We start from the raw sequence: 576,716 nt of genomic DNA on the forward strand, positions 1-576,716 counted from the left end.
GACTGGAGTTTGGGAAACACTGGTCTAATGTGTATAGGGGCTTTAATATTTTTTTCCTTGCAAGCAGGAAAATAAGTGAGGGTAAAATCACAACGCAATGCAGTCACTGCAGACTTGTAGCCTAAGGCCAGACAACCCCTTTAAGGATTACGGAGATTACTGCATCACCCCAAAAAGCTCCATACCTATTTCCTATCCTTGGGCGTACTCTTCGAAGACTCGGAAATCTACCATACCCTCGTAGCCGATAGTGTAATTTGGCACCAGTTCCATCTCCTATACGCTCTGATATCATATTACGTTTTTAACCCTTTCCTAACAGCTGTCTTTTAACGGGTCCCGAAATGTCTGTTGACGCTGCTTTAACGCCTCTGCAATCTAGCACGGGCATTCAATGACTGCTACGTAGAGATGAGAAGGATCGTCGGTGTCAATGCTTCTATTGGACCTGATGAGCACGATTTCCTGATGTCGGCTGGGAAAAGCGGATCAACTCTACCGATGACTTGTGTCGCTATGCGGAGCTGTTTTCCCATGGCTAGGTCGCCTATAGATAACCCAGTTACAATGAACAAAATGACTTAAAAGGAAAATGCATTGATGCCTCCTCCGCACATCCTTTATGATATATTGGTGGACCTGCCATATAGCTAATAAATGGCCATGACTGATTGTGAGCAGCTAATCAGCTGGGATAGACGGCTGCTCTCCTTATCTCCATTCCAGGGGCAGGGTGTGATTCACTTTGTAAATTGCGACCAGTTTGTCTCACATATGTCTGTGTGTATGGAGGTCTGCAGATCTCCTGGATTCAGTGCCACTGCTGAAAGGACTTAAGGTACCTTCACACTGAACAACGATATCGCTAGCGATCCGTGACGTTGCAGCGTCCTGGATAGCGATATCGTTGTGCTTGACACGCAGCAGCGATCAGGATCCTGCTGTGACATCGTTGGTCGGAGCAGAAAGGCCAGAACTTTATTTCGTCGCTGGATCTCCCGCAGACATCGCTGAATCGGCGTGTGTGACGCTGATTCAGCGATGTCTTCACTGGTAACCAGGGTAAACATGGGGTTACTAAGCGCAGGGCCACGCTTAGTAACCCGATGTTTACCCTGGTTACCATTGTAAATGTAAAAAAAAACCAAACAGTACATACTTACATTCCGGTGTCTGTCCCCTCGCCGTCAGCTTCCCGCACTGACTGTTAGCGCCGGCTGGCCGTAAAGCAGAGCACAGCGGTGACGTCACCGCTCTGCTTTATGGTCGGCCGGCGCTGACAGTGCAGGGAAGCTGAGGCCGGGGGACAGACACCGGAATGTAAGTATGTACTGTTTTTTTTTTTTTTACATATACAATGGTAACCAGGGTAAACATCGGGTTACTAAGCGCGGCCCTGCACTTAGTAACTCGATGTTTACCCTGGTTACCAGGGGACTTCGGCATCGTTGGTCGCTGGAGAGCTGTCTGTGTGACAGCTCTCCAGCGACGCTGCAGCGATCGGCATCGTTGCCTATATCGCTGCAGCGTCGCTTAATGTGACGGTACCTTAAAGGGACACTGTCACCTGGATTTGGAGGGAACAATCTTCAGCCATGGAGGCGGGGTTTTTGATTCACCCTTTCCTTACCCGCTGGCTGCAATATTGGATTGAAGTTCATTCTCTGTCCTCCATAGTACACGCCTGCGCAAGGCAAGATTGCACCTTGCGCAGGCGTGTACTATGGAGGACAGAGAATGAACTTCAATCCAAATTGCAGCCAGCATGCAGCCAGCGGGTAAGGAAAGGGTGAATCAAACACCCGAAAACCCCGCCTCCATGGCTGAAGATTGTTCCCTCCAAATTCAGGTGACAGTGTCCCTTTAAGAAGCTGGACTCTAAGCCAGGCAGACTAATCAGCACTATTGTATGGACTTTTTTCTTTGTTATACTTTGTGCCGGACAAGGGCTGTATTTGACTTTCCTGCGATGCAGTTTATGAGGACCGCAATAAATCAACCAGACTTTTAAATGGAAATGGTTCCTGTGATACCTCGTCACTTCTAAGTGAGTATCATTGCTGCTATATATATATATATATATATATATATATATATATATATATATACACCGCTCTCAGCATATATGAATGCATCGCCTTTGGAAAATAAGATTTTCAGTTATATCTTAATACAAGAACAATTTCCAAAACTTTGACAAGATTGACTTTCATAGAACATTGTTAACCCATAACATGAAAGTAATTTAATAATATAATTTTCATTACAAAATCTTCAGTGTTACTCATATTGGTTGATGCACCCCAAATGAAAAAAAAATACTACATCTAATATTTTATATGGCCTCCATGATTTTTAGGATTCACACCAAATATTCTAGGTATAGAATGAACTTGGTGAAATATTGCAACATCTGTCTTTTTCCATACTTCAAGATTGACCTCCTTTAGAGCCTGGATGCCGGATGGAGAGTGACGCTCAACTTGTCTCTTCACGATTTCCCTGGTGTTCAATTGGATTCAGATCAGTAGATAAGAAAAGAGAAAAAGACTAGACGAATGGTGTGCACATATCCACATGGTAAAACGTAAGAAAAAACCTTTATTACACCTCAAAACAAAAAATAAAAACATATAAAATACATATAACATGACCAATAAATCATCACCCCCAACTACCAGGCCAGTTAGGCATAGAGCATAACAGATGAAGTGATTAATGCTTATTTTTTATAAAGACACAATAGTGGCCCATCTACACCATAGTAATGAATATATATGATAAACACATGCAGATATTAGTGGCAACCCATATCACATCCCAAAAATAATGTGGCCACAAGAGTATGTATGATGAATACAATGCACCTTATACGACCGCTATCACAAGTGTGCCACATTGGAAAAACATGATAATGTATTCCGACCCCCGAGTCCCTGGTGTATAATCCTAAATGGTATGGGAATAGATTCCCACAATATGAAATACCATAGTCAGGGGTGTCAAACTGCATTCCTCGAGGGCTGCAAACAGGTCATGTTTTCAGGATTTCCTTGTACTGCACAGGTGATAATTTAATCACCTACACAAATAATGAGTTGGTGATTAAATTATCACCTGTGCAGTACAAGGAAATCCTTAAAACATGACCTGTTTGCAGCCCTCGAGGAATGCAGTTTGACACCCCTGCCATAGATAGAAAGAGGGAGAAACAAGGGGGGTCCAGTAATAGAATAAGCAGCAACACTGGGAAAAAGTAAATATACAACCTGGTAAATGGTCACTCATGGATGAATAAAGACCAACAGAGGGCTCTAATAGCCTGTGGGATGTGGGTGGGTAAAACCACATTAGCGACTCGGAAAAAAGCTGTCAGATCAGGCCACAGGAGCATGGAATCCTAATAAAGGAGGTGAGGTCAAGGCCCTACGCGGATCCCCTGACGAAGCTGCGACTGCAGCGATACGCTGGCTATTTTAATAGCCAGTAAAGGCTAAATATACAGCTGCGGGCTGATATCGATAGCCTGGGAAGCTCCATGAGTATTAACCCCTTCCAAGGCTACAAACATTGGTCCCCCCAGTCGCTGGCTTTCCCTGTCTGGTGTAGAAACTTGTGTGGGGGCCCACAACATTTTTTTTTCAAACAGATATTGCGTTTAAGACCGGCGTCACCCTTGCAAGAAACTCGCACAAGTCTCGCGCCTCAATACCCGGCACTTGGTAATGGAGCGTGTGGCTGCATTGAAATACATGTAGCTGCACACTCCGGTCCCGCGGGCCGGCGGCAGTGTCTGGTATTGAGGTGCGAGACACGTGCGAGTTTCTTGCAAGTGTGACCCCGGCCTAACTCTTTATGTACCATTTTATTATGTATATTACTAAACATCGGGCTTGGTATTATCTATCTACAGATATCTATCGCAAATCGATCTATTATCTAACTATCGCAAATGGATCTATCGATATATCTATCTAGCTATTTATATACTTATAGATAGATCGATAAATAGATATAGATCTATCTTATCTATCTATAGCTATATCTTATCTATCTGAGTGTCTAAACATTATTCTTCAATGGAGTATGTTAAAGAAGAGGTTGGACAAGAAATGACATCACAATCCTTTTTTTTGTATATCTTTATTTAGCTTACAAAAACACACAAATCCACATGAAAAATGCATCAAAAAAGCCGGTGATCTGCCAGTGGCCTCAGGTGCAGATTTTACCTGCGTCGAATCCTGACCGTGGAAACATACCCTTACACGTGTTTTGGATCATTGTCATTTTGGGAAAGTGCACATCTACCAAAGACTCGGAGTGATGATGGCGGCATCTTATATTTCAATATAGAACAGTGAATCTGTGAATTCATGATACCATCAATGAAATGTATCTCACCGACACCAGAGACACTCCTGTAACCCCACACAAGGGCCCTGCCACCACCATGTTTTACTGTAGGCATGGTGCAGTTTCTTAGTACTCTTCTTCACCTCTATACAGTTTTGAAGCTTGGTGGCATTGCTCCAGAGTAGAGTCCCAGTAGTCTTCATTATTTTCAGCATGGGTCCTGACACAGAGTAAGTGTGCTTCTTTGTGCATGGGCTTCCGGAGCATCTTCCTTCGTGGACGGCACCCATACATGCCATTTCCCTGTAGTGTATGCCTTTGCATTTGCTTTCAATAATAGGAACATAATGCATGCTCACCCTCAAAATCTGCCAGACTGGATCCACCAGTCACCTGCTTGTGGTCCGGCATCCATTATGTGGGTGCACAAACCCCCCAGTGACATCTCCCACTGCTGTGGATGGAATTCTCTGCCCCACAGAATACATGTAGTAATTGTGGTCTTAAAGGAAACAAGCTTTCTAATACCTGCAGGAGGCATGATAACGTGTTGATCGGTGCGGGTGGGACCCCTGGGACCCCAATGATCGGCCGTGTGCACATCTACATGCATTCTCTATCGGCCTGTTGAGCGCCCTTTTCCAGCATCTCCATAGAGACTGAATGGAGCAGTACTCAGGGGTCTGTAAAATGGAAAAGTCCCCCGTCCTTGCAGATCTGTGAGGGTCCCAGCGGTCAGACGCTGACCGATCAGTAAGTCACCACACCTCCTGTGTACAGGTTACAACTTGTTTTCACCAGACAACCCCTTTAAGTAACCCCCATCACTTCTACAGCTCCGGGCATGGCGGCTCCAGAGAGACCAAGACGATTAGATCGCAAGTCATAAATCGCACACGATGAAATTGCAGTAGGTGCGGACCGCACGCTCTGTGTGCGGATCCGGGCGGCGGAACGCGTCCAGTCCCTGGGCAGCCACAAGCAGCGGATGGAAACACGCGTCTACTTCCCGAACCACCGCGTCACTGTGTCGTCACAATAGTCCTTCCATGCCGCTATGCATGCCGGGATTCGTAGTTCTGTGGGCGCAGTGGTCCGTCAGTCTTCAGCGGCGTGAAACTACATTACCCTGCAGCGCTCCCTGCACGGTGCTCGTCGCGGTTTATCTGCTCTTTGCCCGGCAGAGGGGGGTTGTAGCAGCGAAGAGAGTCCCCTATATCGGCTCAGGAGGATGAACTGACCGGGGCGACGGGTCAATAATGTTCGGCAGGTCGAAGAGCTGGGTGAGCGGCGCCGGGCGGTCCTCCTCCGGTGTGCATTCCCTGGACCGGCTGAAGTAAGTGCGTGCCGAGGTCATGGCTCCCAGCAGGTCACCATGTACTTGTCAGGGCTCCCTCCATGCCCCAGAATCCTCCATGACACCGCCGCCGTGACGTCACGGAGAGACAGGGTGACGCCACAGCTGTGAGTCCAGGTGGTCACCCCGGTGTCGTGTCCTACAGGTCACATCACTAGTGGGGGCAAAACCTGTGGGCGACAGTAGTCTCGGAGCTGGCAGTGTGCAGCACTCCATGTGTCAGTGGTGGAGCCCTCCAAATGGCACAGACTTCTAGTGCCACCTGTGTCCTTCTAGTTGTAATGCAACTAGACGACGGTCGGTGCGCCTCTGGCCCGTGAGACGGCGGTCGGTGCGCCTCTGGCCCGTGAGACGGCGGTCGGTGCGCCTCTGGCCCGTGAGACGGCGGTCAGTGGGCCTCTGGCCCGTGAGACGGCGGTCAGTGGGCCTCTGGCCCGTGAGACGGCGGTCAGTGGGCCTCTGGCCCGTGAGACGGCGGTCGGTGCGCCTCTGGCCCGTGAGACGGCGGTCGGTGCGCCTCTGGCCCGTGAGACGGCGGTCGGTGCGCCTCTGGCCCGTGAGACGGCGGTCGGTGCGCCTCTGGCCCGTGAGACGGCGGTCGGTGCGCCTCTGGCCCGTGAGACGGCGGTCGGTGGGCCTCTGGCCCGTGAGACGGCGGTCGGTGCGCCTCTGGCCCGTGAGACGGCGGTCGGTGCGCCTCTGGCCCGTGAGACGGCGGTCGGTGGGCCTCTGGCCCGTGAGACGGCGGACGGTGCGCCCCTGGCCTGTGAGACGGCGGTCAGTGCGCCCCTGGCCCGTGAGACGGCGGTCCCTGTACCTCTGTGACACAGTGTGCCATTGCATGACTGCGGTCCGTGTGCCTCCGCGAGACGGCGTGCCATTGCATGACGGCGGTCCGTGTGCCTCCGCGAGACGGCGTGCCATTGCATGACGGCGGTCCGTGTGCCTCCGCGAGACGGCGTGCCATTGCATGACTGCGGTCCCTGTGCCTCCGTGAGACGGCGTTCCCTGTGCCTCCGCGAGACGGCGTGCCATTGCATGACGGCGGTCCGTGTGCCTCCGCGAGACGGCGTGCCATTGCATGACTGCGGTCCCTGTGCCTCCGTGAGACGGCGTTCCCTGTGCCTCCGTGAGACGGCGTGCCATTGCATGACGGCGGTCCCTGTGCCTCCGCGAGACGGCGTGCCATTGCATGACTGCGGTCCCTGTGCCTCCGCGAGACGGCGTGCCATTGCATGACGGCGGTCCCTGTGCCTCCGCGAGACGGCGTGCCATTGCATGACGGCGGTCCCTGTGCCTCCGCGAGACGGCGTGCCATTGCATGACGGCGGTCCCTGTGCCTCCGCGAGACGGCGTGCCATTGCACGACTGCGGTCCCTGTGCCTCCGCGAGACGGCGTGCCATTGCATGACGGCGGTCCCTGTGCCTCCGCGAGACGGCGTGCCATTGCATGACGGCGGTCCCTGTGCCTCCGCGAGACGGCGTGCCATTGCATGACTGCGGTCCCTGTGCCTCCGCGAGACGGCGTGCCATTGCATGACTGCGGTCCCTGTGCCTCCGCGAGACGGCGTGCCATTGCATGACGGCGGTCCCTGTGCCTCCACGAGACGGCGTGCCATTGCATGACGGCGGTCCCTGTGCCTCCACGAGACGGCGTGCCATTGCATGACGGCGGTCCCTGTGCCTCCACGAGACGGCGTGCCATTGCATGACGGCGGTCCCTGTGCCTCCACGAGACGGCGTGCCATTGCATGACGGCGGTCCCTGTGCCTCCGCGAGACGGCGTGCCATTGCATGACGGCGGTCCCTGTGCCTCCATGAGACGGCGTTCCATTGCATGACGGCGGTCCCTGTGCCTCCATGAGACGGCGTGCCATTGCATGACGGCGGTCCCTGTGCCTCCGCGAGACATACTTGCATACTTCTCTACAGCAAGGATCCCAGGAGAGAATGACGCTGTAATCCGTAGCGTCCCGTTCAGGATCTCCGGTGTACGGCGTCGCTCACACTTGTGTATAACTCCATTTTGTGCAATTACACAGAATGTTATTCCGTGCGGCCGGGCAGATCTGTGCGTTTTTTCTCGGCTGTATCCGGCATGCTGCGATTTCACTTCTAAATCAGACTGTGCGAGAGAGAAAAAAATCGCCTGCCGTACAGACCTCAGTAACGCATCTGATTTATGCAGATACATTATAAATTCTGTAGCATGGGGAACCTGTAGAAGGTTAATAGTAACTGACTGCACATGGATGACAAGTGAGAAATCGTCCCACTGTTCTGGATGAGAATGGGACCAATTATTTACACCCTTGTGTGAGCGAGCCGTAAGGCCGGAGTCACACCAGCGTATGGCATCCGATGCGATGTGCTAATGCCCCTCTGCCCCTGCTCTGCCGCGAGGGTGACCCCAGTGTCCGTGCTCTGTGCTCCCATCCTCTCACATGACCAGATCGCAGCACAGGTGCGGAGAAGATGGAGAAAGTAAAAGTAATTTCTCCATCTCCTCTACTGCTGACATTGGTGGGAATCACACTGCACTCGGGTGGTATCCGAGTGCAGTCCGATGTTTCACTCTCAACCATAGACTTGTATGGGTGCGTGCGATTTGATTCTCGGTGCTAATCGCAGCATGGTATGATTGTTCTCATGCCGAATCTGTGATTAACAATAGATTATGAAATATTCTGCTTTGATATTTGACAAGAATAGAAAACCTTCAGGAAGGCTGCCTGTAATACAGTGATAACACTATCTCCAGCGATAATTCGTTCTTGTCTTCTACTTCTTGTTCTTACACAACCTTTGTTTTTATTCTTCCAATCCATCTAAGAATAAAGTATCAATTTTGCAAATAATCTTAATTCAAAAGCTTTCCGTCTACAGTTCCTATACTGCTTTATATGTTTCCATGGTTACAGACAACACACTAGCCCAGTGTAGTCGGGTCCTGCAGTCATGTTGCCATATAGCGGTGCTAATTTATTTAGTGTATATAGGGGCAGGCGGAAAAGTAGTCTGACTGCACAGGGTTTATTTGTTGTCTGTTACCATGTTTACATATAGTAATTTATAGACTTTTTACACAGTAAACAGTAGGATATTTTAGTTAATCCTTTTTGTTTTTGTTTATTTTTTTTTCTTTATGTGCATTGGAGCAATATAAAAACAAATATTCAGGTCAAACAGAACCTCTGCTGTATTGTGACTTTGGATGGGATCAGAGTCCAAGGTAATTTTAGGCTCTGTTCACGCGTCTATTGTTGTTTTTGTCATACGTGGGTCCCGCGGGCTTTTGATACATTTTGACATTTATAATGCCGATAAATCTTCACACATATAGGATTCTGTACAGTGAACAGTGGTTGTAGAAGTCTTGAGGTTTAAACATTTAAAGGGCTTGTCCAGCTGAAACGACCGTCTTCCTGTAGTTAGTGGATCTTGTAAGGAGCTGCTTACCCTCTGATGTTACCCTGTGCCCGGTAACGTGGGGGCAGAAGTCATCCAGAGTGTTTAGCCGTGTTTCTTCACTGCCATCGCTCAGATCAGTCCCTGTCTCCACAGGGGCCCAGGGCCAAGTTACTTATTGCTTTATCTCTGAATTGTAGGAGGAAACTCTCACAAACTCAGGAGAACATACAAACTCTTTGCAGGTGTTGTCCATGGTCAGGATCAAACCCAGGTAGTTTTTAGCCTTAGTGATGAAAACAGATTATATATATATATATATAGCACTACACACTGTGAGGATTCGCCAGTGCTGATAGCGAGCGGTCATGTGACCTCTAGTATGTGATTTGCATGCTTCCAGCCAGATTCCGACTAGACGTGTCTGGTCTTGCTCAGTACACTTGCATTGAGCGACACTGCAAGTCTAGTCGTCATGTGACCCCATGTATGCAAACTTGCGGTTACGCTCCCGGGGTGGGCAGCAGAGAATTTTCACAGCGCACAGTGCATGCAATATGAGAATTCACAAATCTGCAGTCACATACAGTGACTGCAGACTGTCCAGCCTTAGGCTACAAATCACTTGAGGGTATATGCACACGATGCGGAAAACGCTGAGGATCCGCGGCGTTTCCGCAGCTGCGGGTCCGCAGCAGTTTCCTATGAGTTTACATTATAATGTAAGCCTATGGGAAACAGAACGCTGTGCACATGCTGCGGAAAAAAGGTGCGGAAACGCAACGGTTTACATTCCACAGCATGTCACTTTTCTGCAGATTTCGCAGCGGTTTTACACCTGCTCCAATAGAAAACCGCAGTTGTAAAACTGCAGTGAAATCAGCAGAAAAACCGCGGTAAATCTGCAGCAAAAACGCAGCGTTTTTGCCCTGCAGATTTATCAAATCCGCTGCGGAAAAATCTGCAGTGGACCATTCTTCGTGTGCACATAGCCTTAACCTCCCAGGAGCTGAATACAGGTGTATTGCATCTGGCTGCTGAGGGTTTGCTACAATTGTATCATTCCTTTGTAAGCTAAGGCCAGAACTCCAGGCTGATTTCCTACAGTGAGACATTGTAGCAAACCTTCAGAAGAGCACTTGGGTCTAGACTGGAAACTATTGTAGCAAAACCCAGCTGTGAGAAGTAATTGGTTTTTAGAAATCATGTTCCCATTTTGCACTCCACCTGTCCGGTGATTCATTCTTTGTTTTTGCATTATTCTTAACATCCGTCATCCATTTATCATTGCACATAATTATAATTTGCCATGAACCCATGATTTTAGTCATTGCTCAGTCTGTAGTCAGTGATGCCTGACACGTCACCGCCTGAGAACGCAAACACCTTAGGACCCTGGAAAGTCCAACACTGCTCTATGTGAGGACAAGCCCGCAGTAATGATGATGGATTGGAGCAGCCTCGGTACGGGGATTGTTACTCTAGAGGCCATTGTAATCTGCCGTCCAGGCCTTATTCAGACGTCTGTGTCCTCTCTTGTACTAGAAAATAAACAGGTCGTTTTCCTACATTTTTAATCCTTGTGACCATTTATATCATCTGTGTGGCATCATTTTTACTCATGTGCAAAAAAAATCCAAGTTCCTCCAATCTATTAAACAGTTAACAACTGACAGCGCTGGGATGACCTCCATATACTGTTCACTTCTTCACGGACTCATTGGTCTGAATGTGCGAGTTTGATCTGTGACTGTGATCAAAAACCGAAATGTCTCCTTTTCTTTTCACATTCTATTGGTCTACAGAAATCATGAACATGTGAACAGGACCATAGACTATAATGGGTACATATCTATCCATGGAAAATGTGGCTAGAAAACACACGCATCTGAAAGGCCTTCTGTAAGCTATAGTGTGACTTTTCTTGTCCTGCTGCTATCTGGTTGTCTCTGAAGACTGTATGGTATGTGATGTCCTTTACATGTTATGTACATGGAAATGAGGCAGAAGAATACGTTTCCATCACATTCGGGTTATATAGTTATTACTAGATGGTGGCCCGATTCTAACGCATCGGGTATTCTAGAACAGTGATTTTCAACCTTTTTTGAGCCGCGGCACACTTTTCATACTTAAAAAATCCCGGGGCACACCACCAACCAAAATGGCACAAAATGGTGCGTCCAGGTTTGAGATGAAAGTCTGCAGTCATTCTATGTGACTGCAGGCTTCTGAATTCTCACAGCGCAAGCACTGCACACTTTCAGGATTCTCCCTTGCCGGTGGCCAGAGTGGACGGTCATGACAGCACAAGTATGTGATTTGGATACTTCTGGCCACATTCTAACTAGACGTGTCCGGCCTCAGTCAATTCATTTTCATTGAATGAGGCCACACATGTCTAGTCAGCACGTGACCGCATGTATGTAAATCACCAACATCAGAGAATTATGATAGCAGTGTGCACTGTGAGAATTCAGAAGTCTGCAGTCACATAGTATGACTGCAGACTCATCACAACCTTGGACATCCCCTTTAATGTTCCTAACAAATAAAAATGAGAATTAGTATCACAAAAAAAACACATTTACATCCAGGTACCTGATAGATGACGTTGTTTGTGGAGTCGCCTCTTTCTTTTCATCTTCACCTTGTCCAGATGCCATGATGACTCTTCTCATCCACCGGCAGAGCTCGTTTCTGCAGACTTCCATCTTCTCCTGTCTTCTGCAGCACATCCCGACACAACACCCTTAAAGATAGCAGTGTTATTATAATGCTCCGGAATAACAATATCTGCCCTAGGCTGAGCCCCTGAGTAAATAATTGCCCCTCACTTTATTCCCAGCACATAATATGACCCTCACTGTCCCTCTTATGGTACATGCCATCCACACTACCCTCTCTCTCTTTTCCATACTTCACACTGCCTTCTCATACGGTGTCCCTCATAGAGAGCCCAGTCTCTCTACTGTGCCCCTTCATTACACTCCTCCTACTTGGCATACTGTCTCCTCCTGGCTGTTACCCTCACACTACTCAGTATCTATTATGTATCCACTCACACTTTCATCCCCCCATACTGTCTGCACACATTTCTAATAGCCTCCTCCTGTACATCCCCCCCCTGCTAACATACCCCTTTGCTCTCTCCATATTTCCTCCTCACACATTCCCCCGACTTCCCATACTGTCCTCACACATCCCATCACCATTGCTCCCAGTACTGTCAGCACACATTTTTCCCCTCGCTACTGTGTCCACCCCCATCTCCCCACTCACCCGCACAGAATATATCCACTGCCCTTCCGATAGAATAAATCCATCCCCTTCCACAGAATAAATGCACCCTGCCCCACACATGCTAAATAAATTCCAGCCCCCCCCCACGTACACACTGAATAAATCCCCCCCACACACTGAATAAATCCCCCCCACACTCTGAATAAATCCCCCCCACACACTGAATAAATCCCCCCCACACACTGAATAAATCCCCCCACTCACTGAATAAATCCCCCCCCAGAATAAATCCCCCCCACACACTGAATAAATCCCCCCCACACACTGAATAAATCCCCCCCACACACTGAATAAATCCCCCCCACACACTGAATAAATCCCCCCCCCACACTGAATAAATCCCCCCCCACACACTGAATAAATCCCCCCACACACTGAATAAATCCCCCCACACACTGAATAAATCCCCCCCACACACTGAATAAATCCCCCCCACACACTGAATAAATCCCCCCCACTCACTGAATATATCCCCCCACACACTGAATAAATCCCCCCCCCACAGAATAAATCCCCCCACACACTGAATAAATCCCCCCACACTTAATAAATCCCCCCACACTTAATAAATCCCCCCACACACTGAATAAATCCCCCCCACACACTGAATAAATCCCCCCCACTCACTGAAAAAATCCCCCCCACACACTGAATAAATCCCCCCCACACACTGAATAAATCCCCCCCACACACTGAATAAATCCCCCCCCACACACTGAATAAATCCCCCCCACACACTGAATAAATCCCCCCCCCACACACTGAATAAATCCCCCCCCCACACACTGAATAAATCCCCCCCACACACTGAATAAATCCCCCCCACACACTGAATAAATCCCCCCCACAGAATAAATCCCCCCACACACACTGAATAAATCCCCCCACACACACTGAATAAATCCCCCCCACACACTGAATAAATCCCCCCCACAGAATAAATCCCCCCACACACTGAATAAATCCCCCCACACACACTGAATAAATCCCCCCACACTTAATAAATCCCCCCCACACACTGAATAAATCCCCCCCACACACTGAATAAATCCCCCCCACACACTGAATAAATCCCCCCCACACACTGAATAAATCCCCCCCCACACTGAATAAATCCCCCCCACACACTGAATAAATCCCCCCACACACTGAATAAATCCCCCCACACACTGAATAAATCCCCCCCACTCACTGAAAAAATCCCCCCCACACACTGAATAAATCCCCCCACACACTGAATAAATCCCCCCCACACACTGAATAAATCCCCCCCCACAGAATAAATCCCCCCACACACTGAATAAATCCCCCCACACTTAATAAATCCCCCCACACTTAATAAATCCCCCCACACACTGAATAAATCCCCCCCACACACTGAATAAATCCCCCCCACTCACTGAAAAAATCCCCCCCACACACTGAAAAAATCCCCCCCACACACTGAATAAATCCCCCCCACACACTGAATAAATCCCCCCCACACACTGAATAAATCCCCCCCACACACTGAATAAATCCCCCCCCACACACTGAATAAATCCCCCCCACACACTGAATAAATCCCCCCCCCACACACTGAATAAATCCCCCCACACACACTGAATAAATCCCCCCCACACACTGAATAAATCCCCCCCACACACTGAATAAATCCCCCCCACAGAATAAATCCCCCCACACACTGAATAAATCCCCCCACACACACTGAATAAATCCCCCCCACACACTGAATAAATCCCCCCCACAGAATAAATCCCCCCACACACTGAATAAATCCCCCCACACACACTGAATAAATCCCCCCACACTTAATAAATCCCCCCCACACACTGAATAAATCCCCCCCACACACTGAATAAATCCCCCCCACACACTGAATAAATCCCCCCCACTCACTGAAAAAATCCCCCCCACACACTGAATAAATCCCCCCACACACTGAATAAATCCCCCCACACACTGAATAAATCCCCCCACACACTGAATAAATCCCCCCCCACACACTGAATAAATCCCCCCCACACACTGAATAAATCCCCCCCACACACTGAATAAATCCCCCCACACACTGAATAAATCCCCCCCACAGAATAAATCCCCCCACACACTGAATAAATCCCCCCCACACACTGAATAAATCCCCCCCACAGAATAAATCCCCCCACACACTGAATAAATCCCCCCCACACACTGAATAAATCCCCCCCACAGAATAAATCCCCCCCACACACTGAATAAATCCCCCCCCACACACTGAATAAATCCCCCCCACACACTGAATAAATCCCCCCCCACAGAATAAATCCCCCCACACACTGAATAAATCCCCCCCACACACACTGAATAAATCCCCCCCACACACTGAATAAATCCCCCCCACACACTGAATAAATCCCCCCCACACACTGAATAAATCCCCCCCCACACACTGAATAAATCCCCCCACACACTGAATAAATCCCCCCACACACTGAATAAATCCCCCCCACACACTGAATAAATCCCCCCCACACACTGAATAAATCCCCCCCACACACTGAATAAATCCCCCCCACACACTGAATAAATCCCCCCCACACACTGAATAAATCCCCCCCACACACTGAATAAATCCCCCCACACACTGAATAAATCCCCCCCACACACTGAATAAATCCCCCCCACACACTGAATAAATCCCCCCCACACACTGAATAAATCCCCCCCCACACACTGAATAAATCCCCCCCCACACACTGAATAAATCCCCCCCCACACACTGAATAAATCCCCCCCCCACACACTGAATAAATCCCCCCCACAGACTGAATAAATCCCCCCCACAGACTGAATAAATCCCCCCACACACTGAATAAATCCCCCCCACACACTGAATAAATCCCCCCACACACTGAATAAATCCCCCCCACACACTGAATAAATCCCCCCACACACTGAATAAATCCCCCCCACACACTGAATAAATCCCCCCCACACACTGAATAAATCCCCCCACACACTGAATAAATCCCCCCCACACACTGAATAAATCCCCCCCACACACTGAATAAATCCCCCCCACACACTGAATAAATCCCCCCCCACACACTGAATAAATCCCCCCCCACACACTGAATAAATCCCCCCCCACACACTGAATAAATCCCCCCCCCACACACTGAATAAATCCCCCCCACAGACTGAATAAATCCCCCCCACAGACTGAATAAATCCCCCCCACAGACTGAATAAATCCCCCACACACTGAATAAATCCCCCACACACTGAATAAATCCCCCCACACACTGAATAAATCCCCCCCACACACTGAATAAATCCCCCCCACACACTGAATAAATCCCCCCCACACACTGAATAAATCCCCCCCACACACTGAATAAATCCCCCCACACACTGAATAAATCCCCCCCACACACTGAATAAATCCCCCCCACACACTGAATAAATCCCCCCCACACACTGAATAAATCCCCCCCACACACTGAATAAATCCCCCCCACACACTGAATAAATCCCCCCCACACACTGAATAAATCCCCCCCACACACTGAATAAATCCCCCCCACACACTTAATAAATCCCCCCCCCACACACTTAATAAATCCCCCCCCCCACACTGAATAAATCCCCCCACACACTGAATAAATCCCCCCCACATACTCCCCATAAACCCACCCCACGCTGAATCTTCGGTGTCTTCAGCTCCACAGCACAGGAGCACTTACCACCAAGTCTCTTCTGTCTCCTGCGCGCCGGATAGTGACGTCGGCAGCGTGATCACATGACTTGATCACGCTGCTGGCGTCGCTCTGACCCAACGGTCAGAGCCTCAATTGTACTCGCAGCTGGTAGATGTCTGCGAGTACAATTGATCTCCGGGAGCCGGCGCGCTGCAGCTTCTCTGTGCCGGCTGTCAGCTTGACAGTCGGCACAGAGAACAGCTGACTCCCGTTCCCCGCGGCACACCCGACCATGTGTCGCGGCACACTGGTTGAAAAACACTGTTCTAGAATATGCATGTCCACGTAGTATATTGCCCAGCGACGTAGTATACAGCACAGAGCCACGTAGTATATTGCCCAGCCACGTAGTATATTGCCCAGCCACGTAGTATATTGCCCAGCCACGTATGTCACAGGTTAAAAAATAAACATGCTCACCTTCCGATCCGAGGGCCCCTTGTAGTTCTGTCGCCTGTTCGCCAGCTTTCGGTCCCAGGGTGTGATGACGTCGCGGTCACATGACCGTGACGTCATGGAAGGTCCTTGTCGCATACCATCTTTATCACCGGGGGAGCAGGAAAGGCACCGGAGGGTGAGTATATGATGATTTTTTATTATTTTTAACATTAGATCTTTTTACTATTGATGCTGCATAGGCAGCATCAATATTAAAAACTTGGTCACACAGGGTTAATAGCGGCGGTAACTGAGTGAGTTACCCGCGGCATAACGCGGTCCATTACTGCTGGCATTAACCCTGTGTGAGCGGTGACTGCGGGGAGTATGGAGCGGGCGCTGAGTGCAGGGGAGTAGGGAGGGACTAATCGGACTGTGCCCGTCGCTGATTGGTCGCGGCAGCCATGACAGGCAGCTGGCGAGACCAATCAGCGACTTGGAGTCCATAACAGACAGAGGCCGCGACCAATGAATATCCGTGACAGACAGACAGAAAGATGGAAGTGACCCTTAGACAATTATATAGTAGACTAGATGGCAGCCCGATTCTAAAGAATCGGGAGTCTAGAATCCATATATACTTTATTTATTCAAATGTAAGAATAATACAATTAATAAATAATAGTAAGAAAGAACAAAAAATGGCTGCACTCACCAGCTCTTGACAATTCTTGTTATTTAAGTAAAAATTCAAAAATCACACCAAAATGGCGGGCGGAGTGTGTCACAGTACGGCACGTTTCTGATTGGTTGCCGCCTGCTGCGAGCGACCAATCAGAAACGTGCCGTACTGTGACACACTCCGCCCGCCATTTTGGTGTGATTTTTGAATTTTTACCTCACAGCAAGTTTCTACTGCGTGGAGGCGGGCCCAGTGACGTTGCTCTTCAAGCTCCTGCCGAATTTCGTCAAAAAAATGATAATACCATTTACCAAAACTATATATATTTAGTTGTGAAGTGGTTCAGTGACATTTTCACACCAATTTTGAACTTTTGTTTGGTGTTTTCTCCATATACTGCCTATTATTCACTGACTGTTATACTGAGAGACTGCCGTTTATTAACCTCTTCTTTGCCACATCTAATATATAATTGCCTAGAATACTATTTCCTGCAATTTCTGCCAACTTCCGTGGCTTTGTCCGGAGCTAATGTCCGGAGCTAATGTGCGGAGATAATGTCCGGAGATAAGTGACGTCAACAGTGTCCAGTGTCTGATTGGTTGCCGCCTGCTGCGAGCGACCAATCAGACACTGGACACTGTTGACGTCACTTATCTCCGGACATTATCTCCGGACATTATCTCCGGACATTATCTCCGGACATTATCTCCGGACATTATCTCCGGACATTATCTCCGGACATTATCTCCGGACATTAGCTCCGGACATTAGCTCCGGACATTAGCTCCGGACATTAGCTCCGGACATTAGCTCCGGACATTAGCTCCGGACATTAGCTCCGGACATTAGCTCCGGACATTAGCTCCGGACAGGAAGTTGGCACAAATTGCAGGAAGTAGTATTCTAGGCAATTATATGTTAGATACTGGAGATGTAACATCAAGGAAAACATCAGCAACAAAGTAAAAAAAAATCACAATGTTGGCTGCACTTCAGTGTATTTTCAGACCAGATTTTATATCCCGTATGTTAAGCTGTAAGATGTAGAGGATTGAAATAAGGCTACTTCCACACTAGCGTCAGACTCGGCCCGTCGCACTGCGTCGGGCCGAGGTTCCGACGCTAGCAGTGAAATGGGTGCAGCGGATGCATTTTTCCTGCACATCCGCTGCCCCATTGTAAGGTGCGGGGAGGTGGGGGCGGAGTTCCGGCCGCGCATGTGCGGTCGGAAAAAGCGGTCCTTCGGCAGCAAAAAACGTTACATGTAACGTTTTTGCTCCCGGCGGTCCGCCACAACACGGCGCAACCGTCGCACGACGGTTGCAACGTGTGTCAATGCGTCGCTAATGTTAATCTATGGGGCAAAAACGCATCCTGCAAACAACTTTGCAGTATGCGTTTTTTCCCCTAAACGACGTATTGTAAAAAACGCCAGTGTGAAAGTAGCCTTATACACATTGTTTGTACATAATTACAATTTTTTAACCGCGGTTTGCACTTTGGTCCTATTTATATTCATCTTCTATATATCTGTATATTTGCTCTTAACAAGAGCGATGTAGTGAATCGAAGGCTGTGCGACAGCGTCCGGACAAGTGGTGGGGTATTGCTATATTTTCCCAAGGGCTGCGGTAATTCCTGATTTTGGGCCTGGATTTTTGTAGGTTTGGTAGTAGGGCTTTTTGATTTTCTTCCTGGTGTGGTTTTCTCTGTGGACCATGGTTTGTCCAGAGAACTACTGAGGAGGCAGAAGGTGTCCGTCCAAGATACCCCGTCTCCGATTGGTGGTACTCGGGTGCTTTGTGGTTGGCCACCTGTAAAGCTGATGTCTAGCTTGTGCTCAGTGGAGCGGGTGGTTTTTTGTGCCCAATTATAAAGTCTTTACATTTATTTTGTACACCACCAATAAAGTCCTGGAGAAGCCTTGTTGGAACGCATTGATCAGAATGCATTGATCTCGCTGTGCCTACCACTGCAGAGCTAATCCTGCACAAGGCAGGGCGTTTGTTGTTGTCGCTACAAAATCTGACTATCAACTGCTCGCTGCGTCTTTTATGACCTAATTGGTAATAAATTATATATAAAAAATGAAAAATAATAATAGAAGAAATACAAGTACGGTAATGAAAAAAAAAAACACGACAGTTGTAGCGGCAGTGTAAACCAAGACTTACATCATATACAAAATTCACTGAGAACAAGTTGAGGATCCGATTCTAATACTTTGTTTTAGTGTAAATTTCCAATTGAAAAAAAATAAAGGGGCTATCCAGCATTTTTTTATTACGATGTTCCTAAGAACTAACAGACAGGTGGTTGCTAACCTCCTCCATGTTCTGCCCGGTTTAGATCTCTGCTGGCACAAAGCAATCTTGGGCCGCTCCTGCCGGGGATTCTGCGCCTTCCGCTGACATTATGTTGACAGAGCAGCAGCTTCTTTTCTGCTCTGTTATGATTGCTGACATCATGCTGATTGACAGCCAGTTCCCCGCTGCCCAGCTGCAGGAAGCCAGCAGTCAATCAGCATGACACCAACAATCATGCGCTGTAGACAAGGCAGCATAGAAGAAGCATAGCTGCTCTGTTGATATGGAGCAGTGGGAGCGGTCAGTGACCTCTCTGTGCCAGATACTACCTGCCTATTAGTTCATAAGCACATAGTAAAAAAAAATAAGTCCTGAATAAACCCTTTTTGAGGACCACAAATTAAAAAACACATTTTTTAACCTTTTTTTTTATACACATTAACCCCTTTTTTTGCTCATTTTCTTTCCTACCTGATGGGAATCTAGTGTTTGGCTCACAGTCTGGCACCGAAGGGAAGGTGCGCAATTTGGCTTTTGGAACTCTAGTGCTACCACACATGCAGCCATTGCAACAGAGTATCAACTAGAATACTCACGCTGATGCAGATGATTCTGGCTCCATCACTGTGTTGGCGGTTTGCGGGAACATGTATGACAGATGTCAGTGAAGGGTTAAAGGGTTCTTTTTTTTCCTCTTAAATGTGTGTTTTTTGAGGCAAAAAATAAATAACTTTTTGTTATTCAGTTTCATAAAACCTTTTTTTTTTTTACGTTATTTGGCTTTTGCAAGTTTTTAACTTGGCTAAAGAGAGAAGACGAACCATGCAACATTGTTAATGGAATCCCAATGACAAAAGTTTACCCTGGGGTCTGCAAGAAAGGCCAACAATTGTATTTACAAAAAAAAAAATTTTGGAAGCCCCCAGAAAAAGGACTTGTTAAATCAACTGCATGCACAAAATTGTTGAAAAGTGCCTTGACATTGGGGTCGTCTGGCACCGCTCACTTCTGCTGCCAATGATGTTATGACCCCGCACACCAGCTGAGATGGCTGCATGATCCCCGCATGTCTTATGCACATAGTTTTCGTCTAAAAAACAGGTTATGTGTAGTACTCCTGCCGATTATGCAAGTGTGAGGATATAACTAGTGGTGAGTGAACGTGCTCGGATAAGGTGTTATCTGAGCATGCTCGTGTGCCGAGTGTCTTCGTTGTGTTCAAATACTATGTTTGAGTCCCCGCGCCTGAATGTCTCACGGCTGTTAGACAGTCGCAGCACATGCAGAAATTAACTACCGTAATAAACAGCTGTGAGACATGCAGCCGCAGCGACTCAAACATATTATTCGAGCACGACGAAGACACTCGGCACATGAGCATGCTCAGATAACACCTTATCCCAGCACCTTTGCTCCTCACTAGTTCTAATGTCATCTGCGCCTCTCTTCTGATGCGAAAGTGAGTGGCGCCAGATTATGACTTGTTAACTCTCCTCACATGTCAGTTTTAATAAATTCCTAATATGTCAAACTCCGTAAATTAGGTTTATAGATGCTTCCGTGTCCCATCAACGTCATTTTGGGCAGTTATGAACCAAGATCAAAGTTACAAGTAGCAGTCGTATTAGTAAAGGCATAGGGACCAATATTATATGAAAGACTCCTCTGTATAAGGTCTGTGCACACTGTGGGATACACAAGCTGTCCACCCCTCTGTTGTTTGCCACTATTTAGGATTCGGTTAATCTGTAACCAGGTTCTTGTCACCTAATCTGAGAGCAGCATAATGTAGACACAGGTCCTGATTCCAGAGATGTCATTTACTGGGCTGCATGCTGTAGTTTTGATCTCCTCCTGGTAAAACAGTGATTTTATCACTAGAGGACTAGTAAACCTGCCACCATGTAGTCCTCCATATTCATAAGCTCTGTATAACCTCGCCCCCAACACTGATTGGCAGCTTGTTGCCTATGCACAGTGTACACAGAAAGCCGCCAATCACTGGCTTGGTTCAGTTATACAGGGGTCAGCATTCAGAAAACTAATGGATAGAAAGCAGTGATTATATCAAAATCACAGCAAGCAGCTCAGTAAGTGACACATCGCTGGAATCAGGGTTTCTCACCCTGCATCATGCTGCTCTCAGGGTAGAAAAACCCTGCTGATAGATTACATTTTTTTTCTTTAAGGAGAATGTAGTATATATTTCCTGGTATAGGCTTTCATGTGTTGTTGGCTTCTGCTTGAAACAATGCAGCAGTCGGTACTGAGCTAGCTACTGAGGCTACGAGGACACTCTCTGTCCCTGCCAGGGGATTGGAGCCCATTGACTGTCTGATACTTCACATCTTACTATATGTCTTATTTTTGTTTTCTAGGTACATGTATCATGTGTTAACCAAGAACACTACAGTCACTGACCTAAACCGCAATCTCCTGGTGGAGACCATCCGTTCCATCACCGAGATCCTCATCTGGGGAGATCAGAATGACAGCTCCGTGTTTGAGTAAGTGCCCCATGGCTGCGGGGTGGGCGCCTCCATTATCACTGACACTGTGGTTTTCATGACCAGATACAACTTACTCTTTTTATTTTACATTGGGTTTAATATTTAATAAATGTTGGACCAGTAAAGGGAAACGTGCAGTCTCTTTACTGAAGACTTTCTGATTTTAGTGGTTTTCTCAGACTTAAGAAGGGGCGGCCAAAAGAGTGCCCTATTATTCTCTAGTGTTAGTAAAGCCCTTCCCATTCTCGGGGTGTTCTGACTGTGCATACATCAGTACATGGGTACCCGGGGTCTGACTGCTCGCCAGTCTAGAGAACGGGTACCATTTACGTTTTTCTGCACACGCTGCCATTCTCTCTTATGTGGCACATCCTACATGTTAGCAGCTGTAATTCCCAATCCATCCGACATTTGCTAACACCTCTACTACCTGAGCAGTGTTCTGCCGGCATTCACACTGCCATTCACTTATTTGTAAACCTTTTATCTTGCAGCTTCTTTCTGGAGAAAAACATGTTTGTCTTCTTCTTGAACATCCTGCGACAAAAATCCGGCCGTTACGTGTGCGGGCAGCTTCTTCAGACCCTCAACATGTTGTTTGAGAACATAAATCACGAAACCTCTTTATGTAAGCTGCTGTTTTCACTAGGAAATATCGTGTATAATAATGGTGCCGTCTGCATAACAAATGAGGTGGAAATATTGGAGGGCGTTTCACAGGGGAATCCAAAGATATTACTGCTCCATGGGGTGGTGCGCAGGGCTGTGGAGTCGGTCGGTGTTATGGAAATTTCGGAGTCGGAGGTTTGACTTGCCGACTGCACAGCCCTGGTGGTGCGCTCCTGAAGATTGACAGTTCTTCTCAGCAGCACGGTTGCACTAGTCTTCCAAGTGATGGGACTTTAGTGTCTCTAGACTAGTCGGCCCACTTAGCATGTTATCTTACCCTTATGGGCGTGATAACATGGTGTACAAATATACAAATCTCACATATATATATGCTCGTCTTTGTGCGCTCACATCACATAAATTACAATATACAAATCCCGGCTTCAGGGCGGCGCACTTAGCAGGAACTTTTTAGGCTTTACAACCTTGTGAGGTGTAAGGCCTAGTAACTAAGACTCACTCGAAGTCTCGACATTCTTCTCAAGGCCTCTTAAGCACCAAAAGCGTCCTTACCTTAAAGGGGTCTAAAAATAAGCCAACTAAGGATAGTTTCACACTAGCGTTTTGAGGAGCTGCGGACTTCCTCCGTGAAGCCCCGCCCTCAGCCGCTAGCTCCACCTACTTCTGCATGCGGCCTGCGTACCTATCTTTAACATTAGGTACGCAGGTCGTGCCGCTGTATGCGGATGCTTCTGCATGCGTCGTTTTGACGGTGCGGAGAAAAAAGAAAGGCTACAAGCTGCATTCTACGCTGGTCACCGCATCGTCAAAACGGCGCATGCGGAAGCATCCGCATACAGCGGCACGACCTGCGTACCTAATGTTAAAGATAGGTACGCAGGCCGCATGCAGAAGTAGGCGGAGCTAGCGGCGGAGGTGCCGCTGAGGGCGGGGCTTCATTGAGGTAGTCCGCAACACTAATGTGAAACTGGCCTTATAGGGTAGTATAAACTTAGACCAGACTGTCTAAAAATTATCCACAACGAGCCACTGTGCTAAATGTGGAGCATTTTAAGATTGTCGAGTCTAAATCTAACAATCAGATGGGATTAGTAAATCTGCTCCTAACTTTACAAAGTGAAGATCACACTTAATTTTAACATCACAGAACATTTTTAGGCTTCGAAAGCCAAGTACATGGAAGTTGTCAGCATAGCATTGTAACAGACATGATTTCTATGCTGTTTATTATTATTGATCCTCCAATAAATTGATATTATTAACTCTTCCCTCTCTTTCTGCCACCAGATTATCTGCTGTCTAACAATCACGTGAATTCCATCATTGTGCACAAGTTTGATTTCTCTGACGAGGAGATCATGGGTTATTATATCTGCTTCCTGAAAACACTCTCTGTGAAGCTCAACAGCCATACTGTCCATTTCTTTTACAATGAGGTGAGTAGCATAGTCGTAAATTAACCCCTTTCTGCTGCCTAAAGGAAAACAAGTAGTTCCTGCATGTAAGTAATGATTCAAGGTGATTGTACAAGAATTATGCAGAAGCGTTGACCGGCAGGAGTTCCGCATAACACAGCAATGGTTAAACCACACGGCCAAATTATGTCCACCCACCAATAGCCATACCCGTTTGGTTATATAGATCTGTCTTGTATTTTTTATTTAATGACTACAACTCTATTCGCGTTTTAACAATAACGTGGACTTAGGTAGCTGTCGCTGCCTGAATTACAACTCGTCACCACAAGAGGGCAGCAAGTTCTTATTTTCTGCAAAGTGGACTCAAACTCAAATCCCCTTCTCTTTGTATTTTATTAAAATCTTGATGATTCCTGTTTTTTTTTTATTTTATTTTTTTTAATCCAATCTGTGTTAAGAGAAAAAAAAAATCCAGACCATAACCAACTCCTCTTGGATACTATACTCCATAACTTAGAACCAACATATTGGCACGCGCCATTAATAAATCTGGTGCTCTCCCTTTTCTGGAAAATTTTAAAATTGACCAATGAAGTGCAAAAAATTGTACATAAAACAAAAACATGGGGGCCAGTACAACAAGATTTTGTATTCTCATTCTGATGGGGAGTCCTCTGGAGTAAAATGTGCCAAATTTGTTAAGAGCTGTGCCGCTGTTCACGGATTTGGCGCATCTTTCAACAGCCATGTCCTGGAGACAAAAATGTACGCCAATCATGAAGCACAGAAATGCAATAATTTAGGCTACCGCTTTGACATAAATCATAAGGAATTTGTTGGGTCACGTGAGGCCGGGCCTCTTTCCTCTAAGCTTCACTCACTTTTACAGAAAGCTTGCCGATTTTTATTTTATTTTTTTGCAAAAAAAAAAAATAAATAAAATAAAATAAAAACTGGCGCCAACGTTTTGATGAACTGGTCGTATAATATATCTGGCTCATGGGAACGTGTGTCAGTTTTTGGCACAATACAAGCCAGAATTCTATATATGTTTGTGTGTGTGTATTAAATATATCTACACCCCTGGTCAAAATTACTGTTATTGTGAACAATCAAGCAAGTTGAAGATTAAGTTATCTCTAAAAGGCCTAAAGTTAGAGATGACACATTTCTTTTGTATTTTAAGTAAAATAAACAAAGTATTTTCAGCTTCTACCTTTTAAAAATTACAAAAAATGAACACTGGCTAATGCAAAAGTTTGGGCACCCTTAATGGTTAGCACCTGGTAGCACCCCCTTTTTGCAAGTATTACGTCTTGTAAACTCTTTTTGTAGCCAGACAAGAGTTTTTCAATTCTTGTTTGAGGGATTTTTTTCCATTCTTCCTTGGAAAATTCTTACAGCTCTGTGAGATTATAGGGTCATCTTGCATCATCTGCTATTTTGAGGTGTAGCCACAGATTTTCAATTCTGTTCAGATCAGGGACTGTGAGGGCCACTGTAAAACCTTCAGCTTGCGCCTTTTGAGGTAGACTATTGTGGATTTTGTGTGTAGGATCATTATCCATTTGTAGAAGCCGTCCTCTTTTCAACTTCAGTTTTATTTACAGATGGTTATGTTCGACATTTCATTGAATCCATTTTTTCCCTCTACCCTTGAAATGCTCCCTGTGCCATTGGCTACAACACAACGCCAAAGCTTGATTGATCCACCCCCATGCGTAAAGGGAATCTGTAACCTACTTTTTCGTATATAAGCTTCAGCCACCACCATCAGGGGCTTATCTACAGCAATCTGTAATGTTGTAGATAATGTAGATAAGCCACCGATGTAACCTGAAAGATAAGAAAAGCAAGTTGGATTATACTCACCTGGGGGGGCCACTTCCCATCTTCATGCAATGACGTCCTCTTCCTTGCTTCCTATCGTGGCTCCTGTGCAGGCGTACTTTATCTGTCCTATTGAGAGCAGAGCAAAGTACTGCAGTGCGCAGGCACCGGGAAAGGTCCGAGAAGCCAAGTTCCTGCGCACTGCAGTACTTTGCGCTGCCCTCAACAAGGCAGATAAAGTACACCTGTGCAGGAGCCACGACAGGAAGCAAGGAAGAGGACGTCATCTTATGAAGATAAGAGGTGCTGAACCCGGACCACGACGCCCATCGGACCAGCCCGCCCCCCTCAGGTGAGTATAATATAACATGTTTTTCTTATCTTTCAGGTTACATCGGGGGCATGTCTACAGCATTATAGAATACTGTAGATAAGCCCCTGATGGCGGTGGCCGACGCTTATATACGAAAAAGTAGGTGACAGATTCCCTTTAATGGTTGGCGAGATGTTCTTTTCCTGAAATTCTGTGCCTTTTTTTCTCCTCACATACCTTTTATCCTTGTGGCCAAAGACCTTTTGCAGTCAAGCGGAGGTTCTGATTTGCCTCTGTAGCAATCCTACAACCAGCTCTCATTGACATTTTGCTTGGTCTTCCAGACCTTATCTTGACCTCCATTGTTCCTGTTAACTGCCATTTCTTAATCACATTTCAAATTGAGGAAAAGGCAACTCTAAAGCCCCCGTCACACATAGCGAGATCGCTAGCGAGATCGCTGCTGAGTCACAAGTTTTGTGACGCAACAGCGATCTCATTAGCGATCTCGCTATGTGTGACACGTAGCAGCGACCAGGCCCCTGCTGTGAGATCGCTGCTCGTGTCGGAATGGCCTGGGCCATTTTTTGATCGTTGAGGCCCCGCTGACATCGCTGAATCGGCGTGTGTGACGCCGATTCAGCGATGTCTTCGCTGGTAACCAGGGTAAACATCGGGTTACTAAGCGCAGGGCCGCGCTTAGTAACCCGATGTTTACCCTGGTTACCATCGTTAAAGTAAAAAAAACAAACGCTACATACTTACCTACCGCTGTCTGTCCTCGGCGCTCTGCTCCTCTGCTCTGGCTGTGAGCGACGGGCAGCCGGAAAGCAGAGCGGTGACGTCACCGCTCTGCTTTCCGGCCGCTGTGCTCACAGCCAGAGCAGAGAAGCACAGCGCCGGGGACAGACAGCGGTAGGTAAGTATGTAGCGTTTGTTTTTTTTACTTTAACGATGGTAACCAGGGTAAACATCGGGTTACTAAGCGCGGCCCTGCGCTTAGTAACCCGATGTTTACCCTGGTTACCGGGGACCTCGGGATCGTTGGTCGCTGGAGAGCTGTCTGTGTGACAGCTCTCCAGCGACCAAACAGCGACGCTGCAGCGATCCGGATCGTTGTCGGTATCGCTGCAGCGTCGCTAAAGTGTGATGGTACCTTAAAACGCTTTGCTATCTTCTTATAGCCTTGTCATGCTTTGTGGGCCTCCACCATTTTCATTTTCTGAGTCCTAGGCAGCTGATTAGAAGAACCCACGGCTGCTGTTATGTAAAGCATCTGTTTACTCTGCAGCCATATCTGTACAAGTAGTGTGCCTAAAAAATAATTTTGCTCTATCTTTGTGGCCGGTCCTAAAGCTCATGAAAAAAATTTAACTGCTCATTCCAATTAGAGCCTCTAAATTGTCATGGATGACTATTCTGTCTCTACATCAACTGCTTACTCAGTTTAGAAGTGGTTAATTTTCTTGACTACTGCCTTCCTTGGATGTGGCACACGTTTCTAGCATTGCGTCTCCAGAATAGAACCCTTTTTCTGCGTTACCCGTGTGTACTCTGCAACGACACTTGTGGTTGGTTTGAGATCGCCTCACGTTCCTTCACTTTGTGTTCTACCCGATCCCCTCTTAATCATGGCCCCACAGTTCAAACTAGCAAGAAAATAGAAATGGAGAACAATTCCATTATGCCCAGCTGAGGTATTCAGACTTGGTTGCCTACTTTGAACACTTAATTTTTTCAAGGGAAACACTTAGGGCCCCTGGGACTCTAAGGCAGCAGCATTGGGGGGGGGGGACTGTGCCCCATGCTCTGTGGGTGACATTTGTAAGCTCCTTTTGTAGGGGGACTGTGCCCCATGCTCTGTGGGTGACATTTGTAAGCTCCTTCTGTAGGGGGACTGTGCCCCATGCTCTGTGGGTGAAATGTGTAAGCTCCTTCTGTAGGGGGACTGTGCCCCATGCTCTGTGGGTGAAATGTGTAAGCTCCTTCTGTAGGGGGACTGTGCCCCATGCTCTGTGGGTGACATTTGTAAGCTCCTTTTGTAGGGGGACTGTGCCCCATGCTCTGTGGGTGAAATGTGTAAGCTCCTTCTGTAGGGGGACTGTGCCCCATGCTCTGTGGGTGAAATGTGTAAGCTCCTTCTGTAGGGGGACTGTGCCCCATGCTCTGTGGGTGGCATTTTTAACTGGACTGGTGGTAGCAAGCCTCAGTCTCTGTGTTGGCTCTGTTTATAAATGTTATTCATTTACTTCCTATTTTACCATCCACTTTTGTTTTCAGGGCAATTGTCCTGCTCTTACCCCCATTTTTCTTCCTTTTGCAGCCACCTAGCTCTTATTCCGACCATTTTACAGCACTGAAGTTCGTGTCCCCTTTGACTTACATAGGGTTTGGGGGCAAGTTCGAGTCCCAAACCAGACTTTTTTTTTTTTAAAAAGCCTGAGCAAACCCGGCGATCCAGAACATCCACGGGTTCTCTCATCACTACATTGGAAACACACAAGACTAATTGCGAAGTTGTTTTTTTATTATGTTCTATGTACATAATGTTTTTGTGTTTTGCATGATTTTATTATTTTTATTGATTTTTATAGTATTTTTCTTCCAGTTAAATTTATCAGCGTGTTCGTTGACCCATCTGTGATGTTTGCTTTTTCCTCTCCAGCACACCAATGATTTTGCTCTTTACACTGAAGCCATTAAGTTCTTTAACCACCCGGAGCACATGGTGCGAGTGGCCGTCAGGAACATCACGTTAAATATATACAAAGGTAAGAATGATTTATCTAGTTGCGGTGAGGGTCACTACACAAATGGCTGGGGTGAAATAATAATCCTGCATGACTGAGACGATTCTGGGCTACATCGGTCACTAAAACACCCAACTCAATGACCTTGACTTGACTCTTACCATCAATTTTTAATTATTCGTAGGAGCATCAAAATATTTTGCCATTAGGGACACTGCTTGGTGTAGAACTGTCCTAAGTCATCCCATGATCAACCTGTCCTTAATGGGCTAGTCCCATCTCCGAGATCCTATCCCAATATGTAGAAAGTGTAGTAATAATATTAGCAAATAGCTAGACCAAGAATAAATAACTAGAAATGTAGTATAGTTCTTCCGATTAGCTGTCACTTACCCCATGTGCAGGACATTGCAGTAGCTTATGTATCCATGGTTACAACCACTAACAGCTAAGTAAACATCACTATGAGTGGTCGTAACCATGGATACTTAAGCTACGGCATTGGTAGAGCATTGAGTTGACAGACATTGTTACTCTTGCTTCTACTGTAGAAAGCAGCATTTAATTTGCAGAAAAAACAAAACAACATTTCAAAAAAAGCGACGTGTGAAGATAACCTAAGCGTTATAACTTTTTTATATTTCCATCTACATTGACATACAGTATATTGACACGTTTTTTGCAGGACAAGTTGTTATTTTCTATGGCACCATCCATTTTACCATGTAATGTATTGAAAAGCAGGAACAAGATTCCAAAAAAAGATGTAAAAAAAAAAAAGCCAACAAAAAACCCCCACAATTTCGCCATTGTTTTTTGCATTTTGTTTTTACAATGCTTTAATTAAAATGTATTTCAATCCACCAAAATATGTAAAGTAAGGTCTCAAAAATAGTCTATTTGCGGGTGCTACACTGTAGGTTCATTTCACTAAAGTGAATATATATATATATATATATATATATATATATATATATATATATATATATATATATATATATATATATATATATATATATATATATATATATATATATTATAATTAATATATACACATCCACACATATAAATAGTGTATTTTTTTTTATGGCCATTGCAGTCTATTGCAGTTTATGCAGTAAGCACAGGAACCACAGGATGGCAGCAGTAAGCACAGGAACCACGGGATGGCAGCAGTAAGCACAGGAACCACGGGATGGCAGCAGTAAGCACAGGAACCACTGGATGGCAGTGGTGATCTACAGTAAAGTGGTGCTGTGTATAATTACAGAATTCTTTCTGCAGTGTGGGGAATAGTGTCAGGTATCTACCAAAGAAGTATTACAACACTTGCTTCATTTCAAAAGTTTGCTTAAGAGCATTAAACAGAAATGACTTTCTGACCATGAAAACCATTGTCGTCCTAGTCCTGCAGTACTGTAGTATGAATTCGGCTTGCTTTGTTATCTCCGGGTTACAGATGAAAGAGCTTCATGTCTTATTAATTTCTTAGGCTCGTCTAACTTTTTTATTTTTTTTTTGTGGAGCCAACTTATATAAAATAACTGTGAAAATTAAAGCAAGGGTTTTAAAACCACTGTATATTTTTGCTTTTTTTTAAAGCTTTTCTCCAGTTATCAACCGAAAACTTCACAGGGTCAAATAAAATTCCTCCTCCCCCTTTTTGCTGTTTGTCTTCATTCTCTCGCGGGATCCACACTTCTTTGATAGAAAAGGAGGAGCGTTGAGTTACTGCAGCCCTTTACTTCCCCCCCCCCCGCTGAATATTTTACTCCTAGAAATTGTATATTATCCCTAGATGGGTCTGGTTGGTGTAAAGCGTGTCGGGGTGGCAAGTCTAACATGGGCAAGCAGGGCTGTAGACGTAGTGACTGGGACCGGACTGCAGCCTCCCTATCGTAGCCGACAATGCAGCACAATTGGCTCCGTTCTGTAAGAATAGCTTACATGTCGTGTCTATGAACGCTGTGAAGTTTTCATTTTTCACTGGAGATACGTTTTACCGACTTGACAGGAGAACAGCTTGTAGACTTGCTCTCGTTTTTTACAGGGCCCCTTCATATTTGCCCACCTAAGTCACATGTTCACATTGTCATTCGGGAAGTTTTATTCTATCCCTTTTTTTGCACTTTGTCTTGTGGTTTTTCCTTAATTTTCTATAGTAAATGTGAGGAGCCCTGACAGTGATAACTGATGCTTTAATGACCCAGGTTCTGATCATAATACTTATTTTCTGTTTCTTGCCCTCTCTTCACTGGTGATCCCTATGTGCCATATCGCAGTGTCATGTAAGTTTGCTAACCATTTACATTGCTTTTCTGCTGCATGTGCCCTGATTAGTAAGCTTGCATGGTTATCAATATGTCATCGGTGGGCATAAGATGATGACCTTGGGATCACATGTGGCTTCTGATGGGATCATATGTGGCTTCTGGTATCATCATGTGTGACTCCTGGTGACATCGCATGTGGTTCCTGGTATCATCACATGTGGCTCCTGATGGCATCACGTGTGGCTCCCGGTGTCAATTGCATGTGGCTCCCGGTGGCATCGCATGTTAACTTATGAAAAGCTTTCCAGTTTTGCAATTGTAACTGAATCAAGTGGGTGTAAGGACATGTAAGATGGTACATATCTACCAGATGCCTGCCTTTACATTGGCTCCACTAGTCCACTTTGAAACCTTAGATGCCATCCATTACGTTGTCAAACTACTAAAACTTAAAGGAATCCTTTGAGAAATTTTACTTCCCCCCCCCCCCCCCCCCCCTCCACCATGAACAAAAAAATATTTATATGACCGTATTAAGCCAATTTATCCCTTTTATGACCTCAAAGTATTCCTTGAACTATTAGCCCCCTTTCCTGGTTGATTGACAGGTCTATGGCCATGTGCTAGAAAAACGTCCTGTGGATCAGTCAGTGGAGGGAGCAGCTAGCTTAGGCATACAGCGTAAGGCCGGTTTCACATGTCAGTTTATTTCAAGTACCGGAAAAAACGGTACCGGAGATGTCCATGTGTGTACAACGTGTGGAAACCATGTGCCACCTGTGTGCCGCATCAGTACCACACGGACGGCCGCTGGAGATGAAGTGCTACAGTAAGCACTGTTCCCCCGCGGCTGGTGCTGAAGCCAGCTCTCCTCATTCTCCCCTGCTCTGCCAGCGATCAGCGCAAGCAGAGGAGAATGCTGTTCGAACGATGACAGCAGGTGGTGGCTTTTGGGACTCTTACCCCCATCATCCGACACCTGCTGCCGCTTATAACAGTGACAGCAGGAGCGGATGATCGGGGTATTTCACAGCCACCACCTGCGATCTAACTAAATGAATGAAAAACCCGACGTGGATTCTCCCCAATTTTTTTTTTTTTTTTTTAACCAACCAGGCAAAACTCACAGCTGGGGGCTGCAACCCTCAGCTGTCAGCTTCAGCAAGGCTGGTTATCAAGAATAGAGGGGTTCCCATGCTGTTTTTTTAATTATTTAAATTACTAATTTAAAATAATGGCATGGGGTCCCCCCCTCCATTTTTGACAATCAGCCTTGCTAATGCTCACAGCTGGGGGCTACTATTCTCGGGCTGGTAAGGGGCCATGGATATTGCCCCCCCCCCCCCAGCCTAAAAACAGCAGCCCACAGCTGCTCAGAAAAGGCGAATCTATTAGATACACCAATTCTGGAGCTTTGCCCAGCTCTTCCCACTTGCCCTGTAGTGGTGGCAAGTGGCGTTTGTTTGTGGGGTTGATGTCATCTCTGAAATGTCAGGTGACATCAAGCCCACAGCTTAGTAATGGAGAGGTGTCTATAGGACACCTGTCCATTAATAATCCTATAGCTATATGTTAAATAAAGACACAGCCAGAATAAAATACTTTATTTAAAAAAATACATAGACACCTTTAATATTCTAAATTAAACCATACTTACTGCAACACCTAATTCCCTGAAGCCCTCGATCTCCTGTAATAAAAATAAAATAAAAAAACAAAAATATACCATACCTGTCCGTCGTTGTCCCACGCTGTATTTAGCACCGTCCAGGTTGAGGGCTAAATAGTTTTCAACCTGGACGGTGCCAGATGTGACCGACCCGGCTGAAAACCACTGGTGAATGAGCTGCTGAGAGCGCAGCATCATTCACCAGTGGTGACATCACTGGCATTTTCCCTCGGTCCTGAGGTCACTGCAGTTCATCCCGCCCTCGATGATGTCACCGCTAGTGATTGTAGGTGGTGGCTGTGGAATAACCCGATTATCTGCACCTACTGTCACTGCTATTGGCAGCAGCATGTGTCGGATGATGGGGGTAAGAGTCCCAAAAGCCCCCACCTTCTGTCATCTTTCGGACAGCATTCTCCTCTTCTCGCACCGATCGCCGTCAGAGCAGGGGAGAATGATGGGAGCTGGCTTCAGCACCCGCCGCCGAGGAACAACGCTTACTGTAGCAGCTTATTTCCCGGCGGCCATCCGTGTGATACTGCTGCATCACACGGACAGCATCCATGTGCTGTAGGTGTTTACATGGACCCATTGACTTGAATGGGTCTGTGTGATCCGTGCAGCTGCACAAAAACGGACATGTCTTCGTGTGGTTCACTCGGACACGCGGTCCGTGAAAAAACACCGATATGTGCACAGACCCATTCATTTTAATGGGTCTACGTGTGTCAGTGTCTCCGGTACGTGTGAAAACTGTCACCACCCGTACTGGAGACACTGACATGTGAAAGAGGCCTTAGGTTGAGGAGCTTGGACAGCATGGTTACATACTTCTTCCATGGTTCTTATACTCTGGAGAACCTTTCCAAGTTTTGTATCAGAAAACCAGAGCTTAGACAGCTATAAATTACACAATGAATCCTCCTGCGATCCATCTAGCTATTCTCCCTCCGGATGTACCGTACGTACCATCATTAACCAGATATGTTCACACATGGATTTTCATGCATATTCCGCGCTAACATCCGTGTGACGGGACATTCATGACCTTCCTCTCTTTGATGTTAATTTGTGGATAATGAGAAACTGTCTCAACGGCAGGAACAGGACGTGTCACTTAGTGAGTCTGATTCCACACGAAAATTTTGATGTAAATTAGTGGTGATTTGTGAGTCCACAGCATGTCGGACGACCAATACCCTGTGAAAACAATCCACCGCAAAAACACTTGAGTCAACCTTGAATTTCCAGCACAAATTTTTTTACTTAGGCTAGGTTCACATTGCGTTAACAGCAGCCCGTTCAACACATGCATAAACGGGCTGCTGTTAACGCAAGTGCTGACTTGTCATACCGCTAGCGCAGATAGAGCTAGCAGATGCTCTATCTGCGCTAGCAGTGACGGACCCGGAAACGCTGCAGCCCACATCCCAGGGTCCGTCACTCAATAACAGCATAATGGGCGTGCACTAGCGATGCGTCCGCCATAGGGCTTAATGGCGGCGTTAGCAGACTGTATTACACTGTGTTATGCCACGGTGTAACGTAGTCCGTCTAACGGACTGCTAAAACAGCCTTAACAGCATCTGATTTTTTTCGGTACAAAAAAAATGTTGGCTATATTACTTTTTCTTAGGCCAATCTTTTAGAAGATCACTTACAGTAAAAAAAACAAACTTATAAATATAAATTGAGCTGATTTTTCTTGGTGGAAAGGGGAAAGGTCTTGAAGTTTTCTGCATAGATTTGTCCTTTATGTTGTTGATGTTTGATGGTGCACCCACTGCAGACACTCTAAACACACGCTACACATACATTACTCACACTCTACACATACACTGCACACACTACACATACATTACTCACACACTACACATACATTACTCACACTCTACACATACATTGCACACACTACACATACACTGCACACACTCTACACATACACTGCACACACTACACATACACTGCACACACTACACATACACTGCACACACTACACATACACTGCACACACTCTACACATACATTACTCACACTCTACACATACACTGCACACACTACACATACACTGCACACACTACACATACACTGCACACACTACACATACACTGCACACACTCTACACATACATTACTCACACTCTACACATACACTGCACACACTACACATACATTACTCACACACTACACATACATTACTCACACTCTACACATACATTGCACACACTCTACACATACATTACTCACACCCTACACATACACTGCACACACTCTACACATACATTACTCACACTCTACACATACATTGCACACACTCTACACATACATTACTCACACTCTACACATACATTGCACACACTCTACACATACATTACTCACACTCTACACATACACTGCACACACTCTACACATACATTACTCACACTCTACACATACACTGCACACACTCTACACATACATTACTCACACTCTACACATACATTGCACACACTCTACACATACATTACTCACACTCTACACATACATTGCACACACTCTACACATACACTGCACACACTCTACACATACATTACTCACACTCTACACATACATTACTCACACTCTACACATACATTGCACACACTCTACACATACATTACTCACACTCTACACATACATTGCACACACTCTACACATACATTACTCACTCTACACATACACTGCACACACTCTACACATACATTACTCACACTCTACACATACATTACTCACACTCTACACATACATTGCACACACTCTACACATACATTGCACACACTCTACACATACATTGCACACACTCTACACATACATTACTCACACTCTACACATACATTACTCACACTCTACACATACACTGCACACACTACACATACACTGCACACACTACACATACACTGCACACACTCTACACATACACTGCACACACTACACATACACTGCACACACTACACATACACTGCACACACTACACATACACTGCACACACTACACATACACTGCACACACTACACATACACTGCACACACTACACATACACTGCACACACTACACATACACTGCACACACTACACATACACTGCACACACTACACATACACTGCACACACTACACATACACTGCACACACTACACATACACTGCACACACTACACATACACTGCACACACTACACATACACTGCACACACTCTACACATACACTGCACACACTCTACACATACACTGCACACTCTACACATACACTGCACACTCTACACATACACTGCACACACTCTACACACACTGCACACACTCTACACACACTGCACACACTCTACACACACACTGCACACACTCTACACACACACTGCACACACTACACATACACTGCACACACTACACATACACTGCACACACTACACATACACTGCACACACTACACATACACTGCACACACTCTACACATACACTGCACACACTCTACACATACACTGCACACACTACACATACACTGCACACACTCTACACATACATTACTCACACTACACATACACTGCACACACTCTGCACACACTACACATACACTGCACACACTGCACATACACTGCACACACTGCACATACACTGCACATACACTGCACACACTGCACATGCATTACTCACACTCTACACATACACTGCACACACTGCACATACACTGCACACACTGCACATACACTGCACACACTACACATACACTGCACACACTACACATACACTGCACACACTACACATACACTGCACACACTACACATACACTGCACACACTACACATACACTGCACACACTCTACACATACACTGCACACACTCTACACATACACTGCACACACTACACATACACTGCACACACTACACATGCATTACTCACACTCTACACATACACTGCACACACTCTACTCATACACTGCACACACTACACATACACTGCACACACTACACATACATTGCACACTCTCCACATACATTACTCACACTCTACACATACACTGCACACACTCTACACATACACTGCACACACTACACATACACTGCACACACTACACATACACTGCACACACTACACATACACTGCACACACTACACATACACTGCACACACTACACATACACTGCACACACTCTACACATACATTGCACACACTCTACACATACACTGCACACTCTACACATACACTGCACACACTCTACACACACTGCACACACTCTACACACACACTGCACACACTACACACACACTGCACACACTACACACACACTACACACACTACACATACACTGCACACACTACACATACACTGCACACACTCTACACATACACTGCACACACTACACATACACTGCACACACTCTACACATACATTACTCACACTACACATACACTGCACACACTCTGCACACACTACACATACACTGCACATACACTGCATACACTGCACATACACTGCATACACTGCACATACACTGCACACACTGCACATACACTGCACACACTGCACATACACTGCACATGCATTACTCACACTCTACACATACACTGCACACACTACACATACACTGCACACACTGCACATACACTGCACACACTGCACACACTGCACATGCATTACTCACACTCTACACATACACTGCACACACTCTACACATACACTGCACACACTACACATGCATTACTCACACTCTACACATACACTGCACACACTCTACTCATACACTGCACACACTACACATACACTGCACACACTACACATACACTGCACACACTCTACACATACATTACTCACACTCTACACATACATTGCACACTCTACACATACATTACTCACACTCTACACATACACTGCACACACTCTACACATACACTGCACACACTCTACACATACACTGCACACACTACACATACACTGCACACACTACACATACACTGCACACACTACACATACACTGCACACTCTACACATACATTGCACACACTCTACACATACACTGCACACTCTACACATACACTGCACACTCTACACATACACTGCACACTCTACACATACACTGCACACACTCTACACACACTGCACACACTCTACACATACACTGCACACACTACACATACACTGCACACACTACACATACACTGCACACACTACACATACACTGCACACACTCTACACATACACTGCACACTCTACACATACACTGCACACTCTACACATACACTGCACACACTCTACACACACTGCACACACTCTATGCACACACTGCACACACTCTATGCACACACTACACATACACTGCACACACTACACATACACTGCACACACTACACATACACTGCACACACTACACATACACTGCACACACTCTACACATACACTGCACACACTACACATACACTGCACACACTCTACACATACATTACTCACACTACACATACACTGCACACACTCTGCACACACTGCACATACACTGCATACACTGCACATACACTGCATACACTGCACATACACTGCACATACACTGCACACACTGCACATACACTGCACACACTGCACATACACTGCACACACTGCATACACTGCACACACTCTACACATACATTACTCACACTCTACACATACACTGCACACACTCTACTCATACACTGCACACACTACACATACACTGCACACACTACACATACACTGCACACACTCTACACATACACTGCACACACTCTACACATACACTGCACACACTACACATACACTGCACACACTACACATACACTGCACACACTACACATACACTGCACACACTCTACACATACATTGCACACACTCTACACATACACTGCACACTCTACACATACACTGCACACTCTACACATACACTGCACACACTCTACACACACTGCACACACTCTACACATACACTGCACACACTACACATACACTGCACACACTACACATACACTGCACACACTACACATACACTGCACACACTCTACACATACACTGCACACTCTACACATACATTACTCACACTCTACACATACACTGCACACACTCTACACATACACTGCACACACTACACATACACTGCACACACTACACATACACTGCACACACTACACATACACTGCACACACTACACATACACTGCACACACTACACATACACTGCACACACTACACATACACTGCACACACTACACATACACTGCACACACTACACATACACTGCACACACTACACATACACTGCACACACTCTACACATACATTACTCACACTCTACACAGACTGCACATACTACACATGCATTACTCACACACTACACATACAATACTCACACTCTACACATACATTACTCACACTCTACACATACATTACTCACACTCTACACATACACTGCACACACTACACATACACTGCACACACTCTACACATACACTGCACACACTCTACACATACACTGCACACACTCTACACATACACTGCACACACTCTACACATACACTGCACACACTCTACACATACACTGCACACACTCTACACATACACTGCACACACTCTACACATACACTGCACACACTCTACACATACACTGCACACACTCTACACATACACTGCACACACTCTACACATACACTGCACACACTCTACACATACACTGCACACACTCTACACATACACTGCACACACTCTACACATACACTGCACGCACTCTACACATACACTGCACGCACTCTACACATACACTGCACGCACTCTACACATACACTGCACGCACTCTACACATACACTGCACGCACTCTACACATACACTGCACGCACTCTACACATACACTGCACGCACTCTACACATACACTGCACGCACTCTACACATACACTGCACGCACTCTACACATACACTGCACGCACTCTACACATACACTGCACACACTACACATACACTGCACACACTACACATACACTGCACACACTACACATACACTGCACACACTCTACACAGACTGCACATACTACACATGCATTACTCACACTCTACACATACATTACTCACACTCTACACATACATTACTCACACTACACATGCATTACTCACACACTACACATAGACTGCACACTCTACACATACATTACTCACACTCTACACATACATTACTCACACTACACATGCATTACTCACACTACACATAGACTGCACACTCTACACATACATTACTCACACTCTACACATACATTACTCACACTACACATACACTGCACACACTACACATACACTGCACACACTACACATACACTGCACACACTACACATACACTGCACACTCTACACATACACTGCACACTCTACACATACACTGCACACACTACACATACACTGCACACACTACACATACACTGCACACACTCTACACATACACTGCACACTCTACACATACATTACTCACACTCTACACATACACTGCACACACTCTACACATACACTGCACACACTACACATACACTGCACACACTCTGCACACACTACACATACACTGCACATACACTGCACACACTGCACATACACTGCACACACTGCACATACACTGCACACACTGCACATGCATTACTCACACTCTACACATACACTGCACACACTACACATACACTGCACACACTGCACATACACTGCACACACTGCACATACACTGCACACACTGCACATGCATTATTCACACTACACATACACTGCACACACTACACATGCATTACTCACACACTACACATACACTGCACACACTACACATACATTACTCACACACTACACATACACTGCACACACTACACATGCATTACTCACACACTACACATACACTGCACACACTACACATGCATTACTCACACACTACACATACACTGCACACACTACACATGCATTACTCACACACTACACATACACTGCACACACTACACATGCATTACTCACACACTACACATACACTGCACACACTACACATACATTACTCACACACTACACATACACTGCACACACTACACATACATTACTCACACACTACACATGCATTACTCACACTCCACACATACACTGCACACACTACACATACATTACTCACACACTACACATACACTGCACACACTACACATACATTACTCACACACTACACATACACTGCACACACTACACATACATTACTCACACACTACACATACACTGCACACACTACACATACATTACTCACACACTACACATGCATTACTCACACTACACATACATTACTCACACACTACACATGCATTACTCACACTCTACACATACACTGCACACACTGCACATACACTGCACACACTCTACACACTCACTGCACACACTCTACACACACACTGCACACACTCTACACATACACTGCACACACTACACATACACTGCACACACTACACATACACTGCACACACTACACATACACTGCACACACTACACATACACTGCACACACTACACATACACTGCACACACTACACATACACTGCACACACTACACATACACTGCACACACTCTACACATACACTGCACACACTACACATACACTGCACACACTCTACACATACATTACTCACACTACACATACACTGCACACACTCTGCACACACTACACATACACTGCACATACACTGCACACACTGCACATACACTGCACATACACTGCACATACACTGCACACACTGCACATACACTGCACACACTGCACATACACTGCACACACTGCACATACACTGCACATACACTGCACACACTGCACATACACTGCACACACTACACATGCATTACTCACACACTACACATACACTGCACACACTACACATGCATTACTCACACACTACACATACACTGCACACACTACACATGCATTACTCACACACTACACATACACTGCACACACTACACATGCATTACTCACACACTACACATACACTGCACACACTACACATACATTACTCACACACTACACATGCATTACTCACACTACACATACATTACTCACACACTACACATGCATTACTCACACTCTACACATACACTGCACACACTACACATACATTACTCACACACTACACATACACTGCACACACTACACATACATTACTCACACACTACACATGCATTACTCACTACACATACATTACTCACACACTACACATGCATTACTCACACTCTACACATACACTGCACACACTACACATACATTACTCACACACTACACATACACTGCACACACTACACATACATTACTCACACACTACACATACACTGCACACACTACACATACATTACTCACACACTACACATACACTGCACACACTACACATACATTACTCACACACTACACATACACTGCACACACTACACATACATTACTCACACACTACACATACACTGCACACACTACACATACATTACTCACACACTACACATGCATTACTCACTACACATACATTACTCACACACTACACATGCATTACTCACACTCTACACATACACTGCACACACTGCACATACACTACACACACTCTACACACGGACCTCGCACACCTGCTACACACACACAGATATATAATGTGTAACACTTGCATTTTCCTTGCCCTTCGCTTTGCTGTTTACTTTGTTTAATTGCCACTAACGGCCTCATTACTAAACACAGATTTACAAGCCCTCTCCTCGCTGTGGCAGCCATAACATTTTTGTAATTGGAGTAAGCAAATAAAAAAAGGAAATATTGTTACACATTTACGGCGTAAGCTATAATCGTTAAACCCGCTGCTGAGTGTACAAATATACAGGCTTTACCTTATTTTAGCCTAATAGACACAGACCTTTCAAGGTCTTTGGCTTGTTGTATAATTAAACGTTTATTTTTTATATATACTTAATGTATTGCCTGTGCTTATCTCATAAATTAACGTATTTCTGTTTTTTTTTTTATTATTATGTTTAGTTAACAACCAGCCCATGTTGCACTATATCAGAGATAAAACCGCTGTGCCGTATTTTTCTAATCTGGTGTGGTTCATCGGGATTCATGTGATCGAGCTTGATAAGTGCGTCCAGACCGACGAAGAGTAAGTATCAGAGATTCAGTGTGCATTGGAAATCATTTTGTAAGACTGCAATGGGTGCCACAAAGCCGTGTTGTGGTCCTGTCCTCTTTTGGGCTGTGTGTACAGGACGGAGTCTTCAGGGGCGTTCCTGAGTGGAGCGATTGAAAATGGTAAAAAGAAGGACCATATCCATTGCATTGTCCAAACCACTTTTTATTCATATATTCACTCTTTTTGAGCTTCTTTCAACCACTTCAGACTTGGCCATTTTTCAGGCAGCTTCTGATTGGAAGCCGCTCAATACTTAAAAAGACAAAACAAAAAGAAATTTGCCACATAGAAAACATTCTGAAAGACACCAAAGAGGATGCTTCTGGAAAAACATTGTCTGCTCTCTCCTCAGCGGGTGCGCTGGAGTCTATAAAACGTCTTGAGCACATACCCTGAAACGGGTGTATGCAACTTTTGTTTTCTAAGAGATAACATTACCCCCTAAATCCCAGTCCTGAGCCTCTCACCTAGCCAAAACTGATTTCACACTTTGCACTGATGAGGGGCAATAGCCCGAAACACCGTGTTTGCAGATTGAAATTGTGGTTTAGCCTTTATCCTAAGTCATATTGCAAGGCTCGTTAAAGGGTTGATATTGATGTTTAGGATCACAGCTTCCAACTGGTGGCGCTATAGAGTTCCTGTCCTCTTCCTCTGTGAAGAGACAGTTTGCACTCTTCAGGTGTTGGCATGGTCATTGTGAAAAGCACTAATGCCTCGCATGTATTAAAACAGACTTGGAGGGAAAATAATCAATTTTTCTCACGGAGGTTTGCAGTTTTAACTCCTGTGGTTCCATGCAAGGATTAGTGCCATTTGATGGGACTCCTCCACATATGGCTACCTGCTGCACTGTTCTCAATAAGTGACATGTTGGAGGCCATAAGAACTGCAAAATGATTTGTTTGCCCAGCGGAAATCTTTTGCAAGTGCCGTCACTGTGTAGGTTGGCTCATGCGCAGTAGTGTCTCCACTGTGGCAAGTGTCATCTGACTGCACATACTCTGCCCTGGGCAGTGACGGTACTTGGGCAAAGTATTGATGGAGGAGGCAGATGATGAAGGCTGGTCCATAACGGACAGGAGGAAGGTGCCGGGATGGGAAAAAAGAAACAGATGAAGAAGTGATAGTGCATTGACATGCCCCAATGCACTTAAAGCTAATTTCTTTATAACTTCTCCTCTGGGTTTTTCAGTTTGACTTTCTAAAAAAAAAAACCCGCTCAAGTTACCTGGCTGCTGCAGCCATTCACAAGCTGCAGCAGTCCGGCGCCTGGTTGAATGGTGACATCACCCCTTCCAGTTTCTGCACAGACCTCAGCACTGGATCCAACTGAGTGACCGAGTTTGATATTTCATGTCCTGTTTTAAAGTGAATAAAATACAATGAATACTGTCCTCCGCTGTTGCCTGCGTTACACTGGCACCTTATATACAAGCATCTAACTTCAGCTGGTGCCCCCTGTATACAGCACCCTGTATTCCCTCCGTCCTGACGTCTCTAAGTAATGAAAGCTGGAATCTGAATGTTCTCTGTAAGCTCCGCTCTCCAACAATTGTATGTACGGCAACACTTTTGAGAATTCTTCTCCCCCTTTATTCTATTTCTTATGCATCAATTTCCTTAGCGCCAAGGCAAATTACTCCTGTGTTCTGGGAGTGACAACCATGAAATTCTTCATTCATTCATTCATTCATTCTATGAAGTTGATATTATTTAAGTTGGGGTCCTGCCTTTCTTACAACTCTATGAATATTGCTGTTCTACCTGTGTAGATATTCAGAATTGCCTGTGATTGTGTTCATTATTTCTGCCAATATCCAATTATGCCAGCCTTTTTAATATTCTTAAAGAACCTCTCCTAACAAAATGTTTATCTATTAGTCCCTTTGGAACATTTTTATTATTATTTATTATACTTACTTATGTAGCGCCGTTAATTTCACGGCGCTTTCGAGACATCTTCATTGCTGTCCCCATTGGGGCTCACAATCTAGATTCCCTATCAGTGTGTCTGTGGAGTGTGGGAGGAAACCGGAGAACCCAGAGGAAACCCACACAAACACGGGGGGAATATACAAACTCCTTGTACATGTTGTCCAGTTATGGTGCATGCAGTGCATATTATTATTTATTATTATTATTATTATTATTAATTATTATAGCGCCATTTATTCCATGGCGCTTTACATGTGAGGAGGGGTATACATAAAAACAAGTACAATAATCTTGAATAATACAAGTCACGACTGGTACAGGAGGAGAGAGGACCCTGCCCGCGAGGGCTCACAATCTACATATGTTCATATACTTATCAATTGGCCATTTTCTATAACCATACCGTTATAGTCCCGATCATACTTACTAGATTATGCAGCATTTTTGGTAAGGGCTAGAGGTCGTTTTCTCAGTGTAATCCTTTGTGCAAACCTATATGTGAAAGTGACTTCAAGTCTACACCAGGAATACTGTATGACCCGGCTAGTCTAAAATGCAATCACACGGTACATAAGCAGACCTGAACTGCACAGATGAGAGGCAATGATGATCAGAACGTTTATCAGCATATGCACTGTATACATCATAACTATGGACTACTAGCTTAACATTTTGGTTGGGGCCCCCATGTACAGGATATTCGTAGACCTACGTGGTTGTTACCTCCATAGGGGGCACTAGTGGGTTCCCTTCCTGCAGAAAGCTAATTTGTATGCCTTTCCCATGGTGCATTGCCAGAAAGACTCCGCATTTAGCCGGTCTACTTAAAGAGAACCATTGTCTCCTCTCCAAAGTCTTATGCTGAACTTAAAGGGAAACAGATTTTTTTCTTGTAATTATTCAGTAAGAAGCTAAGGTATTTTCCTTGACGCATATTTTCCTTAAAGGGGTTGTCCGACCTTCGGGTACAAATCTGCAGCCACTGTATGTGAATCCTCACCGCATTCATTGTGAGGATTCTCCAGTGCCGACAAGTATGTGATTTGCATACATTTGGTCATGTGCCAACTAGACGTGCGCAACCTCTCTCAATGCAAGTGTACTAAGCGAGATTGGACACGTCTAGTCGGAATGTGGCCAGAAGTACGCAACGCGCATACTTGCAGTCAAGTGACTGCCCGATGCCGACACCGGAGAATCCTCACAGCACACCGTGCACCCCATGTGAGGATTCCCAAGTCTGCAGTCACATAATGACTGCAGACTTGTCCTCTAAGGCCGGACTACCCCTTTAATTATCTATTTACTGAATCTGTTCATACAGTAAGAACTGGATCTTGGAATATATTTCCAAAATTGGATAATTAACATATTTTGAAAAATGAAAACATTTCTGCTCACTGGTGCCTAGCGTTACCCCGGTCCGTGTTTATTGGCTGTCTTGTCCCCAGACCTCTGGTAATCCATTATAGTAGGATTTAGTGGTTTCCTCGCAGCGTGCTTCATCAAACGGGCATAAGTAACGGTAAGGACGGCGCAGCTTACACTGCTGCTGAAGGAAACGCTGGCTTGGCATATTCTTCCCCCTCCACCACTTTTATTGCGAGGAGTGTTGTTTATGCATCGCCGGATTGATCACTAACATTCTCAAAATTGCCGATCTGCAGAAATGAAGATTTATCAATGAGAAGCCCTGCGAAGACTCTTAGAGCCGTCGGGCTGCAGCCAAGATTTAGATCATTCTCGCCACCGTGTTGATTTTTTTCCTTTATAAACAAGTACTTAATCCTTATGCCTTTAATCCCCTACATTCTGAATGATCAGATGACTGCCTCTTAATTGGATTGCATGAATTATTCACAGCTTCCTCCGGGTCATTGGCCCCCACAGCAGCCTCCTCATGTACTAATTGAAGCCTTGCTTGTTGTGCTTGAGTGATTGGAGTGGTAGCGTAATCCATATTCTGCAACAATCCATTAAAGTGATTGTAATTTGGCTAAATTAATAGACCACATTCTTGAGTGGGAAAGGATGGCAGCGGAGGATGTGAGGCTGCGTCTGGAGTGTCATTTGGCATTATAACCTAACTGGAGCAGATTCCTGAGAGACCTGAGAGATCAGAGGCGTAATGCCACAGCAGAAATCCCATATACACAAGTGGAGACTGAGTGACAATGAGCAATCGAAGCTCCGCTCTGTAAGATACGTGATCATACATCTGAGACCGCATACAGAGACTTAACCTGCCTCATGCCTCTTTTTCATGTCTATTGGAAACTTAGTACAATGGTGTACACTGTAGAATATATGACATGGTATTAGCACACCTTACTATATAGTTGTACCGCTAGGGCATGGCACACCTCTATGATTTACGTCTTGCTAAGTTTGGCTCCCTTATCTACGCCTTATGAACCTGGCATCAATCCGGAGTGCAGTTTAAGGGAACCTGCCACCTTCAGTTTAATTCCTGGCTGGCTTACTAGACCAGCGGCTACAGGGAGAAAATGAAGTTATATCCTCCCTGTATCTGCTCACTTACACGTCGTTGAGGCGATACTTGGAGCAGTTAGTCGCTGCTCCCTACACATTGAGCGCACGATAATCACGCCCTACACACTTGATTGGCAGCCTGCTCTGCAGCAGGAGTGTATACAGCATGTATGCAGAGTAGGCTGTCAGTTTGCCAAAGATTGGTGAAAAATGGGCCACCATAAAAATCTGACTTGCTTTGACGATGGAAAAATTGTTATGGATAAATGATTGGATCAAAGTATCTCCAAAACGACAGAACTTGAGCCTGAATCAGTGGAAGAGGTAACCTGATCTGGTGAATACCATTTTCTTTTGCATCATGTGGATTCTTACCTCATCACCCCTGATAACTCGTATTCAGCAAATAGATCAATGGCTGCACTCAATATTACTGTATTAAAGCAAGGAAATGTGCAATACGTGAAATGTGAATAGCATAATGGCTTGTGAAATCTATGAAAAAACACATGAGATGCTTAGCACAAGATTTGGCCAAAAATTGTGAGCCTATCCACCAAATGTCAAGGTAATCTCAGATCGGATGGGTACCTGACCTTACTGCCTAGTGTGAACACTTACCTATGGCGTATAACATGGTAAAGCCTGCATTTATAGGAAGGTCGGAACCAACTGTATTCAGTCATATAGACAGGACGGACAGCAGTGTGAGCAGCCTCTTCTTACCTCATCACTCCTGATATCTCCAGTATTCGGTCATATAGACAGGGCGGACAGCAGTGTGAGCAGCCTCTTCTTACCTCATCACCCCTGATATCTCCAGTATTAGGTCATATAGACAGGGTGGACAGCAGTGTGAGCAGCCTCTTCTTACCTCATCACTCCTGATATCTCCAGTATTCGGTCATATAGACAGGGTGGTCAGCAGTGTGAGCAGCCTCTTCTTACCTCATCATCCCTGATATCTCCAGTATTCGGTCAAATAGACAGGGCGGACAGCAGTGTGAGCAGCCTCTTGTTACCTGTGCACACCTGGTATATCCAGTATTGGATCTCAGTATATATATTGGGAGCACATCTTCATGTTCTACTAACATTCTAGAACAGTTTTTTTCTCCCCAGTGTATCGAGACGGCTGACATTTTAATTAACCATTAGTGGTTACCTCCATAGACAAAATATGTATTATTCTAATTAATGATATTTAGAAATCTATCTGTAATGTTGTTTTCTTTCTTTTTGTTCTATTCTCAAATACATATTAAAGGTAAAGAATATAAAGAAAGTATATGGTATATCTATACAATGGAGAGTAACTTATGTGTCTTGTACATTCTGTAATTTAGAGGGATCTGTCCCGGTGACTGACTCCCGTTACACTTCATCTTCACCGTATTTATACACCTCGATTTCTTGGTACTTGTAGTCTTCATAGTTGTTTGCAGTGTCTTTATATAAAATGATTTATTCTGACTTCATGTATCGGGAGAGATTGTGTGATCTTGAATTTTACATTGGGAGTAACTAGATACAAATGTGTGTTCAGGACATAGAGCCGCGCATGGTACCACCCTAGTATAATTATGGCATATCCATGTATTTTTCAGACACAAGAATCGGGGAAGTCTCAGTAATTTAGTATCACAGCACCTGGATCATTTGAATTATCTCAATGATATTCTGATTATCAACTGCGAGTTTCTTAATGACGTCCTAACAGACCATCTGCTGAACAGACTACTACTCCCACTCTACGTCTATTCACTGGTGACCCAGGACCAGGTATGACCACCGTAGATATTGGCTCTACCAGTAATGATGAATTAAGCTTCTGTAATTGATATCCTGGTGCCATCCTGGGATTTTCATACTAAAGTAGCTACAACTTATTACAAAGGTTTTCAACCATATTAATGACCTGTCCTTAGCGTAGGTCATCGGTATAATATAGATAATTGGGGGTCTGACCCCTTCGATGATGAACTGATATGAGAAACCATAGAGACCAGCTTAGGCTACTTTCACACATCAGGTTTACGCTGTCAGGCTCAATCCGGCTAAATTTTTCCCCATAGACTTGTATTAGTGCCGGATTACGCCAGATTACATCGCGCTTTGTCCGGTTTTCGCCGGATCCGGCAAATCTGCCGTTTCCGGTTTCTGGAAAAAACGTCCATAGCAACGTTTTTTGTCTCTGGCGAAAAAGCCGGAACCGGCGCTTCCAGCTGTTTGCTAGAATGGGAGCCGGAAGGTGCCGGATCCGGAAAATGACAGATTCCGGCGCCGGATTCTGTTTTTTTTAAACTGAGCATGCTCCCAATTTTTTTTTTTTTTTTAGTCAATTATCTGGATATGCTAGTCGGATCCGTTGGAAAAAAAAAACAGATCCTTTGCATGTTTTTCCACAATCTGCGCCAGATCCGGTTTCTCCAACATTCGCCGGATTATGCCTGATGCAAAAAACCTGATGCGTGAAAGTAGCCTTACACACTATGCGGGGTGGTACACCATAGCTCCATCACACTGTGTAGTTGCCGCTCCTGGTTACTGCAGATCATGTTCAGTGATGCTAAACTCTGCCACATCCATCTGCATGTCTGTATAAGCTGCTTGGCACAACCTAGAAACGTTTCCGGTATATTCACACGTGGTGTTTTTGCAGCAGTTTTTTTTTTTTTTTGCGCCATTTTACAGTAAAAGGAAAGTGAATGACTGGAACTTCAAAAAATCTTATGCACACGCTTGTTGTGTTTTTTTTTTTTTTCCTTGCATTTTTTAAAATCTACAGCATTGTCAATTCATTCAGGGTTTTTGCAACTTTTGAAATAAATTCTAGTAAAAATGCACTCAAAAGCTTGCATAAACTGAAAAATTCTCCAGGGAAGTGTGACCATACTCCTCCTCTCCACTATTACTGTGAGTAATGCCCTGGACTATTTCCTCCTGAGTTCTCTGGAAACAGTTTGCATTGCATATCACTAACCAGGAAGAAAGGAACCATTTCTTGATTACTTCAATTTCCTCTAATAATAATAATATGCAAAGATTTAGGCAAAGTTCGGAGGAGTAGGCAGCCCTTCCAGGGAAAGGGAACTTTCTTCGGATGTGGATGAAATTGTTTTACAACCCCAAGTCCTGTACATGGAGTCCATTGTGTTTGCTACATTGTGAATGTTATCTGTACTGGAATATGCTCTTCACAGGTTGGAAGTGTAATAAATGGAGTTTAGTGTGAAAAGTCTATGTTCTTCATCACCAAGAAAACAGTGACCACACATATTATAGGACATTGAGGCTTTTTTACAGTCACCACATTTGATTTATCAAAACTATGAATATGGACATACTGGTTATAGATGGCTGAAAAAGTCATACCTGTGGGTCTCCTATCAGATGCCTTTTTTGCTGAGAAATCCTCTTATCACGACACTATATAAATTACATCTTTCAGGCTTCGGGGTGGATGGCGCCTGGTAGATAACTCTGCCTCCAGAGCTTGTTTTACATGATTGGGAGTTACCAGTAAGACAAGTTAATTAGCACAAAACAGTAGAAATTAAATTTGTCCTCTCGCAATAATATTGCAGCCCTGTCTGCCTGTGAGCTGGAAGCTGAGAGGAACCTGCAGATGTGTCAGGTATAATCACACAGCTCTGCAGTGAGCTCAGGAGAGCATAGAGCGGCCATTACATATCACACTGGAAACTCCCCCTTCATGTAGAATAATCTCAGGAGGCAGAGTTTTCTTCCAGATACCATCCTCCCCAGAGCCTGGAAGAGGACATTTACATAAAGTGAGATTTATCAGCAATTGGGCATCCAAAATCTGTCTCCTCCATACATCTATGACCTTGTCTCCTGGTACTTACCTGCACGCATCCTCCGAACCTCACAAGATCTCCTTCTCTTCTCCCCTCATATCTCCTCTTCCCACAATCACATACAAGATTTCTCTCCCGTATCGCCCCTACTCTGGAACCCTCTACCACAACATATCAGACTCTCACCTACCATCAAAACCTTCAAAAAGAACCTGAAGACCCACCTCTTCCGGCAAGCCTACAACCTGCAGTAACCACTGATTGACCAAACCACTGCACGACCAGCTCTATCCTCACCTACTGTATCCTCACCTATCCCTTGTAGATTGTGAGCCCTCGCGGGCAGGGTCCTCTCTCCTCCTGTACCAGTTATGACTTGTATTGTACTTGTTTTTATTATGTATACCCCTCCCCTTATGTAAAGCTCCATGGAATAAATGGCGCTATAATAATAAATAATAATAATAATCTGATAAGAGACATACATAGACTGTTTTAAGCAGTCTATAACTGGTTTGTCCATATTAATAGTTTAGGTAGGTCAGATGTGGGGAAAGATTCCCTTTAAGTACACCTCTTGGTCCACCCTCTAGTCTGCCGCCCATTGTTAGGTGGTCACTGTCTACGTCATAGGCGCGATGATGACATTCTGTATTAATCCATGAGCAGTGTAGCCAATCACAAGCCACTAATGAGGCTTGTGATTGTCTGCAGCATCCACAAGTAAACACCATATGTGATCCAGATCCATTGGGGGAATTTGCTCTTTAGCGCTTTTCATTTTTTTTTCTTTTGTTTCATTTGCTCTCGGACTCTTATCTGATTATATTGAGATGCTCGTATTGATGTGTCTTGGAATTTTCACGAATTAAAGGTTAAATAATATGATTTACCTTTTTATATATTTTCATTATCTTTAGGCAACAGACCGTCCAAGAATAAGTCCTCAAGTTTCCTTGTACCTGTTATCTCAGGTAAGTTATGTACATAACAACCTGGAAAATGTAAGGGTAGATCCAGAAGGTGCGACAGTGGTGAAGATGGCAGATTTTGTCCGAAAGTCCGCCAACCGATATGGCTCACGCGGTATTGACCCGCCTCACATGGGCAGACCTTCGTCGCCATGAAGATCTGGCCATTGCCTTATTGATCACTAAGTCCCCAAGAGTTGAGCCTTAATATGTTTTACACAGAGAAAAAAAGGAGGGATCGCTGTTTTCTTTTCTTTCCTTTTTTTTAAGGGGAACAGTGAGGAGACACTGAACTGTATAGTTAACGTATAATACATAGATATATCAATACACACCATGTTTCTACAGAGCATCATATATGTCCAGTAGTATTGATTCCATTTGTGGTTTGATCTTTACACTTTCAAAAATTTTAAGAGGTGATTTTTTTTTTTTGTTTGTATTGGATTTCTTTTATATACTTTAAGTTTTATTTTTTTTTTATATTGATCATTTAAGTAGCATAGCAATTACTATTGATCATTTGTGTAGTATACCAGGCATTATTCCAATAGCTTGATGATTTATAGCGCAATATTACATACATTTTCAGGCTGTCGGTAATAGCCCCTGAAAAAGTTAGATTAAATGAGCAATTAAAAGCTTCAAAACATGACACGAAAAAACAGAAAAAAAAACAAACCCCGATAATTTATGCAATGCTGCAATTATTCCTACTATCCACGCTCCCTTTGTCAGTATCATAGGTGTGTTCTGATCACCTGCGTAGCATTCTACAGGAGGAGATGGCCATAAGGGAGCAGATAAGCAGTTCTTCATTCTGTGGATTCTGCTAAACTACCCAAAACATAGGCCTTTTAGATTAAAAATGTAAAAAGATTTTTTTTGACCATTGCATAGCATTAAAGCTCCGGCGCAGTTGCTGCTTTTCCCCAGACAGGCAGCGTCGCTGTCAATCTTGTAACGGCTCCACAATCGCGGCGTCTCTCTCTATACTGGAAAGACACCCAAAGAATGAGCATGTCATTTATTTTAATCACTTTAGGGTTTCCGGACCCTGAATCAAAAAGTGACATAAGATGGAGCATGTGCATAGCAATGTTGTTTTCCTATCGCCACGACAGCACCCACAACGAGAGAGGGGATCCGCCCACCTTCCGGACAGGAACCTACAGGTTAAAAAGGGGCGGTCCCCCTCGCCCTCCAGTTTTGGGTTCCTGTCTGGACGGCGGGAGCCTACAGGTTTCGTTCGTCTTACCCGGGTCCGCCAAGCCTCTGTGCGGTGTCCGGGGAGAACGGCAGAGTCGGGGGCCCGGAAGCAGCGTCGGGGGAAGTCCTGTGTCCAGCTTCCCCCCTCGTCTGGCAAGGAGCGGTGACGTTCCCGGGGGAAGGCACGCCGCCCTGGGTCGTTCACACGCGCGCGACGCTGCAGGAGCAGGTCGGCGCTTATGACCCGGAAGTAGAGTAACAACTTCCGGAGGAGACCGGGAGGAGGAGCGCGGGACTTTTGAAAAGAAGCAGCGCTCAGGTGAGTGTGTGTGCGGCAACATGTCTTCGGCAGGAGACGCCGAACACCGACAGATGGGAGAGCACAGGTCTCATAGCGGTGAACGTGGGCAGCAGGACCCTGGCAAACCAACGTCACGTCGCACCTCACCCCCTCAAAAACCGGTACTCTATATTTGCCAGCAGTGGTGAGTGTAATATGTAAACCATTGCCTGATACAACTGTTTTTTCTACGCTATGCTTTGTTGTAGGGGAAAAAGGTCTCCAAATCTAAGCATAAGCAGTGTGCTGTATGCACAGAGCCTCTACCTGACACCTATGTAAAGAAATTATGCCAATCATGCATATGTCGTATGTTAGAAGAAGAGGCCCCTCTCCGGGTATCTGATTTGAGGGAGGTAATTAGGGAAGAAATAAAATCATCCCTTAAAACCAGACGGCATGAAAAAAGCAGTGTGGAGTTGGTGTCCGATTCCAGCCCTTCGGTACAAGAGGGCGAATGTTCGGAAAGTTCTTCGGCATCCTCTTCAGATGAGGAGGGAAGGCCTTGCTTTTCCACGGATGGTATGGAGACCTTAATTAAGGCAGTCTGTGCAACTATGGGGGTTGCAGAGAGTAAAGAACCGAAAACAACCCAAGAGATCATGTTCGCAGGGCTGAGCCAGAGAAGTCGGAAAGCTTTCCCAGTGGTGGATTCAGTTAAAGATCTGGTCAGACGGGAGTGGGATAAGCTGGATAAGGGGTTTTTACCTTCAGCTGCAAAAAGAAGGTACCCCTTTGAAGATGACACTTTATCCCAGTGGATGAAGGTTCCAAAAATAGATGCGGCAGTAGCCTCTACTTCGAAAACAGCCTCACTTCCGTTAGAAGATGTAGGGCTCCTCAAGGATCCTTAAGACAGAAAGGCTGACATGCTCCTTAAAAAACTATGGGAGTCATCATCTGGAGCCTTTAAGCCTGCTATTGCAGGCACCTGTACGGCCAGATCAATCATGGTCTGGGTGACTCAGCTGGAGGAGCAGCTTAAAGCGAAGGTACCCAGGGATAAATTGTTGAATTCCCTGTCTCAGGTCAGAGAAGGAGCAGCGTATCTGGCAGATGCCTCGATTGATTCTCTGAAATTGGCCGCAAGATCGGCAGGTCTTTCGAATGCAGCCAGACGGGCACTATGGCTAAAGACATGGAAGGGGGATGCTCAGGCTAAAGCTAAACTTTGCTCCATTCCATGTAGGGGTGAGTACCTATTCGGCCCGGTGCTGGATGACATCCTTGCAAAGGCAGAAGATAGGAAGAAGGGATTTCCTAAAACGTTTAATCCCACTTTTAGGAACGCCTTCCGAAGACGCATGCCCTTCAGAAGATTCCAGGCAGACCAGCAGGGATATAATCGCGACTGGGAAACATCGGATCAAAAGAAGAAAGGTGGATACTATAAGAACCCTTCATCTTTCTCAAGACGTAGGCGTAATTACAGATAAAACAGATCTACCAGTAGGGGGAAGACTAAAGTTCTTCTCAGATAAATGGAAAAAGATTACTTCTAGTGCCTGGATAATGGGGGTGGTTGAGTCCGGATTAAAATTAGAATTTTTGAGAACTCCCCCAGATCATTTTGTGATAACATCACTGGACACTCCGGCCCAACAACAGGCCTTAGAATTAGAGATTCAACAATTGCTTACAAAGCGAGTTATTGAAGAAGTACCAAAACATCAGGAGAAGTCGGGCTTTTATTCTCCGCTATTCTTAATCTCTAAACCTGATGGGTCCTTTAGGACTATCATAAATTTACGTAAATTGAATAAATATCTTCAGTACCACGCTTTTAAGATGGAATCCATTAAATCAACAACTAAGCTTTTGTTTCCTAGGTGCTACATGTCGGTCTTGGATCTAAAAGATGCGTACTACCATCTTCCAGTTCACAGAAATCACCAACAATTCCTCAGGATGGCAGTATGGGTAAACGATCAGATTAAACATTTCCAATTTTTGGCAATGCCCTTTGGCCTGTCCATGGCACCTAGAGTTTTTACTAAGGTTGTTTCGGAAGTAATGGCCCATATCAGGGAGAGGGAAACCCTTGTGGTGCCCTATCTAGATGATTTTTTGATAGTAGGAAATTCAATTGATCAGTGTACATCTAGGGTAAATGCCATAATATCATCCCTACAGGAACTCGGATGGATAATCAACTGGGAAAAGTCAAAACTGGAACCCACAAGACGTCAAATGTTCCTAGAAGTTCTTCTAGACTCAGAAGATCAGTCATCCTTCCTACCAGAAGAGAAGAAGCGGAAGATCGTTCAAAGGATCACGGCCGTAAGAAAAGCTCCAAACTTAAGTTTAAGAGACGCAATGTCTCTACTAGGATCTTTGACTGCGTGTATATCGGCGGTAAGATGGGCTCAGGCTCATACCCGAATGCTTCAATACGAAGTTCTTCAAGCAGAAAAAGATCTTCACGGTGCTCTGAGCAGAAGGTTCAAATTATCACCCGCCACTCTTCACGATTTGAGATGGTGGCTCAATCCAGCACATTTGTCAAAAGGAGTTCTCTGGACCATCACTCCGGACAATATAGTTACAACAGATGCCAGCCCGTTCGGTTGGGGAGCCCATATGGGAGACATTCTAACCCAAGGGCGATGGTCGATTCAGGAGTCCCAGAATTCCTCAAATCTAAGAGAGCTTACTGCAGTCAATCAGGCTCTTCTTTCCTTACTACCATCCCTGAGGAATATGCATGTACAGATACAAACAGACTATATGACTGTGGTAGCCTACATCAATCATCAGGGGGGGACAAGGTCTCGATCCCTGATGACCACTACAGCACAGATATTGTCTCTGGCCGAGGAACACTTACAATCCCTGTCGGCAGTTCATATAAAAGGGGAACTCAATATAGAGGCGGACTACCTCAGTCGCCATTCCCTTCGTCAGGGAGAGTGGTCCCTAAACCAACAGATATTCGATCAGATAGTCAATCTGTGGGGGTTGCCGATAATAGATCTATTTGCTACGAGGAAGAACAGGAAGGTCAGAAGGTTCGCATCTTTACACATAGCAGACCAGCCATTTATAGTGGATTCCCTTCGGGTCCGTTGGGACTTCCAGCTGGCTTATGCCTTTCCCCCAATGTGTCTGATTCCGATAGTTCTCAGGAAGATCAGGGAGGAAAGAGCCAGAGTGATCTTAATCGCCCCCTTCTGGCCCAGGAGGCCTTGGTTCTCTCTCCTCAGGACAATGTCTGTGACCGATCCCTGGGTGTTGCCAGTGGTTCTGGAACTCCTCTCTCAAGGTCCATTTCATCATCCAAATTTGGAGACTCTTCACTTAACGGCTTGGAACTTGAGAGGGAGCTTCTGAAGGAGAGGGGGTTCTCTAATGCTTTGATAACCACCTTATTGAAAAGTAGGAAGGAGGTCACTACAAAGATCTACACAAAAATTTTGAAAAAATTCCTTATGTTTTATCAGCAACCATTAGGAGATAAGGCCCCGATTTCAGCTATTTTAGAATTCCTTCAGAAGGGCTGGGAATTGGGTTTAGCAGTCAACACTTTAAGAGTTCATGTTTCAGCCTTTGGGGCTCTGTATAACAGTGATATAGCTGGTAATAGATGGGTTGCTAGATTTATTAAGGCATGTCAGCGTTCTAACCCAATCCATATTGTAAGAATACCCCCTTGGGATTTAAATTTGGTGCTTGAGGCATTGACTGAACCTCCGTTCGAGCCATTAGACTATATTTCGATGAAAAATTTAACCTTAAAAACAGCTCTACTTTTAGCATTAACGTCTGCCAGGAGGGTCAGTGATATACATGCGTTATCAGTAGATCCTCCTTATCTATTAATTCTCCAGGATAAGATTGTCTTAAAACCTGATCCCGCATACAAAATTTCATAGAAGTCAGGAGATTTATTTACCATCTTTCTATGAAAATCCAGGTTCAGAAGAGGAGAAAAAATATCATACCCTAGATGTAAAGAGGGTGATATTAGAATACCTGGATAGGACACAAAGCTGGAGACAGAGTAGGGCTCTGTTTGTTTCTTTCCAGAATCAGAAAAAGGGTTCTGGTGTCACGAAGAACTCTATCGCTAGATGGATTAGAGAAGCGATATGTCTTGCTTACTCTGCCAGGGGAGTAACACCACCAGAAGGCATCAGGGCGCACTCCACTCGGGCCATGGCATCATCCTGGGCGGAGAAGGCAGATGTCCCCATTGAAATGATATGTAAGGCGGCAACTTGGTCATCACCTTCCACCTTTTATAAGCACTATCGCCTTGATTTATCTGCTAATTCCAGCTTACAGTTTGGTCGTTCAGTACTTAGTGCTGTGGTCCCTCCCAGTTAAATAGTCTTTGAAAGTCTCTCGTTGTGGGTGCTGTCGTGGCGATGGGAAAACCGGTTTTTACGTACCGGTAATAGGATTTTACAGAGTCCACGACAGCACCCATACATTCCCCCCCCCGTATTTAGTTACTTATTCCTGCACTCTGTTGGACGGTGTGCCTTAGAGATCACTCTATAGAGGTGGTGGTATTTAGTAGTGTTTAAGATAATTTTGTCATGTACTGATGCATTGGCGGTATCCCTTGTACTCTGGAACACAAACTGGAGGGCGAGGGGGACCGCCCCTTTTTAACCTGTAGGTTCCTGTCCGGAAGGTGGGCGGATCCCCTCTCTCGTTGTGGGTGCTGTCGTGGCGATAGGAAAACAACATTGCTATGCACATGCTCCATCTTATGTCACTTTTTGATTCAGGGTCCGGAAACCCTAAAGTGATTAAAATAAATGACATGCTCATTCTTTGGGTGTCTTTCCAGTATAGAGAGAGACGCCGCGATTGTGGAGCCGTTACAAGATTGACAGCGACGCTGCCTGTCTGGGGAAAAGCAGCAACTGCGCCGGAGCTTTAATGCTATGCGTAAAAACCGGTTTTGACATTGCTGTGCACTACGTTCATTTTTGGGGCACTTTTTAAAGCGGAACTCACCAGAGGGTTTTACTGCATGTTAGTAATCCTTCAAGCTTTGCCATGACTGTACAGTTTGGTTGTACTATACTTGCCTGAACACAATGTTACTTGCTTTTGGTCCACTGGGTTCACCTGTAATCTCATACTCTGCTCTGATTTCGGTAGATGCAGACCAATCTGATCTTATCTACCAGCCATTCATCACTTTAGAATATAATCAATGGATTTCAGTGTGTTGCAAACACATTTACTGTCACACTTTCAGCACCCAGCCGCTATCATACCTATAGTTCATGACTAAGGCTTTGGGTAAATCCAGTAGATAATGCCGGTAATTATATTAAAAGGGTTTTCAATTCTTCACGTCAACAGGCTTGAACTGTGTGAAAATACCCGATTCAGCATTGCTTACTGCCGCTTCTCTGCTGCCAGCTTCATTGACATGGCTGCACGCATGATATTCTCTCTACAGTCTTTGCATGGTGGCAATGTAGATGTCACGTGGACGTCCATGTTAACCGCGGAGATGCATCGCTCTACTGGCATTAAGCAATGTTGAATTTGGTATTTTTGCACTATTCAAGCCCTTTTGGCAAATTGAACAGTAAAATCGTAAATCCCGTTAAATGGGGTTGTTTCAGGAAGACAACCCATCTATAAAATGAAGCTCGGCCCACGAATAGCTAATCCATGCCGTCTGGTTTATTAGGGCCCTGTGCTTCAAGTGTATGCCAAGGCAGTGTCGTTTTGGCATATGCTGGACCAGCATGTTTTGGAGGTGTACATTTATTTTCTTCATAGAAAACCCTACCCTGTTGCACTTTTTTTTTTTTACATAAGTTAAAAATATTAGGATAGTCCATGGTATATATTATGTTTCCAATGAGCGCTAACAGGCAATATATATATATATATATATATATACAGTAGCAGGTGTCACAGCCTTCCATTGGTACTATGGGTTTGGGAATTGTCCTGACATAGACCTCTGGCAGAAGGAAAACAATGGGCCCAATTCATCAAAGCTTTCCAGAATTCTGGAGTAAAAGTTTTGAAAATTTGCAAAATGTAGGTGCAACTCAGTTTTGATACCAGTTTCTCCCAGCTCTGATACAATGGGCGTAGCTTGGGCAGGACGGTGGCAGGGCGGGACCCCACAGCTCGTCTGATTCATGATGAGCTTTAGAAATCTCACTCCAATACCTGATGGATTGAGATTTCTGGTGAGGTGCATTACACTCGTCAGACACTCCTGATTCACAAGGAGGTGTGCACCTCTTCATGAATCGGGAGCATCTGACTCCAGTACGCTCCCTCATCAAGAGCGGCGTGGATAACTCCTGTCTTGGTCAGTTAGGCCCAATATTGTTTGCATTATTCTGGACCATTTGGAGATAGGTTGATATGTAAAGGCTTTGCCACTTTCTGTGTTCTCTTTGCATATTGCATATAGGAAATGGAGAAGGCGAAAGTGGCCAAAAACCACCTCTACCTACCGTTTGACCATGCTAAGGGCATAGTGTTAAAAGTCTGAGCCCCAGATCGTGTCTCACCCTACTTATTATTAAAACTGTTTTGGGGGTGTTTTAAGGGTTAATTAAGGGTTAAAGAGTACATTGCTATCACACTCGAAGCAGAATGCACTAAACTGCTTTCTTAGAGATCGTGTCCCTGTGTGAACCATCCCTCACTATGTAAATGTTGGATAAAAAAAGAACACCCTTCCATGTCGTCCTTCACATATTTATGTTCAGTCTCCTTATCTGCACAGACATGTATTCCCAACAAAGTGCGCCCTACCAAATTCAGGTATATCGGTATCCATTATTCATCCTTGCTCATTAACCCTTAGCACATGGGACTTTATTGATCCTTGCATTACTGGAATGGCTTTCAGCATTTGGAGCCCATCCCGTTGCCTTAAAATAAATAAATGTTCTTTGTCCTGACGCCCTATAAGCATTTAAGTTTCTACATGAATTGACCTTATAAACCTTTGGAAGAGCTGCGCTCGCTAGCAAATTAGGGCATTTCTGTAGATCCGCTTAATAATGCACTCTGAGGCAACCTAAACCCTTTTAAATTGCATTCACGAGCAGCGGAAATAAAATAAATAAACTGCTGGCGCTGTCCTTATTTTGTCCTTGGCAGGAAGGTACTTGAATATGTGACACGGGATCTATTAGGATGGTAAATCTTCATTTCTCCTTCGACTCATTGGGGGACACAGACCGTGGGTGTTTGCTGCTGCCACTAGGAGGCTGACACTAAGGGTATGTGCACACGTCCGGATTTTTAGCGTTTTTTTGCGGAATTTCGCTATAAAAACGCTATAATTCCTCATCAAAAACGCTAAAAATATGCATCCTATCATTTAGAATGCATTCCGGATTTTTTGTTCAGATGGATGCGTTTTTTTCCGCAAAAAAAACGCATTCCGCAAAAAAATGGACATGCTCATTCTTTTTGCGGATTTTTTGCGGATTTCTAAGCCAAAATGACTTTCAGGAAAAAAAAAAAAAACGCGAAAAATCCACGCGGAAAAAAACGCGAATTTCTGGCAGAATTCTCCGGATTTTGTCAGGAAAAAAAACCTGACGTGTGCACATACCCTCAGTGATACAAAAAACATTCTCTCCTCCTCTGCAGTATACACCCTCCTGCTGGCTCTCAGCTAACCAGTTCTTGCTTAGTTTCCATAGGAGGCACTTGGGTCTGTTTCAGACCCCATCATTTTTATTTTATTTTTTAATTTTCTGTAAATTTTTATTTTTTAATTAACGGAGTGAAGGGGCAACGGGTCCTTTCAAGGTTCCGATCTCCCCCCGAACCATCAAAAGGCGAGAACGCGGAGTATCGCCTCCCCGTACCCTCTCCTGCGACGTGGGAAGCCATGCCTGGGCTCACTTTAGGGGCGACGGTTCCTTCGGGTCCCGATCTCCCCACACCAGCAGGAGGCGACCACATGGAGTGCCGCCTCCATGTATCCTCTCCTGGAGCCAGGTCTATTGCCAGACAACTTGCCCAGTCCACCCGGGGGCTTGAACTCCGTGGATGTACAGAGGCTCCTTCTTTTTGGCGTCTGAGCAGCCCCCACTGTCCCACCACTGTGAAAGCGGATGGCACAAGGAGGCGGACGGTTCCTCTCCACCTCCCTAACAAGGGGATGGTGGATGGAGGGTTATTGCTTTATCCCTGCACCGTCCTCGCTGCAATACCTAACCTGCAGCAGAACAGCACAGTGCGCGCTTTCCTCGGCGCTGAAACCCTGTCATCCGCGGTCGGCTCCATGCTGGGACGCGCACCAATGGTGAGTGGATCCAGTCGGCGATGGGCCCCTGCAGTGGGAGCTTCCCTGTGGCCCACCTCCATAAGGTAACGCTCCGGCCGGCTGCAAAAATTTAGCCCCCAGCTTCGGCCGATGTGTAGGCTGCATCCTGGAAGTCGCGCCCGCACTATGGCGCGCTAAGGCGGTTCCACCCATCCTTTCTGGCGTTTTCTGACTGGCACGGGAGCATTTGCTTTTCCTGGCCCAATGCCCCTCTATTCTACCCCTGGTATTGCTCCAGCCGGCTGCAGAAATTTAGGCCCCGGCTTGGGCCTATTCATGGAAGTCACGAGGCTCTGCCCCCGAAATGGCTCCTCTCGCTCTCTGCGAGACTTTATCACCTCTGCAACTCCAGGTGGCCAACTTGGTCCACCCGGTTGGCAGAAGCGATGGTTTATTTGCATTAAAGAGGCTCAAGACTCTGCAGCCGGGTAAGGAAGTACTGCCCTCTTCCCTCCTGTATTTACATGAATGACCCATATTAGTCCCCGGTCTTAGAGGCACATGACCAGTATTCCCTGGTCTTAGAGGCACATGACCAGTATTCCCTGGTTTTAAAGGCACATGATCAAGATTCCCTGGTCTAAAAGGCACATGACCAGTATTCCCTTGTCTTAAAGGCACATGACCAGTCCGCGGCCGGTCACCCTAAATGAACTCAGGAACCCTCCGCTGCCGATCCCAGCTTATCCCAGAGTACCTAGTTCCTCTGAGTGGGCTTCATCACTGCCACATCCCATGGCTTCGCTGATCAAGAGATTGAAGCCCTCAGTGAACCCTCTGTGGCTCGGAGTGCTCGCAGGACCGATATATATGGTTCCTCTCCTATATGGGAGCTGTCGGCTAGCGGGGGCCGCAAGTATTCTAGAAACGTACAATGGAAGCTTCATTTCCTGACCTCCCTCACAAATGATTTTCTGAGAACAAGACTCTGAATATGGATTGGATGTTGCCTTGGATCTGGACTCGCCAGAGCTTCAGAAGAGGATGGATTCACCTATTTATATCATCAACCAATCTCTGTAGATTGGTGAGGGCTACGGTTACACTCTAGATCATGCAGTGTCCCTCACAAGGAGACTAAACTCCCTCGCAGAGCATTTGTCATTCACCCGGACAGGGAGCATCCGGATAAGCAATATGCAAACACGTGGGGTGTCCCCTCCACGTATACCACCCTGCGACGTGGGATGCCATGCCTGGTTTGTTTCTTATGGGCGACGGGTCCTTTTAAAGGGCACCGATCTCCCCACACCATCAATAGACGAGCACATGGAGTGTCGCCTCCATGTATACTCTTGTGCAGCCAGGCCTAACACCAGAACCAACCCTGTCCACCCAGTGACCTGAACTCTGTGGATGTACAGTGGCACCCTTTTTTGGCATCCGAGCACCTCTCTCTGCATCTCCACTATTTAGCGGATGATGCAAGAAGGCGGACGATCCCTCTCCACTTCCCTGTTAAGAGGGTGGTGGATCGAGGGTTCATCATTTTAACTCCGCACTGTCAAAAGAGAGCGGAGGTAGCAAGAGACGGCTTTTCCTGACCTGGATGCAGCCGCACATTCTGCCACTTGACAGATTATCCAGGTAGAATCTCCTGTGGTTTGTCTACCAGTATTCCTGCCCGATAGGTCATCAATTAAAATTACAACGGACTGTCAGATAGCAAATCTGGTTTGTTCCGTCTTGCAGCCTCGGGTTGAGTGCTCTACCCTTCCTTAGCCACCGCATGGGTTGCTAGAGCAGTGGTTACTTTGATTCACATCAGTAACCTTTTCCCGAAGACAGTAGAGCTGGTCAATCAAATTTCTTCAGCGGGAGACTAGCTGGTTCATGCCTCTTGGATACAGCTAGTTGAGCGGTGCTGTCAGCAGCAAATGCCATTACACCCAGAAGGGCATTATAGCTCAGAGTATGGAAGCGTACTCTGCATTCAAAAGCCTCTGACATCACTCCCTAGGATCGCATGTTTCCTATAGATCCAACCAGCAGTGGAAGAATTGTCTAGGACGGCCTAGATCTAAGGGATCTTGGTTCCAAAAGGGGGGACCGAAAAGTAAGACCGATCCTGGACCTCAAACTTTTACTAAGCTGGACAAGGTGGTGTTTCTTCCTTGAGACAAGGCTGTGGCCCTTCAACTCCGAACTCACTTACTTGATCACTCATTCCATTCGATTTGCTGGGAGGGTCATGAGGAAAAATGGTGACAGTAATGGAAGCTGTTTCCTTCGCTCTGCTCGTTTTCTGTAGGTCAATCAGGCTTTCAGAGGGTAGTCTCTGAGCTTCTTCCTCATCCAGGAAGATCCTGGATGAGGAATTTCAATGATTATTAGTGACTACCGATGCCAGCCTTCTTCTCCCGATCTTTGTTCTGGGGATCTGAACGATACGGCTAGTCCCTACAGCAGGTTCTCTGCCTTCTTGCGGGTCACCCCATCCGAATTCAATTGGATAATGCCAAGGCTGTGCCATACGTCAATCATCTAGCAGGTACCAACGGTCAGGCATCATGGACGAGGTACCTCTCATTCTCTGATGGGCCGAGATCTATCATTCGGTGATCTCAGCAGTACACATCCCAGGAGTAGATCTCTGGGCGGTAGACTCCTTCAGCCATCAGGGTCCCGCCTCAAGTGTGTGGGAACTTCACCCGTAAATCTTCCAGCAGATCAGCCTTCACTGGGGCACTCCAGATGTAGATCGGATGGCGTCCAGACTGAACGCCAATGTACTCGTGTTCATGGTTCGGCCCCGAGATCCAAAAGCCATTGCAGTGAATGCTCTGGTTCTTCCGTTTTACCAGTTTCCATAACCCCCTTCCCCTACTTCCGAGAGTCGTTTGGAAGCAGGACGGGCCCCAGTGGTCCTGGGAGATCCGCACGGACCACGTTTGGTTTTTTGTTTACGGAGCTAATACTTTTCCGTCTTATTGCAACTAAACTGCAAGTAGGGACTCTCGCAGGGAGTATTCACATGTGGTCCTTCCCTTTCACATACCATTAGAACTTTGGGACCTTAAAGGGAACCGGTCATCCCTCCAAGGCGTTTTTAACTGTAGGAGCCACCTTGTGCTGTGCTAATGCTGCACTTTGTCAAGGTTGCTCTTTTAGTTGGTGTCCCTGCCAACGCTGAAATAATCGTTTTTATAATTTGTCCCTCATACCTCTAATTTATCAATGGGGAAACACATGCCCCCCTAACACAAACGCCTCCCTGCCATCACTCAGGGCCTCCGTGCGCCGTCTCCATTTCCTCCATAAACGTCCCTGGCGCCTGCGCTGTAAGTTCGAAGGGCAGCGCAAACTGCGCATGCCCGAAAGAGGAAAAAAAAAATAATAATTCTGAGTGTCTTACAGTAGACTCCCTTTTGATCTGGACAGACTTTACTATCAGGGAAGGTCGCCCCTTTTTTTCTCTGCGATCTCGTCATCCTGACAAGTCTTTGGAGCTGGACGCTTGGTTCTTTCAGACTTTTTTCCTTATTACCATCAAGGCAAGGTTGTCCTCAGGCCATCCCCGTCCCTTGTTACCATAGGGGCATTGTATTCCCAATGTTACGAGGGCATCGTTCTTCCGGCACCAGTCCACAAAATGGGTTGGGTTCTCCATATTCTGGACGAAGTGAGTGCTCTGAGTAGGTACGTATCATGCACGGCATCCTTCCGAAGGTTGGACACCTTATTTGGACTTCCTGACGGTCAGAGGAAGGCTTCCTGACGGTTGCAGGAAGGGTTTAGCCATTTCATCGGCCATGTTAGCTTGGTGGATTCGTTACACCATCCAGGAGTCCTTCTGGGATCGAGGGTTTCTTGGGCTCTAGGTACCAGGCGTCGATAAAGCATGCCTGCAAGCTTGCGGGTTCGTCCAGTCCGCATGCAGTCTTGAAGCACTATAATTCCCAGACTTCCGCAGATGTGAGTCTGGGCACGTGGACTCTGCAGGCCGTGGTAGCACTCTTGTAAGTAGCGGTTACACAGGGCCTGATCTAATGTTGTCCCCACCCAGGGACTGCTTTGGGACGTCCCACGGTCTGTGTCCCCCAATGAGGCGAAGGAGAAATAGGGATTTTTGTGTACTCACCGTAAAATCCTTTTCTCAGAGCCATTCATTGGGGGACACAGCTCCCACCCTGTTATTAGCTTGTGCTTGTTTTATAGTTCGACGTGCTATACTCTCATATATAATTTGACATGCTGTACTTTGTTATTGATCTCCTACTACTTTGGCACCAAACTGGTTAGCTGAGAGCCAGCAGGAAGGTGTATACTGCAGAGGAGCAGCTAACTTTTTTTGTATCACTTAGTGTCAGCCTCCTATTGGCAGCAGCATGCACCCACGGTCTGTGTTCCCCAATGAATGGCTCGGAGAAAAGGATTTTACGGAGAGTACACAGAAATTCCTATTTTTCACCCGTGCATCAGATACCTTGCCTCCTTTCTCCATCCGGAGTTATCTATATGTCATTGTGTCCTTCTGCGGTCACAGATGCTGGATAGATCCTGGCATTTACAGCTCCTCAAATAAATATTACCACTTCATAATTTCAGATCAATTGGTCATCGTGATCTAAATAATTTTCTTTAATTAAGGAAAGGAGAAGGACACAGGTGCTGATTTTAATGATTCTTGTGGAGGAAAACCTAAAAGCAGAGTGCTCTAGAATATAGCTTTGGTGGTTATTTATTTGGTTCTTACAGAGGCATGTAAGTTTGGGCACGACTGGTCAAAATTATTGTTATTGTGAACAGTTAGGCAAGTTGATTAAATAATCTCTATAAGGTCTGAGGCTATGTGCACACATAGACTGGTCCACTGCTGATTTTTCCGCAGCGGATTTGATAAATCCGCATTGGAAAACCACTGCGGTTTTTACTGCGGATTTATTGTGTTTTCTATTGCGGATTCCGTTGCGGATTTAAATCTGCAGTTTTCTATTGGAGCAGATATAAAAACGCTGCGGATTCCGCAAAAAGAATTTACATGCTGCGGAAAATAAAACGCTGCGTTTCCGCACGTTTTTTTCCGCAGCATGGGCACAGCGTTTTTGGTTTCCCATAAGTTTACATTGTACTCTAAACTCATGGGAAACTGCTGCGGATCCGCAGCAAAATCCGCATCGTGTGCACATAGCCTAAAGGTAAAGACGACACATTTCCGTCCGAAACTAACGGGACATCGCTAGCACATGCAAAAAATGGCATGCGCTAGAGATCCGTTAGCACATTGCAGTCAATGGGTTCGCTAACGGATCCGTTACATAGCGTTAATTGCGACAATTGCACCATGTAACGGAGTCTGCTAGCGGACACCCATTAACGCAATGTGAACCTAGCAGATCCCTGCATGTGCCAAAGGCTTTTCGAACAGCCTTGAGACATTCTCTACAGGGACTCAAACATAGTATTCGAGCACATGAGCATGCTCGGAAAACACAGAGCAGGTTCACACATCGCTTTCTATTGTATACCAGATTAGCGAGTGTACTGTAATCATTCCCCCAACACATTGATTGACATCCAGCTCTGCACACACATGCCGCAAAGCGGGCTGTCAATCAAGGAGCAGCGCACTCACGTGTAGTGAGTGAGAACTGTATACCCTTCTGGCAGGAAGAATACAGCTTCATTTTCTCCCTCTAGCTTCTACTGCAGTAAACCATTTTAATGTGATTTGAACGCTATTTAGCACTATATATACAGGTACATGTCATTTTGGGAGGTGACTTAAATCTACGTATACGTGCATCTTCCACTAGATGGAGATGGCTGCACACTGTGGCCTCCTGAACCCAATAATAGCACGATCTACAATGAGATCCTGTCCTACTGGTGACTGCAGGCAGGACGTTATGTTTCATGGAGGTTATCCAGGACTCTAACATTGACGGGCAATCCTTAGAATAGGGTCACACCGGCGTATGTTCTCTCATCCAAAATAACCAGGTCAATTATGCAAATCACACTCTGATAGAACTCTGCTCAGAGTTTGATCATACCAAACTCTTGGGTATAGCGAAAAAAATCCACCCATGTGCATGAACCCTTAGAAAAGGCCATCAGTAACAGTTTGGTCGGAGTCGGACTCTCATCAAAGCCCGACCAAACTGCTTGAAAGGAGGCGTTTCCAGTTGGAGTGTGTCCTTACGGATTCGGGTTCTGCCAGTGCTGATTGGACACTGTATAAGGACACACCCCTTTGACAAATGGAATAGCGCCTCCCTGTTGTCAATTTATTCATACATTTTTTTTCGGAGGAATAACAGGAATGGCACAGTACAGAGCTTTTGGGAAAGATGTTCCAGAATTGTCATTTCATGAATAATACAAGTATTTCCTAAAAAGACCTCTCTGGAGTGGCGACAGCTCCTGATTACATGTGACGGTTAGGTAGTTAGGCTTGTTTGTCCTCAGGCACTGCCACTAACGTCTTCATAACCTTGTGCATTTTGTCATTTTTCCATGTAGGTGTTTTTAACAATACATTACGCACCTCTGGTTGACTCGCTGGCAGATGTCATCTTAAATGGCGACCTCACTATGTTTTCATCAAAACCAGAACATGATGTTCAGCGCAGTTCCGTAAGTGGAAACCTCAATATTTCTTCAAGCAGTTGTGAAAAGCATTTAGTTTCTTGATAAAGTGCAGTTCCGTGACCAATATGCGATGCAGGCTTTATTTATATCTTGGTGTCATTGACCCGACTGTTCCAATATCCTCTCCAAATGCCTTTTCTTGGTAGAGCGCAGGAAGTCGCTGCTGTGAGCTGGAGGAATTTGTTTATCTTCAGTTTTATTGTAATCCTCTCATTCCTTTAACTCCTCATATTTTTACGGTAAATGTAAAAATTGCTTATTAAAAAATCAGAGGGCACGAAGGCCAATCTCGCTATAGAACGCCAGCCGCGTGTTATGGGCAAGATCTGCCTTGGAGTTCTGGGAAACGGCTGAGACATCTTTTTTTTCTATACGTTAGAGAAATTACAATGAAACCCATTGGCTGGCCTGCTAGCAAACTTCCATATTAGTAGTGATCTGTATACATTGATTGTCTCTCTTACACCTTCACTTTCAAGCCTTCATATCCAAAGTCTACTTATAGTAACATCTTTCTTAAAGGGGTTCTCCACTACACACCTCCAGTGCTGGCGCTGTACCAGCATCATCGGCGCTGGTTTCCCTGTGACCTTATGCTTATGCCCCTGTTGCCCTACAGCCAGTCAGTAGCCGACTTTACTCAAACAGTGAGGCCGCTTCTCAATTATTGAGGCTGGACTTGCCAGTGTAGCGCCTCCTACTTGTTGTACTTGCACCAGATGTCCTGCTTTTGGTGACTTTATTGGTACAGAAAAATCACAGCATTTCAGCTGCGCAGAGCCTTGATCAAGTCATAAAAAAGGCCCTGCACAGTATGAGCGCCCATATAGCTTCCTATATACAGTAGGTGCCCACACATAGACTCCTGTATACAATGAGCTCACACATATCCTCCTATATTCAGTATCAGCCTCTATATTGTTTCCTGTATACAGTGTGAGCCCGCCCATAGCCTCCTATATTCAGTATGAGCCCCTGTATGGCCTCCTGTATACAGTGTGAACCCCTATTTAGCCTCCTATATATGGTAGGAGCCCTCACATCTCATGCACATATTAATTAAAAAAACACATATAGGCACTCATTCGCTTTCTTTGCCCTTGCGACCTGCCCTGGTCCCCAGGGCCTCACTTCTAGTCTGGCCAATGGCACGCAAAAGAAAATGAGGGTTCTCTGGCAATGGGTTCTCTGGAGCTTCAGGCCCCGGGTGTTCGCCCAGATTGGCCTTATTATAATCCGCCTATACATAAAATAATTTTAAGCCTTTCCTATTTTCGTATGAGAGAAATTTGCTTCTTTCTCTTCCAGGACTGATGTTGGCAGTGCAGCTAATCAACAAGCTTTTAGGCTGTGGGCATTTCCATAGCCATGACAGCCATGCCAAGTATTGGCATGGCTGTGATTGGCTGGCACCATCTGTGACCCAGCCTGTATAACTGCCGGATCATGGCCATTGTGTTCTGACTAGCGTAGGGACAGGACTCTGCTCGAATGAGGGACAGTGTAAAAGAAATAAACAAAAAAAAAAACATGTGGGGTCCTCCCTATTTTTAATAACCAGTCATGGGAAAGCAGATACCTGTGAGCTGGTCTTATGCTGCCAAGGGGACAATATCCATGGACTTTCCAAACCTAGTGATATCAGCTCCCAGCTGTCTGCTTTTCCTTAGCTGGTTATTAAAAATAGGGGGGACCCCACACAATGTTTTTAAGGGTCCCCTCTATTTTTAATAACAAGCTAAGGCAAAACAGACAGCTGGGAGCTGATATTAACCCCTTTCTGACCTCGGACGGGATAGTACGTCCGAGGTCAGATCCCCTGCTTTGATGCAGGGCTCCGCGGTGAGCCCGCATCAAAGCCGGGACATGTCAGCTGTTTTGAACAGCTGACATGTGCCCGTAATAGGCGCGGGCAGAATCGCGATCTGCCCGCACCTATTAACTAGTTAAATGCTGCTGTCAAACGCAGACAGCGGCATTTAACTACCGCTTCCGGCCGGGCGGCCGGAAATGACGTCATCGCCGACCCCCGTCACATGATCAGGGGTCGGCGATGCGTCAGGATGGTAACCATAGAGGTCCTAGAGACCTCTATGGTTACTGATCACCGGTGGCTGTGAGCGCCACCCTGTGGTCGGCGCTCACAGCACACCTCCATTTCTGCTACATAGCAGCGATCAGCAGATCGCTGCTATGTAGCAGAGGCGATCGAGTTGTGCCTGCTTCTAGCCTCCCATAAAGGCTATTGAAGCATGGCAAAAGTAAAAAAAAAAAAAAGTTAAAAAAATGTGAAAAAAAAAAAAAAAAAAAATATAAAAGTTTAAATCACCCCCCTTTTGCCCCAATCAAAATAAATCAATAAAAAAAAATCAAATCTACACATATTTGGTATCGCCGCGCTCAGAATCGCCCGATCTATCAATTAAAAAAAAGCATTAACCTGATCGCTAAACGGCGTAGCGAGAAAAAAATTTAAAACGCCAGAATTACGTTTTTTAGGTCGCCGCGACATTGCATTAAAATGCAATAACGGGCGATCAAAAGAACGTATCTGCACCAAAATGCTATCATTAAAAACGTCATCTCGGCACGCAAAAAATAAGCCCTCAACCGACCCCAGATCACGAAAAATGGAGACGCTACGAGTATCGGAAAATGGCGCAATTTTTTTTTTTTTTTTTTTTTTTTAGCAAAGTTTGGAATTTTTTTTCACCATTTGGATAAAAAATAACCTAGTCATCTTAGGTGTCTATGAACTCGTACTGACCTGGAGAATCATAATGGCAGGTCAGTTTTAGCATTTAGTGAACCTAGTAAAAAAGCCAAACAAAAAACAAGTTTGGGATTGCACTTTTTTTGCAATTTCACCGCACTTGGAATTTACAACTCGTCCCGCAAAAAATAAGCCCTCACATGGCCAAATTGACGGAAAAATGAAAAAGTTATGGCTCTGGGAAGGAGGGGAGTGAAAAACGAACACGGAAAAACGAAAAATCCCAAGGTCATGAAGGGGTTAATTGACTGGCAAGGCCCCTTCCCAGCCTTAAAGGACCAGCCCCTGAAATGGCGCATCCATTAGATGTGCCAATTCTGGCACTTCGCCTCGGATCTTCCTGATTGCCCTGGTGTGTGGCAATCGGGGTAATAGTGTTTGGGGTTGATGTCAGCTGTGTAATGTCCGCTGGCATCAAGCCCAGGGGTTAGTAATGAAGAGGCGTCTATCAGACGCCCCCATTACTAACCTTATATTTAAAAATAAAAAGACACATACAAAAAAAATTATATTTTAATAAAAACTCTCCAGCAAATTCCCTGGTTCACCCATTTATTTAAAATAACCGACTGACGAGTGATCCCAATATGGTTCATTGTCGACCACTGTTTCGTGTTAAACCTGTACCCCCAAAACACATTAGATTGCGTCCTCTATGCGGATATAAAAATAATCAATGTCATCAGCTCTTTGTCTAAATATGTGATGTGCTGGCAGCAATAATGAGACTACATAGAACGAATGATCAAACAATTCATCCTATGTTAATACATATTGAATGAAGATCTCGTGTATCGTCTAGCCCTCGTTACAGGCGGATTATCTGCCCTTATCCCTTCATATGGGCTTAGCTGTCCAGTGTGAAGAGCAGAACAAGATTTACATACCAAAAAATTCTTTCTACCGGCCTCTTTCACTCCGTTATCATACACAATTCATAAACTTTATTATTCATCAGTTAATTTTACTACATAATTGATTGGACCAATTGTTAAATGATTGGGACTACAAAAAGTGTTTTAAATAAAGCGGAATCCTTATCTTTTTTTTTTTTTTATTGAAATGTTTGGTGTCTGCCAAGTCCTTTAATCTATGTTTGGCTTTTTGCCACTTCTTACTTTTCCTTTAGTTCTTGTGTAGAATTTCTACAATTAATCAATGGACAGCAGAGACAAAAAACAGACGCGATTTCTAGATATCCACAATCTTGGCTTTTTATGGCCAGTGTGATTTTAAATTTATGCGGCTGATTTTAAAGAGTACCGTTCTATACCAATAGATGTATTTGGGGCTTCCCGACTACTCTGGCATCAAATTTTTGGGAAGATCTGGATCATGATGTTGGATTTCAGTTGCCCGATCATTTTGTTTTCAGAGTCGGGGAGACCTGGCTGACTGACGCTTTCTCCCATCTTCCCATTGAGAATATATGCAGGCACGGGTAAGCCTGCATGTTCATGAAGGGGTCCGGAAGGTCAGCAGTCAACCAAAGGAGAGTCGACTGGCCGCTGTCTAAGATATATGGCCAGGCCTAGTCTTATTTCCTACTTTTACTCTTTTGAGCCTATAGATATGTGATAATTTGGCCCATATGGAGCTTGGATTTTATTTATTTTATTTATTTTGCACCACTTTTGTGGAATAATGCAAATCTGGACAAATTCTTCAAAGTGACTTTTTCGCAAAATATTATGTAGTTTCTACATTGTATTCAGTGTAAATTTCCATTCTATCATCCATTGTTTTCCAAAGAAAAAATGTAAAAAAATTAAGATTTCTTGCCAGCTAAAGGCACCTGTCCTAGGTATGTGTCTCTAGACGAGCGTGTCAAATGCAATATTTTTCTGTTAATTTGAAATTGCATGACTTGGATTACTTGCCATGCGGTTATTTGCAGGCTATATTGATTTCTGTAGAAACCCAAGTAGTTTTTTACTTCCTCATTGGTGTCAGGCATGAACTATACTTCTCAGCTTTCCCTGCTTTTCAAACCTATCCTTGTCCTGTTATAAGTAGTAATTTCAAGCTCTCATCTGGAAAAATATCAACCCCAGGTCACAATACTAATCACTACACCCAATGTTGGACTGGGGTGACAATGGCCCACCAGTAACCAACTCCAGGGCCCCACTTTTCAGCTTTATGCAAATGTGACATTATCCTCAGTTACAAATTTATATAACCATAAACTGGGTCAAATTATGCATGGACGCAACCTACGTCAAGTAACCTCATTGTTTTGTTAGTACCTACACTAAAATTAAAAGCAACTAACATTATCGTGAGGGCCTGATTCTGTGCTGCGGGCTCCTCCTGTAGGATTGGAGAGGGTCTCGTATGCTCTGCCACTAATTTTAAAGTGCTAAAATTCCTTGTGGTCTAACCCTTTTGAAAAAGCAAAAAATATGACCAGTAAAATTTCAAGCCAATGACAAAGCGTGCTTGTAAAGAGCATCTACTTCCTGTACAGAATCTGAAGCGAGTAAATGTGTAGATAATGAATGCCTGGACTAACGAGCCTTCAGCCTCACAGCACCCTTTGGAGCACCGGAGCGGTCAACTGTAGCTTCATTGATTGTGAGCTCTAGTGGCGTTCAGTCACACCAGCTAGCTATCACCATACACAGTGCCAAGTATTAGCACTGATCTAAGCATTGTGGCCAACCATGTTCACTCCTTTACGGCAACTGTTTCCCCTATGACAGATGGACTCTGACATCAGGGCAGTGCACCTTGAAACAAAGGTCATGGATTGGTGCCAGGAACATGACGGCGAGTTTTCCTTGCCTCCGTTGTCTTCACAGTTCCCAGATCTTAATCATGTAGAGCAGTGTTCCCCAAATCCGGTCCTCAAGAGCCACCAACAGGTCATGTTTTCAGTATTTCCTTAGTATTGCACAGGTGATAATTGCATCACCTGGACAGGCAATAATTCCATCACCTGTGCAATACTAAGGAAATCCTGAAAACATGACCTATTGGTGGTTCTCGAGAACTGGAGTTGGGGAACACTGTAGAGCATCTCTAATCAGTACTGCCACCTAATTTGTGTCAATTGCAAGAAACTATCCAGTCTACATTTGCCAGTATTTCGGCAAAACCATATCCACATCTAGAAAAATCTATACCGCAACAGTAATAAAGTAGCCATTGACTGTATCTTGTAATAACACTTCTGCGAAAATCTAAACTTTCATCGTACATTTCCTGGAAGCCTGTAGCTTTGTTCATTTGGCAAGAGACCAGAATGCAGCCGCCGTCTAAAGCTCATGTAGTTTTCTCTTCTGCATTCTTGGATGCTGTGTCATCTGTACCTAGTCATCTTTGTAACACACAACCACTCTATAGATTTTGTAGGGTGCAAGCTGTTCACCTTAGCATGAATCTCATTTCAGAGTTGTTTTTGATATTTGAGTTTCTTCCTGTAGAGGGAGAGAGGTTCCCATCTGCTTCCTGTACAATAGTGATGCGGTTTGGTTCTACCTGCCCAGAATTTGTCGATCTTATAACCTACTTTCTCTTTCCCGTAAGATGTCAACTTTACTGGTACTGCTTTGAGTTACTAGCATTCTTGCCTAAGTTCAAACCAAAACCGTGTAAAGGATATGAAAATGGACATGATTTAAATGGCCAATTATAGCGAGAACTCAGAATACAGATTTCCATCAATGAGGTTAAACTTGGCCTTGAGAAAAAAAATAATTGAAAATGCAATGCGTCCTTGTGCAAATACATGTTTTTTTTGTCAAAATTTGCTTCTAACAGCTTGCTGACATGACTGACTGGAACGTTTATAGGTCACGACCGGTCCGTGGTCATGGAGAGAACTCAGGAACTGAGCCTGAATCAAACATGGCAGGTGCCGACTGTGGTACACAGCCAGCCTCTTAACAGCGGGGGTGCGCTCGGATCGCTGCTGTTTTAACCTGTCAGCTGTTAAATGGACAGCATGTATCAGGCACTGGCTGTATTGTCTCAGCCAGGTATATTTAACGCTGCAACATTGCGATCTAGTAACTATTCAGACAGGTGGGTCTTCAGCGGCTTCTCCTGTGCACATATATACCTGTCATTCTACGGTAGCAGGCGGGGAGAAGCTGCCATGGATCCGCCTGCTAGACTAGTCTACAGCGTTCCGTCTGTCCCCGATGGCTTTTAAAGTATTTTTCTCTGAAATTCCGCAGCGTTTGAGTGTCAAAAATACCTGGCTGAGATAATAGATCCAGTGGCTGATACATTCTCTAAAGAGTTTGAACTTCACCAATCCACAGTCAGACACATTGTGTACAAATGGAAGAAATTCAAAACCATTATTTCCCTCTTGGATTGGTCGATCAGCAAAGATCACTCCAGAAGCATGGTGTGTAATAGTCCACAATGTCACAAAGCATCCCATGGTAACCTTTATTCCGCCGACGGCCTCTCTCACATTAGCTTAGGTAAATGTTCATGAGTCCACCATCAGGAGGACACTGAGCAACAATGGTTTGCATGGCAGGATTCCAAGGAGAAAGCTACTGTTCTTCCAAAAATATTATTGTTGCCCGTGCGCAGTTTGCTAGAGATGACTCGAATAAGCCAGAAAGCTATTGGAACAATTTTTTTTTTTCGTGGACTGATTAGACTTAAATAGAGCTTTTTGGTTTAAATGACAAATGTCATGTTTTGGAGAACGAAAAACATTTTTTATCAAAGCCTAAAAACCTCAGACCATTTGTAAACATGGTTTAGGCCTGTTTTTGCTGCATCTAGGCCAGGACTGCTTGCCATCAATGATGGAATAATGAATTATTCCAGAAAATTCTAAAGGACAATTTCAGGATATCTGTTCATCAGCTGAATCTCAAGAACATAGGTCATGCAGCAAGAGATCATAAGTGACTGGCACACTTCGGACGTGTTGTGATGCAAAATTGGGGTTTATTATACATACAGTAACACAAACGTTTCGGTCATAACTGGACCTTCATCAGTGTGCTAGATAACTAGTATGTTGAAGGAGCCCCAATAATTGAAACTACATTGCATCAGAAAAAAGCCTGGAGCTATATGAAATTCAGGTGATAGTATCGGTCCATGGACACAGGGGAGTATGGCCCAGATGGTGCTATCAGAAAAGAGGCCTGAAGGTATATAGATCCCAGCAGGTGAGAACAATCTGCAGATGCAGGGTGGTGTATCACAGGTAACTCTATCCCCCCAGTAGATATGAAACCATGCGTAGTCACCGCTACTGTGAGCCAAGAGGGAGGTATGCGCTGTCAGCCTGATGAGTGGAGGGAGCACGCGGTGTCCACCGCAAGGAGCCTGCACTTGCGGTGGACACCGCGTGCTCCCTCCACTCATCAGGCTGACAGCGCATACCTCTCCCTTGGCTCACAGTAGCGTTGACTCCGCATGGTTTCATATCTACTGGGGGGATAGAGTTACCTGTGATACACCACCCTGCATCTGCAGATTGTTCTCACCTGCTGGGATCTATATACCTTCAGGCCTCTTTTCTGATAGCACCATCTGGGCCAGACTCCCCTGTGTCCATGGACCGATACTATCACCTGAATTTCATATAGCTCCAGGCTTTTTTCTGATGCAATGTAGTTTCAATTATTGGGGCTCCTTCAACATACTAGTTATCTAGCACACTGATGAAGGTCCAGTTACGACCGAAACGTTTGTGTTACTGTATGTATAATAAACCCCAACTTTGCATCACAACACGTCCGGAGTGTGCCAGTCACTTATCTATATATTGAGGCTTGGGAACCTATGACCGTGCACCTCCTTCCTTCGGCTGTGCTGAACATTCTCTATATTATGCAGCAAGAGATCGACCCAAAGAACACAAGTCGTCCTACAACAAATGGTTAAAGAAGAATAAAGTTTAAAGTGTTGCAATGGCCAAATCGTAGTCCTGACCCTAATCCTACAGAAGTGTTGTGGAAGGACCTGAATCGAACAGTTTAGGGGTAAAAGACCCCCCAACATAAGAGGTGAAACTGTTTTGTAGGTAGGAATGGACTAAAGTTCCTCCAAGCCGATGTGAAAGACTAATCAAGAATTACCGGAAATGTTTAGATGCAGTTATTACTACACAAGGTCACACCACATACTGAAAGCAAAGGTTCTCATACTTTTGCCACTGACAGACATGTTATATTGGATCATTTTATTCATTTAAAAAAAATAACAAACCCTAATATTTTTTACTCATTTGTTAGTTGACTGTAACTAATTTTTAGGATTTGTGTGAGAATCTGATATATTTTTAGGTCCTATTTATGTAGCAATATGGACAATTCTAAAGTTTTCACAACTTTCAATCACCACTGTACAATTCTATCAGTTCTATGGGATTTCATCGTAAAGAATGGTGCTTGTACCTTTTGTCCTGGCACAGTCTTGACCCAAACGGCACTGATGTGACTGTGCCATAATGAGTGGATACACATCCCAATGACACAAGATAGCGATATCACCCACTTGTCAATATTCATAAGTTTTCAGGAGAAATGGCTCATTGCAAATTTCTAAGAAAATATGGTAGCTACAAAATTATCACTTTGAATCGAAGTATTTATTAAAATTGCTTATTTGGGTCAATTGCCATCCTGTGTACTTGGCACTTATCAGATTAAACCAAGCCCTAAAATATGTTCCATAATTCTAAATAAAGGCGGTTAATATCAACAGTGCACATTAGAAAATGGATCAATCTCACTCATTTGTTGTCCTGAAGATTAAACGTAGGTAGATCATTCTGAAGCCTATGTGGGGGGTATACCAAAAGTCCGCTGTCAAACCCTTAGGAGGGTTCTTTGGGCTTAATTGTTGTCTATAATGGGACCATACTAGGGTGCAACCCTTGTCAGGGCGGGAGCAATTACAAGGGGCACGACAGGGGACTTTTAGCACATTCCCCACCCCTCCAAGCTCCAGAATGATCTACCTACGTTGAATCTTCATGACAACAAATGAGTGATATTGATCCGTTTTTTAATGCGCACTGTTGATATTGAGCATCTTTATCTGGAATTATGGACCTTATTTTAGGGTTCATATGGCGTACTAATAAAGGTTAATCTTTAGCATTCTTATTCTCCCCTTGCTTATCCTCTACATTAACTTTGAGAGATTTGTCCCGCTATTATTGGCAAATCCAAATATTCCTATAATAACACAGTGAATGCGAAGGTGAACGGTGATATGTGGTACGATCGTTGTAGCCACGTCCCATAACCTAAAATGTACAGAATAATAGGCCCACCCAACATTGTGAAACTTAATGCTAATTTTCAGAAGTGTGTGGAACTTTCTCTTTCTATCAGCGAGTCTCTTCTTTGTTCAGGTTTTGTCGTTCTCACCGTCTGATTAACTTGCCTATATCTTTAGGAAAAAGTGATTTTAGACGTTATACGGAAACAGTGAGAGGGTCTTCTACTGAGAAAAAGCTATTGTCACGTAAAGAAAAGTCATATGTGAAGTGTATGCGGTAAATGAACTCGATATTTAACACTTGTGACTTCTCAGCCCCCGCAGTACCTGAAATATATCCGTGTGAGGTTTCTGGTGTGTGGTTATAATGAGACTTTGCCATCTTTGTGTCCCATAGGTGTATTGATGGCTGTCAGTAGTGAGGGCTTCAGCCTCATGAAATGACAGTTAAAGGGAATCTGTCAGTCAGTATTTCCTATATAATCTGAGAGCAGCATAATCTAGAGCAAGAAAGCCTGGTTCCAGGGATGTATCACTTACTGGGCTGCTTGTTGTAGTTTTGATAGAATCCCTGTTTTGTCTGATGTAGCTGAGCAAAGACTTCTGCGCTGCGTATAATCCTGCCCACAACTCTGGCCGTTTCCTGAGTACACTGGAAGCTGTCAATCAGTGTTGGGGCGGGGTTACATAGATTAGCCTGACTGCTCTTCACGTGAGCTGTAGTCCTGTCGTGATAATCTCCTGCTGATAAAAAAACTGATTACTTTGAAACTACATGACACAGCCTAATAAGTGTCACATACCTGGAATTAGGCTCTCATTTCCTACATTATGCTGCTCTCGGATTACATAACACACAACTTGTTGACACCTTCCCATTAATGTTTTATATAGAGCTTTATGCGCATGATCTGGCATCTCAAATCACAGTAATGGGAAAATCTGTACTGAAGTCACATTTTACCTATGAATTAAGAATTTTGCGAGTGACTGAGTACTAGAGGGGAAATAATCGGATTTCTCCAAAAAGATATTTGACAAATTATATCTTTTGGCCATGTGTAACTGATTTATGAAAAAATGAATAAAATGGCGGTTACGCTTTAAAGGATTGATCACGCTCTGTCTAGGCTTAGGAAAAGCTGAGCGTGACTGAGCTACAATGTTTTGTTAACCACCTCTCCCGGGATGTGTCAGGTATTACGGGTCATCACAGTTCTGACCTTTTTAAATCTCCTGATCCTCATTCATTTCTGTTATAATTTTACTTTTTGCATCTAATTTCAGGGAGAATCCAGCGTTAGACGTTTCATAAAGCCCCAAGAGAGTCTAGAAAAATCCCTCGAGATTAACCGGCAGAGAGGAAAGAAGAAGCTGCAAAAGAGGCCGAACTACAAGAATGTTGGTGAGGAAGAAGAGGAGGACAAACCCACCGAAGATGGCCACGACGACCCCGATAAGACCAAAGCTGCAGAGATTGGCTTAAAAGGAGCTAAAACTCTTCATGAGACTGAAGGTGAGAAAATCTAATTGTTATCCTACTTTATAGTTGATGAAATAACACCTTTTTTTTAAATGAAATGACTAAAACTCCTGGATAACAGCGGAGCTATTTATATATTCACTATACAGACACATTACACCTACAGCAGCTTTTATAACATCCCGATATAAATCCATAAGCGTTAATATGGAGTCAGACCCTTATTTACATCTACAACAGCTTCCATTCTTCCGGGAACGAATTTTTTGGGATTCATTCAGAAGCGCTTAGTGGTCCTTGGTTCAAATCCCACCAAGGACAACATCTGCAAGGAGTTTGTATGTTCTCCCCTGTGATTGCTTGGGTTTCCTCCATGTTCTCTGGCTTCCTCCTACACTCCAAACACATACGGATAGGGAATCTAAATTGTGAGCCCCAATGGGGACAGTGAAGATGATGTCTGTAAATTCCGTGGAAATCAATGGTGTTACGTAAGCGAGTAAAATGGATAAATTAATAAGGTATTTGATGGATGAGAGGTCCTGTCTTGCAAACTCCACTTTACACCATCCCTAAGGGATTCGATGGGGTTGAGACAGTACCGTAGCATGGGGTGCAAGCTTCCAGAACAAGGCAAGTATTTTGTACCCCTAACTGAATTTATACCACTAAACTGTTAAAAATGTACAAAAAAACCTGTAAAATGAGCAATATTATCAGTATACATAGACAATATTGTGGCAGAAGACTTTATAAGTGATTACGGTACAGTTATATGACTTAAAGTTGATTGGAGTCGCTTACTTTTCCCATCTTTCCTGCCTGCGTGAGAATGCCGTGACCACATCTTCACTTTTGTCTACATAGTCTGTAACATGGACGCAGTTTACTTCTCATGTTTCCAGACTCATCCCCACTTATTCTCGGCCTACACAAATTTCCTATCCTGTTGCTAACCCAGATTCAGTGGCTGCTGTTCTGTTTCTGCTCAAACATACAGTAGTAGTGCGGCCCCCATGTGCCCTATGGACAGCAATAATGACATTTGTATACTCCATAATAACTAATAATGCCCCATTTATGCCTAGACAGTACTGATGACCCCATAAAAATGAAAAATGCCCCCTGATCACCCCTTGTCTTAATCACGCCTCCTCATTGTCCACAACCATCGAGTCCTCTTCTGCCTTGAACTAAAGAGGGCCAGTAGAGATGTTGTGCCACCTTCACCAGGATGCTGACCGCCTTCAGCCTAACGCTGCCGTCACACTAGCAGTGTTTGGTCAGTATTTTACATCAGTATTTGTAAGCCAAAACCAGGAGTGGAACAATCAGAGGAAAAGTATAATAGAAACACGTCACCACTTCTGCATTTATCACCCACTCCTAGTTTTGGCTTACAAATACTGATGTAAAATACTGACCAAATACTGATAGTGTGAGGGCAGCCTAAAAGATGGAATGTGACAGGGCAGGAGGCCTGTGGGACTCCCAGCTGTGCCAGAGTATCAACCTGTATTCGTGTGTCCTTTCTCATACAGTTCAAAGTGGTATTTACTGGATCATTTGATAGCAGGGGCGGGCAGGGTTGGTGGCGGTGAAGATGTCATGCATCACTCATAATTTGGTGCCCAGTTGGATTACTGTTTTGCGCCCTTCGCCTCCAACTTTAGCCATAAGAATTCCCATTTGCAAAAAGTCTTGTAGGTGACAAAGCTAGCATGTGAAAAAAGTTGCTTTGGTCAGATGAGAGCAATGTTGAACTTTTTGGGTTAAATACAAAATGTAATTGGGGTGGAGAAGGAACGCTGCATGTCACCCTAAAAACACCATCCCCACTGTCAAATATGGTGGTGGCAGCATCATGCTGTGGGGATGCTATGTTTCAGCAGGTTCAGGGAAGCTGATCAGAGGTTATGGGAAGGTGGATAGAGTTAAGTACAGGACAATCCTGAAGGAAAACATGTTAGAGGTTGCAAAACACTTCAGACTGGGGCGTAGATTTACCATTCAGCAGGACAACAACGTTAACATACTCAGAGAGCTACTGTGGAATGGTTTAGATCCAAGTGCATTCATGTGTGTGAATGGCCTAGTCACAGTCCAGACCTAAATCCAATTGAACATCTCTAGCAAGACTTGAAAATTGCTGTTCAGACCCTTCCATCCGATCTCTCTGAGATAGAGCTAGTTTGCAAAGAAAAATTGGCAAAATTTTCAACCTGGACATGTACAAAGCTGGAAGAAACATTCCCCCTAAGACTTGCAGCAATTGCCGTGAAAAGTGGTCCTACAAAGTATTAACTTGGGGCTGAATACGAATACACATCACAATTGTCATATTTTATATTTTTAAATTATTTAAAAAACATGTATAATTTCCTTAATACTTCACAAATCCTTGCTGCTTTGTGTTGGTATATCACATATAATCTCAATAAAGTACATTTAAGTTTGTTGGTGTAACTTGAAAATGTGGAAAAGTTCACGTGGTATGACTAGTGTTTCAAGGCACTGTGTATAGACTCCTCAGCATTGATACTGCAACACCAAGAAGGATAATATACTCTCACATCAGAGCATGTGGCTTACACTGTTGTTTGTGTGTTGCCTTATAATTATGTAATATAGGAAATCAGAATGTGCCCTATTCTGAATATGTAATGAATACTATATTACCCTGAAGGATATTTAAAATCTGAGTAAGAGCTTTTTTCGTAAAGCTTGGAGCGCAATTAAATTTTATCTGTGTCTTAATGTGTTAGAAAACTTCTGTACCGAAGCTGCTGAAACCTGTTTTATGTTGGCAGTCAGTCACAGTAGTAAGTAGCAGCTAATCTTTATCATTTATGGCTAAAGATTCGTAGTTTTTGAAACTTATGTAAATGTTGATGCCTTTTATTTTTATCAAATGTAGAATTTGTTTTATTTCAATAAGTCTATTTTACATGAGACATGTACTGGGCCAAAAGTTAACATTGGCAGATGCAAAACATACATGAATGTCCTTGGCTAAAATCTGGAAAAAATAGACCTCTTCTTGCTCTGCTTATAGTAAACTCTACATTGTATAATATCAATGCTGTATGTGATAAAGGAACTGATAATCACATCTTCTCAACACTTCTAAAAATTAGACATGCAGAAGAAGTTTAGCAAACATGTTGAAAAATTCCTGTTGGATCCATCCCTCTGCTCACAACTTATTAGTTTTCAATTTCTTTTATATCTGGTGCTCTTTTTATAGTTCCTTTCATAGTTTTTGTGACATTTTGATGTATACTATAATGGAACTTGACCGTACTTGCCAACTCTTCAAGAATATCTTGTAGACTCCCTGGAGAACATCTGGACTTCAAAAATGTTGGCAAAACTCCCGGGTTCCTTCAACACTTTTTCTGTAACTCTGTGATTTTTAGAAGGTGGAAACTGTGGTGTTGGGGCTGAGACTAGATGTCAAGTGACGGGAGAACAGTTGTGTACAGGGTGTGGCCTCTAAAAAGAGGCCTGGACAAGGCCAAAAATTACCCTCTTCCAGGTACCAACCTTTTTTTTTTTTTTTTTTTTTTCGTGGAGAGCAGATTCCCTTTTAACAAATTAAATAGTGGTCCTTATAGTCTCTCAGATATGACTTAGACTTTCCTCTATTGCATGGAGATAGTAAAGATATTGTCCTCCAGAAATACATGTTGTGTGTCAGAGATTATATCTAGGGTTCCTCTTAGTGTTGGCCTAAACATCAGTTTTGCAGCTTGTAGAGCGTAGGCAACATTATTCAATTTTCCTCTAGATAAGTAATGAAGTTAACCATTGATACTGATCCTGAATGACTAAACATAGCGATGAGCGAGCGTGCTCGTGTTGTAATAGACTTTGTTTGGCGTGCTCGAACACTGTGTGAGGCCAGTCTCACACGTCCAGATAATTCCGGTACCGGAAAAATTGGTACCGGAATTATCCGTGTCTCCGTGAGCTCCCGTGGTACATCAGTGTGGCACACGTGTGCCGACTGGGTACCACACGGAGCGTGCAGGAGACAGCGCTAGAGATAAGCGCTGTCCCCTGCATCTGGTGCTGAAGCGGTCATTCATATCTTCTTTCCAGCAGCGTTCGCTGGAAAGAAGATATGAAAAATTCTTTTTTTTTTGTCCTCATGTTTAAAATAAAGATCCCTGTCGCCACCCCCTGCCACCCCCTGTGCACCAATCATCCCCCCCCCCGCTGTTACTAAAATACTCACCCGCTCCCTCGCAGCGTCCTCTCCTGGCCGCACCTTCTCCTGCATGAGTGGTCACGTGGGGCCGCTTATTACAGTAATGAATATGCGGCTCCACCCCCATGGGAGGTGGAGCCGCATATTCATGACTGTAATCGGCGACAGGGATCTTTATTTTAAACACGAGGACAAAAAAAAAAAAGGATTTTTCATATCTTCTTTCCAGCGAACGCTGCTGGAAAGAAGATATAAATGGGCGCTTCAGCACCACGTGGGGGGGGACAGCGCTTACAGTAGCACTGTCTCCTGCACGGCACACGGACTGCACACGGACAGCGTCCGTGTGCGGTACGTGTTTTACACGGACCCATTGACTTTAATGGGTCCGTGTAATCTGTGCGCTCCCACGAACACTGACATGTCTCCGTGTTTTGCACACGGACACACGGTCCGTGAAAACACGCTGACATGTGCAGTGACACATTGCTTTCAATGTGTCTACGTGAGTCAGTGTCTCTGGTACGTGAGGAAACTGTCACCTCACGTACCGGAGCCACTGACGTGTGAAACCGGCCTAAGGCGTCATGTCCCCCTGGAAGACCCGGAGTTAGACGATCATGTTGGGTAATGAATCACAGGTCTTCTTTAGAGATCGTGTGCTTTGTGTCCCATATTAAATGGAGTTAGGTTCTTCTGTTGCTGAAGAGGTTAACAACCCTTTCTATGCTGGTCAGCAGCATGCAGCTCCATTTCAACTGCTTCTGATCTGGTAATTACCTTTTCCTATATAAACTGGTCCCACCTTCTTGTCCCTACTGGTGAAAGATTCATCTTCCTGTGCTGTGTGCTAAACCTAAGTGGTTGGAACAGAGTTCTTGTAGAGGTTTTTCTGTGGTTTGCTGTTATACGTGTGTTTTTCTTCTGGTCCCTGTTCCCATTTAGTTTATTCATCCCTGTCCCTATACTCCTCCCTACTGTTGGTTAGTGCTCAGTTTCAGGCCCCCTTCCTTACCGAAGACCGTCACAGCATGACACGCTCACTCATCACTTCTAAACCTAATCAATGCGAGGTAAAGAATAATGGCAAAGAGTGTTGCATGATGAAAGGTCCATTTAAAATGCAAGATTATCATGAACGCTATTTTCACGATAATTTAGCAGTCAGAACAAGCTGACAATCACCCGATGAATGAGCAAAATCATTTTGGCGTACACAAAAGATCATCATTCTTGGCAGCACATTGTCCTCTGATAACAGGACTTGCACTGCCAAGAACTATAGCAACCTATGCACACTGCGTGATCCAATACAGGTCATTAACTGCACCTACAAAGCGCAGTCTGCCTGTGTAAACTGCCTATTAAACGACCACTGATTTGTTAATATGTGCCGATTGGCCCTCATTTAACACTGTAAAATGTTATTTTAAGCACGTTTTAGGTTAACGATTTTGGGTGTTGTGACAAAAGCTATCCATACACCTCATCTCTGTCAGAAACCCCAAGATTGTTTAGGTTCCCAGGGGTTCTACTCAGCTGAACAGTGGAATGCCAATGATTCATGACCGGATCCATCACCATATTGCAATCACCCTTAGTCCTCTTTCACATTTCCGTCTTTCAGCTCCCATCGAGATACCTCGATTTTTGACAATGCAGGATCCTCCAAAAAATTTTGCAGGATCCTGAATTTTCTCAGACTTGTATTAGCGACGGATTGTGACGGATGGCCATTTGTTTCATCCGTTGTGCACTGGATCCTGCATAAAAAACGGTCCGTCGGGCAGAGAAAACGTTCAGAGGAACGTTTTTCTGCACGTTGGAAAATTGGTCAGCGACGCATCCTGCGCTGCCCTTCACTGGCTACGATGGAAGCCTATGGGCGCAGGATGCATCGCTGACTGTGAAAAGCAGGAATCCAGCGACGGGACGCCGGTAGGTGAGAATATTGATATTTTTTTCTATTTTTAACCTGGTTTGTGTTGTGTATGCGGAAAACCGCTGCGAAGCCGCATACACAACAGGTGCACATAGCCTCGACGGGTCCGTCAGAAAGACTGGCCCAGTGCACCCGTCACATACATTTTGACACTGATTTATTAACGTCTGTCGCTACATCTTGGCGACGCAGCAGGACGGGAGAGTCCCGACGGAAATGTGAAAGAAGCCTTACAAACAAGTCTGTCTTGAGGTTTTGAAACAGCAAAGGCGACAGGTCCATGTAATACACTAAATCAAGCAGTAAGAGGTTGCTACAAACATTTTAGAGAACTACCCACAAATCTTCTGTGAATGTAGTCTTCTGAATATCCTTCTGTCTCCATGTAAATCTAGACCTCTGCATAGGCTGCTGAAAATATAACTGTATGGGAAAGTTCCTTGATCCGTTTCACCACTAGGCTTTGAGCTGTTGGTATTCACTGGAACCCATAGAATCTGAATACTGTTCCTGCACAGCCATTTCTCTAAAAGTCCATTTACATGGACTAACCGGTGGAACTATGCCGTCTTTTGAATGCCTGTTTACACAGGCAGACCAAAGCAAATGATGCGTATTGAGTGATATATGCTAGATCGCTCAGTGCACGTAGACTGCCATAGTTCTTGGCAGTGCGATTTCTGTTTACACAGGACGATGGCGATGCACTTCTTAGAACGGTGATCTTTCGTGCTGTGCAAATGATCGTTTCACCTGATGGATTGCTTGGCTCATTCATCTGGTGATTGGCAGCCTGTCAATATGGCAAGATAATTGTGAAACAAGGATTTTTATGTTCATGATTATCTCGTAGTGTTAATGCCCCTTACATTTTCTGCCTTTCTGTCATGGCTCCCAGGTATTAATGCTGCGGGGAGAGCTGCACACAGCAGCAAAGAAGCTGAGCGAAACGCCGAGTACTAACCTACCTGGTAACCAACAGGACTTGAAACATGTGACATAATGGGAGGAGGTCAGGGGTGGAGCCATATGCCGGGGAACAGAGAAGGGATAAACACTAGAAATGAGGTACCAAAGGGGAGAGACAGGGGGTAGTCAGAAGTGAAGCCAGAATTCAGTAATCCAGAAGAACAAACAGAGTAACGCAGTGGTCCCCAACTCCAGGCCTCGAGGGCCGCCAACAGTGCAGGTTTTCAGGATTTCCTTAGTATTGCACAGGGGTTGGAATCATCACCTGTGCAGATGATCACATTACCACCGATGCAATACTAAAGAAATCCTGAAAACCTGCACTGTTGGCGGCCCTCGAGGCCTGGAGTTGGGGACCCCTGGAGTAACGCATGGAGAGCAAGAGAAACACAATGCAAACCGAGCACACACTCCAGGGGTCAAGCGCACAGACTAAAGCAGAACGTATAGCTGCCAGAGAAACTCAGTTTGGAGTGAGTATAATACTCCTCCCATCTTGAAAGAGAGGCCAACAACATTAACCCTGAGATAACAAGACATTAACCATGCCCTAACCATGACACTTTCCATTGCTGGGAGGAACTGTCATCAGGGAATGAGTGTTGACCTGTAATTGTGATATCTGCTGTTTTGAAGTCTTTATCTCATTTTCTCAGGGTATGCAGATCCTGTTGTTGTAGGCCCACTTCTTATATCTTGTTGGTAAGCATTGATTTACATTTGGCAATGGGCTGTAAGTACCTGTACCTGTAAGGACTTGTTGGCCTGCTTGTGCCAGTGTCAGCAATGAGAGGTGAGCTTGGGTGGGTTGATATTCGCTGGGCTTGTGGTGTAAAGGACTTGGTTACATCTTGGGTAAACATGCTTGCAAACGTCTTTTAGCTTTCCAGCTGCTGCTGAGGACTTTTTGTGGTATATTGTGGGGGTTTTGAGCTGCAGAGATCCAGTATGTTAGAAATATAGATTCCGCTTCAGCAAATGTTTATTGGATAATATGAAGTTTGAGGTCTCCACCGGGGGCTCACAGTTAGCATGTCTTGACATACCAAAAAGACAGCCAGGAATGTACCCCTGTAAACATGAAATTAACTGGAATTGTTGATTGTGCAATGTCCTTCCAGACAAATTAGAGCATGAGCTCATACAAAAGAATGGAGAGAACTGGCCCAGCCTGCTAATGTATAGATACAGGTTGGTACACCAAAAGTGATTATTTAGGTAATCATGCAGCTTTCAACACTTTACACACGTATGTAGCAGTGCTTATACCAATTGAGCTTATACAAGTTGTATACTGCGAGGATTGCAATGCTGAATAGAGTACACTCGCCACCTGCAAACTATTACTCCATCTCAGAGCAAGTAGACTGCATAGTTTTCCATGCAAGGAATCCCTCTGCTCACAACCAGTGAGAGTGCCAGGAAGTCTTAGGAGCAAAATGGTGCCAATGAACAGGCAAGCTCTGCTCAAGCTTGTATATATCGGTGCACATAGTGTAACACCAACAGGTAGAGATAGGCAAATTAATTTGCAGGACCCTGATCCAGCGGCCATACTAGTATTGTGTGGCCATCAAACGGGAGCCTCCCTGTAAACCACCTACTACCTTCCAACATCTACGACTCTTCTTTTGGTTGTTGCAGATTAAGGCTGACTAATCAAAACACCAGACGAGGATGTTGGCAGATAGGAGGCTGCTCATGGCCACAGAATACGGACATGACCGAGGGTTCTGCAAATTTGCTGATCTCTACCCACAGGTATACAGTGGGCCCATCCATCTTTGCCATAAATCGGTGGGCAATTATGCTCGATTATAGGGTGGATTAATTCTAGAATAAATGTAAATTGGCAATACAGCAGGATCTCCACAGAGGCATGTCTGGTCTCTGCTATTTCAAGGCTAAGATCCCTCACACCTTCCTTTCCTTTTGGTGCCAATTTTCAAAACTTTTCAAGCATCAACTTGATGGCCTCCATCATAACCCAGTAGGGTGTGTTGGCCACTTTTAGTCCATTTGTAAGTTAAACCTTTGTGCCAATGTAAATAAAGCCTAATATATTTGTTAGATGTCATTGTATTGCGTGTGACACGTCTATCCCTAAACTGTAGCGTCCTGGAGCTTTCATTTGTGAGATTTCCATTTTGTATATCAGAACAATTGATAAATGTGTATGCTCCTGCAACCTGCTTTGAAACATGCAAGGTTTGTCCTAGGTCCGTCCTGAGATATGTGGCTTCAAAGAGTTGGGTCAGATCGATCACGATTCTTACAGTATATATCCTTTCCAAAAATTAATCCAGAAATCAATCTTCCCAATGTTCTGTATACAACTGATGGGCACTGGTAAACACAGTGCGTGCAGAACCCAAGATTGTAGTTTGTTCTTCCGCATACCACAAAAAAGCTTGAAATTTTAGTACGAGGCTCAATGCACATGTTGTACCTTTTGCGAAAAAGTGATGAGCGTCTAGCCTCTTCCCTAACCATCTGAGCCATAAGGCCTACAAATATCTAGAGCAATTGGTCCTACTTCTAGGATTAGCCGAGTGTGCCCTGGTGTGCTCAAGCGTCTCCATGGCTTGAAAGGTTGATCTCACTAAAGTATTTGTATACATTTACTATATACATAGAATTACTAATATGTGAACCCTCTTCGCATGTACAGCACGCAGAAATTAATGGTGCTTTAAAATAAATACCGTAATCTAAAAATACACTTTTCAACTGGAGTGTTTTTAGCACACGTTTTGATCAATTTGTGTGAGTCCATCTGTCAGCGACAAGACAATCTTTTCAGCCAAGATCCTACATTTAGGCTATGTGCACACGGAGTCTTATAAGGAGTTTTTGGAGCTGAAGCTGGACAGTATTTTACCAAAACTCTTTAAAAACTTTGATTTTCTGTTCTGAAAACTCGGCAAAAAAACTGTGCACATAACCAAACAAATTTACCTTTCACTGTGATTATTCATACAGTTTTCCTATTCTATAGAGAATCGTAAAGAAAAAAAACTTGTAAGACCCGACACTCTAAAACTGCTATAAACTACAAAATTGTATGTTTTTTTTATTTTAAAAATCTCTTAGATTTACGTGTAAAACCATCCATGTTCTTCAGGAATTTTTCATGGCGATCTGGACAGGGGTGCTGACTACACTGGTGGAACGTTGTTTTCCTAATGATGTGGAGTCATCCATTAGCTACATTTCAGGACGATGAATGAAACATTACCATGGCCTAGTCAGCATCCTGTACAGAAATACTGAATTTTAAAAATGTATATTTGAGAAATATAATATTCTGCTACTTATTAATAGTTTACCGTGATAAACACGTAAAGATGCTACATTTAATTTTTTTTCTGATTTTCCATTACAACAGTACGGCTGAAAATAAAATTACAGGACAAAGAAAGGAAAGTTTTGGCAAATTCAGCATATGTGTTGACCATCACTGTTTTGAATGAAAATCTTCTGAAAACCATCTCCAATATGATCACAAAGCCGTTTAGATCAGGTTGATAATATACATATACAATATTTACTCACAATAGAGTAATCTTTATGGTGCTATTAACAATGGTTAATTACCCTTTTAGCATTTGATTGTAATCCTGCAATTTACAAGTCTACATTGAGAAATGCTGCTCGTAAATCTTCTGAAGTATTCTGACCACTCCATGGAAAATATGCCGGTTCTATCACTATATCTCATACTCTTCACACTGAGGCCATTACATTGCAACATCCCGGTTTAGGCAATGGTGACACCAATATAGTTCTTGGCGTTCGTGTAGGCACTGTACCCAAGGCACTTCCTGTTCCCGGGGTGTGCGATCATGGCATGATTTGCACATCATCAGTCACTTGCTCCTTCCTCTCGGCCTCCGGTCATGTTGAATGGCGTGTTAATCTTGATCATTATACACAGGGAGCAGGATTACATATTCTGTTGCTCTTCTGCTACCATAGGATTAGTAGAAAATATTTCCTCTTGGGAGAATCTAAACCAAGATCGTAGGTGGCTGAGTTGATCAGGTGACAGGCGTTATTATGGAACAAAAAAATTGTGGACTTTCTGATAGCATCAAACTGGTTTATCTGTGACTAGATTAAGGCTTAAAGGAACCTTTAGTTACAACTCAGATACTGTGATAGGGCATATAAAATGTTTTAATAAAGAGGCTTTTATGCCCCTTGAGGTCTTATATCAGCCTCCCTCTGGCTCGTTTGATTGTCTTTAGACAGCATTGCGTTTTGATTCTCCCTTCTTATTTATAGTGATGACTAGATAGTGGCCCGATTCTAACGCATCGGGTATTCTAGAATATGCATGTCCACGTAGTACATTGCCCAGCCACGTAGTATATTGCCCAGCTACCTAGTATATTGCCCAGCCACGTATGTAACAGGTTAAAAAATAAAAAGGAAACATATACTCACCTTCCGAGGGCTCCTTGTAGTCCTGAGGGTCCCTTGTAGTCCTGTCGCCTGTGTCCAGTGCACGCATCAGCTTCAGGTCCCAGGATTTGTATGAGCGCAGGACCTGTGATGACGTCGCGGTCACATGACTGTGATGTCATGGCAGGTCCTTCTCGCATACCATCCTTGCCACCGGAACCTGCCGCTTGCCGCTCACCGGAGCGTCGTGAGGAGCGTGAAAGGCGTCGGAAGGTGAGTATATGATGATTTTTATTTTTTTTAATTATTTTTAACATTAGATCGTTTTACAATTGATACTGCATACGCAGCATCAATAGTAAAACGTTGGTCACGCAGGGTTAATAGCTGCATAACCGGAGTGCGTTACTCTGCGCTCCGGTAACGCTGGCATTAACCCTGTGTGAGGGCTGACTGGAGGGGAGTATGGAGCGGGCACTGACTGCGGGGAGGAAAGAGCGGCCATATTGCCGCCGGACTGTGGCCGTCGCTGATTGGTCGTGGCAATTGTCGTGGGCGTTTTGCCACGACCAATCAGTGACTTGAATTTCAATGACAGACAGAGGCCGCGACCAATGAATATCTGTGACAGAAAGACACAAAGATGGAAGTGACCCTTAGACAATTATATAGTAGACTAGATGGTGGTCCGATTCTAACGCATCGGGTATTCTAGAATATGCATGTCCACGTAGTATATTGCCCAGCCACGTAGTATATTGCCCAGCCACGTAGTATATTGCCCAGTGACGTAGTGTATTGCCCAGCCACATAGTATATTGCACAGCGACGTAGTATATTGCCCAGCCACGTAGTATACAGCACAGTGCCACGTAGTATATTGCACAGCGACGTAGTATATTGCCCAGCCACGTAGTATATTGCCCAGCCACGTAGTATATTGCCCAGCCACGTAGTATATTGCCCAGTCACGTAGTATATTGCCCAGCCACGTAGTATATTGCCCAGCTACGTAGTAAATTGCCCAGCTACGTAGTAAATTGCCCATCCACGTATGTCACAGGTTAAAAAAATAAACATATACACACACCTTCCGAGGGCCAGTTGTAGTTCGATCACATGACCGTGACGTCATGGCAGGTCCTTCTCCCATAGCACCGGAACCTGCCACTTGCATGGCGCGGTCACCAGAGCGGGAAAGGCGGCGGAAGGTGAGTATATAATGATTTTTAATTTTTTTTTATTATTTTTAACATTAGATGTTTTTAGTATTGACGCTGCATAGGCAGCATCAATAGTAAAAACTTGGTCACACATGCTTAATAGCGGCTGTAACGGAGTGAGTTACCCGCGGCATAACGCGGTCCGTTACCGCTGGCATTAACCGTGTGTGAGCGGTGACTGCGGGGAGTATGGAGCGGGCGCCGGGCGCTGACTGCAGGGCAGGGACTAATCGGACTGTGGCCGTCGCTGATTGGTCGCGGCAGCCATGACAGGCAGCTGGCGAGACCAATCAGCGACTTGGATTCCATGACAGACAGAGGCCGCGACCAATGAATATCCGTGACAGACAGACAGAAAGACTGCAGTGACCCTTAGACAATTATATAGTAGATTATAGTTCTAGGTGGAGATCAGAGTAAGGACCTGTGAAGGTCATAGTGATATGCGTGGATCACACCGTTTATGGAATGATTTACAGCTATGAGCCGGCTTGATTACATGTGGGGATTCCCTAGCAACCAGGCAACCCCCACATGTACTCAGCCTGTCTAGTAGCTGTAAATCATTCAGCTGCAGTGATGAAAACTAAATCTTCGAACACTAACAAGTACTCGGAGAACCCGAGCAACGAGTATACTCGCTCATCACTAGTGGGGATCACAGCATGCACCCTTGAAGGTCATAGTTATATGTGGGCATGAACTCACGAAGGTCATAGTGATAAGTGTGGATCACAGACCATGGACTCATGGAGGTTATATTTATATGTGCACACGGAGTCTTACAAGAAGTTTTTGGAGCTGAAGCTGAGCAGTATTTTACCAAAACTAGAAACTCTTTAAAAACTTTGATTTTCTGTTCTGAAAACTCGGCAAAAAAACTGCGCACATAACCAAACAAATTTACCTTTCACTGTGATTATTCATACAGTTTTCCTATTCTATAGAGAATCGTAAAGAAAAAAAACTTGTAAGACCCGACACTTTAAAACTGCTAAAAACCACAAAATTGTATGTTTTTTTTTAAATTTAAGAAATCCACTATTGAATGCTAAAATCGGGCATCTGCATGTTTTGCGTCAAAATTTCCAGCAACAAAATCTTAGTGTTTTCTTTCTTAGATCTATGTGTAAAACCACCCATGTTCTTCAGGAATTTTTCATGGCGATCTGGACAAGGGTGCCTACTACACTGGTGGAACGTTGTTTTCCTAATGATGTGGAGTCATCCATTAGCTACATTTCAGGACGATGAATGAAACATTACCATGGCCTAGTCAGCATCCTGTACAGAAATACTGAATTTTAAAATTGTATATTTGAGAAATATAATATTCTGCTACTTATTAATAGTTTACTGTGATAAACACGTAAAGATGCTACATTTAATTTTTTTTCTGATTTTCCATTACAACAGTACGGCTGAAATTAAAATTACAGGACAAAGAAAGGAAAGTTTTGGCAAATTCAGCATATGTGTTGACCATCACTGTTTTGAATGAAAATCTTCTGGAAACCATCTCCAATATGATCACAAAGCCGTTTAGATCAGGTTGATAATATACATATACAATATTTGCTCACAATAGAGTAATCTTTATAGTGCTACTAACAATGGTTAATTACCCTTTTAGCATTTGATTGTAATCCTGCAATTTACAAGTCTAAATTGAGAAATGCTGCTCGTAAATCTTCTGAAGTATTCTGACCACTCCATGGAAAATATGCCGGTTCTATCACTTTATCTCATACTCTTCATGCTGAGGCCATTACATTGCAACATCATGGTTTATGCATGTAGAAAAGCCGCGGAGACAGCATCACGTGTTTCTCAACGCAAGCAATAAATAGCCAGGTCTTTCACCGGGAAGGAACAACCACTGGAAGGGCAGCATCGCAAAAGGGAAAACCACCTATGCCAAAACATGGTATCCATCCACAGACCTTCAGGTCTTTTCAGCCTCCCTCTGTCTCGTTTGATTGTTTTTAGACAGCATTGCGTTTTGATTCTCTCTTCTTATTGATAGTGATGATTATTGATCTAGGTGGAGATCAGAGTAAGGACCTGTGAAAGTTTTATAGCTGGCGATCACGGAGTATGAACCCGTAAAGGTCATAGTGATAGGTTGGCATTACACCGTTACAGAGCTTTGACTCATGAAGGTCAGGGTGATAGGTGGGGATGACGGAGCATGGACCTGCGAAGGTCATAATGATGGGTGTAGATCACAGAGCATGGACTCATCAAGGTCATAGTGATAGGTGGGGATAACAGAACATGGGCCCTTTCTGTACTTATGACAGGTCTCAGTGCTTTAGTTAGAGACTTTACTATTTTACAATTTGTGTGACTAGTCTAACTTTCCTGCAGTCGTAGGCTACCCACATGTTTGCTTTTGATTTCACTACTAGTGGGTTACAATCTAAACTATTAAGATAGAAACAAGATGCCCCTTCCCTTCATTTTTGTAATGCTGTCTGATCCTGTTGGACCCTTTAGCTCTGCCTTTTTATAGTATTGAAATAAAAGTTTGGAAATGGTAGGAGGGTCTTTTTAATTGTTTTTTGACTACTAGTGAGTTACTTTAAGTGTAACATTTCAGGCTTATTCTTCCCATTAAATTATTGCTTTCAAAATGTCTTTTTTTTCTAGAAGAATTTGTTATACATAGCATAAAGCAAGAGGGGTAAGCGCATGACGCAGTCTTTAGTTTCATTCAAGGACATGACACTAAAAGGGGATGTCTAGCTTTAAAAAAAATTTGAAAATAGTTTAGAATGTTATATAATTAGAGAAGTAATTCCTCCACCACTCCGGTCCTAATGTTCCCTGGTCTCCTGCCGGTCTCTGTACTTCACTGCAGCTGATCATGATTGTTAGCAGTGATTCAATATTAACAATAGTGAGACAGCACTCAAGTTTCAGCAAGAAGTTTTATTCCAGTGGTGCCATGTTTCGATTCTAAGCTATAATAAAGCGTGTATATAGGTGTAAATCTGAAACATGGCATCACAGGAATAACACTGAAACTGGTGTCACAGTTCAGAGTGAACGTGCGCACTGGTGTCAGTGTCTGTACTTTTTTTTTTTTTTACAGGGCATTTAAAAACCTGTAGATGACTATAAACCATATAAAATGTCACACGGGCTCTTTTTCAATTATTTATGCCCACACATTGGGCTCTTTTAATCTCTTTAAAAATTGCCATATGTGGGCTACTTGTATTTAATGATCTTGATACCACTTTTTAAGAATTTCTTTGATACTTTCATTTATTTAGTGTTAGGGCTCTTATCCTATATGGTTCTTTTAGTTCTGATCTTATATTCCCTGTTTTATCTGGTTTCTGGTGTTACTGACACATTTACAGTGAATTTCATATGTATATGGTTCACATATTAGCTGTGGTTTAAACAACTGTATTGTGGGTTGATTCTTGCATTATGTCATTGGATGACTTTTAAATATTTTTAACTAGCTGAAGAGCCCAGCGTTGCCCGGGCATATTAACTAACTGTGGTTAGTTATAGCAAATTATAATGATTTTATTGCACATAAAAATATTTTTCATTATATTCAACATTACAGATTTGCAACACAAATTAACTAAATGATTACCCAGGTATTGATAGTCTTTTGATAAGCAACATTTTTGGTTTTTGCTTCCGGTGCAGAGATGAACAGATTTTTGTCAGTTCCATCTCTTGAACAGGCCACATAAAGTTGACCATGGGATAAACATGGAAATTGCAAATCGATCCCTACTACTTTCAAGGCCTGTCCCTGAGCCTTGCTAATTGACATTGCAAATGCCAGTCGAACTGGAAACTGGAGGCTTTTAAAGGGAACCTGTTACCTCCAAAATCGAAGATGAGCTAAGCCCACCAGCATCAGGGGCTTATCTACAGCATTCTGGAATGTTGTAGATAAGCCCCTGATGTATCCTGAAAGATGAGAAAAAGAGGTTAGATTATACTCACCCAGGGGCGGTCCGATCCGATGGGAGTCGCGGTCCAGGGCCTCCCATCTTCTTACGATGACGTCCTCGTCTTGTATTCACTCTGCGGCTCCGGCGCAGGCGTACTTTGTCTGCCCTGTTGAGGGCAGAGCAAAGTACTGCAGTGCGCAGGCGTCGGGAAAGGTTAGAGAGGCCCAGCACCTGCGCACTGCAATACTTTGCTCTGCCCTCAACAGGGCAGACAAAGTACGCCTGCGCCGGAGCCACAGCATGAAGACTAGAAGAGGACGTCATCCTATGAAGATAGGAGGGACCAGACCGCGACGCCCATCGGATCGGACCGCCCCTGGGTGAGTATAAATTTAACCTCTTTCTCCTCCTTCAGGATACATTGGGGGCTTATCTACAGCATTCCAGAATGCTGTAGATAAGCCCCTGATGCTGGTGGGCTTAAGGTACCTTCACACTGAAAGATATTGCTAGCGATCCGTGACGTTGCAGCGTCCTCGCTAGCGATATCGTTGTGTTTGACAGGCAGCAGCGATCTGGATCCTGCTGTGCCATCGTTGGTCGGAGCAGAAAGTCCAGAACTTTATTTCGTTGCTGGACTCCCGCAGACATCACTGAATCGGCGTGTGTGACGCCGATTCAGCGATGTCTTCACTGGTAACCAGGGTAAACATCGGGTTACTAAGCGCAGGGCCGCACTTTGTTTTTTTACGTTTACGCTGGTAACCAGGGTAAACATCGGGTTACTAAGCGCAGGGCCGCACTTAGTAACCCGATGTTTACCCTGGTTACCAGCGTAAACGTAAAAAAAACAAACACTACATACTTACATTCCGGTGTCTGTCCCCCGGCGCTGTGCTTCTCTGCACTGTGTAAGCACTGGCCGGAAAGCAGAGCACAGCGGTGACGTCACCACTGTGCTTTCCGGCTGGCGCTTACAGTCAGTGCAGAGAAGCACAGCGCCGGGGGACAGACACCGGAATGTAAGTATGTAGTGTTTGTTTTTTTTACGTTTACGCTGGTAACCAGGGTAAACATCGGGTTACTAAGCGCGGCCCTGCGCTTAGTAACCCGATGTTTACCCTGGTTACCACGGGACTTCGCATAGTTGGTCGCTGGAGAGCTGTCTGTGTGACAGCTCTCCAGCGACCACACAGCGACGCTGCAGCGATCGGGATCGTTGTCTAGATCGCTGCAGCGTCGCTAAATGTGACGGTACCCTTAGCTCATCTTTGATTTGGGGGGTGACAGGTTCCCTTTAAAATCAAAAGGCAAATCAGATGGAATGAGTGGAATTCTTGGAATGAAAATGTCCTCTCCTTTGGCACATCCTGTCAAAATGGTTGCTTCATTTACATGTGTAAACAGGTTCTTAATCAAGAGTCTTGTTCCATTACACAACTATGGTGGATCTAAATTTCTCAACAGCAGAATAGGTGTTCCAAGTTTTAGAAAGAGTTTATGCGGAGGAAGTCTTTTTGCTTCCAAGGAGTTGAGGAACTCTATTAGATACAGTAACTCTTGATCAGGGTCTGTTACTGTATACACAGACTTGTAGATCGTGCACATACTTGGACGGAGACTTAAAATTTGAAGATTGATCTTGTTGATACTATCATTTCTCAGAGCTAGAATAACCCTTTCACACAGCCAGCCAGACTTGTGAAAGTGGTCTTATACACAGCCTCATACTGCAGCAGCAACTCACTTCTCTCATTTGCCCCTCGCGCACACACTCCACTATTTTCTCCTCAAGCACACTCTCCACTATTTGCCCCTCTCGCACACTCTCCACTATTTGCCCCTCTCGCACACTCTCCACTATTTGCTCCTCAAGCACACTCTCCACTATTTGCCCCTCTCCCACACTCTCCACTATTTGCCCCTCGCCCACACTCTCCACTATTTGCCCCTAGCGCACACTCTCCACTATTTGCCCCTAGCGCACACTCTCCACTATTTGCCCCTAGCGCACACTCTCCACTATTTGCCCCTCGCGCACACTCTCCACTATTTGCCCCTCACCCACACTCTCCACTATTTGCCCCTCGTGCACACTCTCCACTATTTGCCTCTCACGCATGCATGCCACTATTTGCTTCTTGTGCATGCGCTCCACTACCTGCCCCTCGCGCTCCACTATTTGCCCACGCGACCCACTATCTTCCCCACACTTCTCTCATTCTCTCCTCACACGTGCACAGCAACTTCCTGTTAGGAGTACAGCGGTGTAATCCATGAGGCTCCTCCCTTTCCCTTGACGTCATGCCTCACAGGAGCGACTTCATTCTAGACACGACAGAGCTAGATGTGGCCTGTGCCTGCTGCACACTGAGACTTCGCAGCCGGTGAGTTTTGCAGTGTGGCTTTCAAAGTGTGCGCTAACAACGTGGGCCATGAGGACCAGGCTTTGCATGTGGAGTGAGTGTGGCTATGTGGAGCGGACATGGCTTGATATACATACATACATACATACATACATACATACATACACTCAGCTTTATATATATATATATATATATATATATATATATATATATATATATATATATATATATATATATATATTGTTTTTTGGCTCTATTGTGTCACAATAAACTTTGGTGTATTGTTATGGTGATCCCTGTAGTACATGGCATGTTTCTTTGTCATCATGTTTTATGACTACAAACCATATTATACCTGAAGCTGCGTCTCTTACAATACTGAGCACAATCTATTATAAAGTTATTTAGGATCCGATCACATCCCATTCACAGTACACAGTTGTGAAATGAAAATATTAACTATAGATGCAGAGAATTATGGATCCATCACCATCCGCTCATTAACTATTTCCATGTCGCCACCAAATTTGTTTTCATGCAGGCCAAATATTAACTGAAGGGAAGCGAAAACAACACGAAAAGGCAATGGGGCAGATTCATCAAAGCTGGTGTAAACGTCTTCAAAATATGCAAAACTAGCTTCTATGCAACGGGGAGTTGCGCAAAAAATTGTGACTTTAGGATTTTTTTTTCACCAGTTTGACTCCGCTCTGCCTAAATAGGCAGAGCCGTGGCGGGACGGGGCAGGGCTTCTTCGCCCGTCAGGCTAGTCAAAAATACCGGTTCTTTGTAAGCCTGAAATACTACGTCGGTCACTGACTATATAGCCAGTATTTACCAAATTTATGGCTCACTTTAAAGATTGTTTTTGTGCCAAATTTCTTCCTAAAATTGTTGTTTATAAGATTAATTCACAGTAATAGAAAAAGAAAATGGCATAGACAGTACAGTTAATAAAGTCGTTTGTGCCTTTTTGTATTTTCTAGAAATCGAAATGGTGATCATGGAAAGATCGAAAGCTGCAGAAAAGCCCATGCCTGTAAAGGAGGAGAACACGACCGATGAGGAGAAGAGTGCCGCTGCCGCCGGGGCGCAGGCCGGTGAGAGCAGGTAAGGAAACGGTGAACTAGTGTCGGCACACAAGCTGCAGCTATGGTAGCATCCATAATTTGTAAAGCCCCTTTTATAGGCTGGCCGTGGCAAGCTGATGCAGAAGTTGGCCATTACACTGTGACCTTGGCAAATATATATATTTTTTTCCTTGTTCGTTTTCTTTTCTCCAGCATAAAACAAGCCATGCTAACACAGGTCTACATTTATGTGTAATCTCCACTTCTTTTTGCTTTTTTGTTTCCTCGTTAAGAGCCGTGCATTTATAGTATGCTTAATAAATGATTGTAACGGTATTTAAAGGGAATCTGTCAGTAAGGGGACCCCTCCTAAGCCGTCAATAAGGGCATATAGGTCATATGGAACCGAATAAAATAAGTTATCTGCAATCCGATGTCTTATTCCAGAGAAACCAACGTTTTTCTTAATATGTAAATGTTCAGATCTATGGGCCGGACGTAGAGCATGTTCCTCCAGAGCTTATTTTAAATAAAAGGGGGCGTTACCAGAGTGAGACTTGTAATGACTGACAGTCTGCTCTCCTGATCTACATGTCTCACTCTGGTAACTCCTTTCATTTAAAATAATCTCTGGAGGCAGATTCTCAGAGATCTATGTCCGGCCCATAGATCTTAACAGCTCATTTACATATAAAATAAAAACATGAATTTGGGAATTGGACATCAGATTGCAGATATCAAGGTATCATTCTATTCGAGTTTGTAACCTACGCTTCCATATAGACGACTTAGGAGGGCTGATCCTACTGACAGATTCCTTATTAAAGGAAACGTTTACTATGAAGACCCTATTCAGCCTAATGGTGTCATGCTTTAGAGCAGGATGACCCATGTCGATTAATTTATAATTCTATTTAAAAAAAAAAAAGATTCCGTATGATTTAGAAGAAGAAAATGAGCTATATAAAGTAGATCGTATGCACTAAACCAGGCTTAGAAATTGTTCACATCTTTATTGGACAAGTAAATAAGTATAAAACATGTAAAAAGTGCAAATACGGCACATATAATGTAATAAATAACAATAATTTTATTTCTATAGCGCCAACCTATTCCGTAGCACTTAACAGACAATAAAAGACATTACAGAATAACAATAACCACATAAAACAGATACCGAGAGGAATGCGGGCCCTGCTCGCAAGTTTACAATCTATGTAAACCATGAAACCAGTCACTGTGACAAGTTATCTGGTTCTAGAGTATAAATGAGTGATCCTTACAAAGTAAAAATGTGTCCAAAGCTCTACTAAAATGTGCAAATATACAGCAAAAAAATAAGAAAGCCCTAAATAAACAGCAACCCGATATAATAATATATGCCCTAATGGATGGTTTACAGTGTAATATGCCACAAAATGTGATATAATATATGTGATGCCAAGGAGAGGTGCGCCCAAAGGTAAGGGGGTGTGGAAACCCCACACGTATTGCCACAATGTGGCTTCCTCATGGGTGAAAAGGAGAGCGCTTCAAAGCCATAAATATATACACATATTTAATAGAAAGAGGAACGGATTTAATCTGTAATCTTCGACTCGGTGAGGGATGTGGAAAGAAACCTGCAACGCATGGTGACCTAGAATTGGGTATAATAGCATGCCACCAATTATAGCACATGCACAAATTTTGTTTAGCAAAGATCTACTTTGCAGATATGTATGCACAAGCCTGAAGGAGTGATGGAGTAATAGAATTACAGTATAAGGGAATGTGCACACGTTAAAGCATCACTCCCATCAAAGTTTTTATCCTCTTAATATATTGCAGTCATCATATTATGCAGCACTGTGTACTTACAATTGCTCATTTTGCCTTTCTACCCAGTAATTTTTTCTCTTTTTCTCGCTAAGTAGAAATATGAAATCTTTTTTCCCTGCAAAAATTGTTCCCCTCTTCAACTCTTGACTCAGCTGCTCCTCCTCCCCTCTGCCTGGGACTTTTGTAGTGACTGATGAGCCGTACAGGGAAAATTGACCTCCTGTTTCTACCTAGAACTTAGAAGGATTCAGCTCGTCAGTTATTAATCATGTGATGTCGTAGACCTAATGGAAAAGAGAAGAATTGGTTGAGTAGAAAGGCAAAATGAGCAATTTTTAAGTACACAGTGCCATATAATACGATGATTGCAATATATTAAGAGGATAAAAACTTTAATGGGAGGAAGAGTGCTTCTTTATGTATTTGGTGCAGAAGTTACTACACCTTTTCTGCATCTAAAAATAAGTGCCTTTTTTACATTCTTTTTTTTGTTTTAGATTTTTCCTTATTCATTTGTATGGGTGAAATCTACAGTAACGCGCTTCAGTTAATTCTGCACCAAATCTGCATGTCACAAACAAGCACCGTGTGCATGAGACGTCAGACTCCCATTCACTGTGCTGGCATCAGGAACCGCTTTAGGTTTTGTGTGCAGAAATAAATGCAACAAAAATGTGAAAAATTGTCATGATGTGCACAGACCCTAATGGATAAATGAGAAAACGTCTTATTCTAGATATCGAGATTGAAATATATTTACACGCAAAATACCTAATGAGATTATTAACCTTAAAATAGACTGGACGTTGCCAGTAAATTGTCTTGTAGTCTGAAATCTCCCCTTTTCATATGCCTAGGAGTCCGGTGGGCGGTCCTATTCAGAGATTGATACTTTTTTTTATATGCCTGTGTATGAAAAAGTAGATGTCAATCACTGATTAGGACTTTTAAGCATACAAATAGCTGGGATTTCCATCAGTGTGTTACTGAGTATTTTCCCACATACTGTGGATCTATTCTGGAGATCAGGTGGCAAGTTCCCTTTAACAGCACATGCATGGTACTGTAAAGTCTGGGGCTTATACTTCTGTTTTTTTATACCATTTATATTGTTGTTTGAGATACTCAGAGCTACTGATGACTGAACAGTTCCATGTGTCATGTGCTTGACCTCCAGCTCTGGTCATGCAACAATTTCCTGCTCCAGTACACACAAGGAACAAGGAAAAACCTGTGTAAGTACAGTTGCAGGACACCGGTTTTCCCATTCATTTCGCTTGTAAGAATTGCACAACGGTTTCATGTTCGGCCAAACAAATGAGTAACGTTGTAAACATTGCATAACCCCTTCCAGGAGGATCAGTCAGTAATGTCCACTAATCCTCCTCCAGCTAGAGCACCTCTACATGGCCGGGCACAGATGGTTATACATAGTTCATCTCTGCACTGACTTGGTCTTCCAGTCCTTATCTTGACCTCCACTGTTCCTGTTATCTGCCATTTCTTAATTACAAATCCACTTGAGGAAACGGCGACTTGAAAACGCTTTGCTCTCTTCTTATAGCCTTCTCCTGCTTTGTGGGCCTCCACGATTTTCATTTTCAGAGTGCTCGGCAGCTGCTTGGAAGAACCCATGGCTGCTGATTTTTGGCACAAGGTTAGAGGAGGCTGGGTTTTTAATAAGTTTGGAAATTTGCAACAATGGTGGTGAACAATCCATAATACGGTAACACCATCAGGTTAATTAAGGTCTGAAACCTTGATCTCCAAGGGTGCCCTAACGTTTACATCGGCCCATATTCCTTTTTGTAATTTGTGTGATGTAAGGTCATCCTAAGCCGTGCGCACCATTTATTTTATATTTCCATACTCTCGCTGTCAGTATAAAATGCAGTTTTTTTAATGTCCTGCATTCCACATCTTGTTCCTTAGAAGTTGTAAACCTTGTGTCTTCCATAGGCCTTTCCTGGACCTGGTGTACAGTACGCTGGAGTGCACCGATGACGATTACTATACTCTGTTTGTCTTGTGTCTGCTTTATGCCAAGTCCCATAATAACGGTAAGTGAGGTTACTAAAATGATAGTGGATCCTAGACTATGTTCACATTTCTGTTCGACTCCCTGACTGAAGCAGACAGAGCCCATTGATTACTATGGGGTGGTCTGTTCCATTATGTGTCAGGTTATAAAACAGAAGAAATCACATGCAGACCTTTTCCATTCTAAAAACACATAACGATACCCAAAAGATAATAACCAATGCTCTGCTTCCATTTACATCACTTGCCCAAATCATCCTTATAGATCATCCTGCAAAGACTCAAAAAGTTATGCGAAACTATTGCTACTTTGAGTAATGAATAAAACACACGATTAAAATGTGTGTACACTAGTGATGAGCGAGGGTACTCCTTGCTCAGGTTTTCCCCATCACGCTCGGGTGGTCTCTGAGTATTTGTGACTGCTAGTAGGTTTAGTTTTCATCACCTCAGCAGCATGATTTACAGCTACTAGCCAGCTTGATTACATGTGGGGATTCCCTAGCAACCAGGCAACCCCCACATGTACTCAGCCTGGCTAGTAGCTGTAAATCATTCAGCTGAGGCGATGAAAACTAAATCTCCGAACACTAACAAATACTTGGAGACCACCCGAATGTGCTCGGGAAAACCCGAGCAACGAGTATACTCACTCATCACTAGTCATCACTAGTCATCACATAAAAAAACTAAGGTCCACACAGGTATATTATCAGGTAATAGAAGTATCACTAATGCATGGTTAATAGATAAGATTACCAACATGAGGAAATAATGGAGACTGAAAAGCAGAAACGTCACCAGGGAGTTGGCGCAGCTTTTAAACAGAACTATAAAAAAATAAAGGTATCGTCAATTTACACCTAAAAATGTCCATATTTTTCTGGTATCTCTGAACACAAAGACTTTGAAGGTTGTATTCCGATTGTTGGGGTAGCTCTCTACAAATGGCTCCGGTGGTGAACTGTTTTTGTGATCTGGTATTTGGGGGTGTTGGACCTATTTGGTTATTTGATGACGACCTCTTCAAACAAATAATAATAAAAAAAAGACTATAGGATTTCTGTAATTATTTTAAGGTTTTAAACCATTTTTCTACAAGGGGCGTCCCTTACAGGGCTCATACAGTAAAGTCATGTAAACATGCAAGTGGTGCACTGTGATCCTACGAAACTATTCAGTATGGTAAGCCAGAAAGCAAAGTGGTGCAAATTCAGTCCTAATGGGTGGTAATCGAGAGAGGAACTGATCCCAAAACCAAACGTGTCCATTCAAATAGCCAAGACCGCTTTCGGTGAAACTCTATTACTCAAAGCAGTAATGTCAGGTCTTTAAGGATATCCTGGTGATTACGGAGTCGAGATGTCAGATGTTTAACATTTTTCAACAAGAATTTCACTGAAAAGGTTACGGTCCGTCTTCAGTCTTCTTATGATTGGTGTTCTACATGTTAAAGGCATTCTGTTATGCCCAGTGGGCAGTCCTATTCAGTGATTGACAGCCTCCCGTGTATGACTGTGCATGCAGAGACAGCTGTCAATCACTGAGTAGGACCGCCTACTAGACTCCTGTATTCAAACATGGATTATAATGAATAAAACACAAGTTATACTGGATCTTTTCCATCAAACTGATACATCATTCTTCTCCTTCTCTATAGCAATACTCTCCACAGATTGGATGCATGTACAATGTGACAGGTTCCCTTTAAGGCTACGTTCACATTTGCGTTGTTGGGCGCAGCGTCGGCGACGCGACGCAACCAACAACGCATGTACACAACGCAGCGTTTTGCGACGCATGCGTTGTCATAAGATCCTACAGATCAGGAATTTCGGCGCAGGGAAAACGCTACAAGTAGTGTCCTCTGCGCCCGCTCTTGTGCGTCTATATGACGCATGCGTCGTAAAACGCAGTACAACGCATACCGGCGCATGTCCATGCGCCCCCCATGTTAAAGATAGGGGCGCATGACGTATGCGTCGACGACGCTGCGCCCAACAAAGCAAATGTGAACGTAGCCTAAAGAAGTTATGCGGTCTTCTTATAAGTCTGCGGTCGCTCTGTGTGACTGCAGAGCTCTGAATGCTGACAGCGTGCTTTGTGTATGCTTTCCGGGTTCACCAGTATCGCCAGTAATAATGGGCGGTCACATAACTGAACGCATGTGATTTGCATACATGGAATCACATGCTGACTAGACTTGTACAGATTCTCTCATTTCACTTATATGAAGAACTAGATGGTGGTCCAATTCTAACTCATCAGGTATTCTAGAATATATATGTATGTATGTACATTGCGCTTAGCACAGCCACGTAGTATATAGCACAGCCCACGCAGTATATAACACAGCCCACGTAGTATATAGCAGTGTGGGCACCATATCCCTGTTAAAAGAAAAAAATTAAAATAAAAAAGCCATATACTCCTTAGTATCAATAGTAAAAAGTTGGTCCGGGATGGGGTGACACCTTGGCGCTGACTGGAGGGGAGTAGGGAGGGGCCAATTCGCGGCCGGACTAAGCCTGTCGCTAAGTGGTCGCGGCCTGCCGGGATTTCCGTTACGGAAGTTAGTTACAGACAGACAAACAGACGGAAGTACCCTTTAGACAATTATATAGATAGATAGCCAGACACAACTAGTCTGAATGTGGCCAGAAATAAGCAAAAGCAATTTTGTGGTCATGTTGCTGCCCGCTCTCACTGGTGATACTGGTGATCTCTGGAGGCATGATTACCGCACACGGTATGAATTCAGGAGTATGCAGTCACTTACGGTAATTGCAAACTTTTATCAGATAAATGAACAAACTCTTTAAGCAAATAGAATTTGAAGATGTAGAAATTTTTTTAGTTAAAATGTTGTCAAAATTCAGGGTTATAACAGCAAATAGGTGATAATTCCACTCTCCATTGAGGCTGGATTTTACATTTGCTCCATATTTGTTGTCTTTCGACCCAACTTCTCCTGAAGCCCATGTGTTAGAAGTTCTAGTGTATTTCTATCCAGGGAGGCGATTTCTCAGTTATTGAGGCTGCTCGGACAGAATCATGAGTTATTGATATCTGCTATTCTACTTCTGTCCTGAATTTTAAAGCTGTCAAAGCAGAGCTGTGATTCTTCTATATTTGCCAGGAGAGGAAAAAAAAAAATCCATTATGTAATAAATTGCACCGAGTACTTTAATGAACCAACTAGATTAACACGGTAAAAGCTGACCGATGCTAAACAGAACACCCTTTGTAGTAATATGGAGTTTCTTTTTGTTGCTAGGAATAAATCCAGAGAAATTGGAAAAAATCCAGTTGTCGTTGAAGCCACCAAAAGACAGCCATTCCTACAACCACGCGTTGGTGGAGAGATTGATTAGAATAATGAGCCAAGCGGCACGCCCAGGTAAGGCACGCATTAGATTTCACTAATACCAAGTGTTTGTTTTTGTTTTTTTTTATTTTACCAGGCATCACCATGACTTTATCAAGTGTTCACATGGCCCCTGTTCACACTTTTATACTCTTTGTTGGCTAAATAGACCTTTGTCTCCATTTTCCACCAATGGATAAGATGGGGATGCATCGGTTTTATGTGTGCCCCCACATATTCAAATGGTCAGAGACCCTTTGAACTTAGGTTTTCCACATTTGGTGAGCATCAGAGAGTGCCTGCCTGGGGAAGATGCCGATGTTATCGTCCCTATCACACATGTGTAGTTCCTCCATGTGTTGCAGCTGTCAAACATCCATGAGACAGCTGCGGGGACTCGAACATATTATTCGAGCACAAGGAAGTCACTCAGCACCCGAGCATGCTCAGATAACACCTTATCCCAGCACGATCACTCATCACTAATATTTATCCTTACATTTTAAAGGATAGGCCCCAATGGGAGTGATCAAAGAGCAGGAATATTAATCTTATGGCCATATATGTTTTTTTTTTTTACACCTATATCAAGCAGCCACTAAATACCTTGAACAGGTATTATGTCGCCTTTAAAGGGAATCTGTCACCAGGTTTTTGCTACCTCATCTGAGCGCAGTGTAATGTAGGTAAAGAGACCCTAATTCCAGCGATGTATCACTTGGTTTACTGACTGCAGCAGCTGTGACACAATCGGAGTTTTTATATTTAGCATGAAGCAGAGCTCAGAAAGCTAACTCCGCCCACACCACAGCTTTCTGTGTACGATGTATATTGACAGTGAGCTGCGTATCCGAGGAGGGGGCGTGGTCAGACCAGGGCTCACGCGAGCATCAGTCTGGCAGTGATAATCTTCTGGTGATAAAACCTTCATTGTATGGAACCACACACAGCCTAATAAGTAACACATCCCTAAGATCTGTCTCAGCTGCTATATCACATGCTGTCCTCAGATTACATAGCAAAATCCTGCTGTCAGATTCCCTTGAAATGAGCCCTGTTCGTTATTAGGCAAAATATGTAAGAACCCCCTAATTTAAAAAAAAAACAAACTTCTGTATTTGCTTGGCCCCCTCACAGCAGAACCCCTTGTAATTCCCAAATGGTGGGTCTGAATACAGTATTGTTGCAGGTAAATGTATGACTTATGATTTCCATATATTGAATGTATACAGGAGGCAATTTGACTTTAATGGCTGATGTCTGGGAGAAAGAACAATCGTTAGATTTCAGAATGCCGGGTTCTTTTTTTCTTTCTTGGAAGATAAACTTTTTATTAACCTTTTACTATAATAATAATAAAAAACAAAAAAGATGCAGGTTTGGCCAAATTTGTGTGTTCATGGTGGAGGAATAGCCAATGAAAACTATAATCCAATGTGTGTGTGTCCAGATTTACTCCTAAGCCAGTGTTAAATTAGGCAGGAGTTACAGGATTGCAACAGGAGACTATCATTTATGGGGCTGATATTAATTTCTGTTTCTTATAGAAACTTACAATAGTAAAGTGATCAATCATTAATAATGCATTGTTTTAAACGGAATCTGTCAGTAGGTTTTTGCTATGTAATCTGAGAGCAGCATGATGTAGGGACAGAGACCCTGATTCCAGCGAGGCATCACTTACTTTAATGGGTGCAGCAGTTATGATAGAGATACAGTTTTCTCTACTGCACATGTAGCAGAGCTCAGTTGTTGAACTGTGTATAACCTGCCCATATAGAGACAGCGAGATGCTAATTAGTGCAGAGGGAGTGGTTGCACCAGGAGGCACGAGGCCAGTTGTCCTGTAGTGATAATCTCCAGCTGATAAAACATTGATTGTATTAAAACAGCAAAACGCAGCCCAATAAGTGATCACTGGAATAAGGATCTCTGCTCTGACGTTATGGCGTTCTCAGATTACATTGCATCATTAATTCTATATATAATACAACAAATTAGAAGAAATGTTGGCTTCATTGAGATTTCTTTGCAGATGGAAAAGTGCGTTTGGCCACCCTGGAGCTTGCATGTATTCTCCTGAAGCAGCTCGTCCTTATTGATGGCGACTGTATAATAAAAGACGTCCACTTGGCGTGTTTGGAGGTAAGTGCTCAGTCCACGCAGGCTTACTCCACACTATGTATGCCTCCTTAGCAGAGGAATAAATGTATGTGGCTATGTGAGATTTAAAGAATTGTTTACCCGTGCCAGAAGAATCGAGTCTGCCACGAGCGGTGGATATCGTGGTTTGATATCACGCGGATCTTTTGGCCGAAATTGATCTTTCTGGTTAATCCTTACACCGAGGAAGGTCTGATACAAGCCGAAACGTGAAAAATTATACACCTCGTTATTTGGAGTGCCAAGACCCTTGTACTGAAATTGGGAGAAGAATCGAGTCTGACGTGTAGAAAATGCTATTTTATCACCCATTCCTCTCTGTATAAATAATTGTAATATTTTCCATTAATAATAACAAAAACTCAAATTTTTTTTTGTAATATCTCTTTGTATAGGGCGCAAGGGAAGAAAGCGTTCACCTCCTGCGCCACTTCTATAAGGTAAAGTACTACCAGGTAAAATCCCTTTGTTTTTGATATTTAACTGTAGGTAATTAGGATGTTGTTGAATACCTGCCAAGGTCAGATAATTAAAATCACATCAATCCATCTCCTAAAATTCACCAACAATCATGTGAATCCAACGTGCAGCATTAATAGTCTCATTAGTTTCATGACTTTTGCACCATTTCTGTCTCTTCTCCCAGCCAGACCATGTAATCACAGCTCCGCGCTCCTCCATGTCTGACAAGTCTTAAGGACACATCCAAATCCTTATCACCTCCTGCCATCACCATCACTAAACGTTTCCTGGAATCCACCCTCTCCTAACCTTTAGAGGGCTGTCCACTACTCGGACCACCCCATTTTAATCCCTATGTTTCCCCCCAGTAAATTAATAACACTTATACTCACCTCGGGTGCCACTGTCACTCTAAGGCTGTGTGCACACGTTCCGGATTTTTTGCGTGTTTGTTCTGTGTTTTTTCGCTATAAAAACGCGATAAAACCGCGGAAAAAAAACGCTCACATTAAGCATCCTATTAAAACAATGCAATCCGCATTTTGTATGCACATGCTGCGTTTTTTTTCCTGAGCAGAATCGCATTCCGGAAAAAAGCGCAGCATGTTCATAAATTTGCGCAGTCGCTGGGATTCCGCACACATAGGAATGCATTGATCCGCTTAATTCACGCATGGGGCTATGCCCACCATGCGGGAAGTAAGCGGATCATGTGCGGATGGTACCCAGGGTGGAGGAGAGGAGACTCTCCTCCAGGCACTGGGAACCATATAATTGTTAAAAAAAGAGAATTAAAATAAAAAGTAGTGATATACTCACCTTCTGATGGCCCCCGGAGTCCTCCCGCCTCTCAGCGGTGCATGCGGCGGCTGGGATGCTGTGTGCGAAGGACCTGCGATGACATTGCGGTCACGTGACCATGATGTCATCCCAGGTCCTTCGCACACAGCATCCCAGCTGCCGCGTGCACCGCTGAGGAGATCGGGTGACGTCGGAAGGTGAGAATAACTATTTTTTAAAATTATTTTTAACATTAGATCTTTTACTATTGATCCTGCATAGGCAACATTAATAGTAAAAAGTTGGTCACACTTGTCAAACACTATGTTTGATAAGTGTGACCAACCTGTCAATCAGTTGCTACAGATCGCTTGGAAAACGCTAGCATTCTGCAAGCTAATTACGTTTGCAAAACGCTAGTGTTTAGCGGGAATACGCATGCCAATTCCGCAACGTGTGCACGTAGCCTGATGCTGTCAACACCGGGGCTCACGCGATCCCTGTGTCCAGTCAACGCTGGCATAACTCTCCCCTCCTTCAGAAAAATCAAACATCTGGAGGAATTGAGAGCTGCGGCTGCTGTCTCCCTTCTTCAGGCTGTCCATTACATCCGTAGTAGGAGAGTGTGCTAATTGGCTGCAGGGATCGCATGACATAATGTCACGTGAGCCCCGGGAGTGTCATTACCGATACTCAACCAAGCATACCACCACACTTGTTTCGCTTATCTTGGCTTCATCAGGAGGTTAAGGGCACTGGTTGAAATACTACTGCATCATCCAGCTGGCGGGTTCCCTCAAAAATATTTTTACATGGTAATAATAGACAAACGATGTAGGGAAATATCCTGAGAAATGCTGGCTGTTTTTCGAATTCATTTTTTTTTTGTTTTCCACAGAATATAACGTGAACTTATAAGCTGACAGCTGCTTTTTGTCATTTATTTGAAATGTTTTTATGTATCTAGGAACTCAGTGTTTCAATCTGTCCTTTAAGCAGCCAGCAGCAATGTCCGCCTTCCCAGTTCCCTCCTGCTCTAGGTCTGCACTATAGTTTACCATTCACTGCTTTATCCTTCTGTTACCATCTTACAAGTCAGGCTTTTATTAGACATGTTCCTCCTCACCGAGTAAAGATAAGCTGAGGGCCCTTACGATGTCCTAGTAGGACTTCACCAATCAGTTTAATTCCTCCCTCTATGCTAACAGAGGCGTACGGAATGGGGGCACTATTACTGCACCATGTGAACTAGACCTATGATGTGGCCGTATATATGGGCCTTCAGTCTATAGCCCAATATACTATAAACATGGTGAACTCAGCCAATGAAGGAATCTGACTTTACAGGCCATCTATCAGTAGGATGTACCCTCCCAAGCTGTCTATATGGGCATGCAGCTCATGGGACTTTGAAAAAAATGATACCTTGATATCTGCGATCCAATGACTTGTTCCAGAGAAATCAAGCTTTTCTTAATATGTAAATGAGCTGTTAAGATCTATGGGCGGGACACTGATCTGCAATAAGACTCTGTCTTTATTATTAATTTACCAAAAGACCACCTTCACACTACGCCAGTAAAGTGAACACATAACCTTTATTAAACATATTAAAGATCAGTATCAACAGAGAGGTATATTACCAGGACGAAGCATTTCAGTGCGAAACGCGCGTCGGGTGTGGTGGGTCCCCAGGAGTACTCCATTGGTAACTATATTTATTTCTTTACTATTGTACTGTTATATACACTTGTATTTCTATTCCATTGTGTGTTACTTATGCATGCTGTACTTGGTCACACAGTATTGTTGTACATAGGATTGCAGTACTTAAACCGTTATTTGTATACCACTTTTCATTTGGGGTTACTACCTGGGTTACCCACTCTGTTTGCCTGTACTTGTGGTAATATACCTCTCTGTTGATACTGATTTTTAATATGTTTAATAAAGATTATGTGTTCATTTTACTGGTGTAGTGTGAAGGTGGTCTTTTGGTGATTGATTTATGGTTATTTACTTCATGGCCCTATGTGGAGGATATATTTAGGTGTTTTTATTATTAATTTATTGCGGCATCGGTGTGACATGTAATGACTGACAGTCTGCGCTCTTGACCTACATTTCTCACACTGGTAACACCTCCTTTCATTTAAAATAAGCTCTGGAGGCAGATTATCAGGGAGATCTATGTCCCTCCCATAGATCTTAACAGCTCATTTACATATAAGAAAAACGTCTATTATAAGACCTCAGATATTAAGGTATCATTTTATTCAGCTGTCTATAACCTTCATGCCTATGTAGTTAACTTATAAAAGGTTGATCCTACTGACAGATTCCCATTTGAGGGGACCTTTCACCAAATTTTTCATGTTTAACTAGGCACACAATGTAATAGTGGCTGCAGAGCAGAATAAAATGTGTTTTTTTTTTTTTGTTTTTTTTTTTATTTTACCTATCCATTGCAGAAATATTGGCAATCAAAGTATTGGCACCTAATCAGTTAAATTTTTTTTACAGGGAATCTGTTACCAACTTTTTGCTACCTCATCTGAGAAAGAGACCCTGATTCCAATGATGTGTCACTTAGGTAACTGGGTGCAGCCATTGTGATACAATCAGGGTTTTTAGATGTAGCAGATGTTAAGGGCGGCAGACCAGGACGCAAGCCAGCGGTAGTCTGTGCTGTGATAATCTCCTGCTGATAAAACACTCCTTGTATCGAAACAGCACACAGCCTAATAAGTAACACATTGCTGAAATCAGTTTCTCAGCCCTTACCTCATGTTGTCCTCAAGCTACATCGAAATAACCTGTTGACAGATTCCCTTTAAGTCCCAGTGGGTGGTATCAGATAACTCCTACAGGGAGAAGGAGTACAGGCCCTCAGTGAAAGTATCTGATAACACATGCATGGTCTTAAGGGAATATTCCCATCTCCAAGATTCTATATGTAATAGGTGTAATAATAATAATATTAACAAATGCCTCCAATTACAAATGTGGTATAGTTCTTCTGATCTGCTAAGTTGCTTACCCTATTTGTAGGGCATTGTAATAGTTTAGGTATCCATGGTTACGACCACTAACTGTCACAGATGCCTAAGCTACAGCAATGCACTGCACACGGGTTCAGCAACACAGCAAATCAGAAGAACTATACTATCTTTTTAATTGGAGGTATTTGCTAATATTATTATTATTACGCCTACTACAAATTGGGATTAGGTCTTGAAGATGGGAATTCCTCTTTAAGTAAAGTTAACTCATTAGGTGCCAAACACTTTGACAAACAAGTAATTCCTGCATGTATTACGGTTGTCAAACAGCCGCGAGATATACAGGCGCGAGGACTCGAACATATTTAGGTAGAACCCGAGTATGCTCAGATAACACCTTATCGGGGCACGTTCGCTCGTCACTAGTGCTAATATAATAATAATATAAAAAGGAAAGTTTTATATCGCTCTAAAGTGACTAAAAGACCGTTGTAATAGGCAAATCAAACGTTCAGCATGTATAGAGGCAACTAATTATTCTTTAATTTCACCCCAAATCGTCAGGAACAGTAAAGTATAGAGCAGGTATCTCAAATTTAGGAAAGTTGGCACATGATGAAGATGAACTTTGAATTGTTTTGTTTCTATTTCTAATGTAGGGAGAGGAAATTTTTTTGGACATGTTTGAAGATGAGTACCGGAGTATGATGGTGAGTGTGATCATGTCCTAGACACTAGTGCACATTGAGGCTCGGTTCAGACAAGCTTATGAGAAAGCGTCCGATTTTCATCCAGAAAGAAGAGACCATTTTTCTCTGTATTATCATTTGTGTGCAATCTGTGTGGCATCTATATGGGATCTGCTTTATACATCAAGATTAAATACAGCCTTCTATGTTAAGAACGGCAATGTATCTGTAGAAATCAGATGAAATACGTTATGATATCAGATGTTTGGGTTTTTTTGCGCACTCATAGCCTTGAATAGGTGAGCCTGCTCAAAAATTTAGAAGACTAGTGTTTTTAATTATTATGAAAAAAAACTATGATCTGAGCAGCCTTTCTGAACTCCATCGCTCAGTGTGCGGTCCTATCTTTACCTGGACGACACATATCCGATTTATACACCTGTCTGAACAAGCCCTTAGGGTAGATCCAAACATTTCTGCCACTGATCTCGCCACAAATCTTCAGTGAAGTCAACGTGTCATTACTTCAGTATTAAAGGCAGTGAAACCCGACGAATCGGACATTTAGGTAAAGAATTCGATCAGTTTACATATAAGTAGCAGGTTTGATTTTCTAGGCAGAAAATCATCTCAACCACTTGCTTGATGCTATAATCTGCTGCAGATTTTACCTGCGCACATTCCAGGCAGGTCGTGGTTAACTAGTTAGCAACTACCTGCCTGTTCTATCCAGCGCGGGCTCACCGCGGTGCTTTGACCACTTCTGCCGATAATTCTGTTGCTCTGTCAACAGAACAACTCTTCTTCTTCCGGGCTGCTGTGTCGACACCTCCGTCAACAGATGTCATGCTGATTGACAGCCAGCTTCCTGCAGTCATGCAGTGGGGAGACTGCTGTCAATCAGCATGACGTCTGCAGAGGTGTTCGGTCGGCTTGACATCAGATGAAGCCGCAGAGTTGCCGGCAGGAGTGGTCAGTGACTGCTCTGAGCAGGCAGAGAGTCTCCGCCGGACAGAACAGACAGGTAGTGAGCAGCTGCCTGCCTATTAGCTCTTAGACCTACAGTAAAAAAAATTAATAAAGTCCTGAATAACTCTTTAAAGAGTAACTGCACTTGTTACTTTACAAAATTTTACGGAATTGCGTGCGTTCGATGGAAATAAGATCAATAATGTTTGTTTGTTTTTTTTGTTTTTTTTCCAATGTGCCAGTGTTAAAATATAGCAGTATTACTCTTTAGAGATTCACTCCTGGGGGTAGTGCTTCACGTATGAAATATCATGCCTAGTCTTATACACAAATCCACTGGAGAAATCGCGATCCACTTGAGGGGCTTTGGTGCCCAGCCGCGGTGACCACAGATGAATTCAGTGCGACCTTGTGATAAAGTGTAGCCAGACTGATTTCACCTCCGAGTGACAGTGGCCATCGATGATGAGCAGCAGAGTCACAGAAGCGGATCCGCGTTTTCTCTAGTGGATTCATAACACTATAACGTCTATGGGAAGGAATCAGCAACAACGGGAGTATTGTGCAGTCAGCGGAAGTATATCAGGATAGTAGTAGTCCTATGTTTGGGTGATGCCCGACGTGGGAGGGGCACTCTTTTTTGCTTGTTTTTTTTGCTTCTCTGAAAATCTATTGTTACACACAGATCTAATGCTATGTTTTATAATGGCACATTAATCTGTTCCTTACATTTCGGTGATCACACACACACACACACACACACACACACACACACACACGTGCCGAAATGGTACGTTAACCTTTAGCAGGAACTCTTCAGAGTTGGGAAACAGTAGTTCCTTTCTAAATGTTTCGCAGCCCTGTTTTACCAGTGATGGAGAGGTGCTCGTGTGCGATATTCTTATTCTGACTCGGGCCCATTCATTACTTTTATTGGTGACAAGCATTACTCAATAACAACATAAATCCACAATAAACACCAGTGACGGCTTCAGGACATTGAGTGGAGTCCAACTGGATGTGCAGCTTTGAAGAGTAAAATAAAAGCGAAAACCACAAATAAAGCACAGACCAAATATCGCCGGCTTTATTTATCATCATGTGCGTTCATGTTTTGTATTAAAAATGACTTTCAGGCTACGTTCAGATGAAAATATTTGCAGTCACTGGTGCATATGGTGGAACGAAGGTCCTTGTGGATGAGCGTGTGATATTTTAAAGGGACAGAATAGCCAAATATTTAAGTGCATCCTCCCACCTGCTTGTTTTCTATCAATCTCTGCCCTTCTCTGGATCTTTGAAGCCACATCTGCCAATTGAAAAAGAGAGGAGGTGGGGATAGAAGGAAAACAAATAGGTGGGATTCACCTAGATTTTTGGCCACGTCATGATGCACCTTGAACCTGCATACAGTCATTTTGTGCTGACAGACTCCCTTTAAATGGTAGACTGCTTTTTCACCCGTACATAGTCCATACAAACATTGAGATCTACACACGATCCCGACATGTCTGATTGTGAATGTAGAGCTTTGACCTTCTTGTTTTATTTTTATTTGTTTTTTTTTTGTTTTTTTACCCCTTTTTTGGTTGGTTCCACTAGGGATCTGAACCTGTAATAAAATAAAACACAACACATAAAAATTGCCCTCTTTTTTCCATTGGTAACTTACTGCAAATGGAGGAACAAAATCAAAGAAGACAGTGGCCACCAAGGGTTTGAGTCTGGGTCTATTATTATTCTAATAATCAACAGAATTCTGAGCTAATTTGAAAAATTAAATAAGAAAAAATTGACTTGAAATTGACGCTATACTTACAAAATGAATTCGTGGCTGACATAAAGGAGCTATACCAAGTTTGGAAGTTTTCTGCCATCTATAGGATAGAGGAAAACTTTCTGATCACTGGGATCCAACTTCTGGAACCTCCATCAATCCTGAGAACTGAGGCTCTGAAGAAATGCATGAATGGAGTGGTGGTCGATCCTGTTCACCTCCACTCAGTTCATTCACAGTGGGAGTGCAGAACGTTGGACTCTCTCTGGTAATCTCATAGAAGATGAATGGAGAAGAGGTGTGCATGATCGATGACCGCTCCATCCATATGGATTCTTCAAAGTGGTCCTAGCCCCAGCGACGATGGGTTCATTATATTTATTAGTATTTTAAAGTGCCGTCACTTCCATCCTTGCTGACAATCCGTCCTTTCGTTCAGGCGCCATTTACTCATGTCTGATGTAGCATTTTTCTATCCAGATGAGATTATGACTTTAGTCTGAAGACCATTTTATGATGTCTTTACAGAGCAAGCCACTGAATGTAGAATACTTAATGATGGATGAATCCATTTTGCTTCCTCCAACTGGAACTCCTCTTACTGGTATTGATTTTGTCAAGCGTCTACCTTGTGGAGATGTTGAGCGGACACGCAGAGTAAGTTGCTTTCCTTTTAGCCTTGAAAAGCTCTAATTTCATATCCCTGTTTCCATTTTGGGACCAAAACTGAAAAAGCAATTTTCCCAAATGCCGGTAGTTCAAGCGTCTTCTTATTGGCACCAAGTTCCTGAATTCTCGTACTTTAAACAAGAATGTGCGGGACACAATTCTAAGAAGAAATCTATGATTATACCTTATTGTCTTACATAAAACGTGCCTGAATATACACTACTCCTTCTACATGTGACATGTGTGACCTTTATGGTGGGTGTCCCCTTCCTCATATTACTTGTATCTACATGCCTCTCATTTTGCTTGATTGAACATACATTATTCCTATATGTGACACAAAGGCGTCCTTTTTGGAAGGTGTCCCCTTTCTCATATTATTTGTATCTAAATGGTTCTTATTTCACTTGAATATACTTTACTCCTGTGTGTTGTGTCCTTTTTGGTGGGTGTCCCAACATTACTCCTGTGTGTTACGTCCTTTTTGGTGGGTGTCCCAACATTACTCTTGTGTTGCATCCTTTTTGGTGGGTGTCCCAACATTACTCCTGGGTGTTGCATCCTTTTTGGTGGGTATCCCAACATTACTCCTGTTTGTTGCATCTTTTTTGGTGGGTGTCCCAACATTTCACCTGTGTGTTGCGTCCTTTTTGGTGGGTGTCCCAACATTACTCCTGTGTGTTGTCCTTTTTGGTGGGTGTCCCAACATTACTCCTGTGTGTTGCGTCCTTTTTGGTGGGTGTCCCAACATTACTCCTGTGTGTTGCGTCCTTTTTGGTGGGTGTCCCAACATTTCTCCTGTGTTTGTGTTAACTTGCTTCACTTTGCACTTTGTACTTCTTGGGCTTTTTCCCCATGACTTCATGTATATTACACTTATATTTATGATCACTTATGTCATGTATTATTTCTACATTCCCAACTTGACTCTTGCATATCATTATTCTGTTTATTGGTTTTCATGTGACACTAGTGATCCTTTATGCCCACTTTCGCCTTCTGTTCTTTTTTTTCTTGCTAGGTATTTGGTGTGGAACAAATTCTTTGTGACTGCTCTTTGTCTGTGTTGTGTGTTTTGTTATGTAAGACCATAAAATACATTCACATAGTTTTCTTCCATTAATTCTGTTTTGCACATTCTTGATTATTCTATGGGTTCTTGCCCATTTAGTAGTAAACCATATTTTCATATGGTGATTGTTTAAGAAGATACAAACTTTGATGGGAGTGCTTCTTTAATGCATCACCTTGGCAATGCTCTGGGCATTTCAAGTGGGTGCTGACATAAAGGACTTAGTAACTTCTATTCTCTGTATGATTTTGCTGAACCGAGGGAGACGCGCGAGAAAACTATTGGTGCATAATTGACATTTTCAACATGATTGTGTAATAATGACTTCACTTTCCATCCTTGATGGGGATCTTGTATGGAAATTTGGCTTCCCGTTTTTATTTTTTCTTGACACATGTTTTTCAGTTAGGTAATAGACTGGTACAAAAATTCATACATTTTTCACTAGTTTTGATATTATTGCTTTTTTCAGTGCTCCCCTGTTTATCATTATGGACTCTTGTAGTTGGTGATAATCCAAACACTGTTATTTAGGCCTCCTCCAGACATCCTTTTTTTGTCATACTTCAAAACCCCCTAGCAGTCAGTAGGGGAAAGAACTTGGTTCCTTTTTAATGGAGCATGACCTGGTATGCGCTGCTGTCACCGTGCTGGGAATTGGGGACAACCCAGTCATCAGCTAAATAGAAATCTATAGTAAGTGGGGGTCCGATGGAAAGGCCTGGACAACCCCATATAGCAAATGCAGATTCTGCGACATCCATGATAACAAAAATATTCAGTAGTAACCCTAAAGCCTCTTGAAATAGCTCGATGTCCCAGGAAAAGTCAGGACTGAAGTTCCAAGTTGGGAATCCCACAACCCCCTAGGGGGTCACGTGTACCATACTCTGCAATACTTTAGCATAGGAATATATTGTCTGTGCTAAAGCATTGCTTTGTATTGTACATGTGGGTCCCCGAAGGGGACTAAACAGGAGTGTAAACGAATAGTTGAAAAAATTGTAAAAATAATAAAAGTTTCAATTTCCCCCCTTTTTCCATATTCAGAATAAAAAACATAAGCAGATTTCTGCTAATTGAGTGACATTGATGTTTCAATGTATATCTACAAGAATTTACTTTCTATGTTTGGGATTTTTAATTGCGTAATAACAAATAATTTAATTTTAGATGATTTGTTAGTCATTCATCTCCTACTCCTTAGCAGTTGTGATTTGATGAATACTAGTATTTTTCACACACACATGTCAAGAGAGCAGACGGGTCCCCTAATTATTATTTCCATTGGCTCTTCTTGCTTTCTCCTACTAAGATAACAGTCAAAATTTAGATGCAGAAAACTTAGAAAGAGTTTTATTAATTTAGGTATATCTACTGTGTGCGTTTTGACGTTTCGGCCAACAGTAGGCCTTCATCAGAAATTATCTTCAGTTCTTGGAGTCGACACAATAGGTCAGGTACAACTGAGCAGTGGAGTCTTTGTAAGATGAATTAAGGCCCTGGGGTCTATGCACAACGGTGCAGGGGATGAGTCTCCAGCGCCTTAATGTGTCGACTCCAAGAACTGAAGATAATTTCTGATGAAGGCCTAGTGTTGGCCAAAATGTCAAAACGCACACAGTTTTCTGCATCTAAATTTGGAGTGCCGAATTTATCTTTTTGGACAATTTGGAGTGGTATCCTGTTTGTGCACCCTTTATAGCGGAGTGCTGCGCAGCCTTATTTGATAAAATAATAATCACATATAATTTCCGTATAGCTGTGATCTGCACTTTTGTATTTTTCGTACATTTCCTTTTTACAACATCGATTCATTCTACAGTCTCGCCCATGCAGAAGCAAGTTTTATTTTGTACATATTTATCTAATCATTATTTCATCCATATAGTCTTTCTTCCTTTTTGGTAGACCCAATCTAGTCTACCGGTCTTCTTGCAGTTTCAGTTGTAGCAGTATGACCTCCAAGTGGAGGTTCTTGCTAGAAAATACTTGACCCTTCTTGGAAAACACATCTGAATGATGGCATTGTTGCCGGTTATTCTTTTCTCTTTGACATGAGCAGCTCCCTCCCCAATGAAAGCAAGCCGATCATTTCCTAGAAACCTCATATGTGGGTCAAAAAGCCCTTAAGAAGTCATTATTTTCTCGTTTGCTTCCCTGGAAAGTGCTCAGAGCAGAACTGAGATGATTTCTGCTAATTTAAAGCATTGATTAAGGAGAAGTCCTGACATCTCATTTTTTGGGTTAGTTTTTGTTTTAGATTGTATCCAGCCTTCTTGTAGGAAAGCAGCTGTGTTTAGTGCTGACCAATAATTAAATTACCATAGCAGTAAAATATGTTGTATAGGAAAGTTTATAAAAAAAAAAAAAAAAAAGCAGATGTCTTACTGGTGAAGACCAAGCTACAGAGACCATGCAGCCAAAACCAAAAGACTTAGTTACGCATGTGGTGTTAATACAGCAGCCACCAAGGTTGCAAACGACTATTGTGTCATATTTATTTTAACCTGTTTGGAGTGGAATTCTTTGGTTTGGATTTGTCTTTGTGGTCTAGGTCATACAGTATGTTCACTAATCTCACAGGCAAACAGGGCTGCAATATTGTTACAATACAGCAGAGCTGAGAGAGCTGCAGCAAATGTGTTTGTAAGGAGGTAAAGTTCAGTTCTACTTTTCTGTGTTAGTTACTTGTGTCACACATATAACTCCTCCTTTTATTAAAAATAAGCTCTGGAGGCAGATTCTCAAGGAGATCAGAGTCCGGAACATAGATCTTAGCAGCTTATTTACATATAAGAAAAACATGGATTTCTCTGGAATAAGATATCAGATCGCGGGTATCAAGGTATTCACCTTCCTATGATGTACATGGCCATTTAAACAGATTAGGACGGTTGATCCTCTTGACAGATTCCCATTAGTTAGAAAAGTTTTTGAAACACTACAATGACCCGATCTGTTTTATTGTGTAAAGCTAAAATAAATAAAATTGATTCATTTTGGCAAAATTAAATAAACACACAGGGGCAGGTTGTCCTTACTGGTCCTTTGTAGGCCTGGGTCCAGGGGAGGTAAGTCTGTAGGTTGTCATTTGAAGAGGTTGCTGGCAGGTGGAATTGGACAGATAGATTGAGTTTCAGTGCACCTTTTCCTGTAAGTATATATAGGTGTATAGTATATAAATAGTCTATATAGCAGCAGTGCGGTTAAAAACTCATATATTCAGTGTATGTGTATACCCCAGCATGCTTAACCCCTATCTGACCTCGGACGGGATAGTACGTCCGAGGTCAGATCCCCTGCTTTGATGCAGAGCTCCGCGGTGAGCCCGCATCAAAGCCGGGACATGTCAGTTGTTTTGAACAGCTGACATGTGCCGTAATAGGCGCGGGCAGAATCGCGATCTGCCCGCACCTACTAACTAGTTAAATGCCGCTGTCAAACGCAGACAGCGGCATTTAACTACCGCATCCGGCCGGGCGGCCGGAAATGACGTCATCGCCGACCCCCGTCACATGATCGGGGGTCGGCGATGCGTCTCCATTGTAGCCATAGAGGTCCTAGAGACCTCTATGGTTACTGATGACCAGTGGCTGTGAGCGCCACCCTGTGGTCGGCGGTCACAGCACACCTCCATTTCTGCTACATAGCAGCGATCAGCAGATCGCTGCTATGTAGCAGAGCCGATCGCGTTGTGCCTGCTTCTAGCCTCCCATGGAGGCTATTGAAGCATGGCAAAAGTTAAAAAAAAAAAAAAGTTAAAAAAAATGTGAAAAAAATAAAAAAAATATAAAAGTTTAAATCACCCCCCTTTCGCCCCAATCAAAATAAATCAATACAAAAAAAATCAAATCTACACATATTTGGTATCGCCGCGCTCAGAATCGCCCGATCTATCAATTTAAAAAAAGCATTAACCTGATTTTTTCTGCGTAGCGAGAAAAAAATTCGAAACGCCAGAATTACGTTTTTTAGGTCGCCACGACATTGCATTAAAATGCAATAACAGGCGATCAAAAGAACGTATCTGCACCAAAATGCTATCATTAAAAACGTCATCTCGGCACGCAAAAAATAAGCCCTCAACCGACCCCAGATCACGAAAAATGGAGACGCTACGAGTATCGGAAAATGGCACAATTTTTTTTTTTTTTAAGCAAAGTTTGGAATTTTTTTTCACCACTTAGATAAAAAAAATAACCTAGTCATGTTAGGTGTCTATGAACTCATAATGACCTGGAGAATCATAATGGTAGGTCAGTTTTAGCATTTAGTGAACCTAGCAAAAAAGCCAAACAAAAAACAAGTGTGGGATTGCACTTTTTTTGCAATTTCACCGCACTTGGAATTTTTTTTCCCGTTTTCTAGTACACGACATGCTAAAACCAATGATGTCGTTCAAAAGTACAACTCGTCCCGCAAAAAATAAGCCCTCACATGGCCAAATTCACGGAAAAATAAAAAAGTTATGGCTCTGGGAAGGAGGGGAGTGAAAAACGAACACGGAAAAATGAAAAATCCCAAGGTCATGAAGGGGTTAAAGTACAGCTATATCATTTGAAAAGCGTTAAAAAAACAAAATTGAAAATGTAATGTAGTAACCTCTTATACATGACAGGTGTCAGCTGTAAAACCGTAACTGCAACAATCCTAGCTGGCTCTGATAGCTGCTGAGTAACCCTTTAGATACTACAGTTAGTTGCATCCGTAGCATCTAGGTGGTTGTCGTCTTTCCAGGATTTGCTATGTGGTTGCGGTGATGCCTGGCCAGTCACGGCAATCATTCGCAATGCTGTGGGCATGCATAATTTGAACACAACACTGACTGATCCGTTATTGAAAAGATAAAAAGCGCCACCCTGATTACTGAAGCAGAAGGTACAGGTGCTTCTCACAAAATTAGAATGTCATCAAAAGTTTATTTCAGTTCTTCAATACAAAAAAAGGAAACTCATATATTATATAGTCATTACACACCGAGTGATCTATTTCAAGTGTTTATTTCTGTTAATGTTGATGATTATGACTTAGGCTATGTTCACATTTGCATTGTGCGCTGCTGCGTCGGCGACGCAACGCACAACGCAAACAACGCATGCCAAAACGCATAGTTTTGCGACGCATGCGTCCTTTTTTTGCCGGATTTTGGTAGCAAAAAAAATGCATCTTGCTGCGTCCTCTGCACCCTAACGCTTGCGGCAAAAAAGACGCATGCATCGCAAAACGCATGCAAACGCATGTCCATGCGCCCCCATGTTAAATATAGGGGTGCATGGCGCATGCGTTGCCGCAGCTGCGCCCGGCAGAACGCTAATGTGAACGTAGCCTTACAGCCAATAACAACCCAAAAGTCATTATCTCAGTAAATTAGAATACTTTATAACAGCAGCTTGAAAAATGATTGGTACTTTTGGCAGTGTGGACAGGTGCCAAGTCCTGCTGGAGAATGAAATTGCCATCTCCAATAAGCTTGTCCATAGAGGGAAGCATGAAGTGCTCTAAAATCTCCTGGTGGACGGCTGCGCTGTCTTGATAAAACACAGTGGACCTACACCAGCAGATGACATGGATCCCCAAACCATCACTGATTGTGGAAACTTCACACTAAACCTCAAGCAGCTTGGATTGTGGCCTCTCCACTCTTCCTCCAGACTTTGGGACCTTGATTTCCAAAAGAAATGCAAAATGTACTTTCATCTGGTAACAGCACCTAGGACCACTGAGTACAGTTGTTTTTCTCCTTGGCCCTGGTAAGACACATCTGGCGTTGTCTATTGGTCATGAGTGGCTGGACACAAGGAATGCGACACTTGTAGTCCATGTCCTGGATTCCTCTGTGTGTGGGGGCTCTTGAAGCAATGACTCCAGCAGCAGTCCTCTCTTTGTGAATCTTCCCCAAATTTTTGAATGGCCTTTTCTTAACAATCCCTTCAAGGCTGCGGTTATTCCGGTTGCTTGTGCACCTTTTTCCGCCACACTTTTTTCCTTCCACTCAACTTTCCATTAATATGAACAGCCAGATTCTTTAGCAGAAAGTCTACTTTGCTTGTATAACATTACAAGTATTACCAGCATTTTCTTCTGTATAGTTCTTTAGAAATACAGAAGTTCTTAAGATCATTAATACAAGAAGTAGAGTTGTGAGTCTGATGCAGAGAAAGACTATTTTGCAATATGACATTAAATATAATTTGTGGAAATGGGCCACATGCAAATGTGAATAGTGCTTGTGTTTATAGATAAAAAATATTTTATACTTCTATTTAGTAGAAATGCAATGCTGAAAACAGAAGTAACAACTTCTCTAATTTCATTTTTGTTTTCTATCTAAACGTACGGTACTGGTCAAAAGTTTGGACATGCTTGTTCTTGCAAAGGTTTTCATTGTTTTATTTGAATGTGCACATTGTGGTTTTGCTGCCTTCAGTCAGAATCTACAAAGGGACACATATGTAAATGAGGAATAATACGTGAAGCAAACCTGAACGTGTTCAACCTTGGATTAATCAAATTATCCCATTTTATTCTACTGACATGCTTCCTTGTGGGCAACACACATGTAGAAACCATCAGTTTAATTTTTGCATCTCACAAAGTCATGGTATTTGGTATTAAAAATCTCGAATTTTGATTCCAAGTAGAAATTTACAGTGCTATAATGTCCAGTGTTGCCTGGCTCCTCTTCTTGTCCTCACTAGTATCTTCATTCAGCAATTCAACTAAATAAGGCGTGCTTCTTGCAGTCTCTTCTGGACAGTCAATGTTGAGATGCGTCTGCTACATTTATGAAGGATGTTATCCGAGATGCTGTCAATATGCGTTTTCTGAGGCTGACTGTTGCGTACCTGTCCCTTTTATCCCAGGCTCCGCTTCCTTCCCTGTGTCTTCTGCCTCAATTGTGCTACACATCGGGTTTTGCAAGTTACTTGCTTTGATTTGATGACATTATTTCCCTAGTCCTATTAAAGGCACACTAAGACAAACACCCCTGTTTTAGGATTAAGATTTTAGTGTTCTTTGTTTGCTGTACATCACTGTTTGTGTTGCTTCAACTTACAAACCCTCTGTTCCTGTATAAGTTTAGCTCAGCAGGCTAATCCTTGTTCTGCTGCCTCTGGATCAACCAATGGTTGCTGTAAACCTATAAACTACTGCTGGACTCTGTTAATATTGCATGTATCCTTGCTGCGTTCCACTTCATTCGTGCTATTGGCCCTGAGTTTCCTGAGTGTGCGAAGTCCCCACTCCCACAAATGTCTTACTGCCTGCTGCACCAACGCCCGGTGTTTTAGTGCCCACCTAGACCTGAGGTTTTGTCGATATATTTCACTAGCTGAGACTAACACTTGTAACTCTGATTAACTTATCCTCTGCAGCAAAGGTAAGTTTTGGTTTTCCTATCTTGGGGTGGTACTCGTGACAGCCAGTTTCATCATAGCGATTAATGGTTTTCATAACTGTACTTGACGATACATTCAAGGTGCCTAGAAGCCATTCAATGTGACTACATGCAGCAGTATGAGAGAATGCCATTGTGGTCTGAAATTTGTTCGAGAAAAAAAGGAGTATTTTGAGGAATCCCAAGATGTAAGACATTAGGATATATTCACACATAAGAGTTTTTACTTAGGTTTTTTTCACATGGGAGAAGCGCAAGGTTGTGGTAGCAAAAGAAATTAGATTTTTAAAATCTCATTTACATGATGTTTTGTTTTAATCCTTGCATACCCATATTTTGGTTCATTTCACACTCCATGTTTACATACAGTACAGACCAAAAGTTTGGACACATCTTCTCGCTTAAAGATTTTTCTGTATTTTCATGACTATGAAAATTGTACATTCACACTGAAGGCATCAAAAATATGAATTAATACATGTGGAATTATATACTTAATTTCAGTTGTTTCACACTTTTTTGTTACGTTTTTATATTCTAGGTTCTTCAAAGTAGCCACCTTTTGCTTTGATCACTGCTTTGCACACTCTTGGCATTCTCTTGATGAGCTTCAAGAGGTAGTTACCAGGAATGGTCTTCCAACAATCTTGAATGAGTTCCCAGAGGTTCTTGGCACTTGTTGGCCCTTTTGCCTTCACTCTGCGGTCCAGCTCACCCCAAACCATCTCGATTAGGTTCAAGCCTGTGGAGGCCAGGTCATCTGGTGTAGCACCCCATCACTCTCCTTCTTAGTCAAATAGCCCTTACACAGCCTGGAGGTATGTTTGAGGTCATTGTCCTGTTGAAAAATAATTGATGGTCCAACTAAACGTGAACCGGATGGAATAGCATGCCGCTGCAAGATGCTGTGGTATCCATGCTGGTTCAGTATGCCTTCAATTTTGAATAAATCCCCAACGGTGTCACCAGCAAAGCACCCCCATACCATCACACCTCCTCCTCCATGCTTCACGGAGGGAACCAGGCATGTAGACTCCATCCGTTAACCCTTTCTGCGTCGCACAAAGACACAGTGGTTGGAACCAAAGATCTCAAATTTGGACTCATCAGACCAAAGCACTGATTTCCACTGGTCTAATGTCCATTCCTTGCGTTCTTTAGCCCAAACAAGTCTCTTCTGCTTGTTGCCTGTCCTGAGCAGTGGTTTCCTAGCAGCTATTTTACCATGAAGGCCTGCTGCACAAAGTCTCCTCTTAACAGTTGTTGTAGAGATGTGTGTGCTGCTAGAACTCTGTGTGGCATTGACCTGGTCTCTAATCTGAGCTGCTGATAACCTGCGATTTCTGAGACTGGTGACTCAGATAAACTTATCCTCAGAAGCAGATGTGACTCTTGGTCTTCCTTTCCTGGGACGGTCCTCATGTGAACCAGTTTCTTTGTAGTGCTTGATGGTTTTTGCCACTGCACTTAGGGACACTTTCAAAAGTTTTCCCAATTTTTCGGACTGACTGACCTTCATTTCTTAAAGTAACGATGGCCACTCGTTTTTCTTTACATAGCTGCTTTTTTCTTGCCATAATGCAAATTCTAACAGGCTATTCAGTAGGACTGTCAGCTGTGTATCCACCAGACTTCTGCTCAACATAATTGATGGTCCCAACGTCATTTATAAGGCAAGAAATCCCACTTATTAAACCTGACAGGGCACACCTGTGAAGTGAAAACCATTCCCGGTGACTACCTCTTGAAGCTCATCAAGAGAATGCCAAGAGTGTGCAAAGCAGTTATCAAAGCAAAAGGTGGCTACTTTGAAGAACCTAGAATGACATATTTTCAGTTGTTTCATACTTTTTTGTTAAGTATATAATTCCACATGTGTTAATTCATAGTTTTGATGCCTTCAGTGTGCATGTACAACTTTCATAGTCATGAAAATGCAGAAAAATCTTTAAATGAGGTGTGTCCAAACTTTTGGTCTGTACTGTATGTGTTCAGTCTGAGTCTTCAATGTGCACATTCTAATTCGAACAAAGCAATTGCACATTGACAGGTACTGTACATGCTGCTAGCTCAACAAATCATTTGTAAATTCTTGTGCTTCCCATGAGATTACAATTCCTTGCATTGTATGCTTTTTATTTCTCCTTAACAAATAATTGGTTTGTACCATTCTCTTTGTCTGTGGTTCATGCTCATATAAAAATACTATCTTATCAGACTTCACTTTTCACAGATTATGGGTTTATAGATTCCTAGAAATAAAATACTAAGAAAAGATGCTTCAGAATTGTTAAAGTTACATAGACCTAGGTCCATCAAGTTCAACCTTTCTCCATCAATTTTACATGTTTATTCCTTGGAGACTACAGGTATTTAAAGAGGTTGACCAATACTTGAACAACCCCTTCTCATGCCTCATGTTTGGCCCCGTTAAAATAAAAACACCTATACTTGCCTCCTGTGCCACCACTGTTCCAGCAGGTACGGCACACGCACGTGGAGTTATGTCACACGAGCCCCACGTCCAAACAGTGCTGATGTCAATGTCCCTGCTTCCGGAGAAATTGAACATCAAGAGGAAGTCAGCGAGCAGCCACAGCCCTGGCTTCCTATTGATCTTCACTACGTCTGAAGGTGGGAACAGTGAAGTGAAGGACTTGCATGACGTTGCAACCTCACATGAGCCCCGGGAACACCAGTGCCAACACTGCTGGAACGGCGCCGGCAATGAGGGTGAGTGTAGGTGTTTTTATTTTAACAGGACCAAACATGAGAAACAGGTTGTCCAAATAGTGAAGAACCCCTTTAACTCTAATCTTGGAGGTTTCAGCAATGGTACATCTTATTTTTCAAAAGACTCTTCCAATTAAAGTAGTTTGTCCAGAGTGTAATTGTACAGACTTGGTGCAGGCCAATCTTATCAGCAGAATTGCAGGCGATCCATTGTGTTAAATGTTTTACCCCTTTACTGGGGTCTCAGATTTTTTTGGGGTGTAGCTCCTAATTTACCTCTATCGATAATGTGGGCTGCATAGAATAACCAAACAAAACACTAAACTCTGACATAATCTGAATCCAAGAGTAAATTCTTGGAAAGTCAAGTCAAAATCCAAGAAAGACCTAGCTTTTGAGGCAAACAAAGAATCAAACAGTCCAACGTCAAAAGCAATGCTCAAGTCAAAATAGCATGGCCCGAACGCAGAATCCAATAAGTGCACTAGGAATAATTATTATACATTCATTGGCACAGGGTTATAGAAATAAGAAGTTTAAAAAAGCAGGCTGGGGCAGACATAACCATCGGTGCAATTGGGACAACCTCACAGGGACTAAAGAGTTAAGGGGAAACTATGGCCTGCATAGCAACTGGAATTGTGCATTATGGACTGACAAAGACCCATATATTGTTGTTGCACAGAGGCCGCCTTCTGCCTGTGTGACCCGACCTGGTCTACTGACTGGCCGATCAGTTGGACCATTAGATTGTCTGGATCCCTGAATGGCTGTGCATGTACCGCCCAGAATCTCTGCCAGCACTGCCGCGAAGACTTGGGTGGTCCCTGGCAGAGGAATTCATTGCGCGAGTTCGGCAAGATAAGCAAGTAACAGCTGGAAATCTTAAACTACCTTCTGCCTAGTTGTCCTTCTATGTATGAACCAGGAAACCTAAAATGATGGCTAGTCTAGAGCCCACCTTTGCAGAGCTTAGATCGAATGGTGAATTATGTGGTGACATCAATAAAAAATCATTAAATGTACATTGGTAATCAAATTCCACCTCTCTACCATTGATTTGTGGCCTCCTGGAAAAGCTCTTCTGCAATGATATAACATGTTGTTATTTAGCAGTGTTTTTAGGTTGCTATTTAGCAACTTTCCAGGTAAGAATCAACCTCTGTATCTTTTGTAAATTCACGTAAAATCGATAGAGAGATTATACAAAACTCACTTCCTGTATTATTTCCACAAAGTGTGTGACTGTGCTGATGGGGTACCTGACAAAATACGCGGAGAACACTGACTAGAAAGGTGCAAAGTGAAAAATCTGGTTTTATCTGAATGTTTTTCTGTTCAGTTCCTGGAAACCCCTCCCTTCTACTGTATATAAGAAGGTCAGTTACTTTAAAGGGAGCAGAAAAGATTATATTGTGGTTTCCGCTTGAGAACTTTCTCTTTCATTACATGTTAAATCAGAAACACATGTCGAGAAGTAAGAAGAACAAATGACTTATTTCTCTGCAGCAGGCATGCTATGTGGTTTATGGCGCCTATCAAAATCACAATATGTACAGGCTTATGGAAAGGTCGGCCTGGGCAAATAACATTTTCTGTTAATGAAATTGTAGCTTGATAAAATCCAACGTTTTATTTTGCGAGCTCATGCAAAACACAACCTTTTTTCCACTGGGTTAATATAAAAAATGTTCCTGTGTCAAGATACTGTTGTTATACACTTGTCACGGCACCTCCTGCTGTTCTTTTCATTCCTTCTCTGAACATCCACCTATCTGTCTACCGACTGTGGTCACACCGGCTCCGTAGTTCCATCCCACCACCATAATCCTCCTGTATACAGGTGGCAGAGGATTCCTGATATTGGCCAGCTAGCAAATACATTTTTTGTGCATCAGAAGCTGCTTCTTATCACCAGCATTAGCTGCAACACCCAAAAAAGATACGCAAATTGCCTCTTCAGAGAGGGAGAGGACTTGAATTCTAGTGCCACCTGTTGGAAGTAGAAATCCGAAAAGTCAATATTGACCCTTTAACAAGTCTTATTACTTATAGTGTCTGGCTTGCGTTTTATGCTATTTGTAGACTTGTGTTTCACGGTGTTTGCTCCTCATCAGTGCAATGCAAGAAGTCTGATTTGGCGGGATATGAGGCCTCTGACGGGGATCCAAGTGGCAGCATCCTTCTGAAGAGTGACATGCCAATGTCTTAGATGCCTGTTAAAGGAATTATATAAATACTTTCTAGTATTGCAGTGCAATTAGTTATAACTATTTAATGTAATATTAACAAATCTGTTAATGAAAACATTTTTCTTAACCTGGAAGCTTATGGGAAATTGATGGCATCCCTTATAGTAATGCAGAAAAAAAAGCATATACAAGGGAACCTGTCACTAGATTCATGGTGCTAGAGACAAGGCTATAGGAGAGACAATCACCTGGCGCAGCGCTCGGAGGAGCCGGCTGGGAGTGGTGGCTGGACTAGTCCCATTTCCGGATATAGTCCCGAGCGTTATCTCTTAACTTTTTTTTTTTATTTCTTGGAAATGCCAGAACGTTTCTGAGAAATATATACCTAGCCACAATTGTGCAGCCATTCCTACTTTCCATGGTTTGGGCAGCAGAAATTAAGTGACAGGTTCCCTTAAACCTTTTTATTAATTGATGGCTGATACCTCGATCCATCCCATGATGTGTCTGGTATAAATGAGTGCTGTTAGTGCGGGATACAGTTAAAAAGCAATGACCAGGTTCTAAAGAAAATGTATAAAGAGGGAAGTTGGGAAAAATTGTATTAGTGAATGTCATTGGTCTTGCTAAAAAGATTTTCTTTTAGAAAAAGCTTAAAATCACGCAACAATCTGGCTTCCATCCCCACCATTCCACTAAAACTGCCCTTACCAAAATTGCTATTAACTTGCTGCCAAAGCCGACAGGCAATTCTCTATACTCCTCCTTCTAGACTCTAGCTGGTTCCCTTACTCTGGTGGGTGTGGAAGCACTGCGTCACTGGACGGGCTTATCCTGGAGGGGCGTAACTAAACAACTACCTGGTTTTTGCTAGAGACTCTGATGGTGGGGTTATGTTTGGCCGCAGGTACCACTCCAGAGCAGTCCTTGGGTCTGCGGTAGCTGACCGGAGGGTCGGAGACGGGGTTACACATGGGCAAAGACAAAGTGTGGTCAAACGGTCTGAGGTCGGGGCGGGCAGCACAGAATCAGTAGGAATAGCCGGGAAGAGGAGGATACATGCTAGTTGCCGCCATAACAGTACAGTACTCTTAAATCCTATAATAAACCATAATCTTCTTTTGGGCTCGACATCTTGGGTGTTTGTGTTGAGAACAGGTCCTTGTTCTTATTTTTTCAAGGCTTCCTGTAAACTTCTGATTCAGTGTTGGGAAGCGGCTTAAATTGCTTACTCAGATCAAGTTATAGACCATGAATCTAGTCACTTTGTTCCAGAAGATTAAACATATTTTAATTTATTCTGTGTTTTACCGTAAAGTGCTTCTCAATGACACACAAAATTGAATCTGAAAATCGGGGAAAACAAATCCTAATGTTTCTGAAAGTACTGGAAAATCGACTGTTCCAGAAACTGTGGCTAATTTTTACTTCTGTCAAAGCACAATTGGCCAGCTATTGCATTAACTAAGACCAGGGGCCGTTAGTGAAGAGTTATCGGATTGTCTTTTCCGATACAAAGCACTCGGTAGCGTACATAATATATAGACTTACCGAGGCTCTACACGTAGGGCAATATATAGAAGGTTTTTTTTTAATTTCTTGTAATAACACAATTCTAATTTTTCTTTTTTTTTTCTACAAACTGGTGTAATGAATGAAATGATTTAGGTGAGCTATCTTTTGTCTTTGAACCATAATTTCCTCTAAAAAATCAAAGGAAGTTACAGGAACCAGAATATCACCGGCCACTTTATAAGGGATTGTCCACTATTTGGACAAGTTCTTCTCAAGTGCTATATTCCCCAATATAATAACAAATTACAGTAATAGAAGAATGACAGCAATTCACTCTTGTGCCGATGCCATTCCAGCTATGACGATGCGGGGTCTCCCGAGGGTAGCGTGTCATTGTTATGCCATGTGAGCGCTGCAGCCCATCTGTAGCCACTAGTGGCCTCAGATGAATCTGGGATGACTGAAGGAAGTGTGAGAACTGCAGCCCATTAACAGCTGATTGGCTGCAGCGGTCACGTGGCATAACAATATCACATATTGGGTGACCAGACGCTGCCATCGCCGAGGATCTGTTTTTATTTTTCACTGGGGACTATAGTATTTAAGAAGGGCTTGTCAGAGTAGTGGTCAACCTCTCTAATTACTATATGAAAGGCTAGTTCCACCATGTTGTCCACATACATTTGAAACCAACATTGCAGTATTTTAAAAAAGCCGTTTTGTATCTTCCGCTTTTTTTCTTGCAAACATATATACAGTCGGATAACGATAAGCAAGGGTTGGATGTCGACTGATGGGCAACAGAGGGTTTCTTTGTTGTTAGTTAAACCATTTGTCCAGTGTAAAACTTCAAGTCTGCGGTCGCTGTATGTGACTGCAGACTTGTGAGTCCTCACATGACGCGCACTAGCGTTGTGAGGATTACCCAGTGTCGGCGCTGCGGAACATGGTCATGTGACCCCAAGTCAACAGTCTAGTTGGATTCTAGCCGGGAGGACACATATCGCATACTTAAGGTCACATGACCGTGCTTCTCAGCGCTGCTGCGCGTCATGTGAGGACTCACAAGTCTGCAGTCACATGGAGTTTGTATGTAGTTAAATGCCATCTGTTGTTGCATGATGAGAGAACGATGAGAGAATGGCTGACATGATATTTAATTGGATTAGCAATATGAATTACAGAAAAATGTTTGACCCCATAGACACTGGTATATGTAATGCCAATTTCTGAGAACCTTTGGGTACATTTCTGTGAGTGATGTACATGTAATACACTTCCAGAAATTCTATATACCTGCAGATATAACAATGTGCCGGTGAATGTCTGTCTTACTGGAAGTGCAGATGCAGGAAGAAAGTGAAGTTCTATTCTCCCTGCAGCCGCTCGCTTCCAGTCATGATGGCGGTTCTGGGAGAGGTTACAGTCACTACTTACTATACAGTGAACGCGCTGTTTTCACTACTTCTGTTCCTTGATTGACAGCTCAGATGAAAGAGCACAAAACCTGGTAACAGAGTCACTTTAAATGTAGGTTCTCAGCAGTCCAAAATGATTGCAGCCATGAGCATTAAAGTTTAAAGGGAATTTGTCAACATGTTCTAAGATATAATCTGAGAGCAGCATGATGTAGAGACAGAGACCATGATTCCAGCCATGTGTCATTTGCTGGTCTGCATGTTGTCGTTTTGATAGCAGTGCTCCGAATTCTGAGCTCTGTATAACCCAGCCCACAACACTGATTGGCAACTCTCTACGTATGTTAGTGCTGGGGGCATGTTTGGACTAGGTGGCATGAGACACCTAGTCCTTTACTGATAATCTCCTGTTGAGAAATCATTGATTTCATTGAAGCGAGACACACAGCACAGTAAATGATACATTGATGGAATCAGGCACTCTGCTCCTACATCAGGCTGCTCTCAGATTACACACCTAAAACCTGCTGACAGATTCCATTTAAAGTACTCCCCCCTTGAAACATCTTGCCGCTTTAAAGTCCAGCATTCTGCGCTTAGTTTCTTAACATCTTTATAGGGTTAAGAACGTAAATTTTTCTCATGCAGACATTTTGTCGTCCGCTTATTGCCAAGAAATCATTCTAACCACTAGGGATTGTCCACAATGGTGAACCAATTTAAGGCCCAAATTCGCTGGGTCTTTTTTTGTGACTTTAATATTGATGATTTATTTCTAGGACAGGATATCCGATTACTGGGGTCCGATTCTCAGCACCCCCCAATAGAACAGATTGAAGGTGCTACAGTGAACGGGAAGTGGTGCAGCGCTGTATAGTGGCTGGAAGTGGTACTACAAGCTCTCTCTAGCGCTAGGCCAGTTCATTACGCTGTAGCTTTTTTGAAATCTGATGATCATGGAAGTGTTTGGATTTGGACCCCCATCGATCGGATGTTGATGATCTTTCCCAAGGATAAACCATCAATTTAAAGCCTCGGATGATTCCTTTAAGGGTTAATGTAAAGTAATCACAGTAAGATTAAAAATAATTATGGCTAATTTACAAGAAAATCAATGACCTATACACATGCTATTTTCAGTATATTTTATTAATGCCGAATATACTTGTATATTCTCAGCTCGGTCATTTCCACATACGCCTATAAGGACGCTGAGATATTTGCAACTGATTTAATTCACAAATGAATCTGTAACATTTGGGGGAGAACAAGGGGTTGAAGTTTTCCAATGTAAAGAAGTCGTCTACTGAAAGACCGGCGGAACTGTTATTCCTTTATTATAGTTGTAATATGGTTAGGTGAGCACTTTCCGTAATTGAAGTTGTGACTGCAGATCTTTCAAGTGGGCAAAAAAATGTCATTCTGAGATCCACAAAATGTTGTGTGCAACCGTAGAAGATTTACTGAACGTCCCCAGGAGATGCGTCAGTCATTCAGCCTACACGACAAGCATTCCTCATCCGTTATCTGTGTTGGTCAGAATTGTGTTAGGTGTTCTCAGGTCCTTAGTTAGACTGGTACTACAGAGCAATGTGTAGTTCTTGATGTTGCATCGAACATTACATTCATGCCTCGTGACTTCTCACCTACCATTACCGCTGCCCAAAAGTGACCTTTGTTGCATGCTTGGTCATAGGCTGCAAGTTGCGCACCATAGGATTAATAGAAAGCGGCCAAATATCAGGTCTGAAATGGTTAAGAAACGGCAAGTTCCACACCTGTTTTGTCACACTACTTGCCCAAGATGTGTCTCTTTGTAGCCCTAGGCTTATGATGTAGCATGAGAACGATAACTGGCTTATTTCGACCAGGTGTTTTACCGTGTGATCCTACAGTACAGTAATAATAACATAGCACCATTTTCACACGCTATATCTTTCTCTTCAATTTCAGGCCATTAGAGTCTTTTTTATGTTAAGGTCGGCGTCCCTGCAATTACGGAAAGAGCCAGAGACTCAGCTTCCTTTGACCCGGGAGGAGGACCTGATAAAGACAGATGATGTACTTGATCTCAGTGAGTACCATAAAATTAATATTCTTTGGGAGTTCTTAACCACTTTTTGGAAATGACGCCTTAGTAAATAATTGGAAGGATTGAATTTTATAAAATTACTGTTTGAGTTTCCAAGAATTGCATTCCTACTCTTCATCATGTCATTCCCACACCCTTTCTCACAATTAAGATATTTTAAACACAGACTTTACAGTAAGTAATTGTGTGGAACAATATAATGTTCTTATATGCACAGCTTATAAGTTCTAATATAGCGAGTGCACCCACCTCGCTTTCCATGATCTCTATTTCTACAGTAACTATTGCCTAATATACTTTCTCGGGGAAAAGTTTGAGCTTTTAGAGTCTTTTCCTGACCTATAGTGGGAAGTTTATGGAGTCTTTGAAGATGGCGTTCTTCCTTTTAAGTTACCAAACTTGCAAGCTCCAAAGCAAAGAGCTTACAAGCGCTCCTTGAAATTTGGCCAGATCTCTTGAGGCAGCCATCTTCTGTGACTTTGTGCTGCTCCGATCCTGCAGGGGTAAAGCTGTCTCTACAAGCCGCATCGAACCGCGCACAGTAGGGGTCATTGGTGCACTGGCTTGATTTGTCAATCATCTGGTGTGCACCACCCACAACAAACGGGAATCTTGGAGGCAGGGGCATGGTGCAATCCTGACCAAAGCTCTTGAGGTAACCCCTTAACTTAGGAAAAGTCCTGAACATCAGACCTATGCAGGCTTGATTGCACCCTTACTGATCAGCTGATTGCAGGTGCTGCAGTGCATGTGAATTCTGCTGCAGCCTTATCCCATACAAGTAAATGAGAAATAGCTTACTCCTCTTTTAATGCACCACACAATCTATAGACCTGTCCCGCTTCTGATGTTCTATGGCTTCTACAATCAGCTGATTGGTAGGTGTGCCAGGAGTTGGACCTCCACCAATTTGATGCTGTATTTGTCTTTAAGATTTTAAAGTCGCCCTTTAAAGGTAATCTGACAGTATAATCAACCTTCCTAAGCCGTCTAATGTGAATGCAAATCATAGAAAATTGATACCTTGATATCTAAAATCCCATGTTTTATTCCAGAGGCTTATTTTAAATGAAAGAGGGAGTTGGGGAGAGTTACCAGTGTGAGTCATGTAGATCAGGTGAGCAGCCTGTCAGTCATTACATGTCTCACACTGGTAACTCCTCCTTTCATTTAAAATTAACTCTAGACGCAGATTCTCAGGGAGATCTCTGTTCGGCCCATAGTTCGAACAATCTCATTTACATATGTAGAAAAACTTGTATTTGTCTGGAATGAGATATTGTATGGCAGATATCAAGATATCATTTTATTCAGCTTCCTATGAGCTACATGTACTATATAGATGGTTTAGGGGGGTTGATCCTACTGACAGATTCCCATTAAACCCTATATACAAAACGAAAGTAGTAGAGATCAATGTGCATTGATCATATTGTCCTCTTTAGGCATGCTCCATCTTTCACTACACTGACACATGGAAGGACCGTTCTTAGTGCAGATGTAAGATTCTGTATTCGGTACTTTTCATGTCATAGGGAAGAAGAGTCACACACTGCTCAGGAGCAAGGATGGGCAAACATGTGTAGACCAAAATGTGACCATGTCTGGGCCCCCAAGTACTTTAAGAAACTAGGGTTCCTTGACCCCTATTTAGCACTCCAGAAAGTCAAATGGGGGTTAAAGAGGTTCCTGCATATACCTGCATCTCCTACTATTTTTATTTAAAGAGAATCGTTCAGCAGAATTTAGCCTCATAAACTAAAGGCATGGCTTTAATGGCGCTGTGATGCTGATTAATATGATACCTGATGTATAATATATATAAAGGGACGTAGTGGCCATTAACAGTAAAAGAAGTGATGCAACAGCCGCAGATGACTTTGAAGCTTTTCTTTAGAAGCAGAAGCCTTTGAGGGATGTAGTTCTTGAGAATTGTGCACACCCAATATACGTAATGTTCTTTTTGACCGTAGGAATTAATATATTTCTAGAATAATCTTTCACAATTTATATATAATAATATAATTATTATAGAGTAGATATTCGTTGGACCACTTTTTATAGAAGAACATAACCCTGTTATGTCTGCAGAATGAGAGCATATCATAGTGCTGCTCGGAGATGTCGTGTTTTTTTTTTTTAGCTCGGAGATGTTGATACTGTGATTTAGGGCTTTGTTCACTCTAGACCCTTGGCTTCTGCTTGCAGGGCAGCCATGACAGATATGCTCTTCCCTTGTGGAATAGAATTTGCTAAATCCTGACAAACCCTATTGACTTATAAATGAGTCCAATACATTTTCTCCAGGGTCACAACATTTTTTGGGGGTTTTCTAAAAAAAAAGAAAAAGAAGACTAAATTAACCCATGGTATGGGTTTTACGCTGTTGTTGTCCACCCGTGTCCCTGAAGGTTGGTGGTCAAACACATACAGTAATGATTTTATGCCTTGCAACTTCTCTCGGAACTGTCAACACCTCTGCGCCAGCACCCAGCCAAACTAGGTATACTATATGATGTGATTACAGTGGGACACCGTGCCACATGGTGCTGGAGAATTGTGGGCCACACCTGTGTAATGCCCATCTTATCCACAATTCTGGATTTTAGCACAAATTTTGTGGTTCTCCTGATTATAAACTTTCAAAAAGTAAGTTTATCCAATAAGATTTTAGCCCAACGATTATTTCAGTTTAATGTGGATAAAAGGAAAACCATTTTAAGGAGCAACATGGCAGAAATTTGTATTGTTGAAACGTGTGCTACTGTTGGTTCAAGTAATATTTAGGCACTGCTGGCTTCTGCGTAGGAGGTCCTGCCATTTTTACTGAAAGAAGTAACGCAACATTCAGCTTTGATTTTTTTTTTTTTTTAGTTAAAATGACAATTTTTGCAGAATTCAGACTGAGTCTATTATAGTCAGTGGGGTCTGATGTGCGCGGTTCCTGTCCAACATGATTGACTGATCCCCTGCAGGAATTACGTGTTTCTATTCCAGAGGGCTTGTTCAGATACGTCTGTTTTATGTCTGTATGCTGTTCACATGAGCATTATTACTCTGACTGGTGATCCACCTATAAAAGATATCAGCACGGCCTAGCCTGATCCATTTCCAGATTTCCCTATTAAACTCAATGGGTGAGTGCCATATGGCATCCATTTTTTTTTTTTTACAGATCTGTTGCAGTTACTAACATAATAAACTGTATGTGGCCTTTTATCTGTTTAAGTTGTTGATGGGTAAAACGGATGTTTTACAGATTTTTAAAAAACTGACACGCGTAGCACCATATGGATTAAAAGATTGATGTTTTGTTCTTTTGGTACATAAAAACTAATATTTTTACATGCACTTGTCTGATCTTACTCTAAACAAAAAATCCTTAATTTCAGACCCACATGAATGTAAGGAATAGTCAGAATATAACATCCAAAAAAGTCTCCCATTTAATGACTTTCCACTCCTTTGGTGCCCCAGCATTGTATCTTTGGTCCTTTAATCAGTCTTGTTGTTGCGTGCAGTATACTCAACCTCTTTGCTTCAGGCAGGTGAACAGAAGTCCATTGGAAGGACTAGAGACGCCATTGTATCCCATTATATTTTTCTCATGTATTTTTATTCTGGCTGCCACCACTTTTTACCAATAATTTTTACTTTGTTCTTCATTTTAGACTGGGATTACTATGATAATCACACAATATGCTTTGTACCATTGGAAGAAAGTTTTTGATATTTTTGTTTTGAAAGGCTTCCTGTCATTGCTCCCATGAAAGAATGGAAATGAGTAATAAAAAAAGAGCTCTTAAAATAGAAAAACAGTAAATACCACTTTGAGTAGAATGGAGAAATCAACATCTCGATAAGATCAGATTTTCCATGACTCCTACGCTAAAAAATATGTATGCAAAATTTACAGTACAGAGCCCCATTTGTGTTCCGAGGGCACATTTTGGGTTCTCAAATCCACTGCTTGCCTGATATGTGGCAGATTTGGTGCAATTGGTCATCATCCATTTCACCGATTTTGCAATTCCTCAAAATATTTTGGGGTACATTTTTTTTTCCATACGTGTCTGACATAAAGGAGTTGTTTCCTCGCTTTGTATCTTCTTAAATACCAGGTGCACAACTACTGTTGTAAATGTGGCTGTTGCAAAATGTCGCTGCCTGAAATCGGCACACATTTGGGGTGTGCAGACAGTACCCAAGGTTGTCTGGTTGCACACAGTGTGGGCAGGCACTTTACCCTTCCTAGTTTTTCTGCGGCCACCGCTCCTTATACTGATAGACCCGGCTTCAGGAAGGAGAAGAAATCTTAGGTGTGCGGCTCCTGATGTCCTCCACTCTGAAACTGCTCTCTACACCTCTTGGTGTGTCGGTGTAAAGAGCAGCACTTGGAGAGAGAAACCACGGAGGAGAACATACTGACTGTGTGTGCGGCAGGGCTCAGGCGGTGTCTGTGCTCACATGCAATATCTATGAAGAACTTGGCTCTCAAATGATGTAAAAAAAAAAGTTGATTTATTTACAATCCACAGTGAACATCTAACGTTTCGATCTCAGTTTAGACCACCTTCAGACATATGGATTACCCTAGGAGAATGTAAGACTCAATGCTGAAACTATACAGGATACAGTGAATTTCTAAAGTGGGAATACCACGAAGGGTATGACATGCTGACTTCTATAGGTGCCATATCTTTAGCGGTATTCCCACTTTCCAGACACATTGTATCCTGTGCAGTTTCAGCCTTGCGTCCTCTATTCTCCCAGGGCAATCTGTATGTCTGAAGAAGATCTAAACTGAGACAGAAACGTCATAGATGTTCATTGTGGATTGCAAGTAAATCCTCTTTTTTTTCTAGACCAATTGAGTGGCCAGTTCTTCATAGATGTTGTACTAAGGATTGGGCTAATACTTGTGCATCTGCTTTCAGGAGTGCCGTGAACGCAGATGCAGTCTGTATGTTATGACTTTATAAGCACATACACACAGGTAACATACAAACCACCTGAATCCAACAGGTCCCTTGTCAGACAAGGACTGGCCGTGGGTCTCCTAATCCAAGTGTGACAGCATCATAGCAATATATGAAGGTGTCATGCTTCGGTAGGGAGACCAGCGGTCTGTCCTTGTATTGTGGTGTGTGATCAGACCAAGATCCACAGACATCTGCATGAGCACTGAGGATTAACAGGTGACATTAAAGACTGGTGTTTTTCAATCAATGGGATAGTGTGAGTGGGTGATCTGTTTTGTTCAAGATCTGAGATTTTTAAAGGAGATGTTCAAAGGATATTTACTCGGACTCCCATGACAGCACGACGAGAGAGGGGATCCGCCCATTAGGAACAGGAAACCTACAGATACAAAAGGGCGGTACCTCTCCCTTGCCTCAGTTGGTTTCCTGTTCCTGAGGGGACGGGTGCCTACAGACAGAAGGCCCAGGCCGGCCGGCCGATTACGGTAGCGGGGGGGTCTCCTACCTCGGCCGGTGCGGAGATCCCTGGAGACGCCACGGTGGTCCTTGCTGGACTTCACGGCAGTGGCGTTCACAGCAGGGAGAGGAGTCCGGAGGATTTCCTGCCTCCATCATGTCAGCGCAGGTAAGTATTCCCATTGGTGGTGCAGCGGTATGGTGGGGCTGCAGATGCCGGGTTCAGGCGTGTGGGTGAGCTCCCGGAGCGCCGCACTCCATCCCCGGCGTCCTGCACAGCTCTCAGCGTGTGCTGGAGCATTTCCGGTGCAGTGACGTGGGGGGGGCGGGGTTAGCGGCCGCTTCCGGGTCGCCGGACGTCTGCGCATGCGCAGTCGTTCCAAAATGGCGGCGCCCATCGCGTCTGTATGCCGGTCTTCTGCCGCAAGTCCTCCTGCCCTCTGCTGTATCCTTGACCAATAGGGACAGCGCTGACCCATCTGCTGACCGGATCCAAGGGGTACTTATGCAGGTGGAGATGACAATCCCTGCTTTTGGTCGCATTTCGTCATGGAGAGTGGTGGTGAGCAGCAGCAGCTGCCAGACGAGGTACGTCAGAAGCCCAAACAGAAGGAGAGAGGCGACCAACCTAGTCGTAAGAGCTCTTCCGAACAAGGATCCAGAGCTTCGGCTAAAGAGACCCCTCGGATTCCGGTACTATACTTTGGCGCACGGGTAAGTGAGCTACGTGAAAGTTCACTCGGTGACGCAGGCCCCTTTATACTTTATCTTCTAGGGGAAGAAGAGTACGGGGAAGTCTAAGCATAAGGAATGTGCCCTCTGTGGAGTCCCTCTACCTGACTCTTGTGCAAAAAAGTTATGTGCCCCCTGTATACAGCAGACGGTGAGGTCTACAGGAGAGGGTTGGTGGTAGTGACATTAGGTCAGATATTAGTTATCTCCTATATTGTCCTCCCCTAGGTAGCAGAAGAGTCCGTAACTCCGGCAAGTCTGAGGGAAATGATCCGGCTGGAAGTAAGGGAATCACTACGGTCCCTATCCCAAGCAGAAGGCTCAAAACATAGGACTCCCTTGGACTCTAATTCTTCAGGAGAAGAAGGAGAGGAGAATTCCTATCTCTCAAGTCCTCTCTCCTCTTCATCTGATGAGGAGTCAGGACGATTCTGTCTACCCTTGGATAGAATCGACAAAGTTGTCAAATCAGTCAGAGGCACCATGGGTATAGAGGAACCTAAACCACAACCCTCGAGACAGGAGATGATGTTTAGCGGACTTGATCGTAGGAAACATAGATCCTTTCCGGTAAACGAAAAAATTAAGGACTTGATTCTTAGAGAATGGAAGAAACCTGAAAAAAAGGGAGCCTTTCCACCAGCGTTAAAACGCAGGTATCCCTTTGACGATCCGGTTGTAGAGACATGGGATAAAGCTCCTAAATTAGACGCGGCTGTGGCGAAGGCGTCAAAGAAGGCCTCTTTACCCTTTGAGGATAGGGGGACCCTCAAGGATCCTCTGGACAGGAAGGCAGACATATTCCTTAAGGGTACCTGGGAGATGGCGGCTGGGTCTCTCAGACCAGCCGTGGCGGCAACATGTACGGCCAGATCTTTAATGGTCTGGCTAGATCAGTTAGAGTCTCAACTTAAGGACGGTGCATCCAGAGACACTATTCTGAAGACCCTACCAACTATTCAGAATGCTGCAGCCTTCCTATCGGACGCATCGGTGGACTCTGTCAGAATGGCGGCCAGAGCGGCAGGACTATCCAACGCTGCTCGCAGGGCCTTGTGGCTGAAATGCTGGTCAGGGGACATTCAGTCTAGAACCAAGCTCTGCGCCATCCCGTGCGAAGGTCAATATCTCTTCGGCCCAACACTGGACGAGTTGTTGGAAAAAGCAGGGGATGATAAAAAGAAATTTCCCAATCTATATCCATCTTACCGCCGGCCGTTCAGTCGAAGGAGATTTGGTCGCGGGAAGAAACGCGGGTCCTCTCCCACTAGAGAAAGTTTTAGATGGGAGGACAGACGCGGTAGAGGTACGGGCTATATGTTTCGCCGTTCCTCAAAGGAGCAGAAAAAACCGGACCAATGACTAGCGGTTCCGGTGGGGGGCAGGCTGTCAGCATTTTCTCCAGCTTGGCTTAACATTACCAACAGTAAATGGGTCAGAGGCATCATTACTGAAGGTCTAAAACTGGACTTCAATCTCTGGCCTCGTGACAGATTTAAATTGACCCCATTACGTTCCTCCCCCCTTGAGCAAGCAGCCCTGGAAGCCGAGGTTATCAACTTATGTTCCAAAAGAGTGTTGATTGAAATTCCGGAATCAGAAAGAGGGAGGGGGTTTTACTCTCCTCTTTTTCTGATTAAGAAACCAGACGATTCGTTTAGAACGATCATTAATCTCAGATGTCTTAATGAGTTTCTGGTCAATGAGTCATTTAAGATGGAAACAATCAACTCAGCAATAAAGATGTTGTTTAATCACTGTTTCATGGTAGTGGTAGATCTAAAAGATGCATACTATCATGTTCCAATACATGAACACTTCCAGAAATTCCTGAGAGTAGCTGTGTCAATGGGGGGCCAGGTTCGCCATTTCCAGTTCAGAGCTCTTCCCTTTGGCTTATCATCAGCTCCTAGAATGTTTACAAAGCTAGTGGCCGAAGTCATGGCACACTTACGAGAGTCTGACATCCTAATTATTCCCTACTTGGATGACTTTCTTATAGTAGGGAGCTCTGCAGACCATTGCCGTTCTCAGCTAGAGTCAACCACAGCCAAACTCGAGCATCTGGGGTGGATCATAAATTACGAAAAATCTCGTTTACAGCCCCAGAAAATACAAAGATTTTTGGGATTATTATTAAACTCAGAATCCCAACAGTGTTGTCTTCCACCTGACAAGTTGTTACATATCCAACAGCAGGTGTCTAGGGCAATTGACAAACCATCCATGACCCTTAGACAGGCTATGTCTCTACTGGGTTCTTTAACCTCTTGCATTCCCGCCGTCCGTTGGGCCTAATTCCACACCAGACCTTTACAATCCGAGGTGCTGGTTAATGATAGAATCTTACAGGGGTCCCTGCAGAATCAGATTACCTTAGGTCCAAAAGCTCTCACATCTCTTAGGTGGTGGCTGGATAGTAAGAACTTATCGGCGGGAGTTCCCTGGGTGTCTCAGGCTACGCGTGTTGTAACTACAGACGCTAGCCCTACGGGATGACATGACAGTTCAGGGCCTATGGTTCCCTCCCCTGACATCAGCCTCTTCCAACCAGAAAGAGTTAATGGCAGTAGAGCTATCAGTGAAAAAATTCCTCTCATATCTGCAGGGTCATCATGTCAAGATCCTATCGGACAACCAGGTGGCGGTCGCATACATAAATCATCAGGGTGGAACTCATTCCGAGTCACTGATGAAAGTGGCGGATCGTCTGTTCCAGACAGCAGAAAGTTACTTCTTATCTCTAACTGCTTTGCACATAAGAGGAAAAGAAAACATCAAAGCGGACTTTCTAAGCCGCAACACCCTGAGACAAGGGGAGTGGTCCCTAAACAATGGCGTGTTCGATCAGATCGTCCACAAATGGGGTCATTCAGAAGTAGACTTAAGGCCCCTTCACATTTAGCGACGCTGCAGCGATACCAACAACGATCCGAATCGCTGCAGCGTCGCTGTTTGGTCGCTGGAGAGCTGTCACACAGACCGCTCTCCAGCGACCAACGATGCCGGTAACCAGGGTAAACATCGGGTAACTAAGCGCAGGGCCGCGCTTAGTAACCCGATGTTTACCCTGGTTACCATGCTAAAAGTAAAAAAAAACAAACAGTACATACTTACCTACAGCCGTCTGTCCTCCAGCGCTGCGCTCTGCTTCTCTGCTCTCCTCCTGTACTGTCTGTGAGCCGGAAAGCAGAGCGGTGACGTCACCGCTCTGCTTTCCGGCTCACAGCCAGTACAGGAGGAGAGCAGAGCACAGCGCTGGAGGACAGACGGCTGTAGGTAAGTATGTAGTGTTTGTTTTTTTTTACTTTTAGCATGGTAACCAGGGTAAACATCGGGTTACTAAGCGCGGCCCTGCGCTTAGTTACCCGATGTTTACCCTGGTTACCAGTGAAGACATCGCTGGATCGGTGTCACACACGCCGATCCAGCGATGTCTCCAGGGAGTCCAGCGACGAAATAAAGTTCTGGACTTTATTCAGCGACCAACGATCTCCCAGCAGGGGCCTGATCGTTGGTCGCTGTCACACATAACGATTTCATTAACGATATCGTTGCTACGTCACAAATAGCAACGATATCGTTAACAATATCGTTATGTGTGAAGGTACCTTTATTTGCTACCAGGGACAACCGGAAGACAACAAAATTTTGTTCCCTAAATCCCAGAGAAAATCCTCTGTCGGTAGACGCTTTTCTGATCAGTTGGGATTTTCGACTGGCATATGCATTTCCTCCACTGGGCCTGATCCCCTTAGTAGTCAGGAAGATAAGGGAAGATCGAGCCAGAGTTATATTGATTGCCCCATTTTGGCCCAGAAGGGCCTGGTTCACTTGGCTCAGGACCATGTCTGTGGAGGACCCCTGGGTACTTCCGGACATTCCAGATCTGCTCTACCAGGGGCCGATCAGCCATCCTCAAGTAAAGAGTCTCCATTTAACGGCATGGATTTTGAAAGGGCGTTACTAAAAAGCAAAGGGTTCTCCTCGAGTCTAATTGAGACCCTTATGAAAAGTAGAAAACAGATAACTACAACAATCTACGCTAGGACCTGGCGGAAATTTCTGGCCTCTTCTGATTTTAATTTAGAAGAGGGAATACCTATAAAGCAAATCTTAGAGTTTCTGCAGAAGGGCCTAGAATTAAATCTATCCACTAGTACCCTAAGAGTACAGGTCTCGGCCCTAGGGGCTCTATTTTCATGTAACATCGCCAATAATTATTGGATCTCAAGGTTCATTAAAGCTTCTATTAGAGCTAGACCCATACATAAGGATAGATCTATGCCTTGGGATCTCAACCTAGTCCTGTCAGCATTGACTAGAGAGCCATTTGAACCATTACAAACAGCTTCAATTAAGGCCCTATCTCTTAAAACAGCCTTTCTGCTGGCAATTACATCTGCTCGCAGAGTTGGAGACATACAAGCGCTCTCCAGGGTAGCCCCTTATACGGAGTTTCTACCAGACAGAGTAATCCTCAGACCGGACCCAGCCTATTTACCAAAAGTGTCATCACAGTTCCACAGGACACAAGAGATAGTTTTACCATCCTTCCTTCCCAATCCTTCCAACCCTAAAGAAGAACTTCTTCATACATTAGACGTTAGGAGATGCCTGCTAGAATACATCTCTATTACTGACACATGGAAGAAGGATAATGCGTTGTTTCTATCCTTCCAAAACCCTAGAAAGGGACTTAGGGTATCAAAATACACTCTAGCAAAGTGGATTAGGGAGGCTATCTCTTTGGCTTACACTGCAGGTGGAGGTCCGGCTCCGCAGAATCTGAGGGCGCATTCCACCAGGGCCATGGCTACATCCTGGGCGGAAAAGTCTGGAGTATCAATCGACCAGATATGTAAGGCGGCCACATGGTCATCCCCGTCCACCTTCTTTAAGCACTATAGGTTGGATTTGGGGGCTTCCTCTGATCTCACATTCGGGTTAAGGGTGCTACAGGCCATAGTCCCTCCCTAAGGAAGCTTACATCTCTGTAATTCTCTCGTCGTGCTGTCATGGGAGTCCGAGTAAAGCATTAAGCTACTTACTGGTAGCGGCATTTCTCGGAGGCCCATGACCGCACCCTTAGTTCCCTCCCTATTCACTGGGGGTTGCACTTCATATAAATGTATATATTTCACAATACGATACCAGTCCCAATAGATGTCTGATATTTTGTATATAATCTGTATATAGTGTATATTTTTGTGTACCACTAACCGCGGTAGTCCTCTCAAGACTCTGAAATACAACTGAGGCAAGGGAGAGGTACCGCCCGTTTGTATCTGTAGGTTTCCTGTTCCTAATGGGCGGATCTCCTCTCTCGTCGTGCTGTCATGGGCCTCCGAGAAATGCCGCTACCAGTAAGTAGCTTAATGCTTTCCGAGGACCTCAGAAGAGTTTTGGTGCTTACAAGGCTTCTAAGAGTTGCAAAACTACTGCTGAGTTTTGACTCTGTCAATCCTCAGTCGGATTGTGTACAAATAGAGGAAATTCAAGACCATTATTACACAACAAAGAGACCACCAAGAGCTAAGCTTATGCTAGTCCATGAGGTCACTAAGGAACCCAATGTATCCTCTAAGTGACTAAAGGCCTCTCACATTAGCTAATTTTAATATTCGTGAGTCCACCATCAGGAGGACACTGAACAACAATAATGTTCATATCAGGATTGCAAGGTGAACGTTACTGCTCTTCAAAAAGAACATTGCTGCCCGTTACCATGAGAAGCCAGAAGTAACAATGTTTTGTGGATAAAAAAGCATTGAAAAGCATTCTTTTTTTTTTTAAAGGAATAATACTGTAATTGTCATGACTCTGGACAGGATGGTTCCTCCTCCATCCTTGTCAAGGTTAATTCAGTCCGCCTCTCTTTGATTCTATTTAATATTGGCAGTACCTGCATTTAGTGTTGGTGATACTTCCGTATACTCTTTTAGTGGTTGCTGACCCAGGTGACTCGTCCCTTATCGTGTGCCTCTGTGCTTGTGTGCATTGCTGTGTATGATTCTGTTTGTCCCCTGACTTCTGCCTCTGTATCCTGCTTTTGTACTGCTCTGTTTCTCCTGGTTATCTGACCCCCTTGGCTTGTCCCCGTTTACTCTTTGTCTTGTCCCTAAGTACTGCGCGTTTACCTGGCTTATGACTCTCTGCTCTCCTTGACCAAGTTTACTGTCTTTGCCCTGTGCTCTGCATGCGCAGTGTCCTTCCCTGCACTCATGCGTGGTGGCTCCGCCCCTCCCAGTCACGTGATCCCTCAGTGCCAGGTCCTGAGCTCACTACACTAGTCTAAGATCCTTGTGCACTGCGTTCCTTCTGCCTGCACTCCCTGTTCTCAATCACGCGCCCCTAGATAGTGCCACCTGGGTAGTGGCAGTGACACCTTAGGTCTCGTTACAGTAATTTAACATAAAAAAAAACTCATACCATCTGTGAAAGTCAGTGGTGGCTGTAGTATCATGGTTTGGCCTGTTTTACTATATCTGGGCCTGGACAGCTTGCAGTAATTTATGGGACAATGAATTCTGAATGTTATCATCAAATTCTAAAGGAAACTTTAAGGACATTTGTTTATGAGCTTAATCTCAAGAGAACATGGGTGATACAGAAAGACGACCGAAATCATGCAAGTCATTGTATGAAAAAATAGTTAGAGATGAATAAAGTTAGTGTTGGCATGGCCAAGTCAAAGTCCTGAAGAAAAAAAAATAAATGTAGAAATGTTGTGGAAGAAACTGAAGAGGGTAGTCCATGGGAGAAAACTAAACAACGTAACCGAGTTGAAGCTGTTTTATAGGGAGGAATGGGCTAAAATTCCTCTAAGCTGCTGTGCAGGCGTTATTAGCAACAATAGTTACCGTAAATGTTTGTAGACTGCTGCACAGGGATGTCACAGCAGATACTGACAGTAAAGGTTCACATACTTTTGCCATTCATAAACATATGTTAATGGATAGTTTTCCTCATGTAAATAAAAGACAATTATTTTTGACTCATTTGTTTCATTTGATGGTCATGATCTGCTTTTAGCACCTGATTGAAAATCTGATATAGTTTAAGGTCAAACTTATGCAGCTGCATGGAAAATTCTTAAGGGATCACACACTTACTTGCAGCACTGTAGCTTTTATTGTTAATCTATTAGTTTATTTTTAATTAATCATGAGTCCCTTTTTAAATATAAGTTTTTACCCTGGTTACTGAAGCAGACCGTGGATTCCATTTAATACCAGGTATCAGCCTTGCTGTATAAAGAAGATGGAAACAAAAACCGAATGCATGATTCTGATAGATAAAGGTATAACTTTATTAATTACATAGAAAATAATTATCTCAAATGCCTAGATGAAAAATTGCTAACAGGCCGTATAGGGACGAACTTGTAAGGTGTATCTAGTTGTATAGTATACCACAGCTATGATAGAAACTAAGTAAAGTGCATGTGCATACAATAGGTATCAAAGATGTGGTGCTTGTGTATGGGAATTTGTTTTATCTATTTATCACCAAGTGGTGTATGGAAGCCGCATATAAAGATACAAACATGTGTGGGATAAATGTAATTGTTACATTACCTGTGTGTGGATACAGATACAAATGTCCCTGGATACGTCCACCCCGACGCTCGTTTTGCCATAAAGCACACTACAATTTTCTGTACTGGCAATATAGTGTGACAAAGTCACTGGCAAAGTGCTGGAGGGGAGATATGTTTTACTGAGGCTATTATTTCAGTGATTTAAAACCCAGAAGTTTCCTCCAGCACACTATGTGTTGAAAGGGGTTAAACGCCATTTTAAGGGCTGGGTTTTTGTGGACATCCATAGAGCGGGTGGGAGGTTGTCCACCTTCTCTCCACCCCAGGGTGTGGTCTGGGGCTTAAATAGTCGGCCTCCAGGGGCAGTCAATGTTCAGTAGGGCTGGAGGGAGGAACTCCAGCGTTTTGTGTCCTGAGACTGAAAAACTGAACCAATGAGTGGTTATTATCCGGAGCAGGCGGACCACCACAGATGCAGAGACTGTATTCCATTTTGTTTTGATTTTCCAGTTTTTGCTAAAAGGCCTTGTTTATTTTTTACTTTACATTGGTTTATGCCACATGTCTAATAAACCAACGGAAGATTTAAAGGGACTGTCCCTTTGTCTACCTCTGTGTGCAGCCGAGTGAGCTGACCAACCACAATAGATATTACAGCAAGTAAATGAATGCCTCTAATATGACTGTCCTGGAAAAGTTTTATTCTAAATAGCTCCAACAATAAAAAAAAAATTACTTCACTCCTAAAGATTTACAAAAATAAAGTATTTTTTTTAAAAATAGGACTTTTCACCACGTCAAAAGTGCCCGGTCTTTGCTCTTGTTTTATTCCCATTGCTGCCATGTGTATTCTATTTTTTGTAAAACCGCTGTGCAGATATGGGCACTTTTTTTAGTGCTACTTTTATATAACCCTTACCGAGGGGGCGTAGCTATAACAGCGTAATAATCCAAAACAGCCTGTGGACACACCCCCAGAGAATCACATGAGCCACACCTCCTTGGCAAATATCATCAAAATTAGCACTAACTTTAAAAGGCTTGTGCCTATATGGAGGATTTACAAAAAAAGAATCAAAACTGGAATACTCAGGAGTGCAGCGGGAGTAAAATAAGAACAGACCGGTCAGTTTGGCCTCTGGACACCTCCTCCTCTGTAGTAGAAATATTGGCTCCTCACCACTGTTATTATTCAGAAATCTGCCGAAATTTCTCAATGCTTAAGACATCGAGGAAAAACCTGTGCACTTGTACGTGACTCAATTCAAGTTCTAAGATCCTACTGATCAATTGTAATTGATTGCAGATACCCAGTCAGGATCACTTAGCAGAGGTTGCTCAGGCAGCCCCTTATTAAGCATTTACTGGCAGTATGTCTGTAGCTAACTCAATTTTATACAATATGGTATGCAGTTTACTGAAATAAATTCAATCAGGGAAATCAAATGATAGAAATCAGAATTTCTCTTGGAACAGCACGTTCTAAATTTAGAAAACACAACTAAATGGATTTTTAAAATAAATACACAAATTACAAATAGTGTCATTCTAAAGGAATTATTGTCCAGGGAAGCACTTGCCCCCTCCCGGTATCTAGCTTTGGGACCTTTGTGTCCACCACAGAGGTGGTGGTTTGTTAAAAGGGTTGTCCGGGACTTTAACCCCTGCACGACCCAGCAATTTTTCCCTTTTCTTTTTTTTTTCTTTTCTTCCCCTTCTTTCAACAGCCATAACTGTTTTTTGTCTGGCCATATAGGTGTATGAGGGCTTGTTTTTCTTTTTCTTTTTCTTTTTTTGGCGGGGCAAGTTGTACTTTCGAACAACATCATTTGTTTTACCATATAGTGTACTGGAAAACGGGAAAAAAATTCCAAGTGCTGTGAAAATGCAAAAAAAAAGTGAAATTCTGAACTTTCTTTTTTTGTTTTTCTTATTTACCATGTTTACTGTATAATTAAACTACGGTAACCTGGCAATATGATTCCCCAGGTCTGTATAAGAGCACAGATACCAAACATGAATAGGCTGTTTTTTGTTTTTTGTTTTATTTAGGTGGTGAAAAAAAAAATCTGACATTTGTGAAAAAATAAAAAAAAATTTTTTAAAAATTGTTTTTGTCACCATTTTCCTAGACCCATAACATTTTTAATTTTTTTGGGCATCTGGGGCTGTGTTGGCTTATTGTTTGCTTCCTAAGCTGACGGTTTTATTTTTCTATGCATGTAGAAAAGCCGCGGAGACACCATCACGTGTTTCTCAACACAAGCAATAAATAGCCAGGTCTTTCACCGGGAAGGAACAACCACGGGAAGGTTTTATTTGTCTAGTCACAACAGTTTGGGATCGATAAGATGTTCTGATTGCCTCTCATTACATTTTATTGCAATGTTGCAGCAGCCAAAAAATGAAATTCTGGCATTTTTAAATTTATTTCTAGTTACACCATTTACTTAATTTAGTTTACGTTTTAATACGGTAGATCGGACATTTCTGAACGCAGAAATATGTGTGTTTTTTTTAATTGTTTTATTTTTAATGGGGCAAAAGTGGGAGGATTTGAATTTATGTTCCTGATATTTTTTAACCTTATTTACTATTATTAGTAGTTTTTACTGTCTTCATTATTCATCTTTAGAGTCTGATCACCTGTGCTACACATAGCCATGCGTAAGCACAGCTATGTACAGGCGAAATAATGATCTCCTATGAACGCCGGCCACAAGCCAATGTTCACAGCAGTATTGTATTAACAGGCACGTGGTCTTCTGCTGACTGTCATGACAACCTGTCGGTACCCCGAAATCACATGACAGGGGCACCAATGGATGGAATGAATGATGCGCTTCCAGCTGGAGCGTGTTAAATCCCGCTGTCAGTGATTGACAACGGGATTTAACTGATTAAATCAGCCATCAAGTGTGGGGAAAGATTTGGGCTCGGCGTGTGAGCCCACATCAAAGGCAGGGACACTACCTTTGATGTACATTTGCGTGAAAGGTAGAGAAGGAGTTAACATTGAAGGTCTGTCCATGTCAATGTCTGATCAGTGGGGGTTCGACAACCCAAATGTAATGGAAAGTGGAAGTAAAGGCCCCTTCACATTTAGCGACGCTGCAGCGATACCGACAACGATCCGAATCGCTGCAGCGTCGCTGTTTGGTCGCTGGAGAGCTGTCACACAGACCGCTCTCCAGCGACCAACGATGCCGGTAACCAGGGTAAACATCGGGTAACTAAGCGCAGGGCCGCGCTTAGTAACCCGATGTTTACCCTGGTTACCATGCTAAAAGTAAAAAAAAAAAAACACTACATACTTACCTACAGCCGTCTGTCCTCCAGCGCTGTGCTCTGCTTCTCTGCTCTCCTCCTGTACTGTCTGGGAGCCGGAAAGCAGAGCGGTGACATCACCGCTCTGCTTTCCGGCTCACAGCCAGAGCAGGAGGAGAGCAGAGCACAGCGTTGGAGGACAGACAGCGGTAGGTAAGTATGTAGTGTTTGTTTTTTTTAACTTTTAGCATGGTAACCAGGGTAAACATCGGGTTACTAAGCGCGGCCCTGCGCTTAGTTACCCGATGTTTACCCTGGTTACCAGTGAAAACATCGCTGGATCGGTGTCACACACGCCGATCCAGCGATGTCAGCAGGAGTCCAGCGACGAAATAAAGTTCAGGACTTTATTCAGCGACCAACGATCTCCCAGCAGGGGCCTGAGCGTTGGTCGCTGTCACACATAACGATTTCATTAACGATATCGTTGCTACGTCACAAATAGCAACGATATCGTTAACGATATCGTTATGTGTGAAGGTACCTTAAATGAAAGGACGTAATTGGAGAGGCTTTTTATTTCTGTTGTTGGGAGTTGAGATCTTTGTACTGAGGGACATTGACCTGATTGTGGACATTCCCAGAATTCAAAAAATATTTGTGGTTACAAAACCTGAGATCGGAGTTTATAAAAGGTTAACTAGTGTAAAACCTCATTAGCTGACCATTGGCCAAACTACTTTTTAATATCTTACATTCATTGCCATCCCGAATCAATGCAAAGGGTACCAATAGTCTTGTAGAATTTTGTACTTTCTAGTTGGCTATTTAGCCTCTTTCCTCCAAAATAAGATACACTGATCCAATTGTAATTATATCTGTAACAGTAAATGAGAATCTATCCTGTATTTAGCTCTACCTCCATTATTAGATTATTAGCTGTTTTTCGCGTTTTTTTTTAAAGTTCCATATGGGATGTCCCATACTATATATACCATGGGGCCAATTCATTAAGCAGTTTTCACCAGAATTCTAGCGAAACAAAGATTTTTAAATTTTTGTCGTTTTTTTTTTTTTTTTCTACAGCTGTCACAACCAACTCTGCTAACTTTGTAAAAATTGTCCATAGCTTGGCACATGACAAAAAATCATCAGTGGTGTAAATTACTATAGAAATGTGCGCCAGCCCCTAGCTGGCATGTGTTCCTGATGATGGCACACGGCAGTTGAAGGATGCGCCAAATTCTTATTGAATTGAGTTCAGCTTACTCCAATGCTCCCTTCTTAAAGACTGGCTTACAAAACAAATCTGAGCTAATGGGGCTTAGAGGGGATGTCCACTTTCAGGAAAGCGGACCCCAAACTGTGTAAAATATTTAATTTGACAAACTGAGCCTGTGTCCGCCGCCATCTCCTCGCCTTTACTTATGTTGTATGACTGGTGCAATGAATAGGAGCGAATGATCATTGATATATCAATGGACTATTACATCCTTCAAGAAGTGACACGTTATCTCTCCTCCCCCCAGTGATATAGGGGATGTCAGCCAGTTATTTGTGCTCCAATATAAATGAATATAAACAGGATATCATGTTACTAAGCCCTATTGGAGCACTTGAGCGTCACTGCTCTGAAACCCTTTTTATGAGCCAGAACAGAGAGCCGTTTCAGTTTTCTAAATAGTCAACTCAGGGGCGGACATATTATTGGTGCAACCTGTGCAGCTGCACGGGGGGCCAAGAGAAGGGGCCACTAATAACTCCAAAACATGTCTAATTGTTAGTGATGAGCGAGTGTACTCTTTGCTCGGGTTTTCCCGAGCACGCTCAGTTGGTCTCTGAGTATTTGTGACTGCTCGGAGATTTCGTTTTTGTTGACACAGCTGAATGATTTACAGCTGCTAGCCAGCCTGAGTACATGTGGGGGTTGCCTGGTTCCTAGGGAATCCCCACTTGTATTCAAGCTGTCTAGCAGCCGTAAATCATGCAGCTGCGGCGACTATAACTAAAACTCCGAGCACTAACAAATAGAGACCACCCGAGCAACGAGTATACTCGCTCATCACTACTAATTGTGCATTATTGTGGTCCTCTTCTGCCTGTGTCCACCAGTGGGCCAGCTTATACCACAATACATAGCAAATGCTTGCTTAGAGACCACTTCCATCGGCAGATGGCTGATATTGCCTAGAGTGGAAGCATTTTGGATGTACATGTCTCCAATCATCTGGGTGCAAAGCCATTTAGTTACAAATGCCGAAATGAGTGCGACAAGTATGACTGTAGTGTTAGTGCTATACTATGTTTAGCTGCAGCTTCTCTCTTCAATTTTGAGATATTGAGGGTGAAGGAGGTGTGGGGTAGAACTTCCACCTTGAACGAGGTTGCTCTCTTTTAGTAAATGAATGCAGATTATTATAAAGAAGCATTCACCATCCTCAGGTCCACTAGTGAGTCTCCACTCACCAACGCTGCAGCCAGTCACTGAGCTCTGTGGCTGTTGTGCCAGAGTAGACCGTACGCCCCTTTCGGAACGGCTTAATACACCAATTGGCTGTCGCCATGATGTCAGTGCCAGTCATCGGCTGCAGCGGTTTACCCAGGGATGATGAATAAAGTGCGATTTTGTTTCTTTATAATAACCTGCAGTCGGGGATTTACATTTACTGAAAGGGAACAACCACTTTAAGAAAAAAAAAAAAGTTGGAGGCCAGGATGTTTTATCGATTCTCCTGACTTGCACATTGTCATCGCCAAACACTTCCAGATCGTGGGAAAAGTTGTATTTGTTCACACAGGTGACCAACCATTGCTTCATAACTTAACCTTTGTTTGAATTTTTATTTCACAAACCAATATTTCTCCTCCCTTCTAACAGTGCATTCTCTTAGTTTTCAATCCTTGGGTAAAATCTGTATTCAGTCAAGACAGATTTTTTTCACTACGGAGATAGGAGTTAGTGCTCATAATGTTGTATGTAGAGGGCGAAATAATGTGTCTTCCCTCCATACAGATTTTGAATTGAGAATTTTGAGAATGAAAGGAGCAGATATCCCCAATTTTGAATTGTGACATAAAAATTAAAACGTCAGTGCTTTTTAATACCATCGCATCCCCCCCAGTTCTCATAATCTCAGTCTAATATTTTTGGTCATCGCGCTTAAATTACAAATTAATTTACCTTGAGATTTCGTAAGATATTTGTGCAGTGTTCATTACATAGAAAAAAAAACGCTTTTTTTAAATTTTTTAATCTGCTACTAACCAATTTGGAAAGTTCACTCTCCTCTTTTGTTACCCAATAACTGTGGAATTGTCTATACAGGCGCCATATGAAACGTTTTGCAATATATAGGGCTATAACATCAACCCTTGACCTATACTTAGAAGTAAGAGGCACCAGGACATATTAAAGCTTTCTGCCTCCTTTTTCAACCACACGGCCTACTTGAGCAAAATTGCTAGAAGTGCTAGAAGAGGAACATATAAAATATACAGAACAGGACATTTTATGATACCTTGAGTTACGAGTTTAGTTCTTTCTGTGACCAAGCTCAATTTGCTCGTATATCAAATTGCATTTGCAAGGAAGAATGGCAGAGGATCCCCAAATCCAAATGTGAAAAACTTGTTGCATCATTCCCAAGAAGACTCATGGCTGTACTAGCTCGAAAGGTGCTTCTACTCAATACTGAGCAAAGGGTCTGAATACTTATGGCCATGTGATATTTTTTCTTTTTAATAAATTTTCAAAAATTTACTACATTTATTTTTTTCAGTCAAGATGGGGTGCATAGTGTACATTGAGAAAAAAAAAATGAACTTTTTTGAATTTACCAAATGGCTGCAATGAAACAAAGTAAAATTTTTTAAAGGGGTCTGAATACTTTCCGTACCCACTGTACACCAGATATTACCTGCTGTATTAAAATACAGATTTTCTGTAGGTTGGAAAAAAATTTCAAGTGTACGGAAGGTGCAGATTTCACTTTCCTTTGTAAGAAACGAAGTGTCTGCTTCCATGTATTGATTACTTGATTGGTACCCGTCTGCTCAATGGTTTTCTCCCCCTCATCTTTTCTTTCAGTAATGTTCATTGATGCACTTTTAATGCAAGTTCCTGTAAAACTTTGCTTTTTCTGTTAACCATTTATTCTCCTGTCAATGCCGTTGGCAATCTGGAAAATCTATTCCAATAGTATGATCTGGTTTTATGTTCCCAGTGTTAAGGGATACTTATACATTCCATATGGTCAGTGGGACCATCCGTCCTATCAGTTCGTAGCTCGTACTTTCCCATGTGAAGTAGTTCGTTCATCCAATATCTACACAACCAATCGTAGTACCAGCCACTGTCCACATCGAATTCTTGTGCTGTAGATGGTGGTATAAAATGGAATGAGAGTAATAAGGGTCGATACAAAAGGAATAAACATGCATTTGCACATAGACCATCATGCAAACCATGTCCCTGAAGACCTATAACACTAGGACCTAAGCTGATGACATTGGGATGGCTCAAGGGTAACATTGTGTGATGTGGTATGGTCTGGTGGCAACGGCAGAGGCTTATGTAATTGGTATGATTCCTGTTATTACATATGCCGTTGTATGCCTTTGCCTGTAAAATTTCTGGTGATCTATTATGTGGATGAAATATGTGGCTGTCAGGTGGACATGTGTTAAGTTGTGCTGACCTTAGCTGGACCTGATCATGATAAAGCCGCAAGCATTGAACTGTAGACTATGATCTCCCGATGTTCTGACTCTCTATGATCCCGATAGAAGATGGTGGTTTCCACTCTTCATGCTATGGCCATTGGTTGACACAAGTAATGGGCTATACATAATTACTGGTTTCTACAGAACACCTTCTGAGGAAGATAGTGAAACGCGGCGAGAGTTTTGCCAAGTGGTTGTGTTTTGGCTGCATCCTGTCGACATGACAATGGCAGCTGAGCTGGAGTGTCCCAGCTCCACATACTATATACTTGTGGACGCTGCAAGAGCTGTAGGCATCTGGTTGGTGATGGTGATGCCCCAACTAATCTGATGTTAATTAGCTTGGTCCTGGACGACCCACTAGAGTTCCTCTACACCAAAGTGATCAAATGATATCTTTATAGACTTCACTTTGTGCACACTCTTACTGAATCCATTTCCAGTGATGTATCGCTTTTCATAAAATCACAGTTTTATCTGCTGCAGATCTAGCAGTTCTCTGAATGCTGAGCTCTGTGTAACCCCGCCCACACCACTGATTGGCAGCTTTCTACCTATGCACAGTGTACACAAAGTTGCCAATCAGTGATGTGGGTGGGGTTATACAGAGCAGGCGGACTAAATGGCACGAGACAGCTAGTCATCTAATGATAATCTACTGCTGATAAAACACGGATTTTATTGAAACAACACACAGCCCATCACTGAAATCAGGCTCTTTACCCTTACTTCATGGTGCTCTCATATTACATAGCAAAAACCTGCTGACCGATTCAGTGTTCTTGCTTATAAGAAAACTATAGGCACATGATACAAGGAGTCTTCCCAATTGATAATTCGGAGTATTTTTATTTCTTTGCATTTGATACTCCTTTAAAGAGAGATTGTGTTGAGTAACCTACAGACAGTGTCAGGTCGGCGCCGTTATACTGATTACAATGATACTTGGTGATGAAATCTGTGTTGTGGTTGTTGTGTAAGCTTTATTTTCAGTTTTGTGTTAATGATCTGCTCGTGCTCCGGGGCGGCCTGTGGGGGGTCTTCATGTGGTACCCTGATTAGGTATTTCATGTGTATGGCTTCTGACAGGCCACTGATCCTTCACTGACCTTCCCCTAGTTTGCATAATGAATATCACCTTCGGCAAGCAGGTGGTGGCGGCGCATCACCCAGGTATCGTTTTTTTTTCAGTTTAACGGCGCCGACCTGACACTGTCTGTAGGTTACTGAGCACAATCCTGCTGACAGGTTCCCTTTAATAAAGGACATACTACTTCTGTGAGTTTGTGATAGGTTTCTGTAGACATACAAAAATCCTGTAGTTATTCTTCTAATGATGTACGCCAGAGAAGGCTGTGATTGAGAATGTCTTGTCGGCTCAGTGGAAGCGAATGACGCCGCTGATAAATTCATGGAGTCATAATTCGTATACGGCCAGATGGAGAGCGGCTTGTTCCTGGCATATTGATAGAATGGCGGCTATTTCTGTGAATTGCCTACAGCTCTTCTCTAAATTAGTTAGATTTTGTAAAGGAATACTATTTGGTCGTATTTATAGCCACTACACCGATATTGTGCTTACTTCTGGGAAACGCTTCTAATTTTAGTATTACAGTCTTAGTCATCTTCCAATAAAGCTCTGCAGGAGCGGGAAAATAACACTACAAGAATGCACAAGAAGAATTGCAGCAGAGCAAAATATTTCCCAATCCCATCATTTGTGCAAGTGTTCCCTTCCAAGGGAATATATTTTGAAATTGGGTATGTAGCAAATAGAAATAATGGGGGAAGTAGACTATGTCCGTTTGCCATTGTCCCAATGCATTTAGGGGCTGGACGGTGCCTTTATCAAGGGGTGTGTGTGTGTGTATATGTGTGTGTGTGTGTGTGTGTGTATATATATATATATATATATATACACACACACACACACACACACACACACACACACACACACACACACACACACACTTATGTATCCCAGTAATAAATGTGCTTTATTTACTGACCTAGAATAAGTATGTGGTCCATAGTGGTGGAAGAAGATAATTCTCTGTTCATGATATATAATCCAGATAGGTGGTAAGCTCAGAAGAAGTATCACAAACCCCAAGAGCTGTGATAGTCCGTGAGTCTAGGGTATATCCATATAGTTCAATCCTGTAGAAATCAACGTGTAGAGCTCCCTGGCTGGTGGTGTCCCTCATGTCCAAAACTCAGGTTGCCTCAGCCATGTGACTGCTTCTACGGATTAGACACTTCGTAGTTAAATGGAGGTGGTATTTGGTTGCAATCCAATATGCGTATAAATCATACAATGTTTCCATCAGAAACTGCAACCTTCTTCAGGTGCATGGATTGCATGTAGGAGAGGCGTGGAGTCTTTCCACTAGAGCTTTTACATTATAAACTCCTCTGCTACATGCAATTTATGTACCTGAAGAAGGTCTACATTCTTGATCAAAAAATATGTACAGTTATCATGCATATTGGATTGCAAATAAAGATCAACTCAACATAAGTGTGGAGTGCCTAGTTCTTCAGATTTACCATAAGGGTTGGTACCCTCACAGTGCAGCACCTACTTAGAGTGCTGTGATCCATGCACAACTGTTGCTCTGGTGGCTGATCGAGACCAAAAGATGTATCCTACGCATTTTGGAAAGAATAGTTTTCTTACGTCAGGGAGTGCACTGGAGTTGTGAGCACCTAATGCGCACTGGAGTTGTGAGCACCTAATGCGCACTGGAGTTGTGAGCACCTAATGCTCACTGGAGTTGTGAGCACCTAATGCTCACTGGAGTTGTGAGCACCTAATGCTCACTGGAGTTGTGAGCACCTAATGCTCACTGGAGTTGTGAGCACCTAATGCTCACTGGAGTTGTGAGCACCTAATGCTCACTGGAGTTGTGAGCACCTAATGCTCACTGGAGTTGTGAGCACCTAATGCTCACTGGAGTTGTGAGCACCTAATGCTCACTGGAGTTGTGAGCACTCTTACTCATCACTCGTTGCACAGAGTCCCGTTTAGGCATTCAGAATGTAACTACCTCTGACACGTATTGCGTGGAGTCTGAACACTATGTGGCCATACACACCAGCTGTACAGTTGAAACCTTCTTGTCGGTAACTTCAAGCAATGAAAATAGTGCAAAGGAGTAAACCATTAAAGGTTATTCCCATCTTGTATATTTCTGGTGCATCCACAGAATATGGCATAACTGTATGATGGATGTCTCTGGGTCCAGCATCTGTCTCGAGGTGGGTGCCTTATTTAAGTGCAAGGTTGGCTGCACATCTTTCGTATATATTTCTATGGGATTTCTGAAAATTGCCTAAGCAAGCTGTATCTTTATATTATATTTGATATTATATGCTGTAATATATATATTTTTTTTTTCTCTTGGTTTTCTAAAAGAAAAAATATTCCAATAATACATAATCGTACGTGTTACACGAAATGACATGCATGGCTGTACATCTGGCCGTTATACAGTGGGCGTCTTGTAGGCTTTTCTCTACGCCTTCAAGGGAACTGCCATCAGTCTTGTCATAACGGCCTCTGCTATTTTTGGTGAAGCTCAGCTTTCCTTATATTAAAGTTACAACATATGAGAAAGACAAGTAAAGAGATTGTCTTGCAAGTAAAATTGCTAAAAATATATTTTATGCAAATGCTCATGTGACAGCCCTCCATATAGATAATCAGGAATGCAAGCAGAACTTATGACGGACACTACAGGCACCATAATCCTGCCTAAAATATGCAATATTCCTGTGGTGTTAGGAAGTGTTGTGTCCATATCTCAAAGTTACACTATTCTGACATAATTATCAAGTACCAACTACCTAATCAGGTTTTCTGTACTGCTCTTTATAGTCTGAAATGAGAACATAGTTTGTCTAGAACATAGCCCTAGTTGCTTTGCATAGAGAGATTCCTGAACAGGAACCTTCTTTAAGGACTCCATATAGCACCATCCCAATATTTTTGTTTTTTTAGTAGTATCACTAATACATGTTCCCTGCCCCTACGAATATACTCGCCAGCTGTTGTCTACTGCTCTTCCCAGCGCCGCACCAGTCCCGCTCTGCCATCTTATGACCGCTGTTCCCGACTGACCGGAAATCAGAGGGAACAGTCACAAGCTCTCCGTGTAAGACTATGAGAGCCTCGTCCTGCCTTGTTCTGCCTCTCATAGATTTACAGTAGGGACTTCGGGTTCGCCTGGCAAACACTGGAGCCATCCGGCAGGTCACAACCTGCAGAAGACCAGAGCAGCGCTGGAAGCAGAAGAAGACAATGGCTGGTGAGTAGAAGACTAAAGGTAGGAAACTTACACTAGTGACACCATAGTGGTGATGGGAAATAAGTCATTAGTAGGTAATATCATATATATATATATATATATATATATATATATATATATATATATATATATATATATATATATATATATATATATATATATATATATATATATATATATATATATAATTTTTTTTTTTTTTTTTTTTTTTTTTTTTACTGGGAGGTGGACCCCTTTAGGCCTGCTCATAATCCAGCATTGTAAGTGATCACTGTTACATTGTTTCCTTTCCAGACTATTTTATGATAGGAAGGCCATATTGGATCCCAGCAGTACACTCAGCAATTTATACAGTTGCACATGATCCCTGCATTCAGTACTTGTCGTTGTGAAATGTCTGTACAAAAGATATGAAAATTAAATCCAAGCAAGAAATGATATCATAATTCTAAATATCACCAGGATGCGGAATTCTGGCCTTTAATCATGGGGTTTATTCCAGCCCTGCACATTACATGTTTTCTGTGATAAATCTTTCAGGCCTGATCCCGTCTCCACATCAGACCATTACGTTATGTGGTATTACATTTAATCTGCTCGGTTTACCTGGAAATCCCGTTTACCAGCATAGAGCATCTCGGCTAATTCCCCCTTTGTTCTTGCTTGTCCTTTTTTGCTGACTCCTGTCGTCATTACTAGTTTTGTTGACGAGAAAAACGAATGGTGACATATTTGTCAAAGCTGTGTGATGTGTTTATTGTCGCTTTGGTATGAAAAGCAATACTAAATGTTAAAGGGGCTGTCTGGCACAGCATATTGATTACCTATCCACAGGATACATCAATGTGAGACCCCATTTGCTGTAATGTAGCAGAGGAATATAGTGATATTTGGCCACGTGACCTGTGTTGTGGCTGTGTGGATCTAGCTTTACAGCACACTTTGGTTCCTAGAGGGGCTCCTGAGTGGAAAACTTATTTATGAATTCTAAATTCCCAAATGCCACAATGTTTAAGCCTTTCGAAACTCCTTTGAAGACAGTTGTCCATTTAAGGGGTTTTCTGTGCTGAGAAGCAAACTCTGCAGCCATTCTATGTGACGGCAGACTTCTAAATCATGACAGTGTGCAATGTTCAGATTGTCATGATTCCCTTGTATTCCCTGTTCGAATGCACAGTCATGTGACCACATGTATGTGATTTGCATATCTTGTGGTCAGGTGCCAACTAGACGCTCTTCCACTTCTCAATGTTCTAGAGACGACAAGACTAGTCGGTACATGACCAGAAGTATGCAGAGCGCACACATGCAATCAAGTGACAACCCTCTCCTTCATGATTCGGCATTCTCTAGGGACTACAGAGGTTTCTTCTCAGGCCGGGGGGTAGATAATGCCATATGTTTAAAGGGAACCTGTCACACCCAAATTCGAAGGTGAGCTAAGCCCACCGACATCAGGGTCTTATCTACAGCATTCTGTAATGCTGTACATAAGCCCCCGATGTAACCTGAAAGATGAGAAAAAGAGGTTAGATTATACTCACGCGGGCGGTCCGATCCGATGGGCGTCGCGGTCCGGGGCCTCCCATCTTCTTACGATGACGTCCTCTTCTTATTTTCACGCTGCGGCTCCGGCGCACGCGTACTTTGTTCCAGCACCTGCACACTGCAGTACTTTGCTCTGCCCTCAACAGGGCAGACAAAGTACGCGTGCGCCAGAGCCGCAGTGAGAAGACAAGAAGAGGACGTCATCGTAAGAAGATGGGAGGCCCCGGACCGCGACGCCCATCGGACCGAACCGCAGCAGGACCGCCCCTGGGTGAGTATAATCTAACCTCTTTTTCCAGGTCGTCCCTCATGACCGCACCACAGGAGGTTGCTCCTCATATCCTTGATAGGGACAGGAACACAGAAGAGGTTAAATAGCCCCTCCCCACCTCCACCCTTCAGTGTTTTTCCTGTCCCTATCAGGGACGGACGCAGGAGAGAGATCTCTAGGAAGATCGGGTTTTACCTGATGCGAAGTCAGGTCTCGGTAGAGCAGGAGCTCCTGAGTGCGGTCCTATCCTCCTGGAGGGGGCTCTGGCCGCGAGAGTCTGGAGACTCCAAGTCGCAGGATACCGATGGAGGTCCCTCCGCGACTAGGTAGAGCTGTGTGCTCCCCATGGACTGCCTCATCCCCTCACAAAAGGGGCTCTGAGACAGCGGCTGCGGTGCTGGGCGCTCCCTCGGGCTCCACGTGCGGCTGGTGCTGGCGTCGTTCCCCGAACTTCCGGTCCGGCGCTCCGGTCGGAGGTGACGACTTCCGGGGGGCGTGGCCGGGTTCCCGGGGTCAGCGGCGCCGATGCATTTCCGGGTGCGCTGGGAAGCTGCGGGGGTGAACAGAGACCGGAACAGCGTCTGGATTATGCGCCAGAGTCTAGGTCCCAGGCTGGTCGGCGTGCGTTCCAGATGATGCATGCGCAGTACAGCTGGGGACCTGAAATCACCATGGAGGCCGGCAGCTGAGCTCGGAAGGAGGACGAATCGGATGTCTTGAAGCTGGGTAAGACTGACTACTTAATGACGGACATCTGACAGCACACTTGACTCAGTAAGATGGAAGGTGCTACACGCCCAGACGTCCAATCCTTAGAGCTACACACGGACCATGTGAGTAGTACGTGGTATGGGATGCATTGCAGAACTTTAGTTCCATAGCTACTGGGATCTCCTTTACATTTACAGGATAAGGACATTCCCGAGAGGTCAACTACTAAAAAAAGGACTATTAGATGTCCATTGTGCACCACCAAGCTCCCAGATGGCTATAAAAAGAAATTATGCGAAAAATGCATTGCTAAACTTCTAAAGGACGAACAGGCTTCGCTGTTAGATAATATCAAATCTATGATTAGAGACGAAGTCCAAGCTACGGTGTCTACAATGGTGCCACCCCAGTCTCCGTGGCCTAAAAAGCCTAGATGGGATATGGATTTGAGTTCTGAGGAAGGAGAGGTCTCAGGTTATTCCGATCCGGGCTCAGATGAAGAGGATAATACATTGGTTGTGCTTCCAGAAGAACGGAAGAAATACCTGTTCTCATCCGAAAATACGGATGTGCTGCTAAAGGCAGTGAGAAGCACTATGAAAATAGAAGACTCGTCTGAGCCACTCTCGGTTCAAGACGAAATGTTTGGGGGCCTGAGAACTCGCAGGAATAGAGTTTTTCCGGTCTACAACCACATAACAGCAATGATAATGGAAGAGTGGGAAGACGTAGGAAAAAAATTAGTAGTCCCGAGAGACTTCAAATACCGTCTTCCCTTTGACCCAGAAGAAACTAAGGTCTGGGAATCGGTTCCAAAAATTGATATTCCTGTGGCCAAAGTTACAAGGAAAACAGCTATTCCCTTCGAGGACTCGTCAGGGTTAAAAGACCCAATGGATAAAAGGTCAGAAGATCTTCTTAAGAAAGCCTGGGAGTCGTCAGCCGCCATTATGAAGACGAATATAGCGGCTACCTCTGTAGCAAGGTCCATGAGTCTTTGGGTGGATGAGCTCTACCTTGTGCCAGTCATTACACTGGCTACCCATCCACTCCAGAATCCAGTACAAAACTACTACCCTCATCCACAAAGCACTCCATGGCTCAGCACCACCCTACATCTCCTCCCTGGTATCAGTCTACCACCCTACCCGTGCCCTCCGCTCCGCTAATGACCTCAGGTTAGCATCCTCAATAATCAGAACCTCCCACTCCCGTCTCCAAGACTTTACACGTGCTGCGCCGATTCTTTGGAATGCACTACCTAGGTTAATACGATTAATCCCCAATCCCCACAGTTTTAAGCGTACCCTAAAAACTCATTTGTTCAGACTGGCCTACCGCCTCAATGCATTAACCTAACTATCCCTGTGTGGCCTATTTATAAAAAAAAAAAAAAAAAACTATCAGGTTCCTCGCATCATGTTCTCATTCACTTTATGCAGTTAATAGCCCACTGTGTCTGTACTGCTACATACTTAGGCAGTTAACTGGTTCATGCAGCTTTACATGAACACCCGAGCCTTACACTATGGCCGGTCCGAATAACTAAAGCAATTGTTACCATCCACCTCTCGTGTCTCCCCTTTTCCTCATAGTTTGTAAGCTTGCGAGCAGGGCCCTCATTCCTCCTGGTATCTGTTTTGAACTGTATTTCTGTTATGCTGTAATGTCTATTGTCTGTACAAGTCCCCTCTATAATTTGTAAAGCGCTGCGGAATATGTTGGCGCTATATAAATAAAAATTATTATTATTATTATTATTATTATATTATTATATTAAAAACAGAACTCCAAGAGAGGAAATCCTTAAATCTTTTTCAGTTCTGAAGATGGCGACTGATTTTATGGCAGATGCTTCAGCAGAATCAGTACGTTTTGCTGCCCGGAATAATGCGCTGTCAAACGCAGCGAGAAGGGCCTTATGGCTGAGATCGTGGACGGGAGATACCCAATCCAAGAACAAGCTGTGTTAGATTCCATTCTCAGGATCTCACGTCTTTGGTCCAGTCCTCGACGAGCTACTCGAAAAAGCGTCCGATAAAAAAAAAATAAACCACAATTCTTTCGGAAAACTCGCTCCCACCCAAGACAGGACTACAGAGGAAAAGGGAAGTCCGGCAGGTGGAGCTACCCTAAAGGCGGCAGAGGAAGAGGTTCCTTTCGAGACCAGTCAACAGGACCCAGCAAACAATGATGCCAACAATATAGGAGGAAGACTACAATACTTCCAAGAAGGATGGCAGAATAGAACTCAGAATCAGTGGATTCTACAGACAGTTGCACAGGGTTACAAGATAGCGTTTACTCATCTACCCCCCAAGAGATTCTGCTTAACACAGACGGAGTCGTCAGCGGTACATCAAAGGCTGCTAACAGACATACGGGAACTCTTAAGGCCCCTTCACATTTAGCGACGCTGCAGCGATACCGACAACGATCCGAATCGCTGCAGCGTCGCTGTTTGGTCGCTGGAGAGCTGTCACACAGACCGCTCTCCAGCGACCAACGATGCCGGTAACCAGGGTAAACATCGGGTAACTAAGCGCAGGGCCGCGCTTAGTAACCCGATGTTTACCCTGGTTACCATGCTAAAAGTAAAAAAAAACAAACAGTACATACTTACCTACAGCCGTCTGTCCTCCAGCGCTGCGCTCTGCTTCTCTGCTCTCCTCCTGTACTGTCTGGGAGCCGGAAAGCAGAGCGGTGACGTCACCGCTCTGCTTTCCGGCTCACAGACAGTACAGGAGGAGTGCAGAGCGCAGCGCTGGAGGACAGACAGCTGTAGGTAAGTATGTACTGTTTGTTTTTTTTTACTTTTAGCATGGTAACCAGGGTAAACATCGGGTTACTAAGCGCGGCCCTGCGCTTAGTTACCCGATGTTTACCCTGGTTATCAGTGAAGACATCGCTGGATCGGTGTCACACACGCCGATCCAGCGATGTCTCCAGGGAGTCCAGCGACGAAATAAAGTTCTGGACTTTATTCAGCGACCAACGATCTCCCAGCAGGGGCCTGATCGTTGGTCGCTGTCACACATAACGATTTCATTAACGATATCGTTGCTACGTCACAAATAGCAACGATATCGTTAACAATATCGTTATGTGTGAAGGTACCTTTAGAATTAAACGTCATAATACCGGTACCCCATCATCAACGTTTTCAGGGGCATTACTCCAGTCTGTTCTCCATAATAAAAACAAACGGAGATTACCGGACAATAATAAACTTAAAACCATTAAACAAATGGGTGGCATACAAACGCTTCAAGATGGAATCTCTCAAATCAGTTACACCGTTAATAAAAAAGAACTCGGTAATGTGCACGCTAGATCTCAAACATGCATACTATCATGTTCCCATCCATCCCTCAGATCAAAAATTCCTCAGATTCGCAATAAGAAACCACAAGAAGATACTTCATTTCCAGTTTCAGTGCCTACCATTTTTTCTCTCCTCTGCCCCAAGGATATTTACGAAGCTCATGACGGAGTTCGTGGCCTATTTAAGAGAAAAAGAAGTTCTCATCGCACCATATTTGGACGATCTGTTGCTGATCGCAGATTCATCTCAGCAGATGGAAGAATCCTTAAAAATTACCATGTCACTCCTGAAACGTCTGGGGTGGGTAATAAATGCTAAAAAGTCGAGTCTCGAACCAGAGACGCAGAAGATATTTCTGGGAGTACTACTAAATTCCGAACTGGAATACTCCTTCCTATCAGACCAAAAACAACGGTCAATCAAAAAAGAACTTCAATCAATAAAAAAACGGAAATACATTTCCATCAGGAAAGCTATGCGGATTCTAGGACTGATGACCTCATGCATTCCCAGTGTACAGTGGAGCCAGTTTCACTCCAGAACGCTTCAAAGGGAAGTTCTTTTGGTATGGAACGGAAGAAAAGATTCATTAGACAACAGGATGTGGTTACCCAGCGAGGTAAAGCAGTCCCTCTCATGGTGCATCAACATAAAAAACCTCAAAAGAGGAAAAGCATGGAAAATATCTCCATGTGTAAACATAACCACCGATGCAAGCTCAAGGGGCTGGGGAGCCCACATAGAAGGTCGATACCTTCAGGGGACATGGCCACCATCGATACGCGACAGTTCCTCCAATTACAGGGAAGTCAGGGCGGTCTGGGAAGCATAAAGAGGTGCCAACACGATATTCAGGGACACCACATCCGAATCTTCTCAGACAACTTGACCACGGTAGCTTTTCTCTTACATCAGGGAGGACCAAGGCACTGTCCACTTCAAACACTAGCAGAAACAATATTCTCCTGGGTGGAAGATACCGTGAAGTCCATCACAGCAGTACATCTAAAAGGTTCACAGAACCAAATAGCGCACTTTCTCAGCAGAGAGAAAGTACAGCCGTCAGAGTGGTCTCTAAACGGAGAAGTCTTTACTCAGCTAATTCAACAATGGGGCACTCCACAAATAGATTTATTCGCCTCAAAGGGCAATACAAAAACGAAAGAATTATTTTCATTAAATCCAAGAGACAATCCAACCGGCATAGATGCCTTGGCTCAACATTGGGACATGGAACTTGCATACGCGTTCCCTCCACTAGCCCTAATTCCCAGAGTTTTGAGGAAAATTCAGGAAAGTCTAGCTGTAGTGATCCTAATAGTGTCATATTGGCCCAAGAGGAGCTGGTTTCTTCTGCTGAAGTGGATGGCGGTGGAAGACCCAGTGCTGCTACCACTGAGACGGGATCTTCTAATACAGGGACCACTGGTCCATCAAAATCTAAAGATGCTACAACTCTCAGCGTGGATCTTGAAAGGGAGATCTTGAGATCAAAAAGACTGTTGGAGTCAGTTATCTCAACCATGAAAAAAGCAGAAAGCCGGTGACCTCGGCTATATACCAGAAGATTTGGAAGAAATTTTGTGCACAGAGCAATACTCCAATATCCGTTCTCCAACAACCAGATATTCCTCAAATCCTAAATTTTCTCCAAACAGCTTTTGATATGGGCTTGAGGCCTAGTACGCTAAAAGTACAAATCTCAGCTTTAACTGCCTTTTATGATTATCCACTAGCAAATCGTCCCTGGATAATGACATACATCAAAGCTACACAACGTATCAGACCAACAATACGAAGCTCCGTACCCTCATGGAACCTCACTTTGGTACTAAATGAGCTACGAAAAGCTCCATACGAGCCACTTGATCAGGCAGACCTAAAGTCTGTAACATTCAAGACTGTCTTCCTGGTCGCAATAACATCAGCAAGGCGAATAGGCGAAATTCAAGCCCTGTCCATAACAGATCCATACTTAAAGATACAAGAAGATTGCATCGTTTTAAAGTTGGATCCTTCATTTCTTCCAAAAGTTGTGACGGACTTTCACAGAAACCAGGAAATAATTTTGCCTATGTTCTTTCAGAACTACAATAATGATAAATCACGTTCTCTTCATTCCCTGGATGTTAAGAGAACAGTATTGCAGTATCTAAAACTTACAGATAGCTGGAGAATTGATTCAAACCTCTTTATCCAGATGTCTGGGAAGAATAGAGGCAAAAAAGCCTCAAAAGCGACTCTGGCCAGATGGATTAAATCTACAATTTGCGCAGCGTATACTTCAGCCGGTGAATCTCCTCCAGATCACCTAAAAGCCCACTCACTGAGAGCAGTATCTGCTTCATGGGCAGAGAGTGCGGGTGCATCCATGGACCAAATTTGCCGGGCGGCAACTTGGTCTAGCTCAAATACCTTTTGCAAGCACTACAAGCTGGACGTTCTTTCAAAGCAACAGACTGGCTTTGGGAGGAAAGTCCTCCAAGCTGTAATCCCGCCCTAATAGGAGTTATTTGGTATTTCTCCTGTGGTGTTGTCATGAGGGACGACCTGGAAACTAGGAGTTAGTCATACCGGTAACGGTATTTCCAGGAGTCCATCATGACAGCACCCATTATTTGCCCTCCCTTGAACTCCTGTCTGATGTGTGATATGAACATGTATAGAGAGGAAGTTCAATAAAATTGTGTTGAATCCACCCTGGTGTGGTACTTTGTAAAAATCACTGAAGGGTGGAGGTGGGGAGGGGCTATTTAACCTCTTCTGTGTTCCTGTCCCTATCAAGGATATGAAGAGCAACCTCCTGTGGTGCTGTCATGATGGACTCCTGGAAATACCGTTACCGGTATGACTAACTCCTAGTTTCTCATCTTTCAGGTTACATCCGGGGCTTATCTACAGCATTACAGAATGCTGTAGATAAGCCCCTGATGCCCGGGGGCTTAGCTCATCTTCGAATTTGGGGGTGACAGGTTCCCTTTAAGTCTTTCAAAACCCCATAAAAGGGGTTGCATATGTTGTGACTGAACCACCCTTTTTAAATCTCCCAGCAGCATTGGTGGATATATTATTGAAGGCAACGATTGAGATCAGTGATCGTGCCTTCCTTTTGACATGTTTGAGCTCACTGTACAGATTAGCGGACAGTCGAAGTTGACCAATTACTACTTCGTGTCCCAGAGGTAGAAGTTGCACTAGGCGCAGTGCTTCAGTCAGGCCAAAATGTGCACTGTTGCTCATAATTGGACTAGAACTAAGGTTCAAATTACCGTAAATTCTGCATTTTTTTTTCAGGATTTTTCTTTCTGCCAATTTTGACTCCTTGATAATGCTGATGTTAATAGGATATCATAAGAAAAATATATATATATATATATATATATATATATATATATATATATTTTTTAAACTTCCCTTTTTTTTGCGTTTGAGCTATCCTTTTTTTTCAAAGTTGTTGCTTTCTCTAAATATAGCAATATTTTTCAAGTAAACCTTTTAATTGCATGTTAGAATGCTACAGTGTTTTTTATGCTTTCAATACTACAAATCATGTGATTCTAAGAGCAATCTTGGAAAAATTGATCTATAAATCTCATGACTTGTAATGTTAATAACATACTAAAAGAAACTCCCAAATATCCAAAAAGACGTGTTCTAAAACATATTGAAGGAGTAGTCAAATCACCTGTTATTTATTCTGGGTCTTCAGTATCAACGCTATATAAATAAAAATTATTATTATTATCAAATCGTTTGGGGTCCACACCCCCAATGATCAGCTATGACACCTCAAGTAGAGCTGCACTGCGCAGCTTCATTCAATTTGTAGTTGCCGCTGCTCGGTCCAGCAGAACACCCCCACATTTGGGCAGTTTGGTAAAGCTTGATCACGAATATTACCGTATATAGAAATTTGGAAGCGTAATATAACTGTCCTGGAATCTTTACCCACTTCCAACCAAACTCCTACCATCATGGAACCAAGCTTTTTTTCTTTTTTTTTCTTTTTCCATTGATTTTTCAGTTTTATTAACCTGTTTTGCCATTTTTTTTTTAGGCTGGGATCACACATACACGAGATACGGCTCCGGAGCGGAGCGTGCAGCCGCACAGCAATACGTCGAGCCACACATGCTGCGCTCTGGAGTGCCCGCGCCAGAGCTGGATTTTCACCTAGGACACTCGGCCGTATCTCGCGTATGTGTGATCCTGGCCTTACACGTTCTTGCGATTAAACACTTTATCTTCTCCTCCTTTATTACCATATTAATTTCACACAATTGACTTTTTGTAAATATTTACCTCCCAGTCTCTTTTGTTACTTTATTGCTGAACAGTTTTCCTTGTAGATTAGTAACTTATGCATCCGAAATCTACATCTGTTACTTGTAGGCACGTTGCAGCAGTAAAACACTCAATGTACAAGTGGCCTAGCGATTATTTCCATCACTTTTGGCTTAAATATTATCTGCAGAGATGGAATATATGGATTTTTTTTTAATTTAATAAGAGTAACAGTTAGGGGTGGACATATCATTGAAGCAACCTGTGCAGGCTTTGAGGGGCCCAAAAATGAGGCCCTTTCCACCTCCAAATCCGGTAGAAGTTATGCATCATGAGAAGCTATTGGGCTGCACAGGGGCCCTTTTTTAGTCTGAGTCCACCAGACGGTCCCACGTCAGCGCCATCCTAATGTTTGGCCTTCCTGTGAGGATGATGATGGGAAATGTTAGCCGACTGGGAGGGTTCAATGGGGAACTCTGAAAATGTTGTTTATGAAGGCACGCAATACACAAAATATATGTTTAACTTTATTATCTTATATGACCTTATGTTATAATCTTATATTATCTTATGAGTCATTTTGTTGCAAGTGACTCTGAATATGAAGAATAAAGAACCCGACGTGAAAAGGAGAAATAATGGTTTTCTCGCCACAATAAAATGAGCTCACCCCAGCAAGTTTGGTTTTGTAAGCTGTAAACAGATGCTATTTATGGAGAGCCCCCTCATGTGTACTAGGAGCTAAATCAGCATGTTCCTGTGTTCAGATATGAGTCAGGTGTTCCACAGAATGCCAGACCAGAAATGTGGAGGGTCCGATTACAGGAAACCCTACTAGTGCCTACATACTAAATGAAAAAGTGACTCCGCTCACCGTGAACCTCATGAGGTATAGGGTGTCAAGTGGGTAGACCATTTAATGACATCTAGTTATCTTTTCTTTTTTTTTACACCGTATGCTGCATTTAGTGCAGAACACGCGTTTATAGGGTCCTCCTAAAACATTTCTCTGCCTGTTAAAAATCATTACCGTAGTTTACCCCTCAGAAAGAATCAGCTGTGATCCCATGCGGTCCAGTCTGTTTAATCTTTTACTTTGTCCCCTGCCCAGGAGACACAAGCAGTCCTGTCTGTATATTCTCATATTCTCTTTTTGATTCCTCACCTGCCAAGGAGACACAATTGGTCCTGTCTGTATATTCCCTTTTTGCTTCCTCCCCTGTCCAGGAGACACAAGCTGTCCTGTCTGTATACTCTCTTTTGCTTCCTTCCCTGCCCAGGAGACACAAGCGGTCCTGTCTGTATCCTCTCTTTTGCTTCCTCCCCTGCCCAGGAGACCCATGCGGTCCTGTCTGTATCCTCTCTTTTGCTTCCTCCCCTGCCCAGGAGACACAAGCTGTCCTGTCTGTATCCTCTCTTTTGCTTCCTCCCCTGCCCAGGAGACCCATGCGGTCCTGTCTGTATACTCTCTTTTGCTTCCTCCCCTTCCCAACAGCTGTGGTATGATCATAACATGTTCCTGTACAGTCAGACACAACCATTACACAGCAGGGCACATTGTGCAGGGGCACATTTATAAGATTATCTCAGCAAAGGAACATTTTTTCCAACATATCCAATTGTGGATCTTTATTTTTATTCAAGATCTATTGATTAAAATTCTATTGATTAAAATGGACTTTGTTAGTGGGGAAACTCCTTTAAAGGACACCTGTCATCACTACAGATGGAGTGCAGAAGAAAAATGTATTTTGCATATGCTCATCTGATTCCGGCCTAATGAGGGGGCCGTTATATAGGGCAGGTAACCCACCTACCAACATACCTATACAAAAAAATAACTAACCAAAATTTAAGCAGCCATTTTTTTTTTAAGATGACAAAAATAGTCTGTAATAAATTTTCCTCATAACTGCATAGTTGTTGTGCTACTTTTTGGGCCAGAGATGAGGAAATCCGCATTATGTTAAAAGTACTTATAGTATGTCTAGCTGCGCCCTAGTGCTTTGGTAAATGTGGGGATCCCACTGAAAGCTACGTCCTTTTTCAGGTTGGCAAACCTTGAGGAAATTTCAGCTTTTTTTTCCCTGAAGTGTCATCTTTTAGATTTTTAGTATATGTGTCGTTCCCTGAACTTTAGCGTTTTTGACTTCCGCAAGATTTTTTTTTTAGCATTTTACCAAGGTTTTGGGAGCGTCTGTTCTTTTACTTAAAGGGAACCTGTGACCCCCAAAATGGAAGTTAAGCTAAGCCCACTGGCATCAGGGGCTTATCGAAAGCATTCTGGAATGCTGTAGATAAGCCCCCGATGTATCCTGAAAGATGAGAAAAAGAGGCTATTTTATACTCACCCAGGGGCTATCCCGCTGTGGTCCGGTCCGATGGTCGTCGCTGTCCGGTCCGGGGCCTCCCATCTTCTTACGATGACGTCCTCTTCTTCTCTTCACGCCGCAGCTCCGGCGCAGGCGTACTTTGTCTGCCCTGTTGAGGGCAGAGCAAAGTACTGCAGTGCGCAGGCGCCGGGAAAGGTCAGAGAGGCCTTTTTTCTCCCGCCAAAATGTCTCCAAAAACAAATATTCAACTAACTCCTCATATGACAGCAAAGTGGATTTCCCACAGTAATGAATTTGAAGTTTCCCAAGTGCCTTTTTAAATTTTTTTTTTGATAAATGACCGCCTAAAAAGAAAAAACTACAAAAGACTCATTGTGGACGTAGCCTTAGCTATAGCAGCAAAGTTTTCGAAAGGCCTGCAAGGAGCATCTCCATGCAGTCTTGGAGTGTGTTCACATTACGTTTTAGCCGATGGTCCGTGACTACGTCAAGACTTAAGTCTGAAGACTTGAAAAATGGGATTCGGGCATATGTGCTGACTAAAGGAGCAGAGGGTGTCTCTGTGTGGGGGCACGTCTTAAAGCCCTGCTCAAATGGGCAATTACAGTTAAAAAAAAAAAAAACTGTCTTAACAGAGCAGTGACTCCATTTGTATCATTACAGTCAGTGGCCCTACCAGCGCCTACTCCTGAATTCTGTGCTCCGTGGCTTTTGATGTAGTCCCTGATGGAGTCACTGACTGTAGGCTAAAACGCGATGTGAGCCCTGCCTTCTTCATCCGAGCATAAGCACTATGTACTGCAAGGAATAAGTTTGATGGAAGAGAAGTAAAGAGATGAAATTTATGATCTATGAAAGGGAAAGTGATTAAGTATGTATTAGGGCTCATTCAGACATCAGTGCAAATCTGCTTGGTCTCATACTGGAGTGCACAGACTGGCCACAGCTCGCTTCCCATGGCCCGACCATGACTGACTCATAGACCTGCTCCGGTCAGGAGACTCCTTGCCAGATAATGTAGTGCAGTCCAAAATTGGACCGATTTGCACAGATGTCTGCTTGAGCCCTTAGGGCACATTCACACATCCTATTTTCGTGCACTGTTGCTAACCGTGGTTTTCATGGATAGCACTTGTCCTTATGAAATGCTATCACACTGTGCACATGTCATTTTCCGTAATTCGAGAGGTCCGCTGAAAATATTGGGAGACTTATTCGATTTTGATTCCCGTGATGGATCAAAATCGGCAATGCCAGTCAATGGGTTCAGGAAAGAAAATTCTAACCACATTTAGAGTGGGGTTTGATTTTTCCAAAAGGGAGGAGGTGGAGAAGCTTTTTTTTTTTTTCTTTATAAACTCTCCACTTACGAGAAAAACAAATGACCCTGGGACCACACTCTGATCAAAGTTTGTTCAATATATTTGGTCTGTTTTTCTCGTACATTGTAAAATGGGACGTGTGAATGAGCGCTTAGTCTGTATGTATAGCTGTGTTTTATGTATGATATGTAATGCTGACTTGCTCCATGTCGAGATGTCGGGCTAATTTATTGATGATGGGAGATGATACCATTTGTCTTGCACAGAGCAGCCTCCATTGTGCTCATCCTGTTGTCATTAACAATTTAATCACATGGAAGTCGAGTTACTTCTTTTAAGAGGGGTCCATTGTTACATTTGTCAGGCAGGGCTATTGATCTGGGAGTCAATGATTCTTGCGCACAGTGAGGGCTTTTCCGAGAAGAATACTCCAGGCAATCTATAAGAAGAGCCATGTGGGACGGAGCTGAACAGTAGTAATTGCTTAGTTCAATGACCGGTGTCTTCAGCAGGGCCTCATAAAGGTGTACTTATATTTTCTATCAAGCATTGAACGTCGCAGGAACTTCATGATGAGTGACGTCCTAGTACATGAGGCTATAGCTCAAAATGTATTATTATAGGAAATTCCCGTAAATCGAGTTCAGGAAAGTGGTCGACAGAATGAAAGTGCCAGGATTCAGTCTGTAAAGTATATGCTTCATCTAGAGATTGCTAGTTTCCCTGATAAGGAGTCTGATAATCACAGGTGTGAATCGCCATTGATCAGGTATCTATCAGTTGGAAAAACTGAGACAAGCCATACATTTTGCAATGCAGCACCAACAAGCCAGGTATATGAGAGCTAGAGCTCGGGATTAAATAAAGACCCGTTTAGGTTAAGTTTCCACGATGAGTTTTTGGTAAGTTTTTTGACATGTATTTTTCTGTCAAAAAATAGTGTCTTCGGGTGCTCTCACATTGTGTCTAGGGTCTTGTTCGCTGGTCCCGTCCGAGCCCCTGCAAAGCGGGATTTGGATGTATGTACCGATGAGGCCATAGACCGTAAGGGTGCCGGCAACGTGAACATGCACTCTGCCAGGCATCATTTTCGGGCGTGTATGCCTACAGGAGGCGGACACTCAGACGCAGTCTACTACATCGGAGTGTCCACATCCTGTAGGCATACATTCTTGAATATTAAGCACATCAGAGCGCACATTTGCTTTGCCGGCACATTACAGTCTATGGCCTCACTGGCGCATGTGTCTGGATCCCATTTTGTGGGGGGTGGGGTTCGTTTAGTCATATGCAACAACTGGGCAACCGAATGCAATGTGAAAGCACCATTACTAGTGATGAGCGAGTGTACTCGTTGCTTGGGTTTTCCCGAGCATGCTCGGGTGATCTCCGAGTATTTGTTAGAGTTCCGAGATTTCGTTTTCATCGCGACAGCTGAATAATTTACAGCTACTAGCCAGGCTGAGTACATGTGGGGGGTTACCTGGTTGCTAGGGGATCCCCACATGTAATCAAGCTGTCTAGTAGCTGTAAATTATTCAGATGCTGCAATGAAAACTAAATCTCCGAACACTAACAAATACTCGGAGATCACCAGAACGTGCTGGGGAAAACCCGAGCAACGAGTACACTCGCTCATCACTAACCATTAAGTTTCGGGAAATGAATAGGATCTATAGAGATCTCATGCGTTTTTTTTTTGTTTTTGTTTTGTTTGCTCGGCGTAAACTGATTTGAGGTGTGCGTTTCATACCCACAATATGTCAGTTTCTCTTTCGGGTATACTGTGTTTTATGTGCATATTTTTCTGATAGAATTGCATTAAATGAGGAAAAGCTGTGGAAACGCGCTAAAAACCTATGCAATCTGCATATGAAACCTTATCAAAGACAAAAACTAGTTAGCAGTGATGAGCGAATATATTCGATGCTGGAGTTTTCCCGAGCACGCTCAGGTGGTCTACGAGTATTTGTGACTGCTCGGAGATTTAGTTTTTGTTGACACAGCTGCATGATTTACGGCTGCTAGCCAGGCTGAGTACATGTGGGGGTTGCCTGCTTGCTAGGGAATACCCACATGTAATCCAGCTGTCTAGTAGCCGCAAATCATGCAGCTGTGTCAACAAAAACTAAATCTCCGAGCAGTCACAAATACTCAGAGACCACCCGAGCAATGAGTATACTCGCCCATCACTACTAGTTAGTATTATAAACAAAGCCGCTTTACTTAAATCATGACATACCAAGAGTATGCAAAAAAAAAATTGCAGCATTAAAAACATAAGGCTATATATATGCAGTGTACACTTCGATGTTTTGGAGGGGGCGATCCACGTGTGTGATTTGTCTACAGTACATGTTTAATAGAGTTAGGCTGGTTTCACATTTGCGTTGGGCAGAGCTGCGGAGGGCTGCGTACTTCTTCCGTGAAGCCTCGCCCACTGCCGCACCTCTCCCATTCAGCTCCCCTATGTCTGCATGCGTCCTGCCTATCGTTAACATTGGGTACGCAGGCCATGTGAATGTATGCGGATGCGTCCGCATGCCTTGTCTTGATGCTGTGCCGACCGCATCAAAATGCTACATGTTGCGTTTGGCACAGCGTCAAAATGATGCATGGGGCCACATCCGTATGGACTGCATACCCAATGTTAAAGATATGTACGCAAGATGCATGCAGACGTAGGTGGAGCTAAATGGAAGAGGTGGGCAGGGCTTCATGGAAGTACGCAGCCCTCCGCAGCTCTGCCCAACGCAAATGTGAAACCAGCCTTAGATTTATTCACCAAAAACAGGGTAAAGAAATGCTGCAAAAGCCAGTTTGCTCTTATTTTTCTGCACTCTTTGCTTTCTATGGGTGCAGAAATACTCTAAGAATTGACACCGTGCAGATATTAATAACGCTGCAGGACTCGCATTCAATCAGGAAAAAAAAAAAAAAAAAACGAGCGTGTGCATGAGAGTTCTTAAATCTCAGAGCTTTTGCTGGTACTGTTAAAAGCATCTTTTTTTCTGCAGAAAAAAATAAATGCTGCATATAAACATAGTCTAAAAACACAGACAAAAAAAAAGCAAAACTCAGTGGAAAAAAATAAATAAATCATAAGTCGCCTAAATTACCTAACAGGGAGAAAAATGCTGCAGAAAATCAGCAACACCAAAAACAAACCAAATACCGTACTCATTGTGGGAGGATAGCTTGACTCTGACAAGAATCCTGCATAAACGGGCAACTATCGACAATGTAACAAGTTGACCAGCGATCATGGAATCACTCTTTATACGGCCCAGAACAAACTGCATTGGGATGAATATGATCATTCGCTTGGCAGCACGTGCCCTGTGTATTCGTCGTGCAGCCATCCATGACGATTTTTTGGACCTCCTAAAAGATGCAATCATCTGGGAAACAAGGGTTTGCTCGCTGGTCAGATGATTGCTGCCATACCTACACGCCAGTTGCCGTGAATGAGCGTTAGGGCAGTGTTCTATGACACAACCCCAGGCAATGACCATTTCAGATCTTGGCAGAGATACTGTTTATAGAGGTTGTGAGATGAGTAATTCTTCTGTGGTTTTGCAAAGTGACCACTGTTCCATGGACTCGAATTTGCAGCCACCATATTCTAGTATTAATCATGGCATAATATCAGTTGAATGACAGAAATAGAAGCCTGGGTCCGGACATCCACTTGGCAGAGATTTTGTGTGCATCTCCACATTAAAGGTGTTCTCCAGAATCAGCCGAGGCATTGTGTGGCTGGAGGTTAGCCGCCTCTAAGGTTAGCACTTCTTTGTTTCTGTAGAGAAAACATGCAATTCCTTGGAATAGAAGGAAACCTGTGGTTTCTGCAGAGCTGTTGACCGGTTTCATGACATTCTCTGAAATGTATGCACGCACCACATGCCTCTCGCGTTTCCCTATGCAGTCTTATTCACTAGAAGTAATTATCTGGAGTTCTCCAAAAAAAGCAATTTTAAAGCATTACCAAGCTATTTCCACTGAAATCCTTTACCCCCCTCGAGCTCATGTCTGTGCTGCCATTAGCAAAGGAGTTTGCTTAAAGTGAATCTCACAGACTATTCACCTCGTTCCGACCACAGGCATAAATCAGAAAATAGTGCTCTCATTTCAGCCAGGTATGTTTTATCTGGCTTCTCCCCAACCTACTTCCTTTTGAGTTAGACGTCTCTCCCAAGACACACATGTAAGGAGAGACCTGTCACTCAAAGGGAGCAGGACGAAGAGAAGATAATGGGCACCAGCCTTATGGATTAGTCACACGAGACACATGGGCCCTGGTCAGCTACCTTTTTTTTTTGTCTGAAATGGCAATGGTTTTCCATCAAATTAACTAATTAAAAACGTAGCCCAAAGGAGTTGTCTGGCTTACCAAAACGTCAGTACCCTAAAAGTAAATGTAGAAGGGAGTCCATGGCCTTGATAAGCTTGTTAGAGGAATGAGAAGCTACAAAGATCTTCTCTCTGAGGAGCAACTGTGTGTATGTATATAATATTATTATTATACCATACACTGTGTGTATGTTTGTATATATAATGTAGTATTGCTTAACGGGGTTGTCCACTACCAATCAATCAGCATGTTTGCACCAGTAGAACAACAACTCCTATATTCCCCTCCATTGCCAGGGCCGTTCCAGCGGTGTCGGCACTGGCTCTCCTGGGACTTCCATGAAGAGCTGGCTGGCTTCACTCTCCCATCATTCGGACGAATCCGACATCAAGAGGAAGTCAGAGCCGCGACTTGGCGCTCATTTCCTCCTGACGTCTTATAAATCCGAAGACTGGGAGAGTGAAGCCAGTGCTGATTGGCAGCAGGGATCGCGTGACGTAACAATGTCATGTGAGCCCTGGGAGAGCCAGTTCCGACACCGCTGGAATGGCATCGGAGATGAGTGTGTTGTTTTACTGGTGCAAACATGCTGATTGGGGTTGTCTGAGTAGTGGACAAGTCCTTTAATGTAGTATGTGTGTAATATATATATATATATATATATATATATATATATATATATATATATATATATATATATATATATATATATATAAAATGTGTATATATATATATATAATCTCAAAAAGCAGCACCAAAAGAAGACAGAGGGTGCAAGAAATCCTTCCAGGTATATACCAAACCTCATGCTATTGTCCAGAAAGATGAAGGCAGCACTCCAGTAGAAAAAAGCTTGAGAAAGGTCCACACTTTGGACTGAAACGTCGCACATGGGATAGATATATATATATATATATATATATATATATATATATATATATATATATATATATATATATATATATTATAGCGGGGTTCAGCAAAGTAAATATGGCTTTTCTGGCATAACGGCAAAACAAAAAGATAACGTACAGCAAAGTCCATATGTCTGAGGGATTCGCCCGCTCAGACCACCATGTGTCTTTAGCTCCACCTGGAGCCACCGTTTGGAGTCTTTCCTCTCCAAAGCACAACACACAGACTTCTTCTCACATCCATCTAGTTAAACCCAGACCACATGACTGAAATCACGCAGGTCCCGGCTCTGTAGGTGGTGATAAGGTGGACATCTTCCCACCCACTCTATAGATGTCTACATAAGACCAGCCCATGTATGCAACCTGAACTTAACCCTCACAACATGTAGTGTGCTGGAGGAAAATACTGACGCCATTACGTGCAGTGACACATATCTCCCCTCATACCGTGCCAGTGACCCTGTCACACTATATATACGGTTATATATTTATATATATATATATATATATATATATATATATATATATATATATATATATATATATATATATATATATATATATGTGTATATATATATGTGTATATATATATATATATATATATATATATATATATATATATATATATACTATATGAAAAGTTCCATTTTCTTGAACCAATTTGGCGAATTTAAGAAAAGTAAAACTTGGGGGGGTGGCAGGAATAACATGAGTGCAACCCTTTCTCCTTTTGATGCGGTGACAGGTCCTCTTCTTTAGAGCGTGTCTGTATATAATGTAGTATGTGAATATTTATGTATGTAGTGTTGTGTTTCTATTATGCCTCAAGTATTCTTAAGAATTGTGGTTCATTTCTTCCAGAGGAAGAGAGGTTTCCGAGCACTTAGGCCGCTTCTGCAGAACAAGCTGCAAGCTACAATTGGTGGTTTACACTGAACCTTTTAATTAACATTATTGATCTCTGCAAGCCACCAAAGCAATTACAGTAAATGGGCAGTGAAGTGTGTTTCCACGCTTCGGATACAGCAGGCAGCGCTCCAACTGTATTTACAGAGCACAGGATTGCCGCTGCTAATGTATTTTCTGCTCTCTGCTTCGAGGTGCCAGAAATTAGACAGGATTTCACCCGAATTGATGACTGACATAGCTGTCGGCTACTAATAAATATATCTGGTATATATGTGTTGTGGACTGAAGAATTACATGGTTCACTACCTGCTCCTCTGCATTATACCATGTCTCTTAAATGCTGTTGGACCTCTGATCGGAGGCTCTGGGGTATCTGCAGTGCTCGGCGTGGTCTATGGAAGCCTGAGATAGACCCCCTGCCTAATTTACTGCTGCTCCCAGTTGACTTCAGTGGGAATATTAGTGCAAGTTTTCAGTAATTCCAAAATCATACTGGAAGTATGACCATATAATAAATTGCCATGAAATAAACAAATCATAAATTTGGATCTATTGGTTAGCAATTTTTTTTTCCTTTAGATAACAGTGATTTAATAGCATGCACTGTAATAACGAAGGACGGAGACCAAGTTCAGAGATTCCTGGCAGTGGACATCTATCAGATGAGCCTGGTGGAGCCGGACAGTAAAAGACTTGGGTGGGGAGTGGTGAAATTTGCTGGATTATTACAGGTTAGTAATAGAATTACGACATTTTGACTTTATGCTTACATTTTAGTGCTTGCCTGGTACGACCACGTTACTGGAAATATGAGACTGGATTAGATTGATGTCTACGAATGCTTAAAAGGGTTGTCTCATCCGAGATAACTATTTTCAATATGAGACCACTCTTTTGCTTTTCAAGCCTCTTTTCTGGCACCTCTAGCGATTAACTAATTTATCTGATGGAAACCACAACCAGCTAGGCATTGGAAATGTGGTTTTCCACTACTTTATAATGCAAAGACCAAACAGGAACCTCTCTTATTAGCTGAATGTATTTTTTATTTTATTTTTTTTGTACGGTTTTTAATAAAGTGTTAATTTTCTGAAATTAATCATGTTTTGAAAATATCTTAGAGACCCCAAGGAGGATAAGCAAATCAGTTTATCACTCCATTTACTATTCAGTTGATTTCACAAATGAATATGCTGCCTATTGTCTAGGATGCAATAAAAGTTTTCACACACGTTAAACGGTCTAATTTTTAGACCTGTTGAACGGTCTAATTTTTAGGCATGTTGAATGGTCTAATTTTTAGGCGTGTTGAACGGTCCAATTTTTAGACATGTTGAATGGTCCAATTTTTAGACATGTTGAATGGTCTAATTTTTAGACATGTTGAATGGTCTAATTTTTAGACATGTTGAATGTTCTAATTTTTAGACATGATGAATGGTCTAATTTTTAGGCATGTTGAATGGTCTAATTTTTAGGCATGTTGAATGGTCTAATTTTTAGACATGTTGAATGTTCTAATTTTTAGACATGATGAATGGTCTAATTTTTAGGCATGTTGAATGGTCTAATTTTTAGGCATGTTGAATGGTCTAATTTTTAGACATGTTGAATGTTCTAATTTTTAGACATGATGAATGGTCTAATTTTTAGGCATGTTGAATGTTCTAATTTTTAGGCATGTTGAATGGTCTAATTTTTAGACATGTTGAATGGTCTAATTTTGAATCCAGAGATTGTCGAAAAGTGCATTAAAGCAAATAGCATACGGTTTTATTACATTTTCTCGTGCTCACCTTGTAATGCTGTGAAACCACAGTAATTGAATAGCACTGGATAGCAATACTCCAGTTGCTGCTGCTCTGCTGGTTGAATAAGCAAATATCTATATATACCAAAGGGAGAAATACGGGTATGCTGCACTGCTGGTAAGGAATTCACAGGATACAGATGAATAGAAATAGATTGTAGGCAGAACGGACCTATTCCTCAGAGGAACCACAATAAACACCTACTTAGAAACGCATGGGAATAAACTACAATCTATTTTTATTCATCTGTATCCTGTGAATTCATTACCAGCAGCGTAACACACCTACATTTCTCACTTTGGTACATAATTTTTAGACCAGACATATTTTTAGACCTTGTTTATCACAGTGGCTCATGCTGCTTGATAAATCTTGGAGAAAAGTAGACGCCTTTATCTAACTTTACACCACTCATTTGTCGGCTTATTCTTGTTTTCTTCCTGAAATATTTGCAGTCTTGTCCGTGGGCGGTGTCTGATATTGCACCACCTCCTCATTCCTGTATATATTGCTGAGATGCAGTGCCAGACACAACCTGCACATGATACTGTATCTGGAAAAAAATGTTTACTTTTCTACCGCTATTGTCAGATCATGTTCTTAGGTAATACAACCTTAAAGGGGTTGTCCGGTGAATACAAGTTATCACCTCTAAATAGGAGATATGATAGCTTGTTGATCGTTGCGGAATCCAACCGCTGTGACTTTTTCCGTTCGAAAGAAAGGGGCACTTAGAATGGATTGTCTGTGCTCATGCCTGACTGCTGCTCCATTCATTCCCTGCTGGGCTGCCCAACTCTGTTTGGCTTTTTTTGCAGCCCCATACAGAATTAATAGAGGGGTGGACAGGTGTCCAACTCGCTGCTCCATTTTGTAAAGGGGATAAAAGTGCTAAATTGGGGATAAAAATTCCCCTCTCTGCCAATCAGGTACCAGAGGTCAGACCCCCCATGGATCAGAAAGTTATCACCTATCCTTTGGATAGGCAATAACTTCTTTTCACCAGACAATCCCTTTAATAGTGGCTCAGCCGACAGTAGCTTACGGGAACATAATCGAATATATTCCAAACGTTTGTTTCTAAATTGGGTTGTAATGAGAGATGCATTCAATCAGTTATTTGTTGCAATTATCCCTCTTGTCATCGGCACTGGGGTTGTCTGTTTTTCATCCAATTATATTATGATTTGTAGAAAAATGTGATGTTACAAATAAAGTAATATTTGTGCAGGTAAGTAATGCACATCATATATTATATCCAATAAATAGCTGTACAGATATGTACGTTTTTGAAGCAATACCTTATCTTATTTTCTAGGATATGCAAGTAACTGGTGTAGAAGATGATAGCAGGGCTTTAAATATAACTATCCACAAACCAGCATCTACGCCGCACTCCAAGCCATTTCCCATTCTCCAAGCTACATTTATCTTCTCAGACCACATCCGCTGTATTATAGCCAAGCAGAGACTTGCAAAAGGGCGTATTCAAGCCCGACGGATGAAAATGCAGAGGATATCTGGTAGGTTCCATATGCTTTCATCAGTTGTTCATTTTTATAACTATATATTTATATTTTGCTTGCTGAAATTGTATTAAATTTCTAAAGTGATTTAAAGGTGTATGTCCATGATTGGTAGGGCGTGCCGTCCCCTAACCCCAATACACAAGTTGCAGAAGCCTATATTTAAAGGGGATACCTGGTGCGCTTTGGTATATGCATACAAAGGTTTTTTTTATGCTATTAGTGGCAACATTGTATATTACTATCACACATACCCTTGAATAAACAAATTCTATGATTCACATTCCCCTGTGTCATATTTAACAAAAAACCAATAACAAGATGGGGTATTAAAATCCCAGGTAAACAGTGATCGCATAGAAGGTGCTTTAACCCCTTTCCGACGTTGGGTGTAATAGTACGCCCACATCAGAATCCCTCCCTTTGATGTGGGCTCCGGCACTGAGCCCACAACTTTCTCCGGTACATGTCAGCTGTTTTGAACAGCTGACAAGTACCTCTAACAGCGCGGGTGGAATCACAGTCCACCCGCGGCTGTTAACCTGTTAAATGCTGCGGCATTTAACTCGCGCTTCTGGTAAGCGCGCCAGAAATCTCACCCGTCGGTGCGGGTCACCGATGGGTTGGCATGACAACTAGAGGTCTCCAGCAGACCTCTATGGTTGTCATAGCCGGATTGCTATGAACGCCGCCAATTGGCTCCTAGCAAGTGAGCATTTCTGCTACACACAGGCAATCTGATCATCACCTGTGTGTAGCAGAGACAATCGGAGAATTGCAGCTTCTACTCTCCCATGGAGACTATTGAAGCATGCAAAAAGTGAAAAAAAATGTATAAAAATATATAAATGTTCAAATCACCCCCTTTTTGCCCCATTCAAAATAAAACAATAACAAAATATCAGACCTACACATTTGGTATTGCCGCTTTCAGAATAGAATTAACCCGATTGCTAAACGACGTAACGAGGAATACATTTAAAATGCCAGAATTACGTTTTTTTGGTCGCCGCTGCATTGCAATAATGGGCGATCAAAAGATTGTATCTACATCAAAATTGTATCAATAAAAACATTAGCTCGGCACACAAAAAATGAGCTCTCACCCAGCCCCAAATCGCGAAAAATGAAGACGCTACAGGTCTCGTAAAATGCGGCTATTTTTTTTTTTTTTTTTTTAGAAATGTTTGGATTTTTTTTTTTTTTTCACCACAGATAAAAAAAAAAAAACCTAGACATGTTTGGTGTCTATGAACCTGTAATGGCCCGGAGAATCATAATGGCCGGTCAGTTTTAGCATTTAGTGAACATGGTAAAAAAAATAATAAATTGTGGAATTGCACTTTTTTTGCAATTTCACCGCATTTGGATTTTTTTCCCCCGTTTTTCAGTATACGATATGTTAAAACCAATGGTGTTGATCAAAAGTATGACTTGTCCCGCAAAAAAACAAGCTTTCAACTGGCTTTCAAGTTATGGCTTTGGGAAGAAGGGAATCAAAAAACGAAAACTGAAAACCAAAAATACTCCAGTCATGAAGGGATTAATACATGCACTCAAAGGGGTTTTGTATACATTGATAGCCAGATTGCATACTGCTATTACACATACCCCAAATACAATAATTTTAGGATTAATATACCCCCATCATAATTGTTTATCACAAACAAAACGGCCCAGTATGTACCTTCTCAACTCATTTTCCCATAATTTGGTTAATCAGGAGAATATACTGGCTTAAATCCCTATGAGTAAAGGACTTATCTTGCATTAAATTAAGGAATCAGAGACAGAGTGGTGGGAGTGGTGTCAAAAAGTCGATATCTGCCATGGCTTAGACCAAAGAGCTGTCTGTGGACACCAGAGATAAAATTGTAGATCTGCACAAGGCTGGGGTGAGCTACAGGGCAATAGGCAAGGAGCTTGGTGAGAAGACAACCTTTGGCATAAGTGTTAGAAAGTGGAAGAAGTACAAGATGACAGTCAGTCTTCCTTGGTCTGGGGCTCCATATAAGATCTTGCCTTGTGGGGTAAGGATGATTCTGAGAAAAATGAGGAGTGACCCTAGAACTACACGGAAGGTCCTGGTCAGTGACTTGAAGAGCTCTATGCTGTCATGGATTAAAATCCTGCAGTGCACGGAAGGTCATCCCGCTCACGCCTGCACATGTCCAGGACCGCTTGAAGTTCGCCATTGACCATCTGGATGATCCAGAGGAGGCCTGGGAGAAGGTCATGTGGTCAAATGAGACTAAAATAATTTTGTTTTTATATCAACTCCACTTGGGTGTTTGGAGGAAAAAGGATGAGTTCAACCTCAAGAACACAATCCCAACCGTGAAGCATGGTGAGGAAACATCTCAATTCCAGGGTGACTGCACTGTATTGAAGGGAGGATGAATGGGGTCATGTATCGCTAGATTTTGGCCAACGACTTACTACCCTCAGTAGGAGCATTAAAGGAGTAGGAGCATTAAATGTGGGTCGTGGCTAGGTGTTACAGCATGACAGGGGCCTAGCAAGTCTCCAGACCTGAACCCAATAGAAAATCTTGGGGGGGGGGAGAGCTGAAACTCAGTGTTGCTCACTGACAGCCCCGAAAGCTGAAAGATCTGGAGAAGATGTGTATGGAGGACTGGGCCAAAATACCGTCTACAGTGTGTGCAAACTTGGTCAAGAACTACAGAAAACGTCTGACCTCTGCAAACAATGTACCAAATATTAAGTTCTGTTTTTCTATTAAATCAAATACTTATTTCATGCAAGAAAATGCCAATTAATTATGTAAAAACATACAATGTGATTTTCTGTTTTTTATTATTAGATTGTCTCAGACAGTTGGTGTACCTACGATGAAAAATAAAGACCTCTGCATTCTTTGTGGATGGGATAATGTGCAAAATCGGCAGTGTATGAAATGGTTATTTTCCCCACTGTGTGTGTGTATTTATATGCGTGTGTGTGTATATATACGCATGTGTGTTGTAGGGTTTCTACTCACTCGGTTGCGTTTGAGGTAGGCACAGGAAACTTTCAGTAAAATGTCCAAGCTGGTTTATTAAAACTCCAAAAACTACTCAGGAAACTAAACAAAAGACAGCCTTTTCTGGCACAAAGTGAAAACGCAAAGTAAATAGTCCATACAGTATTGTGTGTTTACCCACTTGGGTTAAGGTACCGTTACACTAAGCGACTTACCAATGATCACGACTAGCGATACGACCTGGCCGTGATCATTGGTAAGTCGTTGTGTGGTCGCTGGAGAGCTGTCACACAGACAGCTCTCTCCAGCGACCAACGATCAGGGGAACGACTTTGGCATCGTTGAAACTGTCTTCAACGATGCCGAAGTCCCCCTGCAGCACCCGGGTAACCAAGGTAAACATCGGGTTACTAAGTGCAGGGCCGCGCTTAGTAACCCGATATTTACCCTGGTTACCATTGTAATAGTAAAAAAAAAAAACCACTACATATTCACATTCTGATGTCTGTCACGTCCCCCGCCGTCAGCTTCCCTGCACTTTCTGTTTCAGTGCCGGCAGTAACAGCGGTGACGTCACCGCTGTGCTCTGCTTTACGGCTGGCGCTGACACAGTCAGTGCAGGGAAGCTGACGGCGGGGGACGTGACAGACATCAGAATGTGAGTATGTAGTGTTTTTTTTTTACTTTTACAATGGTAACCAGGGTAAATATCGGGTTACTAAGCGCGGCCCTGCACTTAGTAACCCTATATTTACCCTGGTTACCAGTGAACACATCGCTGGATCGGCGTCACACACGCCGATCCAGCGATGGCAGCGGGTGATCAGCGACCAAAAAAAGGTCCTGATCATTCCCCAACGACCAACGATCTCCCAGCAGGGGCCTGATCGTTGGTCGCTGTCACACATAACGAGATCGTTAGCGGGATCGTTGCTACGTCACAAAAAGCGTGACGTTGCAACGATATCGTTAACGATATCGTTATGTGTGAAGGTACCTTTAGTGTCCAATTCATGGATCCTTAGCAATGACAAGCACACTGGAGCTCTACACACTTCAAGTCACAGGCACTGAATGAGACTACTGGTCTCCATTTTATATGCTTCACCATGCCCCCAGGATGGGATAATGTGAGCTGTCAGTCTCACCCATCTCTTTGACTACTCGTTAACCCGGCACTGATGAGCCCTAACTCACTTCCCGGGCTTGCGTCACTGAAGCTACCAACCTTGATACATATCTCCCCTCAAGGACTTGTCCAGCGGCCATCCTACAGTGTGTACAGTGCCTTGCGAAAGTAATCGGCTCTCTGGAACTTTTCAACCTTTTCCCACATATCATGCTTCAAACATAAAGATACCAAATGTAAATTTTTGGTGAAGAATCAACAACAAGTGAAACACAATTGTGAAGTTGAACGAAATTTATTGGTTATTTTAAATTTTTGTGAAAATTCAAAAACTGAAAAGTGGGGCGTGCAATATTATTCGGCCCCTTTAACATAATACTTTGTTGCGCCATCTTTTGCTGCGATTACAGTTGTAAGTCGCTTGGGGGATGTCTCTATCAGTTTTGTACATCGAGAGACTGAAATTCTTGCCCATTCTTCCTTGGCAAACAGCTCGAGCTCAGTGTGAGGTTTGATGGAGATAGTTTGTGAACAGCAGTTTTCCGCTCTTTCCACAGATTCTCGATTGGGTTGAGGTCTGGACTTTGACTTGGCCATTCTAACACCTGGATATGTTTATTTGTGAACCATTCTACTGGAGATTTTGCTTTATGTTTGGGATCATTGTCTTGTTAGAAGACAAATCTCCGTCCCAGTCTCAGGTCTTTTGCAGACTCCAACAGGTTTTCTTCAAGAATAGTCCTGTATTTGGCTCCATCCATCTTCCCATCAATTTTAACCATCCTCCCTGACCCCGCTGAAGAAAAGTAGGCCCAGACCATGATGCTGCCACTACCCTGTTTGACAGTGGGGATGGTGTGTTCAGGGTGATGAGCTGTGTTGCCTTTACGCCAAACATATCGTTTGGCATTGTTGCCAAAACTTCAATTTTTGGCTTCATCTGACCAAGGCACCTTCTTCCACATGTTTGGTGTGTCTCCCAGGTGGCTTGTTGCAAACTTTAAACAACACTTTGTATGGATATCAATGAGAAATGACTTTCTTCTTACCACTCTTCCATAAAGGCCAGATTTGTGCAGTGTACGACTGATTGTTGTCCTATGGACAGACTGTCCCACCGCAGCTGTAGATTTCTGCCGTTCATCCAGAGTGATCATGGGCCTCTTGGCTGCATCTCTGATCAGTCTTCTTCTTGTTTGAGATGAAAATTTAGAGGGACGGCCGAGTCTTGGTTTATATGCAGTGGTATGATACTCCTTCCATTTCAATATGATCACTTGCACAGTGCTCCTTGGGATGTTTAAAGTTTTGGAAATAATTTTGTATCTAAATCCGGCTTTAAACTTCTCCACAACAGTATCACAGACCTGCCTGTTGTGTTCCTTGGTCTTCATCATGCTCTCTGTGCTTCAAACAGAACCCTGAGACTATCACAGAGCAGGTGCATTTATAAGGAGACTTGATTACACACAGGTGGATTATATTTATCGTCATTAGGCATTTAGGACAACATTGGATCATTTAGAGCAGAGGTCCCCAACTCCAGTCCTCAAGGCCCACCAACATGTCATGTTTTCAGGATTTCCTTAGTCTTGCCCAGGTAATAATTGCATCACCTGTGCAATGCAAAGGAAATCCTGAAAACATGACCTGTTGGTGGGCCTTGAGGACTGGAGTTGGGGACCTCTGATTTAGAGATCCACCATGAACTTCTGGAGTGAGTTTGCTGCACTGAAAGTAAAGGGGCTGAATAATATTGCACACCTCACTTCTCCGTTTTTGAATTTCCACAAAAATTTAAAATAACCAATAAATTTTGTTCAACTTCATAATTGTGTTCCACTTGTTGTTGATTCTTCACCAAAAATGTACATATAGTATCTTTATGTTTGAAGCATGATATGTGGGAAAAGGTTGAAAAGTTCCAGGGAGACGAATACTTTCGCAAGGCACTGTATATACAGGTGTGTATGTGTTGTCTATATACGTGTGTATGTCACATGTGTAGAAGTGTGTGTTGCATGTATATACATTTGTGTGTACTTTCTATGTGTATATACTTGTGTGTGCTGTGTCTAATGTGTGTGTGTGTCACGTACAGTTTGTGTAGTATCCACATTTATAAATCCCGGCAGTGCAGTTCATAGGTGTAAACATGTCAGCAATCGCCCAACAAAAAAGTAAAACGCTGCTCATTCATCAGGTGATTGGATTGTTTCTGGCGGAAAACAAAATCATTATTCTCGGCAGCACATCGCACAATGTAAACTGCAGATGTGCTGCTGATAACATGGTGCTGTATGGGGACAGAGTGATGATGTTCGTCCTTCGTATTCGAAGATGACCATGACTTCAGGGTTAGAAGATAATTAATAGTTATGGCTCCGGAGGTGGCTGATGAGTCCAATCTGGGCCCTGAAGGTTCGCCCACATACGCAGTGGTTGAAGTCATGACTTGCGCTTGACTTGATTAAAGTGAGGAGGAGTTGCGCAGTCGTCCACCTCACTCTCTCGCCCGTACCTATCGAGCCCCAGTGGCAAGAACTAAGCGAGACAACTGGAGATAGGTCAGGGTGCAGTGGATGGCCAGCAGTGTCCTATATGTGCCTCGCTGCGCCCTCTCAGCGCTCCACAACGCTGTGCTGGAAATCGCTTGTCTGTCCGTTGAATCTTGGTTTCTTCCGCACAGTCAGCCATATCCAGTCTTCACATGCAAGGGTAGGCAAACCCTTGAAAATCACTGTAGGTCTCAAAGCAACCCAACAGCTACCCTCACCTGGTTTGGCCCGCCTGCCGAGGCGGTGTTCCAGGGTGTACCTGCTGCCGCATGCTAGCAGCTACTTGGAGGTACAGGTGAGAGTTGAGCATCAGATGAGGACCAAAGATGGAAGAGCTGTCCTAAAAGGACACAGCAAGCACTCCACCAGAGGTGCTACCTCTATCTAGATATCCCATATACCCCGGGGGGACAGAGTGATCGATTAGTGATCGTTCTGTCCCCATTGTTCACTGTTACACAGGCCGATAAACAAGCGCTAAAGTCTTCAGTAGGGATCTATGGAGCTCGTTTAACCCCTTTCTACCATTGGACGTACTATTCCGTCCATGTGGGGTGGGCCCTACTTCCTATGGACTGAATAGTACGTCCAGCGCAATCAGCCGCGCTCACGGGGGGATCGCGGCTGGTTGTCAGCTGACTATCGCAGCTGACATCCGTCACTATGTGCCAGGAGCGGTCACGGACCACTCCTGGCACATTAACCCCCGGCACACTGTGATCAAAGATGATCGCAGCGTTCTGGCGGCACAGGGAAACATCGCGCAAGGAGGGGGCTCCCTTCGTGCTTCCCTGAGACCCTCGGAGCAACGTGATTGATGTGATCGTGTTGCTCCGAGGGTCTCCTACCTCCTCCTCTCTATAGGCCCGGATCCAAAATGGCTGTGGGGGGCCTTCCGGGTCGTGCAGGGAGGTGGCTTTCAGAGCAGGCGCACGGAAGCCTCCCTGCACTGCCTGTCAGATCGCTGATCTGACCCAGTGCATTGCAAAGTGTCAGATCAGCGATCTGACACTATACTGTGATGTCCCCCACTGGGGCAATGTAAAAAAGTTTTAAAAAAAAAATTTACTTGTGTAAAAAAATAAATAAATAAAAAAAAATCCTAAATAAAAAAAAATATATATATATATATATATATATATATATATATATATATATTGTTCCAATAAATACATTTATTTATCTAAATAAAAAAACCAAAACAATAAAATTACACATATTTAGTATCGCCGCGTCCGTAACGACCCGACCAATAAAACTGTCCCACTAGTTAACCCCTTCAGTGAACACCGTAAAAAAAGGCAAAAAAAACGACGCTTTATAATACCGCCAAACAAAAAGGGGAGTAACACGCGATCAAAAAGACGGAAATAAATAACCATGGTACCGCTGAAAACGTCATCTTGTCCAGCAAAAAATGAGCCGTCATACAGCGTCATCATCAAAAAAATAAAAGTTAGTCTTCAGAATAAAGCGATGCAAAAATAATTATTTTTTATACAAAATAGTTTTTATCGTATAAAAGCGCCAAAACATAAAAAAAATATATTTGAGGTATCACTGTAATCGTTCTGACCCGAGGTATAAAACTGCTTTATCAATTTTACCAAACGTGGAACAATATAAGCGCCACCCCCCCCCCCCCCCCCCAAAAAAAAAAAATTAAAAAAATCTTGAATAGCTGGTTTTTGTTCATTCTACGTCACAAAAATCGGAATGAAAGGCGATAAAAAAGTCACGTGCACGAAAATGGTGCCAATAAAAACATCAACTCGTCCCGCAAAAAAACAAGACCTCACATGACTCTGTGGACCAAATAATTGAAAAATTATAGCTCTCAAAATGTGGAGACGCATAAGCTATTTTTTCCAATAAAAAGCGTCTTGTAGTGTTTGACGGCTGCCAATCATAAAAATCCGCTAAAAAACCCGCTATAAAAGTAAATCAAACCCCCCTTCATTACCCCCTTAGTTAGGGAAAAATAATAAAATTAAAAAAATATATTTATTTCCATTTTCCCATTAGAGTTAGGGTTGGGGCTAAATTTAGGATTAGGGTTTGGGCTAAAGTTAGGGTTGGGGCTAAAGTTAGGGTTTGGATTACATTTACGGTTAGGGTTGGGATTAGGGTTAGGGGTGTGTTTGGGTTAGGGTTTCAGTTAGAATTGGGGGGTTTCCACTGTTTAGGCACATCAGGGGCTCTCCAAACGCAACATGGTGTCCGATCTCAATTCCAGCCAATTCTGCGTTGAAAAAGTAAAACAGTGCTCCTTCCCTTCCGAGCTCTCCCGTGTGCCCAAACAGGGGTTTACCCCCAACATATGGGGTATCAGCGCACTCATGACAAATTGGACAACAACTTTTGGGGTCCAATTTCACCTGTTACCCTTGGGAAAATACAAAAACGGGGGCTAAAAAATAATTTTTGTGGAAAAAAAATAAAATGTTATTTTCACGGCTCTTTGTTATAAACTGTAGTGAAGCACTTGGGGGTTCAAAGTTATCACAACACATCTAGACAAGTTTTTTGGGGGGGTCTAGTTTCCAATATGGGGTCACTTGTGGGGGGTTTCTTCTGTTTAGGTACATCAGGGGCTCTGCAAAGGCAATGTGACGCCTGCAGACCATTCCATCTAAGGGTACCGTCACACAGTGGCATTTTGATCGCTACAACGGCACGATTTGTGACGTTCCAGCGATCTCGCTGTGTCTGACACGCTCCTGCGATCAGGGACCCCGCTGAGAATCGTACGTCGTAGCAGATCGTTTGAAACTTTCTTTCGTCGTCTAGTGTCCCGCTGTGGCGGCATGATCGCATGGTGTAACAAAGGTGTGCACGATATTGTATACGATGTGCGCATAGTAACCAACGGCTTCTACATCGCACATACGTCATGAAATTATCGCTCCAGCGTCGTATATTGCAAAGTGTGACAGCAGTCTACGACGCTGGAGCGATATTGTTACGACGCTGGAGCGTCACGGATCGTGCCGTCGTAGCGATCAAAATGCCACTGTGTGACGGTACCCTAAGTCTGCATTCCAAACAGCGCTCCTTCCCCCTTCCAAGCTCTGCCATGCGCCCAAACAGTAGGTTTCTCCCACATATGGGGTATCAGCGTACTCATGACAAATTGGACAACAACTTTTGGGGTCCAATTTCTCCTATTACCCTTGGGAAAATACAAAACTGGAGGCTAAAAAAAAAAATCTATGGAAAATTGGAAAGAATTTTTACTTTCACGGCTCTGCGTTATAAACTGTAGTGAAACACTTGGGGGTTCAAAGTGCTCACCACACATCTAGATCAGTTCCTTATGGGGTCTAGTTTCCAAAATGGTGTCACTTGTGGAGGGTTTCAATGTTTAGGCACATCTGGGGCTCTCCAAACACGACATGGGGTCCCATCTCAATTCCAGTCAATTTTGCATTGGAAAGTCAAATGGTGCTCCTTCCCATCCGAGCTCTGCCATGTGCCGAAACAGTGGTTTACCCCCACGTATGGGGTATCGGCGTACTCAGGACAAATTGCACAACAAATTTTGGGGTCCAATTTCTTCTCTTACCCTTGGGAAAATAAAAAATTTGGGGCAAAAAGATAATTTTTGCGAAAAAACAAATTGTACAACAACCTTGGGGGTCCATTTTCTCCTGTTACTCTTGGTAAAATAAGACAAATTGGAGCTAAAGTAAATTTTTTGTGAAAAAAGTTAAATGTTCATTTTTTTTTTTTTAAACATTCCAAAAATTCCTGTGAAACACCTGAAGGGTTAATAAACTTCTTGAATGTGGTTTTGAACACCTTGGAGGGTGCAGGTTTTAGAATGGTGTCACACTTGGTTATTTTTTATCATATAGAACCCGTCAAAGTGACTTCAATTGTGATGTGGTCCCTAAAAAAAAAAAAAAAAAAAAAGGTGTAAAAATGAGAAATTGCTGGTCAACTTTTAACCCTTATAACTCCCTAACCAAAAATAATTTTGGTTCCAAAATTGTGCTGATGTAAAGTAGACATGTGGGAAATGTTACTTATTAAGTATTTTGTGTGACATAACTCTGTGATTTAAGGACATAAAAATTCAAATTTTGAAAATTGCGAAATTTTCAACATTTTCACCTAATTTTTGTTTTTTTCACAAATAAACGCAGGTAATATCAAATAAATTTTACCACTATCATGAAGTACAATATGTCACGAGAAAACAATGTCAGAATCACTGGGATCCGTTGAAGCGTTCCAGAGTTATAACCTCATAAAGTGACAGTGGTCAGTACTGTAAAAATTGGCCCGGTCATTAATGTGCAAACCACCCTTGGGGGTAAAGGGGTTAACTGTCTGAAATCCTGTAGTGTAAAAGGAAACTAAATGTTTGTGTGATGTGCAGTATGTGAGCCTTTTGGGCCTTTCTTTGACACTGTCCCTGTGTAGTGTAGCTTCTGTAACACCGTGTGTATATCGTCACTTGCGGCGCGTTGACCCGGTGACGGTCTATCTGGTGCCAGGATCATTTAGACACATATGACATAAGGTACCGTCACATTAAGCGACGCTGCAGCGATATAGGCAATGATGCCGATCGCTGCAGCGTCGCGGTTTCGTCGCTGTGTGGTCGCCGGAGAGCTGTCACACAGACAGCTCTCCAGCGACCAACGATGCCGAAGTCCCCTGGTAACCAGGGTAAACATCGGGTTACTAAGCACAGGGCCGCGCTTAGTAACCCGATATTTACCCTGGTTACCATTGTAAATGTAAAAAAAAATAAACTGTACATACTTACATTCCGGTGTCTGTCCCGCGCCGTCCGCTTCCTGCAGTGTCAGCGCCGGCCGTAAAGCAGAGCGGTGACGTCACCGCTGTGCTCTACGGCTGGCGCTCAGTCAGTGCGGGAAGCTGACGGCGAGGGGACAGACACCGGAATGTAAGTATGTACAGTTTTTTTTTTTTTTTTTTACATTTACACTGGTATCCAGGGTAAATATCGGGTTACTAAGCACGGCCCTGCGCTTAGTAACCTGATGTTTACCCTGGTTACCAGTGAAGACATCACTGAATCGGCGTCACACACGCCGATTCAGCGATGTCTGCGGGAGATCCAGCGACGAAATAAAGTTCTGGACTTTCTTCTCCGACCAACGATGTCACAGCAGGATCCTGATCGCTGCTGCCTGTCAAACACAACGATATCGCTATCCAGGACGCTGCAACGTCACGGATCGCTAGCGATATCGTTGTTCAGTGTGAAGGTACCTATAGTTCTCTAATTGCTCTGACAACACAGATTGGAGCCTAGTAGATGACAGGTGAAGACTCACAGTTGGGTGTGTGTTTACACCAATGCTACTGTCGGAGGTTGACGTTCTGTTTGTTTTTCTGTGTGTGATGGTATAAGCATGCATACCGCTTTATTTCTGCCCTGTTACAATGTAGTGAACCACTTTCCATATAAGCCACTTTCCAGGAAAAAGACAACAGTGACTGCCATCTTGCGCCAAAAACTGCTTGTTTTGTTTTACTATGCTAGTCTTTTATAAATGTTCCCCAATAACTCAGAATAACAAGCCTACACTACATTACACACTAGACATAATTGCTGTCTATTTGCCTTAATAAAGAGCCAGTGAAGGCTATGATGGGCCAGAGCCCTGGACTGCACATAAAACCTATACTCAAACTACAGAACTTTTTTTATTTGCTTTAATGCAAAGTTAAAGGGGTTGTCCGGTACTTTATATTGATAGTCTCTCCGTCATCAATCGGTGGAGGTTTTAAGCCCGACTGTTCCGCGATCAGCTGTTGAAGGCCGGACGGATGTGCTCAGTTGTGGAGTGGAAGAAAAAGCTCCATAAACTATATAAGGGTATTGCAGATCCACCACTATTCAAATGAATAGGCATGGACGTGCAGTACCCGCCATGGCCATTATATATCTGATGGCGTTGTGTAGTTCCACTCCACAACTGAGCACATCCAGCCTCCTCAAACATCTGATCGACACTGGTGCCGGGTGTAACACCCTCACCGATCTGGTATTGAAGACCTTAATCAATCGGATCTTGGTCATTAAAAAAAAATACTTTTTTGCTACTGCCGAGTATTTGTACCGTAAGTCTTTCACCTAGCTGTGTGTGCTGCAAAACTGTTACAAAGCCATCTGATCTACTGCTCCAAGCAACTCACTGCTTCGCCTTTACTTCTATAGGTGTTAGAGATGGGATTTGGATGTTTGGCCCCCAGCAGTTCACCCCCAGCAGTTCGCCCCTGGGTACATTTTGTCCCCAGCATTTGGCCCCCAGGATATTTTACCCCCGCACATCTCCCCCAGGAGTTCGCCCCTGGGTACATTTCGTCCCCAACATTTGGCCCCAGGATGTTTCGCCCCCGCACATTTCGGCCCCAGCAGTTCGCCCCTGGGTACATTTCGGCCCCAGCATTTGGCCCCCAGGATGTTTCGCCCCAGCGCATTTCGCCCCCAGCAGTTCAACCCTGGGTACATATTGCCCCCGCACATTTCGTACCCAGCATTTGGCCCCCAGATGTTTCGCACCCGGCAGTTCGCTCTTGGATGTTTCGCACCCGGCAGTTCGCCCGCGGATGTTTGTACCCTTGTGGTTCATGAATTCCCATCCATCATCAATGTTTCCCCCCCCCCAGCCGTTCGCCCCTGGCAGTTTGCCCCCGGATGGTTGTACCCTGTTTTGCCCCCAGAATTTTGTGTTTGGACGTTTCGCCAGTTTGTCCTTGTGGTTCATGAATTCCTGTCCATCATCAGTCCACGTGCCACAAAAGTACTGTACAGAGTGCTGCACTTTTGTGACATGTTAAATCAACTGTGTCCATCTGTAAACCTTACAACTGATTGCATTATAGTGTCAGAGCATTTTGCCCGCAAATTTAACAAGACCTTTTCCAAAACTTTTCTAAAACATTTTTGTGTTACAAAAACATAACACGAAAAAAATAAACGGTTTAAAAAAATGTAGTGTGAATGAGGCCTGATTTAGGTGGAGAATGTAAACCACTCTAAAATCAAAACATTTTGTGAACTTTTACCCAGCACTGACCTGCTTGTTTGCAAGTTTTGTTGCAGATGTAACAATTTTCATGTCAGGTGTCCTGCAAGTTACATTAGACTAGCTCTTATTCCATCTTTACATCACAATATAGCAGTGTCTAAAATCTCTACAAAGAGAGAGGTGTACTAGCACAAAAAATTCAGTCAGCACAGCAATTCACTTTCTACAAGTATGAATTCAGCTCTATCCAAACGTGGGAAGAAGTTGGTGTACGAGAATCACATATACGTGTTTTCCAAACGAACGGCTGGCGATGTCCATGGCATCTGGGTGTGTGAAACACGGCCGACTTGCAAGGGACGTGTTTGGACCAATGAAGCATCTGGTGAAATGGTGAAAGTAACCAATCCCCACAACTACGCAGCACAAGCAGCAAGATCTGAAGCATTCCGACTTGTCAATGAGGCGGTCACCAGGGCAAGGACAACACAGGAGACACCACAACAGATTCTCCCAGAAGTTATTTCAGGAGCCCATTCTAATGTTGTAGCACTTCTCCCGAAGAAAGCATCACTGAAGAGAGCAATACGATTATCAAGGCATCTTGGCAATATTCCAAGGTTGCCCCAAACCCTTGATCAACTTGTTATTCCCCAGGAGTTCCAGGAGATCAATATTGATGGCATCCAGCAACAGTTCCTTCTGCATGACTCTGGTAAGAACTTAACATTTCCATTATGCAGAATTATTGCAATGTTTATCTTGCACAAATGTGAAATATTATATATTACAAAATGCTGATATAGAATACTATGTGATTTTTTTTTTTGCCTTAAAGGGAAACTTTGAGGATAGTATGATGCCTCACTTGTCTAGTTGCAGTCTAATTCTCTGCTCAGCTTTAAAGTAGAAGTCCTGCCTTTAAGATACAGTGGACTGCCATGTTCATAAGCAGAGTGGGAACCTTGTCCACCAACCATGATTTGCAGGTATCCAGCCATTGTCAATCACAGCCAGAGGACAAGGTTGTCGCATCAAACCCGCATCACTAGATGTTAATTTTAGTGTAGAATTTTCTGCTATAAATTAGCTGCAGATTGTCTGCTGCAACTACTTAGTGCATGTGAATGGACCTTAAGGATTCTACTCCTCTTTGGTCAGACCTCATCTGGAATACTATGTCCAGTTTTGGGCATCACATTTAAAAAAAAAAAAGCAAAGCATTTTGAAGGGGCCTTGCAAAGTTTTGAAGGGGCCTTGGCCCCCCTTCCTCCGCGATGCCCTGCCCCTTTAGCCACGCCCCCTGCCAACAGCCTGAAACGAAGTTCCAATGCTGAATTAGTGCTGGGAAGATGGTACACCATGCTCCGGTAGGTGCCTGTAACCTACCGGAGCATGGCAGGGGGTTAAGTAATATTCACCATCTGCTGCCACACGCTGCGTTCCTCTGCTTTGATAACAGGACCTAGAATGATGTATGCAATCATGTGATCTCTCACGTCTCAGGATCTGCATTAAAGCAGAGTGAGGAAAGTAGCACAGCAGCAGGCGGTGAGTATTTATCCTTGCCATACTCTAGTAGGTGACAGGCACCTACTATACCTGACGGCCTGGGGCAGTGGCGTCCCCTGCCTTCATGATAGGTACGCCACTGCTGCACATCATTTTTTTTAACTCAGCATTTTTTCATCAGCATATGGATGGGATTTAGTTATTTACGTTGCATATGACCCCAACCTAATGAACCATTGCGTTGCTATGCTTTTTTTCACAAATACTTCTTACATGTTTGCTCGTTTTTCCTGATGTAAACCTTTGATTATCATGGAATTCTGTATTTTGCTAGTTTCTGCTGCCATTAATCCTTTCACGACTTTGAAAATGTGACATTTTTGAAGCTTGGAAGCATTTTTAAACTGCAATATATCATTTTCCACTGGGACAATACATGCCATAGAAACAAATATTGTTTAGCCCCTTTACATCAGATTTTGCTTCAGTTTTGCGTTTCTGTTATAAAATCAGAAAATCTGAAGCAAAATGTGAGTTTTTAATGTGAGATATGAACAACGGATGCTTGTGATTTGGAAAATGTATTGTGAATTCATTCTGAAATTCTCTGTCTGCTACTTGTTACTTTTTATTTTGTCTCTCATTATTTCCTGTACTAATACTTTCACTTTTAGGCTAAGTGCACACGTTCAGGAATTCATGCAGAAAATTCCTGTGAAAAACCGGACATTTTCTGCATGAAATCCGGAAGAAATCCGCATGCGTTTTTTGCCGCGGTTTTGACGCGTTTTTTCCGCGGTTTTTTCCGGACACTTCCCAATGCATTTTGTAGTGGGAAATCCGCATAAAAACCGCAAAAAGAATGAGCATGTCCGGATTTTGTGCCTGATGCGTTTTTTATGCGGAAAAAAACGCATCATGTGCACAAAACATGCGGAATTCATTCTAAATGATGGGATGCTTCTTGTATGCGGTTTTTTTGCGGTTTTATAGGGAAAAACCGCGAAAAAACTGCGAAAAAACCGGAACGTGTGAACACAGCCTTAGGCTATGTGCACACGTTCAGGAATTCATGCAGAAAATTCCTGAGAACAAGAGATAATCTCCATCTACTGGCTCAAAGTAAAGAGTGGTTTGCTGATGCCATTTTTTCCACTATACAAACCATGTAGTCCACAGCGGTCTTGTTGTTCCTGTAGTGTACGCCTTGCTGACGGACAAGAGCCGTTCAACATACCAGAGATTGCTACAAGAGCTGAAGAACATACAACCTGGACTGCAGCCACACAACCTGATTTTGGATTTTGAACTAGCTGCAATCCAGGCATTTGAGAATGAATTCCCCAACCTCAAGAAGATCGGTTGCTACTCTGATCTAGACTCAGTAGAAGGCGAATCCTCCTCTGTACCTCTTTCGGGCGATCGGAAAAGATGCTTATTTTTTTCCAAAGACACGGACACCCTGTTACAAGCAGTCTGAAACACCATGGTGGAAGAATCCAAGGAGCCAATGACAGTCCAGGACGAGATGTTTGGAGGACTAAGGGCCCGAAGAGATAGGGTATTCCCCATGAATAACCACATATTGGCAATAATATTAGAAGAATGGGAAGACTGTATCATTTTTAAACTGGATCCGGCCTTCCTTCCAAAAGTTGTAACGGACTTTCATAGGAGCCAGGAAATAATATTTCCCACCTTCTGTCAGGACCATAAAAACGAGAAAGAAAGTACACTCCATTCTTTGGACGTTAAAAGAACAGTCCTACAATATCTGAAACTCACAGAAGGCTGGAGACTAGTTTCAAATCTCTTCTTTCAGATGGCAGGGAGAAATAGAGGGAAAAAGGCATCAAAAGCCACCTTAGCTAGGTGGATAAAACTAGCCATTTCCACAGCATATACCTCGGCAGGAAAGATTCCACCGGAGGGCCTTACGGCTCCCTCACTTAGAGCAGTCTCAGCTTCTTAGGCAAAGAGTGCAGGGGCTTCGTTGGATCAAATTTGCAGGGCTGCAACTTGGTCCAAAATAAATACTTTCTGTAGACATTACAAACTGGACGTTCTGTCAAACCAACAGACGGCTTTTGGGAGGAAAGTCCTCCAAGCAGTAATCCCGCCCTAATAGGAGTTATTTGGTACTTTTTCTGGTGGTGCTGTCAGGAAGGACGTCCTGGGAAAGTAGGAATTAGTCCTATCGGTAATAGTGTTTCCAGGAGTCCATCCTGACAGCACCCATTATATACTCTCCCGTATATTTCCTATCTTATGTGATATAAACATTTTGAAATGGAAATCTAATACAATAGAGTTGCATCCATCCTGGTGTGGTATTAGGAAAAGACACTGAAGGGTGGAGGTGGGGAGGGGTTATTTAACCTCTTCCGGGGAGTTCTTATTAGCCATTAGGCCATATGTTATTATATCTTAGAATAAATGTCCGTAAATGCTGGAAAACAGCAGTGGCTGAGTATCCCTAATTCTCAGGAATTCTTAGGCAACGCGGTTATGTAGCATTTACGGACATTTATTCTAAGATATAATAACATATGGCCTAATGGATACTTAGAACTCCCCTGATGAATCCCCAGGACTGGGGAGGAAACGCGTAGGGAGGCGTTTTTACCTTTATTTACATTTGGTGGGTGTCCATAGCAGGGCTCACTTGGGACCTGTCCTTTTTAGGACAGGAGCATTACAAGGGCACGACAGTGGTTTAGGGAACGGACCCCATTTTCCCCACCTTACCCTGCTGCATGGACCCCCTGTGGATTCCTTCGAAAGACTTTGGGTATCCGTCCGTGTATATTTGGTGAGACCAAGCCAATTTTTAGTCTTGAGCACGGTTTTCGGCACGAGCACTTTATTCATGTATTGTAGGTGTGATATGTTTGTCTATTTTTAAATATTTCTATTAAAAGTTATATTTTAAGATTTTGGGAGACTCTCAAAGCTGACCTACAAGGAGAAACATTCGGATGCAAAACATCCTGGGGCGAACTGCAGGGGGGCAAACTGCTGGGGCGAAACATTGATGACGGACAGGAATTCATGAACCACAAGGGTACAAACATCAGGGGGCGAACTCTTGGGGGTGAACTGCCAGGGCGAAGCTGCTGCGGGCCAAATGCTGGGGACAAAATGTGCAGGGACGAAATGTATCCAGGGGCAAACTGCTGGGGGCGAAATGTGCAGGGGTGAAATGTGCGGGTGCGAAAATTTCATGGGGGCCAAATGCTGGGGACGAAATGTGCAGGGGCGAAATGTACCCAGGGGCGAACTGCTGGGGGCGAAATGTGCGGGGGTGAAATGTGCAGGGGCAAAACATCCTGGGTGCCAAATGCTGGGGCAAAATGTACCCAGGGGCGAACTGCTGGGCACGAAACATCCTAGAACCGTTAGAGATAGCATTGGGGCGGGGAGTGTACACAGATCTACAGAGGAGAGGGTGAAATGATCTTATAGGGCCAATATAATAGGCTATAGTCAAGGGGAAAAGTACAGTATAAAAGTAAATGAACAGCTCCCTGGATAGACACAGACCTCATATCCAACCTGTATTACACGGGAGGACACTACCACAAGAGGTAAATCTGAAACTTGAATCTGGCTGCAAACTGCATATCAGCGTATACAGAAAGCTGCCAATCAGTGGTGTGGGCAGGGTTATACACAGCTCAGCATTCAGAAAACTGCTAGTTCTTTAACAGCAAAAAGAGCGATTTTTATCAAAACTGCAGCAAGCAGCCCAGTAAGTGACGCATTGCTGGGATCAGGGTCTCTGTCTCTACATCATGCTGCTGTCAGATTACATAGCAAAAACCCGGTGACAGATTCCCTTTAACTATTCAGTTAAACAGTTACCCTTTACACACTGTAAGAATTATGTCATTGTGAATATTTCTAGGAAAAATGTCCCCAGTTTGATTTTTATTTTATTTTTTTTTATCCATATTGATTTGTTGGGTCGTTCATTATTATAAATCATTCCATTTACTATAACTGCACATTTTTATAGAGCTGTAATATTAAGTAATGGCAGCCAATATAGTGTCCGTCACAGAGATGGCATCTCATAATTGTAATGGTTCTGTAAAAGCTCAAAAATCAAATGTATAATGAAAGCCTTAAATCTGGTGAAGCGCTGTCAGAATAGTTCACCAACCCATAGATGGATCGGAGAGAAAGGGACTATACATATATCTAAGGCAGGGTATGAAAAATTAGTCCAATTTTCATCCAGAAAATAATCGGACAAGTTTCATCCATATTGTCATCTGCCTTACATCTATGTGTCCATATTTGACATCCATATATCGGCTTTTATATCACTATAATATGCTTTTCTAAATGAGCCCTAGTACCTAGAGCTAAACTAAATGTACTTGATGTACATAGCAGCTGCCAAACAACCAAGTATAGAAAATAACCCTTTAATTCCCTATATTCAAGGGCAGGGTAAGGGGCGAGAAGCTAGGCAAATATTTAGCACCCAAACCCACCAATTAGACCCTAGATTGCCCCCTTAAAACCAATAATTCCCCTGAGTACTTGATTTCTAAAATATTAATTCACTTTAGTGATGCCTGAAAAAGAAATGATGCCCGATGAGTGCCCCCGCCAAAAGTAACACTGCCGCCTCTGTGCCGGCGGTGCAATGCAGTAATGTCATTGCGTCACTTGTGCCTGGATGCTGATTTCTTGTAGGATGGAGAATGGTGGCGTAGGGAGCCTATGGGTCGTTGCTCTTCAACTATCGGCGTCCTGTTGATGCTGCTACAGTTCAGAGGTGCTAGCCCTGTGATTTGTGGCATGTGCACTTCCACACGTATGTGGAACAGAGGACTCCACCATTTTTTTTTTTGCGAATTTGGCGCCCCTAAGAATTTTGCGTAGAAGGAGACTGCCTCTGAGGCTGCTTACGCTTCACCACTGGGGGTACGTTCAGTATAAATGTGCCATGCATAGTTACATTTTAGGTTTTGATTGGGAGGTATCCATCCTTTAATTTTTCTTCTGCTAACATCCTGGTGTCGAATACCAGAGGACACCGTCGGTGATCTAGTGGAATCCATGCCTCGAAAGGTCAGAGCGATTCTGGTGGAATGAAAACGTTCCACACTTTAGACGGGTGCTTTTAGCCTTATGTGTATCGATTAAAACTAGCTTCAGTAAGGAGGAAGCCTGGAGTTTTGCTTCTATTTAGGTGTTTTGTGGTATTTTTATGTTGGAACGCAGCAGGTGGTATTTTTGTGTCACTAGGCAGGTCTTCTACTTTCCCCATGGACTAATGAATGATAGCACAAAACCTTAATGATCTAAGTACTCATCTGGGTTTTTTGAACTGTTAAGATGACATTGAGGTAGCGAAGTTATTTATATGCCATGAAAAATGCACTTTTTCCTAAATTTCTTTCCTGTTTTTATAAGGGCACAGTCAAGATGTATAAATCGGACTGCAATGCATGGACTGGCCTGTAGCTCTCCCCACCCAATCGCGACCGCTTCATATTTTTCTATGCAGCTGTAAAACTTGGGGATCGCGATTTGCGGCTAGTCTGAGCACTGCGGACTAGTCTTTGTCCTATTCATAGTTGTCTGACCACACCCTTACTGTGTCAACCAGGTCTCTGTTGTTGGTAAGTCAGGTTGCCGACATTTCTATTTTTCTACACTTCCGCTCCAGCTCAAAGTCCAACTCCTTTTATAAATGGTCTATAATTAGTAAGGACAAATTTATGTTAGTGAATGGTATCATCTTTATAACTGGAGTTAGGTTTAGAAATGTTAATAGTATAAATATATTTTATGCTCTATCAACCTATCTAAATGGTGGTTTATTTTTTTAAAGCAGAAGTTGATACATTTGTTCCAACTCCATCCAAAACGGTCTCTGACTCCGATGACTTCGCTGGTGCCTACCAGAATGCTTTTATCCAGAACAAGAAATTTTATTTCAAACGTTTTTCTTTTGATTTTTTTCTTACCATCAAAATTTCTGTCTCAACTGTTGGGCTGGAATTTTACATTTTCACACTTATTAGTCACGTACAGTACATTGATACATGTCCAATTTAAAAAAAAAAACAAGAGGTCTACGTGCAAGCCAAGTGTTCAGATCAGTTTGTGATATTCTCTAAATATTCCAGTTTCTTTCCACTCCACCCCACCAAAAAACAACAACTGGGTCTGGAGCCAGCTGGATTCCTATGGAATTGGTGGTTAAATGTGAGAGGAGGAAATTATATTGAGGAACATGGACCTATGAACATAATTACATAGGTGTACTGCGCACGCCTCTCTGGAGTTCTGCCCTGGTTCTGGAAACGATGTCTGCGCTGTTCGGAACACCACTGGGACCACTGCAGCCAATGATTGGCTGTGATAATCAGGTGACTAGAAGAGCGTCATTAGAGAAACATCCAATCATTGGCTGGTGAAAACCAAATTGAGCAGTGACATCTGGACGGCCTGCCCTAATGCTCTGGGGGAGGAAGGTGTAAGGCTATGTGCACACGTTCAGGATTTCTTGCAGAAATTTCCTGAGCAAAACCGAACATTTTCTGCAAGAAATCCGCATGTGTTTTTCGCTTTTTTGTGCGTCTTTTTGCGTTTTTTTTCTGGAGCTTTCCCAATGCATTAAATAGCGGGAAAAACTCGAAAAATCTGCAAAGTTAATGAACATGCTGCGTTTTTTCGCGGAAAAAAACGCATGATGTGCACAAAAATTGCGGAATGCATTCTAAATGATGGGATGCATAATGTATGCATTTTTTATGCGTTTTAATAGCGAAAAACGCAAAAAAAACGCAACGTGTGCACGCAGTTTAAAAACTGTTCATGTGTAGAAAAAAAAATCTTCCAGTGATTGATGACCTTTTTAACAAGCAGATCAAGAATATGTGAAGTTAAAACAGTACAGTATGTGTTTCTCTAATGTGGGGACATTTTTGAATATAATATATTTTCTCGATTTACTGTAATTTGTACTGTATGATTTCCCATTAATTCAGGTTTTGTTTTTTTGTAACTTAGAGAAGTGACCTCGGCGTTGTATCCCTACCTGCTTTTATTAATTAATGGTTTCACTTCTATCAAGAATTGGCATGTAGCCTGGCTTTATAAGAAACGGGAAATACATGCAAAGTCAATGTGCATTTAATGAGGACTGATATCATATCACATTTGTAAAAGTCTTTGCTTAAATAAGTTTGCGGAGAATAGTTCCACCATTTTTTATATACATCTTAAAGGGAATCCCGAAAGGAGGATCCCTTCTTTTATTAACTCAGAATTTTTTAATATAATATTTGAAATTGTATTTTCTAAACCAGAAAATTCTGGGCCAACATTTTTTAACCAACAATTGACCTGTGTTCTTCTTTGTTCAACTGAATGTGCATGTTGAAATCTGTAGAGACGTGAAATGCAACTAAAGTCGTGATTCCCCCCTCAAAACACCTCATTTTAATGATGAATCAATAAAAGAATGTGAATGTCGAAGCCGCTTCATCCTAAGTGAGCCTATGAACAAATTAGTCAAGATTTGGGTTTTTTCCTCGGCTGCTAAACCCCTAAATTGGGTAGAAGTCCTCCACTAGCATGACAAAGCTGGTAATTGCCATTTTTCTCTCCTTTTCCAGCTCTTTTAGATCTACCAGTGCAGTCTTCTAAAGAAGTGATTGGTTTTGGACATAGTTCTTCATCAGCTCAGCATCTTCCCTTCCGGTTTTATGAACAATCTCGCCGTGTTGGGAGTGACCCCACCGTACAACGTTCTGTCTTTGCGTCCGTTGACAAAGTACCAGGTATGGTCAACAGAAGTAAATCTATTTTCATTGCTTAAATTAATCTCCGGTAGTTTCGAAGTTGATTGTAGTCCCTCTTTATCCACCTTCTTAATGGTCTATCCTCACTTTCATTTATATACCAGCTTCAGTACGTAACTGACGTAATACCTGTAAAAATCATCTATAGTTGCTTCATATTGCCTCCATAGTGTTATCGGAATTCCTTGTTGTTGCAGTTTTTGGAAAAAGCCAGATATTTCGCATCCCACCATAAACTACGGTAGGGAGAGCCTACTTCATGCACAAGCAGTTCTGGATCTCTTGAGTTCTAAATATGTGGTACAGAAGATCGGTTAAGGGCCACATAGGAGGTGATCCCATGCCAAACATTGGGAATTCTGCCATACATGCATATAGCTCTCGCTATGGTGGATTTTGTGAGTTGTCGACAACCAAGGGTTACACTGGTTCTATAATACTACAATGAAGATAGTTGCACACATGCATGGCCACAGCTCTCCTTCATCTACTTCTTACTGGAGTGTCACACAGGTGCCAGAAGATCCCCATTTTGTCAATATATAGGGATCCATTAGTGCTTACCTGTCCCTGATCCCTTCTATCAAACGCTCGTTTCTGTGATCAGATGGTTGCGGGTCACACACAATGTTATTGCATGCTGCATGTGACCCCCATTCCAAAGGCTGTGCATCCCTTAGGACAAAGTGGTCTACAGCTGACTGGTCAATTGTCCTGTGTCTAAAAAAAAAAAAAAAAAAACTTTTTCCCTAGCAGATAATGTTGTGAGAACGAAGTATAAAGCACGTTAATGCCATTGCCCAAACTTTTTGTTCTCTGGGGATAGGCTGCCACCACAGCTGTCTGGCCCCTGCCTATGGTCCTTTCCGAGTATGGGGGGATTTGGTAAAGTCGATGATGGCCAAACAAGCATTTCAATTGGGGAAAGGTATTATATATATAGTTGTCATAGAAAGGGAACTGATGCTTGGGGAGCTTCTCGTTTCAGGTTTACGTTAGCATTTCTGTTGTTTTGTCTTATATAGTGACTTTATTTTCATCCGCAATATATACTTCTTCATAGCTATGTACTCCGGTCTTATCAAAATAAAACTGGAGAAGCAGGATGTAGAGTTTAATTACATCATCACAAATCTCTGGCATGTCTCCAAGCATGCGGTGAAGGATGACCTCGTGCAGCGCGTCTGACTTGTAGCTCATCCAGCATTTCTGGTGAAATTAATAGCAACGGCAGAAAATACTCCTTGATGTGTCTGCTAGAATCCTGAACATCTCTAAATCGCCTCGAGAGATCTCATTCACTCGTTCACAAACGTAGCCACTGGACGAAGAACATGACTGGGGTTATACTAATAGTAGTGACCCAAAAATTATATATATATATATATATATATATATATATATATATATATATATATATATATATATATATATATATGTATATATATATATTTTTTCGATGGTGCTTTACATGTGAGGAGGGGTATACATAATAAAAACAAGTACAATAATCTTGAACAATACAAGTCACAGCTGGTACAGGAGGAGAGAGGACCCTGCCCGCGAGGGCTCACAATCTACAAGGGATGGGTGAGGATAGAGCTGGTCGTGCAGTGGTTTGGTCGATCGGTGGTTACTGCAGGTTGTAGGCTTGCCGGAAGAGGTACTTGTAGGTCTTCAGGTTCTTTTTGAAGGTTTCGATGGTAGGTGAAAGTCTGATATGTTGTGGTAGAGAGTTCCAGAGTAGGGGTGATACGGGAGAGAAATCTTGTATGCGATTGTGGGAAGAGGAAACAAGAGGGGAGTAGAGAAGGAGATCTTGTGAGGACCGGAGGTTGCGTGCAGGAAAGTACAAGGAGACGAGGTCACAGATGTATGGAGGAGACAGGTTGTGGATGGCCTTGTATGTCATGGTTAGGCTTTTGTACTGGAGTCTCTGGGTGATGGGGAGCCAGTGCAGGGATTGACAGAGGGGAGAGGCCGGGGAATAGCGGGGGGACAGGTGCATTAGTCGGGCAGCTGAGTTTAGAATAGATTGGAAGGGTGCAAGAGTGTTAGAGGGGAGGCCACAGAGCAGGAGGTTACAGTAGTCAAGGCGGGAGATGATGAAGGCATGGACTAGGGTTTTTGCAGATTCTTGGTTTAGGAATGTATGGATCCGTGAAATATTTTTGAGTTGAAGGCGGCAGGAAATGGAAATGGCTTGGATATGCGGTTTGAAGGAGAGATCAGTGTCAAGGATTACCCCGAGGCTGCGAGCTTGTGGGACTGAGGAGAGTGGGCAGCTGTTTACTGTAATGGATAGGTTAGTTGGGGGGTCGCGTGAGATGGGGGGGAAAGACAGTGAATCCTGTTTTGTCCATGTTAAGTTTTAGAAATCTAGTGGAGAAGGAGGATGAAATAGCGGATAGACATTGAGGGATTCTGGTTAGTAGGGTGGTGATATCTGGTCCAGAGATGTATCTGTGTGTCATCAGCATAGAGATGATGCTGAAAACCATGAGATTGTATGAGCTGTCCCAGGCCAAAAGTGTAAATGGAGAAGAGCAGGGGCCCTAGAACTGAACCTTGTGGGACTCCGACAGATAGGGGGCGAGGTGAGGAGGTGGTGTGTGAATGGGAGACACTGACTGTTCGGTCAGTTAGGTATGACGAGATCCAGGATAGGGCCAAGTCTGTGATGCCAAGGGATGAGAGGGTCTGTAGTAATAGGGAATGGTCCACTGTGTCAAAGGCAGAGGACAGGAGGAGGAGGATAGAGTAGTGTCACTTGCTCTTGTCGCTTAATAGGTAATTAGTGACCTTAGTTAGGGCAGTTTCAGTAGAGGGGTGTGACCGGAAGCCTGATTGTAAGCGGTCGAAGAGGGAGCAGGAAGATAGATGGGAGGACAGTTCAAGATGGACGTGTTGTTCCAGTAGTTTTGAGGCGTAGGGGAGAAGTGATATAGGGCGATTGCTAGATACAGAGGATGGGTCAAGAGAGGGCTTTTTTGAGGATAGGTGTGATTGAGGCATGTTAAAGCTTGAGGGGAAAACACCAGTTGTTAGTTATAGGTTGAAGGGTTGGGTTAGAGTTGGGATGAAGACTGTGGCGAGGTTTGGGATGAAGTGGGAAGGGATCGGGTCAAGTGCACAGGTGGTGAGATGCGATCTTGAGAGTAGAGTGGAGAGTTGATCTTCTGTAATGGTGGAGAAGTTGGTTTTGGAGGTGGAGGGCTGGGTAGTTGGGAGGAAGGGCTCTGGGGGTTGCCGACTAAAACTGTCTCTGTTCTTTATCTTCTGCTTGAAAAATGAAGCAAAGTCTTCAGCTGAGATGAGTGGGGAGGGAAGAGGTGCTGGGGGACGGAGGAGAGAGTTGAAGTTGTTGAATAACTGTTTATGCTTGTGAGACAGGGAGGATATGAGAGATGAGAAGTAGGTTTGTTTTGCTGTGGCGAATGTGGTCTTGAAAGTAGTGAGGGACTGTTTGAATGCGATGAAGTGCTCGTTGGAGTGGGATCTTTTCCATCTCCGCTCAGCAGCCCTGGAAGCTCGCCTCAGTTCTTTAGTCAGGCTGGTGTGCCAGGGCTGTCTGTTGATTTTTCAAGCTTTGGTATGTGTGAGAGGGGCAAGAGATTCCAAAGCTGCAGCTATTGTGGTGTTATATAGAGCAGCAGCGTCATCGGCATTGTGTAGGGAACTTATGTCTGTGAGAGGGAGGAGGGATTCAGAGTGAGAGTGTAGATCAAGGTGTTTAAAATTTCTGCAAGGGTGTGCAAGTTTGTGGGGTGGGGATTGTAGACAAGGAGTGGAGAGGGAAGAGAATGTGAGTAGATTGTGGTCAGAAAGAGGAAGAGGGGAGTTAGAGAGGTTAGATAGGGAGCAGAGGCGGGTGAAGATGAGGTCTAGTGTATGACAGTCTTTGTGTGTGGCTGCAGAAGACCATTGAGTGAGGCCGAAGGAGGAAGTGAGAGATAGAAGTTTAGTGGCAGCTGAGAGGGAAGTGTCAATGGGGATGTTGAAGTCGCCCATGATGATAGTGGGGATGTCCGCAGAAAGGAAATGAAGTAGCCAGGTGGTGAAGTGGTCAAAGAAGGTGGTGGCTGGCCAGGGGGGGGCGGTAAATGACAGCCAGTTGGAGGGGGAGTAGATGCGCACAGAGTGCACCTCAAAGAAAGGGAGGGTAACAGAGGGTGGCAGTGGGATTGAGGTGAAGGAGCAGTTATCTGACAGGAGAAAACCAACTCTTCCGCCATGTTTGCTGCTGGGGCCGGGTGTGTGAGAAAAGTGGAAGCCACCGTAAGAGAGTGCAGCAGGAGAGGCTGTGTCAGAAGGGGTGAGCGAGGTTTCGGTGATGGCGAGGAAGGAAAGTTTGTGAGTAATAAAAAGAACATGGATGTAAGAAAGCTTGTTGCAGACAGAGCAAACATTCCACAGAGCTCCTGTTAGTGGGACTGAGGAAGCGGGGGCCGGGCGAATGGATATAAGGTTAGAGAGGTTATGGAAATTTGTAATAGAGCATGGATGGGAGGTAGAACTGACTATGGGGATGTGGTGAGGAAGACCAGAATTTGGAGAGATATCACCAGCAGTGAGAAGGAGCAGAGAAAGTGTTAAAAGGTGGGAGCAGGAGAGGGCATGAGGTGGCTGGCTGTGCTTTGAGACAGAGGATTGTATGTTAAGGAACAGTTCTGAGGAGGAGGTGAGGTGGATGGGGAGGATTGAAGAGAGATGAACAGTTCCTTACTAGGTGTTGGGATTATGTGGAGTTAGCAAAACGTGAAGGATTATAGGGGTGAAAGTGAAAACAAACAGAAACATTGTTTACAGTGACTGTGTCCAGTTACCTCGAAATTCATGGAGGGAAAAATGGTAACAAAATTCTCATTGGGGTCTGTTACAAACCCCCAAATATAACAGAAATCATGGAAAGTCTACTTCTAAAGCAGATAGATGAAGCTGCAACCCATAATGAGGTCCTGGTTATGGGGGACTTTAACTACCCGGATATAAAATGGGAAACAGAACAGAAACCTGTGAAACCCATAAAGGCAACAGGTTTCTGCTAATTACCAAGAAACATTATCTTCCACAATTGGTGCAGAATCCAACCAGAGGAACAGCACTTTTAGACCTAATACTATCTAATAGACCTGACAGAATAACAAATCTGCAGGTGGTCGGGCATCTAGGAAATAGCGACCACAATATTGTACAGTTTCACCTGTCTTTCACTAGGGGGACTTGTCAGGGAGTCACAAAAACACTGAACTTTAGGAAGGCAAAGTTTGACCAGCTTAGAGATGCCCTTAATCTGGTAGACTGGGACAATATCCTCAGAAATAAGAATACAGATAATAAATGGGAAATGTTTAAGAACATCCTAAATAGGCAGTGTAAGCGGTTTATACCTTGTGGGAATAAAAGGACTAGAAATAGGAAAAACCCAATGTGGCTAAACAAAGAAGTAAGACAGGCAATTAACAGTAAAAAGAAAGCATTTGCACTACTAAAGCAGGATGGCACCATTGAAGCTCTAAAAAACTATAGGGAGAAAAATACTTTATCTAAAAAACTAATTAAAGCTGCCAAAAAGGAAACAGAGAAGCACATTGCTAAGGAGAGTAAAACTAATCCCAAACTGTTCAACTATATCAATAGTAAAAGAATAAAAACTGAAAATGTAGGCCCCTTAAAAAATAGTGAGGAAAGAATGGTTGTAGATGATGAGGAAAAAGCTAACATGTTAAACACCTTCTTCTCCACGGTATTCACGGTGGAAAATGAAATGCTAGGTGAAATCCCAAGAAACAATGAAAACCCTATATTAAGGGTCACCAATCTAACCCAAGAAGAGGTGCGAAACCGGCTAAATAAGATTAAAATAGATAAATCTCCGGGTCCGGATGGCATACACCCACGAGTACTAAGAGAACTAAGTAATGTAATAGATAAACCATTATTTCTTATTTTTAGGGACTCTATAGCGACGGGGTCTGTTCCGCAGGACTGGCGCATAGCAAATGTGGTGCCAATATTCAAAAAGGGCTCTAAAAGTGAACCTGGAAATTATAGGCCAGTAAGTCTAACCTCTGTTGTTGGTAAAATATTTGAAGGGTTTCTGAGGGATGTTATTCTGGATTATCTCAATGAGAATAACTGTTTAACTCCATATCAGCATGGGTTTATGAGAAATCGCTCCTGTCAAACCAATCTAATCAGTTTTTATGAAGAGGTAAGCTATAGGCTGGACCACGGTGAGTCATTGGACGTGGTATATCTCGATTTTTCCAAAGCGTTTGATACCGTGCCGCACAAGAGGTTGGTACACAAAATGAGAATGCTTGGCCTGGGGGAAAATGTGTGTAAATGGGTTAGTAACTGGCTTAGTGATAGAAAGCAGAGGGTGGTTATAAATGGTATAGTCTCTAACTGGGTCGCTGTGACCAGTGGGGTACCGCAGGGGTCGGTATTGGGACCTGTTCTCTTCAACATATTCATTAATGATCTGGTAGAAGGTTTACACAGTAAAATATCAATATTTGCAGATGATACAAAACTATGTAAAGCAGTTAATACAAGAGAAGATAGTATTCTGCTACAGATGGATCTGGATAGGTTGGAAACTTGGGCTGAAAGGTGGCAGATGAGGTTTAACAATGATAAATGTAAGGTTATAAACATGGGAAGAAGGAATCAATATCACCATTACACACTGAACGGGAAACCACTGGGTAAATCTGACAGGGAGAAGGACTTGGGGATCCTAGTTAATGATAAACTGACCTGGAGCAGCCAGTGCCAGGCAGCAGCTGCCAAGGCAAACAGGATCATGGGGTGCATTAAAAGAGGTCTGGATACACATGATGAGAGCATTATACTGCCTCTGTACAAATCCCTAGTTAGACCGCACATGGAGTACTGTGTCCAGTTTTGGGCACCGGTGCTCAGGAAGAATATAATGGAACTAGAGAGAGTACAAAGGAGGGCAACAAAATTAGTAAAGGGGATGGGAGAACTACAATACCTAGATAGATTAGCGAAATTAGGATTATTTAGTCTAGAAAAAAGACGACTGAGGGGCGATCTAATAACCATGTATAAGTATATAAGGGGACAATACAAATATCTCGCTGAGGATTTGTTTATACCAAGGAAGGTGACGGGCACAAGGGGGCATTCTTTGCGTCTGGAGGAGAAAAGGTTTTTCCACCAACATAGAAGAGGATTCTTTACTGTTAGGGCAGTGAGAATCTGGAATTGCTTGCCTGCGGAGGTGGTGATGGCGAACTCAGTCGAGGGGTTCAAGAGAGGCCTGGATGTCTTCCTGGAGCAGAACAATATTGTATCATACAATTATAAGGTTCTGTAGAAGGACGTAAATCTGGGGATTTATTATGATGGAATATAGGCTTAACTGGATGGACAAATGTCTTTTTTCGGCCTTACTAACTATGTTACTATGTTACCTTCAGTTCCCTTTTGGTTCAATTCTGGTTTTAATTCTAAATTACGGTAATCTTCACACTTCTAGGACACACTTATAGGAATCACACTATAGACTGAAGTCATTGCAGACTTGTGCTAAAAAATAGCAGGAGTCACAAAGAACATTGCCCGTGATTGAGATACATATATGCAATATAGGTAGCTCCATGACTGTCTGTACATGGCAATAGAAATTTAGCAAAATAACATTTTGTTTCAACAAATGGCTGGTTAGAAAAATAAAAATAGTGATACTCACCTGACCTACCCCGCATAGCTCTCATGTAGATGATTACCCAGTCCCCAATGGTCCCTACCATCTTGTCTCATTTTACCACTAAGGCCACTAAATGACTGAGCAGGCATATATTTCCTATGTGTTGAGGCAGAACCAGGAGGTTGAGGCCATTAATGACCGGATACTTGTAACGGGGAAGGATCTTAAAGGGATTTTGTCACCAGGTTTTTATCACTTAATCTGAGTGCAGTATGATCTAGGGGCACGTTACTGATGCCAGAGATATCACTTACTGTATTTGTTCAAAACTGCAGCAAGCAGCCTAGTAAGTGGCACATCGCCATCGCCATGGTCATAGTCTCTGCTCCTACTCCATGCTGATCTCAGATGAGATAAAAAAAAACCTGCTGACAGATTCCCTTTAAGGCCACATTCAATATTTGCAAGCCAAAATTAGGAGCGGGTGAAACATGGAGAAATGGTGACGTGTTTCTATTATACTTTTGCTCTCTTGATTTTGGCTTACAAATACTAACCAAATACTGAACGTGTGAATGTGACCTAAGGTCGAGTATTGCTACTTGTATTTTTTTTTTTCTTTGCGCCAGTCTAAGAATAAAACTTTTAGCCAAACGTTTCTCCACTAAATAACCCTTTTTTTTTTCTAGTAACACGGCACAGTACATGATTGTTCTTCACAGAGGAGCATACTACGTGACTTGGGAGACTCTGGAGTGTAGCACAAGTCTACAGAAATCCATGTGGGTTCCTTAATGGTCGTGTAGTACCTTCAAAATAAGAAAATGAGCTTAGCCAGGCGAGAAACAAGTTTGGAAGAAGGGGGTCAGGTGTTGAAGAGGAAGATGACTGGTCTCACTCAGACCGTTGCATGTTCCCGTTTTAATGACTCTCCCCTTTTTACGCACTGTAATTTTCAGGCATTGCCATCTTGGGTTCTAATACAACCAAGGTTAACATTCGCGTGGAGCTTGGATTCTAGTGTGTGTCGGTGACAATTTAAAGCCAAAGACCACACTGCCAAACCATATGCTGTTGTGGTTTGCGTGTGCACATCAACCACTATGTGTGGCCTCACCCATAAAGTAGATGAACATATAATTTATGACATATTTACTTGTTGGCTTCTCGGGAGGACCTTGCCAGACTTTATTCTGTGGCTTTTTAACCTTCCTCTTGAGGGACTTTTAATTATTGTGACCATTAGTTTCCGCTGGACGTTCAGCAGTCAACTGATTTCCCAACATCAAAAAGCAAGATGACATTTCTACTTCTGTACCTCTTCCCAACTCTCTGCACAAGGTTAACCCCAAAGACGAATGTTCACTATTTATGAGCACAACTACTACATTGATTTATGTGTATTTTATTGTATCTTGATATTCGGGGACAAGAATTGGGTCTTCACATTGTGTTAAGAAAAAGGAGTGATATTTCACTTTTGTTGCAGTTTTTGAGTTTTTTCTTTTTTTTTATGTGTTTTGCTCATTTTGGAAAAGTGTAATAAATAATGTATTTTGTATTATTTGGCTTCTCGATGTGTTATAATTGAGTGCCTAGTGTCTTTTATCACACTCCGCTATGCTCTAGTTACAATTTAACAATTTGTGTTACTACGTGTGGATAGTTAAACCGACCTGTTTATTTTCGGACAAAAACTTAATTTATACTATAGATTTAATTTGTAAAGGAAAACAATGACGGACAGTTCAGACTTTTTGGAGCCTTTCACTTTCTTCACTTCCCATAGATATTTTCCAGGCATGTCATATAGGGAGTTATTGAGCTGAGAAATTACAGACAACAGAGAATTGGGATTTCGAATATCTGCACATTTTACCATTTCATATTTTTGTCTATATATGGCTGGTTATTCTCTGTAAATATATTATTGTTTTTACTGCTTTTCCTTACTGCTATGCTGTGAAAGTTGTGAACTATGCCATAAAATGAATTTAAAGCACCACTCCAAGGTTTTTTTCTCACCACTGGAATGTCTCTTTAAATGCAAGTCCTCTGAGCCCGGTTATATAGTCAGCCTCCGGCGTCTTCCCGATTTTTATTTTTATTTTTATTTTTTTCGCGCTGCTCCTATCCTGTGACACCATCTTGTGGGTGCAGCCTTTGACTGGCCGGAAGTCAGATGATACGTTACAAACTCTCAGTACAAGTCTATGCAAGCCAGAATGAGGTTCTCCTAGATTTGTAACAAAGAGTGACCTCTGCGCCACTTCATGAAATACAGGAGCTCCAGACAGGTCACATTTCTCTGGAGACAGACAGGAACTACGGTGCTAAACGATGATGGCTGCTGAAGGTGAGTATGAGACGGGGGGCAGAGGACTTACATTTAAAGCACCACTCCAGCGGTGCAACAAATAAACAAAGCTGGAATGGCGCCTTAATTTTTTTTTTTTTTTTTTTAGATCACAGAGTTTGCAGGAGGGGAAGTTTTTGAATGACCAGCATCAATATAAGTCCTCCATAAACTTTAACATAAACTGACTCGCTGCACTTTGTAATGTGGTGAGGGGAACGGTTTTTAAAATGTTATCACTTTTGGGGGTTTTCCAATACGTCAGTCCCCCATGCAACGTTTTTACCACAATTGCCGTAAAAACCAGCAACGGGTGAACGCAGCCTATTGCTATTTTTCTTAAATGAATCTCACAAACCAAGAACATGTGAGGCAAATAAGATAAGAACCAGTTATAAATGTCTAAATCAGGAGTATAACGGTCAGCCTACTGTATTCATTATAATGTTTTTTTACCCTAATCTGCCAAATTAGTTATCATTTTTCTAATTTGTCCTACCGTAATAGAGAGGACCTGACCCCATACTGTGATGTCATTACATTAACCCCTTCACAACCTTGCCCTTTTCCGTTTTTGCGTTCTTGTTTTTCCCTCCCCTCCTTCCCAGAGCCATAACTTTTTTTATTTTTCCGTCAATATGGCCATGTGAGGGCTTGTTTTTTTGCGGGACGAGTTGCACTTTTCATCGACATCATTGGTTTTAGCATGTCGTGTACTAGAAAACGGGGAAAAAAAATTCCAAGTGCGGTGAAATTGCAAAAAAAGTGCAATCCCACACTTGTTTTTTGTTTGGATTTTTTACTACGTTCACTAAATGCTAAAACTGACCTGCCATTTTGATTCTCCAAGTTATTACGAGTTCACAGACACCGAACATGACTAGGTTACGTTTTATCTGTGGTAAAAAAAAAATTCCAAACTTTGCACACACAAAAATCGCGCAATTTTGCGTTACTTGTAGCGTCTCCATTTTTCGTGATCTGGGGTCAGATGAGGGCTTATTTTTTGCGTGCCGAGCTGGCGTTTTTAATGATACCATTTTGATGCAGATACGTTCTTTTGATCCCCCGTTATTACATTTTAATGCAATGTCGCAGCGACCAAAAAAACGTATTTCTGGCGTTTCAAATTTTTTTCTTGCTACGCCGTTTAGCGATCAGGTTAATGCTTTTTTTATTGATAGATTGGGCGATTCTGAATGTGGCGATGCTAAATATGTGTAGGTTTGATTTTTTTTTTTTTTTTTTTTTCTTGGATGCCGATTTCACCTGCCGCTATTGCGGGCACATGTCAGCTGTTCAAAACAGCTGACATGTCCCAGCTTTGAGGTGGGCTCAGCGCCGGAGCCGACATCAAAGCAGGGGACCCGCCCTCCGCAGTAATAGTATGGCAGAGGTCGGGAAGGGATTCATAACAACAATATGGGGTAATCTAATTAAGCAATTTATATAACAGATAAGTTGACTATGTACTCGGTTGTTAATAGAGGTGAGCTTGCTGGTGCAATTTCTTATATTTTGTGGTTCTGTGTATTGCGCATTAGGAATGGGTCATACAAAGGACACATGCTTTAACCCCTTACCGGCATCGGACGTACTATACCGTCCGATGCCGGCTCCCCTGCTTTGATGCAGGGCTCCGCGGTGAGCCCGCACCAAAGCCGGGACATGTCAGCTGTTTTGAACAGCTGACATGTGCCCGTAATAGGCGCGGGCAGAATCGCGATCTGCCCGCACCTATTAACTAGTTAAATGCCGCTGTCAAACGCAGACAGCGGCATTTAACTACCGCTTCCGGCCGGGCGGCCGGAAATGACGTCATCGCCGACCCCTGTCACATGTCCGGGGGTCGGCGATGCGTCTCCATTGTAGCCATAGAGGTCCTTGAGACCTCTATGGTTACTGATTGCCCGTCGCTGTGAGCGCCACCCTGTGGTCGGCGCTCACAGCACACGTGCAATTCTGCTACATAGCAGCGATCAGCAGATCGCTGCTATGTAGCAGAGCCGATCGGCTTGTGCCTGCTTCTAGCCTCTCATGGAGGCTATTGAAGCATGGCAAAAGTTAAAAAAAAAAGTTTAAAAAAATGTGAAAAAAATAAAAAAAACATAAAAGTTTAAATCACCCCCCTTTCGCCCCAATCAAAATAAATCAATAAAAAAAATATCAAATCTACGCATATTTGGTATCGCCGCGCTCAGAATTGCCCGATCTATCAAATAAAAAAAAGTATTAACCTGATCGCTAAACAGCGTAGCGGGAAAAAAACTCGAAACGCCAGAATTACGTTTTTTTGGTCGCCACGACATTGCATTAAAATGCAATAACGGGCGATCAAAAGAACGTATCTGCACCGAAATGCTATCATTAAAAACGTCATCTCGGCACGCAAAAAATAAGCCCTCAACCGACCCCAGATCACGAAAAATGGAGACGCTACGAGTATCGGAAAATGGCGCAATTTTTTTTTTTTTTTTTTTTTTTAGCAAAGTTTGGAATTTTTTTTCACCACTTAGATAAAAAATAACCTAGTCATGTTTGGTGTCTATGAACTCGTAATGACCTGGAGAATCATAATGGCAGGTCATTTTTAGCATTTAGTGAACCTAGCAAAAAAGCCAAACAAAAAACCAATGTGGGATTGCACTTTTTTTGCAATTTCACCGCACTTGGAATTTTTTCCCCGTTTTCTAGTACACGACATGCTAAAACCAATGATGTCCTTCAAAAGTACAACTCGTCCCGCAAAAAATAAGCCCTCACATGGCCAAATTGACGGAAAAATAAAAAAGTTATGGCTCTGGGAAGGAGGGGAGCGAAAAACGAACACGGAAAAACGAAAAATCCCCTGGTCATGAAGGGGTTAATGCTTAAGAGTATCTTGGGTGGGTATGTTTTCTAATTATAATTCCAAAGAATTTCAGTTGAAATTTTGGAACTGCGGCGGGTGTAACTACGGCGGGTGTAACTACAGTGGATGAAGAAGTTGCCGTCACACACAGGCTCGTGTACTGTTGGGCACCCAGAGGTACCATAAAAGTGGAGAGCTGCAATTTAGTATTTAAAGAAGCACTCCTGATTAAAAAAAATACACCTTTCTAAATATGTATGTAATTTAGTGTAGTTGTATTAAAATACTTGCCAATCGCTGACTTCTCCAGTTTCCAGCGCAGCCCAGGTACTCTGCAAATCATTATTGCCGGATCACACTGGAATTTATATATGACCCAGAAGTCGCAATCAAGGTATAAGTCTATGGAGCCTTGTTCTGAAACTCCATAAACTTGTTTTAATGAAACTATTTAGCACAGCAGTTCCTGTGAAAGCCAGCAAGAGGGCCCCGGAAAAGGACCAGAGTAGCGCTGGAAACTAGATAAGACGGCGATTGGTAAGTATTTTAGTACAACTACACAAAACTATAGTAAAAAGTTATTTAGAAAGGTTTAGGGGATAATATTTTTGTTGGAACTGTTCCTTTATTGAGTTGTCAATGGCCACATAGTTTATCTATATGCTTTGTAGATGTGTTGTGTATAGAGTGGTAGGGCAAATACTTTTTAGGCATCCATACCTGGTAGTTTAAATATATACAGTGGGGCAAAAAAGTATTTAGTCAGTCAGCAATAGTGCAAGTTCCACCACTTAAAAAGATGAGAGGCGTCTGTAATTTACATCATCGGTAGACCTCAACTATGGGAGACAAAAAAATCCAGAAAATCACATTGTCTGTTTTTTTATCATTTTTTTTGCATATTATGGTGGAAAATAAGTATTTGGTCAGAAACAAACAATCAAGATTTCTGGCTCTCACAGACCTGTAACTTCTTCTTTAAAGGTACCGTCACACTAAGCGACGCTGCAGCGATACCGACAACGATCCGGATCGCTGCAGCGTCGCTGTTTGGTCGCTGGAGAGCCGTCACACAGACCGCTCTCCAGCGACCAACGATGCCGGTAACCAGGGTAAACATCGAGTAACTAAGCGCAGGGCCGCGCTTAGTAACCCGATGTTTACCCTGGTTACCATCCTAAAAGTAAAAAAAACAAACACTACATACTTACCTACAGCCGTCTGTCCTCCAGCGCTGTGCTCTGCACTCCTCCTGTACTGTCTGTGTGAGCACAGCGGCCGGAAAGCAGAGCGGTGACGTCACCGCTCTGCTTTCCGGCTGACCGATGCTCACAGCCAGTTCAGGAGGAGAGCAGAGCACAGCGCTGGAGGACAGACGGCTGTAGGTAAGTATGTACTGTTTGTTTTTTTTACTTTTAGGATGGTAACCAGGGTAAACATCGGGTTACTAAGCGCGGCCCTGCGCTTAGTTACCCGATGTTTACCCTGGTTACCAGTGAAGACATCGCTGAATCGGTGTCACACACGCCGATTCAGCGATGTCTGCGGGGAGTCCAGCGACCAAATAAAGTTCTGGACTTTCTTCCCTGACCAGCGACAGCACAGCAGGAGCCTGATCGCTGCTGCCTGTCACACTGGACGATATCGCTAGCGAGGACGCTGCAACGTCACGGATCGCTAGCGATATCGTCTAGTGTGACGGTACCTTAAGAGTCTCCTCTTTCCTCCACTCATTACCTGTAGTAATGGCACCTGTTTAAACTTGTTATCAGTATAAAAAGACACCTGTGCACACCCTCAAACAGTCTGACTCCAAACTCCACTATGGTGAAGACCAAAGAGCTGTCAAAGGACACCAGAAACAAAATTGTAGCCCTGCACCAGGCTGGGAAGACTGAATCTGCAATAGCCAACCAGCTTGGAGTGAAGAAATCAACAGTGGGAGCAATAATTAGAAAATGGTAGACATGCAAGACCACTGATAATCTCCCTCGATCTGGGGCTCCACGCAAAATCCCACCCCGTGGGGTCAGAATGATCACAAGAACGGTGAGCAAAAATCCCAGAACCACGCGGGGGGACCTAGTGAATGAACTGCAGAGAGCTGGGACCAATGTAACAAGGCCTACCATAAGTAATACACTACGTCACCATGGACTCAGATCCTGCAGTGCCAGACGTGTCCCACTGCTTAAGCCAGTACATGTCCGGGCCCGTCTGAAGTTTGCTTGAGAGCATTTGGATGATCCAGAGGAGTTTTGGGAGAATGTCCTATGGTCTGATGAAACCAAACTGGAACTGTTTGGTAGAAACACAACTTGTCGTGTTTGGAGGAAAAAGAATACTGAATTGCATCCATCAAACACCATACCTACTGTAAAGCATGGTGGTGGAAACATCATGCTTTGGGGCTGTTTCTCTGCAAAGGGGCCAGGACGACTGATCCGGGTACATGAAAGAATGAATGGGGCCATGTATCGTGAGATTTTGAGTGCAAACCTCCTTCCATCAGCAAGGGCATTGAAGATGAAACGTGGCTGGGTCTTTCAACATGACAATGATCCAAAGCACACCGCCAGGGCAACGAAGGAGTGGCTTCGTAAGAAGCATTTCAAGGTCCTGGAGTGGCCTAGCCAGTCTCCAGATCTCAACCCTATAGAAAACCTTTGGAGGGAGTTGAAAGTCCGTGTTGCCAAGCGAAAAGCCAAAAACATCACTGCTCTAGAGGAGATCTGCATGGAGGAATGGGCCAACATACCAACAACAGTGTGTGGCAACCTTGTGAAGACTTACAGAAAACGTTTGACCTCTGTCATTGCCAACAAAGGATATATTACAAAGTATTGAGATGAAATTTTGTTTCTGACCAAATACTTATTTTCCACCATAATATGCAAAAAAAATGATAAAAAAACAGACAATGTGATTTTCTGGATTTTTTTTCTCAGTTTGTCTCCCATAGTTGAGGTCTACCTATGATGTAAATTACAGACGCCTCTCATCTTTTTAAGTGGTGGAACTTGCACTATTGCTGACTGACTAAATACTTTTTTGCCCCACTGTATATCTTACCTGGGGGGCAGTGGAGCGGGATCACAGGAGTCTGAGTCACTGATTCAGTAGGTCGACGGCGTCCGGAGTAGTGGGTCAATGCTGAGGGCGCCAGTGAGTTGAAATCCACTCTCCCGCACATATCCCTGCTGTGGGGTTCGGGAAAATGGCGGTGCATGCGCAGATTGAGATCTTGAACGAGATCATACACAATGCATGAAGTACAGATTACATACACATATGGTTAAAGTATGTATGTCAGCAATGTTGGCAGCATTAAATTAATGGAATAGGCGCTTCTAGTTCTGCTGAGCTGAGTTTAAAGGAAGCCAAAATCCATAGTAAAATAGTTTATTTTTTTCAGTGTCCAGCTACCAAACATTATGGCTTCTAAACCAAAATAAATGGTTATTACTGCCTGTCTTAAATTCTCATGGGTCAAGTTAATTAGAAATTAGCTGCTCTTCTCAGATATTGTGGCTAAGAAATCTTTACTTTGTCATTGATTTTTCTTAACTTCCGATAATAATGGTGGTTTTCGACTCGTGATTTATTGTTATTGTATATTTAAAACATCCAGCTGCCCCCAATCCCCTCTCTTTCCTGGAACCATGCTTTAAAATATTTTTTTTATTGCTTTCTAATATTTTCCTTAATTAAATGGTTTACATTCTATTTTGTACCTTGATGGTAAACAGAAAAAAAAATGTGAATAGCAATTTTAGGTCTGCAAGCGTTTCTCGAACATAAAATAATTTTTTGTTTAAAAATATAATCACTTTTTTAAAATCCTTACCCGTAAAAATCAAAGTATGTCTATCTCTATGAATGCATACATTTATACAGTGCTTAGCATAAAATGAAGGAGTACATGCCAACAAATTTGGCAAAAAAACTTGTTTCCAGTCAATCAATATTTTTCTATGGGGTACAATGCTACAAAATACTACCACAAATGTGGGCCATTGATTGCATTCAAGATTTTTCATTTTGCTCACCCAAAAAAGTAATTTTACTTAGGCAACATAGTCTTGAACTAATTTATGAGTCCACACCAATGAAAGTCTTAGGAGCAAAGGTAAAGTTTAGCCTTCAAAATTCTAGTTAACAAAAATTCAACCCACAGGTAAGTTTATTCATTAGTGTCCACCAGACAGTTGACTAAAAAAGGGCACTAATTAATAAAGAAAACCCCATTCAATTTCATACTATACGCAATGGCACCACATGGAAGAGAAATGTGAGAGGGAAAATAATTTCTTTACATAACAAGAGTGAAGGCTTTAAAAAGATCAGCCAAGTTTTACTAAAAGTGATACAAAAATTTAACAAAGATGGATCTGCAGCCATCTCACAGATGTCCAGGGCAACCACTGAAGTTATCACCTAAACATGAGCATTTTCTGTTGCGAAGGGTTGAAGAAAATCTGTATGTAAGTTCACTGCAGGTAGCCGAAGAAGAAGTGTTGAGCGAGTATTGTCTCAAATTTTCTCTTCTCTGTGGGCGTGTGGTAGTTCTTATTGGTGTAAATCTCCTCCAGACTGAAGTCCTCCTTCTGCAACCGGACTCGTTTTGGGAGACCCAGCGGCGTCAGCTTCTCCTCCGGTCGCGGTGTTCCTGAGCTCGCTAGGGTGATCGCCGAGTGTTTGTGACTGCTCGGAGATTTAGTTTTCCTTGCAGCAGCTGCATGATTTGCAGCTACTAGACAGCTTGATTACATGTGGGGAATACCTTGCAACCAGGCAACCCCCACATGTACTCAGCCTGGCTAGTAGCTGTAAATCATGCAGCTGTGTCAACAAAAACTAAATCTCCGAGCAGTCACAAAAACTCGGAGGCCACCCGAGCGTGCTCAGGAAAATATGAGCAACGAATGCACTCGCTCATCACTAGTTGAAAGCCAAACCAGGGTGAGTATTTCCTGTGACATAATACGCCGTACAATGCAGAATGGCATGTATGGGTACCATCCACGTAGGAAGTATCTCCTAAAGCCCATGCACAAAGATGGCTAGCTTAGAACTTGTCAGGACCCATTCTGAAAAAATGAAGAATACTGGAATTCTATACTCTGGAGTGAAGAGAACAAGATATGTTTTGGAACTGATGGGTTCTAAACTGTATGGAGGTGAGGAGAGCAAAATAAAAAGCATGGTGTTTATAGGGAAACGTGGTGGCAGGTCCCATATGTGGGGTTACACGAGTGCTGCTGGTGTCGGTGAGATATATTTCATTGATGGTATCATGAATTCACAGATGTACTGCTCTATGTCGAAAGAGCAGATGCTACCATCGCTTCTCGTCGTTTGGTAGATGTGCACTTTTCCACAATGACAATGATCCACAACACACATTTAAGGCCACTGTTGCATTTTTGAAGAACAGGGTGAAATTGATTCAGCGGCCAAGAATGTCTACTTATCTGAATCCAACCAAACACCCACTTAGAATTCTGAAAAGACAAGTTGAGCACCAATCTTCATCTAGCATACAGGCTCTAATTGGGGCTGTTCTTGAAGAATGGAAAACGTTATGCTGAGCACTGCATATGTGTGTGTATATATATATATATATATATATATATATATAATGTGTGTATATATATACACAGTACAGACCAAAAGTTTGGACACCTTCTCATTTAAAGATTTTTCTGTATTTTCATGACTATGAAAATTGTACATGCACACTGAAGGCATCAAAACTACGAATTAACACATGTGGAATTATATACTGAACAAAAAAGTGTGAAACAACTGAAATTATGTCTTACATTCTAGGTTCTTCAAAGTAGCCACCTTTTGCTTTGATGACTGCTTTGCACACTCTTGGCATTCTCTTGATGAGCTTCAAGAGGTAGTCACCGGGAATGGTGTGCCCTGTCAGGTTTAATAAGTGAGATTTCTTGCCTTATAAATTGGGTTGGGACCATCAGTTGTGTTGTGCAGAAGTCTGGTAGATACACAGCTGATAGTCCTACTGAATAGACTGTTAGCTGCTTTTTTCTTGCCATAATACAAATTCTAAGTAAAGAAAAACGAGTGGCCATCATTACTTTAAGAAATGAAGTTGTCAGTCCGAAAAATTGGGAAAACTTTGAAAGTGTCCCCAAGTGCAGTGGCAAAAACCATCAAGTGCTACAAAGAAACTGGCTCACATGAAGACTGCCCCAGGAAAGGAAGACCAAGAGACACCTCTGCTTGTGAGGATAAGTTTATCCGAGTCACCAGCCTCAGAAATTGCAGGTTAACAGCAGCTCAGATTAGAGACCAGGTCAATGCCACACAGAGTTCTAGCAGCAGACACATCTCTACAACAACTGTTAAGAGGAGACTTTGTGCAGCAGTCCTTCATGGTAAAATAGCTGCTAGGAAACCACTGCTAAAGACAGGAAACAAGCAGAAGAGCCTTGTTGGGCTAAAGAACAAAAGGAATGGACATTAGACCAGTGGAAATCTGTGCTTTGGTCTGATGAGTCCAAATTTGAGATCTTTGGTTCCAACCACTGTGTCTTTGTGCGACGCAGAAAAGGTGAACGGATGGACTCTACATGCCTGGTTCCCACCGTGAAGCATGGAGGAGGAGGTGTGATGGTGTGGGGGTGCTTTGCTGGTGACACTATTGGAGATTTATTCAAAATTGAAGGCATACTGAATCAGCATGGCTACCGCAGCATCTTGCAGATGCCTGCTATTCCATCCGGTTTGCGTTTAGTTCCACCATCATTTATTTTTCAACAGGACAATGACCCCAAACACACCTCCAGGCTGTGTAAGGGCTATTTGACCAAGAAGGAGAGTGATGGGGTGCTACGCCAGATGACCTGGCCTCCACAGTCACCAGACCTGAACCCAATCGAGATGGTTTAGGGTGAGCTGGACCGCAGAGTGAAGGCAAAAGGACCAACAATTGCTCAGCATCTCTGGGAACTCCTTCAAGATTGTTGGAAGACCATTCCCGGTGACTACCTCTTGAAGCTCATCAAGAGAATGCCAAGAGTGTGCAAAGCAGTCATCAAAGCAAAAGGTGGCTACTTTGGCTACTTTGAAGAACCTAGAATATAAGACATAATTTCAGTTGTTTCACACTTTTTTGTTAAGTATGTAGTAGTATATTGCCAAGCTACGTAGTATATTGCCCAGTCACGTAGTATATTGCCCAGTCACGTAGTATATTGCACAGTCACGTAGTATATTGGCCAGTCACGTAGGTATATAACACTGCCCACGCAGTATTTAGCAGTGTGTGCACCGTATCCCTGTTAAAAAAAATAGTTATATACTCACCCCTTGGATCCAGCGAAGCTGTGTGATGCGGCTGCCATCTTCCGTTCCCAAGATGCATTGCGAAATTACCCGATGACTTAGCGGTCTCGCGAGACCGCTAAGTCTTCTGGGTAAGTTCGCAATGCATCTCTGGGAACGGAAGATGGCGGCCGACGCAAGCGCATTGTCCGACGACAGAAGGTGAGTATAGCAGGTTTTTTGGTTTTTTTTTATTATTTTCTCCTTCGCCTCATTGGGGGACACAGACCATGGGTGTATGCTGCTGCCAATAGGAGGCTGACACTAAGTGATACAAAAAAAGTTAGCTCCTCCCCTGCAGTATATGCCCTCCTGCTGGCTCTCAGCTCCTCCCCTGCAGTATACACCCTCCTGCTGGCTCTCAGCTCCTCCTCTGCAGTATACACCCTCCTGCTGGCTCTCGGCTCCTCCTCTGCAGTATACACCCTCCTGCTGGCTCTCGGCTCCTCCCCTGCAGTATACACCCTCCTGCTGGCTCTCGGCTCCTCCCCTGCAGTATACACCCTCCTGCTGGCTCTCAGCTAACCAGTTCTTGCTTAGTGTCTGTAGGAGGCACATGGGTCTGTTTCAGACCCCAACGTTTTTATTTTATTGTTTACTTTTCTGTAAATTTTTATTTTTTAATTAACGGAGTGAAGGGGGCGACGGTTCCTTTCAAGGTTCCGATCTCCCCCGAACCATCAACAGGCGAGCACGGCGAGTATACCTCCCCGTACCCTCTCCTGCAACGTGGGAAGCCATGCCCGAGCTCACTTCAGGGGCGACGGTTCCTTCACGGTCCCGATCTCCCCACACCAGCAGCAGGCGACCACATGGAGTGTCGCCTCCATGTATCCTCTCCTGGAGCCAGGCCTAATGCCGGACAACTGGCCCTGTCCACCCGGACTGAACTCCGTGGCTGTACAGAGGCCCCTCTCTATGGCGTCCGAGCAGCCCCCACTGTCCCACCACTGTGAAAGCGGATGGCACAAGGAGGCGGACGGTTCCTCTCCACCTCCCTAACAAACGGATGATGGATTGAGGCTTATCCCTGCACCGTCCACGCTGCACAGAACAGCGCTGAAACCCACATCCGTGGAGGCTCCATGCCGGGACGCGCACCAATGGTGAGTGGATCCATCTTCAGTGGGATATCCACATGCCTACAGGCAGCCTCAGCCACTTCCCTGTGGCCCACCTCTCTGAGGTAACGCTCTGGATGGCTGCAAAAATTTAGTCCCCGGCTTCGGCCGATTGTAGGCCGCATCCTGGAAGTCTTGCCTGGAACGCCCCGCTGGTGTCGCCCGCCGGCTACAGAAATTTAGGCCCCGGCTTGGGCCTATTCAACATTGTGTCTGTGGCTCCGCCCCCCCAAATTGGCGCTTCTCGCTCTCTGCGAGATTTTATCAACTCTGCAGCTCCCGGTGGCCATCTTGGTCCACCCGGCCAGCTCACACTGGGGTGACAGTATTTTTGCATTAAAGGGGCACATCGACTCTACATCAGTACCCAGGTAAGGAAGTACCTGCTCTTAAAGGCACATGACCAGTATTCCCTGGTCTTAAAGGCATATGGCCAGCATTCCCAGTCTTAAAGGCGCATGACCAGTATTCTCTGGTCTTAAAGGTGCATGACCAGTATTCCCTGGTCTTAAAGGCGCATGACCAGTATTCCCTGGTCTTAAAGGTGCATGACCAGTATTCTCTGGTCTTAAAGGTGCATGACCAGTATTCTCTGGTCTTAAAGGTGCATGACCAGTATTCTCTGGTCTTAAAGGTGCATGACCAGTATTCTCTGGTCTTAAAGGTGCATGGCCAGTATTCTCTGGTCTTAAAGGTGCATGACCAGTATTCTCTGGTCTTAAAGGTGCATGACCAGTATTCTCTGGTCTTAAAGGTGCATGACCAGTATTCTCTGGTCTTAAAGGTGCATGACCAGTATTCCCTGGTCTTAAAGGTGCATGACCAGTATTCCCTGGTCTTAAAGGTGCATGACCAGTATTCCCTGGTCTTAAAGGCGCATGACCAGTATTCCCTGGTCTTAAAGGCGCATGACCAATATTCTCTGGTCTTAAAGGCGCATGACCAGTATGCTCTGGTCTTAAAGACGCATGACCAGTATTCTCTGTTCTTAAAGGCGCATGACCAGTATTTCCTGGTCTTAAAGGCGCTTGATCAGTCCGAGGAGCCCTCCGCCGCCGACCCCAGCTTTATCCTCTAGTTTCCCTCAGTGGACTTCTTCACTGACCAATCCATGGTTCTCTGACCAAGAGATTGAATCCCTCTGTGTACCCTCTGTGTTTGGAGTGCTCGCAGGACCAATATACATGGTCCCTATCCTACATGGGAGCCGTCGGCTAGCAGGGGCCGCAAGTATTCTAGAAACGTGCAGGCGTCTAGAAACAATACAGGCATCTAGAAAACGGAAGTTTTTCGTTTCCTGCTCCCTCACCAATGATTTGATGACAACAAGGCTCTGAATATGGATTGGATATTGCCTGAGCTTGCCAGAGCTTCAGAGACTAAACTCCCTCGAGAGCATTTGCCATTCAATTCGGATAAGCGATTCACTGGACAGAAGCCTCTACGTGGGATGCCATGCCTGGCCTGTTTTTTAAGGGCGACGGGTCCTTTAAAGGGCACCGATCTCCCCACACCATCAACAGACGAGCACACGGAGTGTCGTCTCCATGTTTCCTCTTCTGCATCCAGGCCTAACGCCAGACAACCTGTCCTGTCCACCTGGAGACCTGTACTCTGTGGACATATAGAGGCACCCTTTTTGGCGTACGAGCTCCCCCCTCTGCATCACCACTATTTAGTGGATGATGCAAGAAGGCGGACAATTCCTCTCCACTTCCCTGTTAAGAGGTTGATGGATCGAGGGTGCCTAATTTTTATCTCTGCACCGTGAAAAGAGGAGATGGCAAGAGACTATGACCTGCTGGATGCAGCCGCACATTCTGCCATGGGGCAGATTAACCAGGTAGAATCTCCTGTGGTATTCCTACCAGTATCCCTACCTGATGGGTCATCAATTAAAAATACCACGGACTGTCAGATAGCAAATCTGTTTTGTTGCGGCTTCGAGTCCAGTGCTCTATCCTCCCTAGCGGCCGCATGGATTGCTAGAGCAATGGTCTCCTGGCTGGAGACTTTAACTACCTTGATTCACACCAGCAACAACTGGCCAATCAAATCCTTTGAGCGGGAGACTGACAAAGGATTGTATAAGGATTGTCCAGCACAGTCTAGATCTAAGGGATCTTGGTTCCAAACAGGGGAACGAAAAGTAAGATCGACCCTGGACCTCAAACTTCTAACAACCTTTGATATGACCCATCCTCTGTATCTAGCTATCGCCCTATATCACTTCTCCCCTTTGCCTCAAAACTACTGGAACAACATGTCCATATTGAACTGTCCTCCCATCTATCTTCCTGCTCCTTCTTCGACCGCTTTCAATCAGGCTTCCGGTCACACCACTCCACTGAAACTGCCCTAACTAAGGTCACCAATGACCTATTAACCGCCAAGAGCAAGCGACACTACTCTGTCCTCCTCCTCCTGGACCTGTCCTCTGCCTTTGACACAGTGGACCATTCCCTGCTGCTGCAGACCCTCTCATCCCTTGGCATCACAGAATTGGCCCTATCCTGGATCTCATCATACCTAACTGACCGTACATTCAGCGTCTCCCACTCACACACCACCTCCTCACCTCGCCCCCTATCTGTCGGAGTCCCGCAAGGTTCAGTTCTAGGACCCCTGCTCTTCTCCATCTACACCTTTGGCCTGGGACAGCTCATAGAATCTCACGGCTTTCAGTATCATCTCTATGCTGACGACACACAGATCTACATCTCTGGACCAGATATCACCTCCCTACTAACCAGAATCCCTCAATGTCTGTCTGCTATTTCATCCTTCTTCTCCACTAGATTTCTAAAACTTAACATGGACAAAACAGAATTCATCATCTTTCCCCCATCTCACGCGATCTCCCCAACGAACCTATCCATTACAGTAAACGGCTGCCCACTCTCCCCAGTCCCACAAGCCCGCTGTCTTGGGGTAATCCTTGACACTGATCTCTCCTTTAAACCACATATCCAAACCCTTTCCACTTCCTGCCGCCTCCAACTCAAAAATATTTCACGGATCCGCACATTCCTAAACCAAGAATCTGCAAAAACCCTAGTCCATGCCCTCATCATCTCCCGCCTTGACTACTGTAACCTCCTGCTCTGTGGCCTCCCCTCTAACACTCTTGCACCCCTCCAATCTATTCTAAACTCTGCTGCCCGACTAATCCACCTGTCCCCCCGCTATTCCCCGGCCTCTCCCCTCTGTCAATCCCTGCACTGGCTCCCCATCACCCAGAGACTCCAGTACAAAAGCCTAACCATGACATATAAAGCCATCCACAACCTGTCTCCTCCATACATCTGTGACCTCGTCTCCCGGTACTTTCCTGCACGCAACCTCCGATCCTCACAAGATCTCCTTCTCTACTCCCCTATTATCTCCTCTTCCCACAATCGCATACAAGATTTCTCTCGTGCATCCCCCCTACTCTGGAATGCTCTACCACAACATATCAGACTCTCGCCTACCATCGAAACCTTCAAAAAGAACCTGAAGACCCACCTCTTCCGACAAGCCTACAACCTGCAGTAACCACCGATTGACCAAACCGCTGCACGGCCAGCTCTACCCTCACCTACTGTATCCTCACCCATCCCTTGTAGATTGTGAGCCCTCGCGGGCAGGGTCCTCTCTCCTCCTGTACCAGTTGTGACTTGTATTTTTCAAGATTATTGTACTTGTTTTATTATGTATACCCCTCCTCACATGTAAAGCGCCATGGAATAAATGGCGCTATAATAATAAATAATAATAATAATAATATGGTCCTCCTTCTTTGGATGGAGTTCCTCCGCTCAGCCATTACTTCAACAGAAAAAGGTGCAGTTTTCGGCATCCATCGACATTCGGGTTGCTTGCCCTCTGCAAAAATTCCTTCGCCTTTCCATTCGTCAACAGCATTTTCATGTCACAACCTTGTCCTTTGGCCTTGCTTCCGCACCCAGAGTGTTCGCTCGGGTCATGGCGGATGTCATGTTTCTCTTGCACTCTAGAGGCGTGCTCGTCCTGCCCTGTTTGGTCAGTCTAGCCGCCCTTCCAGGACTACGCTGAGTCGTCTATATCTCTTGCGATACCTTCTCTCCTGGGCTGGCAGCTACACTTAGACAAGTTCTCCTCATTTCCAGCCCAGCAGATATCCTTTTTGAGGATGATCCTGCACACTTCTAGAAGGATGGTAATTCTTCCTTGAGACAAGGTCATGGCCCTTCAACAGGGAGCTCGCGCAAGGAGAGTTCTGAGGACTTGATTACTCACCCCTCATTTCATTCGATTTGCTAAGAGTTCTGAGGAATAATGGTGACAACAATGGAAGCGGTTTCCTTCGCTCCGCTCGTTTTCAGCAAGTCAAATAGACTTTCAGACAATAGTCTCTGAGCTCCTTCTTTATCCAGGGCCTTTCTCCCGGTTCAATGGTTATTAGTAACTACCAATGCCAGTCTTCTTCTCCCCATTATTGTTCTGGGGATCCGAACGGTAGTCTTACATCAGGTCCACTGCCTTCTGGCGGGTCACCCTATCCGAATTCAATTGGATAATGCCATGGCGGTGCCTTACGTCAGTCATCTAGCAGGTACCCACGATCAGGCGCCATGACCGAGGTACCTCACTTTCTCTGATTGGCCGAAGTCTATTATTCGGTGATCTCGGCAGTATATATCCCAGAAGTAGAACTCTGAACGGCAAACAAATTCAGCCGTCAGGGTTCCGCCTCAAGTCAGTGGGAACTTCACCCCGAAGTCTTCCATCAGATCTGTCCTTACTGGAGCTCTCCAGTTGTAGGTGGGATGACATGCAGACTGAAGGCCAATGTACTCGAGTTCGTGGTTCGGCCTCGAGATCCAAGAGCCATCGCTCTCCATGCTCTGGTTCTGCCGTGGTACCAGTTTCCATAACTCCCCTTCCACTGCTTTCGAAAGCCTTTCGGAAGCAGAAAGGGGCCCCAGTGATCCTCAGAGATCCGCACTGACCACGTCCGTTTTTTGTTTGCGGAGCTAGTATCTTCACGCCTTATCGCAGCATAACTGCAAGTAGGGACTTTCTCACAGGGAGTTTTCACACGTAGTTCTTCCCTATCGCATACCGTTAGATCATTGGGACCTTATTATTCCTAGGAGCCTTACAGTAGGCTCCTTTTTCATCCGGGCAGACTTTACTATGAGGGAAAGTCGTCCCGTTCTCCTCTGCGATATTCTCACTCTGACGAGTCTTCGGAGCTAGCTTCTCTGCTCTTTCAGACTTTTTTCCCTTATTACCTTCGAGGCAAGGTTGTCCTCAGGCCATCTCCATCCCTTGTTACCAAGGTGGTACTGTATTACCACTGTTATGAGGGCATAGTTCTTCCCTCATCTCTTTTGGCTCCAGTCCACAAAATGGAATAAGATCCCCCATATTCTGGACGAAGTGAGTGCTCTGAGTAGGTACGTCTTGAGGACAGCGTCCTTCTGAAGGTTGGACATTTTATTTGGGCTTCCTGACGGTAGAGGAAGGCTTCCTGACATTTTCAGGAAGAGTTTAGCCGTTTCATCGACCATGATAACATGGTGAATTCTTTTCACCATCCAGGAGTCCTTCCGTGCTAGATGTCAGCCTATCTCCCTGTCTATCAAGGGTTCTAGGCACCAGGCGTCAGCAAGGCACGCCTGCAAGCTTGCGGATTCGTCCAGTCCGCATGCATTCTTGAAGCACTATAATTCCCACACTTCCACAGATGTGATTCTGGGCAGGCGGACTCTGCAGGCCGCGGTGGCGCACTTGTAAGTAGCGGTTACACAGGGCCTGATCTATTGTTGTCCCCACCCAGGGACTGCTTTGGGACATCCCACGGTCTGTGTCCCCCAATGAGGCGAAGGAGAAATAGGGATTTTTGTGTACTCACCGTAAAATCCTTTTCTCCGAGCCATTCATTGGGGGACACAGCTCCCACCCTGTTATTAGCTTATGCTTGTTTTTTTTAGAATATGACATGCTATACGCTCATATATTGTTATTGATCTCCTACTGCTTTTGCACCGAACTGGTTAGCTGAGAGCCAGCAGGAGGGTATATACTGCAGGGGAGGAGCTAACTTTGTTTGTATCACTTAGTGTCAGCCTCCTATTGGCAGCAGCATACGCCCACGGTCTGTGTCCCCCAATGAAGGGCTCGGAGAAAAGGATTTTACGGTGAGTACACAAAAATCCCTATTTTAACATTACATCTTTTTACTATTGATGCTGCATAGGCAGCATCAATAGTAAAAACTTGGTCACACCGGGTTAATAGCAGCGGATACGGAGTTTGTTACCCGCGGCATAACGCGGTCTGTTACTGCTGGCATTAACCCTGTGTGAGTGGTGACTGGAGGGGAGTATGGAGCGGGCGCCGGGGACACTGACTGCGGGGAGTATGGAGCGGGTGCCGGGGACACTGACTGTGGGGAGTATGGAGCGGGCGGCGGGCACTGTGACTGTAGGGGAGGGACTAATCGGACTGTGCCCGTCGCTGATTGGTCGCGGCAGCCATGACAGGCAGCTGCCGAGACCAATCAGCGACACGGGATTTCCGTTACGGAAGTTGAGGGCAGAAAGACGGAAGTACCCCTTAGACAATTGTATATATAGATTATGGGCCTGAACTCTTCTGCACTAGGATTTGTACTGGTTTTTTTTTTTTTTTTTTTAGTCTTGCTGATCATGAGATCTGACAGTGCATACTATTTCTTTATCTGACAACAATCTCATGTATGAGGAAATTAACCTCTCTCTACTCATGATCACATTACTATCACAATACTATAGGTGCTTCTCACAAAATTAAAATATCATAAAAAAGTTAGAAACACCAGACCCCACAATGCAGACGAGCTGAAGGTTGCTATCAAAGCAACCTGGGCTTCCATAACACCTCAGCAGTGCCACAAGCTGATCACCTCCATGTCACGTATTGATGCAAAAGGAGCCTCGACTAAGTATTGAGTGCATTTACTGAACATGCATTTCAGTAGGCCAACATTTCGGATTTCAAAATCATTTTTCAAGCTGGTGTTATAAAGTATTCTAATTTACTGAGATAATGACTTTTGGGTTTTCATTGGCTGTAAGCCATAATCATCAACATTAACAGAAATAAACACTTGAAATGGATCACTCTGTAATGACTCCATATAATATAGGAGTTTCACTATTTGTATTGAAGAACTGAAAAAAAATTAACTTTTTGATGATATTCAAATTTTTTGAGAAGCACTTGTATATCACATGGGAAATCCTTGCATTCCCTTTTATAATTTACAAGATGCTTCCTTAAGCGTACAAGAAGTCGACTTTTGCTTTCTGTGCTTAATTGTAGGCTTGCTTTAGATAATCATACTTAAAGTTCATTTTTCTTTTCTCATTTTATTGCCAAAAACAGAGACTAGTCTTAACAGGAAAAAAGTATAGAAGGGAGCAATGTCATGTAAGAGTTGAAGGAGATTGGTAAAACATGGTTTGTTTTCTTCGTACCACTCTTGTCCATGAGTTGTCTGGTATTGCAGTTGAACGCCTTCATTTTAATGATTCAGCCATGTTTTTCCAACCACTTTATTTGCGGTGGTTGATTGGTTAGTGCTGTACATTGACAAGGAAAGAAAGTGCTGTACAACATTCTAGTGAGCGGTCTCATGAGAATTATTTTTCTTTTACGTAAATATGACACAAAGGTTAGAAAAACTCATCATTTTCAAGTTTCTAGGAAAGAAGAAATTTGAGTAGCTGGAAAGAAAATCTTAACGCATGAGCTGTTCTTTACTGTTCTGTTTATGTATCCTGTCTAATATTTTATACGAATGATGGCTCCTCAAGAATCAGGAGAGAAGTTCTCACCAGACTAAGTGTGATACCTAGGACACCACGCAGGGGTTGTCTAATAATTAAAAAAATATATATCATAAAGGAATAGTACTAAAATAACTTGGTCTACACCAAATCACTACACTCCTCCTGGTGTTTCTGTAGCAAAGATGACCTGGTCCCTGCTGTTCTGTGTGCACTGGCCTCTAGCGATAACATATCCTGTGGACACATGACCTCTGCAGGTAATGGCATATCATCAGTGGATGCCCAGGGTGCAGAGATTAATATGGCACTAGAAAAATATTTAGAATTGAGAGTCCTCAGTGGTTGATACCTTTTAATGGCTAACTGAAAAGATGGTAACAAATTGCAAGCTTTCGAGACTACACAGGTCTCTTTATCAGGCCAAGACTTGTCTTTGTCTCTGCCTGATGAAGAGACCTGTGTAGTCTCGAAAGCTTGCAATTTGTTACCATCTTTTCAGTTAGCCATTAAAAGGTATCAACAACTGAGGACTCTCAATTCTAAATATTTTTCTATCCACTGGCTAACACGGTACCAAGATATATATCTTTCCTGTATGGCACTAGAAGCACCCTGGGTGATGACTATAATGTCATTGCTCTTCTTTTTTCCACATGGAAATCTATAAATCTACACCTGCTTGATTTATTGTTAATTTCCAAGTGGCTTTCTACAGATTTGCTAACAATTTATGACACCAATTCTGACACACGTGGACACGTGATCTCTAACGGATGGGTTGAAGAATGGCCATATAATTTTTGTTGCCACCAACATCGCAAACTTTAGGGTTATTTTTGCGAATAGATTGTGTTTCACATTTGTGCTATAACTCGATAGCAAAGATATATCATGGCTCTTACAGTTCATGTAGGAATGTCTAGGACCATTTTGTCTGTTAAAGACCAATAAGGATCCTCATTAGTGATGAGCGAATATACTTATTACTCGAGATTTCTCGAGCATGCTCGGGAGTCCTCCGAGTATTTTTTTAGTGCTCTGAGATTTAGTTTTTCTTGCCGCAGCTGAATGATTTCTATTTGTTAGCCAGCATAAGTACATGTGGGGGTTGCTAGAGAATCCCCACATGTACTTATGCTGGCTAACTGATGTAAATCATTCAGCTGCGGCAAGAAAAACTAAATCTCAGAGCACTAAAAAATACACGGAGGACCCCCGAGCATGCTCGAGAAATCTTGAGTAACGAGTATATTCGCTCATCACTAGTCCTCATCACACCACCGGCTTGAAAAGTGTTTTCCTATAATCTAAGCGGAGGCGACTTTACCTTTTGAAGCGTCTGAGAACAGCACGAATACGAAGGTTGGCTGGATACAGCCAGCTTCAGAGGTGTGTTTGCAAGTTCTACAGCACAGACCATGCATGTGTGCTCTCCTTCTCGAGGAAACCAACTACCTAGTGCCAGACATGGCCCTAATCCTCAGCTGCTGTCAGTCAGGGGCAGTGGTTCGGGTACATCTGCCGCACAGAGCGGTTACTGAGCCCATTCTAATGCCAGCGGAACGCTGCTGGGGAAATAGTTTATTTACTCCCTGTAGCGGGGGGTGTAAGTGTCAGCTCCCGGCAGGTTAAAAGTGTTTTTTAATGTGACAGGTTCCCTTTAGCCCCTTCAAGACATCTGGCGTATATATACGGCACATGTTGGAAGCTAGTGTATGGAGCAGGCTCACGCAGCGAGCGAGCCCGCCCATACCGGGCATGTGATGGCTGAGTATTACAGTCAGGACCTGCTGCTAACAATCGCCGGTGGAGCAGTGCTTCTCCCACAATTGTTAACCTGTTAAATGCCGCTGGCAATCTCTGATGGCTGATTTTAAGACTTGTGTGCTTGTCAGTGACGTAATCGTGAGTCACTGATGGGTTACTATGATAGCTGGGGTTCAGCTAAGGACCCCTGTGCTTGTCATAACGGAGATCCATTGAAACCCTACTTCTATATACAGCGATGCTATGTCATCACCGCATATAGCACAAGCGGTCAGACGATCGCATCTTCAAGCACAAGAAACCACAGATAAATGGGAAAAAATAGAAATGTCTAAGAAGAACACACGGGTGGCATGTACAGAAGTCTATTGCGACGTTATGGGAAATATTTCCTGATCTAGCAGGTTTCTGTAGCTACAAAGTGACACACGTGAAATGTATTTTTTTCTTTATGGAGAGATGGCCTTGGAGAGGTCAGCTGGGCTTATTCATTCATGACCTTAGTGGGTTATTTTTACAACCTGTAAAGAAGCTGCGGAGACACCATCACGTGTTTCTCGACGCAAGCAGTGAATAGCCAGGCCTTTCCCCGGGAAGGAACAACCACGGGAAGGGAAGCATCCTATGAAGGAAAGCCACCTATGCCAAGCATGGTATCCATCCACAGACAGCTGTTTTGGGGTTTTTGCCCCTCATCAGTGTGGAGTAGGAATCTGGCTATTGGGAGCAGTGCCTAGTAAAAAGGCTATAAAGGTACAGATGATTGGCCTCGGGGAGACCAAAACATCCAACACCGCGGAGACACCATCACGTGTTTCTCAACGCAGTGATTCCAGAACACTGCCCCCATCCCTTATGGGAAATATGCAGATGCATGTAAAGAAGCTGCGGAGACACCATCACGTGTTTCTCGACGCAAGCAGTGAATAGCCAGGCCTTTCCCCGGGAAGGAACAACCACGGGAAGGGCAGCATCCTATGAAGGAAAGCCACCTATGCCAAGCATCCTTCATAGGATGCTGCCCTTCCCGTGGTTGTTCCTTCCCGGGGAAAGGCCTGGCTATTCACTGCTTGCGTCGAGAAACACGTGATGGTGTCTCCGCAGCTTCTTTACATGCATCTGCATATTTCCCATAAGGGATGGGGGCAGTGTTCTGGAATCACTGCGTTGAGAAACACGTGATGGTGTCTCCGCGGTGTTGGATGTTTTGGTCTCCCCGAGGCTAATCATCTGTACCTTTATAGCCTTTTTACTAGGCACTGCTCCTAATAGCCAGATTCCTACTCCACACTGATGAGGGGCAAAAACCCCGAAACGGCTGTCTGTGGATGGATACCATGCTTGGCATAGGTGGCTTTCCTTCATAGGATGCTGCCCTTCCCGTGGTTGTTCCTTCCCGGGGAAAGGCCTGGCTATTCACTGCTTGCGTCGAGAAACACGTGATGGTGTCTCCGCAGCTTCTTTACATGCATCTGCATATTTCCCATAAGGGATGGGGGCAGTGTTCTGGAATCACTGCGTTGAGAAACACGTGATGGTGTCTCCGCGGTGTTGGATGTTTTGGTCTCCCCGAGGCCAATCATCTGTACCTTTATAGCATTTTTACAACCTGGACGTTCCTTCCCCACTTTATTAAACCTCTTGACATGTCCTCACAATTCCTGTGTTAGATCAGAGATTTCCATTAGTATTGTGCAAAAATTCCAATACACATATATCTCCATCATGGGCCTCGTTCCTTGACTCCGTCATATTTGACGGGAAGAATATTTCAGTGTTCAGCACTATTCTTACTCACAAAATGGTGGAAACCACACACACAATTCTGTGTACCCCGTTACAAGTCAGTAGGGCTTGTCGGGCCCTCTTGCTGGATCTGGCACTGCCTAAAAGAAAATGGAGACTTTACTTGTGATGTGTATTTATAGTTGTTACTTGAGGCTGAGGTTTCAGAACATGATTGCACTTGTAACCGCATTCCCTTCCGTGAAGTCACGTGGCTGACTGACTTCTCTGTCAATCACTGCGCTTGTTAACTCTGTTATTTTCCTGTCATAATATTAGACCTGCACATATTCAGAAAAGCCACCTTATTGATCAAATGCCTTGTGTCAAAGCCAATGAATTATGCATGCTGCATGCAATCAGGATACCATACCGGCCAGCATTCATAGGCACTGAGACTGTAGCACATCCTTCATCCTATGGTAAATTTAGACTCTGGGTCGACATTTGTGATTTATGCTCATTATTACTTATTAGGGCTCCTGCAGACGACTGTATTTCCGGTGCGAGTGCGATCCGGCAAAACCTACGATTCCACTTGGACCAATGTTAGCCTATGGGACCATACATGATTTTCACCGACTGACCTAATGGAGAAGATGGAGAATTTTATATTCCCCATCTTCAACTGAGAAAATCAGATCACACTGTGATCAGAGGGTGATTAGCATAATCGGCCCGATTCTCTTGAATGAGAGAAAATATGGTGGTGTGACCATAGCCCGTGTCTTGCTTTTTACCATTATATGTTAATAGGATCCTGTTTTTAAGTCTGCAGAAATCATAAGGTGCATTTACACATCACAATCCTAGAAACACAATAATCCTTCAGTCTTAAAAGGCTGATGATTACCCTACCAACTAACAAAATGCTTGTTCGTCGGGTGAGAGGAACGGTAACTGAACGGAACAGTAACTGAAGCCGCTCTGTACGCTCTTTGTGACTGAAAGACGATGACTGCCGGGAAGATTAAAATTCATGTCCTCCCGATAGTCGTGATTTCAGTACGGTGGAGGCACAGCTTTAAATTATTAACATGCACATTTTCTTCCCTGTAACTGCAGCTTAATTACGGTATGTTGTTTGACATGACAGGTTCCCTTTGAGCAGAAAAGATAACACAGCGTGTGGATTACTACAAACAAGGAAACTTGTAGCACAAGTGGAATACATGATCTGGTTCCGTGAAGGCAATATTCAACGAGACCTGCTTTCTCCAATCTAAAAACTTCTATCATCTTTAGTCCATATTCACACCTTAGCAATCTGTCAGGATTTAGGTGCAGATTCCAAGGCCAAATTCTTACTGAATTTGCTGACATTCTCCCAGGATTCCACAAGGGAAAGCTGTAGTTTAGATCCACGTAATCAGCGAGATCAGATTGTCTAACCCCGCGGTACATTATTGATTATTACTAGTGATGAGTGAACGTGCTCTGATAAGGCGTTATCTGAGAATGCTCAGATGCTAACTCAGTGTCTTCGGCGTACTTGACTAATGTGTTCGAGTCCTCACGGCTTCATGTTTCACGGCTGTTCGGCAGCCACAACACATAGAGGGATTGTCTAACAAACAAGGCCGTGCATGCATGTGCTGCGGCTGTCGAACAGCCGCGAGGCGGGGACTCGAAACATATTATTTGAGCATGCCAAAGATACTGAGCTAGCACCTGAGCATGGTCAGATAACACCTTATCGGAGCACGTTCGCTCATCGCTAGTAATAATGATCAATTCTCTCTTGTTTGTATGAAAAAAAAGAAAACAACAAAATTTAGAAAACATATGTAAAGATTTTATACACAAGAGACTGTGTAATGTTGGGGGATACTCGCTACTCTGCCATTGCCGAGAATGCTCCCGTCTCTAAAATATTTAGGGAGTTCCCTTATCCTTCTGGTACAACAATAACATTTACAGTTTCGCATGTTGCGTAACTTTTCTCTAGAATTGTTCCGCAGCCATTGAGTACTGAGTGGTTATTTCAGCTGAATTTCTTACCAAAGTGCTGCTATGATGAGGCCGTCATTAATTACACAGTATTGCATTACTATGGGCTCGCCGGATTCTTTGTAATCATGTCAGTTTTTGAGAATAGGCTGTTATGGTTTCCTTTACCAATTACCAGGGATACATTTCATTGTGTACTATGACACATTGGGCTACAGCTACAATCCAGCCAAGACCTTACGTCATCGCAGCCGACATCTGTATCTCTACTGTAAGACCACATGATCTCATGCCCTCTTCATATACTTTCCCAATTGTTGCGTGTAGGGATATTCTTGCCATTTCTTACCCCTCTCACACCATGCCCTATAACGGTGCCAGTGGCCGCTCCCCTATAACATCTGTCAACTCCATTGTTTGTCCAAAGAGCCATCTTGGCAATGGAAAAGTTGATCTAGTAGGTATAGTACAGAATGGTAATTACCTGCCCGTGTGCTCACTTAATCTTTCTAAAAAATGGCAAACCACAACAAATTGGAAGTTCTGCTCCGTTTCCTCTAAAACTAAACTTCGAAAAAAAGACTCCATCTTCACATAGCCACTTTCTGCTACGAAAACTCTGCAAAAAAATAAACTCCATGCAAAGAGCAAAATCTGCAGTAAAAATATGCGGCGTAAGTTGATCAAATCCGCAGCACTAATCCATTTATGCTGTGGGTTTTCTCTTCAAAATTGTAAAATCTCATCAACAATGGTGGTATTGTACTATGGAGCTATAGAGAAGCCATTGACTATGCGACCCTCTGCTCTATTCAAAAACCCCGTTCTCAGGATCCAGAGCCCCAAATTTATACACAGGGAATAGCTTTGAATGACAGGAATACCTCTTTAAGAAACAAGTGTAGAAAACGAAATCATTAGTGTGATAAGTGTGGATGACTGTTCCAGTGAGCAGGCTATGACGCAGAAACCCCGTGTGCACCGGCAAAAAGAGGATTTCGTATAGCAATTAAATGAAAGTTTATAGTCTTTTCTGGCTCTTGGCTTTCAGGGCAGGGTTTCGTGGCAGCTGGAGAACAACATTATCCAGGTATTAGATCACTTCCACTACTACTATTGTACTATTGTTTTATGGAATCACCATTTATAAAGATTTATTATTTACATAGTAACATAGTAACATAGTTAGTAAGGCCGAAAAAAGACATTTGTCCATCCAGTTCAGCCTATATTCCATCATAATAAATACCCAGATCTACGTCCTTCTACAGAACCTAATAATTGTATGATACAATATTGTTCTGCTCCAGGAAGACATCCAGGCCTCTCTTGAACCCCTCGACTGAGTTCGCCATCACCACCTCCTCAGGCAAGCAATTCCAGATTCTCACTGCCCTAACAGTAAAGAATCCTCTTCTATGTTGGTGGAAAAACCTTCTCTCCTCCAGACGCAAAGAATGCCCCCTTGTGCCCGTCACCTTCCTTGGTATAAACAGATCCTCAGCGAGATATTTGTATTGTCCTCTTATATACTTATGCATGGTTATTAGATCGCCCCTCAGTCGTCTTTTTTCTAGACTAAATAATCCTAATTTCGCTAATCTATCTGGGTATTGTAGTTCTCCCATCCCCTTTATTAATTTTGTTGCCCTCCTTTGTACTCTCTCTAGTTCCATTATATCCTTCCTGAGCACCGGTGCCCATCAACTTTCAGGTTGATTCAAATTGTGTAACTTGAGTTTTAAGGTTTTGAAGAGTTCCATACTCGTGTAAAGATATGTCACAAAGTGGCAGCACATGGAGCACTAATATACATTCTGTTCCTTCACACTGTGGGGGTGCCGGGACTGTCAAGGAGGATCCAGCTGTACTCGTTGGGTCCTTCTATGCAGCAACTTGACAGCCTACCTATGTAACAGGTGTACAGTAGCAGCTTGCGTGAACAAGGGTTTAAAGGGACTCTGTCACCAGATTCTTGCTACCTCATGTGAGACCAGTAGGGCCAGACACCTTGATCCCAGTGATATATCACTTTCTGGGTTGCTTCCTGTCATTTTTATAAAATCCCTGTTTTACCTGCTGCACATTTACCAGTTCTCTGAATGCTGAGCTCCGTATAACCCCACCCACACCACTGATTGGCGGCTTTCTGTGTACACTCTGCATAGGCAGAAGGCTGCCAATCAGTTGTCAGGTGCCGGGTTATACACAGCTCATAACTATGGAGGATTACATTTACTAGTCCTGTAGCGATAAAATTACTATTTTATCAACAGGAGGTTATCAGAACTACAGCAAGCAGCCCAGTAAGTGACACATCACTGGAATTAGTATCTCTCCTTACAATCATGTTGAGAGATTAGATTCCCATTAACAATGTATGTTAAATAGTGTTAAAACTTGATGTATTGATAGTTTATAATATGTAAGTTAGTACAGAAGGAGGGGGAATTTACTGTATGTTCCTGTTACCAATCCTTGACTTCCATGGGGCATGTTGCCATTATCCTTCTGCCATAATGTAAACAGCGGGCATGAATGGATGAACTTGGTCATTCACAATGCTTCGGAAAGCCCTACTGTCCATACATCCATTGACAAGCATCAGAGGACTCCAGGCGTGCATTCCCCACACCATTACTCCAACACCAAGAAATGTTGGCACCTGTCAGGAAGGAAACCCCAAATTCTGACCCTCACATCTGAATGATGGAACAGAAATCTGGATTCATAAGACAAGGCAATGTTTTTGCACTACTCAGTGATCCTATTTTGCTCTCTTTTACCCACTAGATTTTTGCCTCACTTTTTTTTATTTTACCACAATAGCCTCAAACTGGTCATGTGCTGTTATCATCCACCCACGGTAAAGAAGTTCGTTGGAGCCAAGCTTTATATTCAGCTGCCATTTCCTTTACTGTGCAAAGTCTGTTCATCAGAACCATTTTTGATGTCCACCGTTGACCTCTTTTTGTCCATGAATTGTTTACATCCACAGAATCCCGTCACGAGATGTTTCCTCGATTACACCATGCTCCATAAGCTGTGAGCACCGCTCTACAAGAAAACCCTACTAGGTTGTCAATTTTTTTTGAAGTACTTGTCTACTAGTGTCAACCATGCCTCATTGGAAATCGCTCAGAAGGCTCGACTTTCCAATTCTAATTGGAATTTACACTAAATCTGATCCACATGCAGTCATTGTATTTCATGGCATTAAAAGTGTTGTTCTCCCGCGGCCGCAGGCAGCTGTGAATCTTGGCTGAATTTAGTCACAGCTAGCGTTCTGACTCCATAATTATTTTGGCCGCGTTCCTTTCATTTCCAAATAGACCTCTCAGAACAATCTCCTCCCCGCCTCCACCCCAAGTGATCTCCATGATAATTTGCTACTAATCATGTGTTTGGGTAATGTTGGAAGACATTTGTACTTTACAGTATAAATGTCATATTCTTACAAGACTCCATGTGTTGTCAGTGAAGAGTTCAGATCAGACCATGAAGACTTTTTTTTTTTTCTTAATTTTAGGCTACGTGCAAAGCAAACGTGTTTTTATGTTTTACAGACGCAGTATCTACAGCAATGCTAGATACAGCTTATGGGCAATAATGGTGTTGATGGATTTGCGGGTCCAGAATCGACGTTATCTCACTCCTTGCATATAATTTTTTACTTGTTCATTTAAAACTGTGAATTATGGTATTTTTCATGGATACACTATTGTAGAAAAGGGAATCTGTCTGCAAGTTTGACTCTTAACTTATAGTTGTGCTCAAAAGTTTACATACCCTGGCAGAATTTTTGCTTTCTTGGCCTATTTTCAGAGAATATGAATGATAGCACCAAAACCTTCTCTCCACTCTTGGTTAGTGGTTGGGTGAAGCCATTTATTGTCAACTTACTGTGTTTTCTCTTTTTAAATCATAATGACAGCCCAAAACATCCAAATGACCCTGATCAAAAGTTCACATATCCCATTTCTTAATACTGTTTATTGCCCCCTCTAACATCAATGACAGTTTGAAGTCTTTTGTGGTAGTTGTGGATGAGGTTCTTTATTTTCTCAGATGGTAAAGCTGCCCACTCTGCTTGGCAAAAAGCCTCCAGTTCCAGTAAATTCTTGGGCTGTCTAGCATGAACTTCGTGCTTGAGATCTCCCCAGAGTGGCTCAATGATATTGAGGTCAGGAGACTGAGATGGCCACTCCAGAACCTTCACTTTGTTCTGCTGTAGCCAATGACAGGTTGACTTGGCCTTGTGTTTTGGATTGTTGTCATGTTGGAACATCCAAGTACGTCCCATGCGCAGTTTCCGGGCTGATGATTGCAAATTTGCCTCCAGTATTTGCTGAGATAATGTGTGCAAACTATAAAGCGCTGCGGAATATGTTAGCGCTATATAAAAATAAAGATTATTATTATAACGTGCTGGATTCATCTTTCCTTCAATTGTGACCAAGTTTCCTGAGCCTTTGCAGCGCACACATGCCAAAAACGTCAGCAATCCACCTCCTTGCTTTACAGTAGGAATGGTGTTCCTTTCATCATAGGCCTTGTCGACCTCTCTCCAAATGTAACATTTATGGTTGTGGCCAGAAAGTTCAATTTTGGTTTCATCACTCCAAATTACCTTGTTCCAGAAGTTTCGAGGCTTGTCTCTGTGCTGTTTTGCGTGTTGTAGACAAGATACTTTGTGGCATTTGCACATAAATGGCTTTCTTCTGGCGACTCATCCTGTATTTGAGCTGATGTTATTTGTGGGTTTTTCTCTGCATCCCAAACCATTTTCCTGGCAGTTGTGGATGAAATTTTTGTTTGTCTACCTGACCGTGGTTTTGTTTTTACAGAGCCCCTGATTTTCCATTTGTTAATTACCGTTTGAACGCTGCTGACTAGCACTATCAATTTCTTGGATATCTTTTTGTATCCCTTTCCTGTTTTATACAGTTCATCTCCCTTTCCCGTAGATTCATTGACAATTCTTTTGCTTTCCCCATGATTCACAATCCCGAAATGTCAGTGGCTGGATGAAAGATGCAAGAGTCTGTCTGGATCCCAGAAACTCACTCAACTTTTATGCACACACACAAGCAAACAGGTCACAGGTGAGGATTAGTGATGAACGAGTATACTGGTTGCTCGGGTGGTCTCCAAGTATTTATGACTGTTCGGAGATTTAGTTTTCCTTGCTGCAGCTGGATGATATACGGCTGTTAGCCAGCCTGTGTACATGTGGGGGTTGCCTGGTTGCTAAGGAATCCCCACATGTAATCAAGCTGTCTAGTAGCCGCAAATCATCCAGCTGCGGCACGGAAAACTAAATTTCCGAGCAGTCATAAATACTCGGAGACCACCCAAGCATGGTCGGGAAAACCCGAGCAACAAGTATACTCACTCATCACTAGTGAGGATGTTACCTTTAGTAGCCATTCAATCCCATTTGTGTCAACTTCTGTGCATGTTATCAGAAAAAAATCACCAGGGTATGTGAACGGGTCATTTGGATGTTTTGGGTTGTCATTATGATTGACAATAAATGGCTTCACCCAACCACTAACCATGAGTGGAGAAAAAGTGTTGGTGCTATCATTCATATTCTCTGGAAAAAGGCCAAGAAAGCCAAAATTCTGCCTGGGTATATAAACATTTGAGCACAACTGTATATGTGTATGTCTCCCAGCGAAATCTGAATGCATAGCTATCTTTATAATTTAATTTTGCCTGAATCTTGATAAATCCGTTATTAAATGCAGTGGGCGGGAAAGCACACTTAGCAAAACTCTGCTTCCTTTATTATTAACATTTTTGCGCCTCCTATTGTCCATTGATTGCTAGTTGACTTGGCCTTTGACATTTAGGTGTCGGTCAGGAAATCGCATGCTTGTGCAGATCTTTGTCTCCCCGCTTCGGTGCAGTAACTTGTCCTTTTGGTAGGCATTGTCTTTTGTGTTCTACCGCTAATGCATTGCACCCAGGATCCAAAATAATAATTTTCCCCAACTGGCCTGGCCTTGAGAATCCCAATCATTAATGTATATAAAACAGTTTATTTGGCTCTTAAAGAGAAATTAGTTATGAATCTTAAGCAAGTGGTATCAGATTTTCCAATCTGTGTAAAACCCAGGACAGATGTTTTACTTTGGAAAATACAGTTCTCGTCTGGATTTATATGCCAAAAACAAATAATCATTTAGTTTTTCCATTCATTCTGATGTGATTCTGCTTTTGACAAAATATTAAACAGAGAAAAGAAGTTCTGACCTCTAGGACAAAGGGTGTGGTCTGTGGTGGACTCTAATCAGAATAGCAGATACAACCCTAAGACCTGAAAACAAGCTTCAGACATTTGTCTTCTAAATTGAGCTATATTATTGTTATTGACAGCATGTATGCATCACCGAAGTGGTTGGCCTTGGTAATGATGTCAATATCATGAAGTCTGTACCAGTAACACTAGTTTACTGAGTAGTTTGTTTCATTGGATTCTGGGTCCGGGATTTAGGAGTGACCAAAAGAGCCTGGGTGGGAATTGTCCCTCCTATACTCCAGTCTGGATCTTATAGGCCTAATAAAAGGCAGGTGGACCGGCTCAAAGAGTTGTTTTACTGAGGTTTGGAGATAGACAATCTATGATGAATCGTCTGTTTTAATCTGAAAGGTTCTTGTGACACCAAGTTGGTGAGACCGGTTGATTTATTTTTGCCTTACCCAACAAGGTACTTTGATTAATTTGTGCAGAAGACCGCTCTTGTCATCTTTGATTTACAAAGTTTATGAAGAACAATAAACTTTATTTTGTTTGGATCTTAAAACCTGGTGCCAGTGCGTGTCCAAGCGACTACCAAATAGAGCTGAAAGCCACACAACATGAATGTTGGTAAATGCATCTTACTGTTCTCTATCCTTTCAGTCGCACCTAGAACCCCATGCTCTGCAATTCTCTAATAAGTATAAGAGAACGTATCCTACTTCCCGTGTTAACGTAGTTGGTAATGTTAAAAATACTCAGGACCATTATCTCTTATAATTCTAATGTGTTGATCCAGAAAAAGGCACAAACACCTATGATCATGATTTAGCAGTACTGTTCAACAGAATTATAAATAATCAGACTATGTCACATTGACCCAGATGTAACTTCACAGAATAGCCTTTCCATCGTTATACAAGGCCATCAGTCTTGATTTACAGTTCATTTAGGGCGAAAGTGAATGAGAATTGACATCATTATAAATTGTGCAGCTAATGTCCTCAGTACTGATTTTTTTCAGCCTGTGAAAGGACGTTTTTCATTCTTATCTTTCTATCTATAAATTTCCCTCTCACTTATTTGGTACCCAAGACTTGAGTTTTCCATTGGTCTACATGGACTAGTGTGTAAAATTAACTCGTTAGGTTTCAAATGAAGAATTGCAGCTTAAAGGGACATTCTAATGATAGATGTTGGCATGTCGGGAAGGTTCTTGTTGCTTCATAGCTCCCATTCTTTTTCTTGAATGCATGTTTGGCTGTCGTAAAAATCTGTTAACTGATTTTGGTTATCAGTCAAGTTTTTAGTTTTCCAGTTCATTCACTCGGGCTTCCCTTAAAGGGTTACTCTGATTTTCTTGATGGGTAATGTTGGAAAATGTTTGGAATGGCAAAACGTTTGTAAATTTCCATTTATAAAAATTTTCCCTTGGTTCCTGTGATAATTACATTTTTGTTTGTACTGAATTGCTTTAATTTTTTTATGGTTTTCTTGCCATCTTGTTGCCCTGAGGGCCAGCTGCCACTGTGGTTTAGAAGTGATGGCCAAACGTTCAGTGCTTTACAAGCTCTTTCTAATACAGCTTGTAAGCACTGCACTGAAAATGGCCAGGTTCACTGTGAGCTGTTGGCTCCCGGCCAGTATTAGAGCCGCTGCGGTCCCAATGGTGCCGAGTAAAAGCTGCCTAATATGGCCGCATTGCGAGGGCACAGCTCAGGCCAGCAGTGCAATGATGCTGCAGGTCTGAACTGTCAATCAAGGAGGATTACCGGCCCACGCATCAATCAGGAAGTCACCTGCTTGGGGAGCAATGTGCTATTGAACAAACAACATGAGGCCAACCCTTTAAATGATCACTGTACTGTCGGAAAACTTGATGTCATATGATAATGTTCTAAATAGTCAATCTTCAAATCTCTTTATCTAAAGATTGGCATCTTACCCCTCTTATTTAAAGAAACTGTTATATCAGTTGTGCTACATATGAAAAGAGCTGCCTTTCAAAAAAAAATTTTTTTTACCTAAATTCATGAAAACAAATTCTTACATGTATTATCTAAAACTGCTGCAGTGAGAAGGAATGCAAGCAGTGGATTGGGCTTTATTAAAGTGGTTTTCCGACCTAACCAAGTGACAGAGAAGACTAGGATATGCTATTACTTGCTGTTAAAGGTAAACACTGAGAGCCCCACCAGTTGACAGAATGAAGTTGCCTTGTTCGTCATTGGATTAAGGTGGCCACCCCTGGCATCCGCACTTAGAGCTCCTCTGCGGGGAGAAAATTAACTTTATCCCTCCTGGCGCTGTCCAGCGTTCAGTCATAGGGGTCGCTCCGCAAAGTTTGTCACCGCTCGGTGTCTGGAGAGTGATGGCTGTAGCCGCACCCTCAGCACTGACTGACAGCTGGCCGTAATGCTGAGCTTGCTGTCAGTCCGTGTCGGGGACGCGGTTACAGCCGCCGCTTTCTATACACAGAGCGGTGACTGAAACCGTGCCAGCCCCACCCCTATAACTGGGTAGTGAATGCTGCTGGGAGGATAAAGGTTAATTTCCTCCCAGCAGTGGGGCTCTCAGTGCGGGTGCCGGGTAGATTCAGAATGCTATTACCTGCAGATTAACTTCATATCTCCAGGTTACTAGCGTTTTTCACGTGACAGGTTCCTTCTAAGATAGTGGGTACTTCTAGTTAATAAAATTTCATTAAGTCTCATTCTGCAATCTTCATTCCTAAAATCAATTAGATCCCATGATATGCAATTTGCAGCTTGATCCTAAGCTTCAGATTTTTTTTCTCTTGTTTGTCTCTCTGTTATGTAGGTGGTTGGCTATGAGTACCACTGGTCCCACCGCCATATCAATCTAACACTGAGCTGTTGGTGTACCTATAAAGATGATTAGAGGGATCCGGCTACCTTACATTCTGCCACCCCACACCATAAGCCCAGGAGAAGGTTCGGGGTACCATTTCCTCATGAAGGCCTCCTCATGGCATTGCATTTGTGGTCTCCAGATGGAGACTGGAGCAATGGGGGATAGAATGGAGGTCTGTCCTCTTTATCAATGAGTCCTGCTTTTGTTTTGGATGCAATGATAGCCAAAGATCGGTCTGCAAACTACATGGGCAATGCCATAAGGAAGCCTTCATGAAGGGATATCCTTCTGGCCCTTATCCCGAGATTAAGGTGTAGGGCAGCTTTACACTCATGTGCACTGACAGTTTGTAGTACATGGATTTGCTCATGGATCCAGTAGTCCAGCCTTTTCTTCAAAGTGTCAGCAGAACACTAGGCCACATGTTGATCGTGTTACCGTGAGCACCCTGCGTGATCTAAACATGCCATCATTGTCTGCAGCGTCTCCAGACTTGTCTCCCATCAAGCACATCTGGGTTCTTACTGGTTGGTAATTACAAATGGAATTGCCAGCAGTAAATCTTTTATAATTTTCTTGCCCAAGTTCATTCAGTATGGCAAAGCATAACTCAGACAACCATTCATTGCATGCCAAGGCGTAAGTAAGTGCGGGGGTTTCTGCACATGGAGCTCATATTGAATGAATTGAGATGTTTTGACAATTCAAAAGTAGAACATTTCTATATCCATTTATTATTTTGGATGAGCAGCAGATTCTTCCTGTCTCTTAATTGTATTTTTATGAGCTAGTTTTATTAGAAACTGCCAGTACAGAAAGAAGGCATTGTGTACCCTCTCCATCCAGCATTTTTATGTGACCATAATATCATCATGCTTTTATGTTCAGAAGTGATATAAAGCAGGAACAGTGAAGGGTGGTTCCCTCTACAAACAAAAAAAAATCATTTTATATTGAAAAGTTCTGCAGCTATTCAATACTCGGTGGAGTATTTCAGTAAAATACCTCCTTCCGTATAACATCTGGTGGTACAGACCATAATTTCTTAATTCAACAAAAATGTATAATTTCTGAAAATTATAGCACCTTGATTTAGAGGTCCTTAAGACTAGAATAATTATTTGTTTGGTCGACATGTTTAGAAGCTCCTTCCAATTATACTACAGTTTTAATACAGCACCCATTAAAAATGCATTTTTTTTGATCATATAATTTTATTTTTTTGTCTGTCTGTAGATCAGAGAAGGATTTTCCCTCTACTGGGAATGCTGTTAAAGGAGTGGTCCGAAACGAACACTGATATAATCCTAAATCTCTATTTAATCTAATAATCTAATTTCTTAATATACTTTAATTAAACTTGTCCTACCGTTCGCACTCTACAGTGGGTATGGAAAGTGTTCAGACCCCTTTAAATTTTTCACTCTTAGTTTCATTGCAGCCATTTGGTAAATTCAAAAAAGTTCATTTTTTTTTCTCAATGTATACTCTGCACCCCATCTTGACTGGAAAAAAAACAGAAATGTAGACATTTTTGCAAGTTTATTAAAAAAGAAAAAATGAAATATCACATGGTCATAAGTGTTCAGACCCTTAGCTCAGTATTGAGTAGAAGCACCTTTTGAGCTAGTACAGCCATGAGTCTTCTTGGGAATGATGCAACAAGTTTTTCGCACTTGAACTTGGGGATCCTCTGCCATTCTTCCTTGCAGATCCTCTCCAGTTCCGTCAGGTTGGATGGTGAACGTTGGTGGACAGCCATTTTCAGGTCTCTCCAGAGATGCTCAATTGTGTTTAGGTCAGGGCTCTGGCTGGACCAGTCAGGAATGGTCACAGAGTTTTCTGAAGCCACTCATTTGTTATTTTAACTGTGTGCTTAGGGTCATTGTCTTGTTGGAAAGTGAACCTTCGGCCAAGTCTGAGGTCCAGAGCACTCTGGAAGAGGTTTTCATCCAGGATATCTCTGTACTTTGCCGCATTCATGTTTCCTTCAATGGCAACCTGTCGTCCTGTCCCTGCAGCTGAAAAACACCCCCATAGCATGATGTTGCCACCACCATGTTTCACTGTTGGGAATGTATTGGACAGGTGATGATCAGTGCCTGGTTTTCTCCACACATACCGCTTAGAATTATCACCGAAAAGATCTATCTTTGTCTCATCAAACCATCATGTGTTTTTTAGCAAACTCTATGCGGGCTTTCATATTTCTTGCACTGAGGAGAGGCTTTCATCGGACCACTCTGCCATAAAGGCCCAACTGGTGGAGGGCTGCAGTGGTAGTTGACTTTGTGGAACTTTCTCCCATCTCCCTACTGCATCTCTGGAGTTCAGCCACAGTGATCTTGGGGTTCTTCTTTACCTCTCTCACCAAGGCTCTTCTCCTACGATTGCTCAGTTTGGCTGGATGGCCAGGTCTAGGAAGACTTCTGGTGGTCTCAAACTTCTTCCATTAACCCCTTCATGACCTTGGGATTTTTCGTTTTTCCGTGTTCGTTTTTCACTCCTCTCCTTCCCAGAGCCATAACTTTTTTATTTTTCCGTCAATTTGGCCATGTGAGGGCTTATTTTTTGCGGGACGAGTTGTACTTTTGAACGACATCATTGGTTTTAGCATGTCGTGTACTAGAAAACGGGGAAAAAATTCCAAGTGCGGTGAAATTGCAAAAAAAAGTGCAATCCCACACTTGTTTTTTGTTTGGCTTTTTTGCTAGGTTCACTAAATGCTAAAACTGACCTGCCATTATGATTCTCCAGGTCAGTACGAGTTCATAGGCACCTAACATGACTAGGTTATTTTTTACCTAATAACAAACAGATAAACGCACACAATGGGAGGGATACCTCATAATCACTCAGCGTAACTACCAGTGTAATAAGTTAGAGGCACTCTCACCTACGTTGTAGGACAATAAGGACCCACCAAGAACTACATACAACCACAAAGATAAAGGTGGAAAAAATGTCCACAATTACAGAAGTAGAAACAACTTTATTAATAAAAACTACATACAAAAGGTATCAGACAGGGACAAGACTGAAACAGGCAGCAAAGTTCATCACCACATAGTTAGCGAGAGCCCACACACTGGGGTAAAGATAGGTCATAAGCGCAAGTGCGCAGCAAAGTCATACAGAGGCATAAAGACATAGTGTAAACCTACCCAGTAATATGTAGACCCGGCAAGTGTGGGCTCCCGCCCTCCCCGACGCGCGTTTCGGAAGTACGGGACTTCCTTCACGCCCCCTGAGGAAGGAAGTCCCGTACTTCCGAAACGCGCGTCGGGGAGGGCGGGAGCCCACACTTGCCGGGTCTACATATTACTGGGTAGGTTTACACTATGTCTTTATGCCTCTGTATGACTTTGCTGCGCACTTGCGCTTATGACCTATCTTTACCCCAGTGTGTGGGCTCTCGCTAACTATGTGGTGATGAACTTTGCTGCCTGTTTCAGTCTTGTCCCTGTCTGATACCTTTTGTATGTAGTTTATATTAATAAAGTTGTTTCTACTTCTGTAATTGTGGACATTTTTTCCACCTTTATCTCTGTGGTTGTATATTTTTTACCTAAGTGGTGAAAAAAAATTCCAAACTTTGCTAAAAAAAAAAAAAAAAAAAAAATTGCGCCATTTTCCGATATTCGTAGCGTCTCCTTTTTTCATGATCTGGGGTCGGTTGAGGGCTTATTTTTTGCGTGCCGAGATGATGTTTTTAATGATAGCATTTTGGTGCTGGTACGTTCTTTTGATCGCCCGTTATTGCATTTTAATGCAATGTCGCGGCGACCAAAAACCGTAATTCTGGCGTTTCGCATTTTTTTCTCGCTACGCCGTTTAGTGATCAGGTTAATACTTTTTTTTAATTGATAGATCGGGCGATTCTGAGGACGGCGATACCAAATATGTGTAGATTTGATTTTTTTTTTTATTCATTTATTTTGATTGGGGCGAAAGGGGGGTGATTTAAACTTTTATATTTTTTTTATTTTTTTCACATTTTTTTTAACTTTTTTTTTTTACTTTTGCCATGCTTCAATAGCCTCCATGGGAGGCTAGAAGCAGGCATAGCACGATCGGCTCTGCTACATAGCAGTGATCATCAGATCGCTGCTATGTAGCAGAATTGCAGGTGTGCTGTGAGCGCCGACCACAAGGTGGCACTCACAGCTGCCGAGGATCAGTAACCATAGAGGTCTCAAGGACCTCTATGGTTACTATTCTGAAGCATCGCCGACCCCCGATCATGTGACGGGGGTCGGCGATGACGTCATTTCCGGCCGGAAATGGTAGTTAAATGCCGCTGTCTGCGATTGACAGCGGCATTTAACTAGTTAATAGGTGCGGGCTGATCGCGATTCTGCCCGCGCCTATTACGGGCACATGTCAGCTGTTCAAAACAGCTGACATGTCCCGGCTTTGATGCGGGCTCACCGCGGAGCCCGGCATCAAAGCAGGAGATCTGACCTCGGACGTACTATCCCGTCCGAGGTCAGAAAGGGGTTAAAGGATTATGGAGGCCACTGTGCTCTTAGGAACCTTGAGTACTGCAGAAATTCTGTTGTAACCTTGGCCAGATCTGTGCCTCGCCACAATTCTGTCTCTGAGCTCCTTGGCCAGTTCCTTTGACCTCATGATTCTCATTTGGTCTGACATGCACCATGAGCTGTGAGGTCTTATATAGACAGGTGTGTGCCTTTCCAAATCAAGTCCTATCAGTTTAATTAAACACAACTGGCCTCCAATGAAGGAGTAGAACCATCTCAAGGAGAATCACAAAGAAATAGACAGCATGTGACTTAAATATAAGTGTCTGAGCAAAGGGTCTGAATACTTATGACCATGTGATATTTCAGTTTTTCTTTTTTAATAACTATACAAAAATGTATATTTTTTTCAGTCAAGATGGGGTGCAGAGTGTACATTAATGTGAAAAAAATGAACTTTTCTGAATTTACCAAATGGCTGCAATGAAACAGAGTGAAAAATTTAAAGGGGTCTGAATACTTTCCGTACCCACTGTATACTGTTACTGCTTTTTTTTTTTTAGCTACCGGTACTTGTTTAATTACATTTCTTTTGAGAATCCCCAGTGCATGCTAGGATACTCAAACGTCATAAGGGGGATAAGCTGCAGTCACTGCCACGGCCTCTGTCCCCTCCCTGAAACGAAGTGTCATCAGGGATTTCCATTTATTGGAGTAAAATGTCTTTCACCATTTATCAATTTCCTGTTATCTCCTCCCATGATCATTCACTCTGAATTACTGCTCAAATCTGTCTACATTTCTGTCTTCAGTGGGTAATCAAATTACACCTTCTGCCTATAAACGTTTATGGAAAAGGGGACAGAGCTGGAGAAAATGGCAGAAAAAAGCAAAAGGAGAAACTGCTGAGGCTTTTTAGTACAAGATGAAAAACTGTTAAAAACCACGATTCGAGCCAGTTAATGGTCATAAATAGACACTTTCTGACACTTTGCTTTTATTTACTACTGGCCTGTATAGAAAGAGTGGTTTGGAAATATTTGCAATTTGGTTTGATGTAGGTCACCAGCATTGGATGCTCATTTTGAGATCCTTTTTTGGGACAGTGCGTGTGGGAGTACACTATTTATGATGCATACATGTTTTTATCAGCATAGTAATGCATGTGAATCATTTCACAGGTTTTGCTGTAGCCCAATGCATAAACCAGCACAGCATGTCACCAGCATCTTCTCCATCCCCCCCCTCAAGCGGCAGCTCCAGTGGAAGCACCGGTCCTTGTGATTCTGTCACAGCCAGTTTAACATCAACCCCATCTGCTGTTCAGAGTCCATCAGGTAAAATTAATATATTTTCTGTCTAAAATTTTTATGCTGTATATCATAGTGTGTCTGAATAGAAGGCATCACTGAGCCAAAATACTGAGAACTTACTGGTCTATGTTTAGTTATCTTTTTTACGCTTTTCACATTGGATCTCATGTTTTCTTTCTCGAACATACCTGGGTAGATACAAGAACTAAAATTATTCGCAGTGTTAACTTTTATATGTATTTAGCCTTTTTGTGCTAAAGTTCGAAAGTTTTACGATAGTGTGTAATCCATAGGAAGGGGAAGCCACAGTGACATGGTAGCCTTTTCTACAAGGTAACATAAAACCAAGAGAGGAAGAGAAGGGAATGGCCTCCCATCACGTGTATTAAATCTGGAGGCAAATTGGCACAATACGTACCGTCTGGTTATTCAGAATCCTAATGGTCACCCAGTACGTTCTTGTATTGTTGCATTTTATAGGCACATTTTACGATTCAGAACTCACAAGAGATAGACTCATCACAAATACAGATGAAAAAATTGACTCCCAGGACCATGGACAAGGGAGTAAGTCAGTATTCCGCGAGTCCCGAGACCTACCTCTTGCCTGACGGCAGGCGCAGCTGCTGTTTTGATTAACCAGCCTGGCCCTGATGTGACATCATCTTTGCGGGGTGGCCCACACACAGAATTGTGCCAAGCTGGCTAATCAAAAGGGAAGTCATAGATGCTGTCAGGTAGGAGGCGGTTTACAGGGCTGCCATCCAGCAACCACAAAATACTGTCCTGGCCGATGAATTTATTCAATCATGTCTAATCGCAAACCATGATTACGGTCTATGACCTATGACTGGGCTTGTCAATCTTTTTTTTACTGATTGGCTCACCTGTTAGACCAAAGTAATAACTGGACCTCACCATCGGTGATCAAAAGCCTCAGCAAAATAACAAGTACTGCTCAGTGTGCATTTTGCCTCCAGAACATTGTACAACATAAAGATAGACACACAATTATGTTACTAAATCCTAATGTGCTGCAGTCATGTATAAGGCTACGTTCACATTTGCGTTGTGTGTTGCGTCGGCAACGCATGCAAAACGCATGCAGAAACGCATTGTTTTGTGACGCATGCGTCCATTTTTGGCTTGATTCTGGACGCAAAAAAATGCAACTTGCAGCGTCCTCTGCGCCCCGACGCTTGCGCCAAAAATTACGCATGCGTCACAAAACGCAAGACAACGCATGTCCATGCGCCCCCATGTTAAATATAGGGGCGCATGACGCATGCGTCGCCGCGACTGCGCCCGACGCAACGCTAATGTGAACGTAGCCTAAGACTGCAATTTACAATCACATTTGTGAGCTGTGTGCCTTCAATGACTTACTGGTGAGGCCCTCGTCACAGAAGAACTGGTCTAGTGGTTGTTGGGTATGTTCTGGAGACTGCTGGCATACGGAGGCTTATATGCCATGCATCCTTGGTGACACGGTATGCAAATTATCTCTTCTCCAAGAGAAAGAAGGCTTTCTCGTTCCACCCATTCGATGGTGTTCTTAATAGTCCGTGTCAGACTCTTCAAGGTTCTTGTGTATGCAGAGTAGGATAAGTCTTTTACACAGTCAATCAGTAACCCTACTGTGTACTGATGAGTGGCAAGAACCTGGAAACAGTTTCCAGATTCAAAGCCGCAATTGTCTGTAGGCTGCAGCCAATCCATCACTAATGAAGTGTCAAGCATGCCGTAATCCATGGAAAAGAGTGATGCCTTTTTAGTGCCAAAGTAAAACCCAAAACAGGGTCTTATTTATATTTTTGTCTTAAGAAAAAATATTGTGGCCAAAAAGTTGTATGTACCCAAAAATGGTTCTAATAAAAAATCAAATCACTCTGCATTTAAAAAAAAAAACAAGCCCTTACACGGGTTCATCTACAAAGCTAAGGAGTATGGCTAGACAAAGATAAATGATTTTTGTTTAAAAAAATAAAAATAAAAAATGTTTGTATAGTGCAGTGATAGAAAATACTAAGTGTCTTGAGTGGGATGCGCCGCAAACGATGTCCCGTTCCAGTCATCTGCCATTTACAGCAAATTACATGCCTCAGTGGTCAGACGAGCGAAGAGCAAGAGCGGGACATTTCCTTCTGTCCCAGTGGAGACCACCAGTACAAGAAAGTCCCATCAGATGAGAAGTTAGAACAGGACATAGCTTATATGGAATTCTTCTCCCGCCATCTTCATTGCTTCCCTATTCAGAGACTGTATCAATAATTGTGTTCCTCCAACAATAAGATTTAGATGTTCTAATAATCGTAAAAAATGTTCTTTCCATTAAGCTGAACCTGGCAGGACTAGATTTGCTCCTTTTACTTTACTTTTTTTTTTTGTTTTACAAACCCCATTAATTCAAGCATGCAATTAGCACTGGCATGAAGATCAATCAAAGCATTTACTTATTAAAATGAAGATTGCCTGGTGGATGGGAATGCACTTTTAACAGACTTTTAATAGTACATTAAAAGGAACCGTAAAACGACTCCAATTTCAGATGGCTCAGGAACATTTCTGACATTGTCTTATTTTTTTGCTTATTTGGAATTACTAATTTAATCAAGTTACTTTTTATTGGTAATTTGGTCCCCTTAACATTTTGCAGTATTTCTGGGACTTAACTTTATAATAAAATCTGTATTTTACTGTGCGTCATCTTACTGATGGTGAAAAAATGTGTTGGCTGAATGGCCATATAACTATTACGCTGGCATTTAAGGTTGGTGCGAATTGATTCACAGGACCTGGGTCCATTGGCCACATCAGTAAGGCTACGTTCACATTTGCGTTGTGCGATGTTGCGTCAGAGACGCAACGCACAACGCAAACAAAAATGCAACAAAACGCACGCTAAAACACTGCGCTTTGCGACGCATGCGTCCTTTTTTGCCGAAAAATGGACGCAAAAAAAATGCAGCTTGCTGCGTCCTCTGCGCCCTACGCTTGCGGCAAAAAAACGCATGCGTCGCAAAACGCAGCACAACGCATGTCCATGCGCCCCCCATGTTAAATATAGGGGCGCATGACACATGCGTCGCCGCAGCGGCGCCCAACGCTGCGTCGCACAACACTAATGTGAACGTAGCCTAATCTGTGGACTCTAGATTCGAGCAATGAGAATCACCTCCTACCTCCCAGCATCCGCAGCTTTCCTTTTGATTAGCTAGCCTGGCGTGATGTTATGAGGCACATATGATTTCGCGCCAGACCGAGTGATCAAAAAAAAGCTTTGCGTGCTGGGAGGTAAGAGACTGTTCTCAGGTTTCCCGTCCAACGGCCACATATTACTTATGTGGCTGATGAACCGGGTCCTAAAAATTAATTCTCGCCAAATTTGCTTGTAACACGACAAATATCAGGGATGATTTTTCACCATAGTGTTTTCCTGGTATAGTTTGTTAATATACCCACAAAAAACAATGGATTGTGAGCAAAGCCACAACACAACCAAAAAACAAAACAGCAATATAGATAGTAATTCATCTTGGAAAACATTGTCATAAAAACCAAAAAGAAAATATACCATAGTTACAAATCTTAAATATATCTGTACAGTGACATGTAAAAGTTTGGGCACCCTTGGTCAAAATTACTGTTATTGTGAACAGTTAAGCAAGTTGATAAAATGATCTCTAAAAGGCCTAAAGGTAAAGATGACACATTTCTTTCGTAATTTAGAAAAAAAAAAAATATAATAATATATACCGTATATACTCGAGTATAAGCCGACCCCCCTAATTTTGCCACAAAAAACTGGGAAAACTTATTGACTCGAGTATAAGCCTAGGGTAGGAAATGCAGCAGCTATCTGTAAATTTCAAAAATAAAAATAGATGCTCCATACCGTTCATTATTGCCCCATAGATGCTCCATATAAAGCTGTGCCCCATATAATGCTCCATACTGTTCATTATTGCCCCATAAGATGTTCCATAGAAAGCTGTGCCATATAGAATGCTCTGCACCGTTCATTATTGCCCCATAGATGCTCCATATAAAGCTGTGCCCCATATATCTATTGCTCTGCACCGTTGATTATGGCCCCATAGATGCTCCATATATAATGCTGCTGCTGGTGCTGCAAAAAAAAAAAATCACATACCTCTCTTGCTCAGGACGCCGGCGCTGTCAATATTTACCTGCTCCTCGTGCGGCTCTGTCTCCAGCACTGACGCTCAGCAGAGGGCGCGCACTGACTACGTCACCGCGCCCTCCGACCTGAGCGTCACTGCTAGAGGACGCTGCAGACGGAGCCACACCGGAGCGAGGAGCAGGTAAATATAGCGCAGCGCTGCGCTCCCCGTATACTTACCTGCTGCGGCGCGGTCCCTGCAGTCCCTGGCTTCCCCGGCGCTGCAGCTTCTTCCTGTAATTGAGCGGTCACAGTTACCGATCATTTACAGCAATGAATATGCGGCTCCACCCCTATGGGAGATGGAGCCGCCTATTCATTTCTGTAATGAGCGGTGCCATGTGACCACTCAGTACAGGAAGAATCTGCAGCGCCGGGGAAGCCAGGGACTGCAGGGACCGCGCCGCAGCAGGTAAGTATATCTACACAGCCCCCGCTCCCCCTCACCTGCCGACCCCCGGGTATATGACTCGAGTATAAGCCGAGAGGGGGACTTTCAGCCCAATAAAATGGGCTGAAAATCTCGGCTTATACTCGAGTATATACGGTATATATATATATATATATATATATATATATACACACATGCACACACACACACACACATATATATATATATATATATATATATATATATATATATATATATATATATATATATACATATATATTTTATTTTTTCTAAGGAAAATGTCCCGATGCAAAAGTTTGGGCACCCTTGAAGATTTGTATGCTCAGAGAACTTCTGATCATGTTGTGTTCACTATCTTTGTAAGGAAAGGCCAGGTGATGCAAACTTCCCAGCTTTATAAAAACTCAACCTCCTCTAACCTTGTGCCAAAAATCAGCAGCCATGGGTTCTTCTAAGCAGCTGCCTAGCACTCTGAAAATGAAAATGCACTCCGGCATCCGTTCTGACTACTGGTGGACATCGCATCTTGCTCCGGACTCCGCTCCCAGCCCATTTCACTTGTGGGAGTGCGACATTAGCCTGAACATTATCTTCTAAGTGACCCTTACCAGATTTATTCAGCACAGTGACCAAACTGCATCTGTTTACTCTTTCAGTACGTAACTGAAGAAGGTCGATTAGACCAAAACGTTTTATTGGTACTACACAATAAAATACAAAGTTACACGCATTTAAGTTGAGTGCCAGGTTCTTTTACATTTGGGTGTATAAGATGACCCCCGTCTTATACGGCGAGTATATCCCAAACTCCATATTTTCTATGAAAAAGTCGGGGTTTGTCTTATACGCCCAGTCGTCTTATACACCAGAAAATACGGTACGTAAATGAACATCTAAACAAGCCTGAAGCATTTTGGAAACAAGTCCTGTGGACTGATGAGGTTAAAATAGAACTCTTTGGCCACAATGATCAAAGGTATGTGGAGAAAAAAGGGCACAGAATTTCAGGAAAAGAACATCTTGCCAACCATTAAGCATGGGGGTGGATCAATCATACTTCTGGGGTTGTGTTGCAGCCAATGGTACAAGGAACATTTCATGGGTAGAGGGAAGAATGGATTCAGTGAAATTTCAACAAATTCTTGATGCAAGCTTAACACCATCTGTAAAAAGAAAGCTGAAGTTGAAAAGTGGATGGCTTCTACAAATGGATAATGATCCTAAACACACATCAAAATCCACAATAATCTACCTCAAAAGGCAGAAGCTGAAGGTTTTACAATGACCCTCAGAGTCCCCTGATCTGAACATCATTGAAAATCTGTAACTAGATCTCAAAATAGCAGAGCATGCAAGATGACCCAGGAATCTCACAGAACTGGAAGAATTTTCCAAGGAAGAATGAATGAAAATCCTTCAAACAAGAATTCAAAGACTCTTGTCTGGCTTCGAAAAGTGTTTACAAGCTGTGATACTTTCAAAAAGGGGGTGCTACTAATTACTAACCAGGCAGGGTGTCCAATCTTTTGCATCATCCCATTTTCCTTTTTATAATTTTTAAAATGTAAAAGATGTAAATAATTTTTTTTTTTGCCTAAAATGCAATGGAAATGTGACAACTTTAGACCTTTAAGGCTTCTTTTACATATACCGTGTTTTTGGCGGACCGTTATTGCGGGCCATATCGCCGCAATTTTCATGGTCTGCCGCAATAATGGACCGCAAAAAACTTGCGGATCGACGTTTTTCAGGTTTCCAATACTATGAAAAAGTATTGGGAAAAAAAAATGGTGTTCCGCAGAACTGGAAGTCACGGTGCACCGCAAAAACAAACTTCCATTATTTTTGCAGCCCCATTGATTTTCAATGGTATCCGTATCCTTAAGCCGTGAAAAATATCGAGCAAGCTGAAAAATATCGAGCAAGCTTGATATTTTTTCACGGCCGTAAATACGACCGTACGGCGCTCCTACGATTTTTGGTGGCCTGTTTTTGCAGCCCCATTGAAATCTTTTGGGGCTGCAAAAACACAGCAAGTGTAAAAGAAGCCTTAGAGATCAGTTTATCTTCAACTTGCTTAACTATTCACAATAACTGTAATCTTGACCAGGGATACCCAAACTTTGACATACCACTGTAACATCTTGACCAGTGCTACCAGAGCTGGGTCCTCAAGATGCCAGAAAGGAACATTCACACAGGTTGGTACTGGTGCAGCACAGTAGCAACACAAATGTTTCACTGACACCATAAAGACGCACCCTTGATGTGCAAACAACTTCTTTTTCAGGCAGGCAAATTTACCTAGTTTTTCAAGCGGAACATGCTTCAGAAATCACCTGAAGCTTCTTTTTAAGCACTTATTTTTGGTTGTCTGAGCTCTTTCTCAGTGTTTTCTAAAGGAATTATCCAGACTGTTTGCTTTTTTTTAACTCTATTGCGCAATGAAGAAACCGCTAGTGTTTTTCAAGCAAAAACCGCTGGCAAAATGCTCCAAAAAACACTCTGGCATCTTTTTAGCCTTTCCATTGATTTGTATCATATACCATGTGCAGAATTATTAGGCAAGTTGTATTTTGATCACATGATACTTTTTATACATGTTGTCCTACTCCTAGCTGTTGAGGCTTGAGAGCCAACTACCAATTAAGTAAATCAGATGATGTGCATCTCTGTAATGAGGAGGGGTGTTGTCTAACGACATCAAAATCCTATATATGGTGTACTTAATTATTAGGCAACTTCCTTTCCTTTTTCCTTTGGCAAAATGGTTCAGAAGAGAGATTTGACGGGCTCTGAAAAGTCCAAAATTGTGAGATGTCTTGCAGAGGGATGCAGCAGTCTTGAAATTGACAAACTTTTGAAGCGTAATCACTGAACAATCAAGCGTTTCATGGCAAATAGCCAACAGGGTGGCAAGAAGCGTGTTGGGCAAAAAAGGCGCAAAATAACTGCCCATAAATTGAGGAAAATCAAGCGTGAAGCTGCCAAGATGCCATTTACCACCAGTTTTGCCATATTTCAGAGCTGCAACGTTACTGGAGTAACAAAAAGCACAAGGTGTGCGATACTCAGGGACATGGTCAAGGTAAGGAAGGCTGAAAAACGACCACCTTTGAACAAGAAACATAAGATAAAACGTCAAGACTGGGCCAAGAAGTATCTTAAGACTGACTTTTCAAAGGTTTTATGGACTGATGAAATGAGAGTGACTCTTGATGGGCCAAATGGATGGGCCAGAGGCTGGATCAGTAAAGGGCAGAGAGCTCCACTCCGACTCAGACGCCAGCAAGGTGGAGGTGGGGTAATGGTATGGGCTGGTATCATCAAAGATGAACTTGTGGGACCTTTTCAGGTTGAGGATGGAGTGAAACTCAACTCCCAGACCTACTGCCAGTTTCAGGAAGACAACTTCTTCAAGCAGTGGTACAGGAAGAAGTCGGTATCGTTAAAAAAAACAAAAACATGATTTTCATGCAGGACAATGCTCCATCACATGCCTCCAACTACTCCACAGTGTGGATGGCCAGTAAAGGTCTCAAAGAAGAAAAAATAATGACATGGCCCCCTTGTTCACCTGATCTGAACCCCATAGAGAACCTGTGGTCCCTCTTAAAATGTGAGATGTACAGGGAGGGAAAACAGTCCACCTCTCGGAACAGTGTCTGGAGGCTGTGGTGGCTGCTGCACGCAATGTTGATCATAAACAGATCAAGCAACTGACAGAATCTATGGATGGAGGCTGCTGAGTGTCATCATAAAGAAAGGGGGCTATATTGGTCATTAATTTTGGGGGGTTGTTTTTGCATGTTAGAAATATTTATTTGTAATTTTGTGCAGTTATATTGGTTTACCTGGTGAAAATAATCAAGTGAGATGGGGATATATTTAGTTTTTATTAAGTTGCCTAATAATTCTGCACAGTAATAATTACCTGCACAAACATATATCCTCCTAAGATAGCCAAATCTAAAAAAAAAAAACACTTAAAATATTAAGCTTTGATATTTGAGTCTTTGGGGTTGATTGAGAACATAGCTGTTGATCAATAATAAAAATAATCCTCTAAAATACAACTTGCCTAAAAATTCTGCACACAGTGTAAAATACAGAGTGTCTTCAGAGAGGAAGCCACCTGAAGAATGGCCAGGTCACTTCTTTATCCTCTTTGGAAAACTACGGTAAATTGTTTAGAAATGCTCAAAAGACTAAACATGTGAACTGCAAGTCATATGTACATACACATGAATATATATTCGTTCTTTTGAGCATTTTTCATGGCCATGGGGACTCTAACATATTACTTGAGCACGCCCGAGATACTCGAATGACACCCGAGCGTGCTCAGCTAACACGATATCAGAGCATGTTCGCTCATCATCAATTATGTCACATTCCTATACAATGGTGCCCATCAGACAAGGCAGTATAGAAAAACAGACTTTGCTTTTCTGTTCGTCAAGGGCAATGGCGCCTGTAGGAACAGAACATGACACCGGTGTGAACAGACCACAGGTTACACTGTGTTCTTACTATGTTGTTACTCCAGATCACCTTTGACTTTTCTCCTTGGGCACCTTTCTTAAGTTGGAACACATACTCGTTGTAAGACTTGTTGTTTCCCACAGACTTTGGTTCCATGTATTTGTGTGGCTGGAAAATGCGGTTGCAAGTTCCAATATGGCAAAGACCAATGTTGAATGAGTAGACTTTGTATCTAGCGCTGCCAGTCGTTGAATTTGTTATGGGTACCCAGCTGTTTTAATGCTTTCTCCGACTGCCAACCCCATTTCAACTACTAAAGATAAAACCGTATTCAGCTAAAATCAACAGACATGCTTCCTTCCGTACACTCAGCAAGGAGCGCTCTGCTCCAAGAATAATAACACTTTATCCCGCTGAACTTTTTGTAGACGCCGGACATTGGGTCACATATTCTACCATTAGATGAAAGTTTATGCTTACATCCTAATACTCCTGCCTTCTAGAGAAAGGAAAAGGTTGGGATGATTATGTATTGCCATACATTTATACATTTTACAATGGTTACTGCTGTCTACAGCTCTCTTTATTACAACTTCCTTTTCAGAGGGCTTGAAGGGAATAACTACCTTTAGTTGTCATTCTGTTTTTAGCTTAAAAAGTATGTTCTCATTAATTTTGTATTGTATTTTATTGTGGTTGGAAATCATATTTTCTGATACAGCTTTCCAAATCCCCAATGTAGAAGTAGATCAAAAAGAAATTATGCAGTCGACCTGCGGCCACCACTAGAGGGAGCTTACTGCATACTGTGCTATTACGGAGTTGTGTGTAAATAGTATTTGGTGAGCTCCCTCTAGTGGTAGCTACAGGTAGAGAGCATATTATCTCTTAGATTGGAGCTGCGTCTGGTTTTTTTTTTGTTTTGTTTTTTTTAAAGGTGTTAACCATTTTTCTGAAATTGGAAATGTCAAGATTATTAGGGATCGCTTTCCTCCTCTGTTATTCATCATCATTAACAATCCTTTTCCTCCTTGGTGTTTTAATGATGGCGTGAAGACCTCATCCTATGAGGATGGATGTTCAGTTTGCTTGTTTTTTTAAACATTGTTCTGCTAGTAATGTTCATGACACGCATCTAAGTGTCTAAGCAAAAGCCAAGTCCTAATTTATGGGCACCATTTTGATTGTTGATGGAGTTCTTTGCTCTGTATAATGAACCGATTGCATCCAGGAAGACGGAGCAGTGCAGGATGTGTGAATTCTTGGTTTTTGAAAAGTTTTATACAGAAAGGCCTTCTTTAGAATAGACCATCAATAGCAGATAATTGAAGACCAGGCTCCTAGCATGTTCACCGATTATTTGATTGAAAGAGACACGTCCATCAAGTATCATGTCTCCTTCGTTATGTATCAGACGCAGCGCCATATAGTGGCTATGCCTGGTACTGTAGCTTTGTATTGCTCAGTCCCATGCAAGCGAATGGGACTAAGCTGCAATATCAAGTGGAAAATGATTGTCGCTGTTGGATCCCCATTGATCTGATGTTGATAAGCTATCTTCACCATTGAATTAAGGGAAAATCGCATTATCAATAATTTACTGGTTTATGGAAGTTGGCCAACTCCTCCACTTTCTCCCCGTTCTAGTTTTGATGTCCAACATTGTGTCTGTTGTGTCATTAGCAATCAATGAGAGGGGTGATCCGTAGGGAGACTTTATACAGCCAGATAGGTGGTAAGGTGAGCATCAATGCTGAAAAGGTAAGGACTCTAAGCCTTATTAACCGAATTAACCGCTCCGTGTTTTGCGCTCTGTCTTGATATCTAGCATGCACTCATTGTCTCTGTGATTGCTGCTGTTTCAATGTGTCTTCTAACCTCTGTGTTCCCTCCTCTGTGTCCTCTCCTATGTGTTACATCCTCTTATGACCTGTCGCTGTGTTTCCCCCTAGTAAGATCTGGCAGGAAAGGAAGACGGCGAGTCTTTAGTCTGTCGGAGGCAGACAGTCACGGAGGACACTGGGTTTAGGCTCTCCAACTGCACCCGCCTCAGTGAGTCTCGTAAACTCTAGCGCGTCTTCAGCCCATTCCATGAAGCATATCCATTGATAACTTAGAGCATTTCTAATGAAAATTGTGTGTGTGCTTAATGGGGTTGTCTCATCATCTTAAATGAATAAAAATGCAAAGTGTTCCGAAAAACTAGCAAATTTGCAATTTACTCGTTGAAAATCGTCTTTATTTTGTATTTACTATTCATTGCCATTGCCCAGATTGCTGGACACAGCTGCAGTCTATCAGCAAAGCACCCCCACATTCTTCTCTTCCAATCTATCTTGTATCCCAGGATGTGTATGACAACTTATAGTGCAATCCATATTCTTGCCAATTTATTATGTAACTCTATATTTCCTTTTGATCTTGGGGCTTTAAAAGCCCAGCCCTAAATATAAAGAACAGAGACTATTTGGACAGACAACGAGCGTTTGTCTCTCTGATTATTGCTTCATCGCTTAGGTACCTATAAGACAGAACACCTGGGTAGGTTAGAAATCCCGTCTCTAACATAGGCAAGGAGCGCAGGGCTTACAAGCATGTTCCAATAGAGCTTGTAAGCGCTGCTCTGGATGCGGCCAGCTTCAATGTCCTCCAATGCTGAAGAGGTAAAGCTGTATCTGCTCTGCATCAGCAGAGTGTGCACAGTGTGGGCTGGTGACACAGGCATACCGCCGCTCTGAGCTGTCAGTCAATCAGCGCACTGACCCCCAGGAAGATGGAAGCCAAGAGGCAAAGGAGCAGTGTGCTGCCTTTTAACAACTTGAGACAACCCCTTTAAGTCATCTGGAGATGCTGTCTTCTTTAAAATTACTATTACCATTAAAATATCAGTTTATTCTTTACATAGATACTAGTTTCTTTCTACATTTAATTAAAGAAAAAAGGGATAGTGAGCATGGAGCAATATGACGCATGCGCGCTACCGCACTAATTACGGTCTATGAGAGTAGTGGTTGAGCACAATCACTCCCATTAACGTTAATACATGCTACAGCTCCATTCAGACAGTGGACACAGAGCCCTTGATCTCCGGGTCGGTAAGAGTTTTGGTACTTGGACGATCTTACGTTCATCATGCATCCATTACACAGATGATGAATGTTAGTGGGGTAAAATCTGTAAAGAGAATCTGTCACAAGTTTTTTGCTACCCCATTTGAGAGCAGCAAGATGTAAAGGCAGAGACCCTGATTCTAGCGATGTATCACATACTAGGCTGCTTGCTGGAGTTTGCATAAAATCACTGTTTTATCTGCTGCAGATCTCCAGTTCTTTATGAACAGCCCCGCCCCCACCACTGATGGGCAGATTTCTACCTATGCACAGTGAATACAGAAAGCAGCCAATCAGTGATGAGGGCAGGGTTATATATACTGTAGGCTCATGAATACGGAGGACTACATGGCAGCAGGTGTATTAGTCTGCTAGTGATAATCTCCTGGTTATAAAGAAGTGGTTTAATAAAAAATGAAATGCAGCAAGCAGCTTAGTAAGTGCCGCATCACTGGAATCAGGGTTTCTGTCTCTATGCTGTTCTCGAATTAGGTGGCAAATACCTATTGATAGATTCTCTTTAAGCATTCACTTTTACTGGGGTACTGTGGGCTTTGTACCATAATTCCTTTTTGATAAGATTTCTCTATCTAGATGTATAGTAGCCGTTACCTGAGGTGCCGTGAGCAGAGATCTGTTAATAGCTTAGGAATTGAATAATTCTAATACACATTTATTTAATTGTAGTTCCATTGTCTGTGTGAATATAACAGTTAATGAAGCATACCATTGAGAAGGCAAAAATGTTTTTTCATTTTAATTTTATTAAATAAATTTGTCAATACTTCTTTTTTTTTTTTTTTTTTTAACTAGTAGAGACACGTTCCAGTCCCCATGGCTGATACACAGCCACAAAACATGTAAGGATTGCCTGACAAACTGCTGTCTAAGGCTACGTTCACATTTGCGTTCTGCCGGGCTGCGTCGGGCGCAGCCGCGGCGACGCATGCGTCATGCGCCCCTATATTTAACATGGGGGCGCATGGACATGCGTTGCGTTTTGTGACGCAAGCGTCTTTATTGGCGCAGGCGTCAGAGCGCAGAGGACGCAGCAAGTTGCATTTTTTTTGCGTCCAAAATCATGCCAAAAAAGGACGCATGCGTCACAAGACAATGCGTTTTGCATGCGTTTTGGTTTGCGTTGTGCGTTGCGTCGCCGACGCAGCACCGCACAACGCAAATGTGAACGTAGCTTAACAGCACCGAAACATGTGGCACTGGGGACTCGAACATGTCACTGGAGCAGTTTATTCTTTTATTTCCATTTATTCTATGACAGTGCGTGTGAATAAAAACAGACTAACTGAATCCTTCTAAGCTCTATGTAGATACAGGAGGGCTCTTCTCCCTGCATGAGTTATCATTAGAACTACAATTCTACATCACTACACAGTCCCTGGCAGGGGGGATCAGCAGAACAGCTGGGTCAGGAGCTGAAGAGGGGGATGACTCCTGCAGGTAAAAAGAGACTTTCTGTTTCTACATAGAGTTTAGAAGGATTCCGCTAGTCTGCATCATTGTTGAGGACTGAGCTCCAGCGTGCTGACATAGAATGGAGAGGTGGCCAGGCCACATACGCATGCATGGCTCTCCACATCTGTTTTTATGGGTGTAACGAAAACCGCCGTAATCAGAAGCATGATAACAAAATCACAGGCTTACAGCCGAGAATTGAACTCTCCCTCAATATTGGAATGCTCGTACTGGTAAAGTGATCAAGTTCAATACTAAGTCTATGGAAGGAAATTGCTACTTCTCTATTTCATCCTCATTGATTAACCACAGGCAGACCTACAAGTCTACGGTACTTAAAATGTTTGTGGTTATAGACTATTTTGATATGGCCAGGGTGTGATGCTGTGGTTTACTTTCCAAGAAAATGTGTATGTTTTGACCACGTGTAGAAATAATAATCATCAGTCTGTAAAGTGAGTTGTCTCTCGACAGGTCCTTGCTTTACTCTACTTTAATTCCATATATCATATGGAATTCAACTAATTGCTTGTGTGTTTTTTATTGGAAAGTCTGAGCTATACCATGTAAAGTACTCGTGTACAATATTGGTCAAAAGTTTGGGTGCAGCCGTTCATGCAATGGTATCCCTGGCAGCAAAACCACAAAGCACCACATAAGGAAACAAGGAAAAATGTGAGAAACAAATCCTAATATATGTTAAACTAGCTGAAGAGCCCGGAGTTGCCTGGGCATAGTAAATATCTGTGGTTAGTTATAGCACCTCACTTCTCTTATTTTCCCATCACACCTCTCATTTTCCCAATCACATCTTTCATTTTCCCCCTCACATCTCTCATTTTCTCCCTCACACCTCTCATTTTCTCCCTCACTCCTCTCATTCCCCCCTAGCACTTGTCATTTCGACCTCACATCTGTCATTTTCCAATCACTCCACTATTTTCCCTCACTCCTCATTTTGCACTCACACCTTTTCATTTTGCACTCACACCTTTTCATTTTCACCTCACACCTCTCATTTTCACCTCAGTATATACATGTTTGTCATCTCCCTTATATATAGTATACACCTGTATGTCATCTCCTGTATATAGTATATACCTGTATGTCATCTCCCCTGTATATAGTATATACCTGCTGTGTGTCATCTCCCCTGTATATAGTATATACCTGTGTCATCTCCTCCTATACATTATATAGTATATACCTGTATGTCATCTCCTTCTATATATAGTATATACCTGTATGTCATCTCCTCCTGTATATAGTATATACCTGTGTCATCTCCCCTGTATATAGTATATATCTGTGTCATCTCCTCCTGTATATAGTATATACCTGTATGTCATCTTCTATATATAGCATATATCTGTATGTCATCTCCTGTATATACTATATACCTGTAGGTCATCTGCTCCTGTATATAGTATATACCTGTGTCATCTCCTCCTGTATATAGTATATACCTGTATGTCATCTCCTCCTGTATATAGTATGTACCTGTATGTCATCTCCTCTATATAGTATATAACTGTGTCATCTCTCCTGTATATAGTATATATCTGTGTGTCATCTCCCCTGTATATAGTATATACCTTTGTGTCATCTCCTCCTGTATTAGACCTCGTTCACATGTTATTTGCTGAGTATTTTTAACTCAGTATTTGTAAGCTAAATTGGCAGCCTGATAAATCCCCAGCCAACAGGAAGCCCTCCCCCTGGCAATATATATTAGCTCACACATGCACATAATAGACAGGTCATGTGACTGACAGCTGCCATATTTCCTATATGGTACATTTGTTGCTCTTGTAGTTTGTCTGCTTATTAATCAGATCTTTAGTTTTGAAGGATAATACCAGATTCTTGTGTGTTTTAGGGCGAGTTTCATATGTTGAGTTGCGTGTGGCGACATGCGTGTAGCAACTTTTTGTGTGTCGAGTTGCATGTGACAGGTTAGTGTAGCAAGTTGTGTGCAGCAAGTTCTGCGTATGGCGAGTTTTATGTGTGGTGCCTTTTGAGTATGTGCAAGTTTTGTGTGAGGCAACTTTTGCATGTGTTGCAACTTTTGTGCATGTGGCAATTTTTCCGCGTGTGCAAGTTTTGCGTGTGGCGAGTTTTCCATGAGGTGAGTTTTGTACTTGTGGCGAGTTTTGCGTGAGCCTAGTTTTTGCATGTGACGAGTTCTGAGCAGCGACTTTTGTGTTTCGACTTTTATCTGGCGAGGTTGGTGTATGTGTGGTGAAATGTGTGCTGAGGGTAATATGTGTTCAAGCATGTGGTAGTGTGTGGCGCATTTTGTGTGTGTGTTCATATCCCCGTGTGTGGTGAGTATCCCATGTCGGGGCCCCACCTCGCTCTCACTCTTTAAGTCCCCCTTGTTCACATCTGGCAGCTGTCAATTTGCCTCCAACACTTTTCCTTTCACTTTTCCCCATTATGTAGATAGGGGCAAAATTGTTTGGTGAATTGGAAAGCGCGGGGTTAAAATTTCACCTCACAACATAGCCTATGACGCTCTCGGGGTCCAGACATGTGACACTGCAAAATTTTGTGTCTGTAGCTGCGACGCCTCCAACACTTTTCCTTTCACTTTTTCCCCATTATGTAGATAGGGGCAAAATTGTTTGGTGAATTGGAAGGCGCGGGGTTAAAATTTCGCCTCACAACATAGCCTATGACGCTCTCGGGGGTCCAGACGTGTGACTGTGCAAAATTTTGTGGCTGTAGCTGCGACGGTGCAGATGCCAATCCCGGACATACATACATACACACACACATACATTCAGCTTTATATATTAGATATTAGATTCCTCAAAGTACCTTCATTTTACTTTGATGACAGTTGTACACACCTTTGGCATTTTCTTAAGCAGCTAAAGTATATCAGGTAGTCATCTGTAATGGCTTCCAATGAACAGATGTGCCTTGTCAAGAGTTTTTTTGTGGAATCACTGAAAGTGTTTGCGATTATCAATCAGGGGTGTTTTGCAGAGGGAGTATTTGTATACAGTTCCATAAATTACTGAGCCCTGTTTCACAACTATTCTAAGCCAGAATATGGAAGGAACCTTTCAAGTATGTAAACAGAAATTACAGTCCATCATTACTTTAAATATAAAAAAAACTGTCACATCCAAACATAAATCAGGTCTGAACAGGTGCTTACCTAGAGTCGCCAACTCATATAAAATGAAACAGTAGCGCTATAGCATGCAAACATAACATATAAGAATTGAATTGCATTACCGCACTTGAAATATGAAAAATTGAGAATGCTTAGCGCATAAATTGGCCAATTCATGTGTACCTGGCAGCCACGTTAAGGCGATTCTCGTTGCCAGGACCTAATGCCAATCATCTCCTAGACTGAAGTCCACACCTCTATGGGAACATAATGTGAATCCTCTCTTGGACTGAAATCTATATCTCTGTGGAGGGGTAGAATCCTGCTGCAATTAAAAACACCTAAGGCTAAGGGGCGTAGTGCTCAGTCAGAAGGCTAATACAGATATAAAAAAAAACTGACCGTCACATCCAAACATAAATCATATATATATTCAGTACACACCAAACGTTTGGACACACCTTCTCATTTAAAGATTTTTCTGTATTTTCATGACTGAAAATTGTAAATTCACACTAAAGGCATCAAAACTATGAATTAACACATGTGGAATTATATACTTAACAAAAAAGTGTGAAACAACCGAAATTATGTCTTATATTCTAGGTTCTTCAAAGTAGCCACCTTTTGCTTTGATGACTGCTTTGCACACTCTTGGCATTCTCTTGATGAGCTTCAAGAGGCAGTCACTGGGAATGGTCTTCCAACAATCTTGAAGGAGTTCACAGAGATGCTTAGCACTTGTTGGCCCTTTTGCCTTCACTCTGCGGTCCAGCTCACCCGAAACCATCTCGATTGTTGATTGGTTCAGGTCCGGTGACTGTGGAGGCCAGGTCATCTGGCGTAGCACCCCATCACTCTCCTTCTTGGTCAGATAGCCCTTACACAGCCTGGAGGTGTGTTTGGGGTCATTGTCCTATTGAAAAATAAATGACAAATTCTAACAGTCCATTCAGTAGGACTATCAGCTGTGTATCCACCAGACTTCTGCTCAACACAACTGATGGTCCCAACCCCATTTATAAGGCAAGAAATCCCACTTATTAAACCTGACAGGGCACACCTGTGAAGTGAAAACCATTCCCGGTGACTACCTCTTGAAGCTCATCAAGAGAATGCCAAGAGTGTGCACAGAAGTCATCAAAGCAAAAGGTGGCTACTTTGAAGAACCCAAAATATAAGACATAATTTCAGTTGTTTCACACTTTTTTTAAGTATATAATTCCACATGTGTTAATTCGTAGTTTTGATGCCTTCAGTTTTCATAGTCATGAAAATACAGACAAATCTTTAAATGAGGTGTGTCCAAACATTTGGTCTGTGCTGTGTGTGTATATATATATATATATATATATATATATATATATATATATATATACACACACACACATATGTATACAGTGGGTACGGAAAGTATTCATACCCCTTAAAATTTTACACTCTTTGTTTCATTGCAGCCATTTAGGGAATTCAAAAAAAGTTCACTTTTTTCACATTAATGTACACTCTGCACCCCATCTTGACTGGAAAAAACAAAACAGAAATGTAGAAATTTTTGCAAATTTAATAAAAATTAAAAACTGAAATATCACATGGTCATAAGTATTCAGACCCTTTGCTCAGACACTCATATTTAAGTCACATGCTGTCCATTTCCTTGTGATCCTCCTTGGGATTGTTCTATTCCTTCACTGGAGTCCAGCTTTGTTTAATTAAACTGATAGGACTTGATTTGGAAAGGTACACACCTGTCTATATAAGACCTCACATCTCATAATGCATGTCAGACCAAATGAGAATCATGAGGTCAAAGGAACTGTCCATAGAGCTCAGAGACAGAATTGTGGCAAGGCACAGATCTGGCCAAGGTTACAGCATAATTTCTGCAGTACGCAAGGTTCCTAAGAGCACAGTGGCCTCCATAATCCTTAAATGGAAGAAGTTTGGAATCACTAGAAGTCTTCCTAGACCTGGCCGTCCAGTTAAACTGAGCAATCGTGGGAGCAGAGCCTTGGTGGGAGAGGTATAAAAGAACCCCAAGATCACTGTAGCTGAGCTCCAGAGATGCAGTAGGGAGATGGGAGAAAGTTCCACAAAGTCAACTATTACTGCAGCCCTCCACCAGTCGGGCCTTTATGGCAAAGTGGTCCGACGAAAGCCTCTCCTCCGTGTAAGACCTATGAAAGCCTGCATAGAGTTTGCTAAAAAAAAAAACACACATGAAGGACTCCCAGACTATGAGAAATAAGATTCTCTGGTCTGATGAGACAAAGATAGACCATTTTGGTGATAATTCTAAGCGGTATGTGTGGAGAAAACCAGGCACTGCTCATCACCTGCCCAATACAATCCCAACAGTGTAACATGGTGGTGGCAGCATTATGCAATGGGGGTGTTTTTCAGCTTCAGGACGACTGGTTGTCATTGAAGGAAACATGAATGCGGCAAAGTACAGAGATATCCTGGATGAAAACCTCTTCCAGAGTGCTCTAGACATCAGACTTGGCCGAAGGTTCCCCTTCCAACAAGACAATGACCCTAAGCACACAGCTAAAATAACAAAGGAGTGGCTTCAGAACAACTCTGTGACCATTTTTGACTGGCCAAGCCAGAGCCCTGAACTAAACCCAATTGAGCATCTGTGGAGAGACCTGAAAATGGCTGTCCACCAACGTTCACCATCCAACCTGACGGAACTGGAGAGGATCTGCAAGGAAGAATGGCAGAAGATTCCCAAATCCAGGTGTGAAAAACTTGTTGCATCATTTCTAAGAAGACTCATGGCTGTACTAGCTAAAAAGGGTGCTTCTACTCAATACTGAGCAAAGGGTCTGAATACTGATGACCATGTGATATTTCAGTTTTTCTTTTTTAATAAATTTGCAAAAATTTCTTAATTTCTGTTTATTTTTCAGTCAAGACGGGGTTCAGAGTGTACATTAATGAGAAAAAAAAATGAAGTTTTTTGAATTAACCAAATGGCTGCAATGAAACACAGTGAAAAATTTAAAGGGGTCTGAATACTTTCCGTACCTACTGTATATATGTATGTGTGTGTATATATGTATCTATTTATATATATAAAATGTATATACACACACACACACTACATATCTTTATGTTCTCTGAAGACGGGGTCACTACCTCAGTTAATATTATGCCCTGAATGATGCAATTGCATGGAGTGTACCACACACTTTCTTCATGGAAAGTTGTGGTAACGAGCCACATTTGATGTAGATGAGTACACTATTGTGTTACAGTTATCAGGATATCTACAATCATGGCCAAAAGTATTGACACCCCCGCAATTCTGTCAGATAATACTCATTTTCTTCCTGAAAATGATTGCAAACGCAAATTATTTGGTATTATTATCTTCATTTAATTTGTCTTAAATGAAAAAACACAAAAAGAATTGTCCTAAAGCCAAATTGGATATTATTCCACACCAAATATAAAAAAGGGGGTGGACAAAAGTATTGGCACTGTTCAAAAAATCGTGATGCTTCTCTAATTTGTGTAATTAACAGCACCTGTAACTTACCTGTGGCACCTAACAGGTGTTGGCAATAACTAAATCACACTTGCAGCCAGTTGACATGGATTAAAGTTGACTCAACCTCTGTCCTGTGTCCTTGTGTGTACCACATTGAGCATGGAGAAAAGAAAGAAGACCAAAGAACTGTCTGAGGACTTGAGAAACCAAATTGTGAGGAAGCATGAGCAATCTCAAGGCTACAAGTCCTTCTCCAAAGACCTGAATGTTCCTGTGTCTACCGTGCGCAGTGTCATCAAGAAGTTTAAAGCCCATGGCACTGTGGCTAACCTCCCTAGATGTGGACGGAAAAGAAGAATTGACAAGAGATTTCAACGCAAGATTGTGCGGATGTTGGATAAAGAACCTCGCCTAACATCCAAACAAGTTCAAGCTGCCCTGCAGTCCGAGGGTACAACAGTGTCAACCCGTACTATCCGTCGGCGTCTGAATGAAAAGGGACTGTATGGTAGGAGACCCAGGAAGACCCCACTTCTTACCCCGAGACATAAAAAAGCCAGGCTGGAGTTTGCCAAAACTTACCTGAAAAAGCCTAAAACGTTTTGGAAGAATGTTCTCTGGTCAGATGAGACAAAAGTAGAGCTTTTTGGGCAAAGGCATCAACATAGAGTTTACAGGAAAAAAAAAGAGGCATTCAAAGAAAAGAACACGGTCCCTACAGTGAAACATGGCGGAAGTTCTCTGATGTTTTGGGGTTGCTTTGCTGCCTCTGGCACTGGACTGCTTGACCGTGTGCATGGCATTATGAAGTCTGAAGACTACCAACAAATTTTGCAGCATAATGTAGGGCCCAGTGTGAGAAAGCTGGTCTCCCTCAGAGGTCATGGGTCTTCCAGCAGGACAATGACCCAAAACACACTTCAAAAAGCACTAGAAAATGGTTTGAGAGAAAGCACTGGAGACTTCTAAGGTGGCCAGCAATGAGTCCAGACCTGAATCCCATAGAACACCTGTGGAGAGATCTAAAAATGGCAGTTTGGAGAAGGCACCCTTCAAATATCAGGGACCTGGAGCAGTTTGCCAAAGAAGAATGGCCTAAAATTCCAGTAGAGCATTGTAAGAAACTCATTGGTGGTTACCGGAAGCGGTTGGTCGCAGTTATTTTGGCTAAAGGTTGTGCAACCAAGTATTAGTCTGTGGGTGCCAATACTTTTGTCTGGCCCATTTTTGGATTTTTTTGTGAAATGATCAATGTTTTGCTTTTTGCTTCATTCTCTTTTGTGTTTTTTAATTTAAGACAAATTAAATGAAGATAATAATACCAAAGAATTTGTGTTTGCAATCATTTTCAGGAAGAAACTGCGTATTATCTGACAGAATTGCAGGGGTGCCAATACTTTTGGCCATGACTGTAGGTATGCAGGTGAAAATTGAAAGGGACACATAGCTGCATGAACTTAATTTCCAGATCCAAGAGGTTACCCACCCAGTGATCATTCATTGTTTCAAAATGTTAATAATGTGCCATCACTTTCTGTGCACTGTGCAATTTGCACAAGTAGTGATTAGAAAAAAACAAACATTTAAGGACTTCTACAATGGAGGAGCCACATCTCATTTTGACTGTATCCATTTATTTTCATGAAATGTAAGTAGTCCTTTTCTTTTCGAATCAACCATTTTTATATAGATTACGATGTATATGATGCCATTTTTACATAGACCAGCAATTAAATGATGCCAACAAAATAAGCAAAAGTTGGCCTAGCCATTAATGGCACATCCACATTAAATACTATACCTATGAATACATAGGAAGCAGATGTCGAGTAAAAAATTACAAGAATCTTTATTAAACACTGTAGAACAAATACTTTAAAAAACTTTTTTTTTCAGTGGGTATACACCAAATGGATCTGCAAACACAGGAATATTCTTGCCAAAATATGTGTACAATATTATTATTATCTTTAAATCACTTTTGTTTATTGCTTTAAGAAGTCTAGTGATGTAGGGAGTAATTTCTTATTGAAAAATTCTATGTTTACGTACTTACGTCGAATTTTACAAGCACTAACCGCATGAACATTTTTTTTTCAAAAATTGGATTTTATTAATGTTGATTCCTCCTCTGTCCTAACTTAGCAACAAGAGACCAACTTATCCAAAAGAAAATAATATTGTACACATATATTTTGGCAAGAATATTCCTGTGTTTGCAGATCCATTTGGTGTATACCCACTGAAAAATATAAAAAAAAAATTAGAGTGTAAAGTTATAAACAATACATTTACACCAAAAAAACACACATAAATGGAAAAATTGGGTAGTGTGGACCAGATAATAAATAACATTCTATATTCATTAATCAAGAAAATGGGGATATAGAAAACCATAATAATCATAAGTCACAAAGACTAGTTATGTATCCATACATCAAATATTAATATAACATCTATTTTGCCTTTGTGTAAAGGTATGTGCACACGATGCGGATTTTGCTGCGAATCCGCTGCGTTTCCGCAGCTGCGGATCCGCAGCAGTTTCCCATGAGTTTACAGTTCAATGTAAACCTATGGGAAACCAAAAACTCTGTGCACATGCTATGGAAAAAAACGCGCAGAAACGCAGCGGTTTACATTCCGCAGTATGTCACTTCTTTCTGCGGATTCCGCAGCTGTTTTACAGCTGCCCCTATGGAAAATCACAGTTGTAAAACCGCAGTGAAAACTGCAGAAATACCGCGGTAAATCTGCAGCAAAAACGCAGCGTTTTTGCCCTGCAGGTTTATCAAATCTGCTGCGGAAAAATCAGCAGTGGCCAAGAATACGTGTGCACATACCCTAAATGTATTGTCTCTAATAAAGATTTGATATATTTTGTCTTGTTAGTTTGGTGGTAGTTTTAGGATTATGATTTTTTTTTCTTTTTTTTTTTTTTTGGGGGGGTACCTTTAAAAAATTAGCTTTATACAATTTATCCATAATGGTGATCACCTAGCGTGGTTACGCAGGGCCAGCCAGGTGCAAATAATCAGAACCTGTAGAGCTAGGCACAAGCCCTAGCCTAGATAGAGAGATAGATAGATATGGAAAGGTGGTCATCGGACACCGGGTGGTTGGAAGATAAACTTAAAATAATGTTTTAGTACACACAATATGGGGCTGAAATGGGTTAATCTGCCTTGTCTGATTGATTGTGAGCAGCTGAAGAGTTGGAATAGATGGCTGCTCACCATATCTCCACCCCAGGGTGTGGTTTAATTTGTAAATTGAGATCTGTTTGTCTCGCAAATGGCTGTGTATGGAGGTGTGCAGGTCTCCTGGATTGAGTGCCTTTGCTGAAAGGACTAAGAAGCTGGACTCTAAAGGTACCGTCACACTAGACGATATCGCTAGCGATCCGTGACGTTGCAGCGTCCTCGCTAGCGATATCGTCCAGTGTGACAGGCAGCAGCGATCAGGCTCCTGCTGTGCTGTCGCTGGTCGGGGAAGAAAGTCCAGGACTTTATTTGGTCGCTGGACTCCCCGCAGACATCGCTGAATCGGCGTGTGTGACACCGATTCAGCGATGTCTTCACTGGTAACCAGGGTAAACATCGGGTAACTAAGCGCAGGGCTGCGCTTAGTAACCCGATGTTTACCCTGGTTACCATCCTAAAAGTAAAAAAAACAAACACTACATACTTACCTACAGCCGTCTGTCCTCCAGCGCTGTGCTCTGCTCTCCTCCTGTACTGTCTGTGAGCGTCGGTCAGCCGGAAAGCAGAGCGGTGACGTCACCGCTCTGCTTTCCGGCCGCTGTGCTCACAGTGAGTGCTGGAGGACAGACGGCTGTTACCCGATGTTTACCCTGGTTACCGGCATCGTTGGTCACTGGAGAGCGGTGTGTGTGTCAGCTCTCCAGCGACCAAACAGCGACGCTGCAGCGATCCGGATCATTGTCGGTATCGCTGCAGCGTCGCTAAGTGTGACGGTACCTTAAGCCAAGTGGGCTAACCGGCAATATTGTATGGACTGGTTACTTTATTTTTTTACCTTGTGCCAGACAAAGACTGTATTTAGGTTTTCTGGTGATGTGGTTTATGCAATAAACCAGCCAGTCTTTAAATAGAACCTGTTCCTGTGTCTACCTTTTTAAGAAGGCAAGTGAGTTGATCTATTGCAATATATATATGGTTAGCAGTAGGTGCACTAATATTATAGATCGCTTCCTATATTAAAAAATATATTTTCAAATATTGTCATTTTCACTCTGGCCACTAATCCTAATGTGAGACTAATTGGAGGTGACAGCTGCTGCTCATAATATTCTATGGAAAGGGGAGGAGTCAGAAGGCGGCACTGACGTCTTGGTTCAAGTTCTCCTGAAATGCCAGTTCCACTTTAAACCCTTTTTTTGACTGTCTTTTCTAGAGAGCCTTTCCCCTCCATAGAACTTTATAAGCACTATGTGTTTTTTCCTATTTCGTTAATCTGTACTTACTGTAGATGTTATCGAAGCACTCCCATCAAAGTTTTGATTTTCTTAATATATTGCAATCATTGTATTATGTAGCACTGTGTACTTAAAATTGCTCATTTTGCTTTTCTACCAAGTTAACAATTATCTTTTCTCTGCTCTATGAAGAAGCAGGAAGTTTCTTGTCCCTGCAGAAATCATTCCCCTTCCGCTCCTGACCCAGTTGCTTCGTTCTTCCCCCTGCCATTGACTTTTGCAGTGACTGATGAGTCATTCAGGGAAAGCAGACCTATTTCTACATAGATCTTAGAAAGATTCAGCTCGTCAGGTTTTAATCACGTGATGTCACAGACCTAAGGGAAAAGAGAAGAATTAGCTGGGTAGAAAGGCAAAATGAGCAATTGTAAGTACATAGGGCTATATAATATGATATGATGACTGCGATATATTAAGAGAATACAAATTTTGATGTGAGGAGGAGGAGTTCTTCTTTAACACTGAATTGAGAGTAAAAGATCAGTCCGGGAGGACAAAGAATCAGATTTTTGATAAGACAGATTACAAAGTTTCTTATTTTCATGTGAATTATCATGAAATGAAAATGAACACAATTGTTATTCTTTAAATGCATTTCTCCTAAGGGAACCTATGCATCTAGAGAACACCCCAAGAAAAACACTGGCTCACATTTATTAACAAAATATGGTATGAATATTTCAGTAATGCATGGTACACTGGTGACAATCACAGCTACTGATACATAGTTACACTTCATTGTTGGCAGTGTAGGTGCCCTGTCTGTTCACATTCCATGTCGGTAAGTCTGTCCGGGTTTCTGTTGGGCCTTCTTGTATTTAGTCTGCAGTGCTGTTCTTGTGTGAAGAAAATACTTAAACCCTCTTGGATCCCAATAAAATCAATAGCTTTCATAGTTATACTATAAAAAAATGGATGTAGCATAGCTATTACGTCTCCGTTCTGGATGGAATCCACGACACTAGTGTGAAAAGAGCCCTTCCACATCATCCGTTTCCCTTGTTCTTTGACCGTTCCTTGTTTTTGTCCTGTTCGTTTGGAGAACATTAATGTTTGTGTAGTATTTGTTAAGGGTCATTTTTTACACATCCCCTCGACTAAGCCTTAAATGGACTCCTATCTTATCTGTGGACTAATGATGTCTATTTTCTTTTACCAGATGATTCTTCCACTCCTGACCAACCTCCAGTGACCCTGTATGGTCATGTGGAGTCCATCAATGAGACTCAGCACTCTGGCTCCAGAACTAGGAAAAGTTCCTTGCTAAAGACAGACTGTGAAATTACCAACTTGGCTCCCAGCCTGACTCCAGCCCCGCAGCCGACCATCTCCTTAATATCTGATGACAATACCGATGCGCTCAGCGTGGAATCTCTTACGTTGGTCCCGCCTGTTGATCCACAGAGTATCCATACATTCAGTTTTATTGTGGAAACTCCCGCTGAACCTGGAGATGACGTCCAGAAAGGAGATGAAAATACTGCGCTCAGCGAGACTGAAAAGGCTGATCTCGGTGCAGCAGGGGAATAAAATGGGCATTGAGAATGGAAACCATTTCACATCTATTTTTACGATGTAAAGTGTAAAGCCATATTGTCAGCAATGTTAAATTGGGACCGGGACTGCATCTGGTGTGTTCTCCGAGGCGGAGAATTACCAAGGATAAACCCCTGGTACCATGCAACATTGCCACCTCCGAGCTGTGTCTGAACATTCAATATGCACATCCACGGAAAAGAGCTACTGACCTGTTACTGAATATGCTGCACACGTCGGTCTCATGCTGCTTCTATGCTACGATACTCCAACAAGGACAGACGTTACCAAAAGTGAACCCGTCTCATGGACAACGTAGTAAAATCTGCAGAGCAAAATGAACTGAGCATTCGTGGAAACAAATAGTTGCTCCACTTCTTTTATATAGATGGATAGGTCATCGATTTCAGATTGGCTTGGTCCGACACCTGGTACCCCCACTAATCATCTGCTCTCAGCGTTATCAGATACCGAGCTGAACAGTACCACCCCATCGGCTATGCAGTAACATGGCTGGGCCCTATAGATCCACTCCTGTTCATTTGCAGGACCCAGCAGCAGCTACTACTACTGTCCAGCTCAGCATATACTAACATCCATCTGCTGCTGGCTCTGAGAGTAGATGATCAGTGGTGGTCCCATGTGTTGGACCCCAACCAATCTAATATAGATAGACCTATCCTCAGGATATAAAAGTAGTGGAGCAACCCTTTAAGTAGAACTAGTCATTTATTCATTTGTATATCTCTACTCTTGCTAGGCTTAGGTGTCCAGTGGGTGATCATACTTTGTGCACACAGAGATAGCAGTTAATTACTAATATACATGGATAGGACCGCCCCCTGGACTCTTAAGCCCAGAATTACCAGAGGTTTACATGAATAAATTACTAGTTCTCCTTAATATTTTTGCACCCATAGGTACTCAGCTCCTCTTGCTCTATACCTTGCTGTCCTCTGATTGAACTTTATTTTTAACACAACGGGATCCCTTTAAATTGCTAAAACCACTTTGATGGTCATTAATCCATTCATAGATTTACTACTTTTTGTCCCAGCTTGTAATTTAGTATTGAATGCCTCTCTTTAAAAGGCAAATGTCAAATCTTTTTATTTTTTGACTTATGTGAAGCAGAAATAATGCTTGGCTCCATTTAGAACTTCAGAGAATTTATTTATACTGGTGGTGCTGATAATTATTTGTGAAATCCAAATGGTGATTGGCACTCCACTCCTGGTGGTGGATGTGGAAGTAAGTGAAGTATTCCCAGCACTCAGACATACTGTGAATCTCTGTTCTTTTATTTTTCACAATCTGAACGTTTCAGCTCCTCCCGAGCTTTCTGCCCTGTCCTCCTGAGCTTTCTGCCTTGTCCTCCTGAGCTTTCTGCCTTGTCCTCTGAGCTTTCTGCCTTGTCCTCTGAGCTTTCTGCCTTGTCCTCTGAGCTTTCTGCCTTGTCCTCTGAGCTTTCTGCCTTGTCCTCCTGAGCTTTCTGCCTTGTCCTCCTGATCTTTTTGCCTTGTCCTCCTGATCTTTTTGCCTTGTCCTCTGAGCTTTCTGCCTTGTCCTCTGAGCTTTCTGCCTTGTCCTCTGAGCTTTCTGCCTTGTCCTCCTGAGCTTTCTGCCTTGTCCTCCTGAGCTTTCTGCCTTGTCCTCCTGAGCTTTCTGCCTTGTCCTCCTGAGCTTTCTGCCTTGTCCTCTGAGCTTTCTGCCTTGTCCTCTGAGCTTTCTGCCTTGTCCTCTGAGCTTTCTGCCTTGTCCTCCTGATCTTTTTGCCTTGTCCTCCCGAGCTTTCTGCCTTGCCCTGACAAGCTTTCTACCTTCTCCTCCCGATCTTTTTGCCTTCTCCTCCCAGCAGTCTGTTGAAAGCTCGGGAGGAGCTGAAACGTTCATATTCTGACAAATAAAAGAACCAAGATTCACAGACTATCTGAGTGCCAGGAATGTTTCACTTATATTATTTTTGCCTCTTAGCTGGTTTTTGTTTTATGGCTTCTCGTTATTAGCCGTCTTATATGGCACCAGCTTCTGTTGAAACAATGGCAGGTATTTATTTGTGCAAAGAGAACTACCGTAGTTGTGCAACCTCTTAGGCTATATTCACACTTAGCGGTTTTTACCGCGGAACCGCCGCGATTTTGATGCTGCGGGTCCGCAGCAGTTTCCATAGCGTTTACAGTAACATGTAAAACCTATGGAAACCGCAAACCGCTGTGCACATGCTGCGGGAAAAACCACCCGCAGCATGTCACTTCTTTGTGCAGAATCGCTGCGATTCTGCACCCATAGGAATACATTGAACCGCTTACTTCCCGCATGGGGCTGTGCCCACGTTGCGGGAAGTAAGCGGATAATGTGCGGGTGGTACCCGGGGTGGAGGAGAGGAGACTCTCCTCCAGGCCCTGGGAACCATATTTGGGGTTAAAAAATAAAAAATCTGGTTATACTCACCCTCTGATGTCCGGAGCTCCTGGGCGCTGCACGCGGCCGTCCGGTCAGAGTTGCTGTGCGACCAGGACCTGCGGTGACGTCGCGGTCACATGACCGTGACGTCACGAAGGGTCCTTCTCCCACAGCATCTTTGGAACCGGAACGCCGGGTGCAGCGCCCAGGAGATCCGGACATCAGAGGGTGAGTATAACCAATTTTTATTATTTTTAACATTACTATTGATGCTGCATATTGCTGCATATGCAGCATCAATAGTATAGGCGGAAACCCGCAGCGGAAAACGCGGAACAAACCGCGATAAATCTGCAGGGAGAACCGCAGTTGTTTTGCCCTGCAGATTTATCAAATCCGCTGCGGGAGAACCCGCAGGGACCCGACGCAAGGTGTGCACATAGCCTTAAGATTTCCAGTGGACAACTTATGACACAATCAATTGGGATTGTCGTAAGAGTAACGCCCATTAACTTCAATGGAGAGTAACGGCACAGTCACCTTACCCCAGATGGGAAGAAGATAAAGCCACAAGTTGGGAATTGCTGCTTTAAATAGTTGTACCTTAACAAACCCCACTTTTTTGGACACATGGTCTCTCCACTATAATAACTTCTAACCCATTGCATCCATTACGTGATAGCATTACTACATTTTTTACAGGTGAAATAAATGATGGAATCCAGAATACACATTAGACACAATGGAGGCAAAGCGTGTTTAGTTTTAAGCCCCCCTAGCTGTCTATGTTGTAAGGGTCTATGCATTCATTTTCATTAATATGGATTCTAGTGTAAAATAGATGTAAACCTGATTATAATTAAAGGCACTGATTTTCCTTCGGATATTTCTGGCTTATAGTCAGACCTGTAGTCAAATATGCTGTACATATAATAAGTCAGGTGCACTGTATATAGATGAATCCAGAGGGCTTCTCATTCTCACTATTTTACGACAGTATCAGTATTATCTGTGTAAAAGCAGAAAAATGATGATAAGCGGAAGTCTACGGTGAATGTCCTATTGTAACACGCTGATGTCCATGGTGCTTTTTAGTTCTTCTTGTTTCCATTGCTCTGATTTGTGTCTATTTTTGCAGTTTGTACTATTAATCTCAGATTACTCAAGCTCTTACAGCTCATGCTTGTATGTATATTTTGTATGCTTTAGATTATTTTAGACCTTTGATATAACCTTCTCATTTACTTCACGTGTGGCAGAAACATGGCCAAGTTATACTTCCAACCCAATAACGGCAGAAGTGATCCTTTTTGGTACCTATGGTAGCTTACAGTGGCCTAAATAAAAGAGAGGACGCTTTAACCAAGATTAGACTGAAACCACTTTGTTACCCAAGTTAAAAAGGTGCCCTTTGGGGCAATTCCTAACTCCTTTATTTGCTAACAATATAATCCTGCAGAGATGAGACCATCACAAGTTCTGGCTAACTTATATCAAAAGGGAATTAGACCAAACAAGGACAGGCCACTGCCACCAAGGTGCCGTACGCTAAATCTGACCATACACATTAGATGCTGACAGTCAAACGATGCTTCGGCCAATTGTTTCGCCGACAGACATCTCAGCCACTTCTCTCATACACAGGATCAGCCACTTGGCCGAGCTCTCTTGTGTTCTCGGTGAGAAAGCCACCAAGTGGCACATCAGATGGTGGCTTATTTCCAGGAGAACAAAGCGATCAGCATTCCAAAATCAGACATGCATGATTGATGTCTTCCCCGACCATCAACCGTCCGGCACCTCCATACTCCTTAGACTTTCAGACAAACCCATCAATATTGGTGGGTTTGGCCCAACATTAGTCTTATGTTTATGGGGGCCTTAAGCCAGTACCAAAGAGAAAAGCTAATGGGAAAGTGGAATTGGGTTTGGTAAGATGTAATTTGTGAAAAATCTATTATCAAAAATTTTTCCTACATTAGGGTTTTTTTGGCAAATAACTTGTTTTTGTTGAGTGTTTCATTGTAGCTTGAGCAAACATATTTAATGTATATTTTTCCCAATGTTGTTGACTTAAATCTTCTTAGCAAAAATGTTATCAACCAGAATGCAACCTATCGAGGGGGGGGAAGATACAAGGCAATTTGTCCCAGAATGTGAAAATCTCTCATTGTTCAGTAGATACACATAGGTGTAGTAGGAGTATTATAGACTATTTATGTATAGAATCATGGATATCAATTTCAGAATTATTGCAGAGGAACACATAATCTCACCCTTCTGCACATACAGAAATATACCAGTACCAGAATGTTCAGATATATTCCTGGGGCCGCAGACTGTTTTTATCCAGATAATTGTGATGCCGTTTTTATATATCCAGATATGGGGAGATTTTTTTTAATTTAGGTTAAATTTATAATAGGCAAATGGAAAATAAATTATAATTAATTTTTGGAGTGTTTCTATACTTTTGTTAATCTATTTTTGTTTGGTGCGAGAAAAAAAACTATTAAGTCTACTCGGAATTTCATTACAAACCATTACACTAATTACTTGGATCCTGATTTAGGAACAGAGCCAACCTCTTCTTTGTGTATCTTCCCATCATACAACATTGCTCTTCATCCCTGAGTATTGCATAAAAATAAATCTTTCACATCATCATCCAACATGAGTATATAGCCCTTTACCCCACTCATATAGCATTGTCTTCCTTTATAAAGAATCCCATTCCCAGATTTACATTATGAAAATATCCATAACGGAGCTTCATAATGCAACTTTATCACTCCATCTTGCTGCATCCCATAGTTAAGTCCTGAACTTCCCAGCCCACTTTGTGACATCCATCATCCAACCTAACTAAAGGTCTGCTTCAAAGTTTTTCTTATGCAATGTTCCAGAAAATGGGATGTGTTGAAATGGTCAATTCTGTGAATAATGGGCATATTTTTAATAAAAATAGACAAGTTATTTTTCCAATTCTTTAAATGAATCCAGTTATCCACCAGTCAATCTGGTCATCCACCAGTCTGAGCAATTATTTCTCAATTCTACATTCTCTTGTATCACAAGACAACTTTTGTCTTTTTAACTAAACCTAAAATGAGAAAAAAGTGCATAAAATAAAAGGCAAAAAAGGCGTAAAAATAAGAAAAAACATGTAGCCTAAAACAATATGCTCGAACAATGCCTTTTTACTAATGTATTACCTATATGGACTAATAAAGAAATTAATTTTAAACCTCACACCGATTCAACGAAATTTATCTTTTCTCCTAAAACAATGAGTTACTGATACACTATATTAAAACAGCACATAAAACAGCATATATGACAACCAAGTACAAATTTAGTAATGGCAGAGTGCATTCTTTAGGCATGTGAAGGATTGTCAAAAAAACAGTTAAGGCTCCCCTCTACTTAAGTTTACAAAAAAAAGGTATCTCATTGTTAAAATGTGTCCCAAATTTGTCTAATTGAAGAGACAAGTGTTTTAGGATAGACTATATGCATGGTGTATAAACCTCCAAACAACTCAAGGATGTATCCCTGGCTTCCCTAAGTTATCTCAAGGCAGAATCAGAACTGCATTACAGAAAAAAGGAGACACTTGTCTGTAGCCATAGACATAATACTATAGGGTTACAGAGGAATCCGATGTATTCAGGTCCTTGGTCCTTAAGGACACAATGGAAATATAGAATTTGATTGTATTTTAATAATCAATATGTTAGTGGTGACATCATTTTTATCTGAACATTATTGTTCAAAGAGGTATACTAGATAGTCTTTCTTGAAAAAAAAATGTCCTACCACTTTTCTGCTGAATAATTTTACCTACCTGGTTGTCCTACTATTTGATGTTGAGCTGCAAAACTAGACACAACCTATAAACGAGTGTGGCACTGCTTCTGGAAAGAAATAAACACCTTTTTTCATCCAACCCCTTTATGGCATATGTATTAATTGTTTTTGATGGTTTGCAGTGTCTTTTGTTTTAAGTCTCTACAATTTACTCTTAAGTTGATATATATCCATTGGAAAAATGACCAGTATGTTTTTCAGGCTTTGTTTTTTGTTGGCGTGACCATGGTGTGTTACAGTTGTATCACCAAAGAACATATGATCCTATGACTTTCGTCTCATGCCTCATCTTCTGTCATTTAAATCCTGTTCATAAAACATTCAGAAATTCTGCATTTAATAAAGGAAGTTGAGTTTAAAAGATTGATTAGTACATTCCTCATTTCTGGGTGTTAGAGCTTTGTATGGCGATTATTCATGTGGATGAGTTCCAGACTGGGCGAAACATGTTTGTGCAATTGATCATTTATAGATATGGAAACTTTATATTTAACGGATGACTTCTTATAGGAATTTAGGAATGTTGAGAGTTCCCTATGACTGATGGAGGTCAAAGACTTCCCTATACACCCATTTGGCACAATTGGTAGAGGAAGATGCCAGCATAGAAGATTTCAGTGGAATTTTCAAATCTTGGTAGACTGCCATGAAATATCTCCAGCAGATGTAAAGGTTTCTGATTCATCACAATAACCTATGGTGCCATTTTCATGTCTGTAGTTTGAAAATTCTGTATGTAGGGAATACATAAGCATTTGAGCAAGGTGGTAAATAAGATGGGAAACTCCATGTTCAATATTATCCACAATGCCTTGCCGATCACTATTCTGCTGGATCTATTTAATCAGAACTTTAACAAGAAGAACGGAGCTGAGTTCTTCTGCTATTTTGTTTAAGGGGTTTATCAAGGATTATTTAGTTGTTTTTTTTTACTATAGGCCTAATAACTAACAGGCAGGCAGTTGATAACTACCTGCTGTTATGCCCAGCACCAATCTCTGCCAGCACAGAGCAGTCACAGACCGCTCCTGGCAGCGATTTAGCAGCTGACATATCGACAGAGCACCAGTTTCTTTGCCCTGTTGATGGGATATGACTCCCGACGTCATGCTGATTGACACCCGACATCATGCTGATTGACATCCGGCTCCCAGCTTCATAACTCCGAGATGTGGGCTGTTCATTTGCATGACGTCGGCAATCACCCAATGTCAACAGAGCAGCCCGGAAGAAGAAGAGCAGCTCTGTCGAAGTGCAGCAGCTAAATCATTGGCAGGAGCTATCAGTGACTTCTCTAAGCTGGCACTGGGTAGAACAGCCAGGTAGTTGCCTCTATTAGAGTTCATTTTTTTATACCCATAGTAAAAAAATTTTTTTAAAAGTCACGTATAATCCCTATAAGTGATCATTGGGGGTGTCATCGCAAAAATCCTCAGTGATCAAAACTTTTGAAATTGCACTACTATAACTTGTTAAAGGTTTTTGAAAATGAAACCTACAGTTCAAAGTTCACTCCTATGAAATTTGTGTCCAGTATTACGGCTCAGACCCATTCTAACGCCCACAAGGATACCCCGATTTAATTGTGTGTGATTTGTAGCAAAAGGGCTGGATCACTACAGCAATTTCTTTCTGTTTCTCTTTCTCATACAATTACAATACGATTTGTATTCCTAACAGGATACATTTTAAGGCCACAATATGCTTCATATTGTGTATTTTTCTCACAATTATAACTTTTGATCTCTAGTTGAAACTCTGGGAAAAGAATTTTATAAAATAGTAATTTGTCCTGCTCTTTTTTTTTTTTTCTTTTTTTTTAATTAAATTTATTACATTTAATTTAATGAATTTCAAACATAAAATGTTAAAAATAAGATTTACAAAAATTAAGTTTTTCCATTTAATAAAAATGTTTTTGCCACTAATAGAATTGTATAAAGTCGATCGGTGCTAAACGGGCTGAGATTGGCCAATCTGAATACAACTTTAGTGCTTTCAGTGTGTAAAAGAAGCCATCATTTATACATTTTGCTTTGCATCTTATTTGTATAATAATATAAAATCTTTTGACCAAGCGATGCAGAGGATTGTATCAGAAGCCTATTAATCACATGTTTGGTGTGTCGCTTTCAGCTGTCACGGTTAGTCGTTGCATGCCATGATGGTACGGTGCGTGACTCGTACCCCTGAATGGACATGTCGCTGCCTCCTACATGATCTGAACACTCATTTCTGTGATCAATCTAATGATGCAATTAATTACATATAGTTTGTTGTGTTTCCTCCTACACTGAATGAATAACAGAAACCAGTCAAGTCTACTATAGTTTCTACACCACGTTCCAAACTATTATGCACAACGCAATTTCCAAACATTTTATAGGTTGTAAAGAACTGAAAATGGTCTTTTGTTATATTTGTGCCAGTTAGAAGTCACATTTACTGAAATCAAAGGCTTTTTCAATCGAAAACATCTTAAGAGACCAAGTTACATGTTACCATTGGGCCCCCCTCTTTGATATCACCTTCACAATTCTTGCATCCATTGAACTTGAATTTTTGGAGCGTTTCTGCTTTAATATATTTGCTGGATGTCAGAATAGCCTCCCAGAGCCGCTGTTTTTATGTGAGCTGCCTCCCACCCTCGTAGATCTTTTGAGAATACTCCAAAGGTTCTCAACATGGTAGATGTCAGGGAAGGATGGTGGCCACCCATGAGTGTCTCTCCTTTTATGTCCTTAGCAGCCAATGATGATTCTTTGGAGCATGAGATGATGTATTGTCATGCATGAAGAATATTTTGCTACTATCGGCATGGTTTTTGTTTTTGTACCATTGAAGAAAGTGGTCGGTCAGAAACTATATACTTTGTCAAGGTCATTTTCATACATGCAGGGACTTTAAAGGGGCTTACCAGCTCTCCCTATGATTCCGGCCCAAAACGTTCCGGCCTCCTACATGATCTGAACACTCACATCTTATTTCTGTGATCAATCTAATGATAAAATCTGTGGCGTGTCCATTCTTTCAGCGTTTTTGCTGCTATTTTCACCTATTCAAATGAAGGTAGGGGCAATGCAAGTAAAAGTGTACAAGTGCACTTATTTTACTCAACATTTTTACTGCCAACACAGAAAAATCTGCTGTAAATACTAAACGAGTGCACATAACCTTAAACTGTCTCTGTACATTCAGACTTGTATTTTCAGCTGTCAGTGGATAGAGAAGTTATATTTATAAGTTTTGTTGTATTACCACAGAAAAAAATCACTCCAAATTAATGGCCACTGGGTTCCTCCCTTTTGTCGAACTTGCCATCTACTGCTTGTTATCAAGTATAATCCATCTCTAGCAGAAGAGACCGATTACATAAAGTTGGGTCTTTATCTCTCTTCTCCTGTCAACTTGCATTCAGGCATAACATAGGAGCAGGCTTTCAGTTTAGGGCAGGCAAGACACTAGACATTGACAGGATCAATGAATGCTGAAAAGTGAAGGAAAGGACGCTCCAGCACTTATAGTGCTGGCAGAAAGCTTATGAAGCTGAATTGCCTGTTGAAAAAAAAATAATTGTCAGTGCCTTGTAAGGATTTCCATGACACTTCTTCGGCTTCTCCATTGGAACAGTTTTGAAAAAGATTTTTCTAAATTGAAAAGTCACAGTCGAAAACCAAGAAGACCTATAGATTTCTTCGCTTTGCTTGTACCACTTGAATAAACTTTACAGTTCTGCATAAATTGAGTGAATATTTTCTATTATATTGAGTATTCTTAAAAAGCTTCCAGTTCTCAGCATTTTTTTTTAAATTTAGCATTTATTTTACAAGTCACCATTACATGAGTTCTACAGATCTGAAGCGGAGATTGCCATCATTGGACTTTTTTTTTTTTACATTTGCCACAATTCTTGCATGAATAATGCTTGGTTATCTCTCTGATAAACCTCTGTCATCACTGATGGTTTCTATTTAAATGTAATATTTCTGCATATATAAGATTTATGAAGAACATTGAGAAACATTGAGAAGAAATCAGGACATTATTCATAAGAACATACAGATGTGTTGTCATAGTGATGTTAATAATTGCAAAAGTTAAAGTAATATATGGCAAGTTGTCAGCATTTTCACATCATCACATACTGCTGTTCAGTTGCTCTATGTAAGCAGTTTAACAGGTTTTGTTCACTTCTCATTTTTAGCACACATTTGTCTTGTAAGCTAAGCATGTCCACAGGACCCCATGTACCTAGTGTTTTCCAAAAGAGAATCTTTAAAATATACTGTATGTTGGACTGGCATATTATAGGATATTGTCTTTAACTGTACAGCAAAGCAGTTTCTACTACAGTTTAATATATAGTATAAAGTGGGACAAAAAAGTATAATGTACAGTAATGGTGAATGTACTTTGTCAGTTGTAGGGGTTTATGCTCCTGGTAGACGCTTGGATTCAAGTGGCACAGGGTTTTATATCAAAACGGCATGTAGTTTATTGTCTATTCTAAACTTTACAGCTCCATAATGGTCCATAAACAATCCTCTTCTTCAGGCAGAATGAAACAACATAAATGTAGCAGTCTCACCAACCTCAGTGTTCCCAGCAGCAGCACACTTTTGTATTAAACATGTTCACCAAACACATACGTCTATTTGGCTGCAATACACCTTTCTTTGAAGAGCAGACTAACCATCAGCTCTGCCTTTCTTCAGTCCCAACAAACTGCACACTGCTGAGCTCATCCACCTGCTGTTAATAGGCCTGTAAACTCTGGAATGGATCTTAGGATCGACTTTTCCCGGCTGGGTTTCATTGGTTACACAAAAAACGGACCCAAAATTCAGTGATAATAAACCCTCTCAGTAACCCAGTGTTACTGGCACAGCTTTCATTAGCGACACACATCTACCATCGAGGACCTTACCTACTGCTTTTCTACAAACTGTATGTACACTGGTGTTTGAACGCTTGTGAGCAATCCAGCATTTTGCCAGATTATTTGAAGGTGAAATTTGAGTCTGGTGTTTTCAATCAATGGGTTGACAATCAGGTGTGAAGAGGTGACCTGTTTGATTTAAAGAATAAACATCTATCAAAGTCTAATCTTTGCAACACATATTTGTGGAAGTATATCAGGCCATGTGTGAAGAATATTGGAGATATAATTTCATGACAATCCATTGTATCCTATCTGGCATGGGATTGTAAAACCTCTTCAGTATGCAGCTAGCTCAGCAGAAGGGCAAGCCTCAAAGGACTATGAGTGACAGATCTCACACCTTGAGTCAGCTCAGAGCAGAACAAAAGGCTTGCTGCCATGTGGATATGCGGCTTAAACTTCTTTGTTGAGTCAGCTATGATTCCATAAGGAGTTATGGAGATCCTATACTTCCTAGCCATACATCGTGTATTTTTCCGAGATCCCAAGGTCATGGCGAGCGTCTGGCTGGGTACCAACCTGTTCTAGCACCCAGGGGCATGGAGATACATAAAACAGACAGTAGAAGTAGCAGAGGTCCGGCTGGAACCGATGGTGCCAGAATCGTGGCCCTAGGACAGTCCAGAAAGAACTTATGATCTTTCATAGGTTTTGGAGTTTGCCGTTGCAGAGTAAAGGGGTGGAGATTTAGGATCAGACCAGCAGGCAGAAGGGGAGTGACCCAAAGGGGATAAAGGCTAGTGTGCGGGAATGTGGTCTCTCCCTCTGTGCTGCATGAGGTCGACTTCAGATGTGTGGATGTGTCGAGTAACGTGCTGAGACAGTTGGCAGCCAATGACCCCTGTGGCCCAGCGTATCCATGAGCTAATATCACCTGGTAATAGGCATATATTCTGTTTATAGCTTTTGTCCTACCACTAATGTATTTGCATATCTGATCATTGTATATGTATAACTATCGTGTATATAGTGCATTGTCTAGTGTGCCCTTACGGCGAATAAGAATATAATTTAACCTTGGGGTGCTCTCTTAGCTCGATCAAGAAATTCACATGTCCATGTTCTCGGTTTTAACTTCACATACTACCGGTGCTGGTTTCTGGCCTGATATAATTCCGTTAACTGACCGGTCTTAAAGGGACACTGTCACCTGAATTTGGAGGGATTGAAGTTCATTCTCTGTCCTCCGTAGTACATGCCTGCACAAGGTAAGATTGCCTTACGCAGGCGTTTACTATGGAGGACAGAGAATGAACTTCAATCCAATATTGCAGCCAGCATGCAGCCAGCGGGTAAGGAAAGGGTGAATCAAAAACCCCAAAACCCCGCCTCCATGGCTGAAGATTGTTCCCTCCAAATTCAGGTGACAGTGTCCCTTTAAATCTAATGAGGAAATTTTCACAATCCTACCGGGCTGGCAGCGTTCTGTTTCACTGGTGCTAGTGAAAGAAGCCTTTCAGCCTGTCAGGGTTGTGAGCGAGAGTGGTGCCACATCAGTGACTGCGTTGACCACATCTTCTCTCTCCCCGTTCCTACCTGGACCTGTGTGGACAGGGAGTATGTGTGTTAAACTGCGCCAAGCTGACCTTATGTGTCCCCAGGGGGTTGGGAACGTCACGTTGGTGCAAGTGAGAGCATATTTAATCTCACTGATGTAATAGTGACCTCAGGTGGGGTGGCGAGATGCGGGTTCATCACATGTGGTAGCAATGGAGGTATTCTGCATGATGTCTGTTCTGTCTTCATACACGTTGATACGGTGTGTGTGATCCGACATATGGCATAAACCACTTCTGTCTCCCAAATAAGCAGACTGTTCTCTGTAGTCTAACTTGTTTATTGGTAAACATGAGCGCGGTAAAACTATAAGAATACAAATGATTTGTATAAGTATTGGGCAAATAATAACATGACTGCAACTAACAGGGAAAGCATACAGGATGATGCAACTTCTATAATAACTACATACAGCAGGTAACCAAAAATCACATTTCCTGTGTACTAGCTGCTATACAGTTAATCACACTCTGTACAACATTACATAGCAAGAACAGGGATAATGGTCAAACCGGATAATCTTAACCGGAATGGCAAGTAAGTGAGGTAGTTCAACACAGCAGATTAACACGTGTGTCCAGGGAAATACACAGAGAGAAAATGGAGTTTCCCCTTCCCATGATACCTTGGTGAATCTCAGAATGCAACACTCTAATAGTTACTGAAAAACACAGGTAATAAATTTAACCACCACTGGGTGGTGCTATAACACAGCAAAACCAAAACTATGGTATTAAACCTTTTTAAAGCTAGATACGAAACCTGACCTTCGCTAGAATGGGCAGAACACTCCCCGCTTGGCATCAACCGATGCCACCCACAGGTTCTTTTGGCTTAAACAGTAAGACAAGTTCCGCAACTGGTCTGAGGAATAGTTTACTCTCCCCGGACTTGCCTACTTTGACCTCGACCTTACGCACCTTCCCATCTTTGCTTGGGAGTATCTTAGTGATGAGGCCTAGTGGCCACTCATTACGGTGAGACTGGCTGTCTTTCATGAGAACATCACCGTTTTTGATGTTTGGTTTGTCGGTCTGCCACTTCTTCCTGGGTTGTAAGGTAGAGAGGTACTGCTTCCTCCATCTGTCCCAGAAGGTATTGGAGAGACTTTGGACTTGTCTCCATTGTCGTCTGTAGAGGTCCTTGTTGCTAAATTCTCCAGGTGGAGCGCTGAGAACGCTGGCTTTCTGAGTAAGTAACTTGGCAGGAGTGAGAATGGTCGGATCCTCAGAGTCACTAGAAAGTGAAGTCAATGGTCTAGCATTAATAATGGCCGAAACTTCTGCCAGGAATGTGGTCAAACTTTCATGTGTGAGTCTTGCGCTACCTGCTTACAAGAAGATGGAGTCGAGGATTCTGCGTGCCATTCCTATCATCCTCTCTCAAGCACCTCCCATGTGAGAAGAGTGTGGAAGATTGAAAGTCCAGGTGCATCCCTGCTCGTTCAAGTATCTTTCCACACTGGTGGTGTCTAGGTTGGAAGGAATTTGAAGTTCTTTCACTGCTCCTACAAAGTTAGTACCTCTATCGGAGCGTATGTGCTTCACGGGCCCTCTGATGGCGATGAAACGTCGGAGTGCATTTATAAACCCTGAAGTGTCCATGGACTCAATTACTTCGATGTGGACTGCTCTGATGGACATACAGGTGAACATAACCGCCCAGCGTTTGGCGTTGGCTTGGACTCTTCTAGTGTGCCGTGCAACCACAGATCATGGCCCGAATACGTCCAATCCGACGTTGGTAAAAGGAGGTTCTGTACTAAGTCTGGTGGGAGATTGGCCATCTTTGGCTTTTGAGTCCCGCCACGGAGTTTGCGACAAATCACGTAGTTGTAAATGAGTTTACTCACGCACCGCTTTGCTCCAACTATCCATAGTCCAGCAGTTTGTAGATTTCCTTCGGTAAACAGTCGGCCCTGATGTTTCACCAAGACGTGGTGGTGTTGCACAAGCAGGGTCGTGACATGATGATGTCCAGGAATTATTATAGGGTGTTTCTCCCCAAATTCCACTTCAGCTTCTTGAAGACGACCTCCAATTCTTAACAGCCCATCTTGGTCGATAATTGGATCAAGCTTCTTCAAGACACTGTCTCTAGAGACAGGTTGGTTTTTATTGAGGTTATCTATTTCTTTGGCGTAACATTCACGTTGTATGGTACGAATTATAACGTTCTTGGCATTTTCCATGTTTGGAACGGTAAAGGCAAGCTTGCAGTGGTGCCAACCTTTGCAAGGTTCCTGGATGGCGGGTGACGTTGACTTGTAGGATCGTGCCGCATGAAGTAAACAAGCGAGGGCACGAACAAGCGAGTTCCAAGTTGAGAACCTATTGAAACGGTGGGATTTGAGGTGATTGTCTTTAGTCACCGTACGTAGGACGGATACCTGAGGGCGGATTTCTTTATCTGCCTCCGGATCTACCAGCTCAAAGATGTTTGACTCGTCCGTGTATGGCGTCGAACGGTGTAAGAATGTTGGGCCAGTAAACCAGGTTGTGTCCTTAAGGTGTCTTGCTTCAATGGATCTGGTTGCGTGGTCCGCAGGGTTGTGGTTTGTGGACACATAATGCCACTGTTTAGGGTCGGTGGATCTCCTGATCCTTAGCACCCGATTGCTGACGTAGACATAGAAACGACGAGTTTCATTGCAAATGTACCCCAACACTACGTTGCTGTCAGTGTAGAACTCGATTTCTTTGACCTCCAGGTCCATTTCTGTTGAGATAAGCTCAGCTAACTCTACTGCTAACACAGCTGCACAGAGTTCCAGTCTGGGTACTGTGTGTTCACAGAGCGGGGCCAGTTTTGTCTGGCTCATAACAAGCCTCACGTGGCATTGTTCGTTGATGTCAATAGTTTTCAAATACGCCACTGCTGCAATTGCTTTGGTTGAGGCATCGCAGAAGATACAAAGCCTTTGCATCTTGATTTCTGTTGATGGCACAGAAGCATATGGTCGTGCAACGTAGAGACTTGACAGGGCTTCTAACGAGTTCTTCCATCTTACCCACAAGTCTCTTTTCTCACTGGGAAGCGGATCATCCCAATCGGACATCTCTTGGGTGAAGTCTCTCAACATCATTTTACCTTGGATAGTTACAGGAGTTACAAATCCCAGAGGATCGTACAAGCTGTTCACAACGGACAGGACGCCTCTACGCGTGAAAGGTTTCTCTTCTTCGCTGATCTGGAAGGCGAATGCATCCCTTTTCAAATCCCAAAGTAAACCCAGGCTCCGCTGCATAGGGAGGGAGTCCGTGCTTAAATCCAAGTCTTTTAAATCGGTTGAGTAATCTTGAGAGGGAAAGGCTGCCATTAGTTTTTGGCTGTTGGAAGCAATTTTGTGCAACCTCAAATTGGATGAAGCGAGCATTTCTTGCGCCCTTTTCAGGAGACTGACTGCCGACTCATCTGTGGGTGTGGATTTCAGGCAGTCATCTACGTAGAAATCCTTTTCCACAAAAGATCTTACATCCGATCCGTACTTTGCTTCACCCTCTCTGGCTGAATGTCTAAGCCCATAGATAGCGACAGCAGGGGAAGGGCTGTTCCCAAAGATGTGTACCTTCATACGATATTCCACGATGTCCTTGTAGGGGTCATTATCGCGGTACCAGAAAAACCTCAAGTAGTTTCTGTGTTCTTCTTTAACAAGGAAGCAGTGAAACATCTGTTGTATGTCGGCCATAAATGCTACTGCATCTTTGCGGAAACGAAGAAGTACTCCCAGAAGTCTGTTGTTGAGGTCTGGACAAGATAGAAAGACGTCGTTTAAAGAAACACCTTCGTATCTGGCACTTGAGTCTAATACCACTCTTATCTGACCAGGTTTCTTCGGATGATACACGCCGAAAATAGGTAAGTACCAACATTCCTCGGAATCTTGAAGTACAGGTGCAATTTCCGCGTGGCCACTCTGGAATATTCTCTCCATGAAGGTAAAGAAGTGTTCTTTTGTCTCTGGTGACTTCTGCAGTTTGCGTGTAAGGGAGACAAATCGAGTGTACACAAGTTCTCTGTTGTTGGGTAAGCGTTGCCTCTGTGGTTTGAATGGTAAAGGTGCGACCCAACTCTTTGATTCATCTCTTACTATCTCCCGCTCCATGATGTCCAAGAACAGTCTGTCCTCTATGGACGTTGCTACCTGGTTGTCTTCTCTTGTCCTGTGGAAAACTGTGCACCCTATATGATCTTCCTCACCATCGCATGCATGGTCTTCACAGGAAGGATCAGTTAACGGACAAGGTGGAAGGGCGTTGTGTGGCAATTCTTTAATCAGGAAACTGCTCTCGCATGGCTGGAAGAGAGACCGGCGTCCATTCTCGAGGGTATTGGTGAGCATGCTGTTGACTGATGTCTGCCTGTGTGCTCCACCCAAACAGACGTCTCCCACAATGACCCATCCTAGGTCAAGTCTCTGAGCATATGGGGCGTTTTGTGGGCCGTTGATCTGTCCTCTAGCCTTGTGGACCTGTAAAATGTCTCTTCCGAGGTGTAAGACGATAGGAGCTCCTTGGTCAAGCTCCGGTATCAGGTGAGCTATACATTTCAAGTGGGTATGATGAGCTGCTACCTCTGGTGTAGGTATCTCTGACCTGTTGTCGGGAATTTGATTGCACTCCAGTATCGATGGCAAGGATAAGCAGGTTTGACCGTCTATAGACTCTACTTTGAATCCGGTCGCCTTTCTCCCCGCCGTCTCGACAGTACCTGCACATGTCTTCAAGGAGTACGGAGAGCCGGGACCAGCAATGTTGAAGGTGTTGAAGAAAAAGGACTTAGCTAGAGACCTGTTGCTCTGATCGTCCAATATTGCATATACCTTGATTGCCTTATCCCGTTGGCTCACTGGGAATACTCTGACAAGACAGATCTTCGAGCAGGATCTCCCTGCTACAAATTCCTTGCAGATCTCTGTACACTGAGAAGTGACCACTGGGGTGTCAATGTCAGTGTCCGTCTGTTTTTCGGCAGACCCTTCTACTCGTGACGATACCCCTGAGGGTGGTCCAGGGTGTAAAGCCGTGTTGTGCTCCACACTACTGCATTCTGCGCATTTCACACTGGTTTCACAGTTCTTGGCGAAGTGTGAGGTAGTCGCGCAGCATCTGAAGCATATCTTGTTTTCCCTTAGGAAGCTCTTACGGTCTTCTAGAGGCTTCTCCCTGAAGGCTCTACATTTTAGTAGAGGATGAGGTTTCTTGTGTAGGGGGCAGTGTTTGCTGAGATCCTGAGGTTTGTCCTCCTCTGGAGAGGACTTACTTGCCCTGTAAGGAAAACCTGTGGAGGTAACATTAGTTTTGTGTACTGCCACTGGTGTTTTACTGGGTTTTACACTGGAGGCAGTGGTACATGACATAGTGAAATCGAAACTGGGGTCATTTCTAACTTTAGCCTGCTGAGCAACAAAGTCTACAAACACCCTGAAAGGAGGAAATGGCACCTTATGAGCCTGTTTGTAACGGGACCCGTGACTGACCCACTTTTCTTGTTAATTGTAAGGGAGCTTTTGGACAATCGGGTTGACACCTCTGGCAGTGTCCAGGAACGCCAACCCTGGTAGGTCACCTTCTGCCTGAGCAGCATGTACCTCCATTAACAAGTCGCTCAGTTCCCTGAGCTTTTGATAACCCTTATTTGCTATCTTGGGGAAATCATCAATTCTTTTATACAAAGCATTTTCTATAGCTTCTATTGATCCATAGCATTCTTCGAGTCTCTCCCACACCATGCGAAGTCCTGTGTGTGGGTACTTTATGTTAATGTTCCTGATTCTTTTGGCGTGTTCAGCTGACTCGTTCCCAAGCCACTTAACCAGCAGATCTAACTCTTCACTACTGGAAAGATGCAAGTCTCTGATGGCGTTCTGGAAGGAGTCTCGCCAAGCTCGCCAAGCTCTCAGCTTTCAGCTCGATCAGTGAACTTTACAAGTCCCTTGGTCACCAGCTCCCGGCGGGTAAAGAACCTTGCAAAGTTCATAGTGGCTGAGTCAGTGTCAACATGAGCTGGTGTGCTGTTGTCATGCAGTGTGTGTGGTGCATCCTCATACCTGGTAGGAGCTTCTGGCTTAGGAAAGTCTGTATAAAACCGTTCTGAAGCGAAGGGTGTCCCTGTCAGTCTGGGAGGAGGCCGTACCTTTTGTTCTGTAAGACGATAGTGGTGGTCGACGTCGTTTCGCAGTATACCTTCCTGAATCCAGTACGGTGTTTGGGGGAAGGATCTCTGGTAATCTGTATAGGCTGGTTGGTGTAACGGATCAGAGTTGTCTTCAATTCCGGGATGTTGGTGGACATATTCTGAGACGCGTTGAGTAGGGTCCTGACGATCAAGGTCTGGTCCACGTACGTCGCTGTCACGCTCAGATTCGGGAAACTCCACGGCTTCTAAGAACTCAGCTTTGGCTATTGCGGCTGCTGCTTCTTTTTCGGCGGAAAGCCTTTCTAAGGTCGCTCGCAGGCGTGCTGTATCTGCATCTCTATCGGCTTGCAGGCGGGCTCTTTCTGCTTCTTGCTCGGCTTGCAGGCGGGCTCTTTCTGCTTCTTGGCAGGCTCTTTCTGCTTCTCTATCTGCTTGCAGGCGGGCTCTTTCTGCTTCTTGCTCTGCTTGCAGGCGGGCTCTTTCTGCTTCTTGCTCTGCTTGTCTTAACTTTAACTGCATCTCTTGTGCAGCGGAGGAGGATCTTACCTTCGCCGCCTCAGCTTCTGCTCGGGCGAGGGTGACAGACCTTTTCGAGGAAGACTTGCTAGAGCGGCTTGTTTGAGACCTCGTCCTGACTGAGGATGCTCGACTTGCAGACATCATGTGTCCGTTTGCAGGCTGTAGGACGTCTCAGAGTGGGTAGGAATGACTTCAGCGTAGACTGAGACGTGTAGCGCTTGGCGGGCAATATGGCGGCCGCTGCGGTATCTGCAGGCTGTGCGGTGAGGTACAAGCGGCTGTGTAAGTGGTCTTGTTATTGCTGGCGTCTAGCCTGGTTTTGCTAGCCTCCGCTGGTATTTAGCTTCTGTTTTACTGCTTGCTGGTATCTAGCCTGCGTTTTACTGGCCTCCGCTGGCGTCAAGAATCCGTTTTACTGGCCAAGCTGGCGTCAAGAATCCGTTTTACTGTTCTGTCTTCATACACGTTGATACGGTGTGTGTGATCCGACATACGGCATAAACCACTTCTGTCTCCCAAATAAGCAGACTGTCCTCTGTAGTCTAACTTGTTTATTGGTAAACATGAGCGCGGTAAAACTATAAGAATACAAATGATTTGTATAAGTATTGGGCAAATAATAACATGACTGCAACTAACAGGGAAAGCATACAGGATGATGCAACTTCTATAATAACTACATACAGCAGGTAACCAAAAATCACATTTCCTGTGTACTAGCTGCTATACAGTTAATCACACTCTGTACAACATTACATAGCAAGAACAGGGATAATGGTCTTACCGGATAATCTTAACCGGAATGGCAAGTAAGTGAGGTAGTTCAACACAGCAGATTAACACGTGTGTCCAGGGAAATACACAGAGAGAAAATGGAGTTTCCCCTTCCCATGATACCTTGGTGAATCCCAGAATGCAACACTCTAATAGTTACTGAAAAACACAGGTAATAAATTTAACCACCACTGGGTGGTGCTATAACACAGCAAAACCAAAACTATGGTATTAAACCTTTTTAAAGCTAGATACGAAACCTGACCTTCGCTAGAATGGGCGGAACAATGTCTCTGGTGTCATTTATCACAAGTGGTGGCACCGATGGGATTCTGTGTGATCTCTCTGGTGTCAGCCTTCACAGCATAAACAAGTGAGATTTCTGAGGACCTCCAAAGAAAAGTTGTACATGCTCACCAGGCTGGAAAAAGTTATAAAACCATCAATAAAAAGTTTGAACTCCACCAGGACAGATTGTGTACAAATGGAGGAATTTCAAAAACATTATTACCTTCCACAAGAGCAGTCAACCAACAAAGTTAATTACGAGAACAATGTGTATATAAAGTCCACAAAGTCACAAAGTATTTTTGTTAATGCTAATTAGTTAATGCTGATGTTTATTAGTCATTCATAAGGAGGACATTGAACAACAGGGTATGCATAGCAAGATTGCAATGAGAAAGCCATTGGTCGCCAAAAATAAGAATTTCTGCCTGTCTGCAGTTTACTAAGGATCAACTGGATAGACTAGAAGATCATTGTATCTATGTTTTGTTGATGGGTAAGACCAAAATATTGGACCTGATTGAGGCCTGACCTCTTCATGTACAGTATTTCTATGCAGCTGTCATGCTTGGGTCAGAAGAACAGATGGCCAGTCCATGAACTGCAATGTGATTATCATCCTTGTTATATGGCTGTCTGACTGCTCCCTTATTCCCCTTTCACACATCAGTTTTTTGCCATCAGTCGCAATCCGTCGAATTTTGAAAAAACTGATCTGGCAACTGATGCCACTGGATCGTTTTTTTTCTCATAGACTTCTATTAGCGACGGATTGTGACGGATGGCCTCACGGTTCATCTGTTGTTTGCCGGATCCATCGAATATTGTTTGTCCGGTGGACGGAGAAAACAGACAAAGTAACATTTTTGAGTCAGTCGAAAAAACAGACCGCACCGGATCTGTCAAATGATGGAATCCGGCGACGGATTCCATTTTTTTAACTGAGCATGCTCTGATTTATTTAGCCAGATCCGCTAGTCAGATCCGTCCAAAAAACGGATCTGTCGCATAAGTTTTTCACAATCTGCGACAGATTTGTCGAGCCAACGAATTGTGACTGACGGCAAAAAACTGATGTGTGAAAGGAGCCTAAGATGCAGTTATTGCTTCATAAGGGGTCACACCAGATACTGAACGAAAAAGGTTCACATACTCCTGATACTAACAGACATATGATGTAGGACTATTTATCCCCCCAAAAAATGAGAAAATCTAATATTTGTGACTGATTTGTTTCATTCGGTTCCATTTATCTACTTTTAGAACTTATGTGAAAATTTGATATAGTGTTAGGTCAAATGTATGCAGAAATAAGGAAAATTCTTCAGGGTTCTGCAATACTAAAACTAGCTACTTACTGCCTCCACCAATCGTTTACCGGCCGATTGGACACCGTACAGGTAGTGTATGCCATTCCGGTATGCAGTTTACAAAACAAAAGGAACAGTACTATTAAATTTTATATTTAATCCAGAAATATATGCAGTGTTTATAAAAAATATACAAAAGAGTTTACACCTGGGACAAAACAATAAAGCATATATAATTACATACACGGCAATGTATCTTCCGGCATTGAACACAGATCATAATTTGCCTTGTCTTTTTATCAGCACCTAAGTTACACACACACCTCCCCTTGATGGCTCATAATAGGGCTGTTCATGGGATGTGGCAACTGTTTGAAAAAATTAAGATATTCCCAGTATTTACCATATCTTTGCTCTGAAGGGTCGCGGGCATTCGATATTGCCATCATATTTTTCATTGAGATTTTACCTTTTCATAGATAGCTGACAACAGTTATGCCATGTTTCCTATCTGGCCAATACTGATTTGGGGCTGATTGGCAAGTCTCACAGCTATGAAAAATATGCATATTCTTCCCCTATTAGTCCTGAAGTTGAAAATGTATGTCCCATGAATATCTATGCAAACCACAATATTCATAACTGTACATTGGAGACTAAAAGTCTGAGGAGGGTCTTTTATCTTTGCAGCATACCCCTGAGAAAAGCATACTTGTCCTTCTTTCATTAAACAAGCTCAAGACTACATGTCTATTCCCAGCATATATGCCAGTCTGAATTACCTGTCCACACTAGGGGAAAGGGGGGCCCAGGATCTCTGGATGTTTTCTTTCTGTCAATATTCTTTTTATTAAGAAATAACTTATTACATACATTTTCAGGAAAAATAACCGTAACAGAATGCAAATAAATAATAATTGCATTACGGGTAAAATATACGTCTAATATCTATTATATAAAACTGAATTACTCTAAATATAGGATTTAGTTACTTTCAATTTTGTTGAAAAATATCTTGAACATCTGAGTAGGTAGATCAGACAGAAAAGATGGAGGTAGAAATGGGTAAGGGGAAGAGTACAGGGAAAGAGGGGGAAGGGAATGGGAGGGGGGAGTTGTGGTAGCACCATGGGATGATTTAATAATTATGTTTATAATGCCAAGAAAAAGGATGTCTGTGTCCTGAATAGGGTCCAGGGCGTCCAGATGTTTTGAAAGTTAGAAGAGGTATGGTTGACTCTTGCTGCTAATTCCTCTACATGGTACAACTGTTCGATTTTGGAATAAAGTTGTTGAGTGGTGGGTATGGTAGTTGAGTTCTAGTTTGACGGGATCAATGATTTCCCAGCCGCCATAATGAACTGAGCTAGCTTAGTGATGCACCTATTATTAGGCCAAATTGGGAGATTTAGAAAGATATTTTCCGGTTTCAGAGTTACACGTTTGCCCAATAATTTATGTATGATCAAGGACACCTAATTCCAAAAAAGGCAAAGCTTCAGGCATGACCACCAGATGTGTATATAGCTACCATCCTTTGCTCCACATCTCCAACAGTTAATAGTTGAAGCCTGGTGCCATCTGTGAATACGCTTAGGCGTGATTTGCCACCTAGTAATAATTTTGAATGAACTTTCCTGGATACGTACACAGTTCGAAGTGCCATGAGAGTTTCTGTATATACGCTTGATCTGTAGTTCAGAAAAGGGGGTACCTATGTCTCTTTCCCAATGGGCTAAATATGCCCGCTTCAAAGGTATATCCATTTTGAGTAAGGAATGGTAAATTGTTGAGCGAGTTTTGGTAGGGGTTTTTGATCTGGCCCATAAAACCTTAGAGGGGGTTAAAGGTCTACTTAAATCGACCGGGTGATTCCATTGGCGAAAAAGGTGGGAAAGTTTTCTACGTTGTAGGAAGGTGAGGCCCGATAGCCCAGGGATGTTGTGTAATTCTTGCAATGAAAGAAGCGTTCCATCTTCAAATAGCTGCTCAACCGGAATGTGCAAGGCACGAAGGGGGAGGGAATCTATTAGATCAGTGACTTTAGTTAAAGGGGAGAAAGGAGAAGTTAAGGCACTGCCAAGTTTTTTCCAGATTTTAATTGTGGCTAATGTGTGTATATTTTTGTATTCAGTTGGAATCAGGTCTTTATGGTGTCCTAGTAATATGGAGCACAGGGGTTAGAGGAGACATTGCTTCTTCTGTGTTGAGCCACTGTGTATCCTCTGAGTTCCTGATCCAATAGATTGTTCTAGTTAAATGAGCTGCCTGATAATAATTTACAATTTCCGGCACTCCAATCCCACCCATATCCTTTGGTAAGGTGGTTCTCTGGGTGTTTTAATAAGTTTTTCTCACCTTTCAGCTGCACATAATTTTCTCTCTTTCCCTATGTTAAATATGTGGTTCTACTTCAAAATGGGTTTTAGATTGAAAGCGCTTTCTCCTTCTGGAGTTGACTTCTGGATTTTATTGTTTTCTATGACACTACAAATCATCAAACAAACGAAATAGCAGAAGTCACTGTTTCTCCAGCCTTTTGTATATGAATCATCACCTTCTCTTGGTTAGGAGCACCTATATCTGTGTATGCCCATCAAGTGACATACGTCGGAGATTTACAGTGGGGCAAAAAAGTATTTAGTCAGTCAGCAATAGTGCAAGTTCCACCACTTAAAAAGATGAGAGGCGTCTGTAATTTACATCATAGGTAGATCTCAACTATGGGAGACAAACTGAGAAAAAAAAATCCAGAAAATCACATTGTCTGTTTTTTTAACATTTTATTTGCATATTATGGTGGAAAATAAGTATTTGGTCAGAAACAAAATTTCATCTCAATACTTTGTAATATATCCTTTGTTGCCAATGACAGAGGTCAAACGTTTTCTGTAAGTCTTCACAAGGTTGCCACACACTGTTGTTGGTATGTTGGCCCATTCCTCCATGCAGATCTCCTCTAGAGCAGTGATGTTTTTGGCTTTTCGCTTGGCAACACAGACTTTCAACTCCCTCCAAAGGTTTTCTATAGGGTTGAGATCTGGAGACTGGCTAGGCCACTCCAGAACCTTGAAATGCTTCTTACGAAGCCACTCCTTCGTTGCCCTGGCGGTGTGCTTTGGATCATTGTCATGTTGAAAGACCCAGCCACGTTTCATCTTCAATGCCCTTGCTGATGGAAGGAAGTTTGCACTCAAAATCTCACGATACATGGCCCCATTCATTCTTTCATGTACCCGGATCAGTCGTCCTGGCCCCTTTGCAGAGAAATAACCCCAAAGCATGATGTTTCCACCACCATGCTTTACAGTAGGTATGGTGTTTGATGGATGCAACTCAGTATTCTTTTTCCGCCAAACACGACAAGTTGTGTTTCTACCAAACAGTTCCAGTTTGGTTTCATCAGACCATAGGACATTCTCCCAAAACTCCTCTGGATCATCCAAATGCTCTCTAGCAAACTTCAGACGGTCCCGGACATGTACTGGTTTAAGCAGTGGGACACGTCTGGCACTGCAGGATCTGAGTCCATGGTGGCGTAGTGTGTTACTTATGGTAGGCCTTGTTACATTGGTCTCAGCTCTCTCCAGTTCATTCACTAGGTCCCCCCGCGTGGTTCTGGGATTTTTGCTCACCGTTCTTGTGATCATTCTGACCCCACGGGGTGGGATTTTGCGTGGAGCCCCAGATCGAGGGAGATTATCAGTGGTCTTGTATGTCTTCCATTTTCTAATTATTGCTCCCACTGTTGATTTCTTCACTCCAAGCTGGTTGGCTATTGCAGATTCAGTCTTCCCAGCCTGGTACAGGGCTACAATTTTGTTTCTGGTGTCCTTTGACAGCTCTTTGGTCTTCACCATAGTGGAGTTTGGAGTCAGACTGTTTGAGGGTGTGCACAGGTGTCTTTTTATACTGATAACAAGTTTAAACAGGTGCCATTACTACAGGTAATGAGTGGAGGAAAGAGGAGACTCTTAAAGAAGAAGTTACAGGTCTGTGAGAGCCAGAAATCTTGATTGTTTGTTTCTGACCAAATACTTATTTTCCACCATAATATGCAAAAAAAATGATAAAGAAACAGACAATGTGATTTTCTGGATTTTTTTTTCTCAGTTTGTCTCCCATAGTTGAGGTCTACCTATGATGTAAATTACAGACGCCTCTCATCTTTTTAAGTGGTGGAACTTGCACTATTGCTGACTGACTAAATACTTTTTTGCCCCACTGTATGCCAAAGATTTATGTCAGGAGGACGTTTGGCTTATATCTCTGACATGTCAGAAAAAAAGTGAAAACCGAGCCTAATTAGTTTTCTTCATCATGTGTTATAATTTAGTAGCATGAATTGATGATTAATATATGTGTAAACAGATTTTTTTTTTTGATGCTTTAAAAAATTATGACTTTCATTGTGCAAACTGCTTAAAGAAATCTCCTTATTTGGGGAATTTTTGGAGGAGTTCGTTTTCCATTTCCTGAAGCATAATAATAATAATCTTATAAATGGAACATGGTCTGATCATACCACATCTCCAGAACAGCGGAGGAAGCAAAAAAGTATACAGACATTACTGCATGAGAGCACACTTTATTTTTTCTATGAGATAAAGCATGTTTTTAAACAGGCAGAGAAATGGTTGATGAAACTTGCTTTCTGTCTGGTTGATGTTCACTTGTTTTATAATTATAGGCATTCTGATGAGCTAGGCCCCTTATACAGATGAAACTCCTCATAGAGCTTCCCACTAATTGCAAACCCTTTCCTTACTAAAACTTCTTCATATTTCAATAGTTTTCACTGTACATGTATACAGGGCTGCCACTAGAAATTTCGGGGCCCCATACTGGCAAAATTTTCGGGGGCCCCCTTGAGACTCCGCCCAGGCTCCACCCCAGCCCCGCCTCCAGGCTCCACCCCTCGAACTGTCCACAGTCCCACCGTTCTCTCTTGGAAAAACTCCACTTCTCACCAATCACACATTAACAGTTCCCATCACCAGATCACACATATAGCCGGCAGCTTTTGTTTTGGCCAAAAGATTTTTTAAGCCGCCACCATAACACGGTAGACACTTTTGGCCGGGCCCTACTCTACTGTAACCTATTGAATATTTGTTAAAAAATGCAATACAATTTAGGTATATTTTTATTTATTTTTCAATTTTTAAAATGACCAATAATATCACATAGAAGGAACTAATACCACCGCACCATGACCAGACCACATATTACCACCACAGTGATCGAATAATATCACATACAAGGAACAAATACCACAACACCATGTCCAGACCACATATTACCACAACATAGTGACTGAATACTACAATTCTGATCAGTAATTTAAAAAAAAGCACCATACTATCACCATAAGTGCCATTATACACAGGAGATCTGTACTTAGTATGCAGTGTCTGTGTACAGATAATATAGTGATCACTAGTGAAATTGTACACAGGAGCTCTGTATACAGTATACAGTGTATAGTGTCAGTGTATAGGTAACACACTGACTCACCAGTGACGTCTCTAGGTGAAGTCCTTCATCTTTCATCCAGCACAGACCGCCATCATTTCATCCAGCCAGGACTTCTCTCTGCAGGAAATAACACAGTTATCTCGAGCTCCGCTTGCAGAACACATTACTTAATTTTTCACAACTTCTACATTACACCACATGAAGAAGGCGACATAGTATCACTCTATACAGTAACAGGACAGCCCCCCATTTAAAACAGTATACTCAAAAAATAAAATAAATACATCACTGCAGTAATAATATCCCTAAATTAGCCCCTATGGTATTAATAATATCCCCCAGCCTGGCCCCGTGTGTCTCATTCCTGGCGTCAGCCAGATGTTCTCCCATCCTGCCCTCATGAGTATCCATTCTGCCCCATATGATCTCCCCATCCTGCCCCATATGATCGCCCCATGTGATCTCTCCATCCTGCCCCATCTGTCTCCATCATATCCATCCTGCCCCATGATCCTGCACGGTCTGTCTCCAATTCTGCCCCCAGTGTCTCCAATCATGCCCCATGTCTCCATTCTGCCCCGTGTCTCGCATTCTGCCCCAATGTCCAGCATTCTGCCCCTGGGTCTCACAGTCTGCCCCTGTGTCCAGCATTCTGCCCCTGTCACTGTGTCCAGCATTTCTGCCCCACTGTGTCCAGCATTCTGCCCCACTGTGTGTCCAGCATTCTGCCCCACTGTGTGTCCAGCATTCTGCCCCACTGTGTCCAGCATTCTGCCCCACTGTGTGTCCAGCATTCTGCCCCACTGTGTGTCCAGCATTCTGCCCCACTGTGTGTCCAGCATTCTGCCCCACTGTGTGTCCAGCATTCTGCCCCACTGTGTCCAGCATTCTGCCCCACTGTGTGTCCAGCATTCTGCCCCACTGTGTCCAGCATTCTGCCCCACTGTGTGTCCAGCATTCTGCCCCACTGTGTGTCCAGCATTCTGCCCCACTGTGTGTCCAGCATTCTGCCCCACTGTGTGTCCAGCATTCTGCCCCACTGTGTGTCCAGCATTCTGCCCCACTGTGTGTCCAGCATTCTGCCCCACTGTGTGTCCAGCATTCTGCCCCACTGTGTGTCCAGCATTCTGCCCCACTGTGTGTCCAGCATTCTGCCCCACTGTGTCCAGCATTCAGCCCCACTGTGTCCAGCATTCTGCCCGTCACTGTGTCCAGCATTCTGCCCCACTGTGTCCAGCATTCTGCCCCACTGTGTCCAGCATTTCTGCCCCTGTCACTGTGTCCAGCATTCTGCCCCACTGTCTCCAGCATTCTGCCCCACTGTGTCCAGCATTCTGCCCCACTGTGTGTCCAGCATTCTGCCCCACTGTGTGTCCAGCATTCTGCCCCACTGTGTCCAGCATTCTGCCCCACTGTGTCCAGCATTTCTGCCCCTGTGTGTCCACCATTCTGCCCCACTGTGTCCAGCATTTCTGCCCCACTGTGTCCAGCATCCTGTCCCACTGTGTCCACCATTCTGTCCCACTGTGTCCAGCATTTCTGCCCCTGTGTGTCCAGCATTCTGCCCCACTGTGTCCACCATTCTGTCCCACTGTGTCCAGCATTTCTGCCCCTGTGTGTCCAGCATTCTGCCCCACTGTGTCCAGCATTTCTGCCCCTGTGTGTCCAGCATTCTGCCCCACTGTGTGTCCAGCATTCTGCCCCACTGTGTCCACCATTCTGCCCCACTGTGTCCAGCATTCTGCCCCACTGTGTCCAGCATTTCCGCCCTTGTGTGTCCAGCATTCTGCCCCACTGTGTCCGGCATTCTGCCCCACTGTGTCCAGCATTTCTGCCCCTGTGTGTCTACCATTCTGCCCCACTGTGTCCAGCATTTCTGCCCCGTGTGTCCACCATTCTGCCCCTGTGTCTACCATTCTGTCACACTGTGTCCAGCATTTCTGCCCCTGTGTGTCCACCATTCTGCCCCACTGTGTCCAGCATTTCTGCCCCACTGTGTCCACCATTCTGCCCCACTGTGTCCACCATTCTGCCCCTGTGTGCCCAGCATTCTGCCCCACTGTGTGTCCACCATTCTCTCCCAAGGTGTCCAGCATTTCTGCCCCTGTGTGTCCAGCATTCTGCCCCACTGTGTCCACCATTCTGCCCCACTGTGTCCAGCATTCTGCCCCACTGTGTCCAGCATTTCCGCCCTTGTGTGTCCAGCATTCTGCCCCACTGTGTCCGGCATTCTGCCCCACTGTGTCCAGCATTTCTGCCCCTGTGTGTCTACCATTCTGCCCCACTGTGTCCAGCATTTCTGCCCCGTGTGTCCACCATTCTGCCCCTGTGTCTACCATTCTGTCACACTGTGTCCAGCATTTCTGCCCCTGTGTGTCCACCATTCTGCCCCACTGTGTCCAGCATTTCTGCCCCACTGTGTCCACCATTCTGCCCCACTGTGTCCACCATTCTGCCCCTGTGTGCCCAGCATTCTGCCCCACTGTGTGTCCACCATTCTCTCCCAAGGTGTCCAGCATTTCTGCCCCTGTGTGTCCACCATTCTGCCCCACTGTGTCCAGCATTCTGCCCCACTGTGTCCACCATTCTGCCCCACTGTGTCCAGCATTTCTGCCCCTGTGTGTCCAGCATTCTGCCCCACTGTGTGTCCACCATTCTGTCCCAAGGTGTCCAGCATTTCTGCCCCTGTGTGTCCACCATTCTGCCCCACTGTGTCCAGCATTTCTGCCCCACTGTGTCCACCATTCTGCCCCACTGTGTCCACCATTCTGCCCCTGTGTGTCCAGCATTCTGTCCCAAGGTGTCCAGCATTTCTGCCCCTGTGTGTCCACCATTCTGCCCCACTGTGTCCAGCATTTCTGCCCCACTGTGTCCATCATCCTGCCCCCCGGGCCCCCCTGGATCGCAGCTCTCAAAGTAAAAAAAAAAAAACACGACTTCTTACCTGGCCATGCTCCTGCGCCGGGCGAAGATCCCCCCCCAGGCTCCACACAGACGCACTCGCCGGGCCCGGCGGCTGACAATGACGTCAGACACCGGCGACTCCGGCGAGTGCGCACTGCGGCCCTATTCAGCTGCCAGCCTCAGACTGGCTGGCGGCTGTTAACTATTGACGTGCGGGCGCGGGCCCGCACGTCAATAGTGTGCCGCTGCCGCAGCGCCTGCAGGGGGGGCCCGGTGACCAGATGAGACGGGGCCCGATGCGGGCCCCCTCTGCTCACCGGGCCCCATACGCCAGTCACGGCCGTCATGCCCTGATGGCGGCCCTGCATGTATAAATCAGTGCAACAGTTGACAAAAACAACAACATAACACAATATAATTATCATATGTATATAGGAGGTTATATGGGGCTCACACTGCCTACATGGAGGCTATATGGAGCTCACTGTATATATGGAAGCTATGTGGGACTCACACTGTATATATGGAAGCTATGTGTGGCTCACACTGTATTTATGGAGGCTATGTGAGGCTTGCACAGTATATATGGAAGCTATGTGGGGCTCACACTATATATGGAGGCTATGTGGGGCTCACACTGTATATATGGAAGCTATGTGGGGCTAACACTGTATATATGGAGGCTATGTGGGGCTCACACTATATATGGAGGCTATGTGGGGTTCACACTGTATATATGGAAGCTATGTGTGGCTCACACTGTATATATAGAGGCTATGTGAGGCTTGCACAGTATATATGGAAGCTATGTGGGGCTCACACTATATATGGAGGCTATGTGGGGTTCGCACTGTATATATGGAAGCTATGTGGGGCTAACACTGTATATATGGAGGCTATGTGGGTCTCACACTGTATATATGGAGGCTATGTGGGGCTCACACACTATATATGGAGGCTATGTGTGGCTCACACTGTATATATGGAGGCTATGTGGGGTTCACACTGTATATATGAAGGCTATGTGGGGCTCACACTGTATATATGGAGGCTATGTGGGGCTCACACTGTATATGGAGGCTATGTGGGGCTCACACTGTATATGGAGGCTATGTGGGGCTCACACACTATATATGGAGGCTATGTTGGGCTCACACTATATATGGAGGCTATGTGGGGTTCACACTGTATATATGGAGGCTATGTGGGGCTCACACTGTATATATGGGGGCTATGTGGGGCTCACACACTATATATGGAGGCTATGTGTGGCTCACACTGTATATATGGAGGCTATGTGGGGTTCACACTGTATATATGGAAGCTATGTGGGGCTCACACTGTATATATGGAGGCTATGTGGGGCTCACACTGTATATATGGAGGCTATGTGGGGCTCACACTGTATATATGGAGGCTATGTGGGGCTCACACACTATATATGGAGGCTATGTTGGGCTCACACTGTATATATGGAGGCTATGTGGGGCTCACACTGTATATATGGAGGCTATGTGGGGCTCACACTGTACATATGGAGGCTATGTGGGGCTCACACACTATATATGGAGGCTATGTTGGGCTCACACTGTATATATGGAGGCTATGTGGGGTTCACACTGTATATAGCAGGCTATGTGGGGCTCATACTGAATGTAGGAAGCTATATGAGGGCTCATACTGAATGTAGGAGGATATGTGGGGGCTCATACTGTATAAAGGAGGCTTAGTGGGGTTCATACTGTTCATAGGAAGCTATGTGGGGGCTCATACTGTATATAACAGTCTATGTGGGGCTCATACTGAATGTAGGAAGCTATATGAGGGCTCATCCTGAATGTAAGAGGATATGTGGGGGCTCATACTGTATATAGGAGGCTGTGTGTAGGCTCTTACGGTATATATGGGATGTCAGCATATCTAATTCTGCTCAATATTAAGTAATACAATTCAAATATAACTAATTATAATTAATGTGTTAATACTAATATTGAGCAGATTTAATTTCAACCTATTTGTTTGGCGCTCCACATCAGTCACGGTCTCTCATGTGTCCCCTCAGGAAAATGAATTGCCCACCCCTTCTCTAAGAATATGTGCCCACAGTGTCATATAGGCTTCGGCGTCGAGATTTCCCAGGCCGAACTGTTTCAGGAATACGCAAGCGGCTTTGACTCTATACTATTAACCCATTACTTGCCAAAGTAGTAATTTTCATATATTTTTTTTTTAATGACAGATTTTTAATGATTTGGGTCCTAATGAATCAGAAACATTTTTCAGAAAAAGGGTGTCCCAATATTCAATTAAAAATGACAATGACATGATTTCCTATTTTGAAAACATTCGTTTTACAAACGCAACACAAAAAATTGGACCTAATTTTAAAAATTGTAAAATCTTAGTTGCTAGAAGCTAAATATTAGGCGTCCCAAAAAAAGGACATTGGTAGATAATGGGTTAATTATAGAGAACAGGCAGCTTCCCAGTGAAAGCCGCGCGAAGTATGAGCACGTCACTCCTGTCAAAAAAACACGGACATGTGATCAGCACCATAGGCTACAGTGGGTACAAGTTATATTCGTGTAAACCATAGATTAAACATATACATGTGAGTGAGGTCTAGGCAAGGGAAATATGCATCTGAACAAATGGCCAATATGATTTTGGAGAAAATAGACTGAAACTAAAATTTGAGGGCAAAATGTATTTTACTGCCTCAACAATGTCATTTAAGGTGAGGTTCAGTCCTTCTCTGACCTCTACAAATGTACTAAAACTGACAACACTTCCTGCTAAGTATCAAATCATTTTTCTTACGGCTGGCTCGGAACTTCTTTTCTTTCGTTGAAGTTCATAACCTGTCCCCGGGCTATATGTTTCTTTATCACCTTCACTGGCTGCGCGCCTATTATTACATCGTAATGAATGACCCTGCAACAGACATCCATTGTATCTCACTGCCAGCAGCAATAAAAACACAGTATTGTCCCTTTACCTAGTGGAAACATTAGTCATGTCATATATACCGGAAAATGAAACCGTTAATGAGCTAAAAGGCTGTGAACGAGCCTGAAAAATGGTCGCAGTGCATTCTCCTAAAGTAAAACCATGTTATACTTGTATTGTGCATTTTTAAGGCTACGTTCACATTTGCGTTGTTGGGCGCAGCGTCGTCGACGCAACCAACAACGCAAAACACAACGCTGCGCTTTTTGACGCATGCGTTGCCATAAACTAGTGATGTTCTTGAATTTTGGCACAGGGAAAACGCATCTTCCGTGCCCTGACTGGTGCGTCAAATTTACGCATGCGTTGTAAAACGCAATACAAAAAAATACCGGCGCATGTCCATACGCCCCCCATGTTAAAGATAGGGGCGCATGACGCATGCGTCAGTATGCGTCGACGACGCTGCGCCCACCAACGCTAATGTGAACGTAGCCTAAGAAATCCAAAAAATGTGATTAACTACGTTTTATGTACATACAAAAATACAGCAGTACGACATAAACCTGAAAAAAACAAGTCAAAAGGACATTTTTTTTAAAATTACGTCTTGCCCATTTTAGTCTACGGATGCGCTGTCCTGTAAGTCTGAATACGTTTTTGTCAATTCAGGCGTATACGTCTGTATACATGCGAATCTGGTGTTACATGAGATTTCTACTATTTTGTACTTATTTCTATCTGATGGATTGATGACTGACCATGTGTCAACCACCTGATGGTAAAGTCACTGATAATAAAGCAACTGACTGACATCAACAAAAGCAATGTTTGCCACATACTTTATTAATAGAAAAATCAGTGTAAAGGTTTATTGTAACGTTTCTTGTTGCTTGAACGTCATGCAGTTATTCCAAGACACTGGAAGAACAATGGTGGGAAAGGTTTGAAGGTTAACTTACTTATGAGGTTGTAGGGGTTCATGGCAGAAAACTTGAATATATTCTGTCAAATTCCTTACACTATGGCAACCATAGAGCTCTTTCCAAAATACGTCTGTTTTTTAGGGTCTGATTTTGTTAACTTTTGCCATTTTATATGTTTCATTCCCCCTTCCCCACCTCCCATTTAACCCTTAGGGATGTCATGATCGTTCTTATGTGTCTCTTTGTTTGGGTGCTAGGCACTAGGGTATGTGCACAAAATGTCTTTTTCAGGCAGGTACGCTTCATAGCTTGCTCGAAAAGCGACAGATAAACACTAAAAATAATGAACGTATGCATTCATGTGTAAAAATGATCGCTTTAGGTTTCCAAAGGCGCAAAGTGGTTAAAATACGTGACCTGTCCATTCTTCAGGCGTCTTCTGCTATGATGCTACTGACTAGTTTTCAGCTACATATATTGAAATGGTGCAGCCTGCCCTGACCTCGGATTGTTTGACCAAGTTTTTGCCTACATTCATCTGTCTCTCATACCTGTTTTTCTGACCCTCCAGTCAGCTGCTATAGACCTAATAACTGCCCTGGAGTGGTACCTAGTGATTACCAGCTGGCAAGCCTATCCTACGTTACAGTAGATGTTTTTTCCAGACGCCGGAATCAAGTGTACGCCGGATCCGGCATCAAACCGGAAGGAACGCTGGGCCATCGGCGCTAATACAAGTCAATGGGGGAAAAACCGGATCCGGTTTTTATTTTTTCCGGTTCCGGTTTTTCTCCCGAGAGCCGGATCCACTAAATGCTAAGGCTGTGTGCACACGTTGCGGATTTGATTGCAGATCACAGCGTTTTTTTGCAGCACGGAATTGCATCAAATCCGCAGTGTATTGCACAACCAATGCAAGTCTATGGGAGCTGCAGACTCGTGCACATGCTGCGGAAAAGGCCGCACCGAAACGCAGCATTTTTTTACGCAGCATGTCACTTCTTTTGTGCCAAACTGCAGCGTTTCGGCACCCTTAGACTTTCATTGAGTCGGGCACATCCGCAGCAAAACTGCAGATGTAAAAAAGATCTTCAGTTTTTCTGCGGATGTGGGTCCGAGAAACGCTGAAGTTCGGGAGGAGGGAATTGTGTGGGCGGTGACTGTGCATGTATGTGTGTGCGGGCGGGGTCTGCAGGCTGTTCGCATGTGTGTGGGTGTGTGCGGGCAGGGTCTGCGGGCTGTTCGGATGTGTGTGGCACTGTGCGGGTGTGTGCAGGACTGTTCGGGTGTGTGCGGGGCTTTGCGGGGGGTCTTTTGGGGAGTGTGTGCAGGCATCATCCGATGGGACTACAAGTACGCAGCATTCATTCTGCAGCTAATTTGGATGTAATCCGGACAGTGGACACGCACCCTACACTATCCATACATCTATCAATAGATATATCTATCCAGATATATCTATAAAAATCAGCAAATGAAGGCAGCACTTCAAATCCTCATGCAGGTAAAAATGTGACTTTTATTGAACCCACAGATGTGGGTTCAATAAAAGTCACATTTTTACCTGCATGAGGATTTGGAGTGCTGCCTTCATTTGCTGATTTTTGTATTTATGTGGGCAGATGAGTGGACCATTCTGCCCAGGAGGCCAGGCACCCATCGGTGAGCATTGTGCTGTTCCAATTTTTAACAGATATATCTATAGATAGATATATGAATAGATAGATGTATGCATCTATAGATCTATCTATATGTAGATCTGCCTATCCATTTCATCTATCATCTATCTGTGTGTAATTGAGTGTGGGTTGGATAAATGTAAAAGAGGAGGTTGGACAAAAATTACATCACAAATCTTTTTTTTTTTTCAATAATACATCTTTATTTAGCTTTCAAAAACGCATACAAAAACACAAAAACCGCACACACAAAAAAACAATTAAAAATGCATCAAAACCGTGCAAAAAATGCACCAAAAACTGCATCAAAAACGCATAAAAACTGCATCAAAAACGCATGAAAACCACACCAAAAACTGCATAAAAAGTGCACCAAGAACTGCATCAAAACCGCACTAAAAACTGCATCAAAACCGCACCAAAAACTGCATAAAAAAACATCAAAAACCTGAATCAAAACCACACAAAAAACGCACCAAATACTGCAGCAAAAACTGAATCAAAACCGTGCGAAAAATGCACCAAAAACCACACCAAGAACTGCATCAAAACCGCACAAAAAACTCGCATCAAAACTGCGCAAAAATGTGAAAAAATGCATTAAAAACGCAGCTGCGTTTCCTGCAAGGAGATGCAGATTTTGTGCAGAAAATTCTGCGCCCAAATCTGCAACGTGTGCACAAAACCTAAAACTGACCCGCCATTATGATTCTCCAGGTGATTACGATTTCATAGACACCAAACACGCCTAGGTTATTTTTTATCTAAGAGGTGAAAAGAAATAAAATAATTGCGCCATTTTCCGACACCCGATATATGAGATATCGGGTTGGGTGAGGGCCAATTTTTTGCGTGCCGAGCTGACGTTTTTATTGATACCACTTTTGTGCAGATACTTTCTTTTGATCGCCTGTTATTGCATTTTAATGCAATGTCGTGATGACCAAAAAAACATAATTTTGGCTTTTGATTTTTTTTTCTCGCTACACCGTGTAACGATCATGTAAATTTTTTTTGTTGTATTGAAAGCAGCTGACATGTTGCGGCTTTGAAGTGGGCTCACCGCCGAAGCCCTCCTCAAAGCGGGGGATACTGCCAGCTGACGTCTATTCCATCAGCTGGCAGAAAGGGGTTATTGAACAATATGTTTGTTAAAAAAAGCAAAAAAAAAATGGCGTGGGCTCCCGCGCAATTTTCTGCACCAGAGGGGGAAATCTGACGGCCGGGGCCAATATTTGTAGCCGGCTATGAATATCAGCCCGCAGCTGTCTGCGTAGCCGTTACTGGCTATTAAAATAGGGGGACCCCCAAAAAAGGACGTGGGGTCCCCTATATTTTTTATAGCCAGAAAGGCTACGCAGACAGCTGCAGGCTGATATTCATAGCCTAGAGAGGGGCCATGGATATTGCCCCCCCCCTCGGCTACAAATACCAGCCTGCAGCCGCCCCAGAAATGGCGCATCTTTAAGGTGACATTAAGCCAGGTCAATAACGGAGAGGCGTCAATAAGACGCCTATCCATTATTAATCCTATGATAAAGAGTTAAAAAATAATTAAAAAAAAAAGACGCAGCCAGAAAAAAGTATTTTAATATTCTTCATTTAACCATACTTACCATATTTCAGCGCCTGCAAAAAACGTAAAATAATAAACCCTATACTACCTGTCTGACGCAGTCCAATTAATAACGAATGTCCCACGACGATCTCCCCTATAGAACAGTGACATCTGGTGATGTCACTGCTCTATAGGACCCTCATTGACACACTGACAGGAGACAATGGCTCCTGCAGTGCATCACTGAGGTTATTATAGTTCACTGGTCTCACTTTATGGCAATTGCTGCGTGGGAACTTTCTCACACAGCAATGCCAAAAGTGAGACTAGGGACTATTTTCTCACAGGGGCGTAGGAATATATTGTGGGGAATACATTGTGGAAGGATACCTTACATCATTGTATTCCTGGAACCCCTGGGGAGTGGTCACATCCGCAGATGCTGCTGTTCTCCATGGTAGATCATCATGGGACACTCGTTTTAATTGGATATCTGTGGATCAGGGAGTATAGTGTTTGTTTGTTATTTAAAGGTGACACTGGCTTCGGGGATCAAAGTGACAAGTGATGGTGAGTATGCACTCTATGCTATATGTACTGTATGTCTGTATGTATGTATTGTATGTAATGTATGAATGTATTGTATGTATGTATGTACTGTATGTATGTACTGTAGGTGGCATGTTGCATGTCACATGCGCATGCTGCATGTCACATGTTGTCACATGTTGCATGTCGCATGTGCATGTCGTCACATGTTGCATGTCATGTCACGTGTCGCATGGTGCATGTCGTCGCATGGTGCATGTCGTCGCATGTCACATCTTGCATGGTGCATGTCATGTCGCATGGTGCATGTCACATGGTGCATGTCGCATCTTGCATGTGGTCACATGTCGTATGTAGTCGCATGTCGCATATTGCATGTTGCATGTCGTCACATGTTGCATGTCGCATGGTGCATGTCATGTCGCATGTCACATCTTGCATGTTGCATGTCGTCACATGTTGCATGTCGCATGTCATGTCACATGGTGCATGTCATGTCGCATGTGCATGTCACATGGTGCATGTGTCGCATGCCACATGTGCATGTCGTCGCATGCCGCATCTTGCATGTTGCCACATGTTGCATGTCACATGTTGTCACATGTTGCATGGGGCATGTCATATCGCATGGTGCATGTCACATGGTGCATTCGTCGCATGCAGCATCTTGCATGTTGCATGCCGTCGCATGGTGCATGGTGCATGTCATGCCGCATGGTGCATGTCGCATGTGCATGTCATCGCATCTTGCATGTTGTCACATGTCGTATGTTGTCGCATGTCACATATTGCATGTTGGATGTTGTCACATGTTACATGTTGCATGGTGCATGTTGTCGCATGTCACATCTTGCATGTTGCATGTCGTCACATGTTGCATGTCGCATGTCATGTCGCATGGTGCATGTCATGTCGCATGTGCATGTCACATGGTGCACGTCGTCGCATGTTGCATCTTGCATGTTGCATGTCATCACATGTTGCATGTCATGTCGCAGGGTGCATGTCATGTCGCATGTGCATGTCGCATGGTGCATGTCACATGGTGCATGTCGTCGCATGCCACATGTGCATGTCGTCTCATGCCGCATCTTGCATGTTGCCACATGTTGCATGTCGCATGTTGTCACATGTTGCATGGGGCATGTCATATCGCATGGTGCATGTCACATGGTGCATTCGTCGCATGCAGCATCTTGCATGTTGCATGTCATCGCATGGTGCATGTCACATTTTGCATGTCGCATGGTGCATGTCATGCCGCATGGTGCATGTCGCATGTGCATGTCATTGCATCTTGCATGTTGTCACATGTTGCATGTTGTCGCATGATGCATGTCGCATAGTGCATGTCGTTGCATGCTGCACCTAGCATGTCACATGTTGCATGTCGTCGCATTTTGCATGTCGCATGATGTATGTTCTGTATGTGTGTAATGTATGTTGTCTGTACTGTATATGTGTGTGTGTGTTTTTTTTTTTACATTCAACACATTAGCTAGATGATGGGACTGCTACTGTCCCCTCATTGGCTAACGTGTCACTCACTGTCACTCTAGCATGCATAGCCCGATGGGACTTGTAGTCCCTTCGGACGATGCCTGCACACAGACACACACACACACACACCAATGACCCCACCGCACAGCCCTGCAGACCCCCCCGCCCGCACACTCCAGCACCTTCCGCAGACTTCCACCCCCGCCGCCACCTCCACCGCATCAGCCGCTGCCGCCACCGGCCGCACATCTGTCAGCACATTAGCACGGCTGGCTAGCAGACCCCTGCCCCGCCCGCCCCCAGCACAGCCCCGCCTGCCCCAGCACAGCCCCGCCCACAGCCCAGTCACTCTTGAGTGACCGCTGTCTGTGGAGGCTGGTCAAGCCTGCTGCTGACGTCACATCAATTTCCAGAGTCTGGAAATTGATGTGACGTCGGCGGAAATTAGCGGCGGCTGCAGCCTGGGGGTAACGTGACCTGGACTCAGCCGCCGCCATAGCGCCGCTCAGAGGCGAAAACGGCAACAGAAGGTATTTCTAAAATTCATTAGGGGCCCCGGAGGAATACATTGGGGGGTTAACTGAAAGTAGTGGACAACCCCTTTAAGAAATGAAGGTCAGTCAGTCCGAAAAATTGGGCAAACTTTGAAAGTGTACCCAAGTGTAGTGGCAAAAACCATCAAGCGCTACAAAGAAACTGGCTCACATGAGGACCGCCCCAGGAAAGGAAGACCAAGAGTCACCTCTGCTTCTGAGGATACGTTTATCCGAGTCACCAGCCTCAGAAATCGCAGGTTAACAGCAGCTCAGATTAGAGACCAGGTCAATGCCACACAGAGTTCTAGCAGCAGACACATCTCTACAACAACTGTTAAGAGGAGACTTTGTGCAGCAGGACTTCATGGTAAAATAGCTGCTAGGAAACCACTGCTAAGGACAGGCAACAAGCAGAAGAGACTTGTTTGGGCTAAAGAACACAAGGAATGGACATTAGACCAGTGGAAATCTGTGCTTTGGTCTGATGAGTCCAAATTTGAGATCTTTGGTTCCAACCACCGTGTCTTTGTGCGACACAGAAAAGGTGAACGCATGGACTCTACATGCCTGGTTCCCACCGTGAAACATGGAGGAGGAGGTGTGATGGTGTGGGGGTGCTTTGCTGGTGACACTGTTGGGGATTTATTCAAAATTGAAGGCATACTGAACCAGCATGGCTACCACAGCATCTTGCAGCGGCATGCTATTCCATCCAATTTCCGTTTAGTTGGACCATCATTTATTTTTCAACAGGACAATGACCCCAAACACACCTCCCGGCTGTGTAAGGGCTATTTGACCAAGAAGGAGAGTGATGGGGTGCTACAAGAGATGACCTGGCCTCCACAGTCACCAGACCTGAACCCAATCGAGATGGTTTGGGGTGAGCTGGACCGTAGAGTGAAGGCAAAAGGGCCAACAAGTGCTAAGCATCTTTGGTAACTCCTTCAACATTATTGGAAGACCATTCCCGGTGACTACCTCTTGAAGCTCATCAAGAGAATGCCAAGAGTGTAAAAAGCAGTCATCAAAGCAAAAGGTGGCTACTTTGAAGAACCTAGAATATAAGACATTAATTTCAGTTGTTTCACACTTTTTTGCTAAGTATATAATTCCACATGTGTTAATTCATAGTTTTGATGCCTTCAGTGTGAATGTACAATTTTCATAGTCATCAAAATACAGAAAAGTCTTTAAATGAGAAGATGTGTCCAAACTCTAGGTCTGTACTGTAGTATAGCATCACCTCACATGTAGGACACTGACATCACATATAATATAGTGTCACCTCACATGTAGGACACCGACATCACATGTATCATAGTATCACATTACATGTGGAATCTCCTTCAGGCTTCTGCCCAGCAGTAACATACATGAAAACTTTTTTGGAGAAAAAAGATAATTCCACTTATAAAAAATATATCCTTTATTTCCGATCCATAAAAATAGTTCTGTTGGCTCATACAGCCTTTTCTGACGCTTTTACGGTGTTGCTGGCCTCTCTTAGTCATAGAGATCTCTGTGATTAAGGGCGGCCAGAGATGTCTGGATGAGCCGACAAAACTGTTTTTTATGGATCTGAAATAAAGCATATTGTTTTTATAAGTGGAAGCTCCTGCTTTTTCTCCAAAAAAGCTTTCATGCATACTTTACCATCCAGTTATTGTATAGATGTAGTCTTCACTAACGCCAGGTCACATATGGGCTACTGTTACATCGGGGAAGGAAAGGCACCATGTATAAGGGTGGGGAGTGAAAATTATGCTGTATTTAAAGTGGTGGAGACAAATCATGAATTGATGGGGGTCCTGTTACTGTGCAGGGCAGCACTATGTCACTTTTTTCTTTATCTGACGCAGTGTAGAAGTTGGAGAAAAAGTGGGGAATGTGCTATGGAAGTGGTGCTCTAGATAACTGTGCTACGTTTCTGCAGAGACGCGTACTCGCTGGAGGAAGTGATGGCGGTTTGCCCTGGATGAAGAAGAAAAGCAACTATAGATGTCACTGGAGAGTCAATGTGTTACCTGCACACTTACACTATATACAGAGCTCCTGTGTATAATGTCACAGGGTTCACTGTATTACCTGTGCACTGACACTATATACAGATTTCCTGTGTATAATGTCACCAGTGATTACTGTATTTCCTGTACACTGACACTGTACATTGTATATTATCTACAGAGCTCCTATATATAATGGCACTTATGGTAATATTAGTATTGTGGGTTTTTATTATTGATCAGCATTGTAGTATTGATCTGATCATGGTGTGATGGTATTTATTCTCTGTATGTGGTATTATTCGGTGACTGTGGTGGTTATATGTGGTTCGGCCATTGTGTGACTGTATTTGTCTCTTGTATGTGGTATTATTCGATGACTATATGATCCGACCATGATGTGACGGTATTTGTCTTGTGTATGTGGCATTATTGGTCATTTTAAAAAATGTATGTGACATATTCCCTTAAAGAAAAATAAATATACCTAAAAAGAGTATTGGATATTTTAACAAATGTTTAATAGGCTAGAGTATACTAGGGCCTGGCCAAAAGAGTCTACCTTGTCATGGTGGTGGCTTAAAAAATCTTTTAGACGAAAAAAAGCTGCTGGCTATGTATGTGATCTGGTGTTCTATGGGAAGTGACAATGTGTGATTGGTGAGAACGTGGAGGATGTGGTGTTTTTCTAAGAATGGGCGGTGGGACTGTGGAATGTGCGAGGGCTGGAGGTGGAGCTGGGGTGGATCCTGGGTGGAGTCTAAAGGGGCCCACACGTTTTGCCAGCATGGAGCCCTGAAATTCCTGGTGGAAGTCCTGGTTACAACACACTCTATGCATTTTGTATGTCATCATAAAAACGCAATTAAAACTACATGTCAGTATTCACACTACACAATTTGTTGTTTTCAGGGGCAGGTACACGGCAGTCTCTGTCACGTCCTTACGGGTACAAGAGGTATCACTTGCCAAAGGTATGAGATGTATCCCTCCCTGCCTCATCAGTCAATAAGGCATTTAATGGGGCTAAAACATATGAAAAGATGGTTAAAACTTTAATTACAATTTAAAAGTATTGTGTTGTACATTGTTGGACTGCAATTGATATTGTCACATTGGTCCAGAGACCATTCCCTGCAGTAGTAATCACATGATAGGCATATTGCATGTTCCTTCGCCATGTGTAGGTCATGGTAGTGTTCACTAAAAATTTGGCTGGATTTGATACATACACAATGATTATTACAGTATATTGTGAATTATCACTTATTTAAGCCTGTCCAATTACCAGTCATCCTCTGACGGCTAGAGGAAAAAGTACAAATTTAGCAACCTATAAATGTGTCCTGGTCATCAGCAGAACTCCACTAAAGTCGCATGGGAACCTGCAGCACAACTGATGCACAGTCTGCAACCTGAAAAAGGCTCCTACCGCTATTGCTTAGTAAATGACTAACTTTCCAAAATGTATGAAAAACATCTGAATAGTAAGTGCGCCGGCAGTGCTTCCCTGGTCGTTGTTGTTTGCTTAGTAGTGTGAACAGACTGTAAAACGTAATATTCAGCATGGTTACACTGCAGCTACCGGCAAGATACTGACATGTCAGAACATTCTGTACCTGTGCAGACAGGACTTGCCAGATTTTCAGAAAACAGAAAAGCACGATATGCCCATACGTCTTCATAGAACCATAAGCACAGGAGAGAAAGTCATCATTTAAAAGTCATGCATTCATCACTGACTGTAGAGAAAAAATAATTACAATGTTTTCAAGCTCTTAAAACATCCCTCTTAAATCCTTCTTAATACATGTTTCTCACTCCCTGAAGAACAAGTTTAACCTCTATCAATGAAAGGATACATATATATATATTTTTTTACCTCTGGGGTCTAACCACTGAGACTGCTAAAGATTCCTAGATCAGGACTTTAAAATACCTAGAACTGAGCTCTGCAGCTCCATGCACGGCAAAGGCCACAAATGCAAGCCTCTGCCAAAATTTTGGATGGGGCTTTTCGAGGTTCCAAAGCTCCCGTATCAGGATACCCAGCGATACCCCTCCAACGTACTATAATCATGACATGGGGAAAAACACAGTGTGGATATATATACAGTGTATGTATATCCACACTGTGTTTTTCCCCATGTCATGATATATATATATATCTATATATATATATATATATATATACACAGTACAGACCAAAAGTTTGGACACACCTTCTCATTTAAAGATTTTTCTGTATTTTCATGACTATGAAAATTGTACATTCACACTGAAGGCATCAAAACTATGAATTAACACATGTGGAATTGTATACTTAACAAAAAAAGTGTGAAACAACTGAAATTATGTCTTATATTCTAGGTTCTTCAAAGTAGCCACCTTTTGCTTTGATGACTGCTTTTCACACTCTTGGCATTCTCCTGATGAGCTTCAAGAGGTAGTCACCGGGAATGGTCTTCCAACAATCTTGAAGGAGTTCCCAGAGATGCTTAGCACTTGTTGGCCCTTTTGCCTTCACTCCGCGGTCCAGCTCACCCCAAACCATCTCGATTGGGTTCAGGTCTGGTGACTGTGGAGGCCAGGTCATCTGGCGTAGCACCCCATCACTCTCTTTCTTGGTCAAATAGCCCTTACACAGCCTGGAGGTGTGTTTGGAGTCATTGTCCTGTTGAAAAATAAATATTGGTCCAACTAAACGCAAACCGGATGGAATAGCATGCCGCTGCAAGATGCTGGGGTAGCCATGCTGGTTTAGTATGCCTTCAATTTTGAATAAATCCCCAACAGTGTCACCAGCAAAGCACCCCCACACCATCACACCTCCTCCACCATGCTTCAAGGTGGGAACCAGGCATGTAGAGTCCATCCGTTCACCTTTTCTGCATCGCACAAAGACACGGTGGTTGGAACCAAAGAACTCAAATTTGGACTCATCAGACCAAAGCACAGATTTCCACTGGTCTAATGTCCATTCCTTATGTTCTTTAGCCCAAACAAGTCTCTTCTGCTTGTTGCCTGTCCTTAGCAGTGGTTTCCTAGCAGCTATTTTACCATGAAGGCCTGTGTCTGCTGCTAGATCTCTGTGTGGCATTGACCTGGTCTCTAATCTCAGCTGCTGTTAACCTGCGATTTCTGAGGCTGGTGACTCGGATAAACGTATCCTCAGAAACAGAGGTGAGTCTTGGTCTTCCTTTCCTGGGGCGGTCCTCATGTGAGCCAGTTTCTTTGTAGCGCTTGATGGTTTTTTCCACTGCACTTGGGGACACTTTCAAAGTTTTCCCAATTTTTCGGACGGACTGACCTTCATTTCTTAAAGTAATAATAGCCACTCGTTCTTCTTTACTTAGCTGCTTTTTTCTTGCCGTAATACAAATTCTAACAGTCTATTCAGTAGGACTATGAGCTGTGTATCCACCAGACTTCTGCACAACACAACTGATGGTCCCAACCTCATTTATAAGGCAAGAAATCCCACTTATTAAACCTGACAGGGCACACCTGTGAAGTGAAAACCATTCCCGGTGACTACCTCTTGAAGCTCATCAAGAGAATGCCAAGAGTGTGCAAAGCAGGCATCAAAGCAAAAGGTGGCTACTTTGAAGAACCTAGAATATAAGTCATATTTCCAGTTGATTCACACTTTTTTGTTAAGTATATAATTCCACATGTGTTAATTCATAGTTTTGATGCCGTCGGTGTGAAATTACAATTTTCATAGTTATGAAGATACAGAAAAATCATTAAATGAGATGGTGTGTCCAAACTTTTGCTCTGCACTATATATATATATATATATATATATATATATATATATATATACACTGTATATATATACACTGCTCAAAAAAGTAAAGGGAACATTTAAACAACAGAATATAACTCCAAGTAAACCAAACTTCTGTGAAATCAAACTGTCCACTTAGGAAGCAACACTTTTTGACAATCAATTTCACATGCTGTTGTGCAAATGGAATAGACAACAGATGAAAATTATTGGCAATTATCAAGACACGCTCAATAAAGGAGTGGTTCTGCAGGTCGGGCCCACAGACCACATCTCCGTATCAATGCTTTCTGGCTGATATTTTGGTCACTTTTGAATGTTGGTTGTGCTTTCGAGGTAGCATGAGACGGACTCTACAACCCACACAAGTGGCTGAGGTCAGGGCTGCCACTAGAAATTTCGGGGCCCCATACTGGCAAAATTTTCGGGGCCCCCTTGAGACTCCGCCCAGGCTCCACCCCAGCCCCGCCTCCGGGCTCCACCCCTCGAACTGTCCACAGTCCCACCGCTCTCTCTTGGAAAAACTCCACTTCTCACCTATCACACATTAACAGTTCCCATCACCAGATCACACATATAGCCGGCAGCTTTTGTTTTGGCCAAAAGATTTTTTATGCTGCCACCATAACACAGTAGACACTTTTGGCCGGGCCCTACTCTACTGTAACCTATTAAATATTTGTTAAAATATGCAATACAATTTAGGTATATTTATATTTATTTTTCAATTTTTTAAATGACCAATAATATCACATACAAAGAACAAATACCACAACACCATGACCAGACCACATATTACCACCACATAGTGACTGAATACTACAATTCTGATCAGTAATAAAAAAAAAAGCACCATACTATCACCATAAGTGCCATTATACACAGGAGATCTGTACTTAGTATGCAGTGTTTGTGTACAGATAATACAGTGATCACTAGTGAAATTATACACAGGAGCTCTGTATACAGTGTATAGTGTCAGTGTATAGGTAACACACTGACTTACCAGTGACGTCTCTAGGTTGAAGTCCTTCATCTTTCATCCAGCACAGACCGCCATCATTTCATCCAGCCAGGACTCGTTTCTGCAGCAAATAACACAGTTATCTCGAGCTCTGCTTGTAGAATACATTAATTAATTTTCCCAACTTCTACATTACACCACATGAAGAAAAAGAGGCGACATAGTATCACTCTACACAGTAACAGGATCGCCCCCTCATTTAAAACAGTATCCTCAAAAAATAAAATAAATACATCACTGCAGTAATAATATCCCTAAATTAGTCCCTATGGTAATAATATTCCCCATCCTGGCCACCGTGTGTCTCATTCCTGGCGTCAGCCATATGTTCTCCCATCCTGCCCTCATGAGTATCCATTCTGCCCCATATGATCTCCCCATCCTGACCCATTTGTCTCCATCATATCAATCCTGCCCCATGATCCTGCAAGATCTGTCTTTAGTCATGCCCCCATGTCTTTCATCATACCCCGTATCTCCATTCTGCCCCTGTGTCCAGCATCTCCTCTGCCCCTGTGTCCAGCATCTCCTCTGCCCCTGTGTCCAGCATCTCCTCTGCCCCTGTGTCCAGCATCTCCACTGCCCCTGTCTGTGTCCAGCATCTCCTCTGCCCCTGTGTCCAGCATCTCCTCTGCCCCTGTCTGTGTCCAGCATCTCCTCTGCCCCTGTGTCCAGCATCTCCTCTGCCCCTGTCTGTGTCCAGCATCTCCTCTGCCCCTGTGTCCAGCATCTCCTCTGCCCCTGTGTCCAGCATCTCCTCTGCCCCTGTCTGTGTCCAGCATCTCCTCTGCCCCTGTCTGTGTCCAGCATCTCCTCTGCCCCTGTGTCCAGCATCTCCTCTGCCCCTGTCTGTGTCCAGCATCTCCTCTGCCCCTGTGTCCAGCATCTCCTCTGCCCCTGTCTGTGTCCAGCATCTCCTCTGCCCCTGTCTGTGTCCAGCATCTCCTCTGCCCGTGTCCAGCATCTCCTCTGCCCCTGTCTGTGTCCAGCATCTCCTCTGCCCCTGTGTCCAGCATCTCCTCTGCCCCTGTGTCCAGCATCTCCTCTGCCCCTGTGTCCAGCATCTCCTCTGCCCCTGTGTCCAGCATCTCCTCTGCCCCTGTCTGTGTCCAGCATCTCCTCTGCCCCTGTGTCCAGCATCTCCTCTGCCCCTGTCTGTGTCCAGCATCTCCTCTGCCCCTGTGTTCAGCATCTCCTCTGCCCCTGTGTGTCCAGCATCTCCTCTGCCCCTGTGTTCAGCATCTCCTCTGCCCCTGTGTGTCCAGCATCTCCTCTGCCCCTGTCTGTGTCCAGCATCTCCTCTGCCCCTGTCTGTGTCCAGCATCTCCTCTGCCCCTGTCTGTGTCCAGCATCTCCTCTGCCCCTGTCTGTGTCCAGCATCTCCTCTGCCCCTGTGTTCAGCATCTCCTCTGCCCCTGTGTGTCCAGCATCTCCTCTGCCCCTGTGTCCAGCATCTCCTCTGCCCCTGTGTCCAGCATCTCCTCTGCCCCTGTGTTCAGCATCTCCTCTGCCCCTGTGTCCAGCATCTCCTCTGCCCCTGTGTGTCCAGCATCTCCTCTGCCCCTGTGTGTCCAGCATCTCCTCTGCCCCTGTCTGTGTCCAGCATCTCCTCTGCCCCTGTCTGTGTCCAGCATCTCCTCTGCCCCTGTCTGTGTCCAGCATCTCCTCTGCCCCTGTCTGTGTCCAGCATCTCCTCTGCCCCTGTCTGTGTCCAGCATCTCCTCTGCCCCTGTGTTCAGCATCTCCTCTGCCCCTGTGTGTCCAGCATCTCCTCTGCCCCTGTGTTCAGCATCTCCTCTGCCCCTGTGTGTCCAGCATCTCCTCTGCCCCTGTGTGTCCAGCATCTCCTCTGCCCCTGTCTGTGTCCAGCATCTCCTCTGCCCCTGTCTGTGTCCAGCATCTCCTCTGCCCCGGGCCCCCTCCCCTGGATCGCCGCTACCAAAAAAAAAAAAACTTCTTACCTTGCCATGCTCCCGCGGCGGGCGAAGCTCCTCCACGCAGGTGAAGGACGCACTCGCCGGCGGCTGACGATGACGTCAGACGCCGGCGAGGTGCGACTGCGCACTGCCGCCGTTCAAGTCAGCTGCCAGCCTCCGACTGGCTGGCGGCGACTGTTAACTATTGACGTGCGGGCACGGGCCCGCACGTCAATAGTGAGCCGCAGCGCCTGCAGGGGGGGCCCGGTGAGCAGATGAGACGGGGCCCGATGCGGGCCCCCTCTGCCCACCGGGCCCCATACGCCAGTCATGGCCGTCATGCCCTGATAAATATTGCTATATCAATTAATTGATAATCACAAATGTGCACAAAAATATATGTATGAAAAATAAAGTGCATAGTTCAGGAGTCAGACCAGTACACCAGGAGATGTGGAGGGGGCCGTAGGAGGGCGACAACCCAGCAGCAGGACTGCTACCTCAGCCTTTGTGCAAATAGGAACAGGAGGAGCACTGCCAGAGCCCTGCAAAATGACTTCCAGCAGGCCACAAATGTGCAAGTGTCTGCACAAACGGTTAGAAACCGACTCCATGATGATGGTCTGAGGGCCCGACATCCACAGATAGGGGTTGTGCTCACAGCCCAACACTGTGCAGGACGCTTGGCATTTGCCACAGAACACCAGGATTGGCAAATTAGCCACTGGTGCCCTGTGCTCTTCACAGATGAAAACAGGTTCACACTGAGCACATGTGACAGAGGTGACCGAGTTTGGAGACGCCGTGGAGAGTGATCTGCTGCCTGCAACTTCCTTCAGCATGACCAGATTGGCAGTGGATCAGTAATGGTGTGGGGTTGCATTTCTTTGGAGAGCCGCACAGCCCTCCATGTGCTCGCCAGAGGTAGTCTGACTGCCATTAGGTACCGAGATGAGATCCTCAGTCCCCTTGTGAGACCATAGAATCATACAATGGTAGAGTTGGAAGGGATCTTCTGGGTCATCTGGTCCAACTCCCTGCTCAATTCAGGATTCACTAAATCATCCCAGACAGATGTCTGTCCACCCTCTGTTTGAAAACTTCCATGGAAGGAGAACTCACCACTAGTGATGAGCGAGTGTACTCGTTACTCGAGATTTCCCGAGCACACTCGGGTGTCCTCCGAGTATTTGTAAGTACTCGGAGATTTACTTTTTGTTTACAGCTGCTAGCCAGCATAAGTACATGTGGGGGTTGCCTGCTTGCTAGGGAATTCCCACATGTAATCAAGCTGGCTATCAGATGTAAATCATTCAGCTGCGGCGATGAAAACTAAATTTCCGAGCACTTACATATACTCGGAGGACACCCGAGCGTGCTCTGGAAATCTTAAGTAACGAGCATATTCGCTCATCACTACTCACCACCTCTCGTGGCAGCCTGTTCCACACATTGATCACCCTCACTGTCAAAAAGTTTTTTCTAATATCTAATCTGTGTCTCCTCCCATTCAGTTTCATCCCATTGCTCCTAGTCTTTCCTTGTGCACATGAGAATAAAGATGATTCTTCTACAATGTGACAGCCCTTGAGATATTTGAAGACAGTCTCCTCTCAGTCTTCTTTTTTGCATACTAAACATTCCCAAAACCTATAACCGTTCCTCATAGGATATGGTTTGCAGACCGGTCACCATTCTAGTCGCTCTTCTCTGAACTTGCTCCAGTTTGTTGATGTCTTATTTTAAAATGTGGTGCCCAAAACTGGACACAGTATTCCAGATGAGGTCTGACCAAAGAGGAGTAGAGGGCAATAATGACTTTGCGTGATCTAGACTGTATGCTTCTGTTAACCCCTTCATGACCGTGGGATTTTTCGTTTTTCCGTGTTCGTTTTTCACTCCCCTCCTTCCCAGAGCCATAACTTTTTTATTTTTCCGTCAATTTGGCCATGTGAGGGCTTATTTTTCGCGGGACGAGTTGTACTTTTGAACAACATCATTGGTTTTAGCATGTTGTGTACTAGAAAACGGGAAAAAAATTCCAAGTGCGGTGAAATTGCAAAAAAAGTGCAGTCCCACACTTGTTTTTTGTTTGGCTTTTTTGCTAGGTTCACTAAATGCTAAAACTGACCTGCCATTATGATTCTCCAGGTCAGTATGAGTTCATAGACACCTAACATGACTAGGTTATTTTTTATCTAAGTGGTGAAGAAAAATTCCAAACTTTGCTAAAAAAAAAAAAATTGCGCCATTTTCTGATACTCGTAGCGTCTCCATTTTTCATGATCTGGGGTCGGTTGAGGACTTATTTTTTGCATGCCGAGATGTCTTTTTTAATGATAGCATTTCGGTGCAGATACGTTCTTTTGATCGCCCGTTATTGCATTTTAATGCAATGTCGCGGCGACCAAAAAAACGTAATTCTGGTGTTTCGAATTTTTTTACCGCTACGCTGTTTAGCGATCAGGTTAATGCTTTTTTTTAATTGATAGATCGGGCGATTCTGAGCGCGGCGATATCAAATATGTGTAGATTTGATATTTTTTTTATTGATTTATTTTGATTGGGGCGAAAGGGGGGTGATTTAAACTTTTTTATATTTTTTTTTATTTTTTTAACATTTTTTTCAACTTTTTTTTTTTACTTTTGCCATGCTTCAATAGCCTCCATGGGAGGCTAGAAGCAGGCACAACTCGATCGCCTCTGCTACATAGCAGCGATCTGCTGATCGCTGCTATGTAGCAGAAATGCAGGTGTGCTGTGAGCGCCGTCCACAGGGTGGCGCTCACAGCCACCGGCGATCAGTAACCATAGAGGTCTCAAGGACCTCTATGGCTACAATGGAGATGCATCGCCGACCCCCGATCATTTGAAGGGGGCCGGCGATGACGTCATTTCCGGCCGCCCGGCCGGAAGCGGTAGTTAAATGCCGCTGTCTGCGTTTGACAGCGGTATTTAACTAGTTAATAGGTGTGGGCAGATCGCGATTCTGCCCGCGCCTATTACGGGCACATGTCAGCTGTTCAAAACAGCTGACATGTCCCGGCTTTGATGCGGGCTCACCGCGGAGCCCTGCATCAAAGCAGGGGATCTGACCTTGGACGTACTATCCCGTCCAAGATCAGATAGGGGTTAATACATCCCAGAATTGCATTTGCCTTTTTTGCTGCTGCATCACACTGTTGACTCATAATCTGGTGCGGTTGGCCCTGGGCTCCTCCTAATGCAAGACAATGCTAGACCTCACGTGGCTGGAGTGTGTCAGCAGTTCCTGCAAGATGAAGGCACTGAAGCTATGGACTGGCCCACCCGTTCCCCAGACCTGAATCCGATTGAACGCATCTGGGACATCGTGTCTCGCACCATCCACCAATGTCACGTTGCACCACAGACTATCCAGGAGTTGGAAGATGCTTTAGTCCAGGTCTTGGAGGAGATCCCTCAGGAGACCATCCACCGCCTCATCAGGAGCAAGCCCAGGCATTGTAGGGAGGTCATACAGCATTGTGGAGGTCACACACACTACTGAGCATCGTTTCCATGACTTGAGGCATTTCCACTGAAGTTGGATCAGCCTGTAACTTCATTTTCCACTTTGATTTTGAGCATCATTCCAACTCCAGACCTCCGTTGGATATTAGTTGTGATTTACGTTGACCATTTTTAGGTTTTATTGTTCTCAACACATTCCACTATGTAATGAATAAAGATTTACAACTGGAATATTTCATACAGTGATACCTAGGATGTGGGATTTTAGTATTCCCTTTATTTTTTTGAGCAGCGCATTTTAATTTTTCATGGCACAAATGATAATATGTCAGAGACAGCAATACTGTGAAATCTTTCTCCTAAATAACTGTCCATGACTTCATGAAACAAGAAATCAATGTTTCTTCTTCATTTTATATTCATACCAATTTTACCCTGCAACAAAAATCTATATGCAGCAGTGACAACATATAAAGCAGTTTTAGTGGTCAGGCTTTCCTCATTTATTATGGATGTTAATGCAAGGATGTGCATATGGCAGTATAATTTAATAGCGCTTCATCGTGGTAATACAACATATGAAGGTAGACATGTGTGATATACATTGATTTTGTACTCAGTTGAATGGAAGAATTTTAACCTCTTGTTACATATTATACTTAGCAAACTGAAAACACCATATGGAAATATTCTGTATACAAATCTAATGTAATATTTTGACTACCACGTATACAGTAGCTCTGTCATACCAGGAGGAAGAGTCTTTTTTTTGGCTAATGTTATCACTATATTGTGAATAAAAACATATAAAATTAGACTCCAATCACAGATAGATTGATTGTGGGTTAATTAAGGATGGGGCTCCTAGGATTATTTAGTACCGCGATGATCTGATCTGATGATGAGTAGGTTGTTTGATGACTTCCTGAATCCTCCAAACCACGGCAATCCTGCCCACCTATTCATCTGAATAATAGGAGGCATTAATATTATCTGAAAACACCAGGGGAATCAGTAGTTTCTGGAGATGTGATTGCAACGGGCAATGAGACACCTGAGGTACAGAGCAAAAGTCACAGGACATGTCGGTGCCGGATTAACCCTATAGAGGTCCCTAGGCAGTCGAAATCTTCCAGAAAATTGTTTTATAATACATTTTTAAATTTACTAACAATAGTTTTATTACACCGATTACATTTTATTAAAGAGAACAAAAATTATCTTAATCAAATTTCATTAAAATTCAGAAAAGGTAATTAACTAATTCGAACCTCATGTGTAGATCTATATATACTCATCTGTGTTCTCGAAACCTCTACTCAAAAATGTTCTATCACGATCTAGACTTGGTGAGAATGCACATGACCACTTAATTCTCCTCCATTCCCCATTCTGGCCAATCACACAGTTGCCACGCCTGATCGCATAGATGACCCTCTTCTACTATTTGTGAATTCTGGAATATACCCGACAACAGATGAAGCATCATTTCACTGTCGCTTGCGATAACATTCACATCGGAGCACCGTTGCTCGATTCTGCCTCCAATGTCATCGGGCTGGGCCAACACACTCATTGTTCATTTCTTTCAATATCACATCAACATTGGTTAACCCCCAAAAGACACAAAACCCATAGACTAGTGTCTGCTATGCCTAAATGGTAATCTGGCACTAAGGCATGTGACCATAATACCTAAACCTACCATCACAATAATGTATAATATACATTAATTAATAATATTATTGTGGTACAGTGTGACCATACTCTACAATTATAATTAGAACACGATTAGGTTTATGACACTTGTGGGTGATTATTGCAAGTTTTTGTTGTTGCAGAATTATAAATTGTGGAAAATTAGTGATCGATTATAGACAACTTGACAAATATTTTTTTTGCCATTAAGGGGTAAAATTAATCCTTTATAATCATTTGCCCTTTTTCAGGGCCAATCTTAACCTTGCCGTCCCATCTCTCCTAAAACCCTCCATTCAACACCCTGTTGATGTATACTAAGGATCTGTTGGATGGAGTATCATCCCAGTATTACGCACAAGGAACCTTCTAGAAACACTGTTTTCTAGGAGGTTATTGGAGGCTTCAACATGTGCCTGGGATGGTTGTCAACTCTTATGGTAGTCCAAGAGGTTTACCATTTTCAAGAACCACTCAAATGTTTTGGGTGAGTTGGCAAATATAACAATGGATTGCTTTTTAACCCCTTAATCCCATATGACGTACTATCCCGTCAAGGTGCCCTGGTACTTAATTCCCAGTGACGGGATAGTACGTCATATGCGATCGGCCGCGCTATCGCAGCTGACATCCGGCACTATGTGCCAGGAGCGGTCACGGACCGCCCCTGGCAGATTAACCCCCGGCACACCGCGATCAAACATGATCGCGATGTGCCGGCGGTATAGGGAAGCGTCGCGCAGGGAGTGGGCTCCCTGCGGGCTTCCCTGAGCCCCCGCAGCAACGCGATGTGATCGTGTTGCTGCGAGGGTCTCCGTACCTCCCTCCCTGTAGCAGGCCCGGATCCAAAATGGCCACGGAATCCGGGTCCTGCAGGGAGGGAGGTGGCTTACCAAGTGCCTGCTCAGAGCAGGCGCTTGGTAAGCCTGCACTGCTGTAAGTCAGATCGGTGATCTGACAGAGTGCTATGCAAACTGTCAGATCATCGATCTGTGATGTCCCCCCCTGGGACAAAGTAAAAAAGTAAAAAAAAATTTTTCCAAATGTGTAAAAAAAAAAAAAAATCCTAAATAATGAAAAAAAAAATATTCCCATAAATACATTTCTTTATCTAAATAAAAAAAAACAATAAAAGTACACATATTTAGTATTGCCGCGTCCGTGGTTAGGGTTACTGGTGGGATTAGGGTTAGGGGTGTGTTTGGATTAGGGTTTCAGTTATAATTTGGGGGGTTTCCACTGTTTAGGCACATCAGGGGCTCTCCAAACGCGACATGGCGTCCGATCTCAATTCCAGCCAATTCTGCGTTGAAAAAGTAAAACAGTGCTCCTTCCCTCCCGAGCTCTCCCGTGTGCCCAAACAGGGGTTTACCCCAACATATGGGGTATCAGCGTACTCAGGACAAATAGGACAACAACTTTTGGGGTCCAATTTCTCCTGTTACCCTTGGGAAAATACAAAACTGGAGGCTAAAAAATAATTTTTGTGGGAAAAAAAGATTTTTTATTTTCACGGCTCTGCGTTATAAACTGTAGTGAAACACTTGGGGGTTTAAAGCTCTCACAACACATCTAGATGAGTTCCTTAGGGGGTCTAATTTCCAAAATGGTGTCACTTGTGGGGGTTTCTACTGTTTAGGTACATTAGGGGCTCTGCAAACGCAATGTGACACCTGCAGACCATTCCATCTAAGTCTGCATTCCAAATGGTGCTCCTTCCCTTCCGAGCCCTCCCATGCACCCAAACAGTGGTTCCCCCCACATATGGGGTATCAGCGCACTCAGGACAAACTGGACAACAAATTTTGGGGTCCAATTTCTCCTGTTACCCTCGGGAAAATACAAAACTGGGGGCTAAAAATAATTATTGTGGGAAAAAAAATTTGTTTTATTTTTACAGCTCTGCATTATAAACTTCTGTGAAGCCCTTGGTGGGTCAAAGCGCTCAGCACACATCTACATCTAGATAAGTTCCTTAGGGGGTCTACTTTCCAAAATGGTGTCACTTGTGGGGGGTTTCTACTGTTTAGGTACATTAGGGGCTCTGCAAATGCAATGTGACACCTGCAGACCATTCCATCTAAGTCTGCATTCCAAATGGCGCTCCTTCCCTTCCGAGCCCTCCCATGCGCCCAAAAAGTGGTTCCCCCCCACATATGGGGTATCAGCGCACTCAGGATAAATTGGACAACAAATTTTGGGGTCCAATTTCTCCTGTTACCCTCGGGAAAATACAAAACTGGGGGCTAAAAAATAATTTTTATGGGAAAAAATTTTTGTTTTATTTTTACAGCTCTGCATTATAAACTTCTGTGAAGCCCTTGGTGGGTCAAAGTGCTCACCACACCTCTAGATAAGTTCCTTAGGGGGTCTACTTTGCAAAATGGTGTCACTTGTGGGGGGTTTCAATGTTTAGGCACATCAGGGGCTCTCCAAACGCAACATGATGTCCCATCTCGATTCCAGTCAATTTTGCATTGAAAAGTCAAATGGCGCTCTGTTAAGAACAGGTAATTCAGAACCACAATGGACCTTGAATTTCAGAGCACACAAAGTGACCTGACATTGACCAAAAACATAGGACGAGCTCTGAGACGTGGAAACTCTGCTGACCGCAATCCCTAATCCTATCACACCACACTAGAGGTAGCCGTGGATTGCGCCTAACGCTCCCTATGCAACTCGGCACAGCCTGAGAAACTAACTAGCCCTGAAGATAGAAAAATAAGCCTACCTTGCCTCAGAGAAATTGCCCAAAGGAAAAGGCAGCCCCCCACATATAATGACTGTGAGTAAAGATCAAATACAAACACAGAGATGAAATAGATTTAGCAAAGTGAGGCCCGACTTACTGAATAGACCGAGGATAGGAAAGATAGCTTTGCGGTCAACACAAAAACCTACAAACAACCACGCAGAGGGGCAAAAAGACCCTCCGCACCGACTAACGGTACGGAAGTGCTCCCTCTGCGTCTCAGAGCTTCCAGCAAGCAAGAAAAACCAATATAGCAAGCTGGAAAGAAAAAACAGCAAACAAAAGTAACACAAGCAGAACTTAGCTTATGCAGGATAGACAGGCCACAGGAACAATCCAGGAGGAAGCAAGACCAATACTAGAACATTGACTGGAGGCCAGGATCAAAGCACCAGGTGGAGTTAAATAGAGCAGCACCTAACGACTTAACCTCATCACCTGAGGAAGGAAACTCAGAAGCCGCAGTACCACTCTCATCCACCAAAGGAAGCTCATAGACAGAACCAGCCGAAGTACCACTCACGACCACAGGAGGGAGCTTGGCCACAGAATTCACAACAGTACCCCCCCCCTTGAGGAGGGGTCACCGAACCCTCACCAGAGCCCCCAGGCCGACCAGGATGAGCCACATGAAAGGCACGAACCAGATCGGCAGCATGGACATCAGAGGCAAAGACCCAGGAATTATCTTCCTGACCATAACCTTTCCACTTAACCAGATACTGGAGTTTCCGTCTCGAAACACGAGAATCCAAAATCTTCTCCACTATATACTCCAATTCCCCTTCAACCAAAACCGGAGCAGGAGGATCAATAGATGGAACCACAGGTGCCACGTATCTCCGCAACAATGACCTATGGAACACGTTATGGATGGAAAAAGAAGCCGGAAGAGTCAAACGAAAAGACACAGGATTAAGAACCTCAGAAATCCTATATGGACCAATGAAACGAGGCTTAAATTTAGGAGAGGAAACCTTCATAGGAATATAACGAGATGACAACCAAACCAAATCCCCAACACGAAGTCGGGGACCCACACAGCGCCTGCGGTTAGCGAAACGTTGAGCCTTCTCCTGGGACAAAGTCAAATTGTCCACTACATGAGTCCAAATCTGCTGCAACCTATCCAACACAGTATCCACACCAGGACAGTCCGAAGACTCAACCTGCCCTGAAGAGAAACGAGGGTGGAACCCAGAATTGCAGAAAAACGGCGAAACCAAAGTAGCCGAGCTGGCCCGATTATTAAGGGCGAACTCGGCCAAAGGCAAAAAGGACACCCAATCATCCTGATCAGCAGAAACAAAACATCTCAGATATGTTTCCAAGGTCTGATTGGTTCGTTCAGTCTGGCCATTTGTCTGAGGATGGAAAGCCAAGGAAAAAGACAAATCAATGCCCATCCTAGCACAAAAGGCTCGCCAAAACCTCGAAACAAACTGAGAACCTCTGTCAGAAACGATGTTCTCTGGAATGCCATGTAAACGAACCACATGCTGGAAAAACAATGGCACCAAATCAGAGGAGGAAGGCAATTTAGACAAGGGCACCAAATGGACCATCTTAGAGAAGCGATCACAAACCACCCAAATGACCGACATTCTTTGAGAGACGGGGAGATCCGAAATAAAATCCATAGAGATATGTGTCCAAGGCCTCTTCGGGACCGGCAAGGGCAAAAGCAACCCACTGGCACGAGAACAGCAGGGCTTAGCCCGAGCACAAATCCCACAGGACTGCACAAAAGAACGCACATCCCGCGACAGAGACGGCCACCAAAAGGATCTAGCCACCAAATCTCTGGTACCAAAGATTCCAGGATGACCAGCCAACACCGAACAATGAACCTCAGAGATAACTTTATTCATCCACCTATCAGGGACAAACAGTTTCTCCGCTGGGCAACGGTCAGGTCTATTAGCCTGAAATTTTTGCAGCACCCGCCGCAAATCAGGGGAGATGGCAGACAAAATTATCCCCTCTTTGAGAATACCCGCCGGCTCAGGCAAACCCAGAGAATCGGGCACAAAACTCCTAGACAGGGCATAGGCCTTCACATTTTTAGAGCCCGGAAGGTACGAAATCACAAAGTCAAAACGGGCAAAAAACAGCGACCAACGAGCCTGTCTAGGATTCAACCGCTTAGCAGACTCAAGATAAGTCAAGTTTTTGTGATCAGTCAAGACCACCACGCGATGCTTAGCTCCTTCAAGCCAATGACGCCACTCCTCGAATGCCCACTTCATGGCTAGCAACTCTCGATTGCCAACATCATAATTTCGCTCAGCAGGCGAAAATTTCCTGGAAATGAAGGCGCATGGTTTCGTCACCGAGCAATCAGAACTTCTCTGCGACAAAACAGCCCCTGCTCCAATTTCAGAAGCATCAACCTCGACCTGGAACGGAAGCGAAACATCTGGTTGGCATAACACAGGGGCAGAAGAAAAACGACGCTTCAACTCCTGAAAAGCTTCCACAGCAGCAGAAGACCAATTGACCACATCAGCACCCTTCTTGGTTAAATCAGTCAACGGTTTAGCAATACTAGAAAAATTATTGATGAAGCGACGATAAAAATTAGCAAAGCCCAGGAACTTCTGCAGACTCTTCAGGGATGTTGGCTGAGTCCAATCATAAATGGCCTGAACTTTAACAGGGTCCATCTCGATAGTAGAAGGAGAAAAAATGAACCCCAAAAATGAAACCTTCTGAACACCAAAGAGACACTTTGACCCCTTCACAAACAAAGAATTAGCACGCAGGACCTGGAACACCATTCTGACCTGCTTCACATGAGACTCCCAATCATCCGAGAAGACCAAAATATCATCCAAGTATACAATCAGGAATTTATCCAGGTACTCTCGGAAGATGTCATGCATAAAGGACTGAAACACTGATGGAGCATTAGAAAGCCCGAATGGCATAACCAGGTACTCAAAATGGCCTTCGGGCGTATTAAATGCTGTTTTCCATTCATCGCCCCGCTTAATACGCACAAGATTATACGCACCACGAAGATCTATCTTGGTGAACCAACTAGCCCCCTTAATCCGAGCAAACAAATCAGACAACAGCGGCAAGGGGTACTGAAATTTGACCGTAATTTTATTTAGAAGGCGGTAATCAATACAAGGTCTCAGCGAACCATCCTTCTTGGCCACAAAAAAGAACCCCGCTCCCAATGGCGACGATGACGGGCGAATATGACCCTTCTCCAAAGACTCCTTCATGTAACTCCGCATAGCGGCGTGCTCAGGTACAGATAAATTAAACAGTCGACCCTTAGGAAACTTACTACCTGGAATCAAATCGATAGCACAATCACAATCCCTATGCGGAGGTAGGGCATTGGACTTGGGCTCATCGAATACATCCCGGTAATCAGACAAGAACTCTGGGACTTCAGAAGGGGTGGATGATGAGATAGACAGAAATGGAACATCACCATGTACCCCCTGACAACCCCAGCTGGACACAGACATTGATTTCCAATCTAATACTGGGTTATGGACTTGTAGCCATGGCAACCCCAACACGACCACATCATGCAGATTATGCAACACCAGAAAGCGAATATCCTCCTGGTGCGCAGGAGCCATGCACATGGTCAGCTGGGTCCAATACTGAGGCTTATTCTTGGCCAAAGGCGTCGCATCAATTCCTCTCAATGGAATAAGACACTGCAAGGGCTCCAAGACAAACCCACAGCGCCTAGCAAACTCCAAGTCCATCAAATTCAGGGCAGCGCCTGAATCCACAAATGCCATGACAGAATAGGAAGACAAAGAGCAGATCAAAGTAACGGACAAAAGAAATTTCGACTGTACCGTACCAATGGTGGCGGACCTAGCGAACCGCTTAGTGCGCTTAGGACAATCGGAGATAGCATGAGTGGAATCACCACAGTAGAAACACAGCCCATTCTGACGTCTGTGTTCTTGCCTTTCAGCTCTGGTCAAAGTCCTATCGCACTGCATAGGCTCAGGTCTATGCTCAGATAATACCGCCAAATGGTGCACAGATTTACGCTCACGCAAGCGTCGACCGATCTGAATGGCCAAAGACATAGACTCATTTAGACCAGCAGGCATAGGAAATCCCACCATGACATCCTTAAGGGCTTCAGAGAGACCCTTTCTGAAAATAGCTGCCAGCGCACATTCATTCCATTGAGTGAGCACGGACCACTTTCTAAACTTCTGACAATAAATCTCTATCTCATCCTGACCCTGACACAGAGCCAGCAAATTTTTCTCTGCCTGATTCACTGAATTAGGTTCGTTGTACAGCAATCCGAGCGCCAGAAAAAACGCATCAATATTACATAATGCAGGATCTCCTGGCGCAAGGGAAAATGCCCAGTCTTGAGGGTCGCCACGTAATAAAGAAATAATGATCTTAACTTGTTGAACTGGGTCACCAGAGGAGCGGGGTTTCAAAGCCAGAAATAGTTTACAATTATTTTTAAAATTCAAAAACTTAGCTCTATCTCCAGAAAATTACTCAGGAATAGGAATTTTAGGTTCTAACATAGGATTCTGAACCACTAAATCTTGAATGTTCTGTACTCTTATAGTGAGATTATCCATCAAAGAGGACAGACCCTGAATGTCCATGTCCACACCTGTGTTCTGAACCACCCTGATGTAAAGGGGAAAAGAAAGACAGAACACAGTGCAAAGAAAAAAAAATGGTCTCAGAACTTCTCTTTTCCCTCTATTGAGAAGCATTAGTACTTTCGGCCTCCAGTACTGTTATGAACAGGTAATTCAGAACCACAATGGACCTTGAAGTTCAGAGCACACAAAGTGACCTGACATTGACCAAAAACATAGGACGAGCTCTGAGACGTGGAAACTCTGCTGACCGCAATCCCTAATCCTATCACACCACACTAGAGGTAGCCGTAGATTGCGCCTAACGCTCCCTATGCAACTCGGCACAGCCTGAGAAACTAACTAGCCCTGAAGATAGAAAAATAAGCCTACCTTGCCTCAGAGAAATTCCCCAAAGGAAAAGGCAGCCCCCCACATATAATGACTGTGAGTAAAGATCAAATACAAACACAGAGATGAAATAGATTTAGCAAAGTGAGGCCCGACTTACTGAATAGACCGAGGATAGGAAAGATAGCTTTGCGGTCAACACAAAAACCTACAAACAACCACGCAGAGGGGCAAAAAGACCCTCCGCACCGACTAACGGTACGGAGGTGCTGCCTCTGCGTCTCAGAGCTTCCAGCAAGCAAGAAAAACCAATATAGCAAGCTGGACAGAAAAAACAGCAAACAAAAGTAACACAAGCAGAACTTAGCTTATGCAGGATAGACAGGCCACAGGAACGATCCAGGAGGAAGCAAGACCAATACTAGAACATTGACTGGAGGCCAGGATCAAAGCACCTGGTGGAGTTAAATAGAGCAGCACCTAACGACTTAACCTCATCACCTGAGGAAGGAAACTCAGAAGCCGCAGTACCACTCTCATCCACCAAAGGAAGCTCATAGACAGAACCAGCCGAAGTACCACTCACGACCACAGGAGGGAGCTTGGCCACAGAATTCACAACAGCGCTCCTTCGCTTCCGAGCTCTGTCATGCGCCAAAACAGTGGTTTACTGTTATGATGCGGTGGTCTAGGAGCAACATGGAACGAGCTCTGAGGGAAGTGGTAACTGTACTGACCGCAGTCTCTAAGCTCAACACAACACTGGCCGTGGAATGCTCCTAACTTTCCATTCGTCACCCTGTTTAATACGAACAAGATTATATGCCCCTCGGAGGTCAATCTTAGTAAACCAACTAGCCCCCTTAATCTGAGCAAACAAATCAGTAAGCAAAGGCAAGGGGTATTGGAATTTGACCGTGATCTTATTAAGAAGACAATAATCAATACAGGGTCTCAAGGAGCCATCCTTCTTAGCAACAAAAAAGAAACCCACTCCCAATGGTGATGAAGAGGGCCGAATATGCCCCTTCTCCAAAGACTCCTTAACATAACTCCGCATGGCGGCATGCTCTGGCACAGACAGATTGAAAAGTCGGCCCTTAGGGAACTTGCAACCAGGAATCAAGTTAATAGCACAATCACAGTCCCTGTGCGGAGGAAGGGAACTGGACTTGGGCTCATCAAATACATCCTGGAAATCCGACAAAAACTCAGGGACCTCAGAAGAGGGGGAAGAGGAAATTGACATCAAAGGAACGTCACTATGTACCCCTTGACAACCCCAACTAGTCACCGACATAGTTTTCCAATCCAGCACCGGATTATGTTCCTGTAACCATGGAAAACCCAGTACAACAACATCATGCAGGTTATGCAACACCAGAAAACGGCAATCTTCCTGATGTGCTGGAGCCATGTACATAGTCATCTGTGTCCAGTACTGAGGTTTATCCTTGGCCAAGGGTGTAGCATCAATACCCCTCAAAGGAATAGGGCTCTGCAAAGGCTGCAAGGAAAAACCACAGCGCCTGGCGAATTCTAAGTCCATTAAGTTCAGGGCAGCGCCTGAATCCACAAATGCCATGACAGAAAAGGACGACAATGAGCAAATCAGGGTCACAGATAAGAGAAATTTAGGCTGTATAGTACTAATGGTAACAGACCTAGCGACTCTCTTAGTACGCTTAGGGCAATCAGAGATAACATGAGCAGAATCACCACAGTAAAAACACAGCCTATTCTGACGTCTGAATTCCTGCCGTTCTGTTCTAGTCAAAATCCTATCACATTGCATAGGTTCTGGACTCTGCTCAGAGGATACTGCCATATGGTGCACAGCCTTGCGCTCGCGCAGACGCCGATCGATCTGAATGACTAGAGACATAGATTCGCTCAAACCGGCAGGCGTAGGATAGCCCACCATAACATCTTTAAGGGCTTCAGAAAGACCTTTTCTAAAAATAGCAGCCAGAGCCTCTTCATTCCATTTAGTGAGCACAGACCATTTTCTAAATTTCTGGCAGTATAACTCTGCCGCTTCCTGACCTTGACACAAGGCCAACAGGGTTTTTTCTGCATGATCCACAGAATTAGGTTCGTCATACAATAATCCGAGCGCTTGAAAAAATGCATCAACATTCAATAACGCCGGATCCCCTGTTTCAAGAGAAAAAGCCCAGTCTTGAGGGTCACCACGCAGCAAGGATATGATGATTTTTACTTGCTGAATGGGATCACCAGAAGAACGGGGTTTCAAAGCAAAAAGCAATTTGCAGTTATTTTTAAAGTTCAAAAACTTGGATCTGTCCCCAAAAAACAAATCAGGAGTAGGAATTCTAGGCTCTAAAGCCGGAGTCTGGACAACACAGTCCTGGATACTCTGTACTCTTGCAGCAAGTTGATCCACACGAGAAAACAAACCCTGAACATCCATGCCAAAGCATATATCCTGAACCACCCAGATATCAAGAGGAAAAAAAAGACAAACCAGAGCACAGAAAAAAAAATAGTTCAGAACTTTCTTTTCCTTCTTTTGAGATGCATTTAATTCATTTTTGGCCACTTGTACTGTTATGATGCGGTGGTCTAGGAGCAACATGGAACGAGCTCTGAGGGAAGTGGTAACTGTACTGACCGCAGTCTCTAAGCTCAACACAACACTAGAAGTAGCCGTGGAATGCTCCTAACTTCTCTCCCTAGGCATCTCGTCACAGCCTAAGAGCTAACTACCCCTAAAGACAGAAGCAGGAAAACTATCTTGCCTCAGAGAAAACCCCCAAAGGATAGATTAGCCCTCCCACAAATAATGACTGTGAGTGGAGAGGAAAAAGACATACACAGAATGAAACCAGGATGAGCACAGGAGGCCAGTCTAGTTTGATAGATAGAACAGGATGGAATACTGTGCGGTCAGTATAAAACACTACAAAAATCCACGCAGAGTTTACAAAAAAATCTCCACACCTGACTAAAGGTGTGGAGGGTAAATCTGCTTCCCAGAGCTTCCAGCAAGACAGAATTAATTCATACTGATAACGCTGGACAAACATAGAAAGCACTGAACGGATAAGTCCACAATCTGTGAACAGAAAAGCGCAAGCAAAAAACTTAGCTTTGCTGAACTGGTCAGGATAACAGGGAAATCCAAAGAGATGTGAATCCAACCAGGAACCATTTACAAGTGGCACTGGCTGAATGAACAGCCAGGCCTAAATAGCCGAGCAGAAGAGACGATAAGTGGAGGCAGCTGATGACAGCTAACTCCAAGGAGCAGCCATACCACTTGAAACCAGAAGAGGGAGCCCAAGAGCAGAACTCACAAAAGTGCCACTTACAACCACCGGAGGGAGCCCAAGAGCGGAATTCACAACATTTTACCCCCACATATGGGGTATCTGTGTACTCAGGACAAATTGTACAACAAATTTTGGGGTCCATTTTCTCCTGTTACCCTTGGTAAAATAAAACAAATTGGAGCTGAAGTACCGTATATACTCGAGTATAAGCCGACCCGAGTATAAGCCGACCCCCCTAATTTTGCCACAAAAAACTGGGAAAACTTATTGACTCGAGTATAAGCCTAGGGTGGAAATGCAGCATTTACCGGTGAATTTCAAAAATAAAAATAGATCATTATTTCCCCATAGCTGTGCCATATAGTGCTCTACACCATTCATATTTCCCCATAGCTGTGCCCCATATAGTGCTCTGCACCGTTCACTGTGCCCCCTAGCTGTGCCATATACAGTGCTCTGCACCGTTCACTGTGCCCCATAGATGTGCCATATACAGTGCTCTGCACCGTTCACTGTGCCCCCTAGCTGTGCCATATACAGTGCTCTGCACCGTTCACTGTGCCCCATAGCTGTGCCATATACGGTGCTCTGCACCGTTCATTGTGCCCCATAGATGTGCCATATACGGTGCTCTGCACCGTTCATTGTGCCCCATAGCTGTGCCATATACAGTGCTCTGCACCGTTCACTGTGCCCCATAGCTGTGCCATATATGGTGCTCTGCACCGTTCATTGTGCCCCATAGATGTGCCATATACAGTGCTCTGCACGGTTCACTGTGCCCCCTAGCTGTGCCATATACAGTGCTCTGCACCGTTCACTGTGCCCCATAGCTGTGCCATATATGGTGCTCTGCACCGTTCATTGTGCCCCATAGATGTGCCATATACAGTGCTCTGCACGGTTCACTGTGCCCCCTAGCTGTGCCATATACAGTGCTCTGCACCGTTCACTGTGCCCCATAGCTGTGCCATATATGGTGCTCTGCACCGTTCATTGTGCCCCATAGATGTGCCATATACAGTGCTCTGCACGGTTCACTGTGCCCCATAGCTGTGCCATATACAGTGCTCTGCACCGTTCACTGTGCCCCATAGCTGTGCCATATACGGTGCTCTGCACCGTTCATTGTGCCCCCTAGCTGTGCCTTATACGGTGCTCTGCACCGTTCACTGTGCCCCCTAGCTGTGCCTTATACGGTGCTCTTCACCGTTCACTGTGCCCCCTAGCTGTGCCTTATACGGTGCTCTGCACCGTTCACTGTGCCCCCTAGCTGTGCCTTATACGGTGCTCTGCACCGTTCATTGTGCCTCCTAGCTGTGCCATATACGGTGCTCTGCACCGTTCACTGTGCCCCATAGATGCTCCACATTAATCTGTGCTGCCGCTGCTACTGCTGCAATAAAAAAAAAAAAACACATACTCACCTCCCTTGATTGCAGCTCCCAGCGTCTCGTTCCGGCGCCTCCATCTTCCCGGCGTCTCTGCTCTGACTGATCAGGCAGAGGGCGCCGCGCACACTATATGCGTCATCGCGCCCTCTGCCTGATCAGTCAGAGAGCGCAGACGCCGGGAAGATGGAGGCGCCGGCCGGGAAGATGGATCGGCGCTCCGGCGGCTGGAACGAGGACAGGTGAATATAACATACTCACCTAGTCCTGGCGATCCTCGCGCTGTCCCCTCCTGTCTTCGGCGCTGCAGCTTCTTTCTCTATCAGCGGTCACCGGCACCGCTGATTAGAGAAATGAATAAGCGGCTCCGCCCCTATGGGAGGTGGAGCCGCTTATTCATTTCTGTAATGAGCGGTCCCACGTGACCGCTGAAGAGAGGAAGAAACTGCAGCGCCGAAGCCCGTGGGACGGCAGGGACAGCGCGAGGATCGCTGGGACTAGGTAAGTATGCCTCAGCGCCCTCACCCCCTCACCTGCTGACCCCACCGCTACCGTGACTCGAGTATAAGCCGAGGGGGGCACTTTCAGCCCTAAAATTTGGGCTGAAAATCTCGGCTTATACTCGAGTATATACGGTAAATTTTTTGTGAAAAAAAGTTAAATGTTCATTTTTATTTAAGCATTCCAAAAATTCCTGTGAAGCACCAGAAGGGTTAATAAACTTCTTGAATATGGTTTTGAGAACCTTGAGGGGTACAGTTTTTAGAATGGTGTCACACTTGGGTATTTTCTATCATATAGACCCCAAAAATGACTTCAAATGAGATGTGGTCCCTAAAAAAAATGGTGTTGTAAAAATGAGAAATTGCTGGTCAACTTTTAACCCTTATAACTCCCTAACAAAAAAAAATTTTGGTTCCAAAGTTGTGCTGATGTAAAGTAGACATGTGGGAAATGTTACTTATTAAGTATTTTGTGTGACACATCTCTGTGATTTAATTGCATAAAAATTCAAATTTGGAAAATTGCGAAATTTTCAAAATTTTTGCCAAATTTCCATTTTTTTCACAAATAAACGCAGGTAATATCAAAGAACTTTTACCACTATCATGAAGTACAATATGTCACGAGAAAACAATGTCAGAATCACTGGGATCCGTTGAAGCGTTCCAGAGTTATAACCTCATAAAGGGACAGTGGTCAGAATTGTAAATATTGGCCCGGTCCATAACGTGCAGACCACCCTTGGGGATAAAGGGGTTAATAAACAATTTGCCTCCCAAAATTAAATGATACTTTTATATTGTGAGTATTAGAGATAATCTAATCTTTCCACTGAAAATCGACTTCAAGTCAAATTTCATGAAAATCATATGGCCCAGCAAATTCGAACAATTTGGGATTCAATTCGCTTGAAGGGCAATAAAGATACCTGGCACCATTTTACACATTGACGAAGATTGCTCCAGCTAAAGAGCGGGCTCACATGACTTCAGGTGTGACCGCATGGGCTTCCCAATGACAACTTGCAACTATCGTGGTGCCGTCCCTGTATGGCGTTAATGTTTTATTAGCTTTTACTTGCAGCTAAGATATTTATAAAAAAAATTTCACTTCCCAACACTTATAGTTCTGTCCTATCAACACACAAAGGTGACATAACTTTGACATTTTTTAAGCACCAGTTAGTGTCATACATTTACTAATAATCTAGTAACTGTTTTGAGAAATATGGCAGAAATATGGTAGTCCTCCATCCCTTACAATGTGTATTATATGCTTTAGCACTGTATTTTATAGTTTAGCACTAGTTCCTTTCAGAAAGGTTGTTCTTATCATTTCTTGTAAAATGAAACTTTACATTCAATCAAGGTAGAAAGGATAAATGAACAAAAGTTTGACGTGTTAGCTAAGATAAAAGTTGCATTAATTCAATAATCGGTTTCATTTTCTCTCAAATACTAAACTTCCCGTTCTGTTATCTGTCCACTGTTCCTAAAAAAGAAGAATCGCTTTTAATCACTAGTCAGACATACTGACGTAAAAGGCAGTGTAACATTTCACTCTATTTTAGAAAACTTGCAGTAATTGTATAAGAAGAAAGTTTATATTCACAGATAACCAGTGGGATCAGTAGTATGTAAGTGTACCTAAAATATTTGTCAAAATTGGGAAGGAGAATGGAGCCACAAATGGAGACTTCTAGGATGCCAGGGACTTTTGCTCATTAATGCCAGGATACCCTTTAGAACCAATCCTTTCCAATGGGTAGGCTTGTCTCATCCAAATATAAAGTGCCAAAGAATACAAGTGGAAGGATGGTTTGATAGCAGGTCTCTTTTAAATGGGCATTGTATTCTAACTGGGAGCATAGTGTATATACAGTGGTGTGTAAAAGTTTGGGCATCCCTGGTCACTATTACTGTTATTGTGAGCAGTTAAGCAAGGTGAAGATGAAATGGTCTAAAAAGGGCTAAAGTCAAAGATGACACATATCCTTTGTATTTTATGCAAAAGGCAATCACTGCAAACAAATGATTTCTGTAACTCTCAATCAGACTTCTGCACCTGTTCACAGTTGAAGACACAAAAGAGAATAGTAAAACCAAAAACACTCAGTTTGAAAAAATGTTGCAGTAATCCGCAAGTGCTAGTAAAAGATGTAAAAAACAGGGTATTTGGTTGATACGTTTTTTGCAAAAAATGTATACTAAGCTGCTCTACCAATCTTCACGGTATACCCTTATCAGAGCAGTCCTAACTAATGTATGCAATCCCTATCTGATGTATTTAAAAACCTGATCATCTGTATATAACCTGTGTGAACAGGGTTCAGAGAGGAAAAATCCATGTGTGCATACAGGGTAGAACAGCTTTTGTGCAGATAGCCCAAGAGGAGTGGTGGAACTCCCCAGTCTTGTAGACACAAGAGAACAATTATGGAAACAGGAACACATGGGCTACTTGCACAGTGAACAAGTCTGTATGATCATGTTCACACACCACCAAGAAACCTGAAGACACAAAAGAGAATAGTAAAACCAAAAACACTCAGTTTGAAAAAATGTTGCAGTAATCCGCAAGTGCTAGTAAAAGATGTAAAAAACAGGGTATTTGGTTGATACGTTTTTTGCAAAAAATGTATACTAAGCTGCTCTACCAATCTTCACGGTATACCCTTATCAGAGCAGTCCTAACTAATGTATGCAATCCCTATCTGATGTATTTAAAAACCTGATCATCTGTATATAACCTGTGTGAACAGGGTTCAGAGAGGAAAAATCCATGTGTGCATACAGGGTAGAACAGCTTTTGTGCAGATAGCCCAAGAGGAGTGGTGGAACTCCCCAGTCTTGTAGACACAAGAGAACAATTATGGAAACAGGAACACATGGGCTACTTGCACAGTGAACAAGTCTGTATGATCATGTTCACACACCACCAAGAAACCTGAAGACACAAAAGAGAATAGTAAAACCAAAAACACTCAGTTTGAAAAAATGTTGCAGTAATCCGCAAGTGCTAGTAAAAGATGTAAAAAACAGGGTATTTGGTTGATACGTTTTTTGCAAAAAATGTATACTAAGCTGCTCTACCAATCTTCACGGTATACCCTTATCAGAGCAGTCCTAACTAATGTATGCAATCCCTATCTGATGTATTTAAAAACCTGATCATCTGTATATAACCTGTGTGAACAGGGTTCAGAGAGGAAAAATCCATGTGTGCATACAGGGTAGAACAGCTTTTGTGCAGATAGCCCAAGAGGAGTGGTGGAACTCCCCAGTCTTGTAGACACAAGAGAACAATTATGGAAACAGGAACACATGGGCTACTTGCACAGTGAACAAGTCTGTATGATCATGTTCACACACCACCAAGAAACCTGAAGACACAAAAGAGAATAGTAAAACCAAAAACACTCAGTTTGAAAAAATGTTGCAGTAATCCGCAAGTGCTAGTAAAAGATGTAAAAAACAGGGTATTTGGTTGATACGTTTTTTGCAAAAAATGTATACTAAGCTGCTCTACCAATCTTCACGGTATACCCTTATCAGAGCAGTCCTAACTAATGTATGCAATCCCTATCTGATGTATTTAAAAACCTGATCATCTGTATATAACCTGTGTGAACAGGGTTCAGAGAGGAAAAATCCACGTGTGCATACAGGGTAGAACAGCTTTTGTGCAGATAGCCCAAGAGGAGTGGTGGAACTCCCCAGTCTTGTAGACACAAGAGAGCAATTATGGAAACAGGAACACATGGGCTACTTGCACAGTGAACAAGTCTGTATGATCATGTTCACACACCACCAAGAAACCTGAAGACACAAAAGAGAATAGTAAAACCAAAAACACTCAGTTTGAAAAAATGTTGCAGTAATCCGCAAGTGCTAGTAAAAGATGTAAAAAACAGGGTATTTGGTTGATACGTTTTTTGCAAAAAATGTATACTAAGCTGCTCTACCAATCTTCACGGTATACCCTTATCAGAGCAGTCCTAACTAATGTATGCAATCCCTATCTGATGTATTTAAAAACCTGATCATCTGTATATAACCTGTGTGAACAGGGTTCAGAGAGGAAAAATCCATGTGTGCATACAGGGTAGAACAGCTTTTGTGCAGATAGCCCAAGAGGAGTGGTGGAACTCCCCAGTCTTGTAGACACAAGAGAACAATTATGGAAACAGGAACACATGGGCTACTTGCACAGTGAACAAGTCTGTATGATCATGTTCACACACCACCAAGAAACCTGAAGACACAAAAGAGAATAGTAAAACCAAAAACACTCAGTTTGAAAAAATGTTGCAGTAATCCGCAAGTGCTAGTAAAAGATGTAAAAAACAGGGTATTTGGTTGATACGTTTTTTGCAAAAAATGTATACTAAGCTGCTCTACCAATCTTCACGGTATACCCTTATCAGAGCAGTCCTAACTAATGTATGCAATCCCTATCTGATGTATTTAAAAACCTGATCATCTGTATATAACCTGTGTGAACAGGGTTCAGAGAGGAAAAATCCATGTGTGCATACAGGGTAGAACAGCTTTTGTGCAGATAGCCCAAGAGGAGTGGTGGAACTCCCCAGTCTTGTAGACACAAGAGAACAATTATGGAAACAGGAACACATGGGCTACTTGCACAGTGAACAAGTCTGTATGATCATGTTCACACACCACCAAGAAACCTGAAGACACAAAAGAGAATAGTAAAACCAAAAACACTCAGTTTGAAAAAATGTTGCAGTAATCCGCAAGTGCTAGTAAAAGATGTAAAAAACAGGGTATTTGGTTGATACGTTTTTTGCAAAAAATGTATACTAAGCTGCTCTACCAATCTTCACGGTATACCCTTATCAGAGCAGTCCTAACTAATGTATGCAATCCCTATCTGATGTATTTAAAAACCTGATCATCTGTATATAACCTGTGTGAACAGGGTTCAGAGAGGAAAAATCCATGTGTGCATACAGGGTAGAACAGCTTTTGTGCAGATAGCCCAAGAGGAGTGGTGGAACTCCCCAGTCTTGTAGACACAAGAGAGCAATTATGGAAACAGGAACACATGGGCTACTTGCACAGTGAACAAGTCTGTATGATCATGTTCACACACCACCAAGAAACCTGAAGACACAAAAGAGAATAGTAAAACCAAAAACACTCAGTTTGAAAAAATGTTGCAGTAATCCGCAAGTGCTAGTAAAAGATGTAAAAAACAGGGTATTTGGTTGATACGTTTTTTGCAAAAAATGTATACTAAGCTGCTCTACCAATCTTCACGGTATACCCTTATCAGAGCAGTCCTAACTAATGTATGCAATCCCTATCTGATGTATTTAAACACCTGATCATCTGTATATAACCTGTGTGAACAGGGTTCAGAGAGGAAAAATCCATGTGTGCATACAGGGTAGAACAGCTTTTGTGCAGATAGCCCAAGAGGAGTGGTGGAACTCCCCAGTCTTGTAGACACAAGAGAACAATTATGGAAACAGGAACACATGGGCTACTTGCACAGTGAACAAGTCTGTATAATCATGTTCACACACCACCAAGAAACCTGAAGACACAAAAGAGAATAGTAAAACCAAAAACACTCAGTTTGAAAAAATGTTGCAGTAATCCGCAAGTGCTAGTAAAAGATGTAAAAAACAGGGTATTTGGTTGATACGTTTTTTGCAAAAAATGTATACTAAGCTGCTCTACCAATCTTCACGGTATACCCTTATCAGAGCAGTCCTAACTAATGTATGCAATCCCTATCTGATGTATTTAAAAACCTGATCATCTGTATATAACCTGTGTGAACAGGGTTCAGAGAGGAAAAATCCATGTGTGCATACAGGGTAGAACAGCTTTTGTGCAGATAGCCCAAGAGGAGTGGTGGAACTCCCCAGTCTTGTAGACACAAGAGAACAATTATGGAAACAGGAACACATGGGCTACTTGCACAGTGAACAAGTCTGTATGATCATGTTCACACACCACCAAGAAACCTGAAGATACAAAAGAGAATAGTAAAACCAAAAACACTCAGTTTGAAAAAATGTTGCAGTAATCCGCAAGTGCTAGTAAAAGATGTAAAAAACAGGGTATTTGGTTGATACGTTTTTTGCAAAAAATGTATACTAAGCTGCTCTACCAATCTTCACGGTATACCCTTATCAGAGCAGTCCTAACTAATGTATGCAATCCCTATCTGATGTATTTAAAAACCTGATCATCTGTATATAACCTGTGTGAACAGGGTTCAGAGAGGAAAAATCCATGTGTGCATACAGGGTAGAACAGCTTTTGTGCAGATAGCCCAAGAGGAGTGGTGGAACTCCCCAGTCTTGTAGACACAAGAGAACAATTATGGAAACAGGAACACATGGGCTACTTGCACAGTGAACAAGTCTGTATGATCATGTTCACACACCACCAAGAAACCTGAAGACACAAAAGAGAATAGTAAAACCAAAAACACTCAGTTTGAAAAAATGTTGCAGTAATCTGCAAGTGCTAGTAAAAGATGTAAAAAACAGGGTATTTGGTTGATACGTTTTTTGCAAAAAATGTATACTAAGCTGCTCTACCAATCTTCACGGTATACCCTTATCAGAGCAGTCCTAACTAATGTATGCAATCCCTATCTGATGTATTTAAAAACCTGATCATCTGTATATAACCTGTGTGAACAGGGTTCAGAGAGGAAAAATCCATGTGTGCATACAGGGTAGAACAGCTTTTGTGCAGATAGCCCAAGAGGAGTGGTGGAACTCCCCAGTCTTGTAGACACAAGAGAACAATTATGGAAACAGGAACACATGGGCTACTTGCACAGTGAACAAGTCTGTATGATCATGTTCACACACCACCAAGAAACCTGAAGACACAAAAGAGAATAGTAAAACCAAAAACACTCAGTTTGAAAAAATGTTGCAGTAATCCGCAAGTGCTAGTAAAAGATGTAAAAAACAGGGTATTTGGTTGATACGTTTTTTGCAAAAAATGTATACTAAGCTGCTCTACCAATCTTCACGGTATACCCTTATCAGAGCAGTCCTAACTAATGTATGCAATCCCTATCTGATGTATTTAAAAACCTGATCATCTGTATATAACCTGTGTGAACAGGGTTCAGAGAGGAAAAATCCATGTGTGCATACAGGGTAGAACAGCTTTTGTGCAGATAGCCCAAGAGGAGTGGTGGAACTCCCCAGTCTTGTAGACACAAGAGAACAATTATGGAAACAGGAACACATGGGCTACTTGCACAGTGAACAAGTCTGTATGATCATGTTCACACACCACCAAGAAACCTGAAGACACAAAAGAGAATAGTAAAACCAAAAACACTCAGTTTGAAAAAATGTTGCAGTAATCCGCAAGTGCTAGTAAAAGATGTAAAAAACAGGGTATTTGGTTGATACGTTTTTTGCAAAAAATGTATACTAAGCTGCTCTACCAATCTTCACGGTATACCCTTATCAGAGCAGTCCTAACTAATGTATGCAATCCCTATCTGATGTATTTAAAAACCTGATCATCTGTATATAACCTGTGTGAACAGGGTTCAGAGAGGAAAAATCCATGTGTGCATACAGGGTAGAACAGCTTTTGTGCAGATAGCCCAAGAGGAGTGGTGGAACTCCCCAGTCTTGTAGACACAAGAGAACAATTATGGAAACAGGAACACATGGGCTACTTGCACAGTGAACAAGTCTGTATGATCATGTTCACACACCACCAAGAAACCTGAAGACACAAAAGAGAATAGTAAAACCAAAAACACTCAGTTTGAAAAAATGTTGCAGTAATCCGCAAGTGCTAGTTCACAGTTGACTGACTCCTCTTGAGGAAACTGCTTCAGCTGTCTCAAATGTGAACGGGGCTTTCTCTAGACTGCAGGTTTCAGCTCCTTTCACAGATGCTAAATATGGTTTAAATCTGAGCTTATAGAAACCACTACAGAATAGTTCAATGGTTTGCTCTTTGCCATTTTGGATGTTTTTAGCTGGGTGTTTGGGTCATTCCCCTGTTGGTTGGAGTAGCAGGTCATAGATCCTCCAAGCAGACACTGGGCAGCACATTTTAGAATTATTTGATAGTCTTGAGATTTCATTGTACCCTGCACAGATTCAAGGTTTCCTGTGCCAGATGCACAAAACCAAGCCTCCAGCATGTGTCACAGTAGGTACAATGTTTTTTTTCTTTGCATGCTTCATTTTTGTATCTGTTAATATAGAGCTGATGTGACTTGTCAAAAGCTCCAGTTTTGTCTCATCAGTCCAAAGCACATTCTCCAAGAAGCGTTGTGTTTTGTCAGTGTGCATTTTGGCAAATTCCTGTCTCACTTTTATATTATTTGCTTTCAACAGTTGTTTCCTCTTCGTTTATCTTCCATGAAGTCCACTTTGGCCAAGAAAGTGACGAATAAAGCTATCTGACACTTGACCTTGACCTTGGAATTCACCTCTAATATCTTTAGAAGTTGTTTTGGGCTTTTTGGTTACCATTCGTATTATCCATTTCTTCAGTTTGTCATCAACTTAAATTTCTGAATAATATGTACAACTTAAGTAACAGTATTTACATAATGTTCCGCGATGGGCTTATAGCCTTTACCTTTAACATGTTTGTCTTCAATTTTCTTTGGACACACCAGGCCAGTTGGTATCTTACGATATGTATATAAAGCAGCATGTTGCAAAATAATTTTGTTACCTAATAAAAGGGTTAATTTTATACTGAAAATGCAGTTTGTCTAAATAAATATAGTCCCATGGTTAGGACCCCATCCTTCATCTTCCGGTAGCTCATTCTAGACCTGTTGCATCTTCTCATTTCTTTTATAAAGCCATAATAAAACATTTTATGAGTGACCCATTAAAGGTCTCACATCTCTACGTAATCTGGAATTCACCCTTTGTTACCAAGTTTTTATATGATATAACTTTCCTCTTGCGTATGTGAGGTGTTACATTTGTTTGTGCTTTACTTCAACATATTAATAAATGTCACAATAATGCAAATGTAATTAGGTGATTTCCCGAAAAGGAAGTATTCAGCGGTGCATGTTCCTTGTCCCACATGCAGTGCCATGCTTTGGTTGCACACATTTTTGACTTTTGTGTGACAGGATCCACCAAGATCATAATTATCTAGTAAGACTATTACTATGATTTTTCCTTTTTCTGTCTCATATCGATATTTTAAGAAAAATACTTCGCTGAGTAGACTGGATATCATTATATTTGTATTACAGGTCTTTAAAGGGGTTGTCCGAGCAGCGTACAACTCCTTCTCAATCAATATGTTCCCCTCTTATAAATTAATAACATCTATACTCTCCACAGGTGTTGGTGTTGGCTCTCCAAGGGCTTGAGTAACATTGTTATGTCCCGTGAATCCTGCAGCCAATCAGCACTTGCTTACTCTACCCACCTTCTGACAAATCAGATAACCATAAGAAGAGAGCAGCCAGACTTCATCTGGGAGTCAATTACATGTCAAGGAGGGGAAAGTGAAGAAGCCGCTGATTGGCTGCAGGACTCGCGTGACATTAACAGTGCGGTAACTGATGCAACGGTGCCCGCACCAGAGGTGAGTATAGCTGTTATTTTATCATGGAGAACAGCCCCTTTAATGAAGAACTTTACTGTAATTGTGAGTTTTTGTTTCTTTCATACTACACCCCAGACTTATACAGGTTGATTCACTTGCTATTTTAACTGGAAAAAATAATGTAACTTCTAAAAGGGAAGGTCAACCGTACTGAAATTTGGACTATACATACTTTGGTTCATGAGATGTGAGAATGCAATGAATCTCAGTGACAGCAACAAGAAACATCCTCTCGCTGAGTGGTCTCGCCAACTTGTCGCCCCACCGGTCATCTCCACTACGAGAAAGGCTTGCTGCACGCCTTTCTGAGTGTCAGTAGTTTATGTGTGTGCAGCGCCCCAGAGTCCTGGTCATTTCAGTGATGTTGCTCTCCCACCAGGGGGGAGTGATGTTACGTCTGATGGCACCAAAGGAGTTAAACCCTGCCAGGTATCACAGCCACACACTCCTTTCACACTCCAGTCCACCAGGGGGAGCTAAGGGTTCTATCTACTAGGCCACTCCTCACATTAGGGTAAAACTGGTGGGTTGGATAGGAAGTTAGTCAGTTGGAGGAGAGAGGAGTTCCTGGCTGGAGACTAGCGAGAAAGGTCTCCAGGCCGAGCTGGCAGGAGCAAGGCCCAGTCAGATCCAGACTACAGTATGAGGAGGAGGACAGAAGGCACAAGGAGCTGTGCCTGCACCTGATTGCGGCAGCCTCCTGGGAAAGGACAAGAAGGGAAATGTGTCGTAGTGAGTGAGAAACGAAGTCGTAGCAACAGGAGTAACAAATCAGTGGGAGACCAGCTAGAAGCAGGCTGCCTCCCCCTGAAGCGCAGATCCGGTGGCCGGAGCACCGAGGGAGTAATAGACTCTATGCTTTACTTCAGAGACTGGCAGGGCAGTTGGTTCCAAGCTGGCTGTCCGACCTAAGAGCCTAAGCAGACAAGGTGGCAACGCGGAGGAGGGGCGACACTAGGGTCCCTATAAAATAGCCTCAGGCCACCACCGTCATACGGGTTTTGTCCTATCCATATGGGGGACAGGAGAAGAGTAACAAGAGTGAGGACCCTATTAGGAGCTAATACAAGTAGGGACCTACTACGTTACTGTGCGCAAAGGGAAGGCTACTGATTTCCTCCTGGCTCAGGGGACTCTGGAAGTGCCATCAGACCGGCCGGACTCTGCCGGCCCTGTAACCTGGTACCCCGGACTGTGGATGCTGAAGCCTCCAGTAAAGGTAAAGAGACTGCACCCACTGTGTCCTCGTTATTCACCGCGTCTCGCACCACCCACCATCAACATCTACACTACTGGGAAGCCCTGGGGAAACACTTCACCTGTGGCAAGGTATTCCATCTAGCTGCCATAACATCACCCCAGCGTCGGTCACCCTGACCGAATACCACAGGTGGCGTCACGAACACTTGACAAACTTACATCTCCTTTAATTGGGCGCCCCTTAGCAGGGCCATGGACCGGGTCGGGCCACCGTGACATCCCCGGACAGAAGGGAGCGAAGGACCCGGTACCGAGTACCCCATTGCCCTGCGCCTGGGGGCGATCCATGTGGTGCTTGTATTTTACTCCTCCCGAATTCCTTCTAACAATGTACAGATACAGTTTGGAGGAGCTTGTTTTCATTGTGGAAAGTTATTGGAAAACCGAGTCCTTAAAGAGTTGCCAAGGTGAGCTTCTAAAGAAGTTTGTAGGTTGAATTCCACTGCCAAACCGTGTATTGAAGTCTTCTCTGAAGACATAGTGATCTCCAAGATAGCCTGATTTAACATTGCCGGATTTTTTCCTTTGAGGCCATTTGAAAAGTTGGATGTACAGTATCAAACCACGAACAGTGCAGGCCCTACGAGAGAACATACAGCGAGAAATTCAGGCTATGACCTCAGACCTCCTGCGGAATACATTCCACAATATGGAAGGCGCGTGCAGGTGTGCCTGAATGTGAACGGTGGACGTTTTCAACACCTGCTTTCAAACATCAGTTTCTCATGAACCATCATATGTACAGTCCATATTTCAGAATGATAGATTGTCTCTTTTAGAAGTTACACTGTTTTTTTTCCAAGTAAAGTAGCGAGTGAATCACTCTGTACAATATCAGTAGAACCTTCCTGGTACAGAAGAGTGTCCAACCTTACACACTGCTCATTTATTTGCCTCTACAATGACAACATATTTCATGATGCTCAAGAAAACTTTTTCCCAGACAACTAATTAGCGTATCAATGTGTTCTTTTGGGTGTGGAAGGAACCCAAAAGTACTTAGAGAACATCTACATCAAAAGGAAGAGAGCTTAAAAATCCATTCAGAAGTTGACCTCATTATCATACCAGTATCAGAAGAACCAACATTTATCACATAGGCTTATTTTTAACACATAATATAAAACTCCACCTCCAGTCTTCACAATGCAAACTGTATTCATTATTAAATACATCACTGAGACCTGATGAGGCTGCTTAGATGTTTTTTTTTAAATCTATCTAAGGATGACTGTATAATCTTCAAATTAAAATGGTAAGGTTGGGCTCACAAAATGCTATGTAAATATTGGGCAGTAAAGAATAGTAATAACGGTCCTAGGAGCGCTGGAAATGAGACCAAAACAAGGATTTTAGTAGTGTTGAACCACAACGCGTTTCAACGGTTAAACCGTCTTCATCAGGTAAAAACTTCCACCTGATGAAGACGGTTTAACCGTTGAAACGCGTTGTGGTTCAACACTAAAATCCTTGTTTTGGTCTCATTTTCAGCGCTCCTAGGACCGTTATTACTATTCTTTACTGCATTTTGTATCCTCCTAGAAGGTCAACGACTGGAGCTGCGGTGGACCTTTTGCCTTCAATTTTAACTGTGACCCTCACAGCGCTCCCTAGTGACCGCTTTCTTTTCCCTTGAATTTCATGTAAATATTAGGGGCACTTACATGAAAGGATTATAAAGCTAATGTTACATACATTTTCTGTTCAAATAATTTGTATTATAACTTTGAAATTTAATATTAGCATGTGGAAATAATCATATAGTCAGCTCGCAAGGGAATAAGGGTAAGGAGAGGGAGGGAGGTAGGGGAGATGGGTTTGGGGAATGGTAACCTGTGATCATACTTATTCAAATAATTTTATTATATCTTTGAAATTTAATATTAGCATGTGGAGTCAGCTCACAAGGGAATAGGGGAAGGAGAGGGAAGGAGGTGGGGGGGGGAGGGGGGGTTGGGGAAAGGTAAGAACAACATTGTGGACACACTGTCCATTTTAAACAAAATTTGATAATGATTAACAATTTTTAACAGATTAACATATAGTAACATATAATAGCATATAATAATAGCAAAGAGCATATAATAAGTCGTAATAACCTCACAGGTATGTATAAGCCATCATCTTTCCTTTAATGCGATAGATTAAAGTTTACCTCAACCCATTTCTTCCATTTCCTATCATGTTTCATATAGTAATTATTTACTATTGCGAAGTTTTCTTCGTATGTCTTGTGTAAGTTAATTTGGTCTATAATTTCAGTAAAAGCCGGTAAAGTCGGATTCTTCCAATGGAAAGCTATGATTTGTTTGACCACAAGGCAGATATGGATGATAAGAGATCTCACATTTGTGTCTATTTTTTCCCAGTTCAGGGACAACAAGGCCATTGCAGGGGTAACTATAATATTACCTGTTAATAATTTGTTAATTAATTTTATGGCTTGCCTCCATAAGGGTTTTACCCGGGGGCATGACCAAAACACATGTAGCAAACTTCCACGCTCTCCACATTCTCTCCAGCATAATGGAGATCCTCCTGACGGCAGATGAGAAAGGCGAGCCGGAGTATAGTACCATCTTGTTATTATTTTACTAGATGGCAGCCCGATTCTAAAGAATCGGGAGTCTAGAATCCATATATACTTTATTTATTCAAATGTAAGAATAATACAATTAATAAATAATAGTAAGAAAGAACAAAAATAATAGGCAGTATATGGAGAAAACACCAAACAAAAGTTCAAAATTGGTGTGAAAATGTCACTGAACCACTTCACAACTAAATATATATAGTTTTGGTAAATGGTATTATCATTTTTTTGACGAAATTCGGCAGGAGCTTGAAGAGCAACGTCACTGGGCCCGCCTCCACGCAGTAGAAACTTGCTGTGAGGTAAAAATTCAAAAATCACACCAAAATGGCGGGTGGAGTGTGTCACAGTACGGCACGTTTCTGATTGGTCGCTCGCAGCAGGCGGCAACCAATCAGACACTGGACACTGTTGACGTCACTTATCTCCGGACATTAGCTCCGGACATTAGCTCCGGACATTAGCTCCGGAAAAAGCCACGGAAGTTGGCACAAATTGCAGGAAGTAGTATTCTAGGCAATTATATATTAGATAATAGGCCTCTTTCAGTGTCATGCAGATGTTTGATGCATAAGTAAAGTGGATTGCATTTTCCCACTGTTCTGGAGTGAACGTTACATTCAGATCCCCTTCCCATTTTATCATATGAGCTAACTTATTGAATTGTATGTCATTGTTAAACCACCGATATATTTGCTTGTTATTCCAAAATAAATTGTGTGTGGGATTTTTTAGTAAATTAATAGTTGCTTCAGATATTTTTGGTTTGTTTGTAATGAATTTTTGAACTTGGTCCTTTAGTACCATGTAAGGGAAAAAGGCTGAGGAGGGTATTTTAAATTTTTGTCTAATAGAGCTGAAGGTGAGAAATTTAACCCCATCATGAATATCATTTAATTTTTGAATCCCATTGTCTCTCCATATGGGGGAGGGGTTAATATTTTGGGTAAGCATGATAATCTCTATAGGGGTATTTTGGAGGAGGATTTTCCTGTTGGAGCCTCTCTTTCGTTTGGACAATTTATTCCAGGCATATATAATGGGAGAAAAGATAGGGTGATGGGCGTATGCCTTATAAGGTCTGTTGAGAATATGGTCAAAAACCAATTCTTTGGGAGATTTCCTATGGTTAAGTTCAATTTCAAGGTCAAGCCAATTCGGAGGATCTTCTTTCATGAACCAATACTGGCTTTGTTTTATTAAATTCGATAGATATAAAGCTGTAATGTTTGGTAAGCCTATGCCCCCAAATTCCTTGCATTTATATAGAATGTTTGTGGAAATGCGGGCCCTTTTTTTATTCCAAATAAACGTATTTATTGTTGATTGGAAGCTAGTCAGGTAGGAAGTGTTGATTTTTAGGGGAAGTGTTCTCAGTATATAAGAGATTTTTGGGACAATAAAAATTTTAGTTGCCAATACTCTGCCCCACCATGAGAGGTCTTTTGTACCGAGGAAACCCAGGTCTTTGTTTATATTTTCCAAGAGTTTGTTCAAGTTTTTCTTCATTAATGTGTCTAAGTTTTTTGAAATGATTATACCTAGATAGTCTAGGTCTCCTTCCGACCAACTGAATGAAACTATATCTTTTATTTTCTTTGTTTTCTAATTCCGTCAAGTAAAATGGCAATATTTTGGATTTATTTTCGTTTATCTTAAAAAGGGTAATAGTTGAAAAAAATTGAAGGTTTTTTTGTAGCTCCGAAACTGATTCATAGGGGTCCGTCAGGGTAAACATCATTTCGTCGGCAAAGAGCCCTATCTTATAATGGCGTGTTCGCGTTTGTAGACCTTTTATGGAATTATTTTGCCTAATTGATTGCGCTAGTGGTTCCATTGATAAAATAAAAAGCAGCGGAGATAAAGGGCACCCTTGTCTTGTACCATTTGAAATGTTAAATGGTGTAGAGGAGTAGTTGTTTGCATAAATTTTGGCTGTTGGTTTTGAATAGAGTGCCATTACGCTGTTGATATATTTTTCATTAAACCCAAATTTTTGAAGTACTGATGTTAAATAAAGCCAGTTTAATCGGTCAAAAGCCTTTTCGGCGTCTAGAGTAATAATTACAGATGGCACTTTAGAGGAATGAATCAATTTAATTGAGTTGATAAGTCTTCTAGTACCATCTGACGCTTGACGACCTGTTATAAAACCCATTTGGTCCCCATGAACCAATAACGGCAAATAGGATTTGAGTCTATTTGCAATTAGCTTGGAGTAAATTTTCAGATCTGTATTGATTAAGGAAATTGGCCTGTAATTATTAACAAGGGTTAAGTCCGAATTGTGTTTGGGAATTAAAATAATTGTCGATTCTAACATTTCTGCTGGGAATTTACCTGAGGAACTAGCTATATTAAAAAGGTTTTGTAGATGTGGGGAGAGTAATTTGGTGAAGGTTTTATAATATTCGTTTCCAAAACCATCAGGGCCTGGCGATTTAAAGTCCTTGAGTTGAAGAATGGTTCTTTCTATTTCTTCTAGGGAAAAAGGGGAGGTTAGGTTTTCTAAATCATCAAGGGTCAATTTTGGAAGGCTAATTGAGGTCAAGAATTTTTCAATGTCAGAAACATTTGGAAGTGGGGTGGAGGGCTGGGAATGTAAATTATATAATTTGCTGTAATAATCTGCGAAGGAGTTGGCTATATCTTGGGGATGAGATACCGTTGTACCATTTTTTGTTTGTATTTTGGTGATCCTGTTTGCTTGTCTTATTTTTTTCATTCTATTAATCATGTAACGCGTTGGCTTATTAATTGAGGAATATTGCTTCATTTTGGAAATTTTGACCATGGTGTGGAATGATGAAAATATGATTTTCTTAAGCTCCTGCCTGAGGTTCAGTAGCTCTATTTTAATTTGAGTAGACGGGGGGTTTAAACTTAGTTGTTCGTTTTCTTTGTCTTTTATTTTATTTTGAATGTCTTCAATCTGAATTCTAAGCAACCTTTTCCTTTTTGCAGAGATTTGGATCATGATACCCCTCATGACTGCCTTATGGGCACACCAATGGGTGAAAGGGGATGTTTCAGTAGGTGAATTCTCTGTGAAATAATTTGTTAGTGATTTTTCTAATATTGATCTATGGTCAGGGTGGTGTAGTAGGTTAGCGTCACATTTCCATAGTGAATTTTTATTAACCGAGTGGCCAATTTGGATTTCTGCTGAAACTGGGGAGTGGTCCGAGAATGTTTTCCTTTCTATTGTGATTCTATAGATTTTAGGGAGCGTAAAAATGTCCGATAAGATTAAATCAATTCGTGACGCTGATTGATGAGGGTCAGAGAAATGGGTGTATTCAATTGAAGTGGTGTTTAGACACCGAAAGATGTAAAATAATTCATTTTGGTGTATCCAATTGTCTAAAGTATGTGGTCGGTATCTATTTGGGGTGGAGGAATCCATATTTGCATTTGGTACCAAATTAAAGTCTCCCAACGAAATCATGGCACCTCTCTTGATTGACATTACTTTTGTATTTACTTTGTTCAGAAAACCTATTTGACCTGTGTTGGGGGCGTAAATATTGATGATTGTGCAAATCTGGTTATTCAAGGAACAAACAAGAATATGAAACCTCCCTTTAGCATCTTTGATCTCCTCTAGAAATTCAAATGAGATAAATCCTTTAACGATTGTGACCACACCGGCTTTCTTTTTTGTGTTGTCCGACTTGTAAATATGTGGGAAATTTTTATGCGAAAATTTTGGGTTGTCTGAGTGTTTAAATTTGGATTCCTGTAAACAAATTATATCGGCATGGCTTTTGGATAGTTCTCTCCAAAGGGTGTGTCTTTTGTGTGGACTATTTAAGCCTCTAACATTGTAAGATAATATCTTTAAACTCATTGTGTAGTAGCAAACCTGTGAGGATTAAGAAATCAATATATGTTAAGTAAGAGTAAGAACAGTAAACAATAAACTGTAATGTCCACTTGAAGTGGTCCACTACGGTGAACCTGACTTCACCTTTGGGGGAAAAGTTCGTGTTACTAGCTCCCAAGCAACACCTTCTTGGTTGTTGAACTTATACCCATGTAACATTAACAAGAACGACCAAAAATAGGTATTAGCTTCTTATCGGGATAGTTTCCCATTGAAGTAAACAATAAACTTGAACAAAAACTCTTCATGTTTTACCATCAGAGTCAAGGCGATCCTTATGTCGTGGTTGAAGAGGAATACTGATGGAGTGCAAGAAGTCTCTGCCTTCTTCTGGAGAATTAAGAACGATAAAGTTGCCTTTGTAGTTGACTTTTAACTTGAGTGGGAATCCCCACTTATAGGAGATTTCATTGTCCCTGAGAGGTATGGTAATGCTTTGAAAAGTTTTCCTCCCTTCAATCGTTTCTTTGGAGAGGTCAGCATATATTTTTAGTTTTTCAAATGGCTCAGGGAAATGTTTATTTTCTCTAAAGTAATTTTGGATTCTTTCTTTTGTTTTGAAGAAGTGCACTCTCATGAGTGTGTCTCTGGGTAGGTCTTTAGGGATGGTGGGCGGTTTTCGCAGCCTATGTATTCTGGCAATTTCTAGCTCTTGCTCTGTTAGGGAGGGAATAATTTTCCTGAATAATTTTTTGGTAAATTCCTCCAGTTTGTTTGGGCCTATGGTCTCGGGGATGCCCCTAATTTTAATATTGTTTCTGCGATTTCGATCTTCTAAATCCACTACTTTGAGCTTCAGCTTGTGCAACTCTTTTGTGATGTCTATTTATTTTAGAGGTTAGATCTGGCCTCTCTTCTATTTTTTTAATTCTGTCTTTAAACCCGTCCATCCTTTTGCTGAGGAGGGACAATGAGTCTTCTAGTAATTTATTTTGTTTATCAAATTTTTCATTCATACCATTTTCGAATTTGTCCATTTTCTCTGTCAATTTAGATATAAGAATCCCCACAGAATTCAGATCAAATCCCTGGGTATCGTCTATGTTTGGGTTGCTTATTTTTTGCTTGGATTTAGCTGGACTCAAGTTAGGAGAGGTTTCTGAGACCTCGTCAGATGAGTCATGTGGAGTAGTGTATTTTTCGGCTATAACCTCTGGAATTTTCCTCTTTAAAGAGGTAGATGAATCCATCTCTATAATAGTAGTGGGGGAGGATTGTTTTACTTCATTTTGGTTAGAGAGTTTTTCGTGGTCTGAATCTTCCTCATCTTTTAGTGGGGACCTGGACCTATTGGGACTTGTGTTAGTTATCAAGTCTTTTGATGTATTTCGCCCTACCCCTTTAAATTTTTGGGCTTTTTGAGAATTAGATAAGGCCATGTTTGAGAATTGGGGTTTGGCCGAGGATTTACTCATAATTATCCCCGATCCGTGCTCTAGAATTCAGATAGTAGTAACAAAGACAGTCACAGAATAGGGTAGGAGGGTTGCCCACACTCTAAATCTCCCAGCAAAGTTGGAGTTATATAGAATGATTTATATGTTGTCGTGGAAGAATTTTAGGGAGGATTAATCAGAATTCTCTACTGGTAACTCTGAAGTAAGAGACAAAGGGTTGCTTATTAGAATAACCCTAAGAATATAATTTAGGAGAGAGAAGGTACTATATAGGCAGGCAGTAGTTATGACTATGCAGAGATGCAGAGGGGTGTGTAAACTAATACTATTCACCTGGGTTTGATCCTACCAGAGAAATTAGGTTATAGCTCTTTTGCATTAAAAGCCCTTCAGGCTCCTAACTAGTCGTCAGCAGGATTAGTTGTGTTGTAGTCTCCTCTTCTTGCTAGTGGATCTGGCAGGGTCTTCAAAGCCAACGGCGTTCCGGACCGTCGGACTCCGTTAATCTCTCTACCCCCTGTGATGCAGCATCCAGCATAAGCTGGAACTCACCACCTCCAGAAATGGCGCTGAAGCAGTCCGGCCGGCTGTCTAAGTCCTCAGCTTGTGTTGCCGCGTTGTCGTCTTCCGGTGCAGGGACTTTCCCAGCCAGGAGCTTGAACTTACCGCCGATTAGATTTGCAGCTGATCGGGTCCAGCTTGGGTTGTCCAGCGCAGCTTTAACAGGAGTCGGTCGTGTGTGTCGCCTGGTCCGCCGCTGGCCACCAATAAAATGGCGGCGTCTTCTGTTTTCTCCTATGATGCAAAGTCCAGGGGAGTGTTGGAGGTGGCGAGAAGCGCTGTCTGTCACTTCACCGGATCCTCCCTGAATCCTTAATTGTTCTTTTCTGCCTCCGCCTTTCAGACCGGGGAGGCTTGGTGCTGTATAGAGATGGGCAGGTAAATACTCCTATTGTGTCAGAGGACGATTTTCTAAGATGGCGCCCGGAGAGCTGGTACTTCTCTAATTAGCCGGGCCGGTGTCGGGGTGAAGGTAATAAACTCTGTGACCCGTTAATTTTGAGGGTTCTTCTGTTGTCAGGTGGGTTGTCACAGTACTGGGTGGACAAGTTGAGGAATCACAGTCAATTTAACAGGGAGAAAACCGGCAGGAAAAACAGCTGAGGATTCCTGTCACAAAGATTGACAGGCCTCAAAATGCTGACAGGAATTTCTCTCAGAAGAGACAATTAAGTCACAAATTTAGGCTCTCTGTTATCCTAGAGAGATACTGGGAACATATCCTCGATTATTTTTACCAAAGGATGCTGTTTTTCCACGGTTTGAGTTGATTTCAGACGATGTCACTCAGGAGCTTAGGCACCGCACACCTTACACCATTGCTGCCTAGGCCACGCCCCGTTACATACATTTTCAAAGTAAGTACACCAGTATCATTGGGTCTAAGAGATCTATTTAAAAATGTATGCATTATATTGTAGAATCTGATGACAGATCAACTTAAAAAAAAATAATGTCAATGTGGAATACAATGTGTAATACAATGCATACATTTTGAAATAGATCTCTTAGACTTAATGAGGCTGGTGTACTTACTTTGAAAATGTATGTAACAATATCTTTATAATCCTTTATGCAAGTTCCCCTAATATTTACATAAGCATTTTGTGAGCCCAACCTTACTATTTCAACAAATGATGATCTTTCATTTGTGGGATAATATTTTTTTCTATTGTTTCTAGGGCTTAGGTTTATTTCCCATTGTATCAAACGTTCAGGGTATGTGCACACGAACCTCTGTGGATTTTTCCGCACCTGTTTTGGTAAAGTCGCAGGTAAACCGCACTGCGGATTACCTGCGGAATTGCCGCGGATTTACCACGGGTTTTTTGCGGATTTTGTGCAGATTTCACATAGTTTTGCACCTGCAGATTCCTATTATGGAGCAGGTGTAAACTGCTGCGGAATCCGCACAAAGATTTGACATGCTGCGGAATAAACAACGCAGTGTTTCCACGCATTTTTTTCCGCAGCATGTGCACTGCGGATGTTGTTTTCCATAGGTTTACATTGTACTGTAAACGCATGGAAAGCTGCTGCGAATCTGCAGCAGCCAATCCGCTGCGGATCCGCAGCAAAATCCGCAGCAATGATACAGAAAAGCTGCATATTTTCCATTCAGATGGAACGTTCGAAATACACAATGCATTACCTGCAATGTTGGATACGCGCATGTTGCTTTTATTTTCTGGATAGAAATTGATCTGTTTTGTAGATTTTTCAATATTTGTAGATTTTTCAAGCTTTGTAGATTTTTCAATCCAACGCATGTCAATTTCCCATTTTCTGCAGGTCTGTTCCATCGTGCATTTTAAGTGCACAGGTTTTGGTTTTCCAGTAGACACAAATTAGTTGACTTAAATCCCAAGCAAAAACCCATTACTATACGGTTTGTTGTGAATCCCCATAAAATCCACAAAATAAAAAAAAAGTTAAGTAAAATTCATGATGCACATCTGCACTGATAACCATAGTTTATGGCTTCTAAATCCCTATCATTTTGAGAGGTATTTCCTTAAAAAACTGTTGAAACACTTTATTCCAGATAGTTACTAAACTTTCTAAATGATGATTGCAGATTGATCGGGCTGGATCAGATATTTCTGGCAGCATGAACCAAAGTTAGTAAAACAACTCTCTTCTAAATGGTAAAGAAAAAGCAAATCTGTTTGTCAGTAATGATCCAGATCCGCTCTCTACTTGGTCACCTGCCAGGTGTTTAGTAGTTTTACATTGAAGCAAACTGAAAGGAAGAAGAGCAATGTATCTACTCCATGCTTATCTGTGCTCAGTGGATTTACAGTAAATACATAGATATCTACATCATTTTATCACCATTAACAAGAAAGAGACCGCATTAAAATCAATCATGATTAGAATGGAAGATGCAAACACAAAAAATAACATCATATATTAGGCTACGTTCACATTAGCGTCATGCGACGCAGCGTCGCCGACGCACGACAACGCATGCGTCATGCGCCCCTATCTTTATCATTGGGGACGCATGCGTTGCGTTGTCGTGCGTTTTCGGTAAAACGCACAACGCATGCGTCGTTTCACCGCACATGGGTGGCGTCGGAGACGCTACCATGTTGCATTTTTGTAGCGTCCAAAAAACGCGCGCATCGCACTTGCGTCGCACTTGCGTCGTCAATGCGTTACAATTTCCCATTGAAACCTATTGACAACGCACTTGCGTCGCGGGTGTGCGTCGTGCGTGCGTTGTGCGACGCATGCGTCGTTAGATAAAATGAAACAAAAAAGTGTCTAGACAGTGTCTAGACAGTGCAAACAGTGAGAAAAACATCCCCCATATATAAAGAAAATGTTGGATTGTTTGTCACTTCTGCTGCAGCATCTTGAGGCAAGACACCAGAGGCACATCTCCAGAACATCTAGAGGCATCACACCAGAACACCAGACGACTTCTACTATTCATCCGCTGTCCAGAGATGTAAGTATAGAATGATTCTGTGCATTTTCTACATGTTTTTTTAAATTATTTTTGCAAGTTGTGTATTATATTCTGCACTGTGGTTAAAGATATTGTTGTATTTTTAGTCTGGTTGTGATGTATGGCGTGGTATAGAATGGCGTTTCATTGTCTGCGGCCTTGATTATTGTTCTTTCCAGGATAGATTTTTCTTTTCCATTTATTGGTTTGGTGGTGTTTTTTGTATTCAGTTGTGATGTTTTCTTGCGTTATATGATGGCGTTTAATAGTCTCCGGCCCTGTCGGTTTTATTGTAAAGTATGGTAGTGTATAGAATGATTCTGCGCCCTTTTATTACATTTATTAATTTTTTATTACAAGTTGTGTATTATGTTCAGCACTGTGGTTGTGTAAAGACATTGTTGTATGTTTTCTGGTTGCGATGTATGGCATTGTATGGCCCTTTTATTGTCTCCGTCCCTGTCGGTTTTATTGTAAAGTATGGTGTGTTATTAATGTTTCTGCCCTTAATTTTTGGGGGTTGTTAATTTTTTACTTTCAAAAAAATATTGTGTTTTTTGTGTTGCTCCGTGCATACTGTACTTTTTAAAAAAAAAAAAAAAAAACCTTTTGGGATTACTACATAGGGTCTGTTGTAGATTAGTTTTCTTATCTTTAGGCTTTTGTACTCTGGCATTGGGTTGTCTCTGCCATTGTTTCTTTAATTTAATCAATGTGGCAGTGTTGTTTGCTCAGCTTTAGTTTAGAAGCAATACCAGCAAGCAAAAAAGAAAAGGGCACACAGCAACAAGTGACAGCAAAAAGTACAGCCAAGAAGCAACGAAGAGTGGTGGTGGTGGGAGACTCACTACTGAGAGGCACCGAAGCAGCCATCTGCAGACCGGACATAACTGCAAGAGAAGTATGCTGCCTTCCAGGTGCGATGATCAAGGATGTGACCGATAGGATACCAAAGCTCTTCAGCTCCAAGGACGTCCACCCATTTCTTCTGATACATGTTGGCACCAATGACACGGCAAGGAAGGACCTACCGACAATCTGCAAGGACTTTGAAGAGTTGGGGAAGAAAGTAAAGGAACTGGATGCACAGGTAGTTTTTTCTTCTATCCTTCCAGTAGACGGGCATGGCACCAGGAGATGGAACAGGATCCTTGATGCAAACAACTGGCTAAGACGATGGTGCAGACAACAAGGATTTGGATTCCTGGACCACGGTGTGAATTACTGGTATGATGGACTCCTCGCCAGAGACGGACTACACCTCAACAAACCTGGGAAACACACATTCGCCAGAAGACTCGCTACACTCATCAGGAGGGCGTTAAACTAGAAGAAGAGGGGACGGGAAGAAAAACATTAGACTCGAACAAAGACGACCCAGGAAAACATACTCAGAAGGGAGGTAAGAACATTTCTAAAACAATCCACAGTGAGGAGATTGGAACAAAACAAAATCCTCTAAACTGCATGCTCGCAAACGCCAGAAGCCTGACAAACAAGATGGAAGAACTAGAAGCAGAAATATCTACAGGTAACTTTGACATAGTGGGAATAACCGAGACATGGTTAGATGAAAGCTATGACTGGGCAGTTAACTTACAGGGTTACAGTCTGTTTAGAAAGGATCGTAAAAATCGGAGAGGAGGAGGGGTTTGTCTTTATGTAAAGTCTTGTCTAAAGTCCACTTTAAGGGAGGATATTAGCGAAGGGAATGAGGATGTCGAGTCCATATGGGTTGAAATTCATGGAGGGAAAAATGGTAACAAAATTCTCATTGGGGTCTGTTACAAACCCCCAAATATAACAGAAAGCATGGAAAGTCTACTTCTAAAGCAGATAGATGAAGCTGCAACCCATAATGAGGTCCTGGTTATGGGGGACTTTAACTACCCGGATATTAACTGGGAAACAGAAACCTGTGAAACCCATAAAGGCAACAGGTTTCTGCTAATAACCAAGAAAAACTATCTTTCACAATTGGTGCAGAATCCAACCAGAGGAGCAGCACTTTTAGACCTAATACTATCTAATAGACCTGACAGAATAACAAATCTGCAGGTGGTTGGGCATTTAGGAAATAGCGACCACAATATTGTGCAGTTTCACCTGTCTTTCACTAGGGGGACTTGTCAGGGAGTCACAAAAACATTGAACTTTAGGAAGGCAAAGTTTGAACAGCTTAGAGATGCCCTTAATCTGGTAGACTGGGACAATATCCTCAGAAATGAGAATACAGATAGTAAATGGGAAATGTTTAAGAACATCCTAAATAGGCAGTGTAAGCGGTTTATACCTTGTGGGAATAAAAGGACTAGAAATAGGAAAAACCCAATGTGGCTAAACAAAGAAGTAAGACAGGCAATTAACAGTAAAAAGAAAGCATTTGCACTACTAAAGCAGGATGGCACCATTGAAGCTCTAAAAAACTATAGGGAGAAAAATACTTTATCTAAAAAACTAATTAAAGCTGCCAAAAAGGAAACAGAGAAGCACATTGCTAAGGAGAGTAAAACTAATCCCAAACTGTTCTTCAACTATATCAATAGTAAAAGAATAAAAACTGAAAATGTAGGCCCCTTAAAAAATAGTGAGGAAAGAATGGTTGTAGATGACGAGGAAAAAGCTAACATATTAAACACCTTCTTCTCCACGGTATTCACGGTGGAAAATGAAATGCTAGGTGAAATCCCAAGAAACAATGAAAACCCTATATTAAGGGTCACCAATCTAACCCAAGAAGAGGTGCGAAACCGGCTAAATAAGATTAAAATAGATAAATCTCCGGGTCCGGATGGCATACACCCACGAGTACTAAGAGAACTAAGTAATGTAATAGATAAACCATTATTTCTTATTTTTAGTGACTCTATAGCGACAGGGTCTGTTCCGCAGGACTGGCGCATAGCAAATGTGGTGCCAATATTCAAAAAGGGCTCTAAAAGTGAACCTGGAAATTATAGGCCAGTAAGTCTAACCTCTATTGTTGGTAAAATATTTGAAGGGTTTCTGAGGGATGTTATTCTGGATTATCTCAATGAGAATAACTGTTTAACTCCATATCAGCATGGGTTTATGAGAAATCGCTCCTGTCAAACCAATCTAATCAGTTTTTATGAAGAGGTAAGCTATAGACTGGACCACGGTGAGTCATTGGACGTGGTATATCTCGATTTTTCCAAAGCGTTTGATACCGTGCCGCACAAGAGGTTGGTACACAAAATGAGAATGCTTGGTCTGGGGGAAAATGTGTGTAAATGGGTTAGTAACTGGCTTAGTGATAGAAAGCAGAGGGTGGTTATAAATGGTATAGTCTCTAACTGGGTCGCTGTGACCAGTGGGGTACCGCAGGGGTCAGTATTGGGACCTGTTCTCTTCAACATATTCATTAATGATCTGGTAGAAGGTTTACACAGTAAAATATCGATATTTGCAGATGATACAAAACTATGTAAAGCAGTTAATACAAGAGAAGATAGTATTCTGCTACAGATGGATCTGGATAAGTTGGAAACTTGGGCTGAAAGGTGGCAGATGAGGTTTAACAATGATAAATGTAAGGTTATACACATGGGAAGAGGGAATCAATATCACCATTACACACTGAACGGGAAACCACTGGGTAAATCTGACAGGGAGAAGGACTTGGGGATCCTAGTTAATGATAAACTTACCTGGAGCAGCCAGTGCCAGGCAGCAGCTGCCAAGGCAAACAGGATCATGGGGTGCATTAAAAGAGGTCTGGATACACATGATGAGAGCATTATACTGCCTCTGTACAAATCCCTAGTTAGACCGCACATGGAGTACTGTGTCCAGTTTTGGGCACCGGTGCTCAGGAAGGATATAATGGAACTAGAGAGAGTACAAAGGAGGGCAACAAAATTAATAAAGGGGATGGGAGAACTACAATACCCAGATAGATTAGCGAAATTAGGATTATTTAGTCTAGAAAAAAGACGACTGAGGGGCGATCTAATAACCATGTATAAGTATATAAGGGGACAATACAAATATCTCGCTGAGGATCTGTTTATACCAAGGAAGGTGACGGGCACAAGGGGGCATTCTTTGCGTCTGGAGGAGAGAAGGTTTTTCCACCAACATAGAAGAGGATTCTTTACTGTTAGGGCAGTGAGAATCTGGAATTGCTTGCCTGAGGAGGTGGTGATGGCGAACTCAGTCGAGGGGTTCAAGAGAGGCCTGGATGTCTTCCTGGAGCAGAACAATATTGTATCATACAATTATTAGGTTCTGTAGAAGGACGTAGATCTGGGTATTTATTATGATGGAATATAGGCTGAACTGGATGGACAAATGTCTTTTTTCGGCCTTACTAACTATGTTATGTTACTAGTTCAGTTGGAGTGCAATGTTCTTTGTGGTTTAAATGACTTTTTTTTTTTTTATATATTGCTGGATTGTGCATAGGAGCATAGGATCAATGTTATTTTGTTCTTTATTTCAGAATTGCATTAGTCATGGCCAGCGGCAGCGATTCCAGCCACACCCCACCGCTGAGGAGTCCGGTGAGTACATGATCTACTATTGCTTACTATATTCGCTGTCATTTGTAGTTGGTTCACTCAACTTTTTGGTAAACTATTTTGCAGGCTTCTTCAAGTGAGGAGGAGAACCAGGAGGAAGAGAGGGAGCAGCAGCAGGGACGACGGGGCCAAGCTGTGGTTGCAGGACAGAGAGTAAGTATTTATTTCAAACCTATTCATTTTTTTGTTTAATTTTTTTGTTTTTGCGGTTATGGGGGGTGGTGGGAGGTTGTGGTGTTGTGTGTAGTAGGTGGCGGTGGAGGAGGTAGGGACAATTTTTTTTATCTTTCAAACATTAATATTTTCCATTTTTTCTAGGTTTCACAACGGGCCCTGGATGAACCACTCGATATTGACATGATGGTGGCATCCATTGAAGCACGGGGCCCGTTGTGGGACAGCCGTGACCCCCGGCACGCGGACCAGGGCATATTGCGGCGTCTGTGGAAAGAGGTGGCACAATCGCTGTGGGATGGCTTCGACAGCGCTTCACCCAAGGCCAAAGCTAGTTTCCGTAAGTATTTACAAAATGCTGCTGTGACCCATCATGCCAGGATTACACAACCGTCTGTGATGTCTTCTATTGGGATTGCACACGGTTGCGTAATCGTTTTCAATATATTATCTAAAACCTTTTTTATTTTTTCAATTTATACACAGTTAAACAATTGAAGACCAGATGGCGCTCCATGAAGGACCGCTTCAGAAGGGGCCTGAAAAAGGAGGGACAGACTCGTAGTGGTGCTGCAGCTTCAAGGACCTCGGTGTACAAGTACAACCGTATACTGCAGTTCTTGCGACCGGTCCTTGAAAGCAGAGAGTAAGTATAGTACCTATGCACACACCTAGTTTTTACAACATGCATATTCACATACTACATTCCAGCCACGTAGCTTATTGCCCAGCCATTTATTTTGGCAAGTACCAAGTATAGAAAGGAAGAAAAAAAGGCAAGTTCACCGAGGTGTGAAAAGGAAAAAATACATACTTTTATCCTCTTCAATCATAAGCAGAGGATGAAACATCAGCACAATACAATAGACACTATCTACGCGTTTCAGGTGACAGGGAACATCAGACCTGAAACGCGTAGATAGTGTTTTTATTGTATTGTGCAGATGTTTCATCCTCTGCTTCTGATTGAAGTGAATAAAGTATTTTGTTTTTACTTTTCACGCCTCGTTGACCTAGAATTTTTTATTCATTTCTGGTCTTCTCACACTTGACACAGTGGCTCCGTGCTCCGAGCCTTCTGGGATTACTACAATGTCGAGCTTGACTTACTAGCAATTTCACTGAAATCTGAAGTATACAGAACACAGAAAAATAGACAGACAACGTGTCCTTTCCAGTGAATTGTGCTGTCTAGGCACTTGGTCCTATGTTATAGTCCATTTTTTACTATGTATGTTGTTTTGTACCAATAAAGATGTATTTTGTTACTTTTGTTCCTGGTGTCGTTTTCTCTGTGGTATCCACAGTCCCTCTTTGCTGTTCTTGTTATTTTGACGACTAGACTAGTAGAAGTCCATTCAATACGCAATTGCGTGATCACGCACACACTGTAGTTACGTGATGTGGTCATTTAATGCCTTTTTCTCCATTTTATATAACACAGAAAAATAGTAGATTGGCCATGCCCAGCCAATATTTAATAGTGTAGTAGTATAGTGGCTATCCAGGTGTATCCCCGATTTTTTATACACAAAAAAGTAAAATATAATAGATACGGCATACTTTCCACTGCAAAGCAGGTTATGTTCCCATGGTTGCTCAGATCGCAGGACCTGTGATGACGTCTCGGTCACATGACCGTGACGTCATGGCAGTTCCAACGTAAGCATAATTGTCTGGCGTTGCAAACCACAACCATGGGTGACTATTGTGAATTAAATAAATACCTTTTTTTTAATATTGATGGTGCATATGCAGTGTCAATATTAAAAATAGGTTAATATAATGGCGGCAATGGATACCTGGCGGTAAAGTTAATTAATGACGCATGTGAAATGTGATATTTAGTATACTAATGGTTTCCTTATGTTTTCACAGAACACACAGCAGCACCCGCGAGACTGTCCGACCCTCTGGAGCGGTCCTTTGTGAAGCGCCATCTGAACAGTCGCAGCCATCCCACAGCGAGAGCAGGTCTGCACCACCACAATCTGGCGAACCGGCAGCCGGTCCATCAGATGTTCCCCTGGCCGAGGCCTCTGTCGCTCCTTCCTTTGGGTCTTCCCGACAGCGTCAGCGGGCCTCGGACAGGGCGCCCATGCCCGAATTTTTACATCTGAGCACCGTATTTCAGAATGGTTTCAAGGCGCTGTGCGATAAAATGTGCAATATCGAACGGCGTCTTGAAAACATCGAAACGGATCTCTCGAGGCCGGCCAAAAATGGTTGAACATCTTACGCCGGAACTCCAGATTTCGGTCATGCAGGGCTGCAACAATGTATATGTCAGTGCTCTGCAGCAGGCTCGGGTCATGCAGTCAGCGACAAATATGCCCGCAGTACCATCGCTGGCTGCCATGACTCCGACTCCTGCTGCAGAGCACCACCACAGAGCTCCGCGTGCCGAGGGCCACCGCCACCGCCACCACAGAACAGAGCCCCAAAGTTCAGAGCCTGACAGGCCTTCAAGGGGACACAGACGGGAAGCCGACCCACACCCAGAGGGAGAGAGGAGGAAAAAGAAGAAGAAGACGACGACAAGTACTACGACCTTGGCTATGGCTGCTCCCAAAAGTACCACCAGAAAACACCCCGGGTCGACCCGGAGCACACCAAGTACCCAGGCTGGGTCTACACGGAGTACACCCAGTACCCAGCCTGGGTCTACAAGGAGTACACCATCACAGCCTGGGTCTACCCGGAGCCGGAGTAGCCAGCCAAGGACACTGGTCGTCCCTCCTCCTCCCTCACCTCCTGCTTTGCAAGTCTCGCCACCATCCACTGGCTGGATTGATGTCGGCATCCCGTCTAGTGTCATAGAGTATGCTGCTTCCTCCCCCTCGTCCTCCTCCTCGGTCTCCTCAACACCCCCAAAAAGTGTGGGATATCAATCCCCTTTAATTGCGGATGTTGGTACCCCCTAATAACATTTCCCAATTTTTTTTTTTGTACCCTAAATAAATGTTATTTTTTTTTAAAAAATTAGTTTTTATTGTCTCAAATAAAGTTTGCACCAAATCACACCTTGCGCCGTATACACAAATCTTGTCTTTGTAACACCTGATGTGCAATGTCTGACAATATTTATCAATTTGTTTTTTTCATTGTTTTATAGGGCTGTCGCTCATTGTACTCAGATGTTACAAACACAAACAGCATTGCTCAATATGTCAAGTTTACAATGTACCATCACACAACAATTTCAGTATAGATAAAGTTGGTTTTTGTGTGTAACCAACGTTATCTTTTCTGAAATCGTAAAACGATTGAGCCCCTGCTGTGAGATTTTTGGTGTCAGCGAATGATTTGGAATTTTTTTTGGGTAACTGATCAGACGCTGTCATTGTTGGATCGGCGAGTTTAGACCGATCCAGCGATGTCTTTGTTTTAAACAAGGGAATATTGGGTTACTAGCGCACTGTTTTAAACACTCAAATAAAAAGTGAACAATACCCCACAAATATAAAAAGGTGTCTACCACGTCCCTCGCCGTCATCTTTCCGCACTGACACTGTGATTCCCGCCCGTAAAGCTGAGCACACCGTTGACTTAATAATAAACGCTGTGCTGTGCTTTAGGGCTGGCACAGTACGGGAAGTTGACGGCGATGGACGTTTCACACACCGGAGTGTAAGGGTTTTTTGTATTTTTTAAAATTACATTTACAATGGTAAACATCGTGAGTGTGGCAAAGCGCTTCATAACATTACCCAGATTACACGGGACTTGCTCTTTTTTGGTCGCTGGAGAGCTGTCTGTGTGACAGCTCTCCAGCAACCACGCGACAACTAAACAACGATCTCGGTCCAGTCGTATCACTGGTCGGTCTCGTTGGATAATAGTTTTATTAATGTACCTTAAGATTATTGGTCAGGTGAGGTGGAAGCAATGTTCACAGTGTCGCCACTATTTGACTCTGGACGAATTCTAGCATCCTGAGTACAATAGTGTTAACTCTGTAGAGTTTTGCAAACATGATCGTCTCCCTCCTTGTCAAGCCTGGTTCCATATGCAAATAGTCTGCAGGATTAAAAATGGTTGACAAGGTGGGAGCCGATTATGTTATACGTCAAAACTATGGAACACACAAATTTTGTGTGACACACATTACTTTCAATAAAATTGGATTTTACAATTCTATTACTATGGAAAAACGTATGGGAGATTTGTTTGGTGAAAACGGAAAGGCACAAGAACTTTATTTCAAAACACAACGCATTATACAATCAGGGGACATTTTAACAATAACCATACATAGTATGGTTAAATGACATGGACTCCACAGTGTCGAAGAATTAAACCATTTGATCTTGCCATGAAACATGGCCAACATCAGAAACAAAGTATGCAGCAAATTGGTCCCTCATATGAGCAATCTCCACAGTTGTCCGCAGAGGATGATCTTGATAATCAGGCAATGGATTTTGTATGGGTTCATCGAGTTCCACGTTGACTCTCTCTTTATCAATAATAAAATTGTGGAGAACCACACACGCCTTCACCACCTCATCCACTGTCTCAATTTTCAAATTTATGGCGGATCCTAAGATACGCCATTTGGAGACCAGGATGCCAAAGGCGCACTCCACAGTTCTTCTGGCCCTGGACAGTCTATAATTAAATATAGTTTTGGTGCGGTCCAACCCACGACTTGAGTATGGTTTAAGTAGGTTGCCACTCATTTGAAAAGCCTCATCCCCAACCACAACAAATGGCAGGGCCGGGCCGTCGGTGTTGGGAAGAGGTCGTGGATGGGGGAAATTAAAATTGTTATTGTACAATCTTCGGCCCATATCAGACTCCTTAAATGTCCGTGAATCATTAGCACGACCAAACGCTCCAATGTCCACAGCGAGAAACCTGCAGTCCGCACCTGCAATTGCCATCAGCACGGTGGAAAAGTATTTTTTATAATTAAAAAAAAGAGATCCACTTCTTGAAGGCTTGGTAATCCTAATGTGCTTCCCATCCACGGCTCCAATACAGTTAGGGAAAGAACACACTTGTTCAAATTTTTGGGCGTTGGCAAGCCATATTTCTCTTGTAGGGATGGGTAAAAATTCCTCCCGGAGGTTGTCCCACAATGCGCGGCATGTGTCGGCAATAATACCCGACAGTGTTGAGACTCCAATCCGAAACTGGAAATGCAGTGATCTCAATGTCTCTCCGGTAGCCAGGAAACTGACAAGAAGAAAAATAAATAAATATAATTAATAAAATTGTTATGAAAGAATTTTTCATTTTTAATAACAATCCCCCCACCCCACAAAACAAAAACACGTTACTTTAAAAAATGGCAAGAACATATAAATCCTTCACATTCCATTACGTACCGTAGAGTCACCAGCAGACGTTCCTCAGGGGAAATCGATTTACGGAGCTGCGTGTCCTGCCTGGAAATGGTTCCTTCCACCAGACGCAGCAGATATCGGAAGCTGTCTTTTGACATCCTGGTGTATTCAAAGTATTTGTCCTGGTTCTCATTTAATTCGCCAAACAGACAATGGTAGGCTCCACGACTCTCTCGGACTTCCACTATAGGGTGTAGCCAAAAACGCCGACGACTCCTTCTCCGTAGTTTGTCTCTTTTCCTCTGTTCATGACAGGCAATAGCATAAGCAATAGCAAGGGCTAATTCCAGCTGAAAATTGAGGTAGATACTCTCCATGGGACGATCCATCTTGATGCTCTATGGTTGGAAATAATCTATGCCGGGGTATATATACCACTATTACATTAATACCCACCCCCATCTACCCATTGGTGGCATTATCGATTGTCTAGACACTAGACCCACCCTCTTCTATTCATTGGTGGTGTTATCTAGTGTCTAGACACTAAATTGTGTGTAAAGATCTAATCAGTGTTTGACAACGCATGCGTCGTAAAACGCTGCGTTTTTTGTAAAAACGCAACAAAAACGCACCAAAAACGCTGCGTTTTACGATGCATCCGTCCGACGCTTGCATCAAAAAAGGTGCGTTTTTGCGTGCGTTTCCGATGCGTCGTGCGTTGCGTCGGCGACGCTGCGTCGCATGACGCTAATGTGAACGTAGCCTTATTAATGTTTCTGCCCTTAATTTTTGGGAGTTGTTAATTTTTTACTTTCAAAAAAATATTGTGTTTTTTGTGTTGCTCCGTGCATACTGTACTTTTAAAAAAAAAAAAAAAAACCTTTTGGGATTACTACATAGGGTCTGTTGTAGATTAGTTTTCTTATCTTAAAGGCCCCGTCACACATAGTGAGATCGCTAGCGAGATCGCTGCTGAGTCACAAGTTTTGTGACGCAACAGCGATCTCAGTAGCGATCTCGCTATGTGTGACACGTAGCAGCGATCAGGCCCCTGCTGTGAGATCGCTGGTCGTGTCGGAATGGCCTGGGCCATTTTTTGATCGTTGAGGTCCCGCTGACATCGCTGAATCGGCGTGTGTGACGCCGATTCAGCGATGTCTTCGCTGGTAACCAGCGTAAACATCGGGTAACTAAGCGCAGGGCCGCGCTTAGTAACCCGATGTTTACCCTGGTTACCATCCTAAAAGTAAAAAAACAAACGCTACATACTTACCTATTGCTGTCTGTCCTCGGCGCTCTGCTTCTCTGGTCTGGCTGTGAGCGCCGGTCAGCCGGAAAGCAGAGCGGTGACGTCACCGCCCTGCTTTCCGGCCGCTGTGCTCACAGCCAGACCAGAGAAGCAGAGCGCCGAGGACAGACAGCAATAGGTAAGTATGTAGCGTTTGTTTTTTTTTTCACTTTAACGATGGTAACCAGGGTAAACATCGGGTTACTAAGCGCGGCCCTGCGCTTAGTTACCCGATGTTTACCCTGGTTACCGGGGATCTCGGGATCGTTGGTCGCTGGAGAGCTGTCTGTGTGACAGCTCTCCAGCGACCAAACAGCGACGCTGCAGCGATCCGGATCGTTGTCGGTATCGCTGCAGCGTCGCTATGTGTGACGGGGCCTTTAGGCTTTTTTACTCTGGCATTGGGTTGTCTCTGCCATTGTTTCTTTAATTTAATCAATGTGGCAGTGTTGTTTGCTCAGCGTTAGTTCAGTTGGAGTGCAATGTTCTTTGTGGTTTAAATGACTTTTTTTTTTTTTATATATTGCTGGATTGTGCATAGGAGCATAGGATCAATGTTATTTTGTTCTTTATTTCAGAATTGCATTAGTCATGGCCAGCGGCAGCGATTCCAGCCACACCCCACCGCTGAGGAGTCCGGTGAGTACATGATCTACTATTGCTTACTATATTCGCTGTCATTTGTAGTTGGTTCACTCAACTTTTTGGTAAACTATTTTGCAGGCTTCTTCAAGTGAGGAGGAGAACCAGGGGAAGAGAGGGAGCAGCAGCAGGGACGACGGGGCCAAGCTGTGGTTGCAGGACGGAGAGTAAGTATTTATTTCAAACCTATTCATTTTTTTTGTTTAATTTTTTTGTTTTTGCGGTTATGGGGGGTGGTGGGAGGTTGTGGTGTTGTGTGTAGTAGGTGGCGGTGGAGGAGGTAGGGACAATTTTTTTTATCTTTCAAACATTAATATTTTCCATTTTTTCTAGGTTTCACAACGGGCCCTGGATGAACCACTCGATATTGACATGATGGTGGCATCCACTGAAGCACGGGGCCCGTTGTGGGACAGCCGTGACCCCCGGCACGCGGACCAGGGCATATTGCGGCGTCTGTGGAAAGAGGTGGCACAATCGCTGTGGGATGGCTTCTACAGCGCTTCACCCAAGGCCAAAGCTAGTTTCCGTAAGTATTTACAAAATGCTGCTGTGACCCATCATGCCAGGATTACACAACCGTCTGTGATGTCTTCTATTGGGATTGCACACGGTTGCGTAATCGTTTTCAATATATTATCTAAAACCTTTTTTATTTTTTCAATTTATACACAGTTAAACAATTGAAGACCAGATGGCGCTCCATGAAGGACCGCTTCAGGAGGGGCCTGAAAAAGGAGGGACAGACTCGTAGTGGTGCTGCCGCTTCAAGGACCTCGGTGTACAAGTACAACCGTATACTGCAGTTCTTGCGACCGGTCCTTGAAAGCAGAGAGTAAGTATAGTACCTATGCACACACCTAGTTTTTACAACATGCATATTCACATACTACATTCCAGCCACGTAGCTTATTGCCCAGCCATTTATTTTGGCAAGTACCAAGTATAGAAAGGAAGAAAAAAAGGCAAGTTCACCGAGGTGTCAAAAGGAAAAAATACATACTTTTATCCTCTTCAATCATAAGTAGAGGATGAAACATCAGCACAATACAATAGACACTATCTACGCGTTTCAGGTGACAGGGAACATCAGACCTGAAACGCGTAGATAGTGTTTTTATTGTATTGTGCAGATGTTTCATCCTCTGCTTCTGATTGAAGTGAATAAAGTATTTTGTTTTTACTTTTCACGCCTCGTTGACCTAGAATTTTTTATTCATTTCTGGTCTTCTCACACTTGACACAGCGGCTCCGTGCTCCGAGCCTTCTGGGATTACTACAATGTCGAGCTTGACTTACTAGCAATTTCACTGAAATCTGAAGTATACAGAACACAGAAAAATAGTAGATTGGCCATGCCCAGCCAATATTTAATAGTGTAGTAGTATAGTGGCTATCCAGGTGTATCCCCGATTTTTTATACACAAAAAAGTAAAATATAATAGATACGGCATACATTCCACTGCAAAGCAGGTTATGTTCCCATGGTTGCTCAGCTCGCAGGACCTGTGATGACGTCTCGGTCACATGACCGTGACGTCATGGCAGTTCCAACGTAAGCATAATTGTCTGGCGTTGCAAACCACAACCATGGGTGACTATTGTGAATTAAATAAATACCTTTTTTTTAATATTGATGGTGCATATGCAGTGTCAATATTAAAAATAGGTTAATATTAATGGCGGCAATGGATACCTGGCGGTAAAGTTAATTAATGACGCATGTGAAATGTGATATTTAGTATACTAATGGTTTCCTTACGTTTTCACAGAACACACAGCAGCACCCGCGACACTGTCCGACCCTCTGGAGCGGTCCTTTGTGAAGCGCCATCTGAACAGTCGCAGCCATCCCACAGCGAGAGCAGGTCTGCACCACCACAATCTGGCGAACCGGCAGCCGGTCCATCAGATGTTCCCCTGGCCGAGGCCTCTGTCGCTCCTTCCTTTGGGTCTTCCCGACAGCGTCAGCGGGCCTCGGACAGGGCGCCCATGCCCGAATTTTTACATCTGAGCACCGTATTTCAGAATGGTTTCAAGGCGCTGTGCGATAAAATGTGCAATATCGAACGGCGTCTTGAAAACATCGAAACGGATCTCTCGAGGCCGGCCAAACCTTTTTTTTCTGCCATTCACAACGGCATGGTTGAACATCTTACGCCGGAACTCCAGATTTCGGTCATGCAGGGCTGCAACAATGTATATGTCAGTGCTCTGCAGCAGGCTCGGGTCATGCAGTCAGCGACAAATATGCCCGCAGTACCATCGCTGGCTGCCATGACTCCGACTCCTGCTGCAGAGCACCACCACAGAGCTCCGCGTGCCGAGGGCCACCGCCACCGCCACCGCCACCACAGAACAGAGCCCCAAAGTTCAGAGCCTGACAGGCCTTCTGGGGGACACAGACGGGAAGCCGACCCACACCCAGAGGGAGAGAGGAAGAAAAAGAAGAAGAAGACGACGACAAGTACTACGACCTTGGCTATGGCTGCTCCCAAAAGTACCACCAGAAAACACCCCGAGTCGACCCGGAGCACACCAAGTACCCAGGCTGGGTCTACACGGAGTACACCCAGTACCCAGCCTGGGTCTACAAGGAGTACACCATCACAGCCTGGGTCTACCCGGAGCCGGAGTAGCCAGCCAAGGACACTGGTCGTCCCTCCTCCTCCCTCACCTCCTGCTTTGCTAGTCTCGCCACCATCCACTGGCTGGATTGATGTCGGCATCCCGTCTAGTGTCATAGAGTATGCTGCTTCCTCCCCCTCGTCCTCCTCCTCGGTCTCCTCAACACCCCCAAAAAGTGTGGGATATCAATCCCCTTTAATTGCGGATGTTGGTACCCCCTAATAACATTTCCCAATTTTTTTTTTTTTGTACCCTAAATAAATGTTATTTTTTTAAAAAAAATTAGTTTTTATTGTCTCAAATAAAGTTTGCACCAAATCACACCTTGCGCCGTATACACAAATCTTGTCTTTGTAACATCTGATGTGCAATGTCTGACAATATTTATCAATTTGTTTTTTTCATTGTTTTATAGGGCTGTCGCTCATTGTACTCAGATGTTACAAACACAAACAGCATTGCTCAATATGTCAAGTTTACAATGTACCATCACACAACAATTTCAGTATAGATAAAGTTGGTTTTTGTGTGTAACCAACGTTATCTTTTCTGAAATCGTAAAACGATTGAGCCCCTGCTGTGAGTTTTTTGGTGTCAGCGAATGATTTGGAATTTTTTTTGGGTAACTGATCAGACGCTGTCATTGTTGGATCGGCGAGTTTAGACCGATCCAGCGATGTCTTTGTTTTAAACAAGGGAATATTGGGTTACTAGCGCACTGTTTTAAACACTCAAATAAAAAGTGAACAATACCCCACAAATATAAAAAGGTGTCTACCACGTCCCTCGCCGTCATCTTTCCGCACTGACACTGTGATTCCCGCCCGTAAAGCTGAGCACACCGTTGACTTAATAATAAACGCTGTGCTGTGCTTTAGGGCTGGCACAGTACGGGAAGTTGACGGCGATGGACGTTTCACACACCGGAGTGTAAGGGTTTTTTGTATTTTTTAAAATTACATTTACAATGGTAAACATCGTGAGTGTGGCAAAGCGCTTCATAACATTACCCAGATTACACGGGACTTGCTCTTTTTTGGTCGCTGGAGAGCTGTCTGTGTGACAGCTCTCCAGCAACCACGCGACAACTAAACAACGATCTCGGTCCAGTCGTATCACTGGTCGGTCTCGTTGGATAATAGTTTTATTAATGTACCTTAAGATTATTGGTCAGGTGAGGTGGAAGCAATGTTCACAGTGTCGCCACTATTTGACTCTGGACGAATTCTAGCATCCTGAGTACAATAGTGTTAACTCTGTAGAGTTTTGCAAACATGATCGTCTCCCTCCTTGTCAAGCCTGGTTCCATATGCAAATAGTCTGCAGGATTAAAAATGGTTGACAAGGTGGGAGCCGATTATGTTATACGTCAAAACTATGGAACACACAAATTTTGTGTGACACACATTACTTTCAATAAAATTGGATTTTACAATTCTATTACTATGGAAAAACGTATGGGAGATTTGTTTGGTGAAAACGGAAAGGCACAAGAACTTTATTTCAAAACACAACGCATTATACAATCAGGGGACATTTTAACAATAACCATACATAGTATGGTTAAATGACATGGACTCCACAGTGTCGAAGAATTAAACCATTTGATCTTGCCATGAAACATGGCCAACATCAGAAACAAAGTATGCAGCAAATTGGTCCCTCATATGAGCAATCTCCACAGTTGTCCGCAGAGGATGATTTGATAATCAGGCAATGGATTTTGTATGGGTTCATCGAGTTCCACGTTGCCTCTCTCTTTATCAATAATAAAATTGTGGAGAACCACACACGCCTTCACCACCTCATCCACTGTCTCAATTTTCAAATTTATGGCGGATCCTAAGATACGCCATTTGGAGACCAGGATGCCAAATGCGCACTCCACAGTTCTTCTGGCCCTGGACAGTCTATAATTAAATATAGTTTTGGTGCGGTCCAACCCACGACTTGAGTACGGTTTAAGTAGGTTGCCACTCATTTGAAAAGCCTCATCCCCAACCACAACAAATGGCAGGGCCGGGCCGTCGGTGTTGGGAAGAGGTCGTGGATGGGGGAAATTAAAATTGTTATTGTACAATCTTCGGCCCATATCAGACTCCTTAAATGTCCGTGAATCATTAGCACGACCAAACGCTCCAATGTCCACAGCGAGAAACCTGCAGTCCGCACCTGCAATTGCCATCAGCACGGTGGAAAAGTATTTTTTATAATTAAAAAAAAGAGATCCACTTCTTGAAGGCTTGGTAATCCTAATGTGCTTCCCATCCACGGCTCCAATACAGTTAGGGAAAGAACACACTTGTTCAAATTTTTGGGCGTTGGCAAGCCATATTTCTCTTGTAGGGATGGGTAAAAATTCCTCCCGGAGGTTGTCCCACAATGCGCGGCATGTGTCGGCAATAATACCCGACAGTGTTGAGACTCCAATCCGAAACTGGAAATGCAGTGATCTCAATGTCTCTCCGGTAGCCAGGAAACTGACAAGAAGAAAAATAAATAAATATAATTAATAAAATTGTTATGAAAGAATTTTTCATTTTTAATAACAATCCCCCCACCCCACAAAACAAAAACACGTTACTTTAAAAAATGGCAAGAACATATAAATCCTTCACATTCCATTACGTACCGTAGAGTCACCAGCAGACGTTCCTCAGGGGAAATCGATTTACGGAGCTGCGTGTCCTGCCTGGAAATGGTTCCTTCCACCAGACGCAGCAGATATCGGAAGCTGTCTTTTGACATCCTGGTGTATTCAAAGTATTTGTCCTGGTTCTCATTTAATTCGCCAAACAGACAATGGTAGGCTCCACGACTCTCTCGGACTTCCACTATAGGGTGTAGCCAAAAACGCCGACGACTCCTTCTCCGTAGTTTGTCTCTTTTCCTCTGTTCATGACAGGCAATAGCATAAGCAATAGCAAGGGCTAATTCCAGCTGAAAATTGAGGTAGATACTCTCCATGGGACGATCCATCTTGATGCTCTATGGTTGGAAATAATCTATGCCGGGGTATATATACCACTATTACATTAATACCCACCCCCATCTACCCATTGGTGGCATTATCGATTGTCTAGACACTAGACCCACCCTCTTCTATTCATTGGTGGTGTTATCTAGTGTCTAGACACTAAATTGTGTGTAAAGATCTAATCAGTGTTTGACAACGCATGCGTCGTAAAACGCTGCGTTTTTTGTAAAAACGCAACAAAAACGCAACAAAAACGCTGCGTTTTACGACGCATCCGTCCGACGCTTGCGTCAAAAAAGGTGCGTTTTTGCGTGCGTTTCCGATGCGTCGTGCGTTGCGTCGGCTACGCTGCGTCGCATGACGCTAATGTGAACGTAGCCTTAGTGTGGGGCCAGGGGTAATATATCAACCATATATTTAATCTAACACACCTGCTCGCTTTATGCTGATAACAGCCTATTTTTTCTTCTTATTTGCATTTTGCCCTCTAGTTCCAACACTTGCTCCATCACCTGATCCCAGGACTTGAAGCCACTGTATCTTAACTTGCTGCGTCTGGTTTGAATGGAATTAACGGCTATTTTCTCTCCGATGTAAACTATTTTCTTTGACCTTGATGATCCAGAGAAAAAGGAATCATACCGTAAACATGCTGGCATAAAGGCCTTGATTCATAAAGTGCGGCCTTGTTCACAGGGTCATGTTGTTGTCAGACGCTCCTGATTAATTAAGAGGCCCAAGTCTAAGGCGCCTTTGACAAACATTACCCTTAGGGTGTACACATATACAGTGGGTACGGAAAGAATTCAGACCCCTTTAAAGTTTTCACTCTTTGTTTCATTGCAGCCATTTGGTAAATTCAAAAAAGTTCATTTTTTTCTCATTAATGTGCACTCTGCACCCTATCTTGACTGAAATAAAACCAGAAATGTAGTAATTTTTGCAAATTTATTAAAAAGGAAAAACTGAAATATCACATGGTCCTAAGTATTGCCCTTTGCTCGTATTTGCATGGAGCTAGTGTCGAACTGGATCATCAAGGGCCCATCAGTAACATTGATCTGGGGACCCACATTTCAGCTGCATGCAAATATTATTGGATTGATTTGCTTTGGCACTTTTATGTAATTTCAGCCTAAGCTTCCATGGAATTATAAAATGGGTAATTTATTACACAAATGAGATAGTGAGCTGCCTCTGTCTGCATATAGTGCATCCGGTGTACTGTGCCAAGAATTGCTCATGTGGGTACACTCCTCCATTGGCGCCCAGTAGGGGATTCAACTGTTCCCTTTTGGGCCAATCTGAGCCTGCACATAGCTGTTGAGTGGCCCTCAGAATCATTGCTACTGATGGGCCCTTGACACCGCAGCCTGGCACTGGCTGAAATAACTGAAAAGCTATCTTAAAATGGTCAATGGAGAAGCCTGTTTCTTTCCTTTATCTCAAGTCCCAATTTTCTACCAAAGCTTGCCTCGGCACTGTGATCAATGTATGATGGATATATGATGCGTATCAGTTCACAGGACCTGGTGCAGTGGCTCTGCTGGTAATCCATGGCTGATGGATGGGAGCCTCGCGAACCACCACCTATTTGCCAGCGTCCAAGGCTCTTCATTGGGTTAGCTGGTGCATCCTCGCATGACTATCATGCTGCAACGATGAAGGGAATGCCGCCAGGTAAGAGATGGTTGGCAGGGCTAATGTCTGTCGAATGCAGACTACCAACTTGGCTGTTGGACCTGGTCCTGTGAATCAACCCACACCACCTCTAATGCATGACAGTGCCCTGACATCACTTTGCCAATTAAGTTAGAGTCCAGAGAAAAAGTGACATACTAGTCCATTGAAAAGGATGAAGGGAAAAAAACCTAAGGGGTACACCTATCTTGACTCTGTTCACATTGTTAGCTTTTCTGTGAACATACTGGGCTGCACTAATCTATCCAGTAAAGAAAAAAAAAGAAACCAACAGATCTACTGTGGGTCAATGGATTATTCCTGAATTTTAATATTTGTCAACGCTCTTGATAATGCAAATTACATCACACCAATGCAAATATATCTGTCGATGTAGGAGGCACGAGTCGCTGAGCTCACTGATTGGCTGCAGCTGTGACTTGATGTCATTGCTGCAGCCAATCAATAAAGACTGGGGTAGCAACAGAGAGGTTGTGCTTGTTAGTGGAAGGTGAGTTAATCTCAGTTTGTTCCATTATACATCACTGAGCCCATGGGCTACAGTGAGTTGGAAGGGGACATCCCCTCGAAAGTTATGCTGCAGAAATTATCAGGGGAGAAGTAACGCACAATTAAATCTGAATATTAATATCCAAAAATTTATTGCAGATTTTATTGGGTCTAAACCTGTAACAATGCACCCTAATGGAAAGAAGCAATCCTATCAGAAACTTGGCTAGAAAAGCCAGAGAGGGCATGTGAAACTCAGCAGTTCTCGGAGTCGGAAAATACTCCATTTCAAAAGATTAAACTTGTTCATAGAAGGAGAGCCCAATGGACCCTATCAAATTAAAATCGTATCTTAGATTAATTTTTTTCTTATTTTCGTAAAAAAAAAAAGTTCTAAAAGACAGTTGTGATAATAATCCCATGCACCGGCCACAAACTGAATGGTAGCTCACAGGAAGCGACAAAAGAAAAACTTTAATATTACACTTATCAGTTTCCTTATAAATATGTCACCAGGACGATAAATCATTGACTAACACCACAAATTTCTAGAGAAAACAGAAGTTGTCATATTGCCATTGTATCATGTGTCCTGCACTAAAGCACATGCGGTACCAGCACGCAATAAATGTATCACTATCACCTTTTCTTGGAAAAGATGGCTTTGCTTTCTCTTTGTTCCTGCCAAACTGGCATAATTACACCAACCCCTATATCCATTAGCAAGGTCAGTAAGATCATAGAAGGTTGTAATAACCTCCTAAGCGGCTGATAAAAGGAGAAGTACACATTTCTAGTGACTCATTGTTAGGGAACTGCAACACAGAACTAGGGTAGAATGGGAAAACTGACCCTCCACTATGACTAGGCTGATACCCTACGATGGAGTGGGCGACCCATTCCTTGCGAATGGACCCACCAACGATCCTAGGATAATCTCAAGCGAAGACCTATAGATGAGGGGAAGGGGTACCCTAAAAGAACTAAGGACTGGGTATAAAAAAAAGGTCACCTCCTAATAGAAAACACAGGGAAGGCTGCAGAAACCAACTGAAAATGGGAACTAAGGGTACCGTCACACAGTGCAATTTTCATCGCTACGACGGTACGATCCGTGACGCTCCAGCATCGTAACAATATCGCTCCAGCGTCGTAGACTGCTGTCACACTTTGCAATCTACGACGCTGGAGCGATAATTTCATGACGTATGTGCGATGTAGAAGCCGTTGGTTACTATGCGCACATCGTATACGATATATGTTAAACCATGCGATCATGCCGCCACAGCGGGACACTAGACGACGAAAGAAAGTTTCAAACGATCTGCTACGACGTACGATTCTCAGCGGGGTCCCTGATCGCAGGAGCGTGTCAGACACTGCGATATCATAACTATATCGTTCGAACGTCACAAATCGTGCCGTCGTAGCGATCAAAATTGCACTGTGTGACGGTACCCTAAGACTAGCAGAAGCAGAGGTCCCAGAACTGCACAAATTACACACACAGAAGACAAAGAAAAGCACCAAGCCAGAACCAAAGCTGATTAACACTGTTGTCCAGCAAGGACTGGGAGGCAGGTGCTGGTTAATAAAGAGTGATACAATCACCTGACCTAAGACAAACCCAGCACCAGAGGGAAAAGAACAGCAGCCAGAACACCACAAGAAAATGGCGGATAGTCACAAACTAAACAGATTCTAACACTCATTCTTGCTTGACAGTGTTGTTGTCACTTGGTGTCATTAGCGACAGGTCCTTTGATGAAATCCACAATTAAAGAGGCACAGAGATGAAAATTCCTGTGGGTGTCTCTCCGTCTTAACATCTAAGCTGAACATTTGAAGAAAGGAAAAAAAAGGCAAAAATAAGAAAAGCTTATTTCAAGTGAACCTGTCAGGAGGAGAGTGCTGAGTAAACTACAGGCAGTGTCAGGTTGGTGTCGTTATACTGATTAAAATGATACCTTGGTTGATGAAATCCGTCTTGTGGTTGTTGTTTAATCTTTTTTTGTAGTTTTCAATTAATGAGATTCTCGTGCTTTGAGGTATCATTTTAATCAGTATAACGGCGCCAATCTGACACTGCCTGTAGGTTACTGGGCACAATCCTGCTGACAGGTTCCCTTTACACAGTATCTACACTTACTTAGGCTGGTTTCACATTTGCATTGGGCAGAGCTGCGGAGGGCTGCGTACGTCTTCCATGAAGCCACGCCCACTGCCGCAACTCTTCCATTCTGCTCCACCTACGTCTGCATGCGTCCTGCATACCTATCTTTAACATTGGGTATGCTGGCCATGTGGATGTATGCGGATGCCTCCGCGTGCGTTGTTTTGATGCTGCACTGATCTCAACAAAATGCAACAAGTTGCGTTGGTCGCAGTTCGGCACAGCATCAAAACGACGCATGCGGATGCATCTGCATATATCCGCATGGCCTGTGCACCCAATGTTAAAGATAGGTATGCAGGATGCAAATGAGTCACCTGCCAGGGCCGTGGGGTACTCGGTACCGGGCCCGGTACTTAAAGGGATGTGTCACGGCGGCGGCAACCCGGTGTGTGGCCCTGGGCACCTATGTTAAAGGGAAGGCCTTTAAAGAGGTTTTTGAAATAAAGAAAGTTTATGACGCCACCTGTGGTATTTGGTCAGAGGTGACCAACGCTGCTTAAAGAGGTTCTCTGGGGTGATGTTATGGCAGCCAGATGGTATAACTTCCCACAGGTGAAGTAGGTCCACAGGGCTCCCGGTGAATAGATGGAAGATGGTGAGTGGTGCAGTAAAGACCAAAGGATGCAGTTGTGCAATCTTTTTACCTGGTTTATTGATGGTAGCAGGCAGCCCCATTCCAGGGGACCAGATCACAGGTTCAGGCAGGGTCTGGCAGGCTTGGAAGCGAGTTCAGAGTCACCTTTAACCAGGTGGAGTTAAAAGCCTTCCTTTTGGCGTAGTGGTATTGTAGTCCCTTACTGCCAAAGGCTTCTGGCAAGGTCCTTTCAGTTCTCTCTGACCCCCTTTGGGTAGGACTCAAACGCATATGACAGGTGACTCGAGCCTTTTTACAGGGTCTCTATCACGACCCAGGCTCTATGTGTCACTATGTCTCCTGGGTGTTAGAGCGGACAAGTGACATGTAGTCTAGCTGTCCTACCGGTTTCTGCTGTGCCTCCTAGAGTATGACACAACCTCGGTCTTCCGGTTACCGGTATATGTGCTCTGTTAGGGAGGTAACCCAGTCGCTGCTATTCTCCCTTGTTGTCACACTCCTGTGCTTCACTCTCCAGCACATTCGCTACAACCTGTTCTTCCTTCTGTATCTCGCTATCTAGGAGCTGCAGCATTTCAGGCTACATGGCCCCTCACTCGTCCTTCTGCCTCAGACTGCTCCAGTCTTCTGTCTGGCACCAACTGACTAATTCTTCCCAACTGCCTAGCAACTAACTCCTTCTCCTGACCAGAGAGAGCAGCTCCCCTGAAGTAGGATGTAGAGCTCCCCCTTCTAGCCTAGAGTCAGAACGGTGTTGTATGTGCTAATTACCTGTTAAAAGGAATCTTCCATCACTTCCAAGTATGAAATCACTCTGCCTGTGAGGAAAGCAATGCCACTGTGACAACCAGGACCCTTGGGCGTCACACTCCCCTTCCCCCGTTAAATCCAGTACTCCCTGACGGGAAAAAGAAAAGAACAATTCAGGTTAGATAAAAGACATTAAAAAAATGTAAAATGCATGTAACAAGTTAAACTTTTTCTTCCCTTTATGGGAGGTAATTATGCTGGAACGTTACAGGAACATACTGTATTTACATTAATAACATTTTTACTTCTTGTTCTAGAGCAGGTCCTCAGGCCTGCATCCTCCTGGACTGGAGGCTCGCTGGATCTTCTCTTTTGGGGCATTTGCGTGGACTGCAGAATTTTGGTTCAGGGCATATTCCCGTATACTGTCCTGCACCCTCTGTTTACATCCAAAGAATCTAATTTTTACTATTGCTGCAGCGCGAGTGTCAAAAGTGTCTTTCAGTTTGGCTAATATTTGCTCAAGAGTTCCTTTTCCAATATCCGGCCAGGATTTAACTTCTCCTTGTGCTGCACCAATTAATTGGCCCGTTAGGATGTTGACCTTTTGTTGTTCCAACAGGGGTACACATGAAATAAGCTGCAGAGTCTTTCTTTAAAGTCATTGAGGATGTGTGACTCCGCTGAATATTGTGGCAGCCAGGCTGCTCCTGGTATATAGGGCATGGATAGCGTCATTATTGGAGCTGTTACTGCGGCGGGGTCTGGCCTACTTGCAGGAGCTGCAGGCACTGCGGGAACCGGTGGCATCATGCTGCGGCTGTGACCACTGCTAATTCTCCTCCCAGGTACGACATTTCCATTCCCCTGTGCTAACATGCAGTCTAGCTGTCCTACCAGTTTCTGCTGTGCCTCCTAGAGTATGACACAACCTCGGTCTTCCGGTTACCAGTATATGCATTCTGTCAGGGAGGTAGCCCAGTCGCTGCTATTATCCCTTGTTATCACACTCCTGTGCTTCGCTCTCTGGCACATTCACTACAAGCTGTTCTTCCTTCTGTATCTCCCTGTTCTTCCTTCTGTAAGACCTGCAGCATTTCAGGCTACATGGCCCCTCACCCATCCTTCTGCCTCAGACTGATCCAGTCTGCTGTCCGGCACCAACTAATTCTTCCCAACTGCCTAGCAACTGCCTAGCAACTAACTCTTCCCGACCAGAGAGAGCTGCTCTCCTGAAGTCGGGTGTAGAGCTCCCTCTTCTGGCCTGGAGTCAGAACAGTGCTATATATGCTAATTACCTGTTAAAAGGAATCTTCCATCGCTTCCAAGTGTAACGTCACTCTCCCCGTGTGGAAAGCAATGCCACTGTGACAACTAATACCCTGGGGCGTCACAGATAGGTGATATATGTTGACTATAGGACAACTTCTTTGATGACTAATAGCAAATGAACTCTACTGGTATAGTACATCCAGAACTGCCCACGACTGCCGTATTCTTCTTTTGCTGCTATGAGGCACACTTGACGCATGGTTGCCCAAGTTAATTTATTGCACTGCAAATGTGATTTTAAATTCTGCTATGTGTTTTGCTGTGTTTTGACAGCTATCTGCAGTAGCTGGATGATATTGTGCTTTTAGTTAGGTATGTTAAAAGGAATCTGTCATCTCATTTTGTCTCTATAAACTGCGGCCACCGGCATCGGGGGCTTATCTACAGTATTCTGTAATGCTGTAGATAAGCCCCGATGTATCCTGAAAGATGAGAATTGGAGGTTAGATTATACTCACCCAGGGGCGGTCCCGATGCGGTCTGGTCTGATAGGTGTCGCAGGTCTGGGTCCGGAGCCTCCCATCTTCATGCGATGAGGTGACAGATTCCTTTTAAGCATGGCATACTAATATATATTATAACCATGTCACTATGCAATGTTGGAGATTTGTAACGCCAAGTATGTGAGTAGTAATCCCAAAGTTGTTGATTACAAGGCCCTGGTGTAGAAATGATGAAGAGCTGGTTCAGGCTTGGGTTGAAGCCTGCCATCACTCTATGTGACTGCAGACTTGTGAGTCTTCAAAGTGTACAGTGTCTGCGCTGTCAGGATTCTCAAGTGCTGGCATTGAGAGAGGACAGTCATGTGATTGTAAGTATGTGATTTGCATTATTCATACTACATTTCAACTAAACATGTCAAGCCTCGCTCAAGTCACTTGTTTTGAGTGAGGTGACATATGTAAAGTTGGAATGTGATTGTATTGGGGTGTGTGTATTGCAGGTGTCTGGATGCAATGAGCAGAGATCACAAGGCGGAAACAGCCAGGGGTTGACATAATAGTTATTTATATACAACAGTAACTTTTGAACAATTAATGTTAGTAGATATGCAATTTAACAGTATAGGGAATCACAACAGATTTCGTATAAGCAAGAAAGTCTCTCACTTCTTAAAATTAGTGCTGCGACCAGTCTTGGGAGTCACCACCAAAGCTCTGGCCCTAGCGGGTCACTGGGCTTTCCTGCTAGGCCGCAGTCTGACGTAGTCTATTAAAGACCGTTGAGCAACCCACGCACACACTGGCCCCCTTCCAACCTGTAATCCTGGTCCTAGCTGACCCTGGTATCGTAGATGATAGCTGTAAGTGACGGCCCTGCTCACTCGCCTTGTTCCTCCTCCAGATGCTTGAGTGTGAAGAATGCCATGCAAAACACAACTAGGAGACTAATAACTATGTATGACAAGGAGTGCCATGTAAAGAACTGAGGCCTGTGTGTGAGGGACTGGGACTTGAAAACTGAGACAGACAACCTACTATATGACATTGCTGGCAATAGGGTTACTGATGTAAAGGTTTTGACAAGTAGTGTGAGAATATAATGAGGAGCATAGAGCATGAGAAACACCATGTAACTGAGCGAAGAAGGTAGTGCTAATGAGTTTGCTGATAAACTGTTGCAAATGCCAGTAATTTGTTGCTCGTGTCTGTCCACTTTTGTAAATGCCATTGACTATCTGTTTTAGTCGAGCTATTGCTTCTTGTGAGATTGTTCAAACCATCAAGTCCAATGCCTCATGTAAAACTGTGTAACCATCAGGCTCATTACCTTCTTGTCAGTAAAGTTTGTTAAATCTGTGTAATTTTTCACCCCTTCATCATCCCTAAGTGTGGAATCACTCTAAAATCATGAGCCACTGCATACTATCTTTTTTCTTTTAAAGGGTGCATCGCCCATTAGGGGTATTCGCATCGTAGACATTTATGGCTTGTTAACAGGATATACTTATTGGTATGCCATAAATATTTGAGATGAGAATACTCTTTTTAGCGCCAAGAAAAGGAGGGGGAAATAAGCCACAGTCATCCTCCAATAGCCACCAGCTATCTCCAGTGCCCAAACGGCCCAACGCTTCTTTCTCCTAATATCATATGCACAAATAACTACAGACCAGTCTCCAATCTCCCCTTCAACTCTAAACTCTTGGAGCACCTGGTCTACTTCCGCCTTACCCATTACCTCTCCACTCACTCCCTCCTAGACCCTTCACAGTCTGGCTTCCGCCCCCTACATTCGACAGAAACTGCACTCATCAAAGTGACCAATGACCTTCTGACAGCAAAATGTAACGGTGACCACTCTCTGCTCATTCTTCTTGACCTTTCTGCAGCTTTTGACACTGTTGACCACCGTCTCCTACTCTCTAGGCTCCAGTCACTAGGCATTAAAGGGCCACTGCCACCCCCTCCAGCCGTTATAAACTAAAAGAGCCACCTTGTGCAGCAGTAATGCTGCATTCTAACAAGGTGGCTCTTTTAGTTTTTTTGTTCATGTATTCCCAAAATAAAGCGCTTTGAAACTTATCCAAAATACCTCTCTTTGTCCATGGAGGCGGGTCCTCACTCCCCAGCTTGAACCGGTATTCTGCCGTCACTCACATCTTCAGGGGCTTTTGGCGCCGCCCCCTCTGTGCTTTTTTTGCTTCAAAACCGGCACCTGTGCTATGTACAACTGTGTGGGGCAGGCGCAGTAAGCTCTGGCTCTTTTAGTTTATAACGGCTGGAGGGGGTGACAGTGGCCCTTTAAGGACACTGCTCTCTCCTTGATCTCTTCCTATCTTTCTGACCGCTCCCTCAGTGTTTTGTTTGCTGGCTCCACTTCATCACCTCTTCCTCTCGCTGTCGGGGTACCTCAGGGCTCAGTCCTTGGCCCCCTTCTCTTTTCTCTCTACACGGCACTAGTGATGAGCGATTATACTCGTTACTCGAGATTTCCCGAGCACGCTCGGGTGTCCTCCGAGTATTTGTTAGTGCTCGGAGATTTAGTTTTCCTTGCAGCAGCTGAATGATTTACATCTGTTAGCCAGCTTGATTACATGTGGGGATTCCCTAGCAACCAGGCAACCCCCACATGTACTTATGCTGGCTAACAAATGTAAATCATTCAGCTGCGGCGATGAAAACTAAATCTCAGAGCACTTACAAATACTCAGAGGACACTCGAGCATGCTCAGAAAATCTTGAGTAACGAGTATATTCGCTCATCACTACACGGCACCAATTGGACAGACCATCCGCAGATTTGGCTTTCAGTACCATCTTTACGCTGATGACACACAACTATACACGTCAGCCCCTGACCTTACCCCCGCTGTACTACAGAACACCACTGACTGTCTGTCCGCAGTCTCCAACATCATGTCCGCTCTCTATCTGAAACTCAACCTCTCCCAAACTGAACTTCTTCTGCTCCCGCCATCTACTAACCTCCCTAAATCTGACATTTCCCTCTCCGTGGGTGGCACCATAATAACACCCCGACAGCAGGCGCGCTGTCTGGGTGTTATGTTTGACTCCGATCTCTCCTTCACATCCCATATACAATCTCTTGCCCGATCGTGCCGCTTACACCTAAAGAACATCTTTAGAATCCGCCCTTTTCTCACCATGGAAACAACAAAAACCTCACTGTCGCCTTGATCCACTCCTACCTGGACTACTGTAATGCTCTACTAATTGGCCTCCCTGTTACTCAACTTTCTCCTCTCCAGTCCATCCTTAATGCAGCAGCCATGGTTGTCCATCTGGCTAATCGGTATTCAGACGTGTCCACTCTTCGCCTGTCATTATACTGGCTTCCCATTCATTATAGAATCCAATTCAAATTGTTCTCAACCACAAAGCCCTCCACAGTGAGGCACCCCCTTACATCTCCTCCCTCATTTCTGTCTATTGGCCCAACCGACCACTGCGCTCTGCAAACGACTTTCGACAACCCTCTGCACTAATCCTCGCCCCCCACTCCCGACTACAAGACTTCTTCCGTGCTGCGCCAATCCTCTGGAATGCTCTACCCCAAGATATTAGAACCATCCACAATTTGCATAGTTTTAGGCGCTCCCTCAAAACACATTTGTTCAGAGCGGCCTATCACGTTCCCTAATCAAAGTCATTTTTATGTGTGTGTGTGTGTGTGTGTGTGTAGCCCATTCACTACTTTCATCTATCACCCACCCCCTGAAGATGGCTGGACCATCATTGTAAATACATCATTGTAAATACACACCTCTACCTTGTATCTTCCTACCTCATTGTAGATTGTAAGCTCTCACGAGCAGGATCGTCTTATTTTGCATTAATTATTGTATTGTTAACGTTGTTACTTATGTCTGTTGTGTTTGAAACTGTTAAACTGTAAAGCGCTGCGGAATATGTTAGCGCTATATAAATAAAGATTATTATTATGTGTTGGGGAAGAGTTGGGTGCACATTAAATTGGTGGGTTTGCTGTCATTAATACAAACCCACAAAGTGAAAATATCATCTGTGAGTTTTAGGATACAAAGAAAATAAAAAGTCCCAGAAATATAAATAAATGTAGTCCTGTATACACTATATGTGTACATCAAAATCTTCTTAAAGCAATGTCTATGCAAACAATAAACGTCAAAGCATGATACTACGATATTTCAATGAACCCTGTTATAAGGTCGCTGCTTTAGTTTTCTTCCATGGAAAGAATAATGAACAGCTCTCGTAGAACAGATCCTCAAGTAACCTACAAGCAATCAGTCATTCATTAGCTCTCATACTATTCATCCAACTATTAATATAGCATGCCATTCATGTCAGAGTCCCTCCATGTTCATCTGTCTCACTTACCAAGCATTAGATCACGGAAATGTTGGATTGTGGTATCTCCCATTTCTGAAATAAAATCATCGCGATACAGTATTTGCAGATGAATGTTTAATCCATGTGCACGTGGGAAAGAATAAAAAAAATGACCTAACCAAGAATGAAAAAAAAAAAAAAGAAAAGCCTGTTTGTGGCTGTGTAACTCCAGCCAGATGCTTTTCTAAAGAAGACCCCAAGGACTCACTCCCACTTACCAACACGGGAATAAGATCCCCAAGAGGAAAAGCACAAAAGGACGGAATTAGATCTTGTTTGTACAATGTTGCTTGGTAGCAATGTTCACGTACTTTCTCTGAAAGTTGGAAATGCCCCCAAAAAGTGAAGTGTAAATATTTTATTTTTACTTTTCCATGTTAAGATTCACACCAATTGACCCTCTCCACAGAAATCTTTTTAAAGGTCCATGAAAGCAGAACTGTGGCTTTTTTATTCCTAGGATTAGTGGGGGTACCAGCAGACAGACCCCTAAAATCACAAGGTGATGATAACATATCCAAGTGATATCAATTTCTGTGATGGGAAACTCCTTGTAAAGTGAAGCTCAATTGTAGAACGGCTTTTAAATATTAAATTAGGGACTTGTGATCCCTGATTACATTTTCCTAATTCAATTTTACTCCTTTACAAGCAGAAGGGATTCTGATAATAAACGTTTGTGGTTGGCAAAATGAAATATATAAGTAGCCTCATACATATCTATTAATAATGTAATTTCCCCCACTGATTCTGCTCAATTACAGTACATTATACAGTAATGTCGTTTCTCTTTACCTTCATGGAGATACTTTCTATATACTGTCCAATGGAAATGTAATGGGTGCTATTTAAAAACTCAATAATGCAGATTTATCAGTTAGTTTTGCTTAAAACATCTAAATATCATTTTATTTTACAATTTTAGGATGGGTCAATTGTGAATAAACAATAGTTTAAAGGGAAGCTGATAGCTAATACATACTGCCCAATTCATAGGCATCAAGGTGCATTATACTACTATGGGGGTGCATTATACTGCTATGGGGGTGCATTATACTGCTATGGGGTTGCAATATACTACTATGGGGGTGCATTATCCTACTATGGGGGTGCATTATACTGTTATCGGGGTGCATTATACTGCTATGAGGCTGCATTATACTACCATGGGGGTGCACTACACTTCTATGGGGGTGCATTATACTGCTATGAGGGTGCAATCAACTGCTATGGGGCTGCATTATACTACTATGGGGTGCATTATACTACCATGAGGTTGGATGATACTGCTATAGTGGTGCATTATACTGCTATGGAGGTGCATTATATTACTATGGGGGTGCATTATCCTACTATGGGGGTGCATTATACTACTGTGGGGGGTGTATTATACTGCTATGGGGTGCATTATACTACTTTGGGGGGCATTATAATACTATGGGGGTGCATTATACTTTTATGGGGGTGCATTATACTGCTATGGGGGTGCATTATACTACTTTGGGGGCATTACACTGCTATGGGGTGCATTATATTGCTATGGGGTGCATTATACTACTATGGGGTTGGATTATACTGCTATGGAGGTGCATTATATTACTATGGGGGTGCATTATCCTACTATGGGAGTGCATTATACTACTGTGGGGGTGCATTATACGGCTATAGGACTGCATTATACTGCTATGAGGGTGCATTATTCGGCTATGGGGGTGCATTATACTACTATGGGGTGCATTATACTGCTATGGGGGTGCATTATACTGCTATGGGGTGCATTATACTACTATGGGGGTGCATTATCCTACTATGGGGGTGCATTATACTGTTATCGGGGTGCATTATACTACCATGGGGGTGCATTATACTTTTATGGGGGTGCATTATACTGCTATGGGGGTGCAATCTACTGCTATGGGGCTGCATTATATTACTATGGGGGTGCATTATCCTTCTATGGGGTGCATTATACTACTGTGGGGGGGTGTTATACTGCTATGGGGTGCATTATACTACTTTGGGGGGGCATTATACTACTATGGGGGTGCATTATACTTCTATGGGGTGCATTATACTGCTATGGGGGTGCATTATACTGCTATGGGGCTGCATTATACTACTATGGGGTTGGATTATACTACTATAGAGGTGCATTATACTGCTATGGTGGTGCATTATATTACTATGGGGGTGAATTATCCTACTATGGGAGTACATTATACTACTGTGGGGTTGCATTATACTGCTATGGGGGTGCATTATATTGCTATGGGGTGCATTATACTACTATGGGGGTGCATTATACTACTATGGGGTTGGATTATACTGCTATGGAGGTGCATTATACTACTATAGGGTGCATTATACTGCTATGGGGCTGCATTATACTACTAAGAGGGTGCATTATACTGCTATGGGGGTGCAATATACTGCTATGGGGTGCATTATACTACCATGGGGCTGCATTAAATTGCTATGGGACTGCATTATATTGCTATGGGTCTGCATGATGCTGCTATGGGGGTGCATTATACTGCTATGGGGCTGCATTATACTGCTATGGGGGTGCATTATACTGCTATGGGGGTGCATTATACTGCTATGGGGTGCATTATACTACTTTGGGCTGAATTATACTGTTATGCAGCTGCATTATACTGCTATTGGGTTGCATTATACTGCTATGGGGGTGCATTATACTGCTATGGGGTGCATTATACTACTTTGGGGCTGCATTATACTGTTATGGGGCTGCATTATACTACTATGGGGGTGCATTATACTTCTATGGGGGTGCATTATACGGCTATGGGGCTGCATTATACTGCTATGGGAGGGCATTATATTTCTATGGGGGCGCATTATACTACTAAGAGGGTGCATTATACTGCTATCAGGGTGCATTATACTGCTATGGGGATGCATTCTACTACTATTGGGTTGCATTATACTGCTTGGGGGTGCATTATACTGCTATGGGGTGCATTATACTACTTTGGGCTGCATTATACTGTTATGGGGATGCATTATACTGCTATTGGGTTGCATTATACTGCTATGGGGGTGCATTATACTGCTATGGGGTGCATTATACTACTTTGGGGCTGCATTATACTGTTATGGGGCTGCATTATACTACTATGGGGGTGCATTATACTTCTATGGGGGTGCATTATACTGCTATGTGGCTGCATTATACTGCTATGGGAGTGCATTATATTTCTATGGGGGTGCATTATACTACTAAGAAGGTGCATTATACTGCTATCAGGATGCATTATAGTGCTATGGGGTGCATTACAATTCTATGGGGTTGCATTATACTGCTATGGGGGTGCATTATACTGCTATGGGGTGCATTATACTACTTTGGGGCTGCATTATACTGTTATGGGGCTGCATTATACTACTATGGGGGTGCATTATACTGCTATGGGGCTGCATTATACTGCTATGGGAGTGCATTATATTTCTATGGGGTGCATTATACTACTAAGAGGGTGCATTATACTGCTATCAGGGTGCATTATACTGCTATCAGGGTGCATTATACTGCTATGGGGGTGCATTACAATTCTATGGGGTTGCATTATACTGCTATGGGGGTGCACTATACTGCTATCGGGCTGCATTATACTGCTATGGGGCTGCATTATACTACCATGGGGGTGCACTATACTTTTATGGGGGTGCATTATACTGCTATGGGGGTGCATTATACTGCTATGGGGTGCATTATACTACTATGGGGCTGGATTATACTGCTATAGTGGTGCATTATACTGCTATGGGGGTGCTTTATACTACTATGGAGGTGCATTATACTGCTAGATATGACTATGGGGTGCATTATACTATTATATAGGACTATGGGGTGCATTATACTTTATGTATGACTATGGGGGTGCATTATATTACTGTATATGACTATGGAATGCATTATGATAAACATAATTACATATCACTCCGTGCCTAAAAGATGGTGTGCAGAAAAAGGATACCACTCCTTAATGAAATTATGGAAAAAATTCTGGCACTCTATATAGCATCAATTTTCCATCTGAGGAAGATCTGAGTTACAGACTGAAACGTCAAATTTTGGGACTGTTCTACTTTAATAAACATAAATTGATACTATAAAGAGTGCCAGAATTTTTTCCATAATATGGGATGCATTATACTATTATGGATGACTATGGAGGCAATATAGAGAGACATGAGGGCAGTATGGAAAAACATGAGGCAGAATGGGAGGACACGTAGGGTCCAGAATGTGGGATATTATTACTGTAGTGGCTAATTAAAGGTTATTATTTTTGAGGATACTGCTTTCAGTGTGGGGGAGGAGAAGTCCTGTTACTGTGCAAGGTGACACTGTCGCTTTTTTTTTCATCTGGCAAAGTGTAGAGATTGGGGAATGTGCTCTAGATAACTGTGCTGTTTTCTGCAGGGACGATTCCTAGCTGGAAGAAGTGATGGCGGTGTGTGCTGGATAAAGATGAAAAGCGAAAATGAAGGACTTCAACTACAAAAGTTACCAGTGAGTCAATGTGTTACCTGTACACTGACACTATACACTGTATACTATATACACAGCTCCTGTTTATAATGTAACTGGTGATCACTGTATATTACCTTTACATCAACACTATATTCAGAGCTTCTATGTATAATGGCACTGATGATCACTATATTACCTGTACTCTACACACTATATAGAGAGCATCTGTGTATAATGTCACAGGTGATCACTGTACTACCTGTACACTGACACTACATACAGAGCTCCTATGTATAATGTCATTGGTGAACATTGTATTACTTGTACACTATATGCTATATACAGAGCTTGTGTATAATGTCACTGGTGATTACTGCATTACCTGTACACTATGTGCTATATACAGAGCTCTTGTGTATAATGTCACTGGTGATCACTGCATTACATGTACATTTACATTATATACAGAGCTCCTGTGTATAATGTAACTGGTGATCACTGTATTATCTGTACACTGTATACAGAGCTCCTGTGTATAATGTCACAGGTGATCACTGTATTACTTGTACACTATACACTATATACAGAGCTCCTATGTATAATGTCACTGGTGATCACTGTATTACCTGTACAGTGACACTATATGCAAAGCTCCTGTGTATGTCACTGGTGATCACTGTATTACATGTACACTGACACTAAACACTGTGTGCTATATACAAAGCTCCTATGTATAATGGCACTTATGGCAAAATTAGTATTGTTTTTTTTTTTTTTAATTAATGATCAGTATTGTAGTATTTGGTTACTATGTGGTAGTAATATGTTGTCCGGCCATGGTGTGGCGGTATTTGTCGCCTGTATGTAGTATTATTGGGTAACTACTGTATGTGCTCCGGTCAGTGTGACAGTATTTATCCTTTGTATTGATATTGTTTATTTTAAAAAATGTATGTGACTCATTCCCTTAACCCCTTTCCGACGTTGAGCGTAATGACCCGCCCACGTCGGAATCCCTCCCTTTGATGTTGGCTCCGGCGTTGAGCCCACATCTTTCCCGGAACATGTCAGCTGAACTGACAACTGGTCAACTGACCACCACTTTTCTTGGATCTTGGGAAATCTTTTATCACAAGCAATGAATCACTCACCATTTGGCACGCAAGTGGAATATCTCAAAAGCATAATGCCAACTATATGCCCACTCATTGTCAGTCGGTACATGTCTCCAAACATCGATTGACCTGATTAATGTGCTAGTAAGATAAGGCAGAAAAATAATTTAATTTTTTTGTAGTCCAGAGGAGGCTGTTAAAGTAGTAAAAAGTAACCAGTTCCAAATTATTGGCCATAAATTGGAACATGGAATGTAAATGGATATTACCTTCAAGTACTCATATAATTCTGGTAATGTAATGTATGAGGTCTTAATAATGGTCAAACCAAGCTATATGTATCCTCCTGCATTACAGAAAGCATCTGTTTATCAGTAAACAGCTACACTGCCAAATCCATGCATGGAATACAATGGAGGTGCCTCACATTAAAGTATATAAAATTGGAAGCAGTCCATGCAATGAAGCATACTCATGTCAGTGTTTTGAAAAATAAATTAAACTTGGGCCTGCAAATTCAAACATGTTTTGCAAGAGACATTAATGTTCCACACCTTTAGCAGCTGTCTGTTGACATACTTATGTCTTGGGTACTATGAACTTTACATACATTTGGATTTGCTGGAAAGTGGGAGTAACCCACTGGCAAACACTTCTGGTAGTGACTTATTCCCATGGAAAATAAGAGGATTATGCTTTGAAATCCAACATGCCTTACCTTATCTTCCCCTGACATCATCTGTCATGGTTAATTGTTAAATCTTTGTATCTCAGTTACAAGAAGACTCTTGAAGCAAAGCCTGCCCAAGATCTTTCACCTTACAAGAATTGACTAGAATGTTGATAAAACAGATCACCACTTTACTTGGATCATGTTATCTCAAGCAATTAATTACTTGAGATACTTAATTACTGGAACTGAAATGGAAAATCCCAAACATCATAATGCCAACTATATACCAAATTACTATCAGTCAGTATCTATCACCAAACATTGAATTACTCTACGAATGCTCTAGGTAATGAATGCAAATGCCCCAATATCAGTCATATCTTTAGTTAAACTCATTGAAAAAATTGGGTTACTCAACATTAGCTCGTTTCCATCCAATGACATATTATTGTGTCATGAGTGGGTGGAACGTAACATGAATTGCCCAGCTATTGCGGCAGTCACATTGTGCAGATTCAGGAGTTGAGCCAGCACCTGCGGAAGTGAGAGTCAATGGTTATGTAAGGAGGAAGACCAGGCTGCAAGTACCTGTACTGAGCCGGGTGCAGAACTGCTGAGGCTGTGTCCCTTGTTTCCTGGGGGAGGCAAAAAGGACTGGACCGGTGCTCTGACCCGGAAGCTGGGGGCGTGGTTATAACTGAAAGCACGTGCAGCAACATGAAGTTTCCTACCAGCCGTGAGAGAGGCAAGGTGTGTGCGCAGCGGGTTCCAAAGGGTGCGCAGCCAGGCCGCAACGACACACGGCCGATCAAATGCCCCAGGGCCCTGCCCGAGCCCACTGCAGTAACAGGGAAAGAGCCAAGAGCCCTGTTCAGCTAAGTGCCGCATGCCAGCTTAAAAGCCAGGGCAGAGATCAGGACTATTCGCTGCTGCCCTCGTTGTCGGACCGTGATCTTCTGTACCCCGCTGGAGAAACAGCGCGCCAGTGGTTGTCGGTGATACAGTCTTGGTGAGAACACGCAGCACGCAGGATAGAGAGAGAAGTGCAGTGCAGCCCGTAGCTGATAGAGATCGAGGTGCTGTGTGCTTCGTGACCGTGAGTACAGCGCACGTGCCGCAAAGAGAGAACCGAGTACTGGATAGACTTTTGTAACCTACCTTACCAGCATATACAGTACTTTCCCGCCTACGGAGACCCTGATTGTGCTGCGGCCTTGTTTGCTCCGGCCGCATATGTTCATGGACTAGGGGCTCAGCGGAAGGTACCAGAGACTGACCGCTGCCGCCAGAAGACAGACCACCGTTGCCACTTAAACCTTCTTGTACCAGCACCCCGCCAGCCGTTGTTGGCGCTATTGACTTGCTAGCAGAATTCAAAGTCTGAGAAGTACTGCCACGTTAAGTGATTCACAGGAACTGCCATTACCTGATTCATTGTCCCTCAACTCGGCATATCCTTTTGCAATTAGACTGTATATTCACCTGTTTAACCCATTGCCTCCCTGCATGGAGTATTCCTCTGTTATTAAACTTATTAACCCTTGCTCTGCCTCCTGTCTGTCACTGCATCCCGCTACCTGCTTACACTTACATACAGTTGACACACTTATGCTGCTACCATTTTCAGAACAAGTACTGATCGAGACAGTTTAATTCTTAAATACAGCATTGAATAACCATAGCCGGACCTAGATGGTTGACAAAGGAAGGGGCTCCCTATTTACACCACTGTGTGAAAGTTATAAGGTGGTGTGGAAAATGCTGTAAATCAAGAATACTTTCAAAAGTATACAGTGGGGCAAAAAAGTATTTAGTCAGTCAGCAATAGTGCAAGTTCCACCACTTAAAAAGATGAGAGGCGTCTGTAATTTACATCATAGGTAGACCTCAACTATGGGAGACAAACTGAGAAAAAAAAATCCCGAAAACCACATTGTCTGTTTTTTTATCATTTTATTTGCATATTATGGTGGAAAATAAGTATTTGGTCAGAAACAAACAATGAAGATTTCTGGCTCTCACAGACCTGTAACTTCTTCTTTAAGAGTCTCCTCTTTCCTCCACTCATTACCTGTAGTAATGGCACCTGTTTAAACTTGTTATCAGTATAAAAAGACACCTGTGCACACCCTCAAACAGTCTGACTCCAAACTCCACTATGGTGAAGACCAAAGAGCTGTCAAAGGACACCAGAAACAAAATTGTAGCCCTGCACCAGGCTGGGAAGACTGAATCTGCAATAGCCAACCAGCTTGGAGTGAAGAAATCAACAGTGGGAGCAATAATTAGAAAATGGAAGACATACAAGACCACTGATAATCTCCCTCGATCTGGGGCTCCACGCAAAATCCCACCCCGTGGGGTCAGAATGATCACAAGAACAGTGAGCAGAAATCCCAGAACCACGCGGGGGGACCTAGTGAATGAACTGCAGAGAGCTGGGACCAATGTAACAAGGCCTACCATAAATAACACACTACGCCACCATGGACTCAGATCCTGCAGTGCCAGACGTGTCCCACTGCTTAAGTCAGTACATGTCCGGGCCCATCTGAAGTTTGCTAGATAGCATTTGGATGATCCAGAGGAGTTTTGGGAGAATGTCCTATGGTCTGATGAAACCAAACTGGAACTGTTTGGTAGAAACACAACTTGTCGTGTTTGGAGGAAAAAGAATACTGAGTTGCATCCATCAAACACCATACCTACTGTAAAGCATGGTGGTGGAAACATCATGCTTTGGGGCTGTTTCTCTGCAAAAGGGCCAGGACGACTGATCCGGGTACATGAAAGAATGAATGGGGCCATGTATCGTGAGATTTTGAGTGCAAACCTCCTTCCATCAGCAAGGGCACTGAAGATGAAACGTGGCTGGGTCTTTCAACATGACAATGATCCAAAGCACACCGCCAGGGCAACGAAGGAGTGGCTTCGTAAGAAGCATTTCAAGGTCCTGGAGTGGCCTAGCCAGTCTCCAGATCTCAACCCTATAGAAAACCTTTGGAGGGAGTTGAAAGTCCGTGTTGCCAAGCGAAAAGCCAAAAACATCACTGCTCTAGAGGAGATCTGCATGGAGGAATGGGCCAACATACCAACAACAGTGTGTGGCAACCTTGTGAAGACTTACAGAAAATGTTTGACCTCTGTCATTGCCAACAAAGGATATATTACAAAGTATTGAGATGAAATTTTGTTTCTGACCAAATACTTATTTTCCACCATAATATGCAAATAAAATGTTAAAAAAACAGACAATGTGATTTTCTGGATTTTTATTTCTCAGTTTGTCTCCCATAGTTGAGGTCTACCTATGATGTAAATTACAGACGCCTCTCATCTTTTTAAGTGGTGGAACTTGCACTATTGCTGACTGACTAAATACTTTTTTGCCCCACTGTAAGTGCTATCGTTTTACTTTTTATCAATTAACAAGGTACACTTGCACACAATTGAAGGAACTCTGCAGGGAAGTTGTTCCCAACATCTAGGAGAACTAACCACAGATCTTCTGTGGATATCATGTGCACAAATTCTTCTGTCGCTTCATGTTATCCCAGACAGACTCAATGGTGTTAATATCAGGGCTCAGTTTGTGAACGATCACAGCCAGGTGTTCAGTGAAAATGACAGCTGACACCCGGCTCTCACTGCCAGGAGTACACCGCTTCCTAAATGCGGCGATAGATATCAATCATAATATTTAGCAGGCAGGGACAGGGAGGGGGCTCCCTCTCCCCTCCAATCAGCACCCCAACGACTTAATCGGCCGAATTAAAAAAAAAAAGAAAAATAATTGTAATTTAAAAAAACACAAAATAATAATAAAAAATATATATATTTTACCCATAAATAAGTATTTTTATGAAAAAAATAAACAAACCAAAAAGTACACATATTTGGGATAGCTGCATCTGGAACAACGAAACCTATAAAATTAGTTAACCTCTTCAGTTAACACAGTAGAAAAATAAACAAAAAAAACTATGCTTTTTCATCATACCTCCAAACAAAAAGTGGAAAAAAACACAATCAAAAAGACAAATATAAATAAAAATGCAACAGCTGAAAACGACATCTTGTCCTACAAAAAACAAGCCACCATACAGCTCCATCAGTGAAAAAATAAAAGAATTATAGCTCTCAGAATAAAGCGATGCAAAAATAATAATTTTCTCTATAAAATAGTTTTTATTGTGTAAAAGCGCCAAAACATAAAAAATTAAATAAATGTGATATCGCTGAAATCGTACTGACTGGAATAATAAAGCGGCATTATCAATTTTACCACACGGCATAAAAAAACAAACAAAATCAATTCCTGAATGAATTGCTGGTTTTTGTTCATTCTGCCTCCCAAAAATCAGAATAGACAGTGATCAAAAAATGTCATGTGCCTAAAAATGGTACCAATAAAAATATCAACTCGTCCTGCACACACATCTGGACCTGGGTGTTTATAGACTCACAACCTGCTGCTGGGAGTTGCAGGTGATATTTCCATTTCCCCCTGTTGAGGCTTAGAACTATAGCTGTGGGCTAACTTCCTCTTTGGTGTTGCTGGAGGATGTCTGTGTTACATCTCTGAGTCTAATCAAGATAAGTGTTCACCTTGTTCGTCTATCCCAGCTGTCTTTAGTGGTTGTGGGGATTGACTAGTGTTACCCCATCATTCTCTGTGCAGGGCTTATAACCAGGGACAGGCAGGGATTAGGTTCCTGCTCGCGATAGGTGCAGAACCTATGTAGGTTAAACTTTATTTTAAACTGTAAAGTTAAACTGTAAACTATGTATGTTAAACTGTAAAGCGCTGCGGAATATGTTGGCGCTATATAACGATTATTATTACTATTATTATTAGCGAAGTTTAGGGCAGACAGGGTGACCTTAGATCTGCCTAGGGGTCTTCACTCACTCCTTCCCTAGTGTTGGGCTACCCTTCCTTCATCCCTTTGTGTTGCACGTAATCTTTCCTACACTGTGTGTGACACACCTCAGGGGCTCTGCCAATGTGACATGGCACCCTCAACCTTTTCCAGCAAAATCTGCACTGCAATATGGCCCATCTTCCATTCTGAGCTTTGCACTGTGCCTCAAAAGTAGTTTTCGACCACATATGGGGTATAAGTGTTCTCAGATGAAATTGCACAGCAAACTGTGTGGTCCATTTTGCTCATGTTACCCTTGTGAAAATAAAACATTTGGGGCAAAGCCAACATTTTGGGGATTTTCTTTTTCATTTTCACAAATCAACATTATAAACTTCTGTGAAGCACCTGAAGGTTCAAAGTGCTCAGCACACATATAGATAAATTCCTTGAGGGGTCTAGTTCTCCAAACCCCACATGGCATCCGATAATGATTCCAGCCAATTTTGCTATTACAATGTCAAAAGGTGCTCCTTCCCTTCTGAGCCCTGCCATGCACCCAAGTTGTAGTTTTCCTCAAAAGAGTGTTTTATGTCTGCACCCATTCTGATCCAACCTGATCTCCAAGAACCATTCATTGTAGAGGTGGATGCTTTGGAGATCGGAGTGGGGGCAGTCTTATCGCAGGGGCCCAAAACTCTGATTAACCTGCGTCCATGTGCTTTTTTCTAAGGGGCAATTTTTGGAAGGGGCAGTTCATCCAGTTACGGTAATCACCAAATACAAGAATTTAGCCTACATTGAATCAGCTAAAACATTAACTCCTAGACAGGCCAGATGGTTTTTCTCTCAGTTTAATTTTTCTATTACATTCAGGCCAGGGTCTAAGAATGTGAAAGCTGATGCATTATCACATAGTCTATATTCCATTTCTCCTCCAGAACCTCCATCCTCCATTATTCCTCAGGGTATTATGGTATCTATGGTAACCTCAGAATTGGAAGAGGAGATTCGTAAAGTCCAGTAGTTGGCTCTTTCTGCTTCCGCAGGGTCCAAATTACTTCTGCCTGTGTACCTAAGAATGTGTGTGCCACAGGAATTTCATGATTCCGTTTTAAGTGGTTATCCTGAGGTTACTGAAGAATATTGGAACTGCTCAGATTTGCCAAAAACGAAAGGCTGATGGAAGATGTTCGGTGGGCACTGTTTTTAAGATTGGAGATAAGGTCTGGTTGTCATCTAGGAACATTAAACTTAAAGTGCCGTTGGCGAAGTTGAGTCCAACGTTTATTAGTCCATATGAGAACCTAGAGGTGGTAAATCCTGTGGCATTTAGATTAAAGCTTCCTCTATCCCTTCGCATCTCTAACATATTCCATAAATCCCTATTAAAGGAGTATGTCCCTTCTGGATTGTCTCCCTCATCCCCACCTCCTTCACTTTCAGTAGACGGTGGCCTGGAGTATGAGGTTCAGAGGGTTGTGGATTATTGGAGGGTCCATAATTCCCTCCAGTACCTCATCACTGGAGGGGATATGGACCAGAGGAGAGATATGGGGTCCCTGATTGAGATGTGAAAGCTGATCGGTAAGTCAGGGCCTTCCATCTAAAATTTCCTGGGAAGCCTGGTGGTCCGGTGGCCCCCTAAAAGAGGAGGTACTGTCACAATTCCACCCCTCAGTGTGTCATCCAATCCTGTACAGGGGCGCGCTAAATCTGTCAGTGTGTTGATTGACAGCTCGATTAGCCAATCAGTAGCTGGGAGGCATTGTCTGTCTCCAAGTGTTCACTATGCTACTTAACTGAGCTGCTTCTCCCAGACCTCTGACAGATGTACTTTCAACAAGTGAGATTTGTGCTCCCTGTGCCTTGATTTCTGTATGCTTGATCTGTTGCTGCCTGACCTTGGACTTCATACTAACCATCTGACTGTTTAACCCCTTCTGCTGTGATCCGTTATCATCCTGGTATTCTGATCTCGAATGTTACCTGACTATGCTTTTGTATCTTCTTTCTGTTTATGATGTACTCTCCTGGCTTCTGACCTTGGACTCCTTGACCACTCTGACTTACGGCTTGGCTGCGAGAAGTGACTAGCGTCACATAATTGTTCAACTGACAGCTATCTATTTTGGGGGCTTTACTCGGTCAGATTATAATCTGTCATAAAACATTCTAAAAATATGCTTGAACATTCACCGGGCAAATTTCCTTTGTTTTTAACACATGCTTGTGTGGCACCCCAGGAGTCCGCTTGCCACAGTGGCATTGCCTCCCTCACAGGGGGTGATGTCATGCCTGGAAGCAAGGAGGGCTCCCCTTACCAGGTAACACCAGCATCCAACACTTTTCCTTACTTCCGACCAGAAGGGGGAGCTCTTACACCTGGTTTCAGGGGAGCATCCCTATAAGTTCTGGCCTGGAGGCGGAGTTAGTGAGTTTGGTCTGAGTCTGAGAGAGTGGAGCTGTTACCAAGCTCACCCCAGAGCTGAGCGCTAGAAACTGGACACCTGTGTCCATGGTTGCTTGGGTACTAAAGTCCCAGCAGCTAAATCTGGAAGGCAGGAGACTGCAGGTCTCCTTGCCCATCTAACACTCAGCGGCACAGCAACATACCAGAGCCCGGAGCCGCTACGAAGGAGTGACACCTGTAATAGGCTCAAACGGCCTGCCATGCGAGTACAGTTTGATTTTAACTGCCAGACAGAGAGAGGGACTTGAGCAGAGCTTAAAGCAGCAATGACCTAATAGGACAGTGCTGTAGAAAAACCTCCAAACCCACCTGGCTAGGTGGATTGTAGATTGCTTCCAGGCTGGCTGCATCTCCATTACCATCTGTTACCCGTGCCCCGGACTGCACCATCAGCCATCAAGTAAAGGTAAAGAAAACTACAGTCCTTGTGTCCTCCGGTCATTTCTCGCACCCTCAGTCCTGCACCCAACGTCCAAGATCCCTTACAACAGTTCCGGTAGCCCTGGGACCCTGTTCCACCTGTGGGGAGCAGAACCATCCCAGCTGCGTCACCATCGGTCCCAGCGGTCCTCTTAAGCAGCGTCGGCCATCCTTTGCCAAACACCACAGGTGGTGTCACGTTAAATCCCCTAATAACCTTCCTTCATTATTTTATTGCATGCACATGGCCACGTACTGGGTCACTGCTACCGTGACAACCTCTTGAAGAAGTGCCCGACCCGGACCGAGTACCCGGCGGCCCTAGCGGGCGTCACATTTGCACAGGGAAAACAATCGCAGCATGCCCGAGTTTGATTCAATATTCGGTTCACCCTCGGCCATGCCGGTCAATGAGTCCATGGAAAACATTGGACTGCCCTTGGACAACATCTAAGTGCGGTCTAATTTCCACGAATTGACAGAATGGAGAGATTTTTTTTTTCCATCTTCTCCGCATCCGAGAAAATTGGATCACAGTATGTTGACACTCTGATCCAATGCTGATCAGTGTTTGATTAAAGTGTGATTTGCCTAATTGGCCCCATTCTCTTGGATGAGAGAAAATACACTCACATTACCCTAAACTTAATGATGCAATTTGAATTCTAATTAATTTTGGAAATTGGTAAAACCTTTCTCTAGTCTGCTCATATAGGCTCTCCAAAGGCACCTCACATGCATGAATTCATTAATGCATTTGCACCTGTTTTTATCTACCTTTTATAATAATAAGAATTTTTATTTCTATAGCACCAGCATATTCTGCAGTACTTTACATTTTAAAGGAGACTTGTACAGGCAATTAAGAAATTACAGAGTAACATATAATTCAACGGCTACCAGAAGGAGTTAGGTTCCTGCTCACAAGCTTGCAATCTATGTAGAAATAGGGGAGAGATGAAAGGTAAATGGTAAAAAGTGCTTGTATTGTACGGTCCAATAGATCTAATGAATAGGGTACCTTTTAGTATTCTGTGCCATTTTTGGTATGTGTCATGTTCATCTATCCATTAGCGCCTTTCTATAAGTCTATTTTATATGTGTTCGCCTGTTTTTTATTTTTAGTTTGCCAAGGTGGACAGAATTCAAGGTTTAAAAAGAAATCACAAAATTTATATTCCTCGAATAATTTTTTCGCCATGTGTAACTTTTTGCCCCAAAAAGTCATAAAAAAGGTCAAAGATAAAAATATACACCTTTTTCGGCTATGCACAAAATTCATAAACTGCATTCGTCATTTTGAAGATTTTGACAAAAAACGTACAGCAAGACAAAAAAAAAGAAAAGTCAGTTAAAAAAATGAAAATGGTGAATCGGGCCCCACAAGCTTATATGAGCAACAATGTAAGTGCCTTCATGTACCAGGGATAATCTATAGGCAGGATTGGAAATTCATGTAACTAAGCAATGTTTACTGTTCATTGACAATCGCATCATCAATGACTGGAACTGCTCTTTAAATATTACCGGACTGTGCATCTTTTAAAATACGAAAACCTCCATTTTGTCAGTAAAAATGTAAATGGTCATTCTTGTACTTAATGTAATTTGTCAAGCTGATTAGACATCCAGTAAAATACTCCTCCCAATACGCTTCCCTTTAAACATACATCTTTGTGGAATGAATTCCCAGTGGAGTGAATCCCCGGTTAGAAGAGGTCACATTAGGTCATAGTCCTTGAGTATAGTGTTCCTGGAAGTAATTAGATGAACAATGCCCAATACAATACAGTACGTTATAAACCCCCTGTGACACATGAAATCGTAAGATTTAAAGCATAAGTAAGGTTCTAAAAGAATGGCTTTACAATAAATGCAGACATATGGAGAAAAAAACCCTCAAAAAATATTTTTTTTCACTGAGTGTTATTAACTCAAACGACAGGGACCATATGTCTGGAAAACCTATTATGTTTTATATCAAAATTAACCAAGCAAGTTCCCGACTGCAGCACTAGATATCCATGGATCGACCTCAGTTTTTGTGCGAAGTGAGGATGTTTAGTGATCTGGAAAAAAAACATCAAAAACCTTTTCTTATATTGTTTGCCCCTCTCCACCATCTGACCCCCTCGTAGGAAACATATTGGGGTAAAATTTTGATAAATGATGAATTAAAGGAGTTGTCTGGGACTTTAACTTTGATGTCATATTCATAGGATAGGTCATCAATGTCTGATTGATGAGGATGCGACACCTAGCACCCTCCGCCGATCAGCTGCTCCCGGTGTCGGTAGTGGTGTGGCATGGAGGTGATTGACCTGTGATTAAACTTCCTCATTCTTCCGATCGATGCAGTTTCTAATGGTCAGACCTAAGCGATCACATATCCTGCAGAGCCCATGGATCAGTGATAACTCGTTCTAACCAAAGATCCCCATTAATGTAAACTACTGTAATTGTACATCTCAGTTATGGTGATGCTCAGTAGATGTGCAGGAGTCTCCTGTGTTTCACAGTCGATGCTCCACTATAACAATAAGGGCTTACAGATATATTGCATATAGCTGTAGGGTGGGCTCATAGAGACAATTCCCCTTGTGGGCTCCAGAGACCCCAATCCAACCCTGGTGGCAGGGGTCGTACCCCCACCGATCAGACATTGATGACCTTTCCTAAGGAGAGGCCATCAATGTCCAAGTCCTGGACTACCCCTTTAACTTCTTTGCTCTGCTACTTTTTCTGAATATGTGTTCTTAGGAAGTGCCCATGTGCACCTTGGACTTGATTTGAGTGGATTTCATGTTGGATAATGATCCATAGATCTACAGGTCACAAACAGGCTAAGCTTCATAGAGGGGAGATGGAACAGCAGTGAAATCGACAGGATGATTGACAGACTGCACTATCCTTGTAATCAAACACATAAAACACAAGTGTGAACAAAGCTAGAGATGAGCGGATGGATCAGTGGAGGATTGGTTTTGAGTAAAATTTTATGGGACTGGGGTCATGAGCTATTAATAAAGGGGTCATTGCTATTAATAAAGCCAAGTCCTTTACCCATTGACAGACTGGACCGCTTGAGGCTGTGCACCTACTGTTAAAGTCTGTGAAATTCTCTGTAACCATTGCGTAAGACACTTACTGTAATTAAATCTTGACAATAATATGAGCGAATTGTTTTGACATCTTTTCATTTTAATATACCATGAAGTGTTGCATGCTAGTACTCATCCTAAGAATTACCCAAGATCGTAACAGTATCCTTTTCAAAAGGAAAAGGTCACTTTACAAATGGAAACAAACACATCTCTTGTATTTAGACTTTTGTCAGGAAAAGCTGGTTATGGTCCTAGAATACTAGTATACATATTAGTCCAAAACCTTTGAAATAATCTTTATTGATAATAGTAAATAAAATGAAGTTTTAATACAAGGTAATTCAAGACACAAGAGAATGAAGTCTCAATGCACACAATCAAGGTTTAAAAACAATGATGAACAGTGGAGCACACAATGCACAAATTCTTAAATATTATAACGTTCGGAAAAGAGGAACGAGAGTGGACCCTCTGGACCATGGAAAGACCTACCCCTGGGCGAGCGGACCTAGTGATATACTGACCCCTATACAGGGACCGTCAGGGGCAGGCCCAGAGGTCACTAACCCACGGTGGAAGTACCAAGAGGGACGGCTCTTAGAAGGAAGAAGAGGATAAGAAGGGATGAAGGAAGGCGAACAGAAGACCTGGTAGTAAGTACCAAATGGGGATCCAGGAAGTCGGAAGACTGACCAGAGAGCAGGAGAGGAGGAGGAAGGTTGTGGAAACAAAAGGTGGAGTTTAGAAAACACGGAAGGAAGATAAACAGAAGCCTGGAAAAATGGAACTAAGGACTACTAGGGAACAAACGAACTAAATGTAGCAAGGCACAGACTCTGACTGTATTGAGTTACAAGGCACGAAGCATAGGGAAAGCATAAGGGCCAGACGCACAAGCAAGGCTATGTGACAATCAAGCACCTAGATGCAGGATGGACTGCCTCTTATAGCAGAGGCCTAACCCGGATTGGCTCCTGGGAATCACTGACCTTGGTGACCAGAGGAAGGAGAAATGTGAAAGGTGCGGCTGCGCCCTCTGGAGAGTCCAGAGTGCCTGCGCAGACACCGGATCCCCTGGGGAGAGCGAGGCACCAAAAGTAGAGAGGCAGAGGACTGAGCACCCGGATCCGGAAGCAGAGCGGCGGGAGCGCGCCGCGGCAGAAGAGGAGAGGCGGCGATGCGCTGCAGCAGAAACAGACTCCACGGCAGAAGAGGAGAGGCTGGTGCGCCAGGAGGCGGAAGCAGAGCAGCGGCGATGCGCAGCAGCAGAAACAGACTCCATGGCAGAAGAGGAGAAGCTGGGTTGCCCGGACCCGGCAGCAGAGCGGTGGCGACGTGCAGCGGCGGTAACAAATATGTTAAGAAAAATGATCTAATGGCTACAGCAAAGGCAAATGCTATTATGAAACATGGAATATTGATCATAAAATTAACAAGTTTATGGATCATATATAACAATAGTCTCTGACCGCTGTAGTATGTTTCCAAAGCTGCTGATGCAAAGTATCAATCGATTCAAGATAAGTAAACCATAAGTAATAAAGTACATGCAAGTCTATTAAGTCCGTATACATGGTAAAAACTTTACCTAAATGAAGGCGCATAAGAGAAGATACAGACTGCGTCCCTCACCCCGACGCGCGCTTCACTTATCTTCTTCCGCCCCCATATTCCAGTAATGCGCTCTGCCTACAAGTATGCACACTGACAAGGCGAAGAATCATCAATGCCCTCTGACATTAGACATAGAGGTTGGTTGCAGGTCCTGTGCCTAGAGGAACATGCAAACAGTAGTAAGGGTATGTGCACACGTTGCAGATTCTCTGCGGATCCGCAGCGTTTTTTGCAGTGCAGAAACACTGCAGATCCACAATTGATTTACAGTACAATGTAAATCAATGAGAAAAAAATGCTCTGCACACTTTGCGGAATATCCGTTGCAGAAAAGCTGCGGTTTAAAAGAAGTAGCATGTCACTTCTTTTTTGTGAATCTGCAGCGTTTTTGTACCCATTCCATTATAGAAAACCACAGGGGTAAAAAACGCAGCAAATCCACAAGAAAACCGCAACAAAAACGCACAAAAAAACCACTGTGGAACCGCACAAGAAACGCGACAAATCAGAATGCGCACTAGAAATTCCTAAGCCTAATCCGCAACGTGTGCACATAGCCTAAAACAAACACTTTCAGTGTAGAGAGCAGGAGAAATGTGAACGAGCCATAAATGTGATCCAAAATGTTATGTAAACTCAAAATGCTACCAATAAAAGCTTTGAATAATCCTACAAAAATCAAGTTCTCGCACAGGTCTATCATCTATTAACAGAAAAAAGGGGTTTACACATTATTGCTAGCACAGGAGTTCTGGAAAATCAACATGACTCCACTCCCAAAAAAATTTCCAGCAAAATCTGGGCTCCCAACTTCAAATACCCCATACCTGCAGATCCTCAGTTAATGATCACATGTTTGGCATTATTGTGGTGAGGAGAGCCCACGTAATTTATGGGGTGCATGTCTTCATAAGCATAATTTGGGCACAGTATATTGGGTACTACAATGTATTGGGCACTACAATTGAAGATTTGTAATTTTTACACCGCAGGATCCACTGCATGCTTGTTTCTGGAAAACAATATAAGCTAATTGTTTTGACATCAAAACGTAAAACTTCAAAAACATTAAAACACAAAATCATCACTGCACTCATATATAAATTAAGATGAGTGTAATTTCCAAAATGGGGTTACTTGAAGATTTCTGATTTGGCAGTTAGGAGCTCAGCAAATGGTGTTCACAAATAGTGATGGATGGGCCCGTGGATGTTCTTGTCTGTCGGGTTTAGCCGAACATTAAAAGAAAGTTTGGTTCAGATACAGAACAGTACCTAAACTCGAACCCAAGACTGGAACACATTCAAATGAATGGGAGCCCGAACATCTGGCATTTCCCATGTTGTCTGTATGACATGGCAAGAAACATAGACTCTGATTGGCAATAAGTTCGTTTCCGCTGGCCAGAGTGCTGCAGTTCCCACACTGTCTCACAGATGACAGCATGTGAACCAGCAGTTGTGAAGAGGTAAAATGGTTACCGCCAGTCACAGGCTTCGGCTGATGAGAATACTACTCTCATCATTGTATGTCTGGTTTTGCTGATAGCAACGTGAGCAGGCGTACCATGTTGAGAGTATTCACCAATTGGCACCTCTGCAATATATAAATAAAATAAAAAAATGATGTGGGGTCCTCTCTATTATTGATAACCAGCGTAGGTAAAGCTTACAGCTACGTGTTGCGGCCCTCAGTTGTCAACGTTATCATGACTGGTTATCAAAAACAGAGGGGCCCCCATCTGTTTTTTTTTTTAATTATTTAAATAAATAATTAAAAAAAGTATAGGTTCCCCCTTGTTTTTGATGACCAGACAAGATAAAGCGGACAGTTAGAGGTTGGTATTCTCAGACTGGGAATGGGCCATGGATATTGGTCCTCTCCAGCTTAAAAATAGCAGCATCTATTAGATGCGCCTATTTTGGCACTTTGCCCAGCAGATGCAGTGGCAAGTGGCGTAATAGTATTAGGCTTGATGTCAGCTGACATCAAGCCCAGAGGTTAGTAATGGAAAGACGTCTATCAGATGCCCCCATTACTAACCCCATAAGTTTAAGTTAAAAAATGCACACAGAGTCAAGTCCTTTATTTGAAATAAAATACACCAACTCTCTTTTACCCATTTATTATTTTCTAAATAAAAAAACAGCAACAAAGTATTCCTCACCGGTCCACCGATAATCCACATGTCCCACGACGTGGACCAACTCAGCTACATATGGATGCATTGCTGAGCGGTGGTATAATGTGACCGTTTAGCTCGGCATCCAAAAGACAATGAGCAGAGCATGATAACACTGCTTCACTGTAGAGTGCTGACATCAGTATGGTGACTGGAGTTCATTTGCTTTGAACTCCAGTCACTGTACTGACGTCAGCGCTCGGCACTGAAGCTGTGTTCTCATGCTAAACTCAGTGTCTGCTGGATGCAGGGCTGGGTGGCTGCATCATGTCACCTCTCACCAATGCATCCAAATGTAGCAGAGTAGGATCACGTCATGGGACATTTGCATTATTGGCAGACAAGGGAGGAATACTGTTTTATATTTTATTACATTAATAAATGGGTACAAGAAGGCCTGCAATGTTTATTTCAAGTAAAGGAGTTTTTTCTGTGTGTGTTGGTCAATTAAAGTACTTTTTTCTGCTTGTGTGTTTTTAACTTAAGTGTACAAGGTTAGTAATGGGGGAGTCTGATAGACACCTCTCCATTACTAACCCATAGGCTTGATGTCAGCTAGCATAATAAACTTGGCATAAACCCCAATACTATTACCCCACTTGCCACTGCAACAGGGCAAAGGGGAAGAGTCGGGCAAAGCTCCAAAATTAGACCAACCAACAGATAGATGCGCCTTTTTTAGGATGGCTGAGGGCTACTAGTTTTAGGCTGGGGAGGGCCAATTTCCATGGCCCCTTCCCAGTCTGAGAATAGAAGCCCCCATCTGTCCGCTTTAGCTTGGCTGGTGATTAAAAATGGGAGGAACTCTAAGCCATTTTTAAAAATTATTTATTTAAATCATTTTTAAAAAAAGTGCGTGGAGACACCTCTATTTTTCATAACCAGCCAAGATAAAGCTGACAGGAGAGGAATTCAGCCTGCAGCTGTCTGCTTTAGCTTGGATGGTTATCAAATATGTGGAGTTTTAGATTCAGAGATTATTAATTTTTATTACTTTTGCTTATATACTGCTACCATATTTTAAGGCACTGTACAGAGACCGTCACCAATCACTCCAGTCAATGTTAAAAATACAAATTGGCCTGTAACTAGAGATGAGTTAACCGATTTTAAATTAATCAAACTTATAATGTGTTATCCAATTGGACGCTATTTTACTGGATTCTGAGAGCTAGGACGGGGATAAAAAATAAACTATTATACCCAATTCTACATTGCTCCCACATACCTGTCCCAACAACATGTGGTACTCTGATTACTCCTCTTTGACTTTCTACTTGTCTTATGCTTCTGGCACTGCTGTTCTTGTTCCAGGACGAGAAGTAGATAGAAGATAAAACACAGAAGACAGAAGACAAAGGCGAAAACTAGTGGATGCAGGAAGCAGGGTACTGCACTTTTGCATCCTTTTCAAGTCAATATGAGGTGGATGTGTAATTCCCTGCGGTGGTCACTATCAGGGTGCAAATGAGCATTTCTGGTTAGCAGTCGCCACCACCGACAATGATGATAGCTGATCAGGGGGAGTTCTGGGTGCCGGACCCCGATCAATCAGACACTGATGAACCATCTTAAAAATAGGCCATCAATATTAAAGTAGTAGACAACCTCTTTAAAAAAAGACAATAAAAATTTAGAAATTCTTCTATTGGACTGTCAGAACCAGCTCACTGATGCATTCTCAATTAACCGATTCTGTTCCACCAATGGACACTGCAGCAAAGAAGTAACAGAAGGCAAACGGTGCAAAACTTTCAAAAAAATATAATTACAAAAATTATTATTATCCAAAAATACATGCATTTACATAAGAAAAAAAAATGTTTCCAAAGTTGCTTTAAGAGGCTAACTTTAGTGAAATAGGAATGCCAAAATTGTCCAATTCCAAAAGAACAGACCTGCTGACACAACGCAGCCTACTTGGCAAGAGTCCTGCACACCTGATGGGAGATCCGGTTTGGATCCAACTTGCTTGGAACTATGCTTTTTACAAGTCCTGGATAATAACAATAATATCCTTTCAGTTCCATTTTTTACATCTTTTAGTGATGTGACACCTCTAATTAAAATTCATCAGCATTAATTGATTTATGGCCTTTTCTTCCCTGAACTGATAAGATGTATACTTTACCAGCAAAAAAAATAATTTCATTTCTTATAATATCTAAGAAAACGTATACAATATTCTCTCCCTGCAACTGCAGTGTAATTTTGATCTATGGTTTCTTGTAAATTCTCCAATTTGTCTGTTTTGTTTTATCCCTTAGGGCATGGTAGACCGCCTGCCCTTGACCAGAGACTTCCATATAACATCTTGCTTTACTGTAAAACAATCACCGGCAGACAGCTGGCAACAGCACTTACTGTAAATTGACTAAAGGTGATGATTCTCTGTGACAGACGATGACTATACAGGAAAGGGTGTCTGAACTACCAGATTTGCCAAACTAACTTGTACATTTTAGAGGTATATAGTCATAAAACAGGTTTTTGCTGCATTTCTCCGCAATGAATAATTAATTTGACTTCTATTATACATACGCATGTTTCCAATTATGGCATTAAATGAAGAAACACAAAGAAATAGAGCCGAATTGAAGAAAAATCCTGAATATTTGTATAGGAAAAAATGTTGTTTTAATCTCTTATCAATTACAGGTGACATGAAGGAGCAATTTTCTGATACAAAGCTGGTAGAAATGAAAGAATTCCCAGGATTTTGGTCCATCCGTCAGATAGGAGGCTTGCGAATTTCCTTACCTCCTGGGATTCCTGGCTCTTCTTTTAATTAGCCGTGCTTGGGTGATGTCATATGTGCGTCACGATTCAATGATGATATGGCGCCAGCCCGACTAATCAAAAGAAGAGCCGGGAGGTAATTAGATTCGCAGTTCTTCCATCCAACAGCCACAGACTTCTGATCTTGCACGACATGGTGGGATTTCACGCAGCTGTTCATGTGATGTATGAACTTGCAGAGTCCACAATGGATTTTGTGGAATGTCAAAAACCACTTTGAAAACACATTAAAGAGGACCTTTCACTTTTTTTTTAATTTAAAACTGAGTACACCTTCCAATTAATCCTGCTCCACTGATTCTGGAACAGTTATCTTTTTCTGTGCCCTTGAGATCCAAAGTTATGATCCCAGAAATAATGTTTCAAATTTTCCGCCAACCAACTGAGCGTATACCACTTAACTTCTCTGTAGGCATTTGCTTTTGCTCCACTGATGCTGGCCCATCAAAATACAGCTGTACCCATAGAGAAGTTCTGTGGTATACGCCCATGTGTTGAAGGTCCTCTTAAATTATTCTTTGTGAACTTTGAAGCGAATTCACTTTAAAAATATCTCAACTTGAGCATATCCTCACAGAGTGGCTTCTAATTACATGAGCCCCGACATAGCAGCTCTGTATACAGTCCTCACATATTCTCCTATATACAGTATAAGCCCCACATAGTCTCATGTATACAGCATGAGCCCCCACATAGCCTCCTATTTACAAGGCTATATGAGTCCCCACATAGCCTCCAATGAACAGCATGAGCTCCACATAGCCTCCTATATACAGTATGAGTCCCCACATAGCCTCCAATGAACAGCATGAGCCCATATAGCCTACTATATACAGCATGAGCCCCACATTGCCTCCTAGGTACAGTATCATCCCTACATAGCCTCCCTTATACAACACTAGATGGTGGCCCGATTCTAACGCATCGGGTACTCTAGAATATGCATGTCCACGTAGTATATTGCACAGCCCATGTATTATATTGCCCAGCCACGTAGTATATTGCCCAACCACATAGTATATTGACCAGCTACGTAGTTATTGACCAGCCACGTAGTATATTGCCCAGCCACGTAGTATATTGCCCAGTCACATAGTATATTGCCCAGCCACGTAGTATATTGCCCAGCCACGTAGTTTATTGCCCAGTCACGTAGTATATTGCCCAGCGACGTAGTATACAGCACAGAGCCACGTAGTATATTGCCCAGTCTCGTAGTATAATGCCCAGCCACGTAGTATATTGCCCAGACACATATGTAACAGGTTAATAAAGACTTAAAATAAAAAATAAACATATACTCACCTTCTGAGGGAGCCCTTGTAGTCCTGTTGCCAGTGTGCGGTGCAGGCGGCAGCTTCCAGTCCCAGGTTTGGATAAGCGCAGTGACCGTGACGTCATGGAAGGTCCTTGTCGCATACCATCCTTGCCACCGGAACCTGCCGCTTGCATGGAGCAGTCACCGGAGCGTCGCGAGGACCGGGAAAGGCGCCGGAGGGTGAGTATATGATGATTTTTTATTTTTTTAATTATTTTTAACATTAGATCTTTTTACTATTGAGGCTGCATAGGCAGCATCAATAGTAAAAAAGAGTTGGTCACACAGGGTTAATAGCAGCGTTAATGGAGTGCGTTACACCGCGGTCCATTAGCACTGCCATTAACCCTGTGTGAGCGCTGACTGGAGGGGAGTGCGGAGACAGCACTGACTGCGGGGAGGAAGGAGCGGCCATGTTGCCGCCGGACTGCGCCCATCGCTTATTGGTCGTGGCAATGGCCGTGGGCGTTTTGCCATGACCAATCAGCGACTTGGATTCCATGACAAACAGAGGCGCGACCAATGAATATCCGTGACAGACAGAAGGACAGACAGAAATATGGAAGTGACCCTTAGACAATTATATAGTAGATGAGCCCCCTGTACAGTATGAGCCCTCAAAGAGCCTCCTATATACAGTATGAGCCCCACATAATCTGGTGTGTACAGCATGAGCCCCAAATAGCCTCATATATACAGCATGAGTTTTATAAAGCCTTATATCCAGAAAATAAGCCCCAACATAGCCTCCTATATACAGTATGAGCCCCCACATAGGCTCCTATATACAGCATGAGCCCGACATCTACAGTATGAGTACCTCATAGCCTTCAATATACAGCATGGGCCCCCACACTGCTTCCTATACAGTATGAGTACTTAATATATAGTATGAGCCCTCCTATATATAGTATGAACCCCACGAAGCCTCCTATATACAGTATGAGCCCCACATTGCTTCCTATATACAGCATGAACCCCACATATTCTATGTTCAGTAAAAGCCCCTACATAACCCCTCTATATACAGCAATTCCCCCACATAGCTTCCTATATAGAGCATGAGCCCCCACATAGCTTCCTATATAGAGCATGAGCCCCCACACAGCCTCCTATATGCATATAAACATTCCACAAAAAACAAACAAAAACAATAACACATACTCACCTCGCTCCTGTTCCCCCGGCGCTCTGCGTTCTCTGATGCACGAACTCTCCTCAGTGCATAGCTGATGCAATTTAATGATGTCATCACGTCTGCTGTCTCACATGATTGGTGGAAGATGGAGCCAACAACACTGTCCTTCAATAAAGGTATTGACCATTGTCTGCATCCTGACGGTGCAGATAGCTGTGACAGCGGGCAGAGGAGGCAGATGGACAGCAGACAAGATCATGGTGTGTCCCGTGGACCACTGTTTCAGCCCATCAGCTGTCTCGGTCCGTGGGCTGGACTGGACCAGCCAGAGGGCCAGATGTGGCTGCAGGTGCCCTGTTTTGCTGTTATAATATATAAAGCCCCCCACACATTAGACTAACATTGCCAGAGGATGCCTTGCAGTGGTGAACACACTCTTACCACTTCAGACATCCTATGTTTTGCTTATAGTAACATAGTAACATAGTAACATAGTTAGTAAGGCCGAAAAAAGACATTTGTCCATCCAGTTCAGCCTATATTCCATCATAATAAATCCCCAGATCTACGTCCTTCTACAGAACCTAATAATTGTATGATACAATATTGTTCTGCTCCAGGAAGACATCCAGGCCTCTCTTGAACCCCTCGACTGAGTTCGCCATCACCACCTCCTCAGGCAAGCAATTCCAGATTCTCACTGCCCTAACAGTAAAGAATCCTCTTCTATGTTGGTGGAAAAACCTTCTCTCCTCCAGACGCAAAGAATGCCCCCTTGTGCCCGTCACCTTCCTTGGTATAAACAGATCCTCAGCGAGATATTTGTATTGTCCCCTTATATACTTATACATGGTTATTAGATCGCCCCTCAGTCGTCTTTTTTCTAGACTAAATAATCCTAATTTCGCTAATCTATCTGGGTATTGTAGTTCTCCCATCCCCTTTATTAATTTTGTTGCCCTCCTTTGTACTCTCTCTAGTTCCATTATATCCTTCCTGAGCACCGGTGCCCAAAACTGGACACAGTACTCCATGTGCGGTCTAACTAGGGATTTGTACAGAGGCAGTATAATGCTCTCATCATGTGTATCCAGACCTCTTTTAATGCACCCCATGATCCTGTTTGCCTTGGCAGCTGCTGCCTGGCACTGGCTGCTCCAGGTAAGTTTATCATTAACTAGGATCCCCAAGTCCTTCTCCCTGTCAGATTTACCCAGTGGTTTCCCGTTCAGTGTGTAATGGTGATATTGATTCCCTCTTCCCATGTGTATAACCTTACATTTATCATTGTTAAACCTCATCTGCCACCTTTCAGCCCAAGTTTCCAACTTATCCAGATCCATCTGTAGCAGAATACTATCTTCTCTTGTATTAACTGCTTTACATAGTTTTGTATCATCTGCAAATATCGATATTTTACTGTGTAAACCTTCTACCAGATCATTAATGAATATGTTGAAGAGAACAGGTCCCAATACTGACCCCTGCGGTACCCCACTGGTCACAGCGACCCAGTTAGAGACTATACCATTTATAACCACCCTCTGCTTTCTATCACTAAGCCAGTTACTAACCCATTTACACACATTTTCCCCCAGACCAAGCATTCTCATTTTGTGTACCAACCTCTTGTGCGGCACGGTATCAAACGCTTTGGAAAAATCGAGATATACCACGTCCAATGACTCACCGTGGTCCAGTCTATAGCTTACCTCTTCATAAAAACTGATTAGATTGGTTTGACAGGAGCGATTTCTCATAAACCCATGCTGATATGGAGTTAAACAGTTATTCTCATTGAGATAATCCAGAATAACATCCCTCAGAAACCCTTCAAATATTTTACCAACAATAGAGGTTAGACTTACTGGCCTATAATTTCCAGGTTCACTTTTAGAGCCCTTTTTGAATATTGGCACCACATTTGCTATGCGCCAGTCCTGCGGAACAGACCCTGTCGCTATAGAGTCACTAAAAATAAGAAATAATGGTTTATCTATTACATTACTTAGTTCTCTTAGTACTCGTGGGTGTATGCCATCCGGACCCGGAGATTTATCTATTTTAATCTTATTTAGCCGGTTTCGCACCTCTTCTTGGGTTAGATTGGTGACCCTTAATATAGGGTTTTCATTGTTTCTTGGGATTTCACCTAGCATTTCATTTTCCACCGTGAATACCGTGGAGAAGAAGGTGTTTAATATGTTAGCTTTTTCCTCGTCATCTACAACCATTCTTTCCTCACTATTTTTTAAGGGGCCTACATTTTCAGTTTTTATTCTTTTACTATTGATATAGTTGAAGAACAGTTTGGGATTAGTTTTACTCTCCTTAGCAATGTGCTTCTCTGTTTCCTTTTTGGCAGCTTTAATTAGTTTTTTAGATAAAGTATTTTTCTCCCTATAGTTTTTTAGAGCTTCAATGGTGCCATCCTGCTTTAGTAGTGCAAATGCTTTCTTTTTACTGTTAATTGCCTGTCTTACTTCTTTGTTTAGCCACATTGGGTTTTTCCTATTTCTAGTCCTTTTATTCCCACAAGGTATAAACCGCTTACACTGCCTATTTAGGATGTTCTTAAACATTTCCCATTTATTATCTGTATTCTCATTTCTGAGGATATTGTCCCAGTCTACCAGATTAAGGGCATCTCTAAGCTGTTCAAACTTTGCCTTCCTAAAGTTCAATGTTTTTGTGACTCCCTGACAAGTCCCCCTAGTGAAAGACAGGTGAAACTGCACAATATTGTGGTCGCTATTTCCTAAATGCCCAACCACCTGCAGATTTGTTATTCTGTCAGGTCTATTAGATAGTATTAGGTCTAAAAGTGCTGCTCCTCTGGTTGGATTCTGCACCAATTGTGAAAGATAATTTTTCTTGGTTATTAGCAGAAACCTGTTGCCTTTATGGGTTTCACAGGTTTCTGTTTCCCAGTTAATATCCGGGTAGTTAAAGTCCCCCATAACCAGGACCTCATTATGGGTTGCAGCTTCATCTATCTGCTTTAGAAGTAGACTTTCCATGGTTTCTGTTATATTTGGGGGTTTGTAACAGACCCCAATGAGAATTTTGTTACCATTTTTCCCTCCATGAATTTCAACCCATATGGACTCGACATCCTCATTCCCTTCGCTAATATCCTCCCTTAAAGTGGACTTTAGACAAGACTTTACATAGAGACAAACCCCTCCTCCTCTCCGATTTTTACGATCCTTTCTAAACAGACTGTAACCCTGTAAGTTAACTGCCCAGTCATAGCTTTCATCTAACCATGTCTCGGTTATTCCCACTATGTCAAAGTTACCTGTAGATATTTCTGCTTCTAGTTCTTCCATCTTGTTTGTCAGGCTTCTGGCGTTTGCGAGCATGCAGTTTAGAGGATTTTGTTTTGTTCCAATCTCCTCACTGTGGATTGTTTTAGAAATGTTCTTACCTCCCTTCTGAGTATGTTTTCCTGGGTCGTCTTTGTTCGAGTCTAATGTTTTTCTTCCCGTCCCCTCTTCTTCTAGTTTAACGCCCTCCTGATGAGTGTAGCGAGTCTTCTGGTGAATGTGTGTTTCCCAGGTTTGTTGAGGTGTAGTCCGTCTCTGGCGAGGAGTCCATCATACCAGTAATTCACACCGTGGTCCAGGAATCCAAATCCTTGTTGTCTGCACCATCGTCTTAGCCAGTTGTTTGCATCAAGGATCCTGTTCCATCTCCTGGTGCCATGCCCATCTACTGGAAGGATAGAAGAAAAAACTACCTGTGCATCCAGTTCCTTTACTTTCTTCCCCAACTCTTCAAAGTCCTTGCAGATTGTCGGTAGGTCCTTCCTTGCCGTGTCATTGGTGCCAACATGTATCAGAAGAAATGGGTGGACGTCCTTGGAGCTGAAGAGCTTTGGTATCCTATCGGTCACATCCTTGATCATCGCACCTGGAAGGCAGCATACTTCTCTTGCAGTTATGTCCGGTCTGCAGATGGCTGCTTCGGTGCCTCTCAGTAGTGAGTCTCCCACCACCACCACTCTTCGTTGCTTCTTGGCTGTACTTTTTGCTGTCACTTGTTGCTGTGTGCCCTTTTCTTTTTTGCTTGCTGGTATTGCTTCATTCTTAGGTGTGCCATCTTCATCCTCTACAAAGATTTGATATCGGTTCTTCAGTTGTGTGGTTGGTGATTTCTCCATGGTCTTCTTGCTTCTTTTGGTCACATGCTTCCACTCATCTGCTTTTGGAGGTTCTCTGACACTTTTTGCACCTTCTGTGACCAGTAGAGATGCTTCTGTTCTGTCTAGAAAGTCTTCATTCTCTTTGATGAGTTTCAAAGTTGCTATTCTTTCTTCCAGACCCCGCACCTTTTCTTCTAAAAGGGCCACTAGTCTACACTTCTGACAGGTGAAATTGGATTCTTCTTCTGGTCGATCTGTGAACATGTAGCACATGCTGCAGCTCACCATGTAGGTTGTCACATCTGCCATGTTGCTCCTAGATCCTGCTGACTTGCTGTGTGTTTGACTTCTTGTGTAATCTACTCAGCCAAGCTCTCTTGCAATAATGTCCTACAGGCAAAAATTCGCACGCCGTAAGGCGCGCGGTTTGGTGATGCTTTCGAAGCAGCTGGTCCCGGCTGTACCCAACGATCTTCTAGCTTAGGGAGACTTCGCTTCTCCCAGAAGGCACCTGGAATATGCAAATTAGCCTCCTGAAGCTTGAATCCCTGGTTTGGTGATGCTTTCGAAGCAGCTGGTCCCGGCTGTACCCAACGATCTTCTAGCTTAGGGAGACTTCGCTTCTCCCAGAAGGCACCTGGAATATGCAAATTAGCCTCCTGAAGCTTGAATCCCTGGTTTGGTGATGCTTTCGAAGCAGCTGGTCCCGGCTGTACCCAACGATCTTCTAGCTTAGGGAGACTTCGCTTCTCCCAGAAGGCACCTGGAATATGCAAATTAGCCTCCTGAAGCTTGAATCCCTGGTTTGGTGATGCTTTCGAAGCAGCTGGTCCCGGCTGTACCCAACGATCTTCTAGCTTAGGGAGACTTCGCTTCTCCCAGAAGGCACCTGGAATATGCAAATTAGCCTCCTGAAGCTTGAATCCCTGGTTTGGTGATGCTTTCGAAGCAGCTGGTCCCGGCTGTACCCAACGATCTTCTAGCTTAGGGAGACTTCGCTTCTCCCAGAAGGCACCTGGAATATGCAAATTAGCCTCCTGAAGCTTGAATCCCTGGTTTGGTGATGCTTTCGAAGCAGCTGGTCCCGGCTGTACCCAACGATCTTCTAGCTTAGGGAGACTTCGCTTCTCCCAGAAGGCACCTGGAATATGCAAATTAGCCTCCTGAAGCTTGAATCCCTGGTTTGGTGATGCTTTCGAAGCAGCTGGTCCCGGCTGTACCCAACGATCTTCTAGCTTAGGGAGACTTCGCTTCTCCCAGAAGGCACCTGGAATATGCAAATTAGCCTCCTGAAGCTTGAATCCCTGGTTTGGTGATGCTTTCGAAGCAGCTGGTCCCGGCTGTACCCAACGATCTTCTAGCTTAGGGAGACTTCGCTTCTCCCAGAAGGCACCTGGAATATGCAAATTAGCCTCCTGAAGCTTGAATCCCTGGTTTGGTGATGCTTTCGAAGCAGCTGGTCCCGGCTGTACCCAACGATCTTCTAGCTTAGGGAGACTTCGCTTCTCCCAGAAGGCACCTGGAATATGCAAATTAGCCTCCTGAAGCTTGAATCCCTGGTTTGGTGATGCTTTCGAAGCAGCTGGTCCCGGCTGTACCCAACGATCTTCTAGCTTAGGGAGACTTCGCTTCTCCCAGAAGGCACCTGGAATATGCAAATTAGCCTCCTGAAGCTTGAATCCCTGGTTTGGTGATGCTTTCGAAGCAGCTGGTCCCGGCTGTACCCAACGATCTTCTAGCTTAGGGAGACTTCGCTTCTCCCAGAAGGCACCTGGAATATGCAAATTAGCCTCCTGAAGCTTGAATCCCTGGTTTGGTGATGCTTTCGAAGCAGCTGGTCCCGGCTGTACCCAACGATCTTCTAGCTTAGGGAGACTTCGCTTCTCCCAGAAGGCACCTGGAATATGCAAATTAGCCTCCTGAAGCTTGAATCCCTGGTTTGGTGATGCTTTCGAAGCAGCTGGTCCCGGCTGTACCCAACGATCTTCTAGCTTAGGGAGACTTCGCTTCTCCCAGAAGGCACCTGGAATATGCAAATTAGCCTCCTGAAGCTTGAATCCCTGGTTTGGTGATGCTTTCGAAGCAGCTGGTCCCGGCTGTACCCAACGATCTTCTAGCTTAGGGAGACTTCGCTTCTCCCAGAAGGCACCTGGAATATGCAAATTAGCCTCCTGAAGCTTGAATCCCTGGTTTGGTGATGCTTTCGAAGCAGCTGGTCCCGGCTGTACCCAACGATCTTCTAGCTTAGGGAGACTTCGCTTCTCCCAGAAGGCACCTGGAATATGCAAATTAGCCTCCTGAAGCTTGAATCCCTGGTTTGGTGATGCTTTCGAAGCAGCTGGTCCCGGCTGTACCCAACGATCTTCTAGCTTAGGGAGACTTCGCTTCTCCCAGAAGGCACCTGGAATATGCAAATTAGCCTCCTGAAGCTTGAATCCCTGGTTTGGTGATGCTTTCGAAGCAGCTGGTCCCGGCTGTACCCAACGATCTTCTAGCTTAGGGAGACTTCGCTTCTCCCAGAAGGCACCTGGAATATGCAAATTAGCCTCCTGAAGCTTGAATCCCTGGTTTGGTGATGCTTTCGAAGCAGCTGGTCCCGGCTGTACCCAACGATCTTCTAGCTTAGGGAGACTTCGCTTCTCCCAGAAGGCACCTGGAATATGCAAATTAGCCTCCTGAAGCTTGAATCCCTGGTTTGGTGATGCTTTCGAAGCAGCTGGTCCCGGCTGTACCCAACGATCTTCTAGCTTAGGGAGACTTCGCTTCTCCCAGAAGGCACCTGGAATATGCAAATTAGCCTCCTGAAGCTTGAATCCCTGGTTTGGTGATGCTTTCGAAGCAGCTGGTCCCGGCTGTACCCAACGATCTTCTAGCTTAGGGAGACTTCGCTTCTCCCAGAAGGCACCTGGAATATGCAAATTAGCCTCCTGAAGCTTGAATCCCTGGTTTGGTGATGCTTTCGAAGCAGCTGGTCCCGGCTGTACCCAACGATCTTCTAGCTTAGGGAGACTTCGCTTCTCCCAGAAGGCACCTGGAATATGCAAATTAGCCTCCTGAAGCTTGAATCCCTGGTTTGGTGATGCTTTCGAAGCAGCTGGTCCCGGCTGTACCCAACGATCTTCTAGCTTAGGGAGACTTCGCTTCTCCCAGAAGGCACCTGGAATATGCAAATTAGCCTCCTGAAGCTTGAATCCCTGGTTTGGTGATGCTTTCGAAGCAGCTGGTCCCGGCTGTACCCAACGATCTTCTAGCTTAGGGAGACTTCGCTTCTCCCAGAAGGCACCTGGAATATGCAAATTAGCCTCCTGAAGCTTGAATCCCTGGTTTGGTGATGCTTTCGAAGCAGCTGGTCCCGGCTGTACCCAACGATCTTCTAGCTTAGGGAGACTTCGCTTCTCCCAGAAGGCACCTGGAATATGCAAATTAGCCTCCTGAAGCTTGAATCCCTGGTTTGGTGATGCTTTCGAAGCAGCTGGTCCCGGCTGTACCCAACGATCTTCTAGCTTAGGGAGACTTCGCTTCTCCCAGAAGGCACCTGGAATATGCAAATTAGCCTCCTGAAGCTTGAATCCCTGGTTTGGTGATGCTTTCGAAGCAGCTGGTCCCGGCTGTACCCAACGATCTTCTAGCTTAGGGAGACTTCGCTTCTCCCAGAAGGCACCTGGAATATGCAAATTAGCCTCCTGAAGCTTGAATCCCTGGTTTGGTGATGCTTTCGAAGCAGCTGGTCCCGGCTGTACCCAACGATCTTCTAGCTTAGGGAGACTTCGCTTCTCCCAGAAGGCACCTGGAATATGCAAATTAGCCTCCTGAAGCTTGAATCCCTGGTTTGGTGATGCTTTCGAAGCAGCTGGTCCCGGCTGTACCCAACGATCTTCTAGCTTAGGGAGACTTCGCTTCTCCCAGAAGGCACCTGGAATATGCAAATTAGCCTCCTGAAGCTTGAATCCCTGGTTTGGTGATGCTTTCGAAGCAGCTGGTCCCGGCTGTACCCAACGATCTTCTAGCTTAGGGAGACTTCGCTTCTCCCAGAAGGCACCTGGAATATGCAAATTAGCCTCCTGAAGCTTGAATCCCTGGTTTGGTGATGCTTTCGAAGCAGCTGGTCCCGGCTGTACCCAACGATCTTCTAGCTTAGGGAGACTTCGCTTCTCCCAGAAGGCACCTGGAATATGCAAATTAGCCTCCTGAAGCTTGAATCCCTGGTTTGGTGATGCTTTCGAAGCAGCTGGTCCCGGCTGTACCCAACGATCTTCTAGCTTAGGGAGACTTCGCTTCTCCCAGAAGGCACCTGGAATATGCAAATTAGCCTCCTGAAGCTTGAATCCCTGGTTTGGTGATGCTTTCGAAGCAGCTGGTCCCGGCTGTACCCAACGATCTTCTAGCTTAGGGAGACTTCGCTTCTCCCAGAAGGCACCTGGAATATGCAAATTAGCCTCCTGAAGCTTGAATCACTTCTAGATTCATGTTTCTGTAGAAGGGAGAGCCAGGCTGCAAGTCACTATGCGTCGGGCCGACGTACCGACGCACGTTGTGAAATTTGTGCACGACGTTAGCAGCGGATGCAGTTTTTCAACGCTTCCGTTGCCCATTCTGAAGTCCGGGGAGGAGGGGGCGGAGTTTCAGCCACACATGCGCAGTAGAAAATGGCGGACGCGGCAGACAAAAAAACCTTCACTTGAACGTTTTTTCGTGCCGACGGTCCGCCAAAACACGACGGATCCGTTGCACGACGGATGCGACGTGTGGCAATCTGTCGCGATCCATCGCTAATACAAGTCTATGGGCAAAAAACGCATCCTGCGGGCACATTTCAGGATCCGTTTTTTGCCCAAAACGACGGATTGCGATGGATTTAAAAAAACGCTAGTGTGAAAGTAGCCTAACAGACGCAAGTACATTTAAAGCTCTGCCCGCCGTGTCAGAGCGACGCTAGCAGTGTGGTCATATTATGTAACCACACTGCTGAGATCACTTGCTGGCGCTGCAGAAGTGCAGATTGGTGGTAAGTGCTCCATGTTAGTGGCGCTGAAGACACAGAACATATGGGTGGGGGTGTATTTACTGCTTGGCGGTATTTCATTCCTGGGGGGTATTTACTATATGGAGGGGGTATTTGCTGGGTGTGGGTGGTGTTTGCTTTGAGGAGGGGGGTGCATTTACTGTGTGTGTGTATATTTACTGTTTATGTGGGGGTATTTAGTGTGTGTGTGGGGGTATTTACTGGGTGTGGGTGGTGTTTACTGGCGGGTTCATTTAAAGTGTGTGTGGTTGTTTATTATAGTGTGTCTGGGGTATTTACAGTGTGTGAGGGGGTGTTTACTGTGTGGGGGGGTATTTATGGTATGTGTGTGGGGTATTTTTTTGTGTGTGGGGTATTTACTGTGTGTGTGATGGTATTTATTGTATGTGTGGGAATATTTACTGTTTGTTTGTGGGGGGTATTTACTGTGTATGTGTGGAATACAACAGCTCAGCAGGCAGTTTCACACAAGGTAGCCTTAAGCTTTAGTCACACTAAACGACTTACCAACGATCATGTCCAGCGATACGACCTGGCCGTGATCGTTGGTAAGTCGTGGTGTGGTCACTGGGGAGCTGTCACACAGACAGCTCTCTCCAGCGACCAACGATCAGGGGAAAGACTTCGGCATCGTTGAAACTGTCTTCAACGATGCCGAAGTCCCCCTGCAGCACCCGGGTAACCAGGGTAAACATCGGGTTACTAAGTGCAGGGCCGCGCTTAGTAACCCGATATTTACCCTGGTTACCATTGTAAAAGTAAAAAAAAAACACTACATACTCACATTCTGATGTCTGTCATGTCCCCCGCCGGCGTCCACAGGGTTAAAACTGCTTTCGGCAAGAGCGCTGCTAATGCACGCGCTGCTGCCGAGAGCTTCCCTGCACTGACTGTGTGTGTCAGCGCCGGCAGTAACAGCGTCTGCTTTATGGCCGGCGCTGACACATTAGCAGCGCTCCTGCCGAAAGCAGTTTTAACCCTGTGGACGCCGGGGGACGTGACAGACATCAGAATGTGAGTATGTACTGTTTTATTTTATTTTTTTACTTTTACAATGGTAACCCGATATTTACCTTGGTTACAAGTGAACACATCGCTGGATCGGCATCACACACGCCGATCCAGCGATGACAGCGGGTGATCAGCGACCAAAAAATGGTCCTGATCATTCCCCAACGACCATTGATCTCCCAGCAGGGGCCTGATCGTTGGTCGCTGTCACACATAACGAGATTGTTAGCGGGATTGTTGCTACGTCACCAAAAGCGTGACGTTGCAACGATATCGTTAACGATATCGTTATGTGTGAAGGTACCTTTAGAAGCAACATCTCAGCTAACAGTATTGCACATGAAATTAGAATTGACACCCAGCTGTTATTCACATCGGAAGGCCTGTATTTGCATAATCTCATCTATAGTACATATAGTACTTATCAAAGATCTTAAAGGGGTTGTCTAGTGCTTAGATACAGATGGTGTTTCCTTATACTTGAATAGGTCATCAGTATCAGACTATTTTTGGGTCTGACAACTGTCATCTCCCCCATTCTGCTCTTTGCAGGTCCTGCGGCTTAAGAGGGGCTCACTGCCGATGCTGTAGGCCCGTTCTAACTTCTCTTCACCCTGAAACCCCACTTGTAAATGGATATTATTCCCATGTGTGCTGTGCTGTTGTGCAGAGCGCACTGACTTGTGGACTGAAAGCCTCTGCTACATCTCTGTCCTTGGGACCGTGATTAGTAACACACACACACCAGGAGACCTTTGGTCTGGTTCGACAGGTTCGGTTTTACTATACAGTTCAGGTACATTTGGCTGTGGCATGCAGCATGGGGCAGAGACCCCTCAAGTTGATGTTCCCATTAAATAGTATGCTTCAAGGTCTTCCCGAGCTATTCCCATCTCAATGGCTTCTGTTGGTACTGGGGACTCCTCGTCTGGCAACCCACCATTCCCTCCCACTCCTCCCTGACCGGCCTCTTCCTTTTAGGAGAGAATGAGACATGATCTGCAATGCCTACTCTGGACCATAGGACCCGAACCATCTAGGGATCTGCACTAGGCTTCCAATGCGTCTTCCTGCTGTTTGGAAGCTTGGTACTATTAGGACCCATCGCAGCTTGTACATGAACTGACCTTGAACCTTTCATTAGCACTGTCTGAGCCTCCTATTCAGGAAGGGCTTTACCTTTTGGTTGCTATATCCAATCCCAGTATGTGGGCTATTCCCAAACACATTTAACTGTATCATACCCAGTGTGCTAACTATGTCCCGACAGCCATCCACTTGGGATGGCCTTGAGGATGTATATAGATTGTGGTATGGCGGGTGGCTATGTAGTTAATGGGCGGTATGTATAACAGAAGTGGGTGGCCCTGTGATGGAAGCCTGGTCTTGTTTTGCTAAGCAGATCTACTGCTGTAGGTTACTATATATTGGGAAGGCTTCTAGGTGACTTGGAGAGATGGGTGGGTCCAGCCACCTACATACCCCAGCCAAGAGGGTGTGTCTGAACACCCAAGATGGAGTCTGTGTGTTTGTGCATGGGTAGTGCTGGCTAGGCTGAGCCAGAGAGAACAGGCCTGTGGTATACCTCCGGAGAGGACGCCTCTGAGGACAAGAGGTACCCAGGAAGTTGTGCGGTCATCATGGACAGTTAGCAGACACTAATCCGTGTTAATGCATGTAAAGAAGCTGCGGAGACACCATCACGTGTTTCTCGACGCAAGCAGTGAATAGCCAGGCCTTTCCCCGGGAAGGAACAACCACGGGAAGGGCAGCATCCTATGAAGGAAAGCCACCTATGCCAAGCATGGTATCCATCCACAGACAGCTGTTTCGGGGTTTTTGCCCCTCATCAGTGTGGAGTAGGAATCTGGCTATTAGGAGCAGTGCCTAGTAAAAAGGCTATAAAGGCACAGATGATTGGCCTCGGGGAGACCAAAACATCCAACACCGCGGAGACACCATCACGTGTTTCTCAACGCAGTGATTCCAGAACACTGCCCCCATCCCTTATGGGAAATATGCAGATGCATGTAAAGAAGCTGCGGAGACACCATCACGTGTTTCTCGACGCAAGCAGTGAATAGCCAGGCCTTTCCCCGGGAAGGAACAATCACGGGAAGGGCAGCATCCTATGAAGGAAAGCCACCTATGCCTAGCATGGTATCCATCCACAGACAGCTGTTTCGGGGTTTTTGCCCCTCATCAGTGTGGAGTAGGAATCTGGCTATTAGGAGCAGTGCCTAGAAAAAGGCTATAAAGGCACAGATGATTGGCCTCGGGGAGACCAAAACATCCAACACCGCGGAGACACCATCACGTGTTTCTCAACGCAGTGATTCCAGAACACTGCCCCCATCCCTTATGGGAAATATGCAGATGCATGTAAAGAAGCTGCGGAGACACCATCACGTGTTTCTCGATGCAAGCAGTGAATAGCCAGGCCTTTCCCCGGAAAGGAACAACCACGGGAAGGGCAGCATCCTATGAAGGAAAGCCACCTATGCCAAGCATGGTATCCATCCACAGACAGCTGTTTCGGGGTTTTTGTCCCTCATCAGTGTGGAGTAGGAATCTGGCTATTAGGAGCAGTGCCTGGGGAAAGGCCTGGCTATTCACTGCTTGCGTCGAGAAACACGTGATGGTGTCTCCGCAGCTTCTTTACATGCATCTGCATATTTCCCATAAGGGATGGGGGCAGTGTTCTGGAATCACTGCGTTGAGAAACACGTGATGGTGTCTCCGCGGTGTTGGATGTTTTGGTCTCCCCGAGGCCCTAAATCCACAATAGACTACCTCAAAAGGCACAAGCTGAAGGTTTTACAATGGCCCTCACAGTCCCTTGATCTGAACATCACTGAAAATCTGTGGATAGACTTCAAAATAGCAAAGCATGCAAGACGACCCGGGAATCTCACAGAACTGGAAGAATTTTCCAAAGAAGAATGGATGTAAATCACTTTAAAAAGAATAGAAAGATTGTTGGCTGGCTACAAAAAGCATGTCATGCGTGCAAAAGGGGTGCTAGTAGATACTAGTGTATCTTTGTGTCATTTTTAAAATGTAAAAAATGGCAATATATATTTTTTTGCCTAAAATACAAAGGAAATGTGTCATCTTTAACATTAGCCCTTGTAGAGATCTTTTCATCTTCAACTTGATTAAGTGTTCACAGTTACAGTAATTGTGCCCAAACCTTTACATGCCCCTGTAAACTCCAAATCACAAAGTAACAGAACAGTAAGATTGCTCAATACTCATACACACGAGTGTCAAAGTACCTCTTTAAACGTCTCGGATCTTAATGTCATTGACACCAAGCTTTTAATAGAATCCGACATAGAGTACAACAATAAATGGTGGCTGTTAGGCAAGAGAGCAAAGCCTGGTCCTAGAGCCAAGTCAGGTGTTTAACATCATATATTTCCTATTGACAGTTGTTGAGGGGTGTATTTTTGCTCCTCCAAAGTGGAGAGACAGTCCTTGCTTTAGTGAGCAGTTGATTTCTACGAGGTAGCTTAAAAAGGGTTGTCATGATGAGAGACAATAAGCGGCATTAAGAAGACATACAGTCTTAATAATAATAATAAAAATAATAATAATAATAAAAATAATAAGTACAAAGCACCAGCTGTCACTGTGGTTCCTAAGATTAGCCCTAAAGGACATATAATTCCAAATGTAAAGGGTAACTATCAGTTGCAATAAGTTCCACTTTGCTACAGGAGCGGCAAAATGTTGGCTGATCGGTGAGGGTCCTCAACCTGATATTGCTCAAAACAACGCACTGAAGTTTGAAGCTCCTGCATGAGGTGCAGCTATGGACGTTCATGGACCCATAGGATTACCATTGAGCCTCTTCATTACTCTCTTGAGCAATAGGTCGAGGTCTTAGGACCCAGAACTCCACCAATCAGCAACACTTTGCAGCCCATGTAACATAGTAAAACATTTTACAAATTATAGCTATCCTTTAATGTATAGTTGGTGAATCTAGATTTCATTTTTATTTTGCATAATTATGCATTTGTCAACCTATCATATGAATACATCCCGTTCGCCTGAACCACTGAGACGTGCTTAACATGAAGTTTCCATATATTGATTTTATATCAAAAGTCTTAAGTAAGCTCATCAAAGGGGAAAAAACGGAATACCTAATAAAAGGATAATCTGGTAGTCCAGACAAAGTGGCTTGATGACATCAGCTGCTGGCACGGTGCTTTATATTGCGAGGAGACTAGAAGTCTGCTCTGGAGGACTACTGCTCAATTTCAATTTTGGCTGTGGTTGAATAATTATTTTCCTGATTTTGATGTGCAAATAAAGTGGTTTTCTGAGAAGCAACCTAAAAATGAAATCCAGGAAAATCAGAACATCATACTTCCTGCTATACCTTCCTCCAGTTCAAGAGGATATACATTTCATAATATATGTAATCAGTTCCTGGTATTTTCTAGGAAGGCACAAGATAAGGATTATAGTCGCTATTTAAAAGCTGTTTCAAAAAAATAACATTCTATGACCCAGAAATATGGGGCAATAATTTATCTTATCGGACTTATGTGGTTTATTCTTTTAGTGAATACCAGAAAGTTAACCCGTTCAAGAACGGTCATGTTTTCCTGATCATGACCAAACACATTTTTTTAATTACATTTGGATATTTTTTCTTATTTAATTAATCAATTAATTTTTGCATCATTTTATGTGATACATGGGACTTTATTTTATGTCTTATTTACAGTCATGGCCGAAAGTATTTGCACTTTTGAAATTGTTCCAGAAAATGAAGTATTTCTCCAGAAAATGATTGCAATGACACATTTTTTGTTATACAAATGTTTATTTCCTTTGTGTGTATTGGAACAACACAAAAAGAGGAAAAAGGCAAACTGAACCTAATTTCACTCAAAACCACAAAAATGGTCCAGACAAAATTGTTGGCACCTTTAACTTAATATTTGGTTGCACACCCTTTGGAATAAATAACTGCAATCAATCGCTTCCTATCACCACCATCAAGTTTCTTCTACCTGTCAACTAGAATTTTGGACCATCAGAGTGTGATCAGAGAGTGCCTATCATAATAGGACAGATTTTCTCGAATGAGATAGAATATGTTGGTGTGACCCTAGTCTTAACGCTGTCAATTTAGTATTAAAATACAAGGGTTGCCTGTTTTAGAAAATTCAGTTGTTCAATATCCAGTTGAAAATAACTAGTCGTAATCTAAGGAAAAACCGGGTAGCAAGTGTTAATTTTATTTTCAGCACTAACAAAGGGAAAAAAACCTTAAGGCCCCTTCACATTAAGCGACGCTGCAGCGATACCGACAACGATCCGGATCGCTGCAGCGTCGCTGTTTGGTCGCTGGAGAGCTGTCACACAGACCGCTCTCCAGCGACCAACGATGCCGGTAACCAGGGTAAACATCGGGTAACTAAGCGCAGGGCCGCGCTTAGTAACCCGATGTTTACCCTGGTTACCATGCTAAAAGTAAAAAAAAACAAACAGTACATACTTACCTACAGCTGTCTGTCCTCCAGCGCTGTGCTCTGCTTCTCTGCTCTCCTCCTGTACTGTCTGGGAGCCGGAAAGCAGAGCGGTGACGTCACCGCTCTGCTTTCCGGCTCACAGCCAGTACAGGAGGAGTGCAGAGCGCAGCGCTGGAGCACAGACAGCGGTAGGTAAGTATGTACTGTTTGTTTTTTTTTTACTTTTAGCATGGTAACCAGGGTAAACATCGGGTTACTAAGCGCGGCCCTGCGCTTAGTTACCCGATGTTTACCCTGGTTACCAGTGAAGACATCGCTGGATCGGTGTCACACACGCCGATCCAGCGATGTCCACGGGAGATCCAGCGACGAAATAAAGTTCTGGACTTTCTTCAGCGACCAACGATCTCCCAGCAGGGGCCTGATCGTTGGTCGCTGTCACACATAACGATTTTATTAACGATATCGTTGCTACGTCACAAATAGCAATGATATCGTTAACGATATCGTTATGTGTGAAGGTACCTTTAAACTTTTCCAACTGAAGTCAGTGGACCTTTTGTTTAATTTTGGTGTGCATGGTCCTCCAGGTTGGACTGACTGCTAGACAGGGACTGATTTCTTTGAGGATCTAATATAATTTAAAATGTGTTTTTAAAATTAGATAAACTATTTTAAGCTGCAAATCTCTAAACTTAGACATTAAGGACCAAGGGTATTTCTGTTTTTGCGTTTCCATTTTTTGCTCCTCTTCTTCCCATGGCCATAACTTTTTTTATTTTTCCGTCATTATGGCCATGTGAAGGCTTGTTTATTGCTGGACGAGTTGTACTTTTAAATGGCACTATTTTTTTCATCATATCATGTACTGGAAAATGGGAAAAAAATTCCAAATGTGGTGAAATTGCTATAAAAAAAGGGCAGTTCCACAATTTTGGATTTTTATTTACCACTAGATGGTGGCCCGATTCTAACGCATGGGGTATTCTAGAATATGCATGTCCACGTAGTATATTGTTCAGCGACGTAGTATATTGCCCAGCCACGTACTATATTGCCCAGTGACGTAGTATATTGCCCAGCCACGTAGTATATTGCCCAGCCACGTAGTATATTGCCCAGCCACGTAGTATATTGCCCAGCCACGTAGTATATTGCCCAGTCACGTACTATATTGCCCAGCCACATAGTATATTGCCCAGCCACGTAGTATATTGCCCAGTTACGTAGTATATTGCCCAGTGACGTAATACAGCACAGAGCCACGTAGTATATTGCACAGCGACGTAGTATACAGCACAGAGCCACGTAGTATATTGCCCAGCTACGTAGTATATTGCAAAAAATAAAAAATAAACATATACTCACCTTCCGAGGGAGCCGTTGTAGTCATGTCGCCTGCGTGCGGTGCACTCGGCAGCTTCCGGTCCCAGGGTTGGTAGCGCAGGACCCGTGATGACGTCACGGTCACATGACCGTGATGTCATGGCAGGTCCTTCTCGCGCAGGCGCGCAGGACCTGTGATGAGGTCGCGGTCACATGACCGTGATGTCATGGCAGGTCCTTTCGCATACCATCCTTGCCACTGGAACCTGCCGCTTGCATGGAGCGATTACCGGAGCGTGGCGAGGAGCGGGAAAGGTGGCGGAAGGTGAGTATATGATTTTTTATTTTTTTATTATTTTTAACATTAGATCCTTTTACTATTGACGCTGCATAGGCAGCATCAATAGCAAAAACTTGGTCACACAAGGTTAATAGCGGCGGTAACGGAGTGAGTTACCCGTGGCATAACGCAGTCCGTTACCGCCGGCATTAACCCTGTGTGAGCGGTGACCGGAGGGGAGTATGTGGGCGCCGGGCACTGACTGCGGGGAGTAAGGAGCGGCCATTTTCTTCTGGACTGTGCCCGTCGCTGATTGGTCGTGGCTGTTTTGCCGCGACCAATCAGCGTCTTGGATTTCCATGACAGACAGAGGCCGCGACCAATGAATATTCGTGACAGACAGACAGAAGGACAGACAGACAGACGGAAGTGAGCCTTAGACAATTATATAGTAGATGTTCACTAAACTGACGTGCCATTATGATTCTCTAGGTCATTACAAGATCACAGACACCAAACATATCTAGGTTCTTTTTTATTTAAGTGGTGAAAAAAAATCCAAAGTTTGTAAAAAAAAAAATGTTGCCATCTTCCGAAGCCTATAGCGTCTCCATTTTTCTGGATCTGGGGCCGAGTGAGGGCTTATTTTTTGTGTGCTTATCTGACATTTTTATTGATACCATTTTGGTGTCTATATGATCTTTTGACAGCTCATTATTGCATTTTATTGCAATGTTGCAGCGACCAAAAAAACGTAATTCTGGTGTTTAGATTTTTTTCTTGCTACATCGTTTACTGATTGGATTAATTATTTTTATATATTGATAGATCGGTTGTGCTGCAGCCCTGCCCTATGTAGCAGATATGCTCACTTGCTATGAGCGCCAACCGCTGGGTGGTGCTCTTAGCTTTCCGGACATGACAACCACTGGGGTCTCCTGTTGACCCCGGGTTGTCATGCCAACCCATCGGCGACCTGCAGTCATGTGACAGAGGCACCGATGGGAGGATTCTGATTCTATATTCATGTACTGATAATAGTTCTGGTAGTGTACTCATGTACTGATAATGATTCTGTTGCTGTATGCATCTACTAATGAAGGTTCTTTTATTACATTTATATATTGAATGGTGGTTCCAATCCTGTATTTAATAACAGTTGATTATTCAGGTGATGTATCCATGTAATAATTTATGTATTAATATTGGCTTTGGTGCTTTAGTCATGTACTGATGATGGCTCTTGTGCTGTATTCATGCACTGCTGGTGGTTCTACAGCTGCTGTATTCATGCGCTGAAGGTGTTTCAGGTGCTGTATTTGTGTACTGATGATGGTAATAGGTATCTAGTCATGTACCGATGGTTATTCTGGTGATGCATTCATATATTGATAGTTCTAGTGCTGTTTTCATATATTGATGTTGTTCCTGATTCTATTTTCAAGGATTAATGGGGGTTCTGGTGCTATATTCCCGTACTGATAATGGTTTTGCTTCTGTATTCATGTACTGTTATTGATTCTGATGTACAGATGTACAGCTGTGTTCAAAAGTTTACATACCCTGGCAGAATTTTTGCTTTCTTGGCCTTTTTTTTAGAGAATATGAATGATAGCACCAAAACTTTTTCTCCACTCATGGTGTCACGAGACAAAAATAGGAAGACTGGAGATTAGGAATCTGGGCCCCTCAACTGCCCCTCAGGCTAGGGGAAGCCCTGTCTTTCCTTAACTTGGGGGTATGTTATGATCAGGTGACCTTGGAGCAGCATGAAAACTTTCACTGGAGTAGGTGGTAACTATACTGACCGCAAACCCTGATCTTATCACCACAACTAGAAGTAGCCGTGGGGTGTGCCTAACAAAACCTAGACACCTCGACACAGCCGGAGAACTAAATATCCCTAAAGATGGAAATAGGAATACTATCTTGCCTCAGAGCAGAACCCCAAAGGATAGGCAGCCCCCCACAAATAATGACTGTGAGTAGTAGAGGAAAAGACAAACTCAGGCAGAAAACAGGATCTAGCAAAAGAGGCAACTTCTAGCTAAATAGGAAAGGATAGGACAGGACACTAAGCGGTCAGCATTAAAATCCTTCCAAAATGTCCACAGCAGAAAATACAAAAATAAACTCCACCACCTAACTAAAGGTGTGGAGCGTATATCTGCAACTCCAGAGAATCCAACCAGACTCAGAAAACACTGACACAGTCTAAGCTGGACAATAGAAAAACAAACGAACAGCACTGAAAATAAGCACACTGCAAGTGTGCCACAGGAAAAGAAACAGACACTTATCTTTGCTGAACTGGCAGCTAGGCAGGAGAGGCCAGGAGAGATCCAACACTTCCCAAGAAACATTGACAACTGGCCAGGAGTAAAGAATCCAGCAAACCTAAATACCCCAGTCAGAAGTGCAATCAGCGAATACACCTGTGCAAGACTGCAGCCCAGAGACAACTGCATTATCATTTACAACCACCGGAGGGAGCCCAAAAGCAGAATTCACAACAGGGGTACCCTTGAAGGTAGGGAGGCCCAAGTCACCAACCTGTCCCTCTCTCCTGTTAAACCCTGTACTAAACCCCCAACCCCCACCCCAGGGGGTAACCAGTGTAAACAGCACCACAAAGCAACTAAACAATATAAGAGTGAGGGGAACACAATACCAAAAGGTGAATACACAAACTACAAAATAACAAAACTCAGAACTTAGCTTGTGCACACCGCTGCAAACTCCACAACAAAGATAGTACAGCAACTGAGCTCCAAACACCAGACTTGGCTGACACCAGGGAGCTGCTACTGTGAGGTTGGACTCTTGAAAGGACCTGTATAACCAACAGTCAGCTGATGCACCAGGTGACCTTATAAAGGATGGTGGGAGTGGTCACAAACATCACCTGACCCAGCAGCAATGCAATGCAATAACACCAGCGGCCACCGGGGGGAGAAAACTGCATTAACCCCCAATGACCAGAAAAGGAAAAAAGGTTTAAATCTGAGGGAAACCAGATCTGTCACAGATCCAAACATGGATCGTAACACATGGTTAGTGGTTGGGTGACGCCATTTATTGTCAAACTACTGTGTTTTCTCTTTTTAAATCATAATGACAACCCAAAACATCCAAATGACCCTGATCAAAAGTGGAGAAAAAGTTTTGGTGTTATCATTCATATTCTCTGAAAAAAGGCCAAGAAAGCAAAAAATCTGCTGGGGTATGTAAACTTTTGAGCACAACTGTAGCAATCTGTACACTATGTTCTAAATTATTATGCAGATGACATTTTTCTCGGATTTTCCTAAATGTTCGGTGCAAATAACAGTCAGTCTAATAAAAGTCATCACCCGGTAGATTATACATCGAATTTTATTGAAGAAACCTCCCAATGATAACAGTATAATCTCCAAAATGAATAAAAACTCAAAATGCACTGTTCCAAATTATTAGGCACAGTAGAATTTCTAAACATTTGATATGTTTTAAAGAACTGAAAATGCTCATTTGTGGAATTTGCAGCATAAGGAGGTCACATTCACTGAACAAAAAAGCTATTTAACTCCAAAACCTCCTAACAGGCCAAGTTACATGTTACCATAGGAGCCTTCCTTGATATCACCTTCACAATTCTTGCATTCTTGAGTTTTTGGAGAGTTTCTGCTTGTACGTCTTTGCATGAAGTCAGAATCGCCTCCCAGAGCCGCTGTTATGATGTGAACTGCCTCCCACCCTCAAAGATCTTGTGCTGGATGATACTCCAAAGGTTCTCTATAGGGTTGAGGTCAGGGGAAGATGGTGGCCACACCATGAGTTTATCTCCTTTTATGCCCTTAGCAGCCAATGACACAGAGGTATTCTTTGCAGCATGAGATGGTGCATTGTCATGCATGAAGATGTTTTTGCTCCTGAAGGCACGTTTCTGCTTTTAGACCATGGAAGAAAGTTGTCAGTCAGAAACGCTATTTACTTTACAGAGGTCATTTTCACATCTTCAGGAACCTTAAAGGGCACCACCAGCTGTTTCCCCATGATTCCGGCCCAAAACATGATTTCTCCACCTCCTTGCTGACGTCGCAGCATTGTTGGGACATGGTGGCCATCCACCAACCATCCCCGACTCCATCCATCTGGACCATCCAGGGTTGCTCGACACTCATCAGTAAACAAGACTGTTTGAAAATTAGTCATCATGTATGTCTGGGCCCACTGCAACCGTTTCTGCTCATGAACACTGTTTAGGGGTGGCCGAATAGTAGGTTTATGCACCACAGCAAGCCTTTGAAAGATCATACACCTTTAGGTTCGAGGGACTCCAGAGGCACCAGCAGCTTCAAAAAACTGTTTGCTGCTTTGTAATGGTATTTTGGCAGCTGCTCTCTTAATCCAATGAATTTGTCTGGCAGAAGCCTTCCTCATTATGCCTTTATCTGCATGAACTCTGTCTGTGCTCTGTTTCAGGCACAAATCTCTTCACAGTATGATGATCACAAAGTTTTTGTGAAGTATCTAATTTTTTCATACCTTGTCCAAGGCATTGCACTTTTTAACACTTTTCAGCAGCAGAGAGATCCTTTTTATTTCTCATATAGCTTGAAACCTGTGGCCTGCTTAATAATGTGGAACGTCACTTTTAAGTAGTTTTCCTTTAATTAGAATCACCTGGAAAACTAATTATCACATGTGTTTGAGATTGATTTCAGTTATCTATTGAGCCCTGAGACACAATACCATCCACGAGTTTATTTGAGAAACAAAACAATTACGGTAAATCTTTATGACACTTAAATCCAATTTGCATAATAATTTGGAACACAGTGTAGTTTGATTGTTGACATTCTACATAGCTATAAAAGGTGTGCTGCCTAACAAGTTAAAGACTATGTAATGGGAGTGGTAGAACCAATGTGCTGTGGTCCAAGGAGAGCCTGGAGAGGCAAAACTAGGTCTCTTAGTCTCTACCCATACTGAATGTTGATGTAGAGACCTGTTGGCTCCCTGCTCCACCATTGTATTCAACCATATCAGTGTCTTGAGGACACAGAAAAGTGGGAACATACCCCAGAATTCTCAGGAATCTGGGACGGTTTGAAGGTGTATTGTGCAACCACAAGAATGATTACCAACTAATGAGACTAATCGGATTCGTCAGAGCCACAGTCAATACTATGAAGTCCATGGTCTGGTAAAAAATTTGCACAAAATTTGAAATTCTATGCAGTCTTAAATACAGCTGCCTTTTCCCAGTTATAGCAATATTTAGCTTAAGACTTGACGCCATGTGGAATTTTTGGAAATCATGTTTGAGTGGATTCTAGTTTGTCATTTTTATAGTTTATTGCTAATTGCTGAAAACTACAGAATGCTCAGATCACATTAAAATATCTGATGCATTGTTATAAACATGGTAGGCTATAGAATGTATCTGAAAGGTTTCTAGAAATGTATTTTCCATTGTAACATAGATACCGTACATGTCAATAATGGATATATACACAATGTCACAGTGGCTTTACTCTGGTAACAGCACTGTCACATTTTGAAAAGAAATTCTTGGAAACGTTATCATTTACTCACAGATGTCATTTGCTTCCTGGTAAGTGATGTCATTTCTGGGGTTTCAAAAGAAACTAGAACTTACGAAAGATCATCAATGAAGTGTGCAATTCACATGAACTGTGTCTGGTTGTGTAGCCACGTTTTGCTTTTGATCTTGTACCATTTAACACTTTTCTTGTAAAATTTAACGGAGAAACATAACCAGCGTTGTACAGGAGGCTGTACAGAGCACCATGTTGTCTTATGCTGTACTGAAAAGTGCCATATTTTAATGTAATTTTCTGCAATTAGCAGTGATTTCAGGAGAGAATAGTCCCATAACATGTCACCCGTTTGAAAATATTTTTTTTAGGGTATTTGACATTTACATGTGAACGTTTAGAGGTAAAGTAGAGTTTATGAGTGCTCTATTATGATTTTGAAACAATTTGGAGTTTGAAGTTGTAACAATTTCCCACACTCTAATCCTCAACAGATCATGTTTTCAGGATTTCCTTGGTATTTGACAAGTGATAGAATTAGTATCAAGGTATCAATTCTAAAATAAAAATTGCCACAGGTTATCTCACCTGTGTAACACTAAGGAAATCCTGAAAGTGTTATGTGTTGGGGGCCTTGAGGACTTGAATTTGGGAAACACTGCTGTAACATGACCCCATCCAAGCCACAAACCTAGATTTAATAAACTGAAACTTTAAAAGAGTTATTCCCAAAAAGTGGGTAGGGGATAACTTGCTATTTTGTGGGTCCAACTGCTAACATCTAGTTATGGGCGAACCAGTGGATGTTCGGGTCTGGTGGATTCGGTCGAACAGCTACAAAAAGTTTTGCTCGGGTACCAGAACAATACCCGAACATGAACCTGGACCCCATTCAGAGGAATTGGGGGCCCGAAAATCCGTTGTTTGCCACATTGCAATCTGCACGACAGCACGGCAAACAGAGCTGAGATCGGCGGTAAAATCATTACCGCCGGTCAGAGAGCTGTGGTTCCCACGTTGTCAGATAAAAGTGTGGGCCAGCAGCTTTCACCGGCAGTAAAAATGTTACCTCTGGTCACACGTGTCGGTATATGAGAGAGTACTACTCCTATCCTATCCTACGCCTGCTGTCGCTGATAATAGTATTAGTATTCATCAGCTAACGCCTGAGCGCTATAAATAAATTAATTAATTAAAAAAATTACTTGTGGTCTCTTCTATTTTTTTTATAACCGCACAAGCAACACTGACAGCTGTCAGTTTTATCATGGCTGGTTATCAAGAATAGAGGTTTCCCACGCTGTTTTTTTAACAACCCCCAGCTGTTTGCTTTAGCATGGCTGGTTGTCAAAAATGGGGGGACCTCATTCCATTTTTAAAAATTATTTATTTAAATAATAAAAAAAAAATGCAGCTGGACCCCTCTATTCTTGATACCTAGAATAGGGTTGCAGCACACAGCTGAGGGTTGCAGCACACGGCTGTCAGTTTTGCTTGTGTTGGTTATCAAAAATAGTAGAAACCACACATCATATTTTAAATACATTTTTATTTATTTATAGCATAGCTGCCTACTGATGAATACTCTCATCAGTGATGCCTGCTCTTGCTGTTATCAGCGACAGCAGGCATAGGCTAATGAGAGTAGTACTCTCTCATCAGCCAATGCATGTGACTGAATGAAACCTGTTAACCATCAGTCACAGCTGCTGGCTCATGCTGTAATCTGACAGCATGGGAACCGCAACACTCTATCTGGCAGTAATGATTTTACCCCTGATCAGAGCGTCTGGTGTTTCTTGCGCTGTCATGCACATGACAGTGTGGGAAACATCAGATGTTTGGGGTGCCGAACCCAAACAGTAACACGGACTTCCTGGAGAAGTCCGTGTTCGGGGTCCATGCACGAACCCCGAAATTTACAGTTCGGGTTTGTCAATCTCTGCTGACAATCCTAGCCATCCAGACTATAGGGCTATGCCCAACCCCTTCTTAAATAGTGCGTGGTGTGGGAGATCGACCCGCTCTCCATTAATTTTTATCGGATGGCCAATGAAAAATGAGTACACTGCGTGGCAATTTCTGGCAGTCCCACAGGCAATGAGTGTAGAGGAGGTTGAGCAGGCATTCCTTTGCTCCATTCAAGATGTAACTTTACCCAACCCAGCCCATCTTTTGCACTGGCTGTTATATATAGCATTGAAAAGTAGGGGATAATGTGAAAATAGCATACAGTGGCTTGCAAAAGTGTTTTGCTACCTCACAAACTGGAATTCCACTTTGTTTTTTGAGGGTTTGCATCAGTTCATATAAAGAACATGCCTAAAACTGTGAACATTTGGTTTTCTTTTTTTTGTGTGAACCAAACAACTTAAAGGACAAAATAACTGAAAATTTTAGTGTGAGTCAGTACTTTGTAGAGCCTCCTTTTGCGGCAATTACAGCTGCAAGTTGCTAAGGATAACTCTCTATGAGCTTTGCACATCTTGTCACTGGGATGTTTTCCCATTCCTCAAGGCAAAACTGCTCCAGCTCCTTCAACTTAGATGGTTTACTCCAGTGAACAGCAATCTTCAAGTATGACCACATATTCTCAATTGGATTAAGGTGTGGGCTTTGACTAGGCCACACCAAACCTTTACATGTTTCCCCTTAAACCACTTGAGTGTTACTTTAGCAGTATGATTTTGGTCATTGCCTTGTTAAGGTGAACCTCCATCCCAGTCTCAAATCACTGATGAAAATATAGGTATAAGGGGCGCACCCCTGTATAAATGCTGAAGCAGGGTGCAAAACCTGGTCTGTGAGAAACTTAGACAAATTCGAAAGAAAAAAGACTAGACCAATGATGGTATGCACACCCATGAATCGTACAAAAAAATCAACCAAATTTATTAAACTTAATACATTTGGTTGATTTTTTTGTATGATTCATGGGTGTGCATACCATCATTGGTCTAGTTTTTTTTCTTCCGAATTTGTCAAATCACTAATGGACTGAAACAGGTTTTGCTCAAGAATATCCCTGTGTTTCGCAACACCCATCTTCCCATTGACTCAGACTATTTACCCTGTACCTGCTCCCAAAAAGCATTCTCACAGCATGATGCTGCCACCACCATGTTTCATTGTGAGGATGGTGTTCATGGAGTGATGAGCTGTGTTGGTTTGGCACCAGACACAGCATTTACCTCGGTGGCCAGAAAAAAATCAATTTTGGTCTCATCTGACTACAGTTCCTTCCTCCATACATTTAGGGAATCTCCCACATGTATTTTCGCAAACTCAAAATGAGCCTTACAATTTTTGTGTGTAAGTAAAGGTTTTTTTTCTGTCTATTCTTCCATAATGGCCACCTCTATGGGGTGTACGTCTTATTGTGGTCATATGGACAGATACTCCAGTCTCTGCTTGGGAACCCTGCAGCTCCTTCAGGGTTACTTTTGGTCTCTGCGCTGCCTCTCTGATTAGTGAAAAACAACCCGACAAAAAATAGAATCGGAGCATATACTTATTTAACAACCAAAAAAGACAAAAAAATGCCCCTAAAATATAACTTTTAATTGATAATAGGTAAAATGACCTAAAGAGTCAGGAGACAGTATTACTTAACCATATAAATTAATACTAAAAAGGATAGAGGTATCTGAGGTGAGGGGGGTGTTCTCTCCCTAACTCACCCTACCTAACCGCGGAGGTTGGCACCCTAAAGTCGACATGGCGCCCCCACTCGACGACGGCTCTCCCTTATGACCCTAATGGGGACTACTTAAAGAAAACACCACCACCAACACCACAAATATAGTAAAGTGCTAATGTGCTAAAGTGCTAAAATGGCACCTGCAAGGTATATTCTAGATTCTTCATATACCAATAAATCTTATCAGGATTCTAGTAATGTGAATCCTGCTCCCTAATAACTGGGGGTGCGAGCTGTGAGTAGAGATAATAATGGATTTCCTACTCTCTATTACACAAGTGTAAGTAAATATATTGATTTTATCTTAGATATTTCAAATAATAAAAAAACTCTTTAAAAGAGAGAAAAAAATATATATATACACTTCTATAGGCTAATATTGCTGTAATCACCTATACACCGTGTGATATTGCACACCAAAAGTACATATGTCAGTCTGAACACAAAAGGGAGAATGTCCCAATCTAAAAATGTTTATAGGGTATGTTCTAACTCCCCAATAATAGAAAAGGTATATTCAGACTCCCCAATAGTAGAAAACAATAGCCATAATAGTAAAAAGCTCACACATATTAAATAAATGGTAACAGTACCAGCCCAGTTACATAGCACATTGCAGGATTTTAAATAATCATCAAGTTTTAGAACATGTTCTAAAACTTGATGATTATTTAAAATCCTGCAATGTGCTATGTAACTGGGCTGGTACTGTTACCATTTATTTAATATGTGTGAGCTTTTTACTATTATGGCTATTGTTTTCTACTATTGGGGAGTCTGAATATACCTTTTCTATTATTGGGGAGTTAGAACATACCCTATAAACATTTTTAGATTGGGACATTCTCCCTTTTGTGTTCAGACTGACATATGTACTTTTGGTGTGCAATATCACACGGTGTATAGGTGATTACAGCAATATTAGCCTATAGAAGTGTATATATATATTTTTTTCTCTCTTTTAAAGAGTTTTTTTATTATTTGAAATATCTAAGATAAAATCAATATATTTACTTACACTTGTGTAATAGAGAGTAGGAAATCCATTATTATCTCTACTCACAGCTCGCACCCCCAGTTATTAGGGAGCAGGATTCACATTACTAGAATCCTGATAAGATTTATTGGTATATGAAGAATCTAGAATATACCTTGCAGGTGCCATTTTAGCACTTTAGCACATTAGCACTTTACTATATTTGTGGTGTTGGTGGTGGTGTTTTCTTTAAGTAGTCCCCATTAGGGTCATAAGGGAGAGCCGTCGTCGAGTGGGGGCGCCATGTCGACTTTAGGGTGCCAACCTCCGCGGTTAGGTAGGGTGAGTTAGGGAGAGAACACCCCCCTCACCTCAGATACCTCTATCCTTTTTAGTATTAATTTATATGGTTAAGTAATACTGTCTCCTGACTCTCTGATTAGTGCCCTACTTGCTCGCTCTGAGAGTTTTGGTGGACGGCACTTTCTTGGCAGGTTTGTTCTGGTACCATGCTGTTTCTATTTGATGATAATGTATTTAATAGTGCTCCGGGGGATCATTAGAGATTGGAATTTTTTTTAAATCCAACCCTGACTTGTACTTCTCAACTTAGTCCCTGACTTGTTTGAAGATCTCCTTGGTCTTCATGGTGTTATTTAGTTAGTGGTACCTCTTGCTTAATGGTGTTGCAGCCTCTGTGGAATTTCAGAAAAGGTTTATACATTTGTGTGAAAAGTGTTTGCCCCCTTCCTGATTCCTTACTCAAAATGTGCATGACACTTCAGGTTACACATTCACTTTGCTGGCATCAGGCTTTGCTTCAGGTTTCATAACAAATCTGCGCCGAAAAGACGCCACAAAACGAACCAAATCGCAATGTGTGCACACAGCCTACATTTTTAGCAAGTTTTTTGAGGGTTATATACCAAAGAAATGTGAGAGCTATTATCCACAAACAGCAAAAATTTGAAACAGTGGTGAACCTTCTGAGGAGTGGCCAACCAACTAAAATTAACCTCAAGAGCGTAGTGAAGAATCATGCAAGAGGTCACAAAAGACCCCACAACGACATCCAAAGAATTGTAGGCCTCAATTGCCTAAGTTAAGGTAAATGGCCTGCATGGCAGAGCTCCAAGACGGAAACCACTGCTGAGCACTAAGAACATAAAAGTTCATCTCAGTTTTGCCAGAAAACATCTTGATGATCCCCAAGACTTTTGGGAGAATAGTCTATGGACTGATGAGACAAAAATGTAACATTTTGTATGTCCCATTACATCTGGCGCAGAAGTAACTCATCATTTCAGAAAAGGAACATCATACCAACAGTAAAATATGGTGGTAGCAGTGTGATGGTCAGGGGCTGCTTTGCTGCTTCAGGATTTTAATAATTAACACTATGGAGTGGCCTAGTCAAATTCCTGACCTTAATCCTATTGATTTGCTGTTGCATGGCCATAAAAAGGCAGGTTAAATTGAGTCCTAGTGTCAGGACTCAATTTAACACCTGGATTTGAGTCACTACATGGCTACAATTCACACCTCCACCTGACGTACTCCTGCTGTACTGTTCTTTAAATATTGTGCTTTTTTCTTATTAATCTATCTGTAATCTTGCCTGAAGAAGGAGCCTCTGTGCTCTGAAAGCTTGCAAACATATTATTTTCTGGTTAGCCAATAAAGGTATCACTCCCAGAATACTTCTGTCATCATTGGGCAGAAAAGTATTCACATCGATTTTTCTGGCTAACACGGTACCACAATACAATTTGTTATTGTACTTCAACAATTCTGCAAAGATGAATTGGCCAAAATTCCTCCAGAGCCTCATAAGTACATGTGGGGATTCCCTAGCAACCAGGCAACCCCCACATGTACTCAGCCTGGCTAACATATGTAAATAATTGAGCTGCGGCACTAAAAACTAAATTTACAAGCACTACAAAATACTCGGAGGACACTCGGGAAATCTCAATTAATGAGTATATTCGCTCATCACTAATATAATACAGGTGCTTCACACAAAATTAGAATATCATCAAAAAGTTAATGTATTTCAGTTCTTCAATATGAAAAGTGAAACTCGTATATTATATAGAGTCGTTACAAACAGAGTGATCTATTTCAAGTGTTTATTTCTGTTAATGTTTATGATTATGGCTTACAGCCAATGAAAACCCAAAAGTCATTATCTCAGCAAATTAGAATAATTAGCAAAATCACCTGCAAAGGCTTCCTAAGTGTTTAAAAAGGTCCCTTAATCTGTTTCAGTAGGTTCCACAATCACACAATCATGGGGAAGACTGCTGATTTGACAAATGTCCAGAAGGCAGAGCCATTGACACACTTCACAAGGAGGGTAAGCCACAAAAGGTCCTTGCTAAAGAAGCTGGCTATTCACAGAAAGAATAAGTGTGGTAGAAAAAGGTGCACAAGCAACCGGAATAACCGCAGCCTTGAAAGGATTGATAATAAAAGGGCATTCAAAAATTTGGGGGAGATTCACATGGAGTGGACTGCTGCTGGATTCATTGCTTCAAGAGCCACCACACACCGATGTATACAGGACATGGGCTACAAGTGTCACATTCTTTGTGTCAGGCCATTCACGACCAATAGACAATGGCCAGAAGCGTCTTACCTGGGCCAAGGAGAAAAAGAACTGGACTTTTGCTCTTTGCTCCAAGATGTTGTTTTCAGATGAAAATAAATTTTGCATTTCATTTGCAAATCAAGGTCCCAGAGTCTGGAGGAAGAGTGGAGAGGCCACAATCCAAGCTGCTTGAGGTCTAGTGTGAGGTTTCCACAATCAGTGATGGTTTGGGGAGCCATGTCATCTGTCATGTCCACTGTGTTTTAGCAAGACCAAAGTCAGCGCAGCTGTCTACCAAGAAAATTTTCAGCACTTCATGCTTCCCTCTGCCGACAAGCTTTTTGGAGACCTTAATATCATAGAGAATCTATGGGGTATTGTCAAGAGAAAGATGAGAGACACCAGACCCAACAATGCAGACAAGCTGAAGACTGATATGAAAGCAACCTGGGCTTCCATAACACCTCAGCAGTGCCACAGGCTGATCGCCTCCATGCAATGCCGCATTGATGCATTTATTGATGCAGAAGGAGCCCCGACCAAGTATTGAGTGCATTTACTGAACATACATTTCTGTAGGTCAACATTTCTGATTTTAAAATCATTTTTCAAGCTGGTGTTATAACGTATTCTAATTTGCTGAGATAATGACTTTTGGGATTTTATTGGCTGTAAGCCACAATCATCAACATTAACAGAAATAAACACTTGAAATAGATCACTCTGTTTGTAATGACTCTATGGAATATATGAGTTTCACTTTTTGTATTGAAGAAATGAAATAAATTACCGTCATGTTTTGGTGATATTCTCATTTTGTGAACCAAAAAAGGGGGCATAAATAAAAAATGCTGTCTTGCCAGACTATAGAAGAACCGAAGCAAAATGATCACCTGAGCTGAGTAAAATTCTCTTAATTTTATTAGAAGATCATTAAACAAATATAAATAAATGTAATAAAGACAGAAACAACTAAAAACATGAAACGACACCAAAGTGTCACGTCCAGGCAGGAGGTGATGTAAAAAATAATATATTATACAAGCCTGTCTGTCAAACAGAACAATATCAATCCAGATTGATGTATATAGTAATAAACTAAGTACAGAAGGTGTGATCAAACTAATAGGGGATAATACCCTGTACATTTAGAGTTATATACAATAGGCAAGATTTATATACAAAAACATAGTCCCAGTGACATAATTATATATATAACTGCACCCCAGTACTTAAAATATACACATATATAGAGATATGATAGAGGCTCCAGATATGTATAGCGGAGTCAATTACGGTATATGAATAAACACAATAAGCTGCATAGTGCCATAGTGCAATCTAGAGTAAGGTATAGTCTAGCCACAATAGGCTGAAAAGCTAAGATGTCCTTTTACTATGGACATCAAAGAGAAAAAAGAAAGGCAAAATGACCAAATATGGTGAGGAATCCTGCAACCATATAGAAGACACCGCAATATTGAGATAAAATCAAGTGTAAATCACATATTAATGCATAATAAGACCGACCTGCAGAGGACGTGGAAGGAGGAAGACCGCTCCTTCCAAAGCAACCTGGGCTTCCATAACACCTCAGCAGTGCCACAGGCTGATCACCTCCATATCATGCTGCATTGATGCAGTAATTGATGCAGAAGGAGCCCCGACCAGGTATTGAGTGCACTTACTGAACATACATTTCAGTAGGCCAACATTTCTGATTTTAAAATCATTTTTCAAGCTGCTGTTATAAAGTATTCTAATTACTGAGATAATGACTTTTAGGTTTTCATTGGCTGTAAGCCATAATCATCAACATTAACAGAAATAAACACTTGAAATAGATGACTCTATGCAATATATGAGTTTCACTTTTTGTACTGAAGAAATTAAATAAATTACTGTAAATTACTGTAACTTTTTGGTGATATTCTAATTTTGTGAGAAGCACCTGTAGATAGATAGATAGATAATAGATAGATAGATAGATAGCTAGCTAGCTAGATAGATAGATAGATAGATAGATAGATAGATAAGAGTCAAAATTGGAACAGCATCCAGTATTACCACAATCGTCGTGCAGCGCTTTCCAAACCAATGTTCAAATGGCTTCCAATAATAAGAGTAAAAAAGGAAAACAGCCGTTCAGGCAAAAAAGCCAATTTTTTTCATTTTTTGTGCTGCTTTCCTTTTTTACTCTTATTATTGGAAGCCATTTGAACATTGGATTAGAAAGCGCTGCACGACAATTGTGGTAATACTGGATGCTGTTCCAATTTTGACTCTTGTATTATGCTCTGTGGAAATTTGCATCGGACTATTTTTTCTATTTTTTCATTTTTTCGCCACGCTGTTCAGGCATTAATGCCCATTTTTTTGTGCTGTTTTCCTTTTTTACTCTTATTAGATAGATAGATAGATAGATAGAAAGATAGATAGATAGATAGATAGATAGATAGATAGATAGATAGATAGATAGATAGCAAAATATAGGAGCTGTACCAGCAATGCAAAAGATTATAAATGGGTGCAAAGACTACAAGGCAAAACCAAACCTCCAAATATATCCAGAAAAGGTGAAGGTAGCACTCCAACAGTCCAAAATATGGTGATTTTTTTTTACTCATCATGCCAGGCCCAGATAATTGTACATAGAGATAAGTAGACAGACAGTTATACTAAACCAAAAAATGTTGGTAAGCCAATAGCCTATTGAAAATGATTATACATAAGCCGATGCTTTATCATATGTAGGAGAACTGAGATTATATCATTCCAGGTAGCCATCACTCAAATGGGTGAGTGTCCAAATTGCCATGGAGACTCTGTATGGGGTCATATTCCTGAAATAACCATGGAAGCCATGTCTGAAACTACCTCATTGTGTGGAAACACAATGGTACAGTGCTCTCAGTTCCCCGGAGAATGAATGGAGCGGAGGTCGAGCAAGTGCACTGCCACTCAATTCTAATGGTTATACAAGTGCCTGTTCTGGTAATCAGTGGGGCATTGGAACCACCAGCGACCTAGAAGTTATTACCTATATCCCTGTTATAGATTGCTAGATGGTGGCCCGATTCTAATGCATCGGGTATTCTAGAATATGCATGTCCACGTAGTATATTGCACAGCCCACGTAGTATATTGCCCAGCCACGTAGTATATTGCCCAGCCACGTAGCATATTGCCCAGCCACGTAGTATATTGCCCAGCCACGTAGTATATTGCCCAGCTACGTAGTATATTGCCCAGTGACGTAGTATATTGCCCAGCCACATAGTACAGTATATTGCCCAGTCCCGTAGTATTTTGCCCAGTCACGTAGTATATTGCCCAGTCACGTAGTATATTGCCCAGTCACGTACTATATTGCCCAGCTACGTAGTATATTGCCCAGTGACGTAGTATATTGACCAGTCACGTAGTATATTGCCCAGTCCCGTAGTATTTTGCCCAGTCACGTAGTATATTGCCCAGTCACGTAGTATATTGCCCAGTCACGTACTATATTGCCCAGCTACGTAGTATATTGCCCAGTGACGTAGTATATTGACCAGCCACATAGTACAGTATATTGCCAAGCCATGTAGTATATTGCCCAGTCCCGTAGTATTTTGCCCAGTCACGTAGTATATTGCCCAGTCACGTACTATATTGCCCAGCTACGTAGTATATTGCCCAGTGACGTAGTATATTGACCAGCCACATAGTACAGTATATTGCCAAGCCATGTAGTATATTGCCCAGTCCTGTAGTATTTTGCCCAGTCACGTAGTATATTGCCCAGCCACGTAGTATATTGCACAGCGACGAAGTATACAGCACAGAGCCACGTAGTATACAGCTCAGACACGTAGTATACTGCCCAGTCACATAGTATATTGGCCAGTCACGTAGTATATTGTCCAGCCACGTAGTATATTGCCCAGCCACGTATGTAACAGGTTATAAAAGACTTAAAATAAAAAATAAACATATTCTCACCTTCCGAGGGCCCCTTGTAGTACTGGCACCTGTGTGCAGTGCACGCAGCAGCATCCAGTCCCAGGGTTGATATGAGCACAGGACCTGTGATGATGTCGCGGTCACATGACCGTGACGTCATGGCAGGTCCTTCTCGCATAGCATCCTTGGCACCGGAACCTGCCGCTTGCACTGCCGAGGACAGGGCGTGACGTTGGAGGGTGAGAATAACGTTGTTTTTTACGCAGCAGCAATAGTAAAAAGTTGGTCACACAGGGTTAATAGCTGCGTTAATGGAGTGCGTTACACCGCGGTCCATTAACGTTGGCATTAACCCTGTGTGAGGGCTGATTGGAGGGGAGTATGGAGCGGGCACTGACTGCGGGGAGGAAGGAGCGGCCATTTTGCCAGCGAACTGTGCCCGTCGCTGATTGGTTGTGGCAATGGTCATGGGCGTTTTGCCACGACCAATCATTGACTTGGATTTCCAAGACAGACAGAGGCCGCGACCAATGAATATCCATGACAGACAGACAGGACAGACAGAAAGACGGAAATGACCCTTAGACAATTATATAGTAGATAACTTCTTGCAACTCAAATACCCCTTTAGTAGACATAATACTTGACCATTCCCTGTTAAGCAGCTTATCATCCGTTCAGCCCTATTCATCTGAATGGCAATGGACTATCAATGTAATTTCCTGGAAAACCTTAGTAAATCTGTTTTTTAACAGATATGGATAAATTGTATTCAAATATCCAATTTTTAGTAGAAAGGGTTGCCAACTACTGGACAACCCCTATTAAAAGGCCCATGAACGTGAATAAAAAAAACATACCCTCCACACTGGCACTGAACCTCATAATTTAGTGTTGCGTCCCCCGTCGATCTCCAGGCATCAGCATCCAGCTGAGGCAACACGTGAGCGCTGCACCTGAGTGTTCTTATTGACTGCAGTGCTCTCATGATGCCTCCACTGGATGCAGCGAATTGCTAAATTCTGTGGAATGGCACTGGTCCGAGAAGGGAGTATGTTTTTTTTTTCAGCCTCTACACCCATTAATAAAGGGAAGTCCGATTGTGGACAACTTATTTAAGAACAATGGACAAGGCAACTATGTGGAGGATTTCAGTGAAATTTGGGATGTGGTCACTTGCTTGTGACTACCTTCAGGCTTCACCCCTAAACATAATCTCCACCATTGATGCAGCATTGGTAAGTACTATCATGGCTAGACTTTCTTTTTCAGTATTCATTAGACATTGTCAGAAAGGGAAAGTCCACACAGCTCCACCGCCTCCATATTCTCAAAAAGGTTTCAGAGTGTAGTGCTGCGTGGGCCGCTGAATGTTTAGCTCCTTTCTAGATCTGCTGTAGCTATAGCTACGGTCTCTTAACTTGCCTCTTAAACAAACACAGCTCCTGTTATGACTTATCAAATTAAGGCTGACAAAATCCTACTGTACAGCAGGTGCCTCTTGTGAGCAATATACAGTATAATTACCAGTTAGAAATGGCTGCGTGGGGTTGTACTCTGTTGGCCGCCATGCCCAATATCAAATAAGAGCTAAAATTGGTAGTACACTTTTGCTAAACCATTTTGTAGAAGGGTTCATTGAGGATAAGTTATTTAGATAGTTTACTTAAGATCACAAGAGATCAGTTATAATCCAGGACTCAACCAAGCAGCAAATATTTAATTGGGTTGGGTTTCCCATTCTCACCAACTTAGTTAGAACATCACGGAGCCTCCCAGAAAAAGGGAATTTCTCCTGGACTCCCAGAAGAGTCAGAAAATCTCTGGAACACTGCCATACTTGACTAAAATCTTCTGGAAAACCAACTCCTGGAAGAGTCAGCAGATCTCCCGAACACTGCCAAACCTGCCTGAACTCTACTGGAAAACCAGATCCTGGAAGAGTCAGCAGATCTCCCGAACACTGCCAAACCTGCCCGAAATCTACTGGAAAACCAGCTTCTGGAAGAGTCAGCAGATCTCCCGAACAATGCCAAACCTGCCCGAAATCTACTGGAAAACCAACTCCTGGAAGAGACAGCAGATCTCACGAACACTGCCAAACCTGCCCAAAATCTACTGGAAAACCAGCTCCTGGAAGAGACAGCAGATCTCCCTAACACTGCCTTCCTGCCCAAAATCTACTGGAAAACCAGCTCCTGGAAGAGACAGCAGATCTCACGAACACTGCCAAACCTGCCCAAAAGCTACTGGAAAACCAGCTCCTGGAAGAGTCAGCAGATCTCCTGAACACTGCCAAACCTGCCTGAACTCTACTGGAAAACCAGCTCCTGGAAGAGTCAGCAGATCTCCCGAACTCTGCCAAACCTGCTAGAAATCTACTGGAAAACCAGCTCCTGGAAGAGTCAGCAGATCTCCCGAACACTGCCAAACCTGCCCGAAATCTACTGGAAAATCAGCTCCTGGAAGAGACAGCAGATCTCACGAACACTGCCAAACCTGCCCGAAATCTACTGGAAAACCAGCTCCTGGAATAGACAGCAGATCTCCCGAATACTGCCAAACCTGCCTGAACTCTACTGGAAAACCAGCTCCTGGAAGAGTCAGCAGATCTCCCGAACACTGCCAAACCTGCCCGAAATCTACTGGAAAATCAGCTCCTGGAAGAGACAGCAGATCTCACGAACACTGCCAAACCTGCCCAAAATCTACTGGAAAACCAGCTCCTGGAAGAGACAGCAGATCTCCCGAACACTGCCTTCCTGCCCAAAAACTACTGGAAAACCAGCTCCTGGAAGAGTCAGCAGATCTCCCGAACACTGCCAAACCTGCCCGAAATCTACTGGAAAATCAGCTCCTGGAAGAGACAGCAGATCTCACGAACACTGCCAAACCTGCCCAAAATCTACTGGAAAACCAGCTCCTGGAAGAGACAGCAGATCTCCCGAACACTGCCTTCCTGCCCAAAAACTACTGGAAAACCAGCTCCTGGAAGAGTCAGCAGATCTCCCGAACACTGCCAAACCTGCCCGAAATCTACTGGAAAATCAGCTCCTGGAAGAGACAGCAGATCTCACGAACACTGCCAAACCTGCCCGAAATCTACTGGAAAACCAGCTCCTGGAAGAGACAGCAGATCTCCTGAACACTGCCAAACCTGCCCGAAATCTACTGGAAAACCAGCTCCTGGAAGAGACAGCAGATCTCCCAAATACTGCCTTCCTGCCCAAAAACTACTGGAAAACCAGCTCCTGGAAGAGTCAGCAGATCTCCCGAACATTGCCAAACCTGCCCAAAATCTACTGGAAAACCAACTCCTGGAAGAGACAGCAGATCTCCCGAACACTGCCAAACCTGCCCAAAATCTACTGGAAAACCAGCTCCTGGAAGAGACAGCAGATCTCACGAACACTGCCAAACCTGCCCAAAATCTACTGGAAAACCAGCTCCTGGAAGAGACAGCAGATCTCCCGAACACTGCCAAACCTGCCCGAAATCTACTGGAAAACCAGCTCCTGGAATAGACAGCAGATCTCCCGAATACTGCCTTCCTGCCCAAAAACTACTGGAAAACCAGCTCCTGGAAGAGTCAGCAGATCTCCCGAACACTGCCAAACCTGCCTGAACTCTACTGGAAAACCAGCTCCTGGAAGAGACAGCAGATCTCACGAACACTGCCAAACCTGCCCAAAAGCTACTGGAAAACCAGCTCCTGGAAGAGTCAGCAGATCTCCTGAACACTGCCAAACCTGCCTGAACTCTACTGGAAAACCAGCTCCTGGAAGAGTCAGCAGATCTCCCGAACACTGCCAAACCTGCTAGAAATCTACTGGAAAACCAGCTCCTGGAAGAGTCAGCAGATCTCCCGAACACTGCCAAACCTGCCCGAAATCTACTGGAAAATCAGCTCCTGAAAGAGACAGCAGATCTCACGAACACTGCCAAACCTGCCCGAAATCTACTGGAAAACCAGCTCCTGGAATAGACAGCAGATCTCCCGAATACTGCCAAACCTGCCTGAACTCTACTGGAAAACCAGCTCCTGGAAGAGTCAGCAGATCTCCCGAACACTGCCAAACCTGCCCGAAATCTACTGGAAAATCAGCTCCTGGAAGAGACAGCAGATCTCACGAACACTGCCAAACCTGCCCAAAATCTACTGGAAAACCAGCTCCTGGAAGAGACAGCAGATCTCCCGAACACTGCCTTCCTGCCCAAAAACTACTGGAAAACCAGCTCCTGGAAGAGTCAGCAGATCTCCCGAACACTGCCAAACCTGCCCGAAATCTACTGGAAAATCAGCTCCTGGAAGAGACAGCAGATCTCACGAACACTGCCAAACCTGCCAGAAATCTACTGGAAAACCAGCTCCTGGAAGAGACAGCAGATCTCACGAACACTGCCAAACCTGCCCGAAATCTACTGGAAAACCAGCTCCTGGAATAGACAGCAGATCTCCCGAATACTGCCAAACCTGCCTGAACTCTACTGGAAAACCAGCTCCTGGAAGAGTCAGCAGATCTCCCGAACACTGCCAAACCTGCCCGAAATCTACTGGAAAATCAGCTCCTGGAAGAGACAGCAGATCTCACGAACACTGCCAAACCTGCCCAAAATCTACTGGAAAACCAGCTCCTGGAAGAGACAGCAGATCTCCCGAACACTGCCTTCCTGCCCAAAAACTACTGGAAAACCAGCTCCTGGAAGAGTCAGCAGATCTCCCGAACACTGCCAAACCTGCCCGAAATCTACTGGAAAATCAGCTCCTGGAAGAGACAGCAGATCTCACGAACACTGCCAAACCTGCCTGAAATCTACTGGAAAACCAGCTCCTGGAAGAGACAGCAGATCTCCTGAACACTGCCAAACCTGCCCGAAATCTACTGGAAAACCAGCTCCTGGAATAGACAGCAGATCTCCCAAATACTGCCTTCCTGCCCAAAAACTACTGGAAAACCAGCTCCTGGAAGAGTCAGCAGATCTCCCGAACAATGCCAAACCTGCCCAAAATCTACTGGAAAACCAACTCCTGGAAGAGACAGCAGATCTCCCGAACACTGCCAAACCTGCCCAAAATCTACTGGAAAACCAGCTCCTGGAAGAGACAGCAGATCTCCCGAACACTGCCTTCCTGCCCAAAAACTACTGGAAAACCAGCTCCTGGAAGAGTCAGCAGATCTCCCGAACACTGCCAAACCTGCCTGAACTCTACTGGAAAACCAGCTCCTGGAAGAGTCAGCAGATCTCCCGAACACTGCCAAACCTGCCCAAAATCTACTGGAAAATCAGCTCCTGGAAGAGACAGCAGATCTCACGAACACTGCCAAACCTGCCCAAAATCTACTGGAAAACCAGCTCCTGGAAGAGACAGCAGATCTCCCGAACACTGCCAAACCTGCCTGAAATCTACTGGAAAACCAGCTCCTGGAATAGACAGCAGATCTCCCGAATACTGCCTTCCTGCCCAAAAACTACTGGAAAACCAGCTCCTGGAAGAGTCAGCAGATATCCCGAACACTGCCAAACCTGCCTGAACTCTACTGGAAAACCAGCTCCTGGAAGAGACTGCAGATCTCCCGAACACTGACAAACCTGCTAGAAATCTACTGGAAAATCAGCTCCTGGAAGAGTCAGCAGATCTCCCGAACACTGCCAAACCTGCCCGAAATCTACTGGAAAATCAGCTCCTGGAAGAGACAGCAGATCTCACGAACACTGCCAAACCTGCCCAAAATCTACTGGAAAACCAGCTCCTGGAAGAGACAGCAGATCTCCCGAACACTGCCAAACGTGCCCGAAATCTACTGGAAAACCAGCTCCTGGAATAGACAGCAGATCTCCCGAATACTGCCTTCCTGCCCAAAAACTACTGGAAAACCAGCTCCTGGAAGAGTCAGCAGATCTCCCGAACACTGCCAAACCTGCCTGAACTCTACTGGAAAACCAGCTCATGGAAGAGACTGCAGATCTCCCAAACACTGACAAACCTGCCCAAAATCTACTGGAAAACCAGCTCCTGGAAGAGTCAGGAGATCTCCCGAACACTGCCAAACCTGCCTGAAATCTACTGGAAAACCAGCTCCTGGAAGAGACAGCAGATCTCCCGAACACTGCCAAACCTGCCCGAAATCTACTGGAAAACCAGCTCCTGGGCAAATCTCCTGGACACTGCTGGCTAACCCTCAAATCTCCCTGAAAACCTGATCGTGGAAGAGACAGCAGCTCTGTAGAACACTGCCAAACCTAGCTGAAATCTACTAGAAAGATAGCTCCTGGAAGAGACAGCAGATCTTCAGGACACTGTTAAATCACCTGAAATCTCCCTGAATACCATGTTCTGGAAGAGTCAGATCTCCCAGACACTGCCAGTTCAGCCCTAAATCGTCAAGAATATTATGTCCTGCAAGAGTCAGCAGATCTCCCAGAAACTGCTGAAGAAACCTTAATTCTACCAGAAAACCAGCTCCTGAAATATTCAGCAGATCTCCTGGCCACTGCTGACCCTAAAATGTTTCTCCAAAAATATCTGGATCTTAGTACATGACCACTGGATATGCCATAGCCGACCCTTGTATCCAAAAGGTCTCTAAGGGTAGGATCATAGGACCGTTTTTGCCACATCTGAGCAAAACGGTTCAATTATTCTGATCAGAGTAGCATCAGTTTTTCTTGGACATGGAGAGAAAAAAAAATATCTCTACCTTTTCCATTCTGTTAGTCCTTGAACTTGTCATTATTTTCACCAACCTATAGACTTGTCCAACGAAAAAATCGGATATGTTCACAGCCCAATAGAATATCATAGGTACAAGGGTTATGCGTGAAAACTATGGATAGCACTCGTCCGTGAAAATCGGTCGTGTGCACGAGCCCTAACAAAGATTAGGGCATCCAGGGAAAATATTTTGCATATCTCTGGTGTGTTCATCTATGTTTTCATAGCTTCTTCATAAATGGGAGGCACACTTATAGTTTTTCTCTATAAATCTGGCTGCCGTATGCCAGGTGCTTTCCATGAAGGACTTTCCCAGGTCTGACTCCCAGGAAAGATTGTGAGAATGTTTGTGCGCTCATCATATTTTTTTGCATAGAATGTAATATTGTTTATCAGCCTTGTGATATTGAGCTTTTTAGACAGGAGCTGGAATTCAATTTATCTTTATCTATATATATATAGATATACTAGCTGAAGAGCCCGGCGTTGCCTGGGCATAGTAAATATCTGTGGTTAGTTATAGCACCTCACTTCTCTTATTTTCCCATCATGCCTCTCATTTTCCCAATCACATCTTTCATTTTCCCCCTCACATCTCTCATTTTCTCCCTCACACCTCTCATTTTCTCCCTCACTCCTCTCATTCCCCCCTAACACTTGTCATTTCGACCTCACATCTGTCAATTTCCGATCACTCCACTATTTTCCCTCACTCCTCTCATTTTGCAATCACACCTTTTCATTTTCACCTCACACCTCTCATTTTCACCTCAGTATATACATGTTTGTCATCTCCCTTATATATAGTATACACCTGTATGTCATCTCCTGTATATAGTATATACCTGTTTGTCATCTCCCCTGTATATAGTATACTAGCTATTGAACCCGTTCTACGCCCGGGTGGCGAGCATTTATATTGGTATATGGTCTCTATCCTGGTATGTGCTGCTCCATCCTGCGTCCCCATCCTGTCATGTGCTGCTCCATCCTGCGTCCCCATCCTGTCATGTGCTGCTCCATCCTGCGCCCCCATTCTGTCATGTGCTGCTCCATCCTGCATCCACATTCTGTCATGTGCTGCTCCCATCCTGCGCCTCCATTCTGTCATTTGCTGCTCCCATTCTGTCATGTGCTGCTCCCATCCTGCGCCCCCGTTCTGTCATGTGCTGCTCCCATCCTGCTCCCCTGTTCTGTCATGTGCTGCTCCCATCCTGCGCCCGTTCTGTCATGTGCTGCTGCCATTCTGCGCCCGTTCTGTCATGTGCTGCTCCCATCCTGCGCTCATTCTGTCATGTGCTGCTGCCATCCTGCGCCCGTTCTGTCATGTGCTGCTGCCATCCTGCGCCCGTTCTGTCATGTGCTGCTGCCATCCTGCGCCCGTTCTGTCATGTGCTGCTGCCATCCTGCGCCCGTTCTGTCATGTGCTGCTGCCATCCTTCCCCCGTTCTGTCATGTGCTGCTGCCATCCTGCCCCCGTTCTGTCATGTGCTGCTCCCATCCTGCGCCACCATTGTATTATATGCCCCCCATAAGACGCTCCAGTGTGTATGCCATATAAAAAAAAAAAAAATACCATACTCACCTATCGTCCGGCTCCACTGCAGGTGTGTCTTCAAGAAAATGGCGCCAGAAAGCGCGGACTGCGCAGGCGCCGATTCCGGCAGCAGGAATCGGCGCCTGCGCAGTCCGCGCTTTCCGGCGCCATTTTCTTGAAGACACACCTGCAGTGGAGCCGGAGTGTGTCTTCAAGAAAATGGCGCCGGTAAGCGCGGACTGCGCAGGCGCCGATTCCGGCAGCAGGAGGAGCAAGACAATGGCGCCGGAAATGCCGTAAGTAAAAACTTACTGTGCCATGAGGCTGTGGCACTTCATGCCACAGCAATTTGTTACTTACGGAATTTCCGGCGCCATTGTCTTGCTCCTCCTGGTGCCGGAATCGAGGCCTGCGCAGTCCGCGCTTTCCGGCGCCATTTTCTTGAAGACACACTGCTGTGTGTCTTCAAGAAAATGGCGCCGGAAAGCGCGGACTGCGCAGGCGCCGATTCCAGCACCCGGAGGAGCAAGACAATGGCACCAGAAATGCCGTAAGTAAAAACTTACTGTGCCGACAGACATATGGCGCCCCCGTGCTCCCGACCCCCTGCTCTCGGTGGCACTAATAATAGACGGCGCCCCCGTGCTCCCGACCCCCTGCTCTCGGCGGCATCTATAATAGACGGCGCCCCCGTGCTCCCGACCCCCTGCTCTCGGCGGCATTTTCTATAATGTGACGCTAGGAGCGTCGCGCCTGCGCAGTCTATTAAGGCTTCGGACAGAGTGACGCTCCCAGCGTTATATTATAGATACCTGCTGTGTGTCATCTCCCCTGTATATAGTATATACCTGTATGTCATCTCCTCCTATATATAGTATATACCTGTATGTCTTCTCCTTCTATATATAGTATATACCTGTATGTCATCTCCTCCTGTATATAGTATATATCTGTGTGTCATCTCCTCCTGTATATAGTATATACCTGTATGTCATCTTCTATATAGCATATACCTGTATGTCATCTCCTCCTGTATATAGTATATACCTGTAGGTCATCTGCTCCTGTATATAGTATATACCTGTGTGTCATCTCCTCATGTATATAGTATATACCTGTAGGTCATCTGCTGCTGTTTATAGTATATACCTGTGTGACATCTCCTCCTGTATATAGTATATACCTGTAGGTCATCTGCTCCCGTATATAGTATATACCTGTGTGTCATCTCCTCCTGTATATAGTATATACCTGTAGGTCATCTGCTCCTGTATATAGTATATACCTGTATGTTATCTCCCCTGTATATAGTATATACCTGTATGTCATCTCCTCCTGTATATAGTATATATCTGTGTGTCATCTCCTCCTGTATATAGTATATATCTGTGTGTCATCTCCTCCTGTATATAGTATATACCTGTGTGCCATCTCTCCTGTATATAGTATATACCTGTAGGTCATCTCCTCCTGTATTAGACCGCATTCACACGTTATTTGGTCAGTATTTTTACCTCAGTATTTGTAAGCTAAATTGGCAGCCTGATAAATCCCCAGCCAACAGGAAGCCCTCCCCCTGGCAGTATATATTAGCTCACACATACACATAATAGACAGGTCATGTGACTGACAGCTGCCGTATTTCCTATATGGTACATTTGTTGCTCTTGTACTTTGTCTGCTTATTAATCAGATTTTTATTTTTGAAGGATAATACCATACTTGTGTGTGTTTTAGGGCGAGTTTCGTTTGTCAAGTTGTGTGTGTTGAGTTGCTGTGGCGACATGTATGTAGCGACTTTTGTGAGATGAGTTTTGTGTGGCAACATGTGTGTAGCAACTTTTTGTGTGTCGAGTGGCATGTGACAGGTTAGTGTAGCAAGTTGTGTGCTGCAAGTTTTGCGCATGGCGAGTTTTGCGCGTGGTGAGTTTTATGTGTAGTACCTTTTGAGTATGTGCAAGTTTTGTGTGAGGCAACTTTTGCATGTGTTGCAACTTTTGTGCATGTGGCAATTTTTCCGCGTGTGCAAGTTTTGCGTGTGGCGAGTTTTCCATGAGGTGAGTTTTGCACTTGTGGCGAGTTTTGCGTGAGCCTAGTTTCTGCATGTGGCGAGTTTTGCGCGTGGCGAGTTTTGAGTGGCGACTTTTGTGTTTCGACTTTTATGTGGTGAGGTTGGTGTATGTGTGGTGAAATGTGTGCTGAGGGTGATATGTGTTCAAGCACATTTTGTGTGTGTGTTCATATCCCCGTGTGTGGTGAGTATCCCATGTCGGGGCCCCACCTTAGCAACTGTACGGTATATACTATTTGGCACCATCGCTCTCATTCTTTAAGTCCCCCTTGTTCACATCTGGCAGCTGTCAATTTGCCTCCAACACTTTTCCTTTCACTTTTCCCCATTATGTAGATAGGGGCAAAATTGTTTGGTGAATTGGAAAGTGCGGGGTTAAAATTTCACCTCACAACATAGCCTATGACGCTCTCGGGGTCCAGACGTGTGACTGTGCAAAATTTTGTGGCTGTAGCTGCGACGCCTCCAACACTTTTCCTTTCACTTTTTCCCCATTATGTAGATAGGGGCAAAATTGTTTGGTGAATTGGAACGCGCGGGGTTAAAATTTCACCTCACAACATAGCCTATGACGCTTTCGGGGTCCAGACGTGTGACTTTGCAAAATTTTGTAGCTGTAGCTGCGACGGTGCAGATGCCAATCCCGGACATACATACACACACACACATACACACACACATTCAGCTTTATATATATATATATATATATATATATAAATATATATATATATACTAGATTGTGGCCCGATTCTAACGCATCGGGTATTCTGGAATATGCATGTCCCCGTAGTATGTGGACAATGATGATTCCAGAATTCGCGGCAGACTGTGCCCGTCGCTGATTGGTCGAGGCAACCTTTATACCATCATCGTCGCCATGGCAACCATTATGACATCTACGTCGATACTGTGCCCGTCGCTGATTGGTCGAGGCGAATTCGCGGCAGACTGCCCGTCGCTGATTGGTCGAGGCAACCTTTATGACATCATCATCGCCATGCTGTGCTCGTCGCTGATTGGTCGAGGCCTGGCGGCCTCGACCAATCAGAGACGCGGGATTTCCAGGACAGACAGACAGACAGACAGACAGACAGACGGAAAAACCCTTAGACAATTATATATATTGATAAACTCAAAAAAGGAAAAGCAGCACAAAAGAATTGAAAAAAGTGGACTTTAATGCCTGAACGGTGTGGAAACGTTTCGGATATCTTATCCTTTGTGAAGCCAAAGGCTTGACAAAGGATAAGACATCCGAAACGTTGCCACGCCGTTCAGACATTAAAGTCCACTTTTTTCAATTCTTTTGTGCTGCTTTTCCTTTTTTTGAGTTTATCATTTGATGACCATTGGATTGCTGGTCGGAAGAGCTCTGCATGCCTTGTAAGGTAGTATTTTGATGCTGTTCCAATTTTTTACACACACACACACACACATATATATATATATATATATATATATATATATATATATAAATATATCTACTATATAATTGTATAAGGGTCACTTCCGTCTTTCTGTCCTTCTGTCTGTCTGGCTTTCTGTCTGTCACGGATATTCATTGGTCGCGGCCTCTGTCTGTCATGGAATCCAAGTCGCTGATTGGTCGTGGCCAAACAGCCACGACCAATCAGTGATGGGCACAGTCCGGATGAAAATGGCCACAGTCACTGCCCGGCGCCCGCATACTCCCCTCCAGTCACCAGTCACTGCATATGCAGCATCAATAGTATAAAGATATAATGTTAAAAATAATTAAAATAATAAAAAATGTGCTATTCTCACCTTCTGACGTCCACCGATGTGCGCGATGTGGCCACCAGCTCCCGTTCCCAGAGATGCATTGCGAAATTACCCAGATGACTTAGCGGTCTCGCGAGATCGCTAAGTCATCTGGGTAATTTCGCAATGCATCTCTGGGAATGGAAGCTGGCGGCCGTATCGCGCGCGTTGGGACAGCTTCACTGGACAACGGAGGGTGAGTATATAACTATTTTTTATTTTATTTCTTTTTTTTAACAGGGATATGGTGTCCACACTGCTATATACTACATGGGCTGTGTTATATACTGCATGGGCTGTGTTATATACTGTGTGGGCTGTTATATACTACATGGCCTGTGTTATATACTGCGTGGGCTGTGCTACATATTACGTGGGTTGTGCTATATACTGCATGGGCTATGTTATATACTACGTGGCCTCTGTTATATACTGCGTGGGCTGTGCTATATATTACGTGGGCTTTGCTATATACTACGTGGCTGCTATATACTATGTGGCTGCTATATACTATGTGGCTGTGCTATATACTACGTGGCTGTGCAATATACTACGTGGCTGTGCTATATACTATGTGACTGTGTTATATACTACATGGCTGTGCTATATACTACGTGGCTGTGCTAAGCGCGACATACATACATACATACATATTCTAGAATACCCGATGCGTGTTATATACTACATGGGCTGTGCTATATATTACATGGGCTGTGTTATATACTACCTGGCTGCTATATACTACGTGGGCAGTGTTATATACTGCGTGGGCTGTGTTATATACTGCATGGGCTGTGCTATATATTATGTGGGCTGTGCTATATACTATGTGGCTGCTATATACTACGTGGCTGTGCTATATACTGCGTGGCTGTCTGTGTTACGTGGGCTGTGCTATATACTATGGGGCTGTGTTATATACTGCCTGGCTGCTATATACTACATGGGCAGTGTTATATACTGCGTGGGCTGTGTTATATACTACATGGCCTGTGTTATATATTGCGTGGGTTGTGCTATATATTATGTGGGCTGTGCTATATACTACGTGGCTGCTATATACTACGTGGCTGTGCTATATACTATGTGGCTGTTTGTTATGTGGGCTGTGCTATATAGTATGTGGCTGTGCTATATACTATGTGGCTGTACTATATACTACGTGGGCTGTGTTATATACTACGTGGCTGCTATATACTACATCGCTATGCTATATACTATGTGGCTGTGCTATTTACTACGTGGCTGTGCTATATATTACGTGGCTTTGCTATTTACTACGTGGCTGTGCTATATACTACATGGCTGTGCTATATACTACGTGGGCTGTGTTATATACTACATCGCTGTGCTATATACTACGTGGCTGTGCTATATACTACGTGGGCTGTGTTATATACTGCATGGGCTGTGTTATATACCAGGGGTGTCAAACTGCATTCCTCGAGGGCCTCAAACCATGTGTGTTTTCAAGATTTCCTTAGCATTGCTCAAGGTGCTGGAATCATTCTCTGTAGGTGATTAAATTATCACCTGTGCAATGCAAGGAAATCCTGAAAACATGACCTGTTTGCAGCCCTCGAGGAATGCAGTTTGACACCCCTGTTATATACTACATCGCTGTGCTATATACTACGTGACTGTGCTATATACTACGTGGCTGTGCTATATACTATGTGGCTGGGCTATATACTACGTGACTGTGCTATATACTATGTGACTGTGTTATATACTACATGGCTGTGCTATATACTACGTGGCTGTGCTAAGCGCGACATACATACATACATACATATTCTAGAATACCCGATGCGTGTTATATACTACATGGGCTGTGCTATATATTACATGGGCTGTGTTATATACTACCTGGCTGCTATATACTACGTGGGCAGGGTTATATACTGCGTGGGCTGTGTTATATACTGCATGGGCTGTGCTATATATTATGTGGGCTGTGCTACATACTATGTGGCTGCTATATACTACGTGGCTGTGCTATATACTGCGTGGCTGTCTGTGTTACGTGGGCTGTGCTATATATTATGGGGCTGTGTTATATACTGCCTGGCTGCTATATACTACATGGGCAGTGTTATATACTGCGTGGGCTGTGTTATATACTACGTGGCCTGTGTTATATACTGCGTGGGTTGTGCTATATATTATGTGGGCTGTGCTATATACTACGTGGCTGCTATATACTACGTGGCTGTGCTATATACTATGTGGCTGTTTGTTATGTGGGCTGTGCTATATAGTATGTGGCTGTGCTATATACTATGTGGCTGTACTATATACTACGTGGGCTGTGTTATATACTACGTGGCTGCTATATACTACATCGCTGTGCTATATACTATGTGGCTGTGCTATTTACTATGTGGCTGTGCTATATATTACGTGGCTTTGCTATTTACTACGTGGCTGTGCTATATACTACATGGCTGTGCTATATACTACGTGGGCTGTGTTATATACTACATCGCTGTGCTATATACTAAGTGGCTGTGCTATATACTACGTGGGCTGTGTTATATACTGCATGGGCTGTGTTATATACCAGGGGTGTCAAACTGCATTCCTCGAGGGCCTCAAACCATGCGTGTTTTCAAGATTTCCTTAGCATTGCTCAAGGTGCTGGAATCATTCTCTGTAGGTGATTAAATTATCACCTGTGCAATGCAAGGAAATCCTGAAAACATGACCTGTTTGCAGCCCTCGAGGAATGCAGTTTGACACCCCTGTTATATACTACATCGCTGTGCTATATACTACGTGACTGTGCTATATACTACGTGGCTGTGCTATATACTACGTGGCTGGGCTATATACTACGTGGCTGCTATATACTACGTGGCTGCTATATACTGCGTGGCTGTGCTATATACTACGTGGCTGCTATATACTGCGTGGCTGTGCTATATACTACGTGGCTGCTATATACTACATGGCTGTGCTATATACTACATGGCTGTGCTATATACTACGCTGCCGGCCACAACCAATCAGCGATATTGCCTCGGGATTTAAACACCGCTTCAGGGATTAGTCGTTCCCGGCCAAATGCGACCAATCGGTGAAATGCAGTCCGGCCGCAAATTGGATTTCAACCACGCTTCGCTGATTGGTCGCGCCCAACTGGCCGCGCCCAATCAGCGATATTGGCGTGGAATTTAACCCCCACTCATAGCGCGACGTACATACATATTCTAGAATACCCGATACTTTAGAATCGGGCCACCATCTAGTATATATATATTCCTAATCTATTATTGTGTTCAGTAGTTTTTTGGTGCTATTTCTGTACGTGATTAAGGGGGCAACCATATTGCTTGAGCTGCTGTTAGCATTTCAGAGGCTTACAGACATCACATAAACCATAGGAAATAATAGTCTGATCATGTTCATTGACTTCCATGGGAGTTTTCTAGGTATGTTCTTTGATCTGTGCAGGGAGGTGGTGGAGGTGAGCTGTGTTCTTTGTCTATTGTTAATGATAGCTCCTCTGTGTCACTACAATCTTGCTTGTGATCATAATGAGATGACTTCTGAGAAGTCACGCATGTTGCCATCATATTGTGAGGTTTAAATGTGAGTGTGAAAACTGCTATATTTCAGGATTTTTTAATTATTTTTATTTTATTTCATATATATTTAACATAAAATTTAGATTCGAACAATCAACCATTTTCTGACAACCCATTCCCTTGTAAATGAGCGGTTCAAACAAATATATAAGGAAATGTTTTGGGAGGTTCCAAGTATGTGAGAAAGAAAACTGCAAAACTCTCTCTCATTCTCTAATTTTTAAAGGGAATCTGTCAACAGGTTATTGCCATCTAATCTGAGATCAACATAATGTAGTGACGGAGACCCTAATTCCAGCGATGTGCAACTTACTGGGCTGTTTGTTGTAGTTTTAATGAAATCGCATTTTTAGCAGTAGATTATCACTGAAGGACTAGTATACCTGTCAAGTAGTCCAGGTTTCACAGGTAGTCCTCCATATTAGTGAGCTCCGTATAACCCCACACTATTTGGCTGCTTTCTGCCTATGCACAGTGTATAGAGAAAGCTGCCAATCAGCCTTGTGGGTGGGGTTATACAGAGCTCAGCATTCAGAGAAGTACGTATGAAGAAGTATGTGATCTGCAGCAAAGAAAACTGTGATTTTATCAAAACGGCAGCAAGCAGCCTAGTAAAAGACAAGTCACGAGAATCAAGGTCTCTGTCCCTACATCATGCACTCATTTTTTTCAATCTAGATATCCTAAAACAACTGAAATATTTGCAAAAGTTCACAGAGTAATAATGTAATCAAAACGAAGTGTTAAGGTAGCATAAAATAAGAGTGGAATTGTGGTCACGCTTCATTTTGCTATGACTATAACCATTTACAAGAAGTCAGGGGCTATCGTGACCAGGTAAAATAAGAAAGGAAAAGTAAAAGCTAGAAGTGATGCTCTATCATTCTACAAATGTATCAGCAAGTAAATGACATTTTACTGGAAATGTAATATCTGTAAAATCTATATTTAACCCCTTTCCATCTGAATGATTTGTATGTCATATATATTTAGCTGGAATCAAATCTTGTGGAAATTGTTGTGGGCGTATGCCTGTGCAAACCATGACCAGTGTGCTGTGGACAGGATTTTGTGGCTCTACCGAATATATAGGTAATGCAGGTTCGCCAATGCACTCGTTAAAGGGGCTGCTCTCTACTTACCGAGTCGAAATCTTGAAACCGAAGTGTGAGCGCTGGAGCCCGTCAGCGGCCACTATTTGACTGCAGCGCTTACGAGATCTAACAATGTAATGTGAGCACCCACTGATACAGCACTGACAATGCTGAAACGTGCCTGTCTAGGAGATGAGTATATGCTATATTAATTTTAGCAATGGTTGTCTACCAACGTTCACCATCCAACCTGACGGAACTGGAGAGGATCTGCAAGGAAGAATGGCAGAGGATCCCCAAATCCAGATGTGAAAAACTTGTTGCATCATTCCCAAGAAGACTCATGGCTGTACTAGCTCAAAAGGTGCTTCTACTCAATACTGAGCAAAGGGTCTGAAGACTTATGACCATGTGATATTTCCGTTTTTCTTTTTTAATACATTTGCAAAAATTACTACATTTCTGTTTTTTTTTTCCAGTCAAGATGAGGTGCATTAACCCCTTAATCCCACTGGACATACTATCCCATGGAGGCGACCTGGGACTAAATTCCCAGGGACGGGATAGTACGTCGTAGGCGATCGGCCGCACTCATGGGGGGAGCGCGGCCGATCGCAGCCGGGTGTCAGCTGATTATCACAGACTATGGAAAAAGTAAAATGTCACACAGCGTGACACAGTAACAGGACCCTGTGTAAAATACATCAATGACCATGTCATCATTGTCAGCTGCATGTGATAAAAAGAAAGCCACAGAATGACGTTTCAGCATAATTATCTGTTCCTGGAAGAGAAGCTCAACCTTCTTCCGTGAAGTTCACACTGACTAGATTTAGTGCAGCTCATTTTTCATTCTTGTCATTTTCACAAGCTTTGTTTTACTCTACCTGGAATTTTGACCCTTCTGGCTGTCAGTAATCACCGTAACCTGAAATCAATAGATACAACTTTATTGTCAATGTAATAAAGTATAAAAATCAAAGGTAAAACATTAACACTACTATTAACTGAGCCTTCCTAGATCTATCTACAGTATTTCAGTGAGTACATCCCTTTTTTCGTAAATATTTTATTATATATCTTTTCATGGGACAACTCTGAAGATATACCACTTGGATACAATGTAATCAGTGTACAGCTTGTATAATAATGTAAATTTGGCGCGCCCTCTAAAAAAACCTCAACACACAGCCCTTAAATGTCTAAACCACTGGTATCCAAAGTGAGTACACCTCTAAGGCCGGGGTCACACTAGACCGTAATACGGACGAGTGCAATGCGATAAAAAATCGCATAGCGCTCGTCCCAATGTTAATCTATGGGGCAGCTCCCATCATCCGATATTCTCTCGGCCGTATTCAGGATCCGAGTGAAATCGCAGCATGCTGCAATTCTCAGCATATCTCGGCCGAGAATCGCCAATGAAAGTCTATGGGGGTGAGAAAAAAAAAATCGCACAGCACACGGACCATCAGTGTGACGTGCGAGAAATTCTCAGGCATTGGGCAGGTGACAGGAAAGGCTCAGCCATTATTTGCTCATTTTGCAAGTGTGTGAGAAAATCTCACCATACGGATGCCATACGGATGTCACACGGATGTCACACGGATCATTTGATGCGAGAAAATCGCATCCTCGCACTGCACACGGATCATTGTTCTGGTAACATTTGTGCAATTCTCGTCCGTCAAAAACGGACCGTTTTTCTATACGTTGTGTGTGTCCCCGGCCTAAGTGAAAATTGCCAAATTTTGCCCAATTAGCCATTTTCTCTCCCAGGTGTCATGTGACTCATTAGTGTTACAAGGTCTCAGATGTGGATGGGGACCAGGTGTGGTGAATTTGGTGTTATCGCTCTCAGGCCGGGGACACACACAACGTATAATAAAACGGTCCATTTTTGACGGACGAGAATCACACAAATGTTACCAGAACAGTGATCCGTGTGCAGTGCGAGGATGCAATTTTCTCACATCCAATGATCCGTTTGGCATCTGTGTGACATCCGTATGGCATCCGTATGGTGAGATTTTCTCACACACTTGCAAAATGAGCAAATAATGGCTGAGCCTTTCCTGTCACCTGCCCAATGCCTGAGAATTTCTCGCAAGTCACACTGATGGTCCGTGTGCTGTGCTATTTTTTCTCACCCCCATAGACTTTCATTGGCGGTTCTCGGCCGAGATACGCTGACAATCGCAGCATGCTGCGATTTCACTCGGATCCTGAATACGGCCGAGAAAATATCGGATGATGGGAGCTGCCCCATAGATTAACATTGGGACGAGTGCTATGCGATTTTTTATCGCATTGCACTCGTCCGTATTACGGTCTAGTGTGACCCCGGCCTCACTCTCTCATACTAGTCATTGGAAATTCAACATTATTATTATTTATTTATATAGCACCATTAATTCCATGGTGCTGTACATGAGAAAGGGTTACATACAGGGTTATAGATATCGTTTACAGTAAACGGGTTTACAGTGACAGACTGATACAGAGGGGAGAAGACCCTGTCCTTGCGGACTTACATTCTATGGGATAGTGGGGAAGAGACAGAAGGTAGGGGTGAGGCGGCGGCTCTGGCGGCGGTGAGGTGGTGGCTCTGGCGGCGGCTCGGTTATTGTAGGCTGTAGGCTTTCCTGAAGAGATGGGTTTTCAGGTTCCGTCTGAAGGATCCGAGGGTGGTGGATAATCGGACGTGTTGAGGCATGGAATTCCAGAGGATGGGGGATATTCGGGAGAAATCTTGGAAGCGGTTGTGTGAGAAACGAATAAGTGTGGAGGAGAGTAGGAGGAATTGGGAGGATCGAAGATTACGTAAGGGAAGATATTGGGAGATTGGTTCAGAGATATAGGGAGGGAACAGGTTGTGGATGGCTTTGTAGATCAGTGTTAGTAGTTTGAACTGGATTCCATGGGGAATTGGGAGCCAGTGGAGGGATTTGCAGAAGGGAGAAGCAGGGGAGTAGCGAGGAGAGAGGTGGATTAGCCGGGCAGCAGAGTTAAGGACAGACTGGAGTGGTGCAAGAGAGTTAGCGGGGAGGCCACAGAGGAGGGTGTTCCCGTAATCGAGGCGGGAGATGATGAGAGCATGCACAAGAGTTTTGGTAGATTGTGGGCTGAGGAAGGAACGGATTCTGGCAATATTTTTGAGTTGGAGGCGACAAGAGGTGGCAAGAGCTTGGATGTGAGGTTTGAAGGACAGGGCAGAGTCGAGAGTTACCCCGAGGCAGCGTATTTCAGGTGCGGGAGAGAGCGTGATGCCGTTTACCATAATAGATAGATCAGGTAGGGGGTATACGTGAGGTGGGGGAAAGATGATGAATTCGGTTTTGTCTACATTGAGTTTAAGGAAGTGAGAGGTGAAGAAGGAGGATATGGCTGATAGACACTTCGGGATTCTGGACAGCAGGGAGGTGACATCTAGGCCAAAGAGGTAGATCTGAGTGTCGTCTGCATACAGGTGGTACTGGAAGCCATGGGACTTTATGAGTTGTCCTAGGCCAAGGGTATAGATGGATAAAAGTAGGGGCCCTAGGACAGAGCCTTGAGGGACTCCAACAGAGAGAAGGCGGGATGAGGAGGGAGTATGGGAGTGGGGAACGCTAAATGTGCAGTTGGATAGGTATGAGGCAATCCAGGACAGGGCAAGGTCTTTGATGCCAAGGGAAGAGAGAATCTGTAGCAGTAGGCAGTGATCGACTGTGTCAAAAGCAGAGGACAGGTCAAGAAGGAGGATGGAGAACTGTCTGTTAGCTCTGGCTGTGACTAAAGGTACCTTCACACTGAACAAGTTAACAATGATATCGATAGCGATCCGTGACGTTGCAGCGTCCTGGATAGCGATATCATTGTGTTTGACATGCAGCAGCGATCTGGATTCTGCTGTGACATCGTTGGTCGGAGCAGAAAGGCCAGAACTTTATTTTGTCGCTGGATCTCCCGCAGACATCGCTGAATCGGCGTGTGTGAAGCCGATTCAGGGATGTCTTCACTGGTAACCAGGGTAAACATCGGGTTACTAAGCGCAGGGCCGTGCTTAGTAACCCGATATTTACCCTGGTTACCAGTGTAAATGTAAAAAAAAAAAAAACACTACATACTTACATTCCGGTGTCTGTCGCATCCCCCGGCATTCTCCTTCCCTGCACTGTGTCAGCGCCGGCTGGCCATAAAGCATAGCACAGTGGTGACTTCACTGCTCTGCTTTACGGCCGGTGCTTACACAGTGCAGGGAAGCAGAACGCCGGGGACGCGACAGACACCGGAATGTAAGTATGTAGTGTTTGTTTCTTTTTACATTTACACTGGTAACCAGGGTAAACATCGGGTTACTAAGCGCGGCCCTGCGCTTAGTAACCCGATGTTTACCCTGGTTACCCGGGGACTTCGGCATCGTTGGTCGCTGGAGAGCTGCAGCGTCGCTAAATGTGACGGTACCTTAAGTCAGTAGTAATTTTTGTCAGGGCAGTTTCGGTGGAGTGGTGGGGGCGGAAGCCAGATTGGAGGTTGTCAAGGAGAGAGTTAGATGAGAGGTGGGAGGAAAGTTGAGCATGGACATGCATGTTCGTCGCACTCCGCCATGCATGAGAGGGGCGACTGAGTCTATGGCTGATGTGAGGGTGGAGTTATAGAAAGCGGTGGCGCTGTCCGTGTCGTGGAGTGAAGATATGGAGGACAGGCGTAGGAGAGAGTCTGATAGTCTGTGAATGTCTAGGTTTGTGAGGATTCTGCGAGGATGTGGTAATGGCTGGACCTGGGGGGCAGGTGAGGAGGACAAGGATGAGAAGGTGAGTAGATGGTGGTCAGATAGGGGGAAGGGAGAGGTTGTGAGATTAGATAAGGAGCAGAGGCGGGTGAAGATGAGGTCTAGTGTATGTCCGTCTGTGTGGGTAGCTGTGGAGGACCACTGGGTGAGTCCAAAGGATGAAGTAAGGGCCAGTAGTTTGGAGGCTGCTGGCTGGTGGGTGTCAGTAAGGATATTAAAGTCACCCATGATGATGGTGGGGATGTCGGCAGAGAGAAAGTGAAGGAGCCAGGTGGAGAATTGGTCGATGAAGACAGTGGCTGAGCCAGGTGGCCAGTATATGACAGCCATTTGGAGATTGGAGGGAGCATAAATACGGACAGAGTGAACCTCGAAAGAAGGGAGGATAAGGGAGGGTGGGCACCTAATGGCAAAGAACTGTCTGAGGATCTAAAAAAAAAAATTTTTTTGTGCAGCTGAGTGAGCCGATCTACCACAGCATGTACTAATGATGATGCTGGTGTTGTAGTTACTTACTGACTGTGGTTCTTGTGATGTATTTATGTACTGATGGAGGTTCTGGTTATGCATTAATATACTGATGATGGTTCTGGTGAAGAATTTATCTACTGATGGTGGTCCTCTGCCGTTTCATGTACTGATGGTGATTCTGATGCCGTATGCATGTACTGATTATGAGCTAGTTATTTACTGATATTGGTTCTGGTGTCGTATTTATGTACTAGTGATGGCTCTGGTGTTTTACATATTTATTGATGATGATTTTGTTTCATTTTGATGATGGTTCTGGTTACGAATAAGTTACCAGAACAATTATCAGCACATGAATCCATTAAAAGAACCCCCAGCTTTACATAAATACGTCACCAGAACCACCATCAGTACAGGAATATTGCACCAGAACCACCATCATTTTTGCTGCAAATTGAATTTATTGCATGATGGATATAAAAACCATTATATGTATCCATTTATCTATAATGGAGCCTGTTTAGTTTCCACTAGGATATTCGTGAAATGCTGGAGACCGTAATTAAAATCCAAACAACCCCCATTATAGTTAAGCTATATTAGTTTCCATGACTGTCCTTGGATCTGACATTTAAAATATAGGATGTCAGGATGAATATAGCTATTTGTCTCTCATATTGTGTAAATGGTTCAAATGAATGATTCGATTTCTGACTTTGAAAACTTACTCTCTGTTGAGCCTCACCCGTAAACTACATCACTTTTTTTTACTTTTGCTGGTATTTTTCAGTGGAAAAGTTAACAATTTTAATGAAAGTAGCTATCAGAGCTTGTTACTTAACCCACTAAAAGCACATCAGAGGAGAGAGAAATGGGGTCCCCATGGGCCCCATATATACCTCTGTTGTCCCAGGAAGAAAATGGCGGGCGAATGTGCAGTGCACCCGCAGAGATCTGCTGGCCGACACCTGGCAACAATAGAAAATTATTCCTATTGGTTAATTTTGATCACTGTGATAGACCCTATCACAGTGATCAAAATAAAAAGATAGTAAATCGAGCCCCCCTTTATCACACCCTTAGATAGGTAGAAAATAATAAAATAAAAAATGTATTTATTTCCATTTTTCAATTAGGGTTAGGATTGGGCTAGGATTAGGGTTGGGTTAAAGCTAGGGTTAGGGTTGGGCTAGGGTTAGGGTTGGACTAGAGTTAGGGTTGGGCTAGGGTTAAGGTTGGGCTAGGGTTAGGCTTGGGGCTCAGCTTAGCATTGGGGCTAGGGTTAGGGTTGGGGCTAGGGTTAGGGTTGGGGCTAGGGTTAGGGTTGGGCTTGGGTTAAGGTTGGGGTTAGGGTTGTGTTAAGGGTTGGGATTACGGTTGGGGTTGAGATTAGGGTTAGGGGTGTGTTGGGGTTAGGGTTGTAGTTAGGGTTATGGTTAGGGTTGTGGTTAGGGGTGTGTTGGGGTTAGGGTTGGAGTTAGAATTGAGGGGGTTTCCACTGTTTAGGTACATGAGGGGGTCTCCAAACACGACATGGCGCCGCCATTGATTCCAGCCAATTTTGCTTTCAAATAGTCAAATGGAGATCTCTCCCTTCTGAGCCCTGCCATGCAACCAAACAGTGGCTTTTCCCCACATACGGGGTATCGGCGTACTCAGGAGAAATTGCACAACAAATTTTGTGGTTCATTTTCTCCTGATACCCTTGTAAAAATAAAAAATGTGTTTCCAAAATAATTTTTTTGTGAAAAAAGTAAAATGTTCATTTTTTCCTTCCACATTGCTTTAGCTCTCGTGGAGCACCTGAAGGGTGAATAAACTTCTTGAATGTGGTTTTGCCCACCTTGAGAGGTTCAGTTTTTAGAATGGTGTCAGTTTTGGGTATTTTCTGTTATATTGAACCCCAAACTCACTTCAAATGTGAGGTGGTCCCAAAAAAATACTTTTGCAAATTTTGTTGGAAAAATAAGAAATCGCTGGTGAACTTTAAACCCTTATAATGTCCTAACAACAAAAAACATTTGTTTCTAAAATTGTGCTGATGTAAAGTAGACATGTGGGAAATGTTATTTATTAAATATTTTGTGTTACATCACTCTCTGATTTAAGGGTACAAAAAATTAAAATGTACAAAATTGCAAAATTTTCCAAATTTTTGCCAAATTTCCATTTTTCATACATAAACGCAAGTTATATCGAATAAATTTTACCATTATCATGAAGTGCAATATGTCACAAAAAACAATCTCAGAATCAGTTGGATATGTTGAAGTGTTCCAGAGTTATTAACTCATAAAGTGACAGTGGTCAGAATTGTAAAAATTGGCCTGTCATTAAGTACCAAATTGGCTCTGTCACTAAGCGGTTAAGGAACGACAAAGAAAAACACAATCAGCTCTGCAAAGACATAACACTGAAGGAGAACAGGCCATATTCCAACATGACAAAATAAATGAAGGGGTGTAAACGAAAAAAAGAGGTTTAAACTCCTGATATAAATATATGCTAGTGCCTAGAGTTTGATATGAGTACATACATGGGGACAATGGGGAGTGCCGCCTCCTACCTGAATGCATCCGCTTCTCTGCTTTTGATCAGTTGGCCTGGAATGAAGGCACATGTGCGTCACGCCGCTACGATGACATTGCACCAGGATGGCTAATCAAAGGAAGAGCCACTAAGGCAGTCAGGTAAGATGTGTTTCTCAGGGCTCCCCATACAGCGACTGTAGATTACCGATGAGGCCAATGGACCAGGTCATCCGAATCAATTTGAACCAGCCCTACTTATGACGTATGCCAGAATATGCCACGTAGGTCTCCCACAGTCATACACACATTCTAACATGTACCAACTCATTGGTCGTCATCAAAAAATGATTGCATACAATTGGTTATTCAAGTCTATAAGAAACATTAATACAAATTCTCACTAGTGTGAACGTAGCCAAAGACCGGGTTCAGCCGCACATACTTCACAGTCTATATATGGACCACCCTGCACGGACTGACCGCAGGTCTCCAGGCCTGAACTTACAGCCTCATAGGCACATATGAGTCTGTGAATTTTGGTCAAGAGACCCCCAGTCAGTCCAGGTATTGTTGAATGTATGCAGACCATGATATACGTGAGTCTGAACCCCTCCTAAATCTGTATTACTTGTCACTAATCACCACTCAGATTGATTTCACAATAGATTTGATAGCAGTATAATCACGTGCGATAGGAGATCCTGTCAGTAATGACACATCGTTGTGAGTAATTCTTTAAGAATGGGTTTGCATAAGAAAAGTGTACAAGGTAGATAGAAAATAGCATGAATGAATGACTGAATGAATGAATATGAGGATATTCTACCTGTACGTTAAGGTGTGTACAGCAGAGCAAACACTGGCTGTAGAGCGTGAATCAGATACTACACAAAGAGAAAGTCATATCCTTGGGTAGCAAAGCTGGGTTTACAATCGTCACCTCCTTACCGTTTATCATAACTCAGTAAATCACGCTGACTTATGATAAGAGGTGTACATAGAAATCATGGGGCCGCATAGCAGAAGATCTAATTGCTCCCCACCCAAAAAAAATACAAATAAATAATTGCTGGAGTCACAGAAGAGCATATGTCATAACTTTCCAGGCTTTACATATTCAAGAAATATCGTTTCTCCTTGCGGAGATTGGCATGCTAAGCATGCCGCAGTGCTCCTCTGGGAAATATGCTTAATTATGCAAATTGTCTCTTCAGAGAGGAAGAGAACTAGAACTCTAGTGCCACCTAATGGAAGTAGCAATCCGACAAGTCAGTGTCGACCCTTTAATGAGTCTTGTCACATGACTTAGGATAATAACCAAACCAGAATCTCAATTTGCAGACACTGTGTTTCGGGGTGCTGCCCCTCATCAGTGCAAAGTGGAGATTTGGTCTGGCTGTGTGAGAGGCGTCCGACCGATATCTAAGAAGTATCCTTTCTCCTTGTGGAGATTGGCATGCTAAGCATTCCGAGATGAGGAGACTTAAAGCTGCAATGCTCCTCTGGGATATATGCTAATTATGCAAATTGTCTCTTCAGAGAAGAAGAGAACTAGAACTCTAGTTTACATAGAAATTTTCCTTCTGAAGTCCTAAATTCCTCTTTCATTGCCCCCATAAAGTATGATGCCAACAAACATGCCCCCCCAAACACAGTATGATAGCCTCATGGTGAATTCCTCCACATTAGCCTCCACATGCACAGTATAATGACCCTACTGTACCCCACCTCAACTCCTAAGGCAAAGTATGGTGACCCACAACACAGTATGATCCCCCCATCTGTTACGCCCACAAAGCCCTCATTGCAGTATAATGAGCCTACATACAGTATAATGGCTTGCACTAGCCCTCCAAACAGTATAATTGTGTGGATACAAACCTTCATACTGTATAATTGCTTGCATACAGTATAATTCCCCTCACATAGCCCTTCAAATATTATAATGGCCCCACATAGCCTTCCATATAGTATAATAGGCCCCATATAGTCTTCCATATAGTATAATGCACTTCCATAATCCTTCATATAGTATAATGCACTCCCCATGGTTCTCCATAAAGTATAATGCAACCCCCATGGTCCGCTATACAATATAATGCACCCCCCATGGTTCTCCATTCAATATAATGCACCCCCATGGTCCTCCATGCAATATAATGCACCCACCTATTGTCTTCCATGCAATATAATGCACCCCCATGGTCCTCCATACAATACAATACACCCCATGGCCCTCCATGCAATATAATGCACTCCTCATGGCCATCCATACTCTATCATGGCTACCAGTAACTGATTTTAAGAAAAATAAATACAATACTCACCTCATACTCTTCGCCTCAATTTCCTGAGAGTGTGGTGTGAAGAGCCACACATCTCAGAATAGTGGGAGTGATGATGTAATTACATCACAATTAAAATCCTGCAGGGCACGCAAGGCCCCCCCGCTCACGCCAGTACGTGTCCAGGCCCGTTTGAAGTTTGTCAATGACCATTTGGATCATCCAGAGAAGGCATGGGAGAAAGTCTTGTGGTCAGATGAGCCCAAAATAGAACTTTTTGGTATCAACTCCACTCGCTGTGTTTGGAGGAAGAAGAATGACTACAACCCCAAGAACACCATCCCAACCATGAAGCATGGTGGGGCAACATCAAACTTTGGTGGTGCTTTTCTGCAAAGGAGGCAAAACGACTGCACTGTATTGAAGGGAGGATGGACGGGGTCATGTATCACAAGATTTTGGCTAATAACCTCCTTCCCATTGAAGATGGGTCATGGCTGGGTCTTCCAGTATAACAATGACCTGAAACACACAGGCAATGCAACTAAGGATTGGCTTTGTGTAAGTGTTAATCAGAGTTTACTTTATTGTTGGAGATTTGTGATGTAATATATGACCTTTATTTTTTTCAGCAGTTTACTAACAGACTTTCTAAGGGCTAATCATTTGTAGAAGATACAATCTTCATTTTGCCCAGGGAAGGAGAGTCACAGAAGCAGGAAGAGTGCTGGAATCCAGTCTGAAGACAGGGATTAGGCCTGTGTAGTCTGTTGGCAAATATATATATGCAGTTTTTTTGTGAGGGTTGAAAAATTGAATATATTTTGATCCATCAATTATTACGTGCTTTGAGGTCCTTTTTTGCATTATATAATGCACGCAAAAATCATTAAAAAACTGCTAAAAAGCTTTTAAAAATTTTGTAGGCTTCCATTTCGCATACAGTATTACGTGGTCTGTGAACATTTCCGTGATCTCTAAAAGTGAACAAACACTTTTAAAAATCTTGCAGGCTTCCATTTCTCAGACATACAGTGTTCCATGGTCTTTGAACATTTCTGTGATCAGTATAACTGCTAAAAAGCTTTTAAAAATGTTGTAGGCTTCCATTTCTCAGACATACAGTGTTACGTGGTCTGTGAACATTTCTGTGATCTATAAAACTAGTAAAAAGGTTTTAAAATTTCGTAGGCTTCCATTTCCCAGACACACAGTGTTCTGTGGTCTTTGAACATTTCTGTAATCAGTAAAACTGCTAAAAAGCTTTTAAAAATTATGTAAGCTTACATTTCTCGGCTATACAATGTTAAGTGGTCTGTGAACAATTCTGTGATCTCTAAAACTGAGAAAAAGCATTGCAACTTTTTTTGGATTGAATTTGATTGACATCTATTCACTTTTGCATTCTTTCTGTTACATTACGGTGGAGTAAACTCACAAAAAACGCTTTGATTGCTGAAGGCAAACATTTTTTTTCTTTTTATCAAAAATAAACTTGGCTTGAATAGATCTAGCAATTACAAAATGCGTAAGGCGTGTGTTAGGGGACTGGGAAATGGAAGTGCTGATGATGGTGCACGCAGATAGTGAGGACTTGGGCAGGTGTGACTATGCTTGTTGCTGGTGTACAAGAAACACGTCCATCCTTGACACACAGGTTCCTGTTCCACTTAGAAGGGAGGCACGGCACACCACTTCTGTACTTCTGAAGCCAGAGCACTGCGAACAGGTGGTCAGTTGGACAACAGATAATGCTTCCAGCAGACTTGGCAAGACCACCCAGTCATCCACATGGTCCAGTCTCACCAGCCTAAAAAGTCTTGATCACTTAAGCCTCACCCTGATCCTCTTTCCTCCCACCATGCTGAGTCCCACACTTGGACACTTCAAGCAGCTCTTTGCAACATAATTTATTGATTGCGGCCTTTTAACCTGCATGCTCCAAGAGGGACAGGAGGACATGCTGTTTAGTGAACAAAGTGAAGGTTCTGGAGTGGCCATCTTAGTCTCCTGACCTCAATATCATTGAGCCACTCTGGGGAGATCTCAAGCATGCACTTCAAGCTAGACAGCCTAGGAATTTACAGGAACTGGAGGCTTTTGCCAAGAAGACTGGGCAACTTCACCATCTGAGCAAATAAAGAACTTCATCCACAACTACCACAAAAGACTTCAAGCTGTCATTAATGTTAGAGGGGGCAATACATGGTATTAAGAAATGGGGTATGTAAACTTTTGATCAGGGTCATTTGGATGTTTTGGGTTGTCATTATGATTTAAAAAGAGAAAAACATAGTAGTTTGACAATAACTGGCTTCACCCAACCACTAACCATGAGTGCAGAAAACGTTTTGGTGTTATCATTCATATTCTCTGAAAAAGGCCAAGAAAGCAAAAATTCTGCCGGGGTATAAACTTTTGAGCACAACTGTAGCTTAACAGAAAAATTTGCTTTTTTTCTCTTCCATCTCACTACCCAAACTCATCATTTACTATATTTAAAAAAAAGCTAAAATCCAAATAAGAGGGAGGGCGAGAAGAAAGCAGAAGAGTGAGAGAAATGCAGAAATACACATAGTACTGCTGCTTTCTAGTACATGTTTTATCTCACCTCAGAGCTGTTTTGTATGATACACTGTTCAATACTGCTGCATAATGACCTATGTGCTGCTGCTGCTGCTTTTAAGAGTGTGATGCAGAAATACAGGAGAGAAGGATTCTTCATGACTGAAAACTAGATTGGAAAGGTGGCAGGAAATACAGCAAATTTGGTGGAAAATTCTATACAAAAATCATTTAATGGCTTGAAATAGTATAATTTTTCATGCACACATGCAAGCATAGGTGGATTATAATGAGGGCGATGTTGGCTACTGCCCGGGGTCCAATGCGTTGGGGGGCCCATGGCCAGATTGCCCTCATTATAATATACTGTGCAACATCGATGATATTGCACATGTCCGTGCAGGGAGCTTTGCTGGAGTGCCGCTCCAGGGGAGCTCCCTTCACCTATTTTGTGATGTGCTTCAGCTAGCGCCAGCGTGATGATGTCATCACGCAGACTCTGGCATGTACGTGTTGGCTACCAGAAGTGAAGTTGCAGGCGATCGTATGAGAGGCAAGTATGAAAAACTTTAAAAAAAAATTAAATGGGGGTGGGGAGAGCAAATTATGCTGTATTGAGGGTGGGGATGGTGGAGAGCAAATTATGCTGTATTGAGGGTGGGGGAGCGCAAATGATGATGAATTGAGATTCCTTTTATGCCCCCATAGAGATTATGCCTCCAACAATGCCACACACTATGATAGCCCCGCAATGAGTTCCCCCCACAGTGCCCCCTTAGATGCACAATATGATGCCCCCACAGTGCCGCAGGAAAGGTATGATGCCCACAATATATTTTAATATAATACTGCCATAGTGCCCCTCCCCACACAGTATGATGTCCCCACTGTTCTGTCACAGGTAAGGAGGCACCCACAGTGACCAACAACGCAATGTGATGCCCTCACAGTATAATGCCCCCACAGTTCCCTGTGCATAGTATGATACCCCCAAAACTGACCCCCACCCCACAGTGTGATGCTACCACAGGTTCCCCACACATGGTATGATGTCCCCAAAAGTAAAGTGTTCCCTCATGGACCCCCACCATATCATGTACCAAAATCCCCACCACAGTATGATGTTCCAACAGGCCCCTCCATGTAGTTTAATGTACTATAATATGATGGCCCCTACAGTGACAACCTCCCACCCACATTATGATATTCCCACAGTCTCCCCACACCCAGTATAATACCCTCACAGTTACCCACCCACAGTATGATGCCCCCACAGTGCCGCAGGAAAAGTATGATGCCCCCAATAAATATAATTTAATATAATGCTGCCACAGTTCCCCGCACACATAGTATGATGTCCCCACTGTTCTGACACACATAAGGACATAAGAAGGCACTCAAAGTGAACCACAACACAATATGATGCCCTCACAGTTCACCCACACAGTATGATGTCCTCAAAGTCACCTGTGCATAGTATTATGCCCCCCACCCCAGTATGATGCTACCATTGGTTCCCCACACATAGTATGATATCCCCTCATAGATCTCTCACTATATGATGCACCAAAATCGCTACCACAGTATGATGTCCCAACATTCCCCTCATGCAGTATAATGTACCATAGTATGATGTTTCCCACAGCGACAACCTCCCACCCAAAGTATGATATTCCCACAGTCTCCTCACACACAGTGTAACGCCCTCACAGTGACCCACCCACAGTAGGATGCCCTTACACTACAGTAAGATGCCCACACAGCCTACGACACATTATGAATCCTCGCTGTCTGCAAATAGTTAAGGGGTAGACAGGGATTAGAAAAAAAAAATGACTGGTGCTAAACTGCAATATCAGCCACAGCCCAAGGACAAGAGTGGCACTGTTTCTGAAAATCAATATAAAAATATAGCTTTCTAATAAAATACAACATCCACATTTGCTTTAGTTAATATGTAAACCAGTCCTGTTTCCTTGTAAGTGTTTCTAAATTCTTGCTTTCTAAATTACAACCAGGTAAAAGTGGATCTGAGAATTTCTTTTTCCACGGAAGCTTTAATAATGTCAAAAAACACATCGACATGAATGTGCAATGACGGGGAAACTTTCCATCGCTGCTCATGTCCATATTCCTGAGAGTACTGCAGAGCGAGCAGCGCGGCCACATTACATGATAAGAACTCTCTGATGTCATATGGAGCAAACAATAACACTTACATTACAACGATTATTAATTTACAAACCACAGACATGCGATAACTCAGCTAATGCGGATGTGGTGTTCTCTACCAGGGGTTTTCTGTATTGTTCAAATATTCCAGAAACTTCTCACCGGCTAGAAATGTACAAAGTTGTTTTTATAAAGATTTTTTTGGAAGTGAACGGTATGAATTCGAGAGTAAGAACAGCACCTATAATCTGCATATGATCTGCTCATTTTGTGCCTGTGGTTATTAGGGGTCAACTGGCCCCTGATTGAGAAATAGGCCGGACGTTCCACCGAACTTGATATTGGCCCAATTCCAATTCTGTTAAAAATTAAACTATCGGGTGTCACTTTGGAAAGAACTTTTTTCTATTTTTTTAAAGGAACATTACAACTAAACACTTTATCTAAATTTACCATTCGCCACTTTAGTTGGGTACAAGTATTCATTACTGAGAAAACTCCCAGCATAACCACTATGGGATCTCACTTATCTCCACCACTAATAAACTCCATTTACATACACATGTTACAGTATATTCATATTGGTATAAATATGCATAATATATTCTAAGGGCCCTTTATCATGGTTCATAGCTAGGGGGAAAGCCTTTCCAGGCTATATGGGGTACCACAAATCCACTCTTGGCCATGATATTTAGGTATTGTGCAACAAACTGAATCACTTCCCCAGGTGAAGAAAAGCCTAAGACTCTGCACTTAAGTCTATTGAAACTTTGATTCGGTCCAAAAATTATCCAAACCACATACTAATGTAAAACAGCTAAATTTGTCTATTTGCTGGGCTTGCATTATTATCTCAGGTAAGATAATATAAGTTTACGATTAGACCAATGGACAAACTCGGCTCTGCCGTTTTTATATGGAAAATATAGCGCGACTTCTTTGCCCATTTTTGCCAAGTCAAAAAACTATATTTTCACTATATACACAAAGCGCTAATGAAATAACCAGATACAAGTGAAGCTGTTTTTGAAATATTTTATAATAAAATTTATTACTTTTAAAGTGTAATAAAATAAAGGATCTGCACAGCAGAGAAAACAATTCGAAAAGGGGGCGACCCCTCTTAATTTGTGCAAATAATCTGTTTTTGTAAACATTAAAAGGCCAGTGTTCAAGTTTCATCCCAAAATACAGTTAAATTGCTACAAAAATAAACTTGACCACCATTAAATAAGATAATAAAAAAATAACCCCAGGAAGCTGAATGTGTAACACGTGTGTCCTTCTTGTGTCGATGGTTAATGCCCTGTGTTGCTAGATTTGAAATGGGAAAGACTTTAAATAGTCCTTTAACACCCGGTTGACGGGTATCACGTCCAGGTTCTGCCTCCCGAAAGTTGCCAGTATGCTTTTTCGGCAGAGTTCTTGTAGTGGTCTTAATCTGACCTTCCTTAGTGGAGCAACAAGCATCTTTTTAGGAGATAATATATAATGTTCCAGTAGCTGGAAAAGGCAATTGAATGACTCTCTGCTGCCATCTAGACTGAACCTTCCAGCCTGAAAGTGAATCCTGATGCTGATGGGTCCGGTACCTGTTTTAACACTGACGGCAAAAAAACAATTCTTCTGTCTACTGTCCCTGATGAGGAAAGTGCCCACCGGCTCAAGCCTTAGTTTCTCATGGGCCACATTAACCGTCATAGGTCCCCAGTAAAATCCACAAGAATCCAGCATACTGCTGGTCTTGGTGATGACAGTAAAATCCGACTGTGAGCGGAAGGTCCGAAAGTGTGTGTCACCGAGCTGCGATGCGGGGATGGGACGTCCTGGGCTGTTATGAATGGCTCTGGCAGGCTGGAGCTGGGAACGATCAGAGTGTGAAGCATCCGGGTGCTGAGGTCTTCTGTCTGGAACGGCATTATCTGCTTCCACCTTGCTGTGTGCTACCATCCTATAGACTTGACCAACCTATGTGGTCTTCCATAGCGTCCCTCCTATCGGCAGTTCTCCACGTCCTTTGTCTTTTTTCTAAAAAAACCAAGAAGAAAAATGGTTGATATTACGTACGACCAAGCAAACGAAACATAAAGTAAGATATTAGTATTCATCAAGAGTAGTCCATAATGAAGACCTCTTCATCTACTCAATACGTCGTCCATCAGACGAACTCAGTAACAATATCTATCTATCTATCTATGTATCTATCTATCTATCTATCTATCTATCTATCTATCTATCTAGAGTTGATAACATAAAAAAATGCATCTGGAGTCAACGCGGTGACTACTGTACCTCCAAGTGATCCTGTGTGCCACCACAAAGCTTCTCAAACCTGCATTTCCCATCATAGACTCATCATAAAAAGCTGCTTTCTATTTTTACTCTGCTTGCCGTAAATGACGAGTTCTTGGTAAAGCCAAGCGCGCAGTGTCTAGAGCACACAATGAAGCCTCTGCTACCCCTCTTTCCTGTTACTCAGCCGGTACAGTCTACGACTGTAGAAAATGGTTGGCACTAAATTGCTTCCTACCAAATAATATGTTTTAAAGTCCTCTCCACACACAGCACGGGTCAATAAATCTTTGTTGATTGACTTGACCTTATCTCTGCTTGGGATTTTAGAATTCAGCTCTTTCTGGTAGAAGTAGCATCCACTTATTGACTGCTTCAGTAAATGGTTGAGAAGCAAGCAGGCATTCTCAGAAAACAATTCCCCACAGCCATTTTTTACAGCTACTCCAGCGCACAGGCATTGATTTAAAAACGAGCATTTAGGTTGATTGCTGCTTCCCTGAATGGTCAGTCCTAGCTCTGGATGTCTATTGGAAGCTGCTTTCTGTGGATGTCAAGCCCTCCTCTGCTTCTTAACCCTTAATACTACCTTTATATATTGTGTGTACATTCATTCTACCCAAAAAAAAAGTCGACTGCTGCAATTTCCAAAAAAAATGCATTTCACTGTATGCAGATGGAGCATAACTTTGTGCATTATTTCATTTTGTGAATAAATGCTTAATAGAAAAAATGCAGAAGCTTCACCTGTGGTCCTAAATAATAATACAGGTAACACACTGGGGGGGAACTACCGATAGCTGGGGCACCATTGGAGATACCATTAATTGTGACCATCAAGGGCACTGGTATCTGTGGGACATGCGCCCCTAGTGGCGGGTGCTAGCAATGGCAGTGTAACTCATCATGAGTTCAGTCCAATGACAGCTTATCGCTGGAACAACTCTGCTACATCTGCACTCATCCTGCTGCCCTTCCTACCTCCTACAACGCTTGGCACTTATGGTAATTCATGTTTTTAATGTAGGTAAAGTAAACCAATAATATACTATGTAACAACAATAGTAATAATGATAATGAGGATAATAAATTGTGCAAGTAATTCTTATTTTATTATTATTATTAGTTATTATAGAATATAAAAATATAATAATATTAATAATAATCCAGTATAATAATAGGAATTCTTATGTCTAATAATAGGAATTATTATGATTAATAGTAATAATAATAGTTATAAAAATAATAAATTATATAAAATTATCATTATGATTAATAATAATAATAGTAGTAATTTTATATAATATGATATTATTATAACTACTATAGTATTATATTACTATATAAAATTATTATTATTATTCACAATAATTCCTATTAGAACTATAATAAAAATACTAATGATTACTATGGCGCTATAATAATAATAATAATTACCACTATACAAAATTCTAATGATAATAATAAATAATAATAATAAACAACAGCTGGCACACACACACAGCTTATCTGTCCTGGGAATACCCAGGAAGGTTGTTATGTTTCGCCGCCCCAGTTGCATACATCTACACTATGTGTACTTAAGTGACCCCAGTGTCAGCGGAGACAAGCCCGGTTACAGATGGGTAGGTGCGAATCTTGGCGCGATACTCAACCATTCAGACCAGTTGGCTTCTATTGGGTTGCCACTGAATTGTCAGACATCTCATTATTCATGCTGGATGTGTGCAGAGTTTCTTTAGAATATATTTCCATATCATAAGGGAATTTTTACATTCCAAAAACAACTAGCTGCCAAATTGCCAATACTTGTGCGGCTGCCTGGATGAGCTCATGTGTCCCATCCACAAAGCAGGGCAGATACAATGACTATTCCATCCTAATTGTACAGAGCCTTGAAGGGGGGGAACAGACTACAGCTAAACCTTGTAATGTTCCTTGCAACTTGATGCCTCAGGCTCCACAACACAACAGGCAGAGACGCCCCTCAATCCTGTATTTCCAGTATTTCGGTACAAGAACATTACAGTCCGTGATGATGAAATACCTGTAATAATGGAAATAACAGCGGTGTGCCTGGGATTATACAACCCAGCAGTAAGGATTCCTATATTCTGCAGCCATCTCTGCTGCAGTATTGGTCAGGACCACCAGACCAATGCAGGGTGCTACCCTGGAGCCTCTGAGCAAATTCTCAACAAGAAGGCGGAGGTGGCTGGATCTGTGACACAATGATATCTTTTGAGCATCATGAATGATGATTATTTGCACTGACAACAAACGGCAAACTCAGCTCTGCTGATCTCACACATCCATATTTACTAGCTGTAATGAAAACCAGCTGTTCCAGTGAAATATCGCAAGGCTTCGCCCTTGGCTGTAATAAATGCACAAAGGCATATTCCTAGGGAGGCTTGAGTCATCTGGAAAGGATTACCTTTGTATAAGGCTTATATAGAATTGCATATTCTTGAGAACTCAAGCTGAAGAAGGGAGGGAGGGAGGGAGACAGAGGCTCAGAAATCTGTGTCCTCTCAATGCCTGAGGAGTGGGCTTCCTAGACCCTTGGATTTCCTGCTATGCTCCACACATTGCTAGGCTTCCTAGGAAATGGGTGAGCCGTCCTTGTGCCAACTATGTCAGAGCCATTCCATAATAATGGAAAATAGTAAATTACTTGGGAGAAAAGAACGAGCTTGTCAGACGTAGAAGATTGACGTCTGGAGAAAGATTGAACTTGATGGACCTAAGTCTTTTTCAACCTATGTATGTCGTCAGAACGTACGAGATAGCAAAACCTAACACAAGATCAAATAATGACAAATATAGCCCTGCTACATTTATACGCCAACGTCTCGTTAGGTCCATGGTGCACGACCCTACAGCAGGAGCTACAAACCTTCTGCAAAGTCTAAGGAGGCCCTTACCTGATGGATGTATGACAGCCGACAATCCGCAACCCACCGATCCCCCAGTGTGTGTGCGTCCAGAGCGATCACCACTATATTCCACAATCACCGGGATATAAGTCCTTGGGATATGAACCATAATCTCCAGCACAGGGCGACCCAGGTGTCGAGCTATAGCGTGTAATGCTTGGAGGAGCAGTGCTAGGCTGTCAGTGCCTAGGGCTCCAGTGTGTGACTCTTTTGTAGAGCTTCGCCTCCTCCCTATATACCGCCCCTTATTTAACTAGAACTCCTGAATGGACACTTTCACTTTCTATTCCAGAAGCAAATTCTAGGAAAGAAAAGTCTTCTCTATAACCGAACAAAGGAGACGAAGAAAAGAAAGTATCCCTAATTTATAAATATCATTATCACTACTATTGTTAATACGGTCTTTGAAATTATTTACTAAAGAAGGTTAGATAAAATATAAAGATGTCAGATAAAATATAAAGAGGTTAGAAAAAAAATATTTAATCCCTGGAGGGTCGCGATCACTGAAATGGGGGTGTCGATCCCCAGTTCCTACCACGCGTGTATTCCTTGTCTACACGGTTGATGGAGATAGCGGATAGCTGTACTCAACGATCTCAATCGGTCCCATCGATCGACAATGAATGACTATGCTGCTCAAAGAAGAGTTAAACTTTTTGATAGTTTTTATATCAGTTGGACTTTTAATTCTGTTAATATCGGTGGGGTCTGTGACCCCTTAGACCACTAAAAAGACCTATCAAAAGTGCACATCTCATGAAGCGTACATATTCTATGAGGATAGGTTCACCCGTCCAATTTCTCCACATCCGAGAAAAGCCGTCTGATTATTCTGATTAGATTTTGAACAGAGTGGCATCAGTTTTTCTCAGACATGTAAAGAAAAAACAAAAGGAAGTTTCTTCACCTTCTCCAGTCTGTCAGATGTCATCCGAGTGCAGTCAGATTTTTTCACAGACCCATAGACTTGCATTGCCAATTTTGATCCGACAACCAAATATAAATCAGACACGTCTCCAATTTTTCCCACTGACCACTCGGTCGGAGGAAAAGTCCAGAAATGTGCACAGCCCCATAGAATATCTTAAGTACAACAGCTAGCCATGGTTTTTTCGGATAGCACTCGTACAAGAAAATCAGTGGTATGCACGAGCGCTTAACTCCATACTCCACTCTGTTTACAAACTCAACGCAGAGTACTAATTTTAATAGTAAGTTATGTCTTCTGGGTATGCTCTTGCCTCCAGAGCTGTGCTCTTCTAAAAGGTTGTGCACAGAGTAGAATACTGATCGGAACAGAAAGTTCCACTCTGTGCATGCGCTTTTGAGATGTCTTGCCCTCCCACCTCCAGAGCATGCACACAGATCGGAGTACTCTTCTTAAAGAAGCACTCCCACTAACTTTTTTATTCATTAAATGTGTGTGTACATGCAAGTAATGTAGTCTGAGTGTATTAATATATTGACCTACCGCTTCTTTCTTCGGTGTCCAGCGCCGTTCTTCTCTGCTTCTGAGTGACGTTGTTTCAATTCCGTCTAGTTTGCTCGTTCTATGCGTTATGCATGAGCTGGAAGTCTCTGATACAATGAAAGCCTATGGAGCCTCATTCTGTGCTCTGCGTGACCCGACCAGTGTGAGGAGGTGACGACAAAGATAAGCAGAGAAGACGGATGTTGGACACCGGAAAGAGCAATGGTGGATGAGTATATTAATACACTCACGCTACATTACAAACACATGTAAGACGACGGAAGTTCTACCCATGTTTCCTCTTGAAGACACGTATGTTGATGCAATGTATTCAGATGCATAAAGTGTTTAGTGACGTGTTATTAGTGAAAGTGTTGTGTTCTTACCCATAGTAGGGAGAGAGAGGGTTAATGTTTGGGACTAGCCCAGGGTGGGAGAGGCTAAATTGAAGGGACAGATGGAGTTTCCTTTCAGATAGTGCTCAGGGTGCAGCAGAAGCAGACCTACAGTCTGACCGGTGAGCAAACCCGCATGAAGTTAGTGTCCCTGAAGTGAGAGGAGACCGAGGCAATGGTTAACGAGATCCAGAGTAGAGACAAGGAAAAGTGATAGAAGGAGTGAGTGACTCTCCGGAGGCAGGATCTGTGGTAAAAGGCCTAGAGGAATGGTCCTGAGTTTGCAAGCCTAAGGGTATGTTTCCACGTTCAGGAAACGCTGCGTGTTTGACGCTGCATAGAGACGCAGCGCCAAACACGCAGCGTCCAGATGTTACAGCATAGTGGAGGGGATTTCATGAAATCCCGTCTCCACTATGCGTGGTAACACGCATCCGGTGGCCCTGCGATTCTGGACATGCGGCGCGTCTTTTTAGATGGCAGCATGTCAGTTTACCTTGCGGCGATGCTGCGCCGCCGCAAGGTATAACACAGGGCCCTATGTGTGGGGTGCGATGATTCCGGATGTGTGCAATGAACAAATCCGGCATCATCGCGTCACAGAAGGGGGCGGAGCTTTTGGCAGAGCGAGTTTGCCTCTCCGTCAAAACCGCCGGCCATCCTGAACGTGGACACGTACCCTTAGAAGTAACGGGAGCAGGGAAGTGAGGTGAAGAGAGTGCCCCTCGTGGTAGTTCAGATGAGTCGACAAGCAAAAAAGCTAAGTAGCGGTCATAGTGGCATCAGTATCTCCACTAAGGAAAAAAGGATGCGCAACCATGGGTTGGAAAACAGGACTCTCACTTACTGGACTGTAGTGTGGTTATTGGGGACAAGGGAAGCTCCTGAAGCACTCTTCTGCGTTGTGGTGAAGACAGAGGAACTAACTGAGACAGAACCAAGTGAGTTTAAGAAGGAGAGAAAGAATGTGTATAAATATGTCCACTTTACATATTCTACCTATGTTATTGTTCAGTAAAAGACAGTTTATTATTGACTGGTGGTCTCCCAACATGTGGTCCAGGCCAGCTGAAGTCACTAGTATCATCTGGCCTGCAAGGGCGTAGTGCCTGAAGAGTTAAAGTCCATACACCCAGCCAGGACCCCCATTTTCATGCATCGTGCTGAGGCGTGAAAGACGAGTACCCCACCCACAGCTGCTGCCCTGCGCCACATTACACACATGTACAAACATCTAATGAAAACAAAATGTTGGTGAGAGTGCCTCTTTAATAAAAAGTTGCGTTATGTGCATGTGCTCTTGCCTCCTGAGCTTTGCATTTCTGGGAGGTCTTTTCTGTGATCATGGGTGTTTCAGCCCTTCAGCCCCAATAGGTCTACACAGGATTAAAGGGCCAACAAAATATAAAAAAAAGTCCAAAAGATTAGTAAATTTCACCAGTGCACTCCACAGCACTGTACACGGACTGCGCTTACACCTGTCTCTGTCCCCACAGTCTCGTTTCTCATCGTTTCTCTCCAGTCTCGTTTCTCTAGCTCAACTATTCTCCAGAGCCAATTTCTTAAGAAGCCAATTATCCTAATCCTAGGACAATCCGTGTGAGAATAATGCTCAGAAGTAAAAAAAAAAGCAGGAGGAGCTGGACAAGAAGCCACCAGCAGAGGGTTTCGTTATCCGCGGATGATTTGAGTTTCTTTTCTAGGAAAGGAAGAATGAAGCCGATGTGTCTGCAAGAAATCAGCTCCCCATTCCGAGTGAGCTACAGGAATTGTCGAGTATTTCTGTGAAAACAGTCCAAGGGTTGCTCAGACAAGGAAATCTATCATTATAGTGATATCAGATAAGAATATGAAAGTAGTAAGTCGGTAATCTGCACGTGACATTTTCATTTTTCTTCCTGTACCTGTAAATCGTTTACCTTCACGGCACCGAGCGATTCATATTTATACATCCTTTATCCGTCTTGTCTATGTAATGCAAGTTTACACTTATGAACTTATGAATCATTACCAGTGAGTCCTGAGCTGCTTTGTGATCTGCAGAATAATCTGCTTTTTACCGTATAGTCCCAGTCCAGCATGCCCCTATAAAAGCAAATAAACCACATCATCATAGTGACCCCCCTGATTGGGTCAGCAGGGAGTCCCAATAAAATGGTGACTGCCATTATATCATCTACAAAATACCACAATCCTTTTAAAAAAAAGACCTCTAAAAACTAAAATGCCAAAAACCTCAATGAAGATATCATCCAAGTGTCCACAAATATCATACAAATAGCTTACTGAAGAGATCAAAAATCAAATGAACCAAATAACAGGAGAAAAACAATTAAAGGGAACCTGTCACCTGCTAATGCTGCCCTAATCACAGGCAGCATGAATCAGAGTCTTACTGCACTATTGCAATCAGGTTTATTTTTCTCTAGCCCAGCTCCTCCCCTGGCCGGCCTCTCCCACCTGCAGGTGATTGACAGTTCTCTCCCATAGCAATAGATCTGTCAATCATTTACAGTGGTGATGAGAGAACCCGGCCCGGGGTGTAGTCGGTAGGTCAATCTAGGGCCATATGCAATTCCTCAATGAGTTCCATTTTTCTGTTCCTACGACAGAACAGGAAAGCAGAATTCTGAATGCTTGTGTGAACCTAGCCTTAATGAAAAAAACCCCAAAAGGGTATAGGTAAAGATAACAAATAACCCAGTCCTTAGGTCAATAATAACAAATGGCTGGGGAACCCCTTTAACACCTGTTAAGACTTGAGGACAGTATGGTGAAGTGATCCATTGTGAACAGCAACTAATAGGTGAAGTGATCCATTGTGAACAGCAACTAATAAGAAGTATTGTTACGTGCCTCCTTAGTTTTTGTTAAAGAATAATTAGGAGCCTACTTACTACACCAGTTGTAACATGGGGTGCTAAAGTAGTTCCATGTCTGCTCATGTGTCTTTAGGCTTAACTGACAGTGTCAGAATGACAGTTTTCATCCATGGGTCTTGTAGGTAATCAAAATATGAGAACTCCAGCTCAAAGAACTTGTGAACAAACTTCTTTACTCACCAAAAAGTGCTCAGCAGAGGATAAAACAACATCAGCGTTGACAGTTACATGATATGCGACATCAACGCGTTTCATGTGGCTACGCGTACAAGTTATACAAGAGACAGTGACCTTGATGGTTACTCCGTCATACAAGAGGCAGTGAGCTTGATGGTTACACAGTCATAAAAGAGGCAGTGAGCTTCATGGTTACACAGTCATACAAGAGGCAGTGAGCTGGATGGTTATTGGTCGCAGTCATACAAGAGGCAGTGAGCTTGATGATTACACAGTCATACAAGAGGCAGTGAGCTTGGTCGTTACGCAGTCATAAAAGAGGCAGTGAGTTGGATGGTTATTGGTTACACAGTCATACAAAAGGCAATGAGCTTGATGGTTACACAGTCATACAAGAGGCAGTGAGCTGGATGGTTATTGGTTACACAGTCATACAAGAGACAGTGAGCTTGATGGTTACAAAGTTATACAAGAGGCAGTGTGTCACAATGGTGTTGGGACTATGGGCACTAACCAGCTCTCTAAAATTAGGGGCGCCCTAGTTTATCCCTGTCCTCCTGAATCTGGAAACTCTGGATTCTCATGCCTTGCTATGCTCCTATATCAACCCCTATCTATCCCCTTCCCCACCCTGGGTAGTGAGAAGCTGAAGTGTATAAGAACACACTAACCACACAATGAAGGGAAGATGGACAGGGATAAATGGAAATACCAACCTTACAAAACACACACACACACACCAAACAACAGAGTGGGACACAGGGGAGTTTAAGGAAATAGAAACCAAATAAGAGATGATGAAGGTGTGCACACAGACAAAACTCCAAACAACAATCTCCTGAACAATCTCCAAACACTGCCTCCAATCACAAACTACACCTCCAACTCCAGAACCAGGCAGTAAGAACTAACACTAGCAATGCCAGAGGTGAGCATATACAGCAGAGTGGAATGACCAACACTGAACAGCTGAGACAATCCAAGTAGGAAATCTTTAGGAGTGTCAACTGAACAGATTAAGCCTTGCATTGCTAGCAAGGAAAAACCTGCACAGTTTAATACTATGGTGAAGTACTTCTAACAAGTGCAGGAATCCGTGAAACCATACACAGCAATTTTCTGCCTCGTGTGTTTCACAGTATCCTCGTGACACAGTGAGCTTGATGGTCACATAGTCATACAAGAAGCAGTGAGCTTGGTGGCTACAGAGGCATACAAGAGGCAGTGAGCTTCATGGTTAGATGGTCATATAAGAGGCAGTTAGATTGATGGTTACAGTCATACAAGTGGCAGTGAGCTTGATGGTTACATAGTCATTCAACAGGCAGTGAGCCTAATGGCTACAGAGGCATACAAGAGGCAGTGAGCTTGATGATTGCATAGTCATACAAGAGGCATTGAGCTTGATGGTTACAGTCAAACAAGAGGCAGCTTGATGGTTACATTGTCATACAAGAGGCAGCGAACTTGATAGTTACATAGTCATGCAAAAGACAGTGAGCTTGATAGCTACAGAGGCATACAAGAGGCAGTGAGCTTGATGGTTACAGAGGCATACAAAAGGCTGTGAGACTGATGGTTATATAGTCATAAATTAGGCAGTGAGCTTGATGGTTACAAAAGCATGCAAGATGCAGTGAGCTTTATGGTTACATAGACACACAAGAGGCAGTGAGCTTGTGGCTTTCATAGTCATATAAGAGGCTGTAAGGAGGAGAGCTGACCATAGTGTGCCTTGTCCGGAACGAGTCTGGAACCATCGGTGCTTTCACCCGAGTTGCAGGGGGGTAAGCTTAGTTCTCTGGACAGACCTTTGAACTTGAGACCAGGGGATGCGGAGGATATAAAAGCATGACAGTGCGCGGGAAACGGGAGAGTGGTGGCAGGAAGCTGTAGTGCACGGAGGTCGACTGTGAGTCCTCTCTCACTGATCAGTCAGGACAAAGTAGGCCCAAGCCCGAGGGGCCCACGGAAACTTACCGGAGACTATAGACAGACACGCTTTCCGGTATACCTGATAGTTCCCACTCCTGTAATGCCACTGATGCTTAAAAGAAAGGACTGTCACCTCTTCAGTGGTTCCCCTCTTGGATCCAGGACCTGCGACCGGACATCTCAGGATCACCAATGACATTGGGACCCAGGACCTCTTCTGGACCAGGACGACTACGGACCCTTCAAGTGGACAAGCCAGGATGCCTCTGCCATCATCGCAGAGACTGCTCCTCATCTATGCCAGACTGATAAGTTTAACACCTTTGAACTCTCCTCTACCCAATCTCACAACCCTTACCCCTAAGTTTACCCAGTACAGCCTGTTCATCCTCCCCTCCATTTATCCTCTCCCTGAGTGGAGTAACACTGTTACATTAAATCCCTCTGTTAACCCTTGTTCTGCCTCCGACAGTTACTGCATCCCTGTACCTGCCTTCAAGGCAATGTTCTTTTTTATTTTTTTAGATACTTTGCTGTATTGTACAAATATCCTGTTTGTTCTTTTTGAAGTCTTCTAAAAATTTGTAAGGACACAGAAAATATTTTCATGTGGATTCTTATTTCAAGACAATCCCTCACACACAGATGCCAGTCTCTATGCAGCCTCTGTGGATGTAATGCCCAGTGGCATTAGCATACAGACAACAGACTCTCTCTTGTGTGGTCCTTCTCCTCGCCCCTTTAACTACTTCTTTACGACTTATGCAGTCTTAACTCACAAGATGAAACCTTTTTGTTTCCCTCTGTGGCGGCAATCCTCGCCCTCTCTCAATGCAATGCTGTTATGCTTGAACAAATGATCCTGTCTCCGTTATCTGGGACAGACTTTGTGGCTTCGTTATACAAGAGCAAGATCGCCAATCCAATAGGGCTGATCATGTGACTGGTGTTCACTCCTTAAACACTAAGGCTCTAAGTAGCTCTCCAAAGTCACCTCTGTGTCCTGTGCAGTGTGTACGATGACTATGTGCAAGCGCCATGTAACTGCCAGAAAGAAGAGTATGCCAATTATGGAATACTAGATGGTGGCCCGATTCTAACGCATCGGGTATTCAAGAATATGCATGTCCACGTAGTATATTGCCCAGTGACGTAGTATATTGTCCAGTGACATAGTATATTGCCCAGCCAAGTAGTATATTGCCCAGCCACGTAGTATATTGCCCAGCCACGTAGTATATTGCCCAGCCATGTAGTATATTGCCCAGCCACATAGTATATTGCACAGTCCATGTAGTATATTTCCCAGCCACGTAGTATATTGCCCAGCCACGTAGTATATTGCCCAACCACTCAGTATATTGCCCAGCCACGTAGTATATTGCCCAGCCACGTAGTATATTGCCCAGCTACGTAGTATATTGCCCAGTCACGTAGTATATTGCCCAGTCACGTAGTATATTGCCCAGTCACGTAGTATATTGCCCAGCCACGTAGTATATTGCCAAGTCACATAATATATTGCCCAGTGACGTAGTATATTGCCCAGTCACATAGTATATTGCCCAGCCACGTAGTATATTGCCCAGTCACATAGTATATTGCCCAGCCACGTAGTATATTGCCCAGTCACATAGTATATTGCCCAGCCACATAGTATATTGCCCAGTCACATAGTATATTGCCCAGCCACATAGTATATTGCCCAGCCACATAGTAAATTGCCCAGCCACAAAGTATATTGCCCAGCCACGTAGTATATTGCACAGCGATGGAGTATACAGCACAGAGCCACGTAGTATACAGACTTAAAATAAAAAATAAACATATACTCACCCTCGGAAAGCCCGTTGAATTCCTGGCCCTGTGTGCGGTGCACGCGGCAGCTTCCGGTCCCAGGGTTGGTATGGATGCAAGACCTGTGATGATTTCGCGGTCACATGACCATGACGTCATGGCAGGTCCTTCTCGCATACCATCCTTGCCACCGGAACCTGCCGCTTGGAGCGGTCAACGGAGCGTCGCGAGGAGCGGGAAAGGTGGCGGAAGGTGAGTAAATAATGATTTTTTATTTTTTTATTATTTTTAACATTAGATCTTTTTACTATTGATGCTGCATAGGCAGCATCCATAGTAAAAATTTGGTCTCACAGGGTTAATAGCAGCGTTAATGGAGTGAGTTACACCACGGTCCATTAACGCTGACATTAACCCTGTGTGAGGGCTGACTGGAGGGGAGTATGGAGCGGGCACTGACTGCAGGGAGGAAGGAGCGGCCATTTTTCCGCTGGACTGTGCCTGTCGCTGATTGGTCGTGGCTGTCTTGCAGCGACCAATCAGCGACTTGGATTTCCATGACAGACAGAGGCCGCGACCAATGAATATCTGTGACAGACAGACAGAAAGACAGACAGATAGACGGAAATTACCCTTAGTCAATTATATAGTAGATTGGGTATCTAACCTGCAAAGAAGATGGATTAAAAGATGGATTTCAGGGAATACAGAAATTAACATTCTTGCACCATGGAAATTTTTTAAAGTTTAAAACTGGATCTGAGTTTACTTTTGTTGATTACTTTTATATTAGACAACTTGATTTATTCTAAGGATGGAGGGACAATGAGGAAGAATACTTATTAGTGATGAGCAAATATACTCGTTACTCGAGATTTCCCGAGCACGCTCGGGTGTCCTCCGAGTATTTTTTAGTGCTCGGAGATTTGGTTTTTTTTTGCCGCAGCTGCATGATTTACAGCTACTAGCCTGCTTGATTACATGTGGGGATTCCCTAGCAACCAGGCAACCCCCACATGTACTTAGCCTGGCTAATAGCTGTAAATCATTCAGCTGAGGCGATAAAAACGAAATCTCCGAGCACTAAAAATACTCGGGAGACACCCGAGCATGCTCGGGAAATCTTGAGTAACGGGTATATTCGCTCTTCACTAATAATTATTGTAGGAAAACCCTTTTACGCATTCAGTAACCAGGTGGCATCCCCACTGCTCAAGCTTACACAATAACCCAAAGGATTCAGAAGGTTCAAATGGTTCAGTGGGCACAAGCTCTTAACTTTAGTAAGACGGTGATGGACCCATATTTAACCCTTCTTAGATGCAGTCATCACCCTGTACATACACCTGTAGGTCATAAGTGATAATACTTGAGACAGTTTTGTATGGTTTTACCAGGGCTCAATATTTCTAGTACAAGGAAATCTCAATACTAATACATACATTTCATAGAATCATATTCATCTACCTTTTTTAGGGAAGACCCTTTCTTGTATAATTCAGAATGGCACTGTGAGTGCACTATGATCTGTATGTAAAATGGTTTCTTGAGTTCTATGTGAAAGAACTTGATGACCTTCAGAGATCAATTACCATAAAATCTATCAAATACCACTAGAATAAATGAGAATGTTGATAATCAGCCGGGTGGCAAAAACATGGCTTCTAATAATATGTCCACCTGGATTGTCATTCAGCTTACTTCGGATACAATATGGAAGGTCTCCTTGGTCAGATGCATAACTATGTACGGTATATTTGATCACATCACAGAGTACTTTTGTGAGCCAGAAAGGAGAGCTGCGATGTGAGAGTGGTTCAAAGAGCAGGAGACATACTTTATCCAGTTCCCGTTAATTTAACCATGATGTATATTGGAGGGATTGTCCATTACCTGGACAATAACCTTTCAAACCCCTTCACGACATGCGCCGTACTAGTACTGCGCATGTTGTGTCTCCCCTTTGATGTGGGTTCCGGCGCTGAGCCCACATCAAAGTTGCGACATGTCAGCTGTTTTGTACAGCTGACATCTGCGCGCATAGCGGCAGGTGGAATCGCGATCCACCTGCCGCTATTAACTAGTTAAATGCCGCTGTCAAACGCTGACAGCAGCATTTAACTACCGCTTCCGGCCATCGGGCCGGAAATGCGCGCATCGCCGACCCCCATCACATGATCGGGAGCCAGCGATGCGTCGGCATGACAACCTGAGGTCTCAGACCTCTGTGGTTGTTGATGCCGGCTTGCTGTGAGCGCCACCCTATGGTCGGTGCTCATAGCAAGCCTGTAATTCAGCTACATAGGAGCGATCATCAGATCGCTGCTATGTAGCAGAGCCGATCAGGCTATGCCAGCTTCTAGCCTCCCATGGAGGCTATTGAAGCATGGCAGAAGTAAAAAAAAAAAGTATTAAAAAACATGAAAAAAATAAAAATAATATAAAAGTTTAAATCACCCCACTTTCACCCCATTCAAAATAAAACAATAAAAAAATCAAACATACACATATTTGGTATCGCCGTGTTCAGAATTGCCCGATCTACCAATAAAAAAAAGGATTAACCTGATCGCTAAACGGCGTAGCGAGAAAAAAATTAAAAATGCCAGAATTACGTTTTTTGGTCACCGCGACATTGCATTAAAATGCAATAACGGGCGATCAAAAGAACGCATCTGCACAAAAGCAGTAACATTGAAAACGTCATCTCGGCACGCAAAAAATAAGCCCTCACCTGACCCAAGATACCGAAAAATGTAAACACTATGGGTATCGGAAAATGGCGCATTTGGGTTTTTTTTTTTAGCAAAGCTTGGAATTTTTTTTCACCACTTAGATAAAAAATACCCTAGATATGCTAGGTGTCTATGAACTCGTAATGACCTGGAGAATCACAATGGCAGGTCAGTTTTAGCATTTAGAGAACCTAGCAAAAAAGCCAAACAAAAAACAAGTGTGGGATTGCACTCTTTTTGCAATTTCACCATACTTTGAATTTTTTTCCTGTATTCTAGTACAAGACATGGTAAAACCAATGGTGTTGTTCAAAAGTAAAACTCGTCCTGCAAAAAATAAGCCCTCACATGGCCATATTGACGGAAAAATAAAAAAGTTATGGCTCTGGGAAGGAAGGGAGCGAAAAACGAAAGCGCAAAAATGAAAAAGGCCTGCGTCTTGAAGGGGTTTGAGGTAGTTACCCAAAATAAAAATGCATTCTGCCCACCTCTTGTACTGGCACCATTCCAGCAATGTAGGTTCCGGGTCTCCCAAAGCTCGCATGACATTATTATGACTTGTATTGTTTAAGATTATTGTACTTGTTTTTATTATGTATACCCTTCCTTACATGTAAAGCGCCATGGAATAAATGGCGCTATAACAATAAATAATAATAATAATAATAATTATGCCAGATGAGTACTGCAGCCAATCTCTGGTCTCTTTTGGGCTGCTGCGCTCTTACTTCCCCCAGACAAATGTTGAACAATCAGAAAAAGTGCGAGTGCAGCAGCCCATTAGAAGCCACTGATTGGCTGCAGTACCCACACAGCATAACAATGTCATTCAAGCCTTGGGAGACCCGGTGCCGACATTGCTGGAATGACGCCGATGCGGGGGGTGTCTTTACGTTTTGCTTTATTTCTAGGGATACTACTTGAGTTAAAAAGGGCTTGCCCAGGTAGCATACAACCCATTTAACTGTATTATTTTAATTTTGAGGAGCTTCTATAGCTTTCATTATTATCATCATATTATAGACCTGTGATTTTTTCCCCATAACTTAATGCAACAACAAAAAATAAAAATAAATTGTAAATAGTAAAATGCAGACTGCATGGTAATTTGTACATTTGTTCACTGGAAAACTTATCATGCTATTAGAGTCTGCAGATTTCCCTGTGGCTTTGTCTGTTTCTAGCTGGGCTGATACCACTGGTTCAAGATTAGCATTTGGTTTAAAGCCAACTATTCCGCTGTACAATTCCTTGGAAGCTACAAAAATCTTTGTCCCTTCCACTGGACTGCATCCACTTTATGAATTTCATGGAAATGTTAACCTACTCATCGCCTGGTTTGTAGAATACTTTTCATTACAAAAGTTTCTTTGAAAAGGGAACCACATTTTTTAAGAAATCCCCTATAAAGGTCTACACTGTATAACTATATATGACCACTTATGTATATATATATATATATATATATATATATATATATATATATATACATATATATAAACAGTATATATATGTATATATATATATGTATGTATATATATGTATATGTATAGTATTTTTTTAATAAGAAATCACTGTATTTAGGAAATAAGTACAAGTAGGATAGGCTTTGAGAACAATTTCTTCTTTAACCCCTTCAAGTCGCGGCCCTTTTTCATTTTTGCGTTTTCGTTTTTCACTCCCCTCCTTCCCTGAGCCATAACTTTTTTATTTTTCCGTCAATATGGTCATGTGAGGGCTTATTTTTTGTGGGACGAGTTGTACTTTTGAACGACACCATTGGTTTTACCATGTCTTTTACTAGAAAACGGGAAAAAAATTCCAAGTGCGGTTAAATTGCAAAAAAAGTGCAAGTGTTTTTTGTTTGGCTTTTTTGCTAGGTTCACTAAATGCTAAAACTAACCTGCCATTATGATTCTCTAGGTTCATAGACACCTAACATGACTAGGTTATTTTTTATCTAAGTGGTGAAAAAAAATTCCAAACTTTGCTAAAAAAAAAAAAACAAAGTGCCATTTTCCGATACCCGTAGCGTCTCCATTTTTCGTGATCTGGGGTCGGGTGAGGGCTTATTTTTTGCGTGCCGAGATGACGTTTTCAATGTTACTGCTTTTGTGCAGATGCGTTCTTTTGATCGCCCGTTATTGCATTTTAATGCAATGTCGCGGCGACCAAAAAACGTAATTCTGGCATTTTTAATTTTTTTCTCGCTACGCCGTTTAGTGATCAGGTTAATCCTTTTTTTTATTGGTAGATCGGGCAATTCTGAACACGGCGATACCAAATATGTGTATGTTTGATTTTTTTATTGTTTTATTTTGAATGGGGTGAAAGTGGGGTATTTTTAAAAACATTTTTTTTTTACTTGTGCCATGCTTCAATAGCCTCCATGGGAGGCTAGAAGCTGGCATAGCCTGATCGGCTCTGCTGCATAGCAGCAATCATCAGATCGCTGCTATGTAGCTGAAATGCAGGTGTGCTGTGAGCGCCGACCACAGGGGGGCACTCACAGCAGGCCTGCATCAGTAACCATAGAGGTCTCAAGGACCTCTATGGTTACCTTCCTGATGCATCGCCGACCCCCGATCATGTGACGGGGGTCGGCGATGACGTCATTTCCGGCTGCCCGGCTGGATGCGGTAGTTAAATGCCGCTGTCTGTGTTTGACAGCGGCATTTAACAGGTTAATAGCGGCGGGTGAATAGCAATTTCACCCGCCGCTATTGCGCGCACATGTCAGCTGTACAAAACAGCTGACATGTCGCGACTTTGATGTGGGCTCACCGCCGGAGCCCACATCAAAGGGGGTGACACGGCATGTGCAGTACTAGTACGGTGCATGTCGTGAAGGGGTTAAACCCTTAACGACCTATAACATGCTATGTCCGTCATAGGTCGCATCCCCATCTTTGGTGCTGGCACATCGCAGCTGATCTGATCAGCTGTCATGTGCCCCTAACAGCCTGCAGGTGGAATCGCGATCCACCCGCGGCTGTAAACTAGTTAAATGCCGCTGTCAATCTCTGACAGCAGCATTTAACTCGAGCAAACCAGATGCACTTCTTAGCTTCGCTCATCGGCGCCCGTGTCACATGGCACTGACACATGCTAATGCTACAAAGCATCAATGTTAGGCTCACCTAATGAGGTGGGTTCATAGAGCCTCAGGTCAGGGTGGACACATGGACCCAGGGTGTTGGTACAGATAGCTGGAGCAGACCTGGAGGAGCATTGACTTGGACACAGCTCAACTGGAACCAGGAGGGCAGTCAATGATGGAAATGGCCAGTCCAGGGCAGCACACAGAGTAATACAGAAGAACCACAAGCATATTGCAAAGATGAGTGAACAGAGTCTAATAACAGTTCATTAGCTTCCTGCAACTGATATCATATACCTGAACCAGATTATTCCAGAAAAATAGTTGCTGTGCGAAACTATAATCAATATCCATTGATCTAGTCAATTTACCCTTCAGTTACGAAGGAAACAAAAAAACACACAAAAAAAAGAATACTATCACCATAAGTGCCAGTATTCACAGGAGATCTGTACTTAGTGTGCAGTGTCTGTGTAGAGGTAACACAGTGATCACCGGTGACATTATACACATGACCTCTGTATATAGTATACAGTGTATAGTGTCAGTGTATAGGTAGCACACTTACTCACTAGTGACGTCTCTAGGTGAAGGCCTTCATCTTTCATCCCGTACAGACCGCCATCACTTCATCCAGCCAGATCTGTCTCCAATCCTGCCCCATGTCTTTCATTCTGCGCCATGTCTCCAATCATGCCCCGTATCAACATTCTGCCCATGTCTCCAATCCTGCCCCATCTGTCTCCAGCCCTGCCCCCAGTGTGTCCAATATCTCTGCCCCCAGTGTCCAGCATCTCTGCCCCCAGTATCCAGCATTTCTGCCCCCAATGTGTCCAGCATCCCTGCCCCCAGTGTCCAGCATCTCTGCCCCCAGTGTCTAGCATCTCTGCCCCCAATGTGTCCAGCATTTTTCCCCAGTATGTCTAGCATATTGCCCCCAGTGTGACCAGCATTCTGCACCAGTGTGTCCAGCATATTGCCGCCAGTGTGTCCAGCATTCTGCCCCCAGTGTGTCCAGCATTCTGCCCCCAGTGTGTCCAGCATATTGCCCCAGTGTCTCCAGCATATTGCCCCAGTGTCTCCAGCATATTGCCCCCAGTGTCTCCAGCATATTGCCCCCCAGTGTCTCCAGCATATTGCCCCAGTGTCTCCAGCATATTGCCCCAGTGTCTCCAGCATATTGCCCCCAGTGTCTCCAGCATATTGCCCCAGTGTCTCCAGCATATTGCCCTAGTGTGTCCAGCATTCTGCCCCAGTGTATCCAGCATTCTGCCCCGTTTGTCCAGCATTCTGCCCCAGTGTGCCCAGCAATGTGCCCCCAGTGTGTCCAGCATATTGCCCCCAGTGTGTCCAGCATATTGCCCCCAGTTTGTCCAGCATTCTGCCCCCAGTGTGTCCAGCAATCTGCCCCCAGTGTGTCCAGCATATTGCCCCCAGTGTCTCCAGCAATCTGCCTCCAGTTTGTCCAGCATTCTGGCCCCAGTGTCTCCAGCATATTGCCTCCAGTGTTTCCAGCAATCTGCCTCCAGTTTGTCCAGCATATTGCCCCCAGTGTTTCCTGCAATCTGCCCCCAGTGTGTCCAGCATAATGCCTCCAGTGTGTCCAAGCAATCTGCCCCCAGTGTCTCCAGGATATTGCCCCCAGTGTCTCCAGCAATCTGCCTCCAGTTTGTCCAGCATTCTTGCCCCAGTGTCTCCAGCATATTGCCCCCAGTGTGTCCAGCAATCTGCCCCAGTGTCTCCAGCATATTGCCCCAGTGTCTCCAGCATATTGCCCTAGTGTGTCCAGCATTCTGCCCCATTTGTCCAGCATTAAGTCCCAGTGTGCCCAGCATATTGCCCCCAGTGTGTCCAGCATTCTGCCCCCAGTGTGCCCAGCATTCTGCCCCCAGTGTGTCCAGCATATTGCCCCAGTTTCTCCAGCATATTGCCCCAGTGTCTCCAGCATATTGCCCCCAGTGTCTCCAGCATATTGCCCCAGTGTCTCCAGCATATTGCCCTAGTGTGTCCAGCATTCTGCCCCAGTGTACCCAGCATTCTGCCCCAGTGTGCCCAGCAATCTGCCCCCAGTGTGCCCAGCAATCTGCCCCCAGTGTGTCCAGCATATTGCCCCCAGTGTGTCCAGCATATTGCCCCCAGTTTGTCCAGCATTCTGCCCCCAGTGTGTCCAGCAATCTGCCCCCAGTGTCTCCAGCATATTGCCCCAGTGTCTCCAGCATATTGCGCTAGTGTGTCCAGCATTCTGCCCCTGTGTATCCAGCATTCTGCCCTGTTTGTCCAGCATTCTGTCCCAGTGTGCCCAGCAATCTGCCTCCAGTGTCTCCAGCATATTACCCTAGTGTGTCCAGCATTCTGCCCCAGTGTATCCAGCATTCTGCCCCGTTTGTCCAGCATTCTGCCCTAGTGCGCCCAGCAATCTGTCCCCAGTGTGTCTAGTATATTGCCCCCAATGTGTCCAGCAATCTGCCCCCAGTGTGTCCAGCAATCTGCCCCCAGTGTGTCCAGCATATTGCCCCCAGTGTGTCCAGCATATTGACCCCAGTTTGTCTAGCATTCTGCCCCAGTGTCTCCAGCATATTGCCCGCAGTGTGTCCAGCATTCTGCACCAGTGTGTCCAGCATATTGTCCCCACTGTGTCCAGCATATTGTCCCCAGTGTCTCCAGCATATTGCCCCAGTGTCTCCAGCATATTGCCCCAGTGTCTCCAGCATATTGCCCCCAGTGTCTCCAGCATATTGCCCTAGTGTGTCCAGCATACTGCCCCAGTGTATCCAGCATTCTGCCCCGTTTGTCCAGCATACTGCCCTAGTGTGCCCAGCAATCTGTCCCCAGTGTGTCCAGTATATTGCCCCCAATGTGTCCAGCAATCTGCCCCCAGTGTGTCCAGCAATCTGCCCCCAGTGTGTCCAGCATATTGCCCCCAGTGTGTCCAGCATATTGACCCCAGTTTGTCTAGCATTCTGCCCCTTTGTCTCCAGCATATTGCCCGCAGTGTGTCCAGCATTCTGCACAAGTGTGTCCAGCATATTGTCCCCAGTGTGTCCAGCATATTGTCCCCAGTGTTTCCAGCATATTGCCCCAGTGTCTCCAGCATATTGCCCCAGTGTCTCCAGCATATTGCCCCCAGTGTCTCCAGCATATTGCCCTAGTGTGTCCAGCATACTGCCCCAGTGTATCCAGCATTCTGCCCCGTTTGTCCAGAATTCTGCCCCAGTGTGCCCAGCAATGTGCCCTCAGTGTGTCCAGCATATTGCCCCCAGTGTGTCCAGCATATTGCCCCCAGTTTGTCCAGCATTCTGCCCCCAGTGTGTCCAGCAATCTGCCCCCAGTGTGTCCAGAATATTGCCCCCAGTGTCTCCAGCAATCTGCCTCCAGTTTGTCCAGCATTCTGGCCCCAGTGTGTCCAGCATATTGCCCCCAGTGTTTCCAGCAATCTGCCTCCAGTTTGTCCAGCAATCTGCCCCCAGTGTGTCCAGCATATTGCCCCCAGTGTTTCCAGCAATCTGCACCAGTGTGTCCAGCATATTGCCCCCAGTGTCTCCAGCAATCTGCCTCCAGTTTGTCCAGCATTCTTGCCCCAGTGTCTCCAGCATATTGCCTCCAGTGTGTCCAAGCAATCTGCCCCAGTGTCTCCAGCATATTGCCCCAGTGTCTCCAGCATATTGCCCTAGTGTGTCCAGCATTCTGCCCCAGTGTATCCAGCATTCTGCCCCGTTTGTCCAGCATTAAGCCCCAGTGTGCCCAGCAATCTGCCTCCAGTGTGTCCAGCATATTGCCCCCAGTGTGTCCAGCATTCTGCCCCCAGTGTGCCCAGCATTCTGCCCCCAGTGTGTCCAGCATATTGCCCCAGTTTCTCCAGCATATTGCCCCAGTGTCTCCAGCATATTGCCCCCAGTGTCTCCAGCATATTGCCCCAGTGTCTCCAGCATGTTGCCCTAGTGTGTCCAGCATTCTGCCCCAGTGTACCCAGCATTCTGCCCCGTTTGTCCAGCATTCTGCCCCAGTGTACCCAGCAATCTGCCCCCAGTGTGTCCAGCATATTGCCCCCAGTGTGTCCAGCATATTGCCCCAGTTTGTCCAGAATTCTGCCCCCAGTGTGTCCAGCAATCTGCCCCCAGTGTCTCCAGCATATTGCCCCAGTGTCTCCAGCATATTGCGCTAATGTGTCCAGCATTCTGCCCCTGTGTATCCAGCATTCTGCCCTGTTTGTCCAGCATTCTGTCCCAGTGTGCCCCGCAATCTGCCTCCAGTGTGTCCAGCATATTGCCCCCAGTGTGTCCAGCATTCTGCCCCCAGTGTGTCCAGCATTCTGCCTCCAGTGTGTCCAGCATATTGCCCCAGTGTCTCCAGCATATTGCCCCAGTGTCTCCAGCATATTGCCCCCAGTGTCTCCAGCATATTGCCCCAGTGTCTCCAGCATATTACCCTAGTGTGTCCAGCATTCTGCCCCAGTGTATCCAGCATTCTGCCCCGTTTGTCCAGCATTCTGCCCTAGTGTGCCCAGCAATCTGCCCCCAGTGTGTCCAGCAATCTGCCCCCAGTGTGTCCAGCAATCTGCCCCCAGTGTGTCCAGCATATTGCCCCCAGTGTGTCCAGCATATTGACCCCAGTTTGTCTAGCATTCTGCCCCAGTGTCTCCAGCATATTGCCCCCAGTGTGTCCAGCATTCTGCACCAGTGTGTCCAGCATATTGTCCCCAGTGTGTCCAGCATTCTGCCCCCAGTGTGTCCAGCATATTGTCCCCAATGTCTCCAGCATATTGCCCCAGTGTCTCCAGCATATTGCCCCCAGTGTCTCCAGCATATTGCCCCAGGGTCTCCAGCATATTGCCCCCAGTGTCTCCAGCATTCTGCCCCCAGTGTGTCCAGCATATTGTCCCCAGTGTCTCCAGCATATTGCCCCAGTGTCTCCAGCATATTGCCCCCAGTGTGTCCAGCATATTGCCCCAGTGTCTCCAGCATATTGCCCCCAGTGTCTCCAGCATATTGCCCCCAGGGTCTCCAGGGTCGTTTGTCCAGCATTCTGCCCCAGTGTGCCCAGCAATCTGCCTTCAGTGTGTCCAGCATATTGCCCCCAGTGTGTCCAGCATATTGCCCCCAGTTTGTCCAGCATTCAGCCCCCAGTGTGTCCAGCAATCTGCCCCCAGTGTGTCCAGCATATTGCCTCCAGTTTGTCCAGCATTCTGCCCCCAGTGTGTCCAGCATATTGTCCCCAGTGTGTCCAGCAATCTGCCCCAGTGTCTCCAGCATATTGCCCCCAGTGTGTCCAGTAATCTGCACCAGTGTGTCCAGCATATTGGCACCAGTGTGTCCAGCATTCTGTCCCAGTGTGTCCAGCATATTGCCCCCAGTGTGTGCAGCATTCTGACCCCAGTGTGTCCAGCATTCTGCCCCCAGTGTCTCCAGCATATTGCCCCCAGTGTCTCCAGCATATTGCCCCCAGTGTGTCCTGCATTCTGCCCCCAGTGTGTCCAGCATTCTGCCCCCAGTGTGTCCAGCATATTGCCCCCAGTGTCTCCAGCATATTGCCCCCAGTGTCTCCAGCATATTGCCCCCAGTGTCTCCAGCATATTGCCCCAGTGTCTCCAGCATATTGCCCCCACTGTGTCCAGCATTGTGCCCCCACTGTGTCCAGCAATCTGCACCCAGTGTGTCCAGCAATCTGCCCCCAGTGTGTCCAGCATATTGCCCCCAGTGTGTCCAGTATTCTGCCCCAGTGTGTCTAGCATATTACATAGTTACATAGTTATTAAGGTTGAAGGAAGACTTTAAGTCCATCTAGTTCAACCCATAGCCTAACCTAACATGCCCTAACATGTTGATCCAGAGGAAGACAAAAAAAAACATGTGGCAAAGAGTAAGCTCCACCTTGGGGAAAAAAAATCCTTCCCGACTCCGCATACGGCAATCAGACTAGTTCCCTGGATCAACGCCCTATCAAGGAATCTAGTGTATATACCCTGTAACATTATACTTTTCCAGAAATGTATCCAGTCCCCTCTTAAATTTAAGTAATGAATCACTCATTACAACATCATACGGCAGAGAGTTCCATAGTCTCACTGCTCTTACAGTAAAGAATCTGCGTCTGTTATTATGCTTAAACCTTTTTTCCTCCAAACGTAGAGGATGCCCCCTTGTCCCTGTTTCAAGTCTATGATTAAAAAGATCATCAGAAAGGTCTTTGTACTGTCCCCTCATATATTTATACATTAAAATAAGATCACCCCTTAGTCTTCGTTTTTCCAAACTAAATAGACCCAAGTGTAATAACCTATCTTGGTATTGCAGACCCCCCAGTCCTCTAATAACCTTGGTCGCTCTTCTCTGCACCCGCTCCAGTTCAGCTGTCTTTCTTATACACCGGAGACCAGAACTGTGCACAGTATTCTAAGTGTGGTCGAACTAGTGACTTGTATAGAGGTAAAATTATGTTCTCCTCATGAGCATCTATGCCTCTTTTAATACATCCCATTATTTTATTTGCCTTTGTAGCAGCTGCCTGACACTGGCCACTGAATTTAAGTTTGTCATCCACCCATACACCCAGGTCTTTTCCATTGACGGTTTTGCCCAGAGTTTTAGAATTAAGCACATAATTATACATCTTATTACTTCTACCCAAGTGCATGACCTTACATTTATCCCCATTAAAGCTCATTTGCCATTTATCAGCCCAAGCTTCTAGTTTACATAAATCATCCTGTAATATAAAATTGTCCTCCTCTGTATTGATTACCCTGCAGAGTTTAGTGTCATCTGCAAATATTGAAATTCTACTCTGAATGCCCCCTACAAGGTCATTAATAAATATGTTAAAAAGAAGAGGGCCCAATACTGACCCCTGTGATACCCCACTGCTAACCACTACCCAGTCCGAGTGTGCTCCATTAATAACCACCCTTTGTTTCCTATCCCTGAGCCAGCTCTCAACCCACTTACACATATTTTCCCCTATCCCCATTATTCTCATTTTATGCATCAACCTTTTGTGTGGCACCGTATCAAAAACTTTTGAAAAGTCCATATACACTACGTCCACTGGGTTCCCTTGGTCCAGTCCGGAACTTACCTCTTCATAGAAACTGATCAAATTAGTCTGACATGATAGTCTGATATTGCCCCCAGTGTGTCCAGCAATCTGCCCCAGTGTCTACAGCATATTGCCCCAGTGTGTCCAGCAATCTGCCCCGTGTCTCCAGAATTTTGCCCCCAGTGTGTCCAGCAATCTGCCCCAGTGTGTCCAGCATATTGCCCCCAGTGTGTCCAGCAATCTGCCCCCAGTGTGTCCAGTATATTGCCCCCAGTGTGTCCAGCAATCTGCCCCAGTGTGTCCAGCATATTGCCCCCAGTGTGTCCAGCATATTGCCCCCAGTGTCTCCAGCATTCTGGCCCGGGCCCCCCGGATTGCCGTTCGCAATAAAAAAAAAAAACAACCGAGTTCTCCTCTCCTGTCCGCGCTGCAGCGGCGAAGCTCCCTCCTCGCCGCTAAAGCGCGCACTCGCAAGCGACTGACAATGACATCAGACGCCGGCGACGTGTGCGCTGCAGCACGCCTGCACGTCAATAGTGTTAAACTGCCGCAGCGCCGGTAGGGGCCCGGTGAGCAGATGAGACGGGGCCCGATGCGGGCCCCCTCTGCCCACCGGGCCCATACGCCAGTAAGGGCAGTATTGCCCTGATGGCGGTGGTCAATCTGAGCGGTTGCCCAGGGCCCCCCCACACCACTGGGCCCTGGGCTACCGCCCAGATTGACATCATTATAATCCACCCCTGGGAGTCAGTGAGAGGAGTCTGTGAGAGAGACAGAGGAAAGGAGAAGCCGTGCAGCCACAAGAAGTGCTCCAGCTCCTGTGAGGAAAGCAGGGGCCGTGCAGACCGAGTTCTGGAGCTCCTGGAAAGGAAAGAATGGAATAAGCTGCAGAGAGCATGAAGGAGGAAAAGAAGCAAAGAGAGTGAAGAGCTGGAGAGACAAGCTGCGACTGGGCTTCCAGATACTGGTAGCCAGAAGACTGAGGTTGTGGGGGTAGCTTTATGCCCCACAACAGAAATCAGCGGACAGCAGATTGCAAGTTACCTGTCCACCATAAACACCTGAAGGCACAGTAACGCATAGAGCCTGGGTCATGATAGAGATCCTGTAAAAAGGCTTGAGTTACCTGCCATGTGGGTTAATGTCCTACCTGAAGGGGGACAGAAAGAACGTGAGGACCTTGTGTGAGGCCTAAGGCAGCAAGGGACTACAACACAGCGCTAGAGGGATGGCTTCCAACCCCACCTGGTTAAAGGGATTCCAGATTTGCTTCCAAGCTGGCCGGACCATACCAGTACCTGTGATCCGGTACCCTGGACTGTGGATGCCTGTGCCTTTCAGTAAAGAGGTAAAGAGACTGCCACCCTGTGTCCTCCATTTCTTTTTACACCACCTACCACCTTTCCCTATTACAGCGGGAGCCCTGGGGACCCAGCTTCACCTGTGGGAAGCCATATCATCCCTGCTGCCACAACATCACCCCAGAGGACCCCTTTAAGCAGCGTCAGTCACCCTTAACCATATACCACTGGTGGCATCACAAACTTTTATTATTTCACAAACCTTTTTAAAGACTTTTCCCTTAATATGGGTGCCCAGGGCCACGGACCGGGTCACCGCCACCGTGACCCATCCCTTTAAGTTCCAGACCCGGTACCGGGCACCCCACGGCCCTGGCGGGTGTTCCACATCTTTAGCAATAGAACCATTTTAAGCACTTTAAGCACTAGGCACTTTACTTCTTTATATATTTACAATCAGATTATTATTGTTGCTATTCATGTTTAAACAGCATCTTTAGACAATTCTTGGTATTGCATTATTGAATGGTAAGGCCCATGGTATTGTATCGGTTCTTCTTTAAGTATACTTACAAGTTTGACATTTTTGGTCTGAGCCGTCTTCTATGTGTGGCATTCTGCTTTTTTGTAGATGTATTTGGTTTTAATCATTAATAAAAGTTATTTTTTATTCTAATGGATCTCTTTGTTTCCCCATGTATATATTTGCTTCATGGGGATTGGTGGTTATCATATTGATGTGAAGTGCCATTAATCTACTGCTTTGGACAAATATTTTGTGATTTATCTCTCTCAATTCAAGTCTAGTTGGAATGTGGCCAGGAGTATGCATAACTCATACTTGTGGTCACATGATTGCTCGGCCTTGCCGTCGGCACCGGAGAATCCTCATAGCGCATGCTTGACTGCAGAATTTTGCTGTAAGTCTGGACAACCACTTTAAGAGGCATAGTGAGATTATGTCACACCAGGCAAAGGGTGGCAGCAAATGGACAAAGTCCAGAGGCATAACGGTTGTTAACTTTCTCTTCTTCATACTGCAGCTCATTTTGTCTACTGAAAGGAACACTGTTCCTGTGAGGGTTAGAGGATGACAACTCCCAATTGTTGAATATGTATGTAACTGCACTGTGTTTTGTATTATCCTCTTACAGGCTTTCGTTCCTGCAGTCAGGTATGACAAGAGGTAACTGTAGGGCCGGCCCATGTTGGAGAGGAGTATTTGGGGGATCTGTGTAGTGTGAGAGTTAGGAAATAAGTAAAGAAGTAAGTGCAAGTGGAGGTGAAAGGGAGAGCATAGGTGGACCAGTGGTGGAACATACAAGTCTCAACAGGGCCGGACTGGCCATTTGGCAATTCTGGCAAATGCCAGAAGGGCCGGTCTGGTTGTGGGCTGCCTTGCTGCTGCATTGTTAACAAAATCTGTGTTATCAGGACACCCATACTGTTAAGAGTTGTGACGGAGCACAAAGTCGCTGACTCCGTCACTTACCCCAGTAAGCCACGGGTATCATCAGACATATTGGTCTTGTAGTAAATCCTGTTTTCCCTCTATCCAGGGTAATATTAGTAATATATCCCATCTGGTGCTTGGAGATGGAGATAACATGGGCCTGTGTGATTTCAAATGCCAGGGCTGAATTTCAGCCCCAGTCCGTACCTGAGTCTCAATATGAAGAGGGACTAGTTACAGAGGACATCACAGACAAGTGGGAACTCCCTGCAAGGAAAAAGGATTACAATACAGTGGAATACATTTTTATCATGCTTTAAAAAGTTGCAATTTGCGCAAAATTATAAAATTGTGCAATTTTGACAAATTGACCTCTGGATGGTTTATACAGTCTGAAATATGGGGTTTGGTGCCTGGATTATGATGACTTGCATGTCAGTTATAGGATCTGGCTCTAAATGATGCGGTCTGGTGGATTAATTAGGTCTGGGTTAAAGTGGTTATCAAGGTTTCATAATAAAATCAATTTTACAGACGGTTGGAGTCTGTGATCATTGCTGCAGGCAATGCCCTGATGACAGTATACAGGGAATACAGAATAATATATTAAACCAAACCCTGCGATATGGCAAGTCTCGCCTCGACAAACACCGTCCTATATCAAGCCATACATGGTAGACCATGACCCGCCAAAGCACAAGTGACGAAGTGCTGAAAAGGCGGGAAATGTGCTCTCACCGGGCGCAGTGAGGCATCGGCATGTTCTCTTTTATATGAATTGCAGGAAGAATTTTTTGTTAAAAAATCTAGACAGTCTAGACAAATCATAGTCATAATGTAGGTTTAGAAATGTAGCAATGACCTTTAGATCATCATAACCAAACACACACGACATGGAACACAGCAATCACTATACAATAATGGCACGAGTTCAGTGTCGAACTGGGGTGCCAAGGGCCCACCAGTAACATTGACTTTGGGGGGCGACTTTTCACCAGCATACAAATTTTAGACTACCCTCATTCATAAATTGACCTACAGTGGGGCAAAAAAGTATTTAGTCAGTCAGCAATAGTGCAAGTTCCACCACTTAAAAAGATGAGAGGCGTCTGTAATTTACATCATAGGTAGACCTCAACTATGGGAGACAAACTGAGAAAAAAAAATCCAGAAAATCACATTGTCTGTTTTTTTAACAATTTATTTGCATATTATGGTGGAAAATAAGTATTTGGTCAGAAACAAAATTTCATCTTAATACTTTGTAATATATCCTTTGTTGGCAATGACAGAGGTCAAACGTTTTCTGTAAGTCTTCACAAGGTTGCCACACACTGTTGTTGGTATGTTGGCCCATTCCTCCATGCAGATCTCCTCTAGAGCAGTGATGTTTTTGGCTTTTCGCTTGGCAACACGGACTTTTAACTCCCTCCAAAGGTTTTCTATAGGCTTGAGATCTGGAGACTGGCTAGGCCACTCCAGGACCTTGAAATGCTTCTTACGAAGCCACTCCTTCATTGCCCTGGCGGTGTGCTTTGGATCATTGTCATGTTGAAAGATCCAGCCACGTTTCATCTTCAATGCCCTTGCTGATGGAAGGAGGTTTGCACTCAAAATCTCACGATACATGGCCCCATTCATTCTTTCATGTACCCAGATCAGTCGTCCTGGCTCCTTTGCAGAGAAACAGCCCCAAAGCATGATGTTTCCACCACCATGCTTTACAGTAGGTATGGTGTTTGATGGATGCAACTCAGTATTCTTTTTCCTCCAAACACGACAAGTTGTGTTTCTACCAAACAGTTCCAGTTTGGTTTCATCAGACCATAGGACATTCTCCCAAAACTCCTCTGGATCATCCAAATGCTCTCTAGCAAACTTCAGACGGGCCCGAACATGTACTGGCTTAAGCAGTGGGACACGTCTGGCACTGCAGGATCTGAGTCCATGGTGGCGTAGTGTGTTACTTATGGTAGGCCTTGTTACATTGGTCCCAGCTCTCTGCAGTTCATTCACTAGGTCCCCCCGCGTGGTTCTGGGATTTTTGCTCACCGTTCTTGTGATCATTCTGACCCCACGGGGTGGGATTTTGCGTGGAGCCCCAGATCGAGGGAGATTATCAGTGGTCTTGTATGTCTTCCATTTTCTAATTATTGCTCCCACTGTTGATTTCTTCACTCCAAGCTGGTTGGCTATTGCAGATTCAGTCTTCCCAGCCTGGTGCAGGGCTACAATTTTGTTTCTGGTGTCCTTTGACAGCTCTTTGGTCTTCACCATAGTGGAGTTTGGAGTCAGACTGTTTGAGGGTGTGCACAGGTGTCTTTTTATACTGATAACAAGTTTAAACAGGTGCCATTACTACAGGTAATGAGTGGAGGAAAGAGGAGACTCTTAAAGAAAAGTTACAGGTCTGTGAGAGCCAGAAATCTTGATTGTTTGTTTCTGACCAAATACTTATTTTCCACCATAATATGCAAATAAATTGTTAAAAAAACAGACAATGTGATTTTCTGGATTTTTTTTTTCTCAGTTTGTCTCCCATAGTTGAGGTCTACCTATGATGTAAATTACAGACGCCTCTCATCTTTTTAAGTGGTGGAACTTGCACTATTGCTGACTGACTAAATACTTTTTTGCCCCACTGTATATAATAATAAACTGGGTAGTTTGGTTAACTTGGTTTGCTTTTTTCTGTACAGAGTGAATCAAGTGAATTATTTCCAAGTACTGCTCATACAGGGTGATTGGGAGCCCACCGGGAGATTGCCCTGTTACCCTATGGGCCAGTCCGAGCCTGCACGAGTGTTGTATGACTGGACCAACAATACAATATGTCACAGTATTTAGGTCTTATGTGGAAATTCTGGGATTTTACAATCAAGAATTGTGTAATTGCTTTATTGTAATACAGGCGAGATGTGTGCCTAAAGGGCATGAGGGCAGTGACGATGAGGAGCGTAATCTTAATGCACAGAACAATGCAGAATATAAATACACTAGATGGTGGCCCAGTTATAAAGCATCAGGTATTCTAGAATATGTATGTAGTTTATTTATGAAGATTTCAGAATAATGCAATGAATACACAGGATTCGGCCGGCCGCGACCAATTAGCGAAGCGTGGTTGAAATCCCGCGTCAAGTCGCAACCGGCTGGGCGCGAACAATCAGTGAAGCCAGGGCCGCCTCCAGGTTTTTGAGGGCCCCGGGCGAAAGAGTCTCACAGCCCACTTAGCATATAACACAGCCCACGAAGTATATAGTACAGCCACGTAGTATATAGCACAGCCACATAGTATATAGCACAGCCATGTGTAGTATATTGCACAGCCACATAGTATATTGCACAGCCGCGTAGTATATAGCACAGCCACGTAGTATAGAGCACAGCCCATGTAGTATATTGCACAGCCACATAGTATATTGCACAGCCACATAGAATATTGAACAGCCACGTAGTATATTGCACAGCTACGTAGTATAAAGCACAGCCCACGTAGTATATTACACAGCCCAAGTAGTATATAGCACAGCCCACGCAGTATATAACACAGCCCACATAGTATATAGCACAGCCCACATAGTATATAGCACAGCCCACGCAGTATATAACACAGCCCACATAGTATATAGCACAGCCCACGTAGTATATAGCACAGCCCACGCAGTATATAACACAGCCCACATAGTATGTAACACAGCCATGTAGTATATTGCACAGCCACGTAGTATATAGCACAGCCCACGCAGTATATAGCACAGCGATGTAGTATATAACACAGCCCACACAGTATATACACAGCCCACGCAGTATATAACACAGGCCACAAAGTATATAACACAGGCCACGTAGTATAAAACACAGGCCACGTAGTATATAGAAATATGGGCACCATATCCCTGTTAAAAAAATAATTTAAATAAAAAACAGTTATATACTCACTTTCCGGCGGCCCCCGGATCCAGCCCAGGCCTTTAGCGATGCTCATCGTGACGCTCCTTTCCCAGTAATGTCTTGCGGCAATAACACGTGATGATGTAGCGGTCTTGCGTGACCGCTAAATCATCTGGAGTCATTGGCGCAATGTATTCTTGGGACCGGAACGTCGCGATGAGCGGAAAGGCTGCCACGGACGGCGGAAGGTGAGAATATAATGATTTTTTTTTTAAATTATTTTTAACATTATATGTTTTTACTATTGATGCTGCATAGGGAAGTAGGGAGGGGCCAATTCGCAGCTGGACTGTGCCTGTCGCTGATTGGTCACGCCCAGCCGGCCGTGACCAATCAGCGATGTGCGATTTCCGCGACAGACAGACAAACAGACGGAAGTGGACCTTAGACAATTATATATATAGATTTGCATGAGAGAGTCATCCAGTCATTTCCTATGTAGAGTGCATACAACAATACAAAATAAAAAAAACTATTTAACACCAGAAAATTACATATTATTTAAATCAGGTTTTCATAATATAAAGTATTTGGGGGATCTGTGTAGTGTGAGAGTTAGTAAATAAGTAAAGAAGTAAGTGCAAGAGAAGGTGAAAGGGAGAGAATAGGCGGACCAGTGGTGGAACATACAAGTCTCAATATGAGGAGGGACTAGTTACAGAGGACATCACAGGCAAGTGGGAATAATAATAATCTTTATTTTTATATAGCGCTAACATATTCCGCAGCGCTTTACATTTTGCACACATTTTTATCATCATCATCATCACTGTCCCTGATGGGGCTCACAATCTAAATTCCCTATCAGTATGTCTTTAGCATGTGGGAGGAAACCGGAGTACCCGGAGGAAACCCACGCAAACACGGAGAGAACATACAAACTCTTTGCAGATGTTGTCCTTGGTGGGGACTCCAGCGCTGCAAGGCTGCTGTGCTAACCACTGCGCCACCGTGCCACCCCTGGGAACCCCCTGCAAGGAAAAAGGATTACAATACAGGGGAACACATTTCTATCATGCTTAAAAAAGTTGCAATTTGCGCAAAATTATTTTATTTGATCAGCTATAATAGGCTTACTTTGCTTTCCTGTTTTCTGCATTTCATTTGTCAGCTTTGCTGTGTAGACTGGGGTTGAGTCAGCAGAGGCCCGCCAAGCCGAGACTAAGCCTGATAATAAGTGTGGTGCTACTTCTTCAAACAAAAAGTAGACTGTTTTTCTAATCTCAAACAACCTGAACAAGACATTGAAATAAATGAAATATGTGCTAATGTTTATGTGTGAGTGACATGTGAAAGTATTCAATACACTTGCCATTTTTTGCTACCTTACAACCTGAAACCTCACTGTTTTTTGGGGGTTTGCATCAGTTTATGTAAAGAACATGCCTACAACTGTGATCATTTTGTTTTATTTCTTTTGTGAAGCAAACAACAAATAGGACAAAATAACTGAAAACTTCAGTATGCATAATTATTCATATCCTTAAAATCATTACTTTGTAGAGCCTCCTTTTGCAGCTATTACAGCTGCAAGTCGCTTTGGATAAGTCTCTATGATCTTTCCACATCTTGCCACTGGGATTTTGCCCATTCCTCAAGGGAAAACCGCTCCAGCTCCTTCAAGTTAAGTGGTTTCCTCTGGTGAACAACTACACTCAAGTCTGACCACAGATTTTCAATTTCTGTAAGGCCTGAGCCTTGACTAGCCTATTCCAAACATTTATACGTTTTCCCTTAATCCACTCGAGTGTTGCTTTAGCAGTATGCTTTGGGTCATTGTCTTGTTGGACAGTGAACCTCTGGCCCAGTCTCAAATCACTGAGACTGAAACAGATTTTGCTCGAGAATATCCTTGCATTTCGCACCTTCCATCTTCCCCTCGGTTCAGACCATTTTCCCTGTATCTGCTGCCGAAAAACATGGTTATGGTGTTGTTGGGGTGATGAACTGTGTTGGTTTACCTTACATAGCATCTATATTGGTGGCCAAAAACTTAAATTTTGGTCTCGTCTGACCACAGCCACCCTCCTCCATACATTTGGAGAGTTTCCCACGTCTTTTGGCAAACTGAAAACGAGCCTTACAACATTTGTTTGTAAGTTAAGGTTTTTTCTGCCCACTCTTCAATAAAGGCCACCTCTATTGCATGTACGGCTTATTGTGGTTGTATGGACAGATATTCCAGTCTCTGCTTGGGAAGTCTGCAGCTCCTTCAGGGTTACCTTTGGTCTCTGTGCTGCCCCTCTGATTAATGCCCTCCCTGCCCAGGCTGAGAGTTTTGATGATCAGCCCTATATTGGCAGGCTTGTTGTGGTACCTTGTTCTTTCCATTTGATGATAATGGATTTGATGTTGCTCCGGGGGATCAATCAGAGATTTGGATTTTTTTTATAACCCAACCCTGACTTCCACTTCTCAACAACTTTGTCCCTGACTTGTTTGGAGATCTCCTTGGTCTTCATTGTTTGGTTATTGATGCCTATGATTAATGTTGTTACAGCCTTTGTGGCCTTTCAGAAAAAGAACACTATCGAAAAAATATATAAAAGTATAAGTGACACTTAGATTGCACACAAGTGGACTCCCTTTCACTAAGCATGCGACTTATGAAGGTCAATGCTTGCACCAGAAATTTTTAATCATAGACCTGAAACAGGGACAAGGGGGCATCCTCTGCGGTTGGAGGAAAAAAGGTTTAAGCATAATAACAGACGCGGATTCTTTACTGTAAGAGCAGTGAGACTATGGAACTCTCTGCCGTATGATGTTGTAATGAGTGATTCATTACTTAAATTTAAGAGGGGACTGGATACCTTTCTGGAAAAGTATAATGTTACAGGGTATATACACTAGATTCCTTGATAGGGCGTTGATCCAGGGAACTAGTCTGATTGCCGTATGTGGAGTCGGGAAGGAATTTTTTTCCCCAATGTGGAGCTTACTCTTTGCACATGGGTTTTTTTTGCCTTCCTCTGGATCAACATGTTAGGTTAGGCTATGGGTTGAACTAGATGGACATATAGTCTTCCTTCAACCTTAATAACTATGTAACTATGTAACTATGTAACTTATGAAGGTCAATGCTTGCACCAGAAATTTTTAGGAGCTTCATAGCAAAAGGGATGAATACATACCCATATGCTAACTTTTAGTTATGTGATCCCATAATTTTTTTCTCACTATATTTCACCAACTTAGACTATTTAATGCTGAAGCCTCACACACAATTCGAAGTACAAAAATATTTAAAAACAAAGTTGTAATAAAAGAATAAAGGTAAAAAGCCAAGGGAATGAGGTGAATGCCTCTGTATTTAACTGTCCTGTTCTGCAGAACTGGTATCTACCACTATTTGGTCACCATATAGCTGTAATATAGGAATTGATCTTTGTGACATGCCAGTAATATCGGTCTTGATCTTGAGTGACATGCCAGTGTAAGGAGACTTAAAGGCCATGAAATTTTCATTTGGGAAATTAAATATACAAACCACCTTTTCAGAGAGGTAGTCGACTTGAACTCTAGTGCCGGTCATTATATAGTGATTTAATTTCAGTAACAGCATGGTCATCTACTGAGATTCCCCTATACCCTATATGATTAGTGTGCACCACCATATTAAACATGCTTACCTAGGTTAGGTTCCTACTCAGATGTGTTTTGTCCCCTTAGCTACAGTTTTGATTCTGTTCTTTATTACCAGCATGATCTGCATGCCAAATAGTAGAAAAAAAATGTTGACAACCATTTTCTTTTGTAAAAGTACAGGTACTTTTATAATGAAAGGTGGAATTGGTAGTTGCTCTATTCTCTATTTTGAGATACAAACTCAGTCAAGCACAGAATAGAGGTCCCTTTATATCTTTAGCCCTCTCTTATTAACTACACACTTTCAATAAACAGTTCCATTTACCATCAAAGTTGGTTACAGTTCCTGAAACTAGTTTCTGATCCCACTAAGAGACAGTGGTTTTTTTAGTGTTGAGTTCGGAGAAGTTGCACCACATTACGAAAGTTGTAAAAATCATCAGCACAGATAAATTGTGGTATTCTACCTTTGATGTGGCCTGTTTTAATTTCCCTGAATTCACAAGGATTCCTTTTCTATCGTTCCATTAACCAAAGGAAATTATACTTTTGTTCACACTGTTAGTTTTCTTGTTTTTATATCGATTGCAGAAGTGTAGAAGCAGATTGAGATTTATCTGGTCCTTAAAACTCTAAGCATGACATATACATGATATTTCACAGTCACTTATTTGCATTTTAGCAGCACTTATCAGTAGTTGGGATGCTGGCAAGTTATGTGTCTGGGGTACTCAATGCCAGAAAGGTGTCAACAAAAAACTCTGCTGTTGCCAAGGTATGGCGAGGGCAGAAGACTGAAAAAAGACTTAGCTACACCACTGTCGAAATGAGTGCTGCCTAGCATGAAAATGTTATCAATATTCTGAACACATTGAGAAATTTATAGTTTCATCGATTCATAGTTTTTTAGGTTGAAAGTAGAGATAAACGGATCTACCAATGTTCAAATTTGCCAAATCGAACGGATTTTACAGGGAAATTCGATTTGCAGCAAAGTTATTGTCAGCAAATTTCATGTGTTTTATTATGCTCTGGGGACTCTTGAGACCCCACAGGATAATAAGCATAAAATGTAGAGAAAAAAAATAAAATAAAAAGATTAATACTCACTTGTCCCGCCACTCACCATCCCTGCAGCTTGCCGTCCTATCCTCTCCGGCGATGTGTGAGGCTTAGCCAATAGTGAAGAAGCCAAAGAGAATTTGTGTGATGGAGAAGGGGAAGAGAACAGGCACAAGGACCAGAGGCCGGGCTGCTGGGATGGTGGGACAGTTTAGTGGTGAGGTGAGTAGTATTTTTTTCCAACTGTGTGCCGACACCTCCACAGTTCAGCAAAATGGTGGCCACAGGTGGCTACCATTAAGTTCAACCTATAACATAATGCCGATCCAGAAGAAGGCAAAATCCCATGAGTTAGATGCTAATTGCTAGGGAAAAATTATTTCCCAACTCCACATATGGAAATCAGACTAGCTTCCTGGATTAACGTCTCATCACAGAATCTAGTGCCCATAACCTGTAACATTTATCAAGATAGAGACATTCAGGCCCTTCTTGAACTTGTTTAGAGAATCGACGATTACAACATCATGTTGCAGAGAGTTCCACAGCCTCACTGCTGTTACAGTAAAGAATCTGCGTCTATGTTTATGATTAACCTTCTTTCCTCTACATCTGGGTTGCCAACATTCCAGAAATTCAAGGACAGTAGTAAAAATAGGGCACTTTTTTGCCCTGTCTGTCAAAAAAATTTAAGGAGTCCTTGATTTATTTGAAGCTGAAGAAACTTATACAGATTATTTTGACCACAATTATCATCATTTTGAAGTTTACGGTGAATGCAGCTGGTGTTTTCATATCAGAATTAAGGGCTCTGTAGACACGTATCACTTGATTTATCATGGTTGTCCAATATGTTTGTAAAAAATATTGTCTGTCCATGATTTTTTGATGAGCTGATCTGAAAAATTAAATAGTTAAAAATTGTTGTCCACTACTTTTACATTGATGTCCTACTCTTTGGATAGGACTAGTTATGAGCGAGTATGCTCATTACTCGGGTTTCTCTAAGCACGCTCGGGTGGTCTCCGAGTATTTCGGCGCGTTCGGGGATTTAGTTTATGTCGACGCATCTGCATGATTTGCGGCTGCTAGACAGCTTGAATACATGTGAGGGTTGCTTAACAAATAGGCAATCCCCACATGTATTCAAGCTGTCTAGCAGCCGCAAATCATGCAGCTGCGTCGACATAAATACTCGGAGACCACCTGAGCGTACTCAAAGAAACCCGAGTAATGTGCATACTCGCTCATCACTAGATAGGACATAAATGTCTGATCGGCTGGGGTCCGGCACTCAGCACACCCGCCGATTAGCTGTCATCAGTACTGGCGGTGGCCAGTCGGAGTTCTTGCGGAGCTTGGCCATCTTCTTGTAGTGGCTGGGGCTTGGTACTGCACATTCGCCTCCTATTGAATAGGAGGTGGATGTGTAGTACACCGCGGGGGCCACTAATAGTAGACGGCCAAGCTCCGCAAGTAAGTACTTCCAGCCGTGGGCACCAATAACAGCTGATCAGCGGGAGTGCTGAGCACCGGACCCCGACCAATTCTGCATTGATGCCTTATCCTGAGAATAGGGCATGAATGTAGAAATGATGGACAACCTCTTTAAGTTGGCAACCTTGTTCTAGTTGTAGAAGATGTCCCTTGTCATCATTGCAGGTGTAGGTGTTAAAAGATCATTAGAAAGATCTCTGTACTGTCACCTCATATATTTGTACATTGAAAAAATGGAAGCTATGGGGTGATCTTATTACAAACTGAATAGCCACCAAGTTTGATAACCTGTTTGGTGGTAATACTAGACTTTTGTGTGTTATTGTTGTTAGAATGCGTTGGTCTATGCTTGGAGTTTAGATAACAATCAGACATCTCATTTTATTAGAAATTAATGCCGAAATATAGATAAATCTCTAAACCAGGCAACCCCCTTTAACATTTCTTTAAACTTTAAGCCTATTCACATTTCTTACATTTGGCAGCAGTTTTTGTGGGTTTCTTTTCAAACAATAGTTGCAAGTGTGGAGTTATTGCAGGCATGTTTCTGGGTAATAGCCATTGGCCAATCTATTAGATTACAGTCATAATTAGGCACCCTGGTACAGTTTGTGAGATTTCCAGTTGCAGGAGAATTATGTTGTAACTGCTCTCCCTTCAGTCTAATACAGTAGCGTTTACAACCATTTTACAATAAGTTTCACTTCCTAGAAAAGTTGACTCATATAGTTTATATGGATTTCAACACATTCTTAAATGTAACAGACTGGTCATGGCATTTACCAAAATTATTATATTGCAATAAGAATATGTCACAATTACATTAATAAATTGCAATATAAGTTTAACACGATTATGTGATGATGCACAGTTTAAGGAAACGTTTCATCTTTAAACCCTTCATCCACCCATCCTGTTTCCACCTTCCTCACTAGGCCAAATTTTATAATTCTTACCAGTGTCATTTTAGTTGGTAATAACTCTGTAATGCTTCAATGTATCCCAGTGATTGAGATTTTTTTTCGTGACACATTGTACGTTATGTTAGTGGTAAATTTAGGTCAATATTTTTTAGTTGATTTGTGAAACTATTGGAATTTTGTCAAACAATTTTGGCGTCCAAGAAGTATCGTTTCTCCTTGCGGAGAGTGACATGTTAAGCATGTCGAGATGAGGAGAACATTTTGAAATTTTCGAACCTTTAGTTTTTATGCCCTTAGACCAAATAGTAATATCACCCCAAATAATTAATAAATAACATTTACTACATGTCTACTTCACATCAACATAATTTTTGAAACATAATTTGTTTTTGTTAGGAAGTTAGAAGGCTTAAAAGTTGATCAGCAATTTCTCGTTTTTCCAACAAAATTTACAAAACCAATTTTTTTAGGGATAACATCACATTTGAAGTAGCTTTAAGTTCCTAGGTGACAGCAAATACCCAAAAGTGACACCATTAGTGATGAGCGAATATACTCGTTACTCGAGATTTCCCGAGCGTGCTCGGGTATCCTCCGAGTATTTGTAAGTGCTCGGAGATTTAGTTTTCCTTGCAGCAGCTGAATGATTTACATCTGTTAGCCAGCTGGATTACATGTGGGGATTCCCTAGCAACCAGGCAACCCCCACATGTACTCAGGCTGGCTAGTAGTTGTAAATCATTCAGCTGCGGCGATGAAAGCTAAATCTCCGAGCACTTACAAATACTCGGAGGACACCTGATCATGCTCGGGAAATCTCGAGTAACGAGTATATTCGCTCATCAGTAGACACCATTTCTAAAATGCACTCCTCAAAGTGTACAAAACCACTTCCAATAAGTTTATTGACCCTTCAGGTATTTTACAAGAATTAAGGCAATTTCGAAGGAAAAAAATGAAAATTTTACTTTTTTCCATAAAAATGTTGCTCTCACCCCACATTTTGCATTTTCACAAGGAAAACAGGAGACAATGGACAATACAATTTGTTGTGCAATTTCTCCTGAGTAAGGTGATATCCTATATGTGGTGGAAAACCACTGTTTCGGCACATGGCAGGGAAGAAGCGTCATTTGACTTTTGGTTTCGCAAACTTAGCTGGAATAGATAGCAGATGCCATGTCGTGTTTGTAGTGTCCCTGATATGCATAAACAGTGGAACCCCCCCCACAAGTGACACTATTTTGGAAATTACACCTTTCAAGAAATTTATTCAGATGTGGTTCACAGAATTTTATCACGTTGAGCCTTGAAAATGAAACAATACATTTTTCCCACTACTATTTTGGCGCATGGCAGGACTTGGAGGGGAAAGAGTACCATTTGACTTTTGGAGTGCAAAATTGGCCTGAAAAATAGCAGATGCCAAGTTGCATTTGCAGAGCCACTGAAGTGCCTAAACAGTGTAAACCCCTCACAAATGTCACCGTGGGACAGAAAGTGGTCTCTTTCAGTTCAGAGGTCAAAAGATCCCAGCATCTGGCTACACGTGCATCTGGACTAAATGGTTCTGCTTTGCCTTTCAGTTAGCTATGCAGATTTCCCTTATTATGGTGTTGTAAGGCTAAAGCTGTGAAGATTTCACTTTCTCTGTTGTTGCTGTTTATCTCCTGGAGCTCTACATCCTGAGTTATCTAAGATGTTTGTAGTTCTCCACCCCCCTATGGTATAAATACTCACCTCATAACTTTAGCAGTTGACAGTAATAGCTTGCTATAACCTGGTTTGAGGCTGGAAGTGTGAGCTGTTGAAGAGAGGTCATCAAGGAGTTGTCTCTGGAAATATCTGCGTGGAAATTTGTTTGAGTGTCCTTCCTTACCTTATCTCCTACTTGGTTTGCCTCTCCTTTATCTTCCCCTTTTTCCCTTTCTGTAGTCTGGGAGTGTTTTGTGTGGTTTCTGTTATCTTTTTCTGTTTTCCTTTGTACCTTTATGTTAGAGCAGGACTAGCGTTCCTGCTGTCCTACGCACTAGTCAGGTTCGTTTTCAGAGTACCAGAAAACTACTGTTTGGGTGCTCAGAAGGGCTAGGAAGGGAAGAAGCGTCATTTGAATTTTGGAGCGCCATTTTTGCTGGAATAGATTGTGGACACCATATCACATCTGAATAGCCCCTGACATGCCAAAACAGTAGAAAGCCCCACAAGTGTCCCATTTTGGAAACTACACTTCTCGAGGAATTCATTTAGCAGTGTAGTGACCATTTTTAAACCTCAGGTGATTCACAGAATTGTGCTAAGTAAATGGAAAATTACCATTGTTTCCAGTAAAATGTTGCTTTGGCCCCAAGTTTTTAATTTTCAGAAGGGGTAATAGAAGAAAATGAAAGTTACAATTTTTTACGCAATTTCTCCATAGTATGCCAATACCCTATATGTGATCAAAAACTACTTTTGAGGCACAGTGCAAAGCTCAGATGTAAAGGAGCGCCATATTGGAGTGCAGGTTTTGCTGCAATGGTTTGCCATTCACAGGTATGTCAAATTAGGATTATTTTCCTTATTTAAAAAAATATTTTAGATTAATTTGTTTTATTTGGTTCTCCTTATCTACTATTAGGACTTGTGTGAAAATCAGATGTAGTTTTAGGTCAAATCTGTGTAGACGTATGAAAATTTTAATAAACTTTCAAGCTCCAATGTGTAACTAATAAATCTTTAGTGATTTTCTACATCTGGAAACAAAGGACTTTGTCAGGCTAGAGAAAAAATAACTTAAACGTAACAGCATTAATGAGTATATATATTTTCTGTATCAATATAAGAGGTTGACATATGACTTAGAATTTTGTTTGTCAATGAAAGCTTTAAATAGTTATAGAAAAGGATTTTTTAAGATTAGCAGAATCATGAAATGCTTTACCTAAAAAAGTTTTAAATCTAAAGAAAATAATTAAAATAAACTGAGTCAGTGCGCTTATCTTATGCCTAAATGTATAGGCGTACCACTATTCCCATAATTACACATTCATCTTTGCCGTGATAATCCATTATTTTTATTTTGGCCAATCCTATTTAAGCAGCCTTATTTGTCTGATTAATATGCATTTCTAATTGCCCCAAAGTTTTTTCTTATATATATTTTATATGAAAAATACATCCCAATATTACAACAACCCTATAGAACTGAAAAAAGAAAAAATTCCATACTTAACTGTACAGATTTGGCCAAATGTATCTGAATATAACTACAGTGCACAGATTTAGACATTCTTTCATAAACTAAGAGTTGGGTTAAATGTGGAGTTTGGAACTTTTGCGCACCTTTCTTTTCATGGGCGCCCCTCAGCTAATTTGTGACCATAGACCACATCAAAGTTAAATGTGCAACGAAATAAAAGGCCTGTGAAAATGAAATTGTGCAAAGTTTTTAATAGATCCCAATAGTAAAAATGATTTTTGGCCACCAATTCATACATTTAAGTGAAAAAAAATCCCCAAAGGTGTGTAGAAGTGCACAATCATATTATGCCCAAGAAAGACATGATTGCCTTGGAGCAAGATACCTGGAGATCTTTCTCCGATTTAAAATCACCAAACAATTAGGGCATGTTCTCACAGAGGTTTCTTTATGTGGATTTAGGAAGCGGATCAAGATCTCGTATATCAGGATATATTGTTAAGGTTCCTAACGTCTCAGAAGTAATACAACACAATACAAATGATTACATCATCATTTGGAATGCTCTGGGTTTCTTGGGAAATTTCTTATTTACCAATGAAGTGAAATCAATGGATAGTTCCAGGAATTTTGTATGAAGAAATTTCATCATGAAAGTATAAGCAATGACCAATTACAATGGGCTCTTATAAATAATTAGATGGTGGCCCGATTCTAAAGCATTGGGTATTCTAGAATATGCATGTCCACGTAGTATATTGCACAGCCCATGTAGTATATTGCCCAGTCATGTAGTATATTGCCCAGCCACGTAGTATATTGCCCAGTCACGTAGTATATTGCCCAGCTACGTAGTATATAACAGTGGCCACGTAATATATAGCACAGCCCACGCAGTATATAGCACAGCCCACGGAGTATATCACACAGCCCACATAGTATATAACAATGCCTATGTAGTATACAGCACAAAGCCACGTGGTATGTAACACAGCCCACGTAGTATACAGCAGTGTGGGTACCATATCCCTGTTAAAAAATAATTAAAATAAAAAATAGTTATATACTCACCCTCCGGCGGGATCCACCGAAGCTCCGGTGATACGCGCGTGGCTGCCGCCATCTTCCGTTCCCAGGATGCATTGCGAAATTACCCAGATGACTTAGCGGTCTCGCAAGACCACTAAGTATTCTGGGTAATTTCGCAATGCATCTATGGGAATGGAAGATGGCGGAGGCCGCGCGCGGCTCAGCGGACAGCGGAGGGTGAGTATAGCAGGTTTTTTGTTTTTTTATTATTGTTAACATTAAATTTTTTCACTATTGATGCCGCATAGGCAGCATCAATAGTAAAAGGTTGGGGACACACAGGGTTAATACCGGCGGTAACGGAGTGCGTTACCCGCGGCATAACACGGTCCGTTACCGCCAGCATTAACCCTGTGTTAACCCTGTGTTAGCGGTGGCCGGAGGGGAGTATGCGGGCGCTGGGCAGTGACTGCGGGGAGTAAGGAGCGGCCATTTTCTTCTGGACTGATTGGTTGTGGCTGTTTTGCCGCGACCAATCAGCAACTTGGATTTCCTTGACAGACAGAGGCCGCGACCAATGAATATCCATGACAGACAGAAGGACAGACAGAAAGATAGACAGAGAGACGGAAGTGACCCTTAGACAATTATATAGTAGATGGCGTGCCTTTGTCTTTAAGTACAAAAAGCAATGGCTTTGTACATTTTTTACATTCTTTTATACATTTTTATTATGAAAATAATCACAAAAATATGTATCCAAATTTCACTGTAATGAAAATAAATAAAACCAATGCCAATATGAGCTTCTCAATTATATTTTTACACATTTGATACATGTGCACCATTGTGTTTACTAGTGTAACAAAACATCGGAATGAGGCATTACATAAATAACTTCTTCTTCAACCCCTTCCTGATATGGCTCATGTAAAAGGGTGCATAGAGTATGTAAGAGGGTGTATGAAGTATGTAAGTTGGTGTATGGCGTATGTACGAGGGTGTATGGAGGGTATATGGAGTATGTAAGAGGATGCATGAAGTATATAAGAGGGTGTATGAATGGTATATGGAGTATGTAAGTGGGTGCATGGAGTATGTACGAGGGTGTATGGAGGGTATATGGACTATGTAAGTGGGTGCATGGAGTATGTAAGAGGATGTATGGAGTATATAGGAGGGTGTATTAATGGTATATGGAGTATGTAAGTGGGTGCATGGAGTATGTAAGAGGGTGTATGGAGGGTATATGGAGTATGTAAGTGGGTGTATGGAGTATGTAAGAGAGTGTATGGAGGGTATATGGAGTATGTAAGGGGGTTTATGAAGTATGTAAGTGGGTGCATGGAGTATGTAAGTGGGTGTATGGATTATATAACAGGGTGTATGAAGTATGTAAGTGGGTGTATGAAGTATGTAAGAAGGTGTATGGAGAGTATATGGAGTATGTAAGACGGTATATGGACGGTATATGGAGTGTAAGATGGTGTATGGAGTATGTAAGACGGTATATGAAGTATGTAAGTTGGCGTATGAAGTATGTAAGAGGGTGTATGGAGTATGTAAGAGGGTATATGGAGTATGTAAGTTGGCGTATGGCGTATGTAAGTTAGTGTATGGAGTATGTAAGAGAGTGTATGGAGTATGTAAGATGGTGTTTGAAGTATGTAAGTTGACGTATGAAGTATGTAAGAGGGTGTATAGAGTATGTAAGAGGGTATATGGAGTATGTAAGTTAGTGTATGGAGTATGTAAGAGGGTATATGGAGTATGTAAGTTAGTGTATGGAGTATGTAAGAGGGTATATGGAGTATGTAAGTTAGTGTATGGAGTATGTAAGAGAGTGTATGGAGTATGTAAGATGGTGTATGAAGTATGTAAGTTGGTGTATGGAGTATGTAAGTGGGTGTATGGAGTATGTAAGAGAATGTATGTGGGTCGCCCGCAAGGGCTGTGGGGTACCCGATACCAGGTCTGGTGTTCACAGGGGGATGTCACGGTGGCGACCCGGTCCGTGGCCCTGGGCGCCCATGTAAAAGGGAGATTGAATAAAGTTTATGTTCGTGACGCCATCTGTGGTATTCGGTCAGTGGGGACCGACGCTGCTTTAAGGGGTCCTCTGGGGTGATGTTATGGCAGCTAGGTGGTATACCTTCCCACAGGTAAAGTAAACCCCCAGGGCTCCCGGTGTGTAGATGCTGGTATGGTGAGAGGTGCAGTAAGGAACGAGGACGCAGGTTTGCAGTGTCTTTACCTTGTTTACTGAATACTTCAGGCAGCCACAGTCCGGGGTACCAGATCACAGGATAGGCAGAGTCCGGCCAGCTTGGAGGCAAGTTGGGAGTCCCCTTTTCCAGGTGGAGATGAAAGCCTTCCTCTAGTGCGGTGGTTTTGTAGTCCCTTACTGCCTATGGTGTTGTGAATTCTGTGGCAGAGCTCCCTCCTGTGGTCACAAGTGGTACTTCGGCTGGTTCTCTCTGTGAGCTTCCGTTGGTGGAGGAAAGTGGTACTGCGGCTTCTGAATTTCCTTCCTCAGGTGAGTGGTGAAGTCGTTAGGTGCTGCTCTATTTAACTCCACCTAGTGCTTTGATCCTGGCCTCCAGTCAATGTTCTAGTATTGGACCTGTTTCCTCCTGGATCGTTCCTGTGGCCTGCTGCTCTGCATAGCTAAGTTACTCTTTGCTATTTGTTTGCTGTTTTTTTCTGTCCAGCTTGTCAATTTGTTTTTTTCTGCTTGCTGGAAGCTCTGGGATGCAGAGGGTGTACCTCCGTGCCGTTAGTTCGGTACGGAGGGTCTTTTTGCCCCCTTTGCGTGGTTTTTGTAGGGTTTTGTGTTGACCGCAAAGTTACCTTTCCTATCCTCGCTCTGTTCAGAAAGTTGGGCCTCACTTTGCTAAATCTATTTCATCTCTACGTTTGTCTTTTCATCTTAACTCACAGTCATTATATGTGGGGGCTGCCTTTTCCTTTGGGGTATTTCTCTGAGGCAAGGTAGGCTTATTTTCTATCTTCAGGCTAGCTAGTTTCTCAGGCCGTGCCGAGTTGCATAGGGAGCGTTAGGCGCAATCCACGGCTGCCTTTAGTGTTGTTGGAGAGGATTAGGGATTGCGGTCAACAGAGTTCCCACGTCTCAGAGCTCGTTCTTGTTTTTTGGGTTATTGCCAGGTCACTGTATGTGCGCTGACCTTTATGTCCATTGTGGTACTGAATTACCTTTCAGAACACTATGGCTTCTGATTAGGTCCTCACAGTTCTTCTCTCTGTCCCCCATATAAGATAGGTCACAACCCGTATGGCAGGTGACTCGAGCCTTTTTACAGGATCTCTATCATGACCTGGGCTCTATGTGTCACTGTGCCTCCTGGGTATTAGGGCAGACAGGTAACTTGCAGTTCAGCTGTCCTGCCGGTCTTTGCTGTAAGTCTTAGAGTCCCTTACAACCTCAGTGCTGCGGCTACCGGTTATCTGCGCTTCAGAGGGGGATTGCTCATTCGCAGCTGTCCTCCCCTGATATCACTCTCCTGCGCTTCGCTCTCCTTCATGCTCGCTACAATCTGTTCTGCTTTCGGTATTATCTCTGTCCAGAAGCTGCACCACTTTCTCGTGGCTGCACGGCACCACATACGTTCTTCCTGCCTCAGACTGCTCCAGTCTGCTCTCTGGCCTATCTGACTATCTTTCCCTCCAAACCACAATATATGTAGGGGAGTCCCCTAGGAATAGGATTAAAAGCTCCACCTTGTGGCCTGAAGTGTGAACATGTTGCATCTTCCTTGCCTCCAAGCATGACATCACTCTCCCCATGAGGAAAGCAATGTCACTGTGATGACCAGGACCCTGGGGCGTCACATATGGAAGGGCAAATATTGATGTATATTAGATATTTAAAATTGCGTATTAAAATAAATTAATGAAGACAAGTATAGGGGAGCACAACAATTTAACAATTTATATAGTAGGCCCTAAAGGGGCAAAACTCTTGAAGATGGTTCTCTGGATGGAAGAAAGGCCACTACAAATCCCATATAGACGAACTAACTAAGAAGAACAAAAAGGAGAGAAAATTACAACATGCACAACTACAATACAAAAAAAGAACAACATTTACGGAAACAATTAATTAAATATTAAAATTACTAAAATTATCTAAAAGGGATACACTAAGCATAATTGATTGGATTATAAAAATGGCACAAAGCTGATTGTTTCATTTAATCCTTTGGGTACCATGGTGTCAAGAACTGTGATCCTCCTCAATAGTACAGTTCCAGCTGCTATTCCCCTGTTACTTCCCAATTTCTTTATTCTTGTGCCAATCAGCATATCTTGTAAATTCAATATATTAATTGCTCCCACTTGATACAGCTCAGTGAACCTTGGCCTCATACCCTATTATGCAATATATAAAACTAACACCACATGCTGCTATATTATAATTGTACCTTGAATTACTTTATGTAATTATTTCCAGCACTCCGCATTTAATTCTGTTGAGAGATTTTAAGTGTAATCATCTTTATTTTGTGATCATGTTAATAAATATTGAAACTTATTTTCAGTCGTGTTTCTCAATCTAGTTTTATTATACATGACTACACAATTAAGCTCTTCCCTTAATTTGTTGAAATCTGCTTTTTCCTCAAGTTCCAGGGTTTTGCATTTCCCCTTTTGAATGAAAAATTAAAAATTAAAATAGATTAAAAATCTATATAGTCTATTTTTTTTGCCGACTGTGAACAGCCAGAATTTTACACATATACATATTTCCCAGAGGAACATTGCGGCTTTAAGTCTCCTCATCTCGACATGCTTAACATGTCACTCTCCGCAAGAAGAAACAATACTTTTTGGATCCTGATACATATAAAGAAGAATTAATAAATTGGACACAAGTACAAACACTTCAACCCCACACTCAGTGACGCTGCTATCATGAACCAAGTTGAATGCTTTGCCTCAGCGGCAGAGCTGCAGGGGGCGGCAGAGTGGCAGCTAGAACACTTGGTGCAGACTCTCCCTGCAATCCCTGCTCTGAGTCTCTGACACTTGCTGATGGTAATGTGTCCTTCTGAATGAGCCCTTGAGCCCACACAAAGAGTCGGCTCCTGTTGTGGATTCTGTTTTTGGGCTCCCTCTGGTGGTTACAGATGGTACTGGGTGACTTGTGTTCTCTGCGGTCTCTGGTGTCCACCTGTTCTATCAGGATATGGGAGTTTCCTATTTAACCTGGCTTTCTTGTCATTTCCTCGCCGGCTATCAATGTAATCAGTGTGTCTTGTTACCTCTGCTTCCCGCTTCTGTATTCTTCAGGACAAGCTAAGTTTTGATTTTTCTGTTCCACGTTTTGCTTTATTTTTGTCTTAGTCCAGCTTGCAGATATGTGATTCCTTTTTGCTGGTTGCTCTAGTGGGCTGATATTACTCCTCATGTTCCATGAGTTGGAACATGAGTTCAAGTAATTTCAGGATGTTTTTTTGTAGGGTTTTTCGCTGACCGCGCAGTTCACTTTTGTATCCTCTGCTATCTAGCTTTAGCGGGCCTCATTTTGCTGAATCTGTTTTCATAACTACGTATGTGCTTTCCTCTCATTTCACCGTCATTACATGTGGGGGGCTGCTATTTCTGTGGGGTGTTTCTCTGGAGGCAAGAGAGGTCTGTGTTTCTTCTAATAGGGAAAGTTAGTTCTTCGGCTGGCGCGAGACGTCTAGAATCATCGTAGGCACGTTCCCCGGCTACAGCTAGTTGTGTGTTGAGGTTCAGGATCGCGGTCAGCTCAGTTTCCATCACCCTAGAGCTTGTTTTGTTTTTTGTGCTTGTCCTTTTGTGATCCCCTGCCATTGGGATCATGACAGTATAGCCGGCCAAAAAGTGGTAATCGTATTGGCTGAAGTAGGAGGAAAAGTAGTCTGAGGAAGTTTTTTTTTTTTTTTTTTCCCCCTCTGAGCTTGCTGCATAGCCTTAATTGCAGCTTGACTGCTTCATTCCTCCTCTTAATCCTTGAATGGCTCTGACCTCAGCTGTTTATCATGGACGTCCAGAGTTTGGCTTCCAGCCTGAATAATCTTGCTGCTAAGGCCGGCTTCACACTTGCGAGTTTTACGGACGTAAGAGCGCAGAAACTACGTCCGTAAAACTCGCAAAAAATACGGCACAATTATTTTCTATGCCCCTGCTCCTATCTGCCGTATTTTACTGATCAGTATTATACGGCTTTCTACGGCCGTACAAAATCGCAGCATGCTGCGTTTGTCACCGTACTGCACAAGAAATACGCTAATGAAAGTCTATGGAAGCGTGAAAAATACGGATTACACACGGACAAGCAGTGTGACTTGCGAGAAATACGCAGCGCTGTTAGAGAGAAAAGCCGGTAATTCAGTGCGGTGTACAGTAAAATCACACTGACAGCTTACAGTAGAATAGGTAGAATAAATGTGTACACATAGAATAGGTATATATATATATATATGTCAGTGAGACACATATATGTATATATATTAATATTTATTCCAGCGCTATACAGCTTGAAAGCCGGTAATTCAATTACCGGCTTTTTCTTTCTCCTTCCTAAAACCCGACATGATTTGAGACATGGTTTACATACAGTAAACCATGTCTTCTCTCCATTTTTTTTGCAGATTCCACACTACTAATGTCAGTAGTGTGTATCTGCAAAATTTGGCCGTTCTAGCTCTTAAAATAAAGGGTTAAATGGCGGAAAAAATTGGCGTGGGCTCCCGCGCAATTTTCTCCGCCAGAGTAGTAAAGCCAGTGACTGAGGGCAGATATTAATAGCCTGGAGAGGGTCCATGGTTATTGCCCCCCCCCCCTGGCTAAAAATATCTGCCCCCAGCCACCCCAGAAAAGGCACATCTGGAAGATGCGCCTATTCTGGCACTTGGCCACTCTCTTCCCATTCCCGTGTAGCGGTGGGATATGGGGTAATGAAGGGTTAATGCCACCTTGCTATTGTAAGGTGACATTAAGCCTAATTAATAATGGAGTGGCGTCAATTATGACACCTATCCATTATTAATCCAATTGAATGAAAGGGTTAAATAAAACACAAACACATTATTTAAAATTATTTTAATGAAATAAAAACAATGGTTGTTGGAGTATTTTATTCTACGCCCAATCCAGTCACTGAAGACCCTCGTTCTGTGAAAGAAAAAACATAATAAACCAACAATATACTTACCCTCCGCAGATCTGTAACGTCCAACGATGTAAATCCTTCTGAAGGGGTTAAAACATTTTGCAGCAAGGAGCTTTGCTAATGCAATGCTACTCCTCGCTGCAAAACCCCGGGGAATGAGTCTAAATATAGATCAATGAGCTATATTTAGCTTCATTTGCGGTGAGGCGCCCTCTGCTGGCTGTTCATAGATCGTGGGAAATTACCTAGAAAGCCTGGGAGCTTTCTAGGTAATTTCTTCTGCTCCTGTGTTGCGTCAGCCAGATGTTTCGCTTCCTTTTCAGGTTGAGGTTGATGCTTCCGAGATTGGAGCGGGGGCGGTTTTGTCACAGAGAAGCTCCGATTGCTCAGTGATGAAGCCATGTGCGTTCTTTTCTAGAAAGTTTTCGCCCACTGAGCGGAATTATGATGTTGGTAATCGGGAGCTTTTGGCCATGAAGTGGGCATTTGAGGAGTGGCGTCATTGGCTTGAGGGTGCTAGACATCGTGTGGTGGTCTTGACTGATCACAAAAATCTGATTTACCTTGAGTCTGCCAAGCGTCTGAATCCTAGACAGGCTCGTTGGTCACTGTTTTTCTCCCGTTTCGATTTTGTGGTTTCATACCTGCCAGGTTCAAAGAATGTGAAGGCGGATGCTCTTTCTAGGAGTTTTGTGCCTGACTCCCCTGGAAATTCTGAGCCCACTGGTATCCTTAGGGATGGGGTGATTTTGTCGGCTGTCTCCCCAGACTTGCGACGTGCTTTGCAGGAGTTTCAGGCGGATAAACCTGATCGTTGTCCGCCTGAAAGACTGTTTGTTCCGGATAATTGGACCAGTAGAGTCATCTCCGAGGTCCATTCTTCTGCGTTGGCAGGTCATCCTGGAATATTTGGTACTAGAGACTTGGTGGCCAGGTCTTTTTGGTGGCCTTCCTTGTCGAGGGATGTGCGTTCTTTTGTGCAGTCTTGTGAAGTTTGCGCTCGGGCTAAGCCTTGCTGTTCTCGGGCCAGTGGATTGTTGTCACCTTTGCCTATTCCGAAGAGGCCTTGGACGCACATTTCCATGGACTTTATTTCGGATCTCCCTGTCTCTCAAAAAATGTCCGTCATCTGGGTTGTGTGTGACCGCTTTTCTAAGATGGTTCATCTGGTACCCTTGCCTAAGTTGCCTTCCTCCTCTGAGTTGGTCCCTCTGTTTTTTCAGAACGTGGTTCGTTTGCATGGGATTCCGGAGAACATCGTTTCTGACAGGGGATCCCAGTTTGTGTCTAGATTTTGGCGGACGTTCTGTGCTAAGATGGGCATTGATTTGTCCTTTTCGTCTGCATTCCATCCTCAGACGAATGGCCAGACGGAACGAACTAATCAGACCTTGGAAACTTATTTAAGGTGTTTTGTTTCTGCTGATCAAGATGACTGGGTTACCTTTTTGCTGCTTGCCGAATTTGCCCTTAATAATCGGGCTAGTTCTGCTACCTTGGTTTCTCCTTTCTTTTGTAATTCGGGGTTTCATCCTCGTTTTTCCTCTGGTCAGGTGGAGCCTTCTGATTGTCCTGGAGTGGACATGGTGGTGGATAGGTTGCATCAGATTTGGAGTCATGTGGTGGACAATTTGAAGTTGTCCCAGGAGAGGGCTCAGCAGTTTGCTAATCGCCGTCGCCGCGTGGGTCCTCGACTTCGTGTTGGGGACTTGGTGTGGTTGTCTTCTCGTTTTGTTCCTATGAAGGTCTCTTCTCCTAAGTTCAAGCCTCGGTTCATCGGTCCCTATAGGATCATGGAAATTCTTAACCCTGTGTCGTTTCATTTGGATCTCCCGGCATCGTTTGCTATTCATAATGTGTTCCATCGGTCGTTGTTGCGGAAGTATGAGGTACCTGTTGTTCCTTCGCTTGAGCCTCCTGCTCCGGTGCTGGTGGAGGGAGAATTGGAGTATGTTGTGGAGAAGATCTTGGATTCTCGTGTTTCCAGACGGAAACTCCAATATTTGGTCAAGTGGAAGGGTTATGGTCAGGAGGATAATTCTTGGATGGTTGCCTCTGATGTTCATGCTGCTGATTTGGTCCGTGCATTTCATAGGGCTCATCCTGGTCGCCCTGGTGGTTCTCGTGAGGGTTCGGTGACCCCTCCTCAAGGGGGGGTACTGTTGTGGATTCTGTTTTTGGGCTCCCTCTGGTGGTTACAGATGGTACTGGGTGACTTGTGTTCTCTGCGGTCTCTGGTGTCCACCTGTTCTATCAGGATATGGGAGTTTCCTATTTAACCTGGCTTTCTTGTCATTTCCTCGCCGGCTATCAATGTAATCAGTGTGTCTTGTTACCTCTGCTTCCCGCTTCTGTATTCTTCAGGACAAGCTAAGTTTTGATTTTTCTGTTCCACGTTTTGCTTTATTTTTGTCTTAGTCCAGCTTGCAGATATGTGATTCCTTTTTGCTGGTTGCTCTAGTGGGCTGATATTACTCCTCATGTTCCATGAGTTGGAACATGAGTTCAAGTAATTTCAGGATGTTTTTTTGTAGGGTTTTTCGCTGACCGCGCAGTTCACTTTTGTATCCTCTGCTATCTAGCTTTAGCGGGCCTCATTTTGCTGAATCTGTTTTCATAACTGCGTATGTGCTTTCCTCTCATTTCACCGTCATTACATGTGGGGGGCTGCTATTTCTGTGGGGTGTTTCTCTGGAGGCAAGAGAGGTCTGTGTTTCTTCTAATAGGGAAATTTAGTTCTTCGGCTGGCGCGAGATGTCTAGAATCATCGTAGGCACGTTCCCCGGCTACAGCTAGTTGTGTGTTGAGGTTCAGGATCGCGGTCAGCTCAGTTTCCATCACCCTAGAGCTTGTTTTGTTTTTTGTGCTTGTCCTTTTGTGATCCCCTGCCATTGGGATCATGACAGGCTCCCTGCTGAGCCTGTGAATGAAAGGAGTCTGCAGTGCAGGGTGAGTGAGCCCAGTCTTTTTTTTTTTTTCTTTCTTGGCTGGTGTCTGCAGCTTACAGCTTATCAGATTCAGCTAGTGAAGTGTGACTGTGACTGGGAGGAGCAGTGAGGAGAGAGGTAGCTGTGGACTGTAACCCTTAAGTGCCCTCAGACTGCAAGGATTAGTGTTACACTTACACCATCCTTCAGTGCTGGAGTCAGGATTTGAGTTACCATAGTCCCAAATAAAGATATACTTTACTGGCCTAATCCATGGCATTATATACTGATATATATATATATACTAGATGGTGGCCCGATTCTAATGCATCGGGTATTTTAGAATATGCATGTCCACATAGTATATTGTACAGCCCACGTAGTATATTGCCCAGCCACGTAGTATATTGCCCAGCCACGTAGTATATTGCCCAGCCACGTAGTATATTGCCCAGCCACGTAGTATATTGCCCAGCCATGTAGTATATTGCCCAGCCACATAGTATATTGCCCAGCCACGTAGTATATTGGACAGCCACGTAGTATATTGGACAGCCATGTAGTATATTGCCCAGCCACATAGTATATTGCCCAGTCACGTAGTATATTGCCCAGCTACGTAGTATATTGCCCAGCCATGTAGTATATTGCCCAGCCACATAGTATATTGCCCAGCCACATAGTATATTGCCCAGCCACGTAGTATATTGGACAGTGACGTAGTATATTGCGCAGCCACGTAGTATATTGGCCAGTTACGTAGTATATTGCCCAGTCATGTAGTATATTGCACAGCCAAGTAGTATATTGCCCAGTTACGTATTATATTGCCCAGGCACGTAGTATATTGGACAGCCATGTAGTATATTGGACAGCCATGTAGTATATTGCCCAGCCACATAGTATATTGCCCAGCCACGTAGTATATTGCCCAGCCACGTAGTATATTGCCCAGCCACGTAGTATATTGCCCAGCCATGTACTATATTGCCCAGCCACATAGTATATTGCCCAGTCACGTAGTATATTGCCCAGCCACGTAGTATATTGCCCAGCCACGTAGTATATTGGACAGTGACGTAGTATATTGCGCAGCCACGTAGTATATTAGCCAGTTACATAGTATATTGCCCAGTCATGTAGTATATTGTGCAGCCAAGTAGTATATTGCCCAGTCACGTAGTATATTGCCCAGCTACGTAGTATATTGCCCAGCCATGTAGTATATTGCCCAGCCACATAGTATATTGCCCAGCCACATAGTATATTACCCAGCCATGTAGTATATTGCCCAGCCACATAGTATATTGCCCAGCCACATAGTATATTGCCCAGTCACGTAGTATATTGCCCAGTTACGTAGTATGCAGTGACGCTGCTACGATGAGGCAATTTGAGCTCTTTGGCTCAGGCGGCAGAAGAGAGGGGGCGGCAGATTCTGTAGTATTATACTTACCTATTCCTGGCGCGGTCCCTGGAGGTCCCTGCTTCTTCCAGCGCTGCAGATTCTTCCTGCACTGAGCGGTCACATGGTACAGAAATGAATATGTGGCTCCACCTCCCATAGGGGTGAAGCCGCATATTCATTTCTGTAATGAGCGGTAACTGTGACCGCTCAATACAGGAAGAAGATGCAGCAGTGGAAGAAGCAGGGACGCAGCGCCAGCAGTAGGTGAGTATACGGGGAGGGGGAGCACTGCGAGATATTTACCTCTCCTCGTTCCAGTGCGGCTCCGTCTTCAGCGTCCTCTGGCAGTAACGCTCAGGTCAGAGGGCGCGGTGACGTAGTCAGTGTGCGCCCTCTGCTGAACATCAGTGCCGAAGACAGAGCCGCACGAGGAGCAGGTAAATATTTCCAGTGCCGGGGTCCTGAGCGAAGAGAGGTGAGTATGTGATTTTTTTTTTATCGCAGCAAAAGCAAATGGGGCAAGTGACTATACGGAGCATCTTATGGGGCCATAACACTTGTGCAGCACTATATAGGGCAAGTGACTATACGGAGCATCTTATGGGGCCATAACACTTGTGCAGCACTATATGGGGCAAGTGACTATACGGAGCATCTTATGGGGCCATAACACTTGTGCAGCACTATAAGGGGCAAGTGGCTGTGCGGAGCATCTTATGGGGCCATAACACTTGTGCAGCACTATAAGGGGCAAGTGGCTGTGTGGAGCATCTTATGGGGCCATAACGTTTGTGCAGCACTATATGGGGCAGTGACTGTATGGATCATCTTATGGGGCCATAATGTTTGTGCAGCACTATATGGGGCAAGTGACTGTACGGAGCATCTTATGGGGCCATAACACTTGTGCAGCACTATATGGGGCAAGTGACTGTACGGAGCATCTTATGGGGCCATAACACTTGTGCAGCACTATATGGGGCAAGTGGCTGTACGGAGCATCTTATGGGGCCATAACGCTTGTGCAGCATTATATTGGGCAAATATCTCTACGGAGCATCTCATGGGGCCCTTATTACCCTTTATGCAGGATTATATGGGGCATATTTTAATATGGAGCATCTAATGGGGCCCATCAAACTTTATGGAGCATTATATGGGGCTCCTGATTCAATATGGATATTCAAAAACACTTAACCTACTGATGTCTCAATTAATTTTACTTTTATTGGTATCTATTTTTATTTTTGGCATTTACTGGTAGCTGCTGCATTTTCCACCCTAGGCTTATACTCGAGTCATTAAGTTTTCCCAGTTTTTTGTGGCAAAATTAGGGGGGGTCGGCTTATACTACTCGGGTCAGCTTATACTCGAGTATATACGGTAACTGGATTTGCGCTGCTAGGTTTTTTTTGTTTTTTGTTTTTTTTTTATAAAACTCCGGGGTCAAGTGCCCGCTCCCCCTCCTCCCTCCCTCCTTCCGGCCCCCCCCCCCCCCCTCCAGCAGGGACTGTGTGTGTGGGGGGGGCGCCATTTTTCCATTCGCCTCAGGCAGCAGAGAGGCTAGGTTCACCCCTGCCCACACTAACAAATAAAAATATATGGACCTAAAAACAACATCTGAAAAGTATGAGTTCCACCAAAATAGAACCAAACTTAACTATTTTACCTTTATACCAGTATTGTATCACTTTCTGTGACATTGTTTTACATGTAAAGTCTTAAACACAGCTTGAGACTGATGTGCAAAACATTAATGGCGGTTGGTCTGTGGGTTTTTACTAATTTTCTATTTCATTTTTGGGTTACAAAAAGTTTAACTGTCTGTCCGCCTTCAAAATCTAATTTTGTCTAGTTGCAAACTGTATAGCTGTGTACAGTTCCAGGTGAGTGGGTAAGTCTATACATGTGGAAATTATGAACAGTAAATGGGGACGCTGAATGAGCTGTACACATAAGACATCGGTCCCTTATTTCATCAGACTGAAGAGACATTTTGCCATGAAAGAGCATTAGTTTCAACAAAACAAATATATGTATATCTTTTTTTCTATGTGGGAGACTTTTGATTTTAAGTGAGAAATCAGTATGACTGCTGCATGATAGCCAGGCATATATCCATTGAGGGGATTTAACAAATTGAAAATTACATTCACTGTTTTAAGTTTTTTTGCATATAGCATAAATTGACAAAAATAGCTATAATATAACCGGAGAGGTGTCCTTCTGGCCGAAGCCTCGGTTGGAGCAACGTTGGTTGGAGCTGCAGCTACTTCACCGGCGGGAAACAGGAGGAGAGAGAAAGAGAGAGACTCTTCCATGTTCGTGAGTATTCAAGTACATTATCAACAGTGCGCATGCACCGTTTATAGTCGCGGCATGCGCTGATTGAGGCGCCACTTTGTTCAACTGTCAAATAAATTGCACTGTTGAATTAACTGAATTCTCCCCGCCAGAATTCGACTTCAGTCACAGGGGTGGCGCCGGTTTGGTCACAGCTTTGAGTATGCACTGAGTCTACATTAAGGCTGGCCGTCAGTAAGGGCCGAAAATGCGGTTACAGCCACCACTCTGTATACTCAGAGCAGTGACTGAACCGGTGCAACCCCCACCCCCATGACTGAAACAGTATGCTGGTGGGAATAAATATAATTTTCTCCCCGCTGCATTCGGTTACATGCAGGCACCAGGCGGCATAATAATGCTGTCAACCTGCAGATTAACCACATATCTGTAGGTTAACAGCGCTATTTCTGTTGACAGGTTCCCTTTGGCATGGCACAAAAAAGTACCAATATAAACGCTCGGCACCTGAGCATAGAATGGGTTCAATAGCTAGTTACAAATATAAAGGTAATCCACAATTAGCAATAATTACGTAGATCTTCCTACTTGGATAGAAACTCCTCCACAAATCAAACAGGGAATTACAGTCATAGAATCATAGAATGTTAGAGTTGGAAGGGACCTCCAGAGCCATTGTGTCTAACCCATGGCCAAAAGTGTTGGCACCCTTGAAATTGTTCCAGAAAATGAAATAAAAATGTGTATAACAAAACATGTGTAATTGAAATAATTTTCTGGGACAAATAATTCATTTTCTGGAACAATTTCAAGGGTGCCAACACTTTCCACCATGACTGTATTTGAACCTACCCAAGAAAAATGATTGAATTGATCCTTGAGTTAAAAAGATGAAGGACAGCGATCCAACAAATTGAAAGATTCACACTACATGTAGAAGAGGTAGCTTTGCTCAACTCGGTCTTTTACCGAACAGGGATCAGTAACTTTGCACAGCAGTTGGGTAATATTTTTTTAAACAGGAACATCTCTCTCTAAGACTAGACCTCCCCATGGCTGCTATATGTTCCCAGCAGATTATGGTGATAGTTTCCACTGAACTCTGTATACAAATGTTGTAATAGCATGCGGAATAAACAAAAAAATGGCACATATAGGGTTGGTAGGCCGTTACTATAAATTTACTCATGCAGCAGTGTTTTTAAGGCTCACCTTAAGGACTGTGTTACATTGGACACAACTCCAGTGTACGAATGAAGGTAAATGGAGCTGGATATGATTGCTGCTCACGTCCTTAGTCCTTGGCCAGGTATGCTGGACTAAACAGGGGTGCAGTTTAATACTTACACTATTAGTCGCGCGCACCTGGCTGTGGCACATATAGTCTAAGTCGTTTCTCGCAAAGCAACCCCACACGACCAATTAAAGGTAAAGAGTGAAGGAGTGTGATTAAATCCCACAGTTGATGGACATGATATGGGTGCAAACATCCAGCTAACCACCAATAAAAATGCCTGTATACAAGTTCCCTGTAGGCTTTTTCCGGTTGTTTGCGCCCATACCGGTGACAATCACACTACTCCATTGTTCATATTTATACATATTCAGCCATCAATTTGGCAACTGTGTCACACTAGAGTAAAAGTGTCAACATGTACATCCACAGGCTTTTCATTGCAAAACAGAAAAAGTCTAGCAATGCAGAGATAATCTCATAAGACATAACAATAAAGGTACCTGCACACTGAACAACTTTGTAACGATAACGATAGCGATCCGTGACGTTGCAGCGTCCTGGATAGCGATATCGTTGTGTTTGACACGTAGCAGCGATCTGGATCCTGCTGTGACATCGTTGGTCAGATCAGAAAGGCCAGAACTTTATTTTGTCGCTGGATCTCCCGCAGACATCGCTGAATCGGCGTGTGTGACGCCGATTCAGCGATGTCTTCACTGGTAACCAGAGTAAACATCGGGTTACTAAGTGCAGGGCCGCGCTTAGTAACCCGATATTTACCCTGGTTACCAGTGTAAATGTAAAAAAAACCAAACACTACATACTTACATTCCGGTGTCTGTCGTGTCCCCCGGCGTTCTACTTCCCTGCGCTGTGTCAGCGCCGGCTGGCCGTAAAGCAGAGCACAGCGGTGACGTCACCGCTCTGCTTTACGGCCGGCACTTACACAGTGCAGGGAAGGGAATGCCGAGGACGGAACAGACACCGGAATGTAAGTATGTAGTGTTTTTTTTTTTTTTACATTTACACTGGTAACCAGGGTAAACATTGGGTTACTAGATGCGGCCCTGCGCTTAGTAACCCGATGTTTACCCTGGTTACCCGGGGACTTCGGCATCGTTGGTCGCTGGAGAGCTGTCTGTGTGACAGCTCTCCAGCGACCACACAGTGACGCTGCAGCGATCGGCATCGTTGTCTAGATCGCTGCAGCGTCACTAAATGTGACGGTACCTTTAGTCTTTCCTTCAGGGTCAAAATAAAGTATCATCAAGAAAAAAAACATGAATTACAGGATTTGGACAGGAGAAGATAGGAGTAAAGTTATTTTCTCTGATGAAGCCCCCTTTACATTGTTTTGGACATCTGGAAGAATGATTGTCCTTCAAAGAAGAGGTGAGTGCTACCATGAGTGTCATGCTATCAGTAAAGCATCCTACAACAATCATGCATGGGGGCTTTCCATCCAGTGGAGTAGTTTAACTCACAATTTTGCCTAAGAACACTTCCATGAATAAAGAACAGTATCTAAACCTCCTCCAAGAGCAACTTCTGTCAACCATCCAGGAGAAATTTGGTAGTGAGCAATGTTTTTTCTAGCATGTTGGAGACGGCAAAAGTGATATCTAAGTGGTTCGGTGAAATGAATTTTTGGATCCATGGCCAGGATACTCTCCAGATCTGGGGTGCAACGCTAGTCTGCCTCCACGTGGTGCACTCTGGGTAACGCTACAGGACTAACAATCTTGACGACCAAACAATCAAATTACATCTAGATCTCTTGGTCAATATATTTTACATCATTTCAACTCTGATTTCTGTTCCTTTGCCCCTTTCAATCACTGCTTATTGTTTGTTATTCATTCTTATATGATGATAAAATATATGTTCATACGATTAAATAAATAAATCTCCAGATCTCAGAACTGTTCAGAACATGTGGTCAATTCTGAAAAAGTGAGTGGACATGCTCAAACACAGAAATTGTGATCAATTCCAAACACTGGGTAGGTAAAAATGGGTTGTCAGCAATCAAGATTTGGCCCAGAAGTTGATATCCAGCCAGGTCGAATTGTAAAATAAATAAAAAAATGAGTCAACATTTTAAAAATTGATTCTTTAGCTAAACTTGAGGTATTCATCAATAAAAATGTAAAAACTTATGACATGCTATAATGGTACTTCAATAACCATAGAAACATATGACTAAAAGTTGTTAAAACACTGAAGCAGCAAACTTTGTGAAAACCAAAATTTGTGTTAATCTCAAAACTTTTGGCTATGGCAGTTCTGTCATCATATGATTGGGTGCCGTGTAATACCATATTTCTTGTGCAGTGGCTGATGAAAGACACCAAGCCCAGCTTATCACAACAGTGGCTTCACATTTTAAAATTGGCTGATTTTGTGATACTTTGTGTCAATGAGAACCTTTGATTAAGACTTTCTGTGGCCAAAACATCTAGATTACAGGGCCTTAATGAAGAAATCATCAATAGTGGAGTATGATCTGTATTAAATGCTAAGTAGTATTCACAGATGAATATTCATTTGATTTAGTACATAGTGGTGACAATATACATACTCTTTAGAGGGGGTATCCACACTCCTTAGGTAAAAGATGTGGTACATATGCAGTGCAGAGGCTGCAGAAATTTACAGTAAAATACATGAAGAAGGGATTTCAAACCCTGATTAATATAATACAAAAATATAGAATTAAATATGAGCACGCTGAGAATTTCCTAATCAGCAGTATGCTTATTTTGTTGTGGAAAAAGTCTCAGATTTTCACAGTTTATTTCGCCAATTGCACTGCACAGATTGAAAGCTGCAGCAAAATCTGTGGCGGAAAGATCTGCCACATCCACACTTAGATTAAAATAACCTACAATTCCCGTTAGGCATGACGCCTCCTCTCCTTGTGATCGCTGTCCCCCTTCTCTGCCTCATGAGGATGACGCGCCCTACGTCATCCACACAGTGTCCCACATAGTGCTCCTGCGCATGCGCACTATAGCATTTTGCTCTGCCCTCAGCATGGCAGAGAGAAGTACTCCTGCACTGGACTGTGATGGGAAAACTGTGTGGATGACGTAAGGCACGCCATCCACATGAAGCAGAGAAGGGGGACAGCGATCGCAAGAAGAGAGGAGGCGCTGGACATAGACCAGTGATGCCCATCGAACCAGACCTCCTCGTAGGTGAGTATAGCAAAAGGTCTTTTTTTTCTGTTTTGGTGGGCGGCTTGGAGACTATTTGGGTAAAACTTGGTGACAGGTTCTCTTTAAGAATGAAGGCATTGCTACATCAAATTAGAACATGAGAGTATTTACAGACGTACAGGTATAACTCCGAGGGATGGGCATAAAGTAGAAGATGCCGCTAAGGGTGCCGTATGCAGAATTTTTGTTTTTTACTGGCTGTCTCCGTGTTATATAGTGTAGACAACTATGATATTTCTTGGGTTTCCTGTTGCATATCCCAAGTGCAGTGCAAAAATGCAATGTGAACTTGACTCAGAATGTTGTACCCTGTGGACTGATGGCCTTTATTGTGTAAGTTTTCTGCTGTAGGAGTTACAGTAATCTACAAGGACTCTGTGATTGTGTAGCCAATCATATGTTATTTTTTTTTTATCAAAAATCCCTTCAAAAATATTAATTTTAAACAAAGTCTTCATTTGGGCATCATTTTGTTCTAAAGAAAATCAGAATTAATTTCCTGCATAGACATAATGGTATTTTGTGATTACATTTTCACTACCGGAAACATTTTATTTTTCCTGTTTTAGGAAGTACAGCCTTCCCCAAACTAATATGTAATCTTCTGTCAGCAATGGAGAGAGTCCAAAAAAAGAGTGTTAAAAGGGAAGGTCAGTCGAATGCTTTAATACGTCAATTAATGATGCCCATGATCACTACAAATTTCTAAAATTAATTGGATTCTTAGCTTGATGACAGAAAATCTGATCACATAGTGTAAAATGCAATGAAAATGTTTTATACCAGGAGGACAGTTTAGAGTTTTGAGCATTTTATGTGTATTTTTTAGTAAAGTTATTGCTTAAAATTCCAGCTAATTGTTATGTTACGCCAAAAGTTAAGTCACATTTTAATGTATTTTCTAATTACCAATAAGGGCAATGTAAAATCAATTAATCCAACTTAACTATAAAATAATTTTTAAATTATTTAAAATATGTCATTCAAGGGGTGGTCTGAAACTAAAATGTATTTTAGCAATAAATGTCTGTCTATTTAAAGTCGTAATCTAATCTTTTTTTTCTAATATACTTTAATTTAAAAAGTTTTCCTTTTTCTAAGAATAAAAAAAATTAAAAAAAACCCTTATCTAATGTGTTTAACTTAACGTGAGTCCATCATGAAGGACCCGGAAAATCACAATTAATATACAGTTTGCTTTTGCTTCAACCAACTGGATCTTTATGTGATCACTAAAAAGATTTAAACAATGTCAAATAAATTAGCTGATTAGTGACATTAGATAGGCACAAAATGTCACTGATATATTAAAATATCTATTGCCCCGAATAATAAAGCTCGCACGGGCTGATGTTCCGCCTCATTTATTATGCATAGTATTTTACTGTAAATTTCAACCATCTTTTCTTTGTTAACTAATGCAACTGAAATGGAAGAAGCAGGAACAAAGAAACACGTAGCAAATTAGGAACTAAGTAGACCTTATTTCTCAGACTCCATGGTGAGAAGACCACAGTAAAACCTGGGACATAGATTCAGTGGCTGTAGTTAGAAGAACTTGGTGGTCAAGAGGAAAATGGCAAAAACCTCAAGTGGTGTGTCGGTCTCTCATTACAGAGCTGTTCTTTGATCACTAATAGACAGCTTTATGGTCCTGCAAACCTGAATGTGACTACACTTAACAGCTTCTGGCTGAAACCTGCCATATAGCCTAAGAGTATGACTTATTTCCGAATAACCATGGAGAACGTGCCACTGCTTCAACTGACTATTCTTACTGTGATTACTAAAGGCAAAATCTAAAATAACTTGGATTGCTAAAGACTGAGACCATTCTATACACAAGAGCTATACTGTATAAATATGGGACATGCATTCAATTAATTAAAATGGTTGTATCAGAAAATACATTAATAGCAAAGGATATGCCACCAAAGTCAATCTTGCTATCTTGTCTCTTGTTCGCTCTGCCTTTTGTTCAGGGACCACATAGTCAAGGAAAAAGCTAAGTCAATGCAGTAGGAGAGAAAAAGTCAGATTTCATCAAGTTATGCAAAGTACACTGCTCAAAAAAATAAAGGGAACACTAAAATCCCACATTCTAGATATCACTGAATGAAATATTCCAGTTGTAAATCTTTATTCATTACATAGTGGAATGTGTTGAGAACAATAAAACCTAAAAATGATCAACGTATATCACAACTAATATCCCATGGAGGTCTGGAGTTGGAATGATGCTCAAAATCAAAGTGGAAAATAAAGTTACAGGCTGATCCAACTTCAGTGGAAATGCCTCAGGACAAGGAAATGATGCTCAGTAGTGTGTGTGGCCTCCACGTGCCTGTATGATCTCCCTACAATGTCTGGGCATGCTCCTGATGAGGCGGCGGATGGTCTCTTGAGGGATCTCCTCCCAGACCTGGACTAAAGCATCCGCCAACTCCTGGACAGTCTGTGGTACAACGTGACGTTAGTGGATGGTGCGAGACATGTTGTCCCAGATGTGTTCAATCGGATTCAGGTCTGGGGAATGGGCAGGCCAGTCATAGCTTCAATGCCTTCATTTTGCAGGAACTGCTGACACACTCCAGCCACATGAGGTCTGGCATTGTCCTGCATTAGGAGGAACCCAGGGCCAACCGTACCAGCATATGGTCTCACAAGGGGTCTGAGGATCTCATCTCGGTACCTAATGGCAATCAGGCTACCTCTACCGGTCATGCTGAAGGATGTTGCAGGCAGCAGATCGCTCTCCTCGGCGTCTCCAGACTCTGTTACAACTGACACATGTACTCAGTGTGAACCTGCTTTCATCTGTGAAGAGCACAGAGCGCTAGTGGCGAATTTGCCAATCCTGGTGTTCTGTGGCAAATGCCAAGCGTCCTGCACGGTGTTGGGCTGTGAGCACAACCCCCATCTGTGGACATCGGGCACTCAGACCATCCTTATGGAGTCAGTTTCTAACCGTTTGTGCAGACACATGCACATTTGTGGCCTGCTGGAGGTCATTTTGCAGGGCTCTGGCAGTGCTCCTCCTGTTCCTCCTTGCGCAAAGGCTGAGGTAGCGGTCTTGCTGCTGGGTTGTTGCCCTCCTATGGCCCCCTTGACATCTCCTGGTGCACTGCCCTGTCTCCTGGTAGCGACTCCAGCCTCTGGACACTACGCACAGCAATCCTTCTTGGCACAGCTCGCATTGATGTGCCATCCTGGATGAGCTGCACTACATGAGCCACTTGTGTGGGTTGTAGAGTCGTCTCATGCTACCACGAGTGTCAAAGCACAACCAACAATCAAAAGTGACCAAAACATCAGCCAGAAAGCATTTGTACTGAGATGTGGTCTGTGGTCACCACCTGCAGAACCACTCCTTTATTGAGTGTGTCTTGATAATTGCCAATATTTCCATCTGTTGTCTATTCCATTTGCAAAACAGCATGTGATATCGATTGTCAAACATTGTTGCTTCCTAAGTGGACAGTTTGATTTCACAAAAGTTTTATTTACTTGGAGTTATATTCTGTTGTGTAAGTGTTCCCTTTATTTTTTTGAGCAGTGTTTATACAACGATACATCAATATTGTGATGCCGAGTCACTTCTCATGGACAATCCGTGAGTCGGGATAGTCGAGTAGTCTCTGGTCAATAGCCACAAGGGTACATCATAGAGGGAAGACACAAAGTCATAGTCAGTTAACGGTCCAAGATCAAAATACCAGGAGGATAGCGGATCAGAGCAAAGGAGTAAAACAGACGGATGGTCAGAAGAACGAGGTCCAAGGTCACGCAGTGATACATCAACAAGCAGAATACAAGACACAGAGTAAACCAACCACACTTAGCTGTCAGCTGCAGCTTCAGCTAACTGGTACTGCCAGCTTAGTTAAATAGCTGAATAATCAAGGGAACTGGGAGCACCTGATGAGTGCTCAGCACATCCCAGCCTCAGATTGGATGACCGAGCTGTCAATAAATACACAGGCAGCTCAGCATTGAGGGGTGGAAACATTATAAATATCAGATTGAAACATGAGTTAAAATATATTACTATAAACCAAAAAGAAGAGAAATGGAGCAATCTATAATAACTATTAACTATAATATAGTAGTAATGCTAAGAAAACAAACATATTTATTGTGAAAATAAAACTAGTAATAGTGACCTTTTATGTGTTGATTCTGGTAAACATAATTCATGTTCTAGTCTGTGGTATCATTATATTGCACCAATACAAGACTTCATCTATTTAAAGAAAATTGTGCAAGAACAATAGTCATTTAGGTTGCAGAATAGTTCAGTTTTTTTCAGGGTAAATGATTTTCGTAATTACTGTGTGTAACACAGAAAATGAAAATGTCTGGAATTCGACACTTTATTTCTCTTTCAATATTTAAATTCCAAGAAAGCTGTTACAATTATATATTCTTTTCTTTTTCTTTTAAGAAGCTGTAAGAAGTAACCAGATGAGACATATGCAGGATTAAGTTACATATCTCAGTAGGTGGATAAATGTGTCATATTGAGAATACTATACATTCAACTATATAGACTTGAATGGTTGTGTTTTTTATAGAGATGTTAAAAAACATTCCTTGAAAAAATGAATGGGGCCATATTATATTAGAGAAACTCCACCTGGACTTTCCAGGATTCTACTGAGCTGATTTTTTAAGGTTCCAAGCATTGTAGCTATAAGATGAATCCTAATCTTCACTGAATTAACGCAGTCTGAAAACTGTATCACTGGCATTACTGCATACTTTCCTCTTCGGTAGACAGGGATGCCTACTCACTCACCGATGTGGCCCCCTCCTCCTGATGTTGCTTGGGGTTTGCACACAACACTCAGATCCTGAGTACTGAGTACTGTGCTTAGGAGACACGCGATCCCTACTTCTTAAAGGAACATATAGAAGTATTCTAATAAACATTGTTGGTGGTGCGAAAGAATCCTAAATATAAATGATGGTACATATATCTGATCATACACCCACCATCCATGGACAATACGGATAACTGCCAGAATAACATAAGAAAAAACAAGGACAGATGCAGTCACTGAATCCACTAAAAAAATACTTTATTACAAAATAATTATAAAATTACATACAACAAACCAAAAACAATGGTGCAGAAGGGACCAGCAGATGACAAAATACATGCCACAAGCAACATAAAAAACACACAGTCACCCAAGGTACGGTGACCCCAACAAAGGTCCAGAACCACCCAGCCAATGAAACAGAGCACACAGCCTCATGCTGGCCACCTCCTAAGCATAAAGTTTACAACAATGCTGCCTAGAGAGGGCTGAATATCAGCAGGGCCGTATTTAGAGTTTCTGCTGCCCTAGGCACTTTTAGTGCTGCCTCCCCCTTTGGTGAGTATGACACTATCGGCAGTGACTTTGGCAAAAATCGCTGATGTGAAAGTCGCCTTTTGCAGCAGATCCGACAGTTTTTCCGCATCTGCCGCGTAATGGATCACTTAGGGCAACACTGCGTTCGGCCTCATTCATTCCCTATGGGACTTACAGACATGTGCGGCTCTTGCGGTTTTGCCGCCATCCGGCAAATGCGGTACTTGCAGCAATGAGAAAAAACACTACTAGCAATGTTTTATGTATCATCGTAAGTGCAAAACCGCAATTGCCGCACATGTTCGCAAGTAGCCATCATTACCTGTCCCTGCACCTTGCTAGCTCATCCCTATCCAACCCTCCCTGACCTAAAACTACACTATAAAGCTTCAGAAAAGCAATTTATTAACTGCCATATTCCTATGATAATGAGGGCTCTAGGCTACGGCGTAGACTGGGACGGGCAGTCTCCGGGTCTCCATCCTCTCTGTGCACACCCTCAGTCCCTGCCTCACTGCCTGTGCACAGACCACCCTCCACCGCACCCGGTAATCACCGCTCGCAGTAGCATACCAGCAGAGGTGTATCTAGGGTTTCTGGCACCCGGGGAAAGAATTCATTTTGGTGCCCCCCCTCCGCCAAGGACATATGTGATTTGCACACTCAGTCATGTGCCCACGAGCTCCTCTCCCTAATGCTCTCAATGTTCAGTGAAAAACTAAGAGAAGCAGAAGAGAAGCTCGATGTCGCAGGACCATAAGAGTATGTGTCCACGTTCAGGATTGCATCAGGATTTGGTCATGATTTTTCATCAGTATTTGTAGCCAAAACCAGGAGTGGAACAATTAGAGGAAAACTATAATAGAACCATATGCTCCACTTCTGTATTTATCACCCACTCCTGGTTTTGGCTACAAATACTGATGTAAAATACTGACCAAATCCTGATGCAATCCTGAACGTGGACACACACCCTAAGTCTGAAAAATCGCATATGAGTGACGTGTCCATGTGACGACTACTGGAACTTGCAGAGCTGAATCCTGACATCGCAGCTTCTGAATTCTCACAACGCATGCACTGCACTTTTAGGATTCTCCCTTGCCGGTGGACAGTCATGTCAGCACAAGTATGTGATTTGTAGACTTCTGACCACATTCTGACTAGATGTGCCCGGCCTCGCTCAGTTCATTTTCATTGACGGAGGTCACGCATGTCTAGTCAGCACGTGATCGCATTAATGTAAATCCCCAGCATGAGAGAATCCTGACAGCGTGCAGTGTGCACTGTGAGAATTCAGAAGTCTGCAGTCACAAAGAATGACTGCAGACTCATCACAAGCCTGGACATCCCCTTTAAAAGGGACTCTGTCACCTGAATTTGGAGGGAACAATTTTCAGCCATAGGGGTGGGGTTTTCGGGTGTTTGATTCACCCTTTCCTTACCCGCTGGCTGCATGCTGGCTGCAATATTGGATTGAAGCTCATTCTCTGTCCTCCATAATACACGCCTGCGCAAGGCAAGATTGCAGATTGTGCAGGTACAGTATGTACTACGGAGGACAGAGAATGAGCTTCAATCCAATATTGCAGCCAGCATGCAGCCAGCGGGTAAGGAAAGGGTGAATCAAACACCCGAAAACCCCACCCCTATGGCTGAAAATTGTTCCCTCCAAATTCAGGTGACAGTGTCCCTTTAAATCTCCTAACATATATAAAAACATGAGAGTTAGCATCACAAATAACATTTACATCCAGGTACCTGATAGATGACGTCGCCTCTGGAGCCGTTCTCCTTTTCTTCATCTTGTCCAGATCCCATGATGAGTTTTCTCATCCACAGCCGTCTCTGCAGACTTCCATCTTCGCCGCTCTTTTGCAGAAAGTCTCCACATGACGCCCTTAAAGATACAAGTGTCATTATAATGCTCCCAAATAAAAAATTGCCCCTCACTATATTGTCTGCACAAAGTATGACCCCCACACTGTCCCTCTTATGGTACATGCTCTTCACACTGTCCTCTCCTTTCTATACCAGTCCCCTCTTCACACTGTCCTCTCACACTGTGTCCCCCTTATAGGGCCCAGTATTTATACTCCATATTTATACTCCATCCTCCCACACTGCGTTCATGCCTCCCCCATCCTCCCACCCTGCGTTCATGGCTCCCCCATCCTTCTCCCCTGCAAGCATGGCTCCCCCATCCTCCCACTCTGCGTTCATGGCTCCCCATCCTTCTCCCCTGCGTTCATGGCTCCCCCATCCTTCTCCCCTGCGTTCATGGCTCCCCCATCCTCCCACTCTGCGTTCATGGCTCCCCCATCCTCCCACTCTGCGTTCATGGCTCCCCCATCCTCCCACTCTGCGTTCATGGCTCCCCATCCTTCTCCCCTGCGTTCATGGCTCCCCATCCTTCTCCCCTGTATGCACGGCTCCCCATCCTTCTCCCCTGTATGCACGGCTCCCCATCCTTCTCCCCTGTGTGCACGGCTCCCCATCCTTCTCCCCTGTGTGCACGGCTCCCCATCCTTCTCCCCTGTGTGCACGGCTCCCCATCCTTCTCCCCTGTGTACATGGCTCCCCATCCTTCTCCCCTGTGTGCACGGCTCCCCATCCTTCTCCCCTGTGTGCACGGCTCCCCATCCTTCTCCCCTGTGTGCACGGCTCCCCATCCTTCTCCCCTGTGTGCACGGCTCCCCATCCTTCTCCCCTGTGTACATGGCTCCCCATCCTTCTCCCCTGTGTACATGGCTCCCCATCCTTCTCCCCTGTATGCACGACTCCCCATCCTTCTCCCCTGTATGCACGGCTCCCCATCCTTCTCCCCTGTATGCACGGCTCCCCATCCTTCTCCCCTGTGTGCACGGCTCCCCATCCTTCTCCCCTGTATGCACGACTCCCCATCCTTCTCCCCTGTATGCACGGCTCCCCATCCTTCTCCCCTGTATGCATGGCTCCCCATCCTCCTCCCCTGTGTGCACGGCACCCCACTTTTTTCCCTGTCATACTTACCTCTCACCGGCGCGCAGCACAGAACTTCCTGGCATCTCAGCGTCTTCCTTCCTGTCTTCAGCGGTCACATGGTAGCGCTAATTAAGGGTGATGAATATGCGCATATTCATCACCCTTAATGATCGGTACCATGTGACCGCTGAAGACAGGACGGCGCTGAGACGCAGTTGCAGCCACCGCTGGAGGAAGGTGAGTATTACGTCTTCAGGGAGGGAGGGAAGGGGGCGGGAAGGAGGGAGGAGGGGGGGGCGGGAAGGGGGGAGGGAGGAGGGGGGGCGGAAACTTGACCCCGGAGTTTTATAAAATAAAAAAAAAAAAAAAAGGAAAAAACCTAGCTCAAGGGCGCCCCCCCGCATCCCGCCGCCCTAGGCACGTGCCCTCAAGTGCCTAGTGGCAAATACGGCCCTGAATATCAGCATAAGTAATACATAAGAGTATAGTGAGAGGTATGTGGACACAGTGGTCCGCTGTACATATTACCTGCTGTGGCGGGTCCGGACCAGCGTGGGGGACACCGAGACACCCCGACGCGCGTTTCGGTGGATGTACCTTCCTCAGGGGGCGCCCCCTGACTGTGTGTTTTTTATGTTGCTTGTGGCATGTATTTTGTCATCTGCTGGTCCCTTCTGCACCATTGTTTTTGGTTTGTTGTATGTAATTTTATAATTATTTTGTAATAAAGTATTTTTTTAGTGGATTCAGTGACTGCATCTGTCCTTGTTTTTTCTTTTCTTAAAGGAACAGCACGCACCATTCTATAGTGTCCCCAACCAATGGCTGGGAGACACTTATTTTTTAAGGCACCTCCACTTGATGGGAGGTGCCCGAGCAACGTATATACTCTGCTTGTTTGCATGCTTGCTAGTTCTCAGGTCCCCTGTTCTAATTTATCTTCCAGTACCTGCATGTACCTGCATATACCTGCCTATACATGGCTGTGTGACCAGTATACCAGCTGTACCTGCCTGCACCTGCATGTGCCTTCTTGAATCCCAGCCATACTTTCCGTACCTGCTTGCATCTGCCAGTACCTGTCTGTATTTCAGCTGCTCCTGCCTACACCTGCCAGAGCCCACATGTATACCAGCCATTCCAGCCTGCACCTGCCAGTGCCTGCCTGTATACCAGCCTTACCTGCCTGCATCTGCCAGTGCCTCCCTGTATATTAGCCGTACCTGCCTGCACTTGCCAGTGCCCATCTGTATGTCAGTCTGCACTTGTCAGTGCCTGCCTGTATACTAGCCGCACTCGCCATACCTGCCTGCACTTGCCAGTACCTGTCTGTATATCATCCGTACCTGCATGCAATTGCCATTGCCCACCTGTATACCAGCCTGCACCTGCCAGTGTCCTCTTGTATGCAAGCCGCATTTGCTGTGCCTGCCTGCACCTACCATTGCCCACCTGTATACCATCTGTTCCAGTCTCCACTGTCCTGTGCCTGCCTATATTCCAGCCGTCCCCTCCAGCACCTTTCACACCTGTGTTTCTGCTGTTACTACCTGTACCAGCTGAAATTTCCCTTTTAGGCCGCTCCAGCCTCATGCCCCTTGGGGGTCAGCTGCCATGAGTCCGAGGTCTATCCTGATGTACCACCTAGTGTCCATCTGGAGCCAAGTCTAATCCCACCATCAGGGGCTCTAGTGAAGAGTCAAGTGTTCAACTAGTTACATCCATTACCCCCGAACTACCATTCACCCCAGGTCAGTCCTGGAGTAGCAATTGGTTCCGCCTTCCTTGTCCCTCCTCGTATCATGGTATCATCAGCCACCGTGCACCCGAGGTCGGAATTGGTGAGCCACCTTGTCATGCCCCTCCAGGCTCTTCTCGGACTAAGGCACAGTGGTTCCACCACTCCCGTTACACTGTCTATAGGTGCATGTCAACGTGTTTGTAGAAAAACCTCTAATAATAATGTGTGCTACTTTCAACTCTCTTTACTCTTAATAGGAAGCACTTTTCTCTGCTGGACATGAGGAGAAATTATAAAGATGCTTCCACATTTCCTAACAACGCAACTACACTTCCCAACATTAAAATTGCCGACCAATGACTTTCCAGCATATCTGGGAAGTCATTGGTCAGCAATCGAAAAGGGAGCTGTCAACAGCATAACCAAGTGTATTCAACTTGTCAGAACACTCCTCAGACACCTACTAATAACCTCATTAACAGGTACGGACTGGGACTGAAATTCAGCCCTGGCATTTGCAACCACAGGAGGCCCATTCTGTCCCCGTCCCCAAGCACCAGATGGAATATATTATTAATATTTCCCTGGATGGAGGAAAGCAAGATTTACTACAAGACCAATATTTCTAATGATTCTCGTAGCTTGCTTGGATAAGTGATGGAGTCAGTGACTTGGTGCTCCGTCACAACTTTTAACAGTATGGTTGTCTTGAGAACACCGATTCTGTTAACAAAGAAGGAGACAAGCCAGCCCATGACCAGACAGGCCCTTCTGGCATATGCCAAAATTGCAGATGGTCAGTCCGGCCCTGCTCATTAATATCACTCAAGATATGTATGTGTGTTTATTTATATGTCTGGTGCTCATACTCCATACTGAATGGATTGAGATGTGAACATTTTGTTTCCATTACTTCATCATTTGCATATCCTTAACATGTCTATCCATTCTATGATTTTCACAATTTCACAACTTCTCCTTCTTGGTTTTATGTATAACTTCCACAATGACTCCATTTCTAGGGGTCCGTAAGTTATGATGCTGCTAGAAATGGAGAAGCGATCGGCAGAATTCTGACCAGTGCATTATATTATTTTGCCCACATCTTTTTTTTCTCTCACGTAGTTTGTGTTGCTGGTCAATTGATTAAAAATCCACCATAATCCACAACATATGGTGGTGGTGGAGGAAGCAGGAGAAGTGAGCCCTACAGATAACTGTCGTACAGGGGGATATACAAGTGCTTCTCACAAAATTAGAATATCATCAAAAAGTTAATTTATTTCAGTTCTTCAACACAAAAAGTGAAACTCATATATTATATAGAGTCATTAAAGACAGGTGGACTTCCTTTCACTAAGCATGTAACTTATGAAGATCATTTCTTACCCCAGAAATATTTAGGTGCTTTACAGCAAATGGGTGAATACATAGGCACATGCCAATTTTTAGTTATTTGATGCCATAAATTTAATTTATGCCTATAGTTTTCTCACTTTACTTCACCAATTTAGACTATTCAGTGCTGATGCACCACACACATATCGGATTTTAGCAATATTTAAACAGGTTATAATGTAACAAACAAGGTAAAAAGCCATGGGGGAAAAACTTTCACAATCCACTGTATATGCATATGTGTAGAGGGGAATGATTATTAAAGGCATTGTCCGACAGTAAAATATTTTTTAGGCATTGATTATAAATAATAAAATGAGGCATTCTCACTTTCCAGTGCCCTTGTGGACCCAGCCTAGGAAAAAGTGCCGCATACTGAAGACGGCTCTGATCATGGCCACCTGGTCTCCCTGAGCATAGCGCGACCAGGTGACAATGATGGAAGTTGTATTCAGCACCTGTTGTATACATTGTGTGTAAAATTAAAAATTAAATTAAAAAAATTGTAGTGGGCTCTCTCATAATTTTGATAACCAGCAGAGGGAAAGCCCACAGCTAGGGGCTGATGTTACTAATCTGGGAAAGGTGATAATATCCCAAAAGTTTCCCAGGCTATTAATAACAGCTCACAGCTGGTTAGTTGACTGGGACCCCATCAAAAAAAAAAATGACATAGGGTCTACATAAAAAAAGCAAGTATAGAAAAAAAAACACACAAAGGCCATATTTCTATCTATCTATCTATCTATCTATCTATCTATCTATCTATCTATCTATCTATCTATCTATCTATCTATCTATCCATCCATCTATCTATCTATCTATCTATCTATCTATCTATCTATCTATCTATCTATGTATCTATCATGTTTCTCATTGCTATCTCTATCTTTGAACATCTTTCATACAGAACACTCTTTAATTTCTATGCTGCATTTCATTCCATACCTGTCACACTGTCAGCACCCGGACAGCACCCTGACACACGAATGTCACACAGATGTCACATATGTACACACGGATGGCACACAAACACAGACCACGATCTCACAGTACTGGTTTTTCCAGTACCAAAATCACCAGGACGTGTGAAGGAGGCCTTATGGAGTGGACTACACTCTGTCCGCGGGAACGCTGGAATTTGAGTTTGCTTCCGTTCATTATTTTAAATCAATCTATGCCGCCCCCAAATATTTTACTGTCGGACATCCCCTTTAATTCCGATGCAATGTGTGGACAGTGAGCCAGTATCTCTCCATGTGCTTCTCAGGAGTAACATTAGGAACTTGAAATATGGACATATCTTAGGCAACGTTCACATTAGCGTTTCCCGACGCTGCGTCAGGAAACGCTGCGGCAACGCATGCGTCATGCGCCCCTATATTTAACATGGGGGGCGCATGGACATGCGTTGTGCTGCGTTGTGCGACTCATGTGTTTTTTTTGCCGCAAGCGTTGGGCGCAGAAAATGCAACAAGTTGCATTTTTCTTGCGTCCAAATTTCGGCAAAAAAGGACGCATGCGTCGCAAAACGCAGCGTTTTTGCGTGCGTTTTGGTGCGTTTTTATTTGCGTTGTGCGTTGCGTCGCTGACGCAGCGGCGCACAACGCAAATCTGAACGTAGCCTTAACTGGTAAGTACCATAACTTTCTTTGACAAACAAGTACTGTATCAGCTGAAAGTTAATTATTTTAGGAATAGATTTTTTTCAACTAGAGTACTATGTATTATCCACGTGTCTTACCTTATTGAGATAAAGTTTAGCAACAGAAGATTTAGTATTTAAGAATCCATATTGCATGTCATGTATCGCAATACATTCACTACTAATGACAGAAATAGCAAATCCTAAGATTACATCTACGGTATATTTCTTGGACAGATAAAGTAAATAAGAATGGTTAAAAAGCTCATTGTTTACTCCAATACAGTTTTCGGAACCCTTTATGAGTCGTAAAAGTAATCAAGGTCAAAATGTGGCTATGACCCTATTTCTAGGTACACCGTGAGTCACAATTTAGACATCTTGGAAGAGCACGGAACAGTGTGTTCCACTTGAAACACCAGACTGAAGTTCTCTTTTTCTTTCTGGAAATTGTAGATGTTATGAGAACACCCAACTCTTTAGAAAACAGAACATTTTTGCTCAGTGGAGTTAAAAGGAAACCAGTAAGAGACCAACCAGCAACAGATTCATAGCTGTATGATATATTCATTACAATGAAACATTCATTAATATTACAGTGATCTGTGAGTCTTACAGTATTGGAGCAATGGTTTGGGACCTGTAGAATATGCTTGCAGTTTCTTTGCTCTTTCCATGCTGGCATGGCCACTCCAGTTTCTTTCCATAAAAACATACTGTTAGCAATTTCCATATAGCACTATGGATTTGTTGGTGCAAAGTAGAGAGGCATTACACAGCAGAGAGGTATGGCACAGCAGAGAGGCATTACACAGCAGAGAGGCATTACACAGCAGAGAGGCATGGCACAGCAGGGGGGCATGGCACAGCAGAGGGGCATGGAACAGCAGGGGGGCATGGCACAGTTGAGGGGCATAGAACAGCAGAAGTTCTTGGAACAGCAGGAAGGCATGGTACAGCAGAGGGGCATGACTCAGCAGGGGGGCATGGCACGGTAGAGGGACATGGAACAGCAGGGGGATATGGAACTGCAGAGAAGCATGGCACAGCAGAGGGGCATAGCACAGCAGAGGGGCATGGCACAGCAGAGAGGTATGGCTCAGCAGGAGGCATGGCACAGCAGGGGGCATGGCACAGTACGGGGGCATGGCACAGCAGAGAGGCATGGCTCAGCAGGAGGCATGGCACAGCAGAGAGGCATGGCACAGCAGGGAGGCATAGAACAGCAGAAAGTGTAATCGTTAACCGTGCGCACAACTAAAGAGGGTGCCTGAGTAGTTCGCACACCGTTAATATGTATTAAGAAACTCGGCACTCAACTTAAATGATCAAGTGGTGGTTTATTGTTGGCCACTGTAGTAGTAATAGTTCTTTCTACTTCAGTGGACAACAATAAACCACCACTTGATCATTTAAGTTGAGTGCCGAGTTTCTTAATACATAGAACAGCAGAAAGGCATGGTACAGCAGACACGCATGGCACAGCAGGGGGGCATAGAACAGCAGAGAGGCATGGCACAGCAGGGGAGCATGGCGCAGTAGAAGAACTTGGAACAGCAGAAGGGCATGGCCTAGCAGAGAGGCACGGTACAGCAGAGGGGCTTGGCACAGCAGAGAGGTATGGCACAGCAGAGAGGCATGGTACAGCAGAGGGGCATGGAACGGTAAAGAGGCATAGCACAGCAGACAGGCATGACACAAAAGAGAAGCATGGCATAGCAGAGAGGTATGCAATGGTACAGAGGCATGGTGCAGCAGAGAGTCATGAACAGCAGAGAGGCATGGCACATCAGAGAGGCATGGAATGGTAGAGAGGCATGGCGCAGCAGAGAGTCATGTACAGCAGAGAGGCATGGCACATCAGAGAGGCATGGAATGGTAGAGAGGCATGGCGCAGCAGAGAGTCATGTACAGCAGAGAGGCATGGCACATCAGAGAGGCATGGAATGGTAGAGAGGCATGGCGCAGCATAGAGTCATGTACAGCAGGGAGGCATGGCACATCGGAGAGGCATGGGATGGTAGAGAGGCATGGAATGGTAGAGAGGCATGTCGCAGCAGTGAGTCATGGCATAGCATAGAGGCATGGCACAGCAGAGATTCATCGTACAGCAGAGAGGCATGGCTAAGTATAGGGGTGTTTTGTTTTTTTAAAAACCTATTTGAAAAATCTTTAAATTCAAAACACACCTGCATGCCACTGCCAATGGATGCATGGTACTTCAGGAAACTGGTACTTTTGCTTTCAAAATTGTGTGGCCATTGCATGTGGGAGTTGTTTTAGCCACGTGCAGCAGTGACAATATGAATACTTTTCCTTTAAGCCTTATTATCAAGCTAGCTATATGAAGGATTGGTCCAGTCACATCCACAAATTGCAGATGTGATTGGCTCCATGTGCAGCTTTATCTGGTAGTCCGGAGCTACTTTCCGTTCCATGCACTATACTGGCCCATAAAATTGACATAAAGAGCGCATGCTGCAATTTGTTTCAAACATCTACTGTATGTGCACACAGCCTTCAATTCGACCATGTTCTGTCCATGTATGATCCATCGTCTGGACTGAAAATCAGTTCATCAGATCTTATACAGAACATAGTCAAGTAAATGATCATAATATATTGCATAATCTTACTGGCGCCACATCAGCTCTAGCAGCAGATGGGTAAACTGTTAACCCTACTTCTGTCAGACTTGCTTCTGTATCCTCAAGAGTTAAAGGGGTATTCCCATCTCCAAGATCCTATCCTAATTAGTGATGGGCGAATCTGTTCATTTTCAGGTATGGCGAGTTCAGACGAACCTCTAAAAAAAGTTTGGTTCAAGTATCAGAACGGTACCTGAGCCCAAACCCATACCTTCTGAATGCGGGGGCCTGAACATCTGTTGTTTGCCACGCTGTCATCTGCATGACAGCGTAGCAAACATGGGGTCTGATCGGCGGTAAGATCATTACCACCTGTCAGAGAGATATTGTTCCCACGCTGTCAGATGACAGCGTGAGCCAGCAGCTGTGACCAGTGGTAAAAAGATTGCCTCCGGTCACAGGCATCGGCTGATGAGATAGTACTACTGCCATCAGCCTACGCCTGCTATCACTGATAACAGCGAGAGCACGTGCTGCTGATGTGAGTATTGGCACCTATGCTATGAATAATTTTTTTAAAATGACGTGGGGTCTCCTCAATTTTTGATAACCAGCACAGACAAAACTGACAGCTGCGGGCTGCAACCATCAGCCGTCAGCTTTATTATGGCTTTATTATGGTTATCAAGAATAGAGAGGTCCCATGCCGTTTTTTTTACATTATTTAATTAAAGAATTTTAAAAAACGGCATAGGGTCCCCCACATTTTTCCAGTGAACTCTCTCATGGCAGCTAAGAACTAGACAATACAGGAGAGTTTACGCTCTTGTCAGTGTGACCCAGCTGATGGGGAGAGCAATCACTAATGTATATAAGAGATACTATATGTCTGCACTGGGGTATGGTGGCTGAAAGTCACAGTCAGAAAGCGCTTTCAGCCACCATACACCAGTGCAGACACACCTCTCACCACCTTCAGTCAGTTTAAAGTGTCATCCCCTATGAGTATTGACCACTCATCTTCAACTTCAACAACACAGCATTTATCTGATGAAGATCCATGTGGACCAAAACGTTATCCACTAGCTGTTGATCCATGGACTGTAAATAAATTCACTTTGCTTTGCAGCATATCCTTTTGAGTATACTAATGGTACGGCTTGGAACCCTACTAAGGCAGCTCATCTATACCCTCTGGTCAGGGGCGGACACAGACAGCTTGGGTCCCCTGTGCAGGAAATGTGTCTGGGCCCCCCTCCTTTTAAGGCGACAAATCTACATATATATACAATATATATATATATATATATATATATATATATATTGTATATATATGTAGATATATATATATATATATATGGTGAACAAAAAAGGAAACAGCACAAAAAGATGTAAAAAGGAGGACTTGAGAAAGGATTTGTTTTATCTGAAACTTTGCCACGCCACAGGGCATTAAAGCCCTCCTTTTTACATCTTGTTGTGCTGTTTCCCTTTTTGTTCACTGTCTGAAAGGCCATTGGAATGCTGGTCAGGGAAGTGTGCACGCTTTAAGGTATTTTTTCTGGTGCTGTTCCTCTTTTTTCCATCTATCTATCTATCTATCTATCTATCTATCTATCTATCTATCTATTTATCTTTCTATCTACAGTAAGGGACTGTGCTATACATAAGTGAGTACACTTTATACTAAGAGACTGTGTTAGATATAATAATTGATAATAACGTCTTCCCCCACCTCCCCCTGTTCCTAAATCCATTATAAATCCCCTTCCTCCCATCCCAATCCCCCACACCCCTCATTGTCCTCCTCCCCCTGCATCCCATAATTGCCCTCTTCCCCACCCCCATGATTGCCCTCTTCACCGCCTCCATCATTGCTTTCTCCCCACCACCCTATTGTTGCCCATTCCACCACCTCTATCATTGGCTCCTCCACACCACCCCCATCATTGTCCTTTCCACTGCACACACCCACACACACAGAGACACACACAGCACCATTCACCTCTCTGCACACACACACATCATTGCCCTCTTTGTCAACCCAATCATTGTCTTCTGCCCCATCACCCCCATCATTGCTCTCTGTCAACCCAATCATTGCCTTCTGCCCCATAACCCCCATCATTGCCCTCTTCTCCACCTACACACATACACACACCGCACCATTCACCTCTCTGCACACACACACGCACAAACACACATAGCAGCATTCACCTCTCTGCACACACACAGCACCATTCACCTCTCTGCACACTCGCATACGGCAGCATTCACCTCTCTGCACACACACACATATACACACACAGCAGTATTCACCTCTATGTACACACATACTGTACACACACACACATACACGCACACAGCATCATTCACCTCTCTGCATACACACACACAGCACTATTCACCTCTCTGCATACACATACACACAACTCACCTCTGCGCACGGTATCCTGAAGCCGCACCATCACCGGCAGCTTCCTGTCTCGCAATGATGATGTCATTCAGCTGCTGCTGTGTGAGACAGGCAGGGTGGGCAGGAAATAGGATGGATCCATTCCCTGCAGCTCTGCTCTGCTGCCATTTTCTCTTGCAGGCAGCGGAGCTGCAGGGAATGCTCCCTGCCCACTGCACATGAGGGCAATTTGGCCAGGGGCCCCCCGGAGCCTCAGGGCCGGATAAACTGGCCAGATTGCCTTAATTATTAGCCGCCCTGCAGGGGCCCCTCGGAGCCTCCGTGCCCCTTTGCAGCCACACTGGTTGAACCTGTGGTATGTCCGTCCATGCCTCTGGTGTGCCTTTTATGATGTAATGAAGGGTAGCTAGTACATGCATTAGAATATTTTGAAGAGATTATAGCCACCATTCAGTAGTAATGATTAGTAATCTCTGGGTGCCGAGACACACCAGACTTGTATGGGCAACACAATGTGCAGATGATACAGTTTCTTACAGTTTTACTTTGAGTGTGACAGTGAAATGTGGAAGTTTCATGGTAGTTCCTCTACTAAATTCAACAAAGCTCATTCATTTCATGGTTTAGAGA

The 576,716-nt window shown here is 43.4% G+C and overlaps 2 protein-coding genes across 3 annotated transcripts; one reads left to right on the forward strand and one right to left on the reverse strand.

Moving 5' to 3' along the window:
- The first annotated feature begins 5,426 nt into the window (after positions 1-5,426).
- Positions 5,427-291,379, forward strand: CLEC16A (C-type lectin domain containing 16A). 2 transcript variants are annotated; one of them, XM_069734042.1, is made up of 24 exons: positions 5,427-5,692; positions 21,915-22,043; positions 22,541-22,674; positions 23,964-24,112; positions 28,903-29,008; positions 42,935-43,058; positions 49,127-49,301; positions 52,261-52,314; positions 68,607-68,720; positions 80,008-80,236; positions 100,239-100,362; positions 104,103-104,203; positions 107,461-107,583; positions 109,586-109,695; positions 110,109-110,153; positions 114,617-114,667; positions 117,921-118,049; positions 136,347-136,467; positions 183,051-183,202; positions 185,601-185,805; positions 208,647-208,811; positions 258,291-258,446; positions 269,459-269,554; positions 284,369-291,379. In XM_069734042.1, the coding sequence occupies exons 1-24, from the start codon at positions 5,616-5,618 to the stop codon at positions 284,737-284,739; spliced, it is 3,240 nt and encodes a 1,079-aa protein (XP_069590143.1). In that variant the 5' UTR covers positions 5,427-5,615; the 3' UTR covers positions 284,740-291,379. The 2 variants fall into 2 exon arrangements, with proteins under 2 accessions (XP_069590143.1, XP_069590142.1); XM_069734041.1 differs by lacking the exons at positions 258,291-258,446; positions 269,459-269,554; positions 284,369-291,379 and adding an exon at positions 217,206-218,080 and having other exon boundaries at positions 5,436-5,692; positions 110,109-110,168.
- A 204,769-nt stretch (positions 291,380-496,148) lies between these two features.
- Positions 496,149-500,331, reverse strand: SOCS1 (suppressor of cytokine signaling 1). Its single transcript, XM_069734043.1, has 2 exons — positions 500,195-500,331; positions 496,149-497,003 (listed from the first exon to the last, which is right to left on the reverse strand). Exon 2 carries the CDS (start codon positions 496,923-496,925, stop codon positions 496,290-496,292), a length of 636 nt encoding a protein of 211 aa, XP_069590144.1. The 5' UTR covers positions 496,926-497,003; positions 500,195-500,331; the 3' UTR covers positions 496,149-496,289.
- Positions 500,332-576,716: the final 76,385 nt, after the last annotated feature.

The sequence above is a fragment of the Ranitomeya imitator genome, chromosome 7 (assembly GCF_032444005.1).
Source record: "Ranitomeya imitator isolate aRanImi1 chromosome 7, aRanImi1.pri, whole genome shotgun sequence".
In the NCBI taxonomy this organism is placed as follows: domain Eukaryota; kingdom Metazoa; phylum Chordata; class Amphibia; order Anura; family Dendrobatidae; genus Ranitomeya; species Ranitomeya imitator.

Bases quoted from the DNA above. Each gene is read 5' to 3' on its own strand.
- CLEC16A (XM_069734042.1), top strand. From the start codon at position 5,616: ATGTTCGGCAGGTCGAAGAGCTGGGTGAGCGGCGCCGGGCGGTCCTCC. The intron at 5,693-21,914 runs GTAAGTGCGTGC...TTTGTTTTCTAG, and splicing joins CATTCCCTGGACCGGCTGAA to GTACATGTATCATGTGTTAA. The intron at 258,447-269,458 runs GTAAAATTAATA...CCCCCTAGTAAG, and splicing joins TGCTGTTCAGAGTCCATCAG to ATCTGGCAGGAAAGGAAGAC.
- SOCS1 (XM_069734043.1), bottom strand. From the start codon at position 496,925: ATGGTAGCACACAGCAAGGTGGAAGCAGATAATGCCGTTCCAGACAGA.